This window comes from Protomyctophum parallelum (assembly GCF_964188405.1).
Source record: "Protomyctophum parallelum genome assembly, chromosome: 20".
Classification (NCBI taxonomy): Eukaryota; Metazoa; Chordata; class Actinopteri; order Myctophiformes; family Myctophidae; genus Protomyctophum; species Protomyctophum parallelum.
In genome coordinates, this window is record NC_139718.1 from 27,944,627 (window position 1) to 28,382,126 (window position 437,500).

The window sequence follows — 437,500 nt, forward strand, 5'->3', positions numbered from 1 at the left end:
ACAATGTTGTTGTTCTTGTCATTAACCTCACAAATATAATTATTTCTTTAATCTGTATTATTGTCAGTGGTTGCCCCAAGAGGTATGACTTAAAAAGGCTAATGGTTAGGAGTGATTGCTTTTTCATTCATTAACACTTTGTGTGCCCACGCAAAACTTAAAAAAAAATCACTTTCACCTAGAAACTCCATTCACACTTTTTATAATTCAGCTGACTGTGGAGACACATGCTGGAACTTTTTACTTTGAAATGTTTTATAGTTTCTGAGTTATTTAACTTAAACGCCCAATGCATTCTCAATGGCAATAACACAAACTTTGGCACCATGTGTTAAAAAATAAATAAAATCATTTTCATAATAAATAAAGACGTCTTGGGCACATCACATGCAGTAATACCAAAGACGTCTTGGGCACAAGATGTGTTTTAAGAGGCTTAATCACTTGAACTAATACATGCACATGTACATATACTCATACAGACGTATACTGTATAAACATTCCTATAAAGACACATACAGTATCTATTCCCAAATATTGTACACATTCACCCATGTAAAAGTTCTGGCCCTATGTATGAATAAATTATAGACAGTCTTGACTTAATTCAAGAACATATAATAAACTTTTTTATATTAACCCATAGAAAACAAGACTTTTGTTTTGTTTTTGTTTGATAAACTCAACAATACACAAACGGTGAGTTAAAAATAAAGTCAAAGTCAACAATAAAAACCTTTATATTTTACATTTATCAACTTTGTACAAAGGATGGTGTGCTTCATTCCATGACGCCAGTAGTCAACTAACAACAAGAGAGGAACTGCTCATGGCATTAGAGGACTAATGACAAACTTCTGAGTGGAAGTTTCCTGGCTCCTTCTCTGACATAATGTGCAAATTGAAGAGTTATGTTTCTCCATGTGAATGGAATGAGCACTGTATGAGTCATACTGTGTTCTACCATGCACTGTTTCCCCTCTCTCTCTCTCTCTCTCTCTCTCTCTCTCTCTCTCTCTCTCTCTGCCACTCAACTTTCTGTCTCTCTTCAATCTGGAGTCAGCAGGATCGAGGTTTCTCCAACTAACCAGTTTTTCTATCTAAACACACGACACCATCGTTGCAGACAGTGTTCATTAGTGAAAAATCCCATTGAATTGACTCTTCTTCCAAATGTTCCTAAAGCAAGGCTGTAGTATCTGCAGCAGATAGTTACTATATGTTCTTTTGTTTTATTTATTTGAGGTTATGCAAATATTTTAACGTAGTTTTCTTTACAGACTGATTGAATCATTCTTTTATGTGTGTATATTGACTTTCTGAAACCTTTTCGTGTTGTGGGTTGTCATCACCAAAAATACAGTCGTCATTTGGGGTCCAAGGTTATGGCAATTACCACCCCCGCATTCGCTTTTAACTTTCAATTATTTTCATTTTTTGCACATTTTCTCCACTTTCTCCACTTGGTTTTTTGCAGATGAATAGGATTTTAGTTTGGTACTGTGTGCATCTTACTCTTTCTAGATAGATAGATAGATAGATAGATAGAAAATACGTTATTTTTCACGTATCAAGACTCTCCGAGGGACATTTGAAAGGTTTCACATTATAAATGTTGATAAATTGGTACAATCCATTAGCATTTGTTGACTTGATGGTGGTGATGGTTTATGGTGTGTGAAGCCATTCCTCTTAAAATCATATAAGTAATTGAAAACATTCCCTGTACTTATTATTTCTTCTTTATTACAACATACATTATGTAGAATTTCCAAATTTCCAAGCCATTTTAAAGTAATAGTTTCACGCTCCATTGACTCCAGCACTTCGAAAGCACATTAACTCTGAAGGCTGGTGGCAATTTCTCAAAAGCAAAAGTACATGGTGCTAAAAGTTTGTCCATTTCCTAAGAGAGCTTAGTAATGTTTAGTAATCCACAGCACATGCTTTTACAATAGCATAACCATAAACCATGAACGTTAAACAAGAAGAGATGCTAAAGAGCTAGATTGAGAAGAGACGTGTACAAGACAAGACAAAATTCCTGGTTTCAAAATAGAATAACATGCCTTAAAGGAAATACATTCCTGCTTCATGATGGAGCAGCATCGCTTGATGCTGTGTTTGTGTTTGTGTGTTACGTGTGTTTGTGTTGTGTCATCTCTGAGCGCCTGTCAGGGGGCCATTACTCATCTCTATTTCAAATCTTTTCATTGGCTCTCTTCGACCAGTGTGTCTTTCTTTGACACACCTTTGCGGAGTGTCCCTGCTCTGACTTATGTCAACATCATGACATGACAAGACTTGACGGAGAGAGAAACATTCCTGTTACTACTACTTGGGTTCAGAATCATACATAATTACTCGTCTCGTATGCTTCAAAATAGTCCATCCGACGTCCTGAATGTGGGAAAGTTCTGAGACTGGCCATCCAAAGTATGAAATCTGTATAATTGTATAGTTCACTTACCCTTTCCGAAAAGGGTTTGGACATTGGATGGAGCATGCAGGCCCCTTCACTCTCCCTCTATCTATCCCACCCAAACCTCCCCCTCCCTCGGCCCCTCCCACCCTCCCCACCCCTAAGCCCATTCACAGAATTTACGTGAGGCTACGTGAGATTCAAGTGTTGCCTAGCAACGGCCTGACGTCAGGGATCTCCATACTGTATATATGGGCATAATAACACACACACGTGCACATACACGCACGCACATAGGCGCACGCACGCACGCTCGCACACACACACACACACACACACACACACACACACACACACACACACACACACACACACACACACACACACACACGAAATGTATTTGTACTTTTTCCCATCAGTTTCTGAAGTGTTTCATTTGCATGTAATAGTGAACAGATGAAAGCCACACTTAATTCCATAACATATGAAAGGCACAGTGTAGTTTATCTCCATAATGACTTGTACTGTACCTTCCCTGAACTGTGTTTGCGCTTGTCAGCTGATAATACAAATCCTATTTAACATCCTGTGTGTGTGTGTGTGTGTGTGTGTGTGTGTGTGTGTGTGTGTGTGTGTGTGTGTGTGTGTGTGTGTGTGTGTGTGTGTGTGTGTGTGTGTGTGTGTGTGTGTGTGTGTGTGTGTGTGTGTGTGTGTGTGTGTGTGTGTGTGTGTGTGTGTGTGTGTGTGTGTGTGTGTGTGTGTGTGCGCGCGCGCGTGTGCGCATGCGTGTGTGTGTGCATGCGTACGAAATGACCGCTCTGGTAACTGTTTATTTGCTGTATAAGGGCTTATTTTTTATAGCATCGGTCCTGCCCCTTAAAGGCACTTTTACGATAGCTGGTAGGGTAGTCATCGGTGGGATACGAAGATCAACAAAGGGAATTTTGTGAGCTATTAATCCTTCAGAGGTAGGCTTCTCTGTCATCCTCTAATAGGCTAATTAGGGAGAACAGTAGCCTGTGGGAGCGCCACCCACCTTGTGTGAGCCGTGCTGTAAACCATTCACACCCGCTGTCTGCATATGGGCTCATGGTTGCTTTCCTCCACCTGAGCTGTGTGCATGTATGAATGTTTGGTCAAAATAACAGATCTACACGCAGATCCACATGGCGCTTTGTGAGCTTGTAGATCTGCTATTTTGGGGTAAAGAGAAGGGAGCCTTGTACTAGGGTCCCTGAGGGGGACCCTGGTCAAAGAAGTGTATAGGGTTTAAGTGGGGTTTTTTTCAATAATATTTTTATTGATTTTTACATTTTATGACAAAGACAAGACAGGAAAAACAAAACAAACAAACAAACAAAAACAGACAGCTCAGCTCAGGCGCGTTGTGGAACAAAGGACACAATTATACACTATACACAAAAATAATATACAAATATGGACACATTTGCAGTTTGGTGCTTGAAAGTTTAGATGGGTTAACAACTCCAGAGAAAATAAAATAAAATAAAAGATATGCATTATACATACATACATAATAATATCCATAACTTTATCAATCAAGGTTAGTGGCATCGCTTCTGTCCAGGAACCCTATGGTCAAGGTGGTAGCTAACTGAGGGCCAACAAATCTCAAATATGGGTCCCATATTTTATAGAAGGTATCTGTGGTGGAGCGTAGCAGGCAGGTTAGGAATTCCAACGGCATGCACTGCATGATTATTTTGTGCCAGTCTTTTTTTGTTGGTGGTTTCTCATTAATCCAAGACAACAGAATATTTTTCCTAGCAGCATAAGTTAAGAGATTAAACAGACGTGTATGGAACTTGTCAACAATCTTGTCATCAGGCAGCCCAAGAATCAAACACATAGGGTCAGGTTCAAACTCCATATTAAAGATCTCATTCAACTGCTGCACGATACCCAACCAGTATTGTTTAATCTTATGACATGACCATATACAGTGAATATAATTTCCCTCTTCAGTTTTACACTTAAGACAGAGAGGAGATAGAGTAGGATTCATTTTATGGTGAAGGCTAGATGAGATCTGTAATCTGTGTATGGTTCTTAGCTGAATCGACTCTATTACACACAGAAAGTCTTTTGGCATTTTCAAATATTTCCCACCAAACCTCGTCTGAAATTTCAACCTCAAGATCACTTTCCCATTTCCTCTTAGCATCTTGTGTGTCAACAGTTGTTTTGGATCTTAACATGCCATACAGAATACTTATAAACCCTCTTGTAAAACCCATTGTCAGCACTCTCTCAATTGGAGAGGTAGTTGAATTAGTTGAGAATGAAATCCCTCACCTGTAAAAATCTGAAAAAATGACTGCGACTGCATATCTTTGTTGTATTTGATCAAATGACATGAGTATAGGGCCGGTGGGTTTAAGTGGTTAATGATAGGCTGCTTCTGAGGCTTCTATGTTGTAGTGTATTATATCGTCAATCTATCAAAACCCAAAGGTTATCTCACAACACATGGCAATGCTTTCTTCTGCTACATTGTAAGACAAAAGACAAAGACCACCTAGCTTATATCACGATGATGATAGCCCCATTTTTGTCCATGGTTGTGTTATTGTTTTTCGTACTGTCAAGCAACTTTTCGTTTCGTATTAAGGACCACGTTGGAGGATGTCTCATGATTCATGAATGTACGGCGTGTTTATAGTGTAAACTTAAGTGTTTATGATGAATGAGATGTAATGTAAAGTGTAATGCTTTATGGTGTCGTCCACAGTTATCATTGGGGATTCCACCACAAGATGGAAATCCATCAACCTCCTGCGGGAGTATAGAAAGCACCACACCTTGAGATAGAACTTCATGACAATTTTTATTTGACGATCCGTTATCCTTTCTTTTCAAAATCTTTTTATTTTCGTTTTATAACAGTATGCGTGTCAAGTCACAGATTCATAGAAAAATTAAAATTAAAACATTCGATTTTAGTATCAGTGACTGTGGGGTAAACAAACGTACTGTATAAATCACAGAGATCGTGGGCAGACATATTAAGAAGACTGTTATTGTGCAAAACATGGCCCTTCAAGACAAAAGAAAAACGAAAAACATTTTCTCCCCAATTTAGTATAGCCAATTCCCAATTCCCCAGCCTCTCTACAAGTACTCCACGATCCATTATCCTGATCTGTTTTACAGTATATTGGTGGCAAAATCCTCAAAGGAAACCGCCGGTCGTTTTTCCATTCCAAACACATTAGGGAATGATTAACTGAAGGCCCTGTTTGGCCGCTCTGGGAGCCTGTTCACCTCCAGAGCTCTCATTGTCTGGTCTCACACTGTGCAGTGTGTGCACTGCTCTGCCTCTGCACCATACCCTCCCCCCTTTGCCTCCTGCTTTCCAGCCTCCAGCTCCAATCATCAAGGAGGCTGCTTCAAAGCACCTGTGCCCCCCAGCCCCTCAAATCCTTGCTTGTCTACCTGAGAGCTCTGTCGCCAAAGTCTGTGTAATGTTTTTTTTTGTGTGATGTGGCAGTCGTGTGTGCTAATGAAAGCCTTTTGTAGTGGTACCCCCCCAACAAGAAAAAGTGATGAACATAATGGAGCTTTGATACAACAGTTCTTAAGTGATTAACAACATCACACAGATGTCACATTCTTTATTCAATTTTGTTATTCATCTCTATGTCCACTGGAGTATGTCTTAATATAATCGATTTGATCGATAAGAGAGGCTGTGTAGTTCATAGTCTTACTACAACACTTGGCGGGTATTTAAAACAACTTGTCCTACTTTGATCACAGCAGCAGAGCTCCTTGTATACTGTATGTAGAAAGGGCAGCAATCCAGAGCTTAACTCCAGTCACATTAGAGTAAGTTTTTGTACAGTAGTAAGCATGCCCTGTATGCAAAATTGCAAATATTTACAATCCTTGACATAGAGTGGATCTGCACGACTAAACTCCCTCTACACATTTATCGCACGTTTAGTTTTGAATTATTCAACAGTTAGTTTGAAAGATAATTGAAAAAGCACATACCCTGTCGACTGTCGTCTCAATGGAACTGCACATGTTTTGTCACAGTGTACAGTACAGTGATGTTACAAATGACATCCTGCCGCCTATAATGGCCTATGTCAATCACTACAGTCTAATTGAACTATAATGGCCCATGTCAATCACTACAGTCTAATTTGCGGTAAAGACCATTGTTTGATGATTTCTACGTATGGTTGAAAGAAATTATTCTGGGTCGGCATGTTTTTGTTTCTGCCCGTCTGGCACCAAGGCTTTATGGCTGCAGGCTTCTGTAAACAAGCCCTTGCCTTCTGCAGGGCTGTAGATATGTTTACAGCTTCCTAGTGGAAGTGTTGGTTATTGTGTTTTGGCTGTTCCTGATAGTCATGCAGGTCACGGCGCCAGCGCCAAGGCTGGATGAAAGGTCATTTACTTCCTCGTGATTGTCATAGAGAGATTCCTCTGGTAGCCTTGATAAACTGTGCCAGGAAACGGAGACTGAACCATGGAGCTGGAGTTCAGGTTAGGACTTAAGCCTAGTGTAGACTGTAGACCAAAGATTTGCGATGAGACAAAATCGTTTTAAGCTCAATTCATACTGACAACTGACAGTGACAGTGACAGTGACAACCCACCTACAAGTTTATGCGACACCTTGCAAGTTTGTAGATCTTTTTTGTGTATGACACCGTCCGTCGGCAGTCAGATTAGAATATTGTAGAGATTTGTTTCTGTTCTGAATTACACTTTATGATGGCGTTTTGGCTGGGATTGACATGAGAGAGAACTAGACATGGTCTCCGTAGTACAGTCCGATGCCACTGTCTTAATGTCCACTACTCTATTGAAAGTACTTTGGACACATACATGGAATTTTGGTACACAAGTCTGCAAGAGCCAATCGTGAACTTTAACAGTTCTGCAATATACCAATTGTGTTTTGGCATGAAGACGCACCCTCATGATGTCCCTCTTGGTCTCTAACTAGGCCGTGACTGGGCCTGAAAATCCTGAAATCCTTTCCTACACTATTGTATCCCCAAACTTAAAATGAAATATATACTATAACTCTTTGGTCTTTATATAACAGCAACATCAGCAAGCAACACAGAATACGTTGTGAGCAACGGAAATTAGTATGTGTCACGCCCTCCCACTTTCTATTTCAAGGCCTGAACTCTGCAATTTTCTCCTCCTAAAACAAAAGCCTGTTTTTAAATGGTTGGGTTATCCGTCAGCGGTTCCCATTGCTTGGGTGCATAAAGAAACTTGCTGTAAAAGCTGTCTAAAAGTAAACCACCTGTTTCCATGCTAAAAACTGCCACAAGACAATAGGGAGAAAAACACAGAGTAAGGATGTGAGACAAAAGCGCTTTCTTTACAGTGAGTTAGAGATGACAACAATAAAAGATCCATCTCAGCCTGAGCTCAGAGGACAGTCCTAGGGATTAACTTGGCTATCTCATGGCTGAACTCTTGTCTTTGAGACTGCTTTCACTCTTAGCCCTACAGACACAGGAACGCATTACAAACAGTCCCTGGAACGGAGCGTGGAATAAACACTGTGCCTAAACAGAACCAGATGTTAGTGCAGCCGTGAACCAAAAGAGCTGTGATCCCACGCCGGTTTGGGCCGATCCCCCAGCGTCACTGAGGCGAACCTAAAACCCGGGCTTTAGGCCCTTAGCAAAACATCTCTTTTCCTGTACCTCACGGCGGCAACGGTTCCTATTCTGAGAGGCCTTTTATTTCACAGTGTATACATTTCACATAAGGAAATTTCCGCTGTGAATGTCCAAAACAAGGTATTAAATACAGAAATTGTGCGCCTTTGAAGTTAGCCGGTGACTGTGAGGTGTGTACATCTGTGTGCGTAGCTGTAATCCAACTTGTTTAACCCCATTTATTCAGTGCCCTATCCTGACCTACGACCTCAGACTTTTGGACTCTACTCAGGTTCTGGCCCGAGACACAACAACGTCACATTCCAAATCATGTCCTGAAAAGAAGGACAGCCGGACTGGACAGGGGGTAACCATGGAAACATCTGGAACAGAAACAGAGTACCAGAGGGGGGTGGAGGAATTAGACACAACATTGGAGGGAGCGGCGATCCCAGATGCAACGTTATCTCGATGTCACGTGACGTCCAGAGCAAGGAAGGAGGTGAAGAGACCCTCGGTAGTTTGCAGGATCATGAACCTGAGACACCAGCGACAGCTTGTAGATTTTCTAATGAAAACATTGATGGCTGTCTTGGCAGAGGAGAAACACTCATACTGTATGTTGTAACTCAGAATAAATCCTGGGGGGGTGGGGGGGGGGGGATTTTGGAGGAGCAGTAACTTTTGCAGGATTAGTCTCCATGGTCTGTGTATATTTTCACTGAAAACAACAGATTTTCACATTCTCCGGCATCATTTATTCATCTGACAAGCGTTATGGTTTTGCAAGCTCACATTATTGAATGACGCAAACATTTCCCTCTTGGGTGGATTCTGGTTTATCTTGTTGTCTTCTATTCCCTGGATGCAGTGTACTGAAATAAACCAAATGCAAACGTTCAGTTCACCGGGACTCGACTCGATCCTCCACCCTCATTTCTTGGGAGGAAACCGCATCCATTCCATCCAAATAGAGACTTGCCACAGCTCTTGGGCCCAGCGTTACACAACCAGTGGCTTGGAGAGCGGCCCTCTCATGCTGATGTTAACTACATACGCAGCAACTTTCTGCGGGTCAAACCCCAGGCTCCCAAGCCACAGACTATCTATTAGACTTACAGTGGAGCAGTCCATTTTCTAGTGTGCATCGATAGAATTGTGCTTGTAATACAGAATACAGTACCAGCCCTGGGCCTTGCCATGATTGGAAAAGAAAGTGGAATTGGTTGGCGAGATCCAGTTCTCGTTCTCTATGGCTTTTATTTTATTTTATTGAGATTTTTACATTTTATGACTAAGACAGAACAGAAAAAAGACACAGACAGCTAAGCTCAGACACGTTGTGGAACAAAGGACACAGTTATACACATATACCCATTACCTACATCGAACCATAAAATAATATACATATATGGACACATTCAGTTTGGTGTTTGAAAGTTTTAGATGGGTTAACAACTCCCCAGAGAAAATAAAATAAAATAAGATATGCATATAAAACGCATACATACATACATACAGGATCTCTTTTTTTAAAGATTTGTTTTTGGCTTTTGTGCCTTTATTGATAGTTACAGTGAAGACAGACAGGAAGGAGGGAGAGAGGGAGGGGGGAGAGACATGCAGCAAAGGTCATCATGAACGGGACTCGAACACACGACACACTGTCAGGCAAGAGCCTATATGTGGCATGCGCCTGGAGTGGACCACTAGGCCAGCGGCGCCCAAAGGATATCCGGTGGAGTACACAGACGTACATACAAACCCAGCCGATCCCTTATTGGCCGGGGGAGTACTCCGACATACCGGTACATACCCCCTATTGACTTTATACCAATTTTGAAACGTATTTTAGTTACATCAAGAACAGTGGTCCCTCATTGGCTGGTGGAGTACACCGACATACATACATACCCAGCCGATACATACCCTTATTGACCTTATACCAATTTTGAAACGTACTTTAGTTTGTTAGTTACATCATTGAGAGTAGTGGTCCCTCATTGGCCGGTACTCTCAGAATCATGCAGCCACGGCATACGCATAAAACAACCCAAGTAACCACAGTATACTACTCATCAACTTACAAATTACATATACATATATACAACTTACATTATACACACATGTATATACGTTGTTTATATGAAGATATAGTGTCGGGTGGATTAAAGGTAATGCATGCCTCTATGTATACATGTATGTAATCTGAAACCTACCTTTAATACTATAGTCATCAATTTACAAATTACATATACATATATACAACTTACATATACATACATACACATTTCAATGTTTTACAGAGAGGCTGAGATTTGAATGTTTGTAGCTGTCGACAGTACTTGCGCGCTCTGTTCGTGCACTAGTAGGCCATTTATGGCCTACTAGTGTGCAATGCCCAAGTAGGCACTCAGAGTGGACAGAGTGCAGTTCTAGTTACTGTATGCATGTGTCATACGGATGACATTGCCCAATTCAGAGGCTTTGACACCTTAATGAATTAATTCCCTGTAACCCTGACATAATATAAAAAACTATGGTTACACTATATACTGGTGTTAACCTGTGGCTAGCTTACAGTATGAACATAAACAATGAACATGACTTCACCCAGTGAAATCATATGGATAACATATGTCGTCTCGATGTCTCCATTATAAAGAGTTTCCAGGAAATGTAAAACGTGATACTGTATAAAGTCAACACTAAAGGAACAGGAAGTTTATCACTTGTGGTGAAAATGTGTGGTTATTATGGGATCTGTTGGAAATAAACCTGCGCACTGTTAACTCTGAGTGTATACCGTAGGACGTAGGTAACCAAATGGACCCAGAAGGATCCAAAAGATGAATGTGCAATGGATAAAATAACACTGAGGATTTTACTGTGTATGCCAAGCCAGTGGTGTAGAAACAAATTAAACTTTCCTCAGTCCTCAGTAACTTTGAGTTTAATTACGATCAAAGTTCACATTCTTAATTTTCCGCCAGGTCGAACTTATCAACTGTTCAGTTGAAATGCCCTTAAGAAAGACACCCCTTATCAGTTAGAGGTTCAGCTTAAAAAATGCAACATTAAATTCATTATTAGACCAGGCGAAGCCCTCGATCTGCAGCCCTGTGCATTCCGATAAATCCTCAAGTATTACAGCAGGGGCTAAAACCAGTCTGCATACAAGCCTTCAAATAACCCTCCATTATCATGCCACAGGGGTTGGCATGGACCACAGAACAACACAAATAACAACAAAGAAGTCATATGGCGCCCAAACATCCCATGGCATCTGTTGTGCATGCTGTGACTTTAATAGCTTTTGGGTTGGTTGCTTGACAGAAAAAAAACACACCCAGAAAAACAAAATAGATCCCATTTCTCTAAATAGCCAGCTGTTTAGAGTATATGAGCTGTTTAAATTTACACTCTTTCAGAGAATGAGGGAGGGAATTTCCCACTTCCATTTAATGTGGGAACCTAAAGAAACCATAGTGACGAAGGGGAAAATCTGGCAAAAGTGGGTGTGGAGCCTTTTTTTCCTCTTCTTTTTCTTTTGAACTGCAGTGCATTCTCTGTTAAAATACACATTTCAGACTCTGATTGAAACTGTAGCTGTAGGCTGGCCTAAAGTAAGCCTTGCCGAGCCATGACGCCCATAGGGCAAGAGCCTATCTCCTGTTCCTGTAGTGTGACGCAGCTTGATGTACAAATACACCCCCTGGACATGACGCTAGTATGTCACAGGGAACAACTAGGCTGGCCTACTTGTTTGTAAAACCCTTTTTTTTATGTCACACATCAAGTGTACATTCTCTAGACCAGTGGTTCCCAAACCTTTCCGGTCGAGACCCAAAAGAGAGATTAGACGTTTGCCTGGGACCCAAATTAGTGAAAATAGCAGATCTACAAGCACACACGTTGCTTCGCGCCGTGTTGTGAGCCTGTAGATCAGCTAGTTCCACTACGTCTTAATTCTTTTTATATTTTTTATTCGTGGAATATCATAGATTTGAGAGGGATTGGAGAGGGAAGTCTGGAGCTCTCTGGTGGAGCTGTTAATTTCCACCGCGACCCGACTACGGATAAGCGGTTGGAGATGGATGGATGGATAGATGGATGGATGGATGGATGGATGGATATCTTAGATTTGTTTGTTTGTTTGTTTAAACTTTTATACAATTATTTAATTTTTATTTTATTTAAAAAGATCTTTTGAAATATCCTACATTTAAAATATTTAAATATAAATAGTTCCTACATTTAAAAAATATATATATATGTGTAGGAAAAGAAAATTAGATTTTTACTCGAGTCGTAACCCATAAGAATTTGTCCGCGACCCACCAGTGCTATAGTCTAGAGTAGACTACAAAGAAATACTTATTAATGTCTCCTAGTACCCTTACGACAAAGCAGTGCATCATTCAAATACACCACTCTCTGACTGTTTAACCTGCAGCTTGGCTTGGCATGTCCATACCTGCCGGTGGCTTTTATTTAAGATGTCTAGCAGTGCCTCTTCTTCATGAAACGGATTTCTTCACAGAGCTAAAATGAAGTCTGAGGATTTGTGTCTAGCCAACAACCTGTCACACACTATTTATTTATTTGATCCAGATTTTAATAGTATTTTGGCACTTTCAAACACCCACCTCCTCTCAAGGACCAAGAGATGGTGAAAAGACATACCAAAGCTATCATTAGGAAAGGAATCAGACAGGGTAAGGAATCCCTGGTTAAAAAGTAAAGGAGGATGTTCTTGTGCACATGCACTGCATTTCATAATATATTTTTTTATGTGGAACAAAGCCAGTTAAAGTGTGATCAAAAAGAGAATTCAGGTGGCTGATTGGACTGCAATGTTTTGTGGCAGAGTGGGAACTCTCTGGCGTGCAGAGAACAAACAGCAGGTTAAGGCCTGTCCTGCGTTTAGAGAGCTGGATTTACACTGACACAGGAATGTGTTAACTTAACCCCTATAGAGAGAGCATGAAATGCTATGTGATTGGTGTGCACAAAAATATATTCAAATCAACTGAAAACACTTGACTTAGCTGGTACCAAATGTATCTTCTTGAGTGATCACATCACATCACTGTAACAAAAAATGTTGAAATTGTTGATTGATCTGTATGGCACCAAATAGAGCAAAATGACTGTCAGCTAATAGCATCATAATCCCAACACCTACATTCTCCACCAGAGTGGCAGAGTGGGTTGCCTAAATGAAGAAAAAAGTGGAATGTCCTCACACAATGTAGTTCTGCTCCCCGTCTTTTTTATTTCGGGGAGCAGAACTATATTGTGTGAGGACATTCCACTTTTTTCTTCATTTAGGCAACCCACTCTATATCGTACCATTCCACTTTTTTCTTCATTCAGTCATTTTTTGGGTCCAGCACCGTATTCTGAAACTGGGATGTGCATATCGTTTTCCTTCTTTACAGAGTGGGTTGCCTACCCAGGGGCCAGGGCTGTGTCAGTTGTGGGGTGCAGCCACCAGGACATGAGGGAGCTAATCTTGGTGCTCGATTAGCTACACACGCACACGCACACGCACACGCACACGCACACGCACACGCACACAGACAGACAGACAGACAGACAGACAGGCAGGCAGGCAGGCAGGCAGGCAGGCAGGCAGGCAGGCAGGCAGGCACGCACACGCAGACAGGCAGGCAGGCAGGCAGGCAGGCAGGCAGGCAGGCAGGCACGCACACGCAGACAGACAGACAGGCAGGCAGGCAGGCAGGCTGGCAGGCTGGCTGGCTGGCTGGCTGGCTGGCTGGCTGGCTGGCTGGCTGACTGACTGACTGACTGACTGACTGACTGACTGACTGACTGACTCCCCCCAGCTGTTCCAGCCTGACAGGGATGAACATGATGGCAGGCTAATAAGCAACACAACTTCTACTAATAGAATTAATAATGCGTGTGTTCAATTTGTGTCCAGAGCCACATCAGTCAACTTTTTATTTATTTATTTTATTAGCTGCAGATGTTACTTATGTAAGGTCAGTCTATAGTTACCCTGCAGTAGTTTTTAACCTGAACTGGAAAACAAACTACTAAATCAGTCTGGTTTGTCCCCTTTTAAGCCATACGACGTATGAGTAACGAAAATAGGATCGGCTATTTTAGTCATGTTTTATAAGCTGTGAACATTTCTGGCGTCCATTTTAGAAAATAGGGACGCCAGGTTGAAAGTGCTTAACAAATATCAGAGCTTGACCTGTGGTTTCTGAATACAGTCCTGAGACTGTTCAGAGTCCAGACTGTGGTTAGAATCAAAGGACACTATAGAAGCCTTGATGCTGCCTCCGTCTGACAGTCAGGAGAGAGAAGAGTTGTGATCATACTTTATATATGGTATAGCTCCGTGACCCCCCATGACTCTGGCTGGCTGGCTGGGACTTGACCTCTCACCCTGCTGGCTTCCCTGGTCCACTGTTGTTGGGTTGATTGTGACCTCTCAGTGGGGTGAGAGGGGAGCAGTCTCTTTAGTCAGGGGAAATGAATCTTCCACATGCTGCAGAAGAATTCCACATGTCCAGACTCTCTGGAGTTCTCCTCCTGGGAGTTCTGGAATTCCTGCACCTGTGATATGTGGAATTATATAAACATAACACTCAACTAGCTCACAGGTTTTCAATTGGTTTCACCACTGGAACCCTGATTTTGTGCTGGCCGTGTCGTTGGGCCTAGTATGTCAGTGGAGTAATGGTGTTTTTTGTCAGTGGTACGGCAATTGAATGACATCACATCTGCTCTGCACAAAGAACACCTGTACGTGCCCGTCGCAGTCGGCCATCGGCCGGCCTATTTGGGAACGATGCAACTTCGGAACCTAATGATATAAGTTGTCATAGCACCCGTTTTAACTGTCAGTCGGTGTCCCACATGGAAATAATAACTGACCATAATACATGTGAAATGTAAGTGTACTACCAACCTTTAATTGTTACTGTTTTATCAAACGGAAGCCTGGCCCAGGTGAAAGGAGTTGGCCTCATTAGGCCCACTGGCAGAGCCTGACCAGAGCCTTTTGTGGTGGAGAACCGTGGGTCCGACCGACTCTATACCGGGCACTGCACTCCCTGCGGGGATGTGGATTGCGTGTGTCGAATGTAAAGTCGGTGGGTGAAACGGTTCTCGAGTTACGTGCATTACACACACGCACGCAGACAGAGACGTGGCGCATTTATAGTTAGATTTTTGCTAGCACCATAATACTGTGTTGATAATCTACTGTTCAGTGTGAACTTGTAAAGTTGAAAGGGAGAATGCATGCACACACTCATGCCTGCACGTACACACGCAGGCCCGCACACGCACGCACGCACACACGCAAGCTAGTCGCAAGTCGGGTCACCTCTGTAATTTTGGACTGCTTCTGGGCATCTGGCAGTAGTACCAGACTATAGTACTTAATATGTCACACATGGACCATTAAGAAGATGGCCGATATCGTACAGTGTGTCTTTTATCCCCAGGAAAACAATTCCTACACTGCCACTGGTACATAAGGAACTTCACTTTTGAAGTGTTGACTTTTCAAGTGGAAAAATGAACTACTGCATGTGCTACCATCTGTTTGTGGTTTACTCTTTCTGTCAGCTGGCAATGGAGGTGAATTACAAACAGGATTGAGGGCATCTGAATTCTATGTACTGTACGGGAAGTTGAGTAAAACATTTATGAGAACGACCCATCTGTGCGGGATTACTGTAGTGTACAGAACATAGGAACTCAGAAATCAATGTCCTATTAAGACCTATAGTAGTTTTTTTGTTTTGATCACCACTTCTGTGACTGACATATACCACAAAAGGAGAACCATTTGAATGCAGTTTAATGAATTATCTTTGATATTTGGCAGTTAAACTTAAATATATTGTGTATTGTGTATTGAGTGCAGGGGTTGTCAATGAATAAAAACATGACGGTGAGAAAACTAAATTAATAACATATATAGAGCGTCGCAGTCCTGCCCCATGACGACAACAGGCCCAGGAAATAATTCCCCATGCATTTTTCTCATAGACATTTCAAAAAGTATTTATTTATACAAAGCCAACTCGGATCGTGACAAATCATGACAACAAACACAATATTTTGGGCCGAACAAATAATTACAAAGAAGAAAAACAACAAAAAAGTGTTGTACCCTGCCTTTTTTTTCTTCTAATTATTTGTTCAGCCCAAAACATTTGGGCCGTTGTTTGTCACAGTCCGAGTTGGCTTACAGGTCTTTAAATAAATACTTTTTAAAATGTCTATGGGAAAAATGCATGGGGAATTATTTCCTGGGCAGGTCGTTGTCATGAAAGGGGCCGGGACTGCTCTATTTCATATGAGTGCAACACAAACTTTACATGTCAAACACAGTAAATCTTGAAACACAGTAAATCTTTCCTGATGTCACTTTCACCACCAGGGAGCAATAACAGTTACGATATTTCACTCTCTGAGCACTTTTTCTATTTTCTGACTTAAAAGCTTTATAGGGGGGTCTAGCATAGCAACTTTAGAGGATGTGGGAAAACGGTACCATTTTCATATAAGGGACAGTCAAATCACATCAACATTCACATAATTCATGTTGCTTCTAATCCTTTAAGGGAGCTTGATTGTATTTTATGAATGACAACAGAATAATCAACTGCACCTCTTCTCAATGGCAACATCATCGTTAACCAAATAGGGCATAGCAGTGGCGGCCATTTTCTGAATCCATCAATACAGACCCCATTCATTTTTCAAATAGAGATTTCCCAAAATAAAAATCTTGTTTATTTTAAACCTAGAATCAAGCCATCCAGATCCTGGTGAATCATGACCATAAAACATAAAACACACCCTTATGTATTTGGATGCAGTGACTGTCCTCTATTGTATTTTTCATATGCATATGATCTCCTTCATCATCATATGCATTATTGTCTTCAGAGAACAATTATGTGGCAGCCTGGACCCTGGTATGTAAGCTACAATAACGCATTTACTCAAGTTGTAGAAAAATCACACCTGTGTGAAGTGACCGCGAGCAGGTGGCTGCAGTAGGATGATAATTAATGCAACTCAGACGACAGATGAAACACGAGCAGGAGTTCCCTCTTGTGACAAGAGTCTTGTGTTTTCTAATCAGTAGGGTCATAAAACGTTGTCCTCCCCTAGTGATTCCTGTTTCCCTAGTTGTCAATGTGGCCCAGCCTTATAACAAAATCAAAGGGAGGCTTGCGGTTTATCTACCACTGGGCAATTCGTATATATCATCAAATGTCAAGTGACTTGCTCAGGGACACAAGACATTCTTCTTCCCAGGCGAGCTCTCTACCCATTCAGCTATGGCCGCCTCTAGGTAGATAGACCTTTATTGATCCTGTGAGTGAAATTCAGTTGCCAGAGGCGGCACAGCAGTTAAAATACAGATAAAGGTTAAGATAACTATTGTAAGATACAGCAAGGGTAGCAACAAAAAACTAAGACTCAACAGAACAACTTCACAGTGTCAGAAATACCCTCAACAATGAACAATTGTATACAACAGCATACTCCCTACTAGTCCCGTGCAGTGAGTGACCTGCATTATGCAGAAACAAAGTACGGTACACTAGTCCCATTGTCAATACAGTAGGCCTTATCCTACACTAATGGTGCAGTCATGGATGCTGTTGCTCTGAATTTAATCACTGTATGTGACTTCAGACATGCAGAATGAACTTCCATTCATGTTTGTGACAATTTGGGTCATAAATAAAAACACAATAGAGGACAGTCACTGCATCCAAATACATAAGGGTCAAACGAAATTTCAGACATCGTATAGACTTGCTTGAAGCCTTATATTACTTTTAAGCCTTCCCTAAAAATACATGTTGACAAACAGCAGAGCCTGCAATTAAAAAGGACTGTGCCTCTGAGACATGAAGACGGCTGAAGTTCAGTAATTGTTCCCCCTGTCATATAAACCTTGTAATTACCTCTTGGTAATCATGGCATCTTCTTTCTGTGAGCCTGTCAGGGCTATGCAGAAATAGGCCATCTATTCTATTCATTCCCTCCTTCTCCTCCACTTTATACCTCCCCGACAGTTGCAAAACCCAAGAGAGATGCCGGAGTCATACCCCTACCCTGGGACACTGCACCAGACACATAACCCTCCCCTTTTTCCTGACACTGTGATTTAAAGATAAACGGGAAGTATGAGTATGTGAGGTAGGAATTGTGCCAGGAAGTATGTTTCTAAGAGTCAGGAAGTGTCAAGACCACCTCAGGTTGTAGGATTCCGCGTGCGCGTATAACAGTTTGATGTCCATGTATCCTGGATAATTTCATAGCATTAGTCTCAAGTGGATAATAGTGATTGTTCTATTGTGCTTTTGAACATATAATTACATCCTAAAGAGACATGCAAGGGTTGTAGGATTAATAAACAAAATGGGGGGGGGGGGGGCATTGTATTCTGCTTGCACTGTTACATACCCCCCCCCCCCCCTTCCCCCAACTGGTGGGGAAAACGGTTGTCGAGTTATGTGCATTACAACAGTACGCACACAGACACACAGAGATGTCGTGCATTTATAGTTATACTAGACCTGTACGTGCCCGTCGGCTACCGGCCTACTTGAGAACGATGCAACTTGGGAACCTAATAATAGGTTCAACTTGTCATAGCACCCGTTTTAACCGTCTGTCTGTGTCCCACATGGATATCTCTGTATCTGCCTGTGTGTGAAGAGGGCAAACTGACTGACTGTGAAAAGTGGACTGGTTAAGTAGGCTAATCAATTGTCAGGTGTGGGGTTGCCATGGCAATCAATTGGCTGAGGCAGAGGCTGGAAATTGTACAGGTGAGGGGATTTAAGCTGATTAGGCCCAGTGGCAGAGCCTGACCAGAGCCTTTTGTGGTGGTTCTGGAGAACCGTGGGTCGATACCGGGCACTGCACTCCTTGTGGGGGTGTGACCGCGTGTGTTGAATGTTAAGTCGGTGGGGCGAACGGTTCTGGAGTTACAACCGTACACACACATGCACGCAGAGACGTGGCACATTTACAGTAGGATAAAAATAATAAAGGCGAAAGACGCAAAAATATCTGGAAAAACAATATTATTATTATTATTATTATTATAGCCTAATGTATGGCATTGAGGTATAAAACTGTACCGGTATGTCAATGTTCTAAGCATCTGTCTGCCTGCCTGCCTATGTGCCTGTCTGCCTGCCTGCCTGTCCGTTGACTAGACTACAGCTTTTATTGTGAAATTAAAGACCATGTGACCTAAGTGACAATGATGATGATGTTTTGTTTGTCGGCTAGAACATTGAATATTGGGCCTATTTTTTGTTTTTTGTATTGGGGTGAAAACCATTGTCAGTTCCAAACAAAATAATGTTAAAATACGAATGACATTTTCCTGATTTTCTTTTGTGCTAGAAAATTGGGAAAATGAACCAATATTTGATGTTTGTTCTGAAGCAAACATCAGAAAACAGGGACAATTTGTTTATTTTAAGTCTGTTCCAACTGTCAATCAGTTTATGCCAAAATACCAAGGACGCGGTCTGAAAATGTTAGCATTGATTTATTTTGTGGGCTAGAATATTAGAAAACTTTACCAATATTTGATATTTGTTCAGAAACAAACAGAAAAAAACAGAAAAAAATGTCAATTCCTCCTGTCGATCAGATTATACTAAGATCCCCTGACCGGGTCATGCAGCAATTGGTCCAGCCAGGAATTGAACTGAGGACTCACTGTCATGCATTAGACGAGCCTACATGGTGGGCCACATGGGCTGTCGGGTCGCCTGGTAAATGCAATATTAAGGAGTTTAGAATTGTCTGTTTTACGTATTCCATGGCCTGTCAACTTCTTCTAAGTTGCGCTTTCACAGCAAATGCCATTCATATACCAGCTCTTTAGAAGAGTTAACCCTGTGTTTCTGCGCAGGACAGGCCAAAGGCCAAAACAGCCTGTCAGTACTGGTTAGAGGAAAGGCTTTGATGCGTCATCTGACTGTGCAGACCATAATAACACACATCATAATAACACAAAGCGCCATGAGGCATCGCTACCGTCATCGCCTGGTTATGTAACCACAAGGTAAACAGAATACAAGGGAGTGTTTCTGAAAGGTTCGACCGGGCAGGGCCATATAGACTTGATGTCCCGTAGTGGTATACCAAGAGATTGTTTTCCTTAACTTAAAGTTTGACCACATTGACAAAGAATTGTCTCCTTGGCACTCCTCACAAATAATAGGATGGAATCATGGAACTCTTGCTAAGATGGACTCCCACATATTCCACATCTCTTTTGTGCATTTCTGAAATGATGTGCGTTTATTTGGATTGCCATGTGCTTGCCTTATACTGGCTTTGTGTGGCTCTAAGCCTATAAACACAGTATGGAAAGGTAAAACAAATTATCCTTGACCTACAGCACAGAATAAACCTTAAAAATATGCAAGGCCTGAGGCCCTGGGGCCCTGACCTGCCCTACTGTTATCTTGCTGTTTTTAGTGCACTGCAGTTTTCCAAGTGCATAAGCCATGGCTTAAGACGGTCTGGAGTCTCTGGACATGTGCAGATTCTGTCAAAGCTCTCAACTCTATACCAACATAATCTCAGTTATTAAATAGCTCTTAAACCACTCAAGGGCCTAGTTGTCACAGGGTGGTTAATGTACATATTCTATGAGAAGAATTTTAATGTTGATAAAGATGGACCATTAACTCTTCATTCCCTGGACTTTTTGTGTTATCCTTTTAGGCCAAATGTCTGACTCTAGTCTACAGTATCTTGTGCTGTTTACGTTTTAGTCTAAAACAGAGTTTGTGTCTTCATTTCTTCCTTTTGTAGAAACAAGAGAAGATGTTTTACTTCACTGGGTAGACAACATGGATCCAGAGAGAAAGTTTAGCCATGTTTATAAATGATTACCATACAAAATGTTGCAGAAGAACACATATTTGTATATTGTTAAATGGCACACGAGTAACGTTTTGTGCACCTGCAGACTTCAACTGTCAACCATCTAAATTGCTAACATTTAAATAGGATTTCCGTTCCATGTGCTCGCATGCTTGCTGCTTGGTTGAACCAAGAGAACCAGATGTATGTTTCGCATCAGGTGCCACGCTCCACAACAAACTCTTGTATCCATGGCAACTACAGTCCTCGCTAAGTTTGCTTTAGAGCTAATGGCGTCTAAATAAACACTGGGGCTACTTTAACCACAACAACATCTATCTTTAATACTGACCCAGCCCACAAGACTCACTTCAAACCACTTCACCAGCAGCACTAATATAAACAAACATTTAAAGTAAAAATTTACTTTTTAACTTCACTTGGACTGAAATACTTTTGTATCATTATGATGCAAAAGTATTACAGTATTTCACTAAGATATGTGGTAGTTTTAAAACTATAAGATAGGATACATTTGCATGTGCCAATAGCGGTGTTCAGGCAGCAAATATTATTAATTCATGTGACTTTTCATTGCTATTCTTGAGAACACTATTATTGCTATTATAGTTTCTGTTAGTTATAGTTTGATATGCTGGCTGTGTTACAACTGATATTTTGTTTTGTTCCCCCCTTTATTTTGCAGTACTGTGTGACTTTGTTGTAGTTACCAAATACGGTTGGTGCTTTACAAACCGTTATTAGTATTAGTGTTCCATTGTTCCATTTAAAGCCAAAGTTATATTGTTAGCAGGTTTTATAGGACCAGAGGAAATTTTATTTCAGTAGCAGTAAATGAAAGGAGTTTCCTTTTCACATGAATCAAATAGCTATGAGTCACACAAACTTGTTAAGAAAAAAAGAAAATGTTGACATTTTTCTGCTTTGCTCTCCTGGGATTTTGCTCTTGCATTAGTCCTTGTTCTGGGGGGGCAGACTGGCACATTGCAAGCCCGGCCAGCCCAGTCCAGTCCATTTTCTAGTGTTTATCCTCATGGGAGCATATGTTTCTATTTTAGTATAACTGCGTACAGTGAGAGGAAGACCCTTGGATCCTGACAAAGACAAGGGCAGGCCTGTCTCCCTGTCATGCCACTTTTAGGTCTCTGGAACAAAAAGTACCTCAGTGAGAGACAACAACCACAATAACAGGCTTTAGTTTTTCATTCTTGATCTAGATATGAGCCAACATGTCATTATCTTGCCTGAAAGGAAATGACATACTCCTTATAGTTGCGGATAAGAGTGGGCGGAGTGGGAATGCTAGGCAGAGGCACGGTTGCTTGTGAAATAGATATTTGTTTTCTTTAGTTTTTGGTGGGGGGTAATTTTGATGCACTAAGGAATAGGATGTCATTGTTTTTTGAGTGATCTCAAACGGTTGGACAACAACCTGGAACAGATTTCAGAGTTGAGATGAAAAGAGGGCATTATCTGTGTCCTGTAACTTTTCAGGTTGATGACAGAAATAAATCATCATTACAAGCCTAAACAAGATGAATCTCAATCTCTTCATCTTCTTTATGGGATTTAATGGTCTAACCACATGGAGGACATTGAGAGGACACGGGCAGCTTAGAAGAACAAGTGCTGCCTTGTCCGTTCACCACTAGCACCTCGATGGTGTCCAGTAGCCCCAGTGAGAAAGGGAGGGATCGTATAACACTGCCTTGTTTTTCTCGTGGATTTTTGTGGTTTGAGCAAAACCTGCCCCTGGCCACAAGCCCTGGAACTTGAATTTAGAAAAAGAAAAAATAAAGACTAAAAAATCTGTCTTTCCCCTTTTTGAATTATTGTGCTGTTGCTCATAAATTAAAGCTTTTTAAGCATGAAAGCCATACAGTTGGCTCTGACACCATCCATCTACAATACCCTCTTCCCTTTTTTGTATATTACACATTCCATGTCAAACAAATTATATGGAAATACTTGGCCTGCAGCAAGAAAGACCAGTTACTATAGTGGATTGATTTATTATGTGATTGTGATGCATTCAGAAACAGTATATGGAAACAGTGCAGAAAAGTGTGGGAAACCAGACCCTGGATGTTTATGTTTGCTTTTGAGGTCTGCTACTATTACCACTGGTGGAAAAAGTGAGTCAAGTTCACAGGGCATCCAACACTTGATTTCAGGAACATCCTTGATGGTAGATAAAGGTACATCTTCCAAGGGGGGTCAGTCTGTCTGACGAGTCTGATGAGAAATACATGACTGTTCTTGTTGTGCAGCCCAAGTCTAGACAAGCCTAAAGAGAGATCATATTCATTTTGCTGGTGTTTATCTCTATCTTATGAGCTTTCATTATTTAATGCAATTCACAATAAGTACACATCATGTTGTATACTACATAATACATGACATAATGAACTGCTGACCTTGGGTTAGGGTTAGTGCACAGTGCACACACACACACACACACACACACACACACACACACACACACACACACACACACACACACACACACACACACACACACACACACACACACACACACAGACACATAAACCACACACCTTCACACACACTAGGACATCCTCATCCAAACTTAATCCACCACGGAAGCGTTTAATGAACAGAGACATTTGAGAAAATTGTACCAAAACAGCAGCCTCGCTCTATAAAGCAGCCATGTCAAAACAATTACTGTACATTTACTTCCTCCTTGACAGTGTGGTGGCTATAAAATAAATAGCCAATATGGAAATTGTGCATTTTGAATAGCACGCTCTGCCAACACCAGTGCAATCAATCACACATCCTTTGATCAGACCAAACTAGTTTATTTACAATGCCACTTGCTATTACAGCTGAATGACAGCTGAAAGCCATACAGCAAGATATATTGGATGCACATTTTCCATTCAACCCCTTCTTCTCCCACATACAACACAAATACCCATGACTGCTCTGGACTGTTAGTACATGCATGGTTATACTACAGTATATACATACACATGTGCACACCTGATGTATGAATTGCCTTGAACATTACATTAAGGTAATAAATGAAGCACATTATAATACAATGATGACAATAACATTTTAATGTGGGCATTTTTCAGAGCAGCGCTACAAATTCCTTTAGATAAAAGAAAACAATACTAAATAAATAAAAGAAAACAACAAACACTAAAATGCTAGATAAAATAAAAATAAATAAAACAGCTAAATGCAATTAGGATAGCAGGAGTTTTAATTTGAAAGTCGACACTTAACTGCCAGGTTATATTTCAAACCGTCTATAAATTCAATTAAGACTGTTACCATGGAAACCCACATGAAACCTTGATAAGTCCTTGGTAAAAACAAGGGCAATAGAAAAGTAGATGGACTCTTGGACCCTGAGTATATGAACAAGAACAGAAAACAACAGTATAAAATACTATAAACCAACAGCAATGTAGGTGTATTTACTTGTTATTGAATGTCAGAGAGTGACAACTTCAGATCAACACTCAGGACTTTGAAGTATAGGCTTTGCAGGTGAGGCTTACAGGTAAATGTTTATACCCTCAGAATGAACACTCGTGATTTTACTGTGAAGGTTGGCAGTGGCATCCTCTCTGCACCCTCGGGGAGTGAAACCCCACTAAATGGAGTGCACATGCAATGACAACACTGATACATAATTAAATATCCAGTCTTTGACCGTCTTTCCTATTAATCCAGAGGCGCAAAGACAAAGGTTATCCCCCTGGGAGGATGGAAGTGACTGAGACAGACATCTGAAAAGGAAATGACAAGTCTCAAGAGAATAAAGAGATGGGATTGTAGCCTATGTTGTATCTTGACATTAGCTTCTTTTAAAGTTACCTGTCTCTAATTACCTAAAGTGTAGCTGTGTAAATGCTATGGTTACATATATTCCTGGGGGTAGATTAAGTATGCCATTGGAGTAGTCTTTGATATGCAAGTTATGGTCCGTGTATTTTACGGCCATTTGAATTCAAATTTAGTATTTGACAAACAGTATTCAGAATTCTGAAAACTGTTTGTCAAATATATAAATGGTAAATTAAAACATAGAATATGGTTCGTTTTCTGAATACTGTTTAGAAATTGTTCATTAAAAACTTAGAAATAGGTATTTAAAACGAAAATATAACCCGATTCTAGATTTTCGTTGGTGTTCGAAACAGAATTAATTAATTTACCATTTATATATTTGACCAACAGTTTTCAGAACACCAAACCGTATTCTGAATACTGTTTGTCAAATACGAAATTAGAATTCAAATGGCCGTAAAATACACGGACCAGTTATACACCCATACATTACTCTGTTCTGAAATAGCAAACTTTGTGAGTATGGATAGTATGCAGGTAGATATTGTCCATGGTGGAATGTATGTGCAACATTGCCATCTACTGGGGAAAACGGGGGCAAGCTTCAGAAAACATCTTCAATGGGGAATGCTTTACAAAAACATCTCATCCAATACTATCACACCCCACTTTACAACCAAACATATCAACTCGTCCTATAAAGCCTTATTTGTGGAATGTACTTACATTTTGGCCTATAAAAAACATCTAATACGGGCCCTAGTAATAACAGGGTATCTTGTATACCTTCAAGTTTAACATCCAGATTGTATATGATTTAAATGACATTGCTATGCTCATTCTTGGTTAATATTCAGAGTAAGCTTGTTTAAAATTCAGATGTGGGCTTACACAGATGGCAATGAGACAGATGGACTGATTTGGTTTCAAGAGTCTTTATTGAGAGAAATGTTGTTCACACAGTAAGGCTCAGGCTTACTTCATTCTTTGTTGCATGACTGTCACTCAACGGAAATTAACACACCATCTGAAAATACGCAATTTCACTCGAGCAACATAGCAACATGGCAACAGAATATAAAAAATAAGCCTTAATGCACCCAAACTAGTTGTGAAAGCTACAAGCCATGGCTAGTTTATAGGTTAATGATTATTTCAACCATCACCAAAATTAAAATTTCTTTAATAGAATAGAAATCATGAACAATTTTGCAAGTCTCATCCTAAGCATGATTATAAGTAGAGCAAAATGTCTAATGGACATTGGTCAAACATTGTACCTTTCTGGTTTAAAAAAAACTAAACAAAAAACACAGGCGTTGTCATTCAAGTGAAATGGACGTTCTCAACAGTTAGTGTAAAAGAAGATTAACTGCTGATGAGTTAACGAGAAACCAGTGGGTGGGTAAAATGGTGCTCGGTACAAACAAGGTTGGAGCCAACATAAAATAGGTTACTGTGGCTTTCTTTTGACAGTTTCTCCCCATTTAGTTGATGCCAATTCCCTACACTACAGTCACTGTTGCTTCCAACCCCCACTGTTGGCATGGCAAGGTGTACACAACTACCATGTTCCTCCAACAATTACAATAAACACATACAAACACCGGCCACTTCTTTTCACCAAACAGTTTCACACAGAGAAAATAAATGCATCTTCCCCAGTTCCCCTCACCACTGAACAGGTGACCAGCCCCAGACCAACCAGCAGGAATCACTAATGCAGCAACGAGGACATAATCTCCTACCCTTTTCCCACCCACAAACACTTCCAATTGTTTGTTGGACAGGAGTCACCACTGCTGCGAATATAACCATGGCCTCCGTGGTGGGTGGGTGTTTTACCTCTATGCCAGCCAGATGCTAGTTACCATGCTTTCCAACAGTGCATTCTTTTTTAAAGCTAAACACAGACCCAACTGGAAGCATTGGTTTACTGGTACTGTATGCTAATTGATTCCCTCTCTCCTTGGGATAACATTGTTCTGGTCCACTTGCCATTTCATTTATCAAGCAAGAACAGCAACTTGAGGGCAGCTTTGCCAAACCTCACTACAAACTTTATATATTAAATGTATTTTTTACAGAGCCAGGGTCCCTGAATATGCTTCCATAACTGATGTTGTAATGACATGCAATGTAGGCCTTTCTGATGGCACATCTCCAATTTACGTTCTTTGATACGGAGAGTCCAAATGAAATGCAACTCCCACTGTGTGATTATCAATTGATCAGGGTGATAGATCCATATGGATAGATCACACAATGGCTACATATTTACCTGTTTAACACTGTTTAAAGAGCAGCAGTGTTTCTCAATCCAAGTCAACATCTTGGTGATTGCTAAGCATAGAACTGCGATAGAAGGGTCCCTGACCCAAAATTCATGAATCACACGCACACCCTCTCATGACACCATGCACACTTCACACAAGATTATAAAAACATAGGGACTAGATTTTTTGCCACATTCCCGTATTAAAATGACGCAGCCAGCCACCCCACTGCATATACACTAAAAGTGCAATCCTGAGCACAACAGTGCCTCACAATAGCAGGATACACGGTAAAGGTGGACTTTGTTTACAAGAAATGTAGACTTCTTTAATATCTGCGATGTAAAAAACAAAGAAACACAAGCATACATTAGACGGCAAATAAAACGCAACAAAATGTTACCCAAATGCAAGACAAGTCGAATATTTCAACAGAGAGAAACAAAATGACACACACACAAAAAGATGCATAGGATAAACATAAAGTTGCTAAATCCAACTCTACCAAACTTCATTCCCCAAATCCCACACTGGCTATTTGTTTTCTAAAAGAAAAATAATAAAGAGGGAAATCCAAGTGTTGGGAGTGTTTGCTTCTCCAGGGCAGAGCCTGCAGCTCAGCTGGTGAGTGAGAGCGGTCATCCCAAGTCTAATGTGCCCTCAGCGACAAACGGAGGCAAAGGAGAGGGAAGGATGGAAAGAGAGGTAAAGAAGCAAGGCATTGCCAGGGGCCCAAGGGAGGAAGGGTTGGCCTGGGATGGGAGCTTTGCCAGTTCCCTGCTGTAAACACTGCTGCCGAGGATCAAAGCCTCCTCTGACTCCATACTCCACTGCTCTTCTCAAAAGGGGAGTTAAGGGGCCATCTGTGGTTAGCCCTCACAGGCCTCTAGGTGTCCTCCTCTTCCTCGCGGTTGCCCACCACCCTCTTCCTCAGGGCCTCGTCAGGGAAGGCTTGCCCCTTGGGTTCGGGGTGGCCCTCCGGGGAGCCTCTCCTCCTCCTCCGCCAGACTTCATCCGGATCCCCGTCCTCTTCTTCGTCTTCATCATCGTCATCTTCCTCTGCGTCTGCATCCGCCTCATGCTCCTCCTGTTGCTGCTGGATTAGCCTAGCTTGATCTGTGGTTTGTTTCTCTGCGGAGACATTTGAAGAATACAATACAAATAGAGATACCAGATTGTTTTCAAAATCATTTTCATATTAATAAGCATTTTTGCCATAGTCATATCAAGCAATATTTACCTTTGTCACAACTAACTTTGCATCAACAGACAGACTGCAAGATGGAGGCATTTTCCTCCAGAATTTATATAGAATATAATCTAAAGTGTAAACAAGGCATGGACATTCACACTCACTCTGATAGTAGTCAGGAGAGGAAAATCGCCGTGAAGGGAAGACGTAATCTGCAATGAATACCAGTATCTGAAAAGACAAGAATTATATTGTGTATCGGATGTGCATTTGTCTGTGGATGGACATCAATATATTTTGACACAATTTTGCTTCAAGTATTATAGAATAACTCACCAATCCCAAGGCTAGGCCAGAGAAGAGTGTGGCTAAACCAAAGATAATGTATGAGCCCCAGACAGGAATCCCCAACTGATCTGTCATGTAGTTATGACAACGCTGGATGGGAGGAAAACAGATTATACTAAGTAACGGGTAGCAAACATTGGTCTGTCAAGAAATGGGGGGGGGGGTTGACACAAAGGTCTCAAAAGCACTTGCCTGTGCAAATAAGTGTGCTGGCAGGGCTGGGGGGGACATACGCATTACACAAGCATGTGTGCATACGGTATATACACATTTGAAAATGTTTTATTAAATACTCAGAATCACACTAAACTGTACTGATATGTAGCGTCGCCTGTCAAGTACAGACTAGCCTGAAACAATCAAATTAACTAGGAGTGAGTGAACAAGTTCTTCAGAATATCTCTGCACACAGACGGAGAGCCTGGTTGGGACATGGCCACTAACATGAACAGACATTGAAACCAAAATTTGAGGGGTGAAATACATCACAGTTGCACACCATTGCTCACGGCAGGTCAGGATAGTCTATTTGAAACAAATGCCTTTTAATCACTCGCTGACGTTTCTCATATGGTGCATGCTTGTGTCAGAGAAATAAAACAAGAGATATATAGACAGAGTGCACTGCCACTGAATAGAGCCGCATGGATGTTCAAAAGTGTTTATGGTCAGATATATTTTAGATTGTGTGATTAGTGGACAAAAGAAAGACTACTTCCCACGTTTCCAGTGCCTAAGAACACTCAAAAGGGAGTGTTCTTGTGCTGCATTTATATATACCATTTTGTATTTTTGGCGACCAATTGACTTAAAACTAGCTGACAATTAACCTGACGCTGCCAGATGGGGGCGGTATTGGGTAACCATGTTCCCCAACACAGCTTCCATCTGGGATCTCTCAGGGAGTTCAGCTAACACCGATCCATTCCGTACCGAACCAATCAGCGTGAGCTAAGGCAGCGTCTGGCAGTGTCAGGTTAGCTGACAATGGCGTGTGTGTAATACACACGCCATTGTCAGCAAGTTTTAAGTCAATCGGTCTGACTGTGCCCAATTTATAGATAGACAACAATCTACATACACATCAATGTTGCCTGTCAATGCTTTGGCTTTTATGGCAAGCAAACTATTCTTCAAACCTCACTTACCCGAATAAACATGGAGAGCTTGAACAAAGCAGACATTGAGTTCATTCTGGAAAGAAAGAGGAAATAGTAGCATGTCATTCTTTTTTTGCTAACATAGCTACATAGTCTCTGTAGTATAAAATAGGCAGTTGAGAGACAAGGTACAATACCATATAAGTTGTGTGAATTTGTTCTGATCTCAAAACCAAAGACAACACAGTAAGAAACTATTGTTTGTAGTTTGGGAAATCATTGTCAATTCTCAGTTGCAGGGACGTTACTGGCATCCGATATAAAATATAACAGTAAATCAGTTTCTACTATAATACACATTGCATCCCAATTGCTGTCAAGTTGGGAACTCACAAAAAAGAAGATGGCCCAAACCAAGAGGAAATGGGCTCAACCGTCTGCCATTTCTGCTCATCAATGAAGCTAAGAAAGTCATCTTTAGTGCGTGCCCCTTGGTACTTCCGGAACACTCCATCTTTGCAACTAAAATAGTACACAGGGACATACAGTGAGAGAAAGAAATAGAATTATAGAATACAACCCCGACAAATAATTATAGAATAGAACAAAATGACAAGTCATTAGTTTGAATTATATCCATGTAAACAATAAACATTTACTTGTTAGTCTGACAGCAATCTACAACTCTACAGACCATCATTGACTTAATGTAAAAAAGTTAATGGGGGATTTAAATGGGGAGATATGCACTTGTCAGTCAGATGAGAAGGAAACGGGCTGAATGATTATGATATTGGAAAAAATTGTGATATGTTGTGATTAACCACCTGCCTATTCATTTGCCAAAAATACAAAATAGTAGATATAAATGCAGCACAAGATATTTGGTGTAGACAGAAAATATCGGTCAGAAAAAAGTAGTCTGTTGCATTGCTTTTGAGCTTGGCAAAGACATTTGGTGTAGCGGTCCAAATACTGTTGTAACTCAAGTCTGTTTCTCTAAGACTACAGGGTTTAAGTGTTAAAAAATCAACCAAAGAAAACAGGAGTTACAAATATGCTATGCAGCTTTTAAACATAAATTGCTACCATTGGAAATAATGTATCCCTCTAGCAATGAGGAAACTAAGCTTTAAACATCACAGGTTTACAGGTGTAGAGAAAAAGTGGGTGACATTTCTGCGGCACTAGTTTAGCCTACACAACACATTTTCTCATTTCAATATTCTATAAAGTAGTAAAAGTGTCTTAGTGGAACTCTATGGAGTGAAAAGGGGAAATGACATAACCACAATATACCAGAGAACTTACTGGTAAATGGTAGGAAGTGAGGTGATGATGAATCGACCGCTCAAACCTTACAGGGGGAGGAGAGTTGCAATGTTACAGTGCAGGAAGCAACATTTGACTCATAACAAAACCGAGAAATAACAGGCTATGTTATTCTGATTATAGTAGCTACAAAAGCATTGGCTGATGTTAGTGTTTCAATGTAGAGTACTGAGGGTAAGTCTTAGATCATGCACCCACTTCTACACGGTTAGGGAATGCAAGGATCAAATTACAGCCAAGAAAAGAGAAGTAACTCAGGCCATACCAGGTTGTTCTGTAACATCCACTTTGGCTATGTTGACCCCCATGTCGTCCCCCCAGTCCGCAAAGTCATTCCACACAGACTGGAGTTGCTGGCATGCAGGGCACCAGGGGGCAAAACTGGGGAAAGATTTATGAGTTGGTGCAACCAAACAACATTCACTAACTGTAACAGTTTGACAATCCAAATAAAACGGAATGATCATAGGCATCAGTCTTAACAAAATGCAATATGGATTGACAACAATAATATTCATAATTGCTAATGTTAGCTATTTTGCTGTCAACTTAACTGTCAACATTACTAGACATTTGCTATCACAGTCACTGTTATATAGTAAACTAGACATGGAGCTTAGATTTACTCTGCAAGATAACAGGACAAGACAATTCAAGATAAGACTAATAAGAATAATAATAACATATTTCAGACTGGAAGCCTGCAGAGACCTGGGGAAAAAATCATATCATCAGATTAACGGTTAGCCTAGCCAATGTTGCTACACAGCTAGCCCTACTACACAGCTAGCCATGTAACCACCTTAGCTGATCATTTAGTTAGCACTTATCGTTAGCATGGAACTCACAATTCAATCATCCATTCTCCTGACAAGATTTCCTCCCAGTTCCCGTCAGTAATGTCTCTGAGACTGTCCCGTTTAGCCGAGACTTTCTGAGACGTCAGACATATTGCTATAATAAAATAGTATAGCAGTGTGTAGCGTTTAGTCTTCCACGTTAACATTGGTTCGTAAGGGCTAGCCAGCAAGCACGCCATGTTTGTAACAGTGTATTTTTCTAACAGTCAGTCGTCTTCCGGTTAGTGTCTTGTCCCCGCCCCTCACAGTTACATTACGTGAGTATGTTCAAGTTATGGTCTTTATTGTTTATTTTTCTGTACAGGTCAAAACATGCTATTTGTTCGGATCTTCTGCCATAATTTGTAGCGCATAGGATATAACAATAACAACGTGTGTTGTGTTAAAAATTATTCTTCAGTGATTGGTGTTATTGTATAGTCTTGAAATTGGTGGTCAATTGATTATGATTCAGCTAGCAGTACCGAAAAACTTGTTTTCTCAAGAATCAAGAGGGATTAAAACAAGTATTCAGCGCCTCTCTCTCTCTCTCTCTCTCTCTCTCTCTCTCTCTCTCTCTTTCTCTCTACTTGCCTCTTTACTTGTGCTGATTGATTAATAGCAGTAGGTGGTACTGTTGCTTCAGAAAATAGCTTCCATAATTTGAATCATGTTGAACTTGGGCAAGTTGGGCCTGCCCTCTTGTCTGTCTGTTGATCTGCCTGCCTGCGTGCGTGCGTGTGTGTGAGAGAGAGAGAGTTGTCCACCTTTCTCCTGTATGTCGTTCTCCCCATCCATGAGGATTTCACATGACATGTCGTTCTAAAATGAGTTATTACAGTTATTAGACCAGAATGGAAGACATTATCAGCACCCCATATTCAAAGAAATAGTGATCCCTGTCCCTGACCTTGTGCCACCATCTCTGCTCCCTAACTTCCAGCTTTTTGCCCTTTTCTGCCCCACAGAAATGCCCTAGCTGTAGACAAGAAATCTAATCTGTCCCTTGGCCAAAGTGGTATCACTGGTATGCCCCATTGGATGAGTGGTAGTGGTAGATGTTTGGTTTTCCATGTGAGAAACCCAGTTTGGAATCCAGGTGGTTGCGGTGGGGACTCGATTTCGTGGTGGGGTGGGGGTTATGGGGTGAATGTACTGTAGCAGTCTAGCAGAGTATCTCTGCATGAAGACCAGCCTATATCCTTTGGCTGAGGTGTACTAGTGTAGACGTGGGAGACCTATAGGTTCAAATCCGGTGGAGAGAGTGACAGGAAAGAAAGGGGGTGACATCCAACTCTGGTCCTGAGATGGATTAAAACCCTGTACAGAACACCAGTAGTTTCAACTAGATTCTGTTTTAAGTTTTAATTGTTTTAAGTTAATTTAAGTTTTAATTGAAAATTTGTATTTTGTTTTTATTATTGAAAAATAAAATGTAGTTGTGTTGTTGCTGATTCAATTGCAAAAAAGGATGCTGGGATGTAGTGAAGGCTCTCGCACATGGTTGGTTGGATGCCCCCTTCAGTGAAGGGGGTATCCAACCAACCATGTGTGAGAGTATCCATGTGATCTCTGATGATGGAGTCCAGTAATTTCAAGTGAAGAGTGACACAGCGTGGGAGTGTGGAGGCAAGAGAGAGGCTGCGCATGCAGCACATGTGCCATGCCTCTCAGACACAGTAAAATCCTTAGTGTTGATTTGTCAGATTGTAAAATGGACCCATATTGCATCTTTTCACTATGAATTAAATCACCCCTGAGGATTGTACAGTGACAGCAGAATAAATTACCCAAAGAGGTTTCATCTATCTCTCTCTCTCACTTGCATAATCCCACACAGACACACTGAAGTACACATAATGCACACACTTTCTCCTCTTCTGTCCTTCCCAACCCAACTCTGTAGTGTGACACCATTAAAACTCTCTTGCACCCCCCCACCCTCTTTAAAGTTCACCTGTGTCTAGCTAACAGGGAAGGATGGAGAGGCTTGATTGAGTGGACACGGTTCTAAATTCATTCACACCTGAGAGATGATGATACCAGCCTATAATTCGAGATGAGCAGCAGCAGCTGTTGCAGGAATGCCCAGCTGTTGCAGGAATGCCCATCAACATCTGTGGAAACCTAATTGCCCATCTATTTTCACATTTTGCCCTGTACCCTCACATGAATTAGTCCAGTACTAATGAGGAGGATGATAGCACAATTCTCCAGAGACGTCCACTGCCAAATGTTTATTGCGACCGCAAGTCACATTTACTATGAAATCGAAGCATTTCCCGTCAGTCAGTCCGTTGGTTAGTTGGTCAATAGGGTTATGCCTCGTGACATCATGTGACATCATCAGGGATGGAGATCATGTCATCAATATTAAGCCCAAATATGGGAATGCCCATATATGGAGATCCCTGATGTCATCAATATTGGCCAGCAACTGTTCATCTGATCTCAAACCCTTAGATCTCCATATATGGAGCTGACCTCTTCTGACATTCCATATGTTGATCCTTCCCCATCCATCCTTCCTCTTCGATGTCTCCCTTTTGACTGATACCTGTCCATTTTAAACTCTAGACGGGCCTGCCCCAAAGTTATTAGTGCAGCCGCGCCCGGCTACCAGCCGAAACCTACCTGGGCCCTCATCAAACCCTGTACACTCTAGACACTGCCCCCGCTACCACCCTTAGATCTCCATATATGGAGCTGAGTTGACCTGTTCTGACATTCCTGATCTGATCACATCAAACCCTGTACACTCAAGACATGCTCCATATATGGCCAGTACAGAATTCATTCCATATGTTGATCTGATTCCCCCATGCCAGAGTGCCAGCACTTGCCCAGCAGTCTGCTGTCACCTAGGCGGATACGTGCACGTGACCTTAGGTTACTTAGTTGGGTAACTTAAACCTACAGTAATGTATACTGTACTAGCTGCTTGATTGATTGATTGATTAACAGTTTGCAGAATTACAGTACATTTCAAGTACAACTCAATACAAAAACTGTTAACTGTGAGTGGACGACACCATAAAGCATTACACTTGTTCACAATAGGGCCCACCATTTTCAATTCATCAAAACATTTAGAGACGTACGAATATACACAACTATATAGTCAAAACAGGAAATCATCATAGGTAAAAGGTAAAAGGGGAAAAGAAACATACAGTGAGGGGGAATTTTACGGGGGCCAGTTTCGATTTGCAGCCGTCCGTAGATGCCCTTTGTCATAGGAGCAAAATTAAGTTAGTCGCTTGTTTGTGCAGAGTCTGGGTTGCACATGGTTTATTGAACTCCCTCTGGTGTTGTGGGTGTGGACTTCATTGACATTAAGGAAGTATTTAGGTAGGTACATGGGTATTGGGTATCTTGGTGGTGTAGCGAATTTTGTGGACCAGACCCATTGCAAGATGCTGTACTCTGCCGTCAACCCTAAGCCATTCCAGTCTGTCAAAGTGGGCAGGGGTGAGGTGGGTTCGGGAGGCCAAGTAGTAGCCTGACCAGTTTGTTTTGGGAGGTCTGGAGCCTTGTTTTAAGGGCCTTAGACTAGAGGTTCTGTGGTACCAGGAGGTGCATGCATAATCGAAGAAACCTTGTACGAGGGCTCCTGTTAGGGTCTTCAAGGTGTTTTTGTTGACCAGTGAGGAGATCCTGTATAGGATGTATATGAGCTGTGGCTCATAACTCTGGGCATTTATAGGCCTCACAGCTCACAGCATGTGAGATGTTATAAATTATGTCCATGAGCCAAAGAATAATGGCTCACAATGGTTGTCTTACCCCCTATATCGTTACAGTTGCCAGGACACCGGGAAGTCAAGGCACATGAATGTTTCTTTTTTGTTCTCAGTGTTTTATTTAAAACAAGAACCTTTTCAAATAATCATAACCATGTTGAAATTGGCAATAATATGTAGTGTACATACAGTATATAGCGGGCTGTCATAAAGCTGTGATTTATTTATTTATTGCTGAATTAATGATTCATGGGACCCAAGGCTTCGTGGCCGCTGTATTAATATTATGGCCAGTATATTGTATGTTTTAAGAAGACTGGTAGACTCCCTAGAATAGTGCATAATACAGAACGATTATTCACTTTGAGGGAATTCATCATGTTGACATAAAAAAATCCTTTTACTGCACTTGAATCGGGTGAATCATCATGCTTGTGTGACTGTAATGACGACCCGAGCAGGGCCTGCCTGTTGGAGGATTAGTGCCAAGACCATGAGGAGGAAATCTCTTGTCTGTGTATTATTTATTTGCATTAGGGAATGATAATACATTGTCTAACAAACCTTACCATACATCAATGACCAGATCCCAAACGCATCAGGAATTCTACAGCTTAACATCCTCTCTTGTGGAGTGAAAAACAAGTAAGCAAATGTATGCTTTCAGCCTGCCAAGTGCCAACCCACAGGGGTGCATGTCAGGCTTTTAAAACCTCTGGTCAGTGATTAATGAGTTCCTTACCGCCTGCAAATAAGAGCTATCCTAACATACAGCCGGGTAGTCATTTGTTTTCTTTCCATGTTACCTGAGAGTATAATGAACATTCGATTGATTCCGCATTCCATTTCCATTCGGACATTTGAACGTATAAGTGGTCTGTTTTTCAAACTGTGTACCTTAATAACAGCAGCCTAATGTATAGCCTACTCAATCATGACACATTCGATGGGTACTATAAATTAATTACATTTTTTTCCCTTTTGCTTTCAATGCAGCAAATGTAGCATTTATTAATGTTATGTCAGCATGGTGAATTTATCCAAAATGTTTTGAATTTGTCATCACCAAGCAGTACAGGTTCTTCAAAATAGTACAAAGCAGCAAAACATCAATGTGTTCCATTGAGTGAAAACAGAATGTGTAATAAACAATCACCATTTTGCACTGTGAATAGCTACTGGGAAATGTATGAGGGATGCTGATGCACTTTGAACCTGTCCTAAAAATAATATAAAAAAAAAAAGATAACGCTTTTAACCGAATGCTGGTCACAGGAACTCAGTAAATGCACAGCAACCATCAGGAGTCAGGACAGTACGCCTAGAAAACACGGTCCTAAATGTGTTGTATGACCAAAGATGGTAAAGAACCATACAAATTGGTCAGTTTCACTGTGTATTAGTGTGTAATGTCTTGTGCCATAAATTAATACTAAGCTGCCACCAGCCACCCAGGAAAAATGTATTGATTGATTGATTGAAATACTTAAGTACAGGTCAATACAAAAACTGCCACGAGGATAAAACCAGAAAAAGCACTATGACTTGGTTACATCAGGGTCAAGAAAGACCTACAAATATACACTTAAAAAAAAGGAAATCATCATTATACGTATACAGTTAAAGAAAGTAAAAATAGGGAGAAACGTGTACAGTATGGAGAAATAGGGGGGATGGGACTTTTTACAGGGTCCAGGAGTCTAGGGATTCACATTTCTTTATGGCTGTTGGTAGGGCGTTCCACATTTTAGTGGCATAGGAGCAAAACTAATTTAACCCCTTGTTTGAGCGGAATCTGGGTTGGATGTGGTTTGTTGAACTCCCTCTGGTGTTGTGATTGTGGACTTCGTTGATATTAAGGAGGTATATTTTGAGATGTATGGGTGTCGTAGAAGTTAGTGGTGTAGCGAATCTTGTAGACCAGGCCCATTGCAAGTTGCTGCTGATGATTCATGAGACCCTCGCCCACAGGAACAAATAACATATACGTTTAAGTATGCTTAACGTTATGGCTGAACAAGCCAAGCAAGTCTAGAGGTCAGTATTACAGTTGAGCACAGGTCAATGTCAAATTATTATTCCCTTAATAGGTTTAGTATAATCTGTCTGGGGGGGTTGTGTGTAGTATAGTTGTATTAGATACACCTGTCTCATAGCGTACAGTACATTACAAGTAAGACGCGCGAACACGGGAAGCGAACGCAGCTCGTAAATTGCAATAACAACAATTCGAATAAATTACGTACTTAAAAAAAAAAAAAAAAAAAAATATATTTTTTTAAGTTAAGGTTTTTTAAGTTACGTTTTTGTAAGTAATTTTTTTGTGTGCGTGCGTGCGTGCATGTTTTTTTTTTTTTTTTACGTTTTTTTAAACGTTTTTTCTTTTTAAGTCTTTTTTAAAGTAACGTTTTTGTGTGTGTGTGTGCGTGTGTGTGCGTGTGTGTTTTCTTGTGTGTGATACAGCTGCGCCCTCTGGTGGCGGGCGGGTGGTGTTACAGCGTGACACACAGACAGACAGACATGTTCTGCTAGGTCTCATAGTTAGTGCTGATTGCATTCGCAACAACCTGCAAAGACTCATTGGCTTGTAATGAGTGTCTGTTAATATAAAGTTAAGTAAACTACAGACGCACCTATTGGCAATGGCATGCAAAAATAGGCACACCAGGTTGAATGTTAAAAATAGCTGTACTTAAATGGGGATCCTAATCAAATATTATATTATATTATATATTGCATTGAAATACATCTGTGCATAAATATATATACTGTATGTGGAAGTATGTACTATGTATTCCAATTTCTTGTGTGTCTCTCTTTTGCGTAGGGCTACTGTTTAGGGGCATATATCTGCAACTGTCTGCATTTATGCATACCCTTCCTTTTGTATTGTATGTGGTAGTCTAGCAGTCTCTCCCGGCTTGTCATTGCAGTGTCTGTAGTGAGGTTCAGAGCCAGCCAAAGTGATGTGTCGCAGTGACAGAGGGAAAGGCGAGGGGTTTCATGATGCAGAGGAAGGTGCAATTTAAAACTGGATCAGTCGGCCAGTGGGTCATTAGTCCGGGGAGGCACCGCAGATTCTGCTGAGCTCATCTTAAGACACTTTATAAGACATTGAAAGCAGACACACAGTAACTGCCCTTGTCATTGGTACAGGGTGTCATAACACTTTATTGGAAACTTAAGCCGTCTGTGCTGCTGTGAATGTTAATTACAGGTTTATGAGTTAATATGTCTCCTCCAGTCCACATATTAGTGCTTAATAATTGATCTTAACATCTGTGGTCCTTTGATGTGCAGCAACGCTGGGATTCTACTGATTGTGTTTTATTTAAATCCTTTTTATATGTCTATGTAATAATAATTATAACAATAATGTGTCTTGTTCCTTTGCACTCAGGCAACACGGAGACCCTGCAATGCTGAATAGCCATCTTTTGCAGAGATGTCTAAATGGGGGAATAAATGAGGTCAGTGTTATTGTTTTTGTCTCTCGTACTGTTTGTTCTACGTACAGCTTCTGTGAACACTCCTTTAAATAATAGTTGATGCTCTAAAGGTCTACACTTTTAGTTTTCACCATCAGTTTCTTTACAAAACATCAGGCAAAGAGACACACTGGCTCTACTGTGCTGTAGATTAGCTTTAGGGCATCTCTCTCTCTCTCTCTCTCTCTCTCTCTCTCTCTCACTCTGAAAAGTGCCCAAACTCTCTGTCTCGCACTAAAATGCTCTCTAAAAACTAAAACTGTATGTCAGACCACAGCAGGAGAAAGTGAACTCCTCTGGTTCCTATAATTGGATTTGCCTGTGTGAAAGAAAGGGTTGGATTCACCCATAGAACATGCCTTTATTCTCTTCATCCTGCATGTATGCTATTGTTCACTGAATCCTTTTTTGATTGATTGAAATATTTATTAACAGTTTGCAGAATTACAGGACATTTCAAGCACAACTCAATACAAAGACTGTTAACTGTGAGTGGACGACCCAATAAAGCATTACACTTGTTTACAAGAGGGTCCACCTTGTTCAATTCATCAAACCCACACTCCATTGAAGCCATACAGTACATATATTTACCTGGTCTGGTCATCATGACAGATTGGTTCTTTTAGAGTCTAGAAACCTTCACTAGTAAAGACCATAAACTGAGCACAATGTCAGGTGAGCATAGCAAAGTATATAAATACAACCCTTGATTGGTTTGAGAGGAGAAGATAAGGGAGGAGTTGTTATCAGAAATGTTTGGAAAAGCATTAGAAAGCATTAGACAGAAACAGAGACACGATTAACACCATACAATATGGTCTAAAGGATAACATAAAAAAGTATGGTGGTCTTGTTTCCATTGAGGTCATATATACAATATCATCACAAATCTAAGGGGAGTGGCCGGGCCAGTCTAGCGGTCCGGGCACCTAGGCTTGTAATCCAGCCTGACAGCGTGTCGTGGGTTTGAGTCCCGATCCCCACGACCTTTGCTGCGTGTCTTCACCCCCATTTCTCTCCCCGTTTCCTGTCGACATACTGTACTGTATCAATAATGCCAAAAAAATTGCCTTTTGCCATTATTGATATAAGTATGTCGGCAAGAAACGGGGAGAGAGATGGGGGTGAAGATAATGGGAAAAAGGGAGGGGGGTGGGTAAAAAGGGGGTGTGAACGCCTTTCTAAGGGAGAAGTGATATTTACCTCCCCCTTTGGCCTCCTGAAAGGTGGATTTGCAAGCCTGTTTGAAAGGAAGCCAGTGATCCACATCTTCCCCACAAAGACTGTACCATAAGCAGCAACACTAAAAGCTCTGCGGATGCCATTAACATTCACACATTCTCACATTAATGTTGATACTTCCCAGTGTGGATGGCAGAATACTTGGCAGTTTTTAAGGTGAAAGCCTGAGTTGTCAAACATGTGTAACAAAAAAGAAGAAGAAAGAAAAAACTAAAGAAAATAAAATAAAAACATAAACATTTTAATGTCTGATTTAATTATGTGAGTTATTGTACAAGAAAATGTAAAAGAGAACTAATATAATATCGAACAAATATAACAGCAACAACAGCAAAACTAATACAGTAAAATTCAAGCTTGCTATTGTCACTATTTTAAACAGGGCTTAAATGGCTAATAGTGTCCAATGTACATTTATGTATAATTATGTGATGACTCAGTGATGGATAACCTTACCACAATGCTTTCAGGGCATCTTCTGGAAGGGAAGGAATATCGGAAAGCTCTGGTGGGAGGATAGGAACTGAGTATGGTAACACCTTGAATAGCGGGAGGTAGGCACACACACACACACACGCACACACACACGCACACACACACACACACACACACACGCACGCACGCACACGCACACACGCATACATACACATGCACAAGCGTGTGCTTGCGTGGGTAGCAAATCCGCTTTACTTACAAAAATAAGCCTCTCTTCTGAGTCTGTTGAAGTGATGTAAAACATTTCTCCATTTATGGCTCATCTCTCATTTATGTAACCACAGACCTAAATTATTTTCTCAATGATGCACTGTATATATGAGCTGGCAATGGCATTAATAAAATAGTAATTGATTCACTGATTTAGTCAGAAATTATAACTCTGTGGTTCTCAACCTTTTCTGGACCAGGGCCCACTTGAACGTGCTAGTGAAATATGAATAGTACTTCCATTATACCCACACACGTGCACGAGAATGGCCATTAAATGTATAGATGCATAAAATGTTGCCTTCTGCCTTCCTGTTTCCCCCAGTATCTCTTTTTTTTTTTTTTTAAGATATATATTTTTGCGGCTTACGCCTTTATTGATTTTTTAAGGGATAGAAAGTAGGCTGACAGGAAACGGGAGAGAGATGGGGGATGACATGCGGTAAAGGCCGTGTCGGGTCCGGGAGTCGAACCCGCGGCACACCGCGACTGGATCACCAGTCCGGTGCCCAGACCGTTACGCTATGGCCTGGGCCCCAGTATCTCTTAATAGGGAACAAACTAAGCCTTGGCCCAGTTAAAACTTCTATAGTGTTTGCTATTGCCGGGCAAAATCCTTGTATCTCCACATGTTTCATAAATGAATGATATTGGTCATCCTTTGGCCCTATACTATACTTTGTCATTTGACAGTCGTGCAAAAGTAGTGAAAATAGCCAATCTAAAAGCTCACAACACACTACGTCATGGCACGTTGTGTATGGTACCCACCATACGACTGATGAACTAAATATCCAGATACGGGGATCATTGCTATCAGAAACTTCTGGCCTTGTGTGTTGATGACATAGGCTACATGAGCATACAGCCATACGCGATTAGAGTTCCATTGTACATGCTAAGACTTATATTGGTGCAGTGGCACAAATGTGATCACAAAGGTTGGATAATGTGTGAAGCCATGGGTCAGTTTTTATATCTTACATTTTATAGATAGAGGTAGGCAGTTACATGACCTGCTGACATACCACAATGTACAGTATCAGAGCTCTTTAGTGCGCTGTAGTAAAGGTACTGTACCCCCTCTTCTCTATCTTTCTATCTTTTGTCTCTCCCTTTCTTCTGTAATTCCACCTCATGCAGTAAAAGCATCACGCATGAACGCACAAATACAGATATACACTCCATTTCTTTCAGCCTCCCCTCTCTCCTTTATTATTTCTTTATAAATGCAGTAACAGTATACACAGAGAGAAGAGCAAAGCAATAATGTGACCTAGAGATGATGGCAGTTATGTTTCAGCATGCCCAACCTTATTTGCATGCATAACCTTATTATGCTAAACTGTTTATTCTATCTATCTATTTTTATTTTTTATCAGGGCTGATGAGTGGTTGTGAGTAAAGAGACGCACAACTAGTCTATGTCAGACTTTCTCAACACTTTCTCGTCACATTTTCCTAAATTATTTTGTGGCTTTCGCCTTTATTTTTATATTTTTTTATGGAGGGACAGACAGTAGACTGACAGGAAATGGGGAGAGAGATAGGGGGTGACATGCAGTAAAGGCCGTCTGGAAAGGTGCCTGGACCGCTGAGCCACGGCCCAGGCCGTTAGATTTTGTTTTATCCTTCCTCTCCCTGTCCTCTTCTTTTTTCTTTTCTCTTCATGAAAACAACACAAACGATGGAACTTGCACACATCAATTTCATCCACTTCCTTACACATGTACAGTAAACCTGCATTGTGACAAAAGGTTTATTCAGATTTTTTATTTAAATCTGAGTGTGTTTCCACTTCAGTGTTGGGTAATACGCACTGCGTAATATTATGTAATATAATTACGTAAATAATATAATAATATAAATAATGCCTTATTGTAGATACGCCACTGGTCTACGCAATATATAATTTATAATTATACTAAATATTTAATTGTTCAATTTGAGCATTTATTTTTAAGTAAGTTGTAATAGTAATATTAATATATTACTCTTGCTCAGACAGGAATATGTAATACAATATATTATTTTAAAATTAAGGTAGTAATAAGAAATATATTCCAAAATAAGTAATGCATGCAACACTGTGAGTTTCATGCCCCATGGACCTTGTGCAAGTCTTGTGAAAGAATAACTAAACGTTATAGGCTACAAATGTAATCCTACATCGAAATAACGTAAAATATATTATTTGCTGGAAGAAAAAACAGTTTTGGGGTTTTTTGTGATATAATCCTTTCAAATGAACATGAATGTTCATTTGAATTTCCATCATTTAGCTCTGAAGGCCACCACTGAGCCCTGAATGTAACCTTTCTAATCTCCATTGTCGTTGAAGCTGAGCTGATATTTACTTGGACTGCTATCAGGGGCTCCCCGGAGGAGTTTCTCTTGGCCAGGGGACTGCCGATGTACGTATCACATCGATGAGCCATTAGTAAGGGCTGATTCATACTCCTATTTTAGAGCCGAATAAAAGTCGGTTCGGCGCTGTAAAGCCTACAATTTGACGTCATTTGAGGTTCGGGGGGGGCGGGTACCGTTCTAAAGTCGGCTCTTCGGTGCTACTGAAAATTTCTGACGAGCCGAAATCATTTCGGCACTACAGCGCCGAAACAGCGGTAAAATAGGAGTATGAATCGGCCCTTAGTTCAATGGTTTGCAGGCCGTCTCTCTATCCTCCTACAGTGCATGCGGAAGGTCAAACTACATCAACCTGCCCCTCTCAATGAAGTAGAGCAGAGATGGGTGGGCTGGGCCATATCTCAAATTATTGAGATATGGATGTGAAGGGAGGTGAGGAAAGAAGGGAGAAATGAACAAAAGAAAGAAGGAAAGGAACAAATGAATGAAGGGGGGATACAATTTACAATTTAGCCATTTAGCAGACAATCTTAATCCAGACTGATTTACATTAAGCAAGAACAAAAACCATGGCAATACATCACATAAATAAAAGTAGTTCTCATAAACCATGCGTAAGATAAGAACGTAACAGTGGAATATCATAATGAAACTATCCATATAAACTATACATATATATACTATACTATGCTATACAAGGGCTATGACTACATAACATGCTATAAGTCTGTATCAAATGCTAAAAATGGAGGAACAGACAATGTATGTACAATGAGTAAGGAACAGAGGACTGGAAGGGGGGGAAAAAGCCAAATGTATTTTTCCAGTATACCAAATGATATAAGATCACAACAAGAACACAGGTTGGTTCTGGACCTTCTGCTATATACATTGTATGACCAATTACTTTCACCGGACAATAAAGTGGGAGGAAAACCACTGCTATCGCTGTGGGATAGAAAATGGATAGTTTTATGAGCTGTAATCCCCAGGCATTACAGAATGTAGACGGAGAAAGAGAGTGACATAGAGGGGGTTACATATCGTCTGCTGTTGCATGGGCGGGGGGGTCTTCATATTTGATAACAGGGTTTAATGGTTTTAAATCCCCGAGCTCTGCTGATGCATGCTTTATGTACACTGATGGATTCTGCCATTTCCATCTCCTACATTCTTTTTTCTTCAGATTTGGACTGTGAATTCAGCATTTTCATGTACTGCATTTTTATTTATTTTAGAAGTATACTATTTGTGTAGCCTGATAAACCACCCGGTTGCGGTATTACGTTTTTTATTACTAGTAGTATAAAATGATATACTAATTTGCGTGCATGCATGCGTGCGTGCGTGCGTGTGTGCGTGCGTGCTTGCTTGCGTGCGTGTGTGTTTTCTCCACCTCTCTCCACCTGTTCTATCTTTGTTGAATCTGGTGAACAAAGGGCTCCAGGGGGCAACAATAGTACTGCCAGTAATAAGATCCCGCTGGATGGTGGTATAGGGGGTTGGTAAGTTGATTGGATGCAAGGATTGTGGTTTCTGCAGCACGTGTAGCAATGGTGCTGAAATAAATGTTGGGAAGCTGATTTACTGTATCGTATGTGAGCAATACAGTAGAATAGAATCGACAGAACTGGGAGGACAAGGGAAAAGTTTAAAAATGACAATATGTATCTCCATATTATAAAAAAGAAAAAGAAAAAATATGTTATGTAAAATATGTCATGTTTATTAAGATGCATACATAGTAGTACATCTGGGAATGCACACATGCTGCAGTCAAAACCATAACTCTCAATTTCTTGGACATTTCTTTGTTAGCTGGGGTATTTAGCTAGAGAATCAATCCTTGGGGAAGAGGGCATAAGAGAGCTGGTCGATAACATGAGCCCTCGACTCAGGAGCCTTGTCAAATTATGTTCCTCAACTCGATCAATCTTGGAGACAGATTGATTTGTGTGTAACCCAACTAATTGTGAAGCAGATGTGAAACACTTTGTGTAAATTAGACCAAAGCATCTCAACACATTCACATGTTTAAGATTGATTGCATGTTGATGTTCTAAAAAAACAAAGTAAAACCATTCGGCATTCGTGGTATTTTGTGTTTTCAGGGTTCCTTGGGTCCCCGTGCAACAGGAGAGCTGGGTTTAGAAGCGCCTCCCCGACCCACTTTTTAAAAAGAATCATTAGGCTATTAATGGCATCTCGATTTCCCTGCAGAGCCTGAGTGGTTTGCACGAGAGAGGTGGAAAGTGGTGATGCACGTGCACGCCTAGTGCTGCTCACGTCTGTTCAACCAGCCCACACATACAGTTACTATTATGTACACTTGCTCTAGTGTCAGCCTCCATTAGGAGTACTTTACTGAGTACTGCATGGAAATGCACAACCACATTTGCCCTGGACCTGAACAATAGTAGTAGTGGTAGGAGTAGTCATGACAACCTCGTTTTATAGGAACACCTACACCCAAAGCACCAAACCAACTACAAATGACAGGGGTTTGTGGCTCATGGTTCCTTCCAAAATAAACTGATAACCAATGATATTTTTACAACAAACACATACAGTAACACATCCTCATAGCATGTAATAACACTAGCCTCGCGTACTAAGCCTTCAATTCGCCTTTGCAATGCATATTGCCATATTGTAATATCCTGCAGTGATATTAGCATGGCTACGCAAGGCTATAATAACACATTAATAGAACAATAATGTACACAGATGCATGCTGGTATTCCTTTCCATAGCCTCTAACAGCCTGGGATGTTTTTGCTTCTTCCGTTTTGTTTTTACATGGCATTGACAGGCAAGGAGCCAATCCAACTCAGTGGCTATTGGCTAAGAAACACATCATTATAGCATTCCTCTAGATCTGATTTCCTGTGACAGAAAAGAACAATGTGATTTTCAAACATGGCTTTCTAAAACAATCCAACCACTAGGCCAGTGGTTCCCAACCTGTGGGCCGGGACCCCCAGGGGGTCCACACATGATTTCTGAGGGGTCCCCAGATGACAGTAAAGTGACAATTTAAGGTGAGACACTACAGGTGAATAGGGGAAAAAAGGTTAACTAATAGCGATTACAATGAAACTTCTCCAGTTGATTACTTATATTAACATGAATTAGTTTTTCACTCCAAAAGTAGTCGTAACCCATTCTGGACGGGAACCCCTTTTGGTGTTTTAACTAAGAATTATGTTATACTTTAGCTATTGACAAATAGCAGATCTACAAGCTCATAGCGCGAGTGGCGCGCTGTGAGCTTGTAGGTCTGCTATTTTTGAAAAACTGAAAATGCGGCACAGATATTTTAATATATATTCTTTCAGATGACTTATTTTTTTGTCAGGCCTTAAGACTCTTGTGTAGGCCTACAATCAGAGATATCCACTTACTGACACGTCTGGGGAAATCTAAATTCAATGAATGGGACAATGAAAATATGCACCACTGCTTTGAAAACCAAACCTGATACCATCCCATATGCAGTATTTGCTGTAGTTCTGTTACGCTGTTATTTGATTTATTTTGCAATTGTTTCCTCACAATTTCAAGACAGTACGATGGTGTTGCATGCCAAAAATATAGCAGATATTTTTGGCGCACAATATATCTGTCATATCATGACAATCGGGCTTATACTGTGTATAGTCTTTACACTTGTGAGAGGGCACATATGATATCACTGGTCAGGGCACATATCACTGATCGTAAAGTAAGTCTTGTTAAATGTTGTCAAAATCTGAAAGACAAATATTTGTATTCTGAATTTAGGCCTACTGTTTTTATTGGTGCTATTTCAGTGCAGTGTTATGGTAAACACACCCAAAAACAAACAGATGCTGCGTATGGTACTATCATTAAAGAAAATATAAAGTAATATGTAGCCTACATGTGTAATATGTAAAGTAATGAAATGGGCCCTTTTCACAGCAGCCATTTTGACAGGTAGGCCTAAAAGTAGAAAGATAATAACGATTCGTTTTTTGTGCCAGCTGTGAACCATACAGGAGCTGTCCAAGGTACCACAGTAACACCGAAAGGAAATACAGCCACAGCTATTATTACACTATTACCTTCACAGGTGTACCACCAATTATACTTATTCATGTTTTGTTACATAGCCTACTGTAGTAGAGCCTGTTGATGCTGTGCAAAGGGACCATTTACCATTTTCTGCCTCATTCAAAGACAATCTTCTTCTGGCTATTTCCCTTTTCGATAAATGTAATTCAACAGACCTATCCCACTCCTCACTTGAGCAGTCACCATGCAGTATGAAACCAATTTGAGAGAAGATTGACAGATAAGAAATTAAATATGTATACATATACAAGACTTAGTTCCCCCATATTTCCCTTAAGGCCTAAATGTCAAATACTCTACCATGATAATGCATTTCTTGGGTCATTGCTAAGGGCACAGATGGCGCAGAATTTATAAACATAAATTAATCTGGGTTACTTGAGAGACTGCGGTGCCCTGAGAAGGAAGAGATGTCAAACGTCAGTGGCATTGAGTTTGGGGCTTGCGCAAACCAAGGTGCCCGTTCTGCCATCCTAAATCCTGTAGCAGGTGATTGCATAACGAAGGTTTTACCTAAGGCTACACAACAAGTAAGCACCAGGCTGTCATCTATTTCATAGTTCCTGAAACTGTAAACTGAAAAAAGTAATCTCAAGCATGAAATTGTACTTCAACAAATTATTAAAAATAATTAGGCTACTGTATTATTCCAACCAACCAACCACACATTCAAAAATATAGTTGCTGCGCTTGCTTGTGAGTTGTTACTTTTTTTTTTACAGTCAACATTGTGTGTGTTTATTTGTGCAATATTAAGCAAATTGTAAGTTCTCATGGAAAGAAACAAACAATGCTCATTGTCATTGCATCCAAATAGAACCCAAGGCTATTGTATTTGACAGGATGGAAGACTTGCTTTTTTCAGTTAAGAATTGCTATACAAAATATGCAAATGAAATCAGACCAAGTGCACATGAAGTGCCCTCTTGTTCTCAGAGATTCAAATGAGATTACTTGGTGGTTTAATTTTTCTCCAAGACGCTTCCCTGCTGAGTCGCTGACGACCCCCCTGAGAATGCAAGTTGCCATGGAGTCTTTGTAAATGACTGTGGTATTTGAGCACATATAGACTGCCCCCCCACCCAACACAGACACACACACACACACACACACGCACACGCACGCACACACACACACACACACACACACACACACACACACACACACACACAGTCACAGTCTCACACACACACACACACACACACACACACACACGCACGCACACACACACACACACACACACACACACACACACACACACACACACACAATAAGTGCATTGGAGCGTCAAAACTTGACCTTAAATTGTGAGGCTCAATTGTTATTTATAAGGCATGGTATATCCCATATTATAACTAGAAAAAGTGCCCTTCTGGGCACAGGTCTCCACCAGGTTATCCACAGATCCGTGCAGTTAGAGGTAAAAACACTTTTGGGCCAGTTATAGCGCCACCTTGAGGCTGAGTTGAAATTGTTCATGTGGCATTTCGTCCTCGGCCTAGTGGGAATGTGCGTGCACAATTTCACGGAAATCACGCGATGTGTTCATGATTTGCAGCATTTTGTTTGAAACTGAGCACTCCTGTGAACTTTGGAAGCCAATCTTAACCAATCAGGATGGAGTCTGAGAAATCTGAAAGACCCGTTTCGTTGAATGGCTCTAGAGAGACTGTGTACTAATTTGCGTGATGTTTGGAGAAAATCTGTAGGTGTACTGTGAAAAAACTTGTTTTGCACAAAGCGGCCTCCTGGTGGCGCTATAACAGGCCGTTCTGGAAAGTTTGGGGCAGAGGTTCATGGTTGGCATCCAGGGAGTGTGTGTGCAAAATTTGGCATCGACCGGGTTAACGGTGGCTGAGATTAGCTGTTCACGGACGGACGGACGGACGGACACACGGACACACGGACGGACGGACGGAGTGCAAAACATACTCTCCCCATGCCTTCGGCTGGTGGAGACAACTACTCTATGGGAATCCCTTTATGTTGATGGTCCAATTAAGCAAAGCTAAATAGGCTCAATGTGATTCTATGGGTATGTGTTTCACATTGCATTGACAAACAAGCTAGTGCAATATACAAAGTTTGATATCAATTCTATTCAGATATAGCTCATTTAGCTACAGACCTACGATGACTGACAGATGCATTACCCAATGGTTGTTCTTAGGAGCTCCCGTCATTTGCAGCTACTGCGTGCTTATTGGAGGACAGTGCGTTAGGATTCCCTCCCTCTGCATTGATGTCTTTCCTCTAGTCAAGGTTGCACTTGCATTCGCGACTGGACGCGACTGGAACAGCACAGCAGCTTAATCTCATTCAAAGAGGTCCGTGCACTATTTCTCACTTTCGAGATATAGCCTACACCACCCAGCCACTATGGACGAAATGGAGGAAGAATTGAAATGTCCAGTCTGTGGGTCTTTTTACCGGGAGCCAATTATTCTACCGTGCTCCCACAATATTTGCCTTGCTTGCGCTCGAAACATCCTTGTGCAAACCCCCGATGCTGAATCCCCACAGAGCAGTAGAGCCTCTGGTTCCGGGGTTTCCGATTATGATTATCTCGATTTGGATAAAATGAGTTTATACAGCGAGGCAGACAGTGGATATGGTTCATATGGAGGCTTCGTTAGTGCCCCGACCACCCCTTGCCAAAAATCACCTAACGGGGTACGGGTTTTTCCTCCAAGCGTCCCTCAACCGCCGCCGCAACATCATTTGCTACAACACCCCGGCTCCCTACCTCCGATACCCCGTAACTCTTGCATCACTTGCCCGCAATGTCATCGCAGCCTTATCCTGGACGAGCGAGGGCTCCGCGGGTTCGCCAAGAACCGAGTGCTGGAAGGGGTGGTCGACAGGTATCAGCAAAGCAAAGCGGCCGCTCTCAAATGTCAGCTCTGCGAGAAGAGTCCAAAGGAGGCCACGGTGATGTGCGAGCAATGCGACGTCTTCTACTGCGATCCCTGTCGCTTGAGATGTCATCCTCCCCGCGGTCCTCTCGCCAAACACAGGCTGGTGCCCCCGGCTCAGGGGAGGATAAGTCGCCGCGCCAGCCCCCGGAAAATCTCCACTTGCACAGAGCACGAACTGGAGAATCTAAGCATGTACTGTGTACAGTGTAAAATGCCCGTGTGTTATCAGTGTTTGGAAGAAGGCAAACACGGCACACATGAAGTAAAAGCTCTCGGCGCAATGTGGAAACTCCACAAGGTACGTGCGTAAGATAGCTATTTTACGCAACATGCGTTGCATGGTATTATTGTCGATACTGGCCTTTTTCAGACATTCATATGATGTAATTCAGTTTGATGATAAGCAACAAGTTGCCGGTATAGTCCCCACAAATCATTAGGCTACAATTCCATCAACTATACGCTATGCATCAATGGCTATCTTTGGTTGTGGAATTGTGTAAGCTTCTCCTCCTGTCACAATTGGTTTTGATTAGCCTATATAAATGATTTACAGCGAATTAATTGAGCCGAGAAAACATGGTGGTGACAGACAACACGTACGTCTCAAGACTAAGAGTAGCTCTATGAGACTCCAGTGTATCTGGTCTGGTGCGACAGGCTGGCGGGGGTAACTTGAAATTCTGTTCACGCCGGGCACGGCCAGACAGCAACCAGCAGCTTCCTTTTATCACATGATGAAATTGCACTGACCTCAAATGCATATCTGCCATCCTTTATTTATTTGATCTCCACACATCTATTAACTTAGTGCACAATCTAAAGTTATATTATTGAGATTCCCCTCAACACAATAGCATGCATGATTTAAACAATTGCTGCTGTGTGTTCATAAAACTAAATAAGCTCATAAGAGACTATACTGAGAGTGTGGATATTCCTTTTTTTTTTTTTTTGATTTAAACATTTGTCATTATGGCATTATTGTATATAACTAGTATCCAATATGTATCCCTCCCCTTGCTGCCCTCATCAACCATTTGGTTGTCGGTGCGTTTTGGTATGACCCAGCAATAGAACACAGTTCTAAAGACGTGCTTTCGCCTCTGTTGCTATTTTGGACCCTGGGTTGTTATGGGCAGGGAGGCACTGCATATCAGGAGCAGGATTCTACCCAGTGGCGTTTATCTCCACCTCCACAAGAGCAGCCCTCACCTCAGCTTTCTGCACCATAAGGAGGATCTGGAAAAGAGAGGCCTAGATACGTATATGTATATAGAAGGCATCATCAACTGTGCATGATTACTCATCTCACTCACACCCACATACAGCTATGCCTACTATGCTGGAATGCTGTGTTTTTGGATGAGTTGAGTACTGTTTATTACCCCCCACATTTCACATGCAGCCTGGTAGTTGGTTGGTACCTGTCCAGATTCTCCAGAATAACCATAAAATGGCCTTCCATCCAAGCCACCTCTCCTTTTACAAGCACTGATAGTGGGGAGGCACAATGGCTTTTAGACCTTGAGAGATTGCAAACTGATGGTGGTGAATAAGCCACTCGCATTAAATTAACCCTGCTTGGAAAGTTGATGGCTTCTTCCTCATCTTTACTGAGGCTGAAATGGAAAATGTGAGAGAGTGCGATTGTATAGACCTAGTATACTATGTAGTTATAATGTAGGCTGTTTTGAATTAGAACCTCAACTGGTGGTAGTATATACCCAGAATTTCAATGACAAACCTGTGACTTCCACAGTGAAAGTATACGGACATGGTTTCAGTGCCGAAATCAGAGAGACTGCTAACCATCTTAAACACAAACACCCAGCAGACACATTGTACTAAGCCTCCAAGTTCACTGATTTGCTTCAACAATTCATTATTATATGGATTATTAGAAATAAAATAACCAATATTAAATGAAAGCTTAATTTCTTTTCATGACATGTAGAGTTGTAGACATCTCATATCAGGGCTGTTGGAGCTCTGTGCTATTGGTTTCCATGGCACCTGTTATATTTCCAATGTTCTTCTCTGAGGCCTTGCTCTGACCTGTCATCCGAAGCTGTTGCCTACAGAGCCGTAACAGATGGCTGTGCTGAGGGGCAGAGCTCAGAGCCTGGCCATCTCTGGTCATGGGCAGGTTTCAAAGCTTTCCTTAGGCGTTCCTCTGGCATTCCTCACTGAGCTCTCTGGAGGATATATGGAAGACGTTTCCATATCTTGCAAGCTCATAGATATGCTCACATGGGTCACATTTGAACACACAGATACATTCCCACATGCAATGCATATACACACATTCACACATGCTTACACACTTTCTTTCCCTTTTTTGTGTTGTCAGAGTGGATTCAGTGACATTGTTGGGCAGTTCTTTCAGAGCTTGTGTGTAACTGCTACTTTCCATAGAGACAATGAATGCAGTATTTGTCAGCTGTGTTCTTTCTTTTCTAGCCAGAGACAGAGTGACAGCTAATTGTCCACTGTCCATTGTCTAAATCAGACCTGGGCATTACATGGCCTGCAGTGGAAAATACGGCCCTTTGGCTGACTCTGACCGGCCCGTGAAAGTTACTTTGAAATTAGAAAATAAAATTTGAATTTTACGTTATGCTGTGGACTAAAACTGCATTTCTTTCATTTTGAAGCCTGTTTATTCACGTACACGGCACACGCAATCTGTTTCCTGGTGTGAATTGCGGGTGATTGACAACCTGTTCCTTTCATTAACATGCATTACATTCAAAATGTCCGCTCATGCCAAAAAACGAAAGGTGGATGCCAAATGGTTGTTTCAACAATATCTGGACTATTAATTATTTATTTACTGAAGTCAGAGGTAATAACATATACTCTTACCCACTTGTCAAAACAATGCTATTTACTGCTTTTTATATAGAAATAAAATGAATAATATGCAGAATTGAGTTCAGCCTTTCGGCCTGGCCGTCCACAATATTTTCTGTTTCTCATTTGTCCCCTTGGGAAAATAATTGCCCACCCCTGGTCTAAATGGACCCTGCATTTCTGATGCCACAGATATGTTCCCCTGTATCATATGTAAAAAACAAAACAAAAACAAACCAACAACTACAGAGTAATTAGTATAGAATGAGGAAGCCAAGCATAGACCCCTGGGGAACTCTGGTCAATGAAGTATATAGGGTCTAAGTGGTTGACTCTCCTTGTCATCGCTGTTTGATCAGGTTCAGTTTCATTCTTTGTTTATTATTATTGGCAAACTGGGTCATTCTGGTTGGTGTGTGCAGGCAAACTGTACTACATGTGTTCTCTCTCTGTGGAACATTCTCTTATGAGGAGATGATGAACCACCTGAACCACCTGCCGCCATAGCAACCAAATCCCCCTTGATGTTGTTGGGAGCAGAGAGGTCTTAGATGTCGGACCCCGTGAGGAATCAATCCCAGATGCTTTCTAGCAGAATTTATCCTTCTCTCTCTGTGTGTGTGTGTGTGTGTGTGTGTGTGTGTGTGTGTGTGTGTGCGTGCATGCGTGCGCTCGCGTGTGGTAAATAAATGGTTAATGGTGCATTTATATAGTGCCTTTATCCAAGGCGCTTTACAGAGATTGTGCATTACATTCACCCATTCATACACCGATGGCAGCGAAACCATGCAAGGCACCAACTAGCACATCGGGAGCAATTAGGGGTTCAGTGTTTTGCTCAAGGACACTTCGACAGTAACTCTGGGGGAGCCCGGGTTCGAACTGGCAACCTTACGGTTACCATCCAGGCACTCTACCCCTGAGCCACCGCCGCCGCCTGTCGCCGCCGCCTGCATTTCTGTCTGTACAGCCGTTCATGACTTCATCAGTTTAATGTGACTTTTATGTGTACCCATGTGAGATGAAATGCATGATGTTTCAGATCATCATTTCTGCTCTTCATGCCCTTCCGTGCTGTTTGCACACATGTCTTCTAATCTATTCCATTCCTCATTCTTCTGTCAGGCAGCAATAAACTGCAGCAATAAACACCAACAATCCTTTATTTTCCTCCATGACATTGTGTCTGAACCACAATGGCAATCGATTTCACGTCCCCAAACTTACTGTAGGTTCACAAGTAGAAGTTGAAGATTTGCATGGCGGTTCTGCATTCTTATCTGTGCTTCTCCAGATTTGTGTCAGAGAGGTTTTCATGCCGTGACTTAAAATCAGTGTTAATCTCTTGCTTGAAAGAAAGGGAAGGCTGTTAAAACCCAGAGTAGTGAGTGACTTGTCTTACAGTGGATGTCACAAGAGGTCGTAAATGTTATGTGGTCGTGTTTGTTGTCTCGTTTTGTTTACTGTCAATTGAAGGTGATTAATCTGTTCATTCACATAGAAAAGAAAATAATATTAATTGCAGTCTCCAGAAGAAAATTAGAAATTGACACGCTTGCCAACGGTAGTCAGATAAATCATTCCCCATGCATTCCTGTTCCCCTAGCTGCTATGATAGCTAAGACTCTCCAGAGACCGCTAATGTTGTCAGTGTGTTTTGGTATGACCCAGCAATAGAACAACAGTTCTAAAGGCGTGCATTCGCCTCTCCATTCGCCTCTGTTACTATTTTGGACCCTGCGTTGTTATGGGCAGGTAGGCACTGCGTATCAGGAGCAGTATGAGCACAGTTTTACCCAGTGGCGTTTTATCTCCACCTCCACAAGAGCAGCCCTCACCTCAGCTCTCTGCAGCATCCACTGGAAGGAGGAGGATCTGGGAAAGAGAGGCCTAGGCCCTAGATATAGAAAGCATCAACTGCGATTACTCATCTCACTCACCCCCCCGCCCCCCCCCCCCCCACGCACACACACACACACACACATACAAGTGAGGAGTAGATGACCTGTATTGGTCATTTGCTGCCATATGCAGCCTGGTACCTATCCAAAGTAATCATAAAATTGACTTCCATCCCAGCCACCTCAATAAGCACTGATAGTGGTGAGGCAAAGCAATGCCTTTTAGACCTTGGAAGATTGTAAAATTGATGCATTAAATTGTCCCTGCCTGGAAAGTTGACGTGACTTTTATGTGTACCCATCATGTTCAGATGAAATACATGACGTTTCAGATCATTATTTCTGCTCTTCATGCCCCTTCCATGTTGTTTGCACACACACCTTCCATGCCTTATTCCCTGTCCATCTTCTGTGGAAAACCTTAGCCAATCTACAATCTCAGTTATCTGTGTGCCAGAGATGTTTTATGCCGTAACTTAAAATCGGTGTGAATCTCTACTGAACTAGTTTTAAATGAAGAGAGTGGCTTGTCTTATTACAGTGGGTGTCACAGGAGGTCGACACGTACAGACGAAGTCGCTGTTTGTTGTCCTGGGCTTGTTTACTGTCAATTTAAAGTGATTCATGTGACAGATACTGAAGAACTCAATGCGTCGGCATGGACAAATCCTTTTCAAGCAGACTCCAGCAGAAAATTTGAAATGTACACGCTTGCCACGATAAGTAAGATAGATCACCCTGAGATAGCGCAATAGGTCTTAACCCTGGCAACAACTAAAATGTCCCCTTTGAACTCCAGCAGAACACCAGCAGGAAAATGTTATCGACCTCCGTAATTTGGGGAGGAATTTGTAGGGAGCGGGGAGATTTTCCCCTCTTGTTATCTCATCTGCCACTCATTCATGTCACCCATGTGTTTGATCCCAGTACCCTCCCCAACGCACACACACACACACACACCACATGCACGCCCAAACACACGCACACATGCATGCAGCCAGCCATGCATGCACGTCGCGCACAGCCGCACACACAAGAAATCTGACCACAGCAGTCAAGCCCGATTTATACCGACAGTATCAGATATATTAGCTCACAACGCGTCACAGGTGTGAGCTTACAAGCCTACAAACACTCTTCAATCCAAAAACAGAATCCAGGTTAATGAAGGCAGACAGGATAAAAGTTCAAGGGTTGAATGCTAAGTCACTTGTCTTGGTGTCAGCTGCTGTCAGCAGCAGCCATGCAGCAATAGCAGCGAGTTTCGCTTGATCCATTGTGGGCCCTTCAGCACTGTCAGGAGCCCACTGGGGCCTAGAGGCCTTCATTTACATTTAAAGGTTGTGTAATAAAACAAACCCTGCAGGTGAGGAGAGCTGTTTAACCTAGAAGTTACAGTAACTTACTAAAAAGGACAAAATATATTTTGTTCAGCAGTAAAAGTGGTACTCCTACAGAGCAAAACGCCCACAAATGTGTGGGGAAAGAAAACATTCAGGATTTTGGTGTGGCCTTTGGCTGAATGTTTGTATACTTCACAAGTGCAAAGTCTCCACATGAAAAGACAAAGACACGGATAATGAATTGTTTAAAGATAGCTAGTGGCATCTGATTCACTGATGAGAGATGAGTTGGAGGACAATGAAGGAAGGTCTGAGGCTTGAAAAGAACGAGATTTCACAGTGGGGGGTGGTTTGTCAAAGCCATTTAGTTTAATAGCATTCCCTTAATAGCTGTGATATACTGCAGTGTGTGTGTGTGTGTGTGTGTGTGTGTGTGTGTGTGTGTGTGTGTGTGTGTGTGTGCATGTGCGCGCGTGTGTCTGTGTGTGCGTGCGTGCGAGAGAGAGAGAGAGACAAAGAGGGAGAAAGAGGAGAGCATACTTCATTGTACGACTACATTGTGCAAACAAAAATCTACAAACTTGTACATCTGCTATTTGGCAACGCCGTCATACAGCAAGCAGGCTTTAGAATGCCCTGAAAGTGGGAAAACGGAGATCAGAAGTGAAATAAGAGATGAATCAGAAGTAGAGATCTTAAATGCCTCAGTGTGTCTGGTGTAAATGAGACGAGCCTCATTGAACTCCAAGGATTTAGCATCTGCGCTCTGCATCTTATCACCCATTCTGCATCTTATCACCCATTCTGCATCTTATTGCCCATTCTGCATCTTATCACCCATTCTGCATCTTATCACCCATTCTGCATCTTATCATCCATTCTGCATCTTATCACCCATTCTGCATCTTATCACCCATTCTGCATCTTATCATCCATTCTGCATCTCATCACCCATTCTGCATCTTATCATCCATTCTGCATCTCATCACCCATTCTGCATCTTATCACCCATTCTGCATCTTATCGCCCATTCTGCATCTCATCACCCATTCTGCATCTTATTGCCCATTCTGCATCTTATCACCCATTCTGCATCTTATCATCCATTCTGCATCTCATCACCCATTCTGCATCTTATCATCCATTCTGCATCTCATCACCCATTCTGCATCTTATCATCCATTCTGCGTCTTATCACCCATTCTGCATCTTATCACCCATTCTGCATCTCATCACCCATTCTGCATCTTATCACCCATTCTGCATCTTATCACCCATTCTGCATCTTATCACCCATTCTGCATCTTATCGCCCATTCTGCATCTCATCACCCATTATGCATCTTATCACCCATTCTGCATCTTATCGCCCATTCTGCATCTTATCGCCCATTCTGCATCTTATCGCCCATTCTGCATCTCATCACCCATTCTGCATCTTATCACCCATTATGCATCTTATCACCCAATCTGCATCTTATCACCCATTATGCATCTTATCACCCATTCTGCATCTCATCACCCATTCTGCATCTTATCACCCATTATGCATCTTATCACCCATTCTGCATCTTATCGCCCATTCTGCATCTTATCACCCATTCTGCATCTTATCACCCATTCTGCATCTTATCACCCATTCTGCATCTCATCACCCATTCTGCATCTCATCACCCATTATGCATCTTATCACCCATTCTGCATCTTATCGCCCATTCTGCATCTTATCGCCCATTCTGCATCTTATCGCCCATTCTGCATCTCATCACCCATTCTGCATCTTATCACCCATTCTGCATCTTATCGCCCATTCTGCATCTCATCACCCATTCTGCATCTTATCACCCATTCTGCATCTTATCACCCATTCTGCATCTCATCACCCATTCTGCATCTTATCGCCCATTCTGCATCTCATCACCCATTCTGCATCTTATCGCCCATTCTGCATCTTATCGCCCATTCTGCATCTCATCACCCATTCTGCATCTCATCACCCATTCTGCATCTCATCACCCATTCTGCATCTTATCACCCATTCTGCATCTTATCACCCATTCTGCATCTTATCGCCCATTCTGCATCTCATCACCCATTCTGCATCTTATCGCCCATTCTGCATCTTATCGCCCATTATCAATAAAGAAAATGTTTGCTAATAGTCATCTGGTAGTCTGGTTGCCCAAAGGGACTATAGTTAATGTGACACTTTTTTTCTACTTCCGGAGTAATCGAACTTCCCCTGTGATTGGCAGAGCTTTGCATAACGTTTGTAGTAGCTAATTGGCTATTCCGGAGTAATCTAACTTCCGCTGTGATTGGCCGAGCTTTGCAAAAACAGCTTTTGTCCCCACACGTCTGAAGATTTGCCATTGACAATGAACGGAGAAATTATGTTAGAATTCCGCTAAATATGACAGAACATGAAAACATTAAACGCCATTGACATTGAAGGGAAAATTTACTTCATATGTAAACGAGCAAATCCCAATCACAAGCAACAGGCATTCTGATTGGCCACTATGAGATGATGCATGATGATGTATGATGATAAGAGCTGATAATTCTTGTACCTTATGTAGCAATGTCAAATGTTCGCTAACATAAATTGATGTACGATGACGAGCGCCCCTCATTTCACACGGGTGTGATTCTTTTAGGGTTAGGGTTAGCTATGTTTATAGGTAAGAAGCAACATTATAAACCAGGAGTCAGTCAGAAATCTGAGTACAAAGCATCACAGCGCTTTAACAGGAGAATTAACAAAACGGTGCATTTATGTGCACGTGCACATTTCTGCTCCTCATCATTACCTGATGGGGGGTAAGCTCAACATGTCGCTGCCATTGTCCTTATGAGCAGCACTTTGTAGCGACTTCATTTACCTTGCATAGTCCTCACAGCTGATATGGCTTTTCATGACCTAATGTCATTTATCAAGTCCTAAGTGGATCAGACCGCAGGTAGACTATACCGATCACCTGCAAAAGACACCGACTTCCCTCATCGGCTAAATCTGGCATTGACGAGAATAGATTATTTCTGGGCCAATTCCTGCTGCATTCCTCCTAGGTGTCCGTCATAAAGCAGTATGTTTCTTGGGGTGAGCCAGCTGTGGCAGTTTCATTGCCTTGACTGCCTTCCGTATAATCCATGTTTCACTGCTATTATTTTGTGTGGATGTGGGTTGTTAATGACTTCTTCTGCATTATTGATGGTGACAGATATACCAGATAAATAATGCACTGGCCACTTGGGCTTTGCTTGTGCAGGCTGTTTCCACATGGGATCTTGTTTGACACAGAGGCATGAAAATCTAGCTGAATCTTAATTCATCGGTTGTGTTTGAAGATTTAAGATCTTGTTTTGTTTTTGAGGGGAGCTCAACAGAACTGCAACGGTCTTCAGTTCACCTACTTAATATTTCAAAATGTGTTCTCTTAGGGCTACAGCAAACAACCACAAGGGAGGATTTGGTATAACAGAGAAAACCATAGATGGCAAACATATGAAATCACTTGACTTCCTTCATGTTTAATTTCAGTTACAGTATTTTTGACAAAGGAAGGAAGGAAGGAAGGAAGGAAGGAGGGAGATTGATTATACTTTTAATCACAAATAAAATAAAAAATATTTTAATGCCTAAAGGTGAGGTTCTGCATTGGTGAAAGTGTGCCAAACCTTTCTATAATAAGACTTTATGTACTGTAGGGTATTTGTTTTACCATTGACCCTCGCAAACTTGTTGAAGCAGTGTTTGTGGCACTACTGTTCTCTCCTTAAATCACTTGCCAAAATTATCAATACATACAGACTTAATTGAGTTTGGTTTAGTTTTAAACCAACACATGCTGAAAAACATCCTCACTCTTAAGCAATGAGAAAGAGAGCAGGGAACCTAAAAACGTTTGCCCTGGTTTACTCTAAGAGGTACTGTATTCTTTGGGGGAAACTGGGTCACGAGAAATGTAAAAAGCTGTGCTTTAGTGATGCTCATGCGGCTGCAGTCTGAAGCCCTGGCATTTCGATGGATAGTTTAGCTTCGTATTTTATTTTATTTTAGTAATTGTTTTTCCTTTAATAGAGCTTTAATCTGGTTAAGCGACATTGCATTTACCTCTTCTTGTGTTTGTAGTTCTATCTTCCTATTGGATGGGGCTTTAATCCAAATTGGCCCCAACGCTTCTCCGACATCTCCGCTTTTCCAGTGACAGATTTGCTTGCTTGTTCGACTGTGGAGAGAAAATGAAACATGGTGAATGGCCCCAGAGCAGCTTGTGAATTATTCATGGTCCCGCGCTTTTTCCCACTTGGCTTAATTACAGAGATGATTAGTAAACCCCAAATTGCAGGACCAACCTGCAATAAACCCAATACCCGCTGCCGCTGACATAATAATAATAATAATAGCTCAAGTTTATATAGCGCTTTTCTGAATACCCAAAGCGATTTACATAAGAACACTAGGAACAGACTTTATTAGGAAAAAAAACAAAGCAAAACATAGCAGAAACAACAACAGTACAAGGTTAAAAAGATAAAAAAGATAAACGAGGGAAGGGGGGGCGACATCCTAACCAGACCTCAGCTGGGGAAAGATGACATCAGCTTATGACTGCAACTTGTTCCTGTTCGCAGATGACTCGGTAGAATCTGCACCTGGCTCGCTGATAACAAACTATCTTTACACCTGGGAAAAACGGAATCCATTCTTTTTGGATCAAATAGTAATCTCAGCAAGGCAGATGGCTTCTTGGTTAGAGTGGGTGACTATTATCACACGAAAAGATGAAATTACCTACCTAGTAGGTTCCATCCTGGAGGCAAGTCTTTCCGGTGATAAAATGGCCACCAACGTAATCAAAAAAGTGAACCAAAGAACAAGATTCCTATACAGGATCTCCTCACTGGTCAACCAAAACACCTTGAAGACCATGTTACAGGAGCCCTTGTATAAGGTTTCTTCGCCCTTAAAATAAGGCTTCAGACTTCCCAAAACAAATCAGGCTACTACTGGGTCTCACCCCCCGAACCCACCTCACCCCTGCCCACTTTGACAGGCTGGAATGGCTTAGGGTTGACGACACAGTACAGCATCTTGCAATGGGTCTGGTCCACAAGATTCGATACACCACCAAGATACCCATGTACCTGTCTAAATACTTCCTTAATATCAGCAAAGTCCACACCCACAACACCAGAGGGAGTTCAACAAACTATGTGCAACCCAGATTCGGCACAAACAAGGGACTAAATTAATTTCACTCCTATGCCACCAAAATGTGAATGAGAAGGACTATCAAGCTGACCTGGAACATCCTGGTCAGCTGAGCATACTACTGAGCAGTAAGACACCCTGACGTCCCTGAGGGCGAGGTCGCGTGCACGCGTGAATTCCGTTTGTGTCCGAGCATAGGCATGCCTGTGATTGGCCTACCGACAAGGTGGATATGCTGGATAGTGGATAGTCTGATGCGAGGTTACTCCGTGGTGGGAAATAATACTTAATAATAATAAGTAGTATGGTATGATAGAAGAGAAGAGAACGCTAACTTGTACGCTTTATTTTTGTAGAAGAGGCAAACTAATATTGTTTATGCCGTTTGCTTTGATGGAATAATTGATTGAACATGCACGCCATAATATGATTTGATTTGGGTGTGTTTGTGTTGATTATTGTGTAATTTGTTTGTATGTGTAAACTTGAAACATTATTTCGACTATAAAAAGGTATATTTTCCTTTCATCTTTATCCTTTTTAGTGTAATAGTATTGGTTTACTATAATTAGATTAATACACGATAATCAACACTAACACTTTATTTAGAACACACCCAAATCAAATCATAGTACAACATGCATGTTCAATCAATTATTCAATCAAAGCAAACGGAATAAACAATATTAGTTTGCCTCTTCTACAAAAATAGAATCTCACCACGGAGTAACCTCACGTCTCGGAGGACAGTCAAGACGGGCAGTGTCAGTAGACCAATCACAGGCAGGCGGGGTGTTACCATGCCTCAGCCATGCCTATGCTCGGACACAAACGAAATTCACGCCGCGTGCACACATCCACCTGGGTGACGGCAGACTGCTGGGCGAACACTGGCGCTTTGGCATAGGGGGTCAGATCAACATATGGAATTAATTCTGTACTGGCCATATATGGAGCGTGTCTTGAGGGTACAGGGTTTGATGAGGTCAAACCCTGTACATTCCATATGTCTGGTGGGGATGGATCAACATATGGAATGTCAGACCAGTTCAGCTCCATATATGGAGATCTAAGGGTTTGAGGTCAGATGTAGAGTTGCTGGCCAGCTCCATATATGCAGATCTAGGTGATGATCCAGTCTTCTCCATGTATGGTTATCCAGGGTTGTGATGTCACGTGATGTCACGAGGCATGACCATATATGGAGGCGTGATGTTACGAGGGAAGGGCCCCTGATGATGTCGTCTACGTCGCAACTACATATATGCCCATATACTGTATGGAGATCCCTGGTGATGTCACATGATGTCACGTAGCATGACCATATATGGAGGCATGGGGTGGGGTGATGGACTAACGGAATAAACACATTGGTTGAAGGCAACCTAGTGGTGCGTCTAGCTGAACCGTTTTTTCAATCAATCAATCAATCAACTTTGTCGTCACAACACAGTTACAGGTAAAAGTGAGGTGAAACTCTTGTTTATGTAGGCTTTCACATTTGCTGTCAAGGAGTAAAAAGAAATCTAGAATTAAAGAATAGAAAATAAAAAGAGAACAAAAAGGCTCAACATATAATTCAAAGAAGTTTTGTTTGGTACAGACTCAGAGTGACATACATGATGTGACACTAGCTATGGGTGGCACTGGCTCAGGAGGTAGAGTGTTTATGTTGAAGTGTCCTTGAGCATGACCCTTCCCTAACCATTGGTTTTCTCTGCTGTCGGTGTGTAATGGACATAGTAAAGGACTTTGGATAAATGTGCGCTATATAAATGCAAAAATGACCATAAACAGCTCATTAGAATAATTTCACACTCTCAACTATTTCACATCACATCTCCCAAGTAACTACCATATTCCTTGACAGTCTACTGTATGCCGCTGGCTAAAATCATGATAATCACAACCACAGTTCAACCACAGTTATAATAAGTCATCAAAGACCCATCTGCCCTGCTCCATCATTGGGGATATGGGAGTATTGGAATGCAAATCCCGAGTTGTCCGAGAGGAAGTTGCCTGAAGTGGTCCATGATAATGTGGAAAGTTGACATTCCAGTCTTTGCTCAGCTGTCGTCGGCTCAGACCCTCAGTCCCTGCGGGGCAGAAGAGTCACATTTGCGGCAGCTGTCATGGGTTTCCCAAATCCTGGGGTCAAAGGGCATGTCAACCTCCAGGGCTCAACTCCCGTTTTGGCCTGTCCTCGCATTAGATGATGCTGTGTTGTTGTTGGCTTGTAGAGAGAGAACTGAAGTGTGTAATGGGTTGTTTTAACAGGTTTTTCTTTCCTCCAACCTCTATAGCAGCTTAGTTGGCAGGTTTTATTGCTCTGCTTCGGAAAACCGAGCCCCCTGTTTCTCTGACCAGATAAAACCATGTATCCTTTTATTTTCCCGCCTTCGGCGGTCCCTACAGACAATAAGCTTCCCCACTTGGCGGTTGTCCAGTCCACTCAACCGAACGGCGTTCCCAGAGGGTGAGAAGATGGGGTCAGGCTGAGTCCTCTGACTCCATCACCTCCTTGTTCACACAACCCCACTTCACACGCACCCTCTTCTTTGCTCCCTCGTTGTCCAAACAAGGGCATTCATGTGTCATTGCGCACGGCCACGGCAATGGCATTTCCTGTTATGTTCTCTGCGGACTCACCTTCCCATGCCTTGCAGGGTGTGCATGGTTTTAAGTCACAGCAAAACATAACAGCAAAAGTGCTGAGCCGTACATAAATCTTCTCAATGTTTGACTTGGGTCCTTTTGCTAATTAGAAATGTAATTTATGTTTAGACATTATTTTACTGTTTTGACACCATTGGTATCGTCAGTTACGCAGGTGTCCCGTATTTTAAAGACTTTCATCATTGGTGTCCGTAATTTCGTCATGTAATTTACAGCATATTATAGGCAACTTTTTTCAACTTTTCAAAGATCTGTGTAAATGTTTTCAAAAGTTTTTAGTTGATTTGAATAGAAAATTGCATATATATCAGTCACAGCATCATTACTAATTGGTGGTCTCTAGGACTTTCCAAAATGAGGATCAGTATCGAAACAACAATCTTGCATCGGTGGGGCTTTAATGAATATGACTAATTGTATTAATCTGTCAGATGGTCTCAACGGGAGGCTGGGCTGAAAGCACTAGAGAGATACATTTACACATTGGTGGAGGTTTGGGCTAGTGTAGTTACGTTACGTAAAGCCAAATATTTGTAATTTTGTAATAATTGTAGGGAAATTCTTTCTCTGTATTTGACCAATCCTTAGCTGGCTGTGGGCAGCCATGCACCTAGCAGTTAAGGGAGCTGTTAGGGCCCAGGGTTCAGTATCTTGCTCAAGAACACCTTGTGGCTGGAGTGGATTGTACCATTACAATATAGAATTCCAGTCACATTGGCAAACCTGACCACAACCAAATCCACCTCTTAGCATTGAGAGCTCATGAATGCTGCATCAGATGATAACCAAACTGGTTGTCAAACACTTTACAGTAACTGATTTAGCTAATTAGCACTGTGTCATGGAGGAGGGGACTAATTCATTAAATAAGTTGAGAGTGTAAGTGTAACAGGATTCATAGGTACTGTAGCTACAGTAATCTGATGATACATGCTTGGCAAAGAAATCTGTTGTGTCATGCCAAAGTGGCTATTGATGTTTTCTTGTCAAGGGCAACCGTTAGCCTACTAACAGGATGTTGAAAAGGGTTGTTACATTCAGGATAGCTGTTATTAATTAAGTGTCTACTGTGTGATCTGTCTACACCTCTGCATCGCCCTGCGTCTGATGTCCTGTGTTTGGTATTGTTCTCAGGGCCAGCTATCCCAGGCTCTCACCGGACTGTCAGACAGAGCTAGCGAGGCCAAGGAGTTCCTGGTTCAGCTAAGGAACATGGTGCAGCACATCCAGGTACTGTAAAACGCACGCACGCACGCACGCACGCACGCACGCACGCACACGCACACGCACACGCACACGTCCAGCCTCGAACCTATACCTTGTCACTCCATTTTCCAAGCCCAGCCATGCCACTGCAAAGACAGATTGAGGCAAATAAACATATCACATCGTTGTCGTCGGGCAGAGAAACCTTTTATCTCCATATTTCAGCTTTTTGTGTAAATTATGCCCTAGGTACATCCTTGTATGACAGTGTCACACAAAAGTAGAAATCTACAAGCAACACATTGCATCGTGACACCTGAGCTTGTGATTGCTATTTCATTCAAGTGAAAGTGTTTAGAGGAGTAGTTCACCCAAAACAAGTCTTATTTTCTATCAATTACACACCCCATGATGTTTTAGTTTTTTCCCCATTCCTAAACAAATAATTTGATGACCTGGAATCTCCGGTAGGAGACTCAATAGACTCTCCACTGAGTCTGCCTACAATAACTACATTGGTTCCATTGGAACACAAGTTCTTCTTTCCAATTCATAAAAAACTACAGTGACAGTGACAGCATTCTCTTATGTGCCACCATGTCATCCTGTTGTTAATCCGTGGCTCAGGCTGGTATCAGTGAGTGTACACTCACACAGCACAATGTACATGACAGGTGTAAACGTGGGCGCCTGTCGAACACTCACATTGGAAACTTTACACAAGTAAGGGAAAAGAGTACAACTTTTGGACAAGACTTTCCTGTCGCAATTGTTGTAAAGCCTCATATTTCTGGGCTGGAGTGACGCATGCCCACCACTCTGTAGTTGTGTTGTACAAAGAGAAAATAAGCCTAGTTTGCAGTTGGTGTAGAGTCTACACACCAATATCAATAAAAATGTGATACACAGGGTTTGTTTTGTCAGCAAGCAGGCACTCACAGGCAGATAACCAACAGGGTTAAGAACGGTGGGCGGGACTGACTCTGAGATGTTTTTTGGTTGAGAGCAGCAGGAGATGGAAGGATGTGGTTGTAACTTGTGATTTAGGGGCTGGTGGACAAGAGCCAAAGTGGAATTAAGCCTGATTCATACTTCATCACATGCCGGTGTCACATGTACAAGCTCACGCAACACTGTAGTGTGACAGAGCATAAATTAGGCTTCAGTGGATTTCAGAGGGAGGAATAAATGAGAAGGTGGGAAGAGCTTGTGTTGGAGGAAGAGGAGCTGATTGTGGTGGAGTAGAAGGAGACAAGACAGTCAGACAGGAGAGAAAGGAGTTCAGGATGAGGTGTAAGTTAAGGAGTGGATAAATAAGAACGAGCCATTGATATTTGATATTTTGCATTATCAACACAGGTGCTACAGTAATTGGATAACTGTATACGTGTGAGATATTCATCATGGGATATCAGATATTTATCTACCCAGGTGAACAGAATTCAAACAACATCAGCTGTGGACATTTTGCAGTCTCCTCTTTCCACTTGACGTTTTGATCCAAATGCTGCTACTGTCGCTCTCTCCCTCCCCCCTTCCTTGTTTTAGCCAAATGTCTTCCTCGCTATGGCCTGGTGCATCTGGTCTTGTATGCCTGCAGATTGCCTCTGTGTGTGGTTCATTGCTTCTTAATACAAGCAGAACATGATGTGTCCTCCATACAATGTAGATCACCCATTCTGTCTTGGTGTGATTCAGTGATTCAGCCCCAAAGAATGTTTTGCATTCTTTTTTTCTTATATTTTTGCAAAAAAACAAACAAACATCTTTCATCTTCAAATAGGAAAACGGTTTTGGACATACAAGGTGTCCAAATGTGTCCTGATTTCCACAGTTTGTGAATTTTGTGAATTTTGTGAAAGACGTCTCCAGTACATTGCTATGTGTGTGTTCCAGGAGAATGGAGTGGAGTTTGAAGCTTGCCTGGTGGCACAGTGTGATGCTCTCATTGAAGCCCTTAACCGCCGTAAGGCCCAGCTGCTGTCCCGAGTAAACAAAGAGCATGAACACAAGCTGATGGTGAGTACGCATGACTTGACCCAGAGCAGAGTGAGTGCGTGCGTGCGTGCGTGCGCAGATATAAACACACACACACACACACACACACACACACACACACACACACACACACACACACACACACACACACACACACACATACACACACACGTAAGTGAGTGACCATAACCATATATCAAACACAGCCTTGGGCCTAGTCTTTTATTCTGGACATTTATTGAAATAAGAGAACACTTACAGTAAAGTTATGTCACCCATTTGGCAGATGAGACTTTGATGAAGATTTAAAAGGACTCAAAATTAATTAAATAATAATTAAACTTGTTAAGAAGGTACAATAGGCCCAGGCCGTAGCGTAACGGTCTGGGCACCGGACTGGTAATCCAGTCGCAGTGTGCCGCGGGTTCGACTCCCGGACCCGACACGGCCTTTACTGCATGTCATCCCCCCATCTCTCTCCCGTTTCCTGTCAGCCTACTGTCTGTCCCTTCAAAAATCAATAAAAGGCGTAAGCCGCAAAAAAAATATCTTAAAAAAAAAAAAAAAGAAGGTACAATACAATACAATCTAGGAGGGCCAGCTCAAACAATTGTAATCTACTGTAGTATAAGACACTGTAGCTATTGTAGTGCATGTTGAAATAACAGAGCTAAGCGCTCAGCACGAGAAGGGCGGCACACCGTCGTTTACCTCAAGCTGTTTGCGGCCGACCAAACAAGCACAATCGTCGACGGTAGAAGAGCAAGACGGAAGGAGGGAGGGGCAGGGGGAGGGGGAGATACACACTTGTGCTGAACAGCATCCAATTTCATGCCTGGTTGGTCTGTAGAATTAAGTTTCCACCTGCAGAGGTGGTTTGAGAAGGATGGGTACATGTGGACCCACTCATAGACATACTCATACACAGACATGACTGCACATGTTCTCTCTCATGCACATACTGTTAAATATATATATATATATATATATATATATATGGTTATACGTAACCTAATGTGTCTGTGTATACTGTATGTACAGTATGTACTGTATGTTAGCTGTGAGCTAGTGATTCTTTAAATTAAGGGTGTTTTCTGTTAAAGATGACAGGCTTCTCAGTGAGGCGGGGGAACGGATATTCACACTTCTGAGACATAGGATTTTTTTTTTTTTTTTTTTTTTTTGCAGCTTACGCCTTTTATTAGTTTTTGAAGGGACAGACAGTAGGCTGACAGGAAACTGGAGAGAGATGGGGGAAGACATGCAGTAAAGGCCGTTTCGGGCTCGGGAGTCGAACCCGCGGCACACTGCGACTGGATTACCAGTCGGGTGCCCAGACGGTTACGCCACCGCCTGGGCCCATAGGATTTTTTAAGTGGACCAGTGCATCTGGTCTTGCATGGCAGCCAGCAGAATGGTGGCTCCATGTGCGGCACTCACTGATTCTGACATGTCACTCACTGATGCATGACATGTCTTCCAGTTATAGATCACAGTCACAGTCTTTATTCACTCACATAATGGACAATTCTAAAAACACATAAGGGACCCCTTATGTGAGACTGAGAGAGAGATGAAGCAGGGACCCCCACTACATATTGTATAAAATTGTGTTGCAGAACTTTTACATACAGTACTGTAGGTGTCATAGATAGCTTCATAGGCTCGTTTGACAGCACTGTCATCAGTAGTGTAAATTAACGGTTTTATTTGTTTACATTATGATCTTTTCTATATATTATTTTTTTCTCCTATCAATTACACACCCCATGAAGCCTCAAATTCATGGAGATATTTTTGTTTTTGTTGCATTCCTAAGCCAATAATCTGATGCCCAGCGGAGACTCAATGAGCCTTGCAGTGCGAGGCGGTGTGAGCTTGTAGATCTGCTATTTTTGGCTAATATTCCCTTCAGAATTGGGATGCTATGGTTCAAGGGGTTAATGTAAAAAAAAAAAAAAAAACATTCCTATCACACAGATTTGTCTTCCCCCTGTAGTAACTTTGAGAAGCCCCTAGGGGTCCTGGCCCCCCTGTTGAAGACCCCTGATACAGTGACATACAGCACATTAAAACTAAACTACAAAGCATAAAGGCATAAAATACAGTAGAATAATAGCACTTATAAATAATAACCGTAGATTGACCTAGCATCTAGACATCTACTTAAACTGTCGTCAGTACTCCAGCGCTAATGATCCATACTGAAAATGAATTGAGTTGGCCAGCTAGCTCTACCAGATAAAATGAAACGATAGGTGTCAATCCACTGCTGACTCATTAACATTTCAGAAATGCCAGCCAGTCTTCACACTCGATTGGACACAGAGCACCATATGTTGAAACCGTACACCACAAGCCGCTAACATTTATTTCTTTATTTCTTTATCTATCACATTGTGTCAGGTATAGGATACCTACTGGTTGACAAGTACCACTGTCTGTAGCTCATAAGCGAGATGTCTGTCCCGGACAAGTGGGGATTAATTCCCTCTTGAACGAGTAGTACAACTTTTGTCTGCCATGCGAGAGACAGGTTTGAATGTTGACTAGTAGGACACACATAAAATGTATGGATTGCAGCTTTATTTTAAGTACATTCACATAATATAATAATAGAATGCACAATATGCTTTGTTTTGCAGGACTTCCCTTCATAGTGTACTGCAAGATTCCCAGAGGAAAGGATTAAGAGGCCCTTACATTACATGTTCATATTCAAGCATAAAAGCCTCAAGTCTGTTTTTGTTCTCACGGGCTTGTTGCCCCTGACTTAAAGTCATTTTACAAATGTGGCCCCCTTTCCTAATCTAATTGAATACCCCTGGGTAGGATGTGGAGATGGTGCTCAGCATTCTCTCTGAGGTCTGCACGATCAGTGTCTGTACCGGCCCACTCCACTGGCATTAAAGGCTTTGGGCATACTGTTGAAGTGGAACCCATCCCCTGATTCACAGACGCGTCCCACTCCCAGCTAAATTAAAAACTCTGGCCTTTATTGTGTATGACTTTATTGTAGGATGTAGGACTGTCTCTGTATCATACATCAACGGACCAAGGAGAAGGCCTGTTACCTGTGTCTAAGCCATATCTCCCATTGTGGATGTAGGACTGTCTCTGTATCGTACCAACAGAGCAAGGAGAAGGCCTGTTACCTGTGTCTAAGCCATATCTCCCATTGAGGATGTAGGACTGTCTCTGTATCGTACCAACAGAGCAAGGAGAAGGCCTGTTACCTGTGTCTAAGCCATATCTCCCATTGTGGATGTAGGACTGTCTCTGTATCGTACCAACGGACCAAGGAGAAGGCCTGTTACCTGTGTCTAAGCCATATCTCCCATTGTGGATGTAGGACTGTCTCTGTATCGTACCAACAGAGCAAGGAGAAGGCCTGTTACCTGTGTCTAAGCCATATCTCCCATTGAGCCCCTCAAAGCCCTGCTGCTGTCCCCCTGCCTCTCCCTTCCGGCTCCATGGGACAAACCCACACTGACGCCAAAGCCCTCTTGTCATGGTGACAAACATGGTGACACATGGGCTTCTGTTTTGATGCTGTGTGGAGGCGAGAAGTACCTCAATACTTATGAGTCAGGTCCATTTTGACACATCATCAGGAAGCCTGGAGTTGTTATAGTCACCCCTAAGAGGCGTCTAAAGCGGACGCTCTACAATTCTTTCTCACTTCCTCAATAAAACACTTGTCGGTCCGGAAACCATTTATCTCCTCATTTCAACTTTGTATGTTTTCCGCAAATTATTGCCTTATACCCAGGGGGCAACCCCCCCCTTTTTTTAGATTGCTGCATTTGCCCTGCCATAAAAGGTTGGCCACCAGAAATAATATCTATGACCCAGTAGGAAGTAGGAACACATCAACACAACCTATATGGACAACCCGGTCAACTTGCTGCTGGGCAAAATGGGCTAGAAATGCAAACTTAGTGTTGTGCGTGCGTGCGTGTGTGCGTGTGTGCGTGCGTGCGTGTGTGCGTGCGTGCGTGCGTGTGTGCGTGCGTCCTTACAATCTGGGATTGTGAAAATTGTGTGCAAAGCGTAGTTTCAGTGCAGAGAACCCACCACAGACGAGGGGCCCTGCTGAGAGCTGAAGAGTGATACAAAGTGATTCGTAAGGCTCACTGTGTCTCCCTTTCTCTTCCTCCCTCTGCCCGCTGTGCTGTTTGCTATTCGATACGTCTTCTCAGGGATGCTTTAAGATCAGGCCTTTGAATGAGTACAGCTGCACCTCAGTCTATTTGTATTTTATCCCGTAATGATCCTAGTGTCTTTGTGGCCAACCTTCCTGTTGCTCACTCATCTGTGTGAGACACTCTCCCTGTCTGTCTGTGACTCTTGCTCAGTCTCTTTTGCCTAATTTAAACTTTGTGGCATGATGGTGTCGCTCGACAAACATACAGTAACAGATTTCTGAATTCCCTATACTCTCTCTCTCTCTGTCTCTCTCTGTCTCTCTCTCTCTCTCTCTCTCTCTCTCTCTCTCTCTCTCTCTTTCTGCTGGGGTTCCCCCTTGTCCCCATGGGCTGTCAATGTGAGACTTTCTCCAGTCCTGCTCATTAAAACACAAGGAAACTTCTGCAGTGTATGATGGATGAAGATGGCCCCAACTGTGTGGGAAATAAATAATAATGTAATGGGGAAATAAAGTGCTGGAAAGCAAATGAATAATTCTCTCACTATATAACTGGAGTGCTTTCATCACATCAATTCAACCTCCAGCAAAAACTGTTTATCTGTACATTGAAGTGAGAGAAACAGTGAAATGCCAATGGTATCTTTCACACTCATTTCCCCTGTCTACATAAAATGCTGTGCAAATAGTAGAAGAGCCTCTTAAGGATTTGTTACAGAATAATGTTTTGGTTTATTGTGATATTGGATGTCTAGTTTAGGTGAGACAACTCATTACCTGGCTACAGTATATTAATCATAGTGTCCCCCTTTTAAAACTGTCACTGTCAGTAACAACTGTAATATGACATAGGCCTACAATGTGCCATTAGGCTTACTGAATAAACCGGCATCTGTACCTCATAACAGCTTGTCTAAAAATACCACAATCTTGGTGTTGTTACATAGAGATTTTCATTCACTCTTAGGCCTACTTTGTTTTCTTTCTTTAACTTAGAGGCCAATTATTTCTACCCCATTTTTCTCTCAGTTTATTTGCCAATCAACCCTGTATGACCATTAATTACCTGTAATTGATCATTTCAGGTGAAGTACTGTACATGCAGGTGGTGGAAAAAGTGGAAAAAGTGTTCACATTTTTTACTTAAGTAAAAGTATCAATACTGCTATGTAGAAATACTATAAAAGTCTGGAATTCAAGTGCAAAAGTATTGGTATCAAAATGTACTTAAAGTACCAAAAGTAGCACGTACTCATATACAGAATGTCCCTACATGCTCTGTAGATCTGATATTTTCAAATGGACGAAATGTATATAGCCATGGTTGAAGTGGTTAATGTAAGTTTTATATAAATAATAGAAAGTAACTAGCAACTAAAGTTTTCAAATATTTGCCTCTTGAGATGTCGGCCTAATGGAGAAGTGAAAGTACTGAAAACTGGAAATAAAGTAAAACATACCTCACAATTGTTCTTGAGTAAATGTACTTAGTTACTTTACACCCCTGCAGGTGGTGTCTGTTTTACTGTATACTTTTTAAACTAATAGTAATAATATGCACAGAGGTCTACTGTTCCCCAAGCCAAGGACCTTGCAAAGTAAAGTGTTAGTAGATGTTTGGAGTATATCTATTATGGATATAAGAAGAAGAGGCAGGTTAGGAGACTGCAGCCCACTGTGGTGTCTGAGTACCGCAGTGACCTAATAATCACAGCAGGCACTGAAGCAATTACACTAAAGAAAGGCGCATAGTCCATCATCTCCTTCTAAAATGTTTTATGTTCATCTGCCTGGAGTCTGGTGGGTGGCATTGCTGTTAGGTGCATGAGTCATTGCAAATTTTGTACACAACCTAGTGAACCTACTGTAAGGGACAATTGTCTGTGTGAAATGTTGATGGAGAATATGTTGGTGGATAATGGGGGAGCGGTTGTTTGTGAAGTCTTAAGGTCAAGTCTCCTGCTCTCCTGTTGTTTTTGTTTTTGCCCAGTCTGAAAGTGTCAGAGTGGTTCTTTTGAGTTGGAGTAAGCTCCCTCAGTGATGTGCTTCATCACCATGACAACCACATACAGATTATGTCTGGGAGAGGTTGAGGCTCCTTTCTCTGCGAGCTCCATTCATCTGCGTCGCTGCAACACGGACGGCCTCGACCCCATTCTCACACCCACCTCCCTGCCCTCTGCTGCTGTCCTCTTCCACAGCACAGTGGCGTGTGCGCATGTGCATAAATGAATGTTTGCATCTGTTAGCACTGATATATACAGTATGTTGTGTGTGTGTGTGTGTGTGTGTGTGTGTGTGTGTGTGTGTGTGTGTGTGTGTGTGTGTGTGTGTGTGTGTGTGTGTGTGTGTGTGTGTGTGTGTGTGTGTGTGTGTGTGTGTGTGTGTGTGTGTGTGCGTGCGTGCGTGCGTGCGTGTGTGCGTGTGCGCGCACGCGTTTGTATCAGCCTCTTAATAATAGTTACGTTATATTAGAGTGCTCCATAGATAACAGCATGAAATCATACTACTACTCTCTTAGTATGCAGGTCTCTCTCTATCGACCTCCTCTGACCTTTCTGCTCTTACTATATTCTCATACTATCAGCTCAGACCTGTAGGTTGAATCACACTCCCTCAACCCATTCACCCATTAGCAGGTGATCAGGAGGCCTCAAGCAGGTTCACATCTTCCTTCCGAGCTGATTGCCATCCTAAAAGAACAAAAGAAAAAAAGAACGTCAGGAACACTTAGTGAAACTGCTGATATGTGCATGTGCGTTGAAGTCGTCTGCTCAGTGAACTGAGAAGTTGGAACGTGAAATGGAGGGCAGGAGAGGTGACTTGAGTTGAGTGGGTCGCATAAGGAGAAGAAGGAAAAGTGAAATGGAAGGCAGCGAGATCAACAGGGAGAGAGGAGAACGTACTTTATAAGTTGCTGATGTGTCTCTGCATCAAATCCACCAAGAGAGTGGTCTCACCTAGATCGGGAGACCTCAGCCTACCGATACGTGTGGGGAAATCTAAGTGGAAGGTATAGTTGCTAGAACAACAGGCTTTACGAAACTATGCCCACTGCTTTGAAAACCAATCCTGTAACTGTCCCTAACTGAAGGACTGCCCTAAGGACTTTGGGATTGGTTCTGCAATGCAGTTTTCTTCCCACACAGTTTTAGGAACAAACTGTGGGGAAAAACAACTGCATTGCATGTTTGCACTTGGCAATAAAATTGTTAAGGATTAACCATTACTAAAATGTCTTCAGTTTTTTTCTGTTAATAATGTGTGTCAGTGGTGCAGGACTTCTATTTCTGTTGCAAATCTTCTGGGTCATGTAAGGAGAGAAGCAGAAGACAGATGGATGGAGGAGAGGACACTATTGTCAGTTCCAGGATTTTCTTCGGCAGCAATACTGATTACAAAACAAATGACAAATTAGAAGGCAAATTACAGACACATCTATTGGTAAATGATGTGTGTGACCTAGTATGCAGATCAATGTTGGGTTTCCTGGTCAATCACTGCGTCTAACTCTAAAATAACCTACATGTACTACACACACATCATCACTGTCAATTGAACTGAGTGAACAATGGACCCTTACGAGGCCATTACAAATGGATAGGTTTAACACTGAGGATTTTACCGTACATGCATCTTAAAGTTTTATGCCTTGCTGCGAACCATAACATGCCCATAATGTCATTACCCATCTGGGGACAATAAAGTGGATCTGCAACTCCAAGTGATTCCAATTGTGATTGTAAATGCAGTGGGAGGTACAGTAGGAAGAGATGGGGAGACATGGTGAGTGTGTTTGTGAAATAGACTGCGACAGCACAGCAGTGAGAACTACCTCCTGGAGCTGTGCCAGGCCACTGCGGGGCGCCGGGGCAGTGTGGATGGACGGTCCTGGCTTGACACAGCAGACCTCCATGGCACCTGACTAGGGACATGGGGCCAGATCATCACAGTCCCCAGGGGGAGGCATGTCTCAAAACCTGCTGCTCCCTGTCGCAACATGATGAGAGAGGGTCACCGCCGTGCATGTGCTGTGTCCAGATTGATTACAGTTTATGAAAAGTGGAGGATAATGAGAATATGATGAGCTGGGTCAGTGTGTGTGGTACGGTGTGTGTACCACACTGTAGTGGTGCAGCATGATGCCACACCATGAAATCATTCTCATTCAGTTCACTCTCCCTATCCTTCTCTCTGGGTCTCTCTCTCTGTGATCAAGCTCTGTTCTGACATCACACACATCAGAAACCGTTGCCTAACACCAGTGATTTGCGCTGACGTCACTCTGGTCCGACGTCTTTCACAAGAAACCGTTGCCTAACAATGCCAATTTGCACGATCAGGGCCGATTTGCACTGACAGTGGCCTTGGACATGACTGGCCCGCAATAATAGACGCGCCACAACTTGAACTTTATAGTAAATCATGCTTAGAGGAGTTAGAGATTGCATGGACCCATGCCGTTATCACATTTGAATTAGCGTTGTCTGTAAGTATAGGTTTGTTACTTTCTTATATTGGGTGTTAGTAGTACTGATAGTAATGATGTTGTGACCACTGTCTCCTCAGTCGACAGTCATTACAGTAATGGTAAATTAGGTACTACAGTGATGATTACAGTGCAATTAGCTGAGTCTGCATCTACGATGCATGTATTCGACGATGTATGTATTCTACTCAAGCCATCTTTACGTATGCTGTGTCAGGAAATGGTCAGATAGAGGCTTTCCCTCTCCTCACAGCCCTGGAAGCATTCAGATAAAAGTCCTGAAGTTACTGTTACCTAGCAACCCTCAGTCCAGCAACATTTGGGCTGTCATGCAATGAGGGAAATCTGCAGCTAGATTTCTATGTGTAATGGGCTCGTAGCTAGCACCCTACTTTATGCATAATCATATTGTAATGGCTCGTAGCTAGCACCCTACTTTATGCATAATCATATTGTAATGGTCTCGTAGCTAGCACCCTACTTTATGCATAATCATATTGTAATCACATGGGTGCTGCTGATGCCAAGTGAATCCTTGGTGGTCAATGTTATGAATGTTTTCGTAGCTTTGTTATTAACCGCTATAATCATGGCATTCGTATGAGGCATGTCATTCAAGGCGCAAATGGTTGGAAAGATCAGACAGATATCAGATATTATAAAAGTGCATTTGGGTCAGATTTTGTAGACCATGGAGGTAGCACAATGCCCAATTACCTTATTTAGAAGGCCCATGATCTGGAATACCTGCACCTGAATAACTATAGCCTCTTTCAGTCTGGAAACGGCAATAGTGTGGTGTGTCAAACTGTATATTCACTGTTGAAAGATGCATATTTTCATTTTCACATATTCACGGTTGATAGATTGTGCATGCATTCCCCAGATACTTTCTGTTAATTCATGTGGTTGATAGTCTGTACATATACTGTACTGTATCCATATTCATTGGCAATATACATTACAGTAATCTATATTCATTCGTATATTTAATTATTATATTGACTGGTGAACCGTGATAGACATACATTTGGTAACCCTGTCATTCAGAGACCCAGCGCAGATGTCTTGTGTCTAAGCCTGTTTTACTTTATTTTATTTTCTCTTCCTGTGTTTCACTCTTACTGCTACCCTGAATTTCCTCCTGTTCCTAGTGTCCTGTTGCTGATGCAAACATGAGCAACAGGAGTGATTGCCAGTGTCTGTTAACCCAACCCCTCTCTCCCAATCTGTGTCAAGAGTCAAATGATTATCAATTATAGAATTCCAGTGCAGTCTCATTATTGTTTTTTGTCTTGACCCACCTTATTTAGATTCCCTTCATCCATCAACACTTGTGTTTAATCATTGTTTTCCCACTCTCATTCCATTTGTCTTCTCTCTGTCTCAGCCACTACTTATCCACTCTCCAATCACTCCTACACCGCCTTTCTCTCATTTTTCCCTTTCCTGTGCTTTTTTATCACCTTTTCCTACATCCTAATTTCTGTCGGACACATTGCTTCTTCTCTGGTCTGATGCCTCCATTTTATCTTCACTGTATGTGTCGGTACCACAGGACGGCTGCATACATGATACCATTCGATTGCAGTCATCATTAATGACGGCTTGAGGAAATTAAGAAAACCTTATATTTAGAAAACAAAGCAATACTGCCTCATCAACGTTGGTGTTGTGACTTTTGTGTCAATTACTTCCATGAGAGGGGGAGAGGTGGTGGAGTTAGTTGCTTTAGCAGACAGTTTGAGGGTCCAATGGAATTAAGAGGTTTTGTCCGAAGTGTTTTTTTTACTATTTTCATTGGTTCAATCATTCTCGAAACAACACACAGACGTAAAGGGTTCAATAGCACTGATTCATCCAAAACAACAACGGAGATGGTGGTTTCCTCCCGACAGCAACGAGAATATTTATGCTTCATTTCCCATAATTCACTTTGTCTTCTCTATATTCTTTCTTCTCCCTCCTTTATCCCTGGCTCCTGTCCCAGGTGGTACGAGACCAGATCTCCCACTGTACAGTGAAACTACGTCAGACCACCGGACTTATGGAGTACTGTCTGGAGGTCATCAAGGAGAACGACCCCAGCGGCTTCCTACAGGTCAGATGTCACTTTCCATAATGGGTTGTGGAATCTCCGATGTTGAATTATTTTCAAGACGAGGGTTAATTGTCTTTTGGCATAAAGGGGTTTAGGTAGAATCTATGCTAGGGTCAGATTATTTCATGGCTAGGTGCTCTGATAAGAACCCTTTGATGTTATGCACAGTCTGTGTAGGCATAATGTACTCATTTGACTAGCTTATAATAGTTTTTTATATTTAAGGCATGGCATTTTCAGATTTTAATGAATAGTGAAGAGGAGAGGTACAAGGAAAGAAGGGTTGAGGCACACATGTCACGAGTAGAGCAATAGTAGAGTATATTTAGAGTATATTTTGGCCCATTATATTATAAATTTTCTTTAAAACTTTTTGGACGACATTGTTATCTGCAATTAATTGTATTCCTTTTTTACCACTTAATTTCAACCTGGCATCCCTATAAGTAAAATGTTCAAAATTCATTCATGTCCAAAATCGGGATCGGCATCGGACCCAAACATCTGGCATGAGAGAAACCCAGTGAGTTGTCATCATGTTAACATCATTTTAACATGAGAGAAACCCAGTGAGTTGTCATGTTAACAGCACACTGACAGGCCAGGAACACACACTGTTCACTACAGACATACATGAGAGAAACCCAGTGAGTTGTCATCATGTTAACAGCACACTGACAGGCCAGGAACACACACTGCTCACTACAGACTGGAACCCAGTGAGTTGTCATCATGTTAACAGCACACTGACAGGCCAGGAACACACACTGCTCACTACAGACTGGAATGGAATTGTGACCATAGTTATTCTTTCTACCAGATCTCTGACGCCTTGATCCGGAGGGTGCACATGACAGAGAGCCAGTGGGGGAAGGGAACCCTCACTCCCAGGATGACCAGTGACTTTGACCTGACCCTGGACAGTGGACCTCTCCTGCAGACCATCCACCAACTGGACTTTGTCCAAATGAAAGGTAGAGAGGAGAAGTTGTTCAAGACATTCATTATGTCAGGTGCAGGCATCTTAAGGAGGATTATACTTTAGCCTTGTACTCATTGGCTGGCAGCTGTCCAAATCAATCATATAGTCCCAGTCAACAGCTAAATCACCCTTCTTGTTTAGCATATCATGAGCATTGATTTAGAATCTAAATCAGCACAGCTGCACAGCTTTAGTTTGCTGTTTTTATATGAAGATGCACTCTCTGTAATGGGGTTTTTGTCATGGAATTTGCGTCATGGAGTTCTTCACCTCCACATTGTCTGTTACTTTTAATACTTTCCTATTTGGGAACAACCTGGGATGCGTTACATAAGACCCTATAGACTGTGTTCTTGTTTCTGATGCAGAGAATTCCCCTGTAGAGCAAAGACATGTTCTGCATTCACATATCCCTGCAGCCTCTGTTTATATTGTGAACAATAATAGATGGCATCTGAGGTGCTAATGTGTGTAGGAGGGATGTTCAGGGAGCAGTCAGCATGACCTGCATTTAGTTTGTGTTTGTGCACGAACAGCCAACCATATACATACACTTTACACCCACCAGGAAGGGACACTTCCTTGTTTTCTCAGCCAGTCCAGTTTTGTTATACGTATACAGTATAGGCTTTGTTATACGTTGTCAACTTTGCCAAACAAATACATAGAGAAACAAAACGTATGTAGGCCAGTCTCATAACTAACATATTTGATAGAAACTCATAATTTTTTTAAATCCAGATTTAGCTGATATGTCTGTGAACATCACATCAAAAACGATTTAGTGAACTTAGCAAACAGCTGTTCTGAGTGACGAGAGAATAGGGGGCACTTGCCGCCCGGGCCGGAGTCACTCAGTCACCACTCACCATGCTATATGTGCCGCGTGCGGGCGGTGCTTAGAAGCCCACACGGCCAGGGCTTGTATGGAAATCAGCCGTTTCCCTTCCCTAGTTCAGCTACAGGATCACTGTAGCTGGGATTGATTTAAGGTGTAAAATAGATTTTGTACGTGGTCTGATCAGAAACCAGCCAATCAGAAGTATTGGGACTAGAATGTACATTTAGTCATTTACTAATATATATTTTTAAATATATAAATAAAATAAAGCCTGGGATTAAAAATAACATGCAACTAGCGGAAATAATTTGTTTTCCCCCAATGCAAGTATGAATTTTGTGAAGAGAATGGTGAATGGTAATTGTTAAACAACACTTTTGTCGTTTTATAGCTTTGTAGCTGCAGTTGAAGCCAGCTTTGTAGATTTTGTTGCAGCTACAAACATCGGCCGTCGCTTTGGTTCATGTCGCTGGTTTCCATTGAAAATGAATGGTAGCCCGTAGCTTTGGATCTGCCTGTGTTAATGCACCATCAGCAATCATTCTCCTTTCTCCCATCACCACCCGCACTGGGTATCGCCGGGCATCCCAGGACAGAGCTGGCCATCTCAACCAGTGAGTCTATTAAGTCTCTTCCTGTCAGCGGTTGAGAGGCTGCAGCCCCAGTGGACCTCTCCATAGATAGAAGATGGCTGGTGCCGCCACAGAGTAGGTCCTCAGGAGTGCCCCCTGCCCTCCAAAAGACCTGAGACTCCTCAGCAGATACGCTCTGCTGAGGATTGAGTGATGTGTTTCAGCCACAAAGGCGCTCAATTAAATTCAACCCGTCCTTTACTTTACTCCACAGTCATGTCCAGTGGGAAGTGTGAGTGAGTGTGCCGGTTTTTGTGCACGTGCACAAGCCTTCCATATCGCAGCGGGTGTAACTTGGCCTGGTTTTTCCCACACAGGAAAATCTTCAGTGTTATTTCATCCATTGGTTACTCTGAGTTAAGGATTTTACTGTGTGCCTCCCCTCAGTCCCAGCGGCTCCCATGCTTCAGCTGGAGGAGTGCTGCACGCAGAACAACAGCGCCACGTTGTCATGGAAACAGCCGCCGCTCTCCACCATCGCCGTGGAGGGCTACATCCTGGAGCTGGACGATGGAAGCGGAGGAGCGTTCAGGGTAGGGGAATTTTTTTACATCTGAAGCTGAGGTGAATGAATCCCACACACTTTGTAAAGAGTACTGGCAAAGAAAAAAAGTATTAAACACACCCAATTCTATTATTAACTAGAACTGCACTCTGTCGAGTGCATACTTGCTTGTTGCACACTAGTAGGCCATAAATGGCCAACTAGTGCGCAAGCAGAGCGCACAAGTACTTTCGACCGCTGTAGGTGTAACTATTTGTTACCTACCTACTTTATGCATATAAACACCTAATATTATTAAGTATGGTTCAAGTTTCTATCTATATAAGAAATACAGTTTTATCGATGTAGATATATTCTGGATCCCTTTTTAGTTTTTTAAAGAAAAATGAATCATTGATATGTGATGAAAAAAAAAGGTATATAAATTGAATTAAAATATGTTATACAGTATAATTATTCTGTAAACGGTGGAATCTCAATATCTCTGTGAAGGAACGTTTGAAATGTCTAATTATTAGGTGTAACTATTTGCTACCTATCTACTTTATGCATGTAAACACCTAGAATTATGAAGTATGGTTCAAGTTTCTATCTTTATTTTCAAAGAAAAATAAATCATTGATATGTGAGTATCAGTAAGTATATAATTAATTAATTAATTAATTATAATTAATTAATTAATTAATAATTAATTAATTTAAGTATATAAACTGAATTAAAATATATTATACAGTATAATTATTGTATTACTTAGTGTAAATTGTCAATTGTTTTAAATGTATTTCATGTTGGACTATAGTGTGTCTCTAACTTCAATTTCTGTAATAATACTTTCACATTTGTTAAAATATACATGATCTAAAATACTTCCGTAATCTGTAGTTGGATTTGTATTTAATTGTTTAAAGCCTAATCTTGACATGTAGGTCTTTATACTTCTTTCTATCTCAGTATTATGGTCTTCATTGAAATCTCCTATTATCATAATTGTAGAAGTCGGAGATGATAGATACTTTACCATGTTTTCGAGAAATGTGTTTAATTTCGAAAGGTCTGTTTTAGGTGATCTGTACAAGAATGATATATAGACAGCCGTCCCGCCATTTGATTGTTAATGCAAGAAAACAGCAAATCTGTGCCTGGTTTGCTGGGACCAGATTACAAAAATGACCATATTTCTTACGTCATCATTGAGAGCTAGTCATACATATACACACCACGTACTCTGGTCCCAGCAGATCAGGCACAAGTTGCTATTTTATTTTTACTGATTATGTATATAGTATACGTATGACTAGCTCTCAATGATGACGTAAGACATACGTATACATATACGTATACATATACATATACTATATAGAGTACGTAGTTGTAAATTGATTAGCGGTATACTGTGGTTACTTTGCACCAAAAACCGTAACAGCCGTCCCGCCATTTGATGTTTATGCAAGAAAACAGCAAATCTGTGCCTGGTTTGCTGGGACCAGATTACACAATTGAACATATTTCTTACGTCATCATTGAGAGCTAGTCATACATATACACAACACGTACTCTGGTCCCAGCAGATCAGGCACAATTTGCTATTTTATGTTATACTGATTATGTATATAGTATACGTATGACTAGCTCTAAATGATGACGTAAGAGATATGGTCATTTGTGGTCGTTTGGTCCCAGCAAAACAGGCACAGATTTGATGTTTTTCTGCATAAACATCGAATGGCGGGACAGCTGTCACGGCGGAAGAGACCGGGCGAAATTATTACTTGCGCGCTCTGCTTGCGCAAGTAATAATAAGTAATTAATGCACAGTATTTTGGTAACTGACCGTGTCTTGATCCAGGTAGATCTGGTCATGGTTTGTTTGTTTGTTTATCGTGTGTATATGTATATATTCAACACTTTGTACAATCTCTGTATATCTGCTATTTTTGAATTGCCAATACATAAAATATGGATAAGGGGGTTAAAAAGATTGTGATGTGGACCCCCTCAAGGACCCCTGGGGGTCCCCAGATACCATTTTGAGAACCACTGCTTCACTGCACAGTCATGTCCAGTGGGAAGTGGTCTATTTTATATCTGGCTTAACCAGATGAACCCTAGCGTCCCTATTCTGGGAATTTCATTATAGGTTCATAGGTTATTATTCAGCGAATAATAATAATAATTGATATTCATTCATCAGCCAACACTCAGGTAGTACCCCCCCCCCCAGAGAGGATGTATAGGGCCTTAGTCCTACTCCTCCTCCTAGCCCAAATCACACCTTGGAAAGCATGAGTGTCTATTTCAAACAAAGTGTTTTTTGACTGGGGGGTCATATTTTGACAGCAGGAATTGCCCCTCATAATTTGACCCCCAGTATCAGGATGTATTAGGATGTTGATATTCACCATTTTGGCTTCAATTTATGAATTTCACATACAGTAGCATTGTAGAGTATAGGCTATAGCCGCCCTAGGCCATACGGTGTGATCTTTTACTAGGGTTTCTACTCACACAATTTTTTATTTTTTTATGCATTTTATTTTCAAGCACAAACTGTTATCATCAGACATAAGCAGTTTGTACATTTCACAGTTTACCCAACCACCCACTTCCCACATAGCTTTTGGTTTCCCACCTTACTAACAACATGACACCCTCTGTCCCACCCACACCCACCGTCCCATTATACTTACAGTATACCATCCAGTTGGGAGTAGAAAAGTAAATGTGTTTGAGGAGAATAAAATGTCTGGCTAACAGAGTTGGGAGGTAATCCTCTGCATGGCTAACTGGAAAGTAGCTGTGACTCTGTGAGTGGGTTCGGTTCTATGGAAATATAGAATACATTGGTATGAAATGTTTAATGTTTCTGTCAATTAATCTGGGGCAGGCACACAGCATAGGAATATGATTGATTTTATTTAAGTCGTATTTACAGCTAAGCACCTGCTGCTAAACCATGGGCAGCATCCAGAGGAAGCACACCTGCTTTTCTTTCAGATCTGTAGGTACCTCAGAGTTTGTCCTTTTTAATTAACAAAGTAATGATTGGCTAAGGTAGAGGGCAAGCAAGCATCGTGAATAGTTAATTGCCTGGATATGGGGTCACCAGGCCACTGGCAAGATTTTCACAAGCTTTGGGAATGAGGATCTGATCAAGAGAGTTATCTCAAATATCGGGAGCGCATTGAGGTGTAAAGTTCTGAATAATAGGTGGAAAAGAACTCCTGCAGGGTCGGAGATAGTTTCTTCTGTTGAAGATTTGAGTCTTGCAGCTCTTTAGAAATGCTTCTTAAACCTAAGTGTCGTTGTCGATAATAGGTCAAATTTCCTATAAAGCTGTAGACATTGGTTCAAAAGAGGCACTCCTGTGAATCGGTATCACCTCTGGCAGCACCTCTGGCTCTGAAACTTGAGTGATAGGTATACCCACCCATGTTCTTTTGTTGTGAAACAACACAATTGTTCCCATTCAATTGGCACAAGTGGGCAACTTTTTTATTTGTCTCTGATTAGCACCTTTGCCGTTCCATGAGACAAAGCAAATGTTATTATTGTTAATAATTTTAGCAGCCATCTATTACAGTGGTGATTTGAACAACATCCTGAGTGACATCTGCACTGAGAAGAGGGGAGGGGGATGCCAGAACATAGATTTGTTCCAAAATAAGTTACCTATGATTGGACAAATGTCATGCCTACACTGTCAAATGATTGATGGCGAAATAAATGAAACTCATTATGATGCCGGGTAAATGACAGTAGGTCACTTAAACCCTTCACTGTCTACATTACATGTTGACAGAGATGATTTATTTTGATCTTAGACTAGTATATTATATTGACTAATACCGTACCTTACTAATACCTTAATGTGCTTTGTGTTTGACTCAATAGTCAACACATTTGTTTTTATTTACAATTATATTACAATTTCAACAATAAATGTGGCACATCCAAATAGTTGCTAGTAACTAGGCTCTTAATGATCTACGATGACAGAGTAATCTCAACAAAGAACTCCTTCATTTGGCGCCAGGGAGGGCATCACCACCAATGCAACCAGGGGAAGGTGAAAGCAAGTCATTGTCACTGAGTCCCCTTGGGTGGACGTATGGCTACTGGTTTCATGTGCGATGTGTGGGGCCTTGTCGTGGAGAAGCTCTGATTGATATGAGCATGTGACACTGAAGGGAATGAAATGACGCCGTGTCAGGGAGGGAGGGTGCGGTAGTGCAGCTGTTAGACGGGGCGATCCCACAGGAAGTGCGATGGGAGATCAAGGCTATGTGCATACACTTACAGAGGTCAGTGGTGTAAAAGGACCCTCCCTGTCTCTACATAGTGAGCCCACCTGCTTTGTTGCAGCAAGAGTCTTATTCCCCCCTCAACAATGGAGTCAGGACAATGACAGGGCATATCTGTTTCAGCCCTCTGTACCTTAAAACCAGAGCAGGTTCCTCCACAAGACCACAACTTGTTCTACAGTTGTACTCAACAATGACTCTGGGGCAACAGCAAAATGTGTATTTATTAATACTTTTCACTATTTTCTTTTCTTTTTCTATAATAGACAAACAGTACTGAACAAAACCGACCCCTGCTAAACACAATTACAAATTCAATTGCACTGCAACTCATGTTAGAGGTGACTTTGTGGAGGCTGGCGACCCCATTGATGGCTAGCTAACCACAGTCACCTGACCATTTGCTCCGAATGATCTCCAACCTCCTCAGCCACCCCCAACATCATTCCGTGATGTTCATCGTCTGTATGCATCGACAAGTCTATTTTGTCTCGATTACAAGTGTTGCATCTAATTTCTGAACAACTTGCGACAGATGCACCAACTGTATCTGTTAGCTACTAATTGGCAGGCGGTCGATGCCAAATTGCCTTTCAGCCTGGAGTCAGTTTTGTTACTTGGCGGCCATTTTACTGGCCACACTGCAGGTTGGCTGCTCAACCAGAGCAATGCAGAAACAGGCCACGCTAGATGAGTGCTTGAGTTGATTCTTCCCTGACCATGAAAAGCACCCACATATTGGTTCCATGTACATACACATGTTTGTTTTAGATAAGTAATAGCACCCCCAGGTGTCCTTGAGGGTTTCCAGATTTACAAAAAAATGAAATAATATAAATACATAGCAGCCTGATATCCATCCCTCCCCCCAGGAAATCGCATTTGATTTGATGAATTTTCTGCATACCTTGAAATTGCAAATCACTGTAATACAGTATGCTTACTTACCCTTGTACAAGAGGTTTGGAATCTCAATGGGACTGTTTATGGATAAATAAAGGTGAAATAAAACGAATTAAATCAATGGTGTACAGTACACGACATGTAGCAGCAAGGGAAGTTTTGTTACCATCTGCTCCTATATGTGACTCACTGCAGATCAGCCCGCTGAGCTCAATGTATTCTATTTATACTCTGTAGTGTGGGCTGGCTCACCCCACGCACAATTGTACCAACTCACACTCACGTATTATTATACATCCCCCACTGTGTGTCCAAATGGGACATTCTCACTGAAAAGCCCCCGGAGACAGAACCGGATGTATTAACCATTTAAACCCTCTTTACTCTTTGTAAAACAGAACTCAGTTGGAAATGTACCAGGGGGAAGACCGCTCTTTTCCGTCTACACCAAATGTTTCCCCCAAAGATTGCCGAGCTGGCCCAGGCCGTAGCGTAACGGTCTGGGCACCGGACTGGTGATCCAGTCGCGGTGTGCCGCGGGTTCGACTCCCGGACCCGACACGGCCTTTACCGCATGTCATCCCCCCATCTCTCTCCCGTTTCCTGTCAGCCTACTTTCTATCCCTTAAAAAATCAATAAAGGCGTAAGCCGCAAAAAAATATCTTAAAAAAAAAAAAAAAAGATTGCCGAGCTACAAAGCTCACAACACATGCTAAGAGCTTGTAGATTGGCTATTTTTGGGTAATGTGCCCCCAGAATAGGCATGCTGAGGTTCGAGTGGTAAAAAAACAACACTTGTATATAAAAACTATGTGTCATAAATTGCTAGCAATTCAACATTTGTGTCTAACAGAATGTGTGTGTGTGTGTGTGTGTGTGTGTGTGTGTGTGTGTGTGTGTGTGTGTGTGTGTGTGTGTGTGTGTGTGTGTGTGTGTGTGTGTGTGTGTGTGTGTGCGTGCGTGCGCACGTGTGTGCCTGCGTGCGTGCGTGCGTCTTCACAGGAAGTGTATGTGGGGACTGAGACCATCTGCACTGTGGATGGGCTCCACTTCATGAGTATGTACCAGTCTAGAGTGAAAGCCTTCAACGCCAGTGGATTGGGCCAGTACAGCAAGACCCTGATCATGCAGACCTCAGACAGTATGTTCAGCAACGCAGTCCGATGTGTTCATTCACTGCTTCTCAACATTGGCTCCGGCAACCACTAGCGGTCCAAATGAACCGCTGGCGGTCCATTTGAGTACAATGTGAAATCCACAGTGTTCATGTGTGCAAATGGAACTTTGCCACACTCAGAGATGCAGAACTGTAAGGGTCCATTTGGACACCCAATTCGATGTTGAGAACCAGTGTGTTAATTCAGCTCTGAGAGTGCGACAATGTATACTGTACAACTCATTTGCAGTGTGATTTTATTGGTACTTTAGCTTTAAAACAAGCTCATATAGTACAGTAGTACAGTATTTGTAATCCATCTGTATGTTTGCGCCCTTTAGCTCTCTGCTGCAATAAGCCTGAATTATACATTGTCGTACGATGCATTGCGCACAAAAAGTAGCAGATGTGTTGTTGTGTGCTTGTACAGCGGCTATTATTGGCATGCGACGCGCCATACGACAATGTACAAATTAAAGCATTAGATAGGGAAGCTCGTCATCCATCATTCGACTTGAATTTATACTTTTTCACACAGCGGCCATTTTGCTCTTATGTCATACTGTAAAAATGGTCAATGGTTCAGACAACCCCCTTGCCTGACACACATACTGTAAGCAGCTGCTGAGGAAGAGCTTTAGTTTTTCCCCACAGAGTTCTGACATCTCTTGTTTTGACAGCTTGAATCCTTTACATAATTTGTGTTTTATTTTTTTAATTGCCGGAGGTTTAATGGTTGAAAGAAAATTTCTATAGGAGATTTTTCACTGGATTGTGACTAGTCCATGATATTGTTCTTGGCGTCTGTGGTAGAGTCTGGAACTACACCTCCCGAAATCCGAGTAAGGAAGCTGCCATTTCCGTTCACGAAAAAAACTTTTTATTATTTCCTTTTCTGCTAAGCAACAAGCTATATATGCTTAGATTATTTCTATTTCTATTCGGATAAATTTGCGCGACTGTAAAGACAAAACGAAAGTGGCGAGGAGGCTCCACTTCCGCTTTATAGTTTACTCATGACAGCTCTTCCGTTGCTCCAGACTATATTATGAAAGCATTTGGAAATTGCGAGAGGCAACCCCTATGGATAACAGTCTGGTAACGCGAGACTACGTCTGTGATGGTTTCTTTTTTTAGATCATTGATCTTTGATCTTTGGCCACTAAGCTGAACCAGCTTCCCTAATCAAACTTTTGACGCTGTCTGCCACGCCTCCCTGACCCCTGTACATTGTAGTTTAAAGTGTACACATGGAACAAAATGGACCCTAACCCATTTGTAAATCCGAGAGTATACAAATGGGTCCATTTGTTTACATTTATACACTCTTGGAGTCAAATTAACACAGGTTTTACTGTGTGCTTTAACAGCGTCAACCACTTCCCTCTTCCCGTCTCTCTCACTCTCCTTCTCCAATTCTCCCTCTCTTTCTGGCTATCCTCCATTCATTTCACATTTCAGCTGGACTCCCCCCATGTGATATGCAATCTCTAGGTTCAGGTATGGACGGGTCCTTGTGAGACCTCTCATTGCTGATTGTCTCCATTGCTCCCATCCCTCTCCTGCCCATCGCCTGTTACATTAGATCAAATCTCTCACTATGAAACCAAAAGGGACGGGCGGTTGGCTGTTCCATGGGCTGCAATTATTAAGCTTTCTGGATAGACTTCTAAAGCACATCACCATTTATTTCCCCAGGGAAATAAATAGGTGTGCTGTTCCACGTGGTGGAGAGAAACACAATGACAACCGACACCTGTGTATTGTGCCTATAATAGAAATTACCCCTGAGGTTAAAGTAACGTTTATAGAATAGAATAGTGCAATATGATACATTTTACACAGTATATCCCAAGTCAGCGTAAAATTATGATGGCGGCCCATAAGAATTGCAAATGCCCGTTCTTAAGGATTCTCACTTTCTCCTAGTTAGTTGTACAATATCTGGCAATAGTATTTTCACAGACATTTGAATCTCAACCTTTTTAACTTCAAGGACGACCAGTTTGACATACGTATACCCATCTACACATTAAAATGCCCAGTGATCATTTAACACGGAGAGTGTGCAAATGGAATCAAATGGACCCTTACATTTGCACACTCTCAGAGATACAGACCTATAAGGGTACATTTGGACCCCCCCGTGGTCCCCAGACCCATACGTTGAGAAACAGTGCTCTAGCCTCTTGTATTTTCAGCATCATTACAGTAATATTTATTACAGTCACCTACCGCTCTGACACCACATCCTTCTGCTTCCACAGTTGCCTGGTTCACCTTTGACCCCGCGACGGCCCACCCTGACATCATCTTCTCCAACAACAACCTGACGGTGACGTGCAGCAGCTACGATGACAGGGTCGTCCTGGGAACCGCCGCCTTCTCCCGCGGCGTGCACTACTGGGAGATGACGGTGGATCGCTACGACAACCACCCAGACCCGACGTTCGGGGTGGCCCGGGGCGACGTCCTGAAGGACGTGATGCTGGGGAAGGACGACAAGGCCTGGGCCATGTATGTGGACAACAACCGCTCCTGGTTCATGCACAACAACTCACACACCAACAGGTAAGCCTGTTAAAGCAGTGGTTCTCGAAGAGGGGTCCAGGGACGGGTCCTTGAGGGGATTCCAGGGCGTCCCCAGCTAATTTACTTAAAGATGGAGTGCTGTGGTTCCCCTACTAGGAGGAAGATGTTTTTCCAAAAAATTTACAGAAAGTGTTAAAATGGTGTTTTATGTGATCACACCCACCAGTTCATTAAGTATACCTGGATTTCACCTTAGCACCACCCACCTGAACACCTTAGCACCACCCACCTGAACACCTTAGCACCACCCACCTGAACACCTTAGCACCACCCACCTGAACACCTTAGCACCACCCACCTGAACACCTTAGCACCACCCACCTGAACACCTTAGCACCACCCACCTGAACACCTTAGCACCACCCACCTGAACACCTTAGCACCACCCACCTGAACACCTTAGCACCACCCACCTGAACACCTTAGCACCACCCACCTGAACACCTTAGCACCACCCACCTGAACACCTTAGCACCACCCACCTGAACACCTTAGCACCACCCACCTGAACACCTTAGCACCACCCACCTGAACACCTTAGCACCACCCACCTGAACACTTTAGCACCACCCACCTGAACACCTTAGCACCACCCACCTGAACACCTTAGCACCACCCACCTGAACACCTTAGCACCACCCACCTGAACACCTTAGCACCACCCACCTGAACACCTTAGCACCACCCACCTGAACACCTTAGCACCACCCACCTGAACACCTTAGCACCACCCACCTGAACACCTTAGCACCACCCACCTGAACACCTTAGCACCACCCACCTGAACACCTTAGCACCACCCACCTGAACACCTTAGCACCACCCACCTGAACACCTTAGCACCACCCACCTGAACACCTTAGCACCACCCACCTGAACACCTTAGCACCACCCACCTGAACACCTTAGCACCACCCACCTGAACACCTTAGCACCACCCACCTGAACACCTTAGCACCACCCACCTGAACACCTTAGCACCACCCACCTGAACACCTTAGCACCACCCACCTGAACACCTTAGCACCACCCACCTGAACACCTTAGCACCACCCACCTGAACACCTTAGCACCACCCACCTGAACACCTTAGCACCACCCACCTGAACACCTTAGCACCACCCACCTGAACACCTTAGCACCACCCACCTGAACACCTTAGCACCACCCACCTGAACACCTTAGCACCACCCACCTGAACACCTTAGCACCACCCACCTGAAGGTTTGTGTATGATAATGGGGGAGGGGGGATGATTTCACCATGTCACTAAAGTGGTGTATTTCAATTGGGCCTTTTGACTCAAAGGCTTTCAGCTTTCAGGAAGAAACCAAAAATACACAGGAAAGACATACTTTAATATTATAACCACACCTACAATACAGAAAAAGTACACAAATCACGTTTTTCCATCTAAAAAAAACATACAGCATCAAAAATCTGTTTTAAGGGCCATTCTCACCCAGCCCAATAACGATAACTATAAATCCCTATAGGACCGATGGTGGAATCAGTAAAGGAGCTACATTAGGAGTGCTGCTTGACTTCACCCGTGGGCTGCTCATCTTCCTCATCAATGATGAGCAGCAGGGTCCCGTGGCCTTCCAGGGTCTGGAGGGGAACTACTACCCGGCTATCAGCCTCAACCGCAATGTCCAGGTAAGAGAGACTGAGTCCAATGGATGATAGCTCAACATCTCCACCTGCAGGCCAAAGGAAACTTCATTGAGTGTCACATAGTCATTGGTGAAAGTATGAATAATTAATGTGATTATTACATTTTTTAAACAGATCATACTGATTAAATACAACTTACCAGACCATGGACATTTTTATTCCATATCCAAAACAACAATGACTAAAGTGTGTGTTACATTTTGAATGGAAAAACAAACAAATTTATAATGTAATATAATTAAATTAATCGTTGACTTATTCTCTTCTCTGTAGGTGACCCTGCATACCGGTTTACCCATCCCTGATTTCTACACTCCTGGGGAGGCAGACCCCAATGGTTCTGTGTGCTAAACACACTCACCAATGATTCAGGGAAACAAAACCCTCCCTCCACCCTCCCCATCCCTTCCCTGCTCCCATTTGATCAAAGTCAATGGATGGACTCTGGGTGCAGTTTACTTTTAGAGCATAGCTTATAATAACCGCTGTGTTTGAATTCAAAAGCATGGTTCATCAGGTGAAAAGGCCAGCCGAAGGAGTTGACTGTGGGAAATGAGCCATTGTTAAATGATCTACATATAAATTATAATACAGTACATCTTATCCTTCAGTCTCACAAGCAGATACACATGCACACACGCACAAGAACGCACACACGCACACATGCAAAATTCCATGCTTGCAAAGATACGCAATTAACTTTATCCTCTGATCATTTTGTCCATGAACATGTCATGTGGCGTTTTGTCCACCAGATAGAGCACTATTAAGAAAACAAAAACAATTCATGTGCCTGTAGATGAGGACTGGAAACTCACCGCTATGATCCCTGGGATGAGAGCAATACATGGACTCTCAGCTGTTTTGCTGTTGTATCCTCGTCTGTGTACATGAGATTCTATTAGTGGCTTAGCTTTGTGAATTTTTCCATAATATGGTTTGTAAGATACAGTGTCAATTATGTAATATACGGCCAGATGCCAGGCCTTCAAGCAGGCCTTTTGTCATAGTGGAGCTCGGAAAGAGGACAGTGTAATTTTTGTTTTGTATATTATACAAGTATTCTGCTTACTGCTATGAGTGTACACACTATGAGAACAGCATTTAAGGTGATGATGATGACACTGAAGCCGGTGACAGTTGGGATGCTGGTTGATTTCATAACAGCCGATTGAACAAGGTGCTATTGCAACTCATGTAGTTAGAGCCCTTTTACTGTAGTTGACTGAACCCTGCTAGTTTTGTACTGTTGTTATTGAAACAATGATCTAATGTGAAGAGGTGTAATAGTTCAAATAAGTTATTGATGTTAAGAGCTTTTTCCACAACAAGTCATTGCTTTTCTTTTATATGTGCATATGTGAATGGGGGGGAGGGGTTCCAAATCTAGTCTTTTTATGTCATTAAAGCAATCAAATAGTTCACAATGTGCTCTCAGTCTCAGGTCTAAGGAGAACTGCAGAACAAAAGCAACTCTCAAGCGTAATTTATACTCTTCGAAAATGGCTCATCTTGAAAAGCCGTTCTATTGGATGAGCGACTCATGTCATGCGACTCGAGTATAAATTAGGCTAAAGGGTGATACAAAGGGCAGTTTTCATTGGAAGTTAAATGCCAATGAGAGTTGGCCAAAACGGTGCCCTTTGTCTCACTGTCCTAAGACATACAACTGACACTCAAGGTGCTATCCTGTGTTTTAGCTTCATGGGTGTGCCTTCTTCTCATCTTGAAGTACAGTAATAATAACAGACCTGCATAACTTTGCTACAAACCATGTTCATTGCTTTAGTAGATTATACTGTTACAGCCTGAATTCACTCTGCTGCTAAAATATTTTAACATGGTAAAAGGGCAAAAGAAAAAGAAAAAACTAATAAAAATGAAAACCTGTTAATTATAATTATGTTGCATATGTATGTACTGTAAGTGCAGTATTTAAGAGGGTATACAGTATCTCCCACTTTACATTTACTCTAAGATTTCTATTTTCTATTTTATTTTGTTTTACTTTTGGGATTCCATTGATTGCAGGTTATTTGGAGCTGCTACCATGGTGCTGACTGTGGTATTTAATAGAATTTAGAGTGGTTTATAAACTTGGTTTGAGGGTAGACTGCAGTCATTCAGCAAGCAGCAAGACTCTTAATTGTCTGGCCTGGCTACATGGCCAGCATGGCAAGCATGGCCATTATCACTAGATTATATAACCAGATTAAATTCCAGAACAAAGAGCGTGTTGATCCAGTAGAGGAGCTAACAAAAAAATTACAGAAGTGGTGGAAGTGATACTTCCATGCGGAGTGTATGTTTCAGTTCCTATATCATTCTACAAATTGTGTGAGTGTATAGTATGATTTATGTTTGAACTAGCCAAATACACATTATTGTTTTCAGTGGTCACATTGTCCTCTTGGGGAGTCACCCAGATTATAGGCTACACAGACACACATTTGTGGCAGCCATTTTATTGATTATTAGAAATTACACATAGTCGCTGGGCGACAATGGCAACTATTTCTCAAGATGCTAGTCTGTACAGGTGTGTGTGTGCTATCTACTCTGAACCTCATTGTAACTCCAAAGTGATTCTGTTGATCCTGTTTAATGCTCAAAGATGGAATGTCATATATTATTATTAACATTCTATTATTTACACTGTTACACATACTATGTCTATGGAGACTTTTATGATAGAAAGCATTATTATTATTACTATTATTTTGAATATTTATTATGACTATTACGATGATCATGGTAATTAATTAAATGATAACCATTATATTACCATATGACTGCTGTTATGATTATTTGAAGTGTATTATGAGGTTATGTGTTTTCTGTATGTGTGAATATTCAATAAATTATAGGTGTCGGTCAACACGGTGCATTGTTTCAGTTTTTCCATACATGGGATGCAGCAGTAGTACTATATCTACATCATCACCCATACCTCTCTATTTTGACACCCATCTACAATAGTGAGCAACAAGTTAACAACCCAGGGGGTGCTCAGCAAAATGATTGATAACCAAATTGACCCTTAAGCCCAAACCACACCAGTTGCAACTCCTTGCAACTATAGTTGCACCTCGCAACTCCTTGCAACAAAACGGCAACCACACCAATGCAACTTGCGTGGCGAATCATTGGTGCGGTTTGGCTTTAGGTGTCTGTAATTGTGAGCTCAACCAATTGGACCCTCCCTCCTTCCTTATGATTACTGGACAAGATCCGTATGGGTCAATTTTATTCCATTACACTAATAGATTCAATGAATGGATGGATGAATCAATCAATCAATCAATCAATCAATCAATCAATCAATCAAATAAAACTGGGGGTCCTTGCAATTAAAAAGATTGAGAATCAGTCTGAATCACTATCTACATGTACAACTAAAACACTCCTCCTCCTTTTAGTCGCCAATGAAAATGAACGGGGAGGAGACCAGACGCATCAAAAATGTCCCCGACGTTGCCCTGAAGCTTCACTTCTTCCCGTGAGGACTGAGGTAGCCTGCTGTGAAACCTGCCCACCACGCCATGTCGAGACCTCTCACTGACCAGGAGAAGCGCAAACAGATCAGCATCAGAGGGATCGTCGGGGTTGAAAATGTCGCCGAGATCAAGAAAGGCTTCAATCGTCATCTGCACTTCACCCTGGTGAAAGACAGGAACATTGCCACACCGAGAGATTACTATTTCGCGTTGGCGCACACGGTGCGAGATCACCTGGTGGGAAGATGGATCCGGACACAGCAGTTTTACCAAGAGACGGATCCCAAGGTACTGTGAAGTTCAGAGCTGTCATGCCTGTCAACCCTAATCTCAAAGACAACAGCACTGTGACAGTCACTGAAATTAATACTGGAAAATGGAAAGATAGAAGGAAATCATGTCTCAGTTCAACTGCATGGAGATTGGGTAGCATTAGCAATGCATACTGTGCAAGTGTGCAAAAGTCATGTTATTTTTGGCTAGCACTCAATTGGAAATAATTTCTAGGACATTGGATTAATTTATTAGTAACCATTTGTACACATTGCGCGTCAGTTTCTGAGCCTACACTAGTACCCGAAGCACTACACAGTAAAATGTTGATCCTGTTGCTCTCAGTTACAAATGATATATTAATTAACAGTTTATTTTATGTTCCCCTAGGCTAAATATCCAAACTAAATATCCACTATTGCACTGCTAAAGGCCCATAAGGGTTACATAGACTACTGTGAAATAAAAAATGTTTATTTTTGCTTGGTCAGTTTACTTTTATCACTATTTTTATTTAAAAACCAGGCCTTAGTGCCTACTCTTAGTATCTAGTACTATAGTTAAAAACAAATGTATTCTGTCTTATTGTTTTTAAAACACTCAGATCTTTACCCTCAAGTCTATGCATAAGCAGATGCTACTTAAGTAACTTCATTACTTCTATCCCTAATTTAGTTTTGCTTTCTACTCCCTAGCGGGTCTATTATCTGTCTCTGGAGTTCTACATGGGCAGGACACTCCAGAACACCATGATCAACCTGGGCCTCCAGAATGCCTGTGATGAAGCCATCTATCAGGTACGTTCAGGAAATTACAGTAATGGAATGTGTGATGTGTAAGTCACACATTAATAAAAAAGTGTTTACAGGCATGCATGCATGAAAGTAAAACTCATTACTCATTACTACTGGTCTTGTCTTAGAAAGTATACATATATACAATTTAAATCTTAGAAAGTATACATATATACAATTTAAATCCCTTCTATTTTAAAATGGCCTTGTCTGTGGACTGTGGACAACGGGTGGAACTGGTATTGCTTAACCTGGTGTGACGCTTTCCTTTGTGACGTTCATCTATTCCAAGTAAGCCTGTGCCCATGGCATGTGTACTGCTGCTGTGTGTGTGCAAAGGGACCCTACAGGCTGGAATCAAGTTCCTGTTGGTCAGCCTACCATGGGAGGATGAGAAACGGATCCCACTGATTTCATCATCTGTCATGATGAAAAGATTGTGAAAAGCAACACACGGCTGATAACGTAACACCTCTTTTTCTTTTTTCTTGGGTTTAAATATCTTCCTCTCTCTGTGTAGCTGGGTCTGGACATGGAGGATCTGGAGGAAATGGAGGAAGATGCAGGTCTGGGGAATGGAGGCCTGGGCCGGCTGGCAGGTAAAGCCATAGATATAAAAAATAAATAAAAATTGATGCCTCATTGGCCGCTGCAGTTCGTTGGAGCGATGCGTGTTGAAGGAGGGGCGGAATAATTTACACTGGGAGAGAGAGAGTACGCCTGAAGTGTGGAAGGCACGTTATGTCACGCTGCCACTCAAGTGATTACTGGCCAATCCCTTGAGCACATACGCCCCAGAGCTGGAAAGGGAGTTTACGCTTATATGTCTATGGGTAAACCACTGCAGACAAGGTCTTTACTCCATAACAGACAGACGGGCAGACAAATGGAGAAGCCCAGGAAATGGCATTTGCAGACTCCAAATAAAAGTTATTTGGCTTGCTTCCAAAATACTTTATTGATCCACACACTAATAAAACATATAAAAACCAATGCCCCTTCATTGAGGCGTTTTGCAGGTTCTGCTTCAAAGAGATCTTGCGGTGCACATCTTACAACCTCTAACCACAGAAGTTTCATAACATTGACTGTGCATGTTAGCACATTCATGTGCTAACAGTTCTCCACCAGCATAGTTCCTCAATTCTGTTATTTCTCCTTGCAGCTTGTTTCTTGGATTCCATGGCAACTTTGGGGTTGGCTGCATATGGCTATGGCATTCGCTATGAGTATGGGATCTTCAACCAAAAGATCAAAGATGGTTGGCAGGTAACTGCATCTTACACAGGTCTAAGGGCCGATTCATACTCTTATTTTACCGCTGTAGTGCCGAAATGATTTCGGCTCGTCAGAAAAATTCAGTAGCACAGAAGAGCCGACTTTAGGACGGTACCCGCCCCCCCCCGAACCTCAATGACGCCACATTGTAGGCTCTGCAGAGCCGAACCGACTTTTATTCGGCTCTAAAATAGGAGTATGAATCGGCCCTTACACTTACAGGTCTTATACAATGCATGAGTCATGACCCACTCAACAAAATGAACCGTAACCAAGACTAATAATTACAATTTAGGCATTTAGCAGATGCTCTTAATCCAGATCACTTGATCACTTACAGTAAGTGAGAACAACACATGGTAATCCATCAAATACATAAATACCGTAATTTCTGGACTATAAGCTGCTACTTTTTCCCGTGCTTTGAACCCTGCGGCCTATACAATGGTGCGGCTAATCTATGGACTTTTACAGCAAACGGCCACTAGGGGACCTTCTAGATATATATTGCCTGCGGCTTATAGTCCAGTGCGGCTTGTATATTCTTTATATAACATGAAAGGAACAGGGACTGAAGATCTCCATATATGGGCATATTGGTATGCTGATATGCGGGCATGTATTGATGACATCAGAGATCATATGGGCATGTATTGATGACATCAGAGATCATATGGGCATGTATTGATGACATCAGAGATCATATGGGCATGTATTGACGACATCAGAGATCATATGGGCATGTATTGTTGACATCAGACATCTCCATATATGGGCATGTATTGTTGACATCAGAGCTCTCCATAAATGGGCATATCAGTCCGATTGGCAGTGTGCTGATGTCATGTGATGTCACACCACAGCTCTGGTCACTCTATATAAGCTGAAAGACAGGCAGGCCTGACAGAGAGACAGGCAGGCAGGCAGGCAGGCTGACATGTTTCACTACACAGTGTCCAGAATCAAAGGACCAGAGGTTCCAGAGAATACGTGCAGAGGTGCTGCCGTAGCGATCGGACATGAAGTTTACGCCTTTCCTGATTGGAACGACTCAAGTACTAGGAACTATTCTGATCCCATGGCTGTGTACGTCTTCAACAGAGTGTCTCTATGCTGGACAAAGTTGTCTCCAGTGACGACTGGAAAAAGAGAGGTTCCCTCCTGGCGCTTCAACCACACAGCTGTGCTGGTAGGAGAGATCGTCTACATCTGGGGAGGGTCTCAGCAAACTGGTCAAGGACATTTCATACGTCTCTGCAACGGGCTTTATGCATTTGATGTCGACGCCCACACATGGTCCAAACCCAGGGTTTCTGGGGCTGATCCAGGGGGGAGGGCAAACCACTCAGCCTGTGTGTTGGAGAAGGTCATGTACATTCATGGAGGATGGACCCGTGGTGGACAAGTCAATGACATCTACAAGTTGGACACCACCACAATGGTCTGGACTTTAATTAACACCAGAGGAACTCCTTCACTTGCTACATCAAGTCACTCTGCCACCATCATCGGGACAAAGATGTTTGTATTTGGGGGCTACAGGTGGGACCCGGTTGAGTACTACAACACCATCAGAGTGTTTGACACAGAGACCAACCACTGGACGGTCACACCTTCTACACAGCCCCTTCCAGAAACACGCAGTAATCATTCAGCCTTTACCTACAATGGAGAGCTGTACATATTTGGTGGTGAGAACAAATCTCGGCATATGAATGATGTGTGGAAATTCAATCCAGATACTTTCTCCTGGAAGGAGGTTAAGCCCAAGGGGAACAGCCCATCAAGTATGTGTTCTTGCTGCTGTTGCATTGTGGGAGATCGTATCATCCTCTATGAAGACTGTGGCCTGTTCATCTTAGACTTGAGTCCTAGTCTGAAGACCTTATGCAAGCTGGCAGTTATTCAGTACGATCTGGATCAGTCTGAACTCCCACACAACATCAGGTGGGAACTGGAAGCAGTTGAAAGAAATCAACTGCCCGTAAGAAAGAAAATAAGGAGGGAAAGCAGGAAACGGATCTGAGAACGTTCACAAAGTTTTACAAATATTCACAAAATGTAAAAGAATATTCACAAAATGTAAAAGAATATTTACAAAATGTTTAAAAATATTCACAAAATGTAAAAAAAAAAATGTTAAAGAATATTCACAAAATGTTAAATAATATTCACTGACCATGTAACTTGTTCAGGTAGATCTGTCACAAATACACAAAGCAGATTATATGAATCCCGTTCCCGAACTCCCGTTTCGTTTAGCCTTCGCAGTTGAGTAATAAGTCTCATTGTAAATTGAAACAGTCGAATCCCATCTCGCTTGCTGATTAGCAGAAATGGGAATTCAAAAATATATTTAAGATATTTAAAGACATCTGAACGGAAATCACAAGATGATGACAGTTTCCTGTCACAACCTTTGCAATTTGGTGAAAGTCTGGAAGAGAGTTGAGAGACTAAGGGAAATCAGACTGGACCCCTATTTAGGTTTCTTTTTTGTGGACTAAGTGGGTGGCGTGCGTTTAGCTGGATGTGCCCCGCCGCCCAAACACCAACATGGTACATGGATGTCTCGTACGGTGTTGGAGAATCCCCCTCATCTGGCTTTACCATCACCAAAGAGAAACCACACTGGGCTCTTGCATATTGTTCATAGCACACGATATTGAAACTGAAAGCTGTGAAGAGAGGAGAGATAATGTTTAAAAGGATAATTAAGTGGGGAAGGGGAGGGAGCGTACCGTAAATTCTGAAGGGGAAAAACAGGGTGACCTCACCATTAACATTTGGGCTGAGGCCAAAAGGGAGGATTTTATACAATTACAATTGTTTTTTTCCCTAAATTTAGCTGGTGCCGCTTATATTCAGGTGCGCTTTATAGTCCGGAAATTACGGGTAGTCAAGGATCATAAGCAAGCTAAGAACTTAACATCCGTCTAACAGTAGAATATCTGTACAATAATACTATGAGTATACGCTAACACAATAGAGTGTTATGTCTACATAATATGCTATCTAAATTACATAAGGTATAGCCTTTTGCCTTTTAGCCCGTAAGGCCGTCGAGGCTAGTGCAAGTACTACGGCAAGAGCTGCGAGCTAAGATGGAGTCTGAAGAGGTGAGTTTTCAGACCCTGGCAGAAGATTGGGAGTGAGTCTTCAGTTCTGAATGCAATGGGAAGTTCATTCCATAGTTTTGGAGGAAGAGAGGGGGGGGGGGGGGCACGGGTTGTAGGGTTCATCAACCCCACCCTATATACTCCAGTTTGACCTACTAAACTTGTTTTCTTCAGTTTTACCTTAATTTCCTCATACAAGTTCATCTTATCTTTCTGTGCAAAATGTAGGTCTTGCATGTAGCCATTATGAGCCAATTATTAACATAATCTGTGGTTGGGGTTTGCCCCCCTGAAGAACTTCTTCAGTGATGCAACCTTACCATGGGGTCTGCTTTTTGCGATAAGAGGACTCTCAGCCAGAGGCTTTTGCCCTTTATATTTGTGCTCGGTATTTGCAGTACAGTCTCCCAGTGTAAACATGCACCTTTGAACGCTTAACCAAATTTGTGACAATCATTTGTTCACTGGGAGGGAGGAGCCTGCAAATCAAATCTGTGCGTTCACTGCGTTGGTGGTACTATAATTACAACAATGTGTTTTATTTGTAATGCACTTTTCATTGACAGAGAATCTCAAAGTGCTAAAAACATAATCGAACAAAATAATCGCATAGATTTAAAACTGTCAAGCATAAAGAATCTGGCTGACAATATTTACATACAATTTAACACAAACTGTACACTAGTCGTTAATACTCATCCAAACCCTGCCTGATTATGATAACTTCAGCGTTCTCGCATCATTATCGTGTTATTTATATTAAAGTCTGATCTAAGCCATTTTATTAAATTTGTAGTCTATTTTACTCACTTAGGTGGAAGAGGCAGATGATTGGCTGAGATATGGAAACCCTTGGGAGAAGGCCCGTCCTGAATACATGCTGCCTGTCCACTACTATGGACGAGTAGAGGAGACGAGTGAAGGCCCCAAATGGGTGGACACTCAGGTGGGTGGTGATGTTGATTATATTAATGTTAATACTATACTATTGGTACTGCTACTGTGTCCTCTACTACTGTTACTACTACTATGAGTATGAGTGTACCATTATTGATTTGCTTCGATAAATGCCAGAGATATTATCTGGCATTTATCAAAGCAAAGCAATACAAAAAAGATAAAGAGCTAATTAAAGACCTGGTTGGATGCTATAATGCAGTCGAATTCAACATGATTTCAGGTTTAAACAAGCAAGTAACATGTTATAAGCAGCAATCAACTCTGTTGAGAATCTAATTATTTACTTCTTGCATGTGTTCTTTGTTTGATCACTGTAGGTGGTTTTGGCCATGCCCTATGACACACCCATCCCTGGTTATATGAACAATACTGTGAACACGATGAGGTTGTGGTCTGCTCGTGCTCCCAATGACTTCAACTTGAAAGACTGTAAGTGTCACAGCTAAAGCTTTTTGTTCATGCGGAATTACCTTTCGGAGCAAAATGTCAGAATTTCTTTTCAGTTATTGAGTAAGGACACAGTATAGGACACAACACTGCATCACTGCCATCTAGCAACTCGCAAGACTTCTGTTGCAAGACAGTTGTGTTGCATTGATTTCCTCCTTTCCTGCAGAGTTGAATTTTACCTGTATGATCAGTACAAATGATACATGCAGAAATCGTAATGTATTATGGAAACTTAAGTATGCTTTTTAGTCCATAGGAAAATGAGAAGATTCCTCCTCACACAATTCAGCATCTTTATTAAGACAAGCCATCAAACTTACCCTACCTTAACTTTCTCTAGTCAATGTAGGAGATTATATCCAGGCTGTTCTGGACAGGAACCTGGCAGAGAACATCTCTCGAGTGCTATACCCCAATGACAATGTAAGTTCAACATCTGCTGGTGTGTCATTGCTGTGACACACAGGGAAAATCTTTGCCAAACATTTATTTGCATTTATTAAATAAGAATATCGTTTTGATGGTAAATATTTGCCACAATATGTTTTTGCCACTGTAGATCTCTGCTGTGAAAATGAAAACTAGCAAAAAAGTTGCCCATAGTGCCTTAAGGTCTGTCTTTTCCATCTCATGCTGTAGTTCTTTGAAGGGAAAGAGCTGCGTCTGAAGCAGGAGTATTTTGTGGTGGCAGCTACTCTCCAGGACATCATTCGTCGCTACAAGATTATTAAGACGGGCAAAACTCGCACATCCTTTGACACCTTCCCTGAAAAAGTAGGTCTCTAGGTCAAGCACATGAAGTGAGCTCTAATTTTAAATTATATAATGTATGCTTCAGTGAGAGTGCAATGCTTATTTTAAAAATATATTTGTATATCAACTGTTTGGGGATAATACAATGTCAGCCGTAAAACGGCACAATTACCGTAAGACGGCAGATTACAATTTAGTGCTTATAAATGAGAAGAAAAGAGCATGCTTTGTCAGGTGGGTAGCCTGACAATGAATAGGCTGGACAAGAACTACTCTCCAAATTGTCTGACTCTAACCAGAAGGACAGGGCTACATTTGTATTCTCGTATATGTGATGTACAGTCTTACCTTGTGGGCCACGCGCCTGTAATAAAGTTTATATATTAAGTTCTGGTATGCTGGACGATAAGTAGCCTTCTACTTCCTGTACTTCCCTAACGTTAGACACTTCATCAGTAGTTCTGTTCCAGGCTTTATCCCCTTGTGAGATAAAGATGGAGATAAAACTGTCAGTAAACCTATTTTTGCAGGTGGCGATCCAGCTGAATGACACTCATCCTGCCATGGCCATTCCAGAGCTGATGAGAATCTTTGTGGACATTGAGAAACTTGACTGGGACACAGTAAGTGTGAAATAATGTTTATTTGACTCACACTTTTCAAAATGGATGATAAATATATAACATGTCATCTAACTGTCCTTAACAAACTATAACGCATACAGTAATATAGGACACTTTCTTACATTCTCAGCATAAACATTGAGGATTTTACTGTGTATTTTTAAATGCCGGCCACAATAATGAATTTTAGCACACTGAATAAGTATCAATGGTGAACATTAACCCCTCCTTTCCTGGCAGGCCTGGGACCTCACCAAACGCACCTTTGCCTACACCAACCACACTGTTCTCCCTGAAGCTCTGGAGCGCTGGCCTGTGGAGCTGGTAGAGTCTCTGCTGCCCAGACACCTTCAGATCATCTATCGCATCAACCAGATGCACTTGGACGTATGTAATACTTCATACTCGTCTCTTTGTCCTTTTGCCATCTCTTCTCCTTTATCATTAATTTATGCAGCATGGCATGCATAAGGGCCTACCATACACATTTTGTTTCAGTGTGCTTGGTGAAAGGCCGGTTGTATTAAAACTTAAAAAGAAAATAAATGTCTTCATCATGCCTCAGATGCTTTTATACTGCTATCCAATATCATGGATGTCCATTATAAGTTAGCTGGACAGCCATTGTTTTTATAATTAATCTATTACTTGCCACATATAAATGTGTATATATAATTGTATTACTTGTATTTTGTCCATACACACTTCTATATATTATGACAATGCTGAAGGGTAAGAGACAAAAAATCATCTTGGACACTGATGGATATTGTGACAGTCACCATTTCAATGTATTACATTGCATTGTTCCAAGCATTGCCTCCGTATTGCATCAAGGAAGGAGGCAGAGATTTCTTCATTTACATTTTTGGCAATGAAAGGGACAATGATACAAATGTAGCTTGAACTGTTCTAGAACACGGGCATAATATACAATTCATCATGCCCTTTTTCTTGTACTCCCCTTAAATTGTGTTTGTGCTGGATTAGACAGAAGCATGGGCATGGGCTTGGGTTAATTATTTTTTTTTCTCTCTTTGGGGCCTGATATAAGCTCTAAACTGGGACATTGTATGTGTGTTTTACTTTTCCTCACTCCAGAGTATTTCAGCCCAGTTTCCAGGGGACATGGAGAGAATCCGCAGAATGTCTTTGATTGAAGAAGACGGCTGTAAGAGAGTCAACATGGCTCACCTGTGCATTGTGGGATCTCATGCTGTCAATGGAGTAGCCGAGATACACTCCAACATCATTAAGACTGACGTGTAAGCACATTTCATGCCTAATTATAAAAGAATATGTGCCACTTAAGAGTGACTAAACTTCAAACTTCAAAGTTCTGAATATAATTACAAATCTTTCTATTTTGGTTCTGTAGATTTCGGGATTTCAGCGAAATGGAACCAGAGAAATTCCAGAACAAGACCAATGGAATCACTCCCAGACGCTGGCTCCTGCTCTGCAACCCTGGACTGGCTGAGCTCATAGCTGAGGTGTGATTGTAACTCCAATTAAATCCATGTTTGTAACCACATTCGGTCCAAACTTGCTAGATCCTGCCAATAACTTACCGGTATGAACTGTCATCTGTGTCTTTACTAGCATTATACCCTTGACGTACTATAGGGACAGCAAAAAGTCACCAATGCCTGTTTTGCTGACATTGTATGTACATTCATTATCTCTCTTCTAGGCCATAGGACAGGACTTTGTGAAAGACCTCAGTGATTTACAGAATCTAAATGAGCTGGTTGATGTCGATGCCTTCGTCCGAGATGTCGCTAAAGTGAAACAGGTAGGGTTTCTGCTTAGTTTACAATTGCATCTAGAAACTAGAAAGCTGCGTTCAGATGCCAGGAGGCATGCCCTAATAATAATAATATGCGATCGTATGTCACAGATTACTATGAAAACCTGCAAAACCTGTCAGACAGTCTGTCCGTCACGCCTCCATATATGGTTGTCAGTCCGTCACAGCTTGTGACACTCACACGTCATGCCACCATATATGGCTGTCAGTCCGTCACGCCTCGTGAAATGCTCCATATATGGCCATCTCCATATATGAAGATCAATCACGACACAGACTTCATCAAACCCTGGATAGCCATACATGGAGAAGACTAGATCATCACCATCTGCATATATGGAGCCGGCCAGCAACTTTACATCTGACCTCAAACCCTTAGATCTCCATATATGGAGCTGACCTGTTCTGACATTCCAGATGTTGATCCTCCCCACCCGTCCTTCTCCCTTTTGCCCGGCAGCCGGTGAAAATTCTCAACAGGCCCGAAAATTAAGGTCCGGTTTTTGACAGTACCATCCTGTAGTAGCTTGAATGGTAAACTAGTTGCGCACGCAATGAGCACTAACTATGAGACCCTGCAGATCATGTCTGTGTGTCTGTCTGTCTGTCCCGCTGTGACACCACCCGCCCGCCACCAGAGGGCGCAGCTGTAGCGCACACACACACACACACACACACACAACCACACACACACAGTAGAAAACTTAAAGAAATTACTAACTAAAAATAAAAATAAAGTACGTAATTTATTCTAATTGTTGTTATTGCAATTTACGAGCTGCGTTCGCTTCCCACGTTTGCGCGTCTTACTTGTAAACTACAGTAGACGATGTCACTAGTAGACAATATGAAAATAGTCTGCCAGTGTTAAAGTACATCACGCTCAGTTATTAGTTGGGACATTGCTGAGTTGGGTTTTGCACGCTTGTACAGGCCACATTCTTCTGCAATGATTGAACATGATCACAGCTGAATAAATTCAGTCATGTTTTTCTCTCTGAAGGACAACAAGCTGAAATTCGCACAGTACCTGGAGAAGGAGTACCAGGTGCAAATCAACCCATCCTCCATGTTTGACGTCCATGTGAAAAGAATCCATGAGTATAAGCGCCAGCTCCTCAACTGCCTGCACATCATCGTCATGTACAACAGTATGTGAATGCAGCTTTCAAACTCCCAATTGGGCAACTTATTTGTGTCAAACTCATGATACAATAATATCACCATAATGAGTCCAGACTGGCATGACATATTTATCACAATATAAAAAAGACAAATGCTGACTGGAAAATCACCACCCAGAATAGCCTATTTGGTATTTATACAGTATATGTGCAAATCATCTGTCTTGTCTGTCCACCACTTGAGTGGACAGTTGGAGAGTATAATGCATGTCTCTTTCAAGTCAAGTCACTCTGCATCCGTGCTTTCAACTTCAGCCTGTTAAATCTGTCCCTTAGGATGCATGATGAAATTATTATCAAGAAGAATGAACTTGTTTTATTTTGCATCAATCGGTTTCATTTTGTTAGGAATGTTGTTTTCAAATGTACTAAACTTTTGTTTTTGTACATTTTTAGACATCAAGAAGAACCCCACTGCTGATTTTGTTCCCCGAACAATGATAATCGGTGGCAAGGTATTGACTCAACAAAGCTAGTGTTTACACACGCAGGAACACACAGAATATTTTTATCTGAGCTTTTTTGTCTAAATCTGTTTAATATGATGCTCTCTCTAAATTATAGATTAAGATGTAGCTGTGTGTTCATTGTCTCCCCCTGCAGGCTGCACCAGGGTATCACATGGCAAAGTTGATAATCAAGCTGATCACCTCAGTTGGTGAGGTGGTGAACAATGACCCTATGGTGGGCAACAAGCTGAAGGTCATCTATCTGGAGAACTACAGGGTCTCCCTGGCAGAGAAAGGTACAGTGCAACACCTTACAATTACGTGAATACGAGACAATGGACCAAACACTGAATTCACTGTCCATGTCTGTTACTGGCTTAATTATTTTATTAAACTAGTGTGCAGTCAGGATCAATATGCCTGTTTAATTATTCATTGAGTAATGGGAAATATGTCCTTGACCTCTGGAGACATCTCTGTCTGTACCTGTTCTACGGCAGTAACACTAGTGTTTTCTAGTGTCATTTGATGCTTCATATCCATATGAGTCAAACCGCCTTGCTCATTTGTTTATTTTTGGAACACTGTTCTTATTTGGAGCAATATTAAACGAGTATGGGAATTATGAATGGGGCGGAAAAAAGTGACCCAGGTAGGATGCACAAATTATGTCTGACTTCGGTGCACTATTACTACAAATGAATAATAATCCATTCCGATGATCTACTCCTCCTATAGTGATTCCTGCCACTGATCTGTCCGAGCAGATCTCCACTGCCGGCACTGAGGCCTCAGGAACAGGCAACATGAAGTTCATGCTGAACGGAGCCCTCACCATAGGCACCATGGACGGAGCCAACGTGGAGATGGCAGAGGAAGCCGGAGAGGAGAACATGTTCATCTTCGGCATGAGGGTAGAGGACGTGGCTGAACTGGACAAGAAGGGGTAGGGGAGCTCTCGCCTGTAATGTCAGTGTCAATAGAAAGTAGTGTGTGGCCTGTTTCACTCAATCTATAAGGAAAGGAAGTACATATCGGTTTAAAAATGTATGGGTTTGTTCATTGCTGGGACTTCCTATATTAAAGGTATGCGAAACCAGTCTACTACTGTATGAGACATTGGACAAACTGTATCACATACATTAAATTGTGACACTGAAGTTACATTTGCTATGAGTACATGAGGTGACATTCTTGCCGCTTTGATTTTGTTTTTATTTCCACAGCTATGATGCCATGTCATACTACAACGCGATTCCAGAGCTGAAACAAGTCATGGACCAGATCAAGAGTGGATTTTTCAGCCCCAAAAATCCAGACCTTTTCAAAGACCTCACTGAAATGCTCATGAAATATGACCGGTAAATATATATAAAGTACTATGATTCTGAATTTGCTCAAATCTGGACCTTTTTGGCTTGGATTACACCATTTCCCCCATGTTTCTGTGCAGGTTCAAAGTGTTTGCAGATTTTGAGGCCTATGTGAAATGCCAGGAGAGAGTCAGCACTTTGTATAAGGTACTGGAACATTTGCATGTAACAAACTAGGCTCAAACTGAAATGACACATTTTACTAAAATTGTAGTTGGAGCCAGAAGGGTGGGAAGATCTAAATGGAACATTAGAAAGTTTAGAGTCAGAGAATCACAAGTATAAATTAAGCCTTAGAGCAGTGTATAATTAACTGTTTTGTTTTGTTTAAAAGGATCCAACGGAGTGGACAAAAATGGTGATCAAGAACATTGCTGCCACAGGCAAATTCTCCAGCGACAGAACCATCACAGATTACGCCACAGAGATATGGGGAGTGGAACCCACAGACCTGAAGATCCCAGCCCCAAATGAGCCAAGAGAAGCCATTGAGGAAACTGCCAGGGCTTTGGCGAAAATGTGATTACTAGGGTATTCTTTAGGTTTACAGTTTAACAGTACCTACGCTGTTATTTTTCAACTAGTGTACCCTTTAGTGATTTTGTTACAGTAAGTGATTTTAAGAGGTTATGAGTAGGCTTGAATTTCAGCACAGATCTTTTTTATCTTTAAAAACGCACTTTCTACATCAAAAGGCATCTGTTCATCTGTTATATTCATTCAACACCAAGACACAAACCAAGACATATTGGGATTGATAATGTCCATCCTGGCCAGGGTGAAATAGTATTTGCAAATGATTCTAAGCATTGGTTTTCAATCACTTTGAGTACCAGATCCAGTGTTCAGTGCATCCGCACAGTTCAGATCGGGGCATATCCTTTATCATTCAAAGGAATGTAGTATATTTTCAAATACTTTCCTGCGACTGTTTTTTCTGGCACTTTTTTCTGACAGCATTTCTGGCACTCATTGTATTGTATCCTGTTTTGTGAAAACTATGCCTCTATATAAAAAGTGGATAAAACAATGAATTAATTTGCAAATACTATGACTAACATCTGGTAAGGCACTTTTCTAACGCTTACTGAACTTCCTTATCAGTATTTGAGCTGTACCTCTTTCCAGTGGTGAAATAAAATGACTGAATGCAACATGAAAAGTGAAATGTTTCTATATTTTTTTGTCATATTTAATTTAATATTGTGTTACAATATGTTGTAGCTAATTCAGCTACATGAGAGACAACACTGCCAGACAGACCATTCTGTTGAAGTGGAAGTTGATCTATCTTTCAAGAGTCTGCAGAAATTCCCTATAATGTAAAGAAAAAAGATGAGCAGTAACAACTGATTACTACCCTACTAAGGTACAGGATGGATAAGAACACATTTGATCAAATGTTAACGGTTATATTTACTGATGTTTATGATACCTTTTCAAATGCATAATTTTGTACAGTTGCAGGGTAAATAGAAATGTTCTTGATTAGTAATGGTAACTTACTTGACTACAGTCAACAGATTGGGATCCCGGTAGATGTCGTTGTGTGAATATTTATGTCTTGCACTGTAGGACACCATTTGAACATGACCCTTTACATCACTTTCTTTCTGAGCCTGAAGTGATATTTGGTATAGCTGGGGACACAAGCAAAGGAATGTATTCACTAACGTACTACTTTGCATGATAAAACATTTTTAAAGATAATACGATTTTGGGGTGAGGCGAGTTAGGATTAAGATGTTGCAGGCCCTACAGCCAGCCATGACTTACTATACAGTACTTCATGTAGATAAAGATATCCATACAAGTTACTTTGAAAACTACTGGGTACAAAATGTTCTCATTTTTACATTGTGTACACATTTAACTAAATTAGAATTCATTGTTCTATACTACCTTTTGCCCCATGTGATAGGGAACCATATCATCATCTTCTGCATGTAGCAGCAGTAGTGGACTGTAAAAAGTCTTTAAACTGTACAGACATAGAAGAAAGACATTTTCAATAATTAATTGAACATAGATGGATTAAAAAAAGACCACAGCATGTGGTAAAGCTGTAATAACCAATGAGCAACATTATTGTCTTAATTGTGGCCTACAGTATTATCCTAATGATGGATATTTGATTAAAGGGAGGCAAACAGTCCATGGGTCCACCAGATCAACTGTGCAATAAGTTAGATGTGGATAATGGTATTAGCATATGCACCGTGATCATTATCATAAAATACTTACTTTTTATCATTAGCAAATTCTATGTTGTTCATTTCTAAGATGTTCCAAACCAGGCTCTCAAAACCTGGAAGGAACATGTACAGCTGAAAAGAAGGTAGAAATAGTTAATATTTATGTAGTGATATACAAATACTTGTGGAATATAAAGGAATAAACTTGATTCCTTAGAAGAAACAGGTGAAATACTCATGTCTGTTCTCAACAGTTGCACAAGCTGTTCTTTTGAAAAGCGGAAATTAAGACATCTGTTAGTGCTGTAATACAGTGAATTGGGAAACAGCCTGAAGGCTGCAGACATAAAAACAAAGAATGCCACAGAAATATTTCACCTTACAGAGAGGATGGTTGGTTACAACTTCCCCAATTCTTGTGTACGGGGCTTCAAGAATTATAGCATCAATAAGTGACCCTAATGAAAGGAAATGTTGAGACACAATGTTCATTATACATTGCATGAATGAATAATCAACTACACTGAACACTCAGGAACTAAAGAAAGACAGAGACTGGATCATGCATTTTGTACCCTGGAGCTTAATTTAATTGTGGAGTCAGCTGAATTATTGAAGTGCACTTTTAATATTTCCCAATTAATTATTTATGGTGAACCTAGAGAGTTTCTCTTTTAAAAACAATGATCACAAATATTAATTTGACCTTAACATAACACAGGAATAGCCATGTATGCATTATAGAGTTGTTGGTAGAAATGAGTAATTGTAGAATACTTGACACTAGGGGGCATTATGAATCAATCAGATGAATTAAAGATGATATTCCATCATGTTGATGCCTTTTTTTTCAGTTGTTGCAAACACTTAATAGTATATGCCTTTAAGAAACACAAGCTCACCATGTTCTTGTAGTTTCAGTGCAGTATTCGTTGCCACCCTACAGACAAAATAAACCTGATAATGAGTATGAACTATGATGATGAATGATGACTAATTTAATTACCTTTTACAACCTTTGTATTTTATTTTTTACTATTCATTGGTATAATAAAGAAAAAATAAAGGGAAGCGCCGCACACTCAAATCTGTGCACAAGCAATATATTTATTTGCAAGCTTTCAGTCTACTGACCTTCAGGCATTCATTGGTATGAATGATAGGCAATAATTCATAAACTTCTCAATACAACCATGCACTCACCCAGTACCAAGGGAATGCCCCCACAGACAGACCAGACCACCTCTGCTGTGTTGCTTTGCCCACTGGTACAGGTAGAGGGCATCAGTGGTCAGGCCAGCCTCACTGGGTTCCCCACTGGAATCACCAAAACCTAGGAACCCTCAGAATCATGACTTGTGATGACAGCATCAACTTTTACCAGGACTACCGATACATGTGTATGCCTGCATAGGTATGTGCTCCTGTTATTATGTATGAAAGTTAGAACAAGTATTTACCTCTATAGTCTAAGGAGAGCACGTGATAACCTGCAGCACTTAGTTTCTGCAATAAATGCATAAAAAGTTATCAGTTTACACAACACATTATCAAAAATATAATTACATGAAACAATGATGTGTTAAATGTGAAATCACACCTTCACCAGCTGTACTCTGTGATATATCGCCCTATAATTAAGGACAATGACAAAATAAACATAAACAACAGAACATTTCTCTGGCTTATTCATTCTGACCCATGCATCTCCATAAGTGTGCTGTATAAACCCACTAGACTAGACACTATTAGAAATCTATTCAAGGGTCTCTTTTCTTCCATGCTGGTCCCACCTGGTTCCCAAGTTGCCATGGAGATAGATAATAACAGGTTGGCCATCTCCCAGTGCCTCCCTGTACCACTCTGGGTCTTTCTCCGCTGCCTCTTTCCATTGGCTGATGGGAAGTGTATGCCTAGGAGACGAATGAAGAGAGGGAGAGTGGGGAGGAGAGTATAAGTACAGGCTTTGAAGCTCAGTACACAGTCAAATCCTTAGTGACAAATTTAACAGAGTACAAATGGAACCATGAAATGGTATTTGTACTCTCTCTGAGTAAAATCATCACTAAGCATTTAACTTTGTACTGTAGCTAAAACATGGGAATGAAATAGCAATGCCAGTAATTGGGTCTGTTACTCTGTTCCCACTGGGCCACAAAGGCTTGAGGATGGATTGGACCCAGTCCATTTTGGTCAATATGAACTTACCATACACCCACTGAGACACCCTCCTCAGTGGTAAGATAGAGGTTGCATGTGTGGTTCAGTATCTTCTCAGGTTTGCCAAGGTCCACAAAGAAAGGAAATCTCACTGTGGAGTGTGGACACAATAAAATAAAAAGCTAATACAAGAAAGAACATCAAAGCCATTTAGTTTTCCTTTCCATGGTATAGCTATAGCCTACTGTATGTGCCGATCTCTTGCACGTTGGTTTTAATAGGATTAAAATATTTTCTTCATAAGAAACACTGTTGTAAATGTCAACACAACAGAATGATTCGGAATCATTGCCAGAGAATGATTCATGAAAACATATGATTCATCAATCATCATTAAACATTACAGTACATTGATTTCAAGCACAACTCAATAAAAAACTGTGAGTGGACGACCCAATAAAGCATTACACTTGTTTACAAGAGGGTCCACCTTGTTCATCAAAACATTTAGAGACGTACCAATATAAAGAACAGAACAGGAATTCATCATAAAAAAGAAAGAAAAACACAGCTTACACAGGTGAGAATATATGATATGTCCCAGTATCCACGGAAACAGGTAGAGAAGAACAGGAACAGAAGCATAGACGGTGGTCAGATATATAATGGCACGCTTCATTCTTGACCCTGACCAAAACGTTTCTTCAACCAAGAAACGTGTCCAGTTGTCCAAAGTCTCGTCTGTTTTGAGAGAGATAGGCTACTGCAGGCTTGTGGCTGTGGCGGTGCTGAGCGAGTTCTCTTCCTGTAAACATGAACGCTGTGAGAACTTAGTTGTGACCCAGTAAAATCAGGTCAACGTTCAAGTCAGACTAATTTTACCCTCTGCAGTTCATGGCTCGAATATTCAAAAAACCCTGCACTACTTAGCTCTGGTCCATAGCTCTAATGCCGCCCACAGTACAGTAATTAAGGCTATGGACCAGAGCTGTGCAATACTTTTACTTTTATTAGGGGCAGCCGCAGACTAGTTCAGCAATCAGCAGACGTTATTTCGTGAAAGTGAAAATAACTTCTCAGACAAGGAAGCTTGACGTCACCAACCGGAGAGAACGCGTGCTGTTCAGTGTACAAAACTTTATTATACTCTAAGGTACAAAACTGTTATGTTATGATAACATTTATAGCAGATTTTGCTATGGCATTTTGCCCTGCAATTCCTAAACACAAGAAAAACCTAGCTGTGACAAGAATACACAATGCATGCTAATGAATGATGGTATAAAAGTTTTTGTATTGTTTGTATTGTTTTTGTATTTGTATTGTATTGTTTTTATATATATATGTATTGTTTTTGTATTTGTATTTTTGTATTTTCGTTTGAAATGTACACATTCTGCATAGGCCTACTTTTAATGTTCAATCAATCCATTTTTCCCACCACATAGGCCTATTTTGTTACAAACAGTATGTACATTGATTACACTATACATTATTTCCCAAATATGTATTATATATTTATTTGAGCCGAGAGTGGACTCAATGGAGTGACTGGACTTTAGAGGACTCGCATGTTGGACTGTGGCCAGAAGTTAGGATCCTCATCCTGCTCGTCACGACACCGCCCCTTCCTCCAACAAGAGCTTTTCAAAATCCGCTACAAGATGCAGCAGCAGCAGCCGCGGACACAACAAAGCCGTTAACGAACATTGTAGCAACAATAAGTAACGGTGAATTTCCATCCAGGGAAAATCATCTACATCGGAACCATTAATGACTTTCTGGAGTGGGTTCCTGCAAGAGACTCGCGAGTCGCGACATTAGGCTATTATGAAGAAAATATAAAACTTTTCAAAACCGGGTCCCTCAAAAGATTCAGGCAGAAAACAGGAATATTACACTTTGAGAGTTCGGTAAGTAGTGTTTATCTTGGCTAAAAACATTTCTTTACTTGCAGAATAGACAGTCATTGTCTTTTGATCGTCATTTGTCATTGACTCATTGGGTTAACTAAGTGTGATAGTAGGTGATAGTTTGTTTAGCACTCCCCCGCAGCGCTTTCTTCCTCTAGCCATGCCGCCGCCCTGCGCTCCCTGTGTGCCAGCAGGATACTGATGTTTTCTCTGATTACTTTTATAGGCCTAGGTCTAATTTAGGAACCTAATTGTCATTAATTTTTCTAATGTGCACTGCAGACTGCAGTTGTGGCCTACTTTGTAGTCCTGTATGTATCCCGGCATTGGTTTTGACAACATGCTGTAATAATAATAATAAAAGGTCAGTGACTAATGCTACATTGTGACTTCTCATATGATATGTGACAATGTGAATCATCAAAACCTATTCCCATGATTCCCTCTACAGCTCCCTTTGGTGGCAAATTATGTCAATGGTGTGTGCTATAGCCTGCCCTACACTATTCAGAATATAATGTGACTGATAAGCTATTGATGGATATGACCATTCATATTCTTTATTCTTGATATTCATGCCAAGGATATGACATAGGCCTATGCCGCCTATCTCATTCAAATCAATATCAAAACATTTTGCATCTGACACGTCACACAATGCAGTTGTCTGGAAAGACGCCTAGATAATTAAGATGTCGCTAACGCAAATCTACAGTTCAGTTTGGTACCTGTGGGAATGATAAATGATTGCGGGATAAATCGCACCATCGTAAGTGAATGCTTGGAGGTTGGACGTGCAGCAGGTGTCTGCAGGATTAACCTCTTCTTCTTGACCCGATCTGTCCTGATTCAGCAGCGACAGCTGTCAGTCCACTGTTGTGGCTGCAACAAGCCAGCTAACTGACAGCTTGTGAAGAAAGCAGAAACAATTGATAATCAATGAACTGCAGTGTTGTGGGATATCAAGTATGGTTTTGCTTCCCTGCTGCTGAACAAGAAAGGGGAGGGGAAATGTTACACTACTATGACCCTAAATCTCTAGTAGCGTGTTGCAATTTACACAATGTGAGAGAAAAGTGCTGGAAAAATAGTGAAAATGTAGCCTTTAGTAATGTGCAAAACGGCAAATACTTTCTTATATTTGTTATACTTCAGATTCATATAGTTATAGACCAGTACTAGGCCCATAGGCTATGTTTTAAAGCCTTGGGCACTGCTGAGACATGAAGCTCTGTGCATTTGATTATTTGAAGAAATGTGCAGAACCAGATGCAGAATACTGATTGCTCTCTGCCCATTGTCCATGTTGAATGAGCACCCCCAAGTCTGGGGTGTGTTGGGGGGACACCTGGCTAAACGCAACACTGAGCGATAGCCATTTCGCTGACAAAGAGCAGCTGTTAAAGCAGGGAGGAAAGAGATGGGTCCTTTGATTATAGATTTTAGAAGCTTAAGTAAAGAAAATCTTTAAGCCACTGTTGTAGTGCTGTTGTAGTGTCATACTGAAGCTGCTAGGAGTTGAAATAAAAATAAAATCTGCTGAGGAATATCAACCTTTACATTGCAAAGGTGTCAAAATGGACATTCAGAATCTGAAATCATGATATCGTTGCTGTCGGGAGGAAAACACCTAACTCCATTTTTTTGGTTTTTGTGTTGAGGTGTGGTGTTTCAAAAATATTGAACCAATGGAAAGTAGTTAAAAACACAGTAGACAAAACCTCTAAACTCAATTGGACCCTCAAACTGTCTGCAAACTACTCCACCACCTCTCCCCCTCTCATCATGCAAGTAATTGACAATATATAAAGTCATGCAAGTAATTGACAATATATAAAGTCACAACACCAACTTTGGCAGTATTGCTTTGTTTTAAAAATATTCTTATATATTTCTTAATTTCCTGAAAAATGTATATTTTTCATTTCCTGAAAATCACACCCGTGTGAACTGAGTGGTGCAATTCCCCCCCCCCCACACCTCTCTCTCTCTCTCTCTCTCTCTCTCTCTCTCTCTCTCTCTCTCTCTCTCTCTCTCTCTCCCCCTCCCTCTCTCTCATATTAGCAGGCAACAGGTACTCACTGACATTGCTGGTTGTAGGAGTGGTTGCACCACTCAAAAATGAACATTTTGGAGTTAGGTGGTTTCTTCCTGACAGCAGAGATATTATAATGTTGTAGTCGTCAGTGAGTTAATCAAGTGAATGAAGTGGGGGACATCACATCATGCTAGTGTTCCAATAACAAGGGTATAGTCCGGCAGCTGATTGGCCTAAAATATTTTCTATATACTGTACATACATTCATGAATCCACTTGCTGACCAGTTGTCGGCATTGGGCAATTTCTTTTATAGGGGTTTCTTGTGACCCTACCAATAACATCCTATGGCAGTCAAAAATGTCAAACTTTCTTTTTGCTTTTAGTAGCATGTGACATGTCAAACTAGAGGGTTTTCATGATTCTGAATCCATTCCAAGCATTAGTTTTGCACAAAATACACTCCTTGGGCTAAAAACGGTCATGACAAATGTAATGGCAAGTGGCGATGGCTGCAAGACAATATTTTAGGCCAATAAAAGACTATAAACCGGCCCAGGCCGTAGCGTAACGGTCTGGGCACCGGACTGGTGATCCAGTCGCGGTGTGCCGCGGGTTCGACTCCCGGACCCGACACGGCCTTTACCGCATGTCATCCCCCCATCTCTCTCCCGTTTCCTGTCAGCCTACTTTCTATCCCTTAAAAAATCAATAAAGGCGTAAGCCGCCAAAAAATATCTAAAAAAAAAAAAAAAAGACTATAAACCAAATTTCCCACTTTAAACAAAAGGAGCCTGTCGGCTGCCGGACTAGTAGCGTAATCTTGAAAGTATATTATTTGGCAAGTTGGCAAAAAAGCCTTCCCTAAAAATGAGTTGAGTTGACCTTTGCATAATGCAAGTGCACTCTCATCACTCTTAAAAGAGATTAACATCTTAAGTCATTACGGAGGTCATTTAAAGTCTTTCCACCATGGTGGAAGTAATGACTCATTCTATTCTGACTTAGTTTATTCTGGTAAAATAAAGAAAAATATTTTCAAACTACACCTCTAATATGTATAACATTACAAAACAGAAACTTGACACTGTATTAACAGAAATATCAGAAATGAAACTCGTTATTTGATTATCTATGCATGTACACACCCCCCAGCAAATATTGTTCTTGTGACACAGTTTTGTCTTACGGGTTAAGTTTTTTTTTTTTATGTATTATTTTGTGGCTTTCGACTTTATTTTATATTTTTCCGAAACTGCTGGACCTGTGGACCTTCTTGTGCACGCTGCTTGTAAAGTAAACTCAACCAAATTTGTTTAACAAGTTTTGTACTTCTTGACATACTGTATGTACATTTTAAAAACGAATGTTTTTAAAGGTATATTCAGTGATTTCACTGAAAATATCACTTATTTTTTTGTTTTGTTGTGATAATCCTCCCTACTATAGAGTGTGCTGACCATATAAGGAGTTCCTCCCTGTACCCAGTTAACCCCTGGGGGTCAAAAAACCTTAGGTTTCGTTTTTGGCTCTCTATCCTGATTGGATGAAAGGCTTAGGTCCCAGCCAAAAACGAAACCTAAGGTTTTTTGAGTGAAATCACTGAATATACCTTTAATGGTTCAGTCGGAATTGGCATCGGAAAAAACGCATGAATTCCGAGATCTACATGGTCATGGAAGCCGTGTGTGTGTGTGTGTGTGTGTGTGTGTGTGTGTGTGTGTGTGTGTGTGTGTGTGTGTGTGTGTGTGTGTGTGTGTGTGTGTGTGTGTGTGTGTGTGTGTGTGTGTGTGTGTGTGTGTGTGTGTGTGTGTGTGTGTGTGTGTGTGTGTGTGTGTGTGTGTGTGTGTGTGTGTGTGTGTGTCACTCGATGTTGGCATAAGGCTTTGGTGGCTCATTCAGTTCAAATTTGTATTTCATAACTGAATTTCACTATTATACTTGTCTTGTCTTCTCAAACTATCATTTCTCACTGTAATGAGATTACAAACAAGCAACCAGCATTAAGGAGAACGAGGGTCACTGGGGTGAGTGCATAGAGCCAGCCCCAGACAATATTCTCTGATGCTAGAAAGATCAAAAGAGAAAAGCCACAACTTGAGTCGTAAACATTTTATGAAGCTTGCTAGATATAATGTTTGTGTCTGAGGGCATATTATTGTCTCCGCTAGGCCGAAGGAATGGGGAGAGAGTATGTTTTGCACTCTGTCTGTCCTGAATGCCAGAGCTGAACCTCTGCCCCAAAGTTTTTACATTGGCCTGTTATAGCAACACCAGGAGGCCGCTTTGTGCAAAACAAACATTTTATTGACAGTACACCTACATATTTTGTCCAAACATATACAAAAAACAGTCTCTCTAGAGCCATTTTCCATCCTGATTGGCTAAGATTGGCTTCCAAAGTTCGCATGCTCCGTTTCAAACAAAATGCTGCGAATCATGAACACATTGAGTGATTTCTGTGAAATTTTGCATGCACATTCCCACTAGGCCAAGGAAGACATGCCACTTGAAAATTTTCAACTCAGCCTCATGGTGGCGCTATAACTGGATTAGTGTTTTTGCCTATAACTGCACCGATCTGTGTAAAACCTTGTATGCACACTCCCTAGAGGCCAAGGAAATACCTTTGCCTGGAATCTTTCACATCTGCTCTTTATAGCGCCAACAGGAGGCCGACATATGTAAAACACATTTTCTAATATATATTCAGATCCAAATTTCACGCAAATCAGTACACATGATCTCCATAGTCATGTTATGAAGACAGGTTTGTTTGATTTCTCATAATCCATCCTGATTGGCTACGATTGGCATTGGCTTCTAAAGTTTTCAGGAGTAGCCTCCTAAACATTTTGCCAAACATCACACACACTCTTCAGAAGGGCACTTTTTCTATTTACTAATGAAATCGCCCAGGTAAGAGTTAAAGAGTATAATGGCTGATTTAAATTTTGTTTGATTTTGTTACTTTCGTTCTATGTCACGTATCATGACATAGAACCCAAGCAGTTCTCCTTTATTTGACAGTGAGTAGACAGACAAGAAAGGCGTGAGAGAGAGAGAGGGTATGTCAAGTACTAAACGGGCATTAGGTCAGATTCACACCCCAGGCACCTGCGGCAGCCGGCAGGGACAGGTGAGCTACCAGGGTGCCTCTCAACCACATTGTCTAATCGTACTAATTGGATTAGAGAAAGCCTTTCTACTTTCCTACTCGCTCTGTTCCTAGTAATGCCACTGCAATGCAATGTGGCAGTAGATCAAACACACTGTGTCTGTCACATTTGAGGGTGCCCCAAGGAACTGTTGCTCTTGATATGGACATTTCTATCCTGCTTGTAAGTGGCTTGCTTCATTAACTGTGATTTGATGTGTCTGAGCTATGTGGAATTGACTCTTGCTTTACGTGTTGTCTTTAGTATGATTTACTCAGTGATCTTGGAATTTAAGCTTTCTTTATTTTGATTTGAACTCAACATAATTCGCTCTGCACAAGCTAGTCCTTCATGAAACAACTAAAATCTGTCTAAACCAACTTATCATTCAGTCTTCATCATGTTATTCCTGTTCAGGGCAGGGTGCTGTCCTGGGGGATGGATGACGCCCAAGAGCAGGACCAGTATGAGGAGCGCCTAAAAGAAGTTTTTAACAGTTTCGATGCCAACGGTACTGGGTCACTCTCCCCAGAGGAGCTGTCTGACCTCTGCCAGTCCCTTTACCTGGGCGATGCCACCCCTGCCCTTCTCCAGGCCCTGATCCAGAATGAAGACCACTTCACTGGCAGGGTAAGACTAAGACCAAAGCTCTGCAATGCACTGTCCGCATGGTTAATGTTTGTGTTGTTTCCGGTTGAATATGAAATCACATGGTCCCGACTCCTAAATGATTAATGGTGCAGCTCTACTCGTCTAAACACATTGTCGTGATTAGGTCCATTGCAGTCTTTGAACTAAAATAGTTTGCTCAAAGAGAATATTGGCTCATTGTTATGTTTCATATTTCAACATGTGAATGTGACTGTTCAGGGTATTCATTGTGTCCAGAATTTGGCTGAGGCCCATGTTAGGCACTGCAGCTCTTAGGTCTTTGTTGTTGTAGGGATGGGAATTATTGATTAAGTGATAATTGATACGTTTTGATAACCTTATCGATCGATTAACCAGATAGTTGATAAGTGCTGGGGTTTTTTTATACCGGTGAATCTTAATTTCCCTCAATGTCTAAAATAAAAATCTACACTGATATACAGAAATAATTTTATTTGACCATTTGCGATACAGGGCCAGGCAATGGCATCTGTGTATAAAGAATAAAATTAAATAAAAAGTGCACTGTTTTGTCTGTTGCATCACATGCAAAGGCATGTTAATTAAAGTGAATTATTAACTGTTCAGTTTAATTGATTGATTTCTTAACGGCCATTAACTATTAACATCCCTAGTCTCCAGGTTTTCAGTGCTTTGTTAGCCATCGTGTTGAGGAGTGCCCCATCATCCCTCATCACAGGTGTCTGTCGTCAAGACAACCAGGCCTGCAACTGGCCGTTCACTGATGCATTTCTTTGAGGGCTCCACATAAATCTTTTCCCCTTTTACTAATATGGACTACAAATGGACTTAAGTGTATGTTCAGAGCGTTGTACATGTATGTACTGGATCTTTGATACTTCGTCTTTCAGTGGAAGGATGCACTATTATTAAAAAAGACTAGTAAACTCTAAAGAACCTTACGATCGGTATCTCTTTGTCTGCAAGCATGCGTATGGATGGATGGCTATTGTCTCGGCCTTGGCCTCCACGTGGGGGTTGGTTTGGGGTTGTTAATGTTAGGAAAGGGGCAGTGATCATCTTGCTTGGACTGTCTCATCCAACAATGAAGTAAAAAAAAAAAGTAAACCCTCACGTAAATCCAGCAGCCGCCAACCTTGACGCACAAAGAAAATCTCCATATTTAGGGTTAACAGCTGTTGCTTCTTGAGAAGTGTGACCTTCCCTCCCCTCTCTGCCTCCTGCTGGATAACCCCCACCCAGACACTCAGGGACACCCAGTCTCCACCCTGCATCCAGGTGGTTTGCATCCAATGTTAGGAATTTGAAGGATTTTATTATTCTAGTTATGTTTTGCTTTGCTGCACATACCAAAATTCACCAATGTAATAATTATGTATAATGAATTCTCTCATTCATGATGGTTATGAAAGTTAAAAAAACATTTATTTTCCTTACAGGTAGACTTTGCCCAGTTCAAGAATGCACTGATTGTGGTTTTGTCGTCGAATATCGAAGCACCCCAACCGCAACGGCAAGAAGACTTGCCTAAACCAGGTAAGGTGTGGTGGTCCATACTCGACAAATCCTGTATTAACAAGCACAGACTCAGAGCAGGAAGTCATAGGATTAATCTTGTCTATAACTCATGGTAGTTTCAGTTTTATTTTACTTTGGGGAGGTGTTATGTCATCCAAGCTGAGAAGGCTTATTGTCAAGGCTGAACTGGTGGAACAGCTACCATGCTGATTCAGCCATAAATCTATATACTGAGGCACAGATCCAGACGCTCGGGCACAAAACCAATTCCATTTAGCGGCTGGTTACACTGTCATGGTTCTACCCCTGGCTTTTGTTTGACATTCCAAAGACAAAGAGTATATTGGGGTTTTTGTATTCATTTGTTTGTTTAATGGACTTAGATTCTAAGAAGTTTTATTAGGATTCCCTTAAGACTCCCTTAATCCTCATCACTATTCCATCCAATTTTGTTTTTAGATTCGCCTGTGATTCAGCCAAAGTTTGTGAAGGGCAGTAAGCGTTATGGTCGCCGGTCCACCCCAGAATTCATAGAGCCTGTTTCAGACTTAACTGAGCTTACCAACGTGAACCCCGTTCAAGGAGAGGAGGATCCGGAAGAGGACTATTCTGCTGTTCCTAGGAAGCGAGAGGTGGGTTCAGCTCAGACTATTGAAATGTTCTCATGTTTTGCCAGAACCAAACTACAACAACACATACAACACATCGATACTGTCCTTTTCATTTGCTGACCTTGCTTGTATTCTATTTCTCAACGAGCCCAAAGGTGTTATTCTTAGCTAATCAGCTTAGTGCTATACACAGGACAGCTCTTAAAATATTATGTATACAGTCCCAACAAGCCATGTTTCACTTGACTCTTTGCATGCTATTGTAGAACAGTGCTGTCATTTATGCTGTCTGTCTGTGCTGTAAATAAATTAACATCACTGTTTCAAATCCTTTAGGTAATTAACCCTGAACCAAAGTGTTCAATTTTGGTTGCCCATAGAGCAGCACACAGTCTGTTTCTATCCTATTTTATATACAGACAGTCATACCCATCATGATAACATTCAAGGAGTAATGTTACAGTGGCATCTGGGATGCCAGTGGTACAGTGATTAAGTCAGTTTAACATACCATGGTTTTGTGTATTTAAGTGCCATGGTGTTACTTGGTGAACTTTGATCATCATATGTGTACTGTGGTGGTCAAGGCAACAGTGCAGTGTTTTATATCAATTATCATCGTCATGTCCAGGTAGGCCATATAATGTAAAAGATTGATGAGGGAGGGAATCAGATAGATCAAAGATAGATCAAAGAAGTGTCTGTATAATTGATTGTCTATGGTTGTTGATCACACATCTCCTGTTCTTGAAATTATGAAGGCTGACATATTTGTTTGTAAGCTCTGTTTTCAGTTTTTCAATTTAGACCTTCTGTATATTTACTTTAAATTCCAGACCTATAGGGGTCTTCAATGCCTCGATAACGGACACGTGATAAGAAAGGACCACACCTGTGAATGTTTTGGTTACCTTAATATGAATCTCCCAGATCACCATAGCACCTTGTATTAGACTAGTATTTTAAATACCGCTTGCTTGGCACGTTTCCATCAGCTTAAATGTGAAGGTGTGTGTAGCACTGCTACACACACACAGTGTGTACAGTGTGTACAGTGAATCTGCTCATGCACTGCTGAGCTCTCTGCATGGTGTCTCTGTCCAGCTTGATCTCCAAGGTCCTTTTCTTGGATAATCCTGCTCTCACTGCTGGTGGAGACACTCCGTTGTAACGGTTGTTTAACTTCTAAGGTTTATGTCCTCTTGGCCCATTTTACACACCCATATTTGTGTAGTTGTACAACAGAAACTAGAGTGGGGGAAAATAACAGTCAAATACTGGTAAACATTTGCTGTTGCTGGTTATTTTGCCCATTAGAATAGACACTTTGGCACCTAACCACCAGCCATCACTTCTATTGTGTTTGAAACACATAAATGGCTTATGGAATAGTGGAAGGGCAGGTGCATTTTTGGACGTATCTGCCATTGTGGACTGAAGAATAAAGGTTTTCTTGCAGTGACGCAGGCCGCCAATGACTGAAGTCTTTAACCATTGAAAGCTCAGTGTTTGAATGGTATGCTGCATCGAGGATTAATAGTGGTCAACAAAAGCAACCAACTGGTCAGAGAAACAGGGGTCTACGTCGTATGTGGATGGATGTGTTGGTATTATGTGCCCTTCACTCCACCTGCGAGACACACACACACACACACACACACACACACACCCTTTCTATACCCCAGATGTGAACTAAGGCAAACACTGTTTGGAGGCACTGAAATGAAGCGTGTCTTGGTATTGAGAAATCAAGGCTGGGTTAAACAATGTGTGGCCCATGGGACCAGCAGATGGGGATGGGTCAGTGGGGAGACGAGAGGCATGAGGAGGGGCTTTACATCGAAAGGGGTGGGGTGAGGGGGTTGTAGGAGAAAGCTAGTCAAGGAGTCTGACGGAGACACAATGAGCAGCCACCCCACGCCCTCCTAGATGCCTATACACGCTATAGCCTCTAGTCTAGAAGAGACCCATCTGTTCATCACCCCCCTTCCCTCACCAAACAATGGATTCCTCTACGCTGAGACTGACCCATTGCATTACAGTGGGTCACTAAACTGCTCCCTATTTTCATATTTGCAAGCACAGTGCATGTTTACTTTACTTTATTAATATATTTCCAGGACAGTGCACATGAATGAACATGTATTTCAATCAAGAAGAAACATTAGAGACGTTTATTTGAACTCATTAAGACTAAGTTGTTATGTGTCTTTAATTTTGTTTAATATATTTTTTCTTCATACAAAGCTAAAACGACATCTCCAAAAAGCTTGTCAGGATGAAGAATATCCATGCATTCCTTAATTTTTTTAATCCCTCTGTCTTTCTATGACGCTCTGACCTATACATGTATGTGTATGTACAGTATATGAAACCACAATTCACATACGTAAAATAAATAACTTTCCTACACCAACCATGATTTATTTAATCAGAATTGAGCCATCATTAGCAACCAACACAACTAACAGAACAGAAAGAAGTGTGTCTTTCACACATGTTAATTGTCCATTATATTCACCATTCCCAGTTTTGACTGCTCCGTTCACCCTCCCTGGGGCCCGTGCCATCACAATAGCTTGCTTGTGCTTTTTGTCTGAGTCTAAGACCCAGCGCAACCCCAAATGCTCTCACCCGTGGCCAATTTTAAAAACATGTTTGATTTTATAATCGGCTGACTACCAGTCACATGAGAAACCATTTTGTTTTCAAGGTGGTGATTTTTCTCACTGGTTCTCACTAAATAATTGTGTGTTTTGTTTGACCTGCAGTAATTTTGGTAGTCTACAAAAGAGATTTGTTATAAAGACACTTTTGTTCGACATAATTATTTTCTCATATTTCATCTGAATTTTCATAGCGCTGGAATGCTCTGGAAGCGAACACAGAGGAGTATGAAGCAGAAGGTATGTCAGACTTGTGTTCCAAAAGGGGGGGTGGGGGGGGGGTGGTGTTTAACTTAAACAAACCTCGACTTACTGTATTTCCCAAAAGATCACCAACATTGCCTTAAACTGTTGTGTCTGGAAAATTGATTTTAGGATTATCCAGTCAGAATCAAACTAGGGATGTTATGATTATATGATGGACTCTCTCACCCTGTGTGTACAGGCCAGATGCATCTCTGGAATCCTGATGAACCGAGCACTCCTAAGGGTACCATCGTGCCTCTGTCGGAGCAATTGGAGGGTAGGATACGGGAAGCCTGTGACATGCTGGCTCTGCCATGGGACGGATGTGCAAGTCACAATGAGCTGCTCAGTCTCTGTGATTACCTGGCACTGGAGGTGAGCATATTTCTATCCCCGGTTTCTCACACAACTGAGAGGGGGAATTATTTTGCCTAGAAAATGCTAAATGTGATGATATCTAAGAGAATTTAAAGCATTGGAACATTATTTTCAAATGTTTAAGTGTTAATGGTCAGATCTTTGTAACTGGATAACAGGTAACTGGTGATGTAGTTCAGAGTCTGAGTGGAGATGGAGCCATGACTGTTCAGGAGTTTGTTACCAGGGTGGTGAGCCACAGTACACCACTTACAACTTCAGCCTCAACGTCTTACCGACAGTTTAAAAGACTCCACTCAACACAGGTAAGCTCCTACTGTATTGAATATAATAATACAAACATTTCAGATGAGATGTGCAAACTCATTCTTTATCCATGTTATATTTTGAGTTCACTGAAAGATTCTTCCAATTGCAGCCCTTTGATGAGGTAGGACGCAGGACTGTCACTCCCTCAGCTATGACGGGTACCATAGGCATGCGTCTCTTCTCCACACTGGATGATGGGACTGGCTACATACCTGTCGAATACATCCTAGATGCCTGGATGGAGGAGGGCATCGAAAACAGTACTGAAATCCTTCAGGTACTGTGTACTCTTGTATATTTAGAATTTGTTTATTTGCACATTGAAAGGGAAACTTGGCCAATAGTTCACCTGCTACCGTTCTATTGTAAGGACGTGAAAATCTCGACATAACCCTTCCCCATGTGTTCTGTATTGAAAGTGCATTATTTGATGTAAGAGAAGATAACATGGCAACATTGGATAACATTGGATAACATTGGCTTCATTACCCAAGATTATCTACGTCCTTGGTTAGCTCCCTGACCGTGACTGTCTGCCCGTGCACTGCATCGTGCGCGGTCATGAGTTTTACACAGAAAGACGTGGAGGGGAACAAACTTGGACCCAATTGCAACCCAAACCCAATAGCAAGCGGGTAGGGGCAGTGCTAGAATTATTAGCTTGTGAGCTTGTAGGTCTGCTATGGCTGCTATGAATGACCCAGTATGTAAGTGGCGGGCAGTTCCCAGGTCGATAAATAGGCAATCTTCTCTTGCGTGTTTGACGTCTCTACCTGTGTGACACTGGAGCTCGAATGCCCAAATGAAACTCATTGTCCTCCCTATACAAAGAAATCCTGTAAAGCCCCTAGCAGGGACCCCTCTGAGTCTATATAATTATTTATAGATGCTTATAATTGCTTATAATCTTATGGGACATAATATGCTATATAGTTATTAAAAGGTTACATAGTGCTGTGCTGCTTTAAGAAAATAAAAACCGAACAATAATACAACTAAAATGACAAATGTCTTTGTTTGTAGGCCTTGGATTTCAGCTTGGATGGAAAACTGAACCTATGTGAGCTAACTATGGCCCTGGAGAATGAACTGCTTGTTACCAAGAATGGGATTCACCAGGCGGCACTGGCAAGCTTCAAAGCAGAGATCAGGCATCTCCTGTGAGTACAAGAGTCAAGGTCATTACACATTGGCGAATTAGCGACGCGATGCGAATAAGCGATCTGAAAATGCGAAATATTGCATGTTGCAGTTCGCCTGCGAATCTCTGCAAAATACGACACCAGAGCGAACAAATAAAAGCGAAAACGGTCGCATTTTCGCACATTTGCACATTCGCCACTGATGTGGAAGCTTGCATGGACTTCAATTGTTTTTTTTTAAATGCGAATTATTCGCACGAATATATCGCGTCGCCAATTCGCCAGTGTGTAATGACCTTCAGAGCGCAATGTTTAAAAAAATGTTTTAATGATCCCATTGTTGCTAGAATATGTACGAACAAAACATGAAAAGACTATGGACAAATAGCAACCAGAAAATAGCATAGCAAAATAAGAGCATAATTATTTCATAGTATTTGATCTCAGAGTGGGAATTTGTAATCAAATAGTGCAGGGGTTCTCAATGTTTTTGGCTGGGGACCCCCGGAAATGCTTTCGCCATGTCTTGCGATTGATTGATTATATTAAATGACAACCATGGCCAGTGAGCTGTGGAAATGTATCATATTGTAGGGAAATATATGTCTTCAGAGTACTATGAATATGTATGTATGTTCACTACATTTGTATTTATCATCATGATGACTTTAAAAGACTCTAAAAGCTTTATTCTTGCTCACACATGCCTTTTCACATATTTCTGTTTTTTAAACTATTAGTTTCTTGTTGCGTTTAACTCTCAGTGAGCGTGTAGACCGAGAACTCAGAGAGAAAGAGAAGCTTCGATCTGACTTGGAGAAAGCAGAGAAGCTGAAGAGTCAGCTGGCGGCTGAGGTGGATGAGCACCACTCTGCCATCGAGCACATGAATACCCTCAATCTCAGGTAGGCCAACTCTCTCTCACAAGTATCCATTGTAAAATATGTGCGCGCTGCTCAACGTGCCAGGCAATTATTTTTTTTTTTTAACATTACAGCATTGTAGTTGTTTTTACTATTATTTATTGCTTTAATGCACAATTTATAGCGTGATGACTCAGTATTGTACTTTTGTGTTTGTGTGTACAGGAAACTGGAGCAGGACCACAAGGAGAAGGTAGCAGTGGTGAGGTCAGAGCTGATCCAAGAGATGGATCAGATTCAGCAGCAGGCTGGCCTGCAGCGTGAGGAACTGGAGACAGAGATAGAGAAGATCAGGGATGATGAAACCTTCCTCAGAGACCACCTCTCCATAGCTGTTAAGGTAAAGTTTTTTGGCTAAATCAAATCAAACAATTGCTCTAGAACACTAATGTACATAATTGCCACACCATCGCCAACGTTGGGTAGCCTGTTATTTTAATATATAATGTATTATTATATTATTATATTATGTATATAATAAATTCCATAAAAAAACATTCTCATCTAAATATATTTTCTATTTTAAAGTACAACACATGACAAATTGAGGTACTCTTCTTTAATATTTATGAAATGTCACCAAAAAATAAATCACCCCAACGTTCTAGGGTTAGGTATGTATGTACTTTATATAACCTACAAGTCCTTCAACTTGAAAGTGCTGATTTTTATGTCATGGTTTTCAGGATAATAGACGTGTCGAAATGGAGCTGCTGGACAGCACTGAGCAACTAGTGGAGGCACATGATCAAATCGCTAAACTCCAGGAACACTTGGATAAAATTGTCAAGGAAAAGGTACTGTACCACATGGTCTTGACTGTGCATACCGGTATATGAATTAATGGCTTTACAGTATGTTGTGTCTTGTGGGTATATTGTGTTCTTGGAATATCCTCTCTCTTAATGGTCCTTCTTAATGGTCCTGGTGCAACATGCCTACTGTAAATTTCTGATCTCCAGTTTGGGGACTTGGACCCAGGCAGTGCAGACTTCCTCCTCCAGGAGGAACGCATCAAACAGTTACGCTGCAGCTATGAGGCGCAATGCAGGGTAATTATAAACATTCCACCTAAAGATTACCTTAAACCAAATTATGCTTAATGTTAGAACTATATGACTATATGTATATTCAAAATAATGTAAAAGATATATTAAATGAATGAATAAAAATATATAATTTACATATTCAGTATTGTATACATATCGTTGTTGTCTGGTGTAAACCTTGGCTAGGTCCTTGCATAGCTCTACACGCTTGTGTAGATTTGCTATTTTCACTACTTTTGTGTGTCACATCATTTGTGTGATGAAGTAGGGCATTAATGTAAAAAACTAAACTGAGAGAAAAAAAAGGAGATACCAGGTTTCTGCCTGACAGCGATGATGTGTATATGACCTGTACAAGTGTACTCACCTTTTGTATATGGCTATATACTGTACATAGAGTGCATACTCTATGTACTCAACTGCACATGCACATGAGGGTATTCTTGTTTGGCAGGAACTGCAAGACCGTATTGATGAGTTGCAATCAGAGTTGCAGGAGTTCCACAGTCTTGGCCGTGTTCCTCAGCTGTGTAGCAAACCACTCTCAGAAGAGATGGAAAGCAAGAGCCCTGGCATGGAGTCAGACCCAGGTAGGCCTCATTGTTACTTTACATCATAGAAGTGCTATAAAGACACACACACACACACACACACACACACACACACACACACACACACACACACACACACACACACAGAGAGAGATGGACAAGAGCGAAAACATAATCCTGAACATTCCGGCCTGGGGAAGATGCAACATTTCATATTATATGACAATATTAAATGTATGGTCACAGTACTGTACATATCGTATCCTCTCCCAACCATTACGTAATGCGCAACAGGTCTTGTCATGGTCAGGGGTCCATAAGAGGTAGACATATTTTTAGGAAGATATGCACTTTGCTTTTTACTTTTTTATGTACATCAAGTTATACAATAGGAATTGCATAGGTTTTCTGTTTCTTCCCTCTGTGTGTGTGTGTGTGTGTGTGTGTGTGTGTGTGTGTGTGTGTGTGTGTGTGTGTGTGTGTGTGTGTGTGTGTGTGTGTGTGTGTGTGTGTGTGTGTGTGTGTGTGTGTGTGTGTGTGTGTGTGTGTGTGTGTGTTGTACACAAATATGTTGTGTAGTATATGAGGTTTACATAGAACATATTGTACCTTTTACTAGTGCTGCCTCATTCTAAGTGCTATATTTGTGCTTTATTTACAGGTCTTGGCTCAGAGGATGGACAGCCATTTAACATGACACTCGAGGCAGAACTAATGCTAGAGCATTTGAAGGAGCAGCATCATCGGGAGGTGGAGGATCTCAGGGCTCAGTTGGAAAGCAAGGTGAGTTCATTGGGACCATCTAATGATTATTATTCTTTATTTTCTTTACACATACGCTCATCAGTGATAAAACAACAGAAATTATGTTTCAATTCAATTTCACTGATATTTATTTGATTGATCAGCTGTTTCCTCCACATATGTTTCCAGGTCAATGAATTAGATCTGATGGTACAAGAACAGCAGGCAACTCACGAGGAGCAGAAGGCTGCTATAACACTCCCATACCAGGAAGAGGTCCGTGCACTGAAGCAGGAGATTGCTGGCATTCAGAATCACGAAGAAGAGCTACGGAAGCAGCTAGAACAAATTGAGCTGGAGCGGACCAACGTAGTACAGAAGCAGGCTGGGGAGAGGGAAGAACTAGAGAACCTGCAAGCGGAAGAAGTTGCAAACCTTAGCCAGCGACTACTGGAGGCCCATACCCATATCGCAGACCTGGAGGAGCAGCTGAAATCCCTGGAATTCCATCAGGCTGAGATAGAGGTGAACATGGACACTGAGATGGAGCGGCTGAAGGAACGGCACGCCTTGGCGCTCAATAAAACAGATGAGGAACATGAAGAGCTGTTAAATGCCACACTTGAAGAGCAGAAGACCAAACTGCTGGAAGAGAGGGCCAATGTGCAGGCAAGATTATTGGAGGACTGGGAAAGAGAAAAAGAACAACTGCAACAAAGTCATGAGGAAGAGTTGAAGGTCAGGTTAGAAGAGGTGAGTATGAGGTTTCGAGGAGAACATGAGGAGCTACAGAGGAGGCTTACTGGAGAGTGGAAAAAAGAGAAAGCACTGATGAAGGATCAGAGCAATGAGGCTCTGCAGACTGAGCTGGAAGAGGGGATACAGAGACTCCTCAAAGAGCATGAGGAGAAGGAGAGAAAGCTCAAGGAGGAGTGGGAGACTGAGCTAGCTGGGCTTCAGGAGGCCCACGAGGACAGGATGCACACCAGACTGACTGAGGAGAGACTAAAGCAGGAGCAGAGAGAGGGGAGGCTGAGGGAGGAGTGGGAGGGGGAGAAGTTGCAACTGGAGGAAGATTATGAGCAGATGCTCCAGGATCAACTGAAGGAGGAGAGGGAGAACCTAGAAGCTGAGAGGAAGGAGGCGGAGAGGCGGCTGGAGTTGCAGATGGAGGAGGAGAAGGCTCGCCTGCAAGAGAGCCACCGGGAGGCCATGCGGGAGCTGACTGCCAAGCACAGTGAGGAGAGGGAGAAACTGGGTGGTATGCTGGACCAACTACGAGAGGACATTGCTGTGGAGAGGTGAGAGTACTGATGTTTATAAATGATTTAAATCCATGTCATTGTCCTGTCCATTTTATCCACGTCACAATCATGCCTGGGTATGGAGATAAGTTCACAGATCACACTTTGAGGGATCACTTCTTGTGTGTTTTCACTTTGTGTGCATGCTTTTCTGGCACACAGTATTTCACACTTCCCTAACATTGTTTCTTGCTGTGTGAAATATTATTGTGCAACGGCCATTGGTGACGTTAGGTCGTATTGATATTTTGTCATTGCACAGCCCTATGCCATTTTGCCTGCTAAAATATTTTGTTGAGGAAAGGTGTAACATTCAAATCATTCTGTGTAAGTAATAGTAATACAATTAATGTTTGTTTATTATTTTGTTGCCAACTGTGCCCATAACTATCACTGATTAACACTGTACAGGAGAGAACTTGAGAAACACTTCACCAAGAAAATCAAAGACGTGGAAGATCGTTTCTCAGGTGAACAAGAGTCTGTTACTGAGCGTTTTCAAGCTGACGTGCTGAAGCTCGAACAGTACTACCAGAGCGAGCTGAAGACTCTCTCCGAAAACCACACAGAGCAGAAACACAAATGGGAGACTGAGATGGAGATGGCCCTCCAGGAGGCAGAGGAGCAAAGAACACTGATGCGAGAAGCCATGGAGCAAGAGCGAGAGGCCGTAATCCAGGAGAGTGCAAGCAAACGAGAGGAACGAGAGAGCAGCCATAAGGAGGAAATGGGAGCACTTGTGACAAGGAACAAGGAGCTCCAAAATGAGCTAGAAGACTTAGTCAGTTCAACCCAGACCAAAGAAATAGAGCTGCGTAGGCACTTGAATGACCTCCACAACAGGCTTCAGGACAGTTTGAAGACCAAAGATGAACTCCTGGCCCAGTCTGACAGGAAAGCACTTGAGGCTGAGCTTCTGCTAAACCAAGCAGTGGAAGATTTTCAACAAGAGAGGGCAGAACTTCAGATCAGCCTGTCAGAACTTGATGGAAAATACAAAGAGGCACTTTCTATATCTGAGAAGCAGATTGAGCAGGGAATTGACCTGTTAACTCAGTGTGATGATTTAAAAATGAAAATCGATGAGCTCGAGATGCTTCTTAAACAGGCAGCGGAGGACTTTGATCTTGAGAGGCAAGAGCTATTAGAAAACATATCTGTCATTGAGGATAAGTTGATGGATAACCTGTCTTGCTGTGAGATGCAAGAGAATGAGAGAGTAGTGCTCATTGCAGAGAGAGACCTTCTGAGCATTAAAAATAATGAGCTTGAATGTGAGCTAAACAAGTATGTATCCACTGCCTCAGAGTCGGCTGAAGATCGGGGGGGGAATGAAGACGCAGAGATGATAACTGATGCACCTGATTTAATACAAGAAGGTCCTGAAAACACTGATTGTGCTGAGGAGAAAAGTGAAAATGAAGTGTGTGGAGTACACAGTGCAGGAGATGAACAAGATTGTGAATCGTGTGAAGCTAAACACCCAAATGAAGAAGACTTATGTCCACCATCAGATGGCCATGTCCCACAAGACACTGTTCCAGAGAATCATAATGTGGATGCTGAAGATGAGGAAGACGTTGAAAACGAAGATAATGGCAGTTCCTCTAAGGTTTTGCCTCAGGTATTAGAAAATGAAAACGCTGGTGAAGATGTAGTTGTAGTTGACTGTGAGAATCATGTAGCCCATGAATCATGTGATGAGGACAATAAACCTCAAGAAGGCCCAGCTGAAGAAGATGAATGTTCTTCCCATAACGTGGAGCGATGTAATGAGACTGCTATTGAATCCTCAGCTCCACAGGCCACAGGTGACCCTCATAAACTGTTCCTGGCGAATGGTAAGATAAATTGTTTACCAGACAAATCTCACTATGAAGGGATTGAAATTGAACTACTTAGTGAAGAAGAGAGAGACTCAAGTGAAGCTGCTGATGAGCAAAACAACTATTCCCCCGAGTCTCTTGAATCTCAGAATCTCAATGGCCCCTGTGAACAGCTGGCATGCTCTCTAGGTACACTACAAGCCCTGTATAGCAAGGCTATTGAAGAAAACATTCTTCTGCACCAGAAAACAGACTTGCTTCAACAGAAAACCAACACATTAGAGAATATTTTGGCCCACAGCAATGAGAAGATTGAAGCTGGTAACCATGCATTAGAGGAAAATTATAACCTCAAAGTTAAAATGCTGTTGATAATGGAGCAGACCAAAGGGCTTGAGATAAAGGCCTTAAGGATGGCAGGCCTACAGCTTAAATATGACGTTTCCGTTCAGGAAAATGGCAAACTAAAGAAACAGAACTGTGAGCTAGAAGAGAGGGTTCTGGACCTTGAGAGCAGAATGCACATTGTCCATGCATTCCAGGATCAGCAGATTGCGCTGGTAAATGAGATTGCCATGGTGAGAGAGGAGAACAGTAAGCTGTCAGAGTTGGTCACTGAATTGGAGAGGCATAATGAAATCCTTATAGACATGCCTCAAGACCCTGCATCTAGATCCTCTGAGACCTCAACAGCTGACTCGTACCAGGACCTGAACTGCCATGTGGAGGCCAAGATCCAGGCAGTGACTGACCTGGAGGACTGCTGTTTGGAGTTCGAGAAGCAAAATGGCAAACTTCGCAACGCGCTCACAGAGCTGCAGGGCAAGTCGCTGACGTTAACTGAGAGCATGCAGTCTCATAGGTAACTTGGAGAAAAACTAGGATCCCGTCCTACCTAGCAGTAGCCTCTGTGATCCCTTCCCTCTCGTCAAGCGTTGCTCATTGAGACCACACCTCATTCCCTTTCCTAGCACAATGTAGTGCTGCTGTTGTACTTCCTCAGACATTGAAAACCTTTCAATGTGACACTTTTATGGCTGCTTAACTGCTTAATTCCTATAACGGATCACCTTTTTATGTGCGTGTTGTAAATGTAGAACCTCCCCAGTTCACTGTGATGTAGGCATTTGGTGGAGTAGATCACACTTCCTCTGTTTTACATTAATCAGTTTTCATTGTAATATCTCTGCTGTCGGGATGAAACCACCTAACTCCAAAATGTTCATTTTTCAGGAAATGAAAAATATACATTTTTCAGGAAATTAATAAAACCTTATATTTTGGAGGAAAAAAAGCAATACTGCCTCATCAAAGTTGGTGTTGTGACTTTATATATTGTCAATTACTTGCACAAGAGGCGGATAGGCCAGAGTTAATTGCTTTATCAGACAGTTTGAGGGTCCAATGGAGTTGAGAGGTTTTGTCCAAAGCGTGTTTTACTACTTTCCATTAGTTCAATATTTTCGAAACAACACACAGATGTAAAGGGTGTTCAATAGCACTGATTTATGCAAGAAAATCAAAAATGGAGTTAGATGGTTTCCTCCTGACGGCAACGATTTATACTGTATAGTCGTTACGCATGAATGCCCTATTTTATACTTTGTATGACAGTGTTACACAACATTATTGTGTAAATAGCTGATCTACAAGACTATACTGCATTTTGACACGTGAGCTTGTAGATCTTCGATTTTAGCTTTTTCTAAATAAATATTTAACCAATAAAGTATTAACAAGATCTTGTGGCTAAGTAACTACAGTTGATCCATGGAACACAGGTTCTGTTTTCCATTTCGGTAACATACAAGGTTTACACCTGACAGCGACAATATGGAACATTTTGATTTCTACTAGTTCAATTGTATTAACAATACATTATGTTCTCTTCTTGACCTAATATTTTCAGAATTGAGACAAATCGTCTTGCTGAAGAAAACCATGTCCTCCAACATAAGATCGCTACGCTCAAAGAAGAGGACTTAAGAGAGGCCTACGTCGATTTGCAGTAAGAAGCAAAATATTGTTACATGGAATAGCCTTTCAAATATTTAGTTTAAAAGGGGAACTTTGGTAATAAAATCAATGAAAGGGTCCCACTGTCTGGAGCTTGCAAAAATAGCTCTTTACTAGATTGACGTTTTGGTCATTAGACCTTCATCACATGTTTAGTTTAAAATGAAATCTTAACTGACATTCTCCTTGGCTTCGTCCTGTAATTTTAGACAGAAACTGGAACGCCTCAAGAAAGAGAAGATGGCTGCACAAAAGATGGCAGAGACTTTCAAGAAACAGGTAAGAAAGGAGTGACCCATTAAGCTTTGAACACGACTCCATCTTCAGCTTTGGCTCTGTTTTCGTTCATTTCCCCTTTGTTGTGCTAACCATCCTTGCTTGTGTGCTTGTGTAGATCTCAGGTCTATATCTCCGGAGCCAGCAACTGGAGGAAGAGAATGCACTGCTGTCAGAGAAAAATGCACAGAATGCTGCTAGTGTGGAGACACTTGGCCACCAAATGGCTGAATTGATAAAAGAAGCTGAGCTGCGAGAGAGTGTACCTGCTGAAGAAAGGACCCAGGTAAAACGATAGTGCGCGATATCATTGTAGTTGTTGTGGCGTCATGGTAGTTGTGGTGGTTAGATAATTAGTGGTTGTTCTGTCTTAGATGGCAGCTTGTGTGTCTGCCCTGGAGGCTGACTTGACCAAAGCTCTGGAGGACACAGTCCACCTGGAGGGGAGGAAGTCCCAACTAACACAGCAGCTCTGTGCCCTCAGAGAGAAGGTAAGCCTTGAATTAATGGCACAGTAATGGATACATACAATGCACCATTAGAGTTAAGATGTGCAAACTCTGACTGTACAAATTCTACGGACAACCAGCTCCATGAAATACATTATGCTAAATCCACTGCAATTTTGTGATTCATTTATTTTAAACCATATACAGTAGGCCCAGATTAATATTTTTTAACAAACATATAGCCTATGTATTTCTATTTTATTTAATATAGGCTACTAAAATAACGAATTCATCAATTCGCCATTGTGTGGTTGTTTTAAGACAAGATATGGATATATACCGTATATTACCAAATAGTAGCCCGGGCCGTTAATATGCAAAATCGATTCGGAACCCGGGCTGTTATAAGGAGCTGGGCCGTTATTTGCCATAGGCTGTTATTTATTTTTGCACCGGCCTGCACAAGGCCATTATTTGGTTTCAGTATATACATACAGTAACATACAGTAACATGTAGTGCAAATATTGTTTGGAACTGGTATTACCAGTTCAATTATTAATAATAAAAAAACAAAGCTACAGTAGGCTACATACAGTAAGCATAAATAACAACCTAACAATATAGTTACTTTTTTACATCTGTTCTTTTTTCCATGTTGTCTTGCTTGGGGGGATTGATAGCATACAATATCCTAATTAATGCATAGGCCTGGAAATGGGGTAAAAATACATTTGGAAATGTTGTAGAATATGAATTGGTGGTTTATAGTACTATACTTGTGAGGACCTGGCTGGCGCACCCGCGCACCGAAAAGGGTTATTTTTTTTTTCTCTGCAAGCTCACAAAGTGCTGTCATGCAACACTTGGAGCTTGTAGATAGTGATACACGGATGACAATAAGCATTACACAGAATATACACCACTTTGCATTAAAACAATTGTTTGTGCATAGGAGGCACTTGTGAAACTATAGTCTAGATTTATTTTATGGATGTGGAGGAGGACTGGTGTTGCGCTGTTGTGAAATGATCGAGTGGAGTGCGGAGATTTGCAAACTCAACACGGTGAACACGCATATAATCATATAAATGAGGGCTGAGGCTGATTCATTTTGCAAATAACTGCCCATGGGCCGTTATATAGAGGAGGGCGGTTATTTGATGGAGGTCGGTTATTACGCAAAATGGTGTCGGAAAGTGGGCCGTTATTTGGTGCTGGGCGGTTATTTGAGCATAATCTTATACATAGGAAAGCACAGCCCCAACAAACAAGTTGCCAGGCAGACCTATGGAGCTTTTTGATTGGGTATCGGAAAAGGCACTTTTTTGGCACTAAAATGGCACACTGCGGAAAATCTGAGCAGTTGTAGAACCAACTTGAGCAGTTGTAGAACCAGAAAATCTGAGCATCTGTAAAAGCAATTTCTACTTGAGCAACGCATTTGTCTCTGTTCGCAGGTTCAAACACAAACCAAAGTTTGTGTTTGAAGTTATGTTTTTCACAAATTTCACAAAAGTGCACAATTTCTTCAAAGGAATACAAAATATGAATTACGGATTTAACGGATACAAAATCTGTCTTAAAAGTGCACAAATTACAGATGCAAATTTCTTTACAAAATAATATTGGCATCAATATGACCGGTGACCCCATATCATTTGTCTATGGGGTGTTATTACTCTAGTCTAGAATACTAGAGGAGGATCTGCTGGTGACTCCATGACCCCCTTTCCACCGGTTGGTTCCCAATTTTATGTTTCGGCCCCCAAACTCTGGAATGAACTCCCCAACCATCTCAGAGCTGCTCCCTCTCTCCTCTCTTTCAAAACCTCACTTAAAACCCACCTCTTCAGAATAGCCTTCCCCAGTTGAGGTCTCGTTTATCTTTTTAACCCTGTATCTGTTATGTTTTAGCTTTGATCTTTTTTTCTTAATAAAGTCTGTTCCTGGTGTTCCCATGTAAAGCGCTTTGGGTATTTAGAAAAGCGCTATATAAATCTGAGCTATTATTATTATTATTATTATTAATGGGAACCGGTTCAGTTTGGTTCTTAGTCCATGAGCCAGAGTTCCAAAATTGGTGGGAAAAACTAGACCTATATTAAGTTGTTTATAGGATCAATACAAGTAAATTAATACATAATAACCCTTCCACAGTAGTAGCTTTTTCATATTTTCGATTATTTTTGCACACTTTCCTACATAATGCCTCATTTGCATATTTAAAAATAAAAAATCATTGTCTTCGTGTAAGTACTCTATTGGGGAAGTTTCATGGTGATAACAATCTAATATAGGTATATTATAGGTAGGGTCACGAGCGACCCCTCAGGGGTTCGTGACCCCCAGGTTCTTTCTTTTTTGAGTGGTGCAACCACTCCCTTACGGAGCTATGTGTGTGGGTGGGCCTGGCTGGGTATGAGCACGAAAACAGCATAGTTGTTTTTCACCACCTGTGCGCAACCTAACGCACACACAAACACACACGCACGTATTGACTGTTGTGGAGTGTCTGTGACCAAGGAACAGGCTGGACAGGGAATTGCAGCAGTTTCAAACAGCTTTTTATTTTATCAGCAGGAAAGTATATGACAGGCAGAAAGGAGAAACCCCACGTAGGTTTCTGGGCAAATTATATTCCACACAAATGTCTGTTCCACAGGCGTTTTCCTCAGCCTGGAGGAGGATGAGAACAGAGCATTAGATTTCAATTCAGTTTATACAGTCTCTTATAGCACGCTCCTCACTGGAGGGCTCTGTTTAACCCGATAAGACGGGACGGGGTTCCCTTGCTTCGGGTGACGTCATCGGTCTCTATCTTTAACTGTAGCAGGTCTTCTCTCCCGATAGCGGGGGTTCAGCTCCGATAGAGCTTAAGTCTTCAGGCCGTTCTCAGCGAGTCAAATGAGCGACTTTATGCCAGCCAGTGCTCAATATAATATTAATCATAACAGGTTTCTTTCCGACCTTATTATTGTAGTTTCCGCGTCACCGTCGCTGTGGCGGGGCTGCCTTCCTCCCGCAGCGAGATGCGTGGAAATGAAACTCCTGTTCCTTTATTGTTTTAATCGTACAGTCCGATATACTCCGTCGCTCTGACGTTTCCTGGACCGTTCCTAAGAGCCTGTGGTGAGAGGAGAGTGACAGTCAACACATGCAGGAATATACACATACATGAATGGGTGTTGGTGGAAGTGTGTGTGTCTTCTTACCCCCCGACGGTATGTGCTGTGCGTGCCTCCGTGAGCGTGTGTGAACCAGCCGCTGTCAGACTCGGAACTGAATCTTCCTTTTATACTGCGGGTGTGACTGATCGCTGATTTGGGTGTGGTCGTTCCATCATCTCAATCTGGCGGAGGAGGAGGTTTCGCACGTAGACATTCCCTACTACTAGGGCGGGCCTAACTGCCCGAGGCGTCTTCTGTCTGACAGCGTGTCTGGTTGCCCTGGCAACGCACTTACCATCGCGGGGTGTCGCTAGCGAGACCCCACACAGTATATATGATGCTTTCGGGTTTGCCAGTACAGTACAGTTACAGTACTGTACAGTAGAGGGTACAGTAGAAGGACCGCCACATGGTAACTCAACAGTTTCGGAACCGGCCCGGCCCCCTGGGCGCGTTCCTGGGAACTCCTCCTTCTCTATTATTAAGGTAGAAGTCAATTTGTATTGGGGGCAGGGCGGGGGTCGCAAGACATGGCCAAAGAACCCCTGTATTAGAGGATATGTGGTTGTTGTCTGCACCATCCCCAGAGCAACAAGTCTGGGTTAGCAGCAATAGTGACCATGTTGTAGTTCGTCTGTGGGGAATTTACATAATGACTTGACTGGGAGAAAAATGTGAAAGGAAAAAAAAGATTATGGCCCCCATGAGACTTATATCTCTCAAGTTGGTATTTAAAATTACAAGCTCAAATTAAAACTCTGAGAGGAAATTGGTCTCAACTTGCTTTGTGGTTTTCTCCTGTAGGTTCAGACAGTGGAGGAAACTGTACAACTTGTCAACCTTCAGAATGCCCGTCTCAAGTCAGACCTGCGTGTGATCCAGCAGGAGAAGGATGCCCTCAGACAGGAAGTCCTCTCCCTACACAAACAGCTGCAGAATGCCAATGATAAAGTAAGTTACCCAACAGCGTAATCATTGATGGAATTCTCATTTCCTTGTATAAAGCTATCCAAGTGTCAGAAAAAAGAAGCTCCCTTGATTTAAAAAATTATCTTTTGTCTCTGAAAGAGGAAAGATCATTCATTCTCTGTCAGTAAGCTTAACTGTTCTATTGGTTTTGCTTCAGAACCATGTCCTGGAGATGACCCTGAACTCCAGTGGCTTCCAGAGTCAGCACAAAAAGCTGTTCAGAGAGAAGATATCTCGACTTCAGGAGCAGGAACAGCAGCTGCTGAAGCAGGAAAGTGAGAGGCTTCAGGTGGAGGTCTGTAACACCAAAGGAGAACTTGTTCACTCCAGGGACAAGGTGAGCCTCGCCCTCCATATTGAATATGAGGGAAACAATTTACCAATCATGATTGTTTGATGTGGACTAGGAATTACTCATCGCAATTGGATGTATGACAAATACCATGGTGTCGCCGTGGGTTTAAAATAACAAGGAAATGACTACTAATCAGGAATTGGATCATGGGCTTGTATAATCAACCGTTCATTTTGTGGGTCCAAAGATTCGACAACTTGAGGCTACCATTTTGTCCTTGAAGCAACATAAACAGCTGGTCAAGGCCTTGGAACAAGAAAATGCTGCTCTCAAACAGGAGCTACATGACAAGAAGGAACTGACCAAGGTAGCTACTGTAGAAATCTTTCCAGATAACATACTTCTGTCGTCATTAATAGTGTGTGCTGTCTTTAATGTCTAATTCAGTGCTTATAACAAGAACTTCATCTGGATGCTATTATAATTGCTTTGCATATTAACCCATTAAGACCTGAGGTCGATTCTACAAATGCCTTCTAAATCAGTAGTTGCAACACTCTTTTTAACAGCCAATGCTAAGATCTAAATTGACATGGGTTACATACACAATACACGTATACATTGTTCATAAAAGGGCTGCCATAGCTAAATGAGTAGAGAGCCCGTCTGGGAAGCAGAAAGTATCAGGTTTGATACCAGCCCCGGCAATGAGGTGTCACTGAGCGAGACACTCAACCGTACAGTAAAGTACAGAAAACAGATCTACAAGCTCACCACTACAGTACAATACAGAGCCAACTGAGGTCTGTTTTACTAAGTATAGAAGGTTTACTGTAAGTGGTTAAAGTAGTCAAACTTTAACTTTTTTTTAACCATACTGGATGTTTTCAGTGTACATGTTTTCAGTTCCTTGGCGAAGGAAATGTTGAGAGTCTGCAGCAGGAGAATGAAGCTCTAAAGGTCCAAATGGCCCACCTCTCCTCCCAACTGTTAGAGGTCAGTTAACCTCGTACTTTGTCATTTTGTCTTCAATTCTTAATGTTGAGGATGCACCAGGATTGGCCCTGATACACGTATCAACACAAAAAACACGCCGTCATGACAAATGTGAGGAGGTCAATTTGTGATGAGGTTAGCACATTTTGGGCAAGTGGCAATGGCTCTTTTTAGCCCAAGGAGTGTTTTTTGTGCAAAACTAATGCTTGGAATGGATTCAGAATCATGGGAACCCCCTATTTTGACATGTCACATGCTACTTAAAGCATAAGGAAAGTTTGACATTTTTGCCATATACAGGATGTTAATGGTAGGGTCAAAAGAAATTGCTCAATACTGACAGCCGGTCAGCAAGTGAATTCATGAATGTATGTATAGACAATATTTTAGGCCAATAAAAGACTATGGGCTATTTGAACTATTAAAAAAAAAAAAAGATTAAATAGTAAAACATGGCAAATTAGTTTAGGGATAAGGGTTAAGGGGTGGTGCAAGATATAGCCCTATATACCAAATTCTCCATTCCACAACCCCTACTGCCGGACTATGACATGTATTTATTCACTATTCTGTCATCCATTGTCTACAGACATTGCAGTCTCAGTTTGTTGGGATGCTGCCACCATCACCTCACAGAGTACCAAGAGGTCAGCACCGTGGAGATGATGACAACATGCAGGTACAGTGTAGAATAGAACCAACAGCAGAACTGGGCAAAAATGGAAAGATACATTAAAAGGAATACAAAAATTAAAGGTGTTGTCCATCACATAGTGATGGAACATTGTTTGAGGTTATTCAGAATAACAATATAAAACATAAAAACACTAATTTAAATGTTTTTAATGTTTTTTTATTTGCCCAGGTCTGCTTTGTTGTTGGCTCAAACCCATATACTGACAAATACTCTACTTTACTATAATTAATCACACATCAAATGTGATTAATGCTTCTCATTCATATTACTGTAGCCTCATTATGTCATTGGGTGATTGATCAGCTCTTTGGTGATTATGCATGAATTATGCACGAGGATGCTAAAAGAAAGGAATGCCTCACTACAGTTCATCTGTACTTGACATCTGTTGATTTTGCATGTGTGCTAAATGCAGTGTAAACTCAAATCCAATCATATCATTGTGTTTCTATCACTCTTAAAGAATCTGCTGACTCAGACTATATGGAATGCTCTGTTCAGGTGCTTTAAACATTTATAAAGACCAGCTGAAATGTCCTTTCAAATTTCACACATTTCTTGTTGTATTCAACAGAGTAGCACCACCCTCTAGTGTCTATAATCATAGCTCTGTATGACATGATTAACAGGTGCTTGTCATCATATTATTTTTTTAAATTGGTTAAATTAATGTATGATGAATTACCTGCCAATGTAATTCATCAATATGTTTTTGCATGACATGAAGTAATTAAGATTGGACTGCAGGGACTTTAGATAAACAAGAATGGACTTTGTCACCATTGTGTATGGATCTGCTCTAAACATGTGAAAAGCATATTTATCATTTCAGTTGGTTCTTTAAGCGCTATATACTTAGCTTAGCTGGTCTACCTGCTCACATGCACATTTAATGTTTGGTTTTTTTACACTTTTTTATGTATGTATTTATTTTATTTATTTATTTTTGACAATTAACAATTTTCCTCACCGGATTAATGTGGTTAAAAAACCTTTTCTAGCAGTATCATAATTCGAAACTCCTTTGATTAGTGAAATCACATTAACTGATCTGTAAGAATCTAAACAAAAGTCATTCCAACGATGGCATTGCTTAGGAAGATATAACATTTGAAGCACCTGAACTGGCTTATATTTTGGCATGATGTCCCACATTCATGAGAAGCTTCTTCCTAATTCATATGATGGGTTTGCTGTGGTCCTTGTTGTGGTGTTTCCTTGTTACTGTTTTCATCACTACATCAGTTTTCATACAGTCACGTTGTGTTTAGAACGTGTTTGCTTTTTGGGTTTGGTGTTTAGATAGATTGTGGCTTCTTCCATGTGTGTTTTCTGTTCCCTGTGCTTCTTTTCCGTCTTGGGATTGAAATGACTGAAGTGTTGTGCTCTCATGGGTGTGGTCTTGGAGACGGTTGAGACGGAACTATCACTTGTGACACCCCTACTTGTGACACCCCCCACTAGATTAGAGCTCAAACAGAACCATTACTTCCTAATAGATAGTTTTCTTTGTTCTGCATTACTCTGTAGACCGCGTCATTCTTCACATCCATACATTTTAATAATGGCTTGTTCAGTGTTCCCTCAGCTCTAGCATAAAATCACAGATCAGAATTATTTAGGTCACTATGAATGTATAGCAGGTAAAATGTTTATTCAGTCGACTTATTTGCACCCATGACTTATCTTGTGGCCAATTCTTAGTTTAAAGTATGGGGTTTTACGAATAAGAGGAGACAGGGTTGAGTGTTGGTGAAAAGTACCTGCCTTTTCTCTCCAGGGGGCCAGTCCGGAACAGCGGGCAGTTCACGCAGACAGCTGCCGGAGGATCGGAGGATTGTGATATCAGCTTCTGAACTCGTTGCTTCTGCTGCTCTCGCCCCTCACTCCTTTAAGATTTTCAGAACACAGGGAGTGAAAATATGTAGTACTATGTACATGCCTCCCTCTGTCTCCAGATTCACTGGAGAATTATGAACACGGTCATATGTGACAGAGATTTGGAAGCTTGTCTTTTTTTCAAAGGCATGAATGTGTAATTGTAATCAACTGCTGCTAGGTGGCAGGGCAGGAAAACCCTGAGTAGTCTCCTGGTGTTTGCCCAAAGGGCAAAATATTTTCTTTTTAAGAACTTAAGAATTAAAGCCTGTTCGAGATGGCCTGTTACAAAATTAACTAACATCCAGATACACCATAGATGTTGTGTTATGGTGATCCAGTCCTCTTACTACCTCTTGCATATTAGGCTAATTAGGCAAACAGAAGACTTATATAATCTTCCATGTGCACTTGTTCTATTGATATGATGCTAACACAGGGTAAAGTCATTTGATATCATGCTAAGACAGGGTATTTACTCATTGATATCGTGCTAAGACAGGGTATTATACTCATTGATATGATGCTCAGGTACCTACTCAGAGACTGCATCGACTGTTGGAGTTGCGTTAATGAACTAGGGCTGGCATTTTAGGCCAGATCTGTTTTTGGCAGTTGAATACTTTGTATTCATACTGACTGTTCAAATTGTTGTTTTGGTCTTATATGTATTATGTAATATGAATAAATTGGTATATTTATCCCTTTAGGCCTTCTCCAACAATCATCATGTCTACACTGTTTATGTACCCTCTGTTATGGTTTTGCTGTTAATCGTGTGTCCAATTAGTGTTTATTACTCAATAAGTGCTGCATCAGTGTTAATTTATTTTCCTGTAAACTAGTGTTGTTTTCATAGATTATGACCGTTATTGTATGTGTCTGTATTTTTCGTTTGTGTAGCTTACAGCTGAATTTGATGCTTTCCTTGGTTTCTTCAACCTCTGGAACCCATTAGAGTTCAGCTTTGCAACGCATGCTCATGTACTGTCTGTCTCCTGCTGTATCTTGACAGGGTGATCATTTCTTGAATGTGTCTTGCTGCTGCACTTCAATAGTCAATGTCATGTGATCTTCCTTATCCCCCAACCTTATGGGGACAGGGGTGCTTATGGAGCATTATTACCACATAGGAATTATTGCTACTGACTGACCCATGGGGTGAATTACATTACTGGAGACATGTTTACATGCATGCTTCTTTTTTCTTTTCTTTTTTTTTTGTTCTTTTTTTTTTAGCACATCTTCTAATTGCTAATATTCATTAGAAAGTTACTGATCAGTGTGACTTGTCAAGCAATACGAATTGGTGTTTGTCTCCAGTAATGTGTCATTGGTGTCATAATTTATAGTCTGTCAGGCTCAATGTTTCTTTTGCACAATGTGTACCATCTGGTGTCTATTTAATTTGGTTGATTTGCCTTTTAAATTAGATTTGTGTTTTATTTATGCATTAAATTATTTTGTTTGTAGAAGTACCCGATACAAATAGCACAATTTTATACTATTTATTTATTATTTATTTACTTTTTGGTGCTGTTACCCTTCAGAAATGTTGGAATCAAGACCAAATAATAAAGCATTTAGTTGGCAATAATCTTTCTGTGTATGATTTGTGACTTTTCTACTTGTGTTTCACTTCAAGAAAGTATTACCATTACAGTACTGTGTGCTACAGTAGGCTAGAGAATTCAGAGTAAATTAAACATGTTTGTCTACTGATAACACTTCCACAACTGTTAATGAAAATGACGCCAATCAACTTGAATTCCATTGTCAGAGGGAGACTATTAATAATATAATGATATAATAATAATAATAATATATTTTCTCCCACCAGGGTGAAAGGGAGAGCAAGATGAGGAACATGGAGGAGCGATTGAGAGAGATTGAACTGTCACTGCACAATGTTAAGCTGCTGCTCAAAGAGAAGGTTGTCCAGCTGAAAGACCAGGTCTGTCAGACAAGTTTATCTCCTTTTATGTATTTCTGTGGTCTTTCTGGCTCCAAGACGCCAACCAACCTCTACATTTGAGACATTGTTTTCCCTACTGAAGCTGTGCATTTTTTGTGTGAGATTTTTAATAGACAAATGGCACAATACAAAAAAGTTATAATGATGTAATGGTACTAGCTATAACAACAAACTTTGACAAAGGTACAAGTAATAATATAATAAAATTGCACTTCTTGGAGCACAGAACTCTGCTAGGCCAGGTTGTCAGTTGTGGGGTTTAGCCGTCAGAACATGAGGAAGCTATGGTCTGAAATAGTTTGTACGACAGACAACTTTTTGTGTTTGTGACACCCCCTATGGGAAGTGAACACGCTTTTGGAGATGGGCTCTGTGTAAACATTTCAAGTTCCGGGGAAGTTTCCCATAGTTAATTTGATTGACTCGGATGCAGATTTGAACTGAAAACACAACATCTTCATATGTTATTATGTTATATGTTACAGTTATGCAGAGTCTATAGAACACTGAATTCTGACCTAATTAATTACGCATCATACCATAATGGATACGAAGCATCAACTGATGGCGAGAGAATCAATTATATTTTTGCCAGAAACGGACTGTATCAAATAATTGATACAAAGCCACCTTCCTGACTATATCGCTGGTGCAATTTGTTTATTTTCGGAACACAATTCTTATCAGACGATTCTAAGATGACCCAATGTTATTCTACATAGAGAAATTACTTCTGTGCCCCAGGGGATGAATGAGTGACGTCAGGGCTTCTATAGAGGCCCCTCAACATGCAATTTCAAATTGGGGATGATTGGATGTTTGCAAATCTAATTACAGGCAAACTGTTTAGAGTATGAAAACCATGATTTGTAGCAATTCTTGCCAATCCCTCCTGTAAAATTTGGAAGGCAATCAGCATGGAATATGAAAAATCACACCCGTGTGAACTGAGTGGTGCAACTCCCCTCTCCCCCCCTCCTCCCCCCTCTCTCTCTCTCTATCTCTCATTAGCAGGCAACAGTGCACCACTCTCGCTCTCTGTTTCTGGCACAACAGCGCCCCTACTGGTACTAATAGTCATATACTGGTGCTCATTAACGTCACACGGACACATAGGTGAATACGGACATTGCTGTTCCTTGGAGTGGTTGCACCACTCAAAAATATGAAATGATGAAATACGTTATAGTCCAACACGTAAAAAGCGGTCTGTTACCTCTGCCACCATCAGGGGCAGAGGTTCTTCCTTGGCCTACTGGTAGTGTGCATGCAAAATTCACACTAATCAGTCCAGCGGTGTCCAAGATTAGCTGTTTACACACACACACACACACACACACACACACACACACACACACACACACACACACACACACACACACACACACACACACACAGAGAGAGAGAGAGATGGACAAGAGCGAAAACATAATCCTGAACATTCCGGCCTGGGGAAGATGCAACATTTCGTATTATATGACAATATAAAATGTATGGTCACAGTACTGTACATATCGTATCCTCTCCCAACCATTACGTAATGCGTAACAGGTCTTGTCACGGTCAGGGGTCCATAAGAGGTAGCCATATTTTTAGGAAGATATGCACTTTGTTTTTTACATGTACATCAAGTTATACAATAGGCATTGCATAGGTTTTCTGTTTCTTTCCTTTTTTCTTTTCTTTTTTTCTTTTTTGGAGTGCAAGTGTGGGGGGTTCCTGAAGCTTTGTGGTTTTCAGTTTTCACATGACTGCAGCACTGTATTTCCACCAGGACTTTGCTGTCTGTTTGAAATGTGATCAACTGAAAAGCCTGTCAGTGGGCTGTCATGTGATCATAGAAAATAGACTTATAGAATGTAGAACAAAAACTGCATGGCTTGATGCTTGACCATTGATGTTCTTTGTCCTGTCTAGCTGCATAAGAACATCAAGGCGGATGTGTTGATCAAGGACCTCTATGTGGAGAATGACCATCTCCTGAAGACCCTGGAGATGACGGAGCAGCGGCACAAAATAGCAGTGAAGAAGAACTACCTGCTCGAGGAGAAGATCTCCAGCCTCAATAAGATTCTGCGTGATCTAAACCCCTCACCCCTACCCACGACTCCTTACTATTGACCATATTCACCTGGCAGCCATCTGGGGTATTCACATGGCAGCACCTCCCACGAGTCCCACCTATGATGTAAGAGCATAATGTCCATCGTGTGAATATGATCAACATTTCCAACCCCTTGATAACACTTGCCTGCCCACTGTCACAGAAGTACACTACATGTCTTTCTAGAATATATATTTTAACTGACAAGAACTTATAAGTTATTTCATGTATTTCATATTTTTAAAAGCAGAAACTTTATCATAATTAACACTAAACATCTGCCCAGGGCTGTACGACTGTGACAGTGATACTCCTACTGAAGTGCACTTTCTTTGTCCCTTTGTCTTTTGTTGTCTGAGAGATTAGTCATTGCAATTTTCCTGGTCCTATTCTCTGACTGAATCAATATTGATGGAAGGTTTCAGCAGAACAGTGTAATAAGAGAAGAAGCATAAAACCTGTTTCTCAGTTGTCATGAGTCAAATACCGGTAATCCTGTGAACTTGCCAGGTATGCATTTGCCATCATTTTGGAAAAACACTACATGAAGTGACATTCACGTTATACTGTTGAGTGACAGGGCTGCATGTGAGTAAAATAAAAAAAAAGTGACTTGCAATATTTTTGTACAATTTAAAAATAGAACTATTTTGAAGACAGAGCCAGAGGTACCCTATGATTGTGAATTCAAGTGAAAGATCTTTTCTCATGAAATGGAATGTTGCAAAACTGCCCTGCCATTTGCCATGAGATTATTTTTTAATAGTTAACAAAGAAAGCACTAAAGGTGAATACAGGGTAGATTGTGGCACAGATGGGCTAATAAAATATTTTATTATCATGATATATTTTTGTGTTATTGAATTAAAGCTGTGTTTTAATCCTGAAAACGTATATTAATTTATTTAATCAAATCTGGTAACGTGATACAGTTATGGTGTGCGTTCTTGTGTGACTAACAATTGCATGTGAGCCAGGTTGTATGAGTGCTTATACACTTGGTATGCATATAACACATTATTTGTGCTTGTGGAATGCTGGCTGTGTGTGTACTGTACGCTGTTGCACAGAGTGGGAAAGGGATAGGCAGGAGGACTGACGAGACGGAGGTCTGGCTACGCGAGATTACAGTAACTAATCATTCCCACAACGAGCTGGGGGTGGGACACTGGGACTGTGTACTGAGATTACAGTAATTGTAATCATTCCCTCAACGAGCTGGGGGTGTGGGTGACTGACTGGGAGAACGTACTGGGCTGGCTGGCTTGCTGGCTGGCTGAGGACCGACCGAGCCATCCAGTTAGCTGGCTATTGGCTAACTTGCTGCTAGCTCATTTAAAGCCTTTAAAAAATGTACTCTTTCCGCGCACTACTACACGTTCAAAGGGACAGCGGCGAACTTCGGGGAATGTGCCATGAATCGACGGAACTGCGTTATTGATGTTTCCTATGCTTGAGTTATGCTCTCACGAAAGAAAAGTAAAAACGAAGCGTCGAAACCAGCCGAGGTACACGGGAAATATGTGAAAAAGGAAACATCGCCGCTCTTGAGAAGTAAGTGCAACAAGTAGCCGCACTGCTAATGCTAGCTTTCTAACACACATCAGCTAATTGTGTAGCATAAGTTAATTGATGAAACATTGTGTTTCATGAATGAAGTGTGTGCATACAGTGAGTTATTACATTAGCAAGTAGGATATTTCGGATAACATTAATTGTTGACTGACTTGGCATATCAATGCTAAATGCTATAATCCAAATGAAGCTTCCACTAAGTTAAGAACATATAACCTTTCTAATAGCATTAGATATTCATTAAAGTTGCTTTGTAGCATATTAAAACGTTTTGAATTAACGCTAAGTGTTGATGTGAAGCCTATTGGATTCGTTGATGCCATGGGCAGAACTGGGAGATAAAGTGAGAAGTGTCAACTCTTCTGGGAGGAACTATGGTCTTAAAACAACATTGCCCCTTTGAAGTTGTCTGCTTTAATTGGGGTTTGTTGGCAGATATTTACAATTGATTTGTCCTCCCCACCTGCCTGCAGATCTTATGCCATCATTCATTCGCCATGGACCTACTATCCCCAGACGCACAGAGGTCCCTCATCCAGAGATGGGTAACTCAGCCTACCCAGTGGCGCCCAGAAGTGAACCAGTGGTGGCTCGCAACAAAAGTGTCCTACGCACCCATGTGCAGAGGCCCCCCCATGAAGTGGCACGGAGAGAGAGTCACAGAATGTCTGCGCCTCCATACTTGCCCCGCAGCCTCGGGGACCTGCCACACGAGTATGGGGGCTCATCGCAGTCCTTCCTTACAGACGTGAGCCCCATGTCTGAGAATGGAGATGCCGCCCGCTATTATTACCCCCCTGAGCCTTACTATGACAACCAACAGCATCAACAGCAGCGCCAGCCGAGGCGAGTACCAGACCGCTTCCCTGAGGACTATAGATACTATGAGCACAACGAACACAACTTCCAAAGACTACCACCACAGCACACTCCTCCAGCTCCAAGCAGACCCCCTGCAGGTAAACACAAGAGATTTTCTCAAGATTGATCTTGATTCATTTAACAGGGTAGTGAAAAACCTTGTGTGATTTATTTAGCTTCAAGGTGATGGAATGAGGGTGTTGTAGAAAAGATGAAGGGCTGTCTGAGCTGAGCAATGGCATTGCAAGTTAAGTACTAGGTATGCCTTACAACTTGAGCTACCACCAGGACGCCCCATTTCACAGTAGGCTACTTGACTTGAAAATGGAGCGTTTTTGTTTGAAGGAAGTGTGACTGAAATATTACACTGGGTGTTGTACATTAGTAACGTTTCTTGTTTTCTTCTTCTGTTTTCACTCTAGTCCGTAAGTCTACTCAATTCTCTTAAGTGCGATATAAGTGTGCGATTTTCATTTTGATTAAATGTTTGGGAGTCACTCAGGAATTCTTCCACCAGCACAACATGATTGGTATTTGGTAACCTTGTATTTTGTGGCTCAGATGTCAACTTGGTGTGTATGTTTTAGCATTTATCTCCAGCCCGCCTATCGCATAACAAGGAACCATGTTTGGACTAAACCTAAACGAGCATTAGGGTGCTGCATTTTTCGCCTCTGTTTGCTAAATCATGCTGACGGCAAACCTGCAATTTTGCAGACCGCCTCCAGTCAAATCTCTTAAGTCAAGTTACAAGCTTAGACAGCTATGAATCATCTGTTTAGGTACCATGCTTAATGTACACATCACCTCCATTACTTGTAATTAGGGTTGTGTTTGGAGTTCCACCCCCCGCATGTCTTCATGGTATGAATTATGGTAATATATCATTTTTAATATAGTATGGAAGTTACATGACTACATTCATGAAAATAACACTTTACTTTGAGTTTCACATCTGTAGTGGTTCATTTAGATTTTGATCAACATTGAGTAGAATAAATGGTTTGTCCACTCTGTAATTTTACCACTGACCGTATCACCAGTGTGTAATTAGAACAGTAGACTCTTTCTGATAATATCTAGTGAATTCCTCTGAAGGATCAGATGAGTTTAAGTTTTCACAGACTGAGGGTTTAGACTTTGGCTCAAGTCATCTTTCTGAGGAAAAGGGCAAAGATGATGAGACACTGGAGGAGGAGGCGTGCATTTCTGTGGAGTGCTTGCACATTCCACATTCTCTCACTTGCCATTTGGCAAAGAACATAAGCGCTGTTGCCGTCACTTTTGTGCAGAATTTATCAGATTCCAATTGCCCTTTTTTGCCCGTTTTATTTTTCATCTGAAATGTCCCCTTTACTACATACTCTGCTGTAACTCGTGAGTATGTATTTTAATGTGCTCCTACTTTATTTATAGCACCTTTCAAAACACTGTTACAAAATAATATACACAGTTAATGGCAAGACTTTTTTTTTAAGATATTATTTTGGCTTTTTGCCTAAATTTGTAGATGAACAGTAATCGGACAGGAAATGGGGAGAGAAATGGGGGAGGGGTGACACACAGCAAAGGTCGTCAGGATCGGGACTCGAACCTGCGACATGCTGTAAAGCTGGATTACCAGCACAGGTGCCCAGATGGCTATGCCAGCCACCCGGGCCATGGCAAAACAATTTTATTAAAGTAAACATGAAATAAAATAAAAACATGAATTAAGCTGAAAGGTTTTTAACACCAGAGTGGTTAACATTATGTGTAGAGAGAGTTTCCCTAAAGCATACATGAGGGTGGCCCAAATTCTATGGATGAACAGTCAAAGCTGTGATAGGCCTATTCAGGTTAAGACCACAAATGTAATAGTCGTCACTCGGTCACACGCATCAGCAACACGGTTTTCACATTCTTACCTGACATTTTTCCCCTGACAGCTGTATAGAACCTGTTGAGTGAGTCCACTCTCCTCTCTGCTTAAACTGTGGAGTGTGAGAGAGAACAAAGCCACTGAATGCCCATATAGCAGTCAGACTCTGTGTAAATGCCTGGTCATGCAGAATATACCTGCCTTCCTGTCCACGAGCAACTACACACCCTATTCGCCAAAATGTGGATTGAAGTCGATCACTACTGTCCCATGGGGTCTTGGAGAGCTAGCTGAGCATTTTCATTTATTCATGAAGGTGTCTTCCTCCAAGATGATAAAAAGCAGGGTGCTAAAAGGGCTGTGGCGACATTAAAACAGAATTTGAGAAACAAATTACTCATTTCTGCAGGTGAGATAAATGGATCAATAAAATCCTTCCACCACACAGCAGCAACGAAAAATAGTAACATTCATACAGTACGTTACGATCATGTTTTCTTTAAATAATGCTTGAAAATATTGTGTATATAGATCATGTTCCATAGCTTCTACATGTGATTGGTTGCATTCCTTGCCTCTCCCAGTATTTGTACAGTTGGTCAGTCAGAACGGCGTGTTAAATACTGAACATTCTTGTCCTCTAAAATGACATATTCTCATACAGGATGTCCAAGTTCTTAGGAATTTTCCCAAAACATCTGCTATTTCTTTCCTCCCTGAGGGGCTGTTTCGCAGCAGGTTCCACTACATGTTTTGGGCAGAACCCCCCCCTTGTCCCTGAAGGTTTCACCAAAAAAGAAATCGCCCAATGTTTGTTTGACCTCAGGCATAGGTCGAATACAGGCGAAATCCCTGGGGAATCTCTCCAATCTGACTGGGGAGGACCTGCCCCTTCCTGCTGGCTGGACAGTGGACTGGACCATCCGCGGCAGGAAGTACTACATCGACCACAACACTAACACCACCCACTGGAGCCACCCTTTTGAAAGGGAGGGGCTCCCCCCTGGCTGGGAGAAGGTGGAGTCGGCAGAGTTCGGGGTGTACTACGTTGACCATATCAACAAGAGAGCGCAGTACCGTCACCCTTGTGCCCCGAGGTATGACGTTTGTATGCTGTTAGTATGAAAGACTGTACTTGGAATTAGCATTGTGTGAATCAATACGTGTTGAAGTGGTTTGTGTTAAAAAAGAAATGACCCACCTGATTATAACTTTAATCTGCTAATGATTTGACTCACTAGAAAATTTTAAATGACTTTCATCCACCCGTGTTAAATGTTTGCTAGTTTTTTTTCAGTGTATTCTTATCAGTTTTTCAAATGATTAAAGCAACAAAGTCTGATGATTTGCCGGTAAGCAAAATACCTCTTGGAAAAAACATTCTCACCCGAGTCTTGTGAATTTATGTGTAACCACTTTTTTTTTATACTACCAAAATTGAATCAGAATTCTAATTTAGACATCTTACTCTACCTTACATTTAAATGTCCTCTCTCTCATAGTGTACCTCGTTATGACCAGCCTCCACCCTTGCCTCCCCCTGTGACCTACCAGCCACGGCCCACTGAGCGGAACCAGCCAGTTCTAGTACCAGCCAACCCATACCACACGGCCGAGATCCCAGACTGGCTACAGGTGTATGCGCGCGCCCCGCTCAAGTGAGTATCAAGCAGGTGACATTGACAGCACCTATATTTTGAGAGCAACCACTCCTATAGACGGCTATGTGTGTGGCTGTGACCCTGGGTCTGTCCCTGTCTGTGTCTGAGCACGAAAATAGCGTTATGTTTGTTCACCACCAAGTGTCACTGTTGCACAGCCTAACAGACACACACAGGCCAGGGAGGAGGGCTTGTACAGTACAGTACAGTACAGTACAGTACAGTAGTACAGTACAGCACCACTCACTTCAGACCGGTCTGATTTTTCCATAGTGAGTGCTTTGTATTCGTAAAATACCAAATAAGGGCTGAAGTGAAAGGCTCAAATTGACCTCAACTACCACAGGTACAGTCAGTCATGGATAGGAGCAGATTTGTTAATATCTCGAATATATCGAATCAGGTATGACCACATCTTGAAGTGGGAGCTGTTCCAACTGGTGGATTTGGACACCTACCAGGGCATGCTGAAGCTGCTGTTCATGAAGGAGCTGGAGCGCATAGTCAAGTCCTACGAGGCCTACCGGCAGGCCTTGCTGTCGGAGGTGGATGCCCGCAAGCAGCGCCAGCAGTGGTACGCCCAGCAGCCCAACAAGAACTTCATAGGCAACATGTGATCTGCATTTCTTGGCTTGTGGCGGTGTGGAGGGACTTCTCCTCAAGTGCTGCTCATGTGGGGCACGGACCACACCTCTTCTGAGGCTTACTACAATTTGGGAGCGGTCTGGGTTTCTTTTTGAAATCATGATTGGCTCTTAATTGCCTCTTCTTTTTTTTTCGTTTTACCAAACACACATCTGTGCCTTCGCTTGATCCAAATATATCATCCGGAAAGAGGAGATGCGCATGTTGGTTCAAGGAGCGCGCTGTGCACATCCGCCCTTTCCCCCTCATGTGACTGTTGTTGGTTGAGTTATGAATGACCACGTGACGTGACTGAACATATATATATATATAGAATTTCCTATGAAGAAAAATGAAAATGTAACGAGCTGACGGAGAGAGATGGGGGTTGAGTATTTGTGGTGCCATTTTACAGCCATTGAAAAACTGATTTGCTGAATGGACACTTTTTCTTTAAGACTGAGAGGCTAAAAGACTGGTTTGTGTGACTGTCTAGGGAGGATCGTGATGTACCTTTTCATCAACAGGGTGACATTTTTACAGTGCTCGCTTGTATTTTGCGCAAACTGGCTACTCGGTCATTTTTCCCCCGTACAGGAAAAAAAAGACAGGCAGCTTCACCTAATTTGTCTGAATGAATTGCTTCAGTTCACAAGTAATGTTTTTTCTATGCTTTGTTGGCATTTGTAGCTCCCATAAACCATATGGAAAAAAAATCTGCTTTACATTGAATGAAAGTGCATTCCCCTTTTTTATGACATATCCTTATAAGACAATCCGCCAAAACTTTCACAAATATATTTAAGTTTTGATTTTATAAAAAAGGTAACCTTTAATTTAGAGGCCTTTTAATCTTGATGGATGAAACATCACATTTGGTGTAGTGGTTGGAGCATCTCTTGGCTCTCTGCATTACTATAAGTCAGGAATATTCTTATGTGTGTAATAAACATAAATAAGCTACAGGAACATTTTGAGTTATACTATCTGAGATCAGAAGATGCATTAGGTTTGCCCTAAACAAGTGCAATTAATTTTCTGATATTTTGTTGTCTTTGTGGAAGTTCTTGCCTCTGTATGTATTGCCTTATTTTAATGGGCTGACACGGTTTCTGGAATATTGTTTTAGAAGGCTGTTTTATTGATTGACTCATTGATACGCTCTTGATAAAGACATACTCCTGTAACTGGAGTAATCCTAAAAAAAATGTAACTCATCTAAAAATTTAAACATGATTCACTGAAATAAAGATATTTCATGAAATATTTTTGAATGTCCCAACAGAGGGGCTTAAAGGAGAATTCCATGCTAGAAGGCTTTCTTACCTTCATTTGTAGTTGTTACGTCCCCACCAAAGGGGTCCAGGTGTTATTTTGTGCAAAAGTGCATTATTGGCTATTTCCCCTACCATAAGCCCTCAATGAATTGCATTGAATTGAATGGGGCTATGGGGTGTTGTGCTAATTCGCTTATTTCCATCGCTCAAAAATCAACACTTGCATCAATCACACACTTTACTACTTATTTGGATGGAAATAAGCAAATTAGCGCAAAAACACAACCGCCGTTTAGGACTTATGGTAGAGAAAATAGACAATAATGCACTTTTGCACAAAATAACACCTGTACCTCTTTGGTGGGGACGTAACAACTACAAATAAAGGTAAGAAAGCATGGAATTCTCCTTTAATGCTTTATGAATAGGAGTCTTCTAAAAGTCCTGAATCTTCTGTTTTAAAAGAGTGTTGCTATGCAAAAAGGCCTCCATCATGTCAGTTACGAACAGTGACACTAGTTAAGTTTGTATATAAATAACTTTGTTGATTGTGAATACAGGACATAAGCAATAAATTCTGCTGTGAACTAAAAGAAAAACAAACCCTTGGCATTAATCATCGTATACATATACTGTAGACTGTAGACATTATGCCAGATATAGTCACACGTTGCTTTGTATTGAGACCTCACATTATCCCAGATATTGTCACACGTTGCTTTGTATTGGCGAATGGACACTAGATTTTATTCATAGAACACAATTGACTCTACATTTTGCATACCTGAACATATTTATGAAATTATATTTATTGAACAGTGCAATAAATACCGGAATCTTTATATATATATATATACACACACACACATATATTTTATTAATTTGGTCCAGCTTTATTCGTTATTTCTTTATAACTGAAATTCGGCGTTGCATGTGTTGAAGTTTAGCAGAAGAGACCTGTTACTAGTACTACAAGGTTGCTCCATTTGACAGCAATTGGGTACAGCAAGGCTCATAAAACATGTCTTTTATAAATTAAGTCATCAAGCAAGAACCATGTGAATCAATATAATTGTTTTAAATATCCAATGTAGTTACAGTTGTACAGATGAGCATCATTAATTCAAGTCTGAATGTGATCAGCACAACCTCTCTTCTTTGCTGATATGAATGTATAATGCTACCAACTGAGATTTTAAACTTTAGATGCAGTAAAATTAATCGTTTGAGGATGCTGATATTTCATGGAAGACTAAAGAAGCCACTATACTGCTGTCTACCTATCTTGTTTGAAGTTAAAACCTCCATGGTCATTCTTGCTGGATGAAGTACCCATGTACAGTCAGGACTGCATTGCATGCCCAAATCAATATGGAAAAATAACACGTTGATGCTGCTGTGTTTTTGTGATGCACTGCAAATGGCTTGCTGTGAAATTCTCTATGATCCTGGTTTATGCAATGAATGTGCACAAGAAAAGAATCAAAGTACAGTCCACTAAGCCAAACAAAACACGAAAAAAGCACCATCAACAAAATTTTTTTTTACAATTAAGCTTTTTCAAAACAAGCTGGATTGGTCTCTTTCACCATGCAATGTTTTCCACAGATGACTAAATGTGGAACGTGAGACGATGAAAGAGAATTGCAATATGGAGGTCCTTTACCAAAAGCAGCCTCACTGTCTGCCCCGCCTGTAATGACATATAGCTTTGATTCCTCAGTGGCCACAGAATAGCTACATTCCACGGATCCGCTAGAACATTCAATGAGAAACAACAATGGTTTACACCCACCTCTACAGAACAATGCAACAACATATTGTGCCCCCCTCCCCGACTATAAAAGGCCACACATACACACACATATATAAGTACATATATGTATATAAAGGATCATTGGGGTAAATCTAGAGTGCATAATTACAAAACAGTGCAAGCAGACTAAGAAGTGAAAGATGGATGCTGTCAGCTATGTTGTGTAAACCTTAAAATGTTGGTACTGTTTTATGTCTATATTGTGTCACTCACCCGGTGTTATTCCTTAAAGGTAATGGCATGCCTGCACAAAATTGATTTACCTGATGCATAGTAACACTATGTTTTCTCTCACTTACTTCCTACCATCCTCAAAACAAAAGTCACAATTGAACTACTAAATGTGTGCTTTGCCTAGCAAGGTGTCTGCACGTAGCCCGGGCTCAGCTACAGCTGTGTGTATGTGGCAAAGTACCACACCTTCATAGTCATCAAAACTCAAAACACGTTCAATATCTAAGTTTTAATAAAGTAAACTTGACAAGGAGACAATGGATCTTTTACCATGATCATGGTGTGTGTATGATTTGTTATTTAACATACAGTAATATTTTGGCAATAGATAGTTTCTCATAAACAGCACTGAACTTCAAAAACAATAGATCAAACATCACAAATTGAGCACAAATTGGGGTATATTAAAAAATCATGTTCTGTGGCAAATGATATGATATGCCTGATGTGAAAAATGCAGCTCACTATAACTTCAACATTGGTGGCATTGACCTCAACTCCCACAAGCAGATTACTATACTGCTGTACAGGTGCTTTAAGAAAAACGTAAATGTTCAAAGTGAAAGACAATGATACATAACATCTGTCCTTCAAGGGCAGGTTCAGTAGGCAGGGCCCGATTCCAGGGGATACTCCACCGCCGCCTCTACATGTACGTTATATAGTCCATATTTATCTTTTAAAGTAGTGAATGCGTTGATGGACAGTACCAGCCGATATCCCAACAATAAAAGAGTGCCGAGTGGGCGAGGGTGTTTGTCGTGCCTCTCCTTTCCCTCTTTGTCCGTCATACTATGCTATTTGACCTGAAAGTCCCAACTGTGCTCTGGTACTGTCCTGTCCTCTCTCCATCAGTCCTTCTTCCCGTTTCGCTCGCTTGACTCTTCTGCCACCTGATGGCCAGGGAAGGCGTGGTGGTACAGGTGCCTGTGATTGGCTGCTACGTTGTACAGCTTGTAGAGTGCCTGTGAGGTAAATGAGGCATGTATTCAAATGAAGGGTGTTTGTTCCTCACTATCACCACTGTCACCAGCATTGAAATGTCCCTTTTAAAATCATATAACAAAGGTGAGGCACTATACATGTTTTCCAAAATGTGTATATCTCTACAATTATCCATATTTCCACTTTGGCGGCCCACTCACCTCATTTGTGCTTCCCTGGTGCAAATGCATGAAGGGAAAAAGATGAGCACACACAATGTTAATAGAACAAGCAGGAATCTTAACAAAGCATAACAAAGATTCTTTGGAAATGTTGCATTATTGTTTTCTGCCATCTAGTGGTGAAAATGGTGCCACTTATTTTAGCCATGCACCATCATACAACAATGTATAAAATAGATTAACTGGTTAAAATGTGATTACTGCTTTATACAACATGTGTAATACGTTTATGTATGTATACTTGGAATTTATTGCACCTTTTTTTCTCAGTACCTGGTCCCACAGCGCCCCAGCCACCTGGTCGATAACGGCGCCCAGCTCCCTGTATTCTCCAGAGTAACGAATGTAGGCCCAGGTGCATAGTGTGATGAGGGCCAGGCCCAGGATCATGTTGCACACACTGGCGATGATGTCCACACCCACAAAGCCTGTGATGCCGGCTGTCACGTACATGACGAAGATGACAACAAACAGTGTGGCCGGCGTGCGGGCGGCATGGAAGATGTTCTTGGAGTCGTTGTGCTTGATGTACTGGACGAACACCTCATCGATCTCTGTCTCCAGCTGCTGTAAGTAGCGGCGGCTGAACTCCTCGCCTCCCATCTTCTTCACGCCGCGGAACACCTGCAGAGCCTCCTCCCTGATGACACTGTGCCTGGCCTGCAGCTCGCTGGGGGCCAGGAAGGGTCGGTCTCCCCCACAGACCTGGTCAATACAGAATCAAATAGAAACTGTACTGTGGAAACGCAACTTTGGCTTCAACACGGTGGAATAAAAAACCAGAGTAGGTACATTAAAAATACAATCGAAGATCACAAGGGCAACACAAGGACAATCTAATAGATTGAGCACTCCAGGAGGAAATTATATGGCATAGTTGTCAGTGCACTATTTCGTTCATTTTGCATACCTGTTCTATTTTCTTGTTGTACAGATCCTTGGCAGCTGCTACTGCTGCCAGGTTATTGGCCTCAGCAGTGGCCTGAGAGAAAGTACACATTAGAAGAAACCATTTACAGGGTCAGCAATAATGAAGGGATGTCACAGTAAAATCCTTCATAGTTATTTGTACTAATGTACAAATGTAACCAAATGGACCTGTGTAGACACAAATCGCTACTGTACATTAACAATAGTTACCTGCAGCATGGATTTGGGATGTGGCAATTCTTCACCCTGATATATTTTTATGTATGCCTGAAAGAAAAGGAAAGGAACACCACCCATAGCATTAGCCAGATTACCTCATGACACCCTGACAAGGTCTAAATCACCAGGACCCAAGATTCAGTACGTCTCTGACCTTGAAATACTCCATAAGGCCTCGGCAGGTGATGTTGCTGCCGTTGATCTCCTTCACATCCAGGTTACAAGGGCTTAGTAGCCACGGGACAAGGACCTGTAGGTTGTTTATGAACTCTTTGTCAATCTCTAGACCAGGGGGAGAGAGACAATGTTACAGTAGGTAAGAAACATTTCTACATATTGAGTTCGATTGAGTGGCATATTTTATATGTATTTCGTATTTGGAGTGTTAGTATTGCTTTCATGAAAGAACTGCCTGCTAATGCGACAGGGCTTCTCTTGAGGGCTTGCACCTTTGATTCTCCCATCAAAGTTTGGATTAGTGGCTACTTTCAGGCCAGGGTGAGGCATCAGGAAGCAGTTGATGTTGGTGAAACAGGAGTGGATGTGCTTACGCACATTCTGCAGCTCCTCATGCTGGTTCTCTGAGATCTGCACACCACACAAGACAGATCAAATTAAGCATTGCTGGAGGAGACTCAAGAATACTTCATTTGGTTACTGATCTTTACGGTGTCCTGTGTCATCAGGGACAGCCATAGCTGAATGGGTAGAGAGGCCAACTGGGAATCGGGAGGTCCCCAGTTTGCCTCCCGGCTCACTCAGTCTATGTGTAGAAGGTTCACTCAACCCGTAACTGCTCCCTGCATGGATTAATAGTGCCCACTGCTCCAAATAGTTGGAATGGGTAAATGCAATGGACAAAGTGAAAAATACTACAACCACAACTCAAAAGGGGGACTAAATCATTATTAAACAATTATCGTCTGTAGGCCTATAATAGAACATTGTGGCAGAAGTGGATTCACTCTTAGATCAGTCTGTAATGTCCTGCTGCTGTTGATTGCTCAAGAACATAATTTCAATTCATTAGAATTGAAAGTAGGAATGCAGTTATTCCACTCAGAACTCTTTATTCAGCATTTGCCGTTGTGGATTAAATTTGTGATGTTATGTTCTATCACAATATAGTCTGACCTTGAGTCTCTTCTCCAGGAATTTCATGCCTCCTTCCTGTCCATAAGGAAACTCATAGGGAAAACTCCAGTCTCGGACCAGGAAAATCATGGACTGGAAAAACAACAACACGGTAAGACTGTGGCAGAGATATTATTGAATAGCACTATTTGAACGGAATGTTGAGATACACAGATCCAATAAAGGAAATCGGTATACTTGGAAAGGTCTCTCCATAGTCTCCTCCATAGCTAATCTTCCATACTCAGTGAAGAGCTAAAACAAAAACAAAGATATGAAAAAACAATCAGTGGATATGTGAACTCCTCACACAATAATATGAGAACACACACAGTACGGCTATGATTATGTATTAGATTTAGAACATGTGCGCGAAGCGTATGTGGATGTCAGAATGAATATTGACTGTGTGTGTGTGTGTGTGTGTGTGTGTGTGTGTGTGTGTGTGTGTGTGTGTGTGTGTGTGTGTGTGTGTGTGTGTGTGTGTGTGTGTGTGTGTGTGTGTGTGTGTGTGTGTGTGTGTGTGTACGCCACAATATACATATTCCCTTATTTGGTACATGATACGATCCAACATAATGATCTGAGTATCCATGAAGTGACACTGTAGGACACATCTATTATGCATTCAAGTGTTAAAACTTACTTGCAAGTGCTGAAGGTCATCCTCCTGCACATTCTGTGAGATATTGTATACCTGAGGAAAAGAAATACTCTTCATTTGCTTTAAAATATTTCTGGGTGAGAAAGACATGCACCCAGTGCACTAGGGCTAAACGATCATTCCAGCATCGACAATGTGATTTGCACATGTGCAATAGTCAATTTACAAAGGATGCACTGTCAGTCATCTAGCTTTAACATTATTTTACTGCTTCATAGTAAAACTACTCCCCTTCTTTTATGTTAGGCAAATTGCTTTATTGATATATGAATTGATGTGTGAGTATTAATGGAATACAATGGTGGCATGTTGAACCATTGCTACAATAATATGTATTCTTTCCAAATGGTTCCAAATGGTCAAGTTAATTGCTGCTTATATAGTATCTGACAAGATTATGTAATCGTTCAGCCCTATACAGTACTCACCCAGTTGGAAAATACAATTTTGCTGCATAAAACCAGTGACCCGACAAAGAACAATGTAGACTTAAATAGTATTTTAAACAGACTTATAGCTTGTTACGTAGACAGCACTAGAATTGCATTTTATGTAGTCATAGCACTTTATAGTACACATGTATAATATATAATATAGTATAGTATGTATAGTTTACATAGATACTCCACTGTTACGTTCTTAGTTTATACATGATTCATGATAACTACTTTTTATATGTGATGTATGCCATGCTTTTGTTATTACTTAATGTAAATCCATCTGGATTAAGAGCCTCTGCTAAATGCCTAAATTGTAAATCGTAAAGAAACATTATTGGTGGATTTAAAAACAAGAGTAAATAATATTTAATAATTCTTAATCCCTATTTGAAGAGAACACAAATGATTGTACCTGCATGGAGGTTATCATGGTGCTGAGAGCAAATACAGTGGCTGAATCCCTCAGGGTTGACTGGCTGTCAAATGTGCCCTGGGTGTCCATTAACAATACAGCAACCTGCAGAATGAGACAGGATAAGGTAGATATTATGTCTTTATACTCACTGATACATTTTCAGTGGAATTATGTTGGTAAGCAGGTTTTATTCTTTCTACTCTGTTTGCCGGTGTAGCCATATAGTGCATTGTGTGTCTTATTGCTCCATGTGTGTCTTATTGCACCTTAAACAAACAGGAAATTATTTTAATGAATACAATGTTGTTTTATTAATAAGAAATCACACCTGTGTGAAGTGAGGGGAACTCTTATTATTTGTCTGAGCAAATCGGCTATTTTTGTCCTACACAAATTCCCATTGACAATGAATAGAGAATGATGATGTACGATGATAAGAGCGCCCCTCACATTTTTACTATTTTGAAAAACCTTTTAAAATAGTTAAAATAGCCAATCTACAAGCTCACAACGTGTCGGCTAGTTGAACTATATTAAAATGTTTTTCAAAATCGTAAAACATGGCAAATAGGTTTACAGATAAGGGGTAAGGGGTGGCCCTATGTCTATTTGCTCAGACACTATGACTTAAAATTCTCCATTCATTGTCAATGGGAATTTAATTTGTGTAGGACAAAGTTTGTGGACAGACACCAAAAGCTGGATATAGAAATAGATAGTCAAAAATAGATAGCCGATCTACAAGCTTGCAATGTTGCGAACAAATCTGCTATTTATTTGCACAGAATGTTCGCCTTTCATAACATGCCCAGAGTAAGACAGACAAATCTGCCTGTTACATGTAGATGTGCAAGTGGGAGTAGTATCTCCGGGAGAACATGAATTCCATGGCAATCTTGAGATACGTACAGTATCTAGTTTGGGGTGAATGTGTTGGACCAACCAAATGGCATTGCTATCCTTAGTGCTACGAGTGGGGCTACAAATTACATTACATTACAGTATTGTATCAGTCACAGAGATTCTATTTTATCAGAGAATTAAGTAATAACACTCCACCTTTCGTCCATCTGGCTTGTCCACCAGGAAGACCTCACTCCAGATCTGAATTCCTGTGGTCTCCCTTTCTGAGCCTCCCCTCCAGGAGAAGCCTGTCAGAGGCTCTTCAGCCTCTCCCAACCAGTCTTCCGAGGCCTAAACCACATACAGCAAGGAAGGTCAGTTTCCCAGGTAATTTTATATGCAAAATGACATTGGAAGGATACTATAGTTGTGTAATATACAGTACATAATACATATACATACATACAAAATTGCATAAATATGTATTATGTAAACAGGTACACTGTAAATCCCTGGAACATGTGACGCGTTTAAACCTAAACACCATGTGTGTAATAATAAAATGCCAAGGGTTTATTAATGGTCATAAAATACAGTAGAACACAAGTTCACTCAAACACCTCACGAGAACACCTAGTGTTCAAATTCTAAACACCTATATGACTGACTTTGATTGTAAAAACTAAACACGTTTATGTGTTTAAAAAGTGTTACAGGGATTAAACATGTTCTTCTGTTTATAATCTAAACACTGTGACACGTTTAAAAAGTGTTACAAATATGTGTTTAAAACTGTTTATAACCTAAACGCTTGGGTTTAGTGTGTATGTAAGTATATTTATATCATCTATCTATTGACCTATACATTAATACATATTGTCACACTTTGTTGAAGAATGAAAGTGTCTTAAATTTCAAGTAGTCAGGGTTAGGGTTAACTCAAAGCGCTGTATTCTCAAATGCCAATTATTTCACTCTACTGAAGTAGGCAGGCAAGCTCACCTGGTTGTACATGTAACGTAGCATGAAGTCCATGAGGAAGGACTTGCCCTTCCGGAACGCCCCAGCGACGGAGATTGCCACCACCTCGCGGTCCCTCACTTCCTCTGCCAATAAAATGCGGCTCAATGCGACCTCGTCCAGCTCAAATGTGTGGTCATCCTTGACGACCAACACCTGGACAGGCCGTGCTCTCCCATCTGGCTCCTCCTCTTCTGAGCTCCAGTCATAATTAACATTTTTATCACTGAAAGACCCTGTGGAGAGTGAGATAAATGGACTGTCAGTATAGTAGAGTAGCTCAGCCTGAACCCCAAAAGGCTCCATCTTGGTTTCCAACATGGGAGACCCAGGGCAGTGAGGGCACCATCAACAAAGAAGAAGAAGAAGAAGAAGAAGAAGAAGAAGAAGAAAGAGATATGATCTCACTATAGATATGGATCTAGTTGCAGAATTTTGTTGCTAGAAAGTTGTGATTAATTGTTATCAATAAATAAAAATATATCTATACAATGAACAACCATCGTTTCATTCTTGTTGTGATAGCTGACTTCTCTGTGTTGTTGTCTCCTAACACCCTACCATATGACTGTATATTGCTGTCTCCATTAAACATCTTCTCACTAATGCCTGGTGCTAAGTAATCCAGTACTCCTACTGAAACAATGAGGCTGGAATGCACAGGCCATTCCAGCTGTATCATATTGCCAGATCAGTAAATCTTATAAGATAACAAAAAGCTCATAAAGCCTACTAGTGATTCATGCTATGCTAACCCATCTGCCATATCCAGTGAGAGCATGTGCATTCAGAGCCAGTTCCGGACCTTTCCGGAGAGTGACTCAGTGAGTTTTCTGTCTGCTGCTGCCTCATGTACTGTAGAGCGTGCGAGCCGCAGGACCCTAGTGCTCAGATAAGCTAATGGGGGAAGCAGTGATCTGTTTTTCACTGAAGTGGATGACAGTTTTAGTGTTCTGAATCCTACTGCAGATCTCCCAAAAATCTTGTGGTTTATCCCACAGCAAACATGGTGGCGTATTGGTCCTGTTGAAAAAAAGCACTGTTTTTCACTGCAATTCCTGGTCTCTGCGGAAAGTCAGAGATTATCCTCCACACACCTGTTTTAAAGACAGTGACTTAAATAGTCCATTTGCAAATTAGGCTAAAGTCACGGATAGTTTTAGGGGTAAGCAGACAACAAAAATGTTTTGGAGCTGCATTAAATGGGATGCTGGGTGCATGGTGAGAGTGCATGCTTTAATAATTGAAATAGGAAATCATTCGAGGGCTCTTCTCAGAACCAGAGAGCTTTACTTCACATCTCTAGAAAAGGCCTCACTACATTTCTAAAGACTGGTTTATCATACACTGGCTATCATACACTAAACGTTTAGGGTCTGCGTATCTGGGTCAGTCTTTAGTTGACAGCCATAGCATAACACTCTCTGACCAAGAGAGGCCTCGCAAACACTCAGTCCTATATTATAGCCTATAGGCCTCTCTCTAAAGCTAATGCTACTGTCAGCATCGGTGATCATATGGGTCATATAGTGCTGGCAATGACAGTGATGGTGAAAATGATGATTGTCCTGATAATGGTGATGATGATGATGATGATGACGACGACGATGATGTAAATGAGAATGGTAGAAAGATAACAGAATAGATAACATGTTATTTACTGCTGTAAATGATATGATTTAATAGATGTGCCATACAATAATAATTAGGCTATGTTAACCACACTGATAAACATGCATATGCATAAACCGTCGTGTTCAGGAGGTTATCTGTAAGCATTTATAGACCCCTGCAAATCTCTCTGTGTATTTGAGCGTGTTTATTTATTTATTCTAGGCTACTCATAGCATTCTTTGATTGACTGGTTGTTTATCATCATCCCTGCCAACCAATTTCCAAAGGTACACTGACACTGACAGTAGCAGGGAGGTTCTTACACTCACGCAATGGTAGACGAAAACTGTTATCAAATTCCCGGTATCACTCATAATATACAGTGACATCCGTAGAGACAGGAATTTAAACAGCAAATTACATCAAAACATATTGCCTAATCGGGCCTCTATAATAACAGATTAGCTGCGTCGTTTTACACCCTTGCCTCATAAAAAATTTAAAAATAAATCGCGCATCAAAGGGTACAATGTAATATCAAATGCCGTACATACACTCACCCCAGCTGTCTCTGTCTTTGCGGTGTCTCGCCATAATGTTGTCCTTAGCGCTCCGTTTTGTATTAATTTATGAAGTCTACTCGGTAACCATGGGTGTGTTTAGGAATAGGGAGGATGCTTTATCCACACAAATGCGATGCTCTCACCAAGATGAGGATGATGGAGTCTTCTTATTCAAATCGATTCTATAGAGTTTGACGCCAGGGGGCGTTGTTGTCTGTTTCCCTAGTGGTACCAGGGAGTGGTACAGGCCACTGAGGCCAGGTATTAATTAAGCGTACCACAAAGTCCTCTCATTTTGTTGGAATTAAGCATTGTGTTTAGGATATTGCTAACCGTACAGAGTACAGACACTAGTCTGTGGTACTTCATTAACCACAGCTGTTTATTTATCAAAATTCTGCCAAATCTCTTTATTCTACCAAGTTTACTCCTTAATAAATTAAACCGTATACATTGCCGGATTCCATCGATAGATGGGGGTAGTTGCACATATTTTGTGCAACTCTCAGTTTACAGACTCAGTGCAGAAGTCTGTAAACTGAGACTCCTAGAAAGATTTGCACCGCGGGCAGTTACGTTTTCGAGTGATTTACATACGTAATGGGAGGTTTCTAAAGTGTATTGTTGCCTATTTTCCATATTGTTGAATTTCGTTTAGAGACTGAAACTTTACTAAAACTGTCAGCAGAGAAATGACAGCGACAACAAGGCGATGCTGGAATTCTTGCGAATGAACGCATCTGCAACGTCTGTTGTGGTATTACACCGACATTAGTAATCAATTGAATTATCTAACCCCAGAGGTCGCTGTTCACCTCCTGGCTCCGGGTATTTAGTGTGACAATATAAACACGATACAATCAATCAACCAATCATCATATCAAGTTCAACTCAATACATTTAATTTCAGATGGAACAGTTTGTTGTATACAGTATATGCACTTGTACTGCTGGTGTTTTATGCATATGAATGCTCATTGTTGTTGACATGTCTTGTTTGATGCAGATCATGTAGGCCTATGCTCATTAATTGTTGTTCTACTTCAAGTCCAATGTACCCATTCGCTACATTCTGTGAAATACAAATTGCAATCAATCAATCACTCAATCAATCAATCAATCAATCAACCAATCAATCCTACACGTCCTAAAAATAAATTTCACTGTCGTCACATAATCGTGAAATACTGTTTGTCGCCAGGCTTTCCCCACAAGTCAAGTGCCATTGTGACCCGACTTGCTAGTAGTGCTCGACACTAATTGCTAGTAGTGATCGACAGTCAGTCGACCATAGAGTTATATGTCACCAACTAATTAACTTCACAGCGACCTCTGGGGGAATCCGTATTCGATAGTCCACTAATTTCCGCGTAACAGTCGTACTGAAGAGGAGAGAGTGAGCAGCAATCAGAAGTTTACTCTCTGTTTCCTAGAAGAACAAAGGGGACGCTTCTTATTTGGATGCTTATTCGACGCCACATCGTACACACAGGCTTGGAAAATATTGAACATGCAGGATTTAGTCGTCCACCGTGTTTATGCTGTTAAAGGTAGGCTCACTTGAACTTAATGCAGTAGCTGCGAAGCTAAAGTTAGCCACTTAGCATTCGCTGGCTAGCCTGGCTGTTGCTAAGCCAGATCACTCACCCTGTCTGTCAATCCCTGGCTGGGACTATTTGCTGGACCATGAAGCTTCTACAAGGGACTACTGATATACACTTAACAGTCGTTCAGTCTTCTGGCTTCTAGCGTTTGAAAGCATGATCATAATTCCTAACTAAGGTTAAAATACATGCAGGTGGTTGTGAACTTGTGACTGATGTAACAAGTTGCCATATGTGACTCCATCCCAGCCACTGTTTAAAAAAACAAAAATTATATGATATACGTGAAAAATACAATAAATGCTAAAGTGAACCAGATGTGTGCTGTCGTTTTGTCAGCGTTTTCACGAATGTATTTTTTTCTTTTAAAAATAAGATGTTCATTCTCTCATATTTTCAGGACAAGGACCAGGAGCCATATGAAGGATAAATAAAGGACCATCTATGTGACCGTTTACAAATCACCGATATCACGTCGCTATAAACCACTTTGACCGCATTTGATTTAGCTTACTAAATGTAAAGCATCATTCCTTCCTGTGGACGGGCTATCTGGCAGTCATGGATATCTTTCCCAGGCCGAGTGGTGAAATTCAGAGACGGAACCCACAACAGGATTTTGAGCTCATCCAACGAGTGGGAAGTGGCACATATGGGGACGTGTACAAGGTACTGTCGCTTCTCAGTCCCAAACAGCCTGTCACTAAAGTATCTCTACCAATGTGTGTATGCATGCCACAAGATGACTAATGAACTTACCATTGTCATCCGGGAGTATGCTGTTTGTTGAGTAGCTGCAGACCGTAATGGTCAACACGCTCAACAATAGTTCATGTTGAATGTGGGACATTCTATATGTTTTGCAAGTGCTATGTATTTTGTGAAGAGCATGGAATCTATTAGGCAATTAGGGCTATGGACCAAAGCTACGAATCTATATAAGGCTGAAAGTGCTGATGCAGTGTTGTTATGACCCTGTTATTATGACCATTGTTGCATACACAATACATACCACAGTAGCTTCTGTATATAAATGGTTATAGTACATGAATGAGAGTGCAGCCTGTAATTGGTTTAGAGCACAGAAGAAAGTAATTGAACTCACAACTTTTTAACCAGTATTAAGACAGGAAATAGTTTATTGTTAATAACAAATGTACAAATCAAGGACAATGGCAACATTGGCAAGACCAACAGAAATGTGCAGATAACTAACATCAGTATGGAAATTACCACATACATTTTCTACTTTATTTTATTCCAGTCATAGGCACACATCGCTTTTGCCTATTATACTTACACTTGACTGTTTGCAGAATGAAAATGCTTGTGCATTTTTCTCTTGCATGACAGGCCAATTGAGGTAGAATTTGTCTGTTTATATATTTTGCATACACTTATTCTAATTTAATCTGATGTCTGATAGTCCAAGCCTGCCTGTGACTGCCCCATGCCTCACAAAGCACCCTCTGCTAAGCAACCCCCCAATACAACACACACTACACACACAGGCCACCGGTGGAATGCAGCGCCTGGTATTCTCTCAAGAGCACTCGCATGCTCTGGGCTGCGGCAGAGAGAAATATGATCAGGCCCCTGTCTAAACATGCGTTTCACCATGGGTGTGTTTTCTGCCACACTGACAGCGGAAATACTTAAAATTGGAAATGTCCTGCCTTTGGTTGAGTTTGCATAGTTTACACTGTCGAAAAATAAAGGGAAGCTATGCACACTAAAAATCTGTGCACAATCAATTTATTTGCAAGCTTTCGGACGATACTGACCTTCAGGCATCTAGTCAGGTCAGTATCAACCGAAAGCTTGTAAATAAATTGTGCACAGATTTGAGTGTGCAGAGCTTCCCTTTATTTTTTCATTATCCTTTTGTGTCTCCAGCACCTCACTTAAGTTTTTTCAGCAGATGAGCAGCCTTTTTTTTCCAGCAGCTTGTAAAACGGCTGGTTAAAGAATGACCAAGAAATGTACGCGACCAGTCACGACCTAGTCGACTCCAGGGTTGCCAACTGCCAAGTCTGCTTACTTCCAGCAAAACTTTTCCCCCACAGTTGCTTGCCTCGTTTTTGGAGGTTGGTTAGCTTATTTCTGTCACGACAGTTGCCAACACTGGCAACAACCCAGAACATCCTATCGTCTGCACGGCATGGCTAGTCGAGCAGTCGGGGGAGGGAGAGTTGCACCACTCAGTTCACACGGGTGTTATTTTTTTATCTACAATGGTATATGTCTCCACAGTGAGGCTGGAAAATGGCCTACTAGCCTGGTAGGCAGGAAAATGGCAACCAGAATAACCCGTTCTGAGTGAAACTCCTCCCTATGCACTGGCCCTATACCCAGGCCCGTGCCATGGAATTCATAGTAGCCAATTTGAATGGAATCTGATCAAACTGACAGATACTGATAGTCTGATACAGAACAATATATTGCTTTCAGGTGGAAACCTTGTATAACCAAAACCATTCCTTCACTAAATATATAATACAAAATAAATAAAATGGTAAAAATAGCCTATCTACAAGCTATATTCATATCTCGACACGTTGGGAGCTTGTAGATCTTATATTTTTTACTGTGGACCACCACCACTGCAAATAAAAAGCTGCTGGTAATAATATGACTGTCATAATTAATTTTCTTCTTTTTTAATGGCTAATTAACTGCCATTTTTTCCAGCCTTGGATTATAGCTGACATTTTGGGGGACATAATTTATTGTCGGTATTATTGGAACAAATGCAGAATCCGATACGGCAAAACAAAATGCTATTATTAACAAAGTGACATACTCATTCTCTAGTATTTTGATTCAGATTGGCTGTGTAGAGCAACTACATTTCGACAATCCGGCACACCTGTTTTTCCCTGTGGGTTTGACATAGTGATTGATCTTCTTGTGTCACACCTTGCCTCTTATTTGCGTCTTATAAAGACCTTGTTATAAATTATGTCAGACTGCTCTCCACAATCCTCTTGTCTAAAAGGTTGTCTGAGGTTGTCAAAGCTATGCTGCCTGCTCTGCTAGTTTCACACATTTGTGAAATATAGTCTCATGTTTTGTCTCAATTTGAACTTTTTTTTACCACTTGGGTTCAGTCTAGCTATGTAGGGAAATGTAACCTTAGAGGGAGATAACTAAGTTCACCCTTTACCCATAATATCAAGCACACTGAAGTTATTTTAATAATAATAATAATAATAATTCACTGAGTTTGTGGAACATAATTATGCACTAGCGGTATAACGCGACAGCAAAGATACCAACTATGCCTATGCCACCTGCAATATATTAGTCTAAACTAAAGCAAATGCAATTGTCTGTCTATTTGTACACAATGCTGCTTGCTTGAGTGTGCACTTTCAGTTGGCTGAACTATTCCAAACTTAGCGTGGGAGTCTGTTTATCTATCTGAGTCACCATCACATTCTCAACGTTGAAAGGTGGACAGGTGGTATTATGGTTTATAGGTGAATTAGCTGTTGGCCTGTCTGTTTGCTCTCACGCCTTGTTGGACTTACGGTCTTGAGCTGAAATTTAGGGAATTTTAAGAAAATCTGACACTAACAAGGCTTCTGGGAGCTTGTAGATTTTTCTCTAACCTGGAGTGTTGCGGGTTGTCTGATCCGGCAGTCTTTTTCTCCTCACCTTGTAGATGTGCAATTCATGCTGAATATTTGCCCCAGAATAAGGATGATCGGGTTAAACCCTCTCGAACGGTAACCTAAACCCTAACCAATTCTCATTGATTAATTGCAGTAAACATCTTTAATGTTAATAATATAAAGCAAATGTTTGTCATGTAGAATGTCTATTGATTTGTCAGCTTTTCCATAAACTCCATAACCCACCAGGGAGGTTGCAAACTCACTAGTGAGTACTGACAAATTCACGATGACACATGCATACATAAAAGCTTCACAAATGGTTAGTGGATTGGATCATTGCACTTTCCCACAGTAATAAGGAAAGAAAAACAACACATATTGATAATTTTATTTATTTATACATTTTATTAATTTTACACTGTGTTAGGGAACTCTGTAGTGTCTGGAAGATCCATACGCAGCCACAACAGCTTGGTATGGTATGGGGCAGTATCTCTCACAGGCAAGACAGAACTTGAAGTTGTCATCATTGGCAATCTCAATGCAGTTAGATATCGGGAGATTAAATTCTGGAGCCAATGGCGATCCCATATATTCAGAATCTGGGACCTAACACCATCTTCCAGGATGACAACACTCGCCCCCACAGAGCCAGGGACCGTACCCAAGTTCCCTCAGCCCTATGTTCCCTCATTCCATAATAGACAGGGGGGGGGGGGGGGTGGGCTGTAAGGCATCAATTATACTGTAATGCTACCCATAGTTCACCCTGCAGCAACAGAACACATTGCAGTTACCAAGTTACAGCAATGACACTACAGACTACCAAAGGTCTGCCATGTGGGTAGCTGTGGGACCGATATAATTATAAGAAATTAATATGACGAGACGAGAAAAAAGGACGCGACGAGAAATAAAAGACGAGATGAGAGAAAAAGACGAGACGAAACGAGACAAGAAACATAAGACGAGAAAAAAGATGAGACGAGACGAGCTGTTTTTTGGGGGAAATAATGCTGTCTGTATTACTCTTATTACACTATTACACTAATATACTTATTACACTATTACATTTATTACACTTGCACTTATTGGATTGAGGGAACATAGGGCTGAGGGAACATAGGCATGACCCCAGAGCGGGGATCATCACAGAGTAGCCTACAGTACCTCCAGAAATTGGGAGTGGAGAGGATGGAATGGCCTGCCGTGAGTCCAGACCCCAACCCATTTGAACACTTGTGGGATCAGCTTGGGCGTGCTGTACGTGCTAGAGTGACCAACAGAACCACGTTGGATGACTTGCAACAAAACCTGTTTGAGGAATGGGAAGCCATCCCACAGCAAAATGTGGCTAGGTTGGTGACCAGCATGGTGCTAAGCTGTTGCAGCTGCTTTTGGATCTTTCACCCGCTACTGAGTTCCCTAACACAGAGTGTAAAATTAATAAAGTGTAAAAATGGCCAATATGTGTTTTTCTTCCCCTTATTACCGTGGAAGAGTGCAATCATCCAATCCACTAAGCAACTCAAAGCAAGGGTTGAATTTGAATACCAACCACTTGCCATTTTGGCACATGTTTTGGAGGCGCTATCCATTCCACAAGTTTAGCTATGTTGCTCATTCCACGAATGCCTGATCCTTACAATCTATACCTCGTTATAAAGGTGACAAATTAAAATTATATAAAATACAATAACAATTGGTATTATTAAAGTGGAGAAATAATGGACCAAAATTAAGTTTCAGAACTTTTGTTGCTGAGTTTTGTTTGACCATAATTATGCTCCTTGTGAACATGAGGAACCTGGTTTGAATCTGAACTCTATCTTGTCTCACACATCTCTCCAGCCCTTGGTTCCTCGTTCTCTAAACTGGCATATCAGAAATAAAGCATTAAAATGCGAAAGGAAATCTTAGTCTTTTTTTTAAATTTTAATTATTGACCTTTACACAGAGTTAATTTTACAAGCTGGATTTGACTATGTAGGCCAGTGCTGTAACTGATGTCCCAACAGTTTGTCTTGTTAGCTACATAATGTGTAATTAGCTTTGGGGTTAGCATGAGAAGTAGTCTCTCAAGACAGACTGTTGACTCACGTCAACTTTCGAGGAACAACAGGGGTCGCTGTTTTGCCGCTATTTGCCGATGGGATTCTCAGGCATGAGAAGTAACAAGCAAAACAATTTCTATACTGTATTGTCCTCTAGTAAAAGTATTCCAAACTTTTCTCAAAATGGCTATTCTTCTACATTTCAGGCTCGAAATATACAAACGGGAGAGCTTGCTGCAGTGAAGATCATAAAGTTGGAGCCAGGTAAGTGTGATTTCATAAAACAATTATTGTCTCCACCAGGCCGAAGGCATGGGGAGAGAGTATGTTTTGCACTCTTGTTAGTGTGTCCGTCCGTGTGTCCGTCCATCTGTCTGTAAACAGCTAATCTCCGGCACCGTTAGTTAACCCGGTCGATGCCACATTTTGCACACACACTCCCTGGATGCCAACGATGAACCAAAATTTCCACAATGGCCTGTTATCGCTCCAGGAGGCCGACTTTTGATAAACACATTTTATGATATTACTCCTCCAGATTCTGTCCAAAAATCCTGCACATCGTTACACACTATCTCTATAGTAATGTGTTCAAGATGGATCTGTCCGATATTTCATATTCCAACCTAATTGGCTAACATTGGCTTTCAAAGTTTGCAGGATTGGCCCTTTTGAAACAAAAAGCCTCAAATCATGAACGCAGCGTGCAATTTACATGAAATCTTTCACATACTTTCCTACTAGACTGAGGAATATATCTCACCCTTTTCACATTGGCCTGTTATAGCGCCACCAACAGGTGGACTTTTGCAAAACACATTTTTGGAACAAAATGCCTCAAATCATCCAATTGCCATCAATGGTGTAAGAACTAAATCTGTCCATTTAATGGCCCTTTTCACATTGGCCTATTATAGCGCTACCAGGAGGCCACAACCTGACCTTAGCCTGGTGGAGAGTAGACCTGTGCCTTGAGGGGCACTTTTTCTAGTTTTATCTCTGAGATGCTGATTTTGGATGGCTGTCGTGTTGTGGCAGGGTTAGGGTCTTAGGGTTATCCCTTAAACCGTTTTAGAAAGTCCAGGTGTTGAAAAATATTGGGAATGCACAAATGAGGAATACAACTTGGAGAAATGTTTTTATACAGCAACGATACCAATCAGCCATACAGTGCAGTTAGAATCTGACATGTCTTATAGAAACACTAACCACAATATGGGATCGAGTCAAGACATAACTTAAACCATTATGAAATAATATTAAAGAATTATATATGTATATATATATATATATATATATGTATATATATATGTATGGCATGCGCACACATGTTCTAAAACTGGATTTAGTCAGATTAAGAGCCTCAGTCTATTATGAGGGGGGAGGAGAACATTGTATGACTGTGCTCTCCTTGCAGTCTGGACTGATGACCCAGTGACAGCACAGCGTTGGTGTGATCCAGATTAGTGGGATTATCAGAGGGCTTTGTACCACTGACATGCAGAAAAGCCTGGCTGATTATCGGTCATTGGAGTAAACGATTCCCCTCCGTGTTTTCTCTTTCATTCACTGACCCCCATAATCACAACTCATCAGCTCAAAACACTTGGAAGAAGTGTATAGAATCTATGCAATTTGCTTTGGCACATGGAGCACTGTCAACCCCAAATTATCTATTATAACATTAGAGAACTTGTACCCAACACATGGCAAGAAACCCAAAGCCACAACAGCTACGTCGCAATTGCAACACACACAACACCATCTTACACACTACACCCACACACACTCACACGGCAGTGACGTCACACACTTGCCTTCGCAGTGTTCGGGACCTATCTCCTCCTATCGCGCCGAACGCCAAAACTCGACACCACCCGCCAAACACTGGCACTGGCACTGCCACCAAAAATGTCTCCCGTCCACACTCACGCCGCCAATGCATTTGTTTACTACAAACATTATCGACCGAAGCACCCACACCCCCGGAACACTGTTGCCCTTTCACCACGCTAAATTCGCCAGGTCTATGCAAGTGAGCACAAATTACATGTGAGAAAATTCATTCACAAGTCCACAAATGCCATTCAAATGCCATTCAACACACACTACGACTCGCTTACAATTCGCGAACCTGGCAACACTGCCCTGTCTTCTAATAGGCCCAAACTAGCTCTCAGAATCTGATTTGCTACATCGCTATTGCAACACCCACAACACCATCTTACACACTACACCCACACACACACGGCAGTGACGTCACACACTTACCTTCGCAGTGTTCGGGACCTATCTCCTCCTATCGCGCCGAACGCCAAAACTCGACACCACCCGCCAAACACTGGCACTGCCACCAAAAATGCCTCCCGTCCACACTCACACCGCCAATGCATTTGTTTACTACAAACATTATCGCCCGAAGCACCCACACCCCCGGAACACTGTTGCCCTTTCACCACGCTAAATTCGCCAGGTCTATGCAAGTGAGCACAAATTACATGTGAGAAAATTCATTCACAAGCCCACATTCAAATGCCATTCAACACACACTACGACTCGCTTACAATTCGCGAACCTGGCAACACTGCCCTGTCTTCTAATAGGCCCACACTAGCTCTCAGAATCTGATTTTGATCTCCCGCAGGAGAAGAGAAACGAGGAAGGAGAGGAATTCTCACGATTTTGCTTATTCCTTCTAAATCTCTGTATATTAAATATCGCTCTCTCTCAGCGAATCTCTTAGTTACATCAACATTGTTCTTTCACACTTTTTGGTTTGTCCCAAACTATTACAATACACCGTTTGAATTCGCCATTTCGCCTGCCAGCCATACTGCCGAGTACATTTCATTACGCACGCCACGCACGCACACACACACACAGGAATAGCCGTGCAGCCTATACACGGCGGCAGCGAGACAGGACGTTATAATCTTGAGTTTCATTAAATAACTGTCTTTCTCCGCACGCGCACGTGTGCACACAACATTATTCAAGTGAAATGCGTAACGCCAATATTGGGCTAATATAGGCTACCAATACAGGACGTTATAATCTTCACTTTCATTAAATAACTCTGTCTTTCTCCGAAATAACTCTGTCTTTCTCCGCACGCGCACGTGCGCACACAACATTATTCAAGTGAAATGCATAACGCCAATATTGGCCTAATATAGGCTACCAATATGTGGGTAGCCTACAGGGATTTACCCACGGAATGAATATATATATATATTCATCTATACCAGGGCTGCCCACACTTCTTTTTACTTCAGAGCTACTTTCAAAACGACCAGTCATATACCCACCAAATAAAACTATCATCCCATGGCAGAAAATAGTTACAAAATGTAATTGAGGCTACATACAGTGGTGTCCCCTTCGTCTGTACCAGGCTGACTTCTATAGGTTTTGAAAGGTACCTTTCTTTTTTTTTTCTTTATTTACCCAGGGAAGTAGCTGAGCACAGGTGCTCATTTTCAGCAACGCCCTGCACATCGAAACACACACACACACACACACACACACACACACACACACACACACACACACACACACAAAATGTCATGTCAAAGGTACCTCTGGAAGCCACACCTCTGATGGGTCGGGTTTAGTCTTAAGGGGTGTGTTTTTTTCACCCACTGTGTAATACAATGAATGGACGGTAGGTGGCAGTAGTACAGAGGCCAGAGAAACTATAAGACAAACGCACATGGAATGGGAAATAGAGGGGGGGAAATGGAAATGGTAGGGTTTTTATTTTTGGTATTTGACTTTGCTACTGATGATTGTATGCAACAACTATTGCATTGTGTGTTTGAGCTGACAGGCCCTTTTTTATGTCAATCAATCAAGTCATCTCAGGTCATCTCAAGCGGCAGATGCAAAAATAGTTTTTTATATTAAAATTATATATATTTTTAGGGCCATGTCATGTGCTCTACCTGCAAAGCCTTTGTGATCTATAACTTTTGGGCACCGCTTAACGTCAGATCAGGGGTTTTGTCGGCCAGCGCCAAAAATGCTCCCCGACAGCATAATCGGAGCAAATACCGGGCAGTGTGTATGAGCCATAACGTGTTGACTACACTACACTACACTAATAAGGACACATAATAATAACTAATAACCCATCCGTTACTACATGTGGAGTCAACTCCCGCAATTTCCTTCTTCCCATAGTGCGCGGCAACGTAACTCTGGGATGAGAATTCTAGTCAATTAACATGGGAATACAAAATACCCGCTGGCTGGTAAAGTCAAAACTGTCTGCCAAGTGTTACCCCCCCTCTCAGCGAACACACACACGCACACACACACGCACACGCACACGCGCACACACACACACACACACACACACACACACACACACACACACACACACACACACACACACACACACACACACACACACACACACACTCACTGTTAATGGGGGTGGGGAGATGCACATTTTAGTTGTATAGCTTGTCTAAAGCTGGCTTTAACACTAGTCATCATACCCTCTGAGATCCAAAGAACGCTAAAATGGGAAGATTCAGCACATCTGTGTGCTGAATGGTAGAGCTGATCTTAAGTGTTGTGGTCTCAAGATCTGATCTAAGGCATAGATAGACAATATTCCACAACAGGATCAACATGGCGAATATCATTTTCTGTGTTACACAGAAACCCAGCAATTTAAATGATCTCTCTGATGTCTTTCCAGACATGGGGCATTCATTCACTATAAAACACTAGGTCATTTGTCTTATGTATTGTACTAATAGAGATTTCTTGAACCTTCCCTGTAATAATAACTGAATTGTGTGATCCACACACAGAAAATCAGGCATGTTATGCCTGATTTATACTTGGTTCACAATGCATGTGAGCTTGTAGGTTTGCTATGTTTGGTGAGCTACACCATCGTGCAATAGAGTATAAACTAGAAAAAGTGCCCTTCTAGGCACAGGTCTCCACCAGGAGGATAGGAGAGTGTGTGATGTTTGGCAAAAATGTTTAGGAGTAATTTAAACATGTTTGTTTGGGTGTGTGTGTGTGTGACGTTTACATTGCCACAGCAAAAGTGGAACAAAACAATGAAAATTAGAGGTAAAAACACTTTTCGGCCAGTTATAGCACCACCTTGAGGCTGAGTTGAAATTGTTCATGTGGCATTTCTTCCTCGGCCTAGTGGGAATGTGCGTGCACAATTTCACGGAAATCACGCGATGTGTTCATGATTTGCAGCATTTTGTTTGAAACTGAGCACTCCTGTGAACTTTGGAAGCCAATCTTAACCAATCAGGATGGAGTCTGAGAAATCTGAAAGACCCGTTTCGTTGAATGGCTCTAGAGAGACTGTGTACCAATTTGCGACAAAATCTGTAGGTGTACTGTGCAAAAACTTGTTTTGCACAAAGCGGCCTCCTGGTGGTGCTATAACAGGCCGTTCTGGAATTTTTGGGGCAGAGGTTCATCGTTGGCATCCAGGGAGTGTGTGTGCAAAATTTGGCATCGACCGGGTTAACGGTGCCGGAGATTAGCTGCTCACGGACACACACACACACACGGACGGACACACGGACGGACGGACGGACGGACGGAGTGCAAAACATACTCTCCCCCCATGCCTTCGGCCTGGTGGAGACAATTAAGCAATAGACAAGTTTCATGCCAGTTTATTTAGATATCTGATCAATTGGGAATTTTGGCCTAAAGCAGTGGTTTTCAACCAGTGGTCCAGGAACCACCAGTGGTCATTGAGGGGATTCCAGGTGGTCCCCAGCTAAATGGAGAGTTGGTCAACAAATGGACCCTTATAGATCTTTACCTCTTGAGTGTAAAATTAAACCAAATGGACCTTGGCGGTCCATTTGGTTTAATTTTACGCCCTCAAGAGTAAAACTATTGTTAAACATCTGCATTACTTAATTTACAAGAAGTCTACACAATTAGAGAATGTAGAAGAATTGTTATTTTGATCAATGTTTGCCTGTTATCTCTCCTGAACATCAATACAGCATGGTATTGGACAAAATCTTATCCAACGACAACAAAATATTCTTTAGTTTTTCGTCTGAGAGGTCTGTGGTTCAAATACAGAATAACTAATGGTCCTTGATGTGAAAAGGGTTGAAAACCACTGGCCTAAAGGATGGTGCAGACGAAAGGCCTTAGGGTCACCATCACTAGGGTTGCAACGGTAGCCGGTGTTAAATGGGGTGTGTGCTGTGTGGGTATACACCGACTACATTACGATACTTGCAAGTTGTACCCAAGACTCACGAGACAGACTGTCGACTCCCTCAGTTTTCAAATGCTTTCACCATAGTGTCTGTGCAACAGAAGTGCTGAAAATGTGAAGAAACTACAGCGGATGTCCACCTCCCAACTACTTCCATTTCACCTTTGTAGTTGTGTAATTTGTCGTATTACTCAAAGCCTCGAATATATATATATCCTCCTAGGGACTTGAACTTGAAGCTATTCTTTTAATAATAACATTAATAATAATATTTTTGTGTAAATGTGAATCGGATGACAACTTACGTTCATGGCTTCAGGAGGCGTAATTACAGAGCATTCCCAAGATTGTGGAATAGTTGTCTGTCTGGCTTGAAGTTGAGAAACGTATACTTGCACACAGATAACTAACAGACATTGTCACCATTAGCATGGCTGAAATGGATATGGTGGTCATAGATACAGCTACCTAATTCAATATATACATTCCATGATGTAACTGGTGTAAATGCAGTCACCACTCAAGAGACCTCCTTGTCATTCTGGCTATAATAAGAGGTTCAGTTTATGGCTAGGTTTTACCTGGAACGCCAGTTATTTAACTGCCTTGCCAGGTAGAAAACCAGCAGCACCAGGTGTCCCTGAGGGGGACTAATCGCCCTATGTTGCACACTGCCTTACCCCTTATTCCTAAACATTTGGCATTTTTCATTTGGCATTTTGTACTGTTAAAAAAACCCCCAAAAAGAACAAGGTTTAAGGTCACGTGCAAGATAAGGACCTAAGTTTGTACTACACTCGCATCATGTAGGGCGGCGGTGGCTCAGGGGTAGAGTGCCTGGATGGTAACCGTAAGGTTGCCAGTTCGAACCCGGGCTCCCCCAGAGTTACTATCGAAGTGTCCTTGAGCAAGACACTGAACCCCTAATTGCTCCCGATGTGCTAGTTGGTGCCTTGCATGGTTTCCGCTGCCATCGGTGTATGAATGTGTGTGTGAATGGGTGAATGTAATGCACAATCTCTGTAAAGCGCCTTGGATAAAGGCGCTATATAAATGCACCATTTACCATTTACCATTTAGCAAAATGTAAGTGAACAAAAACAGACCCATTCTCAAGACCCAGCCTTAAGCATACTGTTTTAACAGGACTCTTGTTGCTCATTTAAATGATCCTTGCAGGTAAACGGCGTTGTCCCAACCATGGGATCAAACAGGTTGGACCAGGATCAGTGACACTGGTATGAAGGCAGGTCAGAGAAGAGAGATAGGGAGTGGTTCAGCCCTCAGGCTGCAGTGGCTCTTGGGCACAGAATAGGCCCTTCTGACAAGTTTTATTTGTTTATCCATGGGAAAAACAAATAAAACATGTCTTCACTTAGTGATATAATCACTGAAAGGAAGATGAATAATCAGGACCTTTGAGAGATTTCTACGGCCAAATGTATACGGTACAGTATTTAATTTGACATGAAAATGTTTGAGAAGAGAACCACTGCTCTAGACTAGAGCCATCCACCTAGCGCATGCAGTAGAACTGAATCCTGTGAGAGGCCTTCCGCTACTCTGACTCAAAACATTTAAATGATAAAGGGAACAGTATTAACCAATGCTTTTCTTTTTTTAATGTCAAGCTTCTGTGCAATTATTCTGATACTTTTTAACTGTCAACCTCAACAAAACATATTTTTTGTAACATTGTTTATTTACGTTAGGAAATTACCTAAGTCCAGACCATTCCATCTTATTTCAACTTGCATAAGTTTAAGTGATTTATGATAAATAAAATTGGTTCCATTGCTGCAATGGGTTAAATTGCTGCAGTGCCTCCACCACAATGAATTCAAATTACACACCTTGCATTTAATTAGAACACAGCTTGGTATTCAAAGAGCAAAGGGAAGTTGTTCTGAGTCTTAGAGGAAGTGGTTTTGCTTTGAGGCCTCGTTTCAAAACTTGTTGGGACCCTGCCATATTTTTCAGCTTGTTTCTAAAACTGTGACTGAAATTGTCCTCCCAATTATTTTGTGGCTATTCATTGCATTTGCTGCATGACAGTGATGCAGTGAAAATGATGTATTGAACATCAGTATCTCTCAAAATGAAGAGGTTAAACTGTTAAACACAGTAATTACACATGCAATAATATGTAATTATCACCAAATTGAGTACCCCACAAGTGTAATTTACTAATTTGCAATGGCCTTGTAATGGTTTGGAATTGTGATTTTATGTGTCACACAGAGCATGTGAACGGAGCGGAGCGGCCGAGAAATCCGCTCTTCGCTCTGGACGGCTTTAATTCCGCTCTCATTCGCTCATGTTGATTCCCCCCCCCACGCCGCTCCACGCTCGCTCAGCGCTCAACTTCATTTACGCATCGAGCGCTCCACGCTCCGTGCTCGCTCCGAGCTCCACTCAGATATGCCCGCTCCGCAGAAAGAAATGACGGGGGAAAAAATTAAATAAAATGCTGTTTCCCTGAAATTGGCTAATTAAACCTGAAGGCCTTCGTTTCAGACCGCATGTTGCAGCAACCATGCAGTCTTTTTTGGAGCATGATGTAAATTAGCTTGATTTCGTTATTTAAAATATCATAGAATAATTAAAACAGACCCAGTTCAAATGTATCAACCGAAGTATGGCATTTGTTTTAATGTACCACTGCGAGCACCATGCCGCAAGTTTGTAGGCTACCCATCGTCATGTGTCCAAATCCAAAAGAACAGATATGTAAACTGTCGACACGCAATGTCTGTCTATTCTCATGGACAGTCCGTCAAGCAGATTACGGGTATGGGCTTGAGAGCAGGCTCGGCGCCAGGATGAAAGACTGAGGGGGCAATTGAGATTTTGAGGGGGCACAAAAGGCAAAGAGGTTGATTTAAGGGCGCAAATATCCCCTTTGCCCCCCCGTGGTGCCGGGCCTGCTTGAAAGGCAATGATTGATGTAAACTGCTAGCCAAGCTTGCACAGTGCCGTGCCGTGTGCACTGAGCGGCTCGGAGCGGCTTGGAGCGGAGGACAGTTCTCGCTCCGGAAGTCAATCTGACCCATTTAAAAACCCACTCCGCGCTCGCGTCAAAATCCCCTCGCTCCGCTCCCGCTCCGCTCCGCTCACATGCTCTGGTGTCACATTGTCGCACACTAAAAGTAGTTTTCTGTCAAAGTTATTAGATCCTTATCTTGAATGCATCAAATCATCTCGTATTATATTTGTAGATAATTAGTGTTTGTTTCAAATAGGTAATATATTATTCTTGGGCCCCCAGCTTTCATTTAAAAATTTCACACAGTTCTACAGCGTTAAGTTGGTTAACTTAAAGTAAACAAATGCTACACATTGTTAGCCGGTGACTGCATCTGATAGCTAAGTTGGGTTGATATTTGTGGAAGCGCACTGGGTTGTTGTTTACTGGTCAGCCTGCATTGCGTGTCTTGGCATTCCACCCAGACTTTTATTCAGACCTCACGTGAGAGATCCGAACTCTCTCCCAGACAGGCTGAGAGCAGGGCTGCTTCACAGCAATTGTCTCACTGTGTTTGTACGTATGCATGTGTTTTCAAAACAAGAGCCACTGTAACCCTCAAACTATTTCCATCCCTCATCTTTTTCCCTCAGCGACTTCAGTTCCAGGAAGGGAAAGGTCTACTCACAGCTCTGTACCCGGGTGTCACCTACTTGTATATAAGTGCTTAATTAGGCTTCAGCATTGAGCTCCCTGGCACAGAGCTCGTGCACTGATGCTCAGGGCAAGGAACTAGGTTTCTCTGTCTGAAGGACACAGTAAACCTTTTAATCTGGCTATCTATTATGGATATATGAGAATATCCAAAATTTTAGAAACCAGTGATTTATGTTGCCTACTGTTCCTTTAAAGTTTAAAGGAACAGTTTAGGATAGCTTATTTTGGATCTTCACTCCCATCATTGTGGTCATTATTGCTGTTGGTAGCAAATTAATCCAACCGCAGCAAATGTTTACCAGAATCCCCCCCCCCCCCCAAGGCAATATATCCTGTTGTTTTTCTGTCAGAAGAGCTTGATGTCGACCCCCCACCCCCACCCACACACACAATTTTAAGAGACGGCAGCCTCTGATAGATTATAACTTAACGTGTTGATGTGTTCCAGCTCCTCGTATGACTGCAGAATTGGGAGCAGCTGGCCTGATGCATATTTTTGTCTTCTAACTTCCTACCGATAGGATGTGTTAAAGCACTGTGTTTGACTGGAAAGCATGCCTGGATAATAGCCTAGAGAACGTAAACTTTTAATGTAGGAGTTGTTCCTTTTATTGTCGTTGGCAAGATGTTTATTGTCACACAGATGCACATGTACATTGTGAAAAACCTAGGTTGGGTAACTTGGGTTCTAAAGTTGTATCCCACTTTCTTTACAAATACATAATAATGAAATACTGAGCCCTATTATAGTCAGAAGGAAGTATTCGAATGCTATGGTCCTGTGGTTTTGAGTTTGGCAAAACTGAAGGGAAAGCGTTCTCTTAGTGAAAGTGTTCTCTTAAACCCAAACTTGCAGGCCTAGCACAGCCTTTGTAACTAACAAAGTACCTTCTCTATAGTGACATTTCCAACTAGATAGGGAACATATATCCACAAATTAATGATTGCTTTAAATTGTGTGTTTATTCATTATGGAAAAATTGTTGCTACCTGAAATGGGGTCCTTGCGTGTGCAGGTTTAGAAAGTCTGGAAAAGTGTGAAATTATGAATTACTATTTCCCAGACATGGGAAAATATGGAAACTTGGGTGCAATTCTTGAAAACATTTTATTGGTCATAGTAATACACGTAACACACATTAAAAGGTGACACGATGAATGAGTGCATGATACATTGCAGCAGTGCAGACTAGCCAATACAAATTTGGGACTACAGCCATTTAACCCATTCTGACCTGAGATCAGATTCATACGAGGTTTCCGCCGGACACACACTGTGTCTGATGAACCCATTCTGACCTGAGATCAGATTCTAAAAATGTCAGTCGTTCTTCGATTTTTCAAAAATAGCAGACCTACAAGCTCGTATCGCGCCACTCGGTGGCGCGATATGAGCTTGTAGATCTGCTATTTTTCAATAGCTAAAGCACGACATGATGCCAACACCAAAATGGGTGCCCGCCCAGAATGGGTTAGGAGTAGTGCTGTATGTGATTTACAATTGTCATCTCTACTGCTACTGCTTTCATCAATTTCTGGCAATCTTGACATTATTTGTAATAACTGCCTGCTTTTGCAGCCACCTTTCAATCTGAGCAAAATGTCCAATTCAAGAAAAGGGTTGCACTGTACAACTATTGCATTTAGTGTATTTATGCAATGGTTAAATTGTTTGAGTCGGACTCGGCACCCATGCTTGTTAATGATAGAAAAAAAAAGTTTGAAAATGGGTTGTTTTGTATTCAATCTTATGGCTCAAACACCCCAGATATAAAACCTGGATTGCTCCAGGCCTGACTCCCAGTGAAGCACTAGTGTTTTGCAAAATATGATCCCAAGAAACTGACATTGCCAGCAAGGGAGCTGCAGCATTGTTCAGTCATCTACAGGGCAAAACACCTGCAGGTGTGTCTCCCTGCCAGTGGTATGAGATCACCGCCGGTTATCAAAACGTCAAACTCCCAACAGAAATACACACTTGTCTTATAAGAAATCATCATCTGTTTTGAAAAAGTATGGAATTTTGTATTTGCGGAAAGGGCAAGCACCCTGTGAAATGGATCAATCAATATTTCAGAAAACACAGATTATGTAACTATTTTGTAAGCAAAGAGAGATGATTCATGACCTAAATTTGCTTTCAACTGAAGGTTGGAATCATGGAAAGCAATCTTTTTGCAAGAATGTAATCTTCTTCATATAAGGCTTTTACAAGAAAACCTCTCATTACTGTCATATATTTAAATTAACATTAGTGCTGATGCTGTCTGTCTGTCTGTCTCTCACTCTGTCTTTCCAGGGGATGACTTTTCCATCATACAGCAGGAAATCTTCATGGTGAAGGAATGCATGCACCAAAACATTGTGGCCTACTTTGGGAGCTACCTGTGGTAAGAGCCAGCACTGAATACCACCAACCCTTTGTCTGTCATTTGATATTTCCACATCACAAATTTTATTTTGTTTGCACAGTGATAACGGTAATAGAACAGTTAATGTAAAAAAAGAAAATCATGTGCAACTACTGTATACATTTATTGTTATAGTTACTGTACTGTACTGTGCTCTGCTCTATATTGTAGTGTACTCTGCTCTGTACTGTACTTAGAAAAAAAGAAAAACGTTAGTTCTTTTGGATAAAAATCTTTGGGAAATAGCAGAGTTACCGTGTGGGTCCCCGGAACATGCAGACCCTCAGGAACGTGCCCAGGGGGCAGGCCCGGTTCCGGCAAGCCTTCCGGCGTCCGAAATGGACACTGAGAAATGACAGTTACCGTGTTGCAGCTTACCGTGCTCGGACACAGGGACACTTATAGGGACACAACACATACGGACACACATAGCTGCATAATGGAGCGGAGGTACCGCTCAAAAAGTGTCCTGGTCACCGCAAACACAAATAACTAAACAAAGAAATTAAGAAAACAATATTAATTATTACTACTACTAATAATAATAATAATGATATGATTTCATCCCACGGGAGAAATTCTGTTTCAGCTTCACCCAGCTGAGTGCTTCTCAAAGGTGTGCAGGGGTTATGTGTCTTGCTCAGGGACACCTCGACACATTGTCAGGGCCGGCAGGGATTTGAACCTAGGACCTTTAGCCTCACAGGCGCCGGCGGGCTATAGTCTCTACCCATTTAGCTATGGCAGCCCAACCTCCTTTCATTGCCAAGATTGTAAGATACTAGAAGCTTGTACACCTGTGGCATGCTCACATCTAACACCACGTGTCCGTGTTTTCTGAGTGAGACACACACACACACACACACACAGCATAAATTTTGAACCAAGGCAGACGGCGATGTGTCTTTGGCCATTGACCTTGTTGTGCTGCCCTTGCTGGGCAGGTTGTGACTGAGAAGATGTGTGTCTGTGGTGTTGTTTCACCGCAGTTGTAGGAAAGCCCTGATGCAGAGGTAAAGGCAGTGATGTATTACGGCCACAAACTACAGGCGTGAATGGCACTTCCGCATACTTTATGTCACAGTGTATGACTTGGCCTCCTGAACCCGTACACAAAGTTGTGCGCTCCATGGGCACAAATAATGGGCGAGGAATTCTCTCAAATGTAATAGATATTGCCTGCCTAACTGACATGACTTGAGTTGCTCACACCAGTGAGTTAGTGTGCCCACGCATGTGAAAGTATGACCACAGTCAAAGTAGTTCTAGACAGACTGGTGCTGCTGACTAGGTTGGCGAAGCCTGTTGGTACCAGGATTCAGCACTCAGGTTTTAGTAGTGGTTTCTCTTGACTGGAACCTGGAGAGGAAGTAGGGTCGGTACGCCCACCCTTCCCCAATGACTTCCAGCAGGTTTAACTGGAATACGAGTCTCTGATCTGCTTTATACGGCCATTAGTCGTCTTATCGCAGCAGCAGGTCCTGTACAGTCTACTGAATACACAAGACATAAAATGCTACTTAAATCATGGTGGTTATAGCACAAACCAAACCGCCATGCAGCAGTGAAAAAAACACAACCAAAAGAGGCAAAAGAAAATCCTTTTACGTGGGGAATTTCCCGAGATGCTTGCAGACTTGTTTCCTGACTATTTTGTATTAAATTGCTTGCACGTGTAGCTAAAAGGTGACAAGCAGGCATACTGTAGATCTCATTCAATATCTTACTAAAGCCATTTGAATGTGATCAAGGGAATGGTAATTATTTCATTTAAGTCATGTAGTAAATCAAGAAACCTGTCTGTAGATGCTATAAATATCATTTCCCACATATGTTGTTACTAATGAAACTACTTCGCTGTATAACCGTAAATAATCTGTTTGGCACAATGACATAACTGTCTCACCTTTTGTTCTTCTGTCAGTCGAGAGAAGCTGTGGATATGCATGGAGTATTGTGGTGGAGGATCCCTGCAGGATATCTATCATGGTGAGATATTACAGAACTTATTTCATCATTATTATGCAGTTTCACCATTTAGTATTACATCCACTGTTAAATACCTCACTTATGTTACTGCACTGCTGCCAAGTCTACAGGACAAAAAAATCTGAGAAAGTGTATTTTGTGTGTGTTACAGTTACTGGGCCGCTGTCAGAGCTTCAGATTGCCTATGTGTGCAGAGAGACCATACAGGTAATTCCACCTATGTTATTCTTGGAAACATACCAAAGCTGAATTTAAGTTGATCTGTAACGTGCCAATAATTTCCTCATCAGGGCTTGGGATATCTACACACTAAGGGCAAGATGCACCGTGACATCAAGGTACTACACCTTTCAAGTTGTATTTTATTATTTATTCAATGTGTATTTATCCCCGGTTCATTTTGATGAGAAAAAAATAACCTCTCACAAGGGAGACCAGGCCAAGACCGCAGCAGAACATTCAGTTCCTGACAGAACAATAAAATACATTTCATGAGTAATAGATGGTTTGAGAGAGCAAGAGATAAAGAGAAATAACTTTTCGGGGCTGGAGGAACAGTAAGCTCAGTCGTTGCACATATAATCAATGTCACCATAAATATCTGTTGGCCCATCATAAAACCAGCCGAGACGCCTGTGTTTTGGCTTGTGCAGCGTGACCGAAAAGGTGTGAACTGAAGTGACTGGAAAGGGGTCAAGGGGGGACAAGATTGCATGGGTACATGTGACCATTGCCGTCACCAGGCAGTTTAGATGCTGGAGCAGAATGTCAGATGGCGTTTGCCTGGTGCTGTTCACACAGCCCCATGTCTCTGTCTCTGGTGTTATCGCAGTAGGTCAGGGCTGGGCCTATTATCTCTGCTCAGCTCTACGCAGAGAGCTCTTCCTGTTTCCTCTGCTCTCACTGCAGGATGCCAGCAGAGTGTCAGTCAGAGCCAAAATAAACACTCAGTAAGTCCTATGCTCACTTAGGGCAGTGATACACTGGGGAAAGTTTTTTTTTGGGCAACTGTGATAATTAAGATCACCTCAACGATGTGTTGCCCATCTTCATGGCCTCTAATGTTAGTTCATTACTGGGAATGTAGGAAGTGTCGTTGACACTGTTGACCGGCAAATATTTGAAAAAGACAAATGTGTCGTTGGACAGTGTCTTGTCCTAGATGCACTTCATTTATTATCTTAAAATGTAATTGGTGTGTGGACCAAGCTGTTTCATGGAAATGGGAACCCTTTTTTTGTTATCAAGTTTTTATTTTATTTTTTGTTAAAAAAAAAGAAATAATAACCTTTAACCTAAAATGAACCTTTAAAAGAAATCTACAATCCATTGATTTTATGTCGACAAAAACAATGTCCGAAGTCGAACTACAATACAGATGGCCACACATCTAATGCCTGATCCGGTGCACCGGCTGCTTCAAATAACTGTCATTTTCAACCAGTCAGTGTCCTACCTGACACGGAGTAGTGAGACCACCTCTAACCACTGCAGATATACTAGCTATCATAACTGCAGTCTGGAACCTTTTATGCCCTATCTGGTATTTCCTATCTGGTATTTCAAGAGGTGCACGCAAATTTCAACGGGTGCAGGATCCAAAAAAGTAACTAAGAAAGGAAAGCTCCCAATTTTTTTTATTGACAACAGAGCGGAAAACAATACAACCTGGTATTTGAACCAGGTCTCCCGTGTGAGAGACCTATCATCTACCGCTAAGACGAGGCTTTTCTATTTATTTTAAATAACGTTTTATTCATTAAAATAAGTTAATGGATTGTATCTTTTATGTAAACAAATTTGAAGCCATTCGGTTGTATACTATGAGCAAAACGTAATTAAAAGATATTGATGTATTTGAGCTCAAACAAGAGGTTGTTTTAGAGCTCGAATACCTCAAGATGTTCTACTTTTCATACCACACTTTTCTTTCTTGAATGAAACAGCCATGAGTCTGCATTATTTGTCAACATTCTCAAAGTGCAATACCATGGGTGATTTACACCACATGCTTCACAGTAATGCCTCTGAATACCACCAAGAATATATTATATTCCTTCATTCTAACAGGGAGCCAACATTCTTCTGACAGACAACGGAGATGTGAAGTTAGGTAAGCTGCTGGACACCATATGAGTTCTGAGGACTTGAACCCTCTCAACACTTCCAGCTATGTGTTTGTGTATTGCATAACCTGAAAAGATCTGTCACCGTTTATCGCAGCTGACTTTGGAGTCGCCGCCAAAATAACTGCCACCATTGCCAAAAGGAAGTCCTTCATTGGAACACCCTATTGGTGAGTCTCTCAATCTAATAAGTGACTCCATCCACTGTGAAAGGTTGCATTTGTTCAGAAACTGTTGCTTTATCTTTCAAGGACTGATATAGGACAAACTATGATATGATCACTTCATCATCAAGACATACAATACGTACATACAACAGCAACAACACCAAAATCAATAATATAAATATTTACAGGGATACAGATTAGGTGGGCACTAGGGCTATTTTGTCCAAAATGTTTCATGAAAATAATAGAAAAATTATCCACTTTACCCCATTTTTTATTATCGTGAGAAAAATGGCATCCATTCTCGCAATGTAACTTTTCAGGAATAGAAAGTTTCTATTCAATTGGACTCCCCATCGATAATGTCATGGTGAAGTGGTCCTTTAAGTAATGTATATATGATTTAATGTTATGATGCAACTTTTTGTATATCTCCCAAAATAAATGGATATACAGGTTTAGTAGCAATTGTAGAAATATTAATTGTAGAATGTTCTAATGTATACTTGTACCTGTATAATATCTTTACATTTTGGAAAAAATAGCCAATTTAACACTGAGCCTGAGGTGCTCACCTATATCCTGTTACCATTGAGGGAGGGAGGGAGGGAGGGAGAGAGGGAGAGAGCTCCAGTACATAAACTTCTGTTCCAAATGGAGAATATTAACATATTCAAACATTTGCCAAAACAAATTTGTTTGTGCTCCGACTCAACGATGATGAGGACAAAAATAATGTACGATATAAACGTTGCATGGCGGCAAGATCAAAGACTTTTGTAACATTTTCAGTGGAACTGGATGGAGGTGCCTGTCACCACCCGTCTGCTCTCCGCCCTGTTTGTCTGACATAAGATGGAGCCGTCTTTCATCGTTAAAAAATAAATAACAATAATTTACACTTCAACAGCGGCAGTTATATTTTTTGTAGTGGCGGTGCACCACTGCCCAATGCATATTGGGGAGACACTGCATAGCCAGTATGGATGGTGGGTGGAAATCCCTGGGTATGGACTAGTAAAGACATAAAAGGCTGATCACAGAGCACAGTCCGAAAATAGCTTGAAAAAGTGGCACAATGTGATAGCAAACCGATAATACTCTGACTGGTCACACCCACCAGCTGAGCATACCACTGCTCAAACTGTTGTATTCATTTCTCTGTACTGGGGACTGGACCAGCAACGTTAGGAATGCTGGCCAACCTCCCTACAAATCCTCACTGCTGAAATGTTGTGCACCCCCTAGGATGGCTCCAGAGGTGGCAGCAGTGGAGAAGAACGGGGGCTATAACCAGCTGTGTGACATCTGGGCCGTTGGTATCACCTCCATAGAACTGGCAGAGCTGCAGCCCCCTATGTTCGATCTCCACCCTATGAGGTACAGTTCAGCTTCCTCAGACATGTTCAACCAGCACTTCCTTTGCAGATTCCTTGGTTGACTTCCTGCTTTTGTGTTCCCCCAGAGTTCCATCATCAGCCCTTTGATAACTTTGGTAGCCCTCCTGTTTTAATCGAAAGTATGCTATATTTAGCTTGAAAGATTATTTTGTTTGCAACGTTTATTTATAATGAAATGTTTTCAGGGCATTGTTTCTCATGTCAAAGAGCAGCTTTCAGCCTCCCAAGCTAAAAGACAAGACCAAGTGGTGAGTATCTCTGTTCAAATGAATATCAAATTGAAAACTACTTGGTGTGCACACAAATGCCAGAGTAGATGTTAAAATGATCACAGAAGTGCTTTAAAGGGAAATACCACTTTAAGGATGACTGCCTCACTGTGAATCTTCCTCCAGGTCCACAGCCTTCCAGAACTTTGTGAAAGTGTCTCTAACGAAGAATCCAAAGAAGAGGCCCACTGCAGAAAAGCTTCTATCAGTAATTCATCTAATTTCTATGTCATTGATAATCAGAAGAATCACGTTAAATGAAGTGAATCATACATCAAGTATATCATAGCACATTATTCATAATAATAAGTATTCATTAAAATGAAGAAAGGTACAGTATTACACTTCCAGGTCAGAGGTCATTCAACTATATAATGTGTGTGCTAATATTTTGTACCTTATACAGTCTGTTAATATTTACAGTTTTATATTAATAATTAAATGCCAAAGACTTGGCTGTTATTACACAACATTTTCTTGATTATTATGACTATTCTCTCTAGCTATGTTTACATTATGCACAAGTAGTTTGCATTCATGTGAGAGGTGCTTTTTCTCATTTCATTTGGGAGATGAGCTGTACCCAAGATGTTTTTACAAATTCTTTTGAGTTTATTCTTTTTATATATATATATATCAGCAACAAAAATAAATTGTTTTTGTATTACTTTCACTGTGCTATATTTATCGCTGTTTTACATAAGTTAGGACAAATTTGGACCTTTCTTTATGTCTTGCAGCATGTGTTTGTAGGTCAGACAGGGCTGACCAGAAGACTAGCTGTCGACCTCCTGGACAAGATGAACAACCCAGACAACCACCAACACTTCAGTGAGGTGGATGATGATGACCTGGAGGTAATGTTGACACATAGGAAAGTGTACCTGTTCTTTTGAAAATTAAGGAGGACTTATTTAATTGAAATGACGTTTAAGGAGGACTTGTTTAATTGAATTGACGTTTATAGTATTAACTGCTGTGGGCCACCTCAGTGGCTACCAAGACAGGGCTGTGTGTCAAATTAATCACAAACGTTATACCTGACTTCAGTGGATAATCACCCTTTTCTGTGCATTTTCCTTAACAAAGCCACAAAGTGCAAAATTTGAGTTTCTAGTTTCTTTCAAATATTAAACGGAAAGTGTTGCACTGCTTACTTGGTTATCATGTGAACGTCACTAAAGCCTGCTCCAGAAATCTTATTAGACTACCCACAAAAATGAGCAATACGTCCGACAGTGTTAAATGCTAATTCTTGCATAGGAGCCATTTTGCAGCAGCTTGTCAATAAAAAAATGAAGACATTTGAGCTGGGTTCAGTGTCTTGCCCCAGTGTGTTCTCATGTTCTTCTGCAAGTATTTGCTCCCCCTACTTCTCTTCCCGCTTGTCTTGATTCTCTCTGTGCATTATTATTCCAACTGGCATCAGCATCACATGTATGGGGCAGCCAAAGAGGTGGTACCAGCGCCTTTTAAAAGACCATTGTTGCTGTTCTACCCCCATGATACAAGACAAGCAGTCGCACTGTCTTGGCCATGATGAATGAATGAAAAAGGAAAAACCTCAAGGCTATTTACTGCTGGCAGTGGAGCTTGTTCGTTTATACACACAGCATCAGCAGTGCATAATAATGTGACTGTGCAAGTGTGCATCCATGTTTTTTAGAACTAGCTCTGGGTTACCATATTTATTTTAGTTCCTTCAGGGTTTCTTGCTTCTTGCAGATTTTGCACTGAGGCAGATGTGTAATAACTGTGCCAAATGACACTAAGGAATGCAGGTTAGAGTACCTTTACTGAATGTGGAAAAAGTGCTCTACCCTTATATGCACTTATTAGAGTGCAATATCTCTATATTAAGTCTAATCCTCCATCATTGCTCTGATGGGTTATAATTCAGTTTACATTTTAAAATATCTAATGGAAGAATTTGAGTCTTGTATAGTAGGAGTCTACTGTATATAATTGGAGTCATATACGTGTATAATTATATTATATTTGTTCGCATTTTCAGTACCCAAATTCCTCACCTTTAGAAATTCACATGAATCTAGAATTCTAGATCCTCTTGAGAGCTATCCTTATTCTGATAAAAAGAGAGTCTCTGAAACAATTAATTCAAATGTTTAATAACAGGATTCAACAGTTACAAAATCTGTGTGATTAACAAAAAATCTGAGCATAGACTTTGACCCAGTCTGCACTTGTGATATCAAGTGATGCCCTGTTATGCATGATTCAAAATGTATAATCCTTTAATCTCTCTTGCACTGAAATGCACCGATGATTTAAGGACTGAGATGCCTGTTATTTAGCAAAGGACCAAGATTAAGACTTGAAACCTTAGGAGATAGAACACATTCCTTTTCATGATTATCTCTCCCATAGAAATCTTCAGTATGCCCACGGTCATGCAATTTCTGCAAATATTTGGAAATGAGAAAAACAATTTCTAGTCCTGGAAAAGGTTTGGAATTTATCAAGCGTCCTGGAATTCATCAAAGGTCCTGGGAAAAATATTTGGATATGCATTGTTTTTAGCTATTGATAAAAAACTTTTTCCAAAACATGTACGTATAACATTACACGAAATATGTAACTGAAGTCGTTTTTCACCGAACGGGCTGCATGATTGCAGCCTAATGTATACCAGTATGTGACAAAAATAACAGATCTACAAGCTCACAATGTGCTGCAGCGTGATCCTATGGTATAGCAAAACATTTGGTTCTATTGAATCATACCATTCTAAATTCTCTGCTTTATTTAGGCATTGCACATAGGAGTAAGAGACTCATTATTGCACTGAATGATTGTTATATACCGGTAGGTCTGGAAATTGGGTTAAATATTCTGGAAAAGGTTTAGAAACGTTTTGGAAATTCATTGTTAAATGTGTGGGAATCCTGTATGCCAGAATATCTTGCCTTTACTACGGTAATACATTTTAGTGCTAACTTATTTCTGAATAAAACGAGGATCTTATGAGTCGTAGCTTGTTAAAGGGCTTTAATTACAGGGCTCAACAGCCAAAACCATCAAAAACTGCTCTTCACCTGGTAGGCACTTATATAAAATGTGCTGGATCTTGATAGATTATATGAAAACAAATCTTTGAATTTCTCTTCTCCAGCCTCTTTCTGCTGTCAGACACACCATCCGATCCACCAACAAGGACAGGGCCGAGCGGACTCGCTCAGAGATAAACTGTAAGTGAATAAACTCAAATCTTCCGCTTTCGCAATCAACATGCAAAAAAACCAACTCACTGCCTCCAGCATCAATGATGTCCCGCCCACCCAGGCCTTACTGGCCCTGTAACATCAATGGTGTCCCGCCCACCCAGGCCTTACTGGCCCTCTAAGATTTATGCCAAACACCAGGTTGGTCGCCGTGTAAATCAGTTGAAAGATTGGTTTTCACAGAGAAGTCGGATGGCTTGTCTGTGGGTCATCGTGATAATCCACCAGTGCTGGCTTGGCACTGCTCCAGTGTGTGAGGTAGCCTGTATTAAAAATAGCCCCCAGGGATTCACTGAAGAGAAAGTGGCTCTATAGTGGTGCCATCGTGCAACACATTATGTCACCATTTTGGGTCTTTGCGGAAGACACACAAGCGGTCTAATTGTTATGTACTGTATATGTGATGATGGGTGGAGTTGTGTTTAAGCAGCAGTTAGTTGTTGCAGCTTCTTGTTCTTGTAAAATTGTCTTACGTTAAGAATGTTCAATACATTCATTTGAATAGTAGATCATACATTGATTTAGGTTCTTTTGTGTTTGACTGTGCTGTGCTCAGTAGTTCTAGAGGTAGATCTGTGTTGTGTTGTGGTCTGTGCCTGTTGGTACCTTGTGGTAGGTAGACCCTTCATTGTGTGTGTCAGTGGAATGTGTATAATAGTTTGGAATTGGGCTAGTGTTTTTCTTACTCTGTATGTCATGATCATGTGTGACTTTAACCCCCTTGTACAAAGCCAACAATGGGACAGACCCAGGAAGACCATGCTCAACCCCTAGCTTCACTGAGGGATGCAGGGTTGACCCAGGTCAGTGACAGTGTAGTAAAGACATCGTGTGTGTGTGTGTGTGTGTGTGTGTGTGTGTGTGTGTGTGTGTGTGTGTGTGTGTGTGTGTGTGTGTGTGTGTGTGTGTGTGTGTGTGTGTAACTCCAAACTCACACAGAGAACACCCTTATAAATAGTAGGGTAACATGTTTGTGGATAACAGATTTTGTTTTATAATACACTACCTTGATGTTACTAAAGTTAGTGCATGGGGAAGGTAGGTACCTACTCCAGCTGTTGGCTAAATTAGACTTTGTTACAATGCGTGGTTTCCTGCAGGCTGAAGTTGAATAAGGTTTTACTTGACTTAACGTTGAGATTGTGGGCAACATGTGACGCTGTCATACTTGATGTACAGTAAGTGAAATTGAGAATGTCTCAGCTTCCCTTTATGGAAAGGCCTTACTTGTATACTCTTAGTTTCACAGAGTCCGATTGTGATTGTGAATCAGTTGGTCAAGTCATTGGTGCACTTCCACATTTTCAGCATACCTCAAGCAACAACAAGCTTGCTTGTGAAATAATTCAGTGTGTTGTAATTCCTAAGCACCATGTTCCCTTGTTAATGAAACGGAGCGAAAAGCTGATTAAATGAGAACTTTTGCACTGGCAGGTCCGCTGCTTTTCTATGCCCTGTTCATTCAGCAGGAGCATGTCATGTTTACAATGGACAGTGAACCAGCCATCTCCATTGGATCAATTGTTTGACAGTAGTTGATCCCATTTCTTAAACTTATACTCTGTATCCCATTGTGTATTTCGTCTCACTCAGACTGGCTCTGGTTACTGTCACTGTGATCTGTTTGTCTTTGACATCCTCAAGCTACAGTCCAACTATTCAAAAGGGAATGTTATGACAGTAAAACCTGTGTTGCCGAGGCAATTACTTTATAATGATTACTAATGTGTAAGTCATTCTCATTGTTAAGTAACCACATTCATCTTTTTTTATGTTAAAATAAATAACCAAAACGGTCACCTGTAATGTGAACTAAGTGTTGAGTACACTTTTAATGTTACTAGTTATCAGGTAACTATGGCTTGGGTGTTTTTGAAGTGGGGTGCTGCCCTCTAGTGCCAAAGCAGTCAATTGAAAACTGTTACTCTGAACACAGTTGTTGTCATCCACAGTTGACAAGATCCAGTTTGAACCTCCACTTCGGAAAGAAACCGAGGCGCACTCTGAAATGGTGATAATGTCCTTTAATTCACTACGATTTGTGTTTAAAAATGTCCCTCTGTTTAAATCTCTATCCCTGTTTAAATCTCCATCCCTGTCTCAAAATGTCCTCATATTTTCATCAGTTTATCCCTTGATTTCTTATGGACTATGGCTATTAGGCTGGTAGACATCATGCTCTTGTGGGTGTTTGTGGTTCTCTGCAGGATGTGAGCAAAGAGAATGACTTTTCTTCCCCCTGGAGCCCCTTTGCTGAGGGAGGAATAACATCCAGGTAAGCCATGGAAACGTTTGTCATGGGAATCATACCTCCTTAATGTCGATTACTGTGCTTCCATAGTTCAGCCGGCCTCTACAAAATATATTACAAATGTAATTTATAAATTACATTTCTTACATTGATATATTATAAATAACATTTCTTGCATTGATTGTGTGTGTGTGTGTGTGTGTGTGTGTGTGTGTGTGTGTGTGTGTGTGTGTGTGTGTGTGTGTGTGTGTGTTTTCAACTTCTGCTTGTTTACTTTTGTCAGAGGTGTCATCATTCAGGATGTCATGGTCGAATGTAGAACACCAATCAAATCATTTATAGCATATTACTGTCCTGTATTTTTGCTTACATGTTTGCTCTGCTAATCACATTCCTAATTAATATCCATTGCTCACACACATAGCTACTGTGTTTTGGATGCTCCTACTACCACTCACTATGTATAGTGTTTGTGTCGCTCTACACCGCTGCTGCATGTCTCACAGCATGACCTCACATGTCCCATCTGCTGTTTGGAATGTCACTTTGAGCCTAGAAAGTCTTCCTCACTTGTCCGTGTGCTTTGACTGTTTGCCTGTTTTGTTTCTTTTTTTTCCCTTCTCTCTCTCTTTTTCTCTGTCCACTTACTTTCTTTCTGCCAATCTTTCTCTCTCTTTGTCACTGTCTTCTCCATTCCAAGGAGCCTCCTCAAAAGTGTTGAGGACGAGTTGTTCCAACGGTAACACTAACACTGTCTTGCGGTTCTGCCATCCACTTCACTGCCATCCACTTCACTGCCATCCACTTCACTGCCACCCACTCACTGTTGCTGTGTGTGCGTGTGTGTGTGTGTGTGTGTGTGTGTGTGTGTGTGTGTGTGTGTGTGTGTGTGTGTGTGTGTGTGTGTGTGTGTGTGTGTGTGTGTGTGTGTGTGTGTGTGTGTGTGTGTGTGTGTGTGTGTGTGTGTGTGTGTGTGTTTGGGGGGGGGTCCAGCAGGCTGTTTCTGTACCCTATTTTGCAGAAGTGTGCTGCTGGCAGTGCCCATGAACATAACCCTACTCCTCCATTGTGGCACCCTCCCATTCACCATTTGTGGTGTGACATAGACCGGCCTGCGCATGAGGCTGTGTTTTTTTTACCCTGAATAATGTGATTGTTTTTTAATATTGTTTATTACTAGCCTTTACTGGCCTCAAATGGTGTGTAGCAATAACACAATAAGCAAAAGTAAATGAAACAATAATGTGTGTCAGACATTGAAGTGATACATGGCTGCTATAGTATCGACCTCAGTGAAATAGGGTTTCACAGTTCTGTGGATGTATCGGACTCCATCCTATGAACTGGGCATTCAAGTGAGGCCTGCTATGCTATGCTTAAAGCCTGTTTTTTTTAATTGATTAATAGTTTGTGCTTCAATTGGTACCAGGCAGCTCCGTGGCCTTGTGTTTAGTGTCCGCCCTGAGATTGAGAGGTCAGACATATTTCTGTCATGTCCAGGGGGTGTACTTGTACGTTGTGGTCGTGGGATGTAATAATAATAATAAAGCTTTATTCATATAGGACCTTTTAAGAACAAGTCACAAACAGAAATATATAGAGAAAAACATTGATCAAAAAGGCATAGAATACAATAGAAGAGATTTGTTGATAGAACATAACGGAAGATAACAATAAAAAATAAAGAATCACATGGGTGATGGGCTAAATGCAGCTCTGTAAAAATGAGTCTTTAGGAGTCTTTAATGCGACACAGGCTCTGTAAGCCTGATCTCCAGCGGCAGGGCGTTCCAGAGTGACTGTGCCCCGATCGCAAATGTGTACTTGTACATCAAGCCACCTGACGCTACAGAAACGGAAGATAGGCTCCTGACCTATGAGCCTCATGGCTCGGGAACTGTTGGGTTCCCAAGATTACTTACTTCAATTAGTGTATTAAATAGACTATTACTACTATTTCTTTCTCAGCTCATAAAGAAGTTGATTAACCCCTTCAGCTCCACTGCTGGTTTGAACCTCTACAGTCTACATCATTGACCCCTGTACCTCATACTCCTTTTCTCTCTGAGGAAAGGGGTCCTTTAGTTCACACCTACCCACCTTCCCTCCCTTGGGACCCTTTACAGTAAAATCCTGGTTGTTAATGTAACTCTGAGAATGTACAAATGTTTCCAAGTGGATCGGATTCATTTGGTTGTGTACACACTCAGACTTATACTCTCAGGATTCTACTCTTTTGTTCTTTGTTTCCACTTCATTCTCCTCCTTCTCAAATATGTATTCTTCTCTCCAGGGGACACATCACACATCTGGAAAATGCCTTTGAGGATGTGGAGCTGTAAGTGCTGTTTGTCCTATAGCCCTGCCCAATATTGGCCTATTTTACCTAATTTGACCGATACCGGTTGATTTGTTTTTGCTATTTGGCTTATCAATAGTTTCAAACACTTTTTCCCAAACAGTGGGTAGGAACCAATTTGTGCGCCATGACTCGAGTAAAAAACTATTCTCCTACATTTAGGAAAAATAAATAAAATAATAATAATATATATATATATATAAAAAAAAAATAAGATTTTAAGAAATAAAATAAACATAGAAGAATTGTATAAATTTTAAAACAAACAAATCTAAGAAATTCCATGAATAAAAATAATTAAGAAGTAGTGAACATAGATGATCTACAAGCTTGCGAAGCAACGTGTTGTGCACTTGTAGATCTGCTATTTTCACTAGTTTGGGTCCCGGGCAAACGTCTAATCTCTCTTTTTGGTCTTGACCTGAAAAGTTTGGGAACCCCTGGTTTAGAACACCACTCACAGCTCTCTATGTCCATGAGCACGTGCACTGGTATGTAAACACGGATTCATAACTTGTAGATTTGTTTGTGGTAGGAAACTACCTGCCAGGGCAGTTCTGCTTGTTGTTTTCAGTTGTTGTACATTTACAACATTAATTTCTTCAGCTACTGTACTTTCAGAAGGAAGATAAATGCTAACTGTAGATTGGAACATAACAGGGCGGCTCATTGCTGGCTCTTGCTATGACAAATAAAAGGGGAAGGAAGACCAAATAACTAAAGCTTTTGAATGTGAAAATCAAGCATGTCAAGGTTAAGTTTCCAATGTGGTGTGGATCTGCTCACTTTATTTTTGTTTAAAAGTTTACACTACATTGTAACCGTATAATAGAAATATCAGCGCTATATTGGATATTGGAATTTGTATTGCTAAATTATTGGATATCGGTTCGGTAGCAAAACTAATATCAGTCTGTTCCTAGTTTTTGCATTCAAATGTATTGTTTGGTAGAATGCAAACAAATATCTTTAAACAATTTTTTTATTTAATTTCAGTTCAACTCTTAAGCCAGGAGTTCCCCCTCCTCTGCCACCTAAGGTGAGACCTGAAGTACTAGTGTGTTTTTTAAATGTTTAAATACAGTATGTCTTCCGCCATTGCATGTCCTCTACTGCTCATACTGCAAAATCCCAAGCGTTAAGTGTTGATACGTACATGCAATGCACTTCGATGCAATGCCAACTTGTGCCTTGCAAGCAGAGCGTGCCATGAGGTGCACTCACCACTGGCATCACAGCTTACTGTTATGTAGACCCGTTTTTGACCTTATACCAACCTTGAAACGTACCTTAGTTACGTCACCAAGAATGGTGGTCCCTTATTGGCCTTTGATGGTGACGTCAAGAGAGGACACCCACAGCGACATACATACCCCGACATACATGCATTCCTACCCAGCCGCAGTACTTGCGCACTCTGCTTGCGCAAGTAATAATTAGACCTAACCCATGTCTCCCTTACTTTTGCTCCTTCAGCCGAGGTTGAACAGCTCATCGGATGAGCTCGGCCTGAACGACGAGAGGAATCTGACGGTGCGGAGGTTCCCCAACTCGGAGAACGGACCCAGTCAGGTGGTCCGCAGACAGAGCACCCCGGAAAGGGGCAACAAGGAGGAGCACTCTGCCCCAGACTTCCTTTCTGTCAGCGTCAGCAGTCCTGGCCTGCTGTCTCATGCATCTGACCCTGGTGAGTCCCAGTGGCTCAGTGCCTCTGAGTCTGTACCTATGCAGGGTTACACATAGATACAGTGGCACAAGCTAAGCAAAGTTAGTACTAAAGTTAATATATTCCGTTTGGGATTTTGTATATAGGGTAAGGGTACCAGTCCAGTATTTCTGCAGTTGACTATGTAAAATATAATAAACTCTTCTAAATACTATTTACCCTTAGACCGGCAAAGGATTATTGTATTGACTTATTGTACATATCCATGTGAAGTTTTTCTACACATTAGAAATAATGTCCAAGCTAGAAGCATGCACATCTCAAAACAATATTACAGTATACAGGTGCTGAACAAATTTCGTACAATAATGAAGGAAGGCAACCAGTGTGCGAACTTCCTTCCTTCATGCTCCCAGAAGCAATTTATTAGACATACAATGTTGTGAACCAAACTGGACGCGAAATGTTGCACCTCTAATAAATTGCTTCTGGGAGCTACAGACCGTGTGCGTCACTGTGTGAACTGCCTTAGTTTTTCTACACACTCATTCACGTTTTCTTACACTTGTACATATTCACTTGTATGCAAGAACGCCCCAACATGTCTCTGAATAGTCTCTTTCATAAATACATTCATCTAAATAAGCATTTGTGCTATCTTTCCAAGCCCTCAATACATCAAAAAATGAAGGTAAGGTAAAAACATGTCTCGTAGTTTGATTAGTTGTCCGATCATAAACATAGAAAAGTAGACGCCTCCTTCGGCTCTGGGGCGTCTGTACTTAAGTGAGGGCAAGCTTCCACGTTGGTGCGTCACTAGTCTCGCGTAGCCAGACAACTATTGTGAGAGGCAACAGTCTGGCAACACGAGACTAGTGCTTCACAGAAGCTTCCATGTGGGTCACAGAGCGGATGTTCGGGTCTGACAAGTCCCGGAAAAGACGCACTGTGATTGGCCAGTAGTCACTTGGAGTGGCAGCGTGGCGTAGTGTTCCTTCTGCACTTGCGCCCTCACGTCGATACGCATGGCTCCAATGAACTGCAGCGGCCAATGAGGCATCTGTTTTTTTGTATATATCTATGACTGATATACTGTACACACCCTGTGCTTTGCTCAACCACCTGACAGATAACGACTCAGACGGCAGTGTGAATGAAGGCAGTCCCAAGGAGCCACCCAACCGAGCGCACCGCAAGGAGAAGAAGGAGTTCCCTGTGAGTTAGAAGCTGTTGCATGACGAATTGAAAAGAAATGTAGGTCCCCCAGTCAGAACGGGCAGGCTTCTCCCTCTTCAGTTTCAACAGGTTGTGGGAGAGGTCCACAACCTGTCAGACAGAACAACAGAACAATACTGTGTGTCAATCCAGTAGCAGGTAACTGAAAAATATTTTGAATCGATACTATTACAAAGATCGATTTAAATTGTCACCAGTTTGAATCGATTTGAATCGTTTTACGATAAATCTTTACATGCCTACAAATATTTTCTTTGTCCTTTAGTGGATCTGCTGGCAGTCAAACAAGATCTTTAAACATCTAATTGCATTTTGTAGACAAAACAAATGACAGCATAGTAGGGACTGTTTGTTTTTCTTTTCCACATTGTTGAGGTCAGTCATTTTTAGTCCCAACAAACCCCAGCTCAATTCACCATCATTGTTCTCTGGTTATTTGTTTATGTACCCTGCATCTATCTTAATGGGGTGGTTTGTGTCTCCACAGAAACCAGCTATCAACGGCCTGCCACCCACTCCTAAAGTCTTGGTAAGTGAATCTGCTGAATTGTCCCCTCACAGTCCTCACCTATTCCTGGTGTACAGGTTTCAGTGGACACTATCATTAGACTCTGTCTGAATTGCTGCTGAATCCCGAAATTTGGGATGCAAAACGGACATTCCAGTCCCTCTCTGTGGTTATGGTGGTCTGACGTGCAATGCAGTCATCATCCCTGGGCTCACTTCCAGTTTCATGAACTTTGGCTGACATTTCTGCTGCTCCCGCAGTTTAAAGCAGTTGATTTGCCATGCTGAGTTGAGTTTTGTCTGTTGGTTGTAGATGGGAGCTTGTTTCTCCAAGGTGTTTGATGGCTGCCCCCTGAAAATTACCTGCGCTACATCGTGGATTCACCCAGACACCAAAGGTATAGATGGACTTTGACTTTGTGGAATTGATTGACAAGAGACGAGAGACATGCTGTTCTTGATGAGAAGAGGTGCACGCATATCCAAACTAAATTTATGATGGCCAATAACATGTCTGGAAATCCGCTTGCACACACTGAGCTCTAGTGAAACGTAATATTTTATTGCACCCACAAGTGCGTGACTTTTCGGTCATTAGACCTTCATTCAGGATTGATGAAGAGCGTTTAGCTTGAAATGTCATGCAGGCACTTGTGGGTGCAATAACATATCAAGTGTTAACTGGAGCCCATTTCTACCTTGTTACAGTACATGCTTTGGTGAATGGTGACACAGTAATACAATAATTTACTTTATGCAGAAATGTAATACTTTTAAACACGGGTCACCATGCCACTTTATTTTGTTACATCATTTTTGTTGAGATTCTTGTCAAAAGCATGGTGTAATGATTGAAGTATACATACAGTATGTCTTTACAGACGCAGATAGGAGTTGCATACACCACCTACAGCAAATACTATATAGTGCCATACTGTCAAATGAAGATCCATACATACATGCTAATACATAATTGTTTAATCTAGATCAATATCTCATCTTTGGAACGGAGGATGGCATCTATACCCTGAACTTGAATGAGCTGCATGAAGCCACAATGGAGCAGGTAGCAATTCATTGTGCGGTTACACCCTTTAACATGTTTTTGGTTTACTTTCTAACTCACTAAAACACAGACTTTGACAGGCCTGACCATCATTCTTACCTTGTTTTCCCATTTCAGCTGTTTCCAAGGAAGTGCACGTGGCTTTACATTATCAACAACAACCTGATGTCTTTATCAGGTAAGTGTCAGACTTATCACAGCTATCTGCTTCACTGCCATAACCTGCTGCTGCTTTGTCCCTGCATTATCTCACTACCCAAGAGACAATCACACCTCTATCTGTGACTGTGGCCTTAAAATAGCATTCCGTTTGTTCTTGTTTCCTAGATCATCATTAAAACCTGCTATGCTTATAGCACAGTGACATGATTTTTTATTATATTTTTAAGCCTGTTTTTCAAATGAAGAACCACTACAATATATTGATCTTTTTGAAGTTGTGGAAGCTCTTGGCTGCAGAAGCGACTGTGGGGAAAGAGTCATTGTTTGTTTTAGAAGTACTCAAATAATTTTAAATAGGCTAAAGGCCAGAAGTTTTTTTCGATTAGCACCTCATTAGCCAGGTTATTTTCAAATTTTATCTGAATGTGGGATTTAAGTTGACTACAGGTCGCCTGTCAACATGGTGTTCCCAAGGGTTTACCTAGCAGTTTCCCCCTCGGTATACTTAACCTCTGTTCTCTTCTCCTTTTCCCCTTTGGACACTTTCATCTCGTCTGGCTTGACTTGATATTCTACTAACCGGCTTCATCAGAAGGTAATCATGCTTCACATCATCTTCATGCCTCTGTTCATTTTAGTCACGCCTAACCTCTCCAAATGTCAAATCTCCCTGCAGGGAGTTGAGGTTTAGTTGTCAAATTCAACATGTATTTACTGGAAAAGAGAATGGAAATGGAAAAATATAAACTTCACCAGTCTGATGGAACTTGGACCTAAGTTTGGAAATGGGTTATGGTACCAGGGCTGACGCCAAATAAATGCTGCCACTCTGCGTAACGGAACATCAGCTTCCACTTGCGCTATTGCACGGGCGTTATTCTGACGGGACAAATGTGTCATTTTTCCATGAGGACAGTGTTGCTGCTTGGAGCATGCACAAACTCTACAAAGTTGCAGGACCCATGCTGAGGGGCCAGTCACCTGTGTGACCCATGCTGAGGTGCCAGTCACCTGTGTGCTGGCAGGTCGCTCAGAATGACAGTGATTACCAACAGAATCATTTTGGGGGGCGCTACCCATGCATTTATCTGTGTTGCTCATTCCACGATTGCCCGATCCTTACGTGTGTGTGTGTGTGTGTGTGTGTGTGTGTGTGTGTGTGTGTGTGTGTGTGTGTGTGTGTGTGTGTGTGTGTGTGTGTGTGTGTGTGTGTGTGTGTGTGTGTGTGTGTGTGTGTGTGTGTGTGTGTGTGTGTGTGTGTGTGTGTGTGTGTGTGTGTGTGTGTGTGTGTGTGTGTGTGTGTGTGTACTTTTATTTGTAGCTTACTGGTATGTGTGGTTTAGGAATTAGGTGCGTACATGGTTAACCGTATACATGAAAGTATGACTATCCTTTTAGCACTTGGACCTGCAAGTGCAGTAGATGTGCTAGTGTTATAGGTCTCTGATGGCATATAAACCACTATTCTGTCCAAAGCCATAATTAAGCTAAAAAGAAAGCCGCAACAAAAGCTATATTAACCAGTTAGTTACACCCTCATGTTATGCATAGACTGGGGTAAAGCATGGGTAATGTAAAGCTATATTCTAAAGTTGACCAGGGTCTTGCAGGGGTTTATACTTGGTTCCCTGGTTTCCCTCTACATCAAATCCCCCCGAAAACATTTCATGTTGTCAGTTTTTAGATGAGAGAATTAGACATTTTAGCCGAATGTTCACCTAGGTCAGGAAGGACATGCCCAGAATCGGGACGGTTGGGTTCATGTGGTTAACGGGGAATAAGTGACTTTGTATTCTATATAAACCCCAATTAAGTTTTACAATTTTGAAAGTCTTCCATTGGAAAATAAACAAAAAGCGTATGTTTGAAATCTTAAAGAGACAACAAGGAAACCACAAGGCGGTGGACATTTCCACAAGTCAGGTGACATACAGTATGACTAACTTTATTTGAACGCTGCTGAACTTGTAGGCTCTGTCTGCTTGCTGCATCAAGTACGTTAGTTGCAACAACACACTGATGCAGTTATGTCCAAGGTGTGATATGTACTGCACTGTATATATGACATCATACTATGGTTACAAATGGTAGAACCCCCACAACATAAAAGTACGGCCCCCGGCCCCTTGGGTTTCTGACAATGTGGCCCCCTGAACAATTTAGTTGAATAGCCTGTAGTAGTGGTTAACCATAGATCAAAAACAACATTCAAGTGTCCACATTTACAAACAAATGTATGTGTTGGGTGAATACATGCACATCACCTAGTGATTTCCTAGTATTTCTTGCACTCATCGCTTAACAAATTTTCTCTTTGCATCATTTGTCATCTATTTTACGTCTGCAAAATGTTTGTACAGATTGAAATTCTCATACAGTGCAAATCCAATGCAACGATGTGAAATAATATATCACATAAACATGTTAAGCTATCAACCTAATAATGTGCTATATATTGCCCCAGGTAAAACCTTCCAGCTATACTCCCACAACCTAATCGGACTGTTTGAGCAGCTGAAGAAGCCGGGCCTGGCTGCTCAGTTCCAGACTCACCGCTTCCCAGACAAGATGCTGCCCAGGTTAGAATAGCCAGCCCTGTTTTTACTTCTTTTATTTTTTTCCAGGGAAGGCTTGTAAGGTATTTTTCACAAATTCATTAAACTGCACAAACTCCTATCTGGCTTAGTTTAAGTCTGCCATTGTCATTGCTCATTGGTTTACTGAGATAATATCACTGCAGGACAGCAACTGGTCCAAATCATGCTCCCACCTTTCTTCCAGTCTAGTGCTACACTATCATCTGTTTATGTCACCAAGTGTCTTGTCATTTTCCTCTATAAATCAAAAACACAGTTAATTGTTTGCTTTAGTTTGGGAGAAAAAGAAAAGACTTACATCCTTGAGCTCAGATGTCATCAGCTCCTTTATGACCAAGCTGACTGTTTTCTCTCCTGCAGGAGATTTGCCTTGACAACTAAGATCCCGGACACAAAGGGTTGTCACAAGTGCTGCATTGGTGAGTAGTGCTCCATCCTTCCAAATCCCCACCACTGTTTGTTTTCATTGACTTGTCTCTATCAATGGTCATTGGTCAGTCCACTAGTCTTTGTAAACACACTGTTGTCATCTTATTGTCAAACTCATCTCATCACCAGTCAAACTAACTCTTGACCATGGTTACAGTTGCTGATGAAGACAAAATGCCCTAAATATCTTCCCTGACTTTAGTGACTTGAGTGTACCCTAACCCCCCCCCCTCCTCCCTTGCAAGTTAATTCAATGTAATTAACATTACTGCAACCTGTAGTGTTCAATATTAGTCTTTTTAGGGCATGACTGTTCAGAAGAGTGTCTGTCTGTCTTGACTCTGTCCCGACCTAATCTATTGGATCAAACTGGTCCAATCAATGGCTAATTTCTTGTGCACATTAGGTAGTAGGTCACAGAAGTACACCCCCCCCCCCCCCCCCCCACACACACACACACACACAAAGTTTTGAACAAAAAGCCTCAAATCATGAATTCATCGTGCAATTTACGTGAAATCTTTCACAGACTTTCCTACTAGGCTGAGGAATATATCCCACCCTTTTCACATTGGGCTGTTATAGCGCCACCAACAGGTGGATTTTGCAAAACCCATTTTTGGAACAAAATGCCTCAAATCATCCAATTGCCATCCAAGGCGTAAGAAGAACCACACATTGGCCTATTATAGCACCACCAGGAGGCCACAACCTGACCTGCCCTGGTGGAGATCCTTGCCCCCCGAGTGGCACTTTATCTACCGGTAGTTTATTATACTTTTGAAAGTAAATTAGTCTCTGATCGATCAGGTTGAAACCTTGCCCAAATTTGCAGTTCTACATCTACATAGATATGTCAGACATAGAAGATAGTCACAGGCTAGTCACATCAAGTCCAAGATCCACATTGGAACATTCTCCTTGTCCTGGCTTCTCATCCAATGTGTCTAGCTTGTTACTTTGTTCATTGTGAGCATTTGACCACAACTTAAATACTGAAACTCACCTTTTTCTTTCACAGTGAGAAACCCATATACAGGTCACAAGTATCTGTGTGGAGCACTGCAGTCTGGCATTGTCCTGCTGCAGTGGTACGAGCCCATGCAGAGGTTCATGCTCATCAAGGTCAGTTGATGATTTCCCTCCAGACCACCATTGACCACACAAACCTGCATGACACTATTTCAACATTATTTCAACCTCCATTGACTTTGAGTATAATGCTTGATTTCCTTGTGCATCGTTTTTTTTAATTCTAGGGCCGATTAGGGTTGTTTACATTTTCCAAGTGACATTAATTAATTTCGGGAGAATATGCTATTATAATTTTTTGTTTAGGAATAAGGGGTAAGGCAAGATAGGGCCCTATGAGTTTCTTCTATGAATCTATCTGCAGCAGGTGTGCTTTGTGCATTGTGCTTTGTGCATGTGTTTTTGCTGCATGTGTGCATCTGTGAATATAACGCATGTCTGTTCTCCCTCCAGCACTTTGACTTCCCTCTGCCCAGCCCACTGAAGGTGTTTGAGATGCTGGTGGTCCCAGAGCAGGAGTACCCCATGGTGTGTGTAGCCATTAGCCAGGGCACAGAGCCTGGCCAGGTAGTGCGCTTCGAGACCATCAACCTCAACTCCTGCTCCTCCTGGTTCACAGAGATGGGAACAAGTAAGACTTGTAAGGCGACAAAACGACCGTCGGTCATTCATTCCCAATATGGTAGCTGGGCTACACTAATAGTCAGGTGGCTGAGCAAATTACTGTAAATACTAGTGAACATGTTATGACTGAAAGATACATTGTCGGAAAGGTTATTGTAAAAAAAATATATATACCAGTGAAAGATTATATCAAAAAATATTTGTTTAATTCAAAAAGTTAAACAAAATGTATTGTCAGCACAAAATATAGATTTGTTCATTCATATCGCAACCTAATTCTGCACAGTTTTTGGCCTATTTTCCTGTCAGGGATTCATGCTTATCTGCTTCTTCCACAGCTAATCAGCAGGTGGATGCTATTCATGTCACCCAGCTGGAGAGAGACACAGTGTTGGTGTGCTTGGACCGTGAGTATGACACCAGAGTTGCTGCTGATGTCAATATACAGCATTGACACACAAAACGTATGAGAACCAAGACTTAAATCAGATGAGGGGGGGGGGGGGGGTCTTAGAATTTTATGTAGAACTGTATGTATTTTTATGTAGAACTGTAACAGGAAGTCAGCGGCTCACCTGACATCAAGCGTCAATTGTGTTACTGTTGCGCAGCACACACACACACACAAAGTGATTTTTCCCTTCGATCTCACGCCGACCGCTCGGTGGGGCAGTTCTTGTATTTGTTTTTACTGAGGATAATGTTAGAAATAAGTTTAGGGTTAGGCATAGTTTTACTGAGGTTAAGTTTAGGAATGGGGTTAGGTTTTGCCACTGCTTTACTGAGGTTAAGTTTAGGAATAAGGTTAGGTTTAACTGTTTAGGCATAGTTTACTGAGGTTACGTTTAGGAATACCAGGCAGAGACCGTTCTATTATGCTGGCTGTATGCCTGAGGCGACTGTGTTTTGAGGAGAGCGTACTGGTATTCTGTAGAGCGCTTCCTGTCACTTGTAGGTGTCAAGACTGTTGCTGGTGAATATCCATGTGTCATATCTATGTATAGTTAGGTTTATAGTGTGTTTTTTGTCACTCGACTTAATCTACATTATTATTATTATTTCTGCATCAATAATGCAATACATAATTACATTTGTGTATGCAAAATTATACTCCACCCTCTCTACACCAAGTATTCTAATTGCCTCTTCTGTGCTTTTAACACTAGAAAATTTGAAGATCGTTAATCTCCAGGGCAAACTGAAATCCAACAAAAAGCTGGCCTCTGAGCTCAGCTTTGATTTCTGCATTGGATCTGTTGGTAAGATTATATAATAATGTCTTCAAATCTGAGTCATGATGTGACGTACTATATACAGTATAAACTACCATAATTATACTATGTTACATATGTCTACATTTGCCATATTTTGCCATTCAAAAGTGAATTTAGTGTTTACATAAAGTTGTTGTGACTGTGTGCAGTGTATTTCCCTGACTTATAATGTCTAAATCCTCAAGTGACATTCGATTTTCTTCTGCGTGTTTCACGGACGCTGGATCTCTTTTCTTCTCTAGTGTGTCTTCAGGACAGTGTTCTGGCCTTTTGGAAACATGGTATGCAGGGCAAGAGCTTCAAGTCAAATGAAGTGAGTATCTAATGACTAAGAATGCTGGGTGTTGTAGCTAATTCTTAACACTGGTTTCAACACTTTGAATTTAACATGAACAGGATAAATTGTAATGTAATCGTAACTGTTTCAGCTGACTTTCTTTATTCAATACGAAATAAATAAAAAATCTTATATAGGATGAATATTATGTATACGACAGTTACATTTTAGAAACCGATCATGATTACTGATATGGTTATAATGTTCCAGTACGGAGCCAAACAGACCTCTAATTGTGGAAACTGTGTGTAGTTTCTTTCACATTCATGAATACAGGGTTGTTTGTCCTACACACGAACAAACACCCAACGGCTCTTGTCAGTATTGACCCCCCTAGCGCTGGTGTTTACATGCATGGCTACATGGTGTAGATGAGCCGGGGAGATTATCCCACAGGTGGAGCCAAACAAAGTGTGCTTTATGTCCGCGTCAGGTAATGAATTTGTCCACCTTGTCACTGAGGAGTTTGCGTTAACCAGATCACGAGGCACAGGTTTTGGTGCACAATAAAAGTTCAAGAGATCACTGGGAGGTGAAGCGTTGAGTCTTTATGAAAAGAGATATTGTGGGAGATGGGGGCTGCCCTTTTCAAAGCCCACGCCATGTCTGACAGCGCCCGATGAAACACAAGGCTCTGGCCTGGACTCCTGCCCAGCTCTGCTTGATGGCTTCCCCCAACAGCCGAGCACACGTTGGGATATATATTTTTTAAATGTCAGAAGCCATGCAAAATTAATGTATGTTCATAAATGAAACTGTGTAATGCAACAGGTGAGGGCTGCTAAATAATTTAGCCTTTCCTTTGTCTCTCGTTATGATTCTCTTTAAAAAGGCGAAGGCATTCAAGGGGCACGTCATTGATCTGCGCTCGCTTCACCAGGTGCTTCTCTGAACACCCCAAAGCCTTGTTCTCAGATGGGACTTAAACGGATCAGGTCTCTCATGGGGGGCTAAGGACTTACGCCTAGCAGGTGTCACACGTGGGCTTGTGTGCGTTTATTGCCACACAAGTCACTCAAAGCAGGTTTTGGGGGCTTGCCAAGTTGCCAACACGTGGGTGATTTTCTTTTAAAGGGTTATTGGCCTGTAACGTTGGGAACTGTCAGCCCTTTTATCTGGTGACTTAGCATAGGTAAGGTCCAAGTGTACACACTAGTAATACAGTGTCCTGGAGACGCCAGACACTCACCTGCAGCCTGAACCACTTGATTGTTGTTCTGAATAGAAGGCTTGTATATGCAGTACATGCCCAATACTGTTCACCGTTTGGCCATACTATTTACACCTGTTCTGCATATATGGAGCCGGCCAGTATATCTACATCTGACCTCACAGACTAATTGTTTAAAGGGCAGTCCATACTGTCTCCGACCACCGAACTTTTCGTCGGAAAGATCAGACTTGAATTTTTTCTCCGAAGTAGAGTTCGGCGAGTCACAACATATGGGAGTGCAGCTTTCAGAACAAAAGTTCGGAGGAATGCGTTTCAGAAGTTGCGAGTGACGTCATGTTGTAGTTGTACCGGAGCTTTCCGACAAAAAGTTCGATGGTCGGAGACAGTATGGACTGGCCTTGACTCCTGCTTCTCAACTGTGCCGTATTTAGAAGCTGTTTCAGCGCGACCTCACCCTTTGGGTCGAGGTCTCTTCTCGCCCTCTGGGCGTCTTACTGGTTATTATTATTTACCTTTATACTTTTCTTTTTTGTTATACCTTTCTATATTTCATTTTCTTTGTTTCTCTCATTGTCTGTATTTTTCTTTGTTCTTCTATGTGAAAGCAATACAAGTCAAATTACTCTACAATGCCAGACTAGGGGTCTGAATCCCTCTGGGACCACCAGTGCTAAACGTTTTTATTTTTATTGTAAGGTTCTTTGAGAAAAAAAGCACCTGTCAAGTGAAGGGTAATCTCGCATTGCCAGACTGTTGCCTCTCACAATTTTCAAATGCTTCCATCATAGTCTGGAGCAACGGAAGCTCTATCATGAGTATGTGATAAAGCGCTAAGCAGAGACTCCTCCCCACTTCCGTCTTTACAGTTGCGCAGATTTATCCTAATATAAATAGAAATCATCTAAGCATATATAGCTTGTTGCTTAGCACCAAGGAAAAGGAAAAAAAGTTGTATGGTATGTGGTAGACTTTAATACTTTGCATTGCTTCTTCCTTCAGCAGTACTCCATTTACACAGGAGACCAGCTGTTTGTAGCTCATGTCTTGATCAATACCCCCCCCCTCCCTTCTGTTCATAGGTGACCCAGGAGATCTCTGATCCAAGCAGAGTCTTCCGTCTCCTTGGATCTGACAGGTTGGTACTCGGATATTAATATTTTGTCGTTAAACAAAGTATTAAACTTAGCAAGCATGCAACATTTATTGGCTTATAAAAAACATCTCACCTAATAAACACACAAATACAACCCTGTCGGGTTTACTTTCAACCTTTTCCTATCACACTTTATCTCGCTTCCCCTGCTTATCTCCCAATTAATTCCATGCTACCGTTGCTCTGGTGATTTACTGCTGCCCTCATGACCTCCATAAAAGCAGGGCACTCTGATAACAGCGAGGGATTGAGTGAGTGTCCTCCCACTGGTCTCAGTGTTTTCACATCACCTGGTAACCAGCAAAACAGCCCACTCCTCTCCTGGGTCCTACATGACCCACAGAGCCCTTCTCCATATTTATCCCTGGTGGTTCTCCCCTCTCTTCCTATCTTGTACAATGCCAGAGCTACAGTACCCGCCTTCTGGTTGTGTTCACCCAACCTTTCTGCTTCCACAGCTGTCCCCTGTTGACCCTGATCCTCTGTCTTTCTCTCCCCCTTCATCACAATCTTTCTGTTTGCCACTTTTTCTCGAGCTCTGTCTTGTTTCATATTTGTGACAAAGTTTGTCCTATTTTAACAGTTTCCTGTCAGTTGTCTGGATATTCTCACACTCTTTCTCTCTCTTTCTGACACACAAACACGCACATGTGTTTACACACACACACACACACACACACACACACACACACAATATATACATACACACACACCTTAAATCAGAGAATACTGTCCTCTGTCTGTCTGCTACATGAGGGTAACGGGGACCGAAACGCCGGGTAGGGTCAGCGCATTGAAAGGGTGCGTGGGGACTTTGGTTGGTTCCAGCAGATCGCTGGTTTGCCCTGGATCTTGCAGATTACTCGTTTGTTGGGATCCTTCTTTTCATATTTGTGCAGATTTGATGCATTTTTTACGTCATAACTTTTCCTGTTATTGACGACATGCTGTAGTGAGATTTATTTCAGCGAAGGAGGTTATCTTCAATGAAGCGCAATTAGACGTCATCGGTTCTCTCTGCTGCGCCCTGGTCTCCCGGGCCCAGCCCTAATCCTGTAGCGCCGGAGCAACGGTGTGGTCTGCCTAACCTTCTCCTCCACCCATGTTTTATTCACTCTCACCTGGGCACTGCCAGCCTGGTGTGTGTGTCCTCCACACCTCTGTAATTTCATCTGATGGAAGGGACAGTAAAGACTGTACCTCGTATGCTAAGCCCTGCTCATCTGTCAGCATTACGAGACGCATGGCATCTGTAGATGTAACCCTTACTGTCATTGTGATCTGGACTTCATCCCACTACTGTCTTCAGTCTGATTGAATGCCTTCATTTAGCTCAAGGTTATACTGTACTGCTACAATATCATATGACAATATCATGGGCTGACCTTTGCCATTGCTTCTGAAATTGTTAACCAAATTTCAACAGGATTGATATGCACTTTGAAGGCAACATGTAATAGCAGCACCCTGTTTGTCATATGTCGGCTACATATTTTATATTTAAAGCTAAATCTCTTGAGAGACCCATCATCGCCAAATCTTTAACATTGGCCAAGGTTTGCGTTTTTGACTGAGACAAGGCTATTGATTATATTATGATCGCTGTGCAGGGCCGCACAGGTTTAATAGGACGGCCACAAAGTTGGTAGCCTATATAATCAATATTTTGAGATTGGGGTCCAAAGCCAATTGCATATAATTTCGGGGGTCCTTGACATGAAAGGGGTTTGAGAATCACTGATATAGCAACATAGGTTTTTCAGAAAACTGTTGTATAATTGGCCTCGGGTCTTAATGGTTTAATGTGTGTATCGCTGTTCTAACTGCTTTACCACTGTGTTCCTCTGACAGGGTGGTGGTCTTGGAGAGCCGGCCCACGGACAACCCCACTGCCCTGAGTAACCTTTACATTTTGGCAGGTCATGAGAACAGTTATTAAGCCCTATCGCCATCCCCAAAGACTTGTGGACAACCAGAGATGTGAATAGGCTGCTTCAACTTCTGGGAGAGTTTACCAGCCTGTCAGTATGATCCTTTCGCGTCAAGGGAACACAACTGGCTTGAAGAACCAATTTAAGTGGAAATGTTTGTTACTGATCACAGGATCCACAGGTCAGTAAAGAGGAACCGGGAAACTGCAAGCCACGGCCGCCCTCAAATACGGATCCATAAGTAGCCTTACAACAGCTGTAAACCCTGCTCTTCATAGGACAACACTGAGGAGATTTCCTTGAGCCGAATATGGAAATCACACACAAAGATATCTCAACTGAACTTTTGAAACCCAGTGACTTAACACCAGCCAAATCTTGGTAGATTCGGTCTGGCTGGTAAGTTTGTCCACCCAACAAGGCTCTGACCAGTAACCTGCTGCGATTCAAGGTTTCAAAACAAAAATATGTGGCTGTATTGGGTTTGTAAAATAGTGAAAAGGTGTCTGGTGAATTTGGGAAAATTTCTGCCAGGTGGCAGACTGCGGACTGTTAGAAACAGCATAGGTGTTATTTGACAAAGTGCCATTAAAACACATTTGTGATAGTATTAGCAAACAGTGGGAGATTTTTTTATTGTGGAGAACAAGAGGCTTTTGTAACACCACCGGCAATGACTGTTAGTGGGGGTAAATCCTCAAGCGGAGATGATTTACATGCTCTATCTAGTCAAACTAATAGAACGGTTTAAACAGATTTTTAAAAAGAAGAAAAAAAACAACAATCCAAGAGTGATGTGGGTTATTTAAAAACGGTTATTTATTAATCTAAGCAAAAGGGTATGTTTGATTTAGTGGCCGTGATGTTCACAGCCAGCGACAGACAGGTGGAGTCAGGTGACAGGTGAGTGGGACAGCCCCACCACTCCTTCACATAGGATTAACTACCTAGAGGACTGCTTTCAAGCAGCTTTGGGTTAATTTACTGCTATGTAATATAGTTTATCTCTCTACCTGCTCCCTCCTCAGCTGCATTGTTTTTCAGAAGTTGAATATAATATCAAATGTTTTTCTTTAACCCCCCTCCTCACTTTTATAGACCTTTTACTTCTATTCATTATTTGCACCATGTAAGCACTTTTGTACATTTTTTATTTAAAATGACAAAATGAGGGACAATGCTTGGTTTTCATAACATCTGCGCATTCCCTTAGCAAAACCTTTAAAGGATGCTGTTTTTGTAATAAAAAGGCTAATTTTAACAATACAATAAGTCTTCCGACTACTTTACTTTCATTGTGTGCATGCATTTGTGCACGGAAAACGTTTATCGTGTGTGTGTGTGTGTGTGTGTGTGCGTGTGGAAACGGTTTCTCCTAGGGTGTATGCTGCCCTTCAACTCCTTTCTATTGCTTGTAATGATGCAGATCAAGGAGCTGAATGTGATTCAACAGTTAAACCTGTTGTTTAACTGTTGAGCGGGTGGGGGGGGGGGGGGGGTTACAAGGAGTGGAGAGAAATTAGTATACCCATTTTTCCCATTCCACTGACTTCACCATCTAGCACTAATTGGTCATTAAATGAAGGCATTCAATCAGACTGAAACAGTAGTGGGGTGGCCAGATCCCACTGGTCAGGTTGTTGCTGTTGGTTGTTTTGGTCTGCCCTTCTGTTGGATGATCAATGATGGCATACTACAGATAGGTAAAAGTTAGGCTTGGAGCCCTTAAGTGTCACCATACAGTGTTTTGTGCTGAAAATAGCTGATCTACAAGCTCATTTGTCGCCAGGTGGAACTTGAAGGCACAGTAGCATCCTTGAGATGATGGATCAACATTTAAAATCACATTTTATTGTTGGCAGTGGTGGACACTAGTGTCAGTCACAAATATGACTTAAACATCAATATTTTCATTTGTGCATTATGCATACAATGATTATTTACCAGCAAAAAAAAAGTATCTTTGCTGGCAAATATTCAAAACTGCACATCCACAAATTGTCAGTAGGCCTACTATAGTATAGGCTACACGATTTGATGCTTTGCTAAACATATTTTGGTGCACCATTGGGTACCGCCCATTCTGTGTCAGTGTCACTGAAGCAGCAACACAACATGAACAACGTGTGTGTATATAGGACTAGGGAGGTGGAGTCTGAAAGTCGGTCTGTGGAGCTACTGGTGTAAGTGAATGTTCGTCTGTCCATCTATCTTTCTTCTTTCATCCAACACAAACCTGGAGGCTAGCCGCTAGGCGTATGCCCGCTGTATGTCTGCTCTCTGAAGTCCCACTGGAGCATCTATAACTACAGTATAACGACGATTCACTGTAAGTTGTCTACCGTATTATTTGCATTAGTTGCCTGCAGTTAGGTTTAAAGTAAAAATACGATATCGGTGGTTTTATGTTAACGCGACTTTGATACAACTTTAGGAATACTTGCTCAGTTGCTCATAAATACCGGCTTGGTATGACTTTATACATGGTCAACAAGCTGATCAGTTTTGATCTAAGATATAACTTAATTTATTCTCACGTCGGGTTTATGTTGAACTTGGCATATTCAAGGCAAGTGAAACACTTTGATTTTATTGCCACTTGCTTGCTCCAACAGAGCCAGCGTGAGTGTGCTATTCATGCATCTTGCCTGTATCCCCCTCAGATAAATCATCTATTTGCAATGCAAATGTTTTCGTTACGTATTCTTACAGGTGTAACATTGCCTCGGGCAATCGAATACTGCCAGTTTAAGGATGTAGCCGATAAACGGATAAATGGCATTCTATATCATAGGCCTATTTGCTTATATTCCGTTAGACATTGGACATTTTTAACATTAGGCCTACATAACTATTGCCCGGCGAAGCATACGCTAATTTAAATCGTGTTATACAGGAGTCCAGGACTGTATGACTGTGTAATGTATTTGTCATCTCGACTCATCTGCAAAGACTGCACAGACAAACTCATTCGTGTCTTTGCACGTTGCAGTGGCCAGCTCTGTTGATGTGCTCGGTTTCTCAATTCTAGTCCTAGCGGTATCTGAGCCTGAGGATGGAGAAGTATGAGAAGATCGCAAAGATCGGTGAAGGCTCCTACGGTGTTGTGTTCAAGTGTAGGAATAAAGACACGGGACAGATTGTCGCCATAAAGAAGTTTGTGGAGTCAGAGGACGACCCCATCATCAAAAAGATTGCACTGAGGGAGATCAGAATGCTCAAGGTAAACATCCATTCTCCAAACTTTTACAATAACTTTCCATAGCCAGCCTATATACAGTATACTGTATCAGGTTTTTAAAGACATGCTTAGAGCCTTACGATATACAATCTTGTATGTGCACGGTATATGCCTTATATTAGCCATCCGCCTCTACAGTGGGAGCCAAATAAACCACATTCAATATAATTTCATATCACATGCATAGGGCTAAACCTATGTCATGTAGCATGGATTATAAGTACTCAAGTACTGTACTTAAGTAAAAGTACAGCTTTAGTTACTATTTTTATTTTTATTATCACAAAACATATACATGTCATTAAGCTCACAGTGTGTCGCAAAGCTTGTAGGTCTGCTATTTTAAAAATATTCTTGTACACTGAAAACTGAAATGGCACATTCTGTGTAATGAGTAGGCTACTTTTACTTTTGGTACTTTAAGTATATGCTGATGCCAGTATTTTTACTCAAGGAATTTTACTTGTAAGTTATAGAGTACCAGTATTTCTACATTGAAACTTTTATGAAGTTTATATACCGTGTATATATATACTGTATATACTGGTATACACATACACACACGAACACACACACAAAAGGCATTTTTTTTTCCTGTGTAAAGAGAAAATAAATTAATTATTGTGCCAAATGATCTGTCTAATCTAATGGAAATACAAATTTTAATTATTAAAACAATTATGGGCACAAAAAAACATAGCTTCGTCATAATCAGCAGATTACCTTCTTTCTTGGTGGATTTATTCTCATTACAATTAAGTTTAAATTGATTAAGTTAGCCTAAACTTGTTTATTTACGTGTGTGATTGTGAACCAAACATACATTAAAATGTATATCTTGTTTAAATTCTAAAAAACTAAATCTAAAGTTATTGTTTAATGAATCTCTGCAACAGATTGCTTTGTTCCCTACTGGCCACCCTGGACATTAGATGCTATCCTCATAATAGGACAGGATGGGGGCAGGTTGTCATGGGCAACAGCCTTGTTTACTATTACCATCTGTTTAGGTGTTTTTTTTTTGTTTGTTTTTTACGTTAAACCTCTGTCTGATAAGACGAGTGGGAACTTGCCCTGCTGAGCAAACACTATACTGTACACATAAAGTAAATAAGTACATTTACTCAATTTCTGTACTAAAGTACAATTTTGAGGTTATATATTTTTCTTTACATTTTTCAATACTTTATACTCTCCTAAATCTCAGATAAAACATTTTACTTACTACTTTTTACTCCACTACAATTATTTGATAGCTTTAGTCACTAGTTACTTTGTAGATTTATATTATTATTAATACATGATGTAACTATACAAACACTATACTCTAGCTATTCAAAAAAGTACATTTTGATGCCAATACTTGTACTTTTACTCAAGTATTTCCCCCCCCCCAAAATACAGACCTTTCACTTGTAACATTGAATTTTGTCATATTGTGGTCTGCCACTGTTACAGTAGGCCTACTTCTTCTACTTGATTGGTGCAATTGTAAAAAATACTGTACTCCCAGATTACCCTGCTGTTAGTACCAGGTAACAATTAAACAAGCCTTCGTTCCACGATGACTAATTACAAACCTTTGAGTGATTCCTTTGTTCTTGGTGTTCTTTGTGTCCCTGCAGCAACTGAAGCACGCCAACCTGGTCAATCTGATTGAGGTGTTCCGCCGCAAACGGAAGCTGCACCTGGTGTTTGAGTACTGTGACCACACCGTCCTCAACGAGCTGGACCGCTACCCTAGAGGGTACGGTACGCCTGTCTCACTGGCATAATAATCTTAATTTTCTAGGAAAATATTATCAAGAAAGATATACGAGATGTTTTAAATTGGAGATATGTAATAGTAATGAGAGGGGAAAGTGTCAACAGGAGGGCTCACATACAACACAACATGGAACCAGGCCAGGACTGTACATTTAAGTGGACTGTGCATTAACTGGTGGAGACACCAGGGTGTCGCTTTTTACTTGCATATTAATTAGGACTCGCACTATATTATTAAGGACTTGTGAACTGGACATATGTCATTGTGCTACAATTCTCCCTCAATAGTTGATTTATTCTTAATCATCATGCATGCTACCCACTGCATTAATCTCTGGTGGCATTAATCTCTGGTAATCTCTGGTAGTAGCAATGTACAAAACATAGGATAAACCACCTGTGTTTAAATTAAATTAGGTAAATCAAAGTCTATATTCTTTGTTGACCCCTTATAAATTTTACATTGCCTTCATTAAGTCCACTGAGTGATCTACTTCAGTCGTGAAGCAGAATGTTAAAGGGGAAAGTTTAGGAGATAAATTAATTAATAGGTGATTGGATTACGCAAAAGGAGGGTGCAAAGATATGAATGGGGTCTTCCATGTGCTATAGTACACAGTAGAAGTATACAGCCAGTCAGTAATATTGACATACCAAGAATTTACAACAGGGCATGGTCCTGTGTTTCAGTACCAATTCATCCTGTGTTGTGTATACGGTATATCCATGGTACACTATGCACTGTGCTTTGTTAAACTCCTGACAACTACAGTGCTCGTCTCCAGGGAAACTGACCTGCTCGTTGTGGAATGTTTACAGTGATGTACTCCCAGAATGCATTGCTGGTAGTATTGTTGGTACCCATTAGGCTCCTCTTCATTTTTACTGTGTTTTGCTCTCCCTTTCTCTCTCTCTCTCTCTGGCCTGTAGCCTCCTGGCCACAGTGGACTCAGAAACCGGGGGCGGAGACTGTTATTGTCAGTCACAAGTCTCGATTTAGCCATTTCCCTGGCAACACTGATAGATGGTCCCTGAACCAACAATGCCTTAGTGTGTGCCGAGCATCGCAGCAGCTCACAATAGGAATGGCAGGTCTCTCCTCTCCAGTGACTCTGTCCCACAGTCCCTCCAAAGCCATTTGACAGAAAAGAAGATGTCTGAAGAGCAGAGTTGCAGAGACAGTGTAGAGATGACAGGAGAAGTAGAAAAGATGTGCATGCAAGAAGGAAAAGCTTAATAGGTGGAGAGTTGTCATTTATGGGTTAACTTTCTTGTTGAAAATGACATTTCAAAGGGAGACTAATGTCAAGGAGGTTGCCTTAACTAACGGCATAAACAAAATGCTCTTGATACAACCCCAGCCCTGTTTTTTATTAGGTTCATCTTTTCAACTCATTACAGGCCAATGATTTTGAATGTGCTTGTGGGATTTAAATCTTTTGGAAACTAACGCTTCTCCTTCCATGGTCTGCAGCGTTCCAGTGCACCTTGTAAAAAGCATAACCTGGCAGACCCTCCAAGCTGTCAACTTCTGTCACAAACATAATGTAAGTGGTGTTGATATGAACTTGTTCTGAATGGTTACTTTCTCTGTGGTTAAACTGCATTTGCTCTGCTCACTTTTAAAATTTGTTTCTATATTGTTCTATTTTGTACCACATAAAACAAAGGGGTTTCTATTTGTGCATTTAGGATAGCATACACAGTATTATTTATCATACCAACTCACTGTGTTGTAGCATTTTCTGTTGTCCAAACTTCTCAAGTGTCCTGCCCTCCCCCAGTTCCACCAAGCCACTGGTTTTATGGCTTTTCTTCTTCTTCTTTTACAAGAATTCCTTCCCCTGCCTCGCCAGCAGTTAATGTATCACCTAGACACAACAAACTATGGGGGCCCCTTTAACTGGCTGAAGAGCTAAAGTCCAGGCCTCAATGTCTTTAGTTTCTCTGAATCATACCTATTTGTCACCAGATTCTCAAAAAAGACAATGGCAATGGTAGGACGTCTTTTGAGCTCATAGTGACTGTTGTTTGTTTTCCACCCTTGGCAGTGTATTCACAGGGATGTCAAACCAGAGAACATTCTCATCACCAAGCACCAAGTTATCAAGCTCTGTGACTTCGGCTTTGCCAGGATACTCAGTAAGTGGTTGCGGTTTTAATGGGACATTTCTTTTCACATCCCCTCCAATGTGCCACCTAGTGGTCATTGTTGTACGTCATTTGGCTATTTAAGGCTATTTACAGCACAATTTATGTGAAGCACAGCTTACATGTGGAGCTGTTGGACAAAAATAAATATGATTGAACGGTTATCTGCTTTGTACAAAAGGTTGATGGAGATTAGTAAGGATTTAGGTGCAACATGGCACTTGACTTTGCTACCATTTATCTGCAAGCGATCATATGCCTAAACCTAATCCTAAACCTAACCTCTGTAAAACTATACCTAAACCTTAACCCTAGCCCAGACTCTTCTTCAACAAAGATGGCGAAAGCAAACATTATTTGTTTTGTACTTATACATACAAATGTATGGTACAAAACACTGAAGTCCTTCAACCAGAAACCTAACCTCAGTAAAACTATGCCTGCCCGGGAGCCAATCAGGCACATGGTAAGGCGGGTCCTGGATCCTGGAGCTTTGGTGGGATTCCAAATTGAGCCTCTCTGAATTCAGTTGGACTCTACTGTGTATTTTGAGGCAGTAGGAGGTGCTCTCAATTTTGTGTCTGAAAGAGTGCAAGAGAACACACACTGTTTGTTTGTTAAGGTGCAGGGCAACAGAAAGGGTTGGAAAACTAAAAGACAAAAGAAAGTCACAAATGTAGCTTTGTTGCAAATGATCACTTTGCTAGTAGGTCTGCTCTGCTTACTGTTTTGTATCAAGGGAAGTTATCATTTCTAGTACTAATGCTCGGTTGTAAGGTGTTGCTAGGGACGTAGATTTCACACTAATCTATAATTGTGGAGTGCCACAGTTTTTGTATTTTTCCAGTTTTTCATGTGTCTATGAGGTGACAGTAGCCTACTTCATTAGACACCCTGGAGTCGTTTTTATGTGCAATGGTGTATTAACTTTGTATTTAGGGTTTCTTTCTGGTGGCTGAAGTGAACCCTTGACAGTCAAACGGGCCAATGAAATAAACAGTAATATAGTGACACCACACTATCAGCCCCTCCCCTAACCCCTCCCCCTTTATCATACAACACCCCTACAGCTGTGGTGCGGCTTCAGTTCAGGTGGATCACCACCCATCACCACCCACCAGGCAAACCAGGCATACTTAATGAACTGGTGTGCGTGCCCACATAAAAACAACATTTTAACAAATACCGTACACTTTTTTGAAAAGATTATACCTCCTTATATAACAATAAGAACTGATGATCATAGGGTGGAAAAGAATCACAGCACTCCATCTTTAACATATTGTTAGCCATTAACCAATGATCCACCAGGGCCTTAAGTCTGTAGTATGTTACACTACAATGACTGTCCATACTGTATAGTACATTATACATACATTAACTTCCTCTTTTGTTTATTTAAGTGTAAACATTTACCCTTTAAACGTTCCTGTGCTGTGTCTGTGATACCAGCTGGTCCCTGTGATTACTACACGGACTATGTGGCGACGCGCTGGTACCGTGCCCCTGAGCTGCTAGTGGGGGACACACAGTACGGCTCCCCTGTGGACGTGTGGGCGATCGGGTGTGTGTTTTCTGAGCTGCTGTCAGGGATCCCCCTATGGCCTGGCAAATCAGACATGGACCAGCTCTATCTCATCAGGAAGACTCTGGGTACGCTTAAGCAGAACATTGTGCTATTTCTGATACCGATTTTCAGATTGGAGGTCCAAGAAAATGTTACTACTCAAGAGTTGTAATTGTAATATTTTATGGATGTAGCCTAATGGGGAATTACTGTGACGAACAACTGCATTGCTTGCTGAAGCACTGATAACTGAAAAAAATGTGGGGCAATGCATCGCATTTTAATATTTTCAGCAAGTAAAAAAGAGGAGCTTTATGTTCGTTCTCTGTCCTCTACAGGAGACCTGATTGCTCGACACCAGCAGGTCTTCAGCAGCAACCAGTTCTTCAGTGGAGTGTCCATTCCCGAGTCACAGGAAATGGTGAGGCGAAACCACATAAGAAGAATATACATCGAAAATACATTGATTCAAATTGCATTAACAGTTTGCAGGACGGGTACAGTTAGAGGAATAAAGTACAGGTGCTGCACAATTAATCGAAAAAAGATTGAGATCTAGATTCAGACACCAATGCAATCTCATTTTGTGAAGAATCTTGAAGAATCGTGCAGTACTATTTGACTGTCCAATTCATTTGAGTTACTCTTATGTTTTTGTTTGTTTTTGTAATAAGTATTTTCATGGAAAAAATGTGAATAGTGTGAGAATCGTCACATTTGAGCTAGAATTATGCAGCACTACAGGTACAGGCTACAAACTCTGCTAAGAGGATAAAACTAGAAAAAGCACTATAAGACTTAAGTTACTTACTACTAAGACGTAAGTTGTTTACATAAGAGTCCTCCATTTTCAATTCATCAAAACATTTAAATACAATACAAATATACACTTCTATGCAAACAAAGAGAAGAAAGACCATCATATAACACACAAGGTTTTATATCTTAAGATAATCATTGTATAATGTACTATATATCTGTAGGAACCATTGGAACAGAAACATCCTAATCTCTCACACCAAGCACTGAGTCTCATGAAGGTAATGATGGTTTTCTATTACATTTATCATGGCAGTTGACTGTATTCTGACATGATGCAAGTTAAGGGATATGTACAGCAAACTATGCATCAGTCTCTGTCACCCTGCCTGGGTTTATTTTGCAATGCTCGCTATATATCCTGCTTATCACATGTCTACGTATACAAATTGAATCTTTAATTTGCCATGAAATTATTAATCTTTATAGGTTTCCACGTCCCTAGAAATTTAAAGAGAGGCTACACAGAATTAACAGACAGCAGAATGCCTTTATTGATCAGAATCAAGGCCCTCCGTTAAGAACTTAAGCGTTACCTTTGATCCCGACCTCAACTTTAAACAGCACATCAAGAAAGTCATTCAATCCTCATTTTAACACTTAAGAAACATCTCTAAAATAAAATCATTTCTATCCACTCCTGACCTGTCAAAAGTCATACAGTACATGCATTTATATTCTCACGCTTAGACTACTGTAACTCCCTGTATACCTGCCTCACAAAACATCCATTCATTGTCTTCAATTAGTACAGAATGCTGCTGCTCGCCTGTTAACTGGCTCCAGGAAATTCGACCACATTACCCCCGTTCTAGCGTCCCTACACTGGCTCCCAATCTCTTTCAGAATCGATTTCAAAATCCTTCTCACCATATACAAATATACATGGCCATATAAAGTTTTATTATTATTATTATTATTACTACATATAACATTATTGTCAGTTTAGAGCATAAAATGCTGACATGTATGGAACTCACAGGTCAGTATACTTTACATACAAGTCTAAACCACTACGTTCAGGACGTTGATAGTCCAAGCTCAAGTTAGGTAGGTATAGGTAAGGTAGGGTAAGTGATTTTTTTGTTTTGTTAAAATAACAAAGACTTGAATGTTGAACTCCTAGGGTTGTCTGAGGATGGACCCATCCGAGAGACTGACCTGTGAACAGCTTCTGGAACATCCATACTTTGATAGTCTTAGGGAAAAGAATGAGACCATGTCAAGAGAGCATGAGCGTACAACCAGCAAGAGGGTACGGTTACCCCGGAAGCACCTCCCTCCTGGGGTAAGCCACTACTTGTTACTAGTGAAAAGGAACAAGGAACCACTCCATTTGATACAATTTTTTTAATGCACGAAGCACCATTTTGTTGTATTTTTTTTTCTTTTTATGCGGGGGCACTAGGGATTTGGGTTAGTTGGGAATGTTTTAGTTTGGTCATAAACCTTGTAAGTCAAGTTAAAGCACATTATGCAGAAAAGAGGCCATTGCCATTTAAAAACGAATTTGAATGTGTCATCTAGAATTGCTGACATCGATTTATGTTTTCTTAGTATTTACCGCAGCTTACCAGCAGCAGCATCTTTCCAGCTCTGGACAACAAGAAGTACTACTACAGCAATCTGCGCAAGTTCAACTACCATCTACCAAACATCTAGAATCCCAGTCTGAAACACTTTGAATAAACACCTCAGGACGTAAAGCTGATTGTAGAAGCACCTTGGCTTTTATTATAAAGCAAGCAATTGGATTTAACCAAACTCTCACTCTCTATATGGGGTGTCTCATATCTGACATCATTCTATGCACTATGTCTACTAAAAAGACCAATGCGTTTATAAATGTTGCCTACATTTTGTTATAAATGCAGGTGATGACAAGGAGCAATCCACTGTTCTGCTTGTAGATGGTCAGTAGACTGGAGGTACAGTTATAATATAAACTGCCTTCCCTAGTTTGCCAAATGTTTTTTATATATTGTATACAGTGAGTGACTTGTTTAGTAGCACATTGTTTAAAGTAAGTTATATTAATGAGGAAAGCAAATGCTTTGGCCTTTTGTCAAATCAAGTAAATGAAGCAGATTAAAATCAGAGCTTGACTTTAATAATTGGATGTTCATCCAGATATGTATCTGATGGCTTTTAATTGACACACCATTTATTCCAGATGGACAAATACAGGAGTCAAACAGTACTCATTGTTTCTGGAACTCTGGTGCTAAGGATGTTTATAGCCATCAATCTACCCATGCACATGGACAAATGCCAAATCAGTTTTGAAAATCAGCTTTTTTCAAAAGGGTTGTGAATTACTGTAAAACTCAGAATGCATTTTCTTTATGTACACCATGTATAGAGAGAAGACTTCCGCACACCAAGCCTGAGGAAGGTCGCAAGACCGAAACGTTGCTCAATTAATAAAATTGCTCTGAACTAGCAAGTGGCAGTGTGCGGATGTCCCTTCTTCCACTTTATGTACACTACAAGTGGCATAAACTTTACTTGTTGATATTATGAACTATAGACTAGTTTACATGAATAAACACTTTTTGAAGTCGACAACATAAAGTGCTGTTCAAATACTGCGCTTGTCTTTCACTTTGTCATATCTCTTTAATTGTGCATCGACCCCAAAGCTGCTAAAGTCCTAGCATCGCATTATGTCATGACTTCCATTGTGATAAACCTTACAGGTGTTTAACTTCCATTGTGATAAACCTTACAGGTGTTTAACTTCCATTGTGATAAACCTTACAGGTGTTTGACACTTTTTTTAAGAGACTGCTGGACTTAAGCACAGTGCTACTTTACAACCACAGGAAGATATCAACACATCACATCTTTATCGTAGTGTCTGCAGAACCTGCATGCTCAGGTTCTTACTTTTCTCAGATTAGGGTCTGCTGCTCTGAATAACTTGACAAAGCGTGTGCAAATTGACATTCTTGACATCGTCATTCAAGGTCCAGTGCTATATCCAAGCGTGGAAGTGCTGTCTGTAGTCTCTCTACAGTCTTATCTTTCTCTTTGATCCCAGGCAAATCGCTGAGAAAGAGATGCTCTAGCTTCCTGTGGAGATGAACAGAAACATTTGATCACTACCTAGCATCTACTATCTACAGCAAATCCCAATACATATGATCTCTAGTTGTTTCTTGTAATGAAAAGGCTGCACATTTCTTGTAGTTAGAGAGAATTAGTGAAATATGTGGCAAATCTGCAAAATAATGCTTATGCTTACCACTAGCTTTCTTCACAAAATAATGTGTTCATAAAAGGTGTCTACTATCACATATACATTTGTTCCAAAACAACTCCCTTGGGAAACTTTGTAACAAGTAACTACTGAAAGTTGGGGTACCATTAACAACCAATAAAAATAAAATTCCCAAAATGTCATTATGCTTAAGCCCACCTGAGTTGGTGCAAAGTGATAAGTCCTTTATCTGTCACATTTCCACAGGACACAATCTCCATTGTGCACAAACTGTCCTGCAGGTTCTCAATGGAGCTCAGCCTCTCTAGGCATGCATCCTCAATGTACATGCACTTGTTGAACTTGACTTCTTCCAAGTGTTTCAGGCCATCTAGAAAGATGAAACGATAACAGGAAACATTTGTTTAATTAAATGAGCTTACAAATATAAAACAAAAGGGCCCAATTAACTTTGTTATTAAAAGCATTTATATTGAAATTGAAAATGAACAAAAATAGAAATTGACTCAGAATTAATTGGCATATACTGAGCATTTTGGGGACTAAATCTGTTATAAAAACAAACATTTTGAGCAAGCAGTCTGCACGTGGCTAACAGGGTCACAGACAGTGCAGTGTCTCTGTTTCTATCCAGTGTAAGACACTCCTGTCATAGATTCAGCTGATTAAATGACACAGGCCCTTGTCCGTGTCATTTAGTGTCATTTGTCTAGACTTAAGCAGTTGGATCTTTGCCAAAACAGAGCATCCTGAGGAGTCTAGTTCCAGAAAAAGCTTTTTGAGGAAAGTGGCAAAGAGATCATATAGAATAGATTGGAATACGTTAATGGAAACAATTACAATCATATTAAAAATCTAAATGGATTAAACACAAAAATCTGAAGCTTGTTTACATTGTGGTACTGTAGTGTACATCATAAGACATACATCAGACTATACACACAAACAATGTTCACAGGCAGAGACAGGCAGGTCTCTTTTGGTGTAATCTTTGCCACTGGGTTCCCAGATTGCTTTTGGTGTAAAAACCCTGTCCCTTGGCCTGGCTTCCCTTGTCTAACTCAAGGCAAGAACCCATTATGAAAAGGGGGTAGGGGGAGAAATCACACTGACTGTTGTACTGTCACGGGATCTCTGTAGTGTAGACTGACCTAAATAATCAAACCCGTTGTACATGATGCAGGATTCTGTGGCGTCAATTGCCTGGATCTTATAACGGCCCATAGGGCCAGTGGGCAGACCATTGTAGTCATGTTGGAAGCGATCAAATCCCTGGAACCTCACTTTGGCCCCGCATCTCAGGAGCCACTCCGAGGCAGCTCTGTCTGGACCAACAGCTTTGATTCTCTCGTGATCTACCCTGTAGACATAACATCACAGAGATTAGTTAAGTCAAATCAGAATTGTAATCACAAGTGACAAGTTAAAGTGCAAAAGTAGCAAAGACTACAAAGTGACATGTACATTTCTCAAATTATAAAACAGATTATTGAGACATTGAACATGAAAACAAGAGTTACATCAGTTGGCTTCTAAACAGCTCAAAAATAATTATTTAAGTATGTATTGTGATGATCCTTTGTAGCCCTGAAACATGAAGTACGAGCGTGATGTGAACCATCATCCACGGCTAGCCCTCCAAGCAGAACCCAATGGTACTGAAGTTTCTGACATTTTTTAGACCCAGACAAGCGACATCCACATTTCAGAAAAGCTTTATGGAGGGTTCCGAGAGGGGCTAATCCACGGCAAGATCTAGCCCAAACATTTAGACTCTCTACTCTCTACTCTTCTGACGAATCTCTCTACGTCTGTAATGAACTTAAATGTTTGGGCTAGGCTAGATCCTTTGTAGCTTTTTTCCTATTCATCCATATCTTTCATAAGACTTAATGCAGCTACAGAATCTAATCCTGAGGATATCAGTCCGATTAAATAATAATACATATGTGGTTGGTTGCTTGTGTTGATGAGCCGAAATCTCAATGATCTCATGCATGCTTCATTGCTTGTATATATATCTTGTAGGAGATTAGATTAGTTGAAATGATTAATTGATTCCTCACTTGTTGAAAACCGCGTTGAGCCATCCCCAGAACTGTCTGCTGCTCGCGTTCTTCTGAGACAGAGCAATCCGTGCTGCATTTGATAAAAGCCTCATATCTTCAATTCTGGGAGCAAAGAAAATGGACCAGGAATAAACATTTTAGGTTTGTACTTGCAAAACAATGTCCAAGTTGATCAGTACTAGCTACCAAGTGCCGTACCAGGGAAGTACCCTCACTAAAAACGCCGGGACAACGCTCCACACGTCCCAAACTCTTCTCCCTTCTGGCTCCAAAACTGTGAAATGCACTTCCCATTGCAGTCAGACTCAGAACTGCAGCATCACTCCCAATCTTCCGCCGTAGTCTGAAAACCCACCTTTTCAGACTCCATCATGGCCCATAGCACTTACCCTACCCCCTTAGATAGCATTTCTGTAGACTTAGATAGCATTTGATACAGACTTATAGCATGTTATGTAGACAGCACTATAATTGCATTGTATATAGCCATAGCACGCCATAGTACATAATGTATAGCATAGTAGTATATATATATAGTTTATATGTATAGTCTCATAATATAGATATTCCACTGTTACTTTCTTAGCTTACGCATGTTTCATGATAAATGCTTTTATGTGATGTATTCCCATGCCTTTTGTTCTTGCTTAATGTAAATCGCTCTGGATTAAGAGCGTCTGCTAAATGCCTAAATTGTAAAATTGTACCAGTGCAGGTGGTGACCTCACCTGACCAGAGTAAAATCCCACTTGCCTTCCTTCCACCAGTGTGTGTGGTGTGTTTCATGACTTTCATCGGTGTGTTATGTGTTTACATTAGGGTCGCGTCCATTGCTTTGACCACTGTTGCCAGATTGTGTGAGAGAAATAAGCAACCAGGTCCATGGAAACAGAGGGACAAGCCCAAAAGAAGCCTGACTGGGGCTTGCTATTCTGATGTACTTGCTATTGACAAAATGTGGAATATTATTTGAAACATTTTAACAACGGGGTAAGGGGTTCCTGGCACAACATTTTTTTTAGATGTAGGGTCTTTTAGTTGGACAAATACATTAATATGGAAAGTATGTGAGAATCACTGGTTTAAAACAACATTATGAAACAAGCCCAAAGTAAGCAACTACATTTTAGAAACAAGCCCCCAAAAAACGCCGCAACCTTAGAGTATAATATTAATATAATACATAAAACCGCAACCCGCAACTACCAATATTTACATACAAGCAACTTTACAGAAAACAAGCACAATTCGCTTATAATAAGCGGACATGGCAACACTGGCTTTGACTATGCTTTGACGTCGTTACGCATGAAAACGTGCTGTGGTATTGGTTCGAATGCCGACGTGGAGGCGGAATCAATGCTGAGAATTTGACAAGCAAGAGAAACAAGATAACTAGACAAGAGTGGGACATGCAATGCAAATACAATGTCATGTAGAATGACACATGCGGTCTAAAGTTGTTATTCAGTCTAATTGAACATGATTCAGGCATCACTTGCAGCTGTTTTGGCACAAGTACAGCCAAAGCTGCCGATCAACATTACTGCAATAAGATACCTCCACAGGTAGGTCGTGTATGATCTGTATCGTTATTCGTTACAGAGAGGAGGAAGTATGTCTGACAGTATAAATGTGCTACTTCAGCTGTAGCCCTGGCTACTTCAGCTGTATACTATGAAGGAAGTGAGGTGATGTTTCTGTCTGGGATATACATCATATACATTATGTTATCATATTTTCTCTCCACATTTGTGATAAGGCTTAAAGCTGCCTGCTATAAGCAATAATATGTCAAATTTGTGTCTATTTCAAACAGTGTTTTTTGGACGTATAGGGCGTTAGTCCTACTCCTCCTCTCAGCCCAAATCACACCGTGGAAAGCATGAGTGTATTTCAAACAAAGTGTTTTTTGACTGGGGGGTCATATTTTGTTTTTGACTGTCATAATTTGACCCCCCAGTATCAGGATGTATTAGGATGTTGATATTCATTCATCAATCATCAGCCAACACTCCCCACTCACAGGTAGTACCCCCCTAGTACCGTACCGTCGGTAGTACCGTCCTAAAGTCGGCTCTTCGGTGCTACTGAAATTTTCTGACGAGCCGAAACAGCGGTAAAATAGGAGTATGAATCGGCCTTAAGTCCTACTCCTCCTCCCAGCCCAAATCAGCAATGAGTAAAATGCTCCCCAAAAATGTAGTCTCTGTGACAAATCTGCATTCAAAGATGTTCCTAGAAGCTTGTCATTGGTCGAAAAGAAACCGGTCGAAATGACTAACCAATCAGGAAGTAGACAGGCAAATCGACCAATGACAAAGCTAGGAAAATCTTTGAATGCAGTATGCAGTTGTGGCCCCTACATTTGTCTAATACATTTTTTGGGGAGCATTTTTGCTATTGCTGGCTGTCTGAATACCAAAAAGAAAAGAAAAAGGTAATTCAAATCTTTAATATGATTGCCACCCTGTTCTCTTTAACAATGGTTAGTTGTTGATCACAGTCTTGCATACATTAATAAGGACAGTTTTTCCTTGGGAGGAGTTGCATAACCTGACAGATAGCATTTGCATGTTATTCAATTTTTTTGGCTTCCTTCCCAAACAAAATAACCTTTGGATCTAGTTCAAGTATTTGTACTTTGACTCAATGGATGTTACCAAAACAGGTTACCCACTACGCTTCTTACCTAATTACCTTTCCTGGCTTTGGCCTGGGTTGGCTTACATATTGTCAGTTTGCTTGCCACTAGTTCCGGGTGCCTGATGCAGTGCCCTAGCTGCAATTTGCAACACTAGATTTGTTTTTATAATGGGATGAATCTAGAGTTGCAATACCCTCTATAAAATGGCTCAAGGCTCTATTGCTGATTACTTAGGTTAGGACCCGCCACAGTGGTGTCCGATTAGAACTTAAACCAGGATGCTTTGACTTCTCCTTATCTCTGAAGCTGACCCTTGTTATATATTCTCCGACTATGCTTGTCACGATGACTAAGCCAGTTAGATCTATCCATATATGATTCCACCACATCTATCTGATATCAGCACTAGGTCGGCTCGGCCAAATATAGGGATTGTCATACTAGACATGTCATATGTCATATAGCCCAACGTCCTAGACGGATATCCCCATATATGGGGACTAAATATCCAATGAGCAACTACTCAGATCCAACAACATGACTAGAAGTGAGATTCTTCGTTACACCCTCCATTGACAGCCCATTGATCCAAATCGAATTTCTGATCTTCCTGAATGAATGAATGAATATCAAATAACTAAATACTGAATCAAGCAACTTACAATACAAACTGTCTGAGGTGCTCACAAAGAGTAGACATTAAAACGACCCCAAACATGTGAAATATCCCTTTAACCCCTTATAAGGGTCAATCTCTGAAGTCCTTGGTGGGAAGCTGCTGGTTGTACCTCAGAGTCGAGGCTGAAGACAAAGGGTGACCGTGGCATGCTTGGTAAGCTTTGAGAGCTTTGAGAGCTCTTGAACGACCTGCCTGGGGAGCTCAGACTTGCTAATTTGGTTTTTAAATTGGTTATTGCGACCGAAGGTTGCAGAACACATTGTGCCCAGGACGTCTCCAGACGTCTTCATAATAACTCCCTGTGGGGACGTATTTGGGATTTTTTTGTGTTTCTTTCCTTTTTGTTTTGATCAGAAAAAATCCATGGGCATCAGAATCAAGCATTTCCCCGTCAGTTAGTGTGTCGGGCACCATATGGTGCCCAGGTCATCATGTGAGTTGTGACATCATCAGGGATGGAGATGTGGTGAACATTATGAATAGTAAATACATTGTTTGGCTTTTAGGCTTTGTAAATAAAGGGTGCACAATGACAAATAACATATCATTTAATAGAGGTATGCACGTGACATACCCGTAAGTTATGCGGGAACGCCTGAGTGGCAAAAAACTATTTTCTTGCCTTGACAGCCCATACATCCAACCAGAAAAATCTGATTGCATTAAATATCGTTAAACAACATTAGACTCACTTTGCCACTCACTTTGCCACTTGATATGCCATTCACTTTATGCATGCGCATACCCTTATGGCTATATATACAGTATAAAACATGATAGTGGATATGCAATGTACAAGCTCACAAGATGTCATATTTAAAAAAAAGAATCACACTCGTGTGAAGTAAGGGGTGCGGCCAATCACTTTTGGCGAAGTGAAATGATTGACGATTATGCAAAAAATAATGGCCACGGTGGCGCAGTCGGTAGTGCCGCTCGGGACACTGTGGGTGCTGGCGGCATGTCCTCTCCTCCGCATCATCAGTGCCCATACCCCATACCCGAGGCGGGGTTGGCAAAAAGGGCCTTTCTGTGTGGAGTTTGCATGTTCTCCCCGTGTCCCCTAGGGTAGGTACCCTCACAAAAACATGCAGTAATCCTGGTCTCTAAACTTCCTCCCCCTGGCCAGCTGGGGCGCCTGATGGAGGGGAAAGGAACTGGTTGGAATAACATGTTCCTTTCACTCACTACGTCCAACCAGGGAAACTCCCCCCTGTCAGGTGTAAAGGAGCGACTTGGACAACTCATGCATGAAGGAAGCATGAGTTCAAGTCCGTTCCTCTCCCCAGGTTGGCGAAGGGTGTGTAGAGCCCAGGATCACATTAGATAATTGACACAGGGGTGATAAATGGGTTACAAAATCGTGGGATATAAACATTTATAATTAAAAAAAAAGAAAAAAAAAGAGATTATTTCAAATAATTGTGATTATGTAATAATTGTGACAGGCCTACCTGTGGAGTCAACATCAGCACTATGGTAGTGTTGCATGACTATGTGAGTATGGTGAGCAAGAGGTTTGCATACTATAACTGCCCACTACCTCAAATATAATTCACTGGACATTTGCTGTGGTTTCATTCTCTCCAGGAAGACAGCTTTGAATATACAGTACCTACATATCCTCAGATACACTATTGGTGATAGAGATCAATATCTCTGGGGCAAGCAGCAACAACAGCAACAAAAAGGACACACAGATGCAAGTTAGCCATCAAAATATATCTGTCACAATTTAGGCTTAGTACTTTTGGACATTGTGCTTTAATAGTTGACCGAAGTCTCTTTAATACTATTACTGACATTAGTGACATATCTTGATCATTGATACATGTATTTAAAATTTTATATAATCATCAGCATACTGTATATGAATAACCTGGCAGTGGTACTTGTATCTGTTTTGGAATTTTAAAGAGTTTTATTCAGTAACACAGGTCTATGGTGCACTCTGGGATGTAACTGTAACAATTGGACATTGTACCAATGACCTAACACTTTACAGTCAGTGCATCAGCATCTTAAACTGGAACAGTAGTTGCAGCCCTATCCTCACATTAGATTTATGTTTGTTTTATCGTGCAGCTCATATGATGTGGCTGTGGTGGGCGCTGGCATCGTGGGTCTGGCTACAGCGAGAGAGCTCCTCCTCCGACACCCAACACTCAACTTTGTTTTGCTGGAGAAAGAAAAGGAACTTTGTAAGTTGCGATTCAGAGGAGTGTATTGTTGGAAAAGAGGTGAAGGCCAAGATGGTCTTATTCATAAACACATACAACTCAGCTGTATTTGGCAAAAGAATGTCAATTATTAAGTGTGCATCTAATAAAAAGGTTGGGGGATTTACTCATTTAATATTTGTATTTGCTGTTTTGGTTTCGTTTTGAGAGTCCAACATTGTCTCTGATTTGCACTGGGCGTTACAGGAGCCAACCGTTGGCCCTAAGCTATTTGTTTGTTTCACTGTGGTTGTTTGTTAACGTGGTTGTTAAATTGTTACTATGGTTGTTTGTTAACGTGGTTGTTAAATTGTTACTATGGTTGTTTGTTAATGTGGTTGTTAAATTGTTTTATTTTTTAATTAGTCTGTAATGTTGACTGCCATCATTATGATAATAATTACGATTATCATCACACACTGTAGTTTCTCCGGGCCATTTATGACTTCTCTATCTAATCTTCAGCCTTTCACCAAAGTGGGCACAACAGCGGGGTCATTCACAGCGGCATCTACTACACACCAGGCTCCCTGAAGGCCCGTCTGTGTGTGCGAGGGGCCACCTTGGCCTACGAGTACTGTGAGAAGAAAGGTCTCCCTTACAAGAGATGTGGAAAGGTCAGCCATGGTGATTTAACAAAATGAGACAAGCTGTGTGCAATGCAAGGTGTTTGCTTTGGATGCTATAATGTTTTATAAGAGATGAGCTAACAGTAGAATGTCAAACTTTGACACTGTATGCAGTGCAGTCAAAGTTAGTGCTTTTATTAAATGTTTGTGTATATTCCAGCTTATTGTTGCAGTAGAGCAGGAGGAGATACCCAGACTCAAAGCTCTGTATGAGCGAGGCATGAAGAACAACGTGCGAGACCTTAGCATCATTGGTGCCAAAGAAATCAGAGAACGAGAGCCATACTGTAGGGTAAGACTCTCGGAGACGCACCCATATACCATATAACCATGTATAAGCCAGGCACAAGAAATACCGGTATTTATATAAATGCTCAATAAAATGTATCCCTGCAGGGTATAATGGCCTTGGATTCACCCTACACTGGCATTGTGGACTGGAGAATGGTTGCACTACAATACGGCAAGGACTTTGAAGAAGCCGGTGGGACTGTGGTGACTGAGTATGAGGTCAATGACATCGCCATGGTCAGTGAGAGTCCAGCTGGAAGTGACGAAGGTAATGGTAGTCCTTCACTATATTTTAATTTACTGTACCATAAATCTGAGATGTATGGTATGGTACAGTACTTCCTTATACTTCACAGAATGCAACAATTCATATTTCATTATCTAAATCATGTTGCCTGTATAAAGCTCTATGTTGTATATTGCACTATATATATATATACACACACAGTATATATATATATTCTTAATACCATTATGTCGCAAAAATACCTTCCTTATAGAAATAATTTGTATGTATCTTGTTTATCATATTACAGGAGTTAAATATCCAATAGCCATCAGAGACAAAAAGGTAAGTTGTGTCTGTCTGTAGGCTCATACATAGGCTCATACATACTCCAGTTTTTGGTGATAGGTTATCACCGTTTTAGGTGATAGCTTATCACCTAAAACGGTGATAAGAGTTGAGGCCATCATACTCGCGGTGATGTCCTTAAGGATTGACCCCGCCTCCCTGTGGTTTACCCAACTTCTAGACCAATCAGTGAACGGGGTGATAGCTCCAGAGTGAAAAGACTTGTCTGATAGTAAAAACAGAGAGATGGGTCTGTGTCTGCTCCGTGGTGATAGCTGATCATCACCGCGACTGACGTAATGGTGTAGTTTTCCAACCCTTTAAAAACTACACTGCGGTGATAACCTATCACCAAAAACTGGAGTATCTATGAGCCTTGTCTGTCTGTCTGTCTGTCTGTGTACATGCTTGTGTTTGATATGTGCTTAAGATGTCTATCTGAAGATCCTAATTCAAACTCTTGCATTGTTTACATTGTTTACATTGTTTGCATTGCTGCTTGCGTGGTTCTGTCATTATAGGGGAATGAGGTGAGGTGCCGCTATGTCCTGACCTGCGGCGGCCTCTATTCAGACCGCCTATCCCAAATGTCTGGATGCAGTCCAGAGCCAAGGATCGTTCCCTTTAGAGGAGACTATTTGGTCCTGAAGCCAGAGAAGCACTATCTTGTCAAGGGAAACATCTACCCTGTAAGTCTTCACTAACTCATACAGGTATAAACATACACAATAATGTTCTCGCATTATTACATTATTATTATTATCTCTGTATTATTACATAAATATCACAGTCTTGATTGACATTATAAGGTTAAATTTTTTGCTATTCCAACTCAAATGTTTTGCAGGTCCCTGATCCTCGTTTCCCGTTTCTTGGAGTTCACTTCACCCCACGAATGAATGGCAGTGTCTGGCTGGGTCCTAATGCCGTCCTTGCCTTCAAAAGAGAGGGCTACAATGTGTTTGACTTTAACCTCAGAGACTTTGGAGATGCACTATTATTCAGGTACAGTATCGAGGAAGCTGTTACTCATCACCTGTTACTGTTCTCATTTCCACACATTATATGAATGAAACTGTATGAATGACTGTTACTAACTGTATTGCTGTATGCATGTGACAAATAACATTTAAGCTGAAACAAAATAACGGTTTAACTTATGTTTGTGTTTTGTGACTCATACATTCTATACAGGGGCCTCCAGAAGCTAGTAATGAAGAACATGACATATGGGCTTGGAGAGATGTATAGAGGGATCTTCATTGGTGCTCAGGTCAAACTCCTGCAGAAGTACATCCCTGAAATATCACTGAGTGATGTACTCAGGTAAAGCAAAGCATTGACATAGTCACTGTCGGGTGGAAACCTTATATGTCCATCACTTTTCAGGAAATGGCAAATATATAGGTTCTTCTTCAGACACTGGTAGATTGGCTTAGTTTAACAACATCTGGAGGTGTCCAGTTAATTATCCCACTGGCAGGTTTATTGGTTTGCTGTCCATTTGGTTTGCTGTCCATTTTCACAGCACAGTTGCTTGGTTCTCTTTCCCAGGGGTCCTGCAGGGGTTCGAGCTCAAGCTCTCGACCGTGATGGAAACCTAGTTGACGACTTTGTGTTTGATGGTGGTGCAGGAGACGTAGGCAGCCGGGTACTCCACGTACGAAACGCACCTTCACCTGCAGCCACCTCCTCCCTGGCCATCGCTGAATTGATCGCAGATGAGGTGGAGAGCCGTTTCTCACTGTAAAAGATTCCTATTAATTACCAAAAGACAGTGGTCACCAAGTGAAGCTTCAGAGCTGTACGGAGGTATTGCTACAGTACTTTCAGTATATCTCGTCCGAGAGCACACATCTGAAATTTTCATTACCATCAGGTCAACCCTCAGCTGTTTGTAGAGGTAAAAAGTAATAAAGTATTTTTTTTTACTCAATTGTATTATTGTTTACCGTTTTGAGGTAACTTTACTTTTTGAATGGCTTTGTTTTTATACCACTACATTTGAATTCTAATTTACTCCAATTACAAGTTAGGTACTTTAGCTAAAAACTATAACATTCAAAATGTGATGCGAACAATAAACATAGCAATGCAAGCAAATTTTGTAAGTCATGACAAGATCACCGACAGTCAGAGTTGTATCTAATATGTAAGCAAAAGAGAGCTTTTTTAACAAGCACATTAAGTTGCACTTTAGTTACATGACGATTTATCAATCCTAAATCTCTGTCTTGCATTTCTAGTTCAAGGATTTGTATTTTTCTCTTATTGTTGTATGAATAGTTAACACTAGAGGGAAACATTTATGGGAAAATGATCCTCAGGGTACTGTTACTGTATGGTACTGAAAGGTTGTATCAACTACACCTTTTGAATAGATTAAAGCTCAATATCTTAGTTTAAATGATTTCATGTGTCAAAGCAAAAGAACATCTGGTTGGATGAGAGATCCAATTATGTTTATAACCAGATATCAGAATTCTTATTCTAGAAGATCACTTGAGATAAGTGATGCTTCTAGAATAAGAATTCTGCTGTTTTATAGTTTGATTCTTATCACTAGTTAATTACGTTTTAGCGTGATTATTACGCAGCCTGAACTGTGCTATACATTATATTGTGGAAAATAAAATACAAAAAAGTGTGCAATGCTTTTGGCATAAGTGATAGAATATATATTTTTAATGAATGAATGTTTAATGAATGAATTTTTTTAAATATGTTTTAAAATAGATTTTGTTGGCAATCTGTTGGCTATTTCATTCGGCATAGACTTTAACAAATTTCCATTTTGGTAAATGATTTCCCTTGAATTACGGATCAAAGCACCTTTATGTCCACAAGGAGGCGGACACACACACACAGACACACGCACGCACACACACACACACACACACACACACACACACACACACACACACACACACACACACACACACACACACACACACAGGAACACTTGTGAGAACGAAACATGAATAAATATTTAAAGTATGCATTGTTATTATGTTTGATGTTGTTCAACCATTATGTCTTGTATATTGAGCATTTCTGAAAATACACTTAATACGGTATGCAGTATTTGGCCTTATGTCTGGCATAATGTGTATCTACTCGTAAAAGGGTTTTGTTAAAGGCCCAATGAGTCATTATGTTTGTATTGTATTTTTGTGTGTTCAATAAAATGTGAAATGACGCAGATGCGCAGCGTGCGTGACAGCAGCTGGATGGGTGAACGTTTTGCCTTTACTTTGATATCAGGCATTTTATTTGTGCCATGGCCATCTTTTTCATTTGATTTAATTCAAATCATATATATTTTTTCAACTTACTGGAGGTCGAACCCTTGCCAGTGTCTGTAACACGTCCTCGTATTGAGGTTTGTTCAGGCTCATTCACTTGAGGTGATGTTCAAATAATGTTCAATATTAAAATTACATTAAATTATACTAGAGGGAGAGAGCTCCTGGCCTGTATCTATAATTTCTAATGCCCACTACATTTATGTAAACTACCTACGCATTACCTACTACTTAACCTCGCCTCACCTGGCGCTACCTACTACTAGGTAGGCAATGCGGAACAACCTATGGGAACAACACTATTCTTTTAAACGTACATGGAGTAAGACCTGCCTATGACACTAGACCTGGCAAAAACGTACCCTATGCTAGCAACCAGGGCAAGGGGAGGAAGGCCATCAGACAGAGTTGGTACGAACATCATCGCACTTGAGAAACTACACCAAGGGGGGAAAAAACATCTCGGAAACTCATTTTTTCCTGCGCCTTTGCGCATAGATATGCCCCAGACTGGTCGAATCTGTGTGGATTTATGTCGGATTGCGCGATTGACCGCTGCCGGAAAAAGATGACTGCGTTTGAAGTAAACAGCAGGAGGAGAAAGTGTGCCTTGTTTGGAGTTGAATGGGTCGTGTGCCACAACAACATAACTCTGAGTGCATCGAGGCCGACGGCAGCCTGGAGCAGCAGTTAGCCAGCTAACGTTAGCCTGCTAACGTTACAGGTGCTAGCCAACACGTTAGCCGACGCTAACTCCATTAGATGCTTGTGTATAATCGGGGCACTGGTTAACTTACTGACGCCTGTTGCGGGGTCACTTTGCCGGGAACGTTTGTTGACATAACGCCAAGCACCCCCATCATAATCATCACCACCACACATAGCAGCGTTGTTGTTAGCTAGCCCCGTTTAGCTCGCTGCTGCTGGCGCTGTGTTTACAGCAGCAGGCTAGCCTTCACTAGCCGCCAATGCTAGCGAGTTAACTCAATAACATGTGCTTATTCTCATGGAGTGGTTAGCTTTCTAGTCAACCTTACTCGACCCCCGAGCTTGGCGTGTGCTGCAGTAACACTGTCCGTATTTGCGAAGCGAGCTGGTTGACTTTTTCACCGCACCAGGACCGACCCACCCACAGAGACTATCCGGGGCCGATGCTGACTGTTCAGCCCGGACCACGGCAACGTAAGGAGCCGCCACAGCCATGCAGCCGCAGCAGATCTATGACTTTTCAAGTGACGAGAACAGTCACAAATGGCGAGGCCTCTTCGTGCAAGCTTTACGAAAGGTAATGTATATGTTTTAAGTCATTATGCTATATGCTGTCACGCTAGCATTCGTCAAATCGTCGTCGAGCGCCGTGTCATCTTTTTTTTTTCTTGTTTTCTTCTAATGGTGAATGAATGGTTTCACCGGTGGTTCTCCTTGAACACTGTGCAGACATACATTATTACATAACACAAACGTCTATCACTGAGCATATGTTTCTAACAATCCAGTGCCATCAGATCATCTGACAAGACCCAAAGACACAAAGTCTGCCCAAGAAGTCCTTGACGACAGCGGGTCTTTGCCTGTCTTAATGTTGCTGTCCGTTTCTGCTCTGTGGCATTCTTTTTTTTGTCTGTTATTTGAATAGTGTCTCGCCCAGCTTCCCCTCTAATGGTTATTTTTTCCCATGTGTATTTGAGGAAGTAGGTTAGTTTTAACCAGTTTGTACAGCGCCTTGAACTACTGACTATGTTTCATAATTGCTCAGCAGACAGTTGGCTGCTGGTGTGACTCCTGTCTTTTTCACAAGTTACGGGACATCAAGATGACACCTCCCACTTTAAAGTACCAATGATAACCTAATGTAAACGTTTCTCCTTCCTTGTAAGAGCAGACGTGTGTGTGTGTGTGTGTGTGTGTGTGTGGTCTATGTGGTATATGACAGTATATGGCTGCTGTATTCCTTAGTTTGTAAATTGTAAGATCAGGCGTGTGTGTGTGTAGCCTATGCCCTATGCCTATGGTATATGTTAGCCCTCCAAGCAGAACCCAATGGTACTGAAGTTTCTGACTTTTTGACGACACAGACCATGGGGTCCTGTTCCAGCAGTACCATGCCACCTGGTACGCGGACATACATAAAACATAAACAACGTGTTTACGGCCTGTCTGCCCTCTTTGACGACTTTTTTCCTTTTGAGGGCTTCTGAATCTGTGAAGTATAAGTACCTATACATGCCGCTGCGAATATCTCCTTTGGCGAGGAAGCCGTTAAGTATTTTTAATCTTTGTTTGACCGATTTGGTCGCTTTGATTCTTCTCTTCCTTCCTTGTTTATTGACACCTCATTGTACCGCCTATCTGGCTAGCTAGTGGCGCTATAGCTATGACAGAGCAGATCAGAGGCAGGGACGTAGCCGCACAAGCCAACCGCACACCGGGAGGCGGTACAATAAACGGTAAACAAACAAGAAGAATCAAAGCGACCAAATCGGTCAAACATAGATAGATTAAAAATACTTAACGGCTTCCGCGCCACAGGAGATATTCGCAGCGGGATGTATAGGTACTTATAGTAAACGAATTCAGAATAACTCAAACAAAAAAAGGCCGTCAAACACCGCAGATACGATCTTAGCAAGCATATTTATGTCCACATTCCAAAATTCCCATACGAAAATATAGTTATGAACAGGGACCCTACATAAAAATTTCAGAAAAGCTTTATGGAGGGTTCCGAGAGGGGCTAGGTATATGTATGATAGTATATGGCTGCTGTATACGGAACCAGTGAATAGCTCACAGCCTTGCAGATCAGAATACTACTGCTGCTGTTTAATTTTGGAACCATTTTAGATTTCCTTATTTTAAGTTGTGGAAACTTGATTTCTCTAAAACCTAATCCAAGTTGGGAAAACATCATCAGTATCTACTGTTGGCCATGGATGGAGGCTATCCCATATCAATTCTGTTTTGACTCTCTCCTATTTCTCACATCACCTTGGTTTACCCCTGTCACCATCACCAGGTGACTTTTATTTTTCCTTCTGTCTCTCGTCTCCTGACCTGCTTGACTGCATGTCTCAGTCCTTTTCAAACTGGTCACCTACAGACTCCTAACCGAAGAGAGCCCTATTTGATATGTTTTTTTTTATCACATTTATTTGCCCCCTCTTAACAGACCCAAATCATGTTTGATCTTGGAGGATGCCTCAGACTGCTCATTGCCCTGCTAAAATGTCAGTGAATAAACAAATCCATACAATCCTGAGGAGACCCACACATTATTGCCATGTAAAGGAGACAGACAGGCAGACTTCAAAACCTTTTGGAAAGGTTTTATTGGTTTCTCTATTTGTGGAAGAATTGTATGCCTTGTCCTGCTGTAGCTGGGGCTTTTAAGAGGTACTCATGGTGGGTAAAGAGAGTGACATGGGTTTTAAGTGGCAGCGCTTTGTCGGCAGTGCACAGTGGAGATAGGACATTTTCAAGCTGGGATATGCATTGGCTGTGGTACGACTGGGCATATCTGAACCCTGGCAAAAAAAATTTTTTTTACATTGTTGAAATAATTGAAGCTACAGCAGTTTTTCAGACCATTAAAAAACATGTATATCGTCTATGAATTCAATAGTATAACAGTAACGGTGTAATCTTCTGCTTATTTTGTCCATAATGATATTTGCATAACTGTCCAATTTGTAGTACGGTTGTACCACAGGAAGCTGGTGTCTTATGTGTCAGTAATGGCACACAATGTAGAGTACCCTACAGTTAAATGATTCAATGCATGGTTATTGCAAGCTAACTTTGAAATAATGTTGTGAACATGTGATTGAGGAGGGTTAATCAAAAAGTGCATAGGGAGGGAAGCATACCACATGATAAGCTTTGTCGTGACCTAGCACTGCACAAGCAACAATAGTTTTTACTTTCATCCATAGCGCGGTAGAGATTGTGTGGTGATGAATCAGGTGAAACTGTGAGAGCAGGTGTTGGGCCTCGGTTTCATTGTCTCAACTTGTTACACAACCGCCTGAGGAGAAAGCCTGTCGAGAGATTGACGCAAGAGAGGTTTGTTATGGTTGTGACTGACTGTGACTCGCTGTTTTTCACAGCTGTCTACACAGGGGGGTTTCCTTGTCAGAGGCTGCCAATCTGCCATGTTGGATGATTTGACTCCACCCCTTGTCAAAGGTGACCATGTTGGATGACTTCACTCCACCCCCTGCGTATTTAAAATATTAAGTCTAGGCCGGGTGGCATGTTCCAAAGTTCACAAGACCCATTCCCTCCTTTTACCAGCTATCAAGATTTTTAGAACTAAATTGGACACCAGAAGGATGGTTATCTGATAGTGATAGAAAGAGTGAACAACCTTAATGAAATTCATTTGGTAATCACCCACACTTGCTTAGAATAGTTTGCACAAGTCTTGATTGTAATGAGCCCAACATTGTCACATTTTCTCTGAACTTGAAAATTCTACCTCCAGATGATAAATGGTTTAATCCATTGAAATAAGACTTGTGAATAGCCTCAAAAGGAAAGATTTGTGAACAATAATTATTCATGTGTTATGTGCACTACTAGCCACTTTGTCCTTTAATATACCACAGTTAAAGATCCTCTCTTAAAATACAAAACATATTTGAGCCATATTCTGAAAAATAAAGAGATTTCTAGAAACCACGTAGCCAGTAAACTTGACTTTCCTGGCCCCCTTTCTCTCTCGTTCATGTTCCCTGTAACATTTTGCCATGGAGGGTAGTGCACCCGTGTCTATCTCATGGCTATTCCTGATGGCCGCGGCTCGTGCCCAGTGCTATGCGAGAGCATTATTCAGCCGCTGACATTCTGCTGTTAATGATAACTGTGCATTCTCCGGGTCTGACGTTTCACTGGCACTGTGAGAGAAGCCAAGGGCATGCTGGGTAGGTACAGTTTCAGTCTGTTGCCAGACATGTCGAACTGGTGGAGGGTGATGCTGAGTTTGCAGTGCTCCACTGACCATTAAGTGTTGAGATTGGCCTCCGTCCTGTCCACATGGAGAAGTAGTAGTTAGGGAGTGATTTGGTTCAATTCATTGTTTGAAGCACAGTATGGATACTCTGCCGGTACAGATTAACAGTTATATAGCTCATTTATGACTGAGTGTGACATAGTGAAATATCCTGCTTAGTAGCATTCAATGGGATGTGGAGTAAAATTGAAGATGCAGCTGGTACATCTTTGGGCACCATGGCAGGACAACTTGGTGGCAAAGAGGAAGCTTGAGCAAAACATACAATAGATATTGTTATATAGTTTTATCCGTCTGGATCCAAAATGGGACAGTAAAGTTTGACATACTTCCACTTTAAGATACATGCCAACTGTTAAGAGCTGAGAGTACACTGTTGTGTACTGTAGATCACACCATTCCTTTAAAAGTGGAATTGGCTTTGTTGCCTCCACAACATGTGGCACAGTGTAGTAGTGGACCTCAACCCTGCTCACTTCTGTCCCACTTATCGGCCTAGAATTTAACCATGGCAGGCCCAGATCCCTCTTTTTCTGCTTTCCGTATTTCACCACTGCAGGTATATTATATATGTTTTCAAATGAGATGTAGGATTAGACGATACTGTCAGTCATGCAACTGCGCCACCTCACCCCTGCCCGATATATTATAACTCTTAGCTGGGAGGCCATACATGGCGTAGGTAGGGCCAGATTTTTCAATGACAAAATGAATAGATAATAAGTTTGTGACTCGCTCCGGTAAACATGAACAACTTGAATTCGTGAAAACTATGCACTGTGGACTAGTATCGATCTTTTGACCATTCGTTGCAGTGGTCAGTCTTTTTTCTTTTTTACACGGTGTATGTTTGTGCGGTCGGTGAACTTTTCTCTCCCTCCCTTTGTGCGGTATGTGTGCGTGTGTAGTGTACCGTCACTGTGTGGTACATGCACACACCTGTGCCAGTGATCGCCCTCCCCTGTGCCAATATTGGCACCCGTGATTAAGGATGCCTACCCCTGGCCTAAACTTTAATCTAATGCATTCTTGAATCTTAATTATTATAGTAGGGGTAACAGGGTAAGATAGAAAGACACTATAATAAAGTGTTAATTTATGATTATCTGGTCTATTATTTGCTATTGTGACTTGTCCTTGTAAAAATGCCAGCATGGCTGTTTGGCTTTATAGTGACTTTGATTAACATACGGTACACATATTATGCAGGGATTGACACTAACTGTTGCCTGACTGCCCGTGGCAAGTAAATATAACATTAGGGCAGTGGTTTTCTTCCAGGTTGCCTGACGGGCAAGTGCATTCCGTCTTCATTAAATATTATTGGCTATTCTTGAAGTACACTGTTCTTTTTTACAACTAGAAGTTTCATTCATTCTGTTTTTCAAAGTGACTGTTGCCACTCGCCAGTTACTGACATTCATTAGTGTGGTTGCCCAAAGGGCAACCAGACTCTAGTAACTGTAACACTTTACGTATTATTATTAGTGTGGTTGCCCTAAGGGCAACCATACTATTGCTTTTCTACCCTTTTATTTATTATTATTAGTGTGGTTGCCCTGAGGGCAACCATACTATTGCTTTTCTGCCCTTTTATTTATTTTCTTACTAGATAAACTTTATTTTGTCCTGCATCTCCTCCCACAGTTTTTTCTTTGTCGCACGCACTCGAGCCATATGTCAAAACGACGGGCTACATCGGGAATCGTGTGCGTGTATTTTGCTAAGACATTTGTTGGATAGTTGAATTGATATGAATGAATTAGTGCATTAAATTTCCCCATAGACATGAATGGGAAAATGCAAAAACTCACTTTCAAGTATTTTTTCCTCTGAGAACTATACATCCAAGACTTGGAGGAGAGATTCATAATAATTACTAAAATTAATTACCTTAGAACTATATCGTTCGGCCTCATGGTGGCGCTATAACAGCCAACTTTACCTTTTGGGGTATAACTCTTGAACCGTAGGTCGTAAAATCACAAATATTTTTTCCCTGGATTCCTTGGGTCATGACATCTCCCCATATACGCCACGCCCATTTGCGTCTAGATAGATTTCCCGCCATTTTGAATTTTGTTCAAAACACACTTTTTGATCCTCCTCCTACAGATTTTGTCCAAAATCGGTACACATGATCTCCGGACCTATCCGATTAAAACAGCACAGTCAGAATTTAGATCTTCTGTATCGTTCGGCCTAATCGACTTCCGAATTTAGTGGGAGGGGCCTATTTTACAAAAAACGCCACAATTCACGCACGGAATGTCCGATCCATCCCAAATCTGAATCACATGTCGAGGGTGGCTTAATCAACGCAGAGCCAAAAGCAATTCCATTTTCGACAGCTGCGATGTAGGCAACCACACTTTGCAATTTCCCAGAATTGCCTCTTTCTAGTTAGTGTGGTTGCCCGAAAGGGCAACCACACTAAGCACACAATAGTTATTGTGGGCTCGCCACAGCGAGCACACAATAGTTATTGTCAGTTTATATTTATTTATTTATTCCAATTTCCGCCACTTTTTTCGCCGTCTAACTACTTCCACATACTTTATGCTAGAAATTTAGTTAAAACTTCAAACTGTTCAGCTCTTTGCAGTGATGTGTGCTTTTTTTCAAAGTTTTTTTTTACAAAGTTTTATACTTTTTAACTTTTTTTTTACATCCTTTATAATGAGAGTCGATGGAAGAAAGGTCCCATTTTTCACAGTTAACTTTTTTGAGCTCTTATTACTCCGTCATACTTTCACTTTGAAACTTAATTTAAACTTTATAATCTTCATCTATCTTTGAACTTTCATTGGTGAAAAAGTTGTTTTGAAAAAGTTTATACTTTTTAAAATATTTAACTTTATTTATAGCTTTTTCCTCCCATAGACGATGTACACGTATGGGATTTTATCTCTAAATCAACCTCACTTTTGCAGCCTCATTACTCTGGCATACTTTGTCGTAGAAACGTGATTTAAACTTTAGAAAGCTCACACGACTCATTAAGACTCAATACATTAAACGGTTTTCCCGAAATCGCAGTTCAATCGCAGGCCGTTTCGCCTAATTAGTGACAACTTAGAGTGCGGGGCTTCTTTGACTAGAGTGTAGAAACAGAAAATCCTTCCTTGAAAATTTACCAAACAAATTGTCGTCCCGGCCAAAATATTCATTTTACACGCATGTTCTTTGGTCATTTTGTAGCCACACATGTCCTCTTTCACACAATGTGACCACCAATGCACAGAGACATACAGAATGTGAACTACAGCCTTTTAAGTGAAGCTGCAGTCAAGCTGCTCATTGACCTCCATTGTATAATTCTTACGAGGAAATTATCGCGATGACAATTCTTAACTCGCTCTTATAACCACATTTTCGATCGTACCAAAACCACAATCGCACATGGTGTACCTCAATATCTCAGGCCACTCACAGCGAAAAAAATATTTGCATTCGACTTTTACTTTTTGCGATAGAGCAATTTGTTCCGGCATAGTTTCCCCCCATTCAGGATCATTGAAATCTCCCAGTCATAGTGCTGGCAGTCTTTTACACTTCCACAGCTGAGACATATAAGGGCTTAATTACAGGGCTGAAATTAACGTTACAAGACCTCAATGAGTTGCTCTGCGATACCTTGTGAGCTTGTAGGTCTGCTATTTGTGCAATTGGCTGGCCTTTACACAGCTCTCGCAAGAGCACGCACGCACGCACGCACACACACACACACACACACACCCTGTCTTCCTATTGGCTGGCCTTTACACAGCTCTCGCAAGCGCACGCACATTATTTTATTCTTTATTTTTTTTTCCAAAAAAAAAAAAAAAAGATCTATATATATATATATAATCTATATTGGATAAATCTATATCTTTATCCAAGGGATGGCTTCTAATAGTTTAAAAAAAGAATCCCACGATTTTGCAACCCATGTAATCCTGGGCGCTACCCTCCCTCTGCCAACCTGGGGAGAGCAATGGACTGACCTCATGCGGCCTCCTTCTATGCATGAGGAGTCCAAGCCGCTTCTTTTCACCTGACGGGGGGGAAGTTTCCCATGTTGGACGTAGCGTGTGGAAGGTTATTCCATCCTGTTCCTTTCTCCTCCATTAGCCGCCCCGGCTGTCCAGGGGGAGGCAGTATAGAAGAGACAGGATGTTTTTTATGATGGTACCTACCTATGGGACATGGGGAGAACATGCCAACTCCACATAGAAAGACCCTTTTGCCAACCCTGCTTCTATTTTTGAGGGGCTATATACAGGTTTAAAGTTTGTTTTTCCTTAGAAACTGTAGTAGCCTATACAACTTTGTTTACGTTGCAATGCACTATAGGGTAATTTGGGTGTTTGTTTCTCTCACTCCAACAAATAGCATAGCGATAGCGTGTCTGTTCAGCCTTTTTAGATTAGAGTTTGAGTCGTTTGGACGAGCGCAGCGCAGACGGAGACATTGCTGCTACATGGTGGTGGACTAGGACGAGCCTAAAACGAGATGCCGTGGCTAATATCTTTCCTCTCAAGGACAGCGAGTGAGAACCGCAAGCACTGCAGACGAAAGATGCGCTCCTCAGACTCCTGGCTGGTAGCCTACTACTGGTCAACCCGCAGGCAGCCGGTGTCTTCCCGGTTCTCACACACCAGCAGCACCAAGCTCAGTCTTGTCCTAGTCCTCCACCATGCAGCAGCAATTAAACTCAACTCGACAAGTCAACGAGACGAGTGACGTCATACATGCACCAGACACTGTAGGATTAAAATATTACTACTTTTAAAGTGAAGAAGATGTTGCATGTGTTTTAAATTTTTTACAACCTCTATAATGTAGTTATAGAGGTTGACATCTTAGATCGACTTCGCCATAATAATCCATTCTATCCGTTTCTTTCAATCGCCTGTATCTCCTATTCCTTGTCCCAGATGGCATTTTTGGTCAAAACAACGTTTCTTTGATGACACAGAGCTGGCGATGTGGAGCTCTTCAGTGCCCCAGCATAGACCCATATTGTAAACAACAGTCGTCCAGGACCTGTTCAACTTATTAGGTTAAGCCCACTTCCGGAAGTCTGGAAATGTGGCTTTTAAAAATAAGAGCTCGAAAAAATGCTGCCATGATGTCTCACTGTTATCCAACATCGAGTATTGCACAACAGGCGCTCCTAGGCTGTGGAGCGATGCGATCGGTTTTACTAATAGAAAGGACGGTGAACTTCGTCCTGGGTGATTGGGGTGTTAACATGTAAAATAAAATAAAAGCTTTCTTTGATGTAGATCAATCGGTGGCCGATCGATCGTGGTCGATCACCGATCGGATCGGATCGGCCGTGCAAAATCCACCGATCCGCGAAACCGATCTCCAAAGCAAAAATCTGCGCCGTTTACATCCAAAAATAATGTGTCACTTTCTCGGTTCTGCACCGCTTAATGGAGAAGTGTAGCACTGGCAGCGCAACGAATCCCCCCCCCCCCCCCACACACACCCCAGGGAGGGAGGGGGGAGAGAGAGAGAAAAGAGAGAGAGAGAGCGAGAAAGAGCACGCACTTCTTCACCCCAGCGAGGGAGGGAGACGGAGAGAAAGGGAGAGAGCTCCTCAGGCTCAGCTCCAGTCCAGTCGTTACCTTTTTTCTCATTGACCAGCAGCAAAGGGAGCTAACTATAATCCAAATTGTTAGACAAGTAGTGTGCCCTGGCCCCTGATACAACTTTCTTAGAAATGTGCATGTTGCCTGCAGTGGCAGTGAGTTTCTGTAGCAGCGTTAGTTTTCGGGAGGGGGCAGTCGGTTTGGGGGGGTTCCCGACGGCTGCACGTCGCTTCCTCCTCTGACAGAGGGGAGGCGAGTAAGCGACGCCGTCAGAAGCCCCCTTGCTCAGGAAGGCCCCCTCACTCAAACACACAACGTGTGTTTTTACGACAACATACAGCCTATGTACCAGGAATATAAACACAGGACCGTGGCGCAAAACTTCATATTTACCCTGCTCTAATGCAACAAAAGTGTGTTCTTACATCCTCCATTTCACGATTTCAGCACTCGTGAGTAAATTAATTTAATTGCTATTATGAAAGTTTTCAGTGACGTTGCACCCACAGGATCTGAATAGCTTTTTTCAGGAAGTTATGATATGCGTGGTCCATCAATCAGCTGTTTGGCTGTTGAATACAGTAGGGCGTAGGCTATAAGAAAATGCATGAAACGGCATCGTTTCTTCCCCATCTCATCATTGCCATGCATGTTTCATACATTTTATTGTATACAATACATTTTTGTATATACATATAAAAATACATTAATTGGGGAAAGGAGGAGGAGGAGGTGATCAAGCTGCAGCTCCACAAGACCACAACATATTTGGTAGGCTCAAGGCTGCATTTTTTTTTCTCTCGAGGGTGCATGGGATGATGGGAGCCCCTCCAGCAGGCTAGGGAGCCCCGCTCAGGTTAGCGGAAAATGACCGCGGGGCACGGGTTGCCAGGTTTTTTTAGTAAGTAAAAAAAATAATATATATATATATATATATTAATAAAAATATGAATAAAAATATTTAAAAATCGGAATCGGAATCGGCCGTGATCGGGATCGGCCCCCAAAAACGTGATCGGAGCATCCCTACTTTGATGTCATATTGTCATCATAGGATAGATGTAGACCAATTTGACAGTGTAGAAACATAATTGCCTTCCTTGATGTATTAATGAGCATCAACGACCATCACCTGGGCACAGTCACAGTCTGCAGGCTTCTACTACTGAAAGTGACTGCATGGATTCTCATTTCTCTCCAAAATGATTAAAGCTCACATTTCATATCACACACACCATAATTCACTAGCCCCCCTTAAAAAAAGTTTTTTTCTTTTGAAAATCGATTTATTTTATTTTATTAAATCGATATGTATATCGTTGGGATTAATATTAATATGTACAATATATCGTTACATGCCTATGTATGGTACTTAAAGTGAATTGCAGCTTAGCAAATGTGAATTGATCCCAGTGTATCCATGATAAATTCAAATATCTACTATACGATTATTGTGAGTGGCTTGTTAATCTTTTTTATCCTGATAATAACAATTATTGTCCCATCCCTACTTCTGTGCCCCTGCCTCAGGAGAAGTACTATACTAAGTGTTCAGAGTCTGCAGACATGGCTGGGAAATCATTTAATAACCTGTTGAATGCTGACCAATTTGATGACCTGGTCTGTTCTAAATTGGTTGTACTGAACCAAACGCACTAATACGTAGGTGATTGACCCTATTTTGGTAGGTCCTAAACAATCTGTCCTAAATCTAGGTGCTTACTCTAGCCACACTGGCTGGTAACCAACCATAACATTTAGGTCCTGATGTATTCCAGTACAAACAAATGTCAACAAAAAATAGGAGACTGATGAACGTTTTTTCCAATGTATTCTTAAAAGCACAGGTTCAGTTTCCCATTATGAAAATCTTTTTCATTGGCATGAGCTTGTGCCTGGGCTAGAGTTCTCAAACTCTGCCCGAACCCGACCTGGCCCGATCGGTACTGACCCGACCTTTTCAGGCAGAACAGCTAATTTGTCGGGCCAAGCCTCGGGCTCGGTGATTTTCCGTGATTTAATTTTTGTTTTATTTTCTTTCTTTTTTTAAGAATGTTATTATAATAAAAATGGCAATTATGTTATTTGTGTAATGTGTATACATGTATGTATACATATTACATGGAGGCGGGGGGCGCAGCGCACTGGTAATGACATTTCAGCAGCACGCACAGCAGAGAGAAGTGAACGGTGGTTATTGAGACTTGCTACCGCTGGCTGGCCTCTGGTTTGCGCACCAAATGAGCTTCTAACCAGTTAACTTGCCATATGCTTAAATGTTTTATAAGATCAATCGGATTATCACACGATAGCTGAAGTGTCAGGTTTTCGTCATGTTGCACTGACTGAGCTATCTCGTTAAACCCAGCTGGCTGCGATGAATAATCTAATCATTAATCAACGTCACCATTCACCAAACGATCCTTATAAGTGATGTAACTCTGTAAACGCTAAACGTAAGCTACAAGCAAGTTTATGATGACCACGCAATGTTACAGTCCACTGCAGGCTACAGGTTATTTGATTTTCAAAATGCTTAGTATTATTACCACCGTCCGTCAAAATAACAGATCTGTAAGCTGTCGAGACACGCCATTATAGCCAAGTTGACAGTTGGTATAATAATATTGTCGCTCTGTTCGGGACTGTTGCACAACAGTGAATGATTGCACTTTGCGAACGGGGACAATACTTGGACATAACTGCGTCATTTCAGAGGAAACTAAAGTGATCAGCTCCTATTCATCTTTACTCACCAGTCACCACCACTGTCTGGAATCCATTAGAATGATGGAAATGGAACATTAACAGCCTAACGTGAGTTACATAAATCATTTATTTCGGCGATAAGTCCGTTGAACTGCGTCCTCACTCTCACACTGAACAATGGCGCCGCCATGTAGTGGCGCCCTTTTTTTAGTTTTAGGTTTTTTTAGTCGTGCTTTTTTGGGCTTCGGGCTTAACATTATGGTAATTTTTAGGGTCTGGCCGAGCCTCGGGCCGACCAGTTAGGGTAGGTAGGGCCAGGCCTTAACTTTTGGGCCCGTTGAGAACTCTAGCCTGGGCAATGTAGTTGCATGGTGTCTGCCTCTGTGACCGGTAGACAAACGGTTGACTTCCTGCTCTGGTGCAGATTAGGGATGCCAAACGACTCATATTTGGGCAATCGACGAATCGAGGCCGAAAATCGACGTGTCGAACGACTTTTTTCCTTTTTTTTTCATTATTTTTATATTTTTGTTGTTGCTGCGCAGCAGTTGAGGAGAACGCAACTATGCATTCCTTTAAGCAACACAACTTCTGCAGCTGCATCCATATGTTTAGAATTTGCATCAATGATCAAATCCCAATAATAAAAAATAAACTTTATTTTGTAAAGGAGCAGCGGTGCTATCTGCTAGTAGTCCCAACTCTCAAGTGTCTGCAGCCTGTCACGAGCCCCGTAATGAACGCACGTTGTTCCGTATTTTAATGTCGGGTCGGAGAATAAATACAGTATGAATGACGGCGGGATTTATTTGACAACTCTGTCCTGTTTTCTTCACGAGAGAAGAGCGCTCACCGCTGCTAATATGGTAGCAGACCTGTGGCTGTCAGTTCACTTTACGGCATGTGTAGACTGTATATGAGATGTGAACCTGGGTCTGGGTCTGGGAAGCAGAGCTGCAGCCATTGGCTCATGATACGAGCACACGACCAATGGGACAGATCATTCAGTGTTGCTAAGATACCACCCCCCACCAAACACACACACACACACCCTTGGACGATGGGGTCTATTCTCAAACTCAGAGCCACAGCGCTCTGCTCAAAGTCAATTTGCATGTGACGAGCCACTGACAGGCGCAGCACAGCAGTGTCACACAGAAAAACACGTACCTCTCCCATTTGGAAAACATTTGAAACGGCAACGTTTATAACATTTTACATTATTGAAAAAATATAATACAAATAAAAACGATTTTTCGACTCATACGTTTTGAGTCGCGGGAGGCATGAGTCGAAAATCGAGTCGATTTTCAACTTTTTTCAACATCCCTAGTGCAGATATTCGGTAAGAGTATGTCGGTAAGAGTATGTCTAATCGCCCTGCCTCTCCCATCACCTACTAACAGTCCTGTCAACACTAGCCGACTCACTAGCCGTAGATAGAAGACAAGGCTGGACACAGGCAGGAGGGCTTGTTGGGTCAGGTCAGATTAGGGTCATGCGCTATGGATTGTCTGCCTGCCTTCACTCTGTGAGTAAGTTAGTCACATGTCCATGGATGACTTTCTGTATGTGTCTTATGCATGTTTTGGTCTTTATGTGTGAGACAGTGTATGTTTCCTTTTTTGACTGTGTCTTTGTCTGTGTGGTGTCTGTAGGCGTGTGTGCACATTTATGCATCCTTGTTTCATCTGTCTTAATTGGATGTCTGTCTTCTGTGTTCATGTGGGTCTCTCTCTCTCTCTCTCTCTCTCTCTCTCTCTCTCTCTCTCGCGCTCTCGCTCGCTCTCTCTCTCTCTGTGTGTGTGTCAGTCAATGTTGCTCTCTGCTCCGTGGTTCCCCAGACAGTCTGGTTGTAATGGCAGATGATGTCATTCCATGAATCACAAACAAGTGACACATGCTTGGCTATAATAATAACCCCTCCCCCACCTTACATACACACGCATACACACACCCCTACATTACCTGCAACCTGAGCCCCATGTACACAGCCAGGAAAGTAATCAATTGAATTAGAAATGTTAACCCTGTCGTAACACTGTCACCCCTCTCTATCACTCTGCTAATCTCAATGTGCAGTTACCCACCAGCACACAAGAACAGCACCTCACTGCACTCTGTTATCTAGCTTTATGTTGTATCATCACTAGAAGCTCGACCTGCCTGTGGCGGGTCTACAACAGGAATCTGTGTCGCAGTGCAATCCGACTGAGAGACACACTATCTGTGCCCATTGACTGTGTGTTTTCCACGCTGGGCCGGTTGTGCTGTTGTTGTTCTGTGGTGGTGGTGGTGTTTCTCCGTGAATGTGGTGTGTCTGCTGTCCGTGTATATTCTCTGCCCATCGCATCACGGAAAGTGAAACCACAGAGCTGTGTTGAAAACGCACGGTTAAGGTCTGTGACGTATTTCGGCCACAGAGCACAGGCGGCGCTGCCGCATGCTCGGCATGCGTCACAGTCTATGACTTGCCATACTGAGCTGCGCATGAAATGTTCGCTCACAACTTGTTAGTTGTTACTAGCCTCGATACCCAGGCTTTCATTTCGTCTGTGCGAAAAATTAAAGCCTGGATTTACGCATGGGCTGCACTGGTCTAAAAGTGGGAGTCCACTCTTCCGCGTAGGCGTCGCTCCAAATTACGTGACGTCAGGGCTCTGAGCCTCAAAATAACACCGTGAAGAAATCATTACCAGTGGAACTTCAAACGAGGCTATTCGAGGAAAATGAGGAGAATGGCTGAATAACCCACCACACCGTCTAAGATAAAAACCAACGTGTGCCGACTCTGTGGAAATAACTTTGACAGTCCGTTAGAATGGTATACTCCAGCAACCAGTGGTTTCTGCTTCTGGTCGACACAATACCAGTGCTGCACTGGGGGGGGAGGAGAGACCGGGGCTGACGGACACATCGGTGAACCAATCAGAGTGCGCGTTTTTCTGAGCCAGAAATGTCTAGCGTTAGCTCAGGCTAGTTGTTACGGCCTCAAATGTTTATATGACATGGTCGCTGTCAGGTGAAAATGGCCAACTACAACGCATTGCATTTTAGATTTACTTTTGGTTTTGGGAGACCCTTGCATTGTTTCCATTGATTCTATAATTGATTCTGTAATATATTGATTACTTGATATATCGAATCATTGAGAAGCGTGTTTTCTTTTAAATATCAACAAATTGATTAACCACTGATTAAGTCCCTATTTCATACCATGTCAACCTAATGTTTATGGGAAGCCCAAAATAGGGATTGATTATTAACTCTTTCACTAGCTGTTAGCATAAACCCCAGTTCCCAGTGTCAGCATATGTGTTCACTTTAAAAGACAGTTTGCAATCCCATAGTTGGAACGGTGGGGCGTTGCTAAAGGAACCGGACCAATGTTAAAATCTTCCGTAGGCCTCAACCATTATATAGACTGAATATGCGTTGGGTTACGTATATACAGACCTGGGATATGACGCCACCTAGCGTAGACGTCCGTATATATTATTTGATCAAATTATTGATTTTCCGTTCCTTTTTTTATAATACATTATATTATTTGCATTAACTGTTGTACTGCACAGTGTAAACGTTTAATGTGTGTGTCGGGTAGGTTGTTTTTTCTGACCTTCACTGTTTTTCCAGCCAACTAGAGCTTTAGTTAGTATACAGGGGGACCAACAAATAACAGTTGGACACCTGCCAAAGTGGCTAGCAGACGAGGAAAAAAAAGGTAGCCACAAAAAAAGATGCCAGTCTGTAGGCTAGTATTATTTTCACAACCGTGTGTGTGTGTGTGCATAGTGCACTGCTCAGTGGTGGTTCGATACCCCAATTGGGGCCCCCCATTCTATACATTTATGCATGCATTCACTCATGCAACAGTATGGCACGTTGGATAAGCATCAACCAAATGACATATCTGTGTGCCTGTGTGGCCCAATTCTGCCGGTGTTTTTTCTCATGGCTCCGCTTTACTCTCACTGTACGGCTGGCTGGCCCTGCATGTGTAGTGTGAGGCTGCCTGCTCGCCCTACTGGTACACCCACACTTCAATACCACTCAGTCGGATGCTATGATCCTCAGTCCCACGGGCCTACCGCGTGTGGTGCAGAGAACATGGGGAACCGAGGGGATAGAGGCATGCAGGAAGGGGATTGGGGAACTGAGGGGATAGAGGCATGCAGGGAGAGGAAGACCAACAACTAGAAAAAGTGCCCCTCGGTCTTGTGTTGAACACAAGACTATAGAGATTCTGTATACCGATTTGCGTGATGTACGGATACAATCTGTACGAGTAATATAAATAGCAAAAATTGGCCTCATGACGGCGCTATAACAGGCAGATATGGAAAATGCAGAGCAAAGGTTTTTCCTTGGCCTCTAATGAGTGTGCATATGCATACAAAGATGTACACAGATCGGTGCAATTATAGGTGAAAACCTGAATTCGCCTGTTATAGTGCCACCATGAGGCTGTTTGGAATTTTTGTAAGTGGCATTTTTTCCTCTCCCTAGTGGGAATGTGTGTGCATAATTTCACGGAAATCGCACACAGTGTTCAAGATTTGAGGCATTTTGTTCAAAATGGACCAATCCTGCAAACTTTGGAAGGCAATCTTAGCCAATCGGGATGAAATATGGGAAGGTGGACAGGTCTGTGTTGATCACATGACTATAGAGATAGTGTATACTGATTTGCATGATATATGGCTAAAATGTGAGTAATGTAAAGAAATGTGTTTTGCAAAAATAGGCCTCATGGTGGCCTATAACAGGCCGTTGTGGAGAAATTGGGTTTGAGGTTTGTTGTTGGCATCCAGGGAGTGTGTGTGTGAGTGCATAGTTTGGCATCGGTCGGTGCCGGAGATTAGCTGTACACGGACGGAGTGCAAATATACTCTCTCCCCTTGCCTTCGGCCTGGTGGAGACATATAAAGGATGACGGTGGTGAGAGAAATAGAGTGAGTTTCAGAACAGAAGGAAAATTGACAGTGTCAGATGCAGATTGAGAGACAGATGGACAGAAAGAGCAGCAGAGGGAAAAGAGAGAGAACTGGGACTTCCTGTATGCCGGTCTTCCATCCTTAATGGAGCTGAAGCATGTAACTGAACACCTTCAGCATGGTTGTGCATGAAAGCCGTGGATCCATATACATTTCTACACTTTTCTAGTGATGATCTATGATTTGACCCAAAATAAATTGCAATCGTTCAAGGTATTTTATGATCCTTAGGGTCATCCAAATGAAATTGAAATTGAAATTTTGAATTGTGCTTTAGCTAGGGATGTCGGTAACGGTTAATTTTCCAGACGGGTAGCCGATGGCATTATCCGCTTAATTAACTGTTGTTGATTTTTTTTTTTTTTTAATAGGCTACCCCAAATGTAATATGCATGTATAGGCTACATAATTAAAGTTGGTAGACGAATGGTATACATTTATTTATGCTCCTTTTTAAAAGACAAACAAAAAAGCAACATTTAACAATATAAATAAATTGTTGTAGGCTTAATCATCAATGCAACAACGCATCGCATCTGCATGCATCTGCGCGTCTACAGTACAGAGGTCCGCCGGTTCTAGTCCAAAACATAAATAAGTCCAGTCCAGATCTGAGCAGCCTATACCTATAAAGCCACTGGACGCATGGGCTAAGCCTTTTTTATTATTAAGGAAGATCAGCATGCATGTCACTGTGTTCTGTTTGTTGACTTTTCAATGACGAGAAAACCCTCAAACATCGATAGCACATGGCTTACTTGATAGCCGTAAGCCGTGCCAGTGTGTGGAGATGGATTGAAAAGGGAGGAGGTGGCGGTGGCTGTAAACGTTCTCCCTCCAGGCCAAATGGCCAATTATGGATTTAATAATGCCAAATAGGTCTCTGCATTAATACGGTCGACATGTTGTGTTAATCTCGTCTCGCTGTCACTCGCTTAAATTTTGACTACCGCAAAGCTACCGTTGTAGCCAACTAGCCATTGAAGTACAACAGAGAACTTTGGGACATTGAGGGGGCAGAAAACAGCGCCCGAGCGCTGTTCATGCAGGCTGGAGTGTGACAAGCTGGGTGGCGCAAATAACAGCAATTTTAGGCATGTGTGCAACATGACAACTGTTTTAAACTATTGTACAGTGACAACTACCGTCTCTGTAATGTTTATGTTGTACTATTACTAAAAACTATCTAAAATAAAGGGATTTAAGATCAGAACACGCATTTATTATTATGCAAATTAACCGTAAAGCTGATAAGCATACTCTGCTATTTCTTAACGGTCGGCTAGCCGGTTACCCGTCGACATCCCTAGCTTGAACCCATTTAGGACTGAGGCCGATTAAAAGAAAATCTAAATCATAAACGTTTTTTGAAAAACCTGTGTTTCTATGTCCGTGGTGCTCAACCTTTTTCCTGTCAAGGACCCCCAGAATTATCTGTATTTGGCCGCCGACGTTCGCTCTGAAATCATCTTTATGCAAAGATTTGCGCCACATTTTCACGATTTCTCAAAAATAGCAGATCTACGGTGCCGCGCTACGAGCTTGTAGATCTGCTATTTTTCAATAGCTAAAGTACAACATAATGCTTAAAAACACCATAAGGGGTTCCCGTCCAGAAGGGGTTAAGTAGCATGTGAAATGTCAAACTAGGGTTTATTCATGATTCTGAATCAATTGCAAGCATTAGTTTTGCACGAAAAACACCGTAGCTGATGAAGTCATCACATTTGTGCAAGTGGCCTTATATAGGTTTTCAATGGTACCACAATGTTCAAAGCCTGAATTGACCATGATCCAAAATTTATATAATCAATATTTTATGTTATTTGGATGACCCCAAGGATCATAAAAACGATTACTATTGCAATTTATTTTGGGTCATGCCCCTTTTTAGCTTAGATTGACTGGCTTATAAATGCAGCAATACCACCCACTACTTGCTGAATGCTGAGTTCTGGCTGGGGGGCTGTTTGCTTTCAAATTCACCAGCCACTTGAGTGGGTGTTTTTAAGACTATTGAAGTTCTGCAGGTTCAGTTGACTCATTTTAGCTTTATAAAAAAATATTAACCATATGTGATTACTTTTCAAAATCAGGGCTTCTCCCTGCTATTCTCTATGTGCACAGACTGCACACTTTCTTTTTCTTTCTGTAGAATCACTGTGTGTGTGTGTGTGTGTGTCCATCAGTCCCTAGGCTGTGTGTGTGTGTGTCCATCAGTCCCTAGGCTCAGGTTTCACAAGTTACTGTAAATACACGGAGACAGTATCAACCACACATGTTCTCCTTCTATGTCCTCAGGTAGCCTTCCTGTTAGACATGTTAGCAGCTTCACATCACCACATCTTTTAGCATGGCATGAAAGACTTAATCAAACTTCCATAATTTATTAATTTATTTTGATCAACCAATCAAAATAACTTCAGACTAGTTTTAAGGAATGTTTAGCGTGTTTATACTGCAGGGGTTCTCAACGTTTTTGGCTGGGGACTCCCGGCAATGCTTTGACAATGTCTCGCGAAACCAACTTGGCGCTAGGGACATGTTGGCACCTGACAACTGGGTACTTGGACGAGACCAGTGGTCACCTGGACATGTAGGCACCTGGACGACTGGGCACTAGGGACATGTGGTCGCCTGAACGACTGGGCACCTGGACGAGACTAGCGGGCACCTGGACGAGTGGCCATAACTGGGCAGTAGGGACATGTGGGCAACTGGCCACGTCTACAGTTGGGCACCAAAACCCAGAGGCCACTAGGGACATGTGGCCACCTGGACAACTAGGCACCTGGGCGAGTGACCTTTTATCTTAACATATGCTTTCGTTCACATTTGGCCAATGCCATGTAGGTGTGTGGGCCAGCAGCCCGAATGCATACGGCGCATAGCGGCCATAACTTCCAGTTTATTTTACCATGAAGGAGGTTGTTTACGTTGACGTCAGTCAACACGTGGGTTTAGACCAGGGGGGCAGTCAGACAGATATTTTGTGAAGCCACTGAGGAAATCAGGATTTCCTGAAAGTTAATATAATGGCCTGTTGTGGCGCTGTCATTGGACCCAGAAAAACCCATAGCCCCATAGAAGTCCATGTATTTGGGCCCAACTTCACCTAGACTGTATTACCTTAATAAACATGGTCATGAATACTTTCTTCTTCCAGTCACTAGTTTAAAGTCTCATTTCTAATGTCATAATATTCTTCTTGGGAAATTATGGTCCCATTAATTAAAAAAATGACCATAAAGTTGCGTATGTTCTGAGGGGCGTGGCTACCGTTACAGTCTATGATCGGGATTCCCTTCCCACTCGAGTCAAAATAAAAACCAACGGAGAAGAAGGGGGGAAGTCCCGCCTCGTTGTCTGGGCCAGCCAATGGCCAGCTGGGCCCAAACGGATCTAGAAAGATGGCGACTTACAATACAAGGACAGACAGGCTTCATTTTACGTTCATGTTAGACCCGGAGAACGCTTTGTCCATATTTTTTACAGTCTATGGTTTAGACCCCTTTCAATTCAGAATTGTATTGTCAATGGCATTAGAATCCTTTACAGATGTATATGTACTTATGTAGTCATGTCATGTGAGCTGCATATTTTCTCCGATGTTTATGAGATGTTGTGACGCGTCGTAAATAATGCATTTGATTACATGTCCATATGGAAAAAATAAGTCACTCATTGTTGTAGTTGTCCTCTACATCATTGTGCTTATCTTAGATGTACATTTCTCAAGAGGATATTCAAAGCGATTGTTTAGACTGGTGTGGTTTTCTGTGGCGTCATCCAACTGAGGGGTTAGCGTTAGCAGCCTAAACCCCCTGTCTGTTGTTAGTGGCTCATTAAAAATCGTCGCTACCTCGCGGTTACAATATTAAAGCTTCTGATGATTTTAAAGTTACGACCACCACATTAGCTATAGGTGATTTTGCTTCTGATTCATTTGGGGTGAATTTTGTGGTATTCAAAATAAAAGACCCTGTGCATCCAGTCGACAGGGAAGTGACAGCACCAGAGTTCAATGGTAGCAGTCAATGGTGTTAATGAACTCATTTCTCAATCGGTTGTATGAGAAATGATGCTCAATATATTTAAAATCACATGAAGTATTAAATCGGGTTGTTCTTGTGGTCACTGATTAGGGATTAATTTATGTACTTTGATGCTTCTGCATTAGATTTGTTTGTATTGGCAAGTTGATTGCCATTGCATACCAGTTGTAGCATCCCATCATATATGGATTTAAAACATTAATCCAGGGGCGCCTGGCAGCGGGTCGCGTGTTCGAGTCCCGTTCATGTCTCTCTCCTCTCCCTCTTTCCTGTCAGTCTTCATTTGATACTATCAATAAAGGCAGAAACGCCTAAAATAAATCTAAAATAATAATAATTTTATATATATATATATATATTAGGGATGCACCGAAAGGGAAATTCTTGGCCGAATACCGAATATAGGAAACAGATGGCCGAAAACCGAATACCGAATAGCCGAATACATCTTGTGTGGAATGTGGAATTTCATGGAATTTGATGCGATGCGATACGATGTGATCCGACACATTTAACCTTTTTTAGATTTTTTATTTGAAGCTAGATCTATAAGGAATAGGGTTGGGACTTCATTAAAAAACATCTAATTAATTAGAGGCTTTGTGATTAATTCATCTCAATTAATCACATTTTAATCGTATATCAATAGGCCTATTTGACCTGAGCAGTGAGCAGTTTTTTCTACATAAGCATAGGCAATAAAACAAGTAGTAATAATAATAGTGATGATAATATTATTTATAGCTTCTCCTACTTAAAGACACTTTTCAAGGAGAACATGAGAAACCAAATAAAAACTACTTTATTTGAGAAAAACTAAGACTATGGAATAAAATAAATTAAAGTGGAATGAGATTCCAGAGGTGGGTTTGAATTTATAGGTGGTGGCTCTGAGTTTTGGGAAGTGCATTTTGTGGACAGTGAAACCCTGAGCATTAAACACAGGCAGACGCAACGATACAGTCTATCATTATTGTTAAAGCTACAAATGATATTCCCATTCGTCTGTGTGTCTGCCCGTGTAAACGCAGCAGCGAGTGTGATGGGGTTGGGGAACGGATGGAAAGTACATAGTGTTAAAACTAACGTTAGCTCCCATGCTAGCTACTAGCTAGTAGCTTCCCTCGTCAACAGAACACCACCACAGATCGGGTGGAAGCTGCTGGATATCACGTTGCTTGTGCCCGTGGATGGGAAATAAGATTTAAAAGGCTATGGAAGCGTGGATGTTGTGTCGGATCTGCCTTTGCATTCCGTCTGCTGCTCGCGTGTTGTGACTGTCGCAGCGTCGCTGGCTGCTGATGCATTGTTAAAGAGCGTCATAAGCATGCGCCCTTCCTGCGCTGGAAGTAGCAGATCTACAAGTTATCTACCCGTCGCAATGCACAGCTCGTTGGGCTTGTACATCTGTGTTTCTCCCGCAGTTTAGTTGAATTATATCTCACTACTATTCGGTGATATTTTTTCGGCCTATTTGAGACGAAACCGAATAGGCCGAAAATACATTTTTTGCCATTTTCGGCCGAATATTTTCGGTGGCCGAATTTTCGGTGCATCCCTAATATATATACATTAATCCACTGTATTCAGCAAGTTACAACACACCACAACACCCTAGAATAAAACCGCTTGTTTATCGGATAAATTATCTGTGGCTGTTGTGGATTCACACAGCCCCTGAGTCGTTCGGACTGGTTTTGCGGTGGATTCCATGTGCAGATCCGTGTGGTTCTGGCTTTGCTGGGTGGGGCTTCGGAACTGCTGGTCATGGAGTCAGAATCCAATCCGATCCAGTCTAAGTGATGTCCATGCCCAGAGCAGTGTGTTGGGACTCCAAACTGACTAGCCTAGCGAATGACAACCGCAGCAAACTAATTATGTAAATTAGTAATTACAGTTACGCCAAAACTTTGTCACTTTTGTTACAAATGGCTCAGTTTGTAACAAAAGAGGAAGCCCAGTAGCCCACACAAACATTTTTAATTATTTTATTAACTCTAGAAGTAACTGAAAATGAAAGCTGCTATAAGCAATAATATGTCAACATTTTAATGACCTTCTTTTGTTGTTTTTTTTGCCAGCCAGCAATGGGTAGAAGTAGAACGCTCCCAAAACAAATGTAGTCCCTGTGACACATCTAGGGGCCAATGCAAATTGCGGCCCTGCTAGATGTGTCACAGAGACTACATTTTTTGGCAGCGTTCTACCCATTGCTGGCTGTGAATACAAAAAAAAGGTCATTCAAACTTTGACATATTATTGCTTATAGCAGCTTCAAACCAACTCAAACATAAAAGGTTGGAGTGCCCCCAGGGAGCTGCATGGTGAGAGAGAGCTGGAGACTGGCCCTGTACCCTCTTATATAGAGGTAGCACCAGGTGGGCCAGAGCTCCACTGATGATGCTCCGCCCTCCAATCATTATCTGCAAAGACACACCATATTAGTAACCATGACAACCACCATCTAGCCTGACAACCTGAGGGTTGTCACACTTTACAAAATGATATTCCGATATTTGAGTCATAAACTTCAAATGTGCCTATGTCTGTTCATACTATTGTGGTCTATTCTGATTCCATATTCAGGCTGTTTGTTCATAAGCCGTATGCCGGTGTCTGTATTTTCATGTTTTGACTCTTTTCCTCTCCTAAGGAAGATAGAGAGTACTTGTTAGTCGCAGGCCACGCGATGAAACGGGCCAGCTACTCTGTGAATGGAATCAAACAAGGGGAAACCCCCAGAGTTTCTGCTTGTGGTGACTCATAGCTCCTGGTGTCATGTGGAATTTGCTCAAGTGCTTTTCGAGGTCGAGAGAATGCATCTTATAACTTCTGCTGTGACCCCGCCCCCTCTTTTTCCATTTACAGATTATTTATAACTTTGATTTGTTTAGGCCGACGTCAATATAGAAAATTCTAGATGGAACTGGAGCCAGGATTTACTCATCTTTGTCAGTTTTCTCCTGTTTTGAAAAGTATATTGAGTGCTTTGTGAATGTGATGGAATTGTAGGGAAGGTTTTGTCATCAGTTTGTATCAAATATTATTACATTTTCCTTGTATTTTCTATTTATTTCATGTATATATCATATATATCATACATACCTGTTATAGCTATGCTTATTCATGAGCAATTAAATAATTTGCCAAATGGAAAACTTACTTTATTTGTGAAAGAAAACTAAATCGATGAATTATCTCAAATACAAAGAAAAAAATATATCGGATCTTATTTTAATGATGTTTGGGATACAAGAAACATTAAAATAAGATCTTGTTGCAAAAGGGGTGAAGTGTCCCTTTAAGTATACCATTATGGTATATAACGTAGAACATAAAATACAGTATCTACTACTTTATTAGCCTCGGTACCAGGCTTTCATTTTTGTTGGTGCAAAAATTGAAAGCCTGGAGGAACGCATTGGCCGCTCTGGTCTAAAAGTGTGAGTCAACCCTTCCGGGTGGGCGTCGCTCCAAATGATGTGACGTAGCGCTGCACTAGGGGGAGAGGAGGGGCCGGGGGTGACAGACAGATCGATGAGATCCAATCAGGGCGTGCGCAAATCTGAGCCGCGACCCGCCCCTCTAGACCAGAAACCTAACACGTTAGCTCAGGCTACTACTTTATACTACTGTACTGTATACCACATGTATGTAGGTTGGGGCAGAATATATAACACTAAGTTGAAGCAGAGCTAAACACAGGCCATGTAGATGTACTCATATAGGCCTATAGAAGGAGAACTTACACCTGCAGTTGTTTGTTGGCCAGTAGTAGGCTTCAGCTTATAAACAGTAACTCTTATTATATCAATAATTATTATTTTAACATAATCACGATTATTGACTTGCTAAATGATGGCAAAGATGATCATGTTTCAATAAGTTGCTCTTATTGAAGTGCGTCCATCGAAAAGTGTTATCCTGCAAGTCTGCTCAACACAACAGTAATAAATGATTCAAACCTGTGTTATATTGACATTTGTTAAAATGTTGTAAAAATGCGCCTGAGCAAAATGGCAATGTCCACTGGAATGATTTCCCCACTAATGTTTTTATATAGTGTGCAACATCACTGCATACCTAAAACACTATAGATCCTCAGAGCCTCCTTTTGTTTATGCAATTGATTGCAGCCTCTGCGATTTGGAGTAGTTAACTTTGTGATTTTTGATATTTTGATATTAATTGTTCAGCCCTACCAGAGAAGCTGAGAATGTGTTACACTATTTCATCTAAGGAGCAGCATCATGTAGTAATGTAAAGTGTGAGTCAGTGTCTACAGTCATTGGCCTTGACATGCAGTACCACCGCATGATAACTACAGTAATAAATAACCACTGAAGTGCAGAGATGGGGACATCCTGCCCAGCGCTGCACCGCTGTTAAGTCACAGCATAAGAATGTTCGAAGCCCGGTCGGTGCTGACCTTTGACCTCCCGTCTCAGATTCCGCACGCCGCGGGCAGCATTGTGTCATAACGCCCCACTGTACTATAGCAGGGTAATTCCACCGCCAGCATGTGAACAGCCTGGCTTTTGTGTGTGTGTGTGTGTGTGTGTGTGTGTGTAACACAGAGAGAAAGTTAGTGTGTGTGTGAGAGACTGACAGACGGTGAACGATTGTCAGTCTCGCTTTCTACTCTGCTCTTCTCCCACAGTTTCTCTTTCCCCTTGCCTCTCTTCTGTGGCTCCCATAATAGTATCTGAACAGACAGCATTCCAGCGAGAGGGCACAGCCCTAATGACGACAAGATAAAAGGGCTGGAGAGGCTTCTCTGTTTCCATTCGTTGGCCTGACCTTCTTTAGAGCGTCAGGCCGTAAGTGAAACGGTCGCATATGGGGCTGTTTTACTTGGATGTCTTAATTGTTCTGTAACCATTGGGACTCTCACATGGTGTTTGGGGTGGCATTGGCTCAGGAGGTAGAGTACCCATCTAAGTGTCCTTGAGCAAGACACTTAAACCCTAACTGCTCTCGATGAGCATGCATGGTTGCCTCCGCCGTCTATGTAGAACTGGGAATGCGTGAATGTACCGTAATTTCCGGACTATAAGCCGCACCTGAATATAAGCCGCAATACATACGCAATGCGAGGTGCGCGATGCGAAACAAAAACACCAAAAAAAGCACCAGTCCTGGAGCTCCAGGCGCGCTAATTTGCGCCGCGGTCTACGCCGCTCTCGGACCCTTCCGACGAGGCTCTTTCTTGGGGTAGAAAAGTGTGGATGACCGCGGCTAAAATTAGCGCTCCTGGAGCCCAGGAGGTCAGGGGCTTTTTCCCCTGTCCCATGCGTGAAATTTCACCGCAGATTTTTCGCCCCACTTGGGCCATCCCGTATGTGATATACGCCAATTTCTTGTCACATAGTTGACACTGTACACCACTTGTTCTTTGTTCTCCTTGCATATTCTAAAATGCAACCACACTTTAGATTTATTTTGTGGCGGCATGACTGCAGGCTGCTGTGTGACTGTGTTGACTTCCTTGTTGTTCGGGGAGAGGGGAGGAGGCGTTGCTGCGAGGCGCGAGCATGGCTCGTGGACCAAATGGGGCCGTCTCGCAGACCAAAAGCGGCCGCTTTTTTTTTAATGACTATTCGATTCAAAATTAAAAAATCGATTCCCGTGCGTATCGATTGAACATCGATTAATCGATTAATTTGGGTCAGCCCTACAGTACAGTACAGTACAGTACAGTACAGCACCACTCACTTCAGACAGGTCTGTGTTTTACAAGGCTTTAGTTTAGAAATACTATTGGTCCGACTGTCATTAGACCTGTCATTAGACCTGTCATTAGACCGACAACCTAACACTAACCGCAAGCACGGGAGCACCGCATGTCCGACCGTTGTTTCCACATGTCGGTCCGTTGGTGTGTCTAATCTGCGTGTGCATCCCTTCCAAAGTATGCAATGCAACTAAGGCAATTTGTGTTATATACAGAGTAGTCTTGCAAGACGATCAGAGATCTTTGCCTACCGATAGGGGTCTTCTAAATGCAAGGTAGTTCAGCAGTCAGAATTCTACACTCACTGCTTTAGAAACCTATCATGTAACAGCCCTAATATGAAGGAGCGCCCTTAGGATTTTTACCAGCTTGCTTGAAGAGCTAGCTGGTCTGTGAACAGACGCTGCAACTAGTCAACACTTAATGCAACACTTTCACACAGTTGGCAGACAATGAGTGCTCGCCATCCTCTCAGAACACGGCAGAGAGCACTGTGTTGTCACATTTAACTTACCGAGGGTTGTATGAATTCCAAAGTATGCATGCTTTATTTGACTAACCTGGAAGAAAGCAGTATAGTCCATCTGAATTTAGAACAGAATTTAGTCAGATGGAATGGAAGGAATGCACCTACGGAGCAATTGAGAAGGCTATATATTTTTAATGCTAATTTGAGATCTCGAATTACAGTACTAATTGGATATCTCAATTTACTTTTTTGAGATCTCGAATTACAGTACTATTTTGAGATCGAATTACAGTACTAATTTGAGTTCTCGACTTACAGGGGTAACTATAACCAGGGCTGCACATAAGTGGTGCGCCGAACTCCGAGGCAGAAACCATATTAGCGTCTCTCACAGCCTAGGCACCGGCCACCGACTTTTTACGGGTACTAAGGTTTTAGTTCCGACATAGTGGAGTGGAACAGTGAAACAGTGCCCAACATGATCACCGTGTCTCGACATACTGTCCCTTATTATCGTAAATAGGATAGTGTACACTGTTTATTTTTGCACCGAGGAGCCATGTGTGTCTGACTACGTACGTCGCCTCAGCTAAAAACTAAAGGGAACTAGGGAAGCCTGATGTATGCTTCGCCGTACGATGTGTCGCATGTTAAAAAAATAGCCGATCTGAAAGCTCACAACGTGTCGCAACACGTTGTGAGCTAGTAGATCGGTTATTTAAATACAAAATAATAAAAAATATAAATATTGCTTTGATGCTCATATTATCCTTAGGAAGTATTAAGTTGTTTTTATTATAATATGCATTCCATAGGGCTGGACCACACATGGACCTAGATTTTAGCAAATTTAGATTTTTTTAATAATGGGATGAATCTACAACAAGAGCCATTCTAGGGCTAAATCTAGAGTTGCAATACCCTCCATTGACTCCCCACTCATCCAATAAATATTGTTTTACTTTAAGTTATTCATCCCTCTTTTATCCATCCGGCGAGACGGGTCGCCACATTTTAGGAGCACCAAGAAACTCCTCCAGGTGCTCCTCTGAGTACTAGACCAAAAAAGTTGTGTGCAGCCCTGACTATAACCGTCTTTACGATGGGGTGTGGTGTGTGTGTATGTCTTCTTATTTGAACCCTATTAGGAGTATAGGCCTATACGGCTGGCTATACAATATTTAAGCAGTAGATAGGTCTACCTGGGTGCGTTCTGAGGCTCTGAGCACACTGGTGCTGTGCCATAATTGCAAACCAATCAGTGTGCTCCCGGTGCATATCCAAACACATGAGTAATTGTTTGTTTCATGATGTTGAAATATATAGTTTTATTGAAAGGCAAATATAGTTGTAGGCTACTGTACACCGCTCACAGCGTGACGCTTTGTGGATATTTTCAGAGTAGCTCTAGCAGATAGGAAATAGGAGACTACAATTCAATTTACAAATTTGTAGACTATTGTACAGCTATTATCACAGATGTCTCCTCAATAAAGTATAGGCCTATATGCGTATGCATGTTTCTATTCTACTCGCATAACCATGTCTGTCTCATCAGTCATGTAGATCAGCTATTTTTGGGCAGGAAAGGGAAAGTAGCCTACAGAGTTAATTATGCAACATGATGCGTGCTGACCCGACAGTTGCATTTCAACATGCGCATTGTATTCAGTGGTATTACATCAAATCCTAATTTATAGGCTACATAGAAGGGTGAGTTATTCTTCTAGGTTAAAACTGAATCCCTAAATGCGCTGTATGTCATCAAATGATGTCTGTCTACAGACACAGACCTTTCTGTTTATAGAAAAATATTTTTTTATTGCTTGTAGTCAGCTTGTAGATATTCAGCTGTTTTCAGTGCGCACAGGACAGCCCGCATAGTGCGTAATGCGTATCCATAACTGTCTGAGCGGCTTCATAGCCTACGCTCTAGCCATTGATTGCCTTTGAATTAAACAATATTTGATAAAAAATAGAAGTAAGTATATAGTAAAAGTGCATTTCGATCCCTAATATACTGTGTTGTACACAGCACATAGTATATCTTAACCCATTCTGACCGGGCACCCATTTTGGGGTCAGCATCATGTTATGCTTTAGCTATTGAAAAATAGCAGATCTACAAGCTCATATCGCGCCACCGAGTGGCGCGATACGAGCTTGTAGGTCTGCTATTTTTGAATAATCAAAGAACGACTGACATTTTTAGAATCTGATCTCAGGTCAGAATGGGTTCATCAGACCAGTGTGTGTCCGGCGGAAACCTCGTATGAATCTGATCTCAGGTCAGAATGGGTTAAAGTCTGCCAATACTTTGAGTGCTCACATCCCGACCCTAGGACTAAATAATTTTAAAGAATTCATTCTAATCTACGTTGTACGCATGAGTATGGGTAAAGCAGGTAGGAGGTATATACTCCTCTCATTAGTATGGGTAAAGCAGGTAGGAGGTATATACTCCTCTCATTAGTATGGGTAAAGCAGGTAGGAGGTATATACTCCTCATTAGTATGGGTAAAGCAGGTAGGAGGTATATACTCCTCTCATTAGTATGGGTAAAGCAGGTAGGAGGTATATACTCCTCTCATTAGTATGGGTAAAGCAGGTAGGAGGTATATACTCCTCATTAGTATGGGTAAAGCAGGTAGGAGGTATATACTCCTCATTAGTATGGGTAAAGCAGGTAGGAGGTATATACTCCTCATTAGTATGGGTAAAGCAGGTAGGAGGTATATACTCCTCATTAGTATGGGTAAAGCAGGTAGGAGGTATATACTCCTCATTAGTATGGGTAAAGCAGGTAGGAGGTCCTAGATGAGTATGGGTAAAGCAGGTAGGAGGAATATACTCCTCTCCTAGATGAGTATATGAGACATCAAATGTCTCCCCCTATTCAATAGGGGGAGACATTTGAAGTTGAACCAGTACTGAATCTTCTGCATTATTAATTCATGCAAAACTTACAATATGGTAATCAATTAAAATCCAAAATTCAACCAGATTGTTGAGTGTCATCCCTTCTCTCTCTCCCCCCTTGCTTTCCTGTCGAGGTTCAGCATATTCTCATATGCCGATAATCTACATTGCAGGAACTTGTGATATGTGTAACCCTGTTGTGCAGTCCAGGCTGACAGATATACTGAACCTGAACCTTAGATGCTTGTAGGCTTGAGCACATGCCGTTTTGTTGTCTGCTTCTGTAAATTTGTTTCATTGTCAGTCTCACAAATTAATTTAGTCTTAATTTATAGACTGTGTGTGTGTGTGTGTGTGTGTGTGTGTGAGTGTGATAAGAACTCTGTGTGGTACGATGTTTGTTGGTAACAATCATCCATTGTTAATAGTTAATAGTAAAACACGGCTGTGTTGACTTCTGAGGAGAATGAATGCATTGAGGCACGAATAAAATACTGAAGTTTAAAATTCATATAAAAACAGTTGATTTTCTTTGGAAAGTTATTTGGTGCGTTGAGAGAACAAGGTTCAGTTTTTTTTTGTGGTGCAACCACATCAAGGAACAGCAATGTCCGTGTTCACCTATGTGTTGGTTCACCTATGTGTTCATGAGCACCAATATATGACTATGACTACTAGTAGGGGCGCTGTTGTGCAGAAACAGAGATAGTATTAGTGCTGCACTGTTGCCTGCTAATGAGAGAGAGGAGAGGAGAGGAGGGGGGGGGGGGAGAGAGGGGAGTTGCACCACTCAGTTCACACGGGTGTGTTTTTTTAATATATATATAAAAATTTTATCCCACAATTTTGCAACCCATTTTATCACTACACTTCCTCTGCCAACCTGGGGGGACAGCAGACTGACCTCATGCTTCCTTCTATGCATGAGGAGTCCAAGCTGCTTCTTTTCACCTGACAAGGGAGAGTTTCCCCGGCCGGATGTAGCGCATGGAAAGAACACGTTATTCCAACCAGTTCCTTTTAGTTTAGAGACCAGGATTTTTTTGTGAGGGTACTGTACCTACCCTAGGGTAGTGGTTCCCTAACTTTTTCATGTCAAGGACCCCCAAATTGACACTATTGGCCCGTGGACCCCATTTGAAATACATTTTATAAGAGAAGATTTTTACAACTGTAGCAGTGATTCTCAACAATTTTAATTTCAAGGGCCCCCCAGTTTGACATGCATATTAGACTTAGACTGCCATTTAATGGCATTTCTATCTCTGGGACCCCCAATTTATATTGTAAAATCAATGTTAATTTAACCCTGAGAGTGTACAAATGGAACCCAGGGCCATTTGGGCCACAAAAAGGCCCTTTCGCCTGCCTCGGGTATGGGCGCCCACAAAGTTCAAGGTTTCTTAATTGTGTACAAATACATAGGTGTTACATTGTTATTATTATAGCAGCATTAATATTAATAGCAGTATTAAGAAAAATCATAGTTTTGTCTAGCGCTGAAGATGCTTGAAGGTGCTGTGTTAAAGATTTGTACTCCCAGGTTATTATCTGTACATGTATATGTCAAAGCTGTAAAGTGACCTGTCAGTGTACTTGGCATTTTTCAACACACAGGCTGCCTCTGACTCCAGACAGAGCTGCCAGAGGTTTATGCAGAATGTTTTTCATGAACCGCATGCTTGACATCCTTACATTACCATGGGTAATAAGCCTAATTGCTAAATCAATGTATGATATAATATATCTTGTACCTCCTTGATTCAGTTGATTGTTTTTTTTATTTTTTATTAAAGATATTTTTTTGCGGCTTACGCCTTTATTGATTTTTTAAGGGATAGAAAGTAGTCTGACAGGAAACGGGAGAGAGATGGGGGGATGACATGCGGTAAAGGCCGTGTCGGGTCCGGGAGTCGAACCCGCGGCACACCGCGACTGGATCACCAGTCCGGTGCCCAGACCGTTACGCTACGGCCTGGGCCCAGTTGATTGTTTTAACTGCATACCACAGTCATAACTAAATATACAAAATTGCAGTAAACTAAGTGCTACCTGACACTTTCTTACCAATAGAATAGCAAACTAAGTTTACCTATTATGGGCTACAGGGCTAGTCCTTTTTTTAAATGAGCCCTCAGTCCTCTACTTCTCTTAAAGTGGACCAAAAAGTGGAACAACAAGAAGGGGATCAGTTATTTTTGCTTTCAAATTCTCATTGTCACAAAAGGGTTGTGTGTCTTATGTCAGGATTCTCTGCTTTTTCTGTATGGTAAATAAAAGTACTTTTGATATAGCCTACTTACTTTGATGCAGCACTGCAGTTCTAATGAAGTTCCTTGATTTCATATGAATTGTAAAACCTTAGCAATTCTGTGTATTGACAGTTGCCCTTTCATGCCCTTTTGTCTTCATTCTATATCAAGATACATGTCATTTCCTCCTCGCACCAAAATACTTCTCGTCCGACGTCCACTAGTCTTTGGTGTTAACGGCAGCCATGGTTTAGATTTTTCGAGCTTCCTGGTGCAATAGCATGTTATGTACGGCAAACCTCGCAAGGCTAAAATAAAATGGAAAAGGCAAAACTAACCTTTAGTGCTTAACAATGAACAGTTTAAGCAAACCACAACACAGAATTGAAGTGTACAGTACTCGGACCACTCCCAATAATTGGGTAGGGTTCGTTTCAGAGGGGTCTGTCAGAGCCCTAGGCAAGCTTTGTCGAAGGCACCCCTGCGCAATGTAATGTATTTTTTGAGGGCTACATAGCATCCTAGTCGACCTGGCACCCTAGGCAGGAAACTGTTTCGCCTGTCCGTCGGGCCAGCCCTGATTGTTTATATGGTAGGTATAATATGCACAAAGAATTCTGCCTAATCGCTCCGAGTTCATTTGGTGGGCTTAAAGTGTGAACACTGTCTCTGCATCAATGTCACAATGTTTCACTATGGGTCTGCAAGAGGATAGCCATCTATTAGGGATCTATAGGGTCCGTGTGTGTCTGTGTATCCATTCTAGAGCAAATCTCACAAAGTGAGGGACCAATGATCCCACACTTTGCATGCCTGCCAGTAGGCCTCAGAAATCCGTAATCCATATGGGAGCCACTCCGTGCCATGATGATTACATTTTTATTTAGTTAAATTAAATAAAAGAAATATTTGTTTGTTGCATCTTTTCTCATAGAGCTGTGGCACTGGAACATAAACATGTCTGTAATCCCGTCGTTAACGTCTCCCCTACATTTGTCTCTGGTTTTCCAGGTGCAGATGCAAGTTCACCCAAACCTGTCGGCCAAGGAAGACGCTCTGCAGCACATCGAGGAGTTGATCCTCCAGCTCCTCAACATGCTGTGTGTGGCCCAGCCCCGCTCTGTACAGGACGTGGAGGTAATGGGCTCTATGCACACATGCCATTTTGGAAAGAACTTGGGCCCCTTCCCAGTGTTGATTTTGGCCGCAAATTTTGTCATAGTCTCTTGAATAGCTTTCATTTAGTTTTAGTTGCATTTTAGTCACCTGGAATGTTTCAGTGTTAGTCGAGTGTTAGTCGAGTCTAGTTTTAGTCGACTAAATATCATAAGATTTTAGTTGACTACATCTATAGTTGATTCAGTCAACAAAAATGTTGATGCCGTCGTAACGTAATGGCTGATTTTACACTTGAAAATTGCCGTAGATCTGCTGTTTTCAGCATGCAGCAAGTGTAAAATGACTTTTACTGGATCTCTTGTCCACTAGTCCATTCCAAATCAATACTGCCCCTTCCCTTCAGAGGTGTTACAGATGATACTAATGAAGGCTCTGTTCCATTCTGGTCAGTCAGGGTGCTGCTATTCTGCTACCCCAGTGGGTCTCAAAGTGTCCTTGAGTGGGTTCCAAATGGCCCTGAGTATGGGTGAGTAATTCTGAGAGTGTACAAATGGAACAATTTCGTTCCATTTGTACTCTCAGAGTTATGGGGGTCCTTGAAATTAAAAAGTTTGAGAACCACTGCACACTAAATGGAACAGAACCTTAATTGGTATCATCTGTAACTGTCTCATTCCTGAACCACGTGCTAACTTCTACATCAGTGTTCTTCTGCAGAGGGTGTTCTAAAAATGTTAAGAGTCATAATGGGTCATTTAACTGATGAGATGCTTTCACAGATCTCGCCTGTGAGTTGTGAATGTACTTGCAACTTTTAAAATATATCTAATTTTAAAGTGTGTCTTCTGAGAACGATGTAATCTTCGCGACCAGCTGTAACACGTGACACACTGATTCCCACCTGTGTCACATTATAAATACATGGGTGTATGCGTGCACAATGCATTATGTGTTATGTAGATTGCAATGTCTAAAGTTGCGTTCAAACATGAAGATATATATTTGTTTCCAGTCGCTTCAATCACTTCACTTTGCTCGCGGAGATCAGTGTTGGTAAAAAAAGTCCCTTTCTCTCGCGTTGTGTGCCGATTAGCTGTATACACAGTAATTTAACTTTGGGAGTGTAACCAAATGGACCCACTCTTCACCCACGATGGCTCGGTTCAATTTATTTAACATAATTACTGCTACTACTAATGTACTGTATATCAAACTGTACCCTAAAAGGTAGATCGTGATCTACCAGTAGATCACAAAGACTGTGCAGGTAGATCACAGAAATATATAATTTAAATTTAAAGTAGGCATCTGCCACTTGAATTAAGGCGACTTGACTTTTGACATCAAAAAGTGCCTGTCAGCTCAAACCCACAAACATCTTCCATGTTTTCAAAAGTGTTGCGCACAAACCTCAGTAGCATTACAAAGTTATATAGGCCTACTAAAAAAACAACAAATTCAATTTACACCCTCAGCAAGATAGAAATTGTTTGGGTGGGTAGATCTCCTTTAGCTGGGCATTTTGAAGGTAGCTCTCAAGTCTAAAAAGTGTGGGCGCCCCTGCTGTACATTTTCAAAGATTGCATTGACTTTATATGTAATCGCGCCGTTCTAACTACTCAAATCTGAACGAACCTTAAAGGTATATTCAGTGATTTCACTCAAAAAACCTTAGGTTTAGTTTTTGGCTGTGGGACCCAGCCTTTCGTCCAATCAGGATAGAGAGTCAAAAACGAAACCTAAGGTTTTTTGACCCCCAGGGGTTAACTGGGGACAGGGAGGAACTCCTTATATGGCCAGCACACTCTATAGTAGGGAGGATTATCACAACAAAACAAAAAAATAAGTGATATTTGAATTAAGTGAAATCACTGAATATACCTTTAAGTCTCCATTCTCCTTTCCAGGAACGTGTCCAGAAGACCTTTCCCCACCCTATCGATAAGTGGGCTATAGCTGACGCCCAATCAGCTATTGAAAAACGCAAGCGGAGAAACCCTTTACTTCTCCCGGTGGACAAGATACATCCTCTGCTTAAGGTAAAGACCCCAACCCAGCTTAGGCCACCAGTCTTTCCAAGATTTGATGAGTTGTGTTCCAAAATGTTCCACACCATTTTGGATTGAAATCATTACCAGGGGTTTGTCATTCAATGTTGATAGACGGCATGATGGTTTAGTCGGCATATGTATTTTTCTTCCTTTCGGGCAACATACTATATGAATCACCCTCTTTTCTCTGAACAGGAGGTCCTGGGATATAAGGTTGACTACCATGTCTCCTTGTACATCGTAGCTGTGCTCGAATACATATCAGCAGACATACTGAAGCTGGCTGGCAATTATGTCGGCAACATCCGGCACTATGAAATCAGCCAGCAGGACATCAAGGTGTCCATGTGTGCAGACAAAGTAGGTTCTAAAGTTCTGTGTATGAGTCTTTTCTTTTTTCTTAAAAAAAAAAAAATAGTAATCAGAATTGCTTTCATTACATTATGGTTGGGACATCTCCTTGGCTCAAACAGTTATGCACTGACCCCATGAATCGCAAAGTCCTGAGTGGAGGACCTGTCTTGTATTCTCAGCTCCGCCGTCTTATCTAACAAAGCCTAAACATTTCAAAACAAATAAGATTTTAAAGAGCAACATTGCAGATTTTTAGTCTGAATCTGTGGTGATGAGGTTCTCTTTAGAAAATGTTGACATAACACTTCACAGTTTGTTCTGTGTCAAGTGCCAGTTCTGAGTGGAGCTGGAGATCAATGCCTAAAATGAGTTGAATTTTTTTACATAGGCTGGCCTCTTCACATTGGGACGGTGGGATTGAGGTCATTCTGATGCACAGCAGCAACAATACTCTATAGGAATAAACTTGGAATTGTGGGAGTTGAGGCATTTCTTTTAGTTTGACTCGGTTCCACAGATAAATATTGTGAAAATAGCTTATCTACAAGCTCACATCTTGGCTTGTAGATCAGCTTTTTTTTACTCTTTATATATATATATATATATATATATATATATATATATATATATATATATATATATATTATATTAACTGGCTTATGGCCAGCCTAATTAACAGTGGATTGTGCCTTCTGCCTGCACTATTCATATGTTTAATTCGTCATTTTAATGCCAATAGAAAAATCTGTGATATACACACTACATCTCATTCTCACACGGCAATCCTATAGTATTAGACACTCAGTCCTGAAGGTGGCGGTAACGTCACCATTATGCGAATATGGCGATGTCACTTCCGTTTTAAGGAACAATAACATCCGGTACTAGCTTTGGACTGTGCAGCACTATCGGATGTCCAGGATGCTAAGCGATCATTGTTTATTTTAACTAAGTCAAATTAAGCTCTAATCAAGCCCAAAATATCGCATTTTACGCAGCGATGCACATAAAGACCACGTGCGTGATCGACTGTGCACGCGCGGATTTCGGCCGGTTTTAGGTAGATTACATCGGCCGTTAGCCAAACAAGCTAAAAGTTGCTACATTTTGTTATATTAAGCTCCCTATTACAAGTGATTAAACGATTACGTCAATAGCCATAAAGGATTTATTGATTAATTACGTCAATAGCCATAAGGGGGTTAATTGGCTAATGTTTGACCAGTTTTTATAGTTTCCCTTCATCTAACATGTGCCTTTCCATCTCCAGGTGCTGATGGATATGTTTGACCAGGAGGAGGATATTGGTTTGGTGTCCCAGTGCACAGAGGAGCCCTCCTCTTCCGGGGAGCTGACCTATGACGACCAGGTGAGGCAGGAGATCGCAGAGGAACGACAGTACCTGAGAGAACTCGACCTCATCATCAAAGTGTTCCGGCATCACTTTTTGTCCAACAACAAAATCTTCACGCCTCAGGTGAGGACAGTTTTGCATGATTACCTCATACTCTTGTATTCAGTGATCTGAAGATTGAAGGTTGAGTTTGTTGGAAGTATTTCTGTGTCCCTTTTATACTCATATATGGCAATAGTCATCAATATGAAATTATAGTTCTGACGTCATAGACTTGCTACTAAGTACTATGGTCATGGGTACCGTACTGGGTACAACATATGTACCGACAACGAGTACAACGGGTATTGCAAAAATGTGCAGTGCATGCATTCCCAACTTGCATCGCTCCTAACTTGCATTGTTCCCGAGTAGCCATCGCTGGCCTACAAAAACAGTTCTCCCTTTAATTGTATTCAAATTGAACAAGCTGCCTTCTACAACCAAAATTATATTTTCTGCTGAGCAGCAAATTCATCTGTTCAGCTGAAGAATTGCAAGATGATTTATTTTGTCAATATTGTACAGCCTTGGGGGAGAACAGGAGCCACGACAAGAGCTCACAGTAAAACCCTCTCAACAGCAACGCTCAACAATGCTCTCCAACTGCAGTTTGATGACTTACTTAACTGAGCTGAACAAATCCAGCATAAGAACATTTAAAGATTACAGCTGAAATGCTGTAATTAACTAGCTGCTAATCGTTCACAGTGGAACTCTGTTGACTTTACAATCTGCTTTGAAAGGTAAAAACGGAGGCAGTACTTTACTGACGGCCTTCTTAGGAAAAAGTAGCTTTTGCCTCAGCAATTTTCTTCAGTGATGTGAAAGATCGTCCTGCTGCTACTTGCCACATTCACTGAAACCATTCTCACCTTAAGGCACGCCGCACTGAAAAAACTGGGCACCATGCCAGGAAGTTTGAGTTGCATGTCGGCCTCTCTCCACCCTCGTTTTGCTGTATCATCTCTGTCCTATCACAATAAAGTTAAGTCTTTAAAAAAGGAGAGAGGAAAAAAAGAAGAGATGGACAATATTATGTCTCAAACATGCTGGTAGTGGGTGGAAGTAAGGCAGGGTGGGCTTATTAAAACCTAAACACTGAAGCTGATTGGTCGCTCAGTGGGTTGAGAAAGACTGAGTGGAAAAGTAACGTTTTTTATGGGCTTCTGGCTGCGGCTTTGCATATTTTGGGTTGGGTAATTTGCGGTATCGTTTGGGTGAGGAGGATGGTCCTATCGCAGGCCCTGTGGAACGCAGAACATGTAATTACTGTGAGACAGGAACAACATGTGCAGCCCCTGCCAAAATAACCTCAATTATGTCTGGTGAAACACGGCATAATCTCAAATTACTTGGGAGAGTAGTCGAGAAAGTGCTCTGGTCAAATAATGACAGGACCGAACTTCTGTTCATGCTGGGCCAGCCAATAATCTCCACATTCTATTTTCAGTTGTTTCTCATCATTTTGATGGATGATTCCTTTTCTCTCTCTCTCTCTCTCTCTCTCTCTCTCTCTCTCTTTCTCTCTCACTCTCACTCTCACTCTCACTCTCACTCTCAGGCTTGCAAGCAAATTAGTCCTGCTTTTTTACAGCCTCCACTGTATGTTGTCATCATGGATCTTTTTTTAAACTTATTTATCCAGGGCAGGTTAGCTGAGTCTAAATATTCTATTTCAGCAACACCCTGTTTCTCACTGCTGAATGCTAGTATTAGCCCAGTGATTAGCTTCAGTTTAGGGGTGAGCGTACTGCTCAAGGGCACCTTGATGATATTATTTGAACATATGTTTTGAGGGGTGATAGCCCCTACTGACTGTGCACAAACTTTGTCCTACACAAACATTAAATGACAATGAATGGACAATGTTTAGTGTTTGAGTGTCACTTCACATGGGTGTGATTTTTCACTTTGTGTGATCAAATTTCCTTGCCTGATCTGGAGATTTCAACTGAATTTCAACAGCGTTTTTGCTACTACTTTTAGCTGTTAAAAAACAGTGGCCTTGTGGTTAGAGTGTCCACCCTGAAACTGGGAGGTCGAGATTCGATCCCTGGCCGGGTCATACCAAAGACTGTAAAAATGGGACCCAATGCCCCCCTACTTGGCACTCAGCATCAATGGGTTGGATTGGGGGGTCAAATCAACGAATCAAATGATTCCCGAGTGCAGCACGGCTGCAGCTCACTGCTCCTTGGCTGTGGCTCACCGCTCCAAGAGATGGGACAAATGCAGAGAACAAATTTCACTGTGGTAACGTGTGTGACAAATCTTACACCTTTTTAAATGGTAATTTAGTTACCATTCCACCATCCTTCACTCCAACTATGTGTTTCTTTTATTATTTATTATTTCTGTTAAAATAAAAGTGTGATCCTAGTTAGACAATAGACACCTTGTTTATTTACTTCACTCCATTCCTGAATGACCTGTGAGTGTGTCAAATTCCCCAGACTCAATAAACGCAATGTAAAAAAAATATATATAAGGTTGACAGTGTGGCCTACTTGTTAGAGTGACCTACCTTTTGACAAAAGGTCACAAATTCGATGACCACAATTGTGACATGCCCCTCACTGTAGGTAGCTCCTGATAAGAACATGCAATGTACTGTAAAGAATGTTCCTTCCTGTATTCATCTTGTTGCAGAACAGCACTGCCTGTTTTGCCACCACAAAGGATAGTTACTTAACAGCTTGTGTATTCTTGGTAAATGCCACCAGCCATTTCTGTTCATCTCAGTCATGACTGGCTACTATATATATATATATATATAGTAGTGAATATAGTATATATCCAATTACATTTCTCAGTCACCACGACTGATTTCGGTCATTTGGATTCGATGGAAGCATGTCGTGCACCGAAAATAGCAGATCTACAAGCTCTGCTATGCAGTTTATTTTTTTAAGATTAGGTTATTTGTATATATATTATATATATAAACTAGCAATAGAATACATGTTAGAATCCATGAACCTCCATGAACATGAACGGTCTCAGAAATGTCAAATGTGGGGCGCCCGCTGGCCTAGTGGTTCAGGTGCATACCACATAATAGGCTCTGGCCTGACAGCGTGTTGCGTGTTCGAGTCCCGATCATGACGACCTTTGCTGCATGTCTCTCTCCCCTTCTCTCTCTCCCTCTTTCCTGTCAATCTCCACTTGAAACTATCAATAAAGGCAGAAAAGCCTTTTTTTACTTCACTCACAGTACCTTATTATAGATCAGTTCCCTCAAATATTTTGTGTCAATATTTTTCCAAGTTCAATTCAGTCACCCCTCACTATATCCAGTTTCACTCTGTTAATGACTAATCCTTGTTTTCCCAGGATGTGGAGGTTATCTTCAGCAACATCATGGACATCCATGAGTTGACACTGAAGCTCCTCGGTCTGATCGAAGACGCCGTGGAGATGACGGCCGATGGCAGCCCGCACCCTTTGGTCGGTAGCTGCTTTGAGGACCTGGCAGAGGTACACATGATACGTAATGTAGCAGTGCTGCAGGCTCTAGTGTGTTCTATAGAAGGGGAAGTGGTTTCAAAAAGGTTCCTATAGTGTATTCTGCTACTGTGCAGAGGTATATGGAAGTCTGCCTGTCCTGACCTGGAAAAACCCTTGGGTCTTCAAATTCAGACGTTCCCTGATTATTTGGGTAGAAGTTAATCGGAAACAGAAATTCACTAATCACCTTAACAAGGACACAAGGCAGCATCCAAGGTTACATGCACATGAAAGCACTCGGTCCACTGGCTGCGGTTACATGAGGGCTTTTTCATTCAGAATGAAAACTTCAGAATTAATTCATTCAGAAGTAAGTTTTTTGCTGCGTGTTTACATGGGAAATGGTCATTCCGAATGAGTGTTTACATGGACAATACTTTTAAATCCCATTATTTCATTCCACATCAGGTTTGGGGCTGGGAAGGCTTCTGATTGGATATGGGGCGGGGCGGATATGTTTACGTCCAGTGGTGGAAAGTAAATAAGTATTTACTTTAGTAAAAAATTGAGGTTAAATTTTGAGGTATTTCTACTTTACTTGAGTATTTCCAATTTCCAATACTTTTACTTCTACTCCACTACATTTCAGGTAAAACAAAATAATAATAATAAAACACTTTTATGCCATATTACTTTATATTTGATGTATCCTGTAGCCTATGAGAGGTTGCTAGTTTCTTATAATTAATCGCAAAACAAGAGCATAATATAGCCATACCAATTACATGGAAAATAGCATGCACAGAAAGACCAGAATGAACTTAAATCCGAATGAGTCCACAATTGTTTCAATAGGATTTAAAAATGGAATAAACCGGTCAGTTACATCAGATCTAAGTTTAAATCAGATTGGCCATTTTCATTCCGATTTTAAGTTTTTGTAGGTGTTTACATGACAACTTTTAATAGGATTTAACTTTTATTCTGAATGAAAAGGGGATTTAACTGTCCATGTAAACGTAGCCAATGTCATCCCTGTAAAGTCTCCGTGGAGGCTCAAGAGTCTCTTCCCTGTTTGTTCCTCTAGGAGCAGGCGTTTGACCCATATGAGACCTTGTCTCAGGACATCCTTAGTAAGGAGTTCCAGGAGCACTTCAACAACCTGATGGCACGATCCACTGTCTGTCTGTACTTCCAGGTAAGACCTTCAGCAAACAGTTCTGGACGCAGTGAGAGTTGAAGGGCATTTAGTTACAGTAGTTTAGTTGGTTAACTACAGGGCCTTTAGTCTGTCACGTTTGTTTAGGAAATACATTTGTTTGTTTTCAGATCTAATGCTTGAAATGCAAAAACAAGGTCTGGAACTTGTAACACAGTGACCAAAATCTTTGTATGGAAATGTTTTTCATCCATGCACACATTGACTTATGCTTAAACCTTTTCTTTGAGTTGTCCTGGCATTTCTTCTGGGCAGAGAGGGAAGCAGGAGTCTACACTCACGTCGCACACTCGTAGCCTACATTAATCTGCTCCGCCAAAATTCAAGTAACTTTCATAATGACAATTTAAAGGGAATCCTACTTTGAGCGACGTGCGTCCATTGATGGTAGCATACTCTGTGTAAATGTCGCCACGTTCAAAAACGTATCCAGCAAACAAACTCCTCAGCAAAGCGTTATAGTATTATATAGTAAGCAGATGGGATCAACACTTGCAAGCATAACATTTTAAATCCCTTTATAGAGAGGTTAAAAACCACAACATAAATAAACCAGAGTTTCACTTCTCTAAGGAATGACATGATGTATTCTTTTTGCCTTGAAGTGCAGTAAATGAAGGCAGAGTGTTGACAAAGCTTTGCTTTTTTTTGCCTTGAAAATCATGAAAGGCAGACGTTTTGCATGGCTCTGCTGTGCTCACTAAAGTTTATTGAGCACAGCATGGTCCCCATTTAGGCCCCCTAAATGAATATGCATTTGACTGCGGACCCCCATCTGAAAAATATTTTGTGTGTGAGCTTGTAGATCGTCTATTTTCAAATAGCCAATGTGTATGAATAAAGTGGTTAAATAGATATTTATGATATTCATAAATTTAGCTGGGGACCCCCTGGAAATGCTGGACCCCAACCAAACCAATACCATAGTGTGTAGGTTAATCACTTTTTTTAAAGTGATTATATTATACATCTATTTTGCCGCATAAATTCACATAAAACCCAGCATATTCCATCGTATAATCAACATTAAATAATAATAATATTTTTGCCCGCATTTTTCTGGGTCTACTAAATGGTATTTCTTTTAGTTTTTTGTTACGTTTAACTGCTAAGTAAATTGGAACATCACACCCGTGTGAAGTGAGGGCGGGGTGCTCTGATTGCTATGATTAGTTGATGTAATGATGATGTAAAACAAACGGTGTCAAAACAAACATTACATTCTCTTTATTGTTAATGGGATTTAATGTTTGTTAGGGACAAAACAAACATTAATTTCTCTTCATTGTCAATGGCGTTTTTAAAACAAACATTGAACTAAAAACAAACAATAAACCTGCTCCTCAAAAACGTGCAAAGAAATATCGTGATAATATCGTTTATCGTGATACGGCTTGAAAAAATATCGTGATAATATCGTTTATCGTGATATGGCTTGAAAAAATATCGTGATAATACTTTTGTCCATATCGACCATTGTCACATCCTCTTTTCCCCTTTCTCTGTCCCATCTTGGCTGTCAATCTCCACTATCGTATATGGCACAAATGACTGTAAACATAGCTGTATTGTAAATGTTTGTTTAATATGAAAACTCAAGTAGGTCATTCTGTGTGTTTATACCAGCACAAGAATGTCTGACCGTTATTCCTGTCTCACTTTGAAGTCAACCTGGGTGCCGGGTGGAATGCCTCCAGCACTGTTTGAGGGCATGTCATGACATATTCAATGTCCTGTGTACCGTTTATTCACTGCTGCCGCATTGTTTTATTTGGACATTCCTCACAGGAATAGCATTGAATTATGCTCAGTGGGGTGCAGTTTGGCAGGCCCCTTTGAAGATGAAATATTTGCTGGTGTTTTCTCAGGCCAATAACCGCAGAGCGCCGCAACGTTCACATGTAATCGTATTAGAAAGCCTAGCTCAAAGCGTAGAGTATATATCCAAGCAGTGCACTCAGTGCTAAAGTGAAATGAGTTAAGTGCTGCTACTAATTGTTTTAATATTGTTTCATATTATCTGTCCTTAAACCTCTCTCCCCGGTCTTCTTTTGGGGCATGCTATGTTAAACCTGACACCTCCAGTCAAACAAATAATTTACTTGATATTTGTGTACTACAGTAATATCGTCTTCTTTGTGATGCTGTGATAACAAAGATTTAGTACTTCTCAGTGCTGCGTTACCTCGACAGGACCCTGCCAGTTTAGCCCAAGCATAGATCAACAACACCAGTACACCCTCAGTGCTATCCTCTGATTGCTGTTTTTTTGAAGGCTGATGTTCGGAAGAGAGAGCAGAGAAAATATACAGCACAGCCCACCAAGTTAAAATTAAAGCTTTGAATCACAATGGCTGCATTTTTGTTGTCTGCGGTCCTCTTTGGGGGGAGTTTTTTTTCTTCCTAAAAGTCGGTTGCACTCATTTAAAAGGCCCTTTTAATATGTGAGTTTTCCTGACTGCTGGTCGAATTTGTTGACATCTTCTCCTTGGCTCTAAAATGAAACTTATTAAATTAAATGCCAAGTTTGTCTCTTAGTCATTGTAACAGAGTCAGTATTATTATTTCATGTAACTTTGGTCTGTTTTAGGAAATGGGATAATAATAGGATCAGAATCAAGAGTTTTTAATTTGTCACTCACTCTGTTACAAACAACAAACATTGGTGGGACGTGTTCCGCATGTTAATATTAACCCTTTCAAACCAGGAAAGCATCTGTCATTTTAGATAGATTTCTTTGGCTTTTCCAAAATAGCAGATACAAGCTCATATCACGTCACTTTGTGCCACGATATGAGCTTGTAGATCTGCTATTTTTTTTAAATTGTACATTTTGCAAATCTTTGAATATATATATATATATTACTGCTTTGTTAACGCGAGACTCTTATCGCACGATAACAAAATATCGCCGCTAATCTATTCTTAAAAGTTGGGTCTGGGAGCTGGGTCTGCAGCGGCCAGGAGGGTGTGTGTGTGTGTGTGTGTGTGTGTGTGTGTGTGTGTGTGTGAGGAGGCGGAGCACTGCGACTGCACAGAGTGCACTGTGTAGTCTGTGAGAGGGACGGTACGTTAAAGTTCCACTTACTAGAAAAGAAAGAGGCACCGATGGAGCTGATGGATAAGTCCATATCCATAAGTTCTGGGACATAAAATTGCGCTAAATACTGTTATCCATGACGGTAGCAGCCTGCTGCTAGCTGTTGTGATATCATCATGAGCCTGCTGCTAGCTGTTGTGATATCATCATGACGGTAGCAGCCTGCTGCTAGCTGTTGTGATATCATCGATGAATCATCACAACCACAGAACCACAACATACACCGCTTTGACCAGGGTTGGCACATTTCTTGACTGTGAGAGAGAAACAAGCAACCAGGTCTATGAAAATGTTAACAGGCCAGATCAAGTCAGAAAATAAGTCTAAAACTAGAAAAAGTGCCCTTCCGGGCACAGGTCTCCACCAGGTTATCCACAGATCCGTGCAGTTAGAGGTAAAAACACTTTTCGGCCAGTTATAGCGCCACCTTGAGGCTGAGTTGAAATTGTTCATGTGGCATTTCGTCCTCGGCCTAGTGGGAATGTGGGTGCACAATTTCACGGAAATCACGCGATGTGTTCATGATTTGCAGCATTTTGTTTGAAACTGAGCACTCCTGTGAACTTTGGAAGCCAATCTTAACCAATCAGGATGGAGTGTGATAAATCTGAAAGACCCGTTTCGTTGAATGGCTCTAGAGAGACTGTGTACCAATTTGCGTGATGTTTGGACAAAATCTGTAGGTGTACTGTGCAAAAACTTGTTTTGCACAAAGCGGCCTCTTGGTGGCGCTATAACAGGCCATGGTGGAAAGTTTGGGGCAGAGGTTCATCGTTGGCATCCAGGGAGTGTGTGTGCAAAATTTGGCATCGACCGGGTTAACGGTGAAGTTTTTGCACAAAGCGGCCTCTTGGTGGCGCTATAACAGGCCGTTCTGGAAAGTTTGGGGCAGAGGTTCATCGTTGGCATCCAGGGAGTGTGTGTGCAAAATTTGGCATCGACCGGGTTAACGGTGGCCGAGATTAGCCTGTCACGGACACACGGACGGACGGACGGACGGACGGACGGACACACAAACGGACGGACGGAGTGCAAAACATACTCTCCCCACATGCCTTCGGCCTGGTGGAGACAATAAGCAACTATAGTGCTGACTGTCAAACATCATTGTCCAATGTTGTTTTAGAGCAGTGGTTCATTTTCATTTCAAGGACCACCAATATTTTAAAGAAACTTTACAGATAAACAAGTCAAAAGTAGCTTATAATGACTAGATTTCGCAACACTGAACAGTTCTACAAACTCACAATATAAAATATACGGTATTAATAGGCTAGTTGTATTGTTAATATCTATAATTAGGGCTCCTGGTCTACACCCGTTCTCAAGGACTATTTTAAATGCCCTCTGCAGAGTTCAAATGAGCCTTTTAATCTCCAGGATTGCAGTGAGACTAATCTAGATAAAAAAAAATATTCATGCCCACCAATTATTATTTATATATATATATATATATATATATATATATATATATATATATATATATAAATGGTGGGCATAAATCATTTTATTTATTTATATATATATATATAATATATATATATACATACATATATATATATATATATATACACAAATCTTTGCTTCTGGGGATCCCTGGAAAACAAAATTAACCTGTGATTTATGTTCATATTAGCCTTTTTACAAAATTTGTGAAAATTTCAGTGACATTGATTACGTTCTGTGCATTTCATGGTGTATAGCTATTGCTTGTCAAAACTTTTCTCCAATTCCTGTACGGAAGTGTGTGTGTGTGTGTGTGTGTGTGTGTGTGTGTGTGTGTGTGTGTGTGTGTCCCAGGGGCACATGCTGTAATGGTAGTCTCTGAGCAGCCCTTCTCTCCCTCCCTCTCTCCACTCATTCCCCTATTATATCAAACTGCCCCTATCCCATATAGCAGGAGTGTAATCTTATTTTAGAAGCCTTCCACTTTGTGTTTGGTTCCTTCAATAGATAAAACTGCCAAAGAAGGTTCCCATCTGCCCTTCTCTTTTTCCATTTTGGTAACACAACATACTCTGTTAAGTCATGTGTTATTTTATTTTATCAGTGGCTAAAATTCATTCATATTCCAATGGTTTTAATCAGAAGGATAGAAATTGTGGTATATGTTTGTTTCTCACTCCTCCTGAATTTCTCCATCTTTCGCTCCCTCTTCCCCCTTCCCCTCGGTCAGATGGATGTGTCTGTCAAGCACTCAGCCACTGCACTCTGCAGCTTTTGGTATTGTGGGTAAATTACATCGCCTTTTAAAAATAGAACAGACAGCCACACTGCGGGCCATTTTTCTCCAGGAGAGAGTGGTGGGGGTAGGGGCCGATGGAGGTTCAGGGTGTGTGTGTGTGTGTGGGTGGGGGTCTGGCCCGAGGCGTGTCTCATGTTGAAAATAAGCCGTAAATGAAGAACATCAAAAAATAACTTGGTTCCAGTCAGTCCTGTACCTCTGTGAAATGGGTACATGTTGTTCTTGTAGCTCATATGGAAAACGGCATTGTTTGTCTGTTTCAACTCTGTGCACTAGTCTTATAAATTACAAGACTTTTGATGTTGTTTGGTGTTATATGTTGTATTTTCATCTCATTGTCGAGTATTGCTCTAATCAGTTTTCTTTTTTTTTGCTATATGGTATGATAAGATCATTGCCAGAGCCTCAAGTGCAATAGCAAATTGGACATCTCAGTCAGTTTAGATAACTCAACAATTAAACAGATGTGTATTGACAGTGTAATTGAAAAATACAATGTAATTGTCAACCTATATACACATATATATATATATATATATATATATATAGGGAGTGGGACATGATAATGTCAACATGGCCCATTGTTGTTCCACTGGTGTCCCTCAGTGTAACATGCTCACAGTTTAGCTCCCCTGATCTCTCCTTTCTCTCCTCCCCTTGCCTCTCCTTTTATTTCCTTATTCTTTTCCTAACTCACCTGTCCTCTACTTACTCTCCCCTCTTCTCCTCCTCCCCTGTCCTTTCTCCCCCTTCCCCTATCTCCTCCTCTTCTCTCCATCTTTCTCCCATACACAGACAGTGTGGGTGCTCCTGTGGAGTCTGAGTACTAGAGTATTGATTCAGACTCGTCTATCAGGGGACCAGGGGGTTTAAATGGATACTATGACAACCCCCCTCTCCGGTTACCCTCCAGCCCTGCTCGGTCAACCACTCATCCCTCCCTCCCTACCTCCTTCCCTCCCTCTTCCTCACCCGTCCATCCCTTTATTTTGATATTACGGGTCCTCGTGTATATATACAGTGGGAGTTTGAATGCTGAAACATCCATTAGCCCTTTGTTTTGGCACTTAAACAGTTCTTTCTTGTATCATTTGTGACTTCTTGCATCCTCTTCTTGGAATGGAAAACCATTATTGTGAAATATCTAGTCACTCTGTTTCTCTGTGTCACCAGTCTGTTGCAGAGGGCTTCAAAGAAGCAGTGCAGTATGTCCTACCCCAGCTCATGATGGTTCCAGTGTACCACTGCATGCACTACTTTGAACTCCTGCAGGTATGTTGGAACCAAGTAGTGAAAAGTTGATGCGACTAACAATAAATCAAGGATTTTTCTTTTTTTTAGGGATGTTAGCTGTTATCGATACAAATCTCTTTCATTTCCAAAATATTACTATAATTGTCCCGTCCTATTTTTGTTAATGTTAATTTAACTCTGTGTTTAACTCAATGTTAATTTAACTCTCTGAGTTACAGACCCAGGTCCATTTGGTTCCAAACTATCATTTAGCTGGGGACCCCCTGGAACTCCCTCAAGGACCCCTGGGGGTCCCCGGACCCCACTTTAAGAGTTGTCCCCATTGTGACGTGGCCCTGCCCCAGGACCAAAGGTGTGCACTATGTACTTCCTGTCATGTCCCTGGGCTAAATGCTGGAGCCATCAGTCCTTCCCAGTACTACATCATAGACCTCTTGTCTTTGTTTATTTTCAGTTTCCAGTTTATTTGGGGTATGTTCAGTGATGTCAGAGATTATGCCTAATTTATTAATACATACATTTTCATCACACACACACACACAACACATACAAATACGTGTGTGCAATCTTATAACTTGTAGATGTCTCGTGTATACATCTACAATAAGCATCGTTATCTAAATATTTCTGCTGTACTCAGAACATCTATATTCACAAGAATTCCAATGAGATATCTGTTGCATTTGTTGATTCTGTTACAGCAACTGCAGGAGCGCAGTTTAGACCAGGACGACAGAGAATGTCTGAAACAGGCCATTACAGCACTGCTCAACCTCCAGTGCAGCGTAGAACGCATCTACAGCAAACACCAACCTCGCCGCAAGCCCGGGTAAGACTATTATAATGTTATGCACGTCTGTGGCGCATAGATTGAACATTGCTGCATTATTAATTGGGGTGGAAGAAAGTTGTAATATTGACTTCACGCCATTTTCTAAAAGTCAACGGGTTGCAGTTTCTCAGAAATGTTTTGTGACAGTCTGTCATGCTGCGCCAACTTCAACTGCTATAAGCTTGCATGTCAGAGAAAGTCTTATCATAGTGAATCTCAGCCACTTAAACCCTGTATTTTGTTGACCTGGGTCAGGTCTGTACTTGCCCCCCCTACTGGTTTTTATCCGAAAGGCGTATGTCATCCGCTTTTATAGTTTTTCACACACCATCCTCTACAACAAATCTTTTCTCTCAATGTTGGCCAAATGTTTGCCTATCATGACATGGCCAGAATAGGGATGTGAGGTGTCATGTGGTTAAAAGCAGGTTTCCTCAAGCTTTTCCCCCACTCCAAGCTGTGAAAGTTGTATCCACATTGTAAAATGATTCATGTTGCAACACTGAGAAGAAAGAACACGCTAACTCTCTGCCCCCTTGTACAGTGAGCCCATGTATCGGCCGTACAGCCGGCAAGTGCGCAGCAAGCAGCTGGCCATCAAGCGCATGAACGAGATCCAGAAGAGCATAGACGGCTGGGAGGGTAAGGACATCGGCCAGTGCTGCAGCGAGTACATCCTGGAGGGTCCACTGCTGCGTGCCGGCGCCAAGCACGAGCGTCACAACTTCCTGTTCGACGGCCTGATGATCAGCTGCAAGGCCAACCAGAGCTCCCGACTGCCGGGCGCAGGCAGCGGGGCCGAGTACCGCCTCAAGGAGAAGTTTGTTCTGCGGAAGTCGCGCATCGTGGACCGCGAGGACTCGCCGGAGCTGAAGCACGCCTTCGAGCTGGCCGGCAAGGACGAGAACTGTGCGGTGTTCTGTGCCAGGTCGGCGGAGGAAAAGGCAGCGTGGATGGCGGCACTGGTGACCCTGCAGTACCGATCCACGCTGGACCGCATGCTGGATACGGTGCTGCAGCACGAGGAACAGGCCCAGCCGCTCAGGCTGCCCTCGCCAGAGGTGTACCGCTTTGCTGTGCAGGACTCTGAGGAAAACATTGTGTTTGAGGACCGGGTGCAGAGCAAGACCGGAATCCCCATCATAAAAGCCGGCACGGTGGTCAAGCTCATAGAGAGACTTACCTACCATATGTATGCTGGTAAGTTACTGATGAAAGACGTGACATGGATTCTTTGAGCTCTTTCAAGTTTTCTGGAGCAAACTTCTAGCAGGTGTTTCAATCTCCCAGATTATTATTACTGTTATATATTTTTTTTCATTCTCATGTTTTTTCTCACTTGTGTATTGTTATGATTGTAGATCCCAACTTTGTACGCACGTTTCTGACTACATACCGGTCCTTCTGCAAACCGCAGGAGCTTCTCAGTCTGCTAATAGACAGGTATGGTATTACCCCCCACATGTGCTTTTATATGACACAATCCCACTGTGAAGGTACTTTTCCTCAGCTATATGTCAAAGCCTTAATCACATAATAATAATAACTAGAAAAAGTGACCCTCGGGGCACAGGTCTCCACCAGGGCAGGTCAGGTTGTGGCCTCCTGGTGGCACAATAATAGGCCAATGTGAAAAGGGTGCCATTTCTTCTTATGCCTTAGATGGCAATTGGATGATTTGAGGCATTTTTTTCCAAAAATGTGTTTTGCAAAAATCCACCTGTTAGTGGCACTATAACAGGCCAATGTGAAAAGGGTGGGATATATTCCTCAGCCTAGTAGGAAAGTTTGTGAAAGATATTACGTAAAGTGCACACTGTGTTCCTGATTTGAGGCTTTTTGTTCAAAACGGGCCAGGATGGAAGATGAAATATCGGACACATCCATCTTGAACACATGACTATAGAGATACTGTGTGACGATTTGCGGGATTTCTGGACAGAATCTGGAGGAGTAATATCCAAAAATGTGTTTTACAAAAGTCGGTGGCGCTATAACAGGCCGTTCTGGAAGATTTGGGGCAGAGGTTCATCGTTGGCAAAACATACTCTCTCCCCATGCCTTCGGCCTGGTGGAGACAATAATAATAATAATGGGGGTGCCTGGTGGCATAGCCATTTATAGCACTAGCCACACAGGCTACCTGTGAGTCATGAGGACCAAAGTTTGAATCCAGCTCCTGTCAAAAACTACGTATTCATATCACAATGCATAGATAAATTAAGTAAACACTACTGCTCTCTACCCCTTTCTTGTCTCACTAATGTCACTATAAATGCTGTGAAGGACCATACCCCCAGAAAAGTCACATATTTCAAAAAAGCCCTCAGAAAATAAATGAAATGCCTTATTTACATGCTTTCTACCTCCAGGATTGAGATCCCAGAACCGGAGCCAACCGAGGCAGACAGACAAGCTCTATGGAATGGTGATCAGCCAATGGCAGCAGAGCTCCAGAGATTCCGTAAGGAGTATGTACAACCAGTCCAGCTCAGGTAAGACCACTGCTATGCCTGCCCCTTTTGGTGTTAGCATTATGTTATGCTTTAGCTATTGAAAAATAGCAGCTCTACAAGCTCATAGCGCGCCACCGAGTGGCGCGCTACGAGCTTGAAGGTCTGCTATTTTTGAAAAATCGAAGAACCACTGACATAGAAACATAGCTTTTTCAGAAAACTGTCAGGATGTAGAAGACATTTTTAGAATCTGATCTCAGGTCAAAATGGGTTAAACTGAACGGGTCAGCAATGCAGAAACATATCCCACTAATGGTACAGTGTTGATGGAACAGAAACATATCCCACTAATGGTACAGTGTTGATGGAACAGAAACATATCCCACTAATGGTACAAGTGTTGATGGAAATTCTTTGCTAGTACTTGAAACAACATAGTTTGGAGTAACTGCAGCGCACGCATGTTTATGCCCTTATACTGTATATTTACTAAATATGCATTTGGCTTTTGTCGTCTGTTGAAACTTTTTTCTTTGTTGTTTTCTGCTACTTAGTCGAAACTATCTAAAGATTATTTGGACTAATTGCTGTGTGTGCATTCATTTAGTTTGTTAATGAACGTACTCTGTACAATATGCTATATGTACAGTGTATATTTAAAATCCATCTTTCCATCACAGAGTACTCAATGTTTTCCGGCAGTGGGTTGAACATCATTTCTATGACTTTGAGAATGACCCAGAACTGAGGAGTAAATTAGAGGAGTACATCACCAGCAAAATTCAACTTCGAGGTCTGTTCTGTAAAGTAGCGTTTCCACCCTCTGCTTAGCCTTTCTGCAATGTGTACATACATTAGACATGCATACATACTCTTCATTGTGAGTCGATTAATATTCTAAAAGCTCATCCTGCCATACATATTGTGAATGGACTGATTCTAACAATTTTCTTACCTTGACCAGGCAAGAGTATGAGAAAGTGGGTGGAGTCCATCAATAAAATAATCAAAAGGAAGCTGCAGACTCAGTCCAATGGTGTAAGTCACAACATCACCTTTGAGAGCCCGCCCCCACCCATAGAGTGGCACATCAGCAGGGCAGGGCAAGTGGACACCTTTGACCTCATGACCCTTCACCCCATAGAGATTGCCCGCCAGCTGACCTTGCTAGAGTCTGAGCTATACAGGTGAGTTGATGTAAAATTTACTCCATGTCTCATTTATGGATTTGTCTTTTTAACATCTAATAAAGTCCATGTTGTGTTGTAATGTTGTGTTGTAAATTAGGATTGGGGGAATATCTGTAGCACGCAGAAGTCTCTGTGCACTCGGATGGCTTGCTATAGATGCTCAGCTATACATATAATTTAAATCAAATAACACCAGTGCAAAAAGCGGCGCTCAGATACACATTATCATTTATTGGGAACGCTTATGTGTTTCGGCCTCAGCCTTCCAGATTTAAAACGTATCTGCTCCCCTCTCCCCCTGTCTGATGATATGGCTTCATCCACAGAGCTGTCAGGCCATCTGAGCTGGTGGGAAGCGTCTGGACTAAAGAGGACAAAGAGAAGAACTCTCCCAACTTACTCCGTATGATCCGGCATACGACCAACCTCACGCTCTGGTTTGAGAAGTACGTATCCAACACCACCAGAACACTTTGTTCTAGAAGTACGTATCCAACACCACCAGAACACTTTGTTCTAGAAGTACGTATCCAACACCACCAGAACACTTTGTTCTAGAAGTACGTATCCAACACCACCAGAACACTTTGTTCTAGAAGTACGTATCCAACACCACCAGAACACTTTGTTCTAGAAGTACGTATCCAACACCACCAGAACACTTTGTTCTAGAAGTACGTATCCAACACCACCAGAACACTTTGTTCTAGAAGTACGTATCCAACACCACCAGAACACTTTGTTCTAGAAGTATGTATCCAACACCACCAGAACACTTTGTTCTAGAAGTACGTATCCAACACCACCAGAACACTTTGTTCTAGAAGTACGTATCCAACACCACCAGAACACTTTGTTCTAGAAGTACGTATCCAACACCACCAGAACACTTTGTTCTAGAAGTACGTATCCAACACCACCAGAACACTTTGTTCTAGAAGTACGTATCCAACACCACCAGAACACTTTGTTCTAGAAGTACGTATCCAACACCACCAGAACACTTTGTTCTAGAAGTACGTATCCAACACCACCAGAACACTTTGTTCTAGAAGTACGTATCCAACACCACCAGAACACTTTGTTCTAGAAGTACGTATCCAACACCACACGACAAACCTCACGCTCTGGTTTGAGAAGTACGTATCCAACACAGAACACTTTGTTCTAGCCTGGCATGGCCAGTCTAATATCACTGTGTAGGTATCAGTCACTGCGTAGATATTAGTGTGGAAGATTTATTTCCAAGGGCGGTTACAAACAGGTTCCAACGTCACTGCAAAAAAGACTCACTTTGAATAGAGGGCTCTGATTAGTCACCCACAACTCTGGGGTGAGCGAAATGTAATTAAAACTGAGGAGTGCCAGACCAATCTCCCAAGAGTTATTATTTTTAACTCTGATTATTTTTCCTGTGGCAGATTTGTCTGGTTTCCAGGCTAACTTTGACCAAATGTCCTATTAGATTAGACGGTAGAGGTAGACCATGATTGTCATCATGACCGCTTTGCTGTCTGCATGGAGAAGAAAGACATTATTGTACTAACAAGTGCAATTTATTTATAAATTAGACTTCATCGTGGCGCGTGTGCATTTTGCAGGTGCATCGTAGAAGCAGAGAACCTGGATGAGAGGGTGGCAGTGTTCACTCGAGTCATCGAGATCCTGCAGGTGTTCCAGGAGCTCAACAACTTCAACGGGGTCCTAGAGGTGGTCAGCGCCATCAACTCTGTCCCTGTGTACCGCCTGGACCACACCTTTGAGGTCAGCACCCTGATGTTTGTATGCTAATATATAAACTGTGTGTGTAACCATAACCATGAAGAAAAAGTCCTTATGCATACCTACGGAGGACAGGGGTGCGTCGGATAATGGAACTGGAGTAAAACAAAAAATAATCCAGCACACTTTTTCACATTTTATTGAGCAATGTTTTGGTCGTTCAGACCTTGACATTGTTCAGACCAGACATTGTTCAGTGAATCTAAAATACAGTAAGGGTTATTGTCATTTTGTTGCCAATGACATACATTCCTACTGTCTATCATTTTATAATACTTTGTTTTAATTTTGTGCTACGATTTAATTGGTTTGAATTGGCATTGGTGCTATTATGTTTGTGTGTGTATCTCATTTTCGAGCCAGTTTCCTGAATTTTATGTAAATTATTTGTATCAAGGTAGTAGCTCGGACGACTCCAACTACTCTCAAACTCTCTCATTTTTACCGGGTGCGCAGTCGGGTAAGTAATAGGGATGGGTCAGATTAATCGATTATCGCTAATAGGACCCGAAATCGATTATGAAAATTAATAATCGATAATCGATATATTTTTTTTTTTTTTATGAAAATCTGCTGGAAAGGCAATATTGTCATCCAAACAGGACAGGGCTATAGGCCTACCAAAGTGTGCCTTGGATGTGTCTGTGTAGCTGCATGACTGAGAGGAGTTTGAGTGGAGATTGATTCCAATCAAGATACAGGTTTGGAAGATTTAGCAGGTGTTGGGAATTTACCTAATCAGGCCTAGGCTGGGCCGGGGTTGCTATGGTGATCAATTGGATCAACAGTGGTCCAGGGACCACCAGTCGTCCTCATTTAAAAGATGGAGTTAGTAACCAAATGGACCCTTATTAACTCTCAAGAGAAAATTATTGTTAATCATCTACATCAGGGGTTCCGAAACTTTTTTTTGACTTGGGTACCCCTTAGGTGGAAGATTTATTTTATTTGTAGGGTTAAATCTAAAGAAAATCTAAAAAAAAAATCCCCCCCCCCCACCCCCCCAAACGATTAATCGATTAATCGTTAATATTGAATTATACAAATCGATTTTCATTTTGGACACATTTACACATCCCTAGTACAGAAACATCTCTAAAAGAGAAAACCAGAACTCAAGGAACTCTCGTTTTAAGGCACTTTTAATGAATTGAATGGTTGGCATGGTCTCTTTTAGAGATGTTTCTGTTATTTGAACAAGCCAAACTGGTTTGAAAAGGGCTGTCTAAGCAGGGATGTTCCTGTCCTTGACACACATACAGGCCGTCCCTGAAAGGAAGAAGAAGATCCTGGAGGAAGCCGTGGAACTCAGCCAGGACCATTTTAAGAAGTACCTGGCCAAACTCAAGTCAATAAACCCACCCTGTGTGCCTTTCTTTGGTAAGTAAAGGCTCTATTGGCCTTCCTCTCTGTGAGCTATGTCTTTCTTGAAACACATCTAAATGAATATGGTCAATGTGGTGTATTAATGGAGACACTAGGCTACAGAGCTACACATGGCCTGTGATACAACCATATGCTGCTCCTGTACTATCTCCCTGTTACTGGCTTTCATTTCGTTTTGAATTGTTCAAAATGTATATAAAACATTTTCATCTAAATTGGGCTTTTATTTCACATCAATCTCCTTCATCCTCTTCAGGTATCTACTTAACTAACATCCTGAAGACGGAGGAGGGTAACCCGGACTTTCTCAAACGCCACGGCAAGGAGCTGATTAACTTCAGCAAGCGACGGAAAGTGGCAGAGATCACAGGAGAGATCCAGCAGTATCAGAACCAACCATACTGCCTGAAGGTGGAGCACGACATCAAGGTACGACCTTGTCCTCTCATCTGTGTGTATCTGAAATTATCGTTTCTTACACTTGTTAGTTATTTTGTTTGGTTTTTATGTTTTACTTTTAAGCTAAATGTATACATAGATGCTCGCAGTGTCGCACAATGAGTGACACCGTGCTCAACCAAGCATATCAAACTCTTTAGATTGTGATTATTGACCTTAGATTCCTGTTGTCTCTTTCCCTGTGCTCTTTTCTCCACACAGAGGTTCTTTGAGAACCTGAACCCCATGGGAAACATGAGTGAGAAGGAGTTCTCAGACTATCTGTTCAATAAGTCTCAGGACATTGAGCCACGGAACTGCCGACAGCCTCCCAGATTTGTAAGCAGTAGTTAAAGTAGTAGCCATCATTGGGGTCAACGGTAGTACTTGTAGGGCTCAGTAGAATAGGCCAGTGGTTCTCAGCCTGGGGTCCATAGATCAGCCGTTTGTGCTATTCATTGTAGAAGAATTATATAATGTGTGTGTGTGTGTGTGTGTGTGTGTGTGTGTGTGTGTGTGTGTGTGTGTGTGTGTGTGTGTGTATAATTGTACATTTTCTCTTGGGATTCTTGGACATAACCTGCTGTTGACACTCAGGTAGCTGTGGCTGAATCCACTGTCTCCCCTCCTATGCCAACAGCCCAGGAAGACCCAGTACACGCTCAAGTCCCCGGGGATCCGGCCTGTGCGCACGTCTACCTCTGGCACCCTCAAGGGCCACCCGGTCCCGCTAGAACGGGAGCCCCCCCACAAGATCACCTTCCGCAGCATCGCAGAGACGGAGCCAGAGACGCCCGCCTCGGCATCCGTGCCCACATCCCCCAACACCCCCACCCCTCCTCAGTCGGCCTCCTCCGACCTCAGCAGCGTCTTCATGGACCATGACCCCAGCAACTCCTATGGAGGTGGGTGGGTCGCACAGCCCCGGTTAAAAGAAATGGGTCCATAAAAATGACGTATTGTTCAATGAAACATGTGTTGCATCGACAATAACTATACATAAGGGATCCTAAGGGCAGACGTTGTGGGTAAATCACACAGACACAGGGCTGGAAGGGAGTGAGTGGGAATAATGTGAGAATAGTATTAGACTATTTCACGGATGTTGTTTTTACTTCTACAAGGGGGGGAAAAAAACAAGGAAATGTTAAAATGAAAAGTGTGTAACCCTCCTCTTTGAATGTTGCAGGTAGCAACTCTATATTCGCTCCAGTTCTTCTGCCACCTTCAAGTAAGTCTTAAGTCCATGTTTGTGTTTAATTCACGTTTATGATAGAGATGTGGGTGAAGAAATTCCAATTGCAAGGAAACATAATTGTAACCACAACATACAGATACAGTATTGCAGGTAATGCTGTATCTAAACAGTGTGAAAGTAGGAATGGTTCTCACACGTTTGTGTCATTTTGTATTAGTTATTGTCGTTAGGATATGTTCATTTAATGTGTTGTTTTTTCTAAAATGCTGAGCGGTTTATCCTGCTTCTTCATAGAGTTCCAGTCTGTCTCTTGTGGAAGCCTCCACCAGCTGGGAGAAGAGCTGCTCAAGCCCCCTCCACTGCCCCCACGCAGGAAAGAGCCCATGTCTGAGGCTAAGGTAAGGATGTTTCCATGTCTGAGGCTAAGGTAAGGATGTTTCCTTACCTTCAGGAAAGAGCCCATGTCTGAGGCTAAGGTAAGGATGTTTCCATGTCTGAGGCTAAGGTAAGGATGTTTCCTTACCTTAAGAAAGAGCCCATGTCTGAGGCTAAGGTAAGGATGTTTCCATGTCTGAGGCTAAGGTAAGGATGTTTCCATGTCTGAGGCTAAGGTAAGGATGTTTCCTTACCTTCAGGAAAGAGCCCATGTCTGAGGCTAAGGTAAGGATGTTTCCATGTCTGAGGCTAAGGTAAGGATGTTTCCTTACCTTCAGGAAAGAGCCCATGTCTGAGGCTAAGGTAAGGATGTTTCCATGTCTGAGGCTAAGGTAAGGATGTTTCCTTACCTTCAGGAAAGAGCCCATGTCTGAGGCTAAGGTAAGGATGTTTCCATGTCTGAGGCTAAGGTAAGGATGTTTCCTGAGTGTCACCACTTCCAGCAACTGGTTAGATTAAAGATCAAATTAAGTCTCAAATCTGTTATCTGAACCGTTCATGAAAAGCTCTAGTATGTAGCACTCTAGCTACGGCTTTAACTTTACATAGTGCTCCTTTACATAGTCTCGCTTCATCAGTGTTAGTTACAACTAAGTAATGTTACCTACCGTTAGATAAAATAACATAAGTACAGGTATTTTGTGCTCAATCTGCACAATAGTGCTTCTTGTAAGTGTGTACTTTTGTAAATGTACACTACAGCTCCCCTCTTAAAATCGGTTTGCACTGGTAACACTCATGTACTCATGCTTACATTTACATTGTCTATTCTAGCCAGTCACAGGTGAAACACCAGATAACAATCTATTAAGTTAAACCCAAGGCAGTTTTCCTTACAATGTATTGGTATGCTCAAAGTGATCAATGCTGTAAACGTATAAAGTGCATGCAGATAGTACCACGCTGTTGCATAATGGTACGACCAATGCCAGATTTTTTGCTCCGATGCAGATCACAATTCTGGATCGATCTCTAGACCACCAATTACTGATATTTTGAACGATAGTTTGTAAAAGTTCAAAATCTTTAAATTAATTTGACAAACTTTGATTTAAATGTAGATATATTTGGCCTGGGCCGTGGCTCAGTGGCCCGGGCACCTTGGCTGGTAATCCAGTCTGGCAGTGTGCTGCGGGTTCGACTCCCGATCCCGATAGCCTTTACTGCATGTCACCCCCCATCTCTCTTCCCATTTCCTGTCAGCCTACTGTCTGTCCCTCCATAAAAATATATATAATAAAGGCGAAAGCCACACAAAACATAATTTAAAAAAAAACTAGTTAATTAACTAGTCAAAGATTTTCAAAAATAGCCGATGTACAATCTCACAACATGTCACATCTTTGAAAACTACATCGGCTGCACAATTTCGATACTGAGGTCATCCATATAATCTAATGGCCGATATATATGTCTGGCTCTAGTACACTCACTGTTATGTACATTAACCATAATTCCTGAACACACATCCCCACTGGCATGTACTGGGACTGTCTGGCTTAACTAGGCTTGCCTAGTCTTGCTTAGCTGATTCAAGGGCAATACAGTTTATACATTCTTGTGAAGTTGGGTTGCGGGGACTTACTGTACATGATTTGTTTTCTATTGAATTCAGCTGGAAGTACAAAACTGAATCTTGTGGGTGTGCATTCGTGTTTGTGTATATTCTGTGTAAATGAGTCATTGTCTGTGTGTGTGTGTGTGTGTGTGTGTGTGTGTGTGTGTGTTTGTGTGCGTGCGTCTCTCCATGGTGCTCGCTAGTTGAGTTCTAGGTCCGACAGTCCTCCAGCGATCCCTCCTAGACTCCCCCCTCCGCTTCCCAGGATCCAGCCCAGGGCGCCAACCATCTACAACGGCCCTAGCGACGGTCCGATCCCCAGCCCTCCCCCTCCTCCCCCCAGGGACCCTCAACCGGACACACCGCCGCCGGTGCCCCAGCGACCCCCCGAGATCTTCATCAACTACCCCCTGAACATGCAGTCGTCGCCCGTGGGGCGCTTCCACTGGGACTTTGGCAGCTCCCCCAGCTCGCCCAACACGCCGCCCAGCACGCCATCACCACGCGTCCCTCGGCGTATTTGCCCCCTCAGCACCAGCCAGAACAGTCTGTGCCCGCTGCCCATGACCATGACCATGCCTATGTCTGCACCCATCATGGCACCACCTGTACCCCCTCGCCACAACTCCAGCCCCCAGCTCCCCAAACTCCCGCCAAAGACTTACAAAAGGGAGCTATTGCCACCGCCACTGCACGGCCTCTCATTGGTTGAAAACACGGACAGCAGCCAGTGATGTAGCAACTCTTTTCTTTCTTTTTTTTTAAAATTTAAATCACAAACGCCTAGGTGAACTCTTAAATACAAACTTAAACCGTGTCCTGCAAACTATGAGCTCAGAGAGCGAATACAGCAAACTAGATACATGATCAAAGCTACTGATCGACAAGACAGACTGCTCTGTCTCCCTCTCACTCATGCCCACCTCATCACTCCAACTCCACCCACTTCTCTGTCCGGCCCACTCTCCATCATTGACCAATCACACATGCCTCTCAGGGGATCAGTAGCTCCGCCTTCATTTCAAACCCTCTGTGCCAATGAGAAATTCACACCAGTGTGCCAGCTAACAAATGGGGAGTGACAAGACACTGTTTCTGTGTTTGCGAACGTGTGTGTGTGTGTGTGTGTGTGTGTGTGTGTGTTTGCGTGCGTGCATGCATGCACATACATAACGTGCATGTGTGCGCATGTGCATGAACTCCGACTCCGTGAAGTGTGTGTGTGTGTGTGTGTGCTTGCGCATATTGAGTCACTATGTCCATGCTTCTCTTGTTGAGAGTGCTCACTGTACCAACCAGGCTGGACAGCGCTGTCACACTTGTAGTTCTCATCCCTCACCCACACAGGACTCTACTTCACGGACCCCACAGAGGAGCTGGGGTTGGACCCTCCAGGTCAGGACCACATGTCTGTTGGGGGTCTAGGACTCGTAGCCTGGCCGTGATGCTGTGATTCTATGGGCATTGACACCACCGTTCATCCCCCTTCCACCGGTCTCCTGCTGTAGCTCTACAGAAACTTGACTCAGAACTGTTTGAAGACCTCGTCCCTCCGCAGCGATCAAACTAAACTAAAGACCTGTTGTCTGTTTGTCAGCGGGTTCTTGTATGAGTAGCAGGCACGAGCGGACGTTTCTATTGAGTACTTAACAACTCTTTACCGTTGTCATTTTTCGTATTAACTGTAAAAAGAAAAAGAAAAAAAAGTTAAATGTGGCCAAAGTCTTATTTTATGCAGGGGGATAAGGGATGTGCTTTTTTGTTTTGTTTTGTTTAGTTGGTTTTTTTTTTAAGGAGTGACTTTACAAAATAAAAACCTGGAGGCAAAGGAATTTCATTGGCCTGTGCGACACTGAATATGCCCCCCCTTCCCCCGTTCTTTCTCTATTGTGCACTGTGACTGTATTAGAAGTGAGCTGATGATGCAGGGCCCTGTCTGTATGCCTGCCTGTCTGTCTGTCCATTGGCAGATGAGGCCTGTCATAGCCACACGCTCTACTTCAAAACGTTGCCTTTAAAAATCCAACAGCAGTGACCTCTGACCCCCAGCCCTCCCAAAGCCGAGGCTTTTCTCGGCTGAAGGAGGGGGAAAAAAGGAGATAAGACGCACAAAGTCTGCACTCCATTTTGCACAGGCAAACGTTGGTAGGTTGGATGACTATTTTAAAACGAAACTCATAACTAGCCTTCCCACGCGATAGGGGGGGGGGGGGGGGGGGGGTGCTCTGCCACGATATCAAACTACTCCAACCCAGAGGAAGACGGGGAGGTGAAGAAGCAGGCTGGCCTGTAAAGGGATCTGACTACGAGTCCAGACACCATCAGGAACACAAGTCATGTTTTCTTCTGGATGGTTTTCTGTGTTTTCCTCTCAAGCTCTTCGGAAGCCAAGACGATGTCTTAGCATCCATCCCCTTAATGACGTGCACTGCTTTTCTACGATGTGCTCGACTCAGCCCTCATCCCACTACTAGTTGTATGTTATTGGTATGGAGAGGAACTTAAGCACTGGAAGTCAGCTCGCAGCCCCCCCACACACACACACACACACACCCCAAAGCCTGAGACAAAGGGACTGCTTTCCCTAAGTGGTTGACCCCAAATATCTAAATAATAATAATTTAAAAGAAAACAAAAATAATTCACACACAAAAAAAGAGGAACATTTTAACATAAGTTCTTTTCTATATATCTCCTGGTCTTTCACGCCTCCTGCTCAATACACTTTGTTTTTCATTTGGAAAAGACTGAAATAATACATGCATCATGCTCAGATGTGCCTTTTATTTGGTTTTCTATTTTACAGAATAAGCAAATGGTGTCTAAAATGCTAAAAAAAACAAAACAAAATAAAGTTGCCTATGTCATGTTCAGAACAAAAGATATACACTACGAGAATTGTACATTGTGCATACTGTGTATATATAACATGTATACACTAACTAAAATAATTTGTATAAAGCGACTCTCCCCTCCTGTTATATTGTACTCTCATACGCATCTTTTTCAGTCAGACTATTGTCTCACAGTCCAGTGCTGCTACAGTCAGACAATAAAAAACAGGTCACTGTCACTAACTTACTTACAGACAATCCCTGGTTTTAAACACTGGGACTATTAACTGAGGAAAGCCATTTTCTCATTCTACTCTCCCACCTTAGCTGTTTTTAAAGCAATGAAAATATGAAGAGTTCATGTCCATTTTGGGGGAGAAAGTAGAAGATGCTACCTGATGTAGCCAGGGAAATATTCCTAGTAATAACAAGGATCTTAAAGTAAACAATACCCACTGTGTCTAATATGCAGAGGATGCAATTTGTTAGCATTTTGCCAACCAAGGACTTAAGTTTAGCTACCATCCTTTTAGAACATAACATAATTTAGGTTGTTTTCTTTACATTGTGCCACCAATGTCCTTGTAAGAACATTGGTCATCCCCCAACTAACCCCTGAATGGCTGATATTTAGTTTTGGAATGGTTCTCTTCATACACAGTTCAACATGTCAAGCATTTACATAACGACTTAACCCCTAGTCCACCAGGGGTCTGTCCCCCATCCTTTCCCCCCCTACACCAAATTTCTTCGCCGAAAGTAGCTCATCAATAAGATAACACAAATATGGGAAGCTTCTAGATCTGCTATTATGGCTGAATGTTCACCCTAGAATAGGAACACTAGGGTTCATGTGGTTAAACATGCTTTACTTTAGTACATCTTACTAATTACCCCTTTTCAATTTTCTCCTTTGTGGGTTTGTTTTCTTTTTTTCCCCCCTTTTTTTCTTCTTTTTTTTTCAAAGACTTTCAAACTAATACTCATTAAAGCAGAGATTTGGAAATTGTATTAAGGTTTGCAATTGAGTGTATATATATGTTATGTTATTTGACGAGCATAGTGAAGAATTGGACATTTTTCTGAGAAAAAAAGGAAAATACACTTTGTGCACTTTAGGCCGTACTGTTGAAGAGCCACAGTTGATGTAGGTCACGTTTGTAAATGCAATGCATTCTGGCAATGGTCCTATGCTACTGTTAAACTCACTTTCTTCATGGATCAGGGCAATGAACACACACCGGTATACCACCTCAATCTTACCCCCTGGAGTCCCGCACGTGCAGTGAGACACAAGAAAACATCTGATACGTAAGCAGCCGTTCTGAACTGGCCCTGGAATGAGTCGCTGCATTTTCTGTGCGCTGCTGTGAGGTCAGGACCCAATGATGTTATATAACGGTAACAGTACTTTTAAAAGTTGTCTTACGAGTCCTGCTTTTGGGTCCTACTCCACAGGTTGAGAAACACTGCTGTCGCTCTCACTCTTTCTCTCTCCAGTGTGTGTCTGGTGAAGTCTTTTCTTGAATCACTCGCTCCTTTCTGCTCTCCTTCACTCTGAAAATGCCACAAGGGGATCTGTGGGGGCTTCTCTTAGTAGCTTCTCCTGAGGTGTGTTTTGTGAAAGCACTGGGGAGTATAGTTGGATGAGTGTGTCTTTGCTCACATTCTATCTGGTTCCTTGTTCAATATAGTACCCCCAGTCAATTCTTTAGTTTTTCTTTTTTTTTGGGTGGGGCGAGGGTGTTTTCAGATTTTCTTTTAACCCCAGTCCTACGGAATAACAGTTTGATTCCCCCTCTGTGGCACTGTAACAGCTTGATCCAGCAGTCGGTTTAGTTGATGGTATATGGCCTTTTAACTGTGCTTTGTATTAATGGTCTTGATGAGATTAATAAATCACCCAGTCTTATTTTGTACTGAATCACTTCGTGTGGGTGTGGGTGCGTGTGTGTACTGTGTTGTCTGGTTATTTCTGTTCCCTACAAAGTATAGAGGATGCAAGAAAAATAAATATAGTAACTATTGTTCACGCACAACATTTCATGAATCATTTCTTGTTTATGACTTCTTTGCAAAAATTGAATCATACTCAAAGAAAATATAGCTCAATACCTCTTAGGCAAGTGCAATCCCTTAATTTCAGATGGATGAAAAGTATTCTTTAAGTTTTCTGTGAATCGGAGTGCAGTGGTCTTTATTTACCACCAGTTATTTTCAATGGCATGACCTGGGCATGCATCTGATGTCATCTTGTGTGCTGCTTGATCCAGAGGTTTCAGTCCACACTGTTACACTGCTTGATCCAGAGGTTTCAGTCCACACTTACATTCCAGATCTGTGTTCATGCAGCATCAGTGTCCAGGGACAGCTGTGCTCGGTACAAGACTGTGGTTTTGTTTATGAAACTGTTGTTTGACTTCTAGTTGTCATTGTGTACAAATGCAGATCTCCATAGCATTTGCCCTGAGTAAGGACAAACGGTTATGATGATGTATATCACATAATATTGGAGAAGATTACAGTAAAATGTCTATTTTGGATTAGGTCATAAGCAAAGGTTGCCCCTGTGTGCTTATAGGCTGGTGTCTCTCAAACAGTGCTGCACGGTCCCTCGCTGTCCTCGCTGTCTTCCCATATTCCACCGTTCCCTGTAGGACCTGCATGGCCTCCTGACTGCTGAGTCATCCCTGGTCTAACGGGGACAAAAACACCACAAAAATAGAACACTCAGAAAAAGTCCTCTGGACCAATACAGTATTTACTCCCATTTAAACATGTTGTCACCCGTATTGTCCTGTGTTGAAAAGCCCTTCCATCTGGCACATATTTGCCCTAAGGCATGATGTAAATATTTGCACATATACAGTACTGCTGCTTGATGCAGGTGTGGCAAAACTCAGTGGCGTGTTTATGATTACTGGCCTTATCGCATGATCATTTTAAGTTGCCATAACTCAATGTTGTGAAGTAAAAAGAAAAAAAGGCCTCTGCTAAAATGTCTTACCTGAAAGTGTTGAAATTCTGAAAGGCCGGTCTTCCTGGGACAGGAACGGGCACGAAGCTCTGTCTGTTGTCCTTCTCTGGTGCTGTGTCACCCTAAGAAATCCAGTGAATCAGAGGGTGGAATGACAACATTACTAGAAGAAATGAGAACATTAAATGGATCAATCAGGTATAGATAGGCCTATAACTAACCCTAAAGTTCCCATGCACCCATTTGGTTCTCCGAAAGAAGTTGAAAAAGAATAGGATCCACTGTGACTCCTATATAAATGAATGGGAACCAACCTGTCTGGCTGGGTCATCCCAAATGGGACGGAAGGCACTTTTACGATGTAAGGGAGGCGACCCTTTTCTGATGCTGACGAGCCTCTTCCCATGGGACTTCACGAGGCAGGGGGTCAGTCCCTCTGTGGGGTTTCTCAGTGGAGGGTGTGGGGTCAGCCTGGGTATCTGCCACCTCACACACACCGTTCTCTCCCGGGGCACGTCTCTGAGCTGCTGCTGAGCACATGTAGGCTTCAACAACACTGGAACCTGACTGTCCTCTCCTGACTCCTCCTCATCTTCCTCCCCGCTGGCACTGAGTGCCATCCCCATCCGGAGGGTGCTTTCCGGACTGCAGGAGGTGACAGAGGAGTAGTCGAAGGCGGAGGTGTCATCTGGGTCGGTCTCACAGCTGTCCTCTGTGTCGTGGTTCGTGCGCGGCGCCTCATCTCCACTCTTCCCGATTGGATGGCTGGATGTGCCCTGGCCTGAATCGCTGTTATCGCCCCAGACGGGAGTGTCAGCGTTGAGGAGGTTGCACGTGTCCCCATGGTTGCACGCGCAGTCATGGGCTGACTGCCTCTGTACTGTCCTCTCCCTGCTCTTTCTCCTCACTGGACTGCAGGACCAGCGTTCCACATTCAGTGTGTGGTAGCCATTAGTGAGGTTGGATGTCTGCTCGTTGTCTCTGTTTAAAATGTGAGGACAATTTGTTTTTAAGTATTACAAAAGAACGGTATATTTCCTTTTTTATTGCAGTGTTACAATTTACCATTTAGGCATGTTAGTCAACATGTTTTGTCTATATTCTTATTCTGCTCTTCAATGATGTATTAGAGCCAGTACAAACTTAGACAATACATGTGAGGTTGAGAGGTTTTGAATTCTCAACCTTCCGTAGGACACAGTACGTATGCTCATCATTTAAAGATTAATTTCATTTTCCTTTCTTGGGGGAATTTTCTGCTTTATTTGACAGTGACAGTGAGTAGAGAAAAATGAATGGCAGGAGAGTTTGGGTTGAGTCTATCATGCAGCAAAGGGACTGGATTCAAACCCTGCAGGGATGTCAAACTCAATACACAGTGGGCCAAAATAAAGAAATTGGTACAAGTCAAGGGCCGGACTGTGTTTCAACATGCGGGCACCGCGGTCATGAGGACGTCCCAGACAAACTCACCAAGCACTGCTTTCATAGTCAAATGAGAACTTAAATCAAATCAGTTGCATTCATTTCTTATCATAGTCTTCTTAAGTAATATTCTTTCATTACAGCCACACTGTCTCCACACAGAAGAGACAGAGAGGTTTGCCCTCTGCCTACCACCTGACTTGAAAACCCTTGTCTTCAGAGTCCACCTTTCATTTAGCCATTTTTGGGGAGAGAGGTAGCTGAAAGTTGACCACAAGCAATATACTTTCACTGCTGATCAATAGTGAAGAGTAGACGTATGCTTGCGCTTGCGGGCCCTCGATATGTGCCAATGCACTCGCAGTGCATTGTGGGACTTGTAGTATTATAGTGGTCTGTACACCAGAGGGCCAGTTCTAATACTAATTAAATAGCATCCCGCGGGCCAAAGATAATTCATTCACAGGCCTGATTTGGCCCCTGGGGCTTGAGTTTGACAGCCTGCAATGGTATGTACTCTACCAGGTACAGTAAGCTATCTGCACACTATAACAAATGTTATCTTCAATCAAAACATGGACAAAGTTTTTGTCATTTGTGTGGACAGTACAATGTTTATGCTATTTTTTACTGTATCCTTAAATCTTTTGTGGACACAACAGAATCTCTTTTAGCCCATTGGCTAATCTTCCAAGAGTCCAGTCCACATTAAAGACACGCATAACATCACAACATCTATTATGTCTATAAATCTATCTATATACTCATTCTACTTTATACTGTATGTAATCCACGTAACTTGAGAACCGTTTACCCCACCGACTTCAAATTTGACAAACGCGTTCCACGATCCAGAAGAACTTTTTTTTTTTTTTCTGGGAGCATGACACCACTTTCCCCCCACGAGAGTTTGCTATATTGAGTCTATATTTGAACTCAGGAATATCTTCTACATTTCTCATAGTGGTAATTTCCTTCTTTATGGTCAACAATCTTATCCTTGCAGTCCTCATGGAGACATTCCTGGTATATGAACCTTTCCATGTCCTGTATGTCATTGAAGGCCATCTTCAATTCTTATTATGTTATATTGAAGTATCTTCTTTGGGTTTATCTGTTAGACTGAAAGAAACTATTCTATTGACAACTATTCAATGAACCTTGATTCTCTTGATCCTTGTAAATGATCGTAATTCATTTTAAACGATGCCCGTGCTCTGGACCTCTCTCTACGTCGTCCTCAGACGAGCCCTCCATCGGCATCTCCAGTCATCTCGGTTCTCCATACATCTGGCCAGCTCATTTGTGCTTTCTGCACCTGTATCTTTCTTTAGTACGTCCACATCGGATCGATGACCGTGTGTTGGTTCCCACAGTACAAGCTTTTTGGCTGGGAGTTCTTGGTGTCGGTGGCAGTGGCCAGCTAGTCTCATCCTCCTTACTGCTATCTTCTCTGATACACTTGGTAATGCTCCATACAGACGCTTGTCGGTGATGTGCTCGTCCTGGTTGATGTTCAGTACCACACGTAACATTCTGGTGTAGCACCCATCCAGGGATTTCTGTAGGGCTTGTGTTAGTGTCCAGCATTCACAGCCATAGAGGAGAACAGACTCCACGGTCGCAGAGAAGAAACTGATCTTGATATGTCGGGGGAGGTTGGAATTCCACACACTGGTCATACCATTAAGAGCTCAACAGGCAAGTGACCCCTATATCTCCATATATGGATCTGGCCTGTTCTGTCCGGGTAGTTCAGTCGGTAGAGCTCTCGCCTTTGGACCACAAGTTCATGGGTTCGATCCCGGGCACCGGCCAACTCGCCGTATGAGTAGCACAGCTTGGTGCAGCAAGTGTGGGAAGTACTGGGAGCTGATGGTAGGTGTGGGGATAGACTCCCGCATGTTACCGGATGATACCGACAATAAGCCACTCCCGACCTTTTTATGTTCTGACATCACAACACGGGCACCGCTCTAGTACAAATAATTATAAAAACAAGAATTATAGCATAATGCATAAAAATACAACTTTATATACACACACACACACACACACACACACAGCTTGTGCCTGCCTGCGTACAGTATAATATACAATACACATACCCGGCCATCTACATGGTTACAGTTAGAGTACTTCCAGAACTGACAGTACAACAATTTAATAGAAAAACAGACATATTAGAAGACAAAATAATAATAAATAAATCAAGACAAACTGTCCAAATCATAATATGAATTCCATAATGTCACTGACCTAAAGATGAACTTCCCATATCAGTTTTCTTTTCATAACAGTGATTTTTGTGTCTTGATCTTATGCTAACCTTTTTTATTCACTTCCTTACTTTTGTTTGCCATTTTGGTTTTGTATTGATGGTTAGAACAAACAAGACAGTAGACACGGGTGTCTAGCCTAGACCTTTGTATTGAATGAAAGCAGGGCAGAGAGCAACTGCAAAAAAGCTTGCTATGCAATCGGGCAGATGCCATTGTGTGCATGTGCCTGCCCTTCATCCAGAGAGAGGGAAATTCATGATTGAAGTCCCCTAGTGTGGTGTGTTACTGGATGAAACATGTACAGTACACACCTTACTGACTGTAACCAGCAGAGGGCAACGCTCACCTCTGAGTAGCAGTACTGCACTCCTCACTGGATGGCTGAGTCTCCCTGGTATGACAAGCCTGGCTCCTCCCACAGCACTTGGCAGAAGAGACGGACACCGGAGGAGCACCTGAGCAGCTACCCGGGAAAGTAAGTATAAAGAGTGAATTAATATACACACACTGATTTATTGTGATTTAAGACCTGAAATATGCTTTGTGAGTGGGAAAGGTTTTTTAGGATTTGTAGGCCTTCCTCTCCCAAATTCTTAAATGATATGGTATCCCAGACAAAGTTATCAATGCCATAAAAGTTCTATATACAAATAACTCAGTGACCATCCTGACAGTGAAACACCATCATTTCCCATCCTTACTGGCATACTCCAAGGCGACACACTTGCCCGTTTCTATTTATTATTGTTTTTGTTATGTTCTTCGTCAGTTGATACTCTCAATGATCAGGACTACCAACTAAACCCTAAGAGAAGCTCTCGTCATCCTGCTAAATACCTAACCGATGCTAACATCGCACTTATCAGTCAATCATTGTACTAGTACATTCCTTCAGTCTCTTGAGCAGGCCTCCAACTGTGGTCTTTATCTCAACGAGACAAAAACTGAATATGTAAATACATGCAAATCCAACAATAACGACGTTATCAAAACACTTAACAACACTCCTCTGAAACAGTTTGATGACTACAAGTATTTGGGTTCATATATATCTTCTTACCAAAAGGACTTTCAAACTAGGCATGGCCTGGTCAGCCTGCAATGACATGCATAAGATCTGGTCATCCCAGATTAGTAAGAGGTTCAAAGTAATAATATTTTGGATGACTGTCGAGCCGATTCTACTCTATGGCTCAGAGACATGGACACTTGAACTCAAAGAAATTAGAGAAACGGCTGGATGGCACTTCTACACACCCGCCTTCTAATGAGAGCGCAAAATCTCTCTCGGAAGAGCCACCCATCGACTAATCTAATATACGGCAACCTTCCCCGTTTTTCTTCACTAGTCCGATCCAGAAGAACACAGTTTGCTGGCCACTGCTACAGAGCTGACAATGAGGTTATATCTTCTCTGGAATCCTGCCTCAAAGCAGACCAAAGGTAGAAAACTGTCCCTGATGTCATTGCTAGTAGGGACACATGCATCAGTAAGCAGGAATAATCCCCACAACCTTTTCTAATGAGTATTCGGAAGGAGAGGCTTACTGTTGGTATATCAGTCAAGAACACAGGAGTATGTTTGAATGCGCTAGACCCCTGGGAGATGACAGAGTACAGCATCTTGCAATGGGTCTGGTCCACAAGATTCGTTACACCACCAAGATACCCATGTACCTGTCTAAATACTTCCTTAATGTAAACGAAGTCCACACCCACAACACCAGAGGGAGTGCAACAAACCATGTACAACCCAGATTCGGCACAAACAAGGGACTAAATTCTTTTCGCTCCTATGCCACCAAAATGTGGAACGCCCTACCAACAGTCATTAAGACATGTGAATCCCTTGACTCCTTCAAAACCGCTCTCAAAGGGCACCTACGGATGGCTGCAATTCGAAACTGGCCTCTGTAAGATCTGAATCCCCCCCCCCCTTTCCCCTCACTGTATATGTATCTTTTCCCTTTTTGCTTCCTTTATGATGAATTCCTGTTCTGTTCTTTAGCTACATAGAAATGTCTATTTGTATGTCTCTAAATGTTTTGATGAATTGAACAATGTGGACCCTGTTGTAAACAAGTGTAATGCTTAATTGGGTCGTCCACTCACAGTTAACAGTCTTTGTATTGAGTTTGTGCTTGAAATGTACTGTAAATTCTGCAAACTGTTAATAAATATTTCAATCAATTCAATCAATCAATCAATGGATTGCTGAGGTTGAGCACAACTACTACCATTAGCTCCCAATACTCACTGCATGACTTGCCCCACCCAAGCCTATACTGCCTAGTGCTACTCATATGCTGAGTTGACGGTTCCCGGCATTGTCGCTATGATGACCTTGTAGTCCAAAGGCAAGTGCTGAGCTACCCGGGCATTAATGTCTAAACTCAGGTGCATACTGGAATTAGTCCTCATTTAATGGCACATAGGTTAAACACAGATCAGGCCTGTGGTCCTGTGGTATGTGTGTCTAACCTTTGTCCTGCTGCTTCATTCTCCCATTGGACTTCCTCCTCCAGGATCACATGACAGCGGGACAGGATGTTTCTCAGGGACCTCTCAGTACCCAGGAGGAGGCTACAGTCTGGATGCTCCTTGCCCGTCCACTGCAACAGATTCTGGGAAGAAGCCATTGTTATCATTAAAATACATAGAGGCTCCAGATAGAAGGTAGGCTATTATTGTTTTGTCAGCTCAGCTATATAGAAATAATACCATCATTTATTTCAGTTGAGTACTATGGGTGGACTTAACCTACCGTGTGAAATTGTTTCTAATTTTCATTTTCTAATATTCAGAAATGCATATGAATAATCAAAAAAGGGCACATCCACACAAGTTTCAACACATAGCAGCAACATAAACAGCCTTATGATAACTTTAATGTGGTAAATACCACACTCCCAAACTGCTAAAAACTGGGCACCTTTTCGGCATATACTAGTGGCTAGTAATTTATAAAATCCACCTTACTGTACTGTATATGTATGTGACAGAAACGCAACCAATAATATCCTCTATTATTATTTTTTTAAGTCATGAAAGTCTGTCACTTGCAGGGGCAAAAATCCCTTTTGAACTGACAAAGTCAACCCTCCAGTATCCTGGATGCAGAAGGACACAGTGACGTAGAAGATGACTCACTTGAATATGGCTTAGGTAGCTGTGTATGCGAGATACTGGAGATAACAGCAGGGACAGCAGTTTCAGTTCCTCTCTCTCCATATGACCACTCTGTAATATGAGAAAAAAAACATAGGTCACACTGACTGCTAGTTGCAAAAAATAGCAGACACTAGGGTTCATGTTGTTAAAGTGGAAAAACACAATCATAGAAATGTCAGACATGTTACAAATGGGTTATCTCATCTCCCAAGTACAACAGTAGGAAGTTCCTACTGTTTTACTCAGGAAATGAGTAATTCATTTAATTTGTATAATTATTATTATACAAATTAAATTAATTAATTTAATTAATTAATTTTATTATTATTATTATTATACAAATTAAACGAATCAGTTACATACACAATCAACATGAGATCTAGCCTTATCTCATAAGATGGTGGAAATGAAATAAAACATTTATCTCTGAGGGAGAAAATCTGTGCACAATATGCACACATACCTGCATTTTGGGACCTTTCTCAGTGTTAAGTCTGTCGAACTCCAGTGAGAGGAACGTAGCTAAGGCCGTTGTGTACCCAATGTACATATCTGTGAAAGAAGTCTGCAGGATCCAAACCAGAATAATTGTGAGTATGCTACAGTTTTACTGTAATAATAACAACAAATACAATGTTAATCCAACACATCTAATAATTACATCATTATGGCCAATGAGCTGCACAAGAATGTCTCCGACAAGCGATTTCCAATGTTCTGCAGACAGCCGTTCTTGTAGGGTGTTCCTGAACAGTAGGTGGCGCTGTAACAGCTGCTCCACAGACTTCAGAAAGGCCTGGCTAGAGTGGTAATAAGTCAAAACTTAATAAAAGATGAGGTATGGGAGAAGATATAATCCAAGTTTTTAATTGCATGACAACTTCAGTTAGCCTGGATTCCAGCCTAAACTTTAAAAGGTATAAAGTTTGTTATTATGTCTACACAACTCTAACTCTATTAATGACATATAATAGTTCAATGTTGAGAATTAGTGCTATTCCTCTTTAAAAATTAGTCAAATTTTAAATCTGGGCTGAGCTTGCTTAGCCTGCTTGGTTTATCTTTTTTAACCAATTATTACACTGATCTGAACTTTTGTGGCCATCTAAACGGGGAGAATCTGCCTTCCTATACCAAGGTTCGACATCAAAATATCTGACCAGTATAATTAATGAAATTGTAATTAATACTCTAAATACAGCCGATGATGTTGTTGAATTCAGTAGTACTAGTTACTAATATGGTGCTTATTTTGGTATTTACTATGATGCATAATTGTATTGGTCGTTACTATTGTATGATGCACAATTCACCATTTGTCAGCCTTCTGATTGGTCCTTGACTGACTAACCAGCAGGCTCTTTCTGCCTTGTTCCGCCCTGGTTCCGCCTTGTTTATGTTGAATTAGCTAAAACATCATTTTTGGAGAAAAAAAACTAAAACAAACAAGTTATGCCCAGTTACCATGCTGCACCTGTGATGTTCCTTTTCACTGACACCAAGTTTAAAATAAGAATTTAATTCACAGAATACCACGAAGCGGCAACCAATGGGTGCGAAGAGGGGCACAACCACGGGCGGGACTTGACAAAGGCTGAATTTGGTCAGTATTACTATGATACATAATTTTGTTGTTACATACTATGATAAATAATTTGGTCTGTACATAATATACATAATTTGTAGAGTACTTACTAAGGCTCAAAGTTCATGTGGAGAGCAGGTGGAGTCTTGTATTTGTCATAAAGTTGGTTCAAGGTTGATACATACTCCCATTCTGAGTGGAGAAGTTGCATAGCCACCTGATGCCTTGCATCTAGATGAGGAGATATAGTGGGAGGTCATAGGTTACATATCAATTATCATCACATTTTCTTCCAAGCTTATCAAAAGAAAGTCAACATTACAGAAAAATGACATTCCTCAACAAAATCCCTCAAGAATCCATCGAGGGACCAGTTACATCAACAAAATCCTCTGTTGAGGGTGTTTGTTGAGGCTCCTCTTTTGTTGATGAATAAAGCAAATACAGTATGTATCTTACATCTTATTATACAAAGTCATGGGTCACGACATTGAACAGGCTAGCTTTCATGCTCTCAAGACAGTCATACTGTACATGATTTTTACTTTAAAAGTCCACTTTGACTAGGGTGCTCGCCCAGCGCCTGGACATGTGTGAACAAAGAAACCTACACAGCAAAACAAGTGCTATTGCACAGGGCAGGCGCTACCTGTGTATGTCTTTGTGTCCATTTCTGAGACATGTGTGCACCCCTGCCCCCACGCATGACTCAAACTTAAATTAAATTAGGCAAAAGTAGGCTATGTCTTCCGCATACTCTCACTATCAGAGGCACTACACAAACAGTTCATTATTTGAATGTCTTGCGTGTGCCCATTCAATGAAGTTAGATTAATTTATGTATCAGTAGGCTATGCGTCGATCTCTGATCGAGTGATCGCCTGGCTATGCAAGACTGGATGTGAATCTGTGTAACCCTGTTTCTCCCTGCGAATATGGCAACCTGGGCATTAAAGGTTTTATGACATTCATTTTCATTTATTTTTATTTTTTCTTTTAGGTTTTATGACCTCAATTACACCCAAAAAACCTGTACTTTGAACATTCAGTGGATTTTCTGTTTTCTTTGGGGTTTTTTGGGCCTTTTGAGCTACAATGAAAACAGGCAACACAGTGAAACAGTGACATCTGCTGGCAAATCCCATTGACATATATGGGATTTGCAGTAAGTGATGTCACTTACTGCCGGCAAATCAGAGCACCTGTTTGAGCCAGAAAACCCCAGATCACAGAAAATCTACTGAATGTTAAAAGTTCATGTTTTTTGGGTGCAATTGAGATTAGAAAACAAAAAAAAACAAGAACAATTCCAAAACCTTTTTTTTAATGTCACAATCCCTTTAATACCTGTATCTCCTGGTTAAACATCAGAAAGTGGGTGGTTACATTACCAACAATTGTGTGACCCTACCTTTCCCTTCACATAGTCCTGCTTTGAGACCTTGAAGGTAAGACTGCAGAAGGACTTTGCCCCTTGGGGATGAAGTAGACGGACCTGAGGGACACTCACATTGGCTCCTTTCACAGACTGCTCCCCCTGAATCACTGAAAAGGTATAGTGTGACATTCACGTGATGTTCAACATACACCTTTTATACCAGTAAGACTCGCTGAGGGAGAGAAGCGACCTCGCCCCTTTAGGTCGCGTTGGAGATAATTCTGGAGATCAACCATTCTGTTGAGCTGGTCAAATCATCATTGTGATGTCAGAACAGGCCCGCTCCATATATGGAGATCTAGGGGTTTGATGAAGTCAGATCGACATATGGAATAAATTCTGTACTGGCCATATATAAACTGCGACCTACGGACACAACTAATGTGATATAACAATCAAAAGCATAAAACAGTATGTCATGCCATGTACTCCACACTACTACATTTCTGGTATACTTTTTTGAGTACCCGTTTCGACTGTTAACAATCGACAAGACTGCAGTGATCACTTCGGATCAGTACGATTGTTTTCGACGAGTATGGGCATGCTCTGCCGATTGATAAAACGAAAACCCGGAAAACGACAGGATTAAGGTTGGCGAACATGCGTTAGTATTGGGACCGCGCTGCGACATGCTTGCGGTTATGTTTAGGTGAGGGTATGAGGAGGCTTGTCATTTTCAGAAAGGCTCCCAGCATGTCCAGTAGACCGATAAGATCGGTTAACGTGTTATCAACGCCAATCGCAGCCAGTAGGCTCCAGACTACATGCAGTAGGTCTAATCGGCTAGATAAGATCGGTGTAATAAGTAACCTACTGGGAATTATCGTTGTTTTTCGGTCGAAACGGCTCTTTTGAGAGGCGCTAGCCCCATCTATATTCAGCTAGTATTGTATATTTCCTAGTATTGTAGATTTCCGTTCCTACACAAACATTAAATTCCCATTGACAATGAATGGAGAATTTTACGTCAGTGTCTGGGCAAATGGGCATAGTGTCTATTTTACACCATAATGATCTACAATGATAAGAGCGCCCCTCACTTCACACGGGTGTGAATGTTTTGTACATATCTCTTATATATCTATGTATCTATGTATTGTTTACGTTTCTCTCTGTTTTGGTAAGGTGCCTTTCCCATCCTGCTGAGGTCTTCGTCTGTTAGTGCTGTACAGCTGCAAGATCTGGCACTGCATCACTCCAAGCTCCTCCTGTATTTTTAAAGTGGTACATTGGAAAACATATTTTCATTTTCTAACACAAAATATAAACACCATAGTGTGTGATTTGTTACTGATAGGTTTTTTGAGCTTGCTAGTATTGTCAAAGTCCTGAACATCAACATCTGAACATTGAACGCACATTTCAACCCATTAAGACCTGAGGCCGATACTAAAAATGTCTGTTTTCTGATCAACCTATGTTATATCAGAGGTTCTCAAAGTTTTTCATGTCAAGGATGCCAAAAATTATATGTATTTGACCGTCGACCCCCATCTCTAAATATTTTGAGATTTTAAAATATACTAGACTGGTGCTTGGCTGTAAAGCACAGAGTCTGTAACGTCCAGAGCCCGGGCAGAGGCCTTTTGTGGCGGTTCTGGACAACTGTGGGTCCGACAGACTCGACACTGGGCACTGCACTCCCTGTGGGGGTGTGGAATACGTGTGGCGAATTTGAAGTCGGTGGGCCGAATGGTTCTCGAGTTACGTGCATTACAGATGTACATACGTACGTACAGACAGACAGACAGACAAACAACCACCATTCTTAATTTGTATATTAAAGGTAATGTGAGCTAAAATAAGTGATTTAGCAAACTGAGTGTCACCTTTAATGATTCCACCAGGGCTTCAAGACGAATGGCTTTCTTCTGACAGCTCCTCCTGTTCTCCTCCAGCTCTTCTCTGAGGAAAGTGTCTCCATGTTGGATTTTACTCAGTTCTAGCAGGGCAGTGGAGAACCCAGCCTTCAGCTCTGATACCATACATTGGAGCTGAGAAGACAGCAGTATTAAAGTATTAGGCTTGTCTGTGATGCTGCGATGTTTGTACAACTAATAATTTGTCTCTGTCGGGTGGAAACCTAATATGTCCAAAACAATTACTTTTCGAAATTCAAAAATAGCAAAATTAGCAGATCTACAAGCTCAAAGCTTCTAGATCTGACTGCTCAGTGCTCAGTAGATGACTGCTCAGTGTGAATGGCCCAGCTATAAACAGCAGGGTCAATAGGTCGTACTCTAGTCTAAACAGACAGACAGACATAAGGACACACAGCAATGTGCACCGCTCAAAAATACAAAAAGTTAGAATATAGCCTAGAGATGAGGTTCCTCATCTGCCCAACAGCAACGAATTACAGTCTTTGTTTCTGTATGTAATATTGACAATCTAGGAATTTAAAGACCACTTCTGTTGCACTCATTTATGGGTGGCTCTGGTCATGAGCTTCAGTTAGACACGTAGAAGAATAAAAGGCCTAATACTACTGGCCTAATTACAATCTGGGTTATCAACATGATCATTAACATGATCTGTTTTTGTGTGCAATTCATGGATACAAAATCTTACTTTTTTAAAGCTATAACTCCATGACTGTAGGCCTAATAAAACAGTAACAAAGTAAAATGTAGCCTACACTTTGTGTATACTGATGTATTTAAAACGACAGGTTAAGGCTTCTCCAATTAAGAATGGTAGACCTATCGTATAATTAGGAAAAACGTGTAGTGAAGACAACCTTAGAGATTTCAGCCACTAGTTGTCCCTCCTGGGGCTTCATGGCCTCTGCATTGACAACACAAACATTTGCAAACATTCAGTGATATGTAGGCCTACATAAAACAGCAAACTGCACAACCTACATGATTTACGTGTTAGTGTCTGTACGCACAGGTCCTTTTCAAGCATAAAACACACTTAGTTAACACTACGCAGAGAAAAGCATGTTCCCATACATGTGTATTCACCAAAATGAGAGCGGATTGTAGGCTATATAGTCAGGGATATAGTCACAAAGGAGAAGTCAACCTCATTTTTCTAGTTTAACCTCTTCCTGGACAAAATGGCAAAATAACAGAATAGCTTGGGACAATGTACTTAGTAATAGTGAAAATAAAGGTCAGGTCATTTTTTTGACAAATTTAACCTAGACTATACTCACAGTACAATTATCAGTGCTAACTGTGTAGAGTAGACTATGGATGTAACAAGTAATAATAGGCCTACTTTTACTAGCAATTTATTTAAACCATTTCTAGTGTTTAAATTGTACCTACTTGGTGACTCCCGTTGCCAGCAACCCTTCTGCTGTGGAAGTGAGCGGCAGCCAAAGAGCTGAACTCTGCAGGGGGAATGACTGGAGCCAAATCCCTTCCTTATAAGTCTAGTGATGTAAGAAGAGAGAGGTCAGCACAAATTAATAGAGAAAAAAGGAAAGGTATCATTATTATATGCCCCATTTTGTATATTAAACAAAATAAGTTACAAATATAATATTATATTATATCTCAGATCAGCCTAGTCCACTTTTGATCTTCTTTTTTTGTGGATATATTTGAAAGTGTTCCAAGAAAGAGATCATCTCAGCCTAAACTGCAAATCGACTGAATATCCTACAAATGAATAATTGTCTGTCCAAAATAGCAGAGCCTGCACAAAGAGTTTGGTCGCCCGTGTCTCTTGAACATAGAATGAAGTGCTGGTGGTAAACGTGAAACAATTTCTACTATAGGTGCTCATCATCATAGGCTCATACTTTCCTCCCTAAAATAGATGACACCATCATCCAAAGAAGACAGAGAACGCTGGTAATTAAAGCATAAAAGAAAGAAGTGACCCCCACTATAAAACAACTCACCTCAGTTAGCTCTTCAGTATTGCAGCTCTCTAATCATTTGAAACAATCCAATAAAGCATATTGTGGTAATCTCGAACGTCCGTAAACGCCTTTAGATTCATTTGCGCTGGCTGGCTGGTAGAAGAGGTAGGTGGCGGCGCGTTTATCTGTGTGCTGCATTGAGAGGACAGGACGCAGCAGAATCGAGCAGATGCCCTCTGTCTCCTGGCAGTGGGCAACTGTGCACGTCGCTGTCTCTGCCTGAGAGAGAGATGTGCTGCTGAGCTGTGTGTAGAATAGACCTCATTCATTCTATTCCATTTGTCGGCATAGATAGTAGGCTATTTTACACTGGCAGGCAATCAAATCACATTATGTTTGCTGAATGTATAGCACAGGCCACAGGCTATATGTTCTTAGCCCAATCTAAATGTTTGGGCTAATATGTTCTGTGTATAGGCTATGTAATTTTAATTTAAAATGTCACACATGTCACCTCAGCACTTTCATATTAAATATTTTGCCAGTTACCACCTTCTAAATTAAAATAACAAATAGTAACTTTCTGAGTAAAAAAAAAGGGATGAGTTTTTGCATGTTCTAAAACTTAAAAAAAATATATATTTACTTGACCGACTTTGCGGAGATAAATAGGCAACTACCGGTACGCCAAAAAACAGTCTTCATCACGTATGCTACGGGGCCGCATCGCAGCCGGGCCATGTAGGACGATACTTCCAGCGCGCTCAATGTTGTTGTTTTGCAAATGGGTGTGGCTATGGGCTATGCTTGACACTGGTTGGCTTGGTAGTTTTGAATCGAAAGAGCAGCAGCAGAACGACTTCTGTATTTCGTAACGAAACAGTGAAGTGGACTGTCACTGAATTCACTGGTAAGACATGTTTCCTGGTAGCTTCGTGCTGAGTAAATGATCGTTTCTTGTTGCCAATGTGGAAAACAGAACTGAAATTATTTTTCATTTATCCATTTTACTGCCAAGCCAAGCCACTAAATCAGAGTCAAAGCTATTTATTAGTAGCCATTAGCCAAGCTAGCGGTAGCCAATCAGTAGCAGGCAGCGTGTGCGAGGATTACATTTGGGAGAAATAACCTTGTTATTAACTTATATACTTGTGCATTGATGTAACAAAAAATATATATACCACTTTTTGCGTTTTACACTTTTATGTCTGATTGTAGATAAGCTATTTTCGGGCGGGGGGGGAAAGAATATCGCATACTGTCCAAAACATGGGGCGCTGCATTGGAAAGTGGTTAAGTGAGATACAGCTGTAAAGTGTAAATCATCCATTTCTTCTCTATCACCCTGCTGTCAGCCTTGGCATCGCACTGCAGCTATGAGGACAAGTGAATTTGACTCATCTGATGAGGAAGATGTTGGAGAGGAGCAGCTCACACCATTCCAGATCTCTTGGTATTGCAAATGTTTTTGGTGTGTTTCTATTTTAAATCCAGAGAATCTTCCACAGATTGTGTTAATGGAGATTTAATTTTGTCTCCAAGGTTATCTTTGTCCATAGTGGAGTGTTCCCAGTTTCTTGGTATCTGTCCCTTACCAGGTGAAGTGAGATTTACTACAGTTGTTCTTAAATCTTGATTCATTCATTCGTTCATTAATTTGTTTGATCTGATTTTAGGATGCAGATTTAAAGATATCAGAAGAAATCTCCAAAGAGACATAGGTAAAAAAATACCAAATAAATTGCTTGTTATCTCTCCTATGGCACAACATCAACACACAGCATGGAATCGTGGACAAAATCTTATCCAACGACAACAAAATATTGCATTTTATATGGGTCTGAAAGGCATAATCTCATCAAATGGTGGTCCGTGACCGTGGCTCAAATGCTGAATAAATAATGGGCCTTGATGTGAAAACCGTTTGAAAACCACTGTTTTAGACCAATCAGATTTTCCCTCAAATTTTACAGTGTAGATGGGCCTCCCAGAAATAGAAAAATTGGGGGATCCTTGGCCTGCCTAATGCATATCAAACTGGGAAACTTTGAAATTAGAAATTTGGAGAACCACACATTGTTGTATACCAGTACATCACTTTTGCCTCACATCTCATCCACAGAGGAGCTTCAGAACCAAGGGGTGCAGGATGTGTTTGTTTTGTGCACCAGAGGGGAGCTTCACAAGTACAGGGTCCCCTCCCTCCTGGAGGCATACCGCCAGCGGGGCTTCAGTGTGCACCACATGCCCTTCCCAGACGGCTGCCCCCCAGAGATGGAGCAGTGCTGGCAGATACTAGAGCAGCTGCAGTTGAACCTGCAGAACAACAGGAAGACTGTGATCCAGTGAGTTTGTTCACACTTGCTCTAAACCAGTGGTTCTCCAAGCTCTTTGATTTGATTTCCAGGACCACCATAACTAGCCTCAGGGACTGCTTATGATGATAAGAGCGTCCCTCACAAATAATGAACAAAATGCTAAATGTCCCACCCTGGCACCAATAACAGTATATTTTATATCATGTCTGTGGACTACTCCCATAGTCCCATTCAACAGCACCAGTTGCAGATAGGAGCACAAACACCTAAGTTATACCTCGTTGCATATAGAGGAAAACAATGTTTTTTGCCCCAATATCGGAGATATCGGCGCCGATAATCGTCGATCCCTACCATTTGGAATCCCCTCAAGGAACCCTGAGGGGGTTAGTATTACTTTTTATGGTATTTATAGTATTTTACTCTCATATTGTACTGTCTGCCTCAAGAATGTATGGCTGTGTGTTTTGTTTTTGTGTTCCATCTTAGTTATACTTATATTATATGATACTATGTTATAGTTGTGAGAGCAGGAGTACACCACCACTATAGGATACCATTGTCCCATAATGAGGGACGGGTATTCCCCCAAGAAACCTCTTTTTTTGAGAATGACACAATGTGACTCCGCTTTACATTTGTACTCAAAAAGGATTTTATACTTCTTCCCTCAGCTGTTACGGAGGCCTGGGACGCTCTGGACTAAGTAAGACTTAATTGCTGTATTCAGTTTAAACATGGTTCAGTCTTGTGAACATTATCCGACAGGGTGTGAAGTTTGACTTGACAGTACAAAATACTGCATTTCCTACTTTTAATGTGTTGTGAATGATAACAGCCCACATCTCCTACATTTAGTTGCTGCGTGTTTGCTGCTGCAGCTGTCTGTTACCATGACGCCAAACAAGGCCATAGAGATCCTCAGGGAGCTCAGAGGAGGTGGAGCGATACAAACAGTCAAGGTGAATGATACTTGATGAACCTTCAGCTAAAATGTTGTTGATGGCATGGTATGTGGGTATCTGTGTACCTGTCTAAATGCTTTAAAATTGAATGTGTAACATTTTGTTGATCATTTCTGAATTTTATTGTCCTACAGCAATATAACTTCCTGCACGAGTTTCGTGAAAAGTACTCCGCCTACCAAGAAAGCAAGGAGGTTCCAACAGACAGATCAGTGTCCCGGTGATCACTGTCCTTCATGGAAGGGAGTGGAAATACCAGATCACTTTCCAGCTTGTGTGAAAGTGTGAAATAACTGTTCATTTACTGTGCACTTTAAAAGAAGTCTTAATATATTATTGTCCACCTCCCCCCCTCAATTAATGTGCATTGCTTTTGATCCCAATAAAATAATTTCATCCTAACTTCCAGTTGTGATCTTATAGTCAAACAGTATAATTGTAACTTCTATCAAAAACAGTAGACATGAAATATTTACATGACACTTTTCCCTCGTACTGTTAATTAGTGTGGTTGCCCGAATGGGCAACCAGACTCTTGTAACTGTGACACTTTATTATTTCACTGGAGTAGTCTTTATTTTGACGCTTTATACCTCCCACACTGTACGCTGTACGCACTTGAGCCATATGTCAAATTGACCGGAAAAATCGGGAATCGTGTGCTTGTATTTTGTTAAGAGAAATGTTGTATAGTTTAATTGATATGAATTTATTAGTGAATTAAATTTCCCCATTGACATGAATGGGAAAAGGCAAAAATTCACATTCAAGTATTTGTTCCTCGGAGACTGTAATCACTATAGTTACAAAACTTTTAGGGATAATTCAACATTATCCCTAAAATTATTTAACCCTAAAATGCGAGAAATGTAACCGTTTGTCGCAAAAACATGAATTTCGGGGGTTAAATCCCCTCCGAATTACTTACGCATGATCTAAGGCGTGACTTGAAATTGTAATTGGCTGGCAATACTAGTGGGAGGGGCATATGTAAGCCACTGCGGCAACCACACTGCAATTTATTTAAATTGCGAATTTTCTAGTTTGTGACGCCTTTGACAGATGTTTGTAGAAGTCGTTCAGTTATTGTTACATCATTTTGTAATTAACCTCTTAAGTCCTACATAATATATACACTTAGTCGCACAACAATGTTCAATTGTAAAAATGGCTGATCTACAATCTCACAACACAGCATTGTGAGGCTGTTTTTGAACATTTGTAATTTCACATGTTTCAAGTGATGTGAATCACCACCAGCCCAGGTGAAATGTATGCATAGTTCTTGTGAGGCTGGAATCTATTTTACAGTATGGCTCTAGATGCGGAACATAGAAATGTTATGTCAGATTTTCACATTCAGAACCGTGTTAATCAGACCAGTGTGTGTCCATGTGGAAACCTCGTATGAATCTGATCTCAGGTCAGAATGGGTTAATCAGACCAGTGTGTGTCCATGTGGAAACCTCGTATGAATCTGATCTCAGGTCAGAATGGGTTAAATACTACTGAAGTTTCACTTGTAAGTTTGGGTAAGAAACTTTTTTTTTTTTTTTTTTTTTATCAGCTTGCAGAGACTTTTTGTCTAATCACGTGGTCTGGTTCTTTATTTTCTTTACTTTATACGATAAAGCGTCCAGTACAGGAGTTATGTACAATTTGTCAATTTGCAGGTATTTAGAACAAAATTATACTCAAAATCTATGCTGCAAGTGCTCCGTCTTCCAATAAATAAGGTTTATCAAGTAGAAATACATGTTTGGTTATGGTGACATACATTTTGTGCGTTGTACATTTACATGACATTGGCAGTTATAAATAAAATTGATATCAATTAACATGTTTTGAGTAGGCTACTGAGTTATTTCACCGAGCTGGTTCAGTTCAGGTGAAGAAGTTTAAATGGTTTAATGTTTGAAATTATGTTAATTAATTTATTATTAGCCAAATTTGTTTGATACATATCAAGTAGTGTCTAATGGGGGTCTAATGGGGGCTCAACAAATGTGGATTTGGGAACAACTGCAGACTGCAGTACAGTATTAAGTTATTAACAGATCCCTGATTGATCTAAAAACGAATCCACAAATCACCAACAACACAGCAATAAGGCATTAAAACGTTTCCTTTGGAAAGTCAGAAAGTGACGTGCAAAATAAAAAATAAAATCTGCCAATTTATACACACTATGTTACACTTATACCGACGGTAGGATACCGTGTCTTTTAGGGGCGTTTCTGTGGTCAAGATATAGACCGATTCACAGAGGGGTGCCATGGGCGCGGCCATTACTGAGGTGTAATCCATGGAGTTTTTTGATTGATTGAAATATTTATTAACAGTTTGTAGAATTTACAGTACATTTTAAGCACAAACTCAATACAAAGACTGTCAACTGTGAGTGGACGACCCAATTAAGCATTACACTTGTTTACAACAGGGTCCACATTGTTCAATTCATCAAAACATTTAAAGACATACAAACATTTAGAGACATACAAATAGACATTTCTATGTAGCTAAATTCATCATATGGGAAGCAAAAAAGGGAAAAGATACAATATACAGTGAGGGAAAGTGGGGTGGGGGGGGATTCAGATTTTACAGAGGCCAGTTTCGAATTGCAGCCATCCGTAGGTGCCCTTTGAGAGCGGTTTTGAAGGAGTCAAGGGATTCACATGTCTTAATGACTGTTGGTAGGGCGTTCCACATTTTGGTGGCATAGGAGCGAAAAGAATTTAGTCCCTTGTTTGTGCCGAATCTGGGTTGTACATGGTTTGTTGCACTCCCTCTGGTGTTGTGGGTGTGGACTTCGTTTACATTAAGGAAGTATTTAGACAGGTACATGGGTATCTTGGTGGTGTATCGAATCTTGTGGACCAGACCCATTGCAAGATGCTGTACTCTGTCGACGACCCTAAGCCATCCCAGCCTGTCAAAGTGGGCAGGGGTGAGGTGGGTTCGGGGGGTGAGGCCAAGTAGGAGCCTGACCAGTTTGTTTTGGGAGGTCTGGAGCCTTGTTTTAAGGGCCTTTGAGGTGCTGTGGTACCAAGAGGTGGATGCATAGTCAAAGAAACCTTGTACGAGGGCTCCTGTTAAGGTCTTCAAGGTGTTTTTGCTGACCAGTGAGGAGATCCTGTAAAGGAATCTTGTTCTTTGATTGACTTTTTTGATTACGTTGGTGGCCATCTTATCACCGGAAAGATTGGCCTCCAGGATGGAACCTAGGTAGGTAATTTGATCTTTTCGTGTGATAATATTGTCACCCACTCTAACCAAGAAGCCATCTGCCTTGCTGAGATTACTATTTGATCCGAAGAGGATGGATTCAGTTTTTCCCAGGTGTAAGGATAGTTTGTTATCAGCGAGCCAGGTGCAGATTCTACCGCAGGTGCACCGTAGGCCAGGTGTAGCTAATCAGTGCTGTTTCGCTTAATGGTACACCTCAGTAATGGCCGCACCCAGGAAACCCTCTGTGAATCGGTCTATAGGGCTTTTTTTTTGTACTGTAGCCTACCTGTGAGTTCTGCTGCTGGAGTCGGGTCTTCATGTAGGCTATAGCCTATGTGGTCTTCAATGTAGGCCTATAGCCTATGTGGCGTGAACACTAAATCCAGGCTAAAATCGCGAGATAGTCAGCAAGTCATTAATTACAGAAGTATTTCACACACCTTTGATTCGCTGTAATAAAGGAACTAAAAGGTGATCATGAAGCAGAGGGAAACACAAAAGTCAGTTGGCAGCGCCACAGCCCAGCGACACCCACGTTGTGGCCAGAAATGTCACTCCGTTTGTGAGCTAAAGGATCCCACATAATGTAGGTTTGTAATAATGTTGTTTTTTGATGAATTGAACAATGTGGACTTTTGATGAATTGAACAATGTGGACCCTCTTAAACAAGTGTAATGCTTAATTGGGTCGTCCACTCACAGTCAACAGTCTTTGTATTGAGTTTGTGCTTGAAATGTACTGTAATTCTACAAACTATTAATAAAATATTTAAATCAATCAATCAAACCAGAGCTAGACTACACCATGATATATTATTAGGAGTACAATAACTTGGCATTGTGAATAAAAAGGTATTAGCCACAGTGGTGTTGCAGTGTAATGTAATGCTGAAGGTTTAATCACAGGGCTGTCTGCTTTATGTATTATGATTAAACGTGCATTCTGGTATATTGTGAATCAATGATTGAGAAAAAGGGGTTTGAACCCGTGAAGTTCTATAAAGTTGTATTAAGAAGTCGGGCGTCTAGACCGCTAGACCACTGAGGACGCTGCCAGGAAAGGGACTCATGTCTGTATTGACTATTTAAGCCGTGACGTAACCCGCTTCCGGGTCTTACTCAAGAAAGCTCCACGTCATACATTTTCTTTGTCGTGGACACTTTACAGTTACATTAATAATAATTATACTCGAGTTGGAAGCATTAAGACCCATTTTAACCCTCAATGGCTTCCTTTCTGAAAAATAACGTTATTGTAAAAAAAAAAAAAAAAGATTCACGCGTTCAGAATCATAATATGTAGCTATAGAAGCGGACGGGACCAAGGACTGTCTAAAGAGGACAAGAAGCGAAGACCGTACGGGCGACGCCATGTTGCTCACATGGTGCACCATGGAAGGAAAGAAACATGCGCAGTTGCAGACCAAGGAAGCTGAAGGAGGAAGTGTTGGCTGCATAAAGCCCACTGAGCATGTTTCTTTCCTTCCATGGAGCACCATGGCGGCGCCCGTACGGTCTTCGCTTCCCGTCCTCTTTAGACAGTCCTTGGACGGGACCCGGATGTAACGTAGGAGGACTACAATAAATTCGCGGCAAAAGACTCGCGGGCGTGGCCTCACGTCACACCCGGAAGGAAGTGACGGCCCCCTCAAATACGGAAGAGACGCGTGGAGGGGGTTTTGCACTTTTGCTCAGTGTTGGTTTGATTCTGCCACGTCACCATGTCGGTCGTCCTCGTGTCCGCAGCAAGCAGGTACGTTAAATGTTATTTAATACTTAACGTTGTTGTTGTTCAAACATCTGTGATCACTTTATGTTAACTTGTTGTGATGTTTATATATTATGTTCGTGCCACTGAGTAAAACCGTGTTCCAGTAGCCCAATGGTTACCCTCGGCGCTTAGTAGACAACAGGGCCCGGGTTCGAATCCCCATCGAGGACTGAGAGTTAGCTTCATTCTTACCAAACTAGCACAATTGTTTTAGCTTTTCTCGTCGAGGTCCATTATTCATTCAGTATTTGAGGCAAAAAATGGTGGTCCCGTGGCTCAGATACTGAATGAATAAAGGACCTCTTCTTGATGCAAACAAACAGTGTTGTGTTTGTTAAGAAGAAAAGAAACTCGGTCATCGACTGGGAAGTGAACCCGGGCCCGGATGTTCTAACCATTCGGCTACTGGATCATGGTTTTATAAAGTAGTAGTAACATATATGAACACAACACAGTAGGAACAGAGCATTCTGGGATGCACGCTAGTTCGTTAGCTAGCTAGCGTGCTGCCGTCGTGAACGTGCACAATGATAGTCAACGGACCAGCGCGTTCATGTGTTTGGGGCCAGGCTGCAATACCTTCATTCGGCCACTATGTCCATTTCGCCTCAGGGTTTCCTCTGGGTGCCTTCTCTATTCATAATATACTCTATGCTCACAATGGTGGTCAGTGGCTCAAATGGGTCTGAGAGGCTAAATGGCCTCAAATGGTGGTCCGTGGCTGAATAAATAATCGACTAGAGGTGAACAGAGTAGTGTTTAGATGGTTCTGTTATGACTGCATGCTGTAGTGTTTAGATGGTTCTGTTATGACTGAATGTTGTAGTATTTAGATGGTTCTGTTATGACTTCCCCTCTGCATGTTGTAGTGTTTAGATGGTTCTGTTATGACTTCTCCTCTGCATGCTGTAGTGTTTAGATGGTTCTGTTATGACTGCATGTCGTAGTATTTAGATGGTTCTGTTATGACTTCCCCTCTGCATGTTGTAGTGTTTAGATGGTTCTGTTATGACTTCTCCTCTGCATGCTGTAGTATTTAGATGGTTCTGTTATGACTTCTCCTCTGCATGCTGTAGTATTTAGATGGTTCTGTTATGACTTCCCCTCTGCATGCTGTAGTGTTTAGATGGTTCTGTTATGACTTCTCCTCTGCATGCTGTAGTATTTAGATGGTTCTGTTATGACTTCTCTGCATGTTGTAGTATTTAGATGGTTCTGTTATGACTTCTCCTCTGCTAGCCCTCCAAGCAGAACCCAAATGCTACTGAAGTTTCTGACATTTTGTTGACACAGATAGCATTGGGTCCTGTAGCACTACTACCATGCCACCTGGGACGCACCCATTTTAAAACATAAACAACATGTTTAGCGGCTCCCCGCGCTCTTTGGCGATATTTTTCAGTGTGAGGCTTTCTGAATATGTAAAGTATAAGTACCCATACATGCCGCTGCGAATATCTCCTGTGGCGCGGAAGCCGTTAAGTATTTTTAATATATGTTTGCCCGATTTGGAAGCTTGGATTCTTCTCTTCCTTCCTTGTTTATTGACACCTCATTGTACCGCCTATCTGGCTAGCTAGTGGCGCTATAGCTATGACACAGCAGATCAGAGGCAGGGACGTAGCCTCACAAGCCAACCGCACACCGGGAGGCGGTACAATAAACGGTAAACAAACAAGAAGAAATAAAGGTCAAACAAAGATTAAAAATACTTAACGGCTTCCGCGCCACAGGAGATATTCGCAGCGGGATGTATAGCTACTTAAAGTTACCGAATTCAGAATAACTCAAGGAAAATAATGCCGTCACTTGGCGCAGATCCTATTTTAGAGATCATTTCTACTTCCGTGTACTGGAATTTCCATACGAAAATATAGGTCTGACCAGGGACCCAACATAAAACTCATAAAAATTTCAGAAAAGCTTTATGTAGGGTCCCGAGAGGGGCTACTCCTCTGCATGCTGTAGTGTTTAGATGGTTCTGTTATGACTTCTCCTCTGCATGCTGTAGTGTTTAGATGGTTCTGCTATGACTTCTCCTCTGCATGTTGTAGTGTTTAGATGGTTCTGTTATGACTTCTCCTCTGCATGCTGTAGTGTTTAGATGGTTCTGTTATGACTTCTCCTCTGCATGCTGTAGTGTTTAGATGGTTCTGTTATGACTTCTCCTCTGCATGTTGTAGTGTTTAGATGGTTCTGTTATGACTTCTCCTCTGCATGTTGTAGTGTTTAGATGGTTCTGTTATGACTTCTCCTCTGCATGCTGTAGTGTTTAGATGGTTCTGTTATGACTTCTCCTCTGCATGTTGTAGTGTTTAGATGGTTCTGTTATGACTTCTCCTCTGCATGTTGTAGTGTTTAGATGGTTCTGTTATGACTTCTCCTCTGCATGTTGTAGTGTTTAGATGGTTCTGTTATGACTTCTCCTCTGCATGCTGTAGTATTTAGATGGTTCTGTTATGACTTCTCTGCATGTTGTAGTATTTAGATGGTTCTGTTATGACTTCTCCTCTGCATGTTGTAGTGTTTAGATGGTTCTGTTATGACTTCTCCTCTGCATGCTGTAGTGTTTAGATGGTTCTGTTATGACTTCTCCTCTGCATGTTGTAGTGTTTAGATGGTTCTGTTATGACTTCTCCTCTGCATGTTGTAGTGTTTAGATGGTTCTGTTATGACTTCTCCTCTGCATGTTGTAGTGTTTAGAATGGGGGTGGGCAACTTTGACGATAGAGACTATATTTCCACTATATTTCCACTCTCACTCCAGAGGGCCACGTTGCATATTACTGTTGTAGCAAAAATAGCCGATGTACAAGCTCAAAACGCGTCGCAGTGCAACGCGTTTGGGGCTTATTGATCAGCTATTTTTTCCCCCCAAGACGGTGGATTGTGGCCCATGCCTTCCTGCTGTTATTTGTCATGTTGGTGTTCTCTATATCTTTTCGTCCTGGGCATGACGTTAAACTGTTCCGTTCGAGAGGACCGGCGACCCTCGAATGTAAACAGCCACGAAAGGAAACTATGTGTGTGTGAGGTGTTCTCTATCATTTCATTCCAGTACTACTACTTTGGGTAGTGGCTGGACGTTTGTGTAGATATTGAAAAGGAGGGGGCGAGCAGGCTACCTTGTGGTAGGCCGTTCTTTTGGGCTTTCCATTTACTCCTCTGGTCATTTAACTGGACATAGAAGCGCCTGTTGTTGAGGAGGCTTTTCCTGACCATTGTGCGGTGTTGGACAGTGTCGTAGGCAGCAGAGAGATCTCTGAATGCTGCTCCAGTTATTTGTTTTCCCTCAAACCCATCCTCAATGTGTTGGGTGAGGTTGAGCTCTGTCCAGCACAGGAGCGGCCAGGACGGAAACCAGCTTGGTCTTTAGTCAGCTTGGTGTCTATGAGTGGCAACGAGGCGTTGGAGTAGCAGCTTCTCATATAGCCTTGTAGGTGATGCAGAGGGAAATGGGTCGGTAGCTCTTTGTGGATAATGGGTCTTTGCCAGGTTTAAGGATTGCAACCACTTTGGCCTTTTCCCAGACAGAAGAGATGGTTTTCTGTGCTATGCATGTGTTCAGCATCCCCACAAGCCAGGTCTTTGCGTTGGGTCCCAGGTGCTGTAACATTTCTGCCAGTAGGTCATCAATCCCTGCTGCTTTTCCGGGTTTCAACTTTCCCATTGCAGTTTCAAGTTCTTCTAGGTCGAAGGGTTTGGTTTGAGGGCTGGCTGATTGTGGTTGGTCTGATACCACTGTGCGATGGTATTCTCCTGTGGGTCGGTGGCGGTCTTGGTCACAACTGGTGGCCAACAGTTGTAACCAACACCGCCACCGACTCACATAGAATACCATCGCACAGTGGTATCAGACCAACCACAATCAGCCAGCCCTCAAACCAAACCCTTCGACTTAGAAGAACGTGAAACTGCAATGGGAAAGTTGAAACCCGGAAAAGCAGCAGGGATTGATGGCATACTGGCAGAAATGATACAGCACCTGAGACCTAACGCAAGGACCTGGCTTGTGGGGATGCTGAACACATGCATAGCACAGAAAACCATCCCTTCTGTTTGGAAAAAGGCCGAAGTGGTTGCAATCCCTAAACCTGGCAAAGACCCATTATCCCCGAAGAGCTACTGACCCATTTCCCTCCTGCATCACCTACAAGCTCTATGAGAGGCACTAACATTTCTGAACAGACTATATTTACATCAATATGTCTGGGTCCCCACCTACTCACTCAGGGTTGACGTGTCACACCTGCAGTGATGGGAGGGGCACCAAAATGTGGTGTTTTGATTGGTTGATGGGGGCACTCCCTTAGTATAAAAGTGTATGTTTTGTGTACACATGACCTGATGAAGATCAAATAGATCGAAACGTTGTCAGTATTTCAATATAGAATGTTTTTTTTATACCTGTGATGTGCGGGCTCCATCCAATACCTACACCAGTTGTGATGCAACAGAGTTTGCTGTGACTGTTGTGAATTATGGGTGGTGTGGTCTTTGCCAAGACGGTGGATTGTGGCTCATGCCTTCCTGCTGTTATTTGTCATGTTGGTGTTCTCTATATCTTTTCGTCCTGGGCATGACGTTAAACTGTTCCGTTCGAGAGTACCAGCGACCCTCGAATGTAAACAGCCACGAAAGGAAATTATGTGTGTGTGAGGTGTTCTCTATGGGTTGGGTTTCAGGTGGTTGTATTGTAGTAGCTTGACATTTCTTGGAGGGCACTTTCAAGGACAGACTCAATCTTCTGGAAGTCTGCTTGTTGGGTCGTAATGCAGAGGTTGTCGGCGTAGATGAAATGCTGGCATTAGGCATTGGGTAGTGGCTGGTCGTTTGTGTAGATATTGAAAAGGAGGGGGCGAGCACGCTACCTTGTGGGAGGCCGTTCTTTTGGGCTTCCCATTTACTCCTCTGGTCATTTAACTGGACATAGAAGCGCCTGTTGTTGAGGAGGCTTTTCCTGACCATTGTGCGGTGTTGGACAGTGTCGTAGGCAGCAGAGAGATCTCTGAATGCTGCTCCAGTTATTTGTTTCCCCTCAAACCCATCCTCAATGTGTTGGGTGAGGTTGAGCTCTGTCCAGCACAGGAGCGGCTGGGACGGAAACCAGCTTGGTCTTTAGTCAGCTTGGTATCTATGAGTGGCAACGAGGCGTTGGAGTAGCAGCTTCTCATATAGCCTTGTAGGTGATGCAGAGGGAAATGGGTCGGTAGCTCTTTGTGGATAATGGGTCTTTGCCAGTTTTAAGGATTGCAACCACTTTGGCCTTTTCCCAGACAGAAGGGATGGTTTTCTGTGCTATGCATGTGTTCAGCATCCCCACAAGCCAGGTCTTTGCGTTGGGTCCCAGGTGCTGTAACATTTCTGCCAGTAGGTCATCAATCCCTGCTGCTTTTCCGGGTTTCAACTTTCCCATTGCAGTTTCAAGTTCTTCTAGGTCGAAGGGTTTGGTTTGAGGGCTGGCTGATTGTGGTTGGTCTGATACCACTGTGCGATGGTATTCTCCTGTGGGTCGGTGGCGGTCTTGGTCACAACTGGTGGCCAACAGTTGTAACCAACACCGCCACCGACTCACATAGAATACCATCGCACAGTGGTATCAGACCAACCACAATCAGCCAGCCCTCAAACCAAACCCTTCGACTTAGAAGAACGTGAAACTGCAATGGGAAAGTTGAAACCCGGAAAAGCAGCAGGGATTGATGGCATACTGGCAGAAATGATACAGCACCTGGGACCTAACGCAAGGACCTGGCTTGTGGGGATGCTGAACACATGCATAGCACAGAAAACCATCCCTTCTGTTTGGAAAAAGGCCGAAGTGGTTGCAATCCCTAAACCTGGCAAAGACCCATTATCCCCGAAGAGCTACCGACCCATTTCCCTCCTGCATCACCTACAAGCTCTATGAGAGGCACTAACATTTCTGAACAGACTATATTTACATCAATATGTCTGGGTCCCCACCTACTCACTCAGGGTTGACGTGTCACACCTGCAGTGATGGGAGGGGCACCAAAATGTGGTGTTTTGATTGGTTGATGGGGCACTCCCTTAGTATAAAAGTGTATGTTTTGTGTACACATGACCTGATGAAGATCAAATAGATCGAAACGTTGTCAGTATTTCAATATAGAATGTTTTTTTTATACCTGTGATGTGCGGGCTCCATCCAATACCTACACCAGTTGTGATGCAACAGAGTTTGCTGTGACTGTTGTGAATTATGGGTGGTGTGGTCTTTGCCAAGACGGTGGATTGTGGCTCATGCCTTCCTGCTGTTATTTGTCATGTTGGTGTTCTCTATATCTTTTCGTCCTGGGCATGACGTTAAACTGTTCCGTTCGAGAGGACCGGCGACCCTCGAATGTAAACAGGAGTAGCGCAGCCTCTCTTGTAGGTGATGCAGAGGAGGGAAATGGGTCGGTAGCTCTTTGAGGATGATGGGTCTTTGCCAGGTTTGGGGATTGCAACCACTTTGGCCTTTCTCCAGACAGAAGGGATGGTTTTCTGTGCCATGCATGTATTCAGCATCCCCACGAGCCAGGTCTTTGCGTTAGGTTCCAGGTGCTGTATAATTTCTGCCAGTATGTCATCAATCCCTGCTGCTTTTCCGGGTTTCAACTTTCCCATTGCAGTTTCGAGTTCTTCTAGGTCGAAGGGTTTGGTTTGAGGGCTGGCTGATTGTGGTTGGTCTGATACCACTGTGCGATGGTATTCTCCTGTGGGTCGGCGGCGGTGTTGGTTACGACTGTTGGCCACCAGTTGTGATGCAACAGAGTTCGCTGTGACCGTTGTGAATTATGGGTGGCTCCCTGAGGTCCTTGATCGCCATTGGGTCCAACAGTGGTCATTGAAGCGTGCGCACACATGCACCTACACACGCACAGGCGCACATGCGTATGCACACCTGGACCTTTAAATGAACAACAACACAAAAACTAAGGCACTGGTGTTGGACTTCTGGTTTACCGGAACGGGGTTCAACTCCCTGCAGTGCCCTGCTCAATGTGTTGTATTTCATTCATTGGTCCATGGTCTCAGAGGTCATTGAGCGGCGCGCTATAGTGCGCGATTCTTCATCATTGTTGAGGATTTAAAAAAAAAGTGAAAATCAAGGAAAAGCAAAAGGCTATAGTCCATGGTCACGGACCGCATACTGGTCAAGGTCATTTATACTGGTGAAGATCATTTACTAGTCTTATGAAGGTCATTTATACTGGTCAAGGTCATTTACTAGTCTCATGAAGGTAATTTATAATGCCTTCCTGCTGTTATTTGTCATGTTGGTGTTCTCTATATCTTTTCGTCCTGGGCATGACGTTAAACTGTTCCGTTCGAGAGGACCGGCGACCCTCGAATGTAAACAGCCACGAAAGGAAACTGTGTGTGTGAGGTGTTCTCTATCATTTCATTCCAGTACTACTACTTTGGGTAGTGGCTGGACGTTTGTGTAGATATTGAAAAGGAGGGGGCGAGCAGGCTACCTTGTGGTAGGCCGTTCTTTTGGGCTTTCCATTTACTCCTCTGGTCATTTAACTGGACATAGAAGCGCCTGTTGTTGAGGAGGCTTTTCCTGACCATTGTGCGGTGTTGGACAGTGTTGTAGGCAGCAGAGAGATCTCTGAATGCTGCTCCAGTTATTTGTTTTCCCTCAAACCCATCCTCAATGTGTTGGGTGAGGTTGAGCTCTGTCCAGCACAGGACGGGACGGAAACCAGCTTGGTCTTTAGTCAGCTTGGTGTCTATGAGTGGTATGAGGCGTTGGAGTAGCAGCCTCTCTTGTAGGTGATGCAGAGGAGGGAAATGGGTCGGTAGCTCTTTGGGGGTGATGGGTCTTTGCCAGGTTTGGGGATTGCAACCACTTTGGCCTTTCTCCAGACAGAAGGGATGGTTTTCTGTGCCATGCATTTATTCAGTATCCCCACGAGCCAGGTCTTTGCGTTAGGTCCCAGGTGCTGTATCATTTCTGCCAGTATGTCATCAATCCCTGCTGCTTTTCCGGGTTTCAACTTTCCCATTGCAGTTTCGAGTTCTTCTAGGTCGAAGGGTTTGGTTTGAGGGCTGGCTGATTGAGGTTGGTCTGATACCACTGTGTGATGGTATTCTCCTGTGGGTCGGTGGCGGTGTTGGTCACAACTGGTGGCCAACAGTCGTAACCAACACCGCCACCGACCCACATAGAATACCATCGCATAGTGGTATCAGACCAACCACAATCAGCCAGTCCTCAAACCAAACCCTTCGATCTAGAAGAACTTGAAACTGCAATGGGAAAGTTGAAACCCGGAAAAGCAGCAGGGATTGATGACATGCTGGAAGAAATGATACAGCACCTGGGACCTAGCGCAAAGACCTGGCTTGTGGGGATGCTGAACACGTGCATGGCACAGAAAACCATCCCTTCTGTCTGGAGAAAGGCCAAAGTGGTTGCAATCCCTAAACCTGGCAAAGACCCATTATCCCCGAAGAGCTACCGACCCATTTCCTTCCTCTGCATCACCTACAAGCTCTATGAGAGGCACTAACATTTCTGAACAGACTATATTTACATCAATATGTCTGGGTCCCCACATACTCACTCAGGGTTGACATGTCACACCAGCAGTGATGGGAGGGGCACCAAAATGTGGTGTTTTGATTGGTTGATGGGGGCACTCCCTTAGTATAAAAGTGTATGTTTTGTGTACACATGACCTGATGAAGATCAAATAGATCGAAACGTTGTCAGTATTTCAATAAAGAACGTTTTTTTTACACCTGTGATGTGCAGGCTCCATCCAATACCTACACCAGTTGTGATGCAACAGAGTTTGCTGTGACCGTTGTGAATTATGGGTGGTGTGGTCTTTGCCAAGACGGTGGATTGTGGCTCATGCCTTCCTGCTGTTATTTGTCATGTTGGTGTTCTCTATATCTTTTCGTCCTGGGCATGACGTTAAACTGTTCCGTTCGAGAGGACCGGCAACCCTCGAATGTAAACAGGAGTAGCAGCCTCTCTTGTAGGTGATGCAGAGGAGGGAAATGGGTCGGTAGCTCTTTGGGGATGATGGGTCTTTGCCAGGTTTGGGGATTGCAACCACTTTGGCCTTTCTCCAGACAGAAGGGATGGTTTTCTGTGCCATGCATGTATTCAGTATCCCCACGAGCCAGGTCTTTGCGTTAGGTCCCAGGTGCTGTATCATTTCTGCCAGTATGTCATCAATCCCTGCTGCTTTTCCGGGTTTCAACTTTCCCATTGCAGTTTCGAGTTCTTCTAGGTCGAAGGGTTTGGTTTGAGGGCTGGCTGATTGAGGTTGGTCTGATACCACTGTGCGATGGTATTCTCCTGTGGGTCGGTGGCGGTTTTTCGCGTCTCGGTTCCTCAGGTGCAAGCTGCATAGTTGGGTTTGTGTGTGTCTTTCTTTTTCTGTCTTTCTTTCTTAGGACGGAGATCAAGGTAGACGCCGTTGGAAGGCTCAACACAAGCCGATGCCCCTAGAGATACATCCCAAAGCTTCCCTCAGGGAGTTCAGCAAGCCAGCTAGCCAGCAAGCCTGCCCAGTCAGCGAACGCAGCCAGTCAGCTCCGCCAGTCAGCCAGTGTAGAAAGTCAGGCTGCCAAGCCAGAGCATATCAGCCCTTGCAGTCAGCCACTGCAGCCATACCAGCCTTGCTCAGTCAGCTCAGCCAGGCCTCTCTCGAGGCCTGGCTCTCTGTCTGCCTGGCCCGGTCTGCCCTGCCCTGCCTTGCAGCAACAGAACCAGCCTTTCTGGCAAGCCAGCCAGCTCAGAATGCGAGCTGAGCAAGCCAGTGCAGCAGCAAGCCCAGACTAGGTTACCGCAGCCTTACTGTGCAGCCACAGCCACTCAGCCAAGACCAGCAGGAGCTGGCCAGGCTCCAACCCTTGCAGCGCAGCCTTAGGCCGGATAGTCCCCCTGCCTGCACTTTGTTGCCTTTCCTGGCCTGTCTGCCTGCCTAGGCGCCTCGGTCTTCCTGTCTGTCTGCCTTGGCCTGCCTGTCTGAAACTGGTTTAGACTAACTGCGTGCTTGCCAGCTGCGTTGGCTTGCTGAGCTCGTATTCTGAGCTGGCTGGCTTGCTAGCAAGGCTGGTTCTGTTGCTGCAAGGCAGGGCAGGGCAGACCGGGCCAGGCAGACAGAGAGCCAGGTCTCGAGAGAGGCCTGGCTGAGCTGACTGAGCAAGGCTGGTATGGCTGCAATGGCGGACTGCAAGGGCTGATATGCTCTGGCTTGTCAGCCTGACTTTCTACACTGGCTGACTGGCAGAGCTTGCTGGCTGCGTTGGCTGACTGGGCGGGCTTGCTGGCTAGCTGGCTTGCTGGACTCCCTGAGGGAAGCTTTGGGATGGATCTCTAGGGGCATCGGCTTGTGTTGAACCTTCCAACGGCGTCTACCTTGATCTTCATCCTAAGAAAGACAGACAGAAAAAGAAAGACACACACAAAGTCAACTATGCAGCTTCCACATGAGGAAGGCAGGCAGGAAGGCACGCAGGCAGGCACAAGCTGCCTGCGTGCTTGCTTCGCCCTCCAGTTGCTGCTCCAGTTATTTGTTTTCCCTCAAACCCATCCTCAATGTGTTGGGTGAGGTTGAGCTCTGTCCAGCACAGGACGGGACGGAAACCAGCTTGGTCTTTAGTCAGCTTGGTGTCTATGAGTGGTATGAGGCGTTGGAGTAGCAGCCTCTCTTGTAGGTGATGTAGAGGAGGGAAATGGGTCGGTAGCTCTTTGAGGATGATGGGTCTTTGCCAGGTTTGGGGATTGCAACCACTTTGGCCTTTCTCCAGACAGAAGGGATGGTTTTCTGTGCCATGCATGTGTTCAGCATCCCCACGAGCCAGGTCTTTGCGTTAGGTTCCAGGTGCTGTATAATTTCTGCCAGTATGTCATCAATCCCTGCTGCTTTTCCGGGTTTCAACTTTCCCATTGCAGTTTCGAGTTCTTCTAGGTCGAAGGGTTTGGTTTGAGGGCTGGCTGATTGTGGTTGGTCTGATACCACTGTGCGATGGTATTCTCCTGTGGGTCGGCGGCGGTGTTGGTTACGACTGTTGGCCACCAGTTGTGATGCAACAGAGTTCGCTGTGACCGTTGTGAATTATGGGTGGCTCCCTGAGGTCCTTGATCCCCATGGGGTCCAACAGTGGTCATTGAAGCGTGCACACACACATGCACACATGCACCTACACACGCACAGGCGCACATGCGTATGCACACCTGGACCTTTAAATGAACAACAACACAAAAACTAAGGCACTGGTGTCGGACTTCTGGTTTACCGGAACGGGGTTCAACTCCCTGCAGTGCCCTGCTCAATGTGTTGCATTTCATTCATTGGTCCATGGTCTCAGGTCATTGAGCGGCGCGCTATAGTGCGCGATTCTTCATCATTGTTGAGGATTTTTTAAAGGTGAAAATCAAGGAAAAGCAAAAGGCTATAGTCCATGGTCACGGACCGCATACTGGTCAAGGTCATTTATACTGGTGAAGATCATTTACTAGTCTTATAAAGGTCATTTATACTGGTCACGGTCATTTACTAGTCTCATGAAGGTCATGTATACTGGTCACAGTCATATACTGGTCACGGTCATTTCTACTGGTGAAGGTCATTTATACTGGTCAAGGTCATTTGTACTTGTCAAGGTCATTTATACTGGTCAAGGTAATTTACTAGTCTTATTGAAGGTAATTTATACTGCTCAAGGTCATTGATATTGGTCAAGGTCATTAAGTGGCACGCTATAGTGCACGATTCTTCATCATTGTTGAGGATTTGAAAAAAGGTTAAATCGCAGAAAAGCGAAAGGCTAAAGTCCATGGTCACGGAGGGCATACTATAGTATGTTGTTTTTCTTTTTTTGGTGGTGTGCGGGCTCCATCCAATAACTACACCAGTTGTGATGCAATAGAGTTTGCTGTGACCGTTGTGAATTATGGGTGGTGTGGTCTTTGCCAAGACGGTGGATTGTGGCCCATGCCTTCCTGCTGTTATTTGTCATGTTGGTGTTCTCTATATCTTTTCGTCCTGGGCATGACGTTAAACTGTTCCGTTCGAGAGGACCGGCGACCCTCGAATGTAAACAGCCACGAAAGGAAACTATGTGTGTGTGAGGTGTTCTATCATTTCATTCCAGTACTACTACTTTGGGTAGTGGCTGGACGTTTGTGTAGATATTGAAAAGGAGGGGGCGAGCAGGCTACCTTGTGGTAGGCCGTTCTTTTGGGCTTTCCATTTACTCCTCTGGTCATTTAACTGGACATAGAAGCGCCTGTTGTTGAGGAGGCTTTTCCTGACCATTGTGCGGTGTTGGACAGTGTCGTAGGCAGCAGAGAGATCTCTGAATGCTGCTCCAGTTATTTGTTTTCCCTCAAACCCATCCTCAATGTGTTGGGTGAGGTTGAGCTCTGTCCAGCACAGGACGGGACGGAAACCAGCTTGGTCTTTAGTCAGCTTGGTGTCTATGAGTGGTATGAGGCGTTGGAGTAGCAGCCTCTCTTGTAGGTGATGCAGAGGAGGGAAATGGGTCGGTAGCTCTTTGGGGGTGATGGGTCTTTGCCAGGTTTGGGGATTGCAACCACTTTGGCCTTTCTCCAGACAGAAGGGATGGTTTTCTGTGCCATGCATTTATTCAGTATCCCCACGAGCCAGGTCTTTGCGTTAGGTCCCAGGTGCTGTATCATTTCTGCCAGTATGTCATCAATCCCTGCTGCTTTTCCGGGTTTCAACTTTCCCATTGCAGTTTCGAGTTCTTCTAGGTCGAAGGGTTTGGTTTGAGGGCTGGCTGATTGAGGTTGGTCTGATACCACTGTGTGATGGTATTCTCCTGTGGGTCGGTGGCGGTGTTGGTCACAACTGGTGGCCAACAGTCGTAACCAACACCGCCACCGACCCACATAGAATACCATCGCACAGTGGTATCAGACCAACCACAATCAGCCAGTCCTCAAACCAAACCCTTCGACCTAGAAGAACTTGAAACTGCAATGGGAAAGTTGAAACCCGGAAAAGCAGCAGGGATTGATGACATGCTGGAAGAAATGATACAGCACCTGGGACCTAGCGCAAAGACCTGGCTTGTGGGGATGCTGAACACGTGCATGGCACAGAAAACCATCCCTTCTGTCTGGAGAAAGGCCAAAGTGGTTGCAATCCCTAAACCTGGCAAAGACCCATTATCCCCGAAGAGCTACCGACCCATTTCCTTCCTCTGCATCACCTACAAGCTCTATGAGAGGCACTAACATTTCTGAACAGACTATATTTACATCAATATGTCTGGGTCCCCACATACTCACTCAGGGTTGACGTGTCACACCTGCAGTGATGGGAGGGGCACCAAAATGTGGTGTTTTGATTGGTTGATGGGGGCACTCCCTTAGTATAAAAGTGTATGTTTTGTGTACACATGACCTGATGAAGATCAAATAGATCGAAACGTTGTCAGTATTTCAATACAGAACGTTTTTTTTACACCTGTGATGTGCGGGCTCCATCCAATACCTACACCAGTTGTGATGCAACAGAGTTTGCTGTGACCGTTGTGAATTATGGGTGGTGTGGTCTTTGCCAAGACGGTGGATTGTGGCTCATGCCTTCCTGCTGTTATTTGTCATGTTGGTGTTCTCTATATCTTTTCGTCCTGGGCATGACGTTAAACTGTTCCGTTCGAGAGGACCGGCAACCCTCGAATGTAAACAGGAGTAGCAGCCTCTCTTGTAGGTGATGCAGAGGAGGGAAATGGGTCGGTAGCTCTTTGGGGATGATGGGTCTTTGCCAGGTTTGGGGATTGCAACCACTTTGGCCTTTCTCCAGACAGAAGGGATGGTTTTTTGTGCCATGCATGTATTCAGTATCCCCACGAGCCAGGTCTTTGCGTTAGGTCCCAGGTGCTGTATCATTTCTGCCAGTATGTCATCAATCCCTGCTGCTTTTCCGGGTTTCAACTTTCCCATTGCAGTTTCGAGTTCTTCTAGGTCGAAGGGTTTGGTTTGAGGGCTGGCTGATTGAGGTTGGTCTGATACCACTGTGCGATGGTATTCTCCTGTGGGTCGGTGGCGGTTTTTCGCGTCTCGGTTCCTCAGGTGCAAGCTGCATAGTTGGGTTTGTGTGTGTCTTTCTTTTTCTGTCTTTCTTTCTTAGGACGGAGATCAAGGTAGACGCCGTTGGAAGGCTCAACACAAGCCGATGCCCCTAGAGATCCATCCCAAAGCTTCCCTCAGGGAGTTCAGCAAGCCAGCTAGCCAGCAAGCCTGCCCAGTCAGCGAACGCAGCCAGTCGGCTCCGCCAGTCAGCCAGTGTAGAAAGTCAGGCTGCCAAGCCAGAGCATATCAGCCGTTGCAGTCAGCCACTGCAGCCATACCAGCCTTGCTCAGTCAGCTCAGCCAGGCCTCTCTCGAGGCCTGGCTCTCTGACTGCCTGGCCCGGTCTGCCCTGCCCTGCCTTGCAGCAACAGAACCAGCCTTTCTGGCAAGCCAGCCAGCTCAGAATGCGAGCTGAGCAAGCCAGTGCAGCAGCAAGCCCAGACTAGGTTACCGCAGCCTTACTGTGCAGCCACAGCCACTCAGCCAAGACCAGCAGGAGCTGGCCAGGCTCCAACCCTTGCAGCGCAGCCTTAGGCCGGATAGTCCCCCTGCCTGCACTTTGTTGCCTTCCTGGCCTGTCTGCCTGCCTAGGCGCCTCGGTCTTCCTGTCTGTCTGCCTTGGCCTGCCTGTCTGAAACTGGTTTAGACTAACTGCGTGCTTGCCAGCTGCGTTGGCTTGCTGAGCTCGTATTCTGAGCTGGCTGGCTTGCTAGCAAGGCTGGTTCTGTTGCTGCAAGGCAGGGCAGGGCAGACCGGGCCAGGCAGACAGAGAGCCAGGCCTCGAGAGAGGCCTGGCTGAGCTGACTGAGCAAGGCTGGTATGGCTGCAATGGCGGACTGCAAGGGCTGATATGCTCTGGCTTGTCAGCCTGACTTTCTACACTGGCTGACTGGCGGAGCTGGCTGGCTGCGTTGGCTGACTGGGCGGGCTTGCTGGCTAGCTGGCTTGCTGGGCTCCCTGAGGGAAGCTTTGGGATGGATCTCTAGGGGCATCGGCTTGTGTTGAGCCTTCCAACGGCGTCTACCTTGATCTTCATCCTAAGAAAGACAGACAGAAAAAGAAAGACACACACAAAGTCAACTATGCAGTTTCCACACGAGGAAGGCAGGCAGGAAGGCAGGCACGCAGGCAGGCACAAGCTGCCTGCGTGCTTGCTTCGCCCTCCAGTTGCTGCTCCAGTTATTTGTTTTCCCTCAAACCCATCCTCAATGTGTTGGGTGAGGTTGAGCTCTGTCCAGCACAGGACGGGACGGAAACCAGCTTGGTCTTTAGTCAGCTTGGTGTCTATGAGTGGTATGAGGCGTTGGAGTAGCAGCCTCTCTTGTAGGTGATGCAGAGGAGGGAAATGGGTCGGTAGCTCTTTGAGGATGATGGGTCTTTGCCAGGTTTGGGGATTGCAACCACTTTGACCTTTCTCCAGACAGAAGGGATGGTTTTCTGTGCCATGCATGTGTTCAGCATCCCCACGAGCCAGGTCTTTGCGTTAGGTTCCAGGTGCTGTATAATTTCTGCCAGTATGTCATCAATCCCTGCTGCTTTTCCGGGTTTCGAGTTCTTCTAGGTCGAATGGTTTGGTTTGAGGGCTGGCTGATTGTGGTTGGTCTGATACCACTGTGCGATGGTATTCTCCTGTGGGTCGGCGGCGGTGTTGGTTACGACTGTTGGCCACCAGTTGTGATGCAACAGAGTTTGCTGTGACCGTTGTGAATTATGGGTGGCTCCCTGAGGTCCTTGATCGCCATTGGGTCCAACAGTGGTCATTGAAGCGTGCACACACACTTGCACACATGCACCTACACACGCACAGGCGCACATGCGTATGCACACCTGGACCTTTAAATGAACAACAACACAAAAACTAAGGCACTGGTGTCGGACTTCTGGTTTACCGGAACGGGGTTCAACTCCCTGCAGTGCCCTGCTCAATGTGTTGTATTTCATTCATTGCTCCATGGTCTCAGGTCATTGAGCGGCGCGCTATAGTGCGCGATTCTTCATCATTGTTGAGGATTTTTTAAAGGTGAAAATCAAGGAAAAGCAAAAGGCTATAGTCCATGGTCACGGACCGCATACTGGTCAAGGTCATTTATACTGGTGAAGATCATTTACTAGTCTTATAAAGGTCATTTATACTGGTCAAGGTCATTTACTAGTCTCATGAAGGTCATGTATACTGGTCACAGTCATATACTGGTCAGTGGTCACGGTCATTTCTACTGGTGAAGGTCATTTATACTGGTCAAGGTCATTTGTACTTGTCAAGGTCATTTATACTGGTCAAGGTCATTTACTAGTCTTATTGAAGGTAATTTATACTGCTCAAGGTCATTGATATTGGTCAAGGTCATTAAGTGGCACGCTATAGTGCACGATTCTTCATCATTGTTGAGGATTTGAAAAAAGGTTAAATCGCAGAAAAGCGAAAGGCTAAAGTCCATGGTCACGGAGGGCATACTATAGTATGTTGTTTTTCTTTTTTTGGTGGTGTGCGGGCTCCATCCAATAACTACACCAGTTGTGATGCAATAGAGTTTGCTGTGACCGTTGTGAATTATGGGTGGAGGTCGGCAAAAGAGAAAGTTTAAAAAATCAAAGCAAAGGTAATTCGAAAATGTTATTTTTGTGCTTTTGTGAAAGGACCTGTAAAGGACAACACAAAACCTAAGGCACTGGTGTCGTACTTCTGGTTTACCGGAACGGGGTTCAACTCCCTGCAGTGCCCTGCTCAATGTGTTGTATTTACATGGTTCATTGAATGGGGTTCAACTCCCTGCAGTGCCCTGCTCAATGTGTTGTATTTACATGGTTCATTGAACGGGGTTCAACTCCCTGCAGTGCCCTGCTCAATGTGTTGTATTTACATGGTTCATTGAACGGGGTTCAACTCCCTGCAGTGCCCTGCTCAATGTGTTGTATTTACATGGTTCATTGGTCCATGGTCTCAGAGGTCATTGAGCGGCGCGCTATAGTGCGCGATTCTTCATCATTGTTGAGGATTTTAAAAAAGGTGAAAATCGCGGAAAAGTGAAGGGATATAGTCTATGGTGTCGGACTGCATACTGGTCAAGGTAATTTATACTGGTCACGGTAATTTACACTGATCAAGGTCATTTATACTGGTCAAGGTCATTTATACTGATCAAGGTCATTTATACTGGTGAAGGTCATTTATACTGATCAAGGTCATTTATACTGGTGAAGGTCATTTATACATGTCAAGGTCATTAATCCATGGTCTCGGAGGTATGTCGTTTTTTTTCGATTTCGGAGGATTTGAAAAAAAAAAGGTGAAAATCGCGGAAAAGAGAAAGGCTATAGTCCATGGTCACGGACCGCATACTGGTCAAGGTCATTTATACTGGTCAAGGTCATTTATACTGGTCAAGGTCATATATACTGGTGAAGGTCATACTGGTGAAGGTCATTTACTAATCTTATGAAGGTCATTTATACTGCTCAAGGTCAGTGATTGATTGATTGATTGTCGAATTACAGTACATTTCAAGCACAAACTCAATACTAAAAAGTTCCAGCATGTGTCTCCACAGTAAGCTGAATAACAAAGTGTGAATGTAGTTTCTAGGTGAAAGTGATTTTTAAATTTCCCCATTGACATGAATGGGAAAAGGCAAAAATTCACATTCAAGTATTTGTTCCTCGGAGACTGTAATCACTATAGTTACAAAACTTTTAGGGATAATTCAACATTATCCCTAAAATTATTTAACCCTAAAATGCGAGAAATTTAACCGTTTGTCGCAAAAACATGAATTTCGGGGGTTAAATCCCCTCCGAATTACTTACGCATGATCTAAGGCGTGACTTGAAATTGTAATTGGCTGGCAATACTAGTGGGAGGGGCATATGTAAGCCACTGCGGCAACCACACTGCAATTTATTTAAATTGCGAATTTTCTAGTTTGTGACGCCTTTGACAGATGTTTGTAGAAGTCGTTCAGTTATTGTTACATCATTTTGTAATTAACCTCTTAAGTCCTACATAATATATACACTTAGTCGCACAACAATGTTCAATAACCCATCGTTTTTTTCATTTTTTCACTTTTTTTCAAATCCTCAAAAATGATGAAAAACGCCGTGCTATAGTATGCCGTACGATGTGGGCTATAGCCCATGGTCCAAAATGATGAAAAACGAGGATAAAAAAATTAATTCAAAAATTCAAAAAACGATGGGCTATAACCAGGGGGGCAGTCAGCCAGATATTTAGTGAAGCCTCATTTGAAATCGGTAGTTCATATAATGGCCTGTTGTGGCGCTGGACCGGACCCAAAAAGCCCCATAGCTCCATAGAGGCCCATGTATTTTGGCCCAACTTCACCTAGACTGTATTACCTTAATAAACATGGTCATGAATACTTTCTTCTTCCAGTCACTAGTTTAAAGTCTCATTTCTAATGTCATAATATTCTTTTTGGAAAATTATGGTCCCATTAATTAAAAAAATGACCATAAAGAAAAAAAACCATCGCGTATGTTCTGAGGGGCGTGGCTACCATTACAGTCTATGATCGGGATTCCCCTCCCACTCGAGTCAAAATAAAAACCAACGGAGAAGAAGGGGGGAAGTCCCGCCTCGTTGTCTGGGCAGCCAATGACCAGCTGGTATACAAAACGGAGCCAGCCAATGGCCAGCTGGTACCAAAGATGGCGACTTACATCAGGAATTAGCATATTATTACAGGCTTCATTTTACGTTCATGTTAGACCCGGGGAACGCTTTGTCCATATTTTTTACAGTCTATGGCTATAACCCATCGTTTTTTTCATTTTTTCATTTTTTTCAAATCCTCAAAAATGATGAAAAACGGCGTGCTATCGTATGCCGTACGATATGGGCTATAGCCCATGGTCCAAAATGATGACGTTCTCTCTACCGCAACATACTTAAAAGTATAGCGGTGTATGAGAATGGGTGTTGCGGAGGATGAGAAACATTAACATTGTGCTATATATAGGAGCAATGGGACTTGAACATAGAATGTCCGTACAGAGAGACTGATCATTAGACCATTGCACCAGCAGTCAGACACACAGTGAACATCTCCTGGTAATTGTGTGTGTTAGCCCTCAGTTGGTAAAGTTGAAACACTCCAGCATTATAAAGCTATAGGAGAACAGGGATTTGAACATTTAGAGGTGTATTAACTGAAGGCTCACAGCCTCAGCCTGATAACCTCAAAAGTCTCATATCTCCCCTGAGCCATAGGCAGTTGCTTTGGCTTAGTGGTTAAGATGTTGGCCTTCAGTGCAGGGGACCTGTGTTAGATTCCTGGGTGTTACACTCTGATGAACGTGAGTCTATGTTCAACTCTTGATTCTTTCAACTTTACTATCTGAAGGCTAACATACAAAAGATCGCTTCAACAGTACAAAGAGGCAGATGTTACTGAGTGATGTTGTAGTAGGGGCTATTCAGCACAGAGAGTTCATGTTCAAATCCCACTCTTCCCAAAGTTTAATGCTAGTTATTGAGCTTCATTTACTGCTATTCTAGCAGTGGCTCACAGCCTCAGCCTGACTACTCCAAAACTCTAATTGTCGTAGTGGTTAAGATGTTGGCTTTCCACGTGGGAGACCAGGGTTCGATTCCCGGCTGTTACACTATCATACAAAAGAAGACCTCAACAACAGCTCTAAGAAACATCTGATTAATATGAGTCTGTGTTATTTAAACTTTACTGAAGGCTAACGCACAAAAGATCACTTCAAAATTACCAGGAGACTTTGCCTGAGAGTGTCTGACTGATGGTGCAGTGGTCTAATCATCAGGCTTTCAGTACAGACATTCCATGTTCAAGTCCTGTTCCTCCTACAGCTCAATGCTGCAGTAATTTGAACTTTTCAAGGCTTGAATAAAAAATAAAAACTCAAAAGCACCAGGAGACATCTGCTGAATGCCCCAAGGTGCCTTGTGGGGCGGCAGTGGCTCAGGGGTAGAGTGCCTGGATGGTAACCGTAAGGTTGCCAGTTCAAACCCGGGCTCCCCCAGAGTTACTGTCGAAGTGTCCTTGAGCAAGACACTGAACCCCTAATTGCTCCCGATGTGCTAGTTGGTGCCTTGCATGGTTTCCGCTGCCATCGGTGTATGAATGGGTGAATGTAATGCACAATCTCTGTAAAGCACCTTGGATAAAGGCGCGTAGCGCCTTTATCCAAGGCGCTTTACAGTGATATACGCGCCTTTATCCAAGGTGCTTTACAGAGATTGTGCATGCACCATTTACCATTTATGTTAAATTGGACATTTTCATGGTAAAAGGTTAGCTGGACAGGGTTCTTTCAGACATAAGCCCCAACCATTACATCTCAGGAAACAGGGGGAGAGAGCACCGTCTCCCGATGGTCCTCCAGCACCTTGATGTCATGACATGGGACTTGAACCTGCCAACTGTCTGTAGCAGAGGCAACTGGTCAAGCGCTCCACACCATTGAGCCAAGGCACCTTTGGGCAATCAGTAGATGTCTCCTGGTGCTTTTGAGTTTTTATTTTTTATTCAAGCCTTGAAAAGTTCAAATTACTGCAGCATTGAGCTGTAGGAGGAACAGGACTTGAACATGGAATGTCTGTACTGAAAGCCTGATGATTAGACCACTGCACCATCAGTCAGACACTCTCAGGCAAAGTCTCCTGGTAATTTTGAAGTGATCTTTTGTGCGTTAGCCTTCAGTAAAGTTTAAATAACACAGACTCATATTAATCAGATGTTTCTTAGCGCTGTTGTTGAGGTCTTCTTTTGTATGATAGTGTAACAGCCAGGAATCGAACCCTGGTCTCCCACGTGGAAAGCCAACATCTTAACCACTAAGACAATTAGAGTTTTGAGGTAGGCAGGCTGAGGCTGTGAGCCACTGCTAGAATAGCAGTAAATGAAGCTCAATAACTAGCATTAAACTTTAGGAAGAGTGGGATTTGAACAACTCTCTGTGCTGAATAGCCCCTACTACACCATCACTCAGTAACATCTGCCTCTTTGTACTGTTGAAGCGATCATTTGTATGTTAGCCTTCAGATAGTAAAGTTGAAAGAATCAAGAGTTGAACATAGACTCACGTTCATCAGAGTGTAACACCCAGTAATCGAACACAGGTCCCCTGCACTGAAGGCCAACATCTTAACCACTAAGCCAAAGCAACTGCCTATGGCTGAGCCATAGGCAGTTGCTTTTAAAAAAAAAATCAAATCCTCAAAAATGATGAAAAACGCCGTGCTATAGTATGCCGTACGATATGGGCTATAGCCCATTGTCCAAAATGATAAAAAAACGAGGATACATTTTTTTATCAAAAATTCAAAAAACGATGGGCTATAACCCATCGTTTTTTTCATTTTTTTCACTTTTTTTCAAATCCTCAAAAATGATGAAAAACGCCGTGCTATAGTATGCCGTACGATGTGGGCTATAGCCCATGGTCCAAAATGATGAAAAACGAGGATAAAGAAAATTAATTCAAAAATTCAAAAAACGATGGGCTATAACCCATCGTTTTTTTCATTTTTTCATTTTTTTCAAATCCTCAAAAATGATGAAAAACGGCGTGCTATCGTATGCCGTACGATATGGGCTATAGCCCATGGTCCAAAATGATGACGTTCTCTCTACCGCAACATACTTAAAAGTATAGCTGTGTATGAGAATGGGTGTTGCGGAGGATGAGAAACATTAACATTGTGCTATATATAGGAGCAATGGGACTTGAACATAGAATGTCCGTACAGAGAGACTGATCATTAGACCATTGCACCATCAGTCAGACACACAGTGAACATCTCCTGGTAATTGTGTGTGTTAGCCCTCAGTTGGTAAAGTTGAAACACTCCAGCATTATAAAGCTATAGGAGAACAGGGATTTGAACATTTAGAGGTGTATTAACTGAAGGCGCACAGCCTCAGCCTGATAACCTCAAAAGTCTCATATCTCCCCTGAGCCATAGGCAGTTGCTTTGGCTTAGTGGTTAAGATGTTGGCCTTCAGTGCAGGGGACCTGTGTTCGATTCCTGGGTGTTACACTCTGATGAACGTGAGTCTATGTTCAACTCTTGATTCTTTCAACTTTACTATCTGAAGGCTAACATACAAAAGATCGCTTCAACAGTACAAAGAGGCAGATGTTACTGAGTGATGTTGTAGTAGGGGCTATTCAGCACAGAGAGTTCATGTTCAAATCCCACTCTTCCTAAAGTTTAATGCTAGTTATTGAGCTTCATTTACTGCTATTCTAGCAGTGGCTCACAGCCTCAGCCTGACTACTCCAAAACTCTAATTGTCGTAGTGGTTAAGATGTTGGCTTTCCACGTGGGAGACCAGGGTTCAATTCCCGGCTGTTACACTATCATACAAAAGAAGACCTCAACAACAGCGCTAAGAAACATCTGATTAATATGAGTCTGTGTTATTTAAACTTTACTGAAGGCTAACGCACAAAAGATCACTTCAAAATTACCAGGAGACTTTGCCTGAGAGTGTCTGACTGATGGTGCAGTGGTCTAATCATCAGGCTTTCAGTACAGACATTCCATGTTCAAGTCCTGTTCCTCCTACAGCTCAATGCTGCAGTAATTTGAACTTTTCAAGGCTTGAATAAAAAATAAAAACTCAAAAGCACCAGGAGACATCTGCTGAATGCCCCAAGGTGCCTTGTGGGGCGGCAGTGGCTCAGGGGTAGAGTGCCTGGATGGTAACCGCAAGGTTGCCAGTTCAAACCCGGGCTCCCCCAGAGTTACTGTCGAAGTGTCCTTGAGCAAGACACTGAACCCCTAATTGCTCCCGATGTGCTAGTTGGTGCCTTGCATGGTTTCCGCTGCCATCGGTGTATGAATGGGTGAATGTAATGCACAATCTCTGTAAAGCACCTTGGATAAAGGCGCGTAGCGCCTTTATCCAAGGCGCTTTACAGTGATATACGCGCCTTTATCCAAGGTGCTTTACAGAGATTGTGCATGCACCATTTACCATTTATGTTAAATTGGACATTTTCATGGTAAAAGGTTAGCTGGACAGGGTTCTTTCAGACATAAGCCCCAACCATTACATCTCAGGAAACAGGGGGAGAGAGCACCGTCTCCCGATGGTCCTCCAGCACCTTGATGTCATGACATGGGACTTGAACCTGCCAACTGTCTGTAGCAGAGGCAACGGGTCAAGCGCTCCACACCATTGAGCCAAGGCACCTTTGGGCAATCAGTAGATGTCTCCTGGTGCTTTTGAGTTTTTATTTTTTATTCAAGCCTTGAAAAGTTCAAATTACTGCAGCATTGAGCTGTAGGAGGAACAGGACTTGAACATGGAATGTCTGTACTGAAAGCCTGATGATTAGACCACTGCACCATCAGTCAGACACTCTCAGGCAAAGTCTCCTGGTAATTTTGAAGTGATCTTTTGTGCGTTAGCCTTCAGTAAAGTTTAAATAACACAGACTCATATTAATCAGATGTTTCTTAGCGCTGTTGTTGAGGTCTTCTTTTGTATGATAGTGTAACAGCCAGGAATCGAACCCTGGTCTCCCACGTGGAAAGCCAACATCTTAACCACTAAGACAATTAGAGTTTTGAGGTAGGCAGGCTGAGGCTGTGAGCCACTGCTAGAATAGCAGTAAATGAAGCTCAATAACTAGCATTAAACTTTAGGAAGAGTGGGATTTGAACAACACTCTGTGCTGAATAGCCCCTACTACACCATCACTCAGTAACATCTGCCTCTTTGTACTGTTGAAGCGATCATTTGTATGTTAGCCTTCAGATAGTAAAGTTGAAAGAATCAAGAGTTGAACATAGACTCACGTTCATCAGAGTGTAACACCCAGTAATCGAACACAGGTCCCCTGCACTGAAGGCCAACATCTTAACCACTAAGCCAAAGCAACTGCCTATGGCTGAGCCATAGGCAGTTGCTTTTTTCATTTTTTTCAAATCCTCAAAAATGATGAAAAACGGCGTGCTATAGTATGCCGTACGATATGGGCTATAGCCCATTGTCCAAAATGATAAAAAACGAGGATACATTTTTTTATCAAAAATTCAAAAAAACGATGGGCTATAACCCATCGTTTTTTTCATTTTTTTCACTTTTTTCAAATCCTCAAAAATGATGAAAAACGCCGTGCTATAGTATGCCGTACGATGTGGGCTATAGCCCATGGTCCAAAATGATGAAAAACGAGGATAAAAAAATTAATTCAAAAATTAAAAAAACGATGGGCTATAACCCATCGTTTTTTTCATTTTTTCATTTTTTTCAAATCCTCAAAAATGATGAAAAACGGCGTGCTATCGTATGCCGTACGATATGGGCTATAGCCCATGGTCCAAAATGATGACGTTCTCTCTACCGCAACATACTTAAAAGTATAGCGGTGTATGAGAATGGGTGTTGCGGAGGATGAGAAACATTAACATTGTGCTATATATAGGAGCAATGGGACTTGAACATAGAATGTCCGTACAGAGAGACTGATCATTAGACCATTGCACCAGCAGTCAGACACACAGTGAACATCTCCTGGTAATTGTGTGTGTTAGCCCTCAGTTGGTAAAGTTGAAACACTCCAGCATTATAAAGCTATAGGAGAACAGGGATTTGAACATTTAGAGGTGTATTAACTGAAGGCTCACAGCCTCAGCCTGATAACCTCAAAAGTCTCATATCTCCCCTGAGCCATAGGCAGTTGCTTTGGCTTAGTGGTTAAGATGTTGGCCTTCAGTGCAGGGGACCTGTGTTAGATTCCTGGGTGTTACACTCTGATGAACGTGAGTCTATGTTCAACTCTTGATTCTTTCAACTTTACTATCTGAAGGCTAACATACAAAAGATCGCTTCAACAGTACAAAGAGGCAGATGTTACTGAGTGATGTTGTAGTAGGGGCTATTCAGCACAGAGAGTTCATGTTCAAATCCCACTCTTCCCAAAGTTTAATGCTAGTTATTGAGCTTCATTTACTGCTATTCTAGCAGTGGCTCACAGCCTCAGCCTGACTACTCCAAAACTCTAATTGTCGTAGTGGTTAAGATGTTGGCTTTCCACGTGGGAGACCAGGGTTCGATTCCCGGCTGTTACACTATCATACAAAAGAAGACCTCAACAACAGCTCTAAGAAACATCTGATTAATATGAGTCTGTGTTATTTAAACTTTACTGAAGGCTAACGCACAAAAGATCACTTCAAAATTACCAGGAGACTTTGCCTGAGAGTGTCTGACTGATGGTGCAGTGGTCTAATCATCAGGCTTTCAGTACAGACATTCCATGTTCAAGTCCTGTTCCTCCTACAGCTCAATGCTGCAGTAATTTGAACTTTTCAAGGCTTGAATAAAAAATAAAAACTCAAAAGCACCAGGAGACATCTGCTGAATGCCCCAAGGTGCCTTGTGGGGCGGCAGTGGCTCAGGGGTAGAGTGCCTGGATGGTAACCGTAAGGTTGCCAGTTCAAACCCGGGCTCCCCCAGAGTTACTGTCGAAGTGTCCTTGAGCAAGACACTGAACCCCTAATTGCTCCCGATGTGCTAGTTGGTGCCTTGCATGGTTTCCGCTGCCATCGGTGTATGAATGGGTGAATGTAATGCACAATCTCTGTAAAGCACCTTGGATAAAGGCGCGTAGCGCCTTTATCCAAGGCGCTTTACAGTGATATACGCGCCTTTATCCAAGGTGCTTTACAGAGATTGTGCATGCACCATTTACCATTTATGTTAAATTGGACATTTTCATGGTAAAAGGTTAGCTGGACAGGGTTCTTTCAGACATAAGCCCCAACCATTACATCTCAGGAAACAGGGGGAGAGAGCACCGTCTCCCGATGGTCCTCCAGCACCTTGATGTCATGACATGGGACTTGAACCTGCCAACTGTCTGTAGCAGAGGCAACTGGTCAAGCGCTCCACACCATTGAGCCAAGGCACCTTTGGGCAATCAGTAGATGTCTCCTGGTGCTTTTGAGTTTTTATTTTTTATTCAAGCCTTGAAAAGTTCAAATTACTGCAGCATTGAGCTGTAGGAGGAACAGGACTTGAACATGGAATGTCTGTACTGAAAGCCTGATGATTAGACCACTGCACCATCAGTCAGACACTCTCAGGCAAAGTCTCCTGGTAATTTTGAAGTGATCTTTTGTGCGTTAGCCTTCAGTAAAGTTTAAATAACACAGACTCATATTAATCAGATGTTTCTTAGCGCTGTTGTTGAGGTCTTCTTTTGTATGATAGTGTAACAGCCAGGAATCGAACCCTGGTCTCCCACGTGGAAAGCCAACATCTTAACCACTAAGACAATTAGAGTTTTGAGGTAGGCAGGCTGAGGCTGTGAGCCACTGCTAGAATAGCAGTAAATGAAGCTCAATAACTAGCATTAAACTTTAGGAAGAGTGGGATTTGAACAACTCTCTGTGCTGAATAGCCCCTACTACACCATCACTCAGTAACATCTGCCTCTTTGTACTGTTGAAGCGATCATTTGTATGTTAGCCTTCAGATAGTAAAGTTGAAAGAATCAAGAGTTGAACATAGACTCACGTTCATCAGAGTGTAACACCCAGTAATCGAACACAGGTCCCCTGCACTGAAGGCCAACATCTTAACCACTAAGCCAAAGCAACTGCCTATGGCTGAGCCATAGGCAGTTGCTTTTTTCATTTTTTTCAAATCCTCAAAAATGATGAAAAACGGCGTGCTATAGTATGCCGTACGATATGGGCTATAGCCCATTGTCCAAAATGATAAAAAACGAGGATACATTTTTTTATCAAAAATTCAAAAAAACGATGGGCTATAACCCATCGTTTTTTTCATTTTTTTCACTTTTTTCAAATCCTCAAAAATGATGAAAAACGCCGTGCTATAGTATGCCGTACGATGTGGGCTATAGCCCATGGTCCAAAATGATGAAAAACGAGGATAAAAAAATTAATTCAAAAATTAAAAAAACGATGGGCTATAACCCATCGTTTTTTTCATTTTTTCATTTTTTTCAAATCCTCAAAAATGATGAAAAACGGCGTGCTATCGTATGCCGTACGATATGGGCTATAGCCCATGGTCCAAAATGATGACGTTCTCTCTACCGCAACATACTTAAAAGTATAGCGGTGTATGAGAATGGGTGTTGCGGAGGATGAGAAACATTAACATTGTGCTATATATAGGAGCAATGGGACTTGAACATAGAATGTCCGTACAGAGAGACTGATCATTAGACCATTGCACCAGCAGTCAGACACACAGTGAACATCTCCTGGTAATTGTGTGTGTTAGCCCTCAGTTGGTAAAGTTGAAACACTCCAGCATTATAAAGCTATAGGAGAACAGGGATTTGAACATTTAGAGGTGTATTAACTGAAGGCTCACAGCCTCAGCCTGATAACCTCAAAAGTCTCATATCTCCCCTGAGCCATAGGCAGTTGCTTTGGCTTAGTGGTTAAGATGTTGGCCTTCAGTGCAGGGGACCTGTGTTAGATTCCTGGGTGTTACACTCTGATGAACGTGAGTCTATGTTCAACTCTTGATTCTTTCAACTTTACTATCTGAAGGCTAACATACAAAAGATCGCTTCAACAGTACAAAGAGGCAGATGTTACTGAGTGATGTTGTAGTAGGGGCTATTCAGCACAGAGAGTTCATGTTCAAATCCCACTCTTCCCAAAGTTTAATGCTAGTTATTGAGCTTCATTTACTGCTATTCTAGCAGTGGCTCACAGCCTCAGCCTGACTACTCCAAAACTCTAATTGTCGTAGTGGTTAAGATGTTGGCTTTCCACGTGGGAGACCAGGGTTCGATTCCCGGCTGTTACACTATCATACAAAAGAAGACCTCAACAACAGCTCTAAGAAACATCTGATTAATATGAGTCTTTGTTATTTAAATTTTACTGAAGGCTAACGCACAAAAGATCACTTCAAAATTACCAGGAGACTTTGCCTGAGAGTGTCTGACTGATGGTGCAGTGGTCTAATCATCAGGCTTTCAGTACAGACATTCCATGTTCAAGTCCTGTTCCTCCTACAGCTCAATGCTGCAGTAATTTGAACTTTTCAAGGCTTGAATAAAAAATAAAAACTCAAAAGCACCAGGAGACATCTGCTGAATGCCCCAAGGTGCCTTGTGGGGCGGCAGTGGCTCAGGGGTAGAGTGCCTGGATGGTAACCGTAAGGTTGCCAGTTCAAACCCGGGCTCCCCCAGAGTTACTGTCGAAGTGTCCTTGAGCAAGACACTGAACCCCTAATTGCTCCCGATGTGCTAGTTGGTGCCTTGCATGGTTTCCGCTGCCATCGGTGTGTGAATGTAATGCACAATCTCTGTAAAGCACCTTGGATAAAGGCGCGTAGCGCCTTTATCCAAGGCGCTTTACAGTGATTGTGCATGCACCATTTACCATTTATGTTAAATTGGACATTTTCATGGTAAAAGGTTAGCTGGACAGGGTTCTTTCAGACATAAGCCCCAACCATTACATCTCAGGAAACAGGGGGAGAGAGCACCGTCTCCCGATGGTCCTCCAGCACCTTGATGTCATGACATGGGACTTGAACCTGCCAACTGTCTGTAGCAGAGGCAACGGGTCAAGCGCTCCACACCATTGAGCCAAGGCACCTTTGGGCAATCAGTAGATGTCTCCTGGTGCTTTTGAGTTTTTATTTTTTATTCAAGCCTTGAAAAGTTCAAATTACTGCAGCATTGAGCTGTAGGAGGAACAGGACTTGAACATGGAATGTCTGTACTGAAAGCCTGATGATTAGACCACTGCACCATCAGTCAGACACTCTCAGGCAAAGTCTCCTGGTAATTTTGAAGTGATCTTTTGTGCGTTAGCCTTCAGTAAAGTTTAAATAACACAGACTCATATTAATCAGATGTTTCTTAGCGCTGTTGTTGAGGTCTTCTTTTGTATGATAGTGTAACAGCCAGTAATCGAACCCTGGTCTCCCACGTGGAAAGCCAACATCTTAACCACTAAGACAATTAGAGTTTTGAGGTAGGCAGGCTGAGGCTGTGAGCCACTGCTAGAATAGCAGTAAATGAAGCTCAATAACTAGCATTAAACTTTAGGAAGAGTGGGATTTGAACAACTCTCTGTGCTGAATAGCCCCTACTACACCATCACTCAGTAACATCTGCCTCTTTGTACTGTTGAAGCGATCATTTGTATGTTAGCCTTCAGATAGTAAAGTTGAAAGAATCAAGAGTTGAACATAGACTCACGTTCATCAGAGTGTAACACCCAGTAATCGAACACAGGTCCCCTGCACTGAAGGCCAACATCTTAACCACTAAGCCAAAGCAACTGCCTATGGCTGAGCCATAGGCAGTTGCTTTTTTCATTTTTTTCAAATCCTCAAAAATGATGAAAAACGGCGTGCTATAGTATGCCGTACGATATGGGCTATAGCCCATTGTCCAAAATGATAAAAAACGAGGATACATTTTTTTATCAAAAATTCAAAAAACGATGGGCTATAACCCATCGTTTTTTTCATTTTTTTCACTTTTTTTCAAATCCTCAAAAATGATGAAAAACGCCGTGCTATAGTATGCCGTACGATGTGGGCTATAGCCCATGGTCCAAAATGATGAAAAACGAGGATAAAAATTTTTATTAAAAAATTAAAAAAACGATGGGCTATAACCCATCGTTTTTTTCATTTTTTCCAAATCCTCAAAAATGATGAAAAACGGCGTGCTATCGTATGCCGTACGATATGGGCTATAGCCCATGGTCCAAAATGATGACGTTCTCTCTACCGCAACATACTTAAAAGTATAGCAGTGTATGAGAATGGGTGTTGCGGAGGATGAGAAACATTAACATTGTGCTATATATAGGAGCAATGGGACTTGAACATAGAATGTCCGTACAGAGAGACTGATCATTAGACCATTGCACCATCAGTCAGACACACAGTGAACATCTCCTGGTAATTGTGTGTGTTAGCCCTCAGTTGGTAAAGTTGAAACACTCCAGCATTATAAAGCTATAGGAGAACAGGGATTTGAACATTTAGAGGTGTATTAACTGAAGGCTCACAGCCTCAGCCTGATAACCTCAAAAGTCTCATATCTCCCCTGAGCCATAGGCAGTTGCTTTGGCTTAGTGGTTAAGATGTTGGCCTTCAGTGCAGGGGACCTGTGTTCGATTCCTGGGTGTTACACTCTGATGAACGTGAGTCTATGTTCAACTCTTGATTCTTTCAACTTTACTATCTGAAGGCTAACATACAAAAGATCGCTTCAACAGTACAAAGAGGCAGATGTTACTGAGTGATGTTGTAGTAGGGGCTATTCAGCACAGAGAGTTCATGTTCAAATCCCACTCTTCCTAAAGTTTAATGCTAGTTATTGAGCTTCATTTACTGCTATTCTAGCAGTGGCTCACAGCCTCAGCCTGACTACTCCAAAACTCTAATTGTCGTAGTGGTTAAGATGTTGGCTTTCCACGTGGGAGACCAGGGTTCGATTCCCGGCTGTGTTATACCGATGAAGTCTATAGACTGTGTCGGAGTTAACATGCTCTTCTCCTGGTTTATTCGAAACCCGAGAGAGTGGAGGTGGCTGAGCACTTGGTGTGTGTGCGACAGCACCTCCTGTGGCAAGTCTGCTGACAGGATACAGGCGTCTATATACGTTGCTAGACGAATGCCCTGTTGTCGTAGTGGAGCTATAGCTGCGGCTGTACACTTCACAAAGACTCTCGGACTCAAAGACATTCCGAAGGGGAGGACGTTGTATTCGTATACTCTCCCTTCGAACCCGAAGCTCAGAAACTTTCTGTGCGGGGGTAAATTGGAACGTGAAAGTAAGCATCCTGTAGGTCTATTGACGTGAACCAGTCCCCTTTGCGGAGTGAGCGCAGTAGGACTGGCGGCGTCAGCATTTTGAAGCGGAATGTCTTCAAAAAGCGATTCAGGGCTTTGAGGTCTAGAATGGGGCGAAGCCCGCCCTCCTTTTTCACCAGGAAATAGCGGGAATAAAACCCGTTGAGAGACTGGTTGGTAGCATAGAGTTATATATCTATAGAGAAGACACCCGAGTTCTCCTTCCATCCACTTGCATTGAGTTGCTCAAAAGCGCATGAGGCGGATTCACTCCTCCTTCCTGGTAGGAACAGAGTGCATTCTGGGATGGATTGGCCCCAAACACATGAACGCGCTGCCGTTGACTATCATTGTGCCGTTTGTGCGCGTTCACGTATGAAACATTCGTTCACGTGTTCAACGGAGCAGCGCGAGGCTCGAGCTGCAATACCAAATCCGGCCACTATGTCCATTTCGACTCAGGGTTTCCTCTGGGTGCCTTCTCTATAATAATAATAACTCTATGGTTGGTAGAGACCTCTGAAATGGCGCCTTTCTGTAGGAGGGAAAGGATTTCCTCCTGTAGAATGTGCACCGCCTCCCCGCTCGCTCTCGAGAAGATAATTTTCTCGAAGGTGAAAATTGCAGAAAAGCGAAAGGCTATAGTCCATGGTCTCCGAGGGCATACTATAGTATGTCGTTTTTTACGATTTTGGAGGATTTGAAAAAAGGTGAAAATCGCGGAATTGGTCTCAGACCGCATACTATCGTGTGCCATTTCTCGATTTCGGAGGATTAAAAAAAAAAGGTGAAAATCGCGGAAAAGCCAAAGGCTATAGACCATGGTCACGGACCGCATACTAGTCAAGGTCATTTATACTGGTCATGGTCATTTACTAGTCTTATGAAGGTCAGTTATACTGGTCATGGTCATTTATACTGGTGAAGGTCATTTATACTGTTCAAGGTCATTTATACTGGTCATGGTAATTTATACTTGTCAGTCATTTACTAGTCTTATGAAGGTCATTTATACTGGTCAACGTCAGTTATACTGGTCAAGGTCATTGAGCAGCGCGCTATAGCGCGCGATTCTTCATCATTGTGGAGGATTTCAAAATAATGTGAAAATCCCAGGAAAAGCGAAAGGCTATAGTCCATGGTCTCGGAGGGCATACTATAGTATGTCATTTTTCACGATTTCGGAGGATTTGAAAAAAAAAAAAGGTGAAAATCGCAGAAAAGGCGAAAGGCTTTAGTCCATGGTCTCGGAGTGAACATAATCGTAGTAATAAATAGACTTGGTAACCAAACTGTAGGGAGTACAAACACAGTAGAGAACCTGGGGGTTATCATCTATGAAAAGGCAACACAATGAGCAGAAATTTTAAATAAACTATGTAAATACAACACATTGAGCAGAGCACTGCAGGGACTTGAACCCCGTTCTGGTAAACCAGGAGTACCACACCAGTGCCTTAGTTTATTTGTTGTAATTTACAAAAAAAAAATCCTGCAAAATCATGAAAAATGGCATGCGGTCTGAAACCATGGGCTATCTATAGTATGTAGTTTTTTCATGAATTTCATCTATTTTCAAATCCTCCAAAATCATGAGCTTGTGAGCTTGTAGATGTTTTTTTTGCTAATGTTCCCCTCAGAATAGTGATTCTAGGGTTGTCGTTAATGTAATAAATACATAAATTAAAATTGATGGATGGATGTATTTATTACATTAACGATATGAACGAATGAATGAATACTAAATGAAAAAAGTTGCAATCACTGCAAAGATTTGGAACTCCTGTAGTAACGCTGAGGAAGCCCCACATTACGGGTCTGAGAACCATGTGATCAGAACCATCAGATCAGAACCATCACTGGCTCCTGGTTAAATACAGAACCATGTGATCAGAACCATCACTGGCTCCTGGTTAAATAGAGAACCATGTGATCAGAACCATCACTGGCTCCTGGTTAAATATAGAACCATGTGATCAGAACCATCACTGGCTCCTGGTTAAATACACAACCATGTGATCAGAACCATCACTGGCTCCTGGTTAAAAAGAGCTACAAAGCTCTCAACGGTCAATATCTCAAAGAATGCATTGATCCCTACAATCCTGAACAGAACACGATTGCGTTCACAGAATGCAACAATACTTACTGTATATCAAAAGTTACAATAGGAGGCAGGGCGTTTAAGTCCCAGGCACCTCCGCTGTGGAACCTTCTCCAGGCTTCGGCACATTTAAGACCATTAAAAACCTCTATGACAAAGCCTATAGCTAGTCATCAGTACAAAGAAAAAAGGGTGAGAACTGAGTAAGGGGACCCCTCCACCCAACCCCTCACCTTTGTTGTGTTTGTCGCCCAGTAGTGCTTGTAATTAGTGTGGTTGCCCGAATGGGCAACCAGACTCTTGTAACTGTGACACTTTATACTTTTTATTTTTTCACTGGAGTAGTCTTTATTTTGACGCTTTATACCTCCCACACTGTACGCTGTACGCACTTGAGCCATATGTCAAATTGACCGGAAAAATCGGGAATCGTGTGCTTGTATTTTGTTAAGAGAAATGTTGTATAGTTTAATTGATATGAATTTATTAGTGAATTAAATTTCCCCATTGACATGAATGGGAAAAGGCAAAAATTCACATAAAAGTATTTGTTCCTCGGAGACTGTAATCACTATAGTTACAAAACTTTTAGGGATATTTCAACATTATCCCTAAAATTATTTAACCCTAAAATTTTATCGGTCGGCCTCATGGTGGCGCTATAACAGCCCACTTTACCTTTTGGCTTATAACTCTTGAACCGTAGGTCGTAAAATAAAAAATATTTTTTCCCTGGATTCCTTGGGTCATGACGCATCTCCCCATATAGGCCACGCCCATTTCCGCCATGATAGATTTTCCGCCATTTTGAATTTTGTCCAAAACACACTTTTTGCTTTTCCTCCTACAGATTTTGTCCAAATCTCACAGAAATCGGCACACGTGATCTCTGGACCCATCCAATTAAAACTGAACTGCAGAATTTTGAAAGTGTGTATCGTTCGGCCGTAATCGTCTTCCGAAGTTAGTAGGAGGGGCCTATATCACAAAAAATGCCATAAATCACGAACGGAATGTCCAATCCATCCCAAATTTGAATCACATGTCCGGGGTGGTTCAATCAACCAAGTTCTAAAACCATTTTCATCCATAGGGGGCGCCGCAAATGCGAGAAATGTAACCGTTTGTCGCAAAAACATGAATTTCGGGGGTTAAATCCCCTCCGAATTACTTACGCATGATCTAAGGCGTGACTTGAAATTGTAATTGGCTGGCAATACTAGTGGGAGGGGCATATGTAAGCCACTGCGGCAACCACACTCTGCAATTTTTTTAAATTGCGAATTTTCTAGTTATTTTCCAGATAGGTGAAAAAACTACTCCCTGTCCACTTTATCTAAAAAAAAGTTAATATATACCAGCTAAATGTGGCACTGCTATTATGTTGATTGTAAAGTGTAACAGCCATAGACAAATTCATTTTGCCTATCTAGATTTGTTTCAACAGGAATCTTCTCTAAAATCATGTATGTGAAATATTAGTCTTCAAAATATCGTACAGTGAAATGGGTTTATTTGGATTCATCGCAATTCAAATTCATTCCCCTGATGACATGGTGGGATCTAAATTCAAAACATTAAAGTAAAATGTGATAATGTTCATCCCTTTCCCTGATACATTTACAAGTAGGAAAATGGCAATAAATATTTTCAATTTCAACTAATTGTCTAAAAATTAAATTTCACTATTCTGGATTTGATGTAGAAAACACACAAATGTGTATAACACCTGAAAGAAAGTACAAAAACTTTAACATCAAATAAATAACACTGGAGTTTCTAATGCAATTGGAATATGATGTTAAAAATGTTTGACGAAAGTCAAAAGGTACAGTCGACAGGCACAACAGACTTTTGTCTATCAAAGCGCAAAATGAGGACCATGAAGGACCTGCTAATCCAGAAAACACTGATTCTACCTTTTCATTTAGCATGGTTTTATAGTAAGGTATACCTTCTAAAGAGAATTACATTTCACATTACATGGATATTTCTACATGGGGATGTTAAGTATGTTGTGACACAAAAAAACATTGCCACAGATGTAGGGTTGATATTTCAATGCCATTTCAATATGATCCAAGGAAACATGAAAAAGGTATTAAATATTTTGCAAACTTAACTCAATGACAACCATACAGATTGTCCTAGTGCACACAGAGTGATAACGCCCCCCACACAAGTTTAGTGTAAATCTGTCCCAAAAAATGAATCTTAAAGCATAGGGAGGCATTGGTGTAAAATTCTGATTTAAAATTCTGTATTTAGTCAAATCACATGGCATAAGATTTCTCTTACAGCGTGGAAACTATCACTGAAAATACTAAATGCAGTTAAGCACACAGGCCACAATCTCGCTGATAATGCACACTTAAAAACAAAATCTATGTAGTAAACAGTCGAAGAGTAGGACATTTTATTTTTGAGTCCGAGCATCAAATCACCACACCAGAAGAATAAATGAAACAAAACAAACTTTAAGTCCAGGCTTTGTTGATGATCTTCCATACGTATGTCTAGAATTATGAGGAATGGTGTGACAAAGATTACTCTTTTAAAAAGGGCTAATGTTTCTGAAATGACACGCCATATGGTGGTATCGTGGGGGCAGGGAGAGGGAGTCAGTCGAGAGTTCATCCTCTTGTAAATGGTGTCTTGTGTTCTGCTGAAATGTCAGTCTCCAGCAGGTCCAGGTTCCAGCACCAGCCACTAAGAGCATAGTGTTTGGTCATCTACTGTACATGCAGGTCCTTTTTCCATCGTCGTTCGCTTTAAGAGCTCACCAGAACATAAATCATCCTATAGACAAACAGAAAATTGGTAAATAGATCAGACAATGGTCCCCATGACCTTCTAGTTCTTATGGTTTGACATCCTATCAGGTAGTACCACTGAGAAAAGTATGGAACCAACTAAACAGTGAATCAGTCAATCAAAATCAATACTTGTGGGGTGAAGACTTGGCCAGTGTAACTTTGACATACCTCAGAGTGGAAGCAACTAGGGATTATTTAGAATTGTCAACTGTTTAACTGATGTGAAGCTGATATTGTGCTTGCAAGAATAAACCTCTCATATGTACTAAATGGTTGTCATTTTAGTGGGTTACACTACTACAGGCTCACAGCATTTGTCCATAAATAGCTCATTTTAATAATTAAACTAGAAATGTGTAACATTTGTAGAAGCCATTCTCACTGTTTTGTTTGTATATTATTGGTATCATGATTGTTGTAGTTGTTATTTAGCATCATTTGGTATTAGTTTGATTACTTTATTGGATTATTTCTGGGCACCAAGAAACCAGGCCTAATTGACAGCCAGGGTATTAAGTAGGCCTGGGTGATTGGGGAACGATATGCACCTTGGTTGACAAACGTTTTTACCAGAATCATGAGAGCCAGAGAAAAGCCACCCCATAACTAAAGCACTTTTGTGGATCAAGATAAGTAAATATCCTAATGACATTCAACTTGTGGACAATCTGTTTCTTTCGCCTGCGTACAACTAAAAGTCAAGGTGCATCAGTTTTGTTTGGAACCGACAAATAGCTACTTCAACATGAACTGCCAAATTAATTATTTGCCACCAGTGTTTTTCAGTGAAGACCCATGTGATTCGTGATGTGAACCCAATTTAAAATAAATGTTGTAACCGTGATAATCAGTTCTTTAGTTATGTGCCGTAGAATAAAGCTTGTTTTGACCAAAAACATAATCTGATAATCCAAATGCATTTTCTAAATCTGATAATGTTGAGGTGGAATTTTCAATTTCAGTTAATTTGTATCTGTCTCTAAGCAACCTAGAACCATTCATACGTTGGCAAAGAGCGCGGTCTATCAAACCACATGATGGAGATCTCAGTCATCGGTGGTGAAGCGTTGGATTAGATTTGGCATAGATGTGTCAATGGCATTGAATGCAGCAGAACGAGTACCAAGCACAAACTCATGTACACACCCATAGAGATAGTAGAAGAATGACAAAAGGTAGAAAGCCAGTTTGCACCAGCCCTCCTTTTGACAGTATGCAAGGATGTCAGCATTCATGATGGTTGTAGGGTCATACAGTCCTGGACCGCTCATCACTGGTCTGCTCATATACCTGGATTATATGGGGGGGAAAAAAGTGAATATGAGTATTAATCATTGTTGATGTTTAGTGGACATTGCTGATGTTTAGTGGACATGGGCTAACCAATAGCTGAAACTGATAATAATCCTTCACTCAAAAAACTGACTAAACTGATACAAATGGATATGTATTCCTTCAGGGGTACGACGCCCACCTCCAGACGTGGTACGCTAGCAGTGGCATGTTGAGGCCAAGGGTGAGCCACTCTGCAGCGCAGAAGAACATCACACAGAAGAAGACATGGATGAGGTACTCTGGGAGGACAAGCTGAAAAGCAAGAGAAGCAAACATTAGGATGTTAGAATGTTAGGAACAAATGTGGATGTCCCTGATTAACTTCTACTCAACTCATTCTAAACAATTTCCCTGTAGAAAAACATGCTTTTATGGCCCGGACGGTTAGCTCAACCGTCTGGGCACCTAGGCTGCTGAGCCAGCCTGACTGTGTGCCGTGGGTTCGACTCCCGATCCCGACGGCCTTTCCCCCATCTCTCTCCCCATTTCCTGTCAGACTACTTTCAGCCTATCAATAAAGGCAGAAAAAGCTTTTATTTAATTTCCAGTTCCTATGTATGGGCTCAAAATAAATGAATGCAAATTGATCAACTTAAGTAAAAGCGCATTTGGGGGGAAAAGGAGGGAGGGGAGAGAAACCAAGGACATTTTGCTAGCAGTCATACAAGCCTAGGTCCAAATGTAAAAGCTAACGGATAGATATATCTAAATATGGCAAGTACATTTATAGAATAAGAAATATGTAGGCGTAGTCTTGACTTATAACTCCATTTCTAATGGCTTGCCTGTAGTCTTCTGAACTGGTTCTACCATTCTTATACATATTATGAAACAACAGGTGACAAACTGGTTGAACTTTCAGTGCTCCATCATGCACCGTTAGAGCTGACACATGTGACAACATGCATCTCTGACCACATATGCTGGAGGGGGGGGGAATTCAGCCTAAAGACACTGGTGCATTTCAACAATTTTCTGCACTGAGAACACACTAAGGACAATCACATATCCTCAGAAGCAGCCATAGGGCAACATACTGCAGGTTACCATGCTATTATGTTGACTAGTGGTCTTGATGCAGCAGCCTGCCTCAAGGTGACAGTCAGCGCTAGTGTGGGGATTGAGGAGGGGGGCAGATGGAGTCACCACATGGAAGCCATGCATTCAAATAGAGCAGAGGGCATGGTGTGCAGGGGACAACCAAAAGCCCACAGATGGAGAGGTGAGGGGATGTGTCAGAGTAGGAGGAAAGCACAGGGAGTCGGGCTGGCATGTTGAAATCCTGCACTGTGTTGCCAAATGTAAAACATTTGATTACTAGGTTTAAAATAGAAGTGCTGATTGAGTATAAAATAAAAGACTGGCCAAAACTTCCAAGTTATTGCAGGGAGAGACTCTTTGAGTAGAAATAAAACGGGATATTTAACTGAAAACTCCTCCCACTATTGAAATCACTAACCAATCAGTGCTCACTTATACTGCTGAGCTAGGGAGTGTTGAGAATCTGCCATCTGTTCCACACCCCAGGTGATTTATAGCCAAAGACCTGTATTTTTGGCTCATTTTTGCTAATTGTTCTATCAAATGTCTGCACTACGTAACTACTATGAACCGTTTTTTCATTAGCTCTGTAATTAAATGTAAATCAAACTGCAGTTGTCATAAAGTTGAACATTATCCAGTCCCAGGATAAACAAGAATGGTAAATTAACCTATTCTTAACTGCTAACCAAGTGGGTAAATGTTCATTTCTGAGGTGAATTTTAAAAGGATTGTGAAATCAGACTGGGACTGGTATGAAGTTACTGTAGCCCCATTTGTACTTACAAGTAATGCCTGATTGGCAGTTGTTGGCAAGTTACTATTAACTCGCATTAATACAACACTATGCAAACAAAGGGTAGGTTGTAATAAGATCATGCATTTTCTGAGCATTTGCAAGTCTTTTCAGTTAACACCTGAAGTTTGAACATCAATAACATTGGATGAGTAGAACGTCATGAGTTGCAAGTTAACAGCACATTCCAATGCTTTTGATGAGCACCGTGGCCTCTGCTAAACATAAAGTAACATCAGATCAACACAGAATGCATCATCTTTCTCAACATTGCTCGGCATCACTTCAGGACTTAAATATCTGGTACAAAAAAAAGGCATATATCTAAATGACCCGCCCGGCAGCACTGTTTAATGCAATTTATTTGTCCGAGTTGCAAGTATTTTTTGTTGAATTACTCATGACAAAGTTGTAAAAGTCAACTACCTGTATATTTATGTCCATAACATAAACAAGCAGCCCGCTAGCAAACAATTCACTATAGTTCTTTGTTTCAATCATTTTGTTATTATTTTTCACAATTATATTACCTGATCATCTTCTTAAATACACTAGTTTGAAACTCAATACTGTCATATGCATTCATCTGTCGCGCGAATTATCAAAACATTAGAAAGTAGGCTAGTCCGTATCAGATTGTGAAAATATAATAATAAATGAAAGAACTAGTGTATTGTCTGCTCGTGCTGCTTGCTTATTTTACGGACATACATACTGTTGACTTTTACAACTTTGTCATGAGTAATTCAACAAAAAATACATATAACTCGCACAAATAAATTGCATTAAACAGTGCTGCCGGGCGGGTCCTTGCGCAACCACTCCGTCATTTAGATATATGCAAAACAAAGAGGAAAAACAAAAAGGGACAATTAAGTGCACATGATAATTTCCAAACATTTCACAGAGCTGAACGTCAATATCATATCATGTAGCATATAGTAAAAAAAATAAATGTAATGCCCACCAAATAATAAATAATGGTACAAAATACCAATTTAACAAAAAGCCCAAATTGTGGTCGGATACAATAAATACTATTGAAAGAGTTTAAGGCTTCAGACACCGGCCTGATGCCTTCTAATCCTAATCTGAGCCACAGTCTCCTGAGATTAGTTGACTGAAAAGACATTTGCAAACACTCCCCCGTGCAAAATGACATATTGCAGACTGAATTTTACTTGAACGGGCATTTGAGATCAAAGATTGGTACAAACCTTTAATGCAATTTTGACTCTTTTTATCTTTTTGACCTTTTCAATTGTCTTTTTGCCGACAACAAAAGGTGTAAAAAAAGGCAGATTAGAAAAAACAAATGCGTTAGAGTTTCACAGCTGACAAGATCACGCTTGATTAATTACAGGCAGGTATTCAGCATAACAGTGCAGATAAATTAATTGAAAGGTTGGTCAGCGGATAAACTCATCCCTTAAAAAAAAACCACACACTTTTCACAAAGCATTTCACATGCAGTCAAAGAGCCAATGCGGAGTCAGTGTTACTGTTATGTACAATATAACACTTACCGGATTTAATGTGTTACATTGATCTATAGGATTCTTGTAGTCAGTCTTCAGCTCATCGAATGCTATTATCTGGGGGGGGGGGGGGGTATTGCAATGTTAGTAACAGTTTGTACAAGCATACCTTAATAACGTTTTTATTTTTTTAAACAGTGTTGGGCAAATTACGTGCTATTGTCTGTACTGCTTGCTGGATATCAGAGTAAATAATGCAACTTCAAGAACAGCCAATGAGCTTTAGAATAGATAATCTTTATATAGTCAGACGTGTCTAAAGTAAGTTACATGGCCAGACGGTGTTTATATTGTGTGAAGAAATATTTATTAATGGTAATACTTTAACAGTTTACATTTAAGCAATTATAACATACGGAAACGGAATATGACAACATATTGTCCGTTATAGTACAACGGGAAGGAAACTGATGACCGCTTCCCCATGTTATTTCAGGATCAAGTTATAGAAGCTTGCAGTTTTATGGCTAAGCAAACATGGCAAAACACCTGCTTGTGCGATATTTGTCATATGTGCCTGAGCAGGCAGTTGACATTATTACAGTGTCACAACAATGGTGGCATTGGTGGCCTAGTACTGCTAGCCTAGCCCACGAAAGAGACAGACAGGGTGTGTGCCATTCATTCTACGGCTGCGTGTCAAACTGCGCAGCCGCTTACATGGCCATTCTCTTCAGTCGAGTCTATGGTCTACTGCTCTATGGTCCATCCACTTGCTCTAAAGATCAGCGGCGAGCTGCTCAAACGCTCGACAAAAAGACGTATTTTCAAACTATGAAACTACGAATTACGTCGTTTTTTTTGGTCGAGTGACACGCTTGTGTGACAAACGAGGCTAACGCTAGCAGCCTCTCTGCCATATGACAGCAACGTCCCCCCTGCTAGCTAACAACTAGCTAATGCTTGACGGTTGCTCGCACCATATAGCAGATCTACAAGATCAGACCGCGTCGCAGTGAAACGTGCCTGTGGGCTTGTAGATCTGCTATTTCCAGTGCGCGACACCGGCACAGAGTATAAATCGCACTGAACGGACTAGCCTAACGTTACCACACACCCACATTACTGCGTAGGCTCATTCGGTATTGTTATTATAGCGACATTAACACATCGACTATCACATATTCATCTTGTGTACTTACATGCCAAATTGCGAAGAAGATTAGGGCTGCCGTGAGCAACAGCGCAAGCATATAACAAAAGGCCGCGAATGTGAACGCCATTTTTCCTGCAGGCAGCTCCGCTAAGCTTGTTGCTGCTGTCCTGCCTGTCCTGGCTGGTTTGTAGTGATTTTGATTTGAGATCTGTCACTGGTGTGTCGTCACACCGTTGTTTGATTACAGACACCGCGAGACACGCAAGGGTGGCGTTTAATAATGTTGCGTTCACACCATAGACTGTAAAAAAATATATGTTCACACGGGCAGATTAAACGATGTAGTCTCTACCATTCATTGTCAATGGAAGCCTGCGACATGACGTTGCAAAGACGCAATGATGCATGTAGCTGCTCCAAATCAACCCACAATGCGTCTTTGCATCGTTTCCGTGTGAACACCATAGAGTATTGTGAACACACTTACGTATACGATGATGTCACAGACAAGTCGGAAGTTAGGAAGCAAAGAAAACAAGCGTCAGGGCATTTGTAGCTACTAGTAATACTTAACGTGGGAATAATAACGTCACGTGGACCACTACAGATCACTCAGCTACAGCAGACTATTTAAGGAAGCCCAAAAATGACATACTATATGCACAACATTCTATTTTGGTCTTTGTGTGAAAATGTCTATTTCAATTAAGTAATACAATAAATGCATTTCTTAAAATGACCAGCAATCAAAAGGCTAAACATCACTTTAATTTTATTGGGACATCATTAGACATTGTATAAAGTATGGAAAAATACAAATATTTCACAAGTTTCACTGATGCCATGAGGCAGCTGGTAATGTTACATATTTCATGTACAGTTTCATTCAAAAGTAAAGCCAGAAACAAGAAGATGGTGGCCGGATATAGGAGAAATTATCTGCAAAGAAACTAAAGGTATCAGATCCACAAATGTAATCATATGTATGGATCAAAACTACAAATGACATTATTGCAGCACTTGGGATTTTGTCAATATGAGAGGAAGATGCCTGGATCTTTGCTGGGAAACTTATCAGGGTTATGGTATCATTTGTTAAGATACACTAGTTTTGCAGTAGCTCACCAAATTTAGACAGATTAAGAATTTTGCTTTTAGCAAATATAAAGCATTTTGTATTCACAGAAAAACTAGTTCACTGCAAATGTGAAGGTGATATTACAATCGGTATCAAGTTAGGCCACAATATCGTCAATTTTACTGTTTTGGAACATTCCAAAAAAGTCTCAGTTCAGATTGAAGACAATGCATTCGTTAACATTTACAATAGCAGGTTCCATGTGTACTTGGTGTTATGAAACCTGTAGCCTCGGTACCCAGCCGTGCATAACCTCAGTTTCAACACAGAACGCACCTAAGAAGTTACAAGGTTTTCCTTTTCCATTAGTGTAATATACTAATGATAGTGACATTGTTAAATGCTTCAATTTAAACAGCAAAACAAATCTAGATATATTATATATCTCATCATTCTTGTTGGGTTAAACCTGGCACGGGATTGGAAGTGTTAAATGATATACAGTGTATGCTTTAAGTTTAAAGTTGATTTGTGATTTGCATTAAGCGTAGCGTTCTATGTACATATCAGATTTCAGGCAATCTGATAACCGGTTAATAACCACTATTATATTTTGAGGGAGTTGTGTTAAATTTGTCTTTCAATTTGGCCTCACAATTACAGTACATAAAATAGAATAAAAACGATTTAGGACAAGGCATAAGTATGACATACTACTGTAAATGTGGCACATTTCCTACCTAAAGGCATCTCAAAACAGCCAGATCCCTCACTTGTTTCTGATGTAGTAGTCTCATGGATAGACAGCATTCACTTGGAATTCTTGTCAAGCTCCTTTTTTATGTACAGTGTGTAAATAAAAACAATTACTGGATGCCATCTTTTTATACCAAGTCTAAATATTGAGCACAAGTGTCATTTAGAGATATCAAGGTCATCCTCAAAGCTGCACGCCTCAAGGCTATGATGACTACAATGCAATCAAGTAACTTTACATAAGGATTAGTACAACATTCATAAACAGTAATAACTATAATGCACAATAGCTTAATCTCCCAAAAGACTTTGGAATTCCGTGCGCAGTATTTTCAGCACTGTCAAACATTGTCAAGTAAAATGTATATAGACTGAGATTTGTTTGTCAATATCAAGTTGTTGCCACTGGTATAACAGAAGCTCTTTCAGGAATGTTAATTGGAAACAATGTGTGCAGTGTGCACTATAAAAAGATGCAGGTCAATGGCAAAATATACATTTTACCTCACTGCTATTTTGTCATTACTCACACTGCAGATGACAGTCATTTGTTAGACAAATTGTCCAACAAGTTTATTGTATTTCTAGCAGGATGCTGCTTTGCAGACTATCTGTCCCAGGTAGAAAGAATCACTATCAATACAACATTGGACAGATATCCACTTGAACAGGTACATGCATGGGCCATGACAGCATAAAGGCTAATTCATGCTTTGGAGTATCATGTCAGTTTGACAATGTCATTACAAATGTGCATTTCTGAAAAACGTTGCACAACACCCTTTTTGCTAAATGCATAAATTGGGCTTAAATCATCAAATACCGGTACGCATATGCTGTGCCAAATGTCAACATTTGCAGAATGTGTGTTTCATCTCCTGCAATATTTATTTCACGTTTTGTGCCAAGTATCTTTGAATTGTAGCTATGATTGTTCAAATGTCAGTGTGAAGTGCATTATCAGGAACACCATAAAAATGAATGCTACATTTATATTTGCATAACTCTAAATACCATCCGTTATTAATACTATAAAATATAAATTCCTAAAATTACAGCTCCCTCAAATAGTGATTTGTAGACAAGAAAAACCAAAGCTATGCTAAAGAAATAGGTTCAGTTACCAAAAGATATACTGTGTGTAAACTAAATATCAAGAGAAGCTTGAGTTGTTATAATGCCAGGAAATGCCTTTAAACATTTGTTTTGAATGCACATGCTTAGGAGGGATGAACAAAGTCTAGTATTTTTTCTCCACTTGAATATGCATGGAAGTGTTAATTCATTACTGACAAACTGGCACATGGAAGAGATTTCATGGTAGGTAGTGGTACAAAGGATAACTGGGTCAAACAATATTAGCAAATAAATAATACTTAATTTGCTTTAACTTTGCTTGCCATACCAGATGGCTGGGATTTCCTCCATTTACCATGATTTCCAAGTTTTAATCACAGAAAACAACACTAAAACTGACTTTCAAGTATTTCTCAGTAAACTTTCTGGCAGACCTACTACCATAAATGGCAAACCCCACCCATCTGGCACTTAAACAAAACCAAACAATCGGTACTTACAAATACAAATACTATTTAACCCAATGCTGGTACAGGGGAGGGAACCATAAACTGTGGTGTTTTCTCCCAAAAGACAAAACAAGTTGTGCAATGTTGATCCTCATCCTGGCTGGCACCTCAGTCCACTGGAAGTTGTCCCCTTTAACGGAAGAAGCCAAGCTTCTCCTTAAGCCACTCCTCTGTTAGGTCCTCTGTGTTTCTGATCTCAAACACCTAGTAACAAAACAAGTTAAACAATTTATTTGATTGAAGCACTTTGTAAACATTATTTTGAATATTTTCAAAATCACTTTATAATAAATTGCACCAGAGAACATAATCTCTGCCTCCCGGCCTGGTAGTGATAATAATAATAATTAATACATTAACTAGCATGCAGATATAGTTTACTAACCTTGGTCATGTTAACGGTTTGCACCAGTTTGTTTTTGCTTCCAGCATACATCATCTGTTGCACTGGTTTGCAACCTAATAAAAAAAATACACACATGATTCTTGTGTGTGTGTGTGTGTGTGTGTGTGCTTTTAAGCCCCCCCACCCTCTCAGTACAGAAATGTTCTAAAAGTGTTCTTACCCACTGGACTTGAGAAGATGAAGCAGAGGGGATAAGAAACACGTCCATCGTCATGGTCGTATTTATAACTGTACACGACAAATGTGTCTGGGGTTAAGGAAAGTTCTCTCATTTCATACTTAGACAGTAATATACCATTGTAAACAGAACAGTAAGGCAACCCTGGCTAAGAATATTTACCTTCAGGTTTGCAGTTTATAGCACTTAAGCCCTATGCTTTGTCACATGAAAAGAGCTTGTGAGCTCTATATTTCAGGGGGGGGGGGGGGGGGGTAAATCGCCCAAAATAGGGCTATCACTTTGAGTATTGCATAATCAATACATGTTACCGAGTATATCAGTGCTCTTTGCATTGCAGAGGCAGAAAATGAAAAGTAGTAAGAATAGATTCTAACAGTTTTATTTTCTACATCACAAATAGACGTTTCGGCTATCCAGCCTTCATCATCAGTGTGAGGAGTTGAGTCTGAAGTTATTTTCAAGGCCCTTGAAAAGAAAACAAGTTACCTATCGTTAGAAGATCAAAAGTGCCACAGATGTCATCGTGGTGCACTTTAATTTTCTTGTATATTAGCACCTAATAAAATGCTTAAATGTCCGTGCTGCTCCAGTGTCCGCCTCCTCCTGCATTTGTTTTATGGCCCCTACACACTGTAGAAGTTTTAAAGTTATCGGCGAGTCATCAGATCGTTATGTATTTCACTGCAGGTCTTTTTTTTAAATCGTCTGTCATTATATCGTTGTGAGCGTACGAGGTCCAAAAGTTTGCTCCGATGCGGTTTTATCAACATTATTCAAGTGAAATGATTTGGTTATGGTTTATTTAACAGCAACATTGGGCTAATGCTACCATGTACGACACAGGACAGGGATTTACCCAAGGAATAATGGTTATATATTATCTAGTGATGCACCGAATATTCGGCTGCAGAAAATATTCGGCAGAAAATGGCTAAAAATGCATTTTCGGCCTATTCGGTTTCGGCCCAAATAGGCAGAAAATATATCACCGAATAGTGTATGCAATTAATGCATTCAAAGAGCTGAATAAATGTTTTATGGATCCATAATAGTGATTATTATTTAAGTTAAGTTTTGCCATGACCATAATATAACATTTGTAGAATCAAACTCAGGTTAATGGGTTAAGTGAGGATACTAAAACAGCGATATTCAGTTACACTTCATACCAATGATACTGTGTGGGTGTAGGTATGTTAAGTGGTAACCACTTCCAACATGGCATTACAGGCAAAAGCTTTCTAAATCTTTCAAATTTTCCAAACATCTACAAGCTTGTAGGTCAACAATCTTTGCTATTTGTTGTACAACAAAGTATTTATAGTGCTTAAGTGGCATTCTGGACTAGACCTGTCTGGCTGGAAACATTGTGGTTGCATGGACTGCATTTCTGACCTTTCAGATACAGGACTGTGTCACAGTCATTACCCGGTGATCGAGAGATTATTTATTCTGTACTTACTCTGTATAAACATACTATTTTAACTAGTGATGCCCCGAATATTCAGCCGCAGAAAATGTTCGGTTTCGGCCCGAATAGGCAGAAAATATATCACCGAATAGTGTATGCAATTAATGCATTCAAAAGGGCTGAATAAATGTTTTATGGACCCATAATAGTGATTATTATTTAAGTTAAGTTTTGCCATAATCATTTATTTTAAATAAATCAGGTAGCTTTAAGGTACGGCCATGACAGCAATGGTAGGAAAAAATATGTATAATATTAATCATATTTGGTATTCGGTTTTCGGCCAACTGTTTCCTATATTCGGTATTCGGTTTCGGCCAAGAATTTCAATTTCAGTGCATCCCTAATATTATCATTTGATCATCTATCGATACAGTCGACACGACAGACAGCAGTGAGGTGAGCAGTGAGCACAGCTGTCCTGTGCTCTCATTGGCTGTAATACAGGACTTCTCATACTGTCTGTACGATGTCCAGTCGGCGACAGAGCCAAATATCAAACTTGCTTGATATTCAGCAACGCTCGGGAAGGCGTCGGCGTCTTCTCACAGAGCCTTTCACACACAGCGAGCAAAACCTCGCCGATCAAAGACCGATCTTGTGTCAGATCGGGGGTTTTGTCGGCGAGCGCCAAAAATGGTCCCCGACAGCATAATCTGAGCAAATATCGGGCAGTGTGTGCGAGCCATTATCCAACTCTAATTCAAAGGATATCTTGGCTGCCTTTCAGGCAATTCATCCTTTAGATCATCAGGCGAAATGTCCTAAAAAATAAAACAAAATAAAGATTAAGACAGTAGACAGTTAAGTGGCAATTTGGTATGTGATTCAGTATTGGGTTCCTTTTTTAAATTATTTCTTTGCCATTTAAGTTCCCCATTCAGGACGGGAATCCCTTTTGGCGTTTTAACCCTTCTGGACGCAAACCCCTTTTGGGGTCCGGTACAGTGTATATATAGTATTCAAAAATTAAAGAAATGTGATGTATATAAATATTTGTTATTCAGAAAACTTAGGTCAGGATTTAGAAGGCATTTTTGGCCTCAGTCCAAAATGAGTTAAACAGGACTATTATTAACTTTTAAATATTAACCTCTGAGAAATTTAAAGTTTAACCATTAGTGTCTCAAACTACAGAGTAAGCATCCTGATACGCCCCAAAAATGTAGCTTTATGTTAATAATGCAGCCTCACTGTGATACTGAATACAATTTGTAATGCAAGATGTATCAAACTTGCCTCGTGTTCTTCAGCGAGAACCACAAGCTGTTTGTCTTCATCAATCTTCACTGTAAAGGAATAAAGAAAATGTTGGCATGAAAAGGTTTGCTTTATTTATTCAAGTACTAAAAATAATATGCAGAATTGACCCAGTTTGAAGGGCAAGCAATGTATATAACCATTGTCTTTGGTCAATTTATTTAGTTTTATTTAAATGTGTTCTAATTTTCAAGTATATGCATTTGTTCATACTAGCCGGGGAGCCACAGGCCCAAAAGCTCAAGGAATAGATGTGATGTCATACTTTTTATTTGTGTTTTTTCTATTCACTTGTTAATTCTTTCTCTGCCGGCTAGCTGTTAGCATTTATGAAGTTCCCAGTGCCACCATACGTGTTCACTTTAAAGATGGAGTGCCACGATTTTTTTACATCCTAAAACATGATCATCTGGTATTATTATAATATAAGGAGGAAGATCTTGTTCCAAAAGTGTACAGTATTTGTTAAAATCTGGCTTTTATGTGGACACGCCCACCAGTTCATTAAGTATGCCTGGTGGGTGGGTGGTGATCCACCTGAACTGAAGCTGCACCCACAGCTGTAGTTGTATGATAAAGGGGGAGGGGTTAGGGTAGTGGCTGATAGTGTGATGTCACTATTACTGTTTATTGCATTGGCATGTTTGACTGTCAAGGGTTTAGCCTCCAGGAAGAAACCCTAAATACAAAGTTAATACACCATTGCACATAAAAACGACTCCAGGGTGTCTAATGAAGTACTGTCACCTCATAGAAAAATACAAAGATTGTGGCACTCCCTCTTTAAGAGAAGGAGTTTGCACACACACACACACACACACACACACACACACACACACACACACACACACACACACACACACACACAGTTTACCTCTCGCCAGAAACGTTTACATGTCGGGGGCGACGCAGTACAAAGGCACAAATTACATCTGAATTTTGGATGGCAGAAGATCCACCATGGACATCTCTGCTGGATTCCGACTTATGGATGGCAGTGTGCCGGAACCGGGCCGGCACACTGAGCACATTCCTGCGGGTCTGGAAGTTCCGGGGACCCCCACTCAGAGTTTAGTTGCACCACTTACTTCACACAGGTGTGATTTTTTCCAGAACAGATTAGAAGAACAAAGTGTCTGCAAACTGTAAACTTTAGTGCTGCTCCTGTCTAAAATGTAATGTACATGGAATACATCAATGAATTATTCGCTCTTGGTTTCTGATATGGCAAACCTAATTGATCATACCGGTATCTATAGAAAATGTAAGTGTCGCATCAGGCGACTCAATTAGATTAGTGGAAGATGGATGGATGGAAGATATCTGGGTATGCAACATTGTGTTCAGTTGGATCATCAGTTCAGTCCTTCATAATATTCCAATCGGATACCGTTTAATTTTCTAATGTTGTCGGTGTAGCGCCTACTTTTACAACATCTGTGTTTAAAACCGTGCTATGACAGTATTATTACCAGAGGTGAAATCTGTGTGTTTTCCCCATGGCTTTGAAACATAATGACAATACTTACTGATGATCGCAGCATTGTTGGTTTGCTTCCGGAAACGGAACTCTTGCAGCTTTTTGACCAGATCTGCATCCACATCACACACCACCAGTGATTCACTCTGTATAGAAGGAAGATGAGCAAAGGGATGTGAGAGTTAAAGTGAAATGCATCCAGTACTCTGTAGCACTTTGAGATTTGTTTCAAAAGTAAAATGCAATATAAATCAAATTAATTAAATGTATTACTGTCACACAAGTTGACACAACCATGTGTCTCACTGAATGGGACACTTTCTTTTTTTTACTGTTTTGGCGGGCTTTCGCCTTTATTTTATAATTTTTATAGAGGGACAGACAGTAGGCTGACAGGAAATGGGGGAGTGACATGCAGTAAAGACCGTCGGGATTGGGAGTCAAACACGCGGCACACTGCCAGACTCGGACTACCGGCCAAGGTGCCTGGACCGCTGAGCCACGGCCCAGGCCAATAGAACACATTTTCAACCATGAAACGTGACAAATCAGTTCTCTCTAGTGAGTAATGTGGTTGTACCATAGAGAATGATGGAGTACTAATGCATAAGGATAAGTCGAGAAAATTCATAAGGATAAGTCTTGTTGGAAATGTTGCAAGGGACATACTGGCAGTTTACAGATTCACACTTTCACAGTAACGCATCACACATCACACATCACATGTGTAAATGGATAGTGCAGGGAGAATTTACCTAGAACTTACTTGAATTGAAATTCAGATAAACTATAGGATTGTACATTTGTTACCTCAGCTCAGACCTTTAGTGTGCGTTCAATAAATTAGGAGTCAACATAGTAAGGCTGCCAGATAGCTTCAAGTTCTGATGACACTGCATTTAAATGTAGGCTAATGTTTTAAAAACGGTTCATTGCACTTTTTGACTTTGTACAGTCACAGAATCCTATGCAGCTTCCTGTATTATTTCCTTGCCTCTCAACAAATTCCACCACAAAACCACAAGCTGCATAAGAATCTCTGCATGGGAGGGAGGGAGGTGGTGTTCTTCACTGCATCAAAGTATTCTATGGCACACCTTTCCTGTGAACAGGCGGTAGTAAAGATTTCTTCAAGCTCAAGAGACAGATTTCTACAGATTTAAAAAAGGAATTCATTCAAGATCAAACGTCCAGAGGTGGCCACTGGCTACCTGAATTCCTCCATCTAGTGACAGACAGCTAGCTATTTCAGACAGGAAATAAACTATGCTAACTTTAGCTTCTTTTTTAACTGACTGGGATGAATGCTCACTTGAAAACTCGTCACACAAACGGGATGGAAACATCCCATTAGCTCTGATTAGCCCCACAAGTCAGAACCCAATGGTACCGAAGTTTCTGACATTTGAGACCCAGCCAGGTTCGGTTCGGATTGGGCTGACCCAGGGGGTTCCGAGAGGGGCTAAGCTCTGATCAACACTGAAGCCTGTCAAACTGCCACGAACACGCTCAGACAAAAAACCCTTGAGATTATTATCCTGATAAGCAAGCTAGCTTATTAGCTAACTCACCATACCAAGACGTGTTGCAGCAGATCACAAAATGAACATAGGGTGGAATGGAAGACCGTGGAACTGAGTCTGGAGGGAGACTGTCTGGCTAACGCTCACAACTTCTACATTGACAATAACAATAGTATACGTTGAAAATGATTGACCAGAACAGCGGATTTCACAACTAAAGCTATATTTTCATTCTCTCGCCTGCAACTTCAATAACTTACCATTTTGAAGACTGGGCTTGGGTCTGCTCTGCTGCTGTTGTGGGTGGTGGTAGGGAGGCGGCTGTGTGTGTGTGTGTGTGTGTGTGTGTGTGTGTGTGTGTGTGTTTTACTTCCCTATCACATCTTGTGACTGCTTTGACCAATCCCACGCGAGGAAAAATAATTTCCAAATTCCAATAATAAATGTCTGTGACAGTCTGTCCCACTCTGGCCCTCTTTTCTTTTCGCAGATAAGTAAGCCTGGGACCGAGGCTAGGGACCGAGGCTAACTCTGGCCCCACTTGCACTTGACGACGTGCCAATCAATCAATCAATCAATCAATCAATCAATCAATCAATCAAAAAAAAATCTACGCTGGCTCTTTTTTTAGTTTTAAGAAGAAATATGATACATGTCATGGCACACTTTATGTGCCCTTCTAAAAAACGACTCTTTTGCACCTCCTAGAGGCGGTTGCTGTAACAGAGCCAGTAATTAGTGTTTAGTAATTTCAGATGTGTTAGCTCAGCTCAATTGTTTCCAATTCCAGCACACCTGAAATCCCTAATTAGTTTGTAGGCTCATGCAGTTTTCAGTTTGTTCTTGTGAGACACAGAGGCAGAGCTCCTCTCCCCTTTTTCTTCTGTTGTGCCTTGGAAAAGCCTTTGCTTGTAAGTTTTCAGTGTTTAATTCTACAATTGCATTTCTGTATTTGGTACAAGTGTGCATTTAAATAATAATGTAATTCATGTGTTGTTTTGAGTTAAAATACATTTCATGATGCTGTAAAAAATACTAAGCTAAGCTAATGTAGCTTTTGTCATTATGCTAGACTACAGTAGCTTTTTGTCAACATGCACAGGTTATTTTATGCTGTAATTGATTATACTTTTGTGTTGAAGTATGTTTTCTGATCAAGACTTTATCATGTTTATTTCAGTTTTACAAATTAACCATTATTGGATATTAAGAAGAGGACAGTAAAGTTTGGAATGCTACCCTGGTTCTCGACTCTGATTCCATGATGATGTTCGCTATCTGTAAAGGGATGTAGAAGGGACACGCATCTATCTGAGACAGAATAGTAAAAAAGCAGCTTTCCCACGGACACTAAAACAAAAGGAAAGAAAGCTTCAACCCAAGTAATCCTCGCTCATCTTAACACTTCGAACGCCAAGACGGCATAGGCTTTACATGATGTCAGAGAAAAGGCATTCAGGTGAAGGCTCAACGGAGCAAACATTAAAGACAAGGTCCATAGCCTCCGCTTCAGCAAGGAGTTCAACAGCTAGCACAGCCGCCACTAAGGCTCGTGCCAAGCTTGAGGCAGCACGGGCCAGGACCGAATTCATTAAGAAGCAAGCGAATCTCATGATCGAAAAGGCTCGGATGGAAGCAGATATTGCAATTCTTCAACAAGAAGGCGATGTGGCTGCAGCCATTGCAGAAACAGAAGTGCTAGAGGAAGCAGCAAAAAGTGAATATGCTTCGCTGGAAGAAGCAGGAAAAAGCGAATATGAAGAGAAGCATTCAGTACAAGCTGTCTCTGAGCATGTTGTCTCTGAACGCGTTAACAATTATGTTCAACAACAGGCCCAGCTAGAAGTAATAACCCCTGCAGGTGTCGAGCCATATGGACCACCGTTGGAGCCCATCATTCATGATCTCACACCTGCAACGCCAACAAGGCAGCATCGCTCTGCTGCTCGGACTGCACAATACGGGAAGCTCGATAACAATGGCAACGATGGTGCAACTCAGCAATCACTGAGGCCAAAACCAGAGAGACAAACGCCAGTGAGTCATCGCAACATCCAAGCGCTGCCATTCTCTCCCACACCTATTCAGTCTTCACCACAGCCATCAAGTGGAGACTCTGGTATGAGTGACATCGCTAGATACTTAGCACGACGTGAGCTTGTCAACTCAGGACTCTTCAGGTTTGATGATCGTCCGGAGAGCTATTGGACATGGAAGTCATCTTTCTTGAACGCCACAGAGGGTTTGCACCTTTCGGCTAGTGAGCAGCTAGATGTGATGTCAAAGTGGTTGGGAGAACAGTCTGCACATCATGTGAGGCGGATTCGAGCCGTGCATTTAGGCGATCCTGCTACAGGCTTAAGGAAGGCTTGGGAGCGCCTGGAAGACTGCTATGGCGCTCCAGAGGTTGTTGAAAGATCTCTATTTGACAGACTCGACAGCTTTCCGAAGATCAATATCAAAGAACCCTCAAAACTTCGGGAGCTAGGAGATCTTCTACAGGAGATGGAGTCTGCGAAATGTGAAGGTTACTTACCTGGGCTCAACTATCTTGACACCCCCCATGGTGTTGCACCTATCGTAGACAAGTTACCTTACAGTCTTCAAGAGAAGTGGATGGGTCAAGGTTCCCAATACAAAACTGTTCATCGTGTTACCTTTCCGCCATTCTCTTACTTCTGTGACTTCATCTGCAGAGAGGCCCGAGCACGCAATGATCCAAGCTTTGCTCTTTCATCAGGAAACCAAAGTGTGCCAAAACCTGAGCAGCCAGCCAAGAGTCAGGCGAAAAGCTCAGTCTATGCCCACAAGACCGAGGTCTCGTCAGATACTGTGAGTCAGACGCAGTCAGATGACGAGAGCAATTCAAGTGATTTGGATGTCAACAAGCAATGCCCAATTCATAAGAAGCCCCATCCTCTCAAGCACTGCAAGGGGTTTAGGAACAAGCCTCTCGAGGAGCGTAAGATGTTCTTAAGGGAAAACGGCATATGCTTCAGATGCTGTGCTACAACCACTCATCTGGCCAGAAACTGTAGGGCAGCTATCAAATGTTTTGAATGTAAAAGTGACACTCACGTCACAGCTTTGCATCCTGGACCACCCCCTACAACCTCAACCGAGCATAGCGGGGAGAGAGAAGCTGTAACACTGCAACCAGATGTCACTTCAAAGTGTACTAAGGTCTGTGGAGATGGTAGGAATAAAAGATCATGCTCCAAGATCTGCCTTGCCAAGGTTTATCCAGAGAGTCAGCCACACAAAGCAATCAGGCTCTATGTAATCCTGGATGAGCAAAGCAACCAATCACTTGCCAGAACCGAGTTCTTCGACCTGCTGAACATCAAGGGAGAAAACTCAGCTTACACCCTTCGCACTTGTGCAGGTGTATCAGAGACCACAGGGAGAAGGACCACAGGTTTCATTGTGGAGTCCTTGGATGGAGTGACTAAGGTGAAACTGCCAACTCTGATCGAGTGCAACAATATGCCAGATGTCAGGGCAGAAATACCAACTCCAGAGGCAGCGCAGTGGCATACACACCTAAGGCCCATTGCTCATTGCATTCCTCCTCTGGACCCTAAAGCTCCAATTCTTCTACTCCTGGGTCGCGACATACTCCAGGTCCACAAAGTACGGGAGCAACGGAATGGAACAGGCAACACCCCCTACGCACAGAGACTCGACCTGGGTTGGGTTGTGGTCGGAAATGTCTGCCTAGAATCAGAGCACAAGTCTTCAGCTGTAAGTACTTACCGCACCCATGTACTCGACAACGGACGTCCTTCTCTTCTTGCTGCACTTCCCAACCAGATCTGTGTCAAGGAGAAGTTCAGCATCAAGCCTCCGCCTGACGCTTCGCTAGCATGCGACACCTCCATCTACGACAGCAGACATGCAATCTTTGAAAAGTCAGTGAACGATGACAAAGTTGGATTGTCTATTGAAGATAGACCCTTTTTGGACATCATGCACAGAGAGATGTTCATGGATGACAGCAACAGTTTGCAGCTCATCAGAAATATCTCAAGCACAGCACAGTGGCATTACGTCTCTTCGAGTCGCAACTCTACAGACCTTTCCACTCGCTCTGTACCAGCAGCTCTGTTAAGCATTACTACTTGGCCATCGCTGGAAGAGGAGAGGTTTGACCTCATCAACCCACACATAGATGTGTGGTCCACCCTGGTGGCAGAGGTCAGAGGAATTGTCAATTCAAGGCCTCTTCCTATCTCAACCGCCACAGATTCACCTTTCTTGTTGACACCATCCATGCTCCTCACTCAAAAGGTCTGCACCCTCCGTGCCCCTCCAGGCGACTTCAAGGAATTGGACCTACACAGGCAGCAATGGCGGCAGGTGCAGCATCTTGACGACGCCTTCTGGAACAGATGGAAGCGTAAATACCTGGCAACGCTTCAGAGCAAATGACAAGAGGAACGTCATAACCTGAAGGAGAGGCCAAGCGCAACAAATGGCCCATGGCCCTTGTGGCCAAGGCACTGGCTGGCAGCGACGGACGAGTCAGAAAGGTCTAGCTCAGGGTCACAATAAATGGGACAATCAGGACATTTTCCAGACCTGTTTCAGAGACAGTTTGTTTGATGTCAACCAAGGACTAATATGTTGTAGTCTTTACACTGTGTGAAGGTTTTTTGTGATTTCAGTTTGTTATAGTGGTATCTGATTCATACCAAGCGGGGAGTGTCATGGCACACTTTATGTGCCCTTCTAAAAAATGACTCTTTTGCACCTCCTAGAGGCGGTTGCTGTAACAGAGCCAGTAATTAGTGTTTAGTAATTTCAGATGTGTTAGCTCAGCTCAATTGTTTCCAATTCCAGCACACCTGAAATCCCTAATTAGTTTGTAGGCTCATGCAGTTTTCAGTTTGTTCTTGTGAGACACAGAGGCAGAGCTCCTCTCCCCTTTTTCTTCTGTTGTGCCTTGGAAAAGCCTTTGCTTGTAAGTTTTCAGTGTTTAATTCTACAATTGCATTTCTGTATTTGGTACAAGTGTGCATTTAAATAATAATGTAATTCATGTGTTGTTTTGAGTTAAAATACATTTCATGATGCTGTAAAAAATACTAAGCTAAGCTAATGTAGCTTTTGTCATTATGCTAGACTACAGTAGCTTTTTGTCAACATGCACAGGTTATTTTATGCTGTAATTGATTATACTTTTGTGTTGAAGTATGTTTTCTGATCAAGACTTTATCATGTTTATTTCAGTTTTACAAATTAACCATTATTGGATATTAAGAAGAGGACAGTAAAGTTTGGAATGCTACCCTGGTTCTCGACTCTGATTCCATGATGATGTTCGCTATCTGTAAAGGGATGTAGAAGGGACACGCATCTATCTGAGACAGAATAATACAGATGAGATGAGACAATTCTGGCAAAATGTACAGCACAAGCAACAAAAACAGAAAATAAAAACAAGACAAATATAGATAAACAATATATAACAATATAACAAAATTACATCGAGGTTTGGGAAAAGACAATTAATAATGGTAACGTTTTAGTGAATTTTGTTTGTGTATAAATAATTTAGTGTATAGAATAATACAATTTAAAAGAAATTCAAGTGCACCATTTTCTGGATTACTGTAATAGCACATTATATCTTTTAGAGTGAAGGAATAAATCAAATTCACATAAATCCAATATTCTGGAACGCCCCCACCCTTTGGAATGAATACGTCAGGCTTGACGAGCCCATGCGAGGCGAGCTGCATGATCATAGGATATGTTTTGCCTTTTAGAAACTATTAAGACACCACCTCACATGCGTTTATGATTTGAAGTGTAATAATTAATAGTTTAATTGCTACTTAAGATCAATTAAGATACAAACTGACAGGTTATTATTATTGCAAAACTATATTTTCTGTGTAAATTGTGCAATTAATTACGGTAGAATAATATGTATAGATGTATGTCCCCATATTGCCCATTTGACTCTTATGTATATATTGAGAACTTACTGTGCATATAGTTCCTCGTAATATGTGCGTAAATAACTGACTTGAAAGTAATAAGAAAAATTACAGGCAGAATATACCCTATGGCTATGCTACATCCATGGGCATAGCCTAGTCTACAGTATTTGTAGTATGCTACAGCTAGAAGTAGCTGGCTACCATTATAGTTACCTGTCAGTCACTCACAACGGGAGAAATTTAGCAGTGTCGCCAGCTATCGTTTGAAAGGAGTTCGTTTTGTGGAGGGGTAATATGAACATTAAACTTAATGTACTTTTGAGCAGCCATGTAGCAAAAATAATAAAGTGAGCTAATCATCTAACGTTAACGTTAAGCAGCTAGCTTGCTAGTTAGCAAGTATGTAACACCAGTTAGATAAGTTTTTATATTTATTTGTTTGAATATGCTGTTAAAAATCTATCATCAGTATATTAGTATATCATATATATATATATATGTGTGTTTTAGGAAGTCCATCTCACTAAATGTTAACATAACTGCTGTTGTTTTCGGGATCTTATTGGAAATACTTGAAACAGCATTAGTCATACAGCCTGAGTGTGACACACCTTCAAGAGTTGTTAGCTAGTTATTAATTGTCTAATAATAAATTCTAACGACTAGTTGTTGTGTCTGTTGTGTTTTCTTAGATCATGGCAGATTTCTCGGTGAGTTCAAATTATTGTATTATTATCCAAAGTTTTAATATATTTAGGATAATCTGTGATTTATCTAATTGTTAAATAACTAAAAGGAAAATATGGAGAGATAAAAGCAAATCACTTCCCTTCTCCTTCTCTGTGCAGCTGGCAGATGCCCTGGGAGAGGACACCCCAAGCCAGGCAAATAAAATAAGAAACACTAACCCATCTGTTCCTGGCAGTAACCCCCCTCCTCCTACCAATCCAGGATGGCCTGGGTCAGCCCCTGGTGCCCCAACCCAGCCCTCTGTTCCGGGTGAGTTTTCTGGAGGACCATCCGGCCCAGGGGCACCAGGACAGTTCCCTGGAGGTCCGGGACCGTTCCCGTCAGGTCCTGGAGCACCAGGGCAATACCCCGGAGCCCCTTCAGCACCCGGTGGGTTCCCAACGGGTCCTGGGATACCTGGACAATATCCATCTGGACCAGGGGCTCCAGGGCAGTTCCCCTATGGACAATATCCATCTGGCCCTGGAGCTCCTGGTCAGTTCCCCGGGCAACACCCTCCTGAAGGAGCTCCGGGACAGCTGCCTGGAGGCCCTGTACCGTATCCACCTGGAGCCTTTCATTCGGGCCCTGGAGCACCACCCGGGTCTTACCCTAATGTGCCTTTCCCAGGAAGTGAGTTTGGAGGAGGCAATGGGATGTATGGACCCGGAGGCCCGGGTGCCTTCCCCCCTGCAGCTGGTCCATTCTCTGGATTCCCTGGTGGAGCCTTTCCTCCAATACCCACCGGTTCATGGGGTCCACCTGGAAATGGAGGCTTCCCACCCGCTCCTAGCCCCTTCACTCCTGGGCCAATGAACCCATTTGGTGGGCCACCAGCTCCAGGAGGAATGCTGGTGAGTATTCATGCGTTTTAATTTGCTTTTTTCATTTCTTGGTATATATGTTGCGGTGTGCCTAACAGTAAGTATGCTTGGTGTGGGGCTCTTTTTCGAATGCAGGATGGGAAATTAATTCCACCAGGAAAATTACTGTTCTGGCTACTAAGGTTGTCTATACAGCAACAGGCATTTTCTGGACAAAAATAAATAAATAATATAGAACTGCCTATGGCCCTGGTAACATGCTGAATTTCAAACATTTAAGACAAAAAGTTGGTTTCCCATTCTCTTTGGATACTGGATAGTGGCAGGATGGTGACTGTTCGGTGGACGCATAATGGGATTCTTTTGGGTCTTGTGGTCTTGGCCTTTGGGTGAGCAAAGCAAGCAATATTCAAGCAACAACAATTGGAATATTTAGTTATCAAACATGTATTCTTGTTTTTTCAGCCCAGATACGGTTATCCACCATATTATTGAAAGCAATGACCTCAGATATTCAGTCGGCCAAGGACCTCCCCTTCCAGAATCAGCTTGTGGTTTAACTGAATTCATGCACTCAGAGGTTTTGATACACAAATTCAGAACATATGATATTTTTTATTTTAATGCAACTACACATTTATTTTTGTAATAATATATGCACCAATCTAATAAAAATAACAGTTTGTATATACTCCAGTCCATAGTTTCTGACTTTGTATATATATATCTTAAAATGCTCTCGGCTGTAATAATAATTAGTTTGATTTCCATTTATATATATATATATATATATATATATATATATATATATATATAGTATAATGTATGGCTTACATTATCCCGCTTATTACATGGCTACTTAATGCATAAATTGACTTATTGACCCAAAACACAACAAAACGAGATATTTCCTTGCTTGCGGTAATGAAAGTACTCCATAAGTGCCATAAATGTAAAAATTAAATGCCATTGTGTGTGTGTTTACATGGCTGTCATGTTGGAAACAGCAGTAAATCAAGCGGCTGCAACCAGGTGCTCTGAGGGTTTGATTAGGCAGCGGTAGTTATAGAGCGGAGCGTTCTGTTATCAATAAATAACACACCGCTGAATTCTGCGATAGAGCGGAGCGTTCTGTTATCAAGAAATAACACACCACTGAATTCTGCGATTGACCAATCAGAATCAAGCATTCAATCAAGCCATGTAATAAATATATATATACACACCTGTTTTTGTGTTTTTTTACTTGTCATTTGGCCTATCATTAAGCTTGTTTTTGTCAACAAGCCTTGGATATTTATTAGTTCACTGTTCTTCATGCAAGTCATTAATTAGTGTGATATTATTTCAAATGGATACAAGAGTGGGCACCTCTATGTAAGATTAGCCATTTTGTCCTAAATGTAAAAAAACATTGTTCCTCCTGTTACCCCTCAAATCAATGACACAATTATTAAAAACCTTACCTCGATTGTGGTTAATGAATTGACTAAAACATATATATAGTGAACATTTTTTTATTTTACAACGTTCGACACTGTACAACATAGTATAATACAGGGTTAAGTGATTAATCAAATAAAAATCTCTTAGAATCTTTTTTGGAAATTGCTCAGCCCAATTGCAGTGCCTTGTAGAGAGTTTTGAGACCTAGACCTATACTAAGAAGATGACTCAGTGGAGAGTTTGATGGTGGAACGTGGGCGACGTTCAACATTTTAATAGTGCTGAAGTAAAGTTTTCAATTTTTTGCAGTATAATATGACACATGCAGCTGGTACTGTAGGCAATTAGTTCTGTCTATAAATGTTTGAATGTGAACTTTTAACCTCTTACCCACACAGGGATTATTGTATGAACATGGTAAACACTATTTCTTGAATACTAATGCTAATTATTAGGAGAATTATTTCCAATTATACAACCACAGTAAATATGTTCTGCTGATCGTAATTTTAAATGTTATTTCAGATGATGCCATATGATCTACCCCTCCATGCTGGAATCATGCCTCGACTTCTAATTACAATAGTTGGAGAGCCCATTCCTGGAGCAGACAGGTATGAATGGTGTTCATTCTGGTGTGCAACCAACCAGACGCACATAAACATGTTAATCATATTAATACTCAGGGAGTACTTCTCCATGTATCAGTTGGTGTTCTGGGGTTATCGGGCTTAATTCTAGACACTAAGGGCACTATTTTGCATGTATAAGATAAGATTCCTGGCGTGGCCAATGCGTGAATCTATTTAGCGTCCGAGCATAGACATGGTAACGCCCCGCCTGCCTCTGATTGGCCTACCGACACTGCCTGTCTTGACTGTCCTCCGACGTTACTCCGAGGTGGGAAATAAAATAATACAAGAGAATGACGGCTTGGCACGCGCAGCAGAATGCAGCCTTGTAACTAACTTGTTTTATTTATTTAGAAGAGGCAAACTAATTGTTTATGCCGTTTGCTTTGATTGAATAATTGATTGAACACACATGTACATTGTACTATGATTTGATTTGGGTGTGTTCTAAATAAAGTGTTAGTGTTGATTATCATGTTTAATCTAATTATAGTAAACTAATACTATTATACTAAAAAAGATCAATGGAAAATAGACCTTTTTACAATACAATAATGTATGTAAGTACACTTATGTTCTATTATGTTCAATCAATTATTCCATCAATGCAAACAGCATAAACAATATTAGTTTGCCTCTTCTACAAAAATAAAATGTACAGTTCTCTTTTAGTTCTCTTTTATCGTATAAAGTACAGCAACCTTAAGTTGTGTTCATAAAACAGAAAGATTGGGTATTGGGTAAGACTGACGTTATGTGTCTTTCAGGACCTTTCACTGCTTCGTCTCAACCATTACTCAATGGCTCTGGTCTCAGCTACCGCGGTGGATATTTTGACATTCTGTTTAAAAATAAATGGAATGTTGCCACTACTGTTGGAGCAGCCATAAACTACACAGGTTCATCTTGATGTTCTGGGCATCTTTGTAATGTTAGTGTTAGTAAAAAGCAGGTAAAAGAGTAACGTTTGAGGCAGACTAGTAGAAGAGATGCGCCTGGTGAGGGTTTCAACCCCGCAGCTACGTCGAGTCCGCCTACAGGAAATGCGTAAGCTGTGACCATGAGACCCGTTTTTGAATTTGTCTATACTCTTAAGCACCGAGTGCCGCGCTATGAACTAGTAGTTCTGCTATATTCTTTTTAAACTAAAATCTTTGCTACTGGGAGGGAACAACATATTTTCAGATGGGGGTCGGTTGCCAATGTCATATTTGGGGTCCTTGACATGAATATGTTTGAGAACCACTGACATAGAAATATTAATGCCAAGAACGCAGGACCTCGTTCTTCTCTCCACGACCCGCCTCTGACATTCTTTAATTTCATTTAATTGAGTAATTTAAAAATTATATATTTTTTGCTTTTACTTATGTGGATCTGACATGCACGCGCATTTATTTGTCCTTTTTCTGCTCCAAATGAGCCAAAATCCAGTGTTTGGAAGGTTGTTATTCCCTCTTCTTACATCCGCGGATGAAAACACACATCACCCGTCTACCGCAGCCTAATGGTCTCCTATGAATACAATATTAGGTATTGTATGCGTTCCAGCAGAGGTGCTAGATAAAAAGCTCATGATCCATTCTCGATCGATTCAGCAGGTCCAGTGACGGGGAATAAAGTCATCACATCATGTTTTACCTCACATGAACCAAGTATTTATTATGTATCATAAAATCACTATGAATTATTCTATTTATTCTATTATTTTATAGTAAGCATTTAAATTTTTAACAGCACTTACAAACTTTAAATTAACGTTTGTGAAGTAAACTAGTATAATATACTAAATACTATAATATAACACTAAACTAGTAGTTAAATGACAATGTAGGCATTTATCAGACGCTCTAATTCCAGAGTGGTTTACAGTAAGCAAGAACAACACGTGGTAATACATAACATGCATAGAAATATAGTAATCTATAGGATCACATCATGTATTGATAAAATAATAATTATTCATAATTAATGGAATATTTGTAATGATCGTGAATGGATCATGAGCTTTCTATCTAGCACCTCTGCTGGAAGGAACACTCCATCGCAGTTCCTGTTTACACTGAGTGTAAAACCTCCTGCAGGAGTGTTCCTTCTTTATTGTTCATTCAAGTTTTATTCAAGTTTTATTTATTCTCGAAATTACACTGAGTAATCAAACTCATTTTCAGTGTAAAAAAACATTACAATACATCAGAAGATCAGGAAAAGGAAAACAAAAGGTATACTGTGTATATGTATAATGTGAATTATACATGTGAATTTCATAGGTTACAAATAGAAGCTAAGACAAATTTCAAAACAATCAAAAAACAGTTACATAATGTGGGGATCTGTATTGCTCACCAAGGTTTTAAAACCACTCGGGATACCAATGTGGTCAATTGTAATGTAGTTTGCAGGTCACTCCATGTATTAGGGCCACAGAAGCCAAAAGCAGATCTACCAAGTTCTACAAGAGTTAACTTTTGGTACCTTGAATTTGGGGAAATGACTTGATCTGAAATTATGAGATGTATTTAGGACAATCTCCAAGCATGGCTTTATACAAGAACAGGTGCCAATGCAGTTGTCGTCTCTCTGTCGTTTTCTGTCTCTGAGCCAGTGGGAAAATGTTGATTTTTAGCACTAACCTCTATGGACCTTTCACTTACAGGTTTCATGTTGACTTCATCAAAGATGAAGACGTTGTCTTTCACTTAAATCCTCGATTTCATGAGCAACAAGTTGTCAGAAACTCCCACCTGGATGACTGCTGGGGACCCGAGGAGAGGGAAGGACCATTCCCGTTTGCTCACGGACGTCGTTTTGAGGTAATGTGTTGAAGCACTTGCACTTGTTGTGACGAAAAGAGAGTTGAGCCAGAAGGCAAAGCTCTGTCTACCGAGCAATCTTCGTCATTGCTCTATGGTCATGAAGTGTGGGTCATGACCGAAAGAATAAGGTTTTCTTCGACGGGTGGCTGGCATCTCCCTTAGAGATAGGGTGAGAAGTTCAGTCACACGAGAGAGACTCGGAGTAGAACCGATGCTCCTTCGCCTGGAAAGGAGCCAGCTTAGGTGGTTCAGGCATCTGGTTAGGATGCCTCTCGCGCACGTGCCACTGGGAGGAGACCCCGGGGCAGACCAAGGCGCAGTTGGAGGAAACGCATCGACTCACTGGCCTTGGAACGTCTCGGGATCCCCCAGGAGGAAGTCACTAATGTTGCTCTGGAGAAGGAAGTCTGGAGCACTCTGGTGGAGCTGTTGCCCCGACTACGGATAAGCGGTTGAAGATGGATGGACTTGCACAGAAGTTAACTTTAAAATAATGAGCTGCCCACCACCGCATAGTCTACTCTAGGTCTAATCCATAGCCGTGAATCTGGCTTGAATATGGTAGTTGAATATTGGTCGTGTTTGGGGGAGAGAATTGCGGAATAGAAGGCAATTTCTCACACCGATTACTGCGCCATCTGTCAGTGGGGAATGTTGAACGGGAGTAGCTTATCATATTTATTTTTCAGTATATTATATAATTCTAGAGTTGATATTGAGTTGTCAACTCTAAATCTGGGACAGTAGTGGTGTCTTTATAATTATCCATTCAAATAAATCCCTTAAAAATAAATGGTGTGGTTCATTTCCCTGCAGCTGAAGATCCTGGTGGAGGAGGACAGTTTTAAAGTAGCTGTTGACGGCAACCATCTACTGGAGTTCGAGCACAGAGTTGGTGGACTGGAGGAAGTGACGCTGTTACGAGTGGTCGGAGATGTCACCCTGTACAGTGCAGCGCCAAGCATGATCTAATCTTCAGAAAAACAAATATACAGTATGTGCTAACAGCAGACCTGGGCACAAATTATTTCCACTGTATTAGACTCCTTGCATGATATATGCAATTTGAGAGAGACATAGTCAGCGATGAGCAACGTTAGCCCACTTATTCATCAAAGCACACATTGCACGATTTACCCAGGTCTAGCACACTGTTCAGATATATATTTTTACTGGTAGATGTCTTAGCCACTCACAATCAAATGTATTTTACTCCGTAAAACTCTTACATTAGTCTCTGAAATGAAGTGTGCCTAAAACCAATATACTGGGTATTTCTTTTGCCTAATTTCTTTTCTTCTAGGACTAGTACTATGTTGTATTTTGTTTGTATGTTTATTATGATTTATATTTTATTTTACCATTTTGTTCTTTTGCAGTAGGCTACGCAGGTTTATGGTTGTTTTGGTCCATCTATTTCATTGCTGGTTTATTCAAAGGATTTGGAGTAGACCTAAAGCAAAATAGGCGTTTAAAATAATTTCTAGACCAAGATTGGTGCCTGGTGTACTTAGTATTAATGATCATCTGAGGTCTTTTGACTGGAGGATCAGCTCATGTTTTAATAAATATGATTTCATGTTGAAGTCAAATCTGAAATAAATTACTTTGCTTGAATTGGAAAAAGAAAAGAAAGGGAAGGAAGGTACTTTGTTGCCAAAGACATAACAGTGTGAAAATATGATAAATAAATAAATGAATAACAATCTAAATGATGACTGATTGGTAATTATGATTGATTGATTTATTAACAGTATGCTAACCCTGAACTGTGACCTTTTGCACTAGTGATCTGTTGTATACACATGAACTCTGCATTATGAACTGTTTCTTTTTAATGCTGTTTTTAGTGCTGCTGCTTCTTATGGGCACATGCAGTGGGTTGTGCAAATGCTTTTTTGCACCATAGGTTTTAATTATTTGTAGTGTTTTTAGATTACTAATCAAATTTCGTTCTGTACTTTTATGGAATGACAATAAAACTCCTTGAACCTTGAACCTTGAATGCAGAATGGGTACAGACAGTACAACTGTACAAACGAAAGCAAACTCGATACAAAAACGTACTGTGGAGTGTGGACGACTCCATGATAATTGATAAAGCACTTGTTTACAACACGGTTTGTATTGGGGTGGGCTGTGGGCTGTTCCTGTTTGTGAAGCTATCTGTGATCAGTTTTCGCGCACATAGAGTTGTCAGTTGTATAAAGTTCGTGCATTCTAATGGCTCTGGTTCAATTAACGGTCAGCAAGATTAAAATCGTAAGTGCCTTTTTCCTGCAGAGGGCAGTACAGTCCCATGTCCATAATTCTAACCACCGGAGGAGAAGAGAGCAGAGCACTGATCTGAAAGTCCTGCATGAGTTCACCACAGCTCAATGGAGTTCACCTTCAGATAAATAGTTTGGCCCCCCAAAAAATATCAAGACTAATTTTTGTGACCCGGATTCTTTGCACAATGAATGGATCAATGCACTCTGTATCTAAGGTGGTGGACATCAAACTAATGCGAGGACCCGCAGGTAAGAACAGCTACCTAAGCTATTCGTACAATCAAGTTAGCTGACGAGCTAGTTGCGTAGCACATTGACCAACGCTATATGCCTCTGTAGCCACACCAATGGCTAAAAGTGAAGTTGTTTGCGAATTAAAATAACAGACTAATGAATGTGTAAATGTTTTGGTGATCTTGGTTAGGGTTTATGTTATGGGATTGGGACTACAGAGAGGGCTACAGACTACAGTTGTGGCTACAACTACAATCTATGAGTTGTGTACAGTGCTCTTTACTTCTGCCACCTAAGCATTTCTGTAAGTATTGCTAGGCCAAACAGACAAAGTTTACTCTTAAACCAACGAAGTAGTTGAATTTTGCTGCTTGTCTGCTTCCTAAAACAGGAGATCAATTTCTCTTTTAGCTCAAACCGGTTATGCATGGTCAATAATTTGTATATTGTGCAATGTTTTATGGTCTGAATGATGTGGTCACTGGCCATGGTCAATTTGGATACAACCTTATATGAGTATTGTGTTGGAATTATTCAGTTTGTACTAGTTTGAACTTCACGCAGAAACTGCTGCCTCAGTGTGAGAATCTATTCTGCAATACTGTACCTCAACATCACTGTCCATTTCTCTTTTCATATCTCAGGGCTGGGGTTCAATATTGTTGGGGGTTTGGACCAGCCATATGCTCTAAATGACAGTGGCATATATGTGTCCAAAATTAAAGAGAATGGAGCAGCAGCACTGGATGGAAGACTCAGAGAGGGAGACAAGATTCTAGCGGTAAACCTTTTAACAGCCATCATCAAGATTTTGTTTGAATGGGGAGTAATGGGCCGTCCACACCAAGCACTTTAACTATAAAGATATTGTTTTAAAGAACATTCTAGCTCAATTGGATGACTGCTAATACCAGAACGGGTTCCCCATTCCAAAGGCACAGTACGTTATACCAGTCGACTAAAGAGCCATGCCCCGATAGGCAACTGGAGACTAGTGCTTGGTATGGACTGCTCTTATAGAATTATTTTTTATTTTCCCACGGTGGCCAAATCTCTTTTTCAGAAATGTCCTGCTTCACACTTGTATGCAGTTACACACATTCACATCTGGGACCTGCCCAGTACAAGAGTACAACCACAGTCTCTGAGCAGCAAGCTGCCCCATCTCCAACAGTAGGAATTGAGCGATGGGAGAGTGTTGCCGGGGGATCGAACCGTGAAACATCCAGCCACCACACCCCAGCTGGGATTCGATTCTAACACCAATGGCTGTATAAATATGTGGCTTAATACTTCCTCTTGTGGCCGTGTAATAAGATGCTTTGAAACGGGATAGAAGCAAACACTGTGTGACTTCTGTGGCATTCCATTGCATGAACATTGGTAAATTACTAACTCAATTCAATGAAGAATGGTGTTTGATAGATCAGTGATCGAATCAATATATATTAATTTAGTTATGACATCTTAGGCTATTTTAGCATGTCATCTTGAACTTTTTCGTGTGTATATCATATGGTTAAAGTGTTGGCACCTCACAGACAGTGTTGGTCTTGTTGGGCTCATCCCGGTATGTCAACAATATTAGATAGCAGTTTAACCTTGGAGAAGCCTCTGCTTAAAATGTCACAACCCAGGGAACTATAATAGCCGGGGAGCCACAGGCCCAAATTCTCAACGGTTAAGGATTAACCTGTGATGTCATGACATATTTTTTTATTTGTGTTTTTTCTATTCACTTGGTCATTAAGCTCCACAGAATGAGAGGTCTGCTCTGCCAGAAAGTCGGAAACATCGTGAAAGAAGTTATGGCCACGAAAAATACTCCTTGGCCGTCATCACAAATGTGATGAGGTCAGCATTTGAGCACATTTGGGCAAGTGGATATGACCGAATTTAGGCCAAGGAGTGTTGACATGTCACATGCTACTTAAATAAAGTATGATGAAATTTGCCTTATATTATATTGGTTGTCTATGGTGGGGTGAGGGGTCGCATTATTTCCGGCATAGCAGACCTCTCTTTCTGTGGACCTTAATGACCAAAAATGAAAAGTATGTCATAACATCACAGGTCCTCTAAAATTTTGGACGGCTGGCTATAAGCAAGTCGTGATGGCTGACATGATGACGCCAGACGTAGTAACCCCATGTGCATGTGTTCTCATAAACGCAAATAATCTTATAACAAGAAGTTTCCTCTTCGGTTATTGATGTAACTAATTTATATACTGTCGGATAGATATGAACCGGGACTAAAGATATCCGTGTTTTTCCTCTTTTTGTTGGTGTGCAGATAAATGGAATCAAGCTAGAGGAACGGACTCATTCTGCTGCTGTGGAGGTGTTCCGGTCAGCGGGGGAGGACGTGGAGCTTCGTGTTTTGCAGAAGGTAGGTTTGATCCAGATTCCAGATTCATTTTTTATCAATTTTATATTTACCTATCTGTGCTGCAATGGAGCATAGTAATTATTTAGTCACAAGCTCTATTTAATACTTTAAATTGGTTCAATATTTAGAAAACTAACAGACACACTTATTTTCACTTTAAAAATGTTTCAAATTGAGAAAATAGGCAATCCACAAGCTTAATTTACATAAAAACATAAAAAGATAAAAGAATGTCTGTAATTCACTTAATTTACAACATGTTGGGAAAGTTTGAGAGCAAGAGTGTCTGTCCTGTTGTCTGTTTTGTTTGTCTGTTTAACTGTTTTTTGTTTTTTCATGTTTACCACATTTATGTCTTTTTTATTATGTATTGTATGTGGAACATTAACATTGCCTGTTATTTTTTTCATTTTATTTAACAGAACTCATTATCATTGTTGATAATATTCTGATGTCATACAAAAAATGCCTAATAAAAACAGTATTAAAAAAAAAAAAAACATAAAAAGTTGAAATATGGAGATGCAAGGTCAAGCCTGAGCTTTGTACAGGTTATCTGTACAAAGATGTAGAACTTGAGGAAATTAATTTATAGCATGTGGAAACAAACTCCTGGTTATTTGTCATATCCTGATGAAGATCCTTTGGGAGTGAAATATTGCTCAGCAATAAACAGTGGGTTTCTATTTTTGTTTTGTACTCCATTTTCATTCTTATTCTTATTTATGTGTCTTTTAGTCTTCCTTGCTCTCAAACGGACCCCTACCATCACAGCCAGAGAGTGAATCCTCTGCCTCTTCTTTTGGAATACTTGCTGTATGTGGAGCTATAGCAGTCGTCGCCTTCCTTTACATGCGGTTCCAGCCACACTCTAGGAAGCACTTTTAAGGATGTGATGTCAATAGATATTTTTTAAGACCAAAAAACTTTTGCTGAAGGCCAAAGAATGAAGAGGGATCAAACTTACAAAAACAGTAGGCTTATTAGGGGTTGAGATCACCGACAAGTCGTGTGCTTGTGCATGTGTTATGTGATAATCTTAGCCACCTATCCCTCCCTGTATGCAAAACATTGCTTTCTTATCAAAGAGAATATTCTTTAATGTATAATTATTAACTGTCACTGTGCAAAGAAGGATGTACATGTACACTTCACAATTTCAAAGAGCTGTGCTATGAGTCTGAACAGGCAGCGCTGAATGGATGTACCATCCGTTCATTTAAAACTTGATATGGAGCTGAGTAGTGGTATATTTTTTATGGGTTGAGTCAGGCTCTCACCCATGCTTAAACTGAAAGACGGTGCTGTGTAACTTGTGTTCAGTCCCTCATAGGCCTCTACGTTCATGACTGAATGGCAGATCTGTTTGAATGAGAAGTTGAACGCACTGTAATTTCTGTTTTTTGGTCCAGGTTTGCATGATGAGGCATGATTACCATTCTGCTTTATTGCACAGCGTTGTGGAAGAAATTATACTGTTTTGACTGACAAATGACATCGTTTTTCGTAATGGTGGTACCAAGTGCCTTTTTATCTATTCCAAGCCCCATCTTTCTTTATTTTCTATGTTTGAAGTTGCTCCTTGTCATATTCAGAATGAAAATCCATTGAGCATTTCTCTAAATTTGTTTGCTTGTCTGTTATGTCTGTCTCAGCCCTGTATGTTTAATCACCAAAAAAAATGAAGAAAAAGTTGAGGGAAAAAAATTATTGCCATAATGAGAACTGCTTTGATTATGTGTGGTTAGTTATCACAGTCACCAAGGATGTTTTTTGGCCAGTAAACGTATACAGGCAAAACAGACTGGTCCACTTTTGGTTTTTTGGCTACATTTTAAACTTTTGTTAACATGATTACAGTAAGTTTGTTGTATACCATTATAAAGGGAAGTCGGTTTTTCACTTGGTGAAATGTTGAGGCCAAACCGCTCAAGTCATTTTGAGCCACTCCGTTGCAAATGAGATGTCTGGAACAAATAGTTAATTATGTTCTTAATATAACATCATGTTTTGCACTAACCAAAATCCCAAACTCTTCCAAAAATTGCCATTTGATTAATTAGTCAGTGCTGCATGTACTTGCCTATGCCATGTTTTCATCAATCTGCAACATTGCTGTCATGTAAATGTATGATGTTCTTTGCAGGGTTCATCTGTAAATGTAACTATGTCACTTTGCTCACTGGGATTGTGAGTACTTATTCAAAGAAGAAATATCAGAACTAAATTATGCAAATACTGTGTGTTTGATGTCCAAGCACTTATTAAAATATTCATGTTGAATATGCCTGCTTGTGCTGCAATTCATTCACTGATACGTATACATTTCTGAAAATATTTCAATAGATTAGCTACATAAGCTTAGTTACATTAGTTCTTAAATAGTTAATAAGGTCTTATATCAGGTTCTCCCATTTAATTTGATTCTGTAAATTTAAGATTCACAAGAATTAGTGTAGTCTACTATTCATACTCTACTCCCATACACTAGCCTACTACTAAGAGTTTTGGAAAGATTTTTAAAAGATTCCATTCTAGTCAAATTTAGTCTTTTAAAAAACCTTTCCAAAATCTTGGCAAAACTCTTGTAGTGTAGCATGTGTATGGGAGGTATAACAAGGATATTTGTGAGAATATCAGTCTACCTGATGAAACCCCCCTCCCCTCCAATCCCACCTCTCCATCATTGTTGGAGGATGCTGTCTGCCTCCCAGCCAGGCAGCTATGATGTAATGCTTCATTATTTCAGAGAGGGAGCGGGAGGCAGTATTTGCGAGAATAGCACGATTGTGGTGGAGCGATGGAAGAGACCGAGTTGGAATACGTTTTAAAATACATTTCAGGAAACTAATCGAGAGGACCAAGAGATGAACAAACTGCTTGTTGCGAGAACTTGAGACAGGGGGAACGGAAATAATGTCGCGGAGATATCTGTGTGCGGAGCCGTGTACTAAAATAACTGGATGCGGGTTGCGGGCCACAACGTTAGTAGGCTAACGTCCGGACTGTCCGGAGATGCTAGTGAACTTGGCATGGTCAATAATGATCCCGGTTAAGACGCCCATACCTGGAGTACTGTTTGAAACAATAACATCTTCCGTCTAAAATGGCTCGTACTTGGTCGGTCCACTCTCATTGCCTTTTCACCCTAGTGGACGTGGACGCCCATGAGAGTAAAGTGATATCGGTGAAAGCCGTCTCATCTGCGCTCGAGATTAAAACACTTGTGGGCCTATAATGTCCTCTTTGGATCAAGTTTCTATTGATGTTCGTTTGTGATTCGACGTTGCATCGCTTAATACGACATTTTTGAGCGCTTTATCTATAAAAGAGGCCTGGTAACATCGACACCGTCACCGCCCCCCCCCCTCTTGGACAGAGCTCCCACATTTTTTTTCCTGGAAACGAGAAGATGGGCTGCAGCCTGCAACCATGGCTGCAACTCACTGGCCTTTGCTGGGGTTGGAGTTTCTGATGCCAAAATGGTTCTTTGACATCGCGCTAGCCTTCGTTTTTTCTACCTCCAGATTTACTGAGGTTTGATTTTATAACACCCCCCAAAATAAACTATTCCAAGTTGCTCGTCTAGAGGGGAATTGGCAGCTTCTATCCCAACCAAGTGCTCGTTTCAATCCTCAGGATCCTGATGTCCATTCCTTCTGTCACAGAGGAGTCTGACAACCTTAACGTCGAGGGTGGGACGTTTGCCTTTCCTTCTCAGGATTAAATCATGGCCAATGAACCTGTCATCCTTAACGTGTATGATATGGTACGTGTAAGGCGTTATCCAGTGCTACATTTCGTTTGGTTATACAAACTCACGTGAGGTGAATGATATGCCATGGACAAAAACATTCTACACATGTGTAACTAACATTTAGTTACAGAGTAGACATTACAACAATCACAAGGTGAACACATGTCCGCTAGGTTTACCGTTATTTCTCTGTAGGTCAGGACACACCGACACACACACGGTTTGATTTCTATGATTTCACTCAGTCTGTATTGAGGTGTGTGTCATAATTTAAATGTGTTTGATTTGTGTGATTTGATTAAGATTTGATTCAGTCGCAACTTGTATTGACACAGTATTTCACAAAGTAGTGTTCAACACTAACAGGTTAAGTAGAGGTTGAATTTCTGTTGTCTGACATCAGTTGTGACAGATAATAGTCTGCATATTCTTCCTGCCCACCGTCTCCTTGTAGTCAGGGCATTGTAAGTCTCCTACAGCCGCTTGACCTCTGTCACTGCATGTGCAGGGTCAGCTTGTCTCACATGATTCACAATACACAGAGACAGCGACCAGCCATGCAGCCAGGGACAAGGGTCATCATTCAGTCGTGTACCCACTGCTTGTCGGGTTTCACATGGGAACATGCTAGTGTAGAACATCACCCCATGGGAAACAATGTGTTGCTCTAAATGCACAGAATAATTATCAAAAGTTGCTCTGACTGATAAAGACACAGATGAAAAGAATACATTGAAAATGAGACTTTCAGTGCCTGGAAAACAAGTGGAACCATCAGACTGACTGGATCAAAACAAATTGTGTGATTAAAAAAAGCCTATAGGGAGCTTGTTCTTGGTTGAGAAAACTGTAACTATTTTACAGACTGGGTCATTATCTTTCAGAGATTTGATAAAAGTCAGGTAATACAATACAGATTGCTTTTTACTCCTGAATATGAATATGTGGTGTTTTGAAAATGGACTTTGTTTTCTGCTTGCTTGCACCTATACACTGACTGAGGAAATGCATCAGGCAATTTTTGTTTTGCTCAACACAATTGATTTCACAATTGAGCTCACACTATTATACCTGTGTACGGTAAATGTGGACATACAGCAGTGCACACATAGAAGTGATTTTAGTGTATTACCCTACTCAGATCATGTGAGGTCAGCAAGTGACATAAGTGTGTCAGCTAGGCCAGATCTTTGGGTCTTTTTAAATTATTTTAAGGCCAAAACATAATAATAATGGATTGCAATTTTATAGCGCTTTTCTATGCACTACGTGCTTACTCAAAGCGCTTTACAATGGTCCATTCGATTAATGTTTCTAAGTGAGAACATTTTACGCAATAAAAGTAATTATATTAAACTTCACTATAACAAATGTATCATTTTAATAAACAAGGAAATAAGGAAATATGAAATGAAAATAAAATAATATACGGTACATTCATTCAACTTATTGGATAGCTAAAATAGCAAAACAGCATGGTTACTAAATGGAACCAGTTAGAATTCAACAAATTGATAGTCCATAGTTTATGGAGGACATCAAGTTATCAATGGGGCTGATTGACTTAAGACATGCAGGAATGCAGGTAACGCATAAATGTCCTCAAAGATGTAAAAAAAAAAGTAAAATAATGGATGATATATCAGCCAAGCGATAACGGTCAGGCTCTACCCAAGAATTACAGGAAATGGCAGAAAATGACTTTTGTGGAGCTCGAAAGATAAGGTGGTGAGCATGCTGAATGTGAAATCAATGTGAGTGAGTGCTAGATGTGTGCAGTGGGGCATGGCATATCTGCATAGGCCCGTACAGTATCGTATGGATCATTACAGGGATGTTACTGTGAAACATGCCTTCACCAAGATAAGAGGGAAGCTTATTTGGTATACTGTAGGTCAAAGAGCAACTGGGAAAGTTGAATAATGGTGTCAGGAATTAGATGCCAGTGCTATCAGCGCGTAATATGTATTTGATTGCCAGCTTGTCAGCATTTGAGTCATCTTGTCTTTTTAATGGTTAATGTGTTCCTTGTGACATTGCTATAAGTTTGCGCGGTGATATAGAACAATATATCCTTCGACTTTCTCTTTTGCTTTATTTTAAAACTAACTCGGACTAATACTTATTCCATTCATATTCCAGGGGTGCACTAAAATGAGCCTTTTTGTCAGACGTGAGCCATTGGGGTGAAGCCAGTGACAGACAAGCCAGAAAACCTTGTTCAGGTGTTGACACTAACGGCAAGTAAATAAAACATTCGGGCAAGTGGAGTTTGCTTTGATTTACATTTTGGGCAAGTGGGCATGACCTTTGGGCAAGTAGAACTTGACCTGTACTTGCCCGACAGGCAAGGGCCTCGAGACCTTAGTGTCAACCCCTGTTGTTGATAGAGAGGTGGATATGTGCTTTTATTGTATCAGAGCCAGGAAACTTGTTCTATTATTAATAGGGGACAGCTGGGGGGCATGTGTTTAGCTTTGAACAAATTTCCTCAGGGTTTTTCTACAAGGGTGACAGACGTTTAGTGGGGGTTGGGGATTGTAGGGCTGTGTTACAGTTCCATATGCATCACCAATATCCTCCTGTGTACATTGTACAACTGAACTTGCTCCACTTGGAGAAAGAGTTGCCCTTTTTGTGAATATCCTTTATTTCTTTGTCATTATGTTACTTGTTGTTATCCTCCATCCTCCATCCATACCTGTTCAGTGGCATCTTTGAAATAAACCATGCATCACCAATTTTGTAAAGAACAGGTGCTCACTTGTTCTGCTTGGAGAAAAAGTAGATTTTTTTTAATCTGGCATTTACTGGGAGGTACTCAACAATGCTTTTAGGCAGAGACTGGGAATGTTTTACCTCTGAGCAGGACGTTATAGATATTGATTTGTCTCTTGTCAAGTGTAATTTGTGCAGCTATTTGGCGCATATTTTAAGGTATTATCCCTTTCCATTTTCCATATTTAAATAAACATGTTTTTCTATTGTTGTAATTGTACACTCCATTGTACTATGAGCTGGCCCCTCGTTCTTTGGCTGAATCAGTATTCGTTTGAGGAATGGTTAATATTTTGAGAATCGCTTTGTTCTAACTCTCATTCTCTCCTTTTCAGCAGCATACATATCACAGACCATTGCATAATTCATGCATCATACTTAAACATACTATACTATTCACCCTGAATGATGTATTTTACCTTTCTCTCCCCCTATCCAGTACTGGATCAATGAGTATACCTCCAATCTGGGAATTGGAGTCTTCCACTCAGGCATAGAGATTTATGGCAGAGGTAAGATGGAAGGTCTTTATGTGTACAAAATCAGATTACATGTTCGCAAAGCACATTCACTGCAGGCCTCAGACCTCTCTATCATGTCTGAGCTCAGGATACACACACACACACACACACACACACACACACACACACACACACACACACACACACACACACACACACACACACACACACACACACACACACACACACACACACACACACACACACACACACACAGACACACACAGACACACACACACACACACACACACACACACATTATTGCTCACTATATTCTGATATTCTGATACCTCTGGGTGGGGCATGCATGTGTGTGTCTGTCAGTGTGTGAGAAACAGTGCTGTATTACTGTGTGACAACACCAACTATTATTTTGTCCTTGCAACTCATTATATAGTTGTAAATACAGAGAAGAAAACTATAATTAGCCTGGGTTAATGATATAAGAGTGGTGTGGCAATGTTTCATTCGTTTCCATCTTTTAATTACAATAGCTGTGTGCTTTCATTTGGAGTGTTAACCAGTATTTCCCTTTTTCATCCTTTCCTAATGTAGAATTTGCATATGGGGGACATCCATACCCATTCAGTGGCATTTTTGAAATAAACCCTGGGAATGCCACTGAACTAGGAGAGACTTTCAAATTCAAGTGAGTGCAAAACACTTTGCAATGTGTCCTGATACAAGTAGGACTTCTTACTGTTTCCTTTGTACTGCAGTATACTACCACCACCTCTAGAGAAATTACGATAACAGGATTTCTCCCCCAATATTTCCATGTAAACTAAACCCAAATAAATATAACCACAGTGTGTATAAATCCTGTTTTGATTATGTAGACCAAAAACTCAGTAAATTGCACTACAAATGTGAAACCTTTACCTACTGGCCTCACCAATACATAAAATCACAGGGAACTCTGATAACCGAATATGTTGTAACAGGGAGGCCAATGCCTACTGATAACTGAATGTATCTGTGTTTTAACAGGGAGGCCATAGCTTTGGGTACCACAGACTTTACAGAGGAGGACATAGATAAAATCATGGAGGAACTGGGCAAAGAGTTCAAGGGCAACGCATACCATCTAATGCACAAGAACTGCAATCATTTCTCCTCCTCGCTGTCTGAGGTCTGTCTTAACCACTTGGAACGTAGTATCCCTATTCTGTAGAAAGAAAGAAAGAAAGAAAGAAAGAAAGAAAGAAAGAAAGAAAGAAAGAAAGAAAAGAAAGAAAGAAAGAAAGAAAGAAAGAAAGAAAAGAAAGAAAGAAAGAAAGATCAATCCACCCATCCATCCATCCTCTTGGGTAAATTCAGACGCCTGAGACAGCACTGCCGTAAAAGGTACAGATAACCGGCATAGACGTACAGTATAGGTAGGTACAGTTTACAGTAGTTACAGTAGGTAAATCACATCAATAAAACTATACAGGTATACTATATAGAGTATGCACATACATCATTTTTCCACCGAGACACGCCCCTCGCCCACGCCCACACACATCTAGACTGAGTGGCAAACACATTGAGCAACATGGAGTCGTTGGAAATCACTCAGCAGTCCTGCGTACCACCTGTTTTTAAGTGGTAAATAATGCAGGAGGCAGCAGGACATTGCGGGGACATTTTGGTTTAAATGCAACTTTTGGACATGGGTGGTATGGCCGACTTGGTACTGTAGCCTGGGATATTTCTCATGTTATTTTAACACATCTTGCAGGAAGAGACAATGAGAGCTTTACAACAGAAAGCCAACTGTTAGGGGACTAACTATTAGGGCATTCACAATGCCAGTCACAATGTGGGACAGGGTCTCACTCTCAATTTGTTGGACGCCTGAAAAGTCTTGGAAATTAGGGCATGTTCCACATAAAGGGGGACTTCTGTCACCCTACTCAAGACATGTTCCTGGTGCTATGCATCACTTTCTCAGGAAGTATATCACGTGACCTGTGGTTGTGTTAAAAGTGCAGTCACCTTACCTTATTTGACCTAATATTCATTTTTCATTATTGTATTTTTTCCCTGTATATTGACACAGTCCTGCTTACCACCTGTTTTTAAGTGGCAAATAATGAAGGAGGCAGCAGGACATTGTGTTTTTTTAAACGAGCACTTCCAAACTATGTATGGAATTTCTTGACAGAAAGTAGCTCGTAACATGTCTATGGTGGATTTTTATTGTTTTGACCTGGGAGCCTCGCCCTGCCACAGGGGAGTGCGGAGGGTGAACTTGAAGAAAACGAATCAGTATAACCTATACACCCTTTAGTTTAGCCTATAGTGCAGGATGATTGTATATGCCATATACAATTATCCTGCCTGAGGCAGAACAAGAAAGAGTAGCAGTTTAGTTTTTACATCAGCACAAGACACAGGTAATGTTACAGATAAAGGGTTTTAAAAAGGATAAAAAGGAGCAACCACTGACACTTTATTGACACATTTATTGTACAAACATGCATACTAAACAAAGAATAAAAAGACCTACTGTCTGTAAGTAAAGCTATTCCCTCACAAAAGAAAGGAATTCCATGCATTCAAATAGTATATCTCTTTACCCATTTTCTATCTTTTGACATTTACTTAAAAATGAAATAAATAACTGAACACCTTTTTTAAAGCGCTTTGTTTACCCATGGATTACCATTTGAATTAAAAAAAATAACCCGGTTAGTAAATGCTTTTCTGATGATGTCCTTTTCTATTGATGTCATTTATCTTTTGTTTTGTTTGTTTTAGCTGCTGTGTGGACGGGAGATCCCACGCTGGGTGAACCGCCTGGCATACTTCAGCTCCTGCATTCCTTTCCTGCAAAGTTGCCTGCCCAAGGAGTGGCTGACTCCAGCAGCCCTCCAGAACCACATAAGCCTCGGCCTCCACAAAGATGAGCATGTTGAGTCCAGTGATGAGGACCCTTCCTCGCCTTCGGGGGCGGCAGCGGGCGGCTCAGGCTCCTCTCACAGCTGTCGCCACACCCGGGTCTGAGCCAGTCAGCGAGTCCAAATAGCACCTGAACACACTGACCTCTTGACCTGCTTTGTCACTGCCGTTTGTTGCCACAGTGGCATTTGCGGGCTTGAACAACAACCTGACCTCATACAGTTTGAGCTCTGAGTGAAGAGGCAGGAGAAAGAAGTTTCTCATTTCTCAACAGAGCTGCTGATGGAGACTTCACAACTACAGATGTGTCCAATATTTTTTAACATGATTGACAGGTTGATGGGGGCACATTTAGACCTACTGGGTCCTGAACTGTGACGCATGGCTCAAACTTGGCAAGAGTTACTTGTAGGTCTGAAGTTTTTAGTAAAGTATTATTGTGACTTTGAAACCTTTGTCAGCCTTCTTCCCCGCCCTGACTTCAGAGCTGCTTTTGTAGAATAGATAACGGAGACTACTGATAGTGATGTTACACAGAACAGCTAACCTGCTAACATTTCAACAAGTACTTGTTCAGATGACCTCTATGTGGCCTTCAGTTGATATTGTCAATTCTGTATCCCTTGGAGCTTTAGTTGTTTACTTTGGCCATTTCTAGAGGGTTAGAGGAAGAGGTGGGAGTTTTATTTTATTGAGTCCATTTGATCTTGTGAAATTGTTGCACGTTGAAGACATTTTACATAACTATTACCAATCCAGACAAAGTTGAATCTCCACACTGTTCAGTTTCTTGTCATATTTTCATTACCTTGATCTAAACTGTGACCTCTTTTGAAACTGAAAACTGGACCATAACTTACCAAGTAATGTCACACTGACTTTGTCAGATTATCATATAATTTTATTTCACCTTAATGCAGCCCAGTCACTATTTGTAAACCTTTTTTTTTTTTTTTTAAGATATTTTTTTGCGGCTTACGCCTTTATTGATTTTTTAAGGGATAGAAAGTAGGCTGACAGGAAACGGGAGAGAGATGGGGGGATGACATGCGGTAAGGGCCGTGTCGGGTCCGGGAGTCGAACCCGCGGCACACCGCGACTGGATCACCAGTCCGGTGCCCAGACCGTTACGCTACGGCCTGGGCCACTATTTGTAAACTTTACCAGACCCACTGAGAACCAACCAGCTCCACTGACAATTCAAGTGATCTTTATACTGTATAATAGAAGTGCTGTAACTTCCAAGCCAAGAAATGTACCTGTATCCCCAGAATAGTCACTTTTACCATCTTTAACAGTTCATCATCATTAGAGCTGTTTACTCTTCTGTGTTGTTTTTTGCCTATGGGAGACAGGGTTGTATATGCACCAATAGAGACTGAGCTGCCCTTTAAATGACATTACTCCCTGTGCTCACCTATGCCTTAAGCCTCATTTATGCTTCATTTATCGCATGATGGTGTCACAGCACAAAATATGACAAAGTATAAATTAGATTTTAGAATCATCTGAAACATATTTTATAAAGATTATAAGTCATGATAAAAGACAAACAATACTACAATACCTCGCTTTCCATCAAGTGTCTTGAGGGTAGGTTTGTCACAGTGAAAATTTGAGGTCACAGGGAGAAAAACAGGTATAATCTGTGATAACATCTTATTTGAAACTTTACACATTGAAACTTTACACACACACACACACACACGCAATATGTGTTACTTAAAGGCCTATTCATAGTCTGGATTTTCGGTGATGAGGTGACCACCGCTCCGGTGGTGAGCTGACCACCGGAGCTGAAATAACATTGATCTGGATTTTCGGGTCCAGACTATGTATGAGCCTTAAGGCTCATACATAGTATGGATTTTCGGTGGTGGGGTGACCACCGAACTACAACATGATGTCACGAGCCGCGGTGAAGAGCAAACCACCACCACCGCTCCAGCCCTTCTCTCTGTTTTTACTCACCACCGCTCAACGTTATTTCAGCTCCGGTGGTCAGCTCACCACCGGAGCGGTGGTCACCTCACCACCGAAAATCCAGACTATGAATAGGCCTTTAATTCTCATTACTATCACCAGATATCAAGACATGTTCCTGGTGCTGTGCATCCCTTTCTCAGGAAGGATATCACATGACCAGTGGTTGTGTAAAGCCCAAACCACACCAAAGGCCAAAGGGTTGGGTCAGGACAACGGTTTTTAAGGTCAACTACACCAATGCGATCAATGAGTTGGTGGTTTGGGCTTTTAAAGTGCAGTCACCTTGTGTGTGTGTGTGTGTGTGTGTGTGTGTGTGTGTGTGTGTGTGTGTGTGTCCAGTCCACCCCGGTTTGAAATGGGTTGTTGTATATTGTTCAGTATTCATGCTCAAATTCTTTGGCACTTTCTACAGAAAATACCTTTTCTCTATTGTGTTGTGTCAATCTTTACCTTCCTAACCTAAGACAGTTTCAAGAAGGATAGCCTACACTACAGTATTAGAATAAACACACAAATAATGAAATGTTGGCCTTTTTTGTGCACCCTTGTGTATGGTTGCAATTTGCAAACACCTATGGCAAACAGCAAGATGGAACATCGACGAACATATATAGTGTAGCATTAGCAGCTACAAAATATTCAAGTATAACTACAGTTGTCTTGAAGTTGAGGTATCGGATGTGTAGATTGATTGAAGTATTTATTAACAGTTTGCAGAATGGGTACATTTAACATGAAAGCACAATAGACTGTTACTGTTGTCGACAGTCACGACACAGACACACTGATAAAGCATTACACTTGTCTACACAACAGGGGTCCACATTTTTCAATTCATCAGGGTGATGTAACAACACCGTTGTTTAATTTCGTGATATGTATTTGTCAGTTTTAAATGTATTACTTATTTACTATAACCCTATCGATGTTTGGAATTAATTAAGCTATTTAGGTGAAACCGGAAGAAAAATAAAACATTTGGTGAACCATAGGGTGAAACCAATACGAAACTGAATTTACAAGTTAAATTTAGGGTTGCCAAAACATGTCTTGCACAGCGTTTTGCCATGAAGATAACAATGAGCATTTTCATTGATTATGATTACCATCGTAATTACATTTCACATTTATCGGTAGTTCCATTGTTGTGTTTCTAATTGTTCCATTCAATTTATCTGGCACCAAACCGTTTACTGCAACTAACTAGGAATATATTATACATATATATATTTTTTTTCTATCCGTAAAGTTCGACGTTACCCACCCAACCTGGCAACTTAACGCCAGCATTTCCTCTTATTTTCCGTCGCCATTTTGATACAGGCCAGTCGCGCTGCGCTAACGTCGTTGAGTCAAAGCAGTCGACAACACCAACAACCGAAACAAGAAAATAACACGAATCTGGTGAGTTTACCTACGTGTAATAGCATTTTAGACGGGGTTTAGTTTATTACGTGTTTCTTTAATTTTATTTACTATTGGGTGATTTGAAAAAAGAGGAGCATATAAAGTACAGAGCTATTTGTAGTAGCTGCGCCAATAGAAGTAGTACATGCACGCTAACTTTAGTTTTTAAACATTTACGTGCATATCGGTAGTCTCGGTACGCGTTTGCATTTATTTGATAAAGTCTGTAACACTACATCGGTTTTTATCGGTGATCTATTTGGCTATCTATCTGGTTGAATGCTAAACCTCGTGTCTCGTTTTCAGCAAATCATGAGTGGTTGTCGTGTTTTCATCGGCCGCCTGAGCCCCCACGCCAGGGAGAGAGACGTGGAGAAGTTCTTCAAGGGATATGGACGGATCCGGGAAATCAACCTGAAAAACGGCTTTGGTTTTGTGGTGCGTTTGGCCGGCTTCACGGCTTGTATGATCAATCTGCAATACGCACGTTAGCGTAGCATTAGCCACCAAACGTTAGCTTACTCTACCGTGTGTTGCGCCACATTTACTGAACCCACTTCTTGCATTGATTCACCAGGAGTTCGATGACCACAGGGACGCAGACGACGCTGTGTACGAGTTGAATGGCAAAGAACTGTGCAGCGAGAGGTAACGTTTATTATTGTAACATTGACGTGATTAAGTAATTTCTTCGTGTGTACATTTTCTGTGTTGGGTACTATTCGTTTTTGGCACCCCCTTTGTTCGCTTCTGGGAACGAGCGTTTCTATTTAAACATCTGCCGTCCTAAAGAGCAACGCCAAACTAATTCCTTTTAAATGCTGAGTGCTGACCTGAAGAGATCTCTTTTTTTTATATGAGTTTATTTAGGTGTAGACTACATAGAATTGTCACTGTTAATTGTATTCTTTATCCTGTTTTTTTTTTTATTAGGGTTACAATTGAGCATGCTCGCTCCAGAAGAGGAGGAGGCGGCGGCGGCGGAGGAGGTGGTGGTGGAGGAGGTGGTGGTGGTGGTGGTCGCGGAGGTGGTGGTCCAGGAATGGGTCGTTTTTCTCCCAGGTTTGGCAACTATCGCGCCTCTCGCAGCAGTGGATCCAGGTAGATTAGTATTTAGCATTAGCAATGATTAACATCGAATCGTTTATTACCAGAATACTTATGTTGAGTTAGGGGTACAGCCAAGGAAGTTGATGAAGTTAAGTAAGGGCCTTTGTCATTGTAATGGGTTCCCAGGTACAACAGAACTGGCAGAACGGGTTATTCATTGGCAGTTCAAATGTTTATCAGTCTCCAAATATCTCTTTTCCCAACTAATGGATGATGGTATCAAATTACACAATGTAATTGTCAGCCATTGTAATTATGTGGTTCTGTTAATGTATGTATTCTAGTGCATAATTGTTAATGGTAAACAGATTCAGCTGTATGGGGCATCTTTCAGGTTTGAGTTCACAAAGAACGAATGAGTTGCCACAACAGCTGTCTGAGCCGTCTGTCCAAATGTGAACAGTTAGAGAAAATATCATGTTTCTTTGGTTAGAAATTAACTCGAAGAGGGAGAAGACAACCATTTCAAATTGACAGAAGTTCCAAAGGACACCTCACCTCACACAGTAAAATCCTGTTTAATTAACTTGGGTGTGTAAATATGGCCTCCAGGGGGACCCTTTTCAGGTCCAGATTTACACTTTGCTTTCCCAATAGTGAGACTGCCTGTGCAGGAGTGAACGTTCTAGGTCATAAAACGTTAATTAAAGTAGTGCTCGTGAAGATAACACCACATCAACAAAAGTCAAGTTAATCTGCAAACTGAGACCAGTTGTGCTGCCTCTGAAACGCGATCAAATATTGACATTAGCTCCAACGTCTGCAGAAAGCAAGTGAAGGAAATGCATTAATCATGACATGGTTAACAAATGTTAGCTTTTAGGAACACTGCATAAAAACTGAACTACGTTCTTCTTGGATATTATTGAACAAAAGGTAAAGAGGCAACCATGGCTTTCCCCGCTTGACTAAAGTGTACAACCTCAGGCCACAGACTGCATCCATTTCTTATGTACCATAGCCAAATGTAACACTTTTTGTGACTGACTGGTTATGACATTTTGTTTTGTGACTGTTTTCCCCCATACAGGTATGGCCCACCTGTGAGGACGGAACACCGACTTATTGTGGAGAACCTCTCGTCTCGTATTAGCTGGCAGGTGAGGGATCACTTAAGTTTACTTACTTCCTCTTTTACATTTGTATTGGATAGATGCAGCCTTATCTAACTGGGTATACTATTTACAAAAATTAAACGTCACGATAATTTGCCATTACTCATGATTAAAAACAGAAATATACTCATGAGCTATTTGGTTAAAGACACTAGTAATACCCCATTTCTTGTTCAAGTACTGTTTCTTTCAGAGAAAGCATTTTTAATGCTGATGGGCAGTCTCTAACAAGAACATATAACTGTTTTTATATTTACACCAGCTGTTCTGTTATGATATCCTTTAATTGGAGTTGCATGCACACACCCTCCATGGAGAGGTCTAAAGTGCATAGCGCCCTCTCCTGGTTGTATTTTTTTCTGAATAGTGTCCATTTGGTGCCTCTCCTTACACGCAGTTGCCGCTCGCTGGTCTAAGTCTTGGCTGGGCCCCGTAGCGGGTGAAAGTGGTCTAGCGCAGGATACGGTAGCCTTAGGATGTCCCTAGCCACAGTCTGGAGGTTCTGTGGTCTGGCATCCCCGACTGCTGTAACAGCCCCCCTCAAATCTACGGTCCCTACGCTACTCTTCCGTTTGGGTCTTTTTCTGTTGCCGATGGAGTTGGGGGAGGTGTTGAGTTTGGGCGCACACCCTCTGCACTCCCTACTTGCTCTCTGGTGGTTCCTTACTTGTGGAGGCCGGAGTCCGAGTCAAGGCCGATGTCGTTTCTCAATGGCTTAACACTGCATTGGTTCCGATTTGCTATTTGGACAAGTGGCTCTATGCTAATATCTTCCTGGGTTTGGAATGGTAAGTAGTATAAAACTCATGTGATTGGTTTTGTGAAGGGGGTGGGTGGAAAATATGGGAGTACATTTTTTACCTTCTGAAATCAACAAGCACAAGGAAGAATAGTTATTTAATGCAAATAATATTGACCATATTGCTCTTACATGCTCATACTTTGAGGTTTCACAGCCCTGAGGATGATGTAAGAGCAAAATGGCTGACGGTGAAATACATTTTTTTTTAAAGATATTTTTAGATCAATATAGTTATCTTCAAGTCAAGAGCTGCTGTGAGCCCACACTAGTTGAATAAAGAATAATTTATTTTGGTAGGACCCATGAACAAAGGGATACATTTAAGTAAACTAAAACTTTTTATACTAAAGAGAATCCCCCTGTCATAGTGGAACTCTATAGTCAAACACTTTTTTTTTTCACGCCTTCAATACAAAGTTTTTAACGTGACTCATTGCCTATCAATATTTCAAAGTCAGTGTTAAATGCTTAAATACATAAACATGTGCATTTTCATTTCTTTACCCACCAACAAGTGACTTCATGCAACCAATTATAATGGGATTTGGTATTTCTTTGTTTAAAGTCAAAGCTGCCACTTATGAAGTCTTATCGTTTATGTTGCTCCATTGTAAAGTGAGCATCTCAACAACTTGATAACGTTTTGCTGTTAAAGTAAACCTTAGATAATCCCCAGTTACAGGTGTGAATGCTGTTTTCATGTTGCCTTGCTTACTGAATTCTCTCAATCCCAGGTTTGAAAAGGCTTTCAAGGCACATCGCACACTTTTTTGTTTGTCACTGATTTCGCTTGTGCTTTGAAACAGGACCTGAAAGACCTGATGAGAAAAGCAGGAGAAGTTACCTTTGTGGATGCTCACAGAACCAACAAAAATGAAGGGTGGGTTCTCCTGTCATTTACTATTGATTTCCGTTAGCTGTAGACCATCTCCAAGGAGATGGTCTACAGCTCGTCTAATGGAGATGGAATTATGAATTCAATTTATATAAAGTAAGAATTCTATTTGTTTTAATTGGGTGACCATGTATTTGATATAATGTACCCCCCCACCATTTATATCCCCAGGGTGGTAGAGTTTGCATCACGCAGTGATATGAAGAATGCCATTTCTAAGCTCAATGGAACAGACTTGAACGGTCGCAAGTTGAAGATCTTTGAAGATCACCGCAGGAGGTGAGTCACTAACTCTAATCTTAATGCTTTTCATCTTTAGTCTCGGCAAGGCTACTCACATTAGCTTTGGATGGCTATCTGTTGTTGGACTGCGCCATCTTGATTTGCTCGCTGGTCTAAGTCTTGGCCCCATAGCGGGTGAAAGTGGTCTAGTGCAGGATACAGTAGCCTTAGGATGTCCCTAGCCTCAGTCTGGGGGGTCTGGCATCCCGACTGCTGTAACGTGCCTGAAGGCGCATGCACGCTTTCAGTCGCGTTTATCTCCAAATCCCCATCCTAGGTGGCATTTCTGGTCAAAACAACGCTTATTGCATGGACCATAGCAGGTACTGTAATGGCGCCGGCCTGTACTTCTCATCAGCTAGTGAGAGATCAACACCCAGTCCGACAACACACACCATTCAGTCATCTGTCATGTTTTGGATATTCAAAACAAGGGTGGAACGGGATATATATATATATAATATATATAGTTAGTAATGATTCTTTAATTAATCCTGGCTGCCAAACGGTAATGTTGTTTTGCACAATGTTAGCAGTACAACATTGATATTTAGTTACACTTATAAATGGTGTCCGTGTGGTAATGTGACTGTTCACTCTTCTGTCTGCCCTGTCTGTGTCAAGTGTACCTTAAGACACTTAAACATGTGGTCCGTCTGTCCTCTGATGACATTAATACATTCTAAGCTGTGGGGATTGATGCAGTGGACATTTAGAAAGCACAGATCGCTCTGCCCACTGTCTGTACCCCCATCCGAACTTGGAACGACTAAATTATTATGAATTATTGTGCACATCAAAGAAAGAAAAGGGATATAAAAATAACCCAATGTACCTCATTTCACCCAACAGTCAAAGCCGATCCCGCTCCCGCAGCTATTCACGTTCTAAGAGCCGCTCCCGGAGCCGTTCCAGGAGCAACAGGAGCAAGTCCACCAGCCGCACACCAGAAAAGAAGACTTCATCAGGAGGAGGAGGCAGGGCTGCAGCCCGCTCTCCCTCCCGATCCATGTCGCGCTCCAGGTCTCGATCCCGCTCCCCTGCACCTGCTCAGAAGAAGCAGTCCCGCTCCCGCTCCCCCCGCTCCCGTTCTCGCTCTCGCTCTGCTTCAGCAGAAAGCCAGCACTGAGACTGTATGTCTCCATGCATTAGAATGAACTGATGATGATGAAGACCTTAGCTGCAGACTACAGGGCCAGTGTGATGGCTGTTGTCAGGTTTGTACTAATACCAAAGGGTTTTCTGGGCGGAGTGGTGAGTCGTCTTTTTAAGTAGAGCGTTGGTCGTGATTGTGCCAGCATTGGCTTTGTAAGTCGTGGGAAAAACCTTTCTTTTCTTATGCTTAGTTTTGGATGTGCTTTCAAAGTAAATTGCTTTTTTTTCCTTTGTTTTCTTACAACTTTAATAACTGATATTTTACTTTGGAAACTCCTCCATTTGATTAAAAAAAGATTCTAAGAACCTTTTTTGGTGGATTAATGTAATTCACTTTTTTCAAGATTATTTACCATCTGGATTAACCATGTGTCTTCAGATGTAATTTAAAATGTGTAATTGGGTAAGCTGTCAGAACATGTCTTCCGAGAGTGTGGTCTATGGTCTAACAAGTGCTATTTTCAAATTCCATCCACCTTGTTGCTTTAGTAATACTGGTTTGAAAAGGGGATTACATTAACTTTACAGGATCTACATTTTAATTGTTTTTGTCAACTTAATGGTGTTGTGATACTGTGATTTTGCTTTTCAGTGGGGCGCAACATAACCGGTGCTTCTACATATTTACCATTATTTCCATGCTATGTGAAAACAAATTACGCTGACATCTCAAATGGTGTTTTTTATTTTATTTCTTCCCGTATCAAGTACTTGTATGTATGCTTAGTTTTGAATTGATACTGCCATGAGTAACAGGACCTTGTCTGTTTGTGATTCCATTTTACATTGCTTTATTTTCAGTTGTGCCCCTGTAAATGTTTTGAAGTCTGAACATGAGAAACCTGAGATGTTATAGCAGAGAAACATCTGGAAATGAAGTGCTGGCATCATACAATAAAACAATCACTACAAATTAAGTGGGTTTTCCCTTGCAGTACCATGAAAGAACACAATTTGTACTTTGTCGAATACATTAACAATTATGTGCAAGCGTTAACTACGTTTCTGGGTAGTTCAAGATCTCAGTGAGTGTATGGGGAATCTACACCAATGTTTACAAATTAAAATTATTTGAATTTAATAAATGCGCCTTGTCTGATTTGCTGCGCATGGGGAAAAATGCTCTTTGACAAATTGTCACCGATAACTTTCACAAAAACCTGAAATGGGCCATGGAATCACCACACGGTGGCAGGGTTTGCTTTTTTGTTAAAGCGTGATTCTAGAAGTCTGCCTGTACACATTTGAATTAAATGGGAAAAATTCTGATGGCGTATAGCCTATACATGTACTGCGTCAATTAACTTATAGTTTATTTATACAGCACTTTTCTAAATACCCAAAGCGCTTAATTATGTGAACCAGATGACTATTTATTCCATATTGATTAGAATAGGCAAGTGCAAAGCAAGATCTGGTTGAGCTACCTACGTTTCCTGTCCCCTGTGACAGCCTCCCGTTGCACTTTGCAGCTGCAGTGCGAAGTGAAAGGGTGGGTGCTCTTTGCCTGGGACTGGGTTATGTACTGCCACTAAGGCTGTTGGCTGCCACTCAGGGCTTGGCACTGAATGATAAAGCCAAGCTGGCCATCGACCCGAGACAGCTTCTGGATCCATGCCCAAGGCAGCCCCGCTTCAGTCCAGTCCTGCACTGCACCTGCAAGTGAAGCGAACAGAATGCAGCGGCGAGAAACCCGCCGATGACGTGATTTCCTGGGGGTGGCGATGGATGGACGGTAGCGTGGTGGTGGTGGTAGAGCCACAACAAGCACACTGCTCACACTGCAGTTTTGCCCAGACATTGGTGAACTGGATACCCGACCTGCTGGATACAAGGACGGAGACATGAGCACGGCCTCTGTACACATGCCATTGTGCTAACGCGGGCGTGGGGCTAACTTTATTCTCGACGCACAGCAACACATCAACGTTTGGATCAGCTTGCTGTTTACAACAGAACCCAGCTCGGTGCGTTTGGACGTCGGACGTCTCTCGCCCGTCCGAACCATGGCGGAGAGAAGTGGCCGGTTGAGTTTCCCGGGCAGCGGGGCTCTCAACAGACCCGTCCCGATGAACCTGTTCGCCACATGGGAAATAGATGGATCTTCCCCGAACTGTATTCCGAGGTAAGGTTCAATGGGCTATTGGCTGTCATTTGTCACATGCAGCTGCACAGCGGCTGGCTTAGCCCATCTCGCAGTATCATTCATTTAACCTTTATTCCGAATTTGCTTACAATACCAGTTAAATACTCATTCAAATATCTGCAACATTTCTATTTTGAACATTTGGCTGCAATGCACTGAGCATTCGTACACATACGATGACATTTAGGTGATTTTACTAAATCATTGTGTAAAATAGGCTAGTTACAGTAGATACATCATCAGTGTCACTTAGGCCGTAGGGCAATTGGTTATTGTCTCAATTGCATTGACCTGTAAAGTCCCAAAACGTCGCTCAGAATGATACATCTGCAATAAGGTGTGTCAATGTCGCCTATACTGTACTTCTACATGATGGAAATTTCATAGATCTCTATTTTGAGAGAGAAAGTTTACTTGATCCTGCCGGGATGATAACACAGTGTGTGGTCATCAGAGTAGAGTAGATGATAAATGCTTGCTTGTCACTGTCAGAATTTGGTCGGGACTCTGGACGCAGTAGTTGACTTGTGGAACGGAAGACAATTTACAATTAATCTCTGATTTGGAGAGGAGTGTTCCTACCAATAACTATCTTTGCTCTACTTCCTTCCATCCACAATGCAATTTGCCCTTTCCCCCCCTCGGGCAAAATACACTTTAGCAGTAGTAGAACAACAATGGATCTGTAGCTTAATCGGGGCCTCACTAGAAGGTCACAATCCGTGTGGTTTCCCCATGACCCCACATAGGTGCACTGTTATAGTTATCTTGTGACCGCACATCATGCATGTGTGCACAGAGAGACCCTACCAGCTCTAGGGCAGGCTGTTCTGTGGTTGACCCTGACCTCTCCAACCTCTTCCTGCTTTACTATTTGGCCATGTGCCATCAACTGCTGATATAGCCTACTTTTTGCTTAATGTTCGGATTTTCGGGAGAGTATCCGACGGACTCAGCAACCGGCAAGACTTTAACTAAGATTCAACACGCATAGACTGAACTAAAATGTTCCAATAATCGCTTCTCTTTACAAAGGCATGCTTTTTATATGGTTTTATTCACTTGTTATTACACGTAAACACACACACATACACACTTTGCCTAATAGTCTGCCCCTAACCTATCTGTCGCTGGGAGTTCAGCTCTCATTGAAACATTCTAAGCTGGCCCAGACCGGCCACTTGAGAGCCATTCTTCGCTCTCTCGATCTTAGCTGCACCTTATTGCTGCACCTTATTACAGATTAGTTCAAATACCTGGTTGGTTACCTATGGTATTCCTATGCTCATGTTTACCTATGTTACCTCTATGGTTTTAAATCATTGGCCTCTCGCCTGTTGCTCTCATGATCTTCTCCTCGAATCTACCCCACTGTTGGTTTACACACATGAATACAGCAGGCCCTTCTGAGGACCCACCTCCCTGGCAAAGTTGTCAGCCAATCGAAAGCCCAGACTGCTCCTTATCTGCCTGAGATGGTTCTAAGCCCATGCCTGTCAGCCAACTTCCACCACACTTCCTGTGCCTAGCTGGTATCTCAGACTAGCTTAAACTGGTAGACCCTTAGATATTATTATAAAGGTGTTTTGGTAACCCAGTACACTTAATATAAGATATGATGCTTCTTGTGCCAAGAGATATTGCGGTGATCAAGGCCCCCAATCTCTGTGACCACTGACCATAATATGTAGCCTACAGCAACTGGCCCCGGGTATTGAATCATGGTATGGTGAATCTGTTATTACCTTTCTCACTGTTTTGTCTTCAAAAAGACAAAATACAAACTGAAAGTGAGACATTATCCTCTGCTCTTTCCAAAAATAAGTTATCTGTACAGTATGTATTTTTGTAGCTGCCTCCATCTTAGCCATTGTACTGTTTCAAAGGAAATACTGACGGGGGGGATGGACAACAATAAAGACATTGGTTAATTTGGTTCTAATAATAATATAGTACTTCAGTTTAGTTTTCTTGCAAGAGCCAATCATCATTGGCTCAGACAACACTGGAAGGATTACCCTGGCCTACAGTGTGAACGGAACTGTCAATCACCGTCACCTCCTGGATCAGTGTATCTCTATTGACCAGTGTCTCTCAACATTTAGACAGGATGAACTCTGCTTGTTAAGCTGGTGTCGAATCACCTGCCCTATATCCAATGCTGTCACAAATTCATGTGAGCTGGCCACACAAACACTGGCTGTCCAGCACCATAACAGCTTTGTCAAAATTCAAGAGGTTTTATTTGTCACATGTTCATACAAGTATATGCAGTGAAATCTTGGTGTCGCATACTCTGCCAGACTGTGCTAACAATGACCAGCTAACTATATACATTTTTAATATTACTATATTACAAATAATTACACTTGTGTGAAGTGAGGGGCACCATAGACTTAGCTGCCACATATGATGTCACGAGTGGTGCTCTTTTTTTTAGGGGCGCTATCCCGTCCTATGCCCAGCTTTGTGTGTTTGTACCCCATGGTGATGATTTGTTTGGCTGAGCACGGAATGTGAGGATAAAAAGTGAGAACAGAAATGTCAGGATGTCAAAAGTGGCCGGAATGTGATGTACAATTTTAATTATTATTTTCTCAAATTTTGAGTGGTGCAACCACTCCTATAGACAGCTATGTGTGTCTCTGGCTGGCTGGGTCTGTCTGTCCCTGGCTGGCTGGGTTTGTGTCTGTCCGAGCACAAAATAGCGTTTGGTTGGTTTTCACAACTAAGTGTCACTGTTGCGCTGCGCAGCCTAAGACACACACACACACAACACCCCGAACGCCCAGGGGTGTTTAGGACCATTAAATCAGGGCCCAGCGATTAATCTCCGTCCTGAGCACTGAGCGTTACTATTTGATAGGACGGAGACCTCCGTTTATGCCGATCAGGGTGATGATTTTGGGTGTTACAGTACAGTACAGTACAGTACAGTACAGTACAGTTCAGTACAGTAGAGGGACCCCCACACGGTAACGCTGTCATTTCTCGACCATTCCGGACGCGGGCGGCCAAACCGGGCCAGAGATTGGGGGCCTTGATAACCGCAATGTCCCTTGGCACAAGAAGCATGCATCATGTCTTATGTTAAACTAACTAGTATATCACCAGGAAATGGCTCATGACCAGACAGTAAAGCACGAAGAGGACATTGTAATATTCTATATTATGTTATTACGGTAGATACTATAAACAGGTATTGATCCTCAGGGTCAGTCACAGTACAGCTTCCCCTTGAACTGGTAAGGTCTGTGTCTTTCTCAAGGACACCAGAACAGTACACATGTGGGTTCACAAGATCAGTAGAACAGTGCACCTATGTTATGTGGGGTCATGGCGAGACAAACTTCAACATCCAAAGCACTTTACAATGTACATTATATTCACCCATTCACTCATACATACACATACACCGATGGAGGAGGAAAGCGTATATCTATTCTACGTCCGAGCATAGACATGGTAACGCCCCGCCTGCCTCTGATTGGCCTACCGACACTGCCCGCTGTCCTCCGTGACACAAGGTTACTCCATGGTGGGAAGTACAAGAGAGTGACAGCTTGGCACGCCACGCACGACAGTAACTTGTAACTTGAATTTTTGTAGAAGAGGCAAACTATTGTTTGTGCCGTTTGTTTTGATCGAATAATTGATTGAACACGTATGTATGTACTATGATTTGATTTGGCTGTGTTCTAAAGTGTTAAGTGTTGATTATTGTGTATGAATCTAATTGAACTACTACTATTATACAAAAAAAAATGATAAAGATGAAGGGAAAAGAGACCTTTTAACAGTACAATAATGTTTCAAGTTTACACATGTATACCAATGAACAGGCCAACGGTATAAACAGTATTAGTTTGCCTCTTCTACAAAAATAAAATGTACTGCCGCTCGTGCCAATTGCTGTCATTCTCTTGTATTATATCGTACTTGTATTATTTATTTATTTCCCACCACAGTGTTACCTCGCGGCAGACTATCCAGCATGTATCTTCCACCTCGGAGGAAACTCTGGTAAGCCCCCCCCCCCCCCTCCTTCTTTATACTCTAAAAGAGGAGGGGGGGGGGGGGGGGGTAGGCCAATCAGAGGCAGGCAGGGCGTTGCCATGTCTATGCTCGGACGTAGAAAAGATATTCGCAGGAAGAAACCATGAAAAGCACCAACCTTCTCATCGGGAGCAGTTATGCGTTCAATGTCTTGCTCAAGGACACAGACAGGGGGACTTTGAAGTTTGAAGCTTAGTGGCTAGAGAGGTCAACTGATAATAGGAAGGTCACCGGTCGTGACGTCCCCCCCGTTCTGTGTCCCTGGGCAAGACCCTTCCCTAACTGCAGTGTAAATAGCAGTATTATGTGAACTAGGCTATAGCAATAGTCCATAGCTGGGATTCTGGGAACATGTGGGTCTTTTAAAATACTTAGGTCTGCTCAAACACCTTCCGGAATATGAGTCCTGCAGGGTGAGAGTGAAGTCATGGTTCTCTCGGTCGAGCGCACCAGCCTCTGTAGGACTTGCTGGTCCCAGGAGGGAGCTATTCCTGTATCAAACGGTGGTCCCTGTCAGTATGCTGAGTTCAGGATCTTCTGTTAGACTTTGAATGCCCCAAGTGTTTGAAGCCCCAGCCCTGACCACTATGGGGTACCTGGTTTCTTGCTGACATAGGGTTACATACCACTGGAGTGTCTCCCCCTCTCTGGTCTGGTCATGTTCAGACTTAATTCTCAAATGGCTGTTTTTGTATATATATATTTTTTAAACAGTATAAGTGAAGATAAGCGAGGGGGGGGAGCTTAATGCCTATGTGGTGTCTCACCCCCTCCATTAGTGTTATTGAGATGTAAGAAAGCTGAAAGGGAAACTGAGAGAAAGTTCTGGCAGAATTCAGCTATATGCCAACAGAGACAAGTGACTCTGGGGTCAAGGAACTTAAACACCAGGTTGCTGTTTGGAGAAAACAAAAATCAACCTGCCTGTGAACTCTAAGGTTAGAGCCACACTTAACTTGTCCCTGCTATTCTGGAACACAATCCTTTGTTGCCAAAATGTGAATTTAGAGGTCCGTGCTGTATGTAGGATAAACAGCAGTACCCTATCCTCATCTATTCTTAGGATCTGCCTGGCATAGTTGCATCACTACCGCTATGCTCTGTCTTTGCTGTAATGCCAGTCAAATCATTGGAGAACAGGGATATTCAAATAGAGCCAAGTTGTTTGTATACTTTCTAGTATAATCATACCTGACGATCATGGTTGTTTTTGTTTTGTTTGTTTTGTGTGTGTGTGTGTGTGTGTGTGTGTGTGTGTGTGTGTGTGTGTGCGGGGGGTGGTCATGGCACTCCGGCTCACTACATTATTTCCAAAACTTTACTTTTCTCAACATTTCCTCATGTTTTCATATAACCAAGGCCTAGCTATAGGAGTGCTGCTATTAGGCAAGGCCTGACCTAGCTATAGGAGTGCTGCCTCTGCACTGATCTCATGTTTCTATTAGGCAAGGCCTGGCCTAGCTATAGGAGTGCTGCCTCTGCACTGATCTCTATTAGGCAAGGCCTGGTCTAGCTATAAGAGTGCTGCCTCTGCACTGAGGCTATTAGGCAAGGCCTAAACAGGCTGTAAACAAGTTCTTGAGCTTAGTCCAGTTACCCTGGGTAAACATGGTAACTTTGCTTTGCCTGGCCTAGCTATAGGAGTGCTGCCTCTGCACTGATCTCATGTTTCCCAGAGTCACCTCAGGCCATAAGCAACTCTGAACCTGCGGCGGTATTCAATAATCACGTATCGCAGGTAAAAGAAAAAGCATAAATCAGCGATCTTTGGATGGTGGAAGGATTATAATTGCCAGTGGCCTATAGCTGCACAGTGCACACCAAAGTGTGTTATTTGTCATACATACTTTATCAACAAGCATGAATGGAGAGTAGACATTGGCTGCCTGATTTATGCTTCTTCGTACAGCAGTCACGTGCCGAAAATGGTCTACAAGCTCACAACGTGTTGTGCGAGTCAGTGCGACCCATGGTGAGCCTGACCTGTAGATCTGCTATTCGTAACGAGATCCATGAGTGGGTGTTTATAACGTCCAAGAGTCACACTTGTGTTGTGTCCTCCAAGACAATCATTGACCCGGGCCCTACACATGCACAAAATCAATTATAGTGGCAACATTACCACCTGAGCTTCTCTTTTAAATCCAAGGACTGTGTGTGTGTGTGTGTGTGTGTGTGTGTGTGTGTGTGTGTGTGTGTGTGTGTGTGTGTGTGTGTGTGTGTGTGTGTGTGTGTGTGTGTGTGTGTGTGTGTGTGTGTGTGTGTCACGCACGCACGCTCGCTCATCTTGGGTATTTCTGAAGTGGGCATCAATTGGATTTCTGTGGCGTGGCATACAGAACAGAAGCAGAGAGCCAGTAGGCACTGCGAGGGCTAAGTGCTGTCAGAGATGGGGGGGGGGGTATAGGTTTGTGAGACAGAGCAGGGATTGAGTGGGCCCTCAAGTAACAGCTGGACCCAGTAGGCTGTCATATTTGGACCTGTTGGAGGCTGAGAGTGCTGAGATGTCGCTTTGAGTCTCAGAGAAAACACTCGTCCTTTTGTCCCCCGTGCTGCTTAGGATGCTCACACTGCGAGAATTTTGAGTAGGCCGTCCGGGAGGCAGTTAATGGCTCACATTGTTTTATGTTCCCTGTGTTGGCCGTGTTGTCTCTGCATGCTGTGCGTGTTCTCTACTAACACTATCTTTTTACGACCTCTAGCTATTGGCCTGTTTCATTTATTTTCACTCTTTCAGGCCAGGCCCAGTGTTCTCATAAGCAAGTCATTGTCAAGTGATTATGGTGTTATTCTTGTAGTCTCTGTGATGTTCCTCTCAATAATAATAATTTTGTCCCTTGCCTTTTGTACCTGGAAAGACAAGCAAAATAGGGCCATAAGTGTCTTGCTCAGGGACATATAGATTGGGCAAGCCGAGTCAGCCTGCTTTGTGCCCCTCATTTTCATCCATGCGACTATTGCTCCATGTTTTTCCAAGGGAGCCATTAATCAATTGAATCGCCCTGTCATGTTATATATGAATGTTATGTCCAAAGGCTACATCATACTAGCAGACAATTTACCAAAAGGAAATGCATGTATTTAGTTTAGTCTGACCAAAAGCAGGGATAAAACATGTCTCTGCATCGCCATTCCGACTCGCCGCAATACGAACCCTGTCCCTAACTGCATGCAGAAGCCATGTATACGGCATGGCGGTGCGTCGGAATGCCACTCTGTCCCTATGTCCCAGCACGGAAATATCAAAAGGAGAGGCATGGATCTCTCCCCATCCTCAGCAAATCGAACACACACATACACACACACACACACACACACACACACACACACACACACACACACACACACACACACACACACACTCACACACACACACACACACACACACACACACACACACACACACACACACACACACACACACACACACACAAACACACACACCCTGCTGATACAGCGGGTCCTAGAGGGCGGGCAGGGCAGGACAGGAGAGGAGAGAACATCTGTCCTCTCTACCTCCCTGACTGTCATCCCATCTGAGTTGCTTTGTGTCTCTGCAGGCTGGTGTTGCTCCCAGATGATGTTCTTTCCTCTCATGCATCATCATGCCTGACTCATCACTTAGGGTTTTCCCCCTTTACAGTACACCCGTTGTCAGTACACCTTGAGTTCCAATAACATTATCTGTAATTATGTCTGTTATACTTTTATTGCTTCATTGAGTTCATTCAGTTGAATTTGTAATGTATTTTGTAATGGAGCAACATAAACAGATGGAAAAGAGTCATCTCATTAGATTATACTGCACATGATCAGTAACAAAGCTATGCATGTGATGGCAAACCTGAAGGGAGGAGGGTAACATTCCACTTTCTTAATGTTGAAAATTGTTCACTTAGAATGTTAATGTTTATGCTAATGATGCTGGCCCCCCTGTACGTACAGTATGCCACGTACAGGGGGTAAGGCTGCATGACGGGAAGTCTACTCAAAAGTCAAGGCTTGTTCATCAAATTATGACGTCTGGCAGATAACGTATTACTGATAAAAAATATGCCCTAAACAGAAAAACATAACCTGATTCAACCCTGTCTGGTGTGCTACTTTGCCTTGGTAGAGACTAATGCTGACAAATCAATATGCTGACAAATCAATATGGCCTTGAACCAGCAGAGAAACAATTAATCTTCACTGTGTTTTTGAGAGTTGTTGGAAAAGCTCTGGTGGAAAGAAACATGTGGGTAAGATACTAACCTTTTAGCCGTGACCCAAAGTGAGAGCTGGTTAGAGCTTATCATGGATTACATTCTTATTTTTCTGTAGGCCTCAGGGTTTTGTAAATCCCAAAATTACTTGGATACTTTCACTATTCTACTAGTCAAGGAGAAATATAGAAACCAAAAGTACCCCAGTTCAATTGTTGGTTTCCTGCCAATGTCACTGGTAGAGTAAAAGTAACTAAAGAAAACAACACTTTAGCTCATGGTAATTCCCTACACTGGTTCAATACTATGGTTTTCAGCAGGCGATGGCCCTTACTGTCCAGTCATCAGGTGCTTTGATGTACCTGATGTACAGTAAATGTAAAGCACAGTAAAATGTTGTCTTCAGCACTTCTTTCTCTAAGGCTAAATAGACCTTTGGGCAATATGGAGAGCAGACTAAACACTAAATTCCATTGAACAGATTACTGCGGAAACTGACTAATGATAGAATAACTTTATCACAGGGTGGCCAAATGGTTGGAGATGAATGACTTGAACAAATGAAAGCTGTAACTACTAGCCCAAATTGTGAAACTTAAGCTTTGTCCAGAATCTCATGAGATGAGCTCAAATGATTGGTATAATCTGTCATGCAATGCGGTTCTTTTATGGCCCTCAGCTACAATGAGTGACGTTTCTTAACTTTCTTTTTAAATAGTGCAGACAGCTCACCTGGTGGGTGGCTGGGTGCATGTGCCACATGGGTTGAGCTGTGCTGTGGTTCTTCCCACAGCTGGCCTAGGGCTCTTTGGTCTTTGCTGCATGTACTCCCCTCCTGTCTTTCCTCTCTCTAAAAACAACTTTCTGTTCTGACAATACATATACGGTACTACTGGTACACACACACACACACACACACACACACACACACACACACACACACACACACACACACACACACACACACACACACACACACACACACACACACACCACTGCCAATGCGACTGATATGCTCATATGTAGAGATCTGTGTCTTTTCACTATATTTGAAAAAAATATTTTTCCTTTGTAGTGGAGTCAAAAGTCAAAAATATAAATACTTGAGTAAAGTAAAGCTACTCCAAAAATGTACTACACTACAGTACTCACTCAGTACATCATACTCAGTTACTGTCCAACACTGGTTGTGCACCAGTTAACAATCAGCTTAACCACTGCAAGCAGTTAAGGATTATCCTGGTTCAAATGGAGGGACATCACTGTTTGCTCTTTATCAAGATTAAAACCTTGGTTATTTTTAGGCTTGTGCTTTTTTAATGAACAAAATGGCCTGGTTTAGGCTAAAAGTGTCTAACACTAAGTTTTACAGTGACAAATTCAACTTTAAAGGCAGGGCAATGATGGGAATGTTAACAATGTGAGAAAGAAAAAAACAGTACAGTACTTAAATTATAAATTATAAACTATATATATAATTTCATAAATGTTGGAAATTGGTGTTTGAACAGCTAGATCTGCTCCACCCCAATGTTCAATAATCATGCAGTTGAGCAGTTTCGTGATGTCAGGAATGTAAAAAGCCCAATCAACTCACTCCAACTCTGTATAAACAAATACATACTTATTCAGTAAGTAGTACCTATCTTTAAACTGAACCTGTATAGTAGCATTATAGTCTAAACAAATTGATATAGCTGTTTTACATGCATCATTTATTAAATGTATTCATCACAAATCCCAATTTAGCAAATAGATTAATTCCATTTGCAACAAAAACAGCATTAAGACTGTGTCATCCGGCTTTTGCATTAGGAGAGAGATGGCCTTATTTCCAAATGACTGATAGCTCCATGATTATGGGTATCTATCTAAGGCCTGTTTTCTTTGCTGTCTGGTAGTCTAATCTCCGGGAGTTTATTCAGTAATGCAGAAAATGAGGTTAGAAGCCGGTGGAGAGATGTGTCAACATGTGGGCCAGATGTAGATGAGATTATATTGAAGACGGTGTGTGAACAGTTCAGGCTTAGAATAGTCCCAAAAAAAGATCAGCGCAAACCAAGCTGCCCCATAATTTCTATCGTCATCTGTCTTTGAGTCATGTTTAGTGGCAGTGCGTCCCAATTTGTTTCTGCAGACTGCTGCTAAGTTTCTGTCTTTCTTTTTCTATTTGGCAAGGTAGTGAAATATTTGTAGTGTTTGGTATACTCAGCTGCTGCTGTGTTCCATAGCATTGGAATGAATGTGTGTGTGTGTGTGTGTGTGTGTGTGTGTGTGTGTGTGTGTGTGTGTGTGTGTGTGTGTGTGTGTGTGTGTGTGTGTGTGTGTCTCTTGCCACTTCTGTCATCATATATCATCATAATTCATGGGAAGCTTGTACAAAAGAATTTCACTCCACTCCTTTTGTACCTCTGTGTAAACTTGTGATATGAATGTCAAGTTGAAGATGTGGTATCTCAGTAATGAGTTGAAAGCCACGTTTTCCTTCAAACCTTGCAATTCCTATTCTGCATTTCCTCAAATGACATATTCCTTTAACGTTTTCTAAACAGTTTTTTTTTTTTAACCCATAGATGTTACTTGCAGCAAGACTCCACAGGCTAGACAAGGACCCTGTCTGTTGCAGCAAACAGTGTGTGAGGGAGAAGAGAGAGTTGTTGTTTCAGATCTATCAGCCCACCACACACCGGCTGCGTCCCCCGCGCGTCGCCGCGCGGCGGACACAGCCGCCTCCATTATTTTCAATGAACCTATCGCACACCGGCTGTGTCCGACGCGCGCTGGCGCGCGGTCACGCCTCGCCTGCCGCGCCGATGCACCGCTGTTCTATTTTCCAGGCGTTGCCGCGCGGCCTCCACCCGGCTATCCGTGGGCGTGGCAATGGAATATAGTCAACAAAACTCCCCAGCCGTGTGGTAGCGCGCCGCGTCCTGTTGGTGTTGCCGCAATGGCGCGCGTGCAATGGCGCGCGGCAATACTGTGCCGCGGCGCTACGCGCGGTGGTCGCAGACGGTGTGTGTCGGGCTTCACAAAGGCTTTAAAAACCTTTTGCTGCTAGAGGACAGTAAATGTAGGTCAAGTTCCTTAGAAAAGTTGCATGCCAAGCATAGCTTAAGGAAGGTTTTAAACATGTTGTAGTGATTGGGAGAGCCGCTGCACCACCACTGGCATTTTCTTGGGCGGGGTTGGGGATGGAGGGCTCACATGACCGTTTCCGTGTTCCCATCATGCATGAGATGCCAGGACAGATGGACATTGTGGCTAAATCCTGTGGTTGGCACTGATGATGGCAGAAATGAGCAGATATTACCTTGACCAGTCAGAAATAAGCATTGCTTTACAAGCCTGTAAACATAACCTTTCTGGCCTCCCAGATGCTGAGCAAGCTGAAATAGTATGTCCAGGCTAATCTTCCGGAATACCGATGCTGACTGAAGTTATTTATGGGTTCAAAGTTGTGGTGTAGTTGGCATCTCCCTTAGAGATAGGGTGAGAAGTTCAGTCATGTGAGAGAGACTAGTAGAGTAGTAGAGATCGCGGCTTCTTCGCTTGGAAAGGAGCCAGCTTATTAGGTGGTTCGGGCATCTGGTTAGGATGCCTCTTGAGCGTTTCCCTAGTAGGGAGGTCCTCAATGCTCGTCCCACTGGGTGGGAGGAGACCCCCAGGCAGACCAACGTTCAGATGGAGGGATTATATCTCTAAACCGGCCCTGGAGGCTGGAGCGCCTCGGGATCCCCCAGGAGGAAGTTAACCAATGTTGCTCTGGAGAGGGTAGTCTGGTGGAGCTGTTGCCCCCACGCCACGACCCGATTATGGATAAGCGGTTGAAGATGGATGGATGGAAGAAGGGGATATTTTGCATCTGTATAGTGTCCACTGTCAACCAACATCATTTGTAAACCTATTGTAGCAGGCAGCGGATATTAAAAGCTTCTGTTACAGTTTGGAGATGGAACAGGCACGTTGTTTACCCGTTGGCTAGGTTATGCCCATAATGGTACACCAAGTAAATGTACCGCTCGAACATCCCGTGCTTGCGGTTATGGTTAGGTTAGGGTTTGAGGTAGGTTGTCGATCTAATGACTGTCGGACCAATAATAGTGTCAGAAATAAAGCCTGTACCCCTATAACCATGGAAATGCATAATATACTGATAATTCTCTATCATACACACACACACGCACACACACACACACACACACCCTCACACACACACTCACACACACACTGGGCTCCTTTTTTGTAATAGTGCTACAAAAGGGTGACATGTCATAGATAGGCTATAGAGCGTCGCAGTCCCACCTGACGACGACTGGCCCAGGAAATAATTCCCCGTAAACTTTTCTCATAGTCATTTAAAAAAGTATTTATTTAAAGACCTTTAAAGCCAAATCATGACAACAAACACAATATTTTGGGCCGAACAAATAATTACAAAGAAGAAAAACAACAAAAGAAGTCATGATTTGTCACGATCCGAGTTGGCTTTGTCTGAGGCTTACAGGTCTTTAAATAAATACTTTTGAAATGTCTATGGGAAAAATGCATGGGGAACTCGAAAAAGTGCCCTTCTGGGCACATAACAGGTCTCCACCAAGAGGATAGGAGTGTGTGTGATGTTTGGCAAAATGTTTAGGAGTAATTTAAACATGTTTCTTTGTTTGTTTGTTTTTTAACAATTTTCTTCATTTTGTTGAGGAAATGCAGAGCCAGATCACTCATAGCATCTCTGAGGATAGAATTCTGAATGAGCAGGACATTTGCAGCATTTTGTATGAAACGGGCCACTCCTGAAAACTTTGGAAGGCAATCTTAGCCAATCAGTGTAGAATCTGAGAAATCCAACAGACTCGTCTTGATCACATGACTACAGAGATCATGTGTACCGATTTGTGTGAGATTTGGATGAAATCGGACTAATATAAACAATGTGTTTTGCAGAAATTGGCCTCATGGTGGCGCTATAACTGGCAGATGTGGAGGGATGCAGGAAAAATGTTTTTCCATGGCCTCTAGGGAGTGCACATACAAAGTTGTACACAGATTGATGCAGTTATAGGTAAAACAGGAATTGCCCTGTTATAGCGCCACCCCGTGAGGCTAGTCCGTCCTCGGCCTAGTGGAAATGTGCGTGTATAATTTCACGGAAATTGCACACTGTTTGTGATTTGTGGCATTTTGTTCGAAACGGACCAATCATGTGAGCATTGGAAGCCAATCTTAGCCAATCAGGAAGGAAGATGGGAAATGGTGCAGATCCGTGTTGATCACATGACTATGGAGATAGTGTATACCGAATTGTGTGATGTATGGATAAAATGTGTATGCCTACATAAATGTGTTTTTCCAAAATCAGCCTCATGGTGGCACTATAACAGGCCATTGTGGAATATTTGGGGTAGAGGTTCGTTGGCATCCAGGGAGTGTGTGTGCACAGTTTGGCATGGATCGGGCTAGTAACGGACACACACACACACACACACACACACACACACACACACACACACACAGACGGAGTGCAAAACATACTCTCTCCCCATGCCTTCAGCCTGGTGGAGACAATTATTTCCTGTGCCAGTCGTCGTCATGAAAGGGGGGGGACTGCGATGGTCTATTGGAGGCATTTATACACCAACCCGGTGAATTTAATGTCACCCTTTGAAATATTGTGGTCAGTGTTGTTTTTAGTTGGAAATCTAAATGGTGTTGGAAATCTAAATTGTGTGTGTGTGTGTGTGTGTGTGTGTGTGTGTGTGTGTGTGTGTGTGTGTGTGTGGTGAATGGTAAAGTGTTTAGGTTTAGACTAGAGCAGAGTACATTTTGCATATACATACTTATGTAAAATACATAATATGTTAATATATTTAAAATAAAACAATAGCACCACCATTAGCCTTTTCACATTTAGCTTTTTCACCCCCTAGAAGGCACTCGCGCACCACAAGAGGTACACGCACCACAGTTTGGGAACCCCTGGACTAGAGCATTCCATACGCCACAGAGTCTGTTATTTAATCCTGTCCATGCCTTCTTTCACGCTTGTCTGTGAATGTATGGGTGCCACATTCTCTTCATGAAAATCCCTGTTTATTGGCTTAATATTCAACTTGTGCAGCCAAGTTGCCAACAGAAGTTGAATTGGGTTACAGTATGTTTGGGTTACTAGGATATATTTTGAGCGTTGGGGGAACAAATTTGTCATAGAAAGGCCAACAAAATGGAAATAATATCCCTTTCCCCTACCCTTGTGGTTAGTACACAGCATTGTTTTCAATGTGTTTCCATCGTGTAGTACCCATTTTTTATGTACCTGGGGGGTTTTCAACCGTAACTTTAGGGTTGTTATGCGCTTATGTAAAATAGGCCTGATGGTATCCCTGTGTTTTGACAGCACAGGTAATGCACTGCAATATTGTTATCTAGACTAGTAGGCAAGCAAGATGGGCCTAATTCATTTTTGAAGAATGGATTTTGGGCCAGTTCAGTTAATGTTATAACTCATATGTTATTTGAATGGAATGTTACATTCCAGAGTTGTTAAGATAATGAGCTACGTTCACATTTATTCTTTTGTAAATCCAAAATCTATGAATTACTTGGATGCTAGTCGGAAATGCAAATGAAAACCCTGTACTTCACAAGTCCTAGTCAGTGGCTACCACACACACTTATATCAGGTTAAAAATGACACATTGTATGTAAAGATTTCTAAAGTTGTATTGAAATTATTAATGATGCCATACATACTGTAATATAGTCTGCAAGACTTATTGAAAGACCCTGTATGGCAGGGGCTATGCAAATGCTTTTATCATCATTGCTTTTATCTGACAGTTGAATATTTCTGTCAGGGCTGCACCAATCAATTATGTTCTTAGCAATTATTCTATCAATTACTGTTGTTATTAATCAGATGATGAAAAAGCAGGGTTCTTATTCTTTCAGAAAATGAATTGCCATAATTCTATTTTATAATTTGTTTTGCAACAGTATAACATAAAAATATAAAAAATAGCCAATCAATAAGCTCACAACGGAGGCTATTTTTGTCAGCTTGCTCAGGATGATGCACACCCAGCGTGCTGGATGTATGACATCATGGGTGGAGAGAAGCATGAGAGTGGCGTGCTGCAGAGCCCTGCATAAAGCTCTCATTTGTATTCTCCGTTCTGCTCCCTCCCTCCCCGGGGGGCTCGGGAGAGGGCATGGATCATTTTGTGTTCCTTACTGAAATAGATTCCGCTCCCGTACTTTGGCTGTTGAAACATAAAGGAGACTGAGTTGGCCCGCTGCTACAGTGTTTTTTTAGGAGAGCCTTCGTTTCACATGGGCTGTTTAAACTCCACACACTCAAGAGTGTCGATTTATAATACCCAACCCCACCCCCTAGATTCTTTCAGCTTCCCAGACTTGAATGATTGTATAACATGCACTCGCTCTTTCTCTTTACTCTCTGTCAAATTCACATGACATACAAATGACTATGACACACACACACACACACCAGACAAAGTTACCCTAGTGACAGAATTCATTACTATGTCCTGCATTTTTTATGGATTACATTTATTATGCATAAAAAGATTTTCTCTTTTTAGTGAATGTAGCCCTATGCCTTACAGGATCTCACTCACTCACTGATAACACTACTACGACTGTCCGTCTGTTACTCACTCACTCTCCTGTCTTTTTCTCATATGTCTCTCTCTACCTTCCTTTCTTCCACCCTCTACCACTCTTTTTTCGTCTCTCCTTATTTCTCTCTTTCTGTCTGCCCTCCTCTCTGTCTCTCTTTTTCTCTTCACTCTCTCATCAACAGTGTAAACCTATAAGGTCTTCTTTGGCATGGGAAATAAGTTGCAATATTTGATTATAAAGCGCATACTCACTCTGTAGATGTAACTTCTAATTGTGTGCCAGGCAGTGCAGACAACACACACACACACACACACACACACACACACACACACACACACACACACACACACACACACACACACACACACACACACACACACACACACACACACACACACATTATTGTTCGAGTTATTGTTAACAGCTCTGGACTTTGGCTTGTTTATCTACTAAAAGATTCAATATTTTAAACTTGAAGGAGCATAAACCAGTCTTCTTCTATGGGGATTCTTGGCTGGAGGAATACTTGCTGAACCTGGAACGGACAGCCTGGACCTGGATTGCTGTTTGTTGGGACACTGTATGCAAGTCACTTGTTTGATCATGTAGTAAAGAGTAACTGGTTACATTTGCCCGACCTGCTCAGAGTCAGGTTTTGGGTGTCATGCCTGGCATCACGCACGCACACGCACACACACGCACACGCACGCACACACACACACACACACACACACACACACACACACACACACACACACACACACACACACACACACACACACACACACACACACACTGTGTGCCACACACACTCCTGTGCCAACAAGAGCCAAAAGAGAGGTTGGTGAGTTTGTTTTTAAATTCAAACTATTTATTAGCTCTTTTATCTTCTACTTTGTTATTCCCTTTGATTTTGGTCCAGTCACCCATCATTTTCATCTTCCTGCTGAATGCAAAATTGCCCATCAGCCAACATTTGGGAAAATATACAGTATGCATTTCTGTTCAGTGTTCACAGAAGTACTGTGTTTTGCACTTCAATAGTGCCCCTTCAATAACTCAATTTCCCACTCCATGGGGCTTTGATTAAAGGATGATCTTCTGATTCTTCTCTCTATTGTACTTCAGTGGGATTTGATTCAGCTACCTTTTTGTGTTGGCAGAAAGCTGGCTGACTGTGTGGACTTCTGTCAGACTTCAGTTCCAGTCTGAGGGGTCAGCTGGTATTGTGTTCTGTGTGACACATGGGGACAGTGCCTATTGATTGTTATGTGTTTTTACTCCTGGGGAAGTGAGTTTACGTTTGTTCATATTAGCTAATATAATTGTGACTGATCGATAGTGCCAAATTTGTATTTATTCTTTTAGTAAATTTAATGATGGACAAAATAGGGAATCATCTCTTCCTCCATCTCTTACTACACACCACTAGTAACCAACAGGAAGTGGGGCAATGGTCAACGCTTCAGTGCCAAGAACGTAATCGTTTCAAATATTCCTGTGTCCCTTGGGACATTTATGGATAATAGAGAGGCACAAAATAATAAACTACTGTAAGTCCAGGGCAGAAAAGCATCCTTCATTCCGACTAGTGGGCTGATTAGCGGTGTGGGGCAGACACACACG

At 41.7% G+C, this 437,500-nt stretch overlaps 19 protein-coding genes across 44 annotated transcripts in view; 13 read left to right on the forward strand and 6 right to left on the reverse strand.

The window, feature by feature from the left end:
- Positions 1 to 25,768: 25,768 nt before the first annotated feature.
- tmx1 (thioredoxin-related transmembrane protein 1) lies at positions 25,769 to 32,190 on the reverse strand. Its single transcript, XM_083791531.1, has 8 exons — positions 31,946 to 32,190; positions 31,363 to 31,478; positions 31,077 to 31,122; positions 30,159 to 30,287; positions 29,814 to 29,859; positions 28,654 to 28,755; positions 28,482 to 28,548; positions 25,769 to 28,256 (listed from the first exon to the last, which is right to left on the reverse strand). Exons 1-8 carry the CDS (start codon positions 32,134 to 32,136, stop codon positions 28,012 to 28,014), a joined length of 942 nt encoding a protein of 313 aa, XP_083647657.1. The 5' UTR covers positions 32,137 to 32,190; the 3' UTR covers positions 25,769 to 28,011.
- A 17,745-nt stretch (positions 32,191 to 49,935) lies between these two features.
- Positions 49,936 to 94,836, forward strand: trim9 (tripartite motif containing 9). Its single transcript, XM_083791949.1, has 10 exons — positions 49,936 to 50,795; positions 65,628 to 65,723; positions 67,596 to 67,718; positions 78,324 to 78,434; positions 79,255 to 79,408; positions 81,277 to 81,422; positions 87,602 to 87,740; positions 90,023 to 90,326; positions 91,844 to 92,006; positions 92,298 to 94,836. The coding sequence occupies exons 1-10, from the start codon at positions 49,959 to 49,961 to the stop codon at positions 92,373 to 92,375; spliced, it is 2,151 nt and encodes a 716-aa protein (XP_083648075.1). The 5' UTR covers positions 49,936 to 49,958; the 3' UTR covers positions 92,376 to 94,836.
- A 662-nt stretch (positions 94,837 to 95,498) lies between these two features.
- On the forward strand, positions 95,499 to 109,739 carry pygl (phosphorylase, glycogen, liver). Its single transcript, XM_083792014.1, has 20 exons — positions 95,499 to 95,809; positions 96,490 to 96,591; positions 97,109 to 97,187; positions 97,754 to 97,857; positions 101,800 to 101,931; positions 102,263 to 102,374; positions 102,736 to 102,818; positions 103,035 to 103,169; positions 103,679 to 103,771; positions 104,012 to 104,158; positions 104,873 to 105,036; positions 105,150 to 105,264; positions 105,465 to 105,566; positions 106,585 to 106,732; positions 107,162 to 107,220; positions 107,369 to 107,510; positions 107,953 to 108,160; positions 108,441 to 108,575; positions 108,668 to 108,734; positions 108,922 to 109,739. Exons 1-20 carry the CDS (start codon positions 95,567 to 95,569, stop codon positions 109,108 to 109,110), a joined length of 2,559 nt encoding a protein of 852 aa, XP_083648140.1. The 5' UTR covers positions 95,499 to 95,566; the 3' UTR covers positions 109,111 to 109,739.
- Positions 109,740 to 109,765: 26 nt separating this feature from the next.
- On the reverse strand, positions 109,766 to 113,749 carry LOC310877982 (lysophosphatidylserine lipase ABHD12-like). The gene is made up of 12 exons (XM_083792015.1): positions 113,519 to 113,749; positions 112,991 to 113,093; positions 112,576 to 112,695; positions 112,383 to 112,413; positions 112,243 to 112,288; positions 111,986 to 112,115; positions 111,685 to 111,722; positions 111,161 to 111,240; positions 110,832 to 110,914; positions 110,490 to 110,568; positions 110,094 to 110,227; positions 109,766 to 109,902 (listed from the first exon to the last, which is right to left on the reverse strand). The coding sequence occupies exons 1-12, from the start codon at positions 113,619 to 113,621 to the stop codon at positions 109,875 to 109,877; spliced, it is 975 nt and encodes a 324-aa protein (XP_083648141.1). The 5' UTR covers positions 113,622 to 113,749; the 3' UTR covers positions 109,766 to 109,874.
- Positions 113,750 to 114,606: 857 nt separating this feature from the next.
- Positions 114,607 to 150,159, forward strand: nin (ninein (GSK3B interacting protein)). Of its 4 annotated transcripts, XR_014570874.1 has the most exons (28): positions 114,607 to 114,855; positions 120,469 to 120,681; positions 122,124 to 122,220; positions 122,662 to 122,834; positions 125,674 to 125,719; positions 125,925 to 126,100; positions 126,262 to 126,408; positions 126,522 to 126,689; positions 127,436 to 127,572; positions 128,319 to 128,459; positions 128,643 to 128,817; positions 129,164 to 129,274; positions 129,440 to 129,529; positions 129,981 to 130,116; positions 130,739 to 130,860; positions 131,011 to 132,122; positions 135,861 to 135,959; positions 136,177 to 136,246; positions 136,362 to 136,529; positions 136,618 to 136,734; positions 140,665 to 140,811; positions 140,987 to 141,166; positions 141,372 to 141,491; positions 142,016 to 142,120; positions 142,710 to 142,799; positions 146,536 to 146,649; positions 148,588 to 149,362; positions 149,845 to 150,159. XR_014570874.1 is itself a non-coding variant. In XM_083792364.1 (27 exons), the coding sequence occupies exons 2-27, from the start codon at positions 120,490 to 120,492 to the stop codon at positions 148,789 to 148,791; spliced, it is 4,437 nt and encodes a 1,478-aa protein (XP_083648490.1). In that variant the 5' UTR covers positions 114,607 to 114,855; positions 120,469 to 120,489; the 3' UTR covers positions 148,792 to 149,655. The 4 variants fall into 4 exon arrangements, 3 of the variants coding, with proteins under 3 accessions (XP_083648490.1, XP_083648491.1, XP_083648492.1); XM_083792364.1 differs by lacking the exon at positions 149,845 to 150,159 and having other exon boundaries at positions 148,588 to 149,655; XM_083792365.1 differs by lacking the exon at positions 149,845 to 150,159 and having other exon boundaries at positions 120,474 to 120,681; positions 148,588 to 149,655.
- On the forward strand, positions 149,958 to 159,562 carry sav1 (salvador family WW domain containing protein 1). The gene is made up of 5 exons (XM_083792377.1): positions 149,958 to 150,328; positions 150,823 to 151,308; positions 153,898 to 154,168; positions 154,574 to 154,729; positions 155,136 to 159,562. The coding sequence occupies exons 1-5, from the start codon at positions 150,235 to 150,237 to the stop codon at positions 155,347 to 155,349; spliced, it is 1,221 nt and encodes a 406-aa protein (XP_083648503.1). The 5' UTR covers positions 149,958 to 150,234; the 3' UTR covers positions 155,350 to 159,562.
- Positions 159,535 to 167,722, reverse strand: atl1 (atlastin GTPase 1; the record flags this gene model as incomplete). The annotated part of the gene is made up of 13 exons (XM_083791673.1): positions 159,535 to 159,648; positions 160,123 to 160,554; positions 160,760 to 160,831; positions 160,990 to 161,046; positions 161,153 to 161,280; positions 161,448 to 161,586; positions 162,133 to 162,225; positions 162,331 to 162,387; positions 162,779 to 162,829; positions 163,649 to 163,753; positions 164,711 to 164,845; positions 165,497 to 165,750; positions 167,689 to 167,722. The coding sequence occupies 13 exons, from the start codon at positions 167,720 to 167,722 to the stop codon at positions 159,535 to 159,537; spliced, it is 1,671 nt and encodes a 556-aa protein (XP_083647799.1).
- Positions 167,723 to 169,071: 1,349 nt separating this feature from the next.
- Positions 169,072 to 217,554, forward strand: map4k5 (mitogen-activated protein kinase kinase kinase kinase 5). 8 transcript variants are annotated; one of them, XM_083792367.1, is made up of 35 exons: positions 169,072 to 169,241; positions 169,696 to 169,964; positions 175,176 to 175,233; positions 187,180 to 187,270; positions 189,216 to 189,280; positions 189,432 to 189,487; positions 189,571 to 189,618; positions 191,351 to 191,393; positions 191,504 to 191,576; positions 192,822 to 192,953; positions 193,159 to 193,221; positions 193,369 to 193,450; positions 193,983 to 194,099; positions 196,376 to 196,451; positions 197,216 to 197,287; positions 198,437 to 198,495; positions 198,692 to 198,759; positions 199,436 to 199,474; positions 201,029 to 201,073; positions 202,091 to 202,133; positions 202,571 to 202,781; positions 203,890 to 203,975; positions 204,484 to 204,525; positions 204,817 to 204,901; positions 205,490 to 205,569; positions 205,687 to 205,747; positions 208,196 to 208,310; positions 208,689 to 208,747; positions 209,779 to 209,882; positions 210,243 to 210,429; positions 210,752 to 210,820; positions 211,580 to 211,672; positions 211,930 to 212,000; positions 214,278 to 214,333; positions 216,203 to 217,554. In XM_083792367.1, the coding sequence occupies exons 2-35, from the start codon at positions 169,857 to 169,859 to the stop codon at positions 216,288 to 216,290; spliced, it is 2,745 nt and encodes a 914-aa protein (XP_083648493.1). In that variant the 5' UTR covers positions 169,072 to 169,241; positions 169,696 to 169,856; the 3' UTR covers positions 216,291 to 217,554. The 8 variants fall into 8 exon arrangements, with proteins under 8 accessions (XP_083648493.1, XP_083648494.1, XP_083648495.1 ...); XM_083792368.1 differs by having other exon boundaries at positions 210,243 to 210,420; XM_083792369.1 differs by lacking the exon at positions 199,436 to 199,474.
- Positions 217,555 to 219,278: 1,724 nt separating this feature from the next.
- cdkl1 (cyclin dependent kinase like 1 (CDC2 related kinase)) lies at positions 219,279 to 227,520 on the forward strand. Its single transcript, XM_083791215.1, has 9 exons — positions 219,279 to 219,505; positions 221,149 to 221,270; positions 222,765 to 222,837; positions 223,342 to 223,432; positions 224,894 to 225,094; positions 225,347 to 225,429; positions 225,992 to 226,048; positions 226,954 to 227,115; positions 227,385 to 227,520. Exons 1-9 carry the CDS (start codon positions 219,338 to 219,340, stop codon positions 227,487 to 227,489), a joined length of 1,062 nt encoding a protein of 353 aa, XP_083647341.1. The 5' UTR covers positions 219,279 to 219,337; the 3' UTR covers positions 227,490 to 227,520.
- On the reverse strand, positions 227,508 to 231,955 carry dmac2l (distal membrane arm assembly component 2 like). 2 transcript variants are annotated; one of them, XM_083791217.1, is made up of 5 exons: positions 231,848 to 231,955; positions 231,117 to 231,221; positions 230,202 to 230,410; positions 229,249 to 229,420; positions 227,508 to 228,902 (listed from the first exon to the last, which is right to left on the reverse strand). In XM_083791217.1, exons 2-5 carry the CDS (start codon positions 231,209 to 231,211, stop codon positions 228,788 to 228,790), a joined length of 591 nt encoding a protein of 196 aa, XP_083647343.1. In that variant the 5' UTR covers positions 231,212 to 231,221; positions 231,848 to 231,955; the 3' UTR covers positions 227,508 to 228,787. The 2 variants fall into 2 exon arrangements, with proteins under 2 accessions (XP_083647343.1, XP_083647342.1); XM_083791216.1 differs by having other exon boundaries at positions 227,509 to 228,902; positions 231,873 to 231,955.
- A 541-nt stretch (positions 231,956 to 232,496) lies between these two features.
- l2hgdh (L-2-hydroxyglutarate dehydrogenase) lies at positions 232,497 to 241,117 on the forward strand. Its single transcript, XM_083792726.1, has 10 exons — positions 232,497 to 232,687; positions 236,531 to 236,646; positions 237,130 to 237,281; positions 237,454 to 237,585; positions 237,690 to 237,852; positions 238,121 to 238,155; positions 238,680 to 238,847; positions 239,006 to 239,163; positions 239,353 to 239,484; positions 239,713 to 241,117. Exons 1-10 carry the CDS (start codon positions 232,602 to 232,604, stop codon positions 239,906 to 239,908), a joined length of 1,338 nt encoding a protein of 445 aa, XP_083648852.1. The 5' UTR covers positions 232,497 to 232,601; the 3' UTR covers positions 239,909 to 241,117.
- A 737-nt stretch (positions 241,118 to 241,854) lies between these two features.
- sos2 (son of sevenless homolog 2) lies at positions 241,855 to 304,483 on the forward strand. The gene is made up of 23 exons (XM_083791151.1): positions 241,855 to 242,748; positions 276,206 to 276,331; positions 278,221 to 278,352; positions 278,560 to 278,724; positions 279,989 to 280,195; positions 283,448 to 283,591; positions 284,649 to 284,759; positions 291,300 to 291,398; positions 292,082 to 292,209; positions 292,757 to 293,412; positions 293,574 to 293,655; positions 294,585 to 294,707; positions 295,349 to 295,461; positions 295,633 to 295,855; positions 296,185 to 296,304; positions 297,460 to 297,622; positions 298,903 to 299,020; positions 299,283 to 299,455; positions 299,687 to 299,803; positions 300,105 to 300,369; positions 300,654 to 300,695; positions 300,957 to 301,060; positions 302,859 to 304,483. Exons 1-23 carry the CDS (start codon positions 242,665 to 242,667, stop codon positions 303,387 to 303,389), a joined length of 4,026 nt encoding a protein of 1,341 aa, XP_083647277.1. The 5' UTR covers positions 241,855 to 242,664; the 3' UTR covers positions 303,390 to 304,483.
- An 18,570-nt stretch (positions 304,484 to 323,053) lies between these two features.
- Positions 323,054 to 325,845, forward strand: cdkn3 (cyclin dependent kinase inhibitor 3). Its single transcript, XM_083791379.1, has 8 exons — positions 323,054 to 323,100; positions 323,546 to 323,643; positions 323,733 to 323,788; positions 323,867 to 323,911; positions 324,313 to 324,535; positions 325,183 to 325,214; positions 325,367 to 325,470; positions 325,608 to 325,845. The coding sequence occupies exons 2-8, from the start codon at positions 323,567 to 323,569 to the stop codon at positions 325,695 to 325,697; spliced, it is 627 nt and encodes a 208-aa protein (XP_083647505.1). The 5' UTR covers positions 323,054 to 323,100; positions 323,546 to 323,566; the 3' UTR covers positions 325,698 to 325,845.
- A 39,130-nt stretch (positions 325,846 to 364,975) lies between these two features.
- cnih1 (cornichon family member 1) lies at positions 364,976 to 372,471 on the reverse strand. The gene is made up of 5 exons (XM_083791337.1): positions 372,148 to 372,471; positions 370,994 to 371,062; positions 367,770 to 367,882; positions 367,442 to 367,585; positions 364,976 to 366,278 (listed from the first exon to the last, which is right to left on the reverse strand). The coding sequence occupies exons 1-5, from the start codon at positions 372,226 to 372,228 to the stop codon at positions 366,251 to 366,253; spliced, it is 435 nt and encodes a 144-aa protein (XP_083647463.1). The 5' UTR covers positions 372,229 to 372,471; the 3' UTR covers positions 364,976 to 366,250.
- A 376-nt stretch (positions 372,472 to 372,847) lies between these two features.
- Positions 372,848 to 382,229, reverse strand: gmfb (glia maturation factor, beta). The gene is made up of 7 exons (XM_083791318.1): positions 382,103 to 382,229; positions 380,369 to 380,465; positions 378,819 to 378,868; positions 378,292 to 378,343; positions 376,088 to 376,168; positions 375,907 to 375,980; positions 372,848 to 375,725 (listed from the first exon to the last, which is right to left on the reverse strand). Exons 1-7 carry the CDS (start codon positions 382,103 to 382,105, stop codon positions 375,654 to 375,656), a joined length of 429 nt encoding a protein of 142 aa, XP_083647444.1. The 5' UTR covers positions 382,106 to 382,229; the 3' UTR covers positions 372,848 to 375,653.
- Positions 382,230 to 387,941: 5,712 nt separating this feature from the next.
- lgals3a (lectin, galactoside binding soluble 3a) lies at positions 387,942 to 395,949 on the forward strand. Of its 2 annotated transcripts, XM_083791555.1 has the most exons (6): positions 387,942 to 388,079; positions 388,483 to 388,500; positions 388,639 to 389,373; positions 391,315 to 391,403; positions 394,078 to 394,234; positions 395,054 to 395,949. In XM_083791555.1, the coding sequence occupies exons 2-6, from the start codon at positions 388,486 to 388,488 to the stop codon at positions 395,207 to 395,209; spliced, it is 1,152 nt and encodes a 383-aa protein (XP_083647681.1). In that variant the 5' UTR covers positions 387,942 to 388,079; positions 388,483 to 388,485; the 3' UTR covers positions 395,210 to 395,949. The 2 variants fall into 2 exon arrangements, with proteins under 2 accessions (XP_083647681.1, XP_083647682.1); XM_083791556.1 differs by lacking the exons at positions 391,315 to 391,403; positions 394,078 to 394,234; positions 395,054 to 395,949 and adding an exon at positions 389,809 to 390,039.
- A 625-nt stretch (positions 395,950 to 396,574) lies between these two features.
- LOC310878272 (deubiquitinase DESI2-like) lies at positions 396,575 to 410,255 on the forward strand. The gene is made up of 7 exons (XM_083792518.1): positions 396,575 to 396,759; positions 397,389 to 397,525; positions 399,040 to 399,135; positions 406,110 to 406,182; positions 406,747 to 406,840; positions 407,182 to 407,323; positions 408,937 to 410,255. The coding sequence occupies exons 1-7, from the start codon at positions 396,597 to 396,599 to the stop codon at positions 409,180 to 409,182; spliced, it is 951 nt and encodes a 316-aa protein (XP_083648644.1). The 5' UTR covers positions 396,575 to 396,596; the 3' UTR covers positions 409,183 to 410,255.
- A 2,098-nt stretch (positions 410,256 to 412,353) lies between these two features.
- srsf5a (serine and arginine rich splicing factor 5a) lies at positions 412,354 to 418,908 on the forward strand. 2 transcript variants are annotated; one of them, XM_083791170.1, is made up of 8 exons: positions 412,354 to 412,467; positions 412,777 to 412,908; positions 413,048 to 413,118; positions 413,404 to 413,571; positions 414,611 to 414,680; positions 416,304 to 416,377; positions 416,564 to 416,671; positions 417,527 to 418,908. In XM_083791170.1, the coding sequence occupies exons 2-8, from the start codon at positions 412,783 to 412,785 to the stop codon at positions 417,801 to 417,803; spliced, it is 894 nt and encodes a 297-aa protein (XP_083647296.1). In that variant the 5' UTR covers positions 412,354 to 412,467; positions 412,777 to 412,782; the 3' UTR covers positions 417,804 to 418,908. The 2 variants fall into 2 exon arrangements, with proteins under 2 accessions (XP_083647296.1, XP_083647297.1); XM_083791171.1 differs by having other exon boundaries at positions 413,404 to 413,532.
- Positions 418,909 to 419,326: 418 nt separating this feature from the next.
- pacs2 (phosphofurin acidic cluster sorting protein 2) overlaps positions 419,327 to 437,500 on the forward strand; it is a 75,719-nt gene continuing 57,545 nt past the window's right edge. For 12 of the 13 annotated variants that reach the window (XM_083792496.1, XM_083792507.1, XM_083792506.1 and 9 more), the window contains exon 1: positions 419,327 to 419,954. In XM_083792496.1, coding sequence (XP_083648622.1) covers positions 419,836 to 419,954 — 119 coding nt within the window. In that variant the 5' untranslated portion in view covers positions 419,327 to 419,835. The remainder of the gene's footprint in view (positions 419,955 to 437,500) is intronic. The other variant, XM_083792509.1, reaches the window with a different exon arrangement.

Bases quoted from the DNA above. Each gene is read 5' to 3' on its own strand.
- tmx1 (XM_083791531.1), bottom strand. From the start codon at position 32,136: ATGGCGTGCTTGCTGGCTAGCCCTTACGAACCAATGTTAACGTGGAAG. The intron at 30,288-31,076 runs GTAAGTTCTCTG...GTACTATTTTAG, and splicing joins TCACTTCCTACCATTTACCA to TTGCAAAGATGGAGTGTTCC. The intron at 28,257-28,481 runs GTGAGTGTGAAT...ATGTCTCCGCAG, and splicing joins CTCTCCTGACTACTATCAGA to AGAAACAAACCACAGATCAA.
- trim9 (XM_083791949.1), top strand. From the start codon at position 49,959: ATGGACGAAATGGAGGAAGAATTGAAATGTCCAGTCTGTGGGTCTTTT. The intron at 79,409-81,276 runs GTAGAGAGGAGA...GCCTCCCCTCAG, and splicing joins GGACTTTGTCCAAATGAAAG to TCCCAGCGGCTCCCATGCTT. The intron at 92,007-92,297 runs GTAAGAGAGACT...TCTTCTCTGTAG, and splicing joins GCCTCAACCGCAATGTCCAG to GTGACCCTGCATACCGGTTT.
- pygl (XM_083792014.1), top strand. From the start codon at position 95,567: ATGTCGAGACCTCTCACTGACCAGGAGAAGCGCAAACAGATCAGCATC. The intron at 104,159-104,872 runs GTATGTAATACT...TCCTCACTCCAG, and splicing joins TCAACCAGATGCACTTGGAC to AGTATTTCAGCCCAGTTTCC. The intron at 108,576-108,667 runs GTAAATATATAT...GTTTCTGTGCAG, and splicing joins ATGCTCATGAAATATGACCG to GTTCAAAGTGTTTGCAGATT.
- LOC310877982 (XM_083792015.1), bottom strand. From the start codon at position 113,621: ATGAAGCGTGCCATTATATATCTGACCACCGTCTATGCTTCTGTTCCT. The intron at 113,094-113,518 runs GTAAGCTGTGTT...CACACTCCACAG, and splicing joins TATCATATATTCTCACCTGT to TGAGATTTCCTTTCTTTGTG. The intron at 111,241-111,684 runs GTGAGCTTGTGT...TCCTTTCATTAG, and splicing joins ACTGAAACTACAAGAACATG to GGTCACTTATTGATGCTATA.
- nin (XM_083792364.1), top strand. From the start codon at position 120,490: ATGGATGACGCCCAAGAGCAGGACCAGTATGAGGAGCGCCTAAAAGAA. The intron at 129,530-129,980 runs GTAATTATAAAC...CTTGTTTGGCAG, and splicing joins GCTATGAGGCGCAATGCAGG to GAACTGCAAGACCGTATTGA. The intron at 135,960-136,176 runs GTAAGAAGCAAA...CTGTAATTTTAG, and splicing joins GAGGCCTACGTCGATTTGCA to ACAGAAACTGGAACGCCTCA.
- sav1 (XM_083792377.1), top strand. From the start codon at position 150,235: ATGCTCTCACGAAAGAAAAGTAAAAACGAAGCGTCGAAACCAGCCGAG. The intron at 150,329-150,822 runs GTAAGTGCAACA...ACCTGCCTGCAG, and splicing joins AACATCGCCGCTCTTGAGAA to ATCTTATGCCATCATTCATT. The intron at 154,169-154,573 runs GTATGACGTTTG...TCTCTCTCATAG, and splicing joins CGTCACCCTTGTGCCCCGAG to TGTACCTCGTTATGACCAGC.
- map4k5 (XM_083792367.1), top strand. From the start codon at position 169,857: ATGGATATCTTTCCCAGGCCGAGTGGTGAAATTCAGAGACGGAACCCA. The intron at 175,234-187,179 runs GTAAGTGTGATT...CTGTCTTTCCAG, and splicing joins GATCATAAAGTTGGAGCCAG to GGGATGACTTTTCCATCATA. The intron at 191,394-191,503 runs GTAAGCTGCTGG...CGTTTATCGCAG, and splicing joins CAACGGAGATGTGAAGTTAG to CTGACTTTGGAGTCGCCGCC.
- cdkl1 (XM_083791215.1), top strand. From the start codon at position 219,338: ATGGAGAAGTATGAGAAGATCGCAAAGATCGGTGAAGGCTCCTACGGT. The intron at 221,271-222,764 runs GTACGGTACGCC...CATGGTCTGCAG, and splicing joins CTGGACCGCTACCCTAGAGG to CGTTCCAGTGCACCTTGTAA. The intron at 225,095-225,346 runs GTACGCTTAAGC...TGTCCTCTACAG, and splicing joins TCTCATCAGGAAGACTCTGG to GAGACCTGATTGCTCGACAC.
- dmac2l (XM_083791217.1), bottom strand. From the start codon at position 231,211: ATGAGGCTTTTATCAAATGCAGCACGGATTGCTCTGTCTCAGAAGAAC. The intron at 229,421-230,201 runs GTCAGTCTACAC...TCATCTTTCTAG, and splicing joins CAACGGGTTTGATTATTTAG to ATGGCCTGAAACACTTGGAA. The intron at 228,903-229,248 runs GTGGGCTTAAGC...TCATCTCCACAG, and splicing joins ATCACTTTGCACCAACTCAG to GAAGCTAGAGCATCTCTTTC.
- l2hgdh (XM_083792726.1), top strand. From the start codon at position 232,602: ATGATTCAGGCATCACTTGCAGCTGTTTTGGCACAAGTACAGCCAAAG. The intron at 236,647-237,129 runs GTAAGTTGCGAT...TCTAATCTTCAG, and splicing joins GGAGAAAGAAAAGGAACTTT to CCTTTCACCAAAGTGGGCAC. The intron at 239,164-239,352 runs GTACAGTATCGA...CATTCTATACAG, and splicing joins GGAGATGCACTATTATTCAG to GGGCCTCCAGAAGCTAGTAA.
- sos2 (XM_083791151.1), top strand. From the start codon at position 242,665: ATGCAGCCGCAGCAGATCTATGACTTTTCAAGTGACGAGAACAGTCAC. The intron at 291,399-292,081 runs GTATGTTGGAAC...ATTCTGTTACAG, and splicing joins ACTACTTTGAACTCCTGCAG to CAACTGCAGGAGCGCAGTTT. The intron at 293,656-294,584 runs GTATGGTATTAC...TTCTACCTCCAG, and splicing joins CTCAGTCTGCTAATAGACAG to GATTGAGATCCCAGAACCGG.
- cdkn3 (XM_083791379.1), top strand. From the start codon at position 323,567: ATGAGGACAAGTGAATTTGACTCATCTGATGAGGAAGATGTTGGAGAG. The intron at 323,912-324,312 runs GTAAAAAAATAC...TCTCATCCACAG, and splicing joins AAATCTCCAAAGAGACATAG to AGGAGCTTCAGAACCAAGGG. The intron at 325,471-325,607 runs GTGAATGATACT...ATTGTCCTACAG, and splicing joins GAGCGATACAAACAGTCAAG to CAATATAACTTCCTGCACGA.
- cnih1 (XM_083791337.1), bottom strand. From the start codon at position 372,228: ATGGCGTTCACATTCGCGGCCTTTTGTTATATGCTTGCGCTGTTGCTC. The intron at 367,883-370,993 runs GTAAGTGTTATA...CTTGCTTTTCAG, and splicing joins AATGTAACACATTAAATCCG to CTTGTCCTCCCAGAGTACCT. The intron at 366,279-367,441 runs GTGTGTACATGA...GTTTGTCTATAG, and splicing joins TTCTTCTACTATCTCTATGG to GATGATTTATGTTCTGGTGA.
- gmfb (XM_083791318.1), bottom strand. The intron at 378,869-380,368 runs GTAAGTATTGTC...ATTCCTTTACAG, and splicing joins CAACAATGCTGCGATCATCA to TGAAGATTGATGAAGACAAA. The intron at 376,169-378,291 runs ATCCTTTGAATT...CCCCAGACACAT, and splicing joins GCCTGAAAGGCAGCCAAGAT to TTGTCGTGTACAGTTATAAA.
- lgals3a (XM_083791555.1), top strand. The intron at 389,374-391,314 runs GTGAGTATTCAT...ATGTTATTTCAG, and splicing joins CAGCTCCAGGAGGAATGCTG to ATGATGCCATATGATCTACC. The intron at 391,404-394,077 runs GTATGAATGGTG...TTTCACTTACAG, and splicing joins CCCATTCCTGGAGCAGACAG to GTTTCATGTTGACTTCATCA.
- LOC310878272 (XM_083792518.1), top strand. From the start codon at position 396,597: ATGAGTTCACCACAGCTCAATGGAGTTCACCTTCAGATAAATAGTTTG. The intron at 397,526-399,039 runs GTAAACCTTTTA...GTTGGTGTGCAG, and splicing joins AGGGAGACAAGATTCTAGCG to ATAAATGGAATCAAGCTAGA. The intron at 399,136-406,109 runs GTAGGTTTGATC...CCCCCTATCCAG, and splicing joins AGCTTCGTGTTTTGCAGAAG to TACTGGATCAATGAGTATAC.
- srsf5a (XM_083791170.1), top strand. From the start codon at position 412,783: ATGAGTGGTTGTCGTGTTTTCATCGGCCGCCTGAGCCCCCACGCCAGG. The intron at 412,909-413,047 runs GTGCGTTTGGCC...TTGATTCACCAG, and splicing joins AAAACGGCTTTGGTTTTGTG to GAGTTCGATGACCACAGGGA. The intron at 416,378-416,563 runs GTGGGTTCTCCT...TTATATCCCCAG, and splicing joins AGAACCAACAAAAATGAAGG to GGTGGTAGAGTTTGCATCAC.